General features: G+C 46.4%; 170 protein-coding genes and 1 non-coding gene across 171 annotated transcripts; 90 read left to right on the forward strand and 81 right to left on the reverse strand.

Moving 5' to 3' along the window:
* Window positions 1–3,736: 3,736 nt before the first annotated feature.
* On the reverse strand, window positions 3,737–5,445 carry F5147DRAFT_743666 (uncharacterized protein; the record flags this gene model as incomplete). Its single annotated transcript, XM_041439617.1, has 9 exons — window positions 3,737–3,778; window positions 3,826–4,033; window positions 4,084–4,232; window positions 4,281–4,446; window positions 4,516–4,682; window positions 4,728–5,053; window positions 5,086–5,098; window positions 5,152–5,361; window positions 5,398–5,445. The coding sequence occupies 9 exons, from the start codon at window positions 5,443–5,445 to the stop codon at window positions 3,737–3,739; spliced, it is 1,329 nt and encodes a 442-aa protein (XP_041296884.1).
* A 1,526-nt stretch (window positions 5,446–6,971) lies between these two features.
* Window positions 6,972–8,074, forward strand: F5147DRAFT_649573 (uncharacterized protein; the record flags this gene model as incomplete). Its single annotated transcript, XM_041433353.1, has 5 exons — window positions 6,972–7,051; window positions 7,105–7,229; window positions 7,377–7,674; window positions 7,863–7,936; window positions 7,995–8,074. The coding sequence occupies 5 exons, from the start codon at window positions 6,972–6,974 to the stop codon at window positions 8,072–8,074; spliced, it is 657 nt and encodes a 218-aa protein (XP_041296885.1).
* A 2,891-nt stretch (window positions 8,075–10,965) lies between these two features.
* Window positions 10,966–12,148, forward strand: F5147DRAFT_411853 (uncharacterized protein). The gene is made up of 5 exons (XM_041429670.1): window positions 10,966–11,273; window positions 11,328–11,528; window positions 11,576–11,664; window positions 11,730–11,853; window positions 11,902–12,148. The coding sequence occupies exons 1-4, from the start codon at window positions 11,073–11,075 to the stop codon at window positions 11,755–11,757; spliced, it is 519 nt and encodes a 172-aa protein (XP_041296886.1). The 5' UTR covers window positions 10,966–11,072; the 3' UTR covers window positions 11,758–11,853; window positions 11,902–12,148.
* Window positions 12,149–13,037: 889 nt separating this feature from the next.
* F5147DRAFT_676475 (rab-protein geranylgeranyltransferase) lies at window positions 13,038–14,729 on the reverse strand. The gene is made up of 9 exons (XM_041436032.1): window positions 14,703–14,729; window positions 14,539–14,649; window positions 14,357–14,484; window positions 14,074–14,303; window positions 13,827–14,021; window positions 13,685–13,768; window positions 13,549–13,623; window positions 13,354–13,500; window positions 13,038–13,307 (listed from the first exon to the last, which is right to left on the reverse strand). Exons 1-9 carry the CDS (start codon window positions 14,703–14,705, stop codon window positions 13,288–13,290), a joined length of 993 nt encoding a protein of 330 aa, XP_041296887.1. The 5' UTR covers window positions 14,706–14,729; the 3' UTR covers window positions 13,038–13,287.
* Window positions 14,730–14,812: 83 nt separating this feature from the next.
* F5147DRAFT_411919 (uncharacterized protein) lies at window positions 14,813–18,300 on the forward strand. Its single transcript, XM_041429672.1, has 8 exons — window positions 14,813–15,421; window positions 15,476–16,483; window positions 16,533–16,774; window positions 16,825–16,903; window positions 16,953–17,153; window positions 17,211–17,297; window positions 17,352–17,537; window positions 17,590–18,300. The coding sequence occupies exons 1-8, from the start codon at window positions 14,846–14,848 to the stop codon at window positions 18,154–18,156; spliced, it is 2,946 nt and encodes a 981-aa protein (XP_041296888.1). The 5' UTR covers window positions 14,813–14,845; the 3' UTR covers window positions 18,157–18,300.
* F5147DRAFT_411911 (uncharacterized protein) lies at window positions 18,187–19,088 on the reverse strand. The gene is made up of 4 exons (XM_041429671.1): window positions 18,827–19,088; window positions 18,660–18,774; window positions 18,479–18,611; window positions 18,187–18,432 (listed from the first exon to the last, which is right to left on the reverse strand). The coding sequence occupies exons 1-4, from the start codon at window positions 19,063–19,065 to the stop codon at window positions 18,218–18,220; spliced, it is 702 nt and encodes a 233-aa protein (XP_041296889.1). The 5' UTR covers window positions 19,066–19,088; the 3' UTR covers window positions 18,187–18,217.
* A 73-nt stretch (window positions 19,089–19,161) lies between these two features.
* Window positions 19,162–20,770, forward strand: F5147DRAFT_743663 (WD40-repeat-containing domain protein; the record flags this gene model as incomplete). Its single annotated transcript, XM_041439616.1, has 8 exons — window positions 19,162–19,227; window positions 19,277–19,417; window positions 19,473–19,592; window positions 19,648–19,671; window positions 19,732–19,847; window positions 19,896–20,149; window positions 20,220–20,570; window positions 20,619–20,770. The coding sequence occupies 8 exons, from the start codon at window positions 19,162–19,164 to the stop codon at window positions 20,768–20,770; spliced, it is 1,224 nt and encodes a 407-aa protein (XP_041296890.1).
* Window positions 20,771–20,795: 25 nt separating this feature from the next.
* F5147DRAFT_411965 (uncharacterized protein) lies at window positions 20,796–22,213 on the reverse strand. The gene is made up of 3 exons (XM_041429673.1): window positions 21,857–22,213; window positions 21,335–21,803; window positions 20,796–21,275 (listed from the first exon to the last, which is right to left on the reverse strand). Exons 1-3 carry the CDS (start codon window positions 22,113–22,115, stop codon window positions 20,801–20,803), a joined length of 1,203 nt encoding a protein of 400 aa, XP_041296891.1. The 5' UTR covers window positions 22,116–22,213; the 3' UTR covers window positions 20,796–20,800.
* A 573-nt stretch (window positions 22,214–22,786) lies between these two features.
* Window positions 22,787–24,634, forward strand: F5147DRAFT_411982 (uncharacterized protein). The gene is made up of 2 exons (XM_041429674.1): window positions 22,787–23,188; window positions 23,247–24,634. Exons 1-2 carry the CDS (start codon window positions 22,894–22,896, stop codon window positions 24,185–24,187), a joined length of 1,236 nt encoding a protein of 411 aa, XP_041296892.1. The 5' UTR covers window positions 22,787–22,893; the 3' UTR covers window positions 24,188–24,634.
* On the forward strand, window positions 24,260–25,221 carry F5147DRAFT_769636 (uncharacterized protein; the record flags this gene model as incomplete). Its single annotated transcript, XM_041441053.1, has 6 exons — window positions 24,260–24,339; window positions 24,395–24,458; window positions 24,512–24,570; window positions 24,620–24,739; window positions 24,797–24,914; window positions 24,991–25,221. 6 exons carry the CDS (start codon window positions 24,260–24,262, stop codon window positions 25,219–25,221), a joined length of 672 nt encoding a protein of 223 aa, XP_041296893.1.
* Window positions 25,222–25,777: 556 nt separating this feature from the next.
* On the forward strand, window positions 25,778–27,524 carry F5147DRAFT_676499 (uncharacterized protein). The gene is made up of 7 exons (XM_041436033.1): window positions 25,778–25,938; window positions 26,100–26,127; window positions 26,188–26,294; window positions 26,346–26,873; window positions 26,924–27,059; window positions 27,115–27,213; window positions 27,266–27,524. The coding sequence occupies exons 1-7, from the start codon at window positions 25,848–25,850 to the stop codon at window positions 27,399–27,401; spliced, it is 1,125 nt and encodes a 374-aa protein (XP_041296894.1). The 5' UTR covers window positions 25,778–25,847; the 3' UTR covers window positions 27,402–27,524.
* F5147DRAFT_676504 (2-nitropropane dioxygenase) lies at window positions 27,525–29,253 on the reverse strand. Its single transcript, XM_041436034.1, has 10 exons — window positions 29,084–29,253; window positions 28,832–29,034; window positions 28,642–28,781; window positions 28,573–28,591; window positions 28,493–28,517; window positions 28,249–28,435; window positions 27,912–28,192; window positions 27,828–27,859; window positions 27,757–27,779; window positions 27,525–27,709 (listed from the first exon to the last, which is right to left on the reverse strand). The coding sequence occupies exons 1-10, from the start codon at window positions 29,157–29,159 to the stop codon at window positions 27,631–27,633; spliced, it is 1,065 nt and encodes a 354-aa protein (XP_041296895.1). The 5' UTR covers window positions 29,160–29,253; the 3' UTR covers window positions 27,525–27,630.
* A 118-nt stretch (window positions 29,254–29,371) lies between these two features.
* Window positions 29,372–30,345, forward strand: F5147DRAFT_606620 (cytochrome c/c1 heme lyase-domain-containing protein). The gene is made up of 2 exons (XM_041432347.1): window positions 29,372–29,803; window positions 29,856–30,345. The coding sequence occupies exons 1-2, from the start codon at window positions 29,376–29,378 to the stop codon at window positions 30,091–30,093; spliced, it is 666 nt and encodes a 221-aa protein (XP_041296896.1). The 5' UTR covers window positions 29,372–29,375; the 3' UTR covers window positions 30,094–30,345.
* A 252-nt stretch (window positions 30,346–30,597) lies between these two features.
* Window positions 30,598–32,938, forward strand: F5147DRAFT_758616 (uncharacterized protein; the record flags this gene model as incomplete). Its single annotated transcript, XM_041440409.1, has 4 exons — window positions 30,598–31,131; window positions 31,186–32,643; window positions 32,668–32,725; window positions 32,784–32,938. The coding sequence occupies 4 exons, from the start codon at window positions 30,598–30,600 to the stop codon at window positions 32,936–32,938; spliced, it is 2,205 nt and encodes a 734-aa protein (XP_041296897.1).
* A 558-nt stretch (window positions 32,939–33,496) lies between these two features.
* On the reverse strand, window positions 33,497–35,002 carry F5147DRAFT_569461 (Brix domain-containing protein; the record flags this gene model as incomplete). The annotated part of the gene is made up of 4 exons (XM_041430954.1): window positions 33,497–33,852; window positions 33,915–34,482; window positions 34,541–34,771; window positions 34,823–35,002. 4 exons carry the CDS (start codon window positions 35,000–35,002, stop codon window positions 33,497–33,499), a joined length of 1,335 nt encoding a protein of 444 aa, XP_041296898.1.
* A 447-nt stretch (window positions 35,003–35,449) lies between these two features.
* F5147DRAFT_743671 (cyclic AMP-dependent protein kinase catalytic subunit) lies at window positions 35,450–36,795 on the reverse strand (the record flags this gene model as incomplete). Its single annotated transcript, XM_041439618.1, has 3 exons — window positions 35,450–35,611; window positions 35,666–36,462; window positions 36,516–36,795. The coding sequence occupies 3 exons, from the start codon at window positions 36,793–36,795 to the stop codon at window positions 35,450–35,452; spliced, it is 1,239 nt and encodes a 412-aa protein (XP_041296899.1).
* A 1,058-nt stretch (window positions 36,796–37,853) lies between these two features.
* On the forward strand, window positions 37,854–39,500 carry F5147DRAFT_676514 (CDK-activating kinase assembly factor MAT1-domain-containing protein). The gene is made up of 5 exons (XM_041436035.1): window positions 37,854–38,102; window positions 38,160–38,248; window positions 38,300–38,452; window positions 38,505–38,578; window positions 38,627–39,500. Exons 1-5 carry the CDS (start codon window positions 37,929–37,931, stop codon window positions 39,274–39,276), a joined length of 1,140 nt encoding a protein of 379 aa, XP_041296900.1. The 5' UTR covers window positions 37,854–37,928; the 3' UTR covers window positions 39,277–39,500.
* A 1,906-nt stretch (window positions 39,501–41,406) lies between these two features.
* On the reverse strand, window positions 41,407–43,643 carry F5147DRAFT_676518 (peptidase family C78-domain-containing protein). The gene is made up of 11 exons (XM_041436036.1): window positions 43,536–43,643; window positions 43,356–43,474; window positions 43,158–43,304; window positions 42,975–43,104; window positions 42,788–42,924; window positions 42,666–42,734; window positions 42,575–42,608; window positions 42,487–42,527; window positions 42,224–42,437; window positions 41,844–42,176; window positions 41,407–41,791 (listed from the first exon to the last, which is right to left on the reverse strand). Exons 1-11 carry the CDS (start codon window positions 43,586–43,588, stop codon window positions 41,689–41,691), a joined length of 1,380 nt encoding a protein of 459 aa, XP_041296901.1. The 5' UTR covers window positions 43,589–43,643; the 3' UTR covers window positions 41,407–41,688.
* Window positions 43,644–43,711: 68 nt separating this feature from the next.
* On the forward strand, window positions 43,712–45,073 carry F5147DRAFT_676521 (nucleophile aminohydrolase). The gene is made up of 9 exons (XM_041436037.1): window positions 43,712–43,806; window positions 43,862–43,899; window positions 43,953–43,994; window positions 44,049–44,175; window positions 44,229–44,353; window positions 44,410–44,535; window positions 44,592–44,768; window positions 44,823–44,883; window positions 44,940–45,073. Exons 1-9 carry the CDS (start codon window positions 43,785–43,787, stop codon window positions 45,026–45,028), a joined length of 807 nt encoding a protein of 268 aa, XP_041296902.1. The 5' UTR covers window positions 43,712–43,784; the 3' UTR covers window positions 45,029–45,073.
* Window positions 45,074–45,075: 2 nt separating this feature from the next.
* Window positions 45,076–46,402, reverse strand: F5147DRAFT_676523 (uncharacterized protein). Its single transcript, XM_041436038.1, has 2 exons — window positions 46,252–46,402; window positions 45,076–46,190 (listed from the first exon to the last, which is right to left on the reverse strand). Exons 1-2 carry the CDS (start codon window positions 46,274–46,276, stop codon window positions 45,181–45,183), a joined length of 1,035 nt encoding a protein of 344 aa, XP_041296903.1. The 5' UTR covers window positions 46,277–46,402; the 3' UTR covers window positions 45,076–45,180.
* A 190-nt stretch (window positions 46,403–46,592) lies between these two features.
* Window positions 46,593–48,259, forward strand: F5147DRAFT_676525 (Alpha/Beta hydrolase protein). The gene is made up of 7 exons (XM_041436039.1): window positions 46,593–46,989; window positions 47,046–47,171; window positions 47,236–47,345; window positions 47,398–47,486; window positions 47,538–47,563; window positions 47,616–47,745; window positions 47,801–48,259. Exons 1-7 carry the CDS (start codon window positions 46,805–46,807, stop codon window positions 48,140–48,142), a joined length of 1,008 nt encoding a protein of 335 aa, XP_041296904.1. The 5' UTR covers window positions 46,593–46,804; the 3' UTR covers window positions 48,143–48,259.
* Window positions 48,260–48,593: 334 nt separating this feature from the next.
* Window positions 48,594–51,651, reverse strand: F5147DRAFT_834299 (GMC oxidoreductase-domain-containing protein). Its single transcript, XM_041443904.1, has 16 exons — window positions 51,351–51,651; window positions 51,039–51,290; window positions 50,893–50,984; window positions 50,660–50,839; window positions 50,597–50,607; window positions 50,429–50,548; window positions 50,143–50,369; window positions 50,005–50,094; window positions 49,900–49,948; window positions 49,714–49,851; window positions 49,600–49,663; window positions 49,458–49,546; window positions 49,176–49,399; window positions 49,108–49,127; window positions 48,926–49,048; window positions 48,594–48,876 (listed from the first exon to the last, which is right to left on the reverse strand). The coding sequence occupies exons 1-16, from the start codon at window positions 51,406–51,408 to the stop codon at window positions 48,754–48,756; spliced, it is 1,860 nt and encodes a 619-aa protein (XP_041296905.1). The 5' UTR covers window positions 51,409–51,651; the 3' UTR covers window positions 48,594–48,753.
* A 581-nt stretch (window positions 51,652–52,232) lies between these two features.
* F5147DRAFT_676535 (uncharacterized protein) lies at window positions 52,233–52,857 on the reverse strand. The gene is made up of 3 exons (XM_041436040.1): window positions 52,830–52,857; window positions 52,496–52,779; window positions 52,233–52,435 (listed from the first exon to the last, which is right to left on the reverse strand). The coding sequence occupies exon 2, from the start codon at window positions 52,777–52,779 to the stop codon at window positions 52,516–52,518; it is 264 nt and encodes an 87-aa protein (XP_041296906.1). The 5' UTR covers window positions 52,830–52,857; the 3' UTR covers window positions 52,233–52,435; window positions 52,496–52,515.
* A 91-nt stretch (window positions 52,858–52,948) lies between these two features.
* F5147DRAFT_676540 (DEAD H helicase) lies at window positions 52,949–57,960 on the forward strand. The gene is made up of 32 exons (XM_041436041.1): window positions 52,949–53,148; window positions 53,210–53,287; window positions 53,337–53,431; window positions 53,481–53,513; window positions 53,564–53,794; window positions 53,845–53,892; window positions 53,939–54,186; window positions 54,237–54,403; window positions 54,459–54,524; window positions 54,576–54,690; window positions 54,736–54,773; window positions 54,824–54,870; window positions 54,921–54,986; window positions 55,038–55,090; window positions 55,142–55,221; window positions 55,269–55,457; window positions 55,516–55,536; window positions 55,591–55,669; window positions 55,726–55,739; window positions 55,786–55,926; window positions 55,982–56,262; window positions 56,308–56,488; window positions 56,541–56,567; window positions 56,616–56,689; window positions 56,741–56,749; window positions 56,798–56,868; window positions 56,917–56,943; window positions 56,998–57,013; window positions 57,065–57,319; window positions 57,375–57,433; window positions 57,485–57,553; window positions 57,602–57,960. The coding sequence occupies exons 2-32, from the start codon at window positions 53,267–53,269 to the stop codon at window positions 57,796–57,798; spliced, it is 3,018 nt and encodes a 1,005-aa protein (XP_041296907.1). The 5' UTR covers window positions 52,949–53,148; window positions 53,210–53,266; the 3' UTR covers window positions 57,799–57,960.
* A 143-nt stretch (window positions 57,961–58,103) lies between these two features.
* On the reverse strand, window positions 58,104–61,891 carry F5147DRAFT_412296 (kinase-like domain-containing protein). Its single transcript, XM_041429675.1, has 15 exons — window positions 61,525–61,891; window positions 61,430–61,469; window positions 61,243–61,373; window positions 61,081–61,188; window positions 60,887–61,019; window positions 60,642–60,827; window positions 60,347–60,585; window positions 60,077–60,281; window positions 59,980–60,026; window positions 59,840–59,929; window positions 59,704–59,787; window positions 59,588–59,653; window positions 59,435–59,537; window positions 59,095–59,384; window positions 58,104–59,044 (listed from the first exon to the last, which is right to left on the reverse strand). The coding sequence occupies exons 1-15, from the start codon at window positions 61,810–61,812 to the stop codon at window positions 58,505–58,507; spliced, it is 2,550 nt and encodes an 849-aa protein (XP_041296908.1). The 5' UTR covers window positions 61,813–61,891; the 3' UTR covers window positions 58,104–58,504.
* Window positions 61,892–62,007: 116 nt separating this feature from the next.
* F5147DRAFT_676553 (NAD binding domain of 6-phosphogluconate dehydrogenase-domain-containing protein) lies at window positions 62,008–63,762 on the forward strand. The gene is made up of 6 exons (XM_041436042.1): window positions 62,008–62,308; window positions 62,374–62,606; window positions 62,680–63,053; window positions 63,103–63,503; window positions 63,567–63,621; window positions 63,668–63,762. Exons 1-4 carry the CDS (start codon window positions 62,058–62,060, stop codon window positions 63,268–63,270), a joined length of 1,026 nt encoding a protein of 341 aa, XP_041296909.1. The 5' UTR covers window positions 62,008–62,057; the 3' UTR covers window positions 63,271–63,503; window positions 63,567–63,621; window positions 63,668–63,762.
* A 115-nt stretch (window positions 63,763–63,877) lies between these two features.
* F5147DRAFT_676559 (uncharacterized protein) lies at window positions 63,878–66,084 on the forward strand. Its single transcript, XM_041436043.1, has 12 exons — window positions 63,878–64,045; window positions 64,116–64,186; window positions 64,259–64,302; window positions 64,358–64,434; window positions 64,484–64,581; window positions 64,635–64,840; window positions 64,894–64,955; window positions 65,013–65,073; window positions 65,124–65,218; window positions 65,250–65,341; window positions 65,391–65,495; window positions 65,545–66,084. The coding sequence occupies exons 1-12, from the start codon at window positions 64,015–64,017 to the stop codon at window positions 65,821–65,823; spliced, it is 1,221 nt and encodes a 406-aa protein (XP_041296910.1). The 5' UTR covers window positions 63,878–64,014; the 3' UTR covers window positions 65,824–66,084.
* A 300-nt stretch (window positions 66,085–66,384) lies between these two features.
* F5147DRAFT_820294 (uncharacterized protein) lies at window positions 66,385–67,840 on the forward strand (the record flags this gene model as incomplete). The annotated part of the gene is made up of 7 exons (XM_041443665.1): window positions 66,385–66,567; window positions 66,627–66,638; window positions 66,704–66,815; window positions 66,873–67,042; window positions 67,095–67,219; window positions 67,273–67,431; window positions 67,486–67,840. The coding sequence occupies 7 exons, from the start codon at window positions 66,385–66,387 to the stop codon at window positions 67,508–67,510; spliced, it is 786 nt and encodes a 261-aa protein (XP_041296911.1). The 3' UTR covers window positions 67,511–67,840.
* F5147DRAFT_412469 (uncharacterized protein) lies at window positions 67,486–73,205 on the reverse strand. The gene is made up of 20 exons (XM_041429676.1): window positions 72,869–73,205; window positions 72,454–72,816; window positions 72,101–72,400; window positions 71,413–72,050; window positions 71,242–71,358; window positions 71,164–71,184; window positions 70,827–71,111; window positions 70,652–70,769; window positions 70,516–70,601; window positions 70,388–70,465; window positions 70,225–70,339; window positions 69,762–70,171; window positions 69,409–69,707; window positions 69,131–69,361; window positions 68,966–69,083; window positions 68,779–68,909; window positions 68,487–68,726; window positions 68,336–68,439; window positions 67,890–68,281; window positions 67,486–67,840 (listed from the first exon to the last, which is right to left on the reverse strand). Exons 1-20 carry the CDS (start codon window positions 73,134–73,136, stop codon window positions 67,583–67,585), a joined length of 4,572 nt encoding a protein of 1,523 aa, XP_041296912.1. The 5' UTR covers window positions 73,137–73,205; the 3' UTR covers window positions 67,486–67,582.
* A 104-nt stretch (window positions 73,206–73,309) lies between these two features.
* F5147DRAFT_412544 (uncharacterized protein) lies at window positions 73,310–74,617 on the forward strand. The gene is made up of 3 exons (XM_041429679.1): window positions 73,310–73,350; window positions 73,412–73,456; window positions 73,521–74,617. The coding sequence occupies exons 2-3, from the start codon at window positions 73,435–73,437 to the stop codon at window positions 74,540–74,542; spliced, it is 1,044 nt and encodes a 347-aa protein (XP_041296913.1). The 5' UTR covers window positions 73,310–73,350; window positions 73,412–73,434; the 3' UTR covers window positions 74,543–74,617.
* A 3-nt stretch (window positions 74,618–74,620) lies between these two features.
* Window positions 74,621–78,928, reverse strand: F5147DRAFT_412509 (FACT complex subunit SPT16). Its single transcript, XM_041429678.1, has 16 exons — window positions 78,687–78,928; window positions 78,515–78,628; window positions 78,365–78,449; window positions 78,023–78,300; window positions 77,763–77,969; window positions 77,510–77,710; window positions 77,296–77,460; window positions 77,121–77,245; window positions 76,624–77,068; window positions 76,399–76,569; window positions 76,031–76,340; window positions 75,862–75,977; window positions 75,320–75,795; window positions 75,128–75,263; window positions 74,877–75,075; window positions 74,621–74,824 (listed from the first exon to the last, which is right to left on the reverse strand). Exons 1-16 carry the CDS (start codon window positions 78,750–78,752, stop codon window positions 74,700–74,702), a joined length of 3,219 nt encoding a protein of 1,072 aa, XP_041296914.1. The 5' UTR covers window positions 78,753–78,928; the 3' UTR covers window positions 74,621–74,699.
* Window positions 78,785–79,968, forward strand: F5147DRAFT_412505 (uncharacterized protein). The gene is made up of 4 exons (XM_041429677.1): window positions 78,785–78,941; window positions 78,989–79,094; window positions 79,145–79,261; window positions 79,313–79,968. Exons 1-4 carry the CDS (start codon window positions 78,926–78,928, stop codon window positions 79,950–79,952), a joined length of 879 nt encoding a protein of 292 aa, XP_041296915.1. The 5' UTR covers window positions 78,785–78,925; the 3' UTR covers window positions 79,953–79,968.
* A 15-nt stretch (window positions 79,969–79,983) lies between these two features.
* F5147DRAFT_769658 (uncharacterized protein) lies at window positions 79,984–81,970 on the reverse strand (the record flags this gene model as incomplete). The annotated part of the gene is made up of 9 exons (XM_041441054.1): window positions 79,984–80,281; window positions 80,333–80,466; window positions 80,515–80,843; window positions 80,896–81,007; window positions 81,064–81,120; window positions 81,177–81,403; window positions 81,452–81,539; window positions 81,600–81,839; window positions 81,902–81,970. The coding sequence occupies 9 exons, from the start codon at window positions 81,968–81,970 to the stop codon at window positions 79,984–79,986; spliced, it is 1,554 nt and encodes a 517-aa protein (XP_041296916.1).
* A 164-nt stretch (window positions 81,971–82,134) lies between these two features.
* Window positions 82,135–82,895, reverse strand: F5147DRAFT_676577 (uncharacterized protein). Its single transcript, XM_041436045.1, has 5 exons — window positions 82,673–82,895; window positions 82,595–82,617; window positions 82,483–82,535; window positions 82,408–82,431; window positions 82,135–82,355 (listed from the first exon to the last, which is right to left on the reverse strand). The coding sequence occupies exons 1-5, from the start codon at window positions 82,780–82,782 to the stop codon at window positions 82,311–82,313; spliced, it is 255 nt and encodes an 84-aa protein (XP_041296917.1). The 5' UTR covers window positions 82,783–82,895; the 3' UTR covers window positions 82,135–82,310.
* Window positions 82,877–83,587, forward strand: F5147DRAFT_412584 (ATP synthase complex subunit H-domain-containing protein). The gene is made up of 4 exons (XM_041429680.1): window positions 82,877–82,964; window positions 83,019–83,064; window positions 83,126–83,181; window positions 83,245–83,587. Exons 1-4 carry the CDS (start codon window positions 82,935–82,937, stop codon window positions 83,482–83,484), a joined length of 372 nt encoding a protein of 123 aa, XP_041296918.1. The 5' UTR covers window positions 82,877–82,934; the 3' UTR covers window positions 83,485–83,587.
* A 431-nt stretch (window positions 83,588–84,018) lies between these two features.
* On the reverse strand, window positions 84,019–87,159 carry F5147DRAFT_412626 (uncharacterized protein). Its single transcript, XM_041429681.1, has 7 exons — window positions 85,963–87,159; window positions 85,720–85,912; window positions 84,892–85,668; window positions 84,785–84,841; window positions 84,631–84,732; window positions 84,304–84,582; window positions 84,019–84,249 (listed from the first exon to the last, which is right to left on the reverse strand). The coding sequence occupies exons 1-7, from the start codon at window positions 87,115–87,117 to the stop codon at window positions 84,227–84,229; spliced, it is 2,586 nt and encodes an 861-aa protein (XP_041296919.1). The 5' UTR covers window positions 87,118–87,159; the 3' UTR covers window positions 84,019–84,226.
* A 61-nt stretch (window positions 87,160–87,220) lies between these two features.
* Window positions 87,221–88,053, forward strand: F5147DRAFT_412688 (uncharacterized protein). Its single transcript, XM_041429682.1, has 4 exons — window positions 87,221–87,471; window positions 87,533–87,624; window positions 87,675–87,774; window positions 87,830–88,053. The coding sequence occupies exons 1-4, from the start codon at window positions 87,276–87,278 to the stop codon at window positions 87,949–87,951; spliced, it is 510 nt and encodes a 169-aa protein (XP_041296920.1). The 5' UTR covers window positions 87,221–87,275; the 3' UTR covers window positions 87,952–88,053.
* Window positions 88,054–88,755: 702 nt separating this feature from the next.
* On the reverse strand, window positions 88,756–89,947 carry F5147DRAFT_676587 (siroheme synthase). Its single transcript, XM_041436046.1, has 2 exons — window positions 89,828–89,947; window positions 88,756–89,768 (listed from the first exon to the last, which is right to left on the reverse strand). Exon 2 carries the CDS (start codon window positions 89,730–89,732, stop codon window positions 88,905–88,907), a length of 828 nt encoding a protein of 275 aa, XP_041296921.1. The 5' UTR covers window positions 89,733–89,768; window positions 89,828–89,947; the 3' UTR covers window positions 88,756–88,904.
* An 80-nt stretch (window positions 89,948–90,027) lies between these two features.
* Window positions 90,028–91,756, forward strand: F5147DRAFT_676591 (uncharacterized protein). Its single transcript, XM_041436047.1, has 6 exons — window positions 90,028–90,206; window positions 90,285–90,637; window positions 90,693–90,925; window positions 90,985–91,133; window positions 91,186–91,252; window positions 91,314–91,756. Exons 2-6 carry the CDS (start codon window positions 90,493–90,495, stop codon window positions 91,374–91,376), a joined length of 657 nt encoding a protein of 218 aa, XP_041296922.1. The 5' UTR covers window positions 90,028–90,206; window positions 90,285–90,492; the 3' UTR covers window positions 91,377–91,756.
* F5147DRAFT_676592 (nucleolus protein) lies at window positions 91,757–92,873 on the forward strand. The gene is made up of 4 exons (XM_041436048.1): window positions 91,757–92,159; window positions 92,225–92,430; window positions 92,481–92,539; window positions 92,608–92,873. The coding sequence occupies exons 1-4, from the start codon at window positions 91,834–91,836 to the stop codon at window positions 92,836–92,838; spliced, it is 822 nt and encodes a 273-aa protein (XP_041296923.1). The 5' UTR covers window positions 91,757–91,833; the 3' UTR covers window positions 92,839–92,873.
* Window positions 92,874–92,955: 82 nt separating this feature from the next.
* Window positions 92,956–94,669, reverse strand: F5147DRAFT_676597 (uncharacterized protein). The gene is made up of 2 exons (XM_041436049.1): window positions 94,356–94,669; window positions 92,956–94,304 (listed from the first exon to the last, which is right to left on the reverse strand). The coding sequence occupies exons 1-2, from the start codon at window positions 94,575–94,577 to the stop codon at window positions 93,006–93,008; spliced, it is 1,521 nt and encodes a 506-aa protein (XP_041296924.1). The 5' UTR covers window positions 94,578–94,669; the 3' UTR covers window positions 92,956–93,005.
* A 431-nt stretch (window positions 94,670–95,100) lies between these two features.
* On the reverse strand, window positions 95,101–97,172 carry F5147DRAFT_412861 (uncharacterized protein). Its single transcript, XM_041429683.1, has 4 exons — window positions 97,017–97,172; window positions 96,919–96,968; window positions 96,618–96,839; window positions 95,101–96,565 (listed from the first exon to the last, which is right to left on the reverse strand). The coding sequence occupies exons 3-4, from the start codon at window positions 96,837–96,839 to the stop codon at window positions 95,261–95,263; spliced, it is 1,527 nt and encodes a 508-aa protein (XP_041296925.1). The 5' UTR covers window positions 96,919–96,968; window positions 97,017–97,172; the 3' UTR covers window positions 95,101–95,260.
* A 241-nt stretch (window positions 97,173–97,413) lies between these two features.
* F5147DRAFT_676601 (multi protein bridging factor 1-domain-containing protein) lies at window positions 97,414–98,410 on the forward strand. The gene is made up of 6 exons (XM_041436050.1): window positions 97,414–97,617; window positions 97,652–97,653; window positions 97,728–97,797; window positions 97,856–97,938; window positions 97,988–98,150; window positions 98,205–98,410. The coding sequence occupies exons 1-6, from the start codon at window positions 97,530–97,532 to the stop codon at window positions 98,246–98,248; spliced, it is 450 nt and encodes a 149-aa protein (XP_041296926.1). The 5' UTR covers window positions 97,414–97,529; the 3' UTR covers window positions 98,249–98,410.
* Window positions 98,411–100,360, reverse strand: F5147DRAFT_676602 (gamma tubulin). Its single transcript, XM_041436051.1, has 10 exons — window positions 100,271–100,360; window positions 100,047–100,213; window positions 99,811–99,993; window positions 99,461–99,751; window positions 99,252–99,407; window positions 99,049–99,195; window positions 98,828–98,989; window positions 98,659–98,774; window positions 98,540–98,603; window positions 98,411–98,485 (listed from the first exon to the last, which is right to left on the reverse strand). Exons 1-10 carry the CDS (start codon window positions 100,317–100,319, stop codon window positions 98,456–98,458), a joined length of 1,365 nt encoding a protein of 454 aa, XP_041296927.1. The 5' UTR covers window positions 100,320–100,360; the 3' UTR covers window positions 98,411–98,455.
* A 490-nt stretch (window positions 100,361–100,850) lies between these two features.
* Window positions 100,851–104,634, reverse strand: F5147DRAFT_751561 (uncharacterized protein; the record flags this gene model as incomplete). Its single annotated transcript, XM_041440190.1, has 13 exons — window positions 100,851–101,267; window positions 101,289–102,269; window positions 102,300–102,396; window positions 102,424–102,524; window positions 102,564–102,611; window positions 102,651–102,676; window positions 102,701–102,719; window positions 102,756–102,890; window positions 102,942–103,624; window positions 103,678–103,747; window positions 103,810–104,132; window positions 104,166–104,255; window positions 104,283–104,634. 13 exons carry the CDS (start codon window positions 104,632–104,634, stop codon window positions 100,851–100,853), a joined length of 3,342 nt encoding a protein of 1,113 aa, XP_041296928.1.
* A 215-nt stretch (window positions 104,635–104,849) lies between these two features.
* Window positions 104,850–108,512, forward strand: F5147DRAFT_676608 (RNA12 protein-domain-containing protein). The gene is made up of 16 exons (XM_041436052.1): window positions 104,850–105,055; window positions 105,105–105,163; window positions 105,211–105,499; window positions 105,553–105,639; window positions 105,686–105,913; window positions 106,009–106,072; window positions 106,128–106,280; window positions 106,335–106,413; window positions 106,463–106,626; window positions 106,676–107,178; window positions 107,228–107,285; window positions 107,337–107,506; window positions 107,561–107,740; window positions 107,789–107,891; window positions 107,942–108,007; window positions 108,059–108,512. Exons 1-16 carry the CDS (start codon window positions 104,906–104,908, stop codon window positions 108,322–108,324), a joined length of 2,619 nt encoding a protein of 872 aa, XP_041296929.1. The 5' UTR covers window positions 104,850–104,905; the 3' UTR covers window positions 108,325–108,512.
* A 75-nt stretch (window positions 108,513–108,587) lies between these two features.
* F5147DRAFT_676615 (mago nashi) lies at window positions 108,588–109,500 on the reverse strand. Its single transcript, XM_041436053.1, has 7 exons — window positions 109,451–109,500; window positions 109,395–109,400; window positions 109,229–109,344; window positions 109,116–109,179; window positions 108,980–109,067; window positions 108,832–108,921; window positions 108,588–108,783 (listed from the first exon to the last, which is right to left on the reverse strand). Exons 1-7 carry the CDS (start codon window positions 109,483–109,485, stop codon window positions 108,733–108,735), a joined length of 450 nt encoding a protein of 149 aa, XP_041296930.1. The 5' UTR covers window positions 109,486–109,500; the 3' UTR covers window positions 108,588–108,732.
* A 108-nt stretch (window positions 109,501–109,608) lies between these two features.
* F5147DRAFT_676618 (ribosomal protein S10 domain-containing protein) lies at window positions 109,609–110,541 on the forward strand. The gene has a single exon (XM_041436054.1). The coding sequence runs from the start codon at window positions 109,803–109,805 to the stop codon at window positions 110,292–110,294; it is 492 nt and encodes a 163-aa protein (XP_041296931.1). The 5' UTR covers window positions 109,609–109,802; the 3' UTR covers window positions 110,295–110,541.
* Window positions 110,542–110,552: 11 nt separating this feature from the next.
* Window positions 110,553–112,805, forward strand: F5147DRAFT_676620 (DUF974-domain-containing protein). The gene is made up of 4 exons (XM_041436055.1): window positions 110,553–110,683; window positions 110,742–111,236; window positions 111,298–111,693; window positions 111,745–112,805. The coding sequence occupies exons 1-4, from the start codon at window positions 110,636–110,638 to the stop codon at window positions 112,783–112,785; spliced, it is 1,980 nt and encodes a 659-aa protein (XP_041296932.1). The 5' UTR covers window positions 110,553–110,635; the 3' UTR covers window positions 112,786–112,805.
* A 1,046-nt stretch (window positions 112,806–113,851) lies between these two features.
* On the reverse strand, window positions 113,852–115,279 carry F5147DRAFT_820318 (uncharacterized protein; the record flags this gene model as incomplete). The annotated part of the gene is made up of 4 exons (XM_041443666.1): window positions 113,852–114,307; window positions 114,364–114,574; window positions 114,629–115,083; window positions 115,157–115,279. The coding sequence occupies 4 exons, from the start codon at window positions 115,277–115,279 to the stop codon at window positions 113,957–113,959; spliced, it is 1,140 nt and encodes a 379-aa protein (XP_041296933.1). The 3' UTR covers window positions 113,852–113,956.
* Window positions 115,280–115,595: 316 nt separating this feature from the next.
* Window positions 115,596–115,666, reverse strand: F5147DRAFT_t42. Its single transcript has one exon. It is a non-coding gene; the product is annotated as a tRNA-Gly (tRNA).
* A 56-nt stretch (window positions 115,667–115,722) lies between these two features.
* F5147DRAFT_676624 (Nop14-like protein) lies at window positions 115,723–118,809 on the reverse strand. Its single transcript, XM_041436056.1, has 7 exons — window positions 118,506–118,809; window positions 118,181–118,448; window positions 118,056–118,129; window positions 117,934–117,999; window positions 117,128–117,886; window positions 116,291–117,079; window positions 115,723–116,242 (listed from the first exon to the last, which is right to left on the reverse strand). The coding sequence occupies exons 1-7, from the start codon at window positions 118,770–118,772 to the stop codon at window positions 115,832–115,834; spliced, it is 2,634 nt and encodes an 877-aa protein (XP_041296934.1). The 5' UTR covers window positions 118,773–118,809; the 3' UTR covers window positions 115,723–115,831.
* A 4,048-nt stretch (window positions 118,810–122,857) lies between these two features.
* Window positions 122,858–125,067, reverse strand: F5147DRAFT_413073 (ATPase V1 complex subunit H). The gene is made up of 11 exons (XM_041429684.1): window positions 124,829–125,067; window positions 124,579–124,780; window positions 124,449–124,524; window positions 124,329–124,394; window positions 124,100–124,276; window positions 123,941–124,048; window positions 123,805–123,892; window positions 123,589–123,752; window positions 123,414–123,539; window positions 123,265–123,363; window positions 122,858–123,211 (listed from the first exon to the last, which is right to left on the reverse strand). The coding sequence occupies exons 1-11, from the start codon at window positions 124,904–124,906 to the stop codon at window positions 123,085–123,087; spliced, it is 1,311 nt and encodes a 436-aa protein (XP_041296935.1). The 5' UTR covers window positions 124,907–125,067; the 3' UTR covers window positions 122,858–123,084.
* F5147DRAFT_769678 (39S mitochondrial ribosomal protein L46-domain-containing protein) lies at window positions 125,057–126,072 on the forward strand (the record flags this gene model as incomplete). Its single annotated transcript, XM_041441055.1, has 4 exons — window positions 125,057–125,102; window positions 125,155–125,693; window positions 125,746–125,865; window positions 125,914–126,072. 4 exons carry the CDS (start codon window positions 125,057–125,059, stop codon window positions 126,070–126,072), a joined length of 864 nt encoding a protein of 287 aa, XP_041296936.1.
* Window positions 126,073–126,128: 56 nt separating this feature from the next.
* On the reverse strand, window positions 126,129–127,490 carry F5147DRAFT_743700 (uncharacterized protein; the record flags this gene model as incomplete). The annotated part of the gene is made up of 7 exons (XM_041439619.1): window positions 126,129–126,292; window positions 126,346–126,529; window positions 126,584–126,699; window positions 126,748–126,848; window positions 126,898–127,070; window positions 127,123–127,196; window positions 127,259–127,490. The coding sequence occupies 7 exons, from the start codon at window positions 127,488–127,490 to the stop codon at window positions 126,129–126,131; spliced, it is 1,044 nt and encodes a 347-aa protein (XP_041296937.1).
* A 134-nt stretch (window positions 127,491–127,624) lies between these two features.
* On the reverse strand, window positions 127,625–129,898 carry F5147DRAFT_751569 (uncharacterized protein). Its single transcript, XM_041440191.1, has 4 exons — window positions 129,535–129,898; window positions 129,258–129,485; window positions 128,513–129,205; window positions 127,625–128,455 (listed from the first exon to the last, which is right to left on the reverse strand). Exons 1-4 carry the CDS (start codon window positions 129,724–129,726, stop codon window positions 127,994–127,996), a joined length of 1,575 nt encoding a protein of 524 aa, XP_041296938.1. The 5' UTR covers window positions 129,727–129,898; the 3' UTR covers window positions 127,625–127,993.
* Window positions 129,899–130,620: 722 nt separating this feature from the next.
* Window positions 130,621–131,597, reverse strand: F5147DRAFT_413127 (uncharacterized protein). The gene is made up of 3 exons (XM_041429685.1): window positions 131,398–131,597; window positions 130,824–131,332; window positions 130,621–130,768 (listed from the first exon to the last, which is right to left on the reverse strand). Exon 2 carries the CDS (start codon window positions 131,298–131,300, stop codon window positions 130,932–130,934), a length of 369 nt encoding a protein of 122 aa, XP_041296939.1. The 5' UTR covers window positions 131,301–131,332; window positions 131,398–131,597; the 3' UTR covers window positions 130,621–130,768; window positions 130,824–130,931.
* F5147DRAFT_676644 (ubiquitin-conjugating enzyme/RWD-like protein) lies at window positions 131,593–132,811 on the reverse strand. Its single transcript, XM_041436057.1, has 8 exons — window positions 132,579–132,811; window positions 132,497–132,524; window positions 132,424–132,444; window positions 132,305–132,373; window positions 132,108–132,251; window positions 131,994–132,057; window positions 131,884–131,943; window positions 131,593–131,831 (listed from the first exon to the last, which is right to left on the reverse strand). The coding sequence occupies exons 1-8, from the start codon at window positions 132,674–132,676 to the stop codon at window positions 131,779–131,781; spliced, it is 537 nt and encodes a 178-aa protein (XP_041296940.1). The 5' UTR covers window positions 132,677–132,811; the 3' UTR covers window positions 131,593–131,778.
* A 113-nt stretch (window positions 132,812–132,924) lies between these two features.
* F5147DRAFT_676647 (uncharacterized protein) lies at window positions 132,925–137,319 on the forward strand. Its single transcript, XM_041436058.1, has 7 exons — window positions 132,925–133,259; window positions 133,312–133,482; window positions 133,534–133,597; window positions 133,643–134,119; window positions 134,179–134,537; window positions 134,590–136,871; window positions 136,929–137,319. The coding sequence occupies exons 1-7, from the start codon at window positions 132,983–132,985 to the stop codon at window positions 137,169–137,171; spliced, it is 3,873 nt and encodes a 1,290-aa protein (XP_041296941.1). The 5' UTR covers window positions 132,925–132,982; the 3' UTR covers window positions 137,172–137,319.
* A 204-nt stretch (window positions 137,320–137,523) lies between these two features.
* On the forward strand, window positions 137,524–139,305 carry F5147DRAFT_676650 (cyclic-AMP phosphodiesterase). Its single transcript, XM_041436059.1, has 6 exons — window positions 137,524–137,724; window positions 137,777–137,835; window positions 137,888–138,005; window positions 138,065–138,265; window positions 138,329–138,921; window positions 138,983–139,305. Exons 1-6 carry the CDS (start codon window positions 137,660–137,662, stop codon window positions 138,988–138,990), a joined length of 1,044 nt encoding a protein of 347 aa, XP_041296942.1. The 5' UTR covers window positions 137,524–137,659; the 3' UTR covers window positions 138,991–139,305.
* A 1-nt stretch (window position 139,306) lies between these two features.
* On the reverse strand, window positions 139,307–142,927 carry F5147DRAFT_413227 (WD40-repeat-containing domain protein). Its single transcript, XM_041429686.1, has 9 exons — window positions 142,209–142,927; window positions 141,946–142,049; window positions 141,714–141,844; window positions 141,462–141,642; window positions 140,690–141,406; window positions 140,515–140,634; window positions 139,934–140,463; window positions 139,767–139,874; window positions 139,307–139,713 (listed from the first exon to the last, which is right to left on the reverse strand). The coding sequence occupies exons 1-9, from the start codon at window positions 142,644–142,646 to the stop codon at window positions 139,448–139,450; spliced, it is 2,595 nt and encodes an 864-aa protein (XP_041296943.1). The 5' UTR covers window positions 142,647–142,927; the 3' UTR covers window positions 139,307–139,447.
* A 457-nt stretch (window positions 142,928–143,384) lies between these two features.
* Window positions 143,385–143,792, reverse strand: F5147DRAFT_769686 (coiled-coil domain-containing protein 72-like protein; the record flags this gene model as incomplete). The annotated part of the gene is made up of 4 exons (XM_041441056.1): window positions 143,385–143,400; window positions 143,454–143,481; window positions 143,531–143,702; window positions 143,757–143,792. 4 exons carry the CDS (start codon window positions 143,790–143,792, stop codon window positions 143,385–143,387), a joined length of 252 nt encoding a protein of 83 aa, XP_041296944.1.
* Window positions 143,793–144,153: 361 nt separating this feature from the next.
* F5147DRAFT_676655 (uncharacterized protein) lies at window positions 144,154–145,760 on the forward strand. The gene is made up of 5 exons (XM_041436060.1): window positions 144,154–144,544; window positions 144,598–144,692; window positions 144,751–145,162; window positions 145,222–145,316; window positions 145,370–145,760. The coding sequence occupies exons 1-5, from the start codon at window positions 144,397–144,399 to the stop codon at window positions 145,583–145,585; spliced, it is 966 nt and encodes a 321-aa protein (XP_041296945.1). The 5' UTR covers window positions 144,154–144,396; the 3' UTR covers window positions 145,586–145,760.
* On the forward strand, window positions 145,702–149,410 carry F5147DRAFT_834334 (uncharacterized protein; the record flags this gene model as incomplete). The annotated part of the gene is made up of 14 exons (XM_041443905.1): window positions 145,702–145,926; window positions 146,002–146,068; window positions 146,135–146,580; window positions 146,635–147,283; window positions 147,358–147,458; window positions 147,508–147,697; window positions 147,752–147,803; window positions 147,866–147,982; window positions 148,034–148,117; window positions 148,170–148,373; window positions 148,433–148,634; window positions 148,697–149,045; window positions 149,101–149,290; window positions 149,338–149,410. Exons 1-14 carry the CDS (start codon window positions 145,861–145,863, stop codon window positions 149,408–149,410), a joined length of 2,790 nt encoding a protein of 929 aa, XP_041296946.1. The 5' UTR covers window positions 145,702–145,860.
* Window positions 149,411–149,723: 313 nt separating this feature from the next.
* Window positions 149,724–157,066, reverse strand: F5147DRAFT_630015 (Not1-domain-containing protein; the record flags this gene model as incomplete). Its single annotated transcript, XM_041432764.1, has 16 exons — window positions 156,810–157,066; window positions 156,150–156,733; window positions 155,867–156,092; window positions 155,353–155,817; window positions 154,779–155,302; window positions 153,075–154,719; window positions 152,794–153,024; window positions 152,590–152,742; window positions 152,406–152,535; window positions 152,181–152,344; window positions 151,833–152,129; window positions 151,542–151,783; window positions 150,908–151,492; window positions 150,743–150,857; window positions 150,075–150,691; window positions 149,724–150,042 (listed from the first exon to the last, which is right to left on the reverse strand). Exons 1-16 carry the CDS (start codon window positions 156,921–156,923, stop codon window positions 149,724–149,726), a joined length of 6,411 nt encoding a protein of 2,136 aa, XP_041296947.1. The 5' UTR covers window positions 156,924–157,066.
* A 2,287-nt stretch (window positions 157,067–159,353) lies between these two features.
* Window positions 159,354–160,989, forward strand: F5147DRAFT_769690 (uncharacterized protein; the record flags this gene model as incomplete). Its single annotated transcript, XM_041441057.1, has 6 exons — window positions 159,354–159,433; window positions 159,487–159,549; window positions 159,599–159,673; window positions 159,723–159,761; window positions 159,826–160,053; window positions 160,107–160,989. The coding sequence occupies 6 exons, from the start codon at window positions 159,354–159,356 to the stop codon at window positions 160,987–160,989; spliced, it is 1,368 nt and encodes a 455-aa protein (XP_041296948.1).
* A 6,488-nt stretch (window positions 160,990–167,477) lies between these two features.
* F5147DRAFT_769693 (uncharacterized protein) lies at window positions 167,478–168,161 on the reverse strand (the record flags this gene model as incomplete). Its single annotated transcript, XM_041441058.1, has 1 exon — window positions 167,478–168,161. The coding sequence occupies one exon, from the start codon at window positions 168,159–168,161 to the stop codon at window positions 167,478–167,480; it is 684 nt and encodes a 227-aa protein (XP_041296949.1).
* Window positions 168,162–172,871: 4,710 nt separating this feature from the next.
* Window positions 172,872–174,322, forward strand: F5147DRAFT_676682 (uncharacterized protein). Its single transcript, XM_041436061.1, has 2 exons — window positions 172,872–173,102; window positions 173,167–174,322. The coding sequence occupies exon 2, from the start codon at window positions 173,237–173,239 to the stop codon at window positions 174,272–174,274; it is 1,038 nt and encodes a 345-aa protein (XP_041296950.1). The 5' UTR covers window positions 172,872–173,102; window positions 173,167–173,236; the 3' UTR covers window positions 174,275–174,322.
* A 293-nt stretch (window positions 174,323–174,615) lies between these two features.
* Window positions 174,616–178,867, reverse strand: F5147DRAFT_413426 (uncharacterized protein). Its single transcript, XM_041429687.1, has 7 exons — window positions 177,683–178,867; window positions 177,486–177,635; window positions 176,395–177,436; window positions 175,852–176,346; window positions 175,577–175,791; window positions 174,895–175,521; window positions 174,616–174,834 (listed from the first exon to the last, which is right to left on the reverse strand). The coding sequence occupies exons 1-7, from the start codon at window positions 178,649–178,651 to the stop codon at window positions 174,781–174,783; spliced, it is 3,552 nt and encodes a 1,183-aa protein (XP_041296951.1). The 5' UTR covers window positions 178,652–178,867; the 3' UTR covers window positions 174,616–174,780.
* A 406-nt stretch (window positions 178,868–179,273) lies between these two features.
* F5147DRAFT_769696 (pyruvate dehydrogenase X component) lies at window positions 179,274–180,425 on the forward strand (the record flags this gene model as incomplete). The annotated part of the gene is made up of 6 exons (XM_041441059.1): window positions 179,274–179,334; window positions 179,385–179,527; window positions 179,579–179,641; window positions 179,693–180,109; window positions 180,161–180,230; window positions 180,283–180,425. 6 exons carry the CDS (start codon window positions 179,274–179,276, stop codon window positions 180,423–180,425), a joined length of 897 nt encoding a protein of 298 aa, XP_041296952.1.
* Window positions 180,426–180,663: 238 nt separating this feature from the next.
* Window positions 180,664–182,190, reverse strand: F5147DRAFT_743711 (Rad1/Rec1/Rad17; the record flags this gene model as incomplete). The annotated part of the gene is made up of 10 exons (XM_041439620.1): window positions 180,664–180,696; window positions 180,745–180,915; window positions 180,970–181,023; window positions 181,070–181,231; window positions 181,281–181,302; window positions 181,353–181,445; window positions 181,494–181,857; window positions 181,904–181,973; window positions 182,025–182,093; window positions 182,143–182,190. 10 exons carry the CDS (start codon window positions 182,188–182,190, stop codon window positions 180,664–180,666), a joined length of 1,086 nt encoding a protein of 361 aa, XP_041296953.1.
* A 595-nt stretch (window positions 182,191–182,785) lies between these two features.
* F5147DRAFT_569768 (cytochrome P450) lies at window positions 182,786–184,916 on the forward strand (the record flags this gene model as incomplete). Its single annotated transcript, XM_041430965.1, has 12 exons — window positions 182,786–182,987; window positions 183,044–183,173; window positions 183,226–183,270; window positions 183,317–183,460; window positions 183,512–183,663; window positions 183,718–183,833; window positions 183,884–184,004; window positions 184,060–184,073; window positions 184,133–184,322; window positions 184,374–184,488; window positions 184,559–184,687; window positions 184,739–184,916. 12 exons carry the CDS (start codon window positions 182,786–182,788, stop codon window positions 184,914–184,916), a joined length of 1,536 nt encoding a protein of 511 aa, XP_041296954.1.
* Window positions 184,917–185,662: 746 nt separating this feature from the next.
* On the reverse strand, window positions 185,663–187,204 carry F5147DRAFT_676707 (ribosomal protein L10e/L16). The gene is made up of 5 exons (XM_041436062.1): window positions 187,124–187,204; window positions 186,860–186,961; window positions 186,576–186,814; window positions 186,277–186,522; window positions 185,663–186,219 (listed from the first exon to the last, which is right to left on the reverse strand). The coding sequence occupies exons 2-5, from the start codon at window positions 186,947–186,949 to the stop codon at window positions 186,144–186,146; spliced, it is 651 nt and encodes a 216-aa protein (XP_041296955.1). The 5' UTR covers window positions 186,950–186,961; window positions 187,124–187,204; the 3' UTR covers window positions 185,663–186,143.
* Window positions 187,205–187,735: 531 nt separating this feature from the next.
* Window positions 187,736–190,439, forward strand: F5147DRAFT_676717 (major facilitator superfamily domain-containing protein). Its single transcript, XM_041436063.1, has 16 exons — window positions 187,736–187,769; window positions 187,962–188,379; window positions 188,433–188,459; window positions 188,516–188,544; window positions 188,597–188,645; window positions 188,697–188,774; window positions 188,828–188,912; window positions 188,958–189,310; window positions 189,363–189,459; window positions 189,508–189,700; window positions 189,760–189,817; window positions 189,869–189,900; window positions 189,949–189,966; window positions 190,016–190,083; window positions 190,138–190,243; window positions 190,315–190,439. Exons 2-15 carry the CDS (start codon window positions 188,213–188,215, stop codon window positions 190,216–190,218), a joined length of 1,335 nt encoding a protein of 444 aa, XP_041296956.1. The 5' UTR covers window positions 187,736–187,769; window positions 187,962–188,212; the 3' UTR covers window positions 190,219–190,243; window positions 190,315–190,439.
* Window positions 190,440–190,978: 539 nt separating this feature from the next.
* Window positions 190,979–192,446, forward strand: F5147DRAFT_676736 (Aldo keto reductase). The gene is made up of 9 exons (XM_041436064.1): window positions 190,979–191,109; window positions 191,168–191,253; window positions 191,307–191,483; window positions 191,541–191,565; window positions 191,613–191,644; window positions 191,700–191,919; window positions 191,971–192,020; window positions 192,074–192,230; window positions 192,278–192,446. The coding sequence occupies exons 1-9, from the start codon at window positions 190,993–190,995 to the stop codon at window positions 192,440–192,442; spliced, it is 1,029 nt and encodes a 342-aa protein (XP_041296957.1). The 5' UTR covers window positions 190,979–190,992; the 3' UTR covers window positions 192,443–192,446.
* Window positions 192,447–193,213: 767 nt separating this feature from the next.
* Window positions 193,214–194,042, forward strand: F5147DRAFT_649635 (NUDIX hydrolase domain-like protein; the record flags this gene model as incomplete). The annotated part of the gene is made up of 5 exons (XM_041433354.1): window positions 193,214–193,342; window positions 193,399–193,439; window positions 193,503–193,572; window positions 193,627–193,751; window positions 193,811–194,042. The coding sequence occupies 5 exons, from the start codon at window positions 193,214–193,216 to the stop codon at window positions 194,040–194,042; spliced, it is 597 nt and encodes a 198-aa protein (XP_041296958.1).
* Window positions 194,043–194,301: 259 nt separating this feature from the next.
* F5147DRAFT_569363 (uncharacterized protein) lies at window positions 194,302–198,092 on the reverse strand (the record flags this gene model as incomplete). Its single annotated transcript, XM_041430951.1, has 14 exons — window positions 194,302–194,359; window positions 194,413–194,460; window positions 194,513–194,953; window positions 195,011–195,313; window positions 195,366–195,832; window positions 195,998–196,055; window positions 196,442–196,545; window positions 196,596–196,686; window positions 196,737–197,227; window positions 197,277–197,445; window positions 197,495–197,789; window positions 197,837–197,918; window positions 197,970–198,007; window positions 198,056–198,092. Coding segments are annotated over 14 exons (2,682 nt in total), but the record flags the coding sequence as incomplete, so codon positions are not given.
* A 304-nt stretch (window positions 198,093–198,396) lies between these two features.
* F5147DRAFT_676753 (ATP synthase alpha/beta family, nucleotide-binding domain-containing protein) lies at window positions 198,397–200,938 on the forward strand. Its single transcript, XM_041436065.1, has 11 exons — window positions 198,397–198,576; window positions 198,623–198,742; window positions 198,795–198,838; window positions 198,887–198,988; window positions 199,040–199,180; window positions 199,236–199,387; window positions 199,434–199,566; window positions 199,620–199,640; window positions 199,688–200,043; window positions 200,092–200,611; window positions 200,668–200,938. Exons 1-11 carry the CDS (start codon window positions 198,402–198,404, stop codon window positions 200,755–200,757), a joined length of 1,854 nt encoding a protein of 617 aa, XP_041296960.1. The 5' UTR covers window positions 198,397–198,401; the 3' UTR covers window positions 200,758–200,938.
* Window positions 200,927–202,965, forward strand: F5147DRAFT_676757 (FAS1 domain-containing protein). The gene is made up of 6 exons (XM_041436066.1): window positions 200,927–201,241; window positions 201,291–201,362; window positions 201,416–201,855; window positions 201,905–201,993; window positions 202,051–202,288; window positions 202,343–202,965. The coding sequence occupies exons 1-6, from the start codon at window positions 201,072–201,074 to the stop codon at window positions 202,729–202,731; spliced, it is 1,398 nt and encodes a 465-aa protein (XP_041296961.1). The 5' UTR covers window positions 200,927–201,071; the 3' UTR covers window positions 202,732–202,965.
* Window positions 202,966–203,210: 245 nt separating this feature from the next.
* On the reverse strand, window positions 203,211–209,950 carry F5147DRAFT_630045 (uncharacterized protein). Its single transcript, XM_041432765.1, has 9 exons — window positions 209,451–209,950; window positions 208,932–209,399; window positions 206,294–208,882; window positions 205,132–206,233; window positions 204,721–205,082; window positions 204,440–204,667; window positions 204,313–204,391; window positions 204,029–204,262; window positions 203,211–203,978 (listed from the first exon to the last, which is right to left on the reverse strand). Exons 1-9 carry the CDS (start codon window positions 209,583–209,585, stop codon window positions 203,440–203,442), a joined length of 5,736 nt encoding a protein of 1,911 aa, XP_041296962.1. The 5' UTR covers window positions 209,586–209,950; the 3' UTR covers window positions 203,211–203,439.
* Window positions 209,951–211,949: 1,999 nt separating this feature from the next.
* Window positions 211,950–213,573, forward strand: F5147DRAFT_676767 (uncharacterized protein). Its single transcript, XM_041436067.1, has 3 exons — window positions 211,950–212,091; window positions 212,203–212,658; window positions 212,781–213,573. The coding sequence occupies exons 2-3, from the start codon at window positions 212,307–212,309 to the stop codon at window positions 213,251–213,253; spliced, it is 825 nt and encodes a 274-aa protein (XP_041296963.1). The 5' UTR covers window positions 211,950–212,091; window positions 212,203–212,306; the 3' UTR covers window positions 213,254–213,573.
* Window positions 213,220–215,565, reverse strand: F5147DRAFT_820369 (uncharacterized protein; the record flags this gene model as incomplete). Its single annotated transcript, XM_041443667.1, has 9 exons — window positions 213,220–213,728; window positions 213,786–213,994; window positions 214,070–214,270; window positions 214,606–214,691; window positions 214,729–214,853; window positions 214,933–214,955; window positions 215,015–215,205; window positions 215,242–215,320; window positions 215,509–215,565. The coding sequence occupies 9 exons, from the start codon at window positions 215,563–215,565 to the stop codon at window positions 213,599–213,601; spliced, it is 1,101 nt and encodes a 366-aa protein (XP_041296964.1). The 3' UTR covers window positions 213,220–213,598.
* Window positions 215,566–217,635: 2,070 nt separating this feature from the next.
* F5147DRAFT_676777 (Rft protein-domain-containing protein) lies at window positions 217,636–219,748 on the forward strand. Its single transcript, XM_041436068.1, has 5 exons — window positions 217,636–218,180; window positions 218,228–218,488; window positions 218,539–218,714; window positions 218,774–219,155; window positions 219,206–219,748. Exons 1-5 carry the CDS (start codon window positions 217,690–217,692, stop codon window positions 219,624–219,626), a joined length of 1,731 nt encoding a protein of 576 aa, XP_041296965.1. The 5' UTR covers window positions 217,636–217,689; the 3' UTR covers window positions 219,627–219,748.
* A 217-nt stretch (window positions 219,749–219,965) lies between these two features.
* F5147DRAFT_769710 (armadillo-type protein) lies at window positions 219,966–226,907 on the forward strand (the record flags this gene model as incomplete). The annotated part of the gene is made up of 19 exons (XM_041441060.1): window positions 219,966–220,001; window positions 220,057–220,140; window positions 220,191–220,414; window positions 220,469–220,517; window positions 220,566–220,625; window positions 220,678–220,833; window positions 220,883–221,587; window positions 221,637–222,683; window positions 222,736–223,110; window positions 223,165–224,439; window positions 224,493–224,666; window positions 224,707–225,060; window positions 225,110–225,523; window positions 225,588–225,711; window positions 225,764–225,889; window positions 225,936–226,098; window positions 226,148–226,304; window positions 226,360–226,588; window positions 226,642–226,907. 19 exons carry the CDS (start codon window positions 219,966–219,968, stop codon window positions 226,905–226,907), a joined length of 6,018 nt encoding a protein of 2,005 aa, XP_041296966.1.
* Window positions 226,908–226,962: 55 nt separating this feature from the next.
* Window positions 226,963–229,328, reverse strand: F5147DRAFT_769711 (kinase-like domain-containing protein; the record flags this gene model as incomplete). Its single annotated transcript, XM_041441061.1, has 15 exons — window positions 226,963–227,430; window positions 227,484–227,507; window positions 227,560–227,567; window positions 227,621–227,668; window positions 227,733–227,776; window positions 227,829–227,863; window positions 227,925–228,020; window positions 228,074–228,133; window positions 228,185–228,308; window positions 228,443–228,473; window positions 228,522–228,717; window positions 228,766–228,839; window positions 228,890–228,954; window positions 229,013–229,125; window positions 229,185–229,328. The coding sequence occupies 15 exons, from the start codon at window positions 229,326–229,328 to the stop codon at window positions 226,963–226,965; spliced, it is 1,530 nt and encodes a 509-aa protein (XP_041296967.1).
* A 389-nt stretch (window positions 229,329–229,717) lies between these two features.
* F5147DRAFT_630058 (uncharacterized protein) lies at window positions 229,718–231,226 on the forward strand (the record flags this gene model as incomplete). Its single annotated transcript, XM_041432766.1, has 6 exons — window positions 229,718–229,920; window positions 229,975–230,046; window positions 230,104–230,495; window positions 230,543–230,968; window positions 231,027–231,065; window positions 231,122–231,226. The coding sequence occupies exons 1-6, from the start codon at window positions 229,761–229,763 to the stop codon at window positions 231,224–231,226; spliced, it is 1,194 nt and encodes a 397-aa protein (XP_041296968.1). The 5' UTR covers window positions 229,718–229,760.
* Window positions 231,116–233,033, reverse strand: F5147DRAFT_414099 (Nuf2 family-domain-containing protein). The gene is made up of 8 exons (XM_041429689.1): window positions 232,799–233,033; window positions 232,699–232,745; window positions 232,411–232,644; window positions 232,001–232,361; window positions 231,806–231,949; window positions 231,560–231,754; window positions 231,428–231,506; window positions 231,116–231,380 (listed from the first exon to the last, which is right to left on the reverse strand). Exons 1-8 carry the CDS (start codon window positions 233,018–233,020, stop codon window positions 231,325–231,327), a joined length of 1,338 nt encoding a protein of 445 aa, XP_041296969.1. The 5' UTR covers window positions 233,021–233,033; the 3' UTR covers window positions 231,116–231,324.
* Window positions 233,034–233,138: 105 nt separating this feature from the next.
* On the forward strand, window positions 233,139–234,408 carry F5147DRAFT_414250 (uncharacterized protein). Its single transcript, XM_041429693.1, has 5 exons — window positions 233,139–233,225; window positions 233,275–233,437; window positions 233,499–233,559; window positions 233,613–234,261; window positions 234,307–234,408. Exons 2-4 carry the CDS (start codon window positions 233,363–233,365, stop codon window positions 234,134–234,136), a joined length of 660 nt encoding a protein of 219 aa, XP_041296970.1. The 5' UTR covers window positions 233,139–233,225; window positions 233,275–233,362; the 3' UTR covers window positions 234,137–234,261; window positions 234,307–234,408.
* Window positions 234,409–234,634: 226 nt separating this feature from the next.
* F5147DRAFT_569593 (P-loop containing nucleoside triphosphate hydrolase protein) lies at window positions 234,635–236,517 on the forward strand (the record flags this gene model as incomplete). The annotated part of the gene is made up of 6 exons (XM_041430956.1): window positions 234,635–235,153; window positions 235,212–235,625; window positions 235,673–235,706; window positions 235,756–235,798; window positions 235,852–235,910; window positions 235,967–236,517. 6 exons carry the CDS (start codon window positions 234,635–234,637, stop codon window positions 236,515–236,517), a joined length of 1,620 nt encoding a protein of 539 aa, XP_041296971.1.
* On the forward strand, window positions 236,402–237,481 carry F5147DRAFT_414247 (uncharacterized protein). Its single transcript, XM_041429692.1, has 4 exons — window positions 236,402–236,862; window positions 236,913–236,994; window positions 237,042–237,165; window positions 237,216–237,481. Exons 1-4 carry the CDS (start codon window positions 236,527–236,529, stop codon window positions 237,277–237,279), a joined length of 606 nt encoding a protein of 201 aa, XP_041296972.1. The 5' UTR covers window positions 236,402–236,526; the 3' UTR covers window positions 237,280–237,481.
* On the forward strand, window positions 237,371–240,603 carry F5147DRAFT_414157 (SDA1-domain-containing protein). Its single transcript, XM_041429691.1, has 9 exons — window positions 237,371–237,642; window positions 237,701–237,855; window positions 237,903–238,205; window positions 238,260–238,392; window positions 238,438–238,536; window positions 238,596–239,144; window positions 239,196–239,288; window positions 239,339–239,620; window positions 239,673–240,603. Exons 1-9 carry the CDS (start codon window positions 237,451–237,453, stop codon window positions 240,120–240,122), a joined length of 2,256 nt encoding a protein of 751 aa, XP_041296973.1. The 5' UTR covers window positions 237,371–237,450; the 3' UTR covers window positions 240,123–240,603.
* Window positions 240,260–241,267, reverse strand: F5147DRAFT_743727 (NUDIX hydrolase domain-like protein; the record flags this gene model as incomplete). Its single annotated transcript, XM_041439621.1, has 7 exons — window positions 240,260–240,376; window positions 240,468–240,601; window positions 240,651–240,785; window positions 240,851–240,952; window positions 241,010–241,061; window positions 241,118–241,166; window positions 241,215–241,267. 7 exons carry the CDS (start codon window positions 241,265–241,267, stop codon window positions 240,260–240,262), a joined length of 642 nt encoding a protein of 213 aa, XP_041296974.1.
* Window positions 241,268–241,433: 166 nt separating this feature from the next.
* Window positions 241,434–243,200, forward strand: F5147DRAFT_414148 (DNA repair protein endonuclease SAE2/CtIP C-terminus-domain-containing protein). Its single transcript, XM_041429690.1, has 6 exons — window positions 241,434–241,939; window positions 241,991–242,149; window positions 242,202–242,274; window positions 242,333–242,471; window positions 242,527–242,831; window positions 242,885–243,200. Exons 1-6 carry the CDS (start codon window positions 241,603–241,605, stop codon window positions 242,919–242,921), a joined length of 1,050 nt encoding a protein of 349 aa, XP_041296975.1. The 5' UTR covers window positions 241,434–241,602; the 3' UTR covers window positions 242,922–243,200.
* A 902-nt stretch (window positions 243,201–244,102) lies between these two features.
* Window positions 244,103–244,732, forward strand: F5147DRAFT_751595 (uncharacterized protein; the record flags this gene model as incomplete). Its single annotated transcript, XM_041440192.1, has 3 exons — window positions 244,103–244,372; window positions 244,432–244,514; window positions 244,564–244,732. Coding segments are annotated over exons 1-3 (432 nt in total), but the record flags the coding sequence as incomplete, so codon positions are not given.
* Window positions 244,733–246,111: 1,379 nt separating this feature from the next.
* Window positions 246,112–247,485, forward strand: F5147DRAFT_569339 (uncharacterized protein; the record flags this gene model as incomplete). Its single annotated transcript, XM_041430950.1, has 2 exons — window positions 246,112–247,050; window positions 247,144–247,485. The coding sequence occupies 2 exons, from the start codon at window positions 246,112–246,114 to the stop codon at window positions 247,483–247,485; spliced, it is 1,281 nt and encodes a 426-aa protein (XP_041296977.1).
* A 1,004-nt stretch (window positions 247,486–248,489) lies between these two features.
* F5147DRAFT_820393 (uncharacterized protein) lies at window positions 248,490–249,431 on the forward strand (the record flags this gene model as incomplete). The annotated part of the gene is made up of 2 exons (XM_041443668.1): window positions 248,490–249,104; window positions 249,153–249,431. The coding sequence occupies exons 1-2, from the start codon at window positions 248,568–248,570 to the stop codon at window positions 249,429–249,431; spliced, it is 816 nt and encodes a 271-aa protein (XP_041296978.1). The 5' UTR covers window positions 248,490–248,567.
* A 143-nt stretch (window positions 249,432–249,574) lies between these two features.
* F5147DRAFT_769720 (uncharacterized protein) lies at window positions 249,575–250,200 on the reverse strand (the record flags this gene model as incomplete). The annotated part of the gene is made up of 3 exons (XM_041441062.1): window positions 249,575–249,758; window positions 249,811–250,022; window positions 250,078–250,200. 3 exons carry the CDS (start codon window positions 250,198–250,200, stop codon window positions 249,575–249,577), a joined length of 519 nt encoding a protein of 172 aa, XP_041296979.1.
* Window positions 250,201–250,353: 153 nt separating this feature from the next.
* Window positions 250,354–252,793, forward strand: F5147DRAFT_769721 (uncharacterized protein; the record flags this gene model as incomplete). The annotated part of the gene is made up of 11 exons (XM_041441063.1): window positions 250,354–250,605; window positions 250,657–250,717; window positions 250,953–251,603; window positions 251,658–251,723; window positions 251,777–251,898; window positions 251,950–251,984; window positions 252,030–252,262; window positions 252,317–252,422; window positions 252,481–252,577; window positions 252,630–252,656; window positions 252,728–252,793. The coding sequence occupies 11 exons, from the start codon at window positions 250,354–250,356 to the stop codon at window positions 252,791–252,793; spliced, it is 1,716 nt and encodes a 571-aa protein (XP_041296980.1).
* Window positions 252,794–257,179: 4,386 nt separating this feature from the next.
* On the reverse strand, window positions 257,180–258,769 carry F5147DRAFT_676816 (galactose-1-phosphate uridylyltransferase). Its single transcript, XM_041436069.1, has 5 exons — window positions 258,615–258,769; window positions 258,130–258,554; window positions 257,790–258,081; window positions 257,464–257,737; window positions 257,180–257,409 (listed from the first exon to the last, which is right to left on the reverse strand). Exons 1-5 carry the CDS (start codon window positions 258,652–258,654, stop codon window positions 257,307–257,309), a joined length of 1,134 nt encoding a protein of 377 aa, XP_041296981.1. The 5' UTR covers window positions 258,655–258,769; the 3' UTR covers window positions 257,180–257,306.
* Window positions 258,770–259,203: 434 nt separating this feature from the next.
* On the reverse strand, window positions 259,204–260,188 carry F5147DRAFT_676818 (uncharacterized protein). The gene is made up of 4 exons (XM_041436070.1): window positions 259,998–260,188; window positions 259,863–259,946; window positions 259,735–259,812; window positions 259,204–259,680 (listed from the first exon to the last, which is right to left on the reverse strand). The coding sequence occupies exons 1-4, from the start codon at window positions 260,178–260,180 to the stop codon at window positions 259,654–259,656; spliced, it is 372 nt and encodes a 123-aa protein (XP_041296982.1). The 5' UTR covers window positions 260,181–260,188; the 3' UTR covers window positions 259,204–259,653.
* F5147DRAFT_676820 (ribosomal protein S5 domain 2-type protein) lies at window positions 260,181–261,494 on the forward strand. Its single transcript, XM_041436071.1, has 5 exons — window positions 260,181–260,483; window positions 260,536–260,655; window positions 260,713–260,815; window positions 260,879–261,016; window positions 261,068–261,494. Exons 1-5 carry the CDS (start codon window positions 260,323–260,325, stop codon window positions 261,392–261,394), a joined length of 849 nt encoding a protein of 282 aa, XP_041296983.1. The 5' UTR covers window positions 260,181–260,322; the 3' UTR covers window positions 261,395–261,494.
* A 29-nt stretch (window positions 261,495–261,523) lies between these two features.
* Window positions 261,524–265,199, forward strand: F5147DRAFT_676822 (P-loop containing nucleoside triphosphate hydrolase protein). Its single transcript, XM_041436072.1, has 20 exons — window positions 261,524–261,860; window positions 261,913–261,976; window positions 262,033–262,053; window positions 262,101–262,132; window positions 262,181–262,261; window positions 262,320–262,436; window positions 262,497–262,530; window positions 262,582–262,683; window positions 262,734–262,904; window positions 262,958–263,233; window positions 263,286–263,587; window positions 263,637–263,786; window positions 263,843–263,898; window positions 263,958–263,979; window positions 264,040–264,109; window positions 264,158–264,193; window positions 264,244–264,281; window positions 264,338–264,415; window positions 264,465–264,862; window positions 264,920–265,199. Exons 1-20 carry the CDS (start codon window positions 261,600–261,602, stop codon window positions 265,023–265,025), a joined length of 2,415 nt encoding a protein of 804 aa, XP_041296984.1. The 5' UTR covers window positions 261,524–261,599; the 3' UTR covers window positions 265,026–265,199.
* A 206-nt stretch (window positions 265,200–265,405) lies between these two features.
* F5147DRAFT_414383 (polynucleotide kinase 3 phosphatase-domain-containing protein) lies at window positions 265,406–267,727 on the forward strand. The gene is made up of 10 exons (XM_041429695.1): window positions 265,406–265,699; window positions 265,794–265,880; window positions 265,933–266,191; window positions 266,238–266,325; window positions 266,377–266,494; window positions 266,553–266,662; window positions 266,712–266,781; window positions 266,832–267,053; window positions 267,107–267,309; window positions 267,366–267,727. Exons 1-10 carry the CDS (start codon window positions 265,648–265,650, stop codon window positions 267,534–267,536), a joined length of 1,380 nt encoding a protein of 459 aa, XP_041296985.1. The 5' UTR covers window positions 265,406–265,647; the 3' UTR covers window positions 267,537–267,727.
* F5147DRAFT_414370 (DUF1000-domain-containing protein) lies at window positions 267,366–268,481 on the reverse strand. Its single transcript, XM_041429694.1, has 5 exons — window positions 268,386–268,481; window positions 268,183–268,332; window positions 267,903–268,127; window positions 267,785–267,852; window positions 267,366–267,727 (listed from the first exon to the last, which is right to left on the reverse strand). Exons 1-5 carry the CDS (start codon window positions 268,413–268,415, stop codon window positions 267,685–267,687), a joined length of 516 nt encoding a protein of 171 aa, XP_041296986.1. The 5' UTR covers window positions 268,416–268,481; the 3' UTR covers window positions 267,366–267,684.
* Window positions 268,482–268,488: 7 nt separating this feature from the next.
* On the reverse strand, window positions 268,489–271,243 carry F5147DRAFT_630085 (uncharacterized protein). Its single transcript, XM_041432767.1, has 3 exons — window positions 270,849–271,243; window positions 268,865–270,793; window positions 268,489–268,808 (listed from the first exon to the last, which is right to left on the reverse strand). The coding sequence occupies exons 1-3, from the start codon at window positions 271,042–271,044 to the stop codon at window positions 268,690–268,692; spliced, it is 2,244 nt and encodes a 747-aa protein (XP_041296987.1). The 5' UTR covers window positions 271,045–271,243; the 3' UTR covers window positions 268,489–268,689.
* A 2-nt stretch (window positions 271,244–271,245) lies between these two features.
* F5147DRAFT_676837 (uncharacterized protein) lies at window positions 271,246–273,894 on the reverse strand. Its single transcript, XM_041436073.1, has 8 exons — window positions 273,528–273,894; window positions 273,109–273,467; window positions 272,793–273,061; window positions 272,684–272,743; window positions 272,458–272,628; window positions 272,337–272,400; window positions 272,204–272,273; window positions 271,246–272,154 (listed from the first exon to the last, which is right to left on the reverse strand). Exons 1-8 carry the CDS (start codon window positions 273,803–273,805, stop codon window positions 271,380–271,382), a joined length of 2,046 nt encoding a protein of 681 aa, XP_041296988.1. The 5' UTR covers window positions 273,806–273,894; the 3' UTR covers window positions 271,246–271,379.
* A 148-nt stretch (window positions 273,895–274,042) lies between these two features.
* On the reverse strand, window positions 274,043–275,836 carry F5147DRAFT_676839 (phosphoglycerate kinase). The gene is made up of 8 exons (XM_041436074.1): window positions 275,704–275,836; window positions 275,610–275,655; window positions 275,024–275,550; window positions 274,897–274,962; window positions 274,708–274,842; window positions 274,538–274,659; window positions 274,286–274,490; window positions 274,043–274,231 (listed from the first exon to the last, which is right to left on the reverse strand). The coding sequence occupies exons 1-8, from the start codon at window positions 275,815–275,817 to the stop codon at window positions 274,196–274,198; spliced, it is 1,251 nt and encodes a 416-aa protein (XP_041296989.1). The 5' UTR covers window positions 275,818–275,836; the 3' UTR covers window positions 274,043–274,195.
* Window positions 275,837–276,012: 176 nt separating this feature from the next.
* F5147DRAFT_569690 (uncharacterized protein) lies at window positions 276,013–276,822 on the forward strand (the record flags this gene model as incomplete). Its single annotated transcript, XM_041430959.1, has 3 exons — window positions 276,013–276,204; window positions 276,253–276,333; window positions 276,385–276,822. The coding sequence occupies 3 exons, from the start codon at window positions 276,013–276,015 to the stop codon at window positions 276,820–276,822; spliced, it is 711 nt and encodes a 236-aa protein (XP_041296990.1).
* A 796-nt stretch (window positions 276,823–277,618) lies between these two features.
* F5147DRAFT_751607 (P-loop containing nucleoside triphosphate hydrolase protein) lies at window positions 277,619–280,232 on the reverse strand. Its single transcript, XM_041440193.1, has 11 exons — window positions 279,849–280,232; window positions 279,663–279,798; window positions 279,492–279,609; window positions 279,350–279,441; window positions 278,844–279,300; window positions 278,551–278,791; window positions 278,441–278,500; window positions 278,115–278,388; window positions 277,989–278,068; window positions 277,705–277,938; window positions 277,619–277,653 (listed from the first exon to the last, which is right to left on the reverse strand). The coding sequence occupies exons 1-10, from the start codon at window positions 280,144–280,146 to the stop codon at window positions 277,841–277,843; spliced, it is 1,854 nt and encodes a 617-aa protein (XP_041296991.1). The 5' UTR covers window positions 280,147–280,232; the 3' UTR covers window positions 277,619–277,653; window positions 277,705–277,840.
* Window positions 280,233–280,283: 51 nt separating this feature from the next.
* Window positions 280,284–282,806, reverse strand: F5147DRAFT_676850 (bifunctional 6-phosphofructo-2-kinase fructose-2,6-bisphosphate 2-phosphatase). Its single transcript, XM_041436075.1, has 13 exons — window positions 282,616–282,806; window positions 282,446–282,537; window positions 282,286–282,389; window positions 282,219–282,239; window positions 282,118–282,170; window positions 281,929–282,071; window positions 281,855–281,882; window positions 281,445–281,796; window positions 281,267–281,395; window positions 281,089–281,217; window positions 280,868–281,020; window positions 280,635–280,759; window positions 280,284–280,566 (listed from the first exon to the last, which is right to left on the reverse strand). Exons 1-13 carry the CDS (start codon window positions 282,780–282,782, stop codon window positions 280,446–280,448), a joined length of 1,617 nt encoding a protein of 538 aa, XP_041296992.1. The 5' UTR covers window positions 282,783–282,806; the 3' UTR covers window positions 280,284–280,445.
* Window positions 282,807–282,879: 73 nt separating this feature from the next.
* F5147DRAFT_414542 (PIG-X) lies at window positions 282,880–283,627 on the forward strand. The gene is made up of 2 exons (XM_041429696.1): window positions 282,880–283,272; window positions 283,325–283,627. Exons 1-2 carry the CDS (start codon window positions 282,909–282,911, stop codon window positions 283,576–283,578), a joined length of 618 nt encoding a protein of 205 aa, XP_041296993.1. The 5' UTR covers window positions 282,880–282,908; the 3' UTR covers window positions 283,579–283,627.
* Window positions 283,628–283,676: 49 nt separating this feature from the next.
* On the reverse strand, window positions 283,677–284,467 carry F5147DRAFT_569795 (signal transducer; the record flags this gene model as incomplete). The annotated part of the gene is made up of 4 exons (XM_041430966.1): window positions 283,677–283,967; window positions 284,019–284,216; window positions 284,296–284,351; window positions 284,416–284,467. 4 exons carry the CDS (start codon window positions 284,465–284,467, stop codon window positions 283,677–283,679), a joined length of 597 nt encoding a protein of 198 aa, XP_041296994.1.
* A 190-nt stretch (window positions 284,468–284,657) lies between these two features.
* F5147DRAFT_676856 (N-acetylglucosaminyl transferase component-domain-containing protein) lies at window positions 284,658–287,227 on the forward strand. The gene is made up of 13 exons (XM_041436076.1): window positions 284,658–284,781; window positions 284,834–285,000; window positions 285,048–285,240; window positions 285,286–285,505; window positions 285,554–285,656; window positions 285,710–285,824; window positions 285,875–286,004; window positions 286,061–286,267; window positions 286,319–286,458; window positions 286,514–286,628; window positions 286,678–286,739; window positions 286,790–286,829; window positions 286,881–287,227. Exons 1-13 carry the CDS (start codon window positions 284,680–284,682, stop codon window positions 286,997–286,999), a joined length of 1,713 nt encoding a protein of 570 aa, XP_041296995.1. The 5' UTR covers window positions 284,658–284,679; the 3' UTR covers window positions 287,000–287,227.
* An 823-nt stretch (window positions 287,228–288,050) lies between these two features.
* On the reverse strand, window positions 288,051–288,665 carry F5147DRAFT_569258 (uncharacterized protein; the record flags this gene model as incomplete). The annotated part of the gene is made up of 1 exon (XM_041430944.1): window positions 288,051–288,665. The coding sequence occupies one exon, from the start codon at window positions 288,663–288,665 to the stop codon at window positions 288,051–288,053; it is 615 nt and encodes a 204-aa protein (XP_041296996.1).
* Window positions 288,666–290,180: 1,515 nt separating this feature from the next.
* Window positions 290,181–291,456, forward strand: F5147DRAFT_769735 (uncharacterized protein; the record flags this gene model as incomplete). Its single annotated transcript, XM_041441064.1, has 4 exons — window positions 290,181–290,375; window positions 290,431–290,550; window positions 290,600–290,782; window positions 290,836–291,456. 4 exons carry the CDS (start codon window positions 290,181–290,183, stop codon window positions 291,454–291,456), a joined length of 1,119 nt encoding a protein of 372 aa, XP_041296997.1.
* A 3,711-nt stretch (window positions 291,457–295,167) lies between these two features.
* Window positions 295,168–295,755, reverse strand: F5147DRAFT_769737 (uncharacterized protein; the record flags this gene model as incomplete). The annotated part of the gene is made up of 3 exons (XM_041441065.1): window positions 295,168–295,260; window positions 295,314–295,609; window positions 295,677–295,755. The coding sequence occupies 3 exons, from the start codon at window positions 295,753–295,755 to the stop codon at window positions 295,168–295,170; spliced, it is 468 nt and encodes a 155-aa protein (XP_041296998.1).
* Window positions 295,756–297,550: 1,795 nt separating this feature from the next.
* On the reverse strand, window positions 297,551–298,570 carry F5147DRAFT_649664 (uncharacterized protein; the record flags this gene model as incomplete). The annotated part of the gene is made up of 6 exons (XM_041433355.1): window positions 297,551–297,637; window positions 297,719–297,801; window positions 297,857–298,027; window positions 298,072–298,171; window positions 298,230–298,376; window positions 298,514–298,570. The coding sequence occupies 6 exons, from the start codon at window positions 298,568–298,570 to the stop codon at window positions 297,551–297,553; spliced, it is 645 nt and encodes a 214-aa protein (XP_041296999.1).
* A 627-nt stretch (window positions 298,571–299,197) lies between these two features.
* Window positions 299,198–300,486, reverse strand: F5147DRAFT_649665 (uncharacterized protein; the record flags this gene model as incomplete). Its single annotated transcript, XM_041433356.1, has 9 exons — window positions 299,198–299,318; window positions 299,372–299,376; window positions 299,407–299,441; window positions 299,578–299,624; window positions 299,653–299,759; window positions 299,819–299,957; window positions 300,006–300,043; window positions 300,245–300,353; window positions 300,401–300,486. 9 exons carry the CDS (start codon window positions 300,484–300,486, stop codon window positions 299,198–299,200), a joined length of 687 nt encoding a protein of 228 aa, XP_041297000.1.
* Window positions 300,487–302,283: 1,797 nt separating this feature from the next.
* On the forward strand, window positions 302,284–303,477 carry F5147DRAFT_649666 (uncharacterized protein; the record flags this gene model as incomplete). The annotated part of the gene is made up of 3 exons (XM_041433357.1): window positions 302,284–302,911; window positions 303,004–303,062; window positions 303,262–303,477. The coding sequence occupies 3 exons, from the start codon at window positions 302,284–302,286 to the stop codon at window positions 303,475–303,477; spliced, it is 903 nt and encodes a 300-aa protein (XP_041297001.1).
* Window positions 303,478–310,521: 7,044 nt separating this feature from the next.
* On the reverse strand, window positions 310,522–311,030 carry F5147DRAFT_649667 (uncharacterized protein; the record flags this gene model as incomplete). The annotated part of the gene is made up of 4 exons (XM_041433358.1): window positions 310,522–310,586; window positions 310,612–310,805; window positions 310,867–310,943; window positions 310,986–311,030. 4 exons carry the CDS (start codon window positions 311,028–311,030, stop codon window positions 310,522–310,524), a joined length of 381 nt encoding a protein of 126 aa, XP_041297002.1.
* A 3,752-nt stretch (window positions 311,031–314,782) lies between these two features.
* Window positions 314,783–316,127, reverse strand: F5147DRAFT_649668 (uncharacterized protein; the record flags this gene model as incomplete). Its single annotated transcript, XM_041433359.1, has 7 exons — window positions 314,783–314,897; window positions 315,165–315,194; window positions 315,259–315,301; window positions 315,590–315,724; window positions 315,856–315,901; window positions 315,951–316,010; window positions 316,041–316,127. The coding sequence occupies 7 exons, from the start codon at window positions 316,125–316,127 to the stop codon at window positions 314,783–314,785; spliced, it is 516 nt and encodes a 171-aa protein (XP_041297003.1).
* A 12,834-nt stretch (window positions 316,128–328,961) lies between these two features.
* F5147DRAFT_769742 (uncharacterized protein) lies at window positions 328,962–329,423 on the forward strand (the record flags this gene model as incomplete). The annotated part of the gene is made up of 3 exons (XM_041441066.1): window positions 328,962–329,105; window positions 329,159–329,250; window positions 329,297–329,423. 3 exons carry the CDS (start codon window positions 328,962–328,964, stop codon window positions 329,421–329,423), a joined length of 363 nt encoding a protein of 120 aa, XP_041297004.1.
* Window positions 329,424–329,450: 27 nt separating this feature from the next.
* Window positions 329,451–330,689, forward strand: F5147DRAFT_743743 (DNA breaking-rejoining enzyme; the record flags this gene model as incomplete). Its single annotated transcript, XM_041439622.1, has 7 exons — window positions 329,451–329,547; window positions 329,614–329,691; window positions 329,760–329,797; window positions 329,849–329,862; window positions 330,095–330,332; window positions 330,385–330,474; window positions 330,531–330,689. 7 exons carry the CDS (start codon window positions 329,451–329,453, stop codon window positions 330,687–330,689), a joined length of 714 nt encoding a protein of 237 aa, XP_041297005.1.
* A 716-nt stretch (window positions 330,690–331,405) lies between these two features.
* Window positions 331,406–332,007, reverse strand: F5147DRAFT_569635 (uncharacterized protein; the record flags this gene model as incomplete). Its single annotated transcript, XM_041430957.1, has 2 exons — window positions 331,406–331,648; window positions 331,717–332,007. 2 exons carry the CDS (start codon window positions 332,005–332,007, stop codon window positions 331,406–331,408), a joined length of 534 nt encoding a protein of 177 aa, XP_041297006.1.
* A 21,274-nt stretch (window positions 332,008–353,281) lies between these two features.
* F5147DRAFT_769747 (uncharacterized protein) lies at window positions 353,282–354,667 on the reverse strand (the record flags this gene model as incomplete). The annotated part of the gene is made up of 7 exons (XM_041441067.1): window positions 353,282–353,470; window positions 353,530–353,564; window positions 353,616–353,768; window positions 354,050–354,153; window positions 354,189–354,420; window positions 354,453–354,597; window positions 354,635–354,667. The coding sequence occupies 7 exons, from the start codon at window positions 354,665–354,667 to the stop codon at window positions 353,282–353,284; spliced, it is 891 nt and encodes a 296-aa protein (XP_041297007.1).
* Window positions 354,668–355,702: 1,035 nt separating this feature from the next.
* F5147DRAFT_548842 (uncharacterized protein) lies at window positions 355,703–355,879 on the forward strand (the record flags this gene model as incomplete). Its single annotated transcript, XM_041430370.1, has 1 exon — window positions 355,703–355,879. A coding segment is annotated over one exon (177 nt), but the record flags the coding sequence as incomplete, so codon positions are not given.
* A 59-nt stretch (window positions 355,880–355,938) lies between these two features.
* On the forward strand, window positions 355,939–356,544 carry F5147DRAFT_569296 (uncharacterized protein; the record flags this gene model as incomplete). The annotated part of the gene is made up of 2 exons (XM_041430947.1): window positions 355,939–356,226; window positions 356,275–356,544. 2 exons carry the CDS (start codon window positions 355,939–355,941, stop codon window positions 356,542–356,544), a joined length of 558 nt encoding a protein of 185 aa, XP_041297009.1.
* A 137-nt stretch (window positions 356,545–356,681) lies between these two features.
* On the forward strand, window positions 356,682–356,971 carry F5147DRAFT_769749 (uncharacterized protein; the record flags this gene model as incomplete). Its single annotated transcript, XM_041441068.1, has 2 exons — window positions 356,682–356,808; window positions 356,856–356,971. The coding sequence occupies 2 exons, from the start codon at window positions 356,682–356,684 to the stop codon at window positions 356,969–356,971; spliced, it is 243 nt and encodes an 80-aa protein (XP_041297010.1).
* A 173-nt stretch (window positions 356,972–357,144) lies between these two features.
* Window positions 357,145–359,845, reverse strand: F5147DRAFT_743744 (uncharacterized protein; the record flags this gene model as incomplete). The annotated part of the gene is made up of 8 exons (XM_041439623.1): window positions 357,145–357,521; window positions 357,572–358,231; window positions 358,289–358,402; window positions 358,430–358,575; window positions 358,614–358,815; window positions 358,987–359,299; window positions 359,357–359,650; window positions 359,705–359,845. 8 exons carry the CDS (start codon window positions 359,843–359,845, stop codon window positions 357,145–357,147), a joined length of 2,247 nt encoding a protein of 748 aa, XP_041297011.1.
* Window positions 359,846–360,821: 976 nt separating this feature from the next.
* Window positions 360,822–363,248, forward strand: F5147DRAFT_649673 (uncharacterized protein; the record flags this gene model as incomplete). Its single annotated transcript, XM_041433360.1, has 11 exons — window positions 360,822–360,908; window positions 360,950–361,144; window positions 361,247–361,258; window positions 361,424–361,470; window positions 361,504–361,518; window positions 361,558–362,110; window positions 362,146–362,248; window positions 362,323–362,366; window positions 362,525–362,675; window positions 362,706–362,849; window positions 362,917–363,248. 11 exons carry the CDS (start codon window positions 360,822–360,824, stop codon window positions 363,246–363,248), a joined length of 1,683 nt encoding a protein of 560 aa, XP_041297012.1.
* Window positions 363,249–364,492: 1,244 nt separating this feature from the next.
* Window positions 364,493–365,034, reverse strand: F5147DRAFT_552111 (uncharacterized protein; the record flags this gene model as incomplete). Its single annotated transcript, XM_041430422.1, has 2 exons — window positions 364,493–364,565; window positions 364,880–365,034. Coding segments are annotated over 2 exons (228 nt in total), but the record flags the coding sequence as incomplete, so codon positions are not given.
* Window positions 365,035–372,524: 7,490 nt separating this feature from the next.
* F5147DRAFT_769754 (uncharacterized protein) lies at window positions 372,525–373,258 on the reverse strand (the record flags this gene model as incomplete). Its single annotated transcript, XM_041441069.1, has 4 exons — window positions 372,525–372,701; window positions 372,757–372,933; window positions 372,982–373,193; window positions 373,246–373,258. 4 exons carry the CDS (start codon window positions 373,256–373,258, stop codon window positions 372,525–372,527), a joined length of 579 nt encoding a protein of 192 aa, XP_041297014.1.
* A 2,227-nt stretch (window positions 373,259–375,485) lies between these two features.
* F5147DRAFT_769755 (uncharacterized protein) lies at window positions 375,486–376,586 on the reverse strand (the record flags this gene model as incomplete). The annotated part of the gene is made up of 4 exons (XM_041441070.1): window positions 375,486–375,742; window positions 375,816–376,151; window positions 376,219–376,393; window positions 376,452–376,586. The coding sequence occupies 4 exons, from the start codon at window positions 376,584–376,586 to the stop codon at window positions 375,486–375,488; spliced, it is 903 nt and encodes a 300-aa protein (XP_041297015.1).
* A 2,505-nt stretch (window positions 376,587–379,091) lies between these two features.
* On the reverse strand, window positions 379,092–382,299 carry F5147DRAFT_743745 (uncharacterized protein; the record flags this gene model as incomplete). Its single annotated transcript, XM_041439624.1, has 10 exons — window positions 379,092–379,759; window positions 379,844–379,925; window positions 379,983–380,154; window positions 380,210–380,622; window positions 380,652–380,802; window positions 380,855–381,246; window positions 381,293–381,863; window positions 381,919–382,119; window positions 382,144–382,246; window positions 382,278–382,299. The coding sequence occupies 10 exons, from the start codon at window positions 382,297–382,299 to the stop codon at window positions 379,092–379,094; spliced, it is 2,775 nt and encodes a 924-aa protein (XP_041297016.1).
* A 3,613-nt stretch (window positions 382,300–385,912) lies between these two features.
* On the forward strand, window positions 385,913–390,755 carry F5147DRAFT_758686 (uncharacterized protein; the record flags this gene model as incomplete). The annotated part of the gene is made up of 21 exons (XM_041440410.1): window positions 385,913–385,954; window positions 386,006–386,074; window positions 386,105–386,194; window positions 386,248–386,264; window positions 386,485–386,650; window positions 386,889–386,903; window positions 386,955–387,270; window positions 387,301–387,365; window positions 387,421–387,554; window positions 387,801–388,018; window positions 388,331–388,515; window positions 388,560–388,605; window positions 388,781–388,946; window positions 389,064–389,135; window positions 389,175–389,231; window positions 389,353–389,510; window positions 389,560–389,747; window positions 389,802–389,814; window positions 389,857–390,050; window positions 390,105–390,234; window positions 390,271–390,755. The coding sequence occupies 21 exons, from the start codon at window positions 385,913–385,915 to the stop codon at window positions 390,753–390,755; spliced, it is 2,826 nt and encodes a 941-aa protein (XP_041297017.1).
* A 1,214-nt stretch (window positions 390,756–391,969) lies between these two features.
* On the reverse strand, window positions 391,970–392,511 carry F5147DRAFT_569827 (uncharacterized protein; the record flags this gene model as incomplete). The annotated part of the gene is made up of 2 exons (XM_041430970.1): window positions 391,970–392,281; window positions 392,332–392,511. The coding sequence occupies 2 exons, from the start codon at window positions 392,509–392,511 to the stop codon at window positions 391,970–391,972; spliced, it is 492 nt and encodes a 163-aa protein (XP_041297018.1).
* A 311-nt stretch (window positions 392,512–392,822) lies between these two features.
* F5147DRAFT_551332 (uncharacterized protein) lies at window positions 392,823–392,996 on the reverse strand (the record flags this gene model as incomplete). Its single annotated transcript, XM_041430410.1, has 1 exon — window positions 392,823–392,996. A coding segment is annotated over one exon (174 nt), but the record flags the coding sequence as incomplete, so codon positions are not given.
* A 746-nt stretch (window positions 392,997–393,742) lies between these two features.
* On the forward strand, window positions 393,743–395,755 carry F5147DRAFT_649680 (uncharacterized protein; the record flags this gene model as incomplete). The annotated part of the gene is made up of 5 exons (XM_041433361.1): window positions 393,743–393,764; window positions 393,844–394,052; window positions 394,107–394,192; window positions 394,296–394,529; window positions 395,164–395,755. 5 exons carry the CDS (start codon window positions 393,743–393,745, stop codon window positions 395,753–395,755), a joined length of 1,143 nt encoding a protein of 380 aa, XP_041297020.1.
* Window positions 395,756–397,076: 1,321 nt separating this feature from the next.
* On the reverse strand, window positions 397,077–398,708 carry F5147DRAFT_769760 (uncharacterized protein; the record flags this gene model as incomplete). Its single annotated transcript, XM_041441071.1, has 8 exons — window positions 397,077–397,240; window positions 397,289–397,369; window positions 397,424–397,489; window positions 397,547–397,674; window positions 397,858–398,044; window positions 398,095–398,263; window positions 398,338–398,378; window positions 398,639–398,708. 8 exons carry the CDS (start codon window positions 398,706–398,708, stop codon window positions 397,077–397,079), a joined length of 906 nt encoding a protein of 301 aa, XP_041297021.1.
* Window positions 398,709–400,372: 1,664 nt separating this feature from the next.
* Window positions 400,373–402,343, forward strand: F5147DRAFT_769761 (uncharacterized protein; the record flags this gene model as incomplete). The annotated part of the gene is made up of 8 exons (XM_041441072.1): window positions 400,373–400,510; window positions 400,569–401,045; window positions 401,088–401,162; window positions 401,216–401,275; window positions 401,324–401,381; window positions 401,439–401,614; window positions 401,646–401,775; window positions 401,832–402,343. The coding sequence occupies 8 exons, from the start codon at window positions 400,373–400,375 to the stop codon at window positions 402,341–402,343; spliced, it is 1,626 nt and encodes a 541-aa protein (XP_041297022.1).
* Window positions 402,344–406,852: 4,509 nt separating this feature from the next.
* F5147DRAFT_649683 (uncharacterized protein) lies at window positions 406,853–408,483 on the forward strand (the record flags this gene model as incomplete). Its single annotated transcript, XM_041433362.1, has 7 exons — window positions 406,853–406,895; window positions 406,936–406,962; window positions 407,031–407,083; window positions 407,143–407,225; window positions 407,283–407,719; window positions 407,907–408,328; window positions 408,457–408,483. 7 exons carry the CDS (start codon window positions 406,853–406,855, stop codon window positions 408,481–408,483), a joined length of 1,092 nt encoding a protein of 363 aa, XP_041297023.1.
* Window positions 408,484–416,140: 7,657 nt separating this feature from the next.
* F5147DRAFT_649684 (uncharacterized protein) lies at window positions 416,141–416,599 on the reverse strand (the record flags this gene model as incomplete). The annotated part of the gene is made up of 1 exon (XM_041433363.1): window positions 416,141–416,599. The coding sequence occupies one exon, from the start codon at window positions 416,597–416,599 to the stop codon at window positions 416,141–416,143; it is 459 nt and encodes a 152-aa protein (XP_041297024.1).
* A 4,860-nt stretch (window positions 416,600–421,459) lies between these two features.
* On the forward strand, window positions 421,460–422,854 carry F5147DRAFT_769766 (uncharacterized protein; the record flags this gene model as incomplete). Its single annotated transcript, XM_041441073.1, has 8 exons — window positions 421,460–421,531; window positions 421,587–421,768; window positions 421,820–421,904; window positions 421,957–422,099; window positions 422,185–422,377; window positions 422,426–422,516; window positions 422,570–422,781; window positions 422,834–422,854. The coding sequence occupies 8 exons, from the start codon at window positions 421,460–421,462 to the stop codon at window positions 422,852–422,854; spliced, it is 999 nt and encodes a 332-aa protein (XP_041297025.1).
* Window positions 422,855–429,357: 6,503 nt separating this feature from the next.
* On the forward strand, window positions 429,358–430,227 carry F5147DRAFT_649686 (uncharacterized protein; the record flags this gene model as incomplete). The annotated part of the gene is made up of 3 exons (XM_041433364.1): window positions 429,358–429,404; window positions 429,450–429,603; window positions 429,754–430,227. 3 exons carry the CDS (start codon window positions 429,358–429,360, stop codon window positions 430,225–430,227), a joined length of 675 nt encoding a protein of 224 aa, XP_041297026.1.
* A 1,893-nt stretch (window positions 430,228–432,120) lies between these two features.
* On the forward strand, window positions 432,121–433,463 carry F5147DRAFT_569264 (uncharacterized protein; the record flags this gene model as incomplete). The annotated part of the gene is made up of 2 exons (XM_041430945.1): window positions 432,121–433,074; window positions 433,125–433,463. 2 exons carry the CDS (start codon window positions 432,121–432,123, stop codon window positions 433,461–433,463), a joined length of 1,293 nt encoding a protein of 430 aa, XP_041297027.1.
* Window positions 433,464–434,790: 1,327 nt separating this feature from the next.
* Window positions 434,791–436,650, forward strand: F5147DRAFT_769771 (uncharacterized protein; the record flags this gene model as incomplete). Its single annotated transcript, XM_041441074.1, has 6 exons — window positions 434,791–435,550; window positions 435,599–435,705; window positions 435,752–436,278; window positions 436,335–436,437; window positions 436,494–436,526; window positions 436,585–436,650. 6 exons carry the CDS (start codon window positions 434,791–434,793, stop codon window positions 436,648–436,650), a joined length of 1,596 nt encoding a protein of 531 aa, XP_041297028.1.
* Window positions 436,651–437,335: 685 nt separating this feature from the next.
* On the reverse strand, window positions 437,336–441,514 carry F5147DRAFT_676863 (P-loop containing nucleoside triphosphate hydrolase protein). Its single transcript, XM_041436077.1, has 14 exons — window positions 441,210–441,514; window positions 440,624–441,158; window positions 440,437–440,567; window positions 440,313–440,389; window positions 439,951–440,265; window positions 439,697–439,899; window positions 439,449–439,642; window positions 439,238–439,394; window positions 439,034–439,191; window positions 438,802–438,971; window positions 438,508–438,749; window positions 438,076–438,454; window positions 437,803–438,026; window positions 437,336–437,752 (listed from the first exon to the last, which is right to left on the reverse strand). Exons 1-14 carry the CDS (start codon window positions 441,441–441,443, stop codon window positions 437,535–437,537), a joined length of 3,237 nt encoding a protein of 1,078 aa, XP_041297029.1. The 5' UTR covers window positions 441,444–441,514; the 3' UTR covers window positions 437,336–437,534.
* Window positions 441,515–441,673: 159 nt separating this feature from the next.
* Window positions 441,674–442,071, forward strand: F5147DRAFT_531437 (H/ACA ribonucleoprotein complex, subunit Gar1/Naf1; the record flags this gene model as incomplete). Its single annotated transcript, XM_041430088.1, has 2 exons — window positions 441,674–441,734; window positions 441,794–442,071. Coding segments are annotated over 2 exons (339 nt in total), but the record flags the coding sequence as incomplete, so codon positions are not given.
* Window positions 442,072–442,433: 362 nt separating this feature from the next.
* F5147DRAFT_414623 (uncharacterized protein) lies at window positions 442,434–443,325 on the reverse strand. Its single transcript, XM_041429697.1, has 5 exons — window positions 443,089–443,325; window positions 442,956–443,040; window positions 442,703–442,906; window positions 442,586–442,656; window positions 442,434–442,537 (listed from the first exon to the last, which is right to left on the reverse strand). The coding sequence occupies exons 1-5, from the start codon at window positions 443,251–443,253 to the stop codon at window positions 442,463–442,465; spliced, it is 600 nt and encodes a 199-aa protein (XP_041297031.1). The 5' UTR covers window positions 443,254–443,325; the 3' UTR covers window positions 442,434–442,462.
* Window positions 443,326–443,364: 39 nt separating this feature from the next.
* Window positions 443,365–446,235, forward strand: F5147DRAFT_676873 (P-loop containing nucleoside triphosphate hydrolase protein). The gene is made up of 16 exons (XM_041436078.1): window positions 443,365–443,562; window positions 443,617–443,694; window positions 443,751–443,887; window positions 443,939–444,067; window positions 444,115–444,173; window positions 444,231–444,450; window positions 444,503–444,588; window positions 444,649–444,781; window positions 444,829–444,882; window positions 444,926–445,315; window positions 445,369–445,437; window positions 445,492–445,569; window positions 445,623–445,644; window positions 445,690–445,940; window positions 445,988–446,082; window positions 446,132–446,235. The coding sequence occupies exons 1-16, from the start codon at window positions 443,406–443,408 to the stop codon at window positions 446,166–446,168; spliced, it is 1,995 nt and encodes a 664-aa protein (XP_041297032.1). The 5' UTR covers window positions 443,365–443,405; the 3' UTR covers window positions 446,169–446,235.
* Window positions 446,236–446,515: 280 nt separating this feature from the next.
* On the forward strand, window positions 446,516–447,218 carry F5147DRAFT_743750 (uncharacterized protein; the record flags this gene model as incomplete). The annotated part of the gene is made up of 4 exons (XM_041439625.1): window positions 446,516–446,581; window positions 446,640–447,001; window positions 447,060–447,135; window positions 447,195–447,218. 4 exons carry the CDS (start codon window positions 446,516–446,518, stop codon window positions 447,216–447,218), a joined length of 528 nt encoding a protein of 175 aa, XP_041297033.1.
* Window positions 447,190–448,441, reverse strand: F5147DRAFT_414828 (uncharacterized protein). The gene is made up of 2 exons (XM_041429698.1): window positions 448,103–448,441; window positions 447,190–448,044 (listed from the first exon to the last, which is right to left on the reverse strand). Exons 1-2 carry the CDS (start codon window positions 448,340–448,342, stop codon window positions 447,394–447,396), a joined length of 891 nt encoding a protein of 296 aa, XP_041297034.1. The 5' UTR covers window positions 448,343–448,441; the 3' UTR covers window positions 447,190–447,393.
* Window positions 448,442–449,955: 1,514 nt separating this feature from the next.
* On the forward strand, window positions 449,956–452,195 carry F5147DRAFT_569725 (fungal-specific transcription factor domain-containing protein; the record flags this gene model as incomplete). The annotated part of the gene is made up of 12 exons (XM_041430962.1): window positions 449,956–450,036; window positions 450,088–450,152; window positions 450,208–450,252; window positions 450,302–450,474; window positions 450,530–451,068; window positions 451,121–451,144; window positions 451,194–451,367; window positions 451,417–451,521; window positions 451,570–451,711; window positions 451,766–451,863; window positions 451,915–452,019; window positions 452,067–452,195. The coding sequence occupies 12 exons, from the start codon at window positions 449,956–449,958 to the stop codon at window positions 452,193–452,195; spliced, it is 1,680 nt and encodes a 559-aa protein (XP_041297035.1).
* A 783-nt stretch (window positions 452,196–452,978) lies between these two features.
* Window positions 452,979–454,541, reverse strand: F5147DRAFT_834382 (uncharacterized protein). Its single transcript, XM_041443906.1, has 6 exons — window positions 454,302–454,541; window positions 454,130–454,242; window positions 453,897–454,072; window positions 453,451–453,835; window positions 453,284–453,394; window positions 452,979–453,227 (listed from the first exon to the last, which is right to left on the reverse strand). Exons 1-6 carry the CDS (start codon window positions 454,425–454,427, stop codon window positions 452,996–452,998), a joined length of 1,143 nt encoding a protein of 380 aa, XP_041297036.1. The 5' UTR covers window positions 454,428–454,541; the 3' UTR covers window positions 452,979–452,995.
* Window positions 454,542–456,592: 2,051 nt separating this feature from the next.
* F5147DRAFT_649693 (uncharacterized protein) lies at window positions 456,593–457,125 on the reverse strand (the record flags this gene model as incomplete). The annotated part of the gene is made up of 5 exons (XM_041433365.1): window positions 456,593–456,685; window positions 456,741–456,797; window positions 456,849–456,908; window positions 456,960–457,019; window positions 457,075–457,125. 5 exons carry the CDS (start codon window positions 457,123–457,125, stop codon window positions 456,593–456,595), a joined length of 321 nt encoding a protein of 106 aa, XP_041297037.1.
* A 942-nt stretch (window positions 457,126–458,067) lies between these two features.
* Window positions 458,068–459,898, reverse strand: F5147DRAFT_649694 (uncharacterized protein; the record flags this gene model as incomplete). The annotated part of the gene is made up of 5 exons (XM_041433366.1): window positions 458,068–458,217; window positions 458,267–458,683; window positions 458,927–459,469; window positions 459,520–459,573; window positions 459,626–459,898. 5 exons carry the CDS (start codon window positions 459,896–459,898, stop codon window positions 458,068–458,070), a joined length of 1,437 nt encoding a protein of 478 aa, XP_041297038.1.
* Window positions 459,899–462,078: 2,180 nt separating this feature from the next.
* F5147DRAFT_649695 (WD40 repeat-like protein) lies at window positions 462,079–463,877 on the forward strand (the record flags this gene model as incomplete). The annotated part of the gene is made up of 10 exons (XM_041433367.1): window positions 462,079–462,084; window positions 462,168–462,219; window positions 462,267–462,448; window positions 462,505–462,637; window positions 462,693–462,807; window positions 462,858–462,917; window positions 462,969–463,239; window positions 463,286–463,354; window positions 463,425–463,589; window positions 463,812–463,877. The coding sequence occupies 10 exons, from the start codon at window positions 462,079–462,081 to the stop codon at window positions 463,875–463,877; spliced, it is 1,119 nt and encodes a 372-aa protein (XP_041297039.1).
* Window positions 463,878–464,623: 746 nt separating this feature from the next.
* On the forward strand, window positions 464,624–466,774 carry F5147DRAFT_649696 (uncharacterized protein; the record flags this gene model as incomplete). Its single annotated transcript, XM_041433368.1, has 4 exons — window positions 464,624–465,836; window positions 466,132–466,280; window positions 466,335–466,551; window positions 466,662–466,774. 4 exons carry the CDS (start codon window positions 464,624–464,626, stop codon window positions 466,772–466,774), a joined length of 1,692 nt encoding a protein of 563 aa, XP_041297040.1.
* A 1,611-nt stretch (window positions 466,775–468,385) lies between these two features.
* Window positions 468,386–469,133, forward strand: F5147DRAFT_769784 (uncharacterized protein; the record flags this gene model as incomplete). The annotated part of the gene is made up of 2 exons (XM_041441075.1): window positions 468,386–468,492; window positions 468,551–469,133. The coding sequence occupies 2 exons, from the start codon at window positions 468,386–468,388 to the stop codon at window positions 469,131–469,133; spliced, it is 690 nt and encodes a 229-aa protein (XP_041297041.1).
* Window positions 469,134–469,256: 123 nt separating this feature from the next.
* F5147DRAFT_769785 (uncharacterized protein) lies at window positions 469,257–469,907 on the forward strand (the record flags this gene model as incomplete). Its single annotated transcript, XM_041441076.1, has 2 exons — window positions 469,257–469,445; window positions 469,497–469,907. 2 exons carry the CDS (start codon window positions 469,257–469,259, stop codon window positions 469,905–469,907), a joined length of 600 nt encoding a protein of 199 aa, XP_041297042.1.
* A 74-nt stretch (window positions 469,908–469,981) lies between these two features.
* F5147DRAFT_769786 (uncharacterized protein) lies at window positions 469,982–470,504 on the forward strand (the record flags this gene model as incomplete). Its single annotated transcript, XM_041441077.1, has 2 exons — window positions 469,982–470,419; window positions 470,469–470,504. The coding sequence occupies 2 exons, from the start codon at window positions 469,982–469,984 to the stop codon at window positions 470,502–470,504; spliced, it is 474 nt and encodes a 157-aa protein (XP_041297043.1).
* Window positions 470,505–471,349: 845 nt separating this feature from the next.
* F5147DRAFT_769787 (uncharacterized protein) lies at window positions 471,350–471,934 on the forward strand (the record flags this gene model as incomplete). Its single annotated transcript, XM_041441078.1, has 2 exons — window positions 471,350–471,515; window positions 471,570–471,934. 2 exons carry the CDS (start codon window positions 471,350–471,352, stop codon window positions 471,932–471,934), a joined length of 531 nt encoding a protein of 176 aa, XP_041297044.1.
* A 6,104-nt stretch (window positions 471,935–478,038) lies between these two features.
* Window positions 478,039–482,438, forward strand: F5147DRAFT_649698 (uncharacterized protein; the record flags this gene model as incomplete). Its single annotated transcript, XM_041433369.1, has 13 exons — window positions 478,039–478,450; window positions 478,519–478,724; window positions 478,776–479,366; window positions 479,413–479,820; window positions 479,870–480,072; window positions 480,123–480,364; window positions 480,421–480,618; window positions 480,730–480,947; window positions 481,058–481,153; window positions 481,421–481,657; window positions 481,715–481,807; window positions 481,864–482,130; window positions 482,196–482,438. 13 exons carry the CDS (start codon window positions 478,039–478,041, stop codon window positions 482,436–482,438), a joined length of 3,414 nt encoding a protein of 1,137 aa, XP_041297045.1.
* Window positions 482,439–485,541: 3,103 nt separating this feature from the next.
* Window positions 485,542–487,193, reverse strand: F5147DRAFT_606831 (ATP-NAD kinase-like domain-containing protein). Its single transcript, XM_041432348.1, has 3 exons — window positions 487,121–487,193; window positions 485,962–487,047; window positions 485,542–485,914 (listed from the first exon to the last, which is right to left on the reverse strand). The coding sequence occupies exons 2-3, from the start codon at window positions 487,039–487,041 to the stop codon at window positions 485,786–485,788; spliced, it is 1,209 nt and encodes a 402-aa protein (XP_041297046.1). The 5' UTR covers window positions 487,042–487,047; window positions 487,121–487,193; the 3' UTR covers window positions 485,542–485,785.
* A 67-nt stretch (window positions 487,194–487,260) lies between these two features.
* On the forward strand, window positions 487,261–489,002 carry F5147DRAFT_676911 (carbon-nitrogen hydrolase). Its single transcript, XM_041436079.1, has 11 exons — window positions 487,261–487,529; window positions 487,575–487,734; window positions 487,793–487,861; window positions 487,915–487,985; window positions 488,044–488,092; window positions 488,145–488,219; window positions 488,272–488,350; window positions 488,399–488,468; window positions 488,524–488,552; window positions 488,602–488,657; window positions 488,714–489,002. Exons 1-11 carry the CDS (start codon window positions 487,293–487,295, stop codon window positions 488,797–488,799), a joined length of 981 nt encoding a protein of 326 aa, XP_041297047.1. The 5' UTR covers window positions 487,261–487,292; the 3' UTR covers window positions 488,800–489,002.
* A 161-nt stretch (window positions 489,003–489,163) lies between these two features.
* On the forward strand, window positions 489,164–490,622 carry F5147DRAFT_743755 (uncharacterized protein; the record flags this gene model as incomplete). The annotated part of the gene is made up of 6 exons (XM_041439626.1): window positions 489,164–489,177; window positions 489,227–489,298; window positions 489,347–489,409; window positions 489,457–489,556; window positions 489,609–490,272; window positions 490,327–490,622. The coding sequence occupies 6 exons, from the start codon at window positions 489,164–489,166 to the stop codon at window positions 490,620–490,622; spliced, it is 1,209 nt and encodes a 402-aa protein (XP_041297048.1).
* Window positions 490,623–490,727: 105 nt separating this feature from the next.
* Window positions 490,728–491,524, reverse strand: F5147DRAFT_415031 (uncharacterized protein). The gene is made up of 6 exons (XM_041429699.1): window positions 491,275–491,524; window positions 491,177–491,224; window positions 491,084–491,121; window positions 490,949–491,030; window positions 490,834–490,898; window positions 490,728–490,777 (listed from the first exon to the last, which is right to left on the reverse strand). Exons 1-6 carry the CDS (start codon window positions 491,447–491,449, stop codon window positions 490,754–490,756), a joined length of 432 nt encoding a protein of 143 aa, XP_041297049.1. The 5' UTR covers window positions 491,450–491,524; the 3' UTR covers window positions 490,728–490,753.
* Window positions 491,525–491,573: 49 nt separating this feature from the next.
* Window positions 491,574–494,528, forward strand: F5147DRAFT_415050 (COG4-domain-containing protein). Its single transcript, XM_041429700.1, has 12 exons — window positions 491,574–491,959; window positions 492,016–492,141; window positions 492,191–492,422; window positions 492,474–492,679; window positions 492,735–492,914; window positions 492,961–493,197; window positions 493,246–493,524; window positions 493,576–493,746; window positions 493,800–493,979; window positions 494,028–494,129; window positions 494,179–494,310; window positions 494,366–494,528. Exons 1-12 carry the CDS (start codon window positions 491,594–491,596, stop codon window positions 494,456–494,458), a joined length of 2,304 nt encoding a protein of 767 aa, XP_041297050.1. The 5' UTR covers window positions 491,574–491,593; the 3' UTR covers window positions 494,459–494,528.
* A 27-nt stretch (window positions 494,529–494,555) lies between these two features.
* F5147DRAFT_743758 (vacuolar sorting protein DID4) lies at window positions 494,556–495,496 on the reverse strand (the record flags this gene model as incomplete). Its single annotated transcript, XM_041439627.1, has 5 exons — window positions 494,556–494,735; window positions 494,795–495,010; window positions 495,067–495,222; window positions 495,270–495,434; window positions 495,485–495,496. 5 exons carry the CDS (start codon window positions 495,494–495,496, stop codon window positions 494,556–494,558), a joined length of 729 nt encoding a protein of 242 aa, XP_041297051.1.
* Window positions 495,497–495,605: 109 nt separating this feature from the next.
* Window positions 495,606–496,856, forward strand: F5147DRAFT_676934 (uncharacterized protein). Its single transcript, XM_041436080.1, has 4 exons — window positions 495,606–495,991; window positions 496,038–496,368; window positions 496,423–496,491; window positions 496,545–496,856. The coding sequence occupies exons 1-4, from the start codon at window positions 495,681–495,683 to the stop codon at window positions 496,680–496,682; spliced, it is 849 nt and encodes a 282-aa protein (XP_041297052.1). The 5' UTR covers window positions 495,606–495,680; the 3' UTR covers window positions 496,683–496,856.
* Window positions 496,857–502,753, reverse strand: F5147DRAFT_751621 (myosin 5). The gene is made up of 15 exons (XM_041440194.1): window positions 502,519–502,753; window positions 502,321–502,450; window positions 502,033–502,270; window positions 501,952–501,973; window positions 501,709–501,903; window positions 500,978–501,661; window positions 500,877–500,930; window positions 500,030–500,823; window positions 499,554–499,981; window positions 499,414–499,501; window positions 498,208–499,363; window positions 497,619–498,150; window positions 497,444–497,565; window positions 497,290–497,391; window positions 496,857–497,242 (listed from the first exon to the last, which is right to left on the reverse strand). Exons 1-15 carry the CDS (start codon window positions 502,657–502,659, stop codon window positions 497,036–497,038), a joined length of 4,893 nt encoding a protein of 1,630 aa, XP_041297053.1. The 5' UTR covers window positions 502,660–502,753; the 3' UTR covers window positions 496,857–497,035.
* Window positions 502,754–503,798: the final 1,045 nt, after the last annotated feature.

The raw sequence follows: 503,798 nt of genomic DNA on the forward strand, positions 1-503,798 counted from the left end.
CCAACAGTTTTGACCCCCTCATGGTCGTGGTAGACCATGGCCTTACGAAGGGGGTGATTATTTCTCCCTGTAACAAGAACATCTCTTCTGAAGGAGTGGCTAAACTATTCTTCAAGAACGTATTCAAACGTTTCGGACTCCACAAAAAGGTGATCTCTGACCGAGGCCCCCAGTTCATTTCAAAGTTTTCTAGAGAATTAGCACGCCTCTTAGGATACCAGATCGCTGCCTCCACGGCGTATCACCCTCAGACTGACGGACAAACCGAACGACTCAACCAAGAGATAGAGACATACCTCCGAATATACTGTAGAAGTAACCCCTATGAATGGTTGGACCATTTACCCCTCGCTGAATTTGTGCACAACCACCGAAGACATGAAGCAAGGAACGCATCGCCGTTCTTCCTCATGATGGGATACGAACCTCGCGGCATTCCCCACGTACTACCATCATCGGATACCCCTGCCATAGAAGAAAGAGTTCGTACCCTCCAGAAGATCAGAGAGGAAGCCATCTCCTGCCACAACATCGCTATGCAACGAATGGCAGAAAGGACGCACAAAAAGAAGTACCTACCGTGGAAGATAGGAGATAAGGTCTGGCTATCTGCAACCAATCTCATGACCACTCTCCCGTCTAGGAAGCTTGCGCCCAAACGACACGGACCGTTCCCCATAACCACAGTCCTATCACCAATCACGTTCACCCTGAAACTTCCTGAACAATGGAAGGTTCACCCCACGTTCCATGCTTCTGAACTATCCTCCTATCAAGAGACAGAGATTCACGGACCGAACTACGAAGAACCACCTCCAGATATAGTCAATCAATCGGAGGAATACGAAGTCGAAGCCATCCTGAGTCACAGGGGAACGGGTAAACGAAGACGCTATCTCGTATCCTGGAAAGGGTACTCTTCTGGAAGTAACGAATGGATTCCAGCGGAGAACATGGAAAACGCCGAAGACCTACTTTCCGCCTATAAGAAGAGGCACAAGTTGAACTAAATCGACCAGCCCCCACCGTCATACAAAACATGTCTTCTCAACAAACTACCTCCCCTACTGAATCCAACGTCTCCTCCATCAGCCTCTGCGAATCCCCCTTTGCCGACAACATTGTCAGCATTGAAGACGACATCATTGTCGAAACCACTATCCTATCCGTTGCCCACGCCCTCGAAATCGAGACCTATCTCAAAAACCAGCCAGCAGTGCCAGCTGGAGTCGCTGCCACTTATATCCATATCATTAGAGCTACCCAACGCCTCGAAGAAGAATTCGCCCAGATTGAGAACGATGCCCTCAGACTCTCCTGCAACCACGTCCAGCGGCACATTTGCTCGCTTACGCTTCAGCTATTCCCTCTTGGTTTTAGCACTATCTGCAGGGAAATTATACAGACTGTTGCTGATCGAAACTCCTTCCAAGTCGGCCGCCTGTTGCCTCCTATTACTCACAATCCCCCCGCTGTGCTACCTGATCCAACTTCGATTGGAGGGAACGTTGCACCAGTACCTATCCCAGCGCCCAAAGAAATCTATAAAAGAAACCTCCGCAACAGAGCCGTCGTTCACGGTGTAACCAAGAACAAATCGTCCAAAGGAAAGAAGCGCGAGGTCATCGACCTCACCAAGGAACCCCCCACTATCCCCTCCTCTAGTGTCACTATCAGATCCCCCTCGTTGAAACAGGTAGTCGGCACTATCGCTGACGCCAATTTTATCTGCCGACTCTGCAAGAAGCTTGGCCACAAGCACAAGAACTGCCCCCTATACTTTTGTCGCTTCTGCGGCGACACGCAACCCGGGCACTTCTCCATCTACTGCCCCTTCGACACCAACAAGCCAGCATTCCCGTTGGTTTTTACCGACGAAGGCTTCTACGACGTGTTAGCCGCATGGGAAGCGGAGAAAGACAAGAAAGAAGAAGAGGATCTTGAGCGTGCCAATAGGGAGTACTTGGTACAGCCAGAAGAATTGGAATTCCACAATGCCGACGCCAACCCCATCTACTATGCAAACCAGGACAACTAGTGACGTTGAAGCCGGTGCCATCGACCATAACATGGGGGTAATGTTACGGCACACTAATTCTCTTCGCTTCTCCTTTGTTACCGGACAATGGTACTTAAACACAGCTGTTGATGAACGACCAATGACTTTCCAGACTCTTACTCATATCGTCGCCAAGCTGACTTTCCGTGCTAGTAACCATCATTATGTTTAGCCGATCATCTCTTATCAAAGCGGGCTGTCCGCACCATGGTTACTATCTCCTATCTCTTATCTCTTATTGTCTACCAAGCGGGCTGTCCGCCTTCTATCTTGATACACATTTACAAGCTCCGCTTGAACTCTCGCTATATAGATACATAGCGTACCACATGTAGTTCTTCACTTTAATCTACTGGGTTCTACCTGGAACTAGTCCTTTAGCAAGGTCCCCAACCTTGCTATCTAAGAACCATTATTCTAAGGAAGTCGCCAATACTTGCCTTAGCCAGAAACCTCTGACCTCTCATTCGAGAGAAGAACCACGTCTGTCTCGCCGAATCTCAGTCCACTCGGACTAAGACAGCTCGACATACCCCAGTCGTAACACAACCAATATATTTGAGGTGATCAGATAGAGCCACAAGTGCCTTATGTGCACATGAGTATTTTGCATGGCTCATGACCAGGCATTCTTCCACAGCATCAACTGTCTTCCTTATGCAAGTGTTGGGATTTTGTCTGTGTATGTGGTTTTTTGAATTGGACCAGCTGCTGACAAAGGTGGTTGTGTGTGTAACACTCATTGAGTGCATCATGAGCTTGTGTGAGCTGAAAAGACCATTCTATTTGCAGGAGCTTGCGGTCACATGATACATGATTGCATATCTTAGAAGGCAGAAGGAGCTGCAAGTCTTCAGCCTTTCCGGAGTTGGAATTTAGCTTGGGACAGCCACTGTCATTGTTGTCATCACTTGACAGGTCAACCAACCTGTTGGCACATAGGTTCATGACCAATGGCATATACAAAGTCTGAATTGTTGTCCAAGCTTCTATGTGCCAGAGGAGGGTGTTACTATGAGTCAGAATGCGAGTGTGTCGAGTGTCAGTTGGATGTTGACCGAGTAATCCTGCATCTGTGTGTAGCTGATATCTGAAAAAATAAATAAGTGCATATTCATCATGTCATCTACTTGGGAAACTCACTGGGTATGTTCAAGATCAATGCTAGTGCTGATGAGGATACTGCGAGATACCTCAGAGTGAAGGGACACCACAGTGCCATCCTCCAACTCCTTGGAATCTTGTTTTGCGAGCTCCAGCCAAACAGCTGCCTGTGTCATAGCTACAAGAGTATCAGTGGTGTGCCAGTCTGTAGAAAACTGGAATACATACTGTCAACCCATCTCTTGAAAGGATTAGGTTTTGAATGGTCGACCTCCCAAGTCTCTATCTCATCTCACCATCTTGCAAGCAAGAAGGCACCTAGTTCAGACTCTTGGATAGAGCCTTTGAGTTCAGATAGTGTGATGTAATGCTCTTCCTCAGCACGGACTGCTTCCATGATCTTCTGTAACAACACTCAGCCTGATGATGAGATGTTAGATGAGTACATGAACACGACACAGTAAATACATACCTAGTGACATGATTTTCTTCCAGTTCCAGTCTCTGAAATGGTCGTCCAGGATATCTTGACGTGCTCCAGGACCCATCTCTTTAGTACTTGTAGCAACACAATTAATGTTCGCCTAGCCACATTTGGGGGCTTCTCCATCCATCCTGCCAACACCAGGGGACCAGTTGAGCGAAAACATTGTTTGACACACTTCAATGTGAGCTGCAAGATGAAATTTGGGTACAAAGAAGCAGAATATCTTTCCGGTAAGGTCTGGTTGAAGGCATGGTGGCAGGCAAGGGACACGACCCCAAAGTTTCTTGTGCCATTGGCATGTGATGTCATATGAGAAGTTGATGACCTTGAGGCTTGTAAATGTGAACAACACCGAAAAAACAAGGTAGTCCATATTCAAATATCTAGTGTGTTGTCCTGGGTGAGCAGAAAAAGCAGACTGAAGTAAACATACCTTTTGTCCTTCTGCAAATCTCCCACACCATTTGCCAATTTCATGTCATGGCGAGCACAGTCGACTGTACCAATGCCTGTAGCAGCAAATCCTTGTGATAATTTTGCATCTGCCATGTTTACAGTGTTATGGCTCGTGCAAGCACTCCTCTGTTGATAGTTAGGGGTTGTGGGCAAGTTATGGTTGAGAGTACATACCTCTTGTGTGACAGCAGAATTGTTAGCTATGTATTCCTTATAACACTTCTCATCAATAAAGTAGCTCCAGCCATTACTGAGACCTGGGTCTTTGTTGTCAGAGGAGATCGCTTGGCGCTTAAGATGAAAGTTCACATCAATTGCAAGAAAAATGCCATACAACCATCTGATATATGTTAGCATGTATTCCACCATGGGCAATAGACTGACTCACTATTGATTTGGCATTTCCCACCCATCAGGTAAATTTTTACCAGGGTGCGGGCATGCTAGGCATAGAAGAACAAGTTCTCCTTCTTGAGTTGCACTAGCACTTGCAGGATCATGACCACATCCAGCACACTTTAGTGACCTAAGATTTCTCCACTTGTAGATGATCCGAAGAAATATAGAGTAGCGATCCTAGACAATGTATGAGTATAGCTCCATAAAGACAAAAAGACCTACTCGTATTGGTGTAATACCAGTATTGTCATGCTGGTGTGCCAAACTATGATAAAATTCATATGCTGATACTTTTGACTCAAATGAGAGTAAGTGAAAGAATTTCAAGATGCCAAATGTTGCAGTGGTTCTAGGATCGGTGGCTATTGCGGGGAACAAATGTGCTTGAAGTAACTGCTTGTAGTGAGAGGCTTCGTGTTTGCAGCCACAGAAGTCTAGGCTGACTTCATGAATACCGTGAATTTTGATGATGATAAAGTCATCATCAAAGGCAGACTTTGGGTGACAGCATTTTTCTCCTGGCCTGTGACCAAGCTGAATGTGGAAGCCTAAGGATTTGAAAGTGACAGCACGAAAAAACCATTGTTCCATTCCTAAAGTGTGACAAATCAAAATACAGGTGCAGTACAGATGGTAACTACTCAACCTCAATCCTATGAAATGGCATATTGAGGTGTGATTGCAAGATGTATGCACAACAAGATAGTAGAGGCAACAGACAGTCTTGACATCTGAATGAGATGGAAAGTGCTCCACATGAGCACAATTGACCTGCACTCTTGCTGCATCCTTCCAAAAAGATGAGTTCATCTAGGTAAGTTTTGCATTCTGGAAGCCAAAGGGTGATGGGATCATCCTATAGAGAAGCTCAAAATTAAGTGCCAGAACAAACAGAAACAGATGAAACAGATGACTTACTCCTGGTGTTCTCCAGTGTCATGCTCAAATTGACTCATCAAAATGAGACTCTAAAGTGTCTATTTCCTGGCTGAGGAGAGTCTCATTCCATAGGTCCACACTAGGCACATATTGAGTTGGCACTTCCTCGTCTTCTATTACAGTAGGTTTGGGAGGAGACAAGTAAGATGTCCAAACACTAAACTTGCTGTTTGCCTGCAGGCTGAAGTTGTGATGTCTGGTATTGACCTGGTCAACAGGTTCACAATGGGGATGTTGGATAAGTTTGGGACATTTGGATAGGTGACCTCCAGCCAACATAACTGAGAGGGCACAACTTGAAAGGTGATACTGAATGCTTTGCTGGAAATTGTAGGAATACATCTCTATGGATAATGGTAAAGTGAGATTTGTGACACTAGAACTTCAAAGAAAGTGAGCTCAGCATCCATCCATGCAATATATCATGAGACATGAAACACATCATGATGATATATCAACGTGGATAAGTAAAGTAAATTCACCTCAAAAAATTGACCACACCATTCTGTTCATGCTCAAAAAAGAGGTAGGAGTTCGTGTTCACACTCCAGAGTTAGGGCTAACAAGATGGTTGCAGAACTGGCCCAAGCAAAATGTGCTATGGCCTGATCATGAGGTGGAGGTTAAGTTGATCCAAACAAGCACATGGAGATGAGTCATACCATATTCATTTGCACCCTTACGCTGACGAAGGCCAATTGATATTACAAGATCTTAGTGAGCTGGATGTGGTGGGCATGACTATTCTATGACTTGGACCATGGCAGACAAAAATCCAACTCTGAGCCAACTCTCTACATGCAATATAGATTCACATGGCACGCTATTTGGCTGATTTGGCATGGGAGGGGCAATCTGCTGCTATCCACCTCAATGCAGGTTCCATTGTGTGTGTCTCGTACCTGCATCCTACTCACTTGTGTCATTCAACAGAACATTCCCTTACTCCCTCAACGCCCAGTTCATCCACGCTCAATACTGATGCAGCTATTATTGGTCTCTATGTAGCCTGCTACTTCACTCCTGGCTGGTCTTTCTCATTTCCGATTGTCAAAGGTATGTTTTGCATGTCCCTCACCTTGCATATACTGATGATCCAACTACAATACAGTTCCTTGTACATCTATGTCATAAAAATAGAATTTGACTCAAGTACTAATCAATATCATCATAATGTTAACTTGAAAATTGAACACAAAGTTGAGAATGCAAGTATGCACAATGTATGTAAGTGTGTTTTCGTCCAACTGCTATGGAGAGACCGATTCAGTGCAATGGTAGTAGGGCCATCACATTTACAATGCTATGATATGAGATGGGCCTTGGTTCAATATTCAATGTTCAATCCTTGACCAGCTTAGCTTGGCACCATGATAGGGTTGGCCCATTGGAATATGATATTCGGTGAATGAGTTTTCATCCAACCAAGGCTTGGTATTGCAAGTTTGCCACACTCAAGGAGAATCCTTGGTTTGTTCTCTTCAATACTATTACTACTACCATTGATCAAACCTCTCTCCACTCAACATGGCCTGTCCAGTCATTTATAAAACACCCAAAGTGAAGCTACAAGCTGCGCATGAAAGGCACCGCCGTCATTATGCAAAGTATGTCATACATTCATTAATATTTCTTTTGTTCCTGACCAATCATACTAAAGAAATAGAGACAATATTCTGAACAAACAGAGAGAGCTTTATAGCTCGAAAACTAAGGATCCAAAGGTAGACACTAAGGAGCTTTTGAAGGCTGTCAAAAAGCTTTGCATCATAAGGATGGAGACAAGTCCAAGTCCGAGTCTTCGGATGATGGCTCCGAGTTGGTGTCAGATGATGACAAAAGTACTAACAAGCCATATGTTCAGATGTTTATTTTTATAAATAGACATGAAATGAAATATTAAACTCGACTTCAACAGATATAATCTTCCAGAATGCTTATGCATTCTCAAAGACACCAAGGACGAGATGTTAGAAATGATCAGCAATGACCCCTGCAAATTCGTTGAGGGAGTCTTATGCAACTATGTGAAGAGTTTCCCTGAAGACTCCTCCACTGGTGATATTTCCATCATTGAAACAGCAATCACTCAAGTCCAAGAGATACTTGACCGAACCATTCCTGTGCAAGATGAAATCCTGAATTTTTGTGGAGTCTCACCCAAGTGGCACACTGCTGACTCAGTCACCTGCTTCTTAAGGACTGTGCTTGCATATCTAGAGGACATCCAGTGTGTGATATTTTTTGGAGGTGTTTGTGAGCTCACAGTTGCTCACTTGATGGGGGAGATGATGTATCAGAAAGGCATCAGAATTTGATTTGCAGCTACCATGACTTCAATGTACTCATGTAACACACACACACACACACACACACACACACACATATATATATATATATATATATTGTACCTTGTAGTCAATACGAGTTTGCACTGCGTCCATTATACTCAGATACAATTGGAGATTCACTCATCTTGCTGGGTCAATGGTGTAGGTTTACAACTCAGAGTGGTGCTATAGGCTCCAAACTAATATCTTTATGTTGTAGGTCATGCACTGCCTATCTACTATACTTGTGGGACAAGTGCGTTCGACCCTAAAGGAGAAGCTAGTGCAGCAAAGGTCTAGAAATGGACACAGAAGGTGCTGCTTGTCAGCCGATGCGAAGCGCAGGAAAGCGGCGGGTGTGCGCACATAGTGCGTGAATGTAGCAGCAGGCAAAAGCACGGGAAAGACGCAGCTGCGAAGTGGCCGATGCACAAGGGGTTTGGATGATAACAGAGACGAAGGACAATAGAAATAGATGTAGAGCAAGGCAATAATGGATACGATGCAAGCGGTAAATGGATACTGATTGCCAATAGCTACCAACTGTAGGCTAATGGGAGTTTGCTACTGGAATGTCCGGAAAACAAGCTACTGAATGATATATACTGTTAGTGCTTAAGTATTGCGCTAAGTGCTGTCACATGGAACTGAGCCGATGTGCTACCGAGTTAGTTATGTAAAGCTATATGTAAATAAAGGTGGTGTGATGCGAAAATGGTCTGATATGTAAATATAATTATGGAATAATGTACCATTGGGTTGGTTTTGGACTAGGGTTGGATGCAGAACATCGGCCGATGAAGCGCGAGAAAAGCGGCCGCTAAGTGTGGCTGTGCGCTGTAGCACTCGAGCTCGTGTTGAGCACGTATTCATTTATTTCCCAATACACATCTAATGCCCGTTACTTTCTGATGTAACCCAACACTAACCCACACAACCCAACACAAACCCAACACTTTGACTAGCAGACCCGATGTTTCAGCCGCATCAGACCCGATATTTTCCCACGCACTTGTCCTATCCGTGTCCCGTCCCATCTTGCTAGCCCCACTAGGTGCATAGTTGATTATTTCACACATTACTCATGTTGTAGCCAGCACTATTACATGTTTTCCCATCATCCGCAGCACCTTGTGTTCATTTACATGTACTTCAGACCCGATGTAGGGATTCATTTCTGGCTAGGCTTGGAGAGACTGTCTTTACCTTACCTTATGTTGGCACTTTGTAGCTTACATAATCAAGTTATCTTTTCACCGGTTACCAGTATGAGTCTGAGTCTTGAGCAGTTTTTATGACATTTCCTCTCCTCTGAGCCTTGAGCCTGGTCCAGAAACCCTTTAGGGTCGAATAGCAGCTAGGTTCTGCAAGACCCAACATTGTTCAGACTCACCATCTGAATTGTTGAACCTTCACCGGTCAACAGATATTCAGTAGAGGAGGACAAGCCAGTAGATGGTGAGGACGAGGATGAAGGGGAGATGATAGGGGGGCCACGTGACCGATGTTACTTGTAACATCAATGGGAAGATCCAATCAATGGAAGCCAATGCAGAGGAACCAAATATTGGTCCTGTCAGGGGGCCAAGGGCCTATGGGTTGGACAACTTCCATGTATGGTATCCAACCCCCCCACATATATGATTGGTAAGCTGGTAAAAGCCTGTAAAGCAGTACACCAAAGGGATACATCCAATTTGGATAGTGGATGAGGAAACAGGATGATGTATCAGGGTTCCTGGCTAACTGTACAGAATGATCTATCATTATGACAGTATGGGCTGGCCAAGGGTGGCTTCTATCAGCACTTCACTAATCTGCAGCATGAGAATCCAATCATGGATACAGTGCACAACACTAAGAATAGGCCTCTCTGTTGTGGACTCAATCTTGGTGCGATAAGGGAATTTTTTTCATTTTTAGTGTACAAGTAGGTCAAAGGATCATGAATCTGCAATAAAATTTTTTGGTGGTGATTATGTAAGCAGTCCCAATTTCGGTCACCAAATTTTTTTCTACTGGCATGCAATTTCCAGTCGAAACATGCCCCGGAAAAACAAGAAGGCTCAGCAGGCCAAGACTCAATGAGCTCCCAGCAGCAAATTCTTTAGTAAAAATTATATTGACAGTGTGGCCCGAGCAGAATACCACCAAGCGTCTTCCAAACATAGTGTGGCATCATGTGGTTGAGCAGTCTTAATGCTAAGCAAGCAGTGAAGAAATACTGCTAGCATCACAAAGTTGGTGCAGGAATCATGATGGATATGGCTATATTGAACAATATTGAATAAGTCTATGTATTTCATACACTTGCGACGGTCCAGCAAAAGCCACAAACATGTTTTTTCTTCGCTGCAAGCAATGGGGGACGAGGAGCGGCTACCAAATAAGGAAAGTGGCAGTGCTGGTGGCGTGGGAAGTCCCAATTCGAGTCAGTCATTTTTTTAAATCGAAGAATTTTAAGAAAGTAACCAGATAGGTTTGTAGCTACGTTCAAATGGAGGCGATTCCAGCAGTTTGGGTACAAATCAGGCCGGGTGTGGTGATGTAGAAACAAATCTGTGTTGGTGTGGTGGCAGAGGTTGGTTTTTCCCGTTTTGCACTGTACTTCGTCTACAAATAAATTCGGAATCTCATTTCGGAACCGATCGAGGCTCCGAGTTGGGACAGGGCACCCGATACTCCAACACGAACCCTTAGTTCGGACCGGCTATGTATATGAACACGTGTGTGAGTGATCATGATCAACCGACATACTATTACTAAGAAATCGTTATACCCGTACCCTTTTCGGGTCCGAAAATATTCCTGATCAGTGAGTGACAATGAAGTGCTCGTCCTGACCAGTTGGCAAGCAAAATCTCCTAGGACTTCGACTCCATCTGCATCGTGGCACAGTTCACATATAACTCACGCACCAGTAATGCGTGTTCATGGACTCATCCATAAAAAGAAACGCTCGAGAAGACCGACGTAAATATGAGCGCTACGTAAACCAGCTGGGCCTAAACCTTGATCAGAATTTGAATTCACTGGCACAATCAGGTCCCTCCGAGGCCAGGCTAAGTACCTCATTCGGCTCCCACGAGTGATCTTTCTGAACACGAGTTATGTGAGTGTTTTGCACGCAGTGATTCAGTGTTCTGATGCCGTTCTCGCCAAGTTTGATTCTCTAACGAATCGAACGATTGATTTTCGTCCTGTAGAGTGGTGCATCGTGTATACACATTATAGATAGTCAGTCTTCTGATTGCCCTCCAGTCCGACTTCAAGCGCCCAGAAGTTGATCATCCCCGCTATGACGTCCGAGTCTGTAAACTCTCAAGTCCCCGAAAACTGTCGAGCTCCCAATAATCCTATCCTGAGGTTGGCGTTCAAAATCTTGTGCATTGTTGCAGTCTGTCGGGAGTCTCTCGACCATTGGAAAGATACAAAGAACAAAGAATGGAAGGACCATGTCTCAATAATGGTCAATCGATTCCAGAACTCGAACATCACTGTATGTTTGATATGACCCGATCCTTATGGCTAACGTTCTATGGCTGGACTTCAGGCCGGGCTCGTACTTGCAACTGCAACTCTATTCCTGTCGTCCGTGCCTCCTATCGAGCATTTGATGGCTTATAACTCCTCAATCTCGTACATCTTCGCCATGGTTTCATTTGGTGCCGCATTGCTCAGCGTAATATCCGGATCTGCTGTGCTTGTTATCTATGAAACTAGCACCGCTCACAAAGACATGGAAACCCTCAAAGTGAGTCCGTTTGTCTGCGTTGGCTCACGATCTGACACGCGGCACAGTGCATGCCACGACACCAAGTCATCGCACTGCTGCTATGGTTGGCATACCCCTCATTCTGTCTGTCTGTTGCTACTTTCTTTCTGTTTGTGTGTGAGTGAGGCACTAGATGCTTGTTCAGATCTGCTGACGAGTATGGTGTTTGCTTTGGGGCAGCTATCTTTATCGCCTGCTTCTGGTCTGACAATAGTGTTGTCAACATCATAACTATCTTGAGCTGTGTGGCCTTCCTCGCACATGGAGTCCTTTCGTTCTACGTTGTCAGCGTTGTGGGCAGACAGTAAGCTAGTAGCATTCTTGTTGGATCTGTCTTAAAAATGCCTTGCAGGCCGGTCGATAAAAACACCTCTCCCGTACAAGTTGCTGACAGGCATCACGCTAGTGTAGAAGCTGCATGTCTTTGAATTGACGGTGCTGCTGACGACTAGGCGTGATAATTGTTATAGACCACTCAGGGTTCGGGTGCTTCGGGTTGCACATATCGGTCAGTGGAGTAGCAGCGGAACTTTCGCCAAGAACTTGTCATGTCTCCTTAGCCTAGTATCACATCTAATACATGGATTTATCACACCGCCTCATGATCGCCGATGCAGAAGGTCCACGCAGTAAAGCGCCTTAGAGAATAGAAGCCCAAATGTTGCAACTTGAAAACGTGACGTATATTTATGTAAAGAGAACAAGAGGAATGAGTGCAGATCCGCAGAGGGCGTAACACCGCTGACTGCGGATTTAAAGGAAATTGGTGGCTGAACGAGATGATGAAGGGGATAGAAGTGATGATCAATCACCTAGTCTCACAACACCGGAACGATTGTGGACATATTCCCTCATCCCAACGAGCCTTTTCATTGCATCGAAGCAACATACTTCATATTTCCCCTATTATTTTTATACTCGTCTGAGTCAAATCAAACTGGTCCAGCTTTCGGACTTGAAGTTTATAACCCCAGTGGGACGCAGCGTCTCTTTCTTTTTATCTGCGTGTTTTCCCACAAAACTCGCAAGCCGCCCTCATTGCGAGTTCTCCCGAATGCCCTACGACGATTGTAATGTCAAGTTGTATCCCGTTCAGAACCTCGAGACTCGCGACGGCTAGACTGTTCAAAGGGACTTTTGTTCGCGAGAAACTCGGGTTTAACAGACTGCCCGTATTGTTTGTCCTCGATCTCGACATCAGAGGATGCATATGCTGCCGTGATGGGTTGTTGTCTGTGCAGGATAGTGCGTGACATATTCTTATATCCATCGTGCACGTTGGTTCAAAGACTTGGGTGTGTGTTTAAGAACAATAATCATTCAAAGACAAAATGCAGCCAAGTGTAAGCGTTGTCACCAAAAAGATCATCGGGCACACTTACTGTCAGCGCTTCACGCCTCCCGCGACGTCTCTCTTGACAATCATAGGGTCTAGTAAAATCTAGCGTTATCTCAGGTAACAGTGCGAATGCAGATATCCAAGGTGTTGTTGATGAGAATTGGGGTGTTGTATAAGATGGCTATGCGTACCACCGCAAACCGCAAAACCACATCCCTTGAAGGCGGTTCACTTACAGGGAATACGTATGAAAGCCTAATGGATGCAAACCTGAGCCTGAGGCTTAGCGATCAAAACAGTCACGACTAATTGAAGACACCGAGAGGCGGAGATGAAGATGGAACGCAATCGATCAGCGCGAACAACAAATAGATTAACCAGAAAACCAAGCAAAACAAACTACTGATCGAGGTCCCTCTCTGAAAATAATAAGCACCTTGTTACACATCGGTACAGAGAACTTACTTAAATCCTGATATCTGAAGTACCGAACAGGGTCCAAGTCTGCCAACCGAGAAAGTAACTCTCCGCATTCCTGTTTCAAGGTTTGGGAATCCTGAGCGTGATTTTGAAGTAAAAGTCGCTTATAGTGGACCAATGACTCCATACACCCTGTAAAAGAATTGAGAAGTTGCGAGATTGACAAACATGACCGCTTGCATTTGCTATCAGGTTGCTCTTGAAGCAATTCGAAGATGAGTTGTATCTCGCGTTCCAATTGTGCTTTGTTTTCCCCTGCTCAATGCACCGAGTCAATCCACGTTGAATTGCATATGAAACAAGTCTGTTGTCGAACCGGAACCAATGAGCCATCTATGGTATATCCACGCGCTTTGATCTTCTGGGTCGGTGTATAATGCGTTGCTTACAAACTCGAACTCTGTTAAAGAAAAGAAAAAAGCTCGGAGAAGTTAATCCGATTGAAAAAAGGCACGTACCGTCGTCTCTCGACTGGATAGGATCCAGCTGACCACTTTCCCAAAGTCCGACCAAGGTCTTAGACCTTTGATGCCATGCACTGAAATTGGAGAAATTTACTCCAATTTTGCGAGAAGTGTAAGCCAACTCTGAGGTCTCAGGCCTTCGTGTGGGCATGTTTTCGAGGACATATCTGCGATAATTCCAAGCGTGGACTAGAGAGGGTGGGTATCAAACATGTGCGGTTGCAGCGGTGAGATGACTCACAGTTCCTTGCATCTGCGTCCAGCATCCTCTCCGCTACAAAGAGTTCCTTATCCCAATTTGCCTGTCTCCATTCCATAGACGGTACCTCATTGCGTTCTGGCCCGTCTGGGACATTCTCGAGACACCAGCGACGGTGATTCCATATCCAGTAGACTTTCGGATTTGCTTTCAGAGCTGTAGTAGTCATGGAAAGCTCGTTAGAGAGAAGGTTGTTTATTTTCTCTGGAGTACTGCGAGAGCGCCAATTTTGAGGAAATTTCGCGTCATGTTCGTACATGCGCACCTCTGAGGAAATATACCGTTGAGTAAGATATTTCGACGATAATTCCACACGGTGTAGAATTCAGGGTTGATCTGGAGCAAACGCTGCGTCAATTCAAAGGCATCATTGCTCCAGTCCTGTTTCTTCTTCTACACAGATTTCAATCAGAAAGATGACGGTACCCAAGTGAGAGCGATTCGTACTCGAGATAACACATCGTCTGTTAAAGCGAGGTACTCATCGATCTTGGACTTTTCTCGCTGTCTCTTTTCAGCAAGAGCCTCTGGAGTCTGTTTATGACGTTTGACGTTATGCTGTTTTATGCTTATTTAAATTGTGCGCAGAACGATCTGAACGTAATTCTTACCATAGTAGTTGGTTAGTGCTAGTGAGCAGGGAGAGTTTGATTATAAATATTTACTAGATCTTGGGAAAAATAAATAAATAAATACTCTTTCTAACTCTGGCGGCGCTGTGCTCTCGTTCAAAACTCAATACCAGGATCTCAAAATGCCTTCGGTTGCAGAGAAGTCGACTTCAGTGGACTTATTAGCATCCCAATTTCCTGTGACACTTCCAATACCGACACCTACAACCTATTCAAACTTGTTGTCTATCAAGGATGTTCAGCGCGAAGAAGACCTTCTCCGAAACCCATCCTCTTTTCGTGCATGGTGGACCGCTATACATACGACGAAAGAGGCGTATAGCGCGCAACTAAAGGCAGAACGACGCGTAAACGTGCCCGACGAAATTGCGACACTCCTCGGTCCACTCGCGACTTCACTGGCTAGACATTCGTTGCAGTGTCTAGCTTACCTTTACGAAGCAGCTATTGTTCAGTTTCCTGGCTCGTTCAAACTATGGAAGTCGTACCTCCAGATGAGAATGTCCTATGTTCTCGGCAGACAGGTGATCAAGAAAAGGGCTGGCGGAAGGAAGAAATTACCGGAAATGAAAGATGCTTTAGAGGAGGAGAAGGAGGACCTAGAGTCATGGGAGGATGGCCTTAACGGAGTCGTAGGTTGGGGAGAATGGAGATCGCTGATTGCTACATATGAAAGGGCCCTCATGTGGTTACCCAAAGTACGCTTTATTGCCAAACCCGTTGTGTTTGTACTAACTGCAGAATCATTTCAGCTACCCAGATTATGGCTAATGTACACATCCATCTTCTTCCACCCTATGTGCCCATCTCTCATCTCACACACGCATGCTCGTCGGACATTTGACCGAGCTTTGCGTACTCTACCGCCTTCACTACATTCCCGAATATGGGTTCGATATCTACTCTGGGCCGAGACGAAGGGCGGATCTACCACAGTGTCCGTCTACCGGCGTTACCTTACTGTTGATCCAAGTGTTACCGAACACTACACCTCCATTCTCCTCTCTCCTGTAGACTCTGTACCACGGCCTCTCGAAGCTGCCAAGCTCTTGCTCTCACTGGCAAGAAAAGCGTCACGAGGGGAGTATGTCAGTCCTGAAGGGAAGAGCTCGTATCAGCTTCTTGGAGATTTCCTTGATATTGTCGAGCGATTTTCTGACGAAGTTGGGTTTGACGTGGAAGCCACAATCGAGTCCAATGAGGTATATGCGAAAGCCGACGCGGAATCTTCGCAAACGGATGGGCAGCTCGTACGTATGGATGGACCCCCTGTTCCGGTTGGAACTGATGGAGCATACGATGAGGATGAAGATCCTCTCAGCCCACGGAAGCTCAATATAGAACGCATTGTCCACAAGGACGGTCTTGAAGTTTATAAAGACCAAGCTGGCCGTCTCTGGACTGGACTCGCGACCTACTGGACCAAACGTGGCGAGTTTGATCGGGCGATAAGCACCTTTGAAGCGGGCATCGCAACGGTATTGACGATCAGGGACTTCACGCAGATTTTTGATGCATATGCAGAGTTTTGCGAGTCATTAATCAATGCAATGATGGAAAGTCTCGAGAGTCCAGAAGAAGATGACGACGACGAAGACACGAAGGAAACTGAACGAGAGATGGACGTTAAGATGAAGGAGTTCGAAGCTCTTATCGACAGAAGACCATTTTTAGTCAATGACGTTCTACTTCGAAGAAATCCAAACGACGTACAGGAATGGGAAAAAAGAGTTGCTCTTTGGGGCGAAGATGATGAAAAGGTATGCATTAGTCTGAAGGCTGAAATTGGTTCATCTGACGCGTGCTCAGGTGGCCGACACGTACACCAAAGCATTGGAGACTATCAACCCCCGCAAGGCTACTGCCAACCTCCATAGACTTTACGTTAACTTCGCCAAGTTCTACGAGGAAGGTGGATCCTCAGGTTCGGCGGAGCCTGACTTGGATAGCGCCCGTAAAATTCTCGAGAAAGCCACCAAAATAAATTTCAAAGCGGTCGAGGACCTCGCGGATATTTGGTGTGAATGGTCAGAGATGGAGCTTCGACACGAGTGAGGAACATCATTTAGGCTTTTATTTGAATTACTGACTGTGCTCTCAGAAACTATGACGAGGCTGTCAGAGTTATGCAACGCGCTGCTGCCATTCCTAAAAATACCAAGATCAATTATCATGATCATGTGAGCTCATTTTAGCGGACTACTTGTCAAATTTGCTGATTTCCGACAGTCACTACCCGTCCAAGCCAGATTATTCAAATCTTTGAAGCTCTGGTCATTCTACGTTGACCTTGAAGAGTCAATAGGGACTGTTGAATCGACAAAGGTTGTCTATGACAAGATTATGGATCTGAAGATTGCCAACGCTCAAGTTATCGTCAACTACGCTGCTTTCCTTGAAGAAAATCAATATTGGGAGGACAGCTTCAAGGTGCGGCTCATCTGATCACTGTCTTTTTGGCTGATTCTTCAACGTGTTTACAACCAGGTGTACGAGCGCGGCACAGAGGTCTTCACTTTCCCCATATCATTTGAAATATGGAATATTTATTTGTCGAAATTTGTGAAGCGATATGTACGTGCTTTCGTGCTTAACTGCTATCTGTCCCATCTTGTTAATACCTTTCAGGGAGGATCTAAGTTGGAGCGAGCTCGTGACCTGTTTGAACAAGCACTAGAAAAATGTCCACCGAAGTCATGCAAGCCCCTGTTCCTGATGTATGGTCAATTGGAAGAAGATTATGGTCTAGCAAAGCGGGCCATGTCTATTTATGAGCGTGCAACTCAGGTTGTCGCCGATGAGAACAAATTTGAGGTACGCACTCAGTTGCATTCCATAAGGACCTTCCTTGACATCATGATAACAGATGTACACTATATACATCGCGAAGGCCACAGCTAATTATGGCCTACCAGCCACCCGCCCAATCTTCGAGCGCGCACTCGAGGTTCTTCCTGACAAGCAAACTGCTGAGATGTGTCTACGTTTCGCAGCATTGGAACGCAAACTTGGCGAAATCGACCGGGCTCGCGCCATTTATGCACATGCTTCCCAATTCTGCGACCCACGCGTCAATCCCAAGTTCTGGCAGGAGTGGAACAGTTTCGAAATCGAGACGGGTTCGGAAGATACATTCAGGGAAATGCTTCGTATCAAGCGGAGTGTCCAAGCCCAGTTCAATACCGAAGCATCATATCTCGCTGCCCAGACGTTGTCGGCGCAACAAAATGGTACCTCAGAGCAGTCATCCGCTGCACAGCCAGCAGACCCGATGGCTGCTGCAGAACAAGCAAAAGGTCCCGCATTCGTTGCAGCCAAAAAGACAGCTCTTCCAAGACCAGATGAGGACGAAACCTCGTCTGCGCCAGACTTGGCGCCACAACAGGCAGACAACGCTGATGAGATTCATATTTCCGACGAGGAAGACTCATGAATGGTGATATATTATTGTTATATTACATTGGGAGTGTTGTTACTTTTTCTAGTTGTCTGTATTATCTTGTGTCCCATTTTTCAACCTCTGCTTCACAAAGGTCCTCCCATTTTGCGTCCCAACCGTCATCTCTTAGGAAAGGCTGCTCGACCCATTGATTAATGGCCTTCCGAGAATCTTCGAATGATACAGTATGACTGCGCAAGGTATCAACTAGTTCCTTATGAAGTGCGAGGGACCGGTAATAAGGAGTTGTCAGCTCAGACAAAGACAGCACTGCAAACCTCGTTAGAAAGTCACGACAAGAGCGATCTTAGCCTACCAAATTTCTCGATGGGCCATGAAACCCACAGAGGTTCCTCGTGGCACCATTGAAAGCCCTTCAACCTCTCTGCTTCAAACATCAGCGCCTCCATGTTATCGAGCACAGTGCTCATTCTCCGCAATAGTTTCGACTAACAAATGTCCATTATTATTGAATCACAAGACAGGCACCATCTTACGAGTTTCATGAGAACAGAATCAAGTAGAGTGATGCATTCATCCATCACGTCGAGCTTTGGACTGATCATGAGCGACCCAGGCTGTGTATCGGCAGGGACCATGGCAAGTGCATTACTGAAGGGCTTCATAATTACCAACCGCTAAGGATGAGAGATGAAGCACACACTCCAATTCAGTGCGGGAATCGACTAGAGTTCGCGCACTTTTTAAGCCGTCGACGAGGACGATATCATCCCATGTATTTGCGATCGAGCGCAACTCGTAGAGCAACGTTTTAATTTTTCGATGAATAGTCGCATCGGAAGCTCTGGATGGCGATGCTGGCGTGACTGATTTCTTTACTTGTGATACAGGAGATGATGTTGGCGTAGAAGGGCCATGAAATGATGCTAGGCGCTTGCTCATGAATGCAGGATGCGTTTATTTCAGAAGCCTTTACCTAATACCAAATAGTCATTCCACCGAATCGACACGAATGGCTTACATTTACCGATATCGACGATGTCTGAAATCACCGCGGATCACTCATATTTGTTGAGATCAGCAGCTGAACTTGAACTGACAGAAGTTTGTCCTTCAAATCGCTCTAGCTGTTCGTCGCTCAGATCGATGGCAGGCTCGCAGACAAAAGGCGGAGAAAACAAAATCTCTTGGGTCTCCAATTCAGCTTACCGGCAACGCGATCGACATCCAAATTCGTGGCAACTACGCATGGATTGCTGAGAGCGCGCATGTGGCCAAGAAAATCGATTTAGAGGTACGTTTCGACCATCTGCATCACTCGACTTGAGAGATCACGACACATTTTGTAGACAGGAAAGACTTTACAGATATACAGAGGTCACCATGCGCCTGTGACCTGTCTCGCCTTTTATGACAGGATCCCGAATTCGGGTGATGAAAAGCTTCTGATAACTGGGTCTTGGGACAAGGCAAGGGATAATATATACAGCCACTGAAGTGATGTTAACGGAGTCCTTCTGCTAGACCATCAAAATATGGGATACCAATGTATGTACCTGAACGCATTTCATGTCATCGTATATACTGAATGCAGGTCGTCTCCTGCAGACAAAGGGCCTAATCTCAACGACGGCTGCTCACGATGATTTTGTCAAAACTCTACTTGTCGTGCCATCTGTGAAGCTCTTGGTCAGCAGTAGCTCCGATAAGATTGTCAAATTCTGGTAAAAAAGAACTCCTCTCATACTAGTAGTCCTAACATCTGCGCTTAGGGATCTAACCGACGTTCTTGAGAAGCCTCCGCAGCCTGCTGGGTCAGTCTCGGCCCATAGTCGCCCAGTAGAATGCATTGCTGGAATTGCCAATGCCGATGGTTCCGTGACCCTCTTTACCGCTGACACCATGGGAGTGTTGAAGGTGTGGAAGCTGGAAAGAGAGGGCGGGCCGCGACCTCGGTGGCGAAGCACTCTTCAGGACACTCTCAACCACCACCGAACGCGCATCACTGAAATCATTTATGATGCAGGTTATATCTGGACAGGTAATAACGATCGCTCACCATTACATGCTATTGTTTAGCTCACTCCTTACTTCAGCATCATCGGATGAAACAGTACAAGTCGTTCCTTACCAATCAGAATCCTCAGACCAAAAACCCATTCCACCCCTCACGCACCCATTGCCTGTGCGAGCGATTCTTCCACTGGCACTCTCCGATCTTGAAGAGCCATATATCGTGACTGGATATGGGGATGTTATTCGCTTGTATGATGTTTCGACACCATCCGAACCTGAGGTTCTAGGGGAAATCGACGCGCATTGGCACGATGTCACTGCGCTGAGATTGTGGGTTCAGAAAAGTCGCACAGACGACGGAAGAACACGCATAGAGCCATGGATAATCAGTGCCAGTCTGGATGGCACCATTCGCAGATGGCGATTTAGTGGTAAGTCTATACTGTGGGTATTGAGATACATTCAAATAATTTCTGTAGAACTCCATGATTCAAAGCCAGACAACCCTGCTGGACAGTCGAAAGCTACAGTTATTGCTCCCACTCCCCAACCCAGTGGCAATGCTAAGGATCAAGTTGAGATCACGGAAGAGGAAGAGAGAGAACTCGCAGAACTCATGGAGGAAGACTGAGATACATACTTCAAGAATGATTTGCGGCTGTTAAGTAGGAATCGAGTAATGCTTCTCCCACCCGGGATAAAAGGGGTCCTCGTTCAATGTCCTCTCCTGCCAATCTTTTGGGACCCATCCCTTATCCTCTTGCTCTTTTGCCCACTCTCGTAATGCAGGTATAACTTTGTGCTCGACGGACCATGTTCCTTTGTACTCCATGATCGCCTTCTTGCCTTCGAGCAAAATCTTCAAAAGCAACTTTGGAATGAATGGCTCCTCGCGGAAATCTGTCACCGGCGTGAATAAGGCCTTGAAGTTGAACACGATGGCCCGGGAATTTGGCAGGCGGCGTAATGTTTGCCAATCGACTCGCATGTGAATGTCGGTGAGAGGGAGGTCTGGATTCTGATCCTGACGATGACTCCACTCTGGTTCATCCGTCTGGAGATAGAGAGGCTCCCCGACTTCAAGGCCCCACGACGCTCGCTGAATGGGCTTGTCACAAGGCATCTTAGAAAAGTACCTGTAAATTCATTGGGGTGTTCTTATAAGTGAGCCTGACATATTTACTACATTACTTACCTGTCCATTGAGAACGCCATCTTCTCCTTATAATCAGGAACTGGGCCGTGAATTTCATGCAGTGGTTTGCCCATCTTCTGACCAATATTCCAGCCAACTGCTGATGTCGAGACGGCAGCTCGTAGGGTGTAAAGCCCAGTATCGGGGTCTTCCTGGGTGATGAGGAAGTCCTCCGGAACATTCTCAAGTAAGAAAACCAGTGGATGTGCCGTTGAAATGTCAGTCGTCGAGCCGAGGATGTGGTTGCGGAACGTCAAAGTCCACTCATCAAACTCAAATTGTTGGGGGTACCTCAGGCAGAGGTACTGAATAACCATTTGCATCAACTCCTTTGAAGCTGCTTCGCTACCGGGCAGCTCATCTATGACGGATTTGCCATGGAGGGCATAGATTTGTCGCCGTTGCTTAATGCGATCGCGATATGTGCTCTCTAGCTCCAGCCAGTAGTCTGGTTCCAACTTCTTGAGGGCTGCAAAAGATATAGATAAGCGAAGCATATCAACGACGATCCAGCCCGCATACACATGTTCTGGTGGTATTCCCATCTGAAAGGCCGGTATGGACGAGGACGAGCGTGAGCTATGTTAAAATCGTGTACTGGCTTTGGATGAGGGAAGCCTGTCAACCGAGCAAAGTCTGGTAGTCCTCTGCCAGCCACGAGGGCTGCTTTCTGTCGCAGGAACTTCCAAAAGCTGCGTGGATAAACACCCTTGCCGTAACATACGACAGCAAGAGCAACTGCGATAACTGCGATTCCTGTAACGTTCGGTGTGCTTATCATGACTGTGAGACACTAGAGTACTCTTTCCAAGGTGATTTGACATATGAGGGTGAGTATACATATACATATACTTTATACCCATGCTAGTTGGTGATAAGACGCGAGCACGAGACCAAAATTAAAAACATGCAGTCTTATCTTATTATGTAATGCAGCCTCTCTCTTTTCATCCCTTCTTCCGTCCCTTCTTGAAGGTCGTCTTCGACTTCCCGGCAGTTTCAGTCCGGCAGTCTCTGTGCCGTCCTTGCTCCTCACCGCGTTCATGTCGCATTTCCTACTCTAGCTCCATCGCCACCCCGACCCGTTGGCCGCTACGTCGTGAGTTCTCTATCATGGCGCATCCTCCTAGCGACTTTTTTGAATATACGTCTGGGCGGTGGATGTAAGTCTCATACATGTTATTCTATGGGGTATACGTCTAACCCGTATTCTAATATGTTCAGCTTCAACGATGACTTCGCCATGCAGAACGCAGACGTGTCTTCAAGGTCGATGAGCTATGTCGACTTGCAGCGGAGGCCGTCAATCGGAGTTCTGATGCTATTATCCGTATGGAAAAACTAGCCGAGGGTGGGTTTAACCGCACCTTCCTCATTACCATGCGCTGTGGCTTCCGAATGGTGGCGCGTATCCCGTACCCGGCTACGATTCCCAAGTACTTTGCTGTCGCCAGTGAAGTGGCTACTATGGCCTTCCTCCGTTCCTTGGGCTGCCTATATCTGAGGTATACGGATACTCACCTACACCGAACAACGCAGCAGGGACCGAGTATATCTTTATGGAATTCGTACAAGGCACCAATTTAAGCGACATATGGTTTGGTCTAGGGGAGGGAGAAATCATTTCAATCTCACGCCAACTTGCTGAACTCGAGTCGAAGATGATGTCGATTGCTTTCCCGGCTGGTGGAAGCCTTTACTATGCCGAAGACCTGAAGAATGCAGCCGGGAGCGCCTCTTGGCCTACTAGGCCGGGCATCACACTAGAGAACAAGCGTTTCTGCGTCGGCCCAGATACAAGTCTGCGTCTATGGTATGGCAGGAGATCACAGCTCGACTTAGATCGAGGATCATGTGGGCCATTCCCTGCTTTTTATTATTATTACTCCCTTAAACTAACTGATAACTATAGACGAAAGTGCCGAAGCAGTCCTCATAAGAGGGGCCGAAAAGGAACTAGCTTATTTACGGCGGTTTGGTCGACCGCTGTTGCCGTTCCAGCGCGTAAGGAGGGAGGCTTACAAGTACCAGGAGCAGCCACCGTCAGACCACATCGAGAACCTGGACCGCTATCTCCTCATTGCGTCCTCACTCATCCCAAGGAACCCGGCTCTCAATCATTTCCGCATCCGCCATCCTGACCTGCAGCCGAGCAATGTCATCGTTTCTAGGTCGCCCGACTCTAACTTGCATGTCGTCGGCCTGATCGACTGGCAACATACCTCGATCCTGCCACTGTTTCTCCTTACCGGTATACCCCAACAGCTACAGAACTACGATGATATTGGCTCGCAATCTATGACGCGGCCTTCGCTACCGGAGAAGTTGGATGAATTGGACGAAACCCAGCAAAGCGGAGAGATGGAACTCTACCGTCGCCGCCTCGTCCATTACCACTACGTCAAAAACACGGAGGAGTACAACGAGCTTCATTACGCGGCGTTAACGGACCCCATGGGCATGCTCCGCCGCCGCCTCTTCTGCCACGCCAGTGACCCGTGGGAGGGCGAAACTCTCGCGCTGAAGGTTGCGCTGATACAAGCAACAGAGAACTGGAAGACGCTCACGGGGGGAGGCCTGCCGTGTCCTGTCGTGTTCGACCCCGATGACGTACGCGAGACAATGAAGCTGGATGCAGAACAGAGAGAAGGAGATGAGTCTCTAGAGGGGTGCCGGGTCATGATCGGTTTCGGGCCTGAGGGCTGGATGCCCGCCGAGCACTACGAAGAGGCCATGGCACTGAGCAAGAAGCTGAAGGAGGATGGATTGGCGGCGGCCGAGTCGGAGGAGGAACGGGCTCAGATTGCTGCGCACTGGCCCTTCGACGACATGGACGAAGATGAATACATGTGATAAATCGAGCTAGATATTCCGCGGTGTTGCGCCTCCGGCTCTCATCGAGTGGCCTGACAAAGCGGATCCACAATGTTCTTGCAATCGCCGAAAGAGCCAAGAACGTGTTGGAATCGACCCAGCACTGGCCGAAATGGAAATGCTGCGTCGCGGTATGCAAAGTAAGCAGTCCACCGGGGTGTGTTAGCTGTTAGCTTCTCTTGTTAGCTTGTTCTATACCTTTCTTGCACTATCTCGTTATCTTGATCACCATCGACACCATACTGTCACAGTACTTCTTAGCTTCTGCGCCTTGTGGCACTTCCTCTCGTCGATCCTCCGTAGGTACATGCATCATCGCGTCTCTCGTTGACACCTCAGTATTGTCTCCTAACACTACTGAGGTGCGTAGTATGTTCGTATCTCACCTGTTCTCTTACTGATGTATCCTAGCACTCGCTTCTCGCTAGTTCTACTGGCGTGCACCTCCTTTCCTGCTCAGTCCATTTCATTCCATCTCACGTCAACAGTTGTTTCATACATTCTATCACTACTCAACAAGACCGCGAAGAGGTACGCCGATTCCGCACCGATCTCGAGACAATGTTTGCTAACGCCGAGGGCATCTAGGTGTCGTCTCTTGACCAAAGATAAGATGAAGAAGGTCTTACGAACCGCTATCACCCACGCTGTCGATGGCAAGGCCTGGCAAAAGCTTGCCAACCCCACCGCCGGCCGGGGCAAGATGGTAGTTCCCAAAAAGAGGCCGAGCTGGAACAACTCGGCCTCCGCTGGGACTACGCACGGTCTACCATAAGTTCCAGCTGCAGGCAAACGCTGGGAAAGTGCCCTCGACAATCAAGCAGTGGAGGGAGGCGAACGGAGGCACTCATGCCGTCATGGCTGATGTGTTTGTGAAGAAGGACGGTACTAAGGAGGATGTAGAAGAAGGCCTGGAGGCGGCTATCAACTATGTTCACGTTTTCCTCTCCCTTAACCCCGGCTTCTACACCAGACTTGCTGTTTTGTCAGACGTCTTCCTTTTGTTACGTTGATCTGGTTATGTTACCTCGGAAACCCGCCGCGTCCAGTTGCATGTTGGACTTCTGGAACAACCGCCTGGAGCTAGCGCTCAAACGTTGCAACACTGAAGAACAAGATTTATGCCAAACTGCGCTTTCTAGTAGCGAAAATGTGAGTGCAACGAGCTTTGTTGGGTCATAATACTGATTGCTCTCCTCTCGGTAGATTCAAAAGAAGCTTAACAAGATCGTGTCAGATGTCACCGCATACACAGCGGCCGTTCTTTCTGCTGGAAACGGTGAAGCTTGTTCATTGTGGCGCAGAAAGGAATTCATACTCGCTCAGATGATATGAGCACTCAGTACTGAGTACTGAGGTAGTAGTGTTGTGATGTCCATCAAATTGCGATCGAATGATATACATTTGCGCTCGTTCCAATCGCAACACCAGTCATAGCTCGAAGGGCTTGCACTGTCGGACGGTGGATAATAAGTACTACTGTGGACTAGTATACTCTTAAGTTAAATAAGGACTTCCCGACCTTGCCCGATTCACAACCTTGCGGCCATTTGTCTCCATTTATACTTATAATACTCAGCTATATTAATTGTGCTAGTTGCAACGTGAATTCATCATCCGCAACCGCCAGTACTTCAAAATGCCCTCTGACATCGCTCGTGCCCCATTGATGAAAATCGATCTTCCGTCTCCTGAGGAGTTCAGGAAGAGGAAAGTTGCGCTGGTCTCTGGTTCGTTTCATCTTCAGCTTTCCTTTTGCCTCAACGTGGATGATGCGCAGTCCGATCAAACAAACAGGCAATCATGCCATTGCTTTCGCCCATTCTTATACTACACATCCACTTGCTGGCTTGTCGTTATGTTGCACGTATGCTGATTTGAAATTGTACAGGAATAACTGGTCAAGATGGTTCATATTTGTGAGCATGTTTCTCGTACAGTCAATCGCTAGTTATATCTCGATTCTCGACCTTACACAGGGCAGAGCTTCTGCTGGGGAAGGGATATGAAGTACATGGTATAATCCGTCGCTCGTCCAGCTTCAACACTGGTCGTCTAGACTCTCTTTATGCGGATCAGCATGAGCGTACGTGTCCACATAGGACCGTACAACTTGCATATTGATCATTATCCCCAGGACCCAACAAATTCAAGCTGCACTACGGTGATCTCTCCGATAGCACCAACCTTGTCTACATCCTCGCCCAGGTTCTCCCCACAGAGATCTACAATCTCGGTGCTCAATCGCACGTCAAGGTGTCCTTCGAGATGTCAGAATATACTGCCGATGTCGATGGCCTCGGCACCCTACGCCTCCTTGACGCCATCCGCACTGTCGGCCTCGAAAATCACACGCGGTTCTACCAGGCTTCAACCTCAGAACTCTATGGAAAGGTCGTCGAGACCCCACAGAGTGAGACTACGCCGTTCTACCCTCGTAGCCCGTATGGTGTCGCCAAGTTGTACGCATACTGGATTACGGTGAACTACCGTGAGGCGTACGGCATGTATGCGTGCAACGGTATCCTTTTCAATCACGAGAGCCCGAGGCGAGGGAGGACGTTCGTCACGAGGAAGATCTCGAGGGCAGTTGCAGATATTAGTGTCGGCAAGCAGCATTGCTTGTACCTCGGTAACATTGATGCGCAGAGAGATTGGGGACATGGTGAGATTCTACCTGTCCAGTTTCATTGCCTCTAGTCATGTTTCTCATAGCCAAGGACTACGTCGAGGGCATGTGGCGCATGCTTCAACAGCCTACACCCGATGATTTTGTTCTTGCCACCGGAGAGACTCACCCTGTGCGAGAGTTCGTCGAGAAAGCCTTTGCGGTTGTCGGGGTTAAAATAATGTACGCATCCCGTCCTGACTCACATCACGTCTAATGTGTCCTTCATTTCACATAGGTGGCGCAATTCTGGTGTGGAAGAAGAGGGCTACGATGCTCAGACCGGGCGGGTGGTAGTCAGAGTCGACCCACAGTACTTCCGTCCCGCAGAAGTCGAGTATGTTTTCTTCGTCGCGTCTGTTCTTGCAAATTCTCATACTTGTATGCAGTCTTCTTCTTGGAAACCCTGCCAAAGCCGAGCGTGTTCTTGGATGGAAGCGCAAGGTCGACTTCGATTCCCTCGTGACAGAGATGGTAAAGGCGGATTTGAAGGCAACGAAGAGCCTCGTGGAAGATCAGAACTGATGAAAATGACACGGCTATAAATTGCAGCTGTGCAACTATGTACAATTCGAGGACTTTCTTGTGGACTGATATCTTAGTATCGTAGCAATCAAATTTGTGTTCGAGGTTTGAAATGAAGATCCTACAGGGGTGCATACAACTGAAATAAAGATACAATAAATTCATATTCCGGTGAGGTCGCGCTCTCTGCTGGCCTTCAATTACAACTAAAGCCCAGGGAAATCGCCACTCATAACTTCGCTTTGCTTACCATGAGAACCGAAGCTGTTTTCAAGCTCGCAGCTGCTGTTGCAACCAGCTCATCAACACTAGGTAAAGATGTCAGTAAAATTCAGAGCAGAAACAGGCCACATACATCTCCTTCGCTGGCTTAATATCCTGTGAAATTCATTAGCAATTGCGTTTCAATATGATCGTTTGACGTACATTGATGGATCCTGCTACCTTGCCCATTAACCCTGGATACATGAATGTGAGATAGAGAAAATAGTCCAAATGAGCTTTCCTTACACATCCGACCCTCCAGAGATTTCTCGGGATGATTCTCTAGTTCAACATCGTGCGGGACATGACCTTGTGCAACAAGCTTTGTAATTTCTCCCTGTCGCTGGGTCTCCCATTCTTCAACATAAGGAGTCTTCCGCACATTCAACGGACGACCAGTGTATATGAGGGTGCGGACAGTGTCGTCATAACCAGCTGAGACGACTAGTTCTTTGTGTTTTGGAGGAGCACCTGCTTCGGTACTAGCCACAAAGCGGGTGCCGACCCAAACACCGGATGCACCATACCTTGGTCGAAACATGTCACTAACGAAGCGTATTAGGCGTGGGAAGTAAGTGCTTACGAAAGTGCGGCAGCAAGACCACGGCCATCTGCGATACCCCCGGCAGCAACGACGATGACCGGCTCACCTGTTAATGGGCTTTTGGCATTCTTGCAAACATCAACAGTGGTGGGTATCAGAATGGAGAATGGAGTTTCGCCAGTGTGACCACCCCCTTCACCACCTTGTGCACAGATGATGTCAACGCCTAGGAGGATATTGGAAACGGTGAGCAAGCAGGAGTGAAACTAAGTGAAATTCGCACCTTGTTCGAGGGCTTTCTTAGCATGCTAATGACATCAATTTAGACACATACGGGCTACATCTCGTTGGAAAGCGTATTACCTTTGGATGACCGATCATACTAAGGGTGAATTTAATCAATTGCAACTTCCAAGAGTAACACACACATACTTCATGACTGGAATTCCAGCAGCATGAAGCTTGTCAACAGCTTGTTTTGGCGGCACACCGACGGCAGAAACAAAAAGTGCAGCCCCGCTGGCTATAACGACGTCTAAAAGCGCGTCAAGTTGACCGCCCGTGTAATCATACTGGAGACCGGTGTTAGACACATGTCTCTGGGTAGGAGATGGGCTCTTACATTTGTCTTCCGAGCGCTGCCACCTACTTGAGGAAGCAAGAGGTCTACACCGAATGGTGCGGTCTTATCTTCCAAATAGCTCTTGAGTTCATTAATAGATTCCTGGAGCATCTTGGGGCTCTGACGAACTCCGCCAATGACACCAATGCCGCCCGAATTGGTCACTGTTGCAGCTAGTTTGGGCCCTGCGGCAACGTTCATGCCTACACACATATGAATGTCGTTATGAGAACTATAACACAGTAAAGTCACCTGCAAGCATGACGGGATGATTAATCTTGAAGAGGCGCGTCAGAGGCGTCGAGAACACTGGCTGCGAGGACGGCATGATGAAGTATCAGGGTAAGAACCGAATGTGAACCACAGCGCTAGCTCTTCCACGTTGCAGCCATTTGAGTAAAGCTGCAACCCAAGTAGCGGCCACCGCGTAAGGGAACAAGTTCCGAATAGCTCACCGTTGGCTCACCGGTCCGCTAGCTCCGAGAATCACGTGCGAAATTGACCCATAATTTGATGACTCATCAAGGCTATCTTTACTTGTGCCATGGCAGACAAATGTCCGGTCGACCACGGTAGTCATTCTTCTGACCAGTCCTGTCCTGTCGACCACAAATCTCGTACAACATGGGCCTCTGTCTTGCCAGGGAATAGCCCTACACATCCAGTCAACACATCGTCGCTCTCGACCGAACGTGAGGTTTCTTCGATACCCCGAACAGACAATGGTAATTGGGTATACCCGTCGGAAGCTCAGTTTTTTGCTGCGATGGCGCGCAAGAATCATAATCCGCATGCGCCAGATATGAAGACCATCATTCCTATCCATAATGCCGTAAATGAACGCGCCTGGTCAGAGCTGATGAAATGGGAATCTGGGAGAGGTGGTGAAAAGTGCGGGGGAGTAAAGCTTGTAACCTTCAAGGGCAGACCTAATGACCTCACCCCAAAAGCTCGACTCATGACCTTACTCGGGTACGTACTTCAGCCTACAGTTCTTACGGGGAATGCTGATTTTGTTTTGCAGCTACTCTGCTCCCTTCGATCGTCATGACTGGGTGGTCGAACGATGCGGAACCCGGGTCAGATACGTGATCGACTTCTATACCGGACGGGGGGCAGGGCCATCGTCAAATAATGTCTCTTTCTATCTTGACGTTCGGCCTGCCTTAGACAACTGGGAGGGGGTGAAAATGAGAGCCGAGAATATTTGGCAGGATTGGTTTGGAAGTGTTCGCAGTAGCAACACCCCGTCTCAGTCATGAGTAGTCTTCATAAACGTATATTCACCTCTCTGGACCCCATAGATAATTTATATCCCACCCGTGGTTTACTAATTGTGAATATATTTAGGACTTATAGCCATGGTATTGGAACGGCGATACGTCGATCCAACCACGACCATTCTCAGTCGTCTGAATCATATATCGACCCAGCTTCTCCTTGACGAAGGAACAAGCCTGATGTAAAATCAAGCCTACCTTGCCTTTGGTATGTAATCCAATCCTATAGAGTTGTGCCCGGGGGGATATTTATGACAATTCATCGTTCAGTTACCGAAGTTATATATGGTTGATTTTTCAAACACGTGACAGACGCCGCGTCGCGATCGTCTCTGTTTATCGGTCTGCAAATCTGGTGCAAATAAGGTTTAAACCTGGAGTATAAATACCTCATGTTTGTCGTCGCACTGATATCCCTCAGTCAGTTCCGCCATTCATCATTTCACGCCCGCCAATTTCTTTACGATCCTACATTCATTCGCCAATATGATTTCTACTACTACCTTGACCCGTACCGCCCGTATTGCTCTCCAAGGCTATCTTACAGCCGCTTTCTTCAAAGAAATTGTCGTCGACCGCACTATTCAAGTCATATCCAGATCAGAGAAGGTCTCCATTAGCCTCGTCACATCCACTGTCTGCTCCTCGACAGCTGTCCTTCTTCTAGCCACCGCTAAAGCTGCTCGACAATTCCTCAGCGACGATTTCCAATGCGTCCCCGCTCACAAGGACGTGGACAATACCGCCGAGCCCAACGCACCTTTTGCTGGCGACAAGTTTGCGAATGCTATCTCAACAACCAACGCTTTTGAAACACCAGCTCAGCCATCCTCGTCGCTTGCAGTGATTGAATCAATCGAACCCGCCTTTGACGGTCCCACCGAAGGCTTATTTACAATTGATTCTGACACGACGCTCATAGCCAGCGATGAGTACTTAGACGAGGACGTCTTCTTCGGCAACTGCGTCTCGGACAACATAGATCTTGACCCGCTTACTGGCGAAAGCACTTTCTACGAGGTAAGAGACGGCAAGATTTTCTCCAATTTCTGTCACTAATATTTTGGTCTATAGGAAGACTGTCAGGTTACAGCACAGTGCCTTACGGACAATGAGCCTGAAAACATCTTGCACGTCAAACATGACACTCACACTATCGACAATCTAATCAGGGCAATGTCAGCTCTTTCTCTCGACGATGTACCGTCTCACATTTCAACACACTCTCTCGACGATGTATCTTCTCATATTTCAACTATTTCTCTCGACGATGTATCTTCTCATATTTTAACTACTTCTCTCGACGATGTATCTTCTCATATTTCAACTATTTCTCTCGCCGATGTACCTTCTGAATACGACTCTCAGACTATCGACAATCTAACAAGAGCAATGTCAGCTCTTTCTCTCGACGATGTACCATCTCGCATTTCAACTATCTCTCTCGCCGATGTACCTTCTCCTCTATCTCCTCTCAGCAATGTACCGTCTCACTTCAATTCGACACTCTCTCTCGACAATGTATCCTTCGACGATCCACCCTCTCGCCTCTCAACTCTTCCTCTGGACCATGTACCCTCTCATTTATTAATTCTTCGGCCACACGTCGACAATGGTTCCCCTCATTCATCGAAATGTCAGCCTCAACGCACCGTAGTACACAACCATGCCATTGACAACCTAGTTCGAAAAATGGTAGCTACTATTTCTCTCGACAATGTTCCCTCTCACTTATCCAAATTTCAGCCACATCTGCACGACCACGCTATCGATGCTCTACTGCAAAAATCAAAAGCTCCTACTCTCGACGACAACCACGCTATCGACGCTCTACTTCAAAAATCAGAGGCTCTTATCACTGCATACGAAAACCCCACTATCGACGCTCTTCTTCAAAATTCAGAGACTCTTGTTGCTATCAACGCACTTGCTTTTGACGGCATCGACGCTCTACTTCAAAAATCAGAGGCTCTTATCACTGCATACGAAAACCCCACTATCGACGCACTTGCTCTCGACGGCAACCACGCTATCGACGCTCTACTTCAAAAATCAGAGGCTCTTGTTGCTCCCAACGAAAACTCCACTATTGACGCACTTGCTCTTGACGGCAACAACGCTATCGACGCTCTACTTCAAAAATCAGAGGCTCCTGTCGCATCCAACGAAAACTCCACTATCGACGCACTTGCTCTCGACGGCGACCACGCTATGGATGCTCTATTGCACACATTAGAAGCGCTTACTCTCGACAATAACCACGCTATTCAAGTTGACGCTCTACTGCATAGATCAGACGCTCATACTCTCGACGACAATATCTCTCAGTCATCGAAACACATGTTACAAGATAACACAGACGACAGTTCCCACTTGCACCACCATACCACTAACAGTCTACTCCCAAATATCGAAGTTATCAATCCTCGGAATTTCAACTACGACACACCCTACACGACGATGCTATCGACACCGTACTTCGAAATATGGAGCCTCCTATTCTCGAGGATAACCCCTAGCAGTCACCAAAACGTCAGCCACAACACATCCTACTAGCACGACCACAGTATCGGTATCCTACCGGCTGCTGAACTTCGCATGACATCTACGAACAGTGAGTGGCCCATTCATACTCCTACCTCTCTTACTCATATTTCAATGTTAGAAAGTAGATGACACATCTTTTCCAACACATCTGGTGTCAGAGGTCCCCTACGACCCGACACCTAGTGGCCTCTCTCGCTGTCCCCTACGACATGGAGTCATACTATCCACGAGATTGAGGGTCCCACACATACTACGCGTCGACATAACAGCTCTTCGATGAGTCAGAGGTCCCCTACGACCATATCTCGATGACACGTCAAACGACACAACGACCTCCTTCATTGTCCCCTACGACCTGGAGTTATTCCCAAGAAGTTGAAGGTCGCCACCCATCGTCCAAGTCCCGCACATACTAGTATATCTAACAGACCAGGTCCCTTCTGGCTTCCTCCACTGTACAGACTACAGATTGTCTTTGATTTATTGTCTCCTTCATTGATACGATCATGGACTATCTACTTAATCTAATTACGGACTCATTTCTGTGATCTACGTTGATTAAATATATTAATATGTATTGTCCCCATTCATTTTCATGTATGCACGGCTCGACAGTGTGCTTTAAATACATTCTTGCGTATGTACAGAAGACGGGACGCTCTTGAGGGTCTGAACATTCGTCACCAAGCTTAACGCAGTGGGGTTCGCATCACCAGATCACTCTACCACGAGCGGAAGAGGATGAAATGCTGTGGTCCGATTTCCATACATATCGTAGCCCACACTCAGGGTCAAATCATCGTAAATATACTCCAACATGAGAAACATACTTCATAGTTCACCGTTTTCCTCGTATTCGAACCTTCTTGGTAGGCGGCCTTTCTTCGGGTTCATCCTCACTTTCCTCTTCATCGTTCCCTAGTTCTTCGCTATGCTCATCATCGCTACCTACTTCACTTATCTCCTCGTCTTCATCCCACTCATCATGAGCTTCCTGGTCAGATTCGTCAGCCTCAGCCTCAGCGTCACTGGCATCCTCATCAGATTCCTCTTGGTTTTTTCGCGACCCTTGTTCTTTTTCTGCTTTCTTCCGTTGCACATTGCTTTCTTGTTCCTCCCTTCTTTGCTTTCGCAATCTCTCCTTAGCGACATGAGAAGCCTTGAGTGCAGCAGCTTCGACTTTTGATTTTTTGACTACACGATAAAATGATCAATTACCCTTGCATTATTATATGAATGATTGATTTGCAACGCACCGAATTCATGATACAGCACAGCGCCTTCCTTCCCTGGAACGCCTTCAGAAATTTTAATCAGCCTGAGCTCCATTCTCGGGCCAACTTCACTCAGTCGAACAGCCTTCTTTTGCCCCTTCTTGTTATTCCGCCCAACATAATCATCTGCCAACGACACCGCATCCCCGTCATCGCCAGCAGCACTCGAAGCTGACGATGCTGCAGACTCATACCCGTCGCTCCCTGGGCTAGGCTCTCCTCTTTTTCTAAGCAAAAAGTCCGCGACATCCTTTTCGTTTCCAAGGTCCAAGAACCCACTGGAGGGCTTGGCCAATGATTTTTTGGGGGCACCTTCGAGCACGCGTCGGACGCGCTTTGAGATGCCGTATGGTTTTACAGTGATAACATAGTGTCTGAATTCGACGGTACCTCTATCAGAGTTGTATGCTATCAGGACGATCCGACGGCAGTTGGAGAGTGACATTGAGTTGGGGGATAATGGAGGGAAAAGAGATTGGAAGGATTTCATGAGCAGTGGAAGATGTGGGGGTGTTTCGGGAGAGGGTGGAGGGAAGGAAGCGAGGACGACCTATAAAGTTATCATGGTCGTACAAGACTGATGATCGAAGCTACAATATGTCACTTACCAATGGGGCGGTGAGGTACTCCATCCCCATGCTTCGTGAGGATCGAGAAGTTTTCAAGATGTCTTTCATCAAGCTGTATCGTTCCACGCGGAAGCTAAGAGTAGGTCCCGCAGGAAGTCGAACCATGCGCAGTGAGGGCGCGACGTCTGTGACAGTAAGAGCTAGCAAATGCGTGACCCCGAGCGTAGGAGCCATAGTCAGGTAGTCTTTTAGTTTGTTACGATTGCGTTCCTGCATTCAGATGTTCAAAGACGTTTGGAACACAAAATTGGTCGGGCTCACTTTTAGACGACTCGCGGTATTTGGTTCCATAACTTTTCGCAGATCGCGAACGAGCTGCGTGAGGGAAGAACCCACTTGTCCATGTTTGATGATGAAGGACCTAGGTTCACCGTCGTTCGCGCGTTGTACAGTTGCCCCTGCACCCTTCAAATGTGTGCGATTTTTGCGTCTGCGAGCCATTGTGATTTTAGGAAACTTTTTCCTTTCGGCAACTAAAGGCGGCTGTTTGGTTCTATTTGACAACGCCTTTAGGATTCAATAAGGACAATCAATCAATCCAGACATCGTCGATTCAAAGCTCCGATTACATGCGGAAGGAGCCAAGCCCATCTACAGGTGAAAGTTCAAGATTAAATAAATAGTTTCAAGACGTTTGGTGGCTGAATACAAACACGACAGGAATGATACATCATATGACAGATCAAAGCTACATACGAGACGGAGAGCAGAACGATAAAACAGAGGTGTCGGTTGGGTGGCTCACCGATGATATCCTATGCAAGGGTAACTAAGGACACAGATGGAGGCTGTGGAAGAGAGACAAAATCAGGTGGAGACAGATGGAGAAATGTTTATGCTATAGATCAGCTGAAAGTCGAGCAGCGATAAATAATCTGGGTTCTCGGATTAGAATTCAAGGAAATGATACGTTATAGGGTCAAAGCGCCGATGGAGAGGAGGAGGAGCTTCTTCCATGACAAGTCCGGGCATGTCTTCGAGGGTTGGGTGGGGAAGGTTCAAGAAATGACGAGTGTCATCCAGTGACGTCGTGTGGGGGATGATCGGTGCCTTTGATCGGTGGAGGTAAAAATTAAATTCAAGGTAGTTGACAATGCTCCTCACCTTGATTTCGCATCGTTCCAAAGCTTCCCAATCAACGCCTCGGAACCAAGGATGATGGAGAATGTCTTGTGGTCCACCTATCATATTACCAAGACGTTTACTTCGGTCAGGATGTAAGAACGCTTTGATCAGTTCTTTAGATAGCCGATCCATGGTGCGTGGCCAATTAATATTGCCTCGTAGGATTTTCTCATAGATACCGTAGGCGGTCTCATCAAAGAATGGCGGATAGCCGACTAGCATCTCGTAACACAAGATACCGCATGCCCACCAATCCGCGGCTTTTCCGTGACCGTCTGACTGAATGATTTCTGGGGCAAGGTACTCAGGGGTGCCACAAAGGGTCCAGGTACGGTCGTCGACGATTTTCGCAAAACCAAAATCAGTGAGTCGGAGATAGCCTCGACAGTCGAGCAGTAGATTTTCGGGCTTGAGATCACGATATATGATGTTAAAGGAGTGTAAATACTGGAGGGCGAGGATAATGTTAGCGAGATAGAATCGAGTGACGTCGGGAGTGAAACGGCCCGCCCGTCGGAGATGGGTGAATAGTTCACCGCCAGGAATATAAGACATCAACATGTAAATGTTGAGACTATCTTGAAAGGTTGCAAAAAGGTCCACTACGAATGGATGGCGCACACGTGAGAGAATATAGCGCTCTGCGTTGACGTGTTCAATCTGGCGGAGGCGTACGATTTCGGTTTTGCGCAGGACTTTCATTGCGAAAATATTTTGAGATCCTGTATTCGCTGTCTTGAGGCGGACTAAGAGCACTCTTCCAAAAGTGCCGGTACCTGTCAAATCAACAATAAGAAAGTGTTGACCTTGGGAAGACACGAGCACAAACCGAGAGCGCCTTTCACTTCAAAATCGAGCAGCCTGAGCACGCCCCGTCTCTCTACGTGAACTGCTTCATCCTCTAACAACCTTGCAGGAGGTCTTACGGGTGATTTAGGTTTGGGAGCTAGGACGGGAACCTGTGGCTCCTGCCACATTGAAGTAGAAGTGTTGACGGCAAAGGCAGGGTGTTGAACTTGTTCTGGAAGGTAATTTGTGGGTTTGGGTTCTTGTTTATCTTCGCTGTTGCCAGGAGAGATGGGAGGGGTGATAGGCCCCTGGCCGATCATGGCCTGTGGTTCACAAAAAAGTCGAACATCAACCGAGTTACCAGTCGCACCACCTGGGACATCGAATGAGGTCGAACGGGAGGATTGCATTTCAGAATCATGCATCCTTTCACTGAACTAAGATATGAAGGACTGGAGGTTGAGAGTTATGGTGTGATAACAGAGCAGGACGATACAAAATGACGGACCTGAAAAAAGATTGATGGTTTCTCTTCCACCCTGCCGGGGGTGCAATCGCGAAAGTTTGAGAGAATCGATGGGTAAATGAATGCTGAGAAGGAGAGGGCAAGCTTGGCGAAGGGGCCAAAGGCGTAGAGATAGGCCTGGGTAGGCCTCGTATTATTTGTGAAGCAGGGGAGTGGATGAGAAGAGAGAGGAAGGAAGATAAGTTGAGCGTGAGTGCGGTTCTAAGTAGGATACGACGGTTGCTGAGACAGAAGTTCACAGAACTTGAATATCCTGACAAGCGTCACCCCGGCCGTTGCCCCGTGACGTGTAAGCGAGCGAGTGTCCGGCTTCATTCTGCTTTTATATTACTTTTAGCCTTTTCGAGTCTTTAAGCGCTCGCGCCACAAGTAATCTCACTACCTCACTCCCTAGACGTCCGACTAGTACTATCCGACGTTTTACTACATTACAAGCAGGTCTGTCCATGGTGTCCAGACTCTAATGACCTCAAACGTCTTATAATTCGATATCGTGTACGGTGCTGTACAGTCACGGCGGCGTCAGCCTTTGGTTAGAGCCCTGAGCCATAATGCATAATGAACAAACAGCGGTCTTCCCATTGGTAGCTTGACAGTCTAGGGCACTCAGGTTTGCTAGGGCCAAGGTTCGTAGTAACCCCCTTCTAGCACAGGCGAAGCCTTTAGGGTTCTCTGCAGGGATGTCTGTGACCTGGTCCGACGGAAGAGTCTAATACGAGAATGCTCAAAGACATTACATACTGTATCAATATTTGATGATCCAGATGCGGACGTCTAGAGGCACTTGAACTGAGGAGCTTTGTACTATGTATACCCCTGTATATTATGAAATACACGTGTTTGATGACTGCACAGCATTACCTCGCACAAACACCCGGCTGCACAACCCTGGTGTCAAAAACTTGTTTTCCATTTTATCTATAAGCTATGTCAAATCGCGCCAACGTAGGTGGCTGGTTGAAAGGAAAGACAGTCCGGAAAGGTGGCATAACATCCAATGCACACACCGCTCGCTCCAGCACACCTCAAGTTCAGAGCACTTCCTCTACCCTTTTCAGCGGGGGCGTTAAAGATGCATCTGGCCGAACTACAGAATATTTCGTATGTCGTAGTCTCTATCTTTCAAGTACATCCACTAACATGCCACGGAATTACAAGTCCATGGACGACCAATGCCCTGTGTGCAAGTCTGATCGGTACTTGAACCCCAAGCTCCGTCTTCTTGTCAGTTCCTGTTACCACAAAATGTATGCATCCAAGTTCGCATAAAAACGCAAGCTGATGCCAATATTCTGTAGGTGCGAGTCATGCATCGACCGCTTGTTCACCTTGGGACCCGCACCGTGTCCTATCTGCCAAAAGGTCCTACGAAAGCTTGCATTCACTCCACAGACTTTTGAAGACCTTACTGTGGAAAAAGAAGTCGCCGTGCGCAGACGAATAGCCAAGGAGTGAGTCATCCTATACTTGTATCAAGAACTGAACTTTATCACGAACGGCTAGGTTCAACAAACGACGTGAAGACTTCTTCGATCTTCGGTCCTACAATGATTATCTTGAAGAGGTGGAAGATATCAGTGAGTACTTCGTCTTTGACAGTGTCGTGCCGTACTCATGCCGTTAAGCTTTCAACCTTATCAACGACGTCAACATTGCTCAGACTGAGGCTCGGATACTCGCTCATCGACGTGAAAACGCAGCTCTTATAGAACTCAACTCTCAGCGGGAAGAACAATACGCGCAAGCTTTGAAGGAACAAGAAGAGCTAGAACGCCAAGAGAAAGAACAGCGTGCACTAGAGCTGCGAAGAGAACAGGAGATAGAGCGTGAAGAACGAGAAACAGCCCAACGCGAAATCATCGATCGCCTCGAGACTAGCACAAAGAGTGCCGCCAAGGTCATCGCCAAATCTCGTGCCGAAGCAATGAAGAGGTCATCCGCTCGTTCTACTACTACCACGGTTCTAAGAAGCAATGCCCAGCTCTTGCGTGCACGCGCTGCTCAAAGTACTGTTATTCCAGATCCACCACACGTCCCCTTGCAGGACGATTGGTATGCTTACGAAGATCTCTACACGATCCGGGACCAGTACGACGATATGTACAGCGACGCAGTAAGGAAGGATCGTGAAGGAATCATGAGAGCGGGTGGATATCGGGTCGAGGAAGCTTGGGATAGAGCCCTTAGATGTGCTGTTGCTGGATTGGATTTACTACCTCTGCCGGGGCTGAACCCATCGCCTGGACGGACTGACAGTTTCGTAACATCTGCCTGAAAATCGATTGCAGTGTTTGTTCCGCATTGATGTATCAAGTCAGCTATGACAATTCTAATACTACATCCCAGGAAGGCTACACTCCAAAAACAATCGCTACGTCAATATTCCGCATGAAAGGTAGCACAGCATTTGTGTAAGCTAAATGGTTTCCGAAAACCATGAAGTCAGGTACGAACGTCTCTCTTTGTTCAGCCAAGGACGATGGGAATGAAGGTGGCTCGATGAACAATGTCAATAAAGGCTGCACGAGAGTTTATGCCATCTTGTTTGACGCAACCTCAGGGTTTAAATTTACGGAGCAACCATCATCACAAGAATCGTGGCCTACAGAGGTTCTGGTGTACTTCCCTGTGTTTGTCGCTGAAGTCCATCTCCTGTAGTTCCGGGAAGGGGGGATAGCCCAGAGAGTTCTAAAATGCGACGTGAGTCCACCTGCTTTCTGGCTGCCTTCGACTTATTTCAGAGCTTAGATATTCTGGCCATGATGTTCAAGCCAAAAGGTACCTAGTATCTTATTCGATCATTGGATCGTTCAAGTCGACATTATATCGTTGGCCAATGGTGAATGGTTGGAACATGTACTCGCAGTTCAGTGCGAAACTTAAGGTGCTCGATCTCAGCGCGCATCATCCCGTACGCACTTTCATTGTGCCTGCTCTCAATGCCCCTGTGTGCTTCGCGTAACCGCGTCAACGCATCGTCCTTTTTAGACACTGCGCCGTCATAGTTTGTTTTCTTCTCTAAAGTCTCTTCTCTGAAAGGACCTGATCTCTTTTACACTGTATGAGGTGATGACGGTCGTCTCTGGATATTACATCACTACGGATGACTCGTTCTTCAAAACCAATGACCGACTTCATCATGCTGGCTTCTCCGACACCGATATCCCCTTGCGAAGCCCTAATCTTGCTCAACACCTCTGGGCACGTATCAATAATCGTGAATACTCCACACGTGCAATTAACATATCTGCTTAATAGCCTTCGTCAAAAAATGCTGGTCTCCCTCAGTCAACTGTTGAACTCTAGAAATAATCTCCTTGTTGTGCCCGCACTGCACCGTGATCACGATCGTTATTCGGCATGATGAGCATCGCGCCTACACGGCGGTCCTTCGCAATGGCTTGCAAATGATTAATGAACTTTGAGGTCGCTTGTAGCTTTCTGCAAAACTTCAGCGAAGTACTGCGTAAGTCGGAGTCGATACTTTCAAGTTGGTGCGCTGAACCGTAGAACTTACCTGTCGGAAAGCTGTGGGGAGGGCCTGCTAGACTGCCTTAACTACTCTGCATCTCTGACGGCGACGTCCAATTTCTTTTTCAATTAGTTACAGATGAATAGATGGGACGATTCATATACTAGAGCGGGCATCTCTCCGATAATAAATAACAGCGACCAAGTCTACTACTTTTCAGGTCTATCGATATATGTAACATCTAATTACGATACAACCATAATTCAACCATGATGCATGAACAACGTCAGGATACTAGAAATATTGTAGTTGCAGAGTAGATCTTAAAGGACCAGGAACTCTGACAAATTTTCATACAAAGCTTGACAGCACTTGCATGTCACTAAGAATTCCTCTAGGCATTTACTATATCACATCTGTTTAACGCATTCTTCAACTCGAATCCCTGAACATCAGGGATATTCACTCAGACTCCAGAGACAACCATACTGATGAACTTAGCGAGGAGCTATATATTGTGCCATTAATCACGGTACCAATAGCATTTCAATGCGAAAGTAGAACTCACTTATTGTCACGACGTGTCATCCTCAACGGGAAGGGGGATCCGGAGGGGGGTCATCGCAGTATCTATAAGGCTATTGGTATCACAAGGCAAACGATGAGTCGAGAGATTGAATTCTGAACGCAAAAAAGTAAACCGATCATACTCACATGAGTCGCATCGAACGCCCAACAAAAAAGGGGATGACAGCAATCACGTGATACTTTGCAATGCGAGCCCTTGTGCGCACATGCACTGGCAGACACATAGCATCAAAGCGGTAACAACGCAAAGGAAGGGAAAACGCATTATTTGTGCAATAGATGATATGGATTCTGCAACGGAGAATCTCGTATAATGATGCCTGGGCAACGCTATGAAAGTATTTAAGCCTGAAGCGGAGGCGGAAGGAGGCGGCTCTGTTGCATAGTTTGTCACCCCGAAACTTTGCGGAAAGAGCAGACACGTCAGCGGATCACACGTAGATGTGCCCGAATAAATTGAGGGGACAAAAAGAATATCGGTTCAATGTTCATCTCGCCTGGATTTACACAGTCATGCTCCACCATCGACTATCCTGTACAGGTGCGTGATCAAAAACATGTCAAATTACGAGGTGTGATGCTGAAGAATTACTGGGAAACATGACTGTTGGGTCAAAACAAGAAAAATCAACCACACGAGATGCTCGTTACTACCTTTCGCTTGTTACGTTCTTCAATGGACCATGGATCGGTCATGGGAAAGTACAGTATCTGGTAGTTTTGCTTGCGCCTGAGGACAGGTCACTGAGTCCGCATGGTCCGTGCAATAGAAGAATACGCACTGCAATTTACGCGTGCCGAGCCGAAAGTGATTAACGGCGTTGCTAGGGTCAAGTGTCAATGGCTGCGTTTGACCTGGAGAAATGCCCGATCCCTGGTCATTCCTGGGTGTGTCAGAGTCTTCCACGATGATGATCTCGTCGTCTGATCCAGATGATTTACTTCGTTTGTGCTGTTGTATATCGGAAGACGATGAAGGACGTTTCAGCTTCGAGGAGCGTCCGTTAGACGTTGGATGTTTGACAGACTGTAGCACTTGATTTGTCCGAGACTGTTCCCATACAACAGAAGAAGGCCCAGCTATTGCAGCTCGACGCATGCTCAGTCTAGGTGGTCTTGGGGATATTGCATCAATGTCTTCACCTCACAACAGCAAATTTACCTTGAAGGGTCAAATACGAGAAGATTGGTGTCCCCATTCTTTGAGATCTCGTATCCAATGATTGTTTGAGAATGGCCATTGAACTGCAGAACTAAAGGCATTTTGTCCGTTGCAATCACAGGTGAAGCGCCGCGGAGGACATCAGTCACCGTGCCTTGTTTTGGATTTGGTGGCGAAAAATATTGGACAATCCAGTCTATCATAACTTGAATCCCTGACAGTGGGATAAGTCTAATACTCGCCAATGTAGAACTGAAAGTCACCTTTCTCGCTTTTTGAAAGATCAAAATCTACGAGCTGCGAGCTGTATGAAGACTCAGCACGTTGTCTTACAAAGAGGGAATGACGTACGGGACTCCACGAAATGTGAATGCAGTATAGAGTTCTGAAAGCGCGCTTATGAATCAATCGGAACCCTAAGCAGCAGTTTTTTTAGTCGTACCTGCTGTACCAATCCATTTATTTGTGTCTACCAGGTTCCTTAAGTCTTTGGCACCTTCACGGTCATAACCTGCCAAAGGTAACTCAGTGTTGTGATAATCTTGCAGATGCCGACAGAGGCACCTTCCTTCCACGCAGCTTCTATCCAACGTTGCAAATTGCGAACACCAGGGGGGAAAGGGTCATCTAGTAAGGCAAAATATATGTTCTGGATTTGCTGATCCATGAGCGCAGCACATGCCATGAGGAAATTGCGATATCTGATATGGCACGTCAATTAGATAGAAACAGTGACTGGTGTTATACCTACCCACATCCCCATCGGCGGTCAAATGCCTCGACACAGATATGAGTAGCTGATTCATGGCAGAGAACAGCTCTGCGTGTGTTTCCTTTGGTATGATATTGCTTCAAAGCATGTTTCAAGAGCGGAATCAAGCCTGGTGTAATTATACTCAGGGGACGCAGTCCACGTGAATTCTAATAGACATACCTGGACAGCAGTTATCAGGTGGCGGTCTCGACAGGGTAGGATACCAAAATTCATCTGCCGGTTTCTTCCTAAGTGGTAGTTGGAAGCTGCAAGGTTTGAACAAGTCTTTGGGTATTGCTGGTTTCTTGAATTTATTACTAGGTTGTTCTATCAAAGATGTGAGAACGCGGAGCATAAAACATGTCAGTAGATGCGTACTACTAGAGCTGGAGTTGAAGTGCGTTTCATAGTGCTGTTGGCGCTGAAGTTCGCTGAGGTTCTCGGAGTCAAAATTCATGTCACACAACTGGCACAGTGTTGGGCCAGCCTGAGCGCAGCTGGTGGTATCGCCAGAATAAGCTTGCGCAGGATAACGATATACTTGATGGCTTCACTCACGATGGCCGTGAGCTGCTCTCGCCAATAATTTCTATCTCATCGTCCGAGTCCATCCGATTCGTGTCGCGCAAGTAAGTAAGTACTGCACTTTAACTTGTTGGCGGTTAAATGTTACTGTAATTAGTTGGTCGTGTTTTCGATATAAATGGATCCGCTTACTAAGCGAACGTACGCCAGCCTCGACGCGCGTTCAAGCATACAAGACTTCGTATCACCTCTGTAGATCACATCCACCACTTGCTTGCAGCTATGTCTAGGTCATACGATCGCGGTGCGTCTCTGACATTTGCAGAAGCTGCCAAGCTCAACTACTGATCTCTGTACAGCACTTACTGTCTTCTCTCCGGATGGTCACTTGTTCCAGGTCGGTGAAGTCGCGTCTCAATGACCGTGATCTTTGCTCCATCTATTCTATAGGTTGAGTATGCCCTTGAAGCTGTTCGCAAGGGAACATGTGCTGTAAGACTGTGACGTTGTTTAGCTTAATGGTGGCGCTCATTGTCGATCTGGTAGGTCGGTGTTCGGGGTAATGATGTGGTCGTCCTTGGCGTCGAAAAGAAATCCGTCTTGCAACTCCAAGATCCCCGTACCGTTAGAAAGGTTGTAATGCTTGATGACCATATCTGCTTGGCATTTGCCGGTACGCTTCTGAATGTCCCGCTCGGTCGCATCGTTTGATCTCACATCATGCAGGCTTGACCGCGGACGGCAGAGTCCTCATCGATAAAGCGCGGATAGAATGTCAAAGTCATCGACTTACCGTAGAGGATCCCGTCACAGTAGAGTATATTACAAGACACATTGCTGGTATACAGCAGGTCAGTAGTCGATTGCTGTTGGCATGGAGTTGACCCTCATTCCTATACTCCCCCAGAAATACACACAATCCGGTGGTGTACGGCCATTTGGTATCTCAACATTAATCATCGGGTTTGACCCACATGATTCGCGACCAAGACTATACCAGACTGAGCCGAGTGGTATCTATAGTGCATGGAAGGTTAGTACATTCTCCACTGTATAGTACGTGACTGATATAGCCTACCTTTTGTGTAGGCCAATGCAATTGGTCGATCGTCGAAAACGGTCCGCGAGTTCCTTGAGAAAAATCACAAAGATGGCATGACTCGCGAAGAAAGCATAAAGCTGACGGTCAAAAGTCTTCTTGAAGTTGTACAGACAGGAGCGAAAAACATCGAGATCAGTGTCATGGAAAGTTATGGCAAAGTCACGGTTCGACTTCATCTTATTTTATAATTATTCATTGGTCGCTGACAAACTTAATAGCACTTGGAGCTACCTGAGATCGAAGCAATTGTTGCCGAGATTGAGCGGGAGAAAGAAGCAGGTATGTATTCTGCATGCTGATTTTGAATGCTAAAGATCACTGATTGCTGTAATCAGAGGCCGAGAGGAAACGGTCCAGACTGGCGGCGACTGCCGCTGGGCAGGCAGCAATGGCAACGCGGGCGGATCAGTCTTCTGGACAGTAATCTTATACGTATGTTCTCGTGCAATTCCATCTACCTTTCCCGTGAGCCCGTCCATGAGCGCTTGAGCCTTTTCAAATCTGCTGCATTCTACAACATTTTCTCAAAAAAACTACTCAAGATTTATATACGGTGTGGTCTCCTAGTGACAACCATCATCGAGCTTTCTCTTCCTTGACAATGGCCTGTGCATTTATTGTCGATTCTCTCCACATCATTACTCCTGCGATTGCAGCTGCGGGTCCCACTAAGAAAGTAGCCGACACGTGCCACAAAATTAGCACCGCTAAGCCTGTTAGACTTCTGGCGAACCACAGCGTTATCAGAAAAGTCGAGCCCGCTGTAAATACTATGTCCCACTTCAGGAACGCTGCAACACCTTCACTGATAGAATTTGACGGGTCCAAAAGAGAGGTAGGGGGCATTATAAGCTTTTGGACGAGTGTTGGACTGTTGAAAAGAGGCCAGATGTGGGCAACGTGCAAATAAGCGGAAGTGACGTATATAAGCAAGTACATGGCTTGAACAGTGCCGTATCCCGACCCAGTGTGATGCGAGGGGGGTCGGATTTTGGAGTGTGCCCACTGGGCGATTGCCATGTACACAGGGAAGAACTGCCATATGGCAGTCACCACTGGATCTTCAAGAACCACCATGCAAGCAGTGGGGATAGCATAGCCAACAACAAGGGCAAATAAAAGTGCTTCTGCGTTCCCTTGATTGATTCTATCGCTGCGAGGGGTCGTGCCACCAGTAAGCGCGAAAGCAAACCAATAAATCGGCATGACCACTGCAGAGCTGCAGTTCTGGTAAATCATGCCAATAGTCCCAGGTATATTGAGCCGCTTAGGGTGATATTCGCGAGTGGCTTCTGCGAAAGGGATGATGGCGATTGCAGCAAGCGTAGTGGACATGAGGATTAGAAGTGGTTGGTAGGTGGTGTTCATTAAGCCATGATAAAACGTAACGATGGCGCAGAGGTTGAAATCGAGAGGGGAGATACTGGTGTATGAGATACGCGTTGGGAACGATGCCCCCTCTACTGGCGCGCCACATCCTGCGTGTATCTTTTCAATCAGGCCATTTCCGTGGAGACACCAAACCATGACTACATAAGCGCCTGCGACTGCGAGAAATGGGAACACAGCAAGCAACTTGGCTGGGACTAAAAAGTGCTGCTTAGTATCGGGTGGGCCAAGTGATCTAGTAGTAAGCGTACGACTCACCCCCGGAGACAGACGTTGGAGTCATTAGGGAAGCTAAAATTAGATTCGTGAAAGTCTTGGGCTGTGAGGACAATATATGTTGTAAAAAGTAGAAAGAAGAGCTCGTTGCTGACAGTGAGGATGATCCGACTCGTCTGGTAACGTGTACAACACGCACAAGCAGAATCATTAGTAATTATTGGGCCTTTATATATTAGGATTTTGCTGCATCGTATCACATCCGTGGCGCACGCACACAACAAGTACTAGTCACTTGTCTTGTATGTGTATATAATATGTCTACGTCGTCCATAAAGATCTTGAATATAATTTTTGATTAGTACATCATGGGTGCGGCAGTGATGCGGCAAAATACCTGAGCCCGTAATTATTACCCCCGGATTAAATGTTTCTGAACCCTGGACTATAGCAGCTACTGCTGTGTTGGCAGGACGCGGTAGCATCATGGATACGGCAATTTCTCAGTCCGTCCTTTCTTTGCTCAAGTCCAACTTATAATAAGCAACGGGTACTATCCGGGTCATAACACTAGCTGTCAACTTCCCAAACAACCATGTCAGTAGCGCACGACCAGGTTTTGGGCCCCGAATATCAGACAATTTTCGACCCAGACACATGCACTCGCAGAGGTCTTTGTCCTGTAACACAACTACGCAGCCAGGAAGGTCCGTTTGAGAGTCACTCTTTGTACTATGAGCAGCACGGCACCGGACCCGAGAAGATCGTCTTTATCATGGGGTGAGTCCAATGTAGTTGAAGGCTTTACTATAGGTTTGCTAGAACATCATTTGTAGTGTTAATAGCACATCCTTCGGATGGTTATACCAGGTCGAACACTTCAGCAGACTTCCCCAGTACTCGGTACTAGTGCTCGACAATCGTGGCGTGGGTATGAGCGGAACTCCGAGAGGTCCATACACGTGCGTTTCTACTTTGATTCTAGCTGATGTGTATTGATAGGTATTGATTCTTTTCGAATTATAGAACGAGCGGCATGGCTGAGGACGTCCTGGTATTGCTCGACTATCTGAAATGGACCGAGGAACGTAGCGTTCATATTGTAGGCCTCTCGATGGGCGGAATGATAGCACAAGGTATTCTTATTGTCTTTCAAATCAAATTGTGGTTCCTACACCGTATCCCAAGAGCTCGCGGATCGTATACCCGATAGAATAACTTCCCTGAGCTTGATTGTCACCACAGCAGGTTGTCAATTCTGGCTGAATGTGCCGCCTGTAGGTCTTTTTTTATTTGTAACTAATGAAATCCATACTGAGTTCTCCTAGTTGAAAGGTTCTACGGCGATGACAAGGTCAGATATGATACACCCTCTACGTCCACATGCTAATTCCTTTCATGTGTAGGCTATTAATGACAGGGGACCCTGACGTAAAGGTTCCCATCGTAATGGATATGCTGTATCCTCAGCCGTGGCTAGCAAAGAAGGCTGAAGATGACCCAGAGGGACGGACTAACTTAGAAGTTCAATCTGCTGTCAGTATGGTGATACGTTCATGGCACGTTAGTGGCTGACTTTATTTCCCTTAAGTTTTACCATCGGCGTCTGAAGATCACCCGACCCCAAACACCTTTGGGTGCTTTGTCGCAGATATATGCGGGGCTTACCCACTATGTCTCGCCTGCACGGTTGCGCAAGATATCCTCATCGATACCTAAAGTTCTCATCCTGACAGGCGACCAGGATCACGTAATACGTAGTTCTAACAGTCGTTATCTACATCGTCATATGCCTGAGGCCGAGTTTCATTGCTGGGAAGGGACGGGACATGGAATCTCGGCGCAGTGGACGACGAGACTCAATGAGCTCCTGGAGAAGACATTTGAAGAAGGGAGGCTGTCAGTTGCAGTCGCTACTGTAGACACGAGTTGAATTGTTGCCATACGGTGTTACCATATGTGCATAATGCCTATACCTATATTTCCCCTGAGACCAGTTATTGATGTATTATACCTGGCAGCCATGAAGAAGGAACCTTCCAGCGGTGTATCAAGGAGTTTTTGCAGGAATTGCCAGCTACGGGTGTGAATGGTACAGTTCATATGTGCAGGCAACTTGGTCGTATTGCTATGCAGCACCTGATATGATTGAGGCTGCTCTAGATGTTGGTTCTTACAGCAGAGCACATGGTTCAAAGGCATTAATATGCCTGTCACACAGCGTGCAGTGTGCACCCCGAGCTGAGCCAGGTTACTAGCTGCTAACTCGCCCAAAGTGCTTTTGAGTCTAGCTCCCCCAAGACTGTCTAGGGGAAGTTACTAGTACTGACTGGCACGCAAAATACGCGCGGAATAGAAAGACTAAGAGTGTGCTGATCCTTCAACTTGCTAGAGGGTATGAAGAAAGCTGCAAACTAATATACTATTACCAGAATTTGCAATCCAATTACTGTCCTCAAGACTTTGAGATACGTACTGATTGCGTATCAATGATCGACGCATAAAGTACATGCTCGTGATCACTCCTGCGAAGACGCCTACTAATCACAGACGCGACCGAGGACTTTTCCACGACAACTCACTGCATGGTCTGCATTCAATACCCAGGTCATCAGCAATGATCATTGCAGCCTTCTCCCCAATGAGAAGCGCTGTCGAATACGTGTTCTAGAGAGACGGTTAGACTGCACGTCAATGATCTCCGACTAGTACTCACTGTGCCAACATTTTTCGGCGCAATAGACATGTCCGCAACTTTGAGGTTTGTCACGCCGTACACGTTTAGCCGAGAGTCAATGACCCCTTGATCTGCCCTCGGCTTCATGGCGCAAGTCCCGAGCTACACATGCAAGGCTCAGGTACCTCATGTGAAAGCATGAAAGTTTCAGCTGTACATACCGAATGCCATGTTGTTTGCACTGAGCATCAATTCAGTATTTTAACATAACGATAGGGATGCGACATACTGCGACCACGATGGTATCGATCGATCGCCTCGTCATCCTCTGCTGTGTAGATTAAGTCAGGCGCGTTCAAGTCCACTGGTCCGGTCGTTTCTCCGCAGACTGCAGCGCTTCCCGTTGGGAAATGGGGATGACCGGCGGGGACTTCACCCCTGTATGAAGGCATGCGTCGAAGAATTTCGCGCATCTTTTTGTACCCAAAGTTAAGAGGTACAATATCGGTTGGACTGTGCAAATTGTCGCGGTCACATAGCTCACATCAGTGAGTTGAAATTACCGACTCACTCATCCAGGTAACCTGTATTGAAGTCGATTCCTTCCTGGCCGTTCTCGTCCAATTTGATATGAACACTGCCGACAGACACGGGATACAGCTATTGGAAGATTCAGGACAAAAATCACGAGGTAGTAGATATGGGAGTAGTACTGTAAAACAGCAGGCAACCATGTAATTGCGAGGAGGAAGGATACGCAAGCGTAACCCAGCGGTTCTGGCTATTGTGAGCATTCGTGCGATATCAAAGCAAAATAATGTGCATACCCTGCACAAAGGGCAAATATTGCAACAGCCTTATCTGGGCGGTCCTGGAAGAACTCTTTCCAACGTGGTTGAAAGGCTGAACCCATAGCTTTCAGTTCGTCGTCATCAGGACGCCATTTGATTTTTGCATCGCTGCCACTGAGATGCTAATCAGTACGTTACTAGCACTGAAGGTTCTGTACCAACTTTTGGGCAATAAGTGACTTGCCATCAATTTTCCATTGCGCCAGGTTTTCTAAAACATTTGCTGGGCGCTTGAAGGGACCCGGAATACAGCAAGAACATGCTTACCCTGGACAACACTCTCCTTCCCAAGCCAGAGGGGGTCCATAGTAATAGCTTCGTCAGCAGCAAAGTATGGAACAAAGACGCCGTTGTGATCTATTAACCCTAAGTTAACATCATGAAATAAAATGGTTGAACACGGACCTCGATAATTTTCTCCGACGCCAGGCAAGTCCACCAGCTGCTCGATATTGCACCGCTCGAGAATAGCTTCGGCACCGATCCCAGACCTCTCGAGGATGGCCGGCGAACCGAATGCCCCAGCAGAGATAACAACAAGCTTTGATGCTCTCACGATGCTTGATGACTGACCCGCATCTGGGCAAGACACTAGGTCGCTGGTGAACTCGACACCTACGGCACGCTTATCTCTTTTATTCAAACAAGACATCGGCAAGGTTGCAATCCAACTTGAATGTGCAACACTCACTGGAATATTACGCGCTTCACGCGCTTGCCAACCCATATTTTCAAATTTGCATTGTGAGCTTGGTTGTAGACATAGTGGTGAGCCGCATCAGAACGTCTTCCAGTTGTCCCGTCGATGTACCTTCTCATCTATGAGCCCAATTTACAATAGATGACAGCACAAGCTCACTTCGCCCATGGCTGAAATGGATCTCGTGAGCAGACTCCGCAGAAAGAAATTCGTGAGGCGCACACTGTATGTGTTACATGTTTCTAAATCATCAGTATCTTCGACTTGTTGCCTCTTGTGATACGTTGTGCCAACATGGATGAACTCTTCGCTGGCACCTAGTTTGTATCCACCAGAGGACACTTTGATAGGTCCACTGTACCCATGGGTTGGGCGATCGGGCTGCACCTCATATGTCTCCAGCTAAGCGATAAGTAGTTCAGCTTGAGAAATATAAAGACGATTCAATCGAGGACCTTCTTCATGAGAGGGATCAAGTTCTTAGATTCCCACCCTTCGGTTCCCCAGTCATCAAAATCTGAGGCAGGCGCACGAGTGTAAAACATAGCTGACCGAGTCAACGTATCAAAGTCATGCTATTTAGTGCAAGAACGCTACGAACCATTCACACTTGAGCCTCCACCAATGCAATGTGCACATGGAACGATAGGAGCACGGCCGTTGAGACGTGGACTTGGATTTCCAACGTTGAATGTCATGGTGGTACTCGTAGGCGCCTGATGGCTTGTATACCGGTAAGGCTGCACATGCGCAGCTTGATTGAGCGTGTGTTGGCCCCCTTCGAGAATTAAGATACTAAGCGAGGGATCCCATGCAGCCAGGCGGCCTGCGACAACACAAGCTGTGGTACCGCCTGAACCATGATACAACGTTCTGTCAAGATAATCACTACAATGCGAGATGTATCACTCACCCCCAGCAAAAATAATATCAAATTCTGATATGATTGGATGAGGCATCAAAGGGTGCATCAAGCGGGAAACTAATTGTCAGCGGTGTATTCGAATTATATCCCTCACTGATAATAACAAAGAGAGTACGTGTTGGCGTTAAGGCGAGTTGACACAGACTTAGATAAACGGAGCATTATTACGCTATTGTGATACATTCAACGCTTTCCCGCGTTCATACCCGGTGAAAGGTCGCAAGAGTCTGAGATCTCCAGCGAGCCTCAGCAAGGAGCAAATAAGGAGAGACGAGACATAGGTACAGCGAGAAAAGGGCTAAACGACGCGAAGATGATTACGCAAATGTAAAATGTCACAGATTTTCGCTATCTATACATGGAAGAGACATGATAGGGTCACTAGCCGAGCGGGCAGATGAGCGCCACTTCAGAACTCTACACGTCGACAAGATGCTCACACAACACTTTCAGGGGATTCGAAGCACAATGGATGTCAATCAGGGTAATAAAGTGCATTATAGTAACTGGCGCAACCGCATACAGCGGACAACAACATTCGTCAAGAACGCGTGCGATGCAGCACGGGACTTTGCAGACGAACATCGCATACTGCGCGAAAGGACAAGCCAATGCACAGGAAAGAGAGCCTACGAGTAAGCAGTGTAAAATATAACAGCGATAGCACTCAACAGCATGCAGAAAAGAGAGAGACCCACAGCTTGATGATGATTGGCAACATCAAGCATTGAAGAAACGAATAACGGGAGGTTCAAAGGCGAACCGTACATAGCTATAGTTGGGGAGAATTAACGTCAGGTCAAAGAGAGGAAGTGCACGAGTGTAACTTTTCACAGAGCAGGAAATCTCTGGACAAAGCGGTTAGTCCCTGGGACAGATGTTGCAGGTCTTGTCATATTAGAAATTGAGCGCAAACGAGTGTTGAACAATAACAAGAAATCGCAAAGAGGAAAATTAGACCCGGCGGAGTCAGGGATTGGCGCGTCAGCAGCACTACGATTATATATTTTGAAGTTACAGTAGCCAATCATAACGTTGAACATGTTTGACATGCCGGAAAAGGTATGCGCATACTGTAATAACGATACATGTATAAGGCGAGGCAAGAGAGGAGAAAAACTTGTACCACTTACATGATACATCCATGCCGTGTTCATCGTTCCTTCAACAATCTCTTCAGCTGAACACGCATCTCCTTCGGCGCTTTTCCAATAGCTGTCTTCGTGACATGCGGCTCTATGCGCAAATTTGGTGGCCATATATCACCCGCTTCTTGTTGCCTGCGAGCCATAATCCGGAGCAGAGGCTCTTTGAATGCACGCTCATTCTGGTTCGTGAGCGGTGGTGGGAGAACTTTACTTCCCGGCTTTATAGAAATCCTTGGAACGACTCGGAGAGTATGCGGTATAGCGGACATCTGATACAATTGAATTGTCGGTACTATTCAGTGTAGGGATTCCGACTTACTTCAAACTTGGTGCTAGAAAAGCAAGTGTGACTGGGAGAATCTAAGCGTGACAAATATGTACAACAGGCAATTTGTGATGTCACGCGTTTAGAGACGCGCTGTGATCATAGAAACTTACTTTCAGCTCGTGACTAGGAGGCAGACTTGAACAATTTTGAATTGTAGTTCAACGTTGTATCACTGGCTCTTGCGAGTATGAAGCGTTCTGCGGGCTCCACCAAAGGAGCATCAAAAAGGCAGAAGGTTTCAAGTGCGACAAGTACTAGGAACCAGGACAAGGAGAAAGAAACATTAGAATGGCCTGAGTATTTTCAAGATGTGAGTTGAGTATTTATATAGATGAACTCTTCCGCTGAGTATCGTGGAACGCAACCTGAAGTTGTTCAAGGTATGCCAACCCAACCAACCCGTTTCTTCTGACTCGGTTTGAGTCTTCATGTCACTACAGATTTTCAAGGCGAGTTACAGTATGCGCATGTCTGAGATACACTCATATGAGACATTAGGCATTGAATACAGTTCTTGCGTTTGTATCTTCCCACAGACATATTGCAACCACATTTCCTATGATTCGTTCCTCCGCCGAAGGTCTTCTGAAAAGGTTCGTTTGCTCCCAAAAAGTCATGATAATCAAGCAAATATGACTACAGACCACTTGAACTGTCTAAAGTAGCCGAACTCAAGTAAGTGGACACGATTATCATTCAACAGTGATTACAATCATCCATCACAGAGCCCTTCTTCCGGATGTCGTCGAGTTTGCTTATATTCCTCGCAGTGACCTCCGAATACATGGAGAGGCGGTTTCTCAACAGAATAAGCGCTCAAACAGTCCTGACTTCATGCTACACCCACAATCTCTTGCCGTCGACACACCATTGGGCTATCGACTCCCAGGTCATGAAGAGGAAGAACATGTCCTCGTCCTAGAATTTGCAGAGAACTTTAGAACCATCAAATCAGGGTGATCCTTGTTGTTTGGGTGTAATGGAATACATACTGACGCAAAACCAGTAATTTGGTTGATAAACGAAACCAGCGCTTTAAAGATGCCGTCGTCGAGTATGCATACGCGCATTATTTTTGCTATTGTTGACTCCTAAAATAGGCTTATGAAGGCTACTCCAGAGGGAGAGGTGTCCATGGATCTGCTTCAAGCAGCAGCAAGAGACCACATCCCTGTAAACCCTTCCACAAAGAAAGTCCTACTTGCTAACGAGTCTCAACATCTGATAATTCCCGAACCCAAAGATCGGCCCTCTATTGACGATATACTACTTGAGATCCAAAAACAACAATGGTATAAAAATCAAATTGCCGACCGGCGGACATTCAAGGAGAAGGTAGCTATCGAAGGTGGCAAGATTCTTTGTGGGTAATTCTTATTTCTGATAACGTGTACGCAGGATTGCTGGCTGAGCCTCTTTCGCATACGATACAACAAGCGTTGCGAGAGTCGCGAAATATAACATCACTATATTACCATCAAGCGGCTGCCATCAACGCTATTGTGCAGAGGAAGCATGTCATTGTTTCGACCAGTACTGCGTCTGGAAAAAGTGTGATATATCAGGTGCTTTCTGTGGAACCGCTTCTGGAAATCCTGAACTGAAGAAAGTTGGATTCAGGTTCCTTTACTAAAGTTCCTAGAAGAAAACTCTAATGCTACAGCCATACTCATATACCCCACCAAGGTTTGTCCTCAATTGTATAATGATGCTCGCATTTCATGATACTTTTTTCAGGCTTTAGCTCAGGATCAGCGTACTGCGCTGGAACAGTTACTGTGTGCCTGCCCCGGACTGCAGCACATCAAGGTAGCAACGTATGATGGAGACACCCCACAAGATCACCGGAGAGGTAAGCCTGCTGCATTCTGCGCGTGATAATTAGTAATTTCTCCAGCCATTCGGGAGACGGCGTCCGTCATCTTCACCAACTTTGTACGTACGCGTAAACAAGTAGCGTCGAGTCTGTTGACAATGCTATCAAGGACATGCTGCACGCCTCTATTTTACCTCACGAGGAGCTTTGGCGGACGTGAGCTGTTGTATATTTTTAACTTGACGCTGACATTGACATATTCTAAGCTTCATAAAGAATATTAAACTCGTAGCGGTCGATGAACTGCATTACTATTCCAATTTGTTTGGGAGGTGAGATTTATGGGTGCACCATTTCATTCCAGCCTCATGAAAACTTCCAAGTCACGTTGCTCAGATCATCCGCCGTTTCCGCAGGATCTGTGCAGCTGTAGGGAGTATGTTCCAGTTTGCTTCTTTCATTTTTTTGTTGACCAAATCTTTGTCAGACCAGCGAGTTGTCTTTGTCTCGTGCAGTGCTACCATCTCGAAGCCAAGTCAACATATGAAACGTCTGTTTGGGGTCGAAGTATGTTCTTATGCTTCTCATTGTGTCTCTTCTGAAAGCTTTTGCAGGACGTGGAAGAAATTGTTGAGGATGGGGCTCCATCTGGAAAGAAAGACTACTTAGTTTGGGATCCTTTCAGTGTTAAAGATATGGATTCTGGGGTTGCAAAACTCGGACAATCCGGCCCAACGTGTGAGGCCATCAACCTCATGATATTTTTGATGATGCGTGGTGTTCGAGTCATTTTATTCTGCAAGGTCCGTGTCATAATCCAGACTTAATTGGGCTTCAGTGGCCTAACTTAAAAGAATTCAGATTCGAAGAGCATGCGAGCTGGTGAGCAGAATGACACTTAACTTTGAGTTGACCTGGGATTGATGTTGACCGAAGGCGATGAAATCTCTGCGCCAACGACTTAGCGCCGAGGGGCGCCTAGACGTTCTTGCGAAGGTCATGCCTTACAGAGGAGGTCAGAGTTGTTTGGGGCATCTGATTAACTTGCAACTCATTCCATTCCATTATCAGGATACTCTCAGGAGGTCAGTGTTGTACACTTTAGGCGACATAGTTCTTAGGGACTCGCAGGATCGGCGTCGCATTGAATATGAAGCTTTTTCGGGACACTTACTTGGTATTGTTGCAACTAATGCTCTTGAGCTTGGTGTAGACATCGGTGTTTTGGACGCTGTCATCATGCTTGGTTTTCCATTTGGCATTGCCAACTTTGTCAGTGCCTCTCAGAAATATTCGTGATCGCCTTGCTAAGTTATTGGATTTGTAGCGGCAGCAGGCTGGTCGTGCTGGGCGGAGATCCCGCGATTCACTGGCTGTATTGGTAGCTGAAGACCTCCCTATAGACAGAAACTATGTCAAATTCCCGGACAAACTCTACAATCAGCCTATGGATGACCTGACCGTCGATATTGAGAGCAAAGTAGTCATCGAGGCTCACTTGCAATGCGCTGCTCATGAAATGCCTTTGTCCAAGGATGATGCCTTTTACTTTGGTCCCTCGCTAGGCGAATTGTGCGATTCAAAGCTACGGAAAGACAAAGACGGATGGTAGTTTTCTGCTTCATACCTGGGTCTACTGCTAACCTCGCATAGGTATCACCCGCACCCCAAGTTTCTCCCATATCCAGCCAAGCATATCTCAATTCGTGGCGCGGATGACGATAAGTACACCGTTATCGATGTGACGAAAGTCGGGCTACCAAATGGAGTACCAAGGATCATAGAAGAGATCGAGCTTTCAAGAGCTATTTTCGAGCTATACGAGGGCGGAGTGGTGCGCAATCCTATCTCATTTTCTGAGATCACACACTGATGCTTGTCTTCAGTTCATGCATCAAGGATTGACATTTGTTGTAAGCACCATTGATTAGATATCACAGCCACTCCTGACTGTCGCATAGGTTCAAGAAGTCAGTCATGATACAAAAGTAGCTAGACTTGTGAGGGCAGATGTCAACTGGATCACTAAGCCAAGGTGCGTTCATATCCCATTTCCGCCATAACAACTCATGAAGGCACACTGCAGAGACTACACGCAAGTACTTCCTCGTTATACAATTCATCACCTTGACTGGACTAACAGGAATGTGGATGCCATGCAAACGCATCGAATCAAAGAGATTGCGAGGTCGCCACATAGAGCATATTTCGGAAGTGAGTGGATCATCTCAGGGACAATAACAATGTTCATTGCCCGCATAGGGGTCGATGTGACAACTGTTGTATTTGGTAGGTTCAATTCCATGGCGTGAAAAGCTCATTACTTGATATCTTATTGCGCAGGCTTCAGGAAAATCAGGTGCGTGTAGATGTTGGCTAATATTCTGTCGTTCTCGAAGTCGCTATTTAGGGGTAACAAGGTACTCGATGTTGTCGACGTTGATACGCCACCGTACGAAAGACAAGTCACCGGATTCTGGTTCGATGTGCCCAAAGATTTACTTGGATTGATGAAGGAAAAACATTTCAACCTTGCGGAAGCCATCCATTCTGCCTCGCATGCATGGATGAATCGTTTTGCTCTTTCTCCCGACTTGCGGACAGAATGTAAGGCAGCAGAGAAAGAATATAATAAAGAGGAGTCGCAGCGGAAGCGTCCCGCTAGGTATATCTGCTCGTTCATTACCGAGTATCATCAGTTCACTCACGTCGGAGTATAGGCTAATATTGTATGATGCATCTCGGAAAGGTAGCGTGTCTGCCCAGGCATTTGATCACAGTGAGCATGCTGTCCCCATGAATCGCCTTAGTTCTCATAGTGATGTCGCAGGCGGCGAAGTTTTGCGACAGGCACACGACACGGTGGAAACCTGTCCATGCAAGGATGGTTGTGACAAATGCGAGTCTATTTCTAAAGATTCATTCTCGTTACTGATCATCTTCACAGGCATTCACAGCGCTACTTGCTCGGAAGGAAATGTCGTTGCCTCAAAGATGGGGGCGCTCCTTATTTTGAAGGCATTATTGAACCTTGACATCGATGCCGACAGTGTTGCTACACAATTCGGTTCGCAAGGACCCGAGACTATTGTTGAAGCGACGTATATTCGACCATTGGACGGCGTCCAAGTGGAACCGGCTTAATTAAGTTCCAATGCGCCAGCATAATATTGTAACGGCGCTGGCGCCAGCCCCTGACTCGCTTGTTCCTGGCATGTTTTGTGTGCATCGAATTAAACATAAATTAGTCTTCTTTAATTTTGGGTTCTGCTAGTACCATGGAATTCTATTATGATGTTCTCCAACTTCTAGATGTCCATCTTGACTAGTCTTACCAAGGAGATGGGAAGCCGATCGCAAGAGCCCTTCTTCCATTAACGTTGGCAGTCGGGGACTCTAATCATGTCAAGGCGAGGTCGATAAACCGGACGCTGATCTAGTGTACGTAGTAGAGTTTTAAACGAATAGGTGTTTTCTGTATACAGTGATCCACAGTGCGATCTTCAGTCATACAGGCTCATACTGCTTCCTGCATGATCGAGGGACGATGTCATGGAGAGTCGACAGTGGCGACGGAGCTTTGAGTCAAACAATAGGTCTCGGAAGCAAACCGACTTGCGCAGGGCTTAAGAAGAAATATGAGTTAATCCATCAGATGCTGAACTGGAAATTAACGATCAGTTTGCTAAAATTCCGACCACGTGCGTAGTTATATGAGATAGCTAAGATGGAACTCTAGATGACCATTGACCAGCGCAAAGGCGATGATAAACAACGTGAAGTGCCTAATCGCAGGGACTCACAGTGCCGACAATGGCATCCGGCGTGCTTATACGCAATCGACTTCGCTTCACTTGAGAGGGTCGAAGTCTCCCCAGTCGTCCTTTGAGATTGGCCTTGTGGCAGTTGTCGGTCGAGTAGGTGCTAGTATGCTCCCCATCGAAAGTGGTGATGCGTGTAGAGGAGGTGATGGCATCGAAAATGCAGAAGAAGTAGGCTGCAATGTGGTATGGCCCGATGGAACATAGTTCGGCACAGAAGGAATCGTGCTCGGAGACATAGCGGCGAAGTCGGATAACGAGATATTGTAATTGGGTTTTTGTGCAGGTGATACTGGGGGCGGTGGCATAGCGAAACTCGCAAGTCGCTGGGGTTGTGCTGATGGAGATGAGATACGATTTGGCTGACTGAGATGTAGTGTGGGTGATGTGAAAGTAGATGGATCAAAGGTGGTAGATGGAACAGGCTTGGCACCTAATCGTGACGGCCGAGACACTAATGGCATCGTTGATATCCGTGGTGACGAAGGTAGTGAATGTGCCTGACTTGATAGGGCAACTGATGGTTGTATGGTAGAAACTGCAGGGCCTGGAGGTGGACTCTGTGATGGCTGATGGGGACGATCAGCGTGAGTGTTGTCAACAAATACCAACAAGTTACCTCAGGCGTGTCGCTGAAGATGGTCCCCCACACGTCATCATCCCATCCCTTTGAGCTATCTCCATCGATCACTGTGTCCGGCTTCACAGTAGCACCGTTTGCACGCCCCACCAAACTTTCAAAATCGACACCGGATCGGAAGGCAGGCGACGTGACACCATTGGTGTTCGTTGCTGAGCGATCCTCAATCCTTTGCGAGTCGCGGAGGAACTGATTGTGTTCCTTTTCCACGCGATCACCGAGCCTACGGATAACACTCATGAAGCGTTGATATTGTTCAATGTTCAATACTATAATTTCTCTCAGTTCAAACCGCCGGGAAACAAGGGATGATACACACAAGGACCCATCGACATTGTCCACAATTGCGGTAGGATGAGGGTAGCCACAGCTTCTCTGTCAACCTTAACACCCATAGCCTCTTGTACCGCAAGAGTTGCCATCTAAACGCTGTCAGAGAATAAAAGCCATGGTAAGAACGTATATACCTTACCATAACAGCAGGCTCCTTCGTACGAATTTTTGACAGTAGTGGTACGAGTTTTTGCGTGAGATTTGTCTACATTGGAGGTGTGAGCGTCTAAGAAAAATATTAAGGGTTACACAAACCTGATCAAGGGTTTTTACCAAGCTAAGGAACGTTACCAGCGTAGCGACCTTTACTGTTAATATTCTGGTTTTTGTGAACACCAGCTGCACGATGCAAGATTCAGCGCTTTTCATGAACGACGCATCTGTAACTCACGGCCACTCGGGGGAACAGTACGCTGGAAACCTCGGCGTAATCAATTGTCTCACAAAGATCTGGAACCACCTTTAGGGCACGCTCTTGTACCTGTACGTAATCGGATCATGCTATGACATGTCATTGATTGACAAACTCACCATAGCATGCTCAGACTCCAGCGCATGATACACAAGTGGGAGAACCTCTGAAAATAATGTAAACTGTGGGAGATGTAATACCGATTCGGTTGCTCACGTTCGCGAAAAACACCCTTTTCAGTTTTACTCTGCAACATGTGGAGATTGTCCAGAAGCGTCAGCATATTCTGTGGCGGGTCCTTGACGGTGAACAGGGGCTTAAGACTAGGCAGAACAAGCGAAGCAAACTGCGGCGCAGAAAGAACGTTGGAGATGGCAAATACATTCGGAAGGATATACGGAAGCAAATGCGTGTCTTTCATCTGCCAACGAAACGGCGTTCCGTCAGTTCTGCAGCTTGAATTGGAAACAGGAACAGGACACGTACCTCCTCAAGCAAGGATGGTAAGATTTTCCGTGTGCGTAGACCTTCTGAGAAGCGATCCAAAACCCCTGTTAGGCCACGCATGAATGAAATTTTCTCCTCTCGCGTCTTTGCAGTGAAGTTCGAGCGATCTAGGAAGTTAAGTGTGGAGATCGGTAGTGAGGAGAAGAATGGATGCGAAGGGAGCGTCGATGGGGTCGGTCGGCTATTCGAACCACGAGTAATGAGCGATCGAAGGAGGTCTACATAGAGTTGTGCCTCAATGATTCTATAATAAGCTCAAGCGAAGTAGAAGAACCTTGCAAATCTGCGTCGAGCTGCCCGATGTCCGGGACGGGACGACCAGCATTGTCCCTAAGGCCGCCTACATTTCCATGGTTTCTGAACGGCGGACTGCCTTTACAGTGTACGGCATATATCAGACAACCGAGGGAATACATATCTGATGCTGTGATAAGGACTTCATCCAATGCGTATTCCGGAGCTGTCGATCCGTGGAAATGGGTCAGATGGCACATGTTGTGATAGCAGCGCTGCACACACCGATATAATCAAAAGAACGCTGAATGTATGACGGCACGCGACCATCAAAACCAGGAAATTCCCAACGGGTCGGAGATCCATCCGCACCAAGGAGGGGGATGGTAAGGCCGAGGCCAGAAATTTTCCAATCACCCTAAAAAGCGGCGACTAGAATGTAGCCACATGGATGGCCATCAGGAATGGAAAACACTTACGACGTCGTTGATGATCACACATTCAGGTTTCAAATTGGTGTGAATCAATCTCGCAGAAGTGTGCAGAAAAGATAAGCCTTTGCATAGCTGCAGTATGCCTTTCTGAATCTGGGTGGAGTTAAACTTATTAACGGCGTTCCGCATCAAAAGAAGCAGACGGACTTCAATTTCGTCTAGCTCAACTAGAGGCGTATGGCGAGATCCACGTGGTATCGAAAGATCAAGTGACGAGAGCACCGGTTCCGTTGCAAATATCAGTTCGGTCCTTGTTTCTTCAAGGGGTTCAACCATTTCTTTGTGAATAGTAAGCTCAAAAATGCGTACGTAGGGAGAGTTTTGTATGCCCTACCCAAGATAGAAGGATGGCGCAGTTTGCTTAGTGCTGCCGCCTAAAGAACGACGACTGAGCAGAAAGCGGTGGGTTAATTGACGTTGTAAATATACCTCTGCCTTCAAAACCTCCAAAACTCGCTCCCTGGATATAGGACCCAGTCCTTCCATTTCAGCGCGTTTGTCAAGGGTCCATACGGAAACTTTCTTGTTCGTGACTTTGTGGGATGCACCCTGAACTCTCCAGAGACCAACTTTAACGCATGGCAACGCTGGAGATGGAAGCGAGTTTGAAGATCCCGGTGGACCTGGGGTGGAGGGCCTGCTGCCATATGACGAGGCAATATTATACGACTGAGATATGGCTGTTCTGGAGAAAAACGAAGTCGCAGCTGCAAGCATCTTGAATTTGTAAATCCACGTCAGTTATTGTCCCAGAGGACTGTAATAATAACCCAGACCAGTACCAGACGGATTCACGAAGTACTACAAGCAAGACGACGGACGTGTAGCTGACATAATAATAGTTCGGCACGTGACAATCACGCGCTCGATCCGGCACGCTTCCCCGCATGATTTGAAATGATCACGAGGTAAGTCGGACCTTGACTAGTACTTGCACTTCTCTCCCGAACGTCGCTCTCACCATGAGACATACTGCTAGAGTCCTTCAGTCGCTTGAGCGACAAGTTATGCGTGCCAAGAGCGCTGCATTCATTGGTCTTGGTCGAATGGGCTCAGAGATGGCCTTCAACTTCTTCTCAAAGACATTCGCAGAATCACCTGATACCCGCTTTGTCGTTTGCGACGCGCTCCCAACCAGTGCGATTACCTTCCGTCAGAACTTTATGGCCCAGTTTCCTGGGGCACACATCGACATTGTTCTCACCCCCAAAGAGTAAGCCCATTCCTACATTCGACCCGCGTAGCTTCCCCTTTACGACATCGCCACTTGGAATTTAGGGCAGTGCATGCTTCTCAAACAGTATTGACGATGCTTCCATCCTCGCCTCAGGTCCAGACCGTTTATTCTGAAGCAAACGGGGTCATCCCTGCGTTGCAGTCTCTGAGCGCCGCGGAGTTGGCGCGCTCTCTTTTCATCGACTCTACAACGCTAGATGTTGGAATTGCCCGAAGCGTTGCGGCGGAGGTGGTGTCTGCAGGGGCGCAAATGGTGGACGCACCCGTATCGGGTGGTACGTGCTATTGTTATACATTGCCCCCGCACCCCTGCTTACACGTACGATAATATTAACTTTATCCAAATAGGCGTCATAGGTGCCAAAGCGGGTACGCTGGCTTTTCTTGTTGGCGGAACCGAGGGTGCTTTTGCGCTGTCGCAGCCGATCCTCACCCACATGGGCGGTCGCATTATTCATTGTGGTCCATCAGGCGCTGGTCTTGGCGCCAAAATATGTAACAACCTTGTTCTTGGAGTGCAACAGATTGTCGTCGGGGAAGCAATGTTGCTCGGACAGAAGCTGGGTCTGGATCCGCGCATACTTGCAGGGGTGATCAACAGTTCTACCGGCGGTTGCTGGGCTTCGTCAGTCAACAATCCGGTACCGTATTCGCTTGCCGACAAATCTCCTCCATGCGAACGTAATTATGAGGGCGGATTTGCGACTGCATTGATGTTAAAGGTAAGTTAGACTTCCGGCGGCGAAGATGTGCTTCCTGAATGTCGTATAGGATATGCTTCTCGCGACTGATGTCGCGGCCTCTACCGACAGTCCATTACCACTAGGGAAATCTGCGCAGAATTTCTATGCCGAGACGTTGAGGCATCGACCGGATCTGGCACAAAAGGACTTCTCTTCTGTGTACGAGCGCCTGGAACAAATGGGACGGGAAGATTAAAGGGACCACGGCGCACGCGGACTCGAACTTATAGATAGCGTTGATTATATCCGTTCCGCGCAGAAAGTAAATAATAAAAGTTTGGGCGCGCCTGAGGGTTTTACTTGTGCCTACAAGCTCCCATAAAGTCCCATTAGTCCGGCGGCAACGAAATTACGGAATGATTCATGATTGTACATAAGATAGGGTGGTTTTGACGTGAAAATTGCTCCGACCGTGGGCTCGCCGAGTCACTGATCGATCGCGGCGTAGATTAGTGACCCTGATATTTAGATAAATTGTCCAAAAACATATACCTTATGTTTTTCTGTGAAGAACGTGTAGGCCTGGATGGTCAGGTACGGGTACCTGCTGTAATTTACGTTATTCTTCCGCGAAAATGTCGGTGAGGAAGTACTTTTGCGGTGCAGGTGCATGTGGATAATGCTACTAGTAGCTGGTAACGGCTACTAAGTAAAAGCGCTAGGTGAAGCCTATCGGTGAGGGATGATGACTAAAAAATTCCGGGGAGCGGTTCCTTTTTTAAATTTATGGTTCTTCGGATGAAAGTTTATATATTACGTAATAGAGCAAGGGAACTTCTTTCTCTCGAGGTTGCCTCCGCGACGCGGTCGGGTACAGTAATAACATGGTATAAAACTTTGGCATATAAATCACCCTAATCTCGAAATCGCTGTCAGTGAAACTAATCATCCCTCCACGCACACTCTCCCTCTCCTCTCCGTCTTCAGCAGCGTCCACTACATGTCTTCAAAGCCGAGTGCTATCATTTTCGGTAACTGCTAATCACTATTGGCCATGGTCTCAAGCCGCTCACAATTACTTTTTCAAATTCACCCGTACAGGTGGTCTTAATACATGTTCACGAGCACTGGCAGCATTACTCGTCCCACCTGAGGGGGAGAGACTCGTTTCGGTATGTCAGATCTCTCAGATTGGTTCTCATCGATAACTCATCTCACTCACCGGTTCTATCTATCCATAATAGCACCTTCGTATCGTTGATAGATTCTCTGTTAATCCGCCCACAACGTGTGTAAATTTTATTACATTTGCGTCCCTCTCGTTTTGATCGGCGATTCCTTAGGTATCTGGGCGCAGAGTTCCCAAAGGTCCTGGCTCAACCCGATGTTGAATATCGGCAAGCTAATCTAACCATTCCTTGTATGTACTCATTTCACGTTTCATTGCATTATTCATTATCTCTTTCAAGCTGTGGTTGCGTCCGCCTTCGATCCTCCGCCAGGCAAGGCACCCTACTCATACGTCTTCGATCTCACCGGTGAGATCAGTCATGACCGCAGTGAAGTTGTACGACTTGTTTCTACTCTTAAAATAGACCAATCTTCTCATCTCCATTCTAGATTGCCATCAAATTGACTTTCAACGTCGCTCGCATCATCGGTCTGGAGGCTGCCCGTAGAAAAGTCAATGCTTACGTACGACTACAGCAACCCGTGTATGAAACCTCAGACAAGGGTCCGCATGACGAGAAGGAAGATGTCAAGCCTGTGCGACCATTAGACGTCTGGTGGCATGAAACTCTTCGAATGCTAGCTTCTATTGATGAGTAGGTTCTTGAATTCTTCTTACCTAATGTGTCATTTCTGACTTGCTATCCAGCCTTCCTCTTGTCGTCCTGCGAATTGGATTTGTATATGGCCCTTACGTCGAGTTCGGACTTTGTAAATTTATCTTCCTCGCTTTTTTTTTCAATGACACGAGATTAACGTTCTTGATAGATCCACTAGTGATCACCGTCGCGTCCATCTACGGTTACATGAATAAACCGATGAAAACACCGTGAGTCTAGACCTCTTCCTCCGCTCAATCCCCCCTCATCTCCGTTTCAGATGGGGCCCGGGAAAAGACGGCGTCAACACAGTACACATAGATGATGTTTCAGGCGGTTTATGGGCATGTGCCAAGTGGATAGCTTCACTCGGCCGTCAGCAGGCAAATTTAACTGCGGGAGAGAGAAATCTATTTTCATAATGACAGAACCAAGGTTAAGGATACCGAGGGCACGTGCATACCTGATGCGCAACCCGTAGCACCTGTCTTTAACTTGGTACGTAAGGTCTCACTTGGTGGTTTACCTTTCCTCATGTTTTACGCAGGTTGACGACTCAGAGATGACTATGGCTAAGGGAGGGTCAATGATCACAGAATTTTTCGGCACGACGTTTGAGTTTTACTCGTTCTTTGAAAATGCCATGGCAAAGGTGCGCTTGTGTTACACTACATCATCAAAGCTTTGTTGACTTTTCGAAGCTTAAACTCGACGACGTTGTCGAAGAAATCAACGAGCACCACGTTGGTACCTGGACTGAAATGCTTCAGACATCCAATCCTCCGATTGTACAGACCCCACTCGATGCCTATATGGACCACTGGGCCCTATCACGGCGCAAACTTTCCTATAACAACAGCAAAATCAAGAAAGTTATCGGATACAAGCTCATACGTCCGCAGTTCACGCACGACGCGCTCCGCGAAGTGGTGGACAAGTGGAAAGCGGAGGGCTCTTGGCCAGCACTCGAAGGCCGTTAAACTATTCCATGAACGACCGTCGGTGTGTGCATTTATTTCATAAGTTGCTTTGTTGTGATTATAGTCTGGAATGTTTTTTGTTGTTGTTAACCTTCTCTCCTGCATTCTATAGTCGTATTCATGTTCTTTACGTACCGTGATCACTCATCATGTCACTGTTCATATTTGTTGTATCTTGCTTGTTTGCTATACGTACTCACTAATATTGTGGTCAATAATGGAATAATGTCGTGTTATAATTTCATCCAAATTTTTCAGTTTTGTCATGAGTGATCGTTTAGATTTTACATCGTTCTTGGATCAGTGAGTAAGGACTAGGCTGGCCCATGCAAGACTTTACATAATTCGGTAAGTAATACTACTTGCAATTGCACACACAAAATGATTCGGTCTTTGGGGTGCTTGCGATTGGCGCCAACTGCAGTTACGTGGCACTACCAGACTAGTACTAAGCCTAGTATTGCCAATGCACTGGAATTGGTTGCGACATCCAACGACACACTTTTAGTAAGTGTCCACATACATAGTAGAAACTGCGCGTTTCACCATCGTCCCTCCATCATGCCAGAGCATACTTCCGACGAACTGACAGAATCTGAAGAACAGTACAGACTCCTAGACACCAGCAGTGAAGCAGAAACCTCAGCGGAGCATCTGCCTTTCCCGACACCAACCATGGGCTCTGACAGCGCTAACAAATCCGAGGAACGCCGGGGCGATAAACTCGCTGCATATGGAGCACTCGTGCGTGCATGCCCTCGTGTGCTTTTTCGTCATCTTCACTCATTCTTGCGTCATGACAGGCTTCCATGCTGGTGAGGCGAATAACCTCTTATATCGTGTGAGGAGTTGACCCCTAAGTGGACGTTTCCTTTGGAAGATCTTCGTATGCGTCACTTGGTTCATCGTGTTCACCAACAACCCTACATCAGTGGGGTGGTTCGCCGTCCACCCGCTTCTCCAGAGCTTAGGTATCGGCTGCTTCACCTATGGTGTGTATTCGGCCGTTGGCATTCAAAGTATAAGCTCACTTGAGTACTTGTCTATAGGGATCCTGACACTCCAACCAACTACACACCCCAAAACTAAAGCAGCTGGTTTTCAACGACACCAGAAAACGATGCTTGCCGTTGGCTTCCCTTGTATCGCTTTGGGCACCCTAGCAATCGAGATCCACAAATTCAGTGATGGACATGGACATTTCGCGACGTGGCATGGGGTAATCTCTTGTTTCTATTCTATTTCTGAATTCTCTGACTACCTTGACACAGACCCTCGGACTCATTTCCGTCGGGTGGCTTGTGGGACAAGTGATCCTTGGCGGCGGAAGCGTGTGGTATGGAGGTGCAGCATTTGGGGGCGGTATGAAGGCCAAGATGTTATGGAAATACCACAGGTAACGTGGGTAGTCAGGGGAATGCCAGCGATGATTGCTAATACGTTTCACAGGCTGTCTGGCTATGTCTTATTCCCCCTTCTCTTGATTACTGCTTACCTTGGAGGCGCGTGGTCTACTTGGGCGACCTCCCATAGCCAGCCAGTAGTGCGGTTTGTCGGGTATACTGTTGCGCCGATAGTTGCAATTCTAGCTATCTATGCGCGTATCAGGTTAGTAGATCTATCGTGTAAGGCATCCGTGCATTTTAACGATCAACATCGCAGAACATCCAAAATGAAATTCTTCTGATGTTCTCGACCAATTTTTTTTATCTTGATTAAATTACTCTAGCAGCAACAATCTCGTGTATGTAAATGTGCCCTATGCTGTAGAAGGTGCCGTAGCAGGAACTGCAGAGGTTGAACCTGGAACGGGCGTTGAAGGTGGCAACTGCAATTGTGGAGTCGGTATCACTTCTGTCAGAAATCCTGGCAGAAAACGTTCTAGCCTGGCTTGCGTGGCTGTCCATAAGGTACGTTGATGTTCGTCACGTTGGTCTTCCTGGGAAGGTGGGACAAGAATGTTTGCTGCATTCATCACAAGAACCACGTTCTTGAGAGATTCCGAGACGGCCTCGTACTAGGATCATTAGAACCAAACGATATGTGAAACATCAATGAAGGCCTACCAGCTGCTCGGTCTTCCCGGCATTGATAAGCCTGTCTAGCAGATCCAGAATCTCGATCCACAAGATTCTGATGTCTGACTTCGTGCGATCCTCCCGGACCTCAAAGTGCATAAATGCCTTACAAAGCAAGGCCGAGGCTCGCAACCTAGTCTCTGATATGCCCTGTGGATCGAATTGTTGTACTTGGGGTTTGAGGAGTTCATCAACAAGGGGGAAGATGATACTATTGAAGATCTCCTCGACTTGACCATGGTCGTTTTCGTCATACACAAATCGAGGGCCAAGCAACAGACGTTGAAGTTGACTGATAGCAGTGTGCCGGACAAGTCGTGAGGGATTTGTCGACTGCTTGCTTAACGATAACGCCAAAGGCAGGCAGTATTGGCGCCAGACTGCATTGCGTGGCAACTGTCAAGAATGACTTGTGATTGCGAGCGCTCACGTACCTTGACCCGTTTGCAGACCAGCAGACTCAGCAAAAGGTGCGATGAACCTTTTCATATCATAAAGGATATCGATCGATCGCCTCCCGCGCTCGATAGGCGGCGCGCTGGATAAAGATCAGTAAGCAGATTATGATAGAGAAAAATTGCTTACTTGGGTGGTGGCTGCGAAGGTACTCGTCGTCCCTTCTGGGGAATCATGATTGACTGACCGGCGGAGTTTGCAAACTCATCCAGGATTGTGATCAGACCATTGAAATTATCCGGTGTCATCCACTGCGACTGTCCGTCTGTGACAAAACTCAAAACCAAGTCGAATGTTGAACGAGCAGCCTCTGGATGGGAAGTCGTTGACCGAAGGGCTGCGAAGACAAGGTTCCACTCGGTTTGCGAACTGTTGGCATCGGTGAGCGATAGATAAGCAGGTATGATAATATTGATGGTACCTAACGATATCACGATTTTGAAGAATCAAAGTCACACCTGCGACAATTTGTTCGGCAACGGAATTGGCTACTATTGGGGGAAGCCCGGCGATCAAATCGAGCGATACGTAGACTTGATCTCGAAGTGTTTTCTACATGGGCTATTCAGTTACATAGGCCAATATGGAGATAAGGATAAGTGACTTGCCTGTTGAGCGAGAATAAGACACAATCGAAGCAATGCAACGACCGCACGCTCAATAAGTAGAACGCTATAGTGCGTAGATGCCGATAACAATGCCGACAGATGCTCAAATAGAATTGGCCTAAGTAGAGATTAGAAATGATCTTCGATAAAGATGAAGATACGTGCCATAAGTCCTCGATGTACCGCGAGGTTTGACAGGTTATGCTGACCATAGTCTCGAGAAGAAAAACGGAAGCAGGATCATAAGGTAAAGTAAATGTGCCATCTCCTGCAGATGATGTATTGAATGCGGTGGTCAGCTCATCGGACTCTTGCTTCCACTTCGTGATTGTCCGTTCATGAGCAAGAGCCTCCAATGCTCGGATTGCAGCCACGAGCGCCTCCGAGTCAAGTTGTCTGACAAATTTTGAGAAAATGAAGCTCATCATTTGAATGAGACTCACATAGTCTGCGCATAAAGCTCATCCAACCGACATGATGTTATGCAATCGATAGTGCACATCGTGCTTTCTACTTCTGTATCCGTAGCTTCAGGAACGAGATTCTCTGAGCTGGCACCGTATGGTGTCATAAGGTACGAGGATAGCGTCGACAACAAACCCCCATCACTTCGTGGTGCCGGTCGCGAGTGCTGGCCGCCGCGAAGGGGGATCATTGTGACACCGCCCAAAAAGTCCTCCATTTGGAGCATGCGTGTGGGTAGTAGTGAATGCATAAACAGGTTTTGGAACATTTCAAAGATCTGTATCTCATGTTTAGTAAAGGAAAGAAATACTTGCCTGTCGCGTCAACTTACTTGCGTCCAGCCCTCACGCAGGGCATTTCCGTTTCCATTCACGATATTGAAAAGCACGACGGCTGCCAGCTGGCCTTTGAAGTTCGTACCAAACTTGACCGATAACGATGAGACCGTGACCGATTGTCCCTCCACTTCGACCACTGGATAATTGGGAACCTGTGTCGGCAGATTCTCAGATAATAAACTAGTCGCTTGCGAGAGCGAAACGACCACGAAATCAAAAACATCTGGAAGATGGAAATGACCTGCTAGCGTGGCGCATTGACGGAAACCAGAAATAGCCCGTTGAATAACATAATCATCGTCAAAGCTGATGAATGCGTAAGCGATGGCAGATATCAATGGTTTCCAAATGGTCTTGAACATGTCAAGATCAAACAATGCCGAATTGCACATCAAGAACGGACCTATGGGAGATCTAGTTATGTCTACAACCACAATTTCTGCACAATCGACTTACCCGATTGCCGTGAACGGGTGAGCAGTTCTTTCCAAGCGTACTCGAAGCCGAGTTGGCCAGTATGCTCTTCAGGCATGACAATTTCACGTTTGCGTATGGAATCGTAAATGCTTTGCTGCTGGGAGTGAACACTATAGATCTTGAACAGCAGAAAGCCACCCACCAAGAACTCGGGCGAGAAGTTAGTACCATCATTAACACCTCTCAGGTTGCGCTGGTAATCCTCTATCGACATGCGTTTCTGTTGCCTTGTAAGATAAAGAAAGCGCATAAGAAGTGCAAATGCCTGACTCGTATTTGCGGGTTGTGCAGATCAGTGTTGAGCATGATCACGGAGTACGCCAATACATAGACCGCATCTTCCGTCTTGATTTCCGCTGTGATTTAATGAACAAACAGTTGCATACTCTCGAGTTCAGGGCTCTACCTGGACCAGATGCAAAGTAGATCGAGGCAAAAGTTTCTGTAATCCGAGCGATCTGCTGAGATTCTCCAGGAAGTCGAAAGGTTTCCAGCATCTCGCGCATGGCATCTGCAATTGGTTTCTACACGACGTAATTGCTCGTTAGTGTGATGAACATTATAAATGGGAATCACCATACATCTTTAAAGTCGAACAGCCCAATAAACTCTTTCAAGAGTTCCAAATTATCTGGCTTTGAGATATAGTCTCCTAGCAGTCGCTTGTCCAAACGCGTGCAGCTCTTCAAGAAGATAGCAAGACTGCGCGTTCGTGATACCTCTGGGGAGAGGTCGGAGTAGATGAGCTTGTTCTCCTCAAGAAACGCGATGCCAATTTTTGGTTTAGAGTTGAACCGTGCTGCTCCGGTAAGAACAAGCTTCTTCCTAGACTTGTCTTGTATCAATGAATCTGGCAAAATAAAATCCTGTATTGTGTCATGACCTGCATAATCGAGAATAGAGGCAATGAGTACTCACGGAAGGCCATGGTTCACTTCGCTGAAAGTTGAAAGCACATCAGAACATTGAACAAAGCAGGATAGTGAATATACAAACACCCTCAGCTCGTGCTGTCATATCATCCACGAACGCAAGCAACAGATCCAAACATAGATACTGGGAATGTAAATGTTGTGCATCCGACGCCGAAGAATACTGCCATGGATATACGCCCTAAATCGCCAATAATCTCAACGACGAGCGCGCAAGTTTTGCCTGACGACCGACCTTTGTGAGAAACTCGATCAAGCGTTCAAACAGATTCTCGCAGTTTATATCGCAGTCATAGTTGACGTAGAGGTCGACCATAGAGCTGGGATGCCGGCAGAGTTGACTGAGAGTTTCCAACATCAAGTCGCGGGTATCGCCACGGGCTGGCTGAACAGGGGGTCGTGATGGAACTGGACTCCCCTTATCAAGCTCAAGCTCAGTATCAACTGGTCCTAAGATGGGAGTTCCAGTTGCAGGGGTGCTGGGACGTGGAGATGTAGGGTTATTCTTCTTGGAGCTTATTGGTTTCAACTGCGGGGGGGCTGCTAGCCTGTCGATGCTGAAGGCAAGGTAAAGCTCTTGTTGAAGTTTAAGGTGTTTACGCATGGTCTGAAATACTGTCGTGATAGCCCGTAAAGCAGCTTGTAGGACCAAAGAATTGTCGGAGCGTGCGAGCTGGAAAAGATATTTGCATCCAGGATCAAGAATAAGAGCTGACAAAGAAGGATAGTCGCTCATAACTGTTCCAGACGTCTCGACAGCAGCATTGAGAATTCCAAGCGCAGTCAGGCGCGTTGAATCGGTGTGAACTTGATCATTGGGATCCAAAATGTTGACAAGCACACGAAGCAGTTCCAGAAGAGCTGGTAGACCGTCTACATTACGATGAGTTTACGGAAGTTAATGATTAGATTTAGTGGCTTACACGGCCGTGGCGGCGAAAGTGCGTGGGATGAGCCCTCGACTTCAGGTGCTGCAGAACGCTCGGGATCTTCCAGTGAAACTGCATGATGCTGTGCGGACAAGGTTAATTCTTCTGATACCTGCAAAGAATCACCGGCATCAGTGACATTAGCAGACACAGACATGCTGATTTCCCCATGCTGAGGCTCCTCCTCATTCAGGAGTCTAGCTTCTTCAGCAGTAGGATCAAAAGCATGCAGGCGCCCGAAAATGGTCCTGACGATAGAAACCATGGTAGACTCGGCAGATCGCCGCAGAATTTCTGAGACATGCAGGGTAAGCGACCACCATGGTGGAACAGAGGCTATAACGCACCGCTCAGCCTCATTTGGCATGCTGTGGTCAAGACAGTCTCCAACATTTCGCAAATTTCGACGTCTCCAAGGAATGGACCCACACTACTTGTGACAATGCAATCATGTATCACAGTCATGATCTTCAAGAGAACAACCTCGTCTCCTGAAGAATCACTAGCTTCGAATTTGCAGTGTGAAACTGTGCTACTGAGTTCGACAAGCGCCAACTCTAAAGATAACGAGGTTGCAGATATGAGGTTGCAGACAAAAAAGCTGTGGAGGGCGGAGAGTGCAGCAGACGTTATAGGTCCGTTAGACAGAGGTGAACGAATTAGGGCAAAGAAGGGGCCAATGAGCGCAGGTAGAGGTAGCGCATCAATATCTACTTAAATTGATTGAAGATGAGTATACATGTGCAGCGAGTAAATACCCACCATCGACATCCCAGATCGTACGTTTCAACTGCTGAAAGCCACCCATCAGGTCTGCTTCTTGAGAAAGCCTCCCATTCTTTTGTATGTTTGTATTAGGTGTTGACCTACGCAGGCCGAGGTCTCTTGCTAATGCGGAGTCTCTTGCTGTAAGTGTATGAGCTCCTGATGCCCATCGTGAATTCTTGCGCATGACCGAGGTCACTGCCAAGATCTCTGACAGTAAGACATGTTTCTTCGATACCTGACAGCTGGTTGCAGGACTAGTCATGGATTGTTATGGCCAAAATTCTGTTGGGACAACCTAATCTTTCGAGTAGTGCGGTTAATACGTCGACGCGACGCCTATTCGCGTACTAAGTACTCAGTGACACACGTTAATGACACGCATTCGTATTTTGTGACAGCAAGTGACACGTGCACATCTCTCGATCAGGCACTTTGGTTTGAACGCTTCAAAGCTGCTGTGCAGACGCTGTGGAAAGGTATGATTCAATGTTAATATTGTCCGTCTCCGTCGCGTTTTTAATCCCTTGCAATGAAAAGGATTGTAATATCTTACTGCAACAATGGCATCCAAAATATTTCTTCGTGAGTTGAACTAAAGAATTGCTAGTCACTGTTGGCTCATGGACTTTCTTACGATGATCGTCAGGGGGTGTCTTACCTATCGCAATCTTCATCCCACTGGGATATCTTGCGACACAAATTGTGTTTAAGCGTCACATGTACCAAAGTGGTACAGGACTGCAACTTGCCTACCACTGCAACGTTCCAATAGGAACGGAAGGGTATCCTTTGCGCCTAGCATACACAGGCTATCCCGCCCTCGATTCCCGCGTGTGCGCACTTGTCGCGCTCTTTCATGCCTTGCTAGACCCTGCATACCAACCTCTCGTAGCAGAGCTCATGACTGCCCTCGCTGCAGTGACAATGATCCCATTCGTCGAAGCTGCACGTGAAAAGCGTTCCATCTTCCTTCGCATGCCTGCTGTCGTTGGAGTCCTCTTCCAGCTTTTCAGTTTTGCAGCCATCATGCCAATTTATTATGTCGCGTTCATTCTGAGCGGTGCGGCGATTGGTAGCCCTGTCAAAGGCCGCGCAACAAAAGTCACTCAGGGCAGTGCTGAAGCTTTACTTTTTGCTCTGATAGCCGGCTACATTATCCCGACGGTGTGCATGGTTATATTCCAAGATCTCATATCCACTGCACTATGGCAAGGCTACCCTATCATCATGGCGCTCGCCCAATTCGTATACCTCATCATCCGTCCTTCTTCCCGTCACGTGGAATCTGGCTACGCTATCACCCAAGCCATGTATGGTCTCATCTTCGTCACTTCTGCTGTCTTCCACATCTACTACACGTGGCCGCTTTTCTTTGACCTCCAAAATTTCCAGAAGGTCCTGGTGCCACAGTTGGCACTGAGCAAGCGTCCGTTGTCTTTATCTGAAGGAGTCGCTGCGGTCATCCAGTGGGACGCAGTGTTTGGGATAGGGTCGACCTTTCTTGTGACATTCTGGTTCACTCAGAGCGTGAAGGAAATGGTGCTTCTCTTCTTTTGGCACGTACTATCCTCAGTGGCTTTTGGCCCCGGAGCAGCTATAGCAGGCGTACTATTGTTCAGAGAAGCGAGACTAAATAGCCGAACTCCTGTGGAGGATAAGGAGGACTGAGTTTGACCGGGAAATGACTCAATCAGAGTACCGAGGACATCGCTATATACAAATATCAACACCTCAACTTGAAATCAATAATGGTACAACCGAAAGCAAACAGAAAATAAAATGCCAAGCAGATACAATATTCATCATGATAAGTCCACATCAAGGATCACCGCTTCTTGCTTTTGCCGTTCGTCTTGGGTTTAGCAGCGACCTTCTTCTTTTTAGGTCGGTCATCATCCGATTCGGAGTCTCCGCGAGTTCCCTTTGCCTCGGCGGCTCGCTTTGAATCGGCTGGTTTTGCAAATAAGTATTAAAAAAGAAGGGCGATGATCGATATACGTACATTTAGCAGCTTTCCTTTCTAGCTCTTCCCAGTCATCACCGTCATCGCTATCATCATCATAACCCGAACCACTTCCTGAGTCGTCGCTCGCATCTGAGCCATCATACTCGCTAGCATCAGCGCTGCTCTCCTCGGACTGCAGTTCCTCAGGATCTGCCTCAAACTCAGATTCGCTGTCCGAACCCACGTCTGCATCGCTCTGCGAACAATGCTTCAACCACCATGACGGATGATCACATCTAAACACTTACATCGGCATCACCCCCACCGAGGAAACTTCGCCAACCGCCTTGCTGGAAGAAATCATACGGGCTCTCATTGATGGTTTTCATGATAGGGCCCCAGTTCAAGTTGACCGGGCCTTCTCCGAGAGGAATGTCGACCGAGCTGCGAACGCGTTCCATCAGTGTCAATGTTCTACCGATCACAAGAGACATGCATACTCTAGCCAATTCTTCACATCATCAAGCTGACCACTCGGTATTGAGTTGATGTGTAACGGCGCTTTGGTGAAATCTTTGAAGATGAGTACGAGATCGAATTGTTTAAGCGAGAATTGAACACGTTCCAGCGAAGCAATCTCGATCTCGTTGAGGGTGACAACAAGGAATGGAGGGTCGATGAGATGCACGAGACATTCTGTTGTGGGCTGCAATCGGACGTTGGTGCGGAACGGCACTCCCTCGAACGACAATTCACGGAAGGGGATGTCGACTTCAAGTGTTTCACCCATAGACGTCGATGCTGCCTCGGCTACTCGCTCGGCAAAGAGTTTAAACTCTTTGTTGAGCATTTGTCTTCGCTTTCGTTCTTGTTGTTCCATCTCGATTTCATCCTCATCGCCGTATCTGTGTTTTCTCTTCCGGTTGCCAGTTTCATCGAACTGAACATCAGAAGCCTCACGGAAGAACTGGATATCCTGTAGAAAAAATACGACATTTAACAAATTAGAGAATGTAATTGTTCTATGAACGGAACAACATACATGTGCTTTCTTTTTCCCAATCATGATAGGTGCTCTCAAATGAATGTGAACAATAACCATAAGTTCCTTGTCACAAGGCTGGAAGAAGAGGTGCTTGATGTTAGTGAACAAAACATCTAAGGAGCACACGAGTTAACAATAACCAACAACAAGAAACGGGACATCATACCAATTTTCTGAGAGCCCATCGGAGACTGGTAGCGCAGACCGTTCTGGTGGATCTCGACCTCACCGGGTAACCGTTTACCATCAAGGGCGGGGCGGACGAACACTTCAGGAAGCTTGTGCGCACGTCTACCTTTGATTTCGAGCAGGACATCTTGCTCGATAACGTCAGCCATTTCCTTCTTCTGCTGCTCGCGCTTGTTGACCTCTTTCTTTAGGTCTGTGATTTGTTTGGAAATAGTATCGAAACGATGGCCATCACTTGACCGATAGGTGACCGAACGAATGAAAGTAGAGTCAGGGTCTTCAAAAGGCTATTTGGCAATACCTTCAAAAACTCGAGAAAATTCGTAACTCTGAAGCCATACTTACCGTGTCATCTTTCTTCCCGGCGAGCTGACCAGGAGTCTGGAAGTTGATGCGGAGATACGTGTAATCCCCTTCATCATTTTTGCTCACATTCTTGATAGTGTTGATGTGGAAAGGTACAGCGAATCCGTGCACGGGCAACACAATCGTTTGGGCTTTGCGGTCTACGCAGATCTGAGTGGTGTTGTTTTAGTATGAGAAGTTCCATATAGAAGTTGATGCACTTACTCGAAGACCTTCAACTTCTCGTGGCAGTGCACTTTCACCCTTATAACTTTGGAAACGCTTCCAGGTTTTACCCTCCTTTTCACCGCCACCGCTAGCACCTTCAGAGTACTTCGCCAATCCAGCAGACTGGAGACCTTCATGCAGCTGTTGCTGATGTTCCTTGATTTTGGCCGCTGCGGTCATTAAAACTTCCTCCTGGGCAGCGCTACGCGTCTTGTTTCGCAACACCTTTCCACCAACTGTCTTGTTCTTGACGGGGGAACCGTTTACCAGAGGCTTCACAGGAGCCTTCTTACTGGGTTTGGAAGGCTTATCTTCTTCCACCTCAATTTCATTTTCGGGATTCAGGAAGAAGAGCGTGTCTTTGGTGGATTTGGCGCCTTCAGTCAAAAGAGTTGATCTGTCAGCGCCAACGCGAATAGTGTCAACTATATGGAGGGCGTATCTGAAATGAAGGTGTGAACGAGACTGCCGTGGACCAAAGGAGTGACACATACTTCTTGCCGTTGTCATCAAGCAAGTCGGAGAAGCCAAGAGACAGGTTTAAAACCATATCCGTCTTCAGGCGCTTGGAGTTTTTAGAAGAAAGCAAATACGCGGAATCACGGAACTCAACGCCGGTCTGAACGAGTTTGAGACTCATGGGCACTTTTTTGATAAAGGATTACGCACTCCAAACCCAGCATTCTTGACAAAGTTCTTCTCAAGCTCTGGCTTTTCCTTCTTCACGATGTCCAATGCCCGTTGATACACTTCACGTGCACTAACGCCATCCTTGATTTCCTTCAGCATCTCGCTCTGCATCGACAACAGTAAGTTGTAGATGGCTTCTTGTTCCTGCGAGGCCGAATGAGACCAGTGAGAAAAGGACGTCGCTAACACTGACCTTCGAGGGGTCAACAATAATACTGCGCCCAAGATTGGCACAGTAACCCTTGTATCGCATACCAACGGCAATTAGGAAGACGCCTTTGTGTGCGATAGTGTCCAAAGATGATTCCGCAGTCGACCGCAAATCATAACCAGTGGTTGTTGACCGCGACTGAATGATGGGAGAGTAGCAAAACTCCGTCGATGCCCAGTCAACCTGGAATGACCCATGAGATGTATGAGCGTGTCTAGAAGAGCAGTTGACGCACATCATTGAGGCCCCGCCCTTTACTCCACACCTTCATATCAGGTCCTTTGGCAACTTCACCTTCACCCGACCCAAGTCGCGCCTCTATCTGAGTAGCAAATTGTTCATGAGTTATCTTGGCTTCCTTGTCCAATATCATCTCCAGTTTTAACACGATGTGGTGAACGAGCAAGGTAGAAGTGAGATTAGCCGCCGTACGGATGCATTTCTACACTGTGCATTAGAAGACCGTTGGCCCCAAGATATAACACGTGAACACACCATTTCTTCTTCGTCTTTAACGGCCATGAATGCAGACAACGCAGGGGCCATATCGACCAATTCGGGTTTGTTGTCAGCTTTTGAGACGCCCTGCTCCCACTCCGTCATCAACTTCCCCGTGCACACTTCCTTCACCAAGCTCCCGACGCGTTTGAAAGATGTGAAAGCCTCCACGAATTTTGGCAGTGCACCGCTAGATGGTTCCTTTGCCTTTGCTTGCACAAGTATCTCGACTGGAACAGGAGGATTCCCTTCTTTTATTTGGTGCAAGAACTTGGCTGCAAACCCACGTGTCGCGTTGAAAATGTCAGATCGTCGCGCATCGGACGATATAATACATACCTTTGCTAGCCGAGCATAATATCAGGAGCTTGTCCTTCTGGAAGAGGAGTAAGGTGGAGGGAAACTCATAGCCAAGCAGCCAAGTCTACACGAATTGGCGCGTAAGCCACACAGCAGAGACGTGATTCATGAAGTTCTAATGAAGCTCACCTGAAAGGCAGTCCCTTTCCTCACGGGTTCATCCTCTCCGGCGGGGTCTCCTGACAGCAACAAGAGGGCTTCCGCATCTGCTATAGAGCCGTACTCGTCATTTTGACTCGCATTCTAAAAATGACACAACGCTCATTAGCAACCCAACCTGCACCAAAAACTGAAAGCGTACCCTCCAACCATCATAGACATTTTTTAGACGAGAACTGATTAGCTGTTTATTTAACTGGACCTGCATGGTGGTCGTGAGCGGCGATTGACAGAATGAACTGGCGGACGACGCTGCAGGTGAGCAAGCAGGAGAGCGCGCGCTAAAGAAATTTCTTGTTAGGTAATCAAGTGGTCTCTACTTGCAGTCATTCGCAACGCAAGCTCAGCACAACAATACTAACACTCTTTTAATCGACCACCATGTCTGAACGTAAAGGTAAGAACTCAGCCTCAAGTCAAATCATGGACTGATTTTTGTGTTAGTGTTGAACAAGTACTTCCCCCCGGACTTTGACCCGTCCTTGATCCCTCGAAGGAGGGGTCCAAAGAACTCACAGCAGGTTGTTCGTCTTATGGCTCCGTTCTCCATGTAAGCATCAATTTTTCTGTACCATAATATATATATTACTATGGACACAGGCGATGTAATACATGCGGAGAATACATTTATAAGGGCAAGAAGTTCAACGCTCGCAAGGAAACGGTGGATGGGGAGGATTATTATGGAATTAAGATATTTCGGTTTTACATTAAGTGGTGCGTCATTGCGTCGTTGTCTATTTTAGCGTTTACTGAGAGCCACCCTAGTACACTATGTTCCGCCGAGATTACCTTCAAGACTGATCCCAAGAATACCGATTATTCCGCAGAGCATGGCGCATCGAGAAACTTTGAACCATGGCGAGAAGAGAAAGTTGTCGAAGAGGAGGACCGTCTTGCTCGGCTGGAGGAAGAGGAGAACAATCCTATGAAAGCGCTAGAGAACCGCACCGTCGACGCAAAACGGGAAATGGATATCCTAGACGCCCTCCAGGACATTCGGGCACGAAACGCTCGGAATGAGCGTGTGGGGCAAGCGTCGGATCTGGTTTCTCGGATTACTGCGGAAGAAGAAACGGAAGAAGAAACGGAGAGAAGATTAGCAGAAGAAGAGGATGAGAGGCTGGTGAGGGAAGTGTTTTCGAAGGTGTCGATGCCCGCACTTCTGGGCGGCTCTTCGACGGCGGCGGCAGCGGCAGCGGACAGTTCTGGAGATTCACCTACGGAAGCTACCCCACCACAACTGGTCACTATCAAGCGAAAGGCCGATGATGTCGAGCCCGATTTACGCAGTCTTCTTCCAGAATCGACGCGAGTAGTGCGAGATGCCAAATCTCTTGGTTCACCGCCAGCGAAGAAGCCGAAATCAAATTTAAAAAATAAATTAGGTATCAAGATTAAAAAATGACTCCCGTGTCTGTATGTGAGCAACTTTATATTCAAATGTCTTCATAACTTCCAACCTTGTCAAGATCCCTAAGGATAAATACGGCTTCTTCTACCCTCATCTCCAGTACAGTGAGCTTCTCCCGTTTCGTCTCCCATTCCTTAAGCACGTCTCTCTCCATCCGCGACAATAAATTTTCATCCTGAGCCACATCCGTCCGCGCTCGCTTTGCTAGCACCGCTTTCACAGTCGGCTCCTCTTGTTCTGCCTGTCGCCGCATCCCTATGTTATACAGCGTCTTGTACAGGTGTCCCAACAGCGCAGAATATGCCTTGTGTAGATCAACGTGCCTGGGTATCGGGATAAGTCAACGATCCTGACAAATTAGAAACACCGAGTACCATAGATAAAATGTCCGTGTGGGGTTACGATCAGCACTTCTGGGTACCTCTTGAGTTGAGATCAAAAAGTCAGAGGACAGCGCCGCAAGAAGTGGCCGAACGACGTTGTTTGGCATCATAGCCACCTTCGCAATCTGTTCGGTGTCAGAGACATGTCACTACGAGGCCGACAAGGAAGGCACCTGCTTCTCGTCCATCTTTCCAATATCGAGGAGTAGACGCACTATCCTCACGCCGTCGTCCCCGTGTCGTTCCCGAGCTACTGCCTCCAGCACGCGCCTTCGTAGGCGTTTGCTAACTATTTCAAACTCGACATATACTTTGTTTTCAGTTAGACTTATAAATGACGCCGCTTTACCAGCTGGCGTTGGATTGTCTATGGCGGACATTAGACCGAGATAATCCTTGACTAGTGAAGCACTAGACGCTTTTTTGATTGACGTGACGATACCTGCCGAAAGGCCTTCGTCATCAGAAATGAGCATGGCAATCGCAGCAGTCGATGTAGGATCTATTTTGCTTTAAGCAGTCGCATGAATAACGCGTGTTACAGTGTATCTTACCTGATCTTGCATCGGATACACTCTTTTGTTTGGCTTCAGTCGCTTTTAGTGTGGCCTGCATGACAAGAGCAGCACTTCGATTAAAACGCTCTCCTGTAGCCATCTCGATGAGCTGGCAAATAACATCAGTAGCCAAGAACATGAAACAGAGGTATTCATGGGACTAACCTTGTTACGGATATGGGTATTGAATTTGTCAAAATTCACCCGAAAGTAGACACCATCCTAGATATTTAAATTGAAGCAGCTGACTAGTACGCTGATCGTTGAACTCAACTCACCAAGCCCACACTCTCCGCTTCCTTCTCCTCTCGTTTCAGCCGTGCTTCCGCGGTCTCTTGAGCCTCCCGCAACTCCTTCGCTGTCGGGAAACCCGTTATTTTAGCTTTCTCTTCTGCTTCGTATTTGATACGTTTGTCCCTAGGTGAGTGATGTGAGAGTAATGTGGATGGCTTAAGATATGCGCCGGATATGAGTTTGTGTAATGTCTGCGAGTATAGGCTTGAACCTGGGTGTGCCATTAGCAACTGTCACAAATCAGAAGAAATTTCCCGACTTTTTGGGTTATTGAGTGACAATCGTGAAATGACGTCTGGCTGCTGAAGTTTTCCATGGTCTAGTATTAGCTGCACAATTTCTGCACCCTGATACACAGGCGTGAATTGAGCTTAATGAAAGAGGAAGAAAAAGAGGAGGGTACATACAGAAGATCCAAACAATTGCTCCGCTTGCCACACGAAGCGACCAAATCTAAGACGCATAAGACACTCTAGCGTATTGAACTCCAGCATCTCGCCCTCCTCCTCGGTGTTAGAATGCCATAAAATATTTTGTTGCACCAGAACCAAGGTTGCTACGCGTGCCGTGCGCGGTTTCATCTTCGTGAAACGAATGAGCTGGGCAAGGGAAAGTCTTCCCCGCGTGAGTAGTGCAAATGCAACCTTCTGATAAGCCATTCAGGTATAAATAAACTTCTGGTGCTAGTACAAACCACACGAAAACTCACCGCCGTTAACGGACCAAAGTGTGACCAGACAATCTGAACACATAGGCGGGAAGTCTCTGCATCCGCCATTACTGAGTACTGTAATTGTACTAATGGTTAAGAACGAGGAGACGATTTGGAAGTCATACATACTCATCAATAGATCTCCAGAAAAATGATGACGTAATCACATATCATCATGCCCCGGAATTCTCAGCTCGTGCTTGGATTCACAATTACTTTCGATATGCCTCTTGCTCGCAACATTTGTACATTTGTGCATCAAGAACGCTACTAGCAGCAAACTAGTGTAGTTAGAAGAGCAGAGGAAACAACATTTGCGTGTTCAGCGAAAACTCAGACATGATCAGCGTTGCACTGAACGTTGAACCTTTGCAATTCATTAATATTGGCACCATTGCACTACCGTTTACTGCTTTGAGTTGACCTCGTCATGCTTCTCCTGCAGCCTGGCCTGATGTTCAAAGTCAGGATATTATTAAGCGACAGAAATACTGGTAACTTACAAGTTCCTCCTTCTTTGCCTCAATCTACAGAACTGATTAGGACAATGAAACAATTGTAATTCTTGTGGTGCACACCTCAGCTTTCAGCTTGCGCAGGAGCTCCGCCTCGTGCCTACGAGCGTACTCGTCTGTGAATAGCAAACAATGAGTGTGACAATGATACTGGATTTGCCACAGGTAAATGTACCTTCATGAGCTTTCTCCTTTTTGCTGCAGTTAATACTGTTAGATAGACGTCCACTGCGCTGCAAGAATCTACACATACGAGAACCCCTTGCTCTGAGCAACACTGCCTTCTTTGATACTTGAGGTGTAACTCCTTGAGAGGACGAGCCGGGTGAGTGGGACACGACGGGCAATAACAGTGAACATCATGATATATGAATCGTTTGCGCTGGAATATCCAAGATGGAGCCGACGTTGAACGTACTCAAAGCTGGCAATATATATACCATGACTCAACACGTGACTCTCAAACAACACGGAGCAACACCGCGTAACGTCACGCTCCATTCTCTTTTCTAGCCATGTTGTCCATGAATTTCCTCAGACAAGCGGTGAGCTTTTAGATCATTAATATTTTCATGTCATTGAGCTCATTTATGCGACAGGTCCGCTCTGCACGGTCCTTCTCTACGACGTCTATTGCTCGTAAAGGTTTGTTCCGCATTTCGCCGACCGGCACATGAGTCAATGGATTGACGAAGTCTTTCGGCAGACCTTGTCCAGGACCTCTATGTCAAGGAGCTAAAAGCCTACAAGCCCCCTGTTGCAGTTCGTTTTTTCTAGTGACGTCTGATTTAGTTCATTCCAGCAACTCACCCGTATATCCTCTAGGCAAAAGATGCACACGTTGGCGTTGTCAAGAATTTCTCATTACCCGCTGTTCCAAAACCCCCCACTCTTCCCGTCGACCTAGCTGCCGAACTCACCGCGTATGACGCGACTGAACCCACAAAAGCTGAGGCAGAGGTTACGAGCTCGACTGTGCATGCAGGAGAGGATGTGGGTAAGGGTGCGGATGCATTCCTTGGATTCTTGGAGGCAGACGTGAAGCAGGCAGAGGTTCATCATTGAGTCAAAGATACCTCGATCACTGTCAGTCTAGAAATGCACAACAACTAGATTTATCCTGCCAGAGGTGTGCATTAGACCAATCCCGAACAGATCTACACTATTGTGCATGCTCTCAATTCGCAGAATCTTGCTAAAATTTTACAACTAAAGTTATATCCCATGCCGGTAATCTCTTTCTCCAGTGCGCCTCCGGGAGTCTCCGAGCAATGGTTGTTGCGGAGCGTCATTATTGTACAGATGAGTCGCTTTCGACGAAAATTATACAAGATTATACTGGCGTGCTATCAACACCATCGTCATATCATGGGATCAGGTGGTTGCTCGTAAGGAAGCTCGGAGGGAACATCAAATGCAGTCATTCGGGCCCAGTGACGGTCAAACAGACCAAGAACATGACCACACATGCCCGTTCCTAATTCCCACCAAATGATGCTATCCTTCAACACCAGCCCCCACCTCGTTCTAAGCCGGTAACACGCCCGAATATGCTGTAAAGGTGAGCCACGAGAAAAAGCGGTGATGAACTGAAAGAATAGGGGACACGATAGAAACTTGAAAAACGGTACTTAGCCTACGGTCGTAATTTTGATGTTCGGGTTGCGTGCGATCCAGGGCCATGATAATGAAAAAAGTCTGATAAGTTAGACCTGCTACGAGCAGGCAATGAGGCTGAGCGGTAGCAGCAGTGTAGGGGCGCAGGAAAAGAATGGCGCCAGAGAGGGTGTGAGGTGCCGACGCTGTCTTAATACATGCGGGGTCGTTTTTCTTCAATACGCTGTGGTCAGCAAAGTAAGTGTAAGATACAAAACTGAGACATACCTGGTGAACTATGAGGCGTGCCAGCTTCAAGTTCACCTTCTTCGGGGTCGACCTCATCGTGATGGCGTTTTGCCGATGAAATACTGGACAGAGTCACAGAGCTTTCATTGGATACAGCATCGCCAGGGTCCTGCCATTCGTCATCGATTTCGCCATCACCGTCTAATTCATCATCCCATTCTTCATCCCATTCCTCTTCCAAAACTGGAAAAGTTTGTCCGCCACCCTCTTCTGTGGGGTTAGCATTGGTGTGAGAGGAAGAATGATCTAGCTCAAAATCTGGGTTATGGGTCAGCACGGTCTCTCACCAAAAACCAGCTACCTTACCAGCCTCGTGTTCAAGCATTGCAAGTAAATTAGAATCCGACTCATCTGTTGGGAATTGCGCTGATGATTCGGGCTGATCTGTATTCTGATCTACAATAAGATCTAATCGGCATCAGTGTTAGTAAACAATATCAAGTGAAATACTCGGACACACCTTTGTCAGTGCCATGGCTGTTCTGCTCTTCGTATGATGGTAAACGATCTCCTCGTTCTAGCGCAAAGTGAGGATACAAGCACATTCTATAAAACAACATTGCTCACCATCCAAAACGCCGTGCTGATCCAAGTCTTCGTCGTTGCATCGGTCTCCTGTTTCTGATATCTGAGCGGGCTCAGAGTCGATATGTTGTGCTGATGGTACTGGTGTAGTCTCTTCTTCATGGAGGTCAGATACAGGCAAACCTGTCTGTGACTCTTCTACTGTTGTGGGTACAGCCGCCGTTTCGTAACCCACCGTTTGATCGTATCCGAATTCTATGTGTGTGACGTCCTCTTCGGGGAAGTCTTCATAGATTTCGCCATATTCTTCTGGTTGTATGTAATCCTGGTACTCGGCCTCCTCCCCTCCGAACTGCACATTGACGCCGGAAACAGTTGCAGTAGCGTCCGTATCCGCTATCTGATGCACGATAGCGGTGTCATGAACGTCGTCGCCCTCTTCTTGATACTCTGTGCCGGCGTTCGTGCCTTCATAATCATCCTCTCCTTCAAGGGCCTGTGCTACGTCACCACTAACACTGTGATAGGCAACATCTGTCACAGCCTGTGGGATAAAAGCCATGTCCTTAGCAAGGGTATCATCACCCTGGAGTAGGTCTAGAGAAACTTTCGCCTCATGAACGCCTTCTGTTTCATCGAGATCGTTCTGGTCGCCAAGGAAAAGTGCTTTGTGTTGGGCTTCTTCCTCGTGGTGATCTACACCTTCTTCATCGTGATGATCTGTATCCTCTTCCTCACGGTGCTCTGCTTCAAGCTGGACTTCTTCCTCATGCTGACCTGCTTCTGGCGCATCATCATGCTGAACTGCAGGGGGGTATCCTGCAACAACGTTCAAAGATAATTTCGATATTGTTGAAGAGGAATAAAAACCTTCTGCTGCAACATTTTCATCAACGCCTGCAGCCAGATCAAGCCGAGAAATCTGTTCTTGAAGTAAACGGTAACGCAAAATAAATCTAGGTATGGCCGAACGCAGATGGATGCGGAGAGGGCCCGTAAAATCAGAACCATCGTGCAGTACGTTCAGGTCATGCAAACTGATTTCCTGTGCATAAACATTGTCCTACATGGAAATCAGCGCTTATCCTGCGCAGAAGGATAAACGACACCCACCTCCAACATAGCGAGCTGAAGATCGTAAGCATCCATCACCAACTCTCCCTCGAGAGAGTCAGGAATCCGGGAAATGACTTCATCCTGCCGAAGTGCTTCAAATACACAACTAAGGGGCTCATAGTACAGCGTCGGCCGATTCTCCAGGAGCAACGCATACGCCTGTTGGTTGCTAGCTCCTGCAGACGGACTACGGGACCCACGTTCCACTGGAGGCTGGTTGAATAAACAGTATTCAGGTACTTCAGAGGAACCGATAGACAGAAAAACAGCGGGTGGCGGGTCAATGTAGACGCCATCAGATATTTCGTGTGGATCGTTCGCATTGTCTGCCTCATCGCGAAGGCTTTCCGGATGGGTTTCACCCTGAGGCTGCGCAGTATTGTCAGATGAGATGTCTGACGGGTGGAATGTCTCAGACTGCTCCTCAACTTGTGTTTGAAGCGTGGGTTCTGCCTCTGTAGGTAGAACAATTGATCCAACTCTAGGGGTGGTTTCAGAAACCGGATCATCCGCGTGTTTTTCTACGGCATATGGATCCGTCGAAGCCACAGAAGGTACGTTCAACTCTACAGCCGTTTGATCGGCAGCAGTGGTAAGATGAGTGGGATCCAACTCCGATAGTTGCTCTAACGTTAAAGCGAGAGATTCCTCCTCTCGCAGAGCACTGAATTCTGCTTCCTCAGCTACAGGATGGCTGTTTTCCACCAGGCGATCTGTGATAGATGCGTCGTGTTCAACAGGAATGGTGACTAGCTGGGGTGTGAACGGATCCGAGAAAGGGGTAGGGGAGGGAAGCAATGATATCTCCGGATTGATTATCAGAGACGATAATGAGTGTGAGTCAGGTATGGGCCGAGGTGAGCGAGCGTCGGAAGCGTCGTAGACTTCCACGTCGAGCAGCTCATGGTGATAATGGCTTTCGTTGAATTCCTCCGTCTCATCAGCCATCTCATACTCTGCATTGCCATCATAGTAAGTCTCCATGTCGACCTCGACATCCTCCTGGTTATAAGTCGTGTGATGACCATCGTGGTCCATGGACAACTCCACAAAAAATTCTTGCGCAGCTGCTGGGTTCATTGGAACATCAATTTCGGTAGCGAAATCGTGCATTGGCGCATCCAAAGGCTCAGGAAATGGTGAAACTGACATTGCAAGGGCAATAGCAGTCAAATAAGGGTCAAGGTCAAGAACAAGGTGCAATGCAGACAAAGCTTATTCATCCACACATGGTCCGTGCATAGCACGTGACATGGCACATACCTTGTTCGTGTACCGCGACGAGCCACATCTCCTGAATCACTACAGGAATGGGTTCAGAAAGACTGTCAGGGACTCACGCCACTGACATGGAGGTCCTCATGAGGCGAGGAATGACCAAAGGATATGAAGTATTTTCTTTACTCACCCCACCAGCATACGCTGCTTTTGTGCTCTTGCGCAAAGGTAAAGGTCACTTTACTGTCAATCGATTCCTTCGCGCGACGTGGGTAGGTGGTGCAGTAGGTATGCAATCACAATGCTGACATATTTACTTCCTGTTAATACTGAAAATCTCACTCCCTAGGATGCGCAGGAGGAGGCGCACTCGAGTATATTCGCTCGTCCAGGGCCAGTGAAGCCACTGTGAGGAACCGGCGCCTGCAACACGCCTACGACGTATGTCCAATTAATCCTGAATGCTACTTCAAGTTCAGGTTGTTTTTCAGACTGCTTCATTACGTGCCAACGACCACTCTACTATTGGCGCGATATTGTTTGCGGTGCTAACGCCTGCAATCTTCTGGAAGAGAGCGAGCACAGTGAACTGTGAGCGAAATATTTCACGATATACTAGTGCATGCCGCCTATTTATCTTCAACAGTGGTGATTGGTGGCGCTGGGATTGGCTCTGCTATTGGGCTCCTAACACATTATGGACGAACAGTAACAGGGGATATAACACCAGATGCACAAATCCCCGACATTCCCGCTACATCATCATAAAACATCAGCCCTTCCATCGGGAAATCGACGGTCTGGTCTAACAGGCAGCCAGAAACGCCCGCCAGTGATAAAATCTAGTATAGTCCTTGAGATTCCAAAACACGCAATTGCACATTACCCATTTTCTAGCAGATCTGGCCCTTTACCAATGATCATACCGTAGTTGGCTGATACATGCAGTAGTTTCATCTTCTAATTACGGGATGATCATCAGTACCGACATTGCCTCAATACTCAGTACTCAGTCTTACTTCTCTCATGCACCCACTATTCATGGACTCGCTTGCAGATTAGTGCTGTCAAGGTGGTGCACCTCGGGGCATGCTTGCTTTGGCCCTCCAATAATTGCCCGTCGCCACTTGAGCGCGACTTGGTATTTATGGCTGTTCCCTTCTCACGCGAAAATGTTTACTACAGTGCTAGCCTGAACGATTATCGATGTGGAGCTGTTGGATACCGTGCCTTCGGGCGGATCTTTCAAACAGAAACGCAGGCCCTAGACATCAGCTTATGCCATGAAAGTGATGATTTCTTTGGACACAACTGATCCTCCCCGGTCAACCAACGAGTCAGCCACTGAGTAGCCTAGCTAAGCATTTGAAGAGAACAATGCCTGAGTACCTTTTCAGATTTGACGTACGGACCACCATTACACTGCATGTCAGGTTGACAACCTGAACCACGAAACGTGATGGGAAGACACAGCAGCCGGTCAAGCGCATCAGGCTGACACAGCAATGACACAAACGGTGCGTGGAACGACCAGCAACTTACGGGGCTATTGTCTACTGTCGGCAAGGATAATGGAGAGGCAATCGTGAATAGATCTGACCCGGAAATAGCGTGCTTCATCACAGTGATTGTCGTCGTTGTACACCAACAGGAATAAACCAAACAATTTAGGACAAAAGATCAGCGCATGTATTGAAGCGAGGGGGCGGCATACGCGAGGATCACCGTCGTCGGACGAGTAATAAAAGACCTGCGCAAGTAGCGCCCGCAACAAAGCTCAACGTAGTAACCAAAACGCCAGCGGTCGTGAGGTTCAGTTTGGCTTCATACACCTGACGGGACGACCTGGCTCCTAGCTCACCAGGAGATGGGACTACGTTCTTCTCCCAGCCATCATCAAGAAGCCTCCTTATCATCTGATCGTCCAATAGAGCAAGCTCCTCCATTTCCCAAGAAGTGCAGACATCAATCATCCACCGCATCCGTCTCTTCCCAATTGCACCGCCCACTCCAGGGGCTCTCTCCTTCAACTTCACTCTCAGCTCACCCACCCTGGTAATTGCATCTCCGGCATGCTCTGGAAGGCTTTGCTCGACCTTCTTCCGTATGATATTAGCCAATTTAGGGCTATTCCCGTTTGTCGAGATCATAATTTGAAGAGGGCCGTCACGGATTTGAGAGCCAAAATAAAAGTCGCATGACTCCGGGATATCAGCCACGTTAACGGGAATCTTGAGCTCCCTGCATAGGCAACAAATGACACGAGACTGCGCCACATCATCAATTGCCGTTAATACAAGATCAACATCGGCCAAGTCTTCCACGCCCCCGAACAGGCGGTCATGGTATGTGATATTATAGGGTCCATCGAGGAAAGACTTGGTAAGAGTGTGCAGTCCGTTACTTGGACTGATAAGCGTCACGCGAGCATCGGCAGCTAGCACAGATTCGATACGCCCAGAAGCAACGTCACCACCGCCGACGATGAGCACATGTTTTCCTTTCAGTTGCCAGGCCAGCAACAGAGAACCACCGCCCAAGTGAGACATGATTGAATCCCAAATCAGTAAAAATGTTTGATGGACCTGCCGCATAAAATATGATGGCGATAAGGAGCCGGTCAGTTATACGGAAAAGAGCTTACGGAGAGACTTGGGTGAATTACTGAGAGCTCGTGAGAGCTGATGCGGTTGATGCGGTTGAAGTGAATGATTAATGAGCGTCTATGATTGTGAAGCTGCAGCGTGGTAGTACCTGCCAATTTCCAAACTGGTCACGGTGTACAAAGTTTGTTCCAATGGTGTTGTGTTTGTCATGGAGACTGAAATTTAATATTGTCGATAACAGAAGGACCATGCTACCACACTACCATACCACCGCCTGCCACTGCCCTCCCATAGCCTTCCATGAGTACCCCTTGACACTACTGTCGGCTTTTTTCCCCGCGTCTTCAACTGCCCTGAATTCCTGTATCTGCATCAAATTCTGATCGTCTCAGCAGCACCGCCATCTGTATACATATTGTAAGGGAAATCCTATGATCTCCAATCTCTGGTTCACAGAGTGCTCACTCCTTCCTTTCGTTCTTTTCTGCTGCGCAGACGCTCGACGTTGATCGTCGTTTGACTAGTTTTTGGTACCGAGCTCTAGCCAGGCGCTATCGTTCCTCTACTCTCCGGAAGAGTGTCATCTCCATCAATCCCATTCAGCTCACAAGCCAACCCATTCATTAGGACGTCTGTTTCTTGATCCTCTAACGCTCTTCTACACAACACTCCATCTAGTTCCATCATCCAGGCAAAAACAATCATGTTGTCGAAGAAATTGATTGGAGCATGGGCATTCTTTGTTATATGTCTCATGGCCGCTGGTATCCTCTCGTTGACCTTGTCCATCGTATGGCGTCAACCCAACCTTATGCTGAACTTGACGTTTAGTGGTGTGAACTTGACTGGTAAGTGCTCCATGTACCTGTGTGTATAACATCCCCCTGAAAATGACATCTGAAGCTGGCAGCGTGCTTGGTATAACTCTCCTTGCCACATTTGTTCTGTCACTGCTTGTTATTACACAACGCGGCACCCTGGGTTTGAAAATTCTCAACTGGATACTTCTTGGAAACAGCATCGTCATTCTGGTCATCGGCACATATATTTGGATCTTCACGCTGCATGAGCGGAATAACTATCATGCTGTATTTGGGCAACAGAGTAACGAGACCAAGATTCTGATCCAGGATATGGTGCGTCCCACTCGGACTGCAACTCGTGGTTATGTTGATTTCCTTATTTTTATATATAGCTCAAGTGCTGTGGTTACTTCGACGCTACCGATGAGGTTGCGTTTGGAGGCACTACCTGCCCCAATCAGGCCGCCGCAACTGCTTTGAACAATTTCTGTGTCACGCCCATCACCAAGTTTACAGATCTGACACTGAACAACATTTTCAGGTACCTTTCCCTTGTTATTTCCTCACAAACAGAACTCTCATACCCTCTGTAGCACTGTCGATGGTTTCATGGCAATCGTGATTGGTCTTTTCCTGGCAAATATGTGCGTTATCAAGAAGGTAAGGCATCGTTTTGTCTTAGCAACTGGCCCCACTGTTGATCCGTTTCCTTCTCAACCAGAGGCAGGAGTTCGAGCGCTTTGAAAAGATCGACTCGAAACGTGAGGGGCACAGTTTTTTTTAAAGCGCATTGCTACCGCTCTTCAAGTGTTATCGATTAATCTGGATTGCCCTATTTGTTCACGCAATCAAGGTTCCGTAGTCCGTGACTGCGGATGGTGTTTAAACCAATACTATTCGAGGACATTGTTACATTGGTTTCATATCGGTTTATTTTTCTGGTCTTGGATACAAGCCAGACCTACCTAAAGAAGGAAGAACAGTCCTTGTTTATGTCTTGGATGTGGACTTCCCCTTGAGCCTTTTGTTTGTACTCAGTGGATCAATTGTTGTAGTAACTATCGATAGTGATTGGGCATTCGATGTTTCGAACTTCGGAACAAAATTTATCCGTGTACTCGTGAACGGGTTGCTCATACTTACGTAGCCTGGCCACTCAGTGTTTGCTAATCAAGCTAAGCACCACGACATACTATACTAGTCATGCTCTCAGAACCGCACACAACTTGTTACCGTCAACCATGCCCAGGACTCGCAAAAAGAAGATTCCTGTAACGAACACTGACAAAGCGAGCTCGTCGAGCACTCCCACCTCAAGTCGCACTGTCATCCGACGGTTTCATGTCCTACTGAAAAAACAGAGACAGCTGAAAAATGTCTCTTCTGCCAATGCTGAAGTACTCGGGGAAATAGAACATGAGATCGATGAGCTGGGGGGATTAGCGGCCTATCAGCGTATGTCGAGTATTGGGCAGGGGAATGACCGCGGCGGCGGAAGTGAGAAAGTGCTCATACAGTGGCTGATTCATATGGGACTTCGGAAGAGGGAAACTCAAGGGAAGCTGAGGTACTTAAGAACCACCTATTCAATAAAAGCAATTGAACTGGCTCTAACATATCTACGACAAACAGGCTTCTGGAAGTTGGTGCTCTAAAGCCTGACAACTATCGAACATGCATGTCATGGATAGATACCACACCCATGGACCTTCGCAGCCGCCATCCCTCTATTGTAGAGCAGGATTTTCTGTTGATGGACGAAGATGAGAATCGAGGCAAGTGGGATACCATCAGCCTGAGCTTGGTCGTGAACTTTGTTCCGGACCCGAGAGATCGAGGTACACATGTGCAGTGTTCGTGGTACCCGCAACTTGACACTACCTTTCAGGGCGAATGTTATGCCTTGCACATTCTATGTTAGCCCCAGATGGCCTACTCTTTCTCGCGGTAAGCAGTTGACTTGGTTCCCAAGTCTTTAGTGCATCCATAAATGAGGGGCTAACCTCTCTTACTAGCTTCCGCTTCCGTGCGTGGAGAATTCGCGATACTTGACTTTCGATAAGCTTCAATCTCTCATGAACGTCATCGGATTTACTGAGGTCCAGCAAAAGTGGAAGAAGGGCGGGAAAATGGCGTACTGGTTGTACAGGAAAAGTGAGGGTGACTATAAGCCTCTCGACGAATATCGTAAGAAGAATGTCTGTAGGCAAGGTGATAGAAATAACTTTGCAATCCTATTGCCATGATCATAGCACTCTTTATTGATGACCGCGTCACAAAAAGTTTGAACTCATTGGACCACTTTCCGTGTCTCGCTGGTAAAGTATGCACAATTATCGTCCCAGGGCCGGCCCGACAAAATATTCTGCCAGTCAAATACTAGTATATTCTGAGGGATATATAAGAACAATGTTTACACTGTTACATTCCTCTCAAGCACCGCCTTCCCCTCCAACCAGCCTTGCTCCCAACTGTGCTTCCGAGCTGAGACAAATGACTTGAACCATGTATTTACTGTGTCCCACCTTTCCACCATGTCCTGAAGCTCTGCACTCCCATGTGCGCAATGATTTATGCGATTTGCATTAGGAATCAACGAAGACAGCACTACCGTGACGGTCATAGGATCAATGATAGGGGATGCACCAACGGAAAAGTTTTTGATATTCAAGTTGATAGCATCGGCCCGGAGCACATCTGTGAAATCATTTTTGAAAGTGGCACTGAAGAAAATTCCTAGAGAGAAGAGCTGATGGCAGTGTTTTAAAAGAGATACAACTCCATCAAAAGTTGCCTGCGGGGCGATGAGCCAGCGACCCTTGTCGCCCAGGTAGAGGTCTTGTAGGTTTGGACAAGACACCGCCAGCTCTTCGAGGAAGGCATCATCAATATCCGAGGTGCATAGATCTGCAAGGTTTAAGTAGTTGAGTCCCTTGAATGATACAAGCGGATGTAACATGATAGAGCTGAGAATAATTGATCTGTTGTGGGGTATCGTTTTGACGAGCCCAAGCTCTAGAAGTTCGCCGGGATTCCTGAAGCACGCTTTTAGGCGCGAGAAGAAAAGTTCGGGGAACATTCCATCATAGCGCTCGCAGAAAAGGTGCAGACGTTGAGTCGAGAAATGTATATTTTCGATGAAGGCACAAAAAGATGAGGGCGAAGGTATTGAGATCTCTACTGCAGCACGGGGGGAGCAAAACTCTAACACCGGGGATTTAAGATCTGAGATAGAAAAACGCAAGTCTTGAAGCGTTTGCAAAGAGCCAGCGTGCGTCAAAGCTTGTTCATCCAAAGGGCCAACCTGCAACACTTGAAGGCTATTCCAGCCCACAACTGCCTCGCTGATTGCTTGCATCGACGAATCCTCTGCATCAACGCATTTGAATTCTTTGAGCAAAGGACACGATAGTGCAAGCGATGCAATAGCGGCACACTTGTGGACACTCCATGAGATGGGCGAAAGGCTAAGGGCCATCAAATTGGGCCCACAAAAACGACGTAAGAAAGGGAAAAAATCTTCACGATTGGATAGCCAATTCAACTTGGTAAGATTCGGAAGGATGGGTCCTGGAACAGGAAAACAGCTCAGAAGTTGCATGGTACTGATATCCCATGTATCCGATTGAGACGAGATTGTCAGCGTACGGACACGTTTTCCATATTGTGCGAGAATGCGCCAATCCGCATCATACAATGGGCGATCCCAGATCTAAGGGCTGGTTCTGAGTAACAAGAGGGAAACACACGTCGGCTCGCTCACTAATTTGTTATTTACATCCCGCTTCCCACCAGAACAGATAACGAGTGCATCCAAAGAGTGGAGCTGAGCCCACAAGACATCTAGTGCAGGGTCTTTAAATGCTCGACAAGTTCGTGCTAAAGCGACAACCGTGGCGCGACCCTCGTGGTCCTCTTCTGTGCGAATAGGATCATAGATAAATTCGAATATAAGCTGCGCAACATCTGGGATCCAGCGGTGCATCTTTGTTCAAAAAAACTAGTAACGAGGATGAAAATGCGTTTAGTGATAAAATGAACGAGTTGCAAGAATCGGCGCTCAAGCACTCACTTAGCTGTGACAATATTGATCGCGTTACTGAGGCGTGACAAAGTCATTCCTCGACTCGAGTCCCCGAAGACTCGGAGCATCCCCGGGCCTGTACGGTAAAGCAACTGCCAGTGGAAGGACGGCGAAACTGTCATTAAATTTATTGTAGCTGACAAGCCTCCAGGCTCGGCAAGGGCTCTGATCATGACTAAGTATCTGATCCTCTGAGCTTCCGTTTTCATGTGTAGGAATCCCTGGTAAGTACTTGACTTTTGACAAACTCCTGCCAGGCTCCATGATGAACTTCAAGTGGAAAGTCTAATGGTTGTACGGGAAAGGTGGGAGCCAACATAGGCTCATTGGCGAATATATATTATCGCAAGCAGGATCCTTGTCAGCAGGGTCATAGAAATATTTTCCCAATGCCAGTGATCATAGTCATATGCTACGACCCATCACAATAAGGTCAACAAACGTGTTTGTTGAACTTTGTTCAGTGGTAAAGAATATTCGACATCCTTCCACGAGGGCCCTGTTAATCTGTAGCACTACTGAACTAGCTGAAGGATACGAAAAGAATGACCGAATCAAATTGTCAATACACATACTGTATCCTCTTAAACCTCCGCCTTCCCTTCCAACCAGCCTTGCTGTCGACTCTCCTTCCGGGCCGAGACAAATGTTTCAAACCACATATTTACTGTCGCCCAATCTACCCTCATCCCCTGAGGGTCCATAAGGAATATGTTGGAGATGGAATAATTTATGCGAGTGACACTTGGAAATAGAAAGGACAGCACTGCTGTGACCTTCACAGGATCACCGATGGGGGATGCCCCGACATGAAATTCTGTGATTTTTGGACTGATTGCGTCGACCGAAGCCACATATGTCGTGTTACTTTTGAAAGTGGCATTAAAGAAAATGCCAAGACAAAACAACTGGCGGCAGTGCCTCAAGAGAGATATGATTCCATCAAAGGTCACCAACGGAGCAATGAACCAGTGATGCTGGTCACCTAACCGGAGTCTCTGTAGGTGTGGACAAGACAGGGCTATCTCCCTGAGAAAGGTATCGTCAATATGCGCAGTGCACGAGTGCCCAAGATCCAAGTGATTGAGTCCCTTGAATGTTAGGAGTGGATGCAAAATGTGAGAGTTGAGCACGATTAATTCGTCACTATCATCCTCGGGTGATATCTTGTCCACGATCAGCGAGAGCCATGTGAGTTCTTCAGGATGCGCTAAGCATGCCTGTAAGTGCGAGAAGAAATGTTCAGGGAAGGAATAATCGTAGAGGGAGCAGTGAATTTCCAGGCGTTGAATTGAGAGATGGACGTTTTGCATGAATATTTGAAAGATAGAAGGCGTAGGGATTGAGATCACCATCAGGGCATGGGGGTTGCAAAGTTCCAATAGGGAGGATCTAGGATCTGATGCGGCGGAGAAATGCAACTCTTGAAGGGTTTGCAAAGAGGCTACGTGTGCCAAAGCCTGCTCGTCCACAGGACCAACCTGCAGCAGTCGAAGTTTGTTCCAGCCCAAAACTGCCTCGCTGATTGCGTGCATCGAAAAATGATCTGCGTCTGGGCATAAAAATCCCTCGAGCAAAGGACATGATGATGCAAGCGAAGCAACAGCAACACACTTGCTGACACCCCATTCGTCGGGTGAAAGCCTCAGGGTTTTAAGATTAGGCCCGCAGAAGCGATGTAAAAAGGGGAAGTATTCTTCATTGTTGGACAACCAATTCAATTTTGTGAGATTCGGAAGAAGGGGTCCTGGAAGGGGGAAACAATTCAGAAGCCCCATAGTGCTGATATGCCATGTCTCTGAATGAGGTGAGATTGTTAGCGTGCAGACGCGTCTTGTATGACGCGCCAGAACGCGCCAGTCCGCATCATACAATGGTTGATCCCAGGTCTAAGTTTAGGTTCTGAATGATGAGAGGGGATAATGATGATGACACACTCACTGATTGATTCCAGCGATCTCGAGTCCCACCAGAACAGAGGACGAGTGCATCTAAAGAGTGGAGCTGAGCCCATAGGACGTCCAGGGCGGGATCGTTAAACGCTCGACAAGTTCTTGCCAGACCGGCCACTGTAACGCGACCATCGATATCCTCTTCATTGCGGATAGGATCATAGATATATTCAAAGATAACCCGCACGATTTCTGGGATCCAATGGTGCATCTTTGTTCGGACAGACAGGTACCAAACAGGAATGAGTACTGAGTAGTGAGTGCTCAGGCAGTCACTAGTAACTACTCACCAGTATTCTAGATCACTTCAGGGTAGAAATATCTGTGGTGTCGGATCCGACTGCGATGGAATGAGTTATAAGTAAGTACTGTAGAGATAAGCACCTACTTAGGTTCAAGGGTTCGAAGGAGTGTGATGTGTGACATTTAATTTTCTTTCTGCGGGCATATCTCCTTGTATAGCGCAGATATGATGCTTGTACTCGCCTGGAGATGAGAGTTATGTCTGTATTTTTATCTCCATCCGGCTATATGTTGTTTCCTCTATATGTTTTTTCCCGTGTGTCACACTTTTAGATTCAAGCCAGACTCAGCCACCGAGTGACATGCTGCGTATCTCTACAGTAAGTGGTAAGTATATCCAATCATAAGTCACTTACTACTAATAGACGAGTCTGGCCCAACGAGTGACTCGACCAAGAGACACACGTGTACCTATATGCTCACCTTGCTCCGTAGCAATTTGAATCAGTAAAAATCGTGACTCGGGCTGTGACAAGTTGTGACAACATGATCACTTATGAATAAGCGCGGCGCCACCAGTTGTTTGCCACAAACCCACCGTCCACAACACTAACATACCACCCCTTCCTTTCACCTCCCACTCTGCAGGAAAGCCATAATGAGCAACATGGAATGGGACAGCAAGACCGTCATCGGATTTAAGGCTAAGGCCCCCAAAGTCACCCGCAATGCGTCGGACTTAAATGGTAAGTAATGGTACAGTCATTTGTACTTGAAACACCTGATGAATCACAAATTTACAGCCGTATGAGTTTTTACTTCCAGATCAACTGACTTTGACTGACAACCTCGAAAGGCGCGCAGAACAGGAGCTGTCGTTGCTACAGACAAGAAGGTCACCGCTGGTGGGAACAAAGCCCGTCCAGGTGCGTCATTACACAAGTCAGTCAGTATCACACGACTTACTAACTGTGTGGCCATCAGGGCCAGATCACCAACGCATAGCCAAGCTTGACCGCGAGAACGAAGTCGCTCCTCCACCGAAAGTAAACGCAAGCGTCGGCAAGGTCGGTACTGACTCATAGTCCGTCACGTGGACGCTTACACAGCATGCAGGCTATCCAAACTGCTCGCATGGACAAGCAGCTGACTCAGAAAGACCTGGCCCAGAAGACGAACGAGAAGCCTTCTGTAATACAGGACTACGAATCCGGGAAGGCTATCCCTAATCCTGCGGTCCTCGGCAAGTTCGAGAGGATTCTGGGTGTCAAGCTTCGTGGTGAGTACAGACGTCCCATTTCAAGCACCATCCGGAAATGATGCTCGTTTATAGGTGCAGATATTGGAAAGAAGCTGGAGGGGCCGAAGAAGTCGTGATTTGACCCCTCCGTCGTCGCATTATATCGATACATATCGGTGTGGATTGCTATTACATGTGTAGTTCTGTCTGTTATCACTAGATCTTTTCGCATTATTGTACTGAACATCGTTTACAACGTTTCTGAGCATAATGGAAATCGAACAAAATACAAGCAGCCATCAGACAACAAGCGAATGATATACATGAACTTCACTTCGATCCTACTATGAACCCTGTTCTGCGTCTGGCGCCCCCTGTAACTCTTGACCTGAGCGCAGACACAATGAACGGTGAACAAAAGAACTTACATAAGTAATATAATCTGCACTCTCGCAAGCCTTATACTCTTTGAGCAACTCCTCTGCAGTCGCTCTAATGGGCCGCCGGTCAATCAAATTCTTAGTTGTAGACTTCAAAAGTCACACACCTCGCATCATCAAATTCTTCTAGTCCATTCTCGAACATTTTCTCTTTCTTGTATTGCTCTAAAAATGCATTTCGTTTCCGGAGCCGGTCAAACTGGTCGAGCATCCGCTTGAATAGCTACAGAAAAAAAAATCAGTATTGAGTGAAGACGTAGGCAAATGTCTTTCTACCGAGGCAATACTCGTGTGGTTAGCAAGCATGAGTCCGCTGACGCGGTGATTTGTGGTGACATATGGCGAACGACGCGTCAAAGCTACTTGTATCGATGCTGGTCCCCAAGGTATAAAGTTCGCAAGCTGACGTTCTCGTATCCGCAGAAGTGATTGGTGAACCTATATGACAGAGTGAGTGAGCAGAACGTCAAATGAATAACCAATGATGAAAGTCGTACGTCCGTTGGGTCGACATCTCCTTGAATGATATTCAAGATTGAGATGTAGCAGGCCGTTTTGCTTGGTGTTGTGGACACCATGCGGTTTTTTGGCTGAAGCAAACGACGCATGACATCAAGAACTGTTGTTCTACGAATTGGTTTTGCCTGATAATACGGGAGATAAGTAAATCTGTGCACCAAAGATAAAGAGGAGTGGGAACCTTGTCGATTTGATCACTTGTGAAGGGTGTGTACGAGGTCATAAGGAAGTGACATCGAGGCGTTGGTATGAGTGAGGCTATTATGCCCACAAGGTCGTTGTTCATATATCCTGGATATCGAAGTGTCTGCGTGCTTGCAGCCATGACTGTAGAGACCTTTGGCAGTGATCAGGCTCAATCAAACGATATCACTCTGTTTGTGCACTCACGAGCTGATTAGTCTGGTCAAAAGTAGGTGTTTGAACATGCAGCCGATCTGCCGATATCCGCGCCAATGCGCCATTGTCCAGGACAACGACCGAGTCAGCGTGGTTCGTTAGACGCTTAAGGGTAAGGAGGGAATTGTAAGGTTGTACCACGACATCACCCTCGTTGGCGTTCGGAAAAACAGAGTATGTTTGGATGAGCTTTTTGGGAAACTTATCATTCAGACGTTCGAGAATGAAGGAACCGAATCCTGAACCCGTGCCGCCTGCTATTGAATGCATGAGCATGAAGCCCTGTAAGACAGCTCATGAGGACATACAAAGACCAAGGCGAAACAGAAGCTAATGCTCACCTCCAGAGAGTCGCTCCCTTCAGCTTCTCGATCGATCATCTCCATGACCTCTTCATACAGTCTCTCCCCAGAAGCATACCCATGCGCCCAGTTATTTCCAGCACCACCACCATCTTTCGACATAAAAATGTTCTCCGGGTTGTACAAATTCGCCCACGGTGAGGTGAGGATGTTGTTGATAACCTAGACAATGCATAGTTAGGAGATCAGTTGCAACGCGTCATAGGAGCACGTACGCGAGGCTCCAGGTCGACAAGGATCGCGCGTGGAATATAATGCTCGTCGTCCGCCTGGTAGAAGAAGACATCTTTGCGGTCTCCACCTTCGGTCGCCCACTCCTCGAGGATACCTTCTTTGTTGATTCCGTGTTCAGCACAGAGGCGTTGCCAGTACACAGCGCCCACTTTTTTCAATCGCTAGATCAGAATGCCTAAGGCTTGAATGGGCTTAGAGAGCTCACCTTGATTGCCACATTGACCGAGCTGGACTGTCACTATTTCGCGAGGCATGATGGACGCGGAACGCGTTCAAGATTGTATCAAATTCACGCGTCACGCGCCGTCAACTCATTCACACACTGCTTTAGAGTCATAACAGCAGAAGAGTTATTAACATTATATGAACCACTTCCCACTAACAACGAAAACATTTGCACGTAGAGGTTAATGATGCAGGTAACTATGTGATTGTGTCTACGGGCCTTGAGCCCAGTGAGTATGTGTATAATCAAACTTTGTCATGGAGATAAGCGTGTGGTGGCCTTGAGCCATGCGTGCCGATGAAATAGTTCCTCTGGGTGAATGTTGTTGTGCGCTACAGGACGAGCAGGGACGAGCTGCTGACTACTGAAGACCCAAAGAGACAGATGCGTAAAGAGGAGCACCATGCTAGGTGCACGCCGGTTGATGCTTGACATCAGAATTGGTCGGGGTGGAGTGAGGTGATGGTAGCGCAATTGAAAGCAGAGATGAAACGAGACGAGACGAGAAGAATTTTCTGTGGAGAAAGTCCATAGCCTATGGGTTACCAAAAGGAAAGGTCTAACGTCTCCCAACTCCACGACGAGGGAGCTTCTTGATTTGTCTTCCATCAGGCTGAGGAGCAGCACCGATGGTAAATAGAGCGCCTCCGCCAGATGAAGCAGCAGTAGGAGCAAATGAATTTGGCGTTACAGCTGGCGCTGCACCCGACTGACCGAATGTAAACGCACCGCCTGAGGACTGTGGAAGCCCGCCAGAAGGGGTAGCCGGGGACGCAGGCTGACTACCCCCGAACGCAAACGAAGGTGCAGCAGGCTGCGTAGACGCGGGTGTGCCAAAAGAGAATGACGTCCCTGGGCAGTTAAATGTCGATGGACTGGATGGTGCTGATGATGTGCTTTGCTGTTGCCCAAATGCGTTGCTTGCGGTCTGGTTGAATCCAAACCCTGGGGTCGGCGCCACATTAGGTGATGCTGCCTGCGAAAACGAGAATGGCACTGTAGATGCTGGGGCAGGTGTTTCAGTTGCGCCCTGCCCAAATCCAAAGCCTGAACTAGAAGGCTGGCCAAAGTTCCCGGAGCCAAACGCCATCCCCGGCTTTTCCTTGTCCTCTGGCTTCGAGAATGGATTGGCACTAGCTGTACCAAATCCGAATCCAGGACCTGTTGCCGTAGCAGGGCTCTGCGCGAAGAGGGTGCTCCCTGCGGGGGTGCTGCTGGCACCAGTGAAAGAAGAAAAATCGAGTATTGGCCGTTCTGGTGCCTTCCCGTTGATATTCATGTCACGACTTGGGCTCTCATCCATGCTAATCTCCTGGTCTGCTTTTGGTGGCGTGGCAGGACGCACGGGTGCAGGAGCAGGAGCAGACTGCCCAAAATTGAACGGTTTGCTCGTGTCAGCGGCATTGCTGCCCGCATTGGCATGCCCAAAGCTGAATGGCTTGGCTGAAGTAGTAGCTGGTGCAGGAGAAGGGGTACCAAAGGTGAATGGCTTCTTCTCAGCTGGGGCAGGCGAAGCAGACGCAAATGAGAAAGGCGGAAGCACCGAGGCAGGTTTCTCCTCTGCGGGCGCAGTACTGGGGCGTGGGCCGAACGGAAATCCAGCCGTCGAGGTTGTATCTTGCTTCCCGAAAAATGGTTTGGGAGTTTCTATCGCAGGAGCAGGTACGGGCGCAGGGGTAGTAGAAGATGCGGGCCCGCCGAATGAGAAAGCACTCTTCGATGGCTCTGTCATCGCAGGCGTCGGCGCATGTTCCCCAAAAGAGAATCCAGGCTTGGACGACTCAGCTGCAGGTGCAGAAACGGCGGGTGTGCCAAAGCCGAAGGGAACGGCAGGTGGGGTAGCTCCAAAGAGCGACGGAGGTTTGCTTGCTTCTTCCGCTGGCTTTGTAACTTCCTTGGCAGGGGCGATTTCAGCAGGTGCAGTTGAAGCGCCAAACAAAAATGGCGAAGAGGACGGTGCAGGGGTAGAGGCATATGGCTGCGGCGGAGAAATGACGGGGGAAGCGACATGCGTCAACTCTATCGCTGCAGGCGCTGCTTTTGGTGGTGCTAGAACACCAAATGACGTGCCAGTGCTAGTGGAAGAAGGGCCGAAAATTAAAGTACTTGCAGACGGAGGAGCTGCTCCAAACATAGAAGTCGTAGCAGGCGCAGAGGATGGTGTGGCAGATATTTGAGGAGTAATCACAGGTGTACCAAACAAGGAATTAGACGCCTCAGTGACCTTTGGAGCCTCTGGCACTTGTGCCGGTGCTGGTGTGAGTGGAAGAACAGGAGGGGGTGCGCCAAAAGATCCCAAGTGAGTAGTGACGGCCAACGGCTTGGTATACGCAGCCGTATTAGCAAAGAAATTGGGAACACTAGAGGCACTTGTGGGAAGGGCAGCTGTAATGGGCGCGAGCTCAGTACGCGCCTCTGTTTTGGGCGGCTGCGGGGTAGGAGGAACAAACGAGATGGCAGGGACTGCTGGAGCGGGGGTTACAGAGGGCTCGGGTGCTGGGACCGGCTTAGCTGCAGGTGCAGTCGGTTTAGACAATGAAAACGGAAGCGCGCTGATGGGAGGTTCTTTTGCACCTGTGGCATCATGAGATATGGACGTCTGCAAAAATGATGAGATCGTTTATTCATCAGTGCCATAAAAATGATCTACCTCTTTCGCAAACGTGAACCCAGCAGGGATTTCGAACACGGGTACTTTCTTTGCAGCCTCCTCAAGTGCAGCTCTTTCATCATCCATAACATCATCGTCATCTTCAAACGCCGCAGAGAACTTATTTGTGCGCTTTGTTGTCGGGCGCTCAATGTGATTGCGCATCCGCGAGCGTCCAACGCGGAGAGACGACATTTCCCTTGTAGCATTGAGTTTCGGCTCGAATGCAGGCGCCTTCGGAACTACCGCAACCTCCATCTGTTTCTTGAGTTGTGCCTCTTCCTCCTGTGCTTTCTTTTGTTGTTCGTTTAATCTCTCAGCCTCAGCTTCAGCGCTTTCGTCCTCCTCCATCGTCCGCTCTTTCTCCTTCTCTCGATCAGCCTCCTCATACGCTCGCACCGCCTCCTCTTCCCGCTTTCTCCTTGCCAGCCACTTTTTCATGCCACCCTCGCCCGCATATGGCTTTGTCCCATTGACACCATCTCGATCCTTCATCTTGTTCTTGCCTTTCCCCTTCTTACGCTCTCGGTCCCGGTCATGCATGAGAGTGATAGGGCGGCTCTTCTTGGATATAAACGTATCCGGGATCGGTGCACCCTTAAGGCGCGAGGGAAGAAGGGGAGTTTTGTATACCTCAAGCTCATGCAGGGCCTTCTCGGCGGGATTGATCGGCCAAAGATGGGCTATTGCAGGATAATCAACAATCAAAAGCGATTAGAAATATGGGCATACGTACGAGCGGATATATCTGTCATGGATCCTGTGCCAAACAGAACAGACCCCCGTCGGACAGGTGAGCGGGTTTGCTGAGAAATTCGTGTCAAGAGTACGCCTACGACAAAAGAAACAAGAAGAGAAAAATCCTCACCTTACGCTGAGAGTCTATTAATGAGCCAAGAGTTGCTTGTCTGGTCATTTCCGCAGTTGTGAGCTTCTGCAAGCCAGACGGGGGCTTGACAAACATGGGGTTTGACATCAATGTCGTAAGTGGTGGCGGTTCAGTTGGATCGCGCTCCCGGCGAGGGGGAATGACGGGGCCGAAATCGGAACCTGAGGGCTGGGGTGTAACAGACGTACGCATACGAAGGTTTGACATGGACGGTTCCCTGCTGATGGACATGGCATCTTTCTCCTCGGTGAGATCTTGCATAGTGGGAACTGGCTGCAACCGGGCTGGCGAACCGGAGTAACCTAACCCAGATGGAGGATCAAGAGACATTGTACGCACAGACGGCTGTGCCTTGAGCTGCGATCCACTTGGGTAAGGGGACATCGTGCGTCTATTGCGAGGTGTGGCAGCAGGTACACGGAGGGCTTTTCGTGGCGAGGGCGAGACATGACGGTGATTTTGGATGCGTACACCTTCAGATGTCTTATGATGCTGTATGAAGGCTGATCTGGGGGGATCAAGGTATGGTTGCTTATCTCTGTTGGGGCTGCCCATTCTCATTCTCTTGGTCCGTTGTTCCGAGTCAGAGTCAGAGTCATCGCGAGTTTGCTCAGAGGCAATGGGTAACCGCCTTCGCTTTCCTCTGGCGTCGCTATCGCCAAAGTCTTCTTCGCTGCCACCAAACCATGAGAGTGGGGCAGTGACAATATTCTTGATGGCGCCGAAGAACGAATTTTTGCGTCCTAGTGCAGCTGGAGGGGGACGAGCCTGTGTTTGGGTATAGGTGCTCATCACTGTCTGCATTGATGAGAACAGTTTTGATCCAGTGGTCGCTGTCGTCCTGTGCGCACAAACTGACAGTGTCTACAGCGCGTGGAGAACCCTCACGGGATGCAAACTTTGCTCCGTTTCATCCGCACAAGATCACAAACGAGGCGATACTCTCCCACGATCACACAGCCCGGCGGGTCATTACGTTATAATGTAAGGAACCGGTAAATGATTCCGATACTATTGACGTCGATGATCTGCTAGTAGCTAGCTTGGCCACAGTAAGCATCTGATAGGCTACAGCATGTATTCAAAAAGTCCGTTGAACTTGGCTGCTCGACATTTACGCTCTTTGTCATACAAGACACGACAAATACATACGACTCGGAACACACGTGTATCACCGGACACCGTGACACCAGAGACAGCGACCACATCTAAATTGGACGGGGATGTAAGTGACTTCGAGACCATGGGTTCTCGACACTAATCACTATCTATAGTCTCAAGAACGATGGTTGTTCATCGATTCTGTCTTCCCTATTCGTCTCGGTATCTGGGAGTTCGTACCACTCAACTACACCTTTTACCTTAACTAAACCCACGCAGTCTTCGACACTACATTGGCATATTACGCGAGGAAAACCTCTTGGAGCGCTTGCATGAGCGTCTCGAGACTGTAAAGACGCACGACTTCCACATACACGAGCTCCAGCCTTATCAGAAGGATGGTGGTGTCTTTGTGCGCTTCACTTATACTGGTCGTGATCACCAGACCGCACTCGAAACGCTTCAGACGGATCTCCAACTTGAAGCTACTAAGCATGGTGGTCTCCCCTCTTGGTCGGGACTTAATCACTGTAATATTTGGCTCGTGAAGGGAGAGCCGTTTCTTGAGGTGCGTTTTCGCAAGTAGAAGTTACTTGGCGAGAATGCAAACAACGCGATTAGGATATGTACCGATATCCGTCAGGAATTGTCCACGTGTCCTTCCAGGGCCCAGATGTTCCTGAAGAAGCCTTGTATAGTCTGTTTCGAGTGAGTTCACTCATTTATAAGTTTACCTCTCCTTACGCCATGGCAGTCGTGCGGCCGGATACAGAATATAACTTCCCCTACACCCGTTCCTGCAGGCACACTCCGCTCTTCCGATATTCTGTTTCACCGCGTACGCTCCGCCACCATCGCACGGAACACCATCCATGGATACACATTCTCCAATGGTGATGGAACGACACGTCTGAAGACTGTATATCAACGTCCCATTCAGGCCCATGCAATCAGAGACTGGCTGACTTCGCATCCCAGGATTGTGTTGCCGATCATATTTTTTTACTCGGCACGTTGACTTACACTGTGCGTGAACTCTTCTCCGATTTATTCATGAGCTAGAAAACAGTTGTTTAGATATTTGATCCCATAAGAGTCCTCTCTGTTGAAGGGAAGATGCTCAATTGGTTCGATTATCGCGGTAAGTATTTACAATCACGGTCATTCAACATACTAACTTATTTATTTCATTTCAGAATATAAACTATATAAATGGCTTCGTGCGAATGCCTTGGACCGGTTCTCCCTCACGAGCTTGGCTCGTGAAGGCGTCTCTCCACAGGGAGACATCTGGAAGGAGCGTGAGGATGCAGAAAGCGCTGTGCGGAGCTACCTCTCTGACCTACCTTGTAAGTTTCTCGCCCATTTTCCAATGTAACATTCTGACAGCACAATTTGAATAGCTACCGTTGCATTCGTGCATGGTCCCCAGGGCAGTGGCAAATCGCGTATGGTCGAGGCTATCATCCGCGACACTGGCAGGTTTGTAATACGCCATGTCCATCTAGACACGGCTTATCATGCTTTACAGAAAAACTTTAGTGATCGATTGTGCTGAGCTCAATAGAGCGACATCAGACATGCGTCTCGTTTCCGCACTCGCACAGCAGACCGGCTACAGACCAATTTTTGCCTTCCTGAACTCCGTCAACAACATGGTGGACATTGCGACCGTTGGCCTAATCGGGCAAAAAGGTGACCAGATTGACTCCTTCACTTTGTTAATGTAATAATGTATTTCTAGCGGGCTTTAAGTCTTCCCTTGAAGACCAGCTGAAACAAATACTCGAAGTCACAGGTACAGCATTGAAGAAAGTCAATCATTCCCTCCGCACTTCTGCGCAGCGCGCTGTTAAAGCAACACAAGAAGCTGAAGCACGACAAGCTGAAGAAGCACGAACTCGCGCTCGTATTCGCGCCGGGACATGGCACGATCCACGGCTGGACTGTATTGCCGGAAACGGCGTTATAAGCGAGCTTGGGGTGGGCGACGAGTTACTAGAGGGTGACGACGGCGGGCTTGCGGGCTTCAATGTGATAGAGGAAGATGCCGTAAACTCGAGTGATGGAGGGGAGAAGACGAGCGAGGAGCTAGCAAGACAACAACACCGGCACGCAGAGGACGTGCAAGTTGTGCGTACTCTACCGATTGTGGTCATCAAAAACTATGCCGCACGGGGAGGAGTTTACAAAGAAGAACTTCTCGGCGTTTTGGCGCATTGGGCAGCGTCCCTCGCCGAGAACCAGGTGATTCACATCACTCCATTTGTCAATTGTGCTCCTAATGCCTTTCGAGGTTGCCCATGTTATCGTAGTCAGCGACAACCGCGAGGATGCAAAGCTACTGGCCCGGGGTATGTTTTTTATCTACACCCATATGAGGTATTGTTAATATGGCGCTGCAGCGTTGCCTTCCAAGCCATTGAACTCTATTGCCCTTCATGATGCTGATGCCCCCACTGCACTCTCCTTTGTCCGCCGACGCCTATACGATGCTGGTATCACTTCGGATCTCACGCCTGCACAAAAGAAGGCCATCGAACACCTTGGCGGCCGCACGAGCGACCTTGAACGTGTAAGTTATATGTTGCCTTTTTAATGCACATACTGATACCTTCCTCACATATAGCTAATCCACAAAGTCTGCAGTAATCAAGGCATCGAGGAAGCGGTAGAAGATATCATTGCTGGCGGTGTCGGAGAACTGAGGAAGAAAGCCTTTGGAGAGGACATCGACGACGCTAAGAGTTTGCCGTGGTCCAGGGAGCAGGCGTGGACTGTGCTCAAGCAGCTGGCACGCAGAGCTGAGGTACTTAACTCCTGTGCTAGTCGACAAGTTACTCACTTTTCTCGTCAGCTGCCGTATTATGAAGTATTACTCGATGTGCCTTTCAAGGGAGACGAACTGCCGCTTCGTGTCATGGAACACGCTGAGATCATATCTATCAGCACACGACATGGTACTGTCAATCATTCAGGCTGGGGGGACGCTATTTAATATCCTTTTCAGGTCGACCCTCCACGATACGTCCCGGAAAGCCCGTGTTCAAATATGTCTTTGAGAGACTTGTGAACGGTAACGGCAATGCAATTGTGATCTAATGTTCTCTCACTAACGATACGTCAGACCCTGTCTTCCAAGCCACACAAGACATCGCGCTCAACGACAAAGTTATCTCGAGCGCTGAAAGTACCGTTCGTACATGCGAGTCCGAGCTTAGCACGCTTCAGGACCTCTCCAAAACGGAGCGGTCATTTTGGTGGTTCAGGCGTAGAGCAACATCCGAGCGGAGGGAATACTTGTTGAAGAAGATGCGTTCCGCACAAACAAAGATTCAGACTCTGGAGAAGCGGAATGCTGAGTTGAAGAGAGTATTGGCGAAGGGTGTTTGATTATATAGTATCGTACGCTTAACATATGCTCTGCAGATTCTACAGATCAACTTTTACGAAGTAGGGTCCACGGACGCTAGTCGATGGGTTGAGTAGAGTACAGCTGACCTGGCATCGTTCTCCCAGTTCAGTACACAGAATCAAGATTTACACTATTGCTTTCTTCTTAGCCACCCGGTGCTTGCAACACCGCTTTCAACTTGAGGCGAACTTGAACCAAGAATATTAATGCACTTTTCCTTCGCTGAAGCTCCTGAAATGAACTGCAGAATGCGATGACTTATGTATCTTGCATTAGGAAGGACAGTGATTTAAACAGCGTTGCCTGAAATTTAGGGCGATACAAAGGTAATATTTGTGGTGCTGCTGGTGCGTTATTTGGACCTGGCCCAAGAGATACGAATATAGCTAGATAGGCTTGATCTTGAAGTGAAGAGAAATAAGGGAGAATATCAAACACTACAGATGGCTGTAAGATAGTGTGAGGGAAAGTAGGCGAAAACACACCTTCAAATCTTGTACGAGGTAGTAAAATACACGAAGTCCTTCAGGATCCTCGCTGTCTTGGATATCAACAAGTGACCCTATTTTTGCAGTCTAAATGTGACGAATGAGTTATGAGATACCATTTGTAGAGATACTGCTAATCACGTACCTCGAAGGCAATGTGGTCATTGCCTACACGTATCTCAAGTTCTTGCTTTCCAACGATGTTTTTTTTTGGCCAGTTCGTATCATCTTCCCTGAAAGGCCAGTCAGCAGGTCAAAAATGGGGCACAGCTTGTGATTACTTTGTGATTTCACTCGATTCCACAATGCGCTTGAGCTCCTTGACCACTAACGGCCCAACCCACACTGAGGACTTGGGTCAGCACTCGAGCGGGACGCAGGATGAACCACCGACTTTCTTTACGGATCAAGCTGTCATTCCTATAATTCGAGTTGTTGGCATATCGAAGACGACCATGGGAGTACTCAAACTCCAAGAATTCATGGCCGTGTTTTCCTGAATGGCCAGTGCTGCATTGAATATTTAGCGACATCACAAAACGAAATTCATCATGATTTACTAGTATCTGAAAACGCCTGTCAGCTCAATTATTTCATGAATTAGCAACACACCCGCCTGAGATAAAATGGGTCACTGTCATGGGAAGACATAGCGGTCTATTGTTGAGCCTCGTTCCAAAGCTCATGAATCGGAGGGTTTCAAAGGCATGATCCGGCATTCGCCGGGTTCGATATTTGCATAGGCTGAAGCGTGATTCGCGAACTTGAAGACATGTTCCCTCAACGATCTTGTCTGGCTCTGCCAACTATAGCCAGATTTGTGCGGTTTAATGGCAGCAGCAGCCACCCAGTGTATGTGCTTGCTCACTACGTGTCTTGCAGCTGAATGATATCAGCATTTATGCAGTGCTACTCGACAGCTGGAATCAGAGGCTCCAGCACCATTGACAGAAGAAGAGTTTTCTTCCATGATTATTCATGGACGCAGCCTCTACCCCCCGTCATACCACCCCCGCACTCATTCAGTTCCAGTCGCTCAACTGCAGTTCCGCGCATACCACCCACAATTTCTTGAACTGTACATGCATTTTGTAGGACATGCAGCTGCAGCATTAGGCATCCCAATTTCACGCCCGGTGTACTTGCCAACACAACGTTCGCTATGGACTGTACCTCGTGGTCCGTTCGTGCACAAAAAGAGTCAAGAGAACTTCGAGCGGAAGGTGCACAAACGTGCAATTAAAGCATGGGATGCAGACCCCGAGGTCGTCGACCGTTGGGTGCGGTACATCTCTCGACATACAATGCCTGGAGTTGGGCTGAGAGTGACTCAATGGAAGAGGGCACCTCCTGGTATCGGACAACAGATGGTAGATGCAGCCGTAGGCTCAACCAGACTAGGATCAAGTGCCGACAACGTTAAGGCGTTGGCAAAGAAAATTGTGCAGCAAGAACTTTGATATTTTATACGTTTTCTATCTTTTGTTTATTTTGCGCTATAATCATCTGATGGTCCATGCATGATATTGCTGTAACTAGAGTACAGGCCCGACTACATGCATATTTTATGGCTATCCTACACCTCGTCAGCGTGATGACTCCCAGAACCAATTGTATCTGGTTGACCTCCAGTCTGCAGAATGGGTCTCTCCGGAGGTTCCCCGACAGAGTAGCCGATGACTTTGAATTCTAATATGAACAAACAACACTCAGCGCAAAGTAGTAGACGGTATTCAGACTGTAGACACTTCAGTACTAGGACCTGGCCTACCACAGCTCATATACGGCCACCGCAACGAACATGGATGCACAAGGACATCTTTTATCACTGAAAGTGATGCGGGTATCTGTGGGTGGACAATCTTTCAGCGCGCGACGTGGTGATCAATGCTGGTACTTAATGACAGAGACCATCGCTAGCTAGCGCATGGCAGCCCTTTTATTCCAGCTCTCCTTCATTCTCTGCCCACTCTACTGCGTCCATTCTCTCTCTGCAAGGAAAGACACCTCTCCAAGGCCACCCCAAGACCCTACGGGATCTCACTCAAGCATCTGAGTTCCTTACGCTTCCCGCCTCGTTCGGAGCCATTCAGCTAGGCGAAACATTTTCCAGTTGCATATGCATTAACAATGAGACCAATATCGACGTCGAGGGTATCAGTGTCCGCGTTGAGATCCAGACAGCAAACTCCAAGATACTGTTAGCTGAACTTGGTGGCCCAGGTTTCAAGCTCGCAACAGGAGATTCACTGGAATATGTGGCCCACCACGAGGTGAAGGAGTTGGGCCACCATGTTCTGGCTTGTATCGTCTCGTACCACCTGCCTCCGTCATACCGACAGCCCCCTGGTGCTAATGGCCCCTCAAATGAAGCAACCTTCCGCAAGTTTTACAAGTTTGCTGTATGTATTGTTTTCCATGGGACTTCTGGCGATTTGAATATTTCGACTGAAAACGCGCTAGGTTACCAACCCTCTTTCTGTAAAGACAAAGGTACATACACCTCGGTCTCCGTCGGCGTTGATGATTTCGTCAGAGCGCGAGAAAGTATTTCTCGAGGTCCACATTCAAAACTTAACACAGGATACGATGTGGTTCGAGCGCATGGAGTTTGAATGCGCGGAGGGATGGAGTGTTGTCGATGCCAACACGACAAATAATGATAAGGATCGGAGATTATTCTCTGGTTCGATGGCTCTCATGCAACCACAAGCCATACGACAGTATATTTATATCCTGACCCCAACATCGTCTTTCTCGTTTCCTGTCGTTCATGCAGCAGGCAGTGTCATCCCTCTCGGTAGACTTGACATCTCATGGCGTTCTCAGTTCGGCGAGCCTGGGCGTTTATTAACTTCGGTGAGATCACCGTCCAAAAGAGTAGTTTCATCGCTTATTTTTGACACCTAGATGTTGTCCCGTCGATTTCCTGGCCCCACTCCAGTTCCGAACCCAACTCCAACTCCAACTCCAGCTCCCCCACTCCAGCACCCTGTTTCAGCGCTTCCGCCTTATCTTCAGCGCACCGTGCCAAGTGCACCATCATCGCCCGCCCGACCGCGATCTCCACAACTTCCCCCTTCTCGACCTAGTTCCCCAACCCCGGCTCCATACAGACCAGGCTCACCCTTCCGCACGCGCCCGCAATCATCAGCAGCTGGATCTATGTCCAACATGCCTATCGCACCAAATCAACAACAAACAGTACCACCGGCGCCTGCTTCCGTGTTGGACGTCGAGGTCGACGTTATTGTAAACCATATTGCCAGGGAATCTATCGCTGTTGAACTGCCCTTCAAGATCGCTTTCACTGCCACTGTTTCTGCTGCTCTACCAAAGGCCAAAGGGAAACAAAGGGTCATAACTCTTGCTGTACAACATCTTCAATATCCGTGTGCTACAGCGATTGCATACCCTGAACCATTCCAGGCCACCGAAACAATTAGCTCACGGTTCTCGTCTCTGGGCTTCACTTCTGCGACGTCAACGCTTGTTACCCCTGTACAAAATTCCCCCAACATGGCAAGCGAGAATCTCTTGGTTATCTCGCCAGAGAAGATTCTCACACGCGGGGGGCCCACATTGCCACCCCCTTACTTTGAGTCCGCTGATGAGGAGAAACGCGCAAAGATGAAAGGCTGCGTGTTTGTTGGGTCATCCACACAGTTCCTGAACCCGATTGCGCTCACTGATCCCAGTCACGCCAGTCATCATGAGGACTCATTAGATGATGATGTGAGGAAGGCAGAGGGTAGTCAAGAATTTGAACTTACCTTCCTGCCTGTGCAGACAGGATTTGTGCGAGCGGGCGGCTTGCGCATCCTACTAGTCAGGGATGAGCTCGTAGATGTTGGTACAGATCAGGCTACTCATTACTTAGGGTCCGGCGCGAGGGAAGCAAGGACAATAAAAGAGTTAGACGTAGTCGCCGAACTTTGGGTTCATTCATGATCATGATTTATTCAATCTAATGGGCCTCGCACGATTTAGGGAGGCGCATGCACGCCGGTATAGCCAAAACGGTCTTTCGATAAGTGGAAGAATTATGGGTCGTTTCATGCGTGACTGCAGTCACCGGCGCCCGAGTGTGCAAGCTTTGGGAGGCATATTGCCCAGCGTGTGCTAGCTTGAGCATACGGGTACAGCTTCGTGACGAGTTTCAGTGGCCCGATGTCATTTCCTGGCTCGCATAATCCTGGGTAAGGTGCACCATATTCCTGGTAATGAGCGGGTTAAGACAAACTACGAACGTCTTGTGAACTAATACATCTTGCAAGCGTTACGTGAAGTCGCTGAATTTTTAGCTGCCCAAACGCTTTCCGTCGATGTGGAAACAGTCACATTCGCCCAGCATTTCCCCAGGTCAGTCTGCGTCTTGTTGCGCCGTGTAAACAGTACCGAGAATTCATGATTTTTCCAATAGGAAACCATTATCTCCTAATCAGTTCAGCAAAACACTGAGGGAACTCGGACTGACACCGTCAGCGGTACGTACTTTTCCGGGGGATTATGACACGGCACATTGGTTTTTTAGGTCCTCATCTGCGATATATCGGCTGTGACTTGGAATTTTTGTGATCCTTTCGGAATGGAAACCTAGCAGGAATGAAACGCACAATTGTACACCACCGCAATGGATTTAACTTCGTATATTATGGACGAGGGATATAAGTGACAGACGAGAAAATGGTGAAATATGCTAAATGTGAGTTTGATGTGGGTATGGAGAAGAATGTCCATGTCAAGAGACGATAATAATAAAAAAGCAAATGAAGAAACCAAGTTAAAGATATTCGAAGAGTGTTATCGTACCGTCCAGATCACTGACCACAATTCTCCCAGACTCCTCATCAATCGCGACCGTGCTCCAATCGTTGCGGTCTCATACGCGAAATACCATGGAATCATGTGAGCCATGCTGGCTAGTTGAGAATCCTCCTGTAGTCGTCAGTATCTGTCCTGCAAGTCGCTGATCGAACTCGCTAGGCTCCCTCGCGTACGCCCAGTCTTCGTAATAGTTGTCAAGCCAGATAACAGTACCATATCGTCCTAGAGCAACGTCCGACGTTCGAAATGAAAACACTGGTGAGCCTATCGTCTGCACTAGAGTGGGCTGTGCCACTTATGGAAGGTTATATAGAGAAGTCTCTCGTCCTGGAATGTACGCGGGATTTGGCGTAAGTACGAAAAGATACAACGTGTTCACCGGCCAGAGATTGGTGCTTCTAAAACGAACGACAATGTTGATTGGTGAGGGGCGGCGCGAGCGCGCAGCATGCCAGTTGACTTGCCCTGACATGTAGACGGAGTCTATGAGCCGTTGAAAGTTGTGCTGTGCGAGTGGGTACGAGATTGACACTCCCGGCGTTGCAAGGTTGTTGGGTCGGGGAATGGTGGAGTAGAGCTCGACAATCTGACGGCGGATGATTACTATGTAATCGTCACAGAGATGCATAGCTTCGCAGTAATGGAACTGCCAAATCATAGAACTCAGCGACGTGCGGGATTACACGGGAAAAGCAAGCTAACCGGTGATAGCGAGGGGCTCACCAACTGGATTTTCTCATAAGGCTGATCACTGATGTCCCATATGCTCACTTCCCCGTCGTCTTCTGGACGCCTCGTGACGAGTGTGCTCTCACTGAGTAGGTGAATCTCTCTAAGTCCATCAATGGTACTCAGCGGAACGAATGCTGACTCGGGGTTTTTCTCTTCGAAGTCGATTGTGAGTATTTCCGTTCTATGATAAACCATCAGCAAGAACGTTAAAGTGGGTGTTACTATTCACACTTACAGTGATGACTGGATCGCTATCATGGCTGGAGAAGAGGGATCGTCATTGATAACAACACGGTCGTATGGCCCTTCCATGTATGTCAATTTTGCTATGCACACGGGTTGTAGGACAGCAAGGTCCCAGCACTGGATAACGCGTTGTAGGCGAAATTGGCCTACCACCCTAGTCGCAACAGAAATAAACCAACGATTTCTTTTGCCAGGGAGAAACTCCATAAAGAAAATGTACAAATCCTTCTCGGAGGGCTCTTCAAAATCAATTTCCCTCTTCACATTCGGATTAGGGTTAGTCCAGTTTCTGCGAAGAGCGAGTGCACGACATGTACGCCGCTCGAGCTCTAAGGCTGACAAAGACTCAAGGGATTTTCCATAGAAGTAGGGTATAGGGATGTTTTGTTCCTGGACAAGAGTCCGCAGAAGGAGAGCCCACAGACTGCGCAGACGGGTGATAGCCTAAAAACATTTACTAGTCTAGAAAATAAAAATCAGATTAAAAAATGCTGTGAAATGAAGCAGGGGCACAAACCTGCCGTAGTGCCAGGACGCTTTGGATAGGAAGATGCTGAAATATATCGTCGAGAGGAATAGTAGGAAGGGATGGCGAGCGATCCCTATATGAGCCAATAGCTAATTCATCCATAGTTGGCATAGTGGACAAAATGGCGGGGGTTCACGTTACCGTTCACTGACTCACTGCTTTATTAACTACAGCACTATCGGAACTGATATAGCGAGAAATCGTTCCCTGGCCTCCGTTGACCATTAATGTAACGTGAGAAAGACCTCTGTATTCCGAATCCCAGCTTAATGGTCATGTTATTTATCTTTTGGCCAGGAGTTCCAGTGAAAATCGACAGGAATGAGGTAGAGAGCACATGTAGATAGATGTACCAAACGAAAAAGATAGAAATCTAATCATAGACAGGGGAAAGTCTTGAAGTAACAGTATCAAGGAATGCTAAAAATGCATTAAGAGGGAATCGAACCCCCGGCGGGTCGATGGCAACGACCCAGGTTACCACTACCCCATTAATGCTTGCGATACGTTAGGCTATCAGTAGTATATACTGTTTGATTTGCTAGGACATCAAATGGTCGAGACTAAACCTATAATCTGGTCTACTAGCGATTCAGCCACTGCTGCAGTAGTCAGTGTTCACCTTCACCAATTATGTAGAAACTTTTTATACATTCAAATAATCTACTTGCGTCCGGATCGACGCTTTTCTTTCGCCTTCTCTCTATCCATGACCTTTTGTTCAGCTCTCTCGCCTTCCAACATTGAAAACGCCTTATTCATGCGGTCCTTGTAAGCGCGGTCCTTTTCAGCCTGTTGTTTGTGCTCGACAGCTGCCAAGAATTTCGCATCCTTTCTGAGCTCACGAATGGCCCCCTTCTTCTCCTGCTTGAGTTGGTAGCGAAGCTTCGAGGCCTCGTTACGTTCATGATCTGGATCCTGCCGACGCAGGTAAGAGGAGGACCTTGACTCAAACTTGGGTATGTATGTCGGGATCGGAATTGGCTTGTGGGCCTGAAGTAGAAGAGGTCTACGAGCTTGACGAGCAAACTTCAATAACCTGGTGAGCTTGTCTTGCAAAGAGGAGGCTTGCGTCTAATTTATGGTTAATTCACTTTTCGTACGGTCGTGATATAGACCCACTCGAACGCCCTCCGAAAGTTTTGTGATGTCGAGCTTCATCAGGATATCTAGAACTGGTTGATAGAGCTCAATAAAACCGTCGAGGCTCTTGTACATTTCTGAAAACCGGTCCAGAAGGCGAAAAGCGAGACCTAGTAGATCAAGTTTATCCTGCTCCTGATAATTCTCGTCAGTCAGGAGCTGATGTAGGTTTGGTGTGCGGAAGTCAAGATGCTTGGACTTCTTGACGTCGATCGCAAGGGGTGCACAGAGATCTGAATGGAAGTCGGGGGAAGGAAATGAACCGGGTATTGACGTGACATTTTTGAGAGAGCTCGGAGCTAGGTGCAAGACCGCATTGATAGAAAAGTTAATGGCTTCTGGGACTAGGCGTTTGGACAATTCCTCGTACTGTAGGAATATAGAGGATAAGAAGAGTCCACTCGTTATGTCCGTTAGTGACCGAACACGGCACAGCCCCAAGTAAGCACCCATGAGAAGTCGTGCTGGTGAAATGACGGGATGGCTCATGTCACTACTAGACCATATGACTCCGATGGTGCGCAAGAGGGACAATTCAGCCGGTCCTGGCCATGTTCTTGCACCCAGTTCAAGAGCTCCCCGCGATAATCCCCGTTCCAAATTTTTGTGCATCAGCGAGAGTTTCTCCACGAAAATTCCCGCAGCTTCGATCGGGTACGAGCGGCAAAGTGCAAAGAGGTGGGGAACAATAGAGTTCAGGAGCGTGAATCGTGGAGCAGGGAGAGATGTGATATAGAGTATGTGGTCAACAAGGACGGATGTCAAGTTCTACAGAGAATGTCAACTGAGCTCACAGCTGTCGAAGGAAGGCATTACCTGAAGCTTCACTTTATGATCCGGGGAAAGGCTTGGGTGATGCAATGTGCGTATGCGCTGAACAACGATAGGCACATCTGTATCATCTATCTCTTCAATAATCTCCAGAAACTCTTCGTGTGACTCGGGGCAAGGGAAAGTGAAGGGTAGGTCATGTCGAACACCTGGTGGTTCTAGTTTTGCTGACTTCCGGTTCGTTGTGATTTCGTCGAATTCACTTCCAGAGGTACTCCCTGCCTTACTGCCAAAGCTCGTTTCACTTCCCTCCTCCGCCTCACTGTTCTCATCCTCACCGTCGGTCTCCTTGTCCTCATCCACACTTTCGTCTTCATCTTCCTCCTCCTCGCTGTCATCCTGCGCAACCCCCTGGTCGATCCCGCGAACTAATCCTGACCCAATAGTTGCGAAGGATCCATCCCCTGAAAAATCGTCCTCGAGGTTTGCGCCGCCTTCTCCATCTTCTCCGAGCATTCTCCGCATTCGCTGCCTTTCAGCTGCCTCTAAAGCCTCTTTTTGTTCGAGCGCAAGCTCGTCTTCCGTTTTCGTGCGATCCTTTGCTTTTGCGCGTTGATCAAAGGCAAGTTCGCGAACCTGTCTGTCGTAGTCCATGTAGACGGAGGGAATGCCAGGTTGAGAAGCCACGTTGCTATCGGTTATATGTGCGTCAGGCGTGAAGAGTAGACCTCTGAAGGAATCGAAGTCTTCGTCCAGTTGATGTCGCATACTCTCTTCTTGCGCGTTGTGCAGTTGACGGAGAGCCTAAACGAAAATTAGGAAGACTCCAGTAAAAAAGTATCATACATTACCTTATGTTGTTTACTTTTGGCGATGAGTTCTGCCATAACTTCCGCTTTCGATTTCTTCCGGTCGGACTGGAAAGTGAAGAATAAGTAGAAGAACATTTCCCTCTAACGTATGACAGGCGCACCTTATTGTCTGTCTCGTCCTTATCGCCGAAGCCACCAAAGTGTTCCCTCCCCACGATGTCACGATCGAGTTGGCCTTGAACGAATTAGAGAAAACATACTCGGTACAAAATATACGAATACTCACCTTCATCTTCATCTTCATCTTCATCCATAGGCAAACCAACATCATCAAAATGGTCGAGGTTCGAAAGGCTTTGGCCATAGTGCGTGAGCTGTTCCTCGCCCTCGAGATTAAATGCGGCGCCTTTGGAAGCTCGTTGCCTTTCTTGCGTGAAGCGCTCGAGCATGCGCTCCTCAAGAGACATAGACGGGTCGTTTTCACCGAAGCGCTTGTCGATGACTCCGCCAACACGACGCCTGTCCTGGATCTCTTTTAAAAGAGTTTTCTCGCGCTATTGTAGGCAATGTAAGAGACCTGTCGATACTCCTAGAAAATACAATATGCACACCTGTTCGATGCCCGCTTGTTTGCTCTCTGCGGGTCTCCCTTTGGATCCTTTTATCTTGCGTCCGCCGACATCATGTTTTACTTTCGTGACCTTGGTGTCGAAGGGATTCAGCTTCTTTTGTATCTCCTGCAATTTGGCGGCCTTCTTGAATTTATCTTCATCTATAGAACCTGAACGCTTGCGCTTCTTTCCGTTTTGTGGGGCCTTGCTGATCCCCGCTTGACATAACGCTGACTTGAGCTGAGATAACTGAGAGCCCTTCGCCATGCCTTGGGTAGTGTAATGATCGCCCGCCAACAAAATGTAATGCTTATATAAGCAGATAGTAACGGTGAGGCACACACTACAGTCGATTCCGAAAGTCGTGTTCGACAAAAATGAAAATTCATTTAGAATTTATGTAAATCAGTTTCGAGTTTTGTAGACTTCTGAACGGCTTCGAACACACTATCTCACACCTATTTCCTACACAGACTCCCTATGGTTTACCAGAGGGTCGGTCCTGACCGAAAAGAATGAGCTTTCAAGTTGTACCTGCATTTGGACTCTGGAGGAAGGATGGGAAATCGAGCACATGCTGCTGTTCTTGAAAGTATGGAGCGTACGGTATAGAGTGATGGGAGGTATACCGGTAAGTCTTAAGTAGCATATTCTATTTTAGGGGAGTTCAAAGTTAACGTTGAACGTTCGAACGCCCAAGCCCAACGCCTAGTAACGCCCGACCTCGTGTGTATACCTAGAATAAATAGAAGTAAATACAAAGTAAACGATAAACGATGTTAAATTGGTTGACTACGCGAATGTGCCATTCTCAATATTTCCCGAACGCGCTAGCAGGGCGGACACAATCATGCCATAAAGTTCGCCATGAAGAATTGTGGCCCCATTGGCATACTTGTCCAATGAGCCAGTGAGTGATCCTACAGTAAGACCCAAAAAGACGGTCGTCCGGCTACAAGTCACGTCATACAATGAGCTCATTTTTACCATCTCAAATACATCAAATTGATTTAGCGGTCTCCCAGCCTGGCCTTACCTGAAGATTACAGCTTTCTACGCTGGCAGCTTGAGGGACAGTGAGTCATATTTCTGCTTTTGCTTTTGCATCATGGCTGCGCTGATGGTGCAATACCTATCAGTATTATAATACAGTTGCTTTCGGACGAATTTCATACTGCTCGAGCAATATGAATGTCTGAATTTATCTGAAAATGATCGACTATCTCTACTCTTGCTCGTGGTCCACTGAGCAATCAACTTCTCAACTTTGTCGCTGCGCTGGCAGGGTCGCTGTGCTGGCAGGGTCGTTGCATGTTCAAATGAAGAAGTGACGAGTGAGAGATTGGGTTTTGATACAAAGGTCGTACTATTCACTCGAATCGGTTCTTGCAGGCTCTGTCTAAATTTGTGCCATCTGACAGCAATGACAATTCTGCCAAATCGATCAGAATCGTGCCAATGCATTAGTATATAAAAGCTGGCCGTTGTCCTGTAGTAGTCCCCATCCTTAGTGATATCATTTGAGAACCCCCTCAGAAGATTCCACATCACTTCGCACAGAAAATGCGTTTCTTCCTCCTCGCTGTTGTTGCCGCTTTGACAGCATCCATGTCTGTCAATGCAGCAACTCCATGTCTGCCTAACAATGATGAACCTGAAGCGACTTGCCAGACAGATAGCGATTGCTGCCAAGGCTATTTTTGTTTCTATCGTAGCGTGAGTATGAGCAGGTCGCTGTGCATCCATGGCTCACCTGTGCACCTTAGTTGCCGGGATCAGGCAAGATCTGCGAGGATACAACCAGTTAGTCCGAGAGACACGTCGCGACAGTGAGTCATGTTTTCTGTTTTCGCTTTGGTATTATCAGGGTTGATGGTACAATACCTAGTTCGGAGCCAAACAGTAAAGTTGCTTGTAGACGAATGTTCGTACTGCTCGAGCAATATGAATGTCTAGTCTTGTTCATGGTCCACTAAGTAATCAACGTCTCAACAGCATTGCCATATCCCACCTTGTAAGATACGTAAATAGCACGAAAAGACTAAAAACTACGCTCGGTGAAGTACCTATACCCTCGTAAAATTCGTGAACTGATATGCACATAAGTCAAAAATGTAACGCTACCGCATAGTAAACCAGCACATACAACCTCCCACTCAACTGCTCGTCATCAATAATTTTCGCCTCAAGGAAAAACACATGAGAACGCAGGGCCTCCTGCCAATCAAACGCCCCACTCATCCTTCTCCACAGAATTCCTGCACCTCCGCATTAGAGGTCGAGCTCGCGTTAGCACATACACACACACGAAAGGTTACATACACGCATGTACACAAAGTCATCTCATCTTCGGAGGAAGGCAGGTCTAAAACGGCCGGCGGGAACGGCGGACTGGTGGGATACACTTCATACCAGGGCATTCGTGACTCCAGAATGCGACAGGGACACAGGGGGTCCCATTAGACTAGCATGTACTGTCCCACATAGAGTTTATCTCTCAATGGACATAAATTGGACCCAAAAAAATTGTCGCTGCGCTGGCAGGGTCACTGCAGGTTCAAATGAAGAAGCGATGTGTCAGAGTTTGAGTTTTCATACAATGGTCGTATAGGTTCTTGTAGGTTCTGTCTAAATTTGTGTCATCTGACAGGAACAACGATTCTGCCAAAACAATCAGAATCGTAGTACCCATGCACTGGCCATTGTCCTACAAGTAGTTCCCCATCCTTAGTGATATCATTCGAGGCCCCTCAGAAGATTCCATATCACCTCGCACAGAAAATGCGTTTCTCCCTCCTCGCTGTTGTCGTCGCTTTGACAGCATCCATGTCTGTCAATGCAGCGACTCCGTGTGTGCCTGGTAATAATCCCGAAGCGACTTGCCATACAAGTAGCGAATGCTGCGATGGCTATAGATGTGTCTATCGTGACGTGAGTATGAGCAGGTCGTCGTGCGACCAGTATTCAACCACACGACTCACCTGCGCACCTTAGGGTTCGGGAACAGCCAAAATCTGCCAGTATCGGCCGTATAAGAATTGAGCCAGTAGCCCGAGCGGCATGTCGCGACGGTGAGTTATGTCTCTGCTTTTGCTTTGGTATCATGATTGATGGTGTAATATTTACCTAGTTCGGAGCCAATCAGTACAGTTCCTCTTAGAGAAATTTTTGTACTGCTCAAGCATTGTGGATGTTTGAATATATCTGAAAATGAAATGATCGACCGTGCCCAGTCTTGCTCGTAGTCCACTAAGCACGAGTTTGAGAGGCTATCGAAACAACCGACCATTGCTGTTGGTGTTATCATGAAAGCGAAAAAGAGGCGACAAAAATAAAGATAAAGGAGATTAATATTACTGCCTGCACGGTACTTGACACCAAAAGGTAGCGTGGGAGCTCGAGAGTGGCATCAGCGGATTGGATCGTGCTACAGAATGCTACAGAACGCTCTGTAGCACTCTGTAATCATGTGTAATGAATTACGTTTCCCTGATGTGGATCTCTTCATCGAGCAATTGTTGGATGGGGTACAAAGGACGGTTGACGGGGAAGAGGGACTTGCAAGAGCGTTTGTTGATAGTCGCTGACTTTGCTGACGTCTCTGAGGAAGTACAGGGTCGTCGGGATAATATGCCAGGGCCAGGTAAAATTGGTGCGGCACTGTGGCATATTCTAGGGTACAAATCATGTTTGTTCCAAACACTTTAAGTCCTCGACATGAGTGTCTGAATCTGTGTACAGGCCCTAGAGTGCACCACATTTAAAGTGCGTGTCCTCTGTGTCCGTCCTACTGGCGTGCATCTTGCGTTCGTCTTGCATGCCACTAATTCATTGAGTTTTCATTAGACCAAGCATAGGTTCCTTCCACCATCTTTTAAGACCTCGTACCTTCTATAATACCTCCTGAATACCTCCCAGAAACCTTCCATATCTCCCATTCGACCTGCGCCACCCTCCCACACACCTCCTCATGCATATCACCTTCCACAGACTTGGCTTAGAAGATTCGCTTCATACTGATCCAATCAAGGCAAGGCCCCTGGACGAATTTCCCTCTCTACTTGAATTCATGCTGAAATACTTACTTGAGCCAGTCGGATATCATACCTCACTCTTGCTTCGGTGATGCAAGCGCTGGATGGCAGCATACCAGTTAGATGACGTATGGATTAGTTTGTTCAAATAGTCGACTGAAAAGAAGACTTACCCTTGACTAACCCTGCTTTTCTGGTGTTGCAGTACGTGCATGCACTATATATAGGGGATTTGGTCGTCATTCACGACGGGTTGAATCGTGCAAGAGCACCAGTGTTTCACAGGGTTTACGATACTAAGGCACTGCATGCTGCAACACTACCAATATTGATGTCTTTGTCGAGAACTGCAATGAACGTATCAAATCTTCCTTTTCACGCTGAACGAACACGCAGACATTGCAGACGAAGAGGAATGACGTTATCACGTACGAATGCGAGACGCAGAATGTAGAACGAGATACAACGGTTGTCGCAGCATACATCACGACGGTGGTAGTACGCGTGTTGATAATATCATGATGTAGACAGTATTGATGTTCAAACTATACCGCTGACCAAGGATGGCTGACGAGCTCCTGCACTGATAACAAGGCATGATAGCGCACATCTGGATCCGGATGGGTCATGAGCTCCATTGCGCGGGCTTTGCCTCCCAAGTCTGTAATTATTCTGCGGAAACAATGAGACAGATGTAACGTTCAGGGTCGTATAACCTTGCTTACTTCTTTCCTCGTTCATAATGCTTAACATACTGTCCAAGATCGTGAACTGCAACCGCCAGAACTACGGGGTCGTCGGAGCCTAGTAGTCCAATGAGGGTCCTGGAATAAGGATCAGTAATCGAGCGATTGATATATGAGGTTGCCATTACTTCAATTGCTCATAGTCTCTATCATTCAATCTCGATGCATTTTCCCGCCAGAAAGCATCCGACTCGTGCACTGGTGTCCACGACAGATGGCCAGATGCCAGCTCAGACATATATTCATCATACGTCCTGCATCCCATCAATCAGTAAGACGTTGAAGCAGTATCAACATACTCACGTCAAGCTTTCAAAGTTGCGTTCTAGCTCATCTCTGACGTACTGTACGTCCTCCAAGATGTCCTCGTCGGACCATTTGCGAGTTGAAAGGTTCTTGGAGAATGGAAGAAGCTGCGCGACAAGCATAGCCGGAAGATTCTCGGAAGGCGCCTTCGTAATCAAATTCTTCGAGAACATCAGCATCGACCATCCCCGAAGAGAGAAAACATGCGCTTACACTGAAAGTGGCAATAATAACACGAATGACTTTCTCTTTCACGGCAGCCTGTGCCACTGTGATCAACAGAGGTATGATGTCGTATTTCCTTCAAAACTTTGAGAAAGTTGCATGATGATGCAGCTCGAACCCTCACTTGTTAATCTGTTCAGCGACATCTTGCTCGAATGAAAGTAACCAGATGCAGAAGATCACTTGGTAGCTCATCTGAGGGCCAGGCTTATGGCGGAGGATTTCGACGAACCTGTTCGATCAGGTAAGGTGTGAACTGATGAGAGATGCTATAAGTGCTCACCCTGCTAATATTCCAGGGATGGCCCATACTGCCCTACGGCATTCGGGACGAGCGAGAAGAGACTCCAAGCACTGAACCGCAACGTCACGTTTGTTTTGTGACTGGCTCTGCACGAGCGATGAAAGGACCTTGAGGAACGGCTGGAGGTGCTGGTGCTGAAGAGGAGTTGATTCCGAGCTGAGCAGATATAACGTCAATAATGGACTGGAGGAAGACAGATCACGCGCACCTCAGCAGCACGGTCAGTATTTGGGCGGATTTGAGTTGTACGAAGTCATCTTGAGCTTCCAGGGTCCTTACATAGGGCTGTTGGTTTTACAATCAAGTAAGAGCCACAGAAAACGCGTACCTGAGGAGAGGGGCATAAGGGAGGTCGGGGTCAGATTGAGCGGCTCTCGCGAAGAGCGGTATCCGCTCATCATGATCTACAAACATAGGTGTCATGTATTTCTTCACAAAACATTTGTAATGAAACATACCTAGGAGTGCATCGGCAATTAAGACCAGGAGGCATTGCATGGTATCAACCCTTTGCAGCTTCTTGAGAAGCCGAAGATATAATAGGGCATATGTTTGGCCATCTGACAGATGGATAGACTCAACCTTTGCCCTTGGCTGTCTGTCCACCTTCTTAATGAGAGCAAGCTCCTCTGAGGTCACCAGTTCGGCACGTTGGTATCCCTGAGTCCAGGATAAGTGTCATGCGCTGATGAAATCTAGTTGACGGACCTCCCATGGAACAGGCTTTGACCTTATCTTTGCGGAAATATCGTCTAGATGTGCATTCGAAACCAGGGAAAGGGACATTGTTGCCCAACACAAGCTTGTCCAGACTCTAATAGTTCATCTCGTCTGCTTGACCACCTTTAGTCCATTTCACACGCGCACGGAGGGTCACAACCCCCCTTGACTCTCACTTCAATTAAATCCCGGGTCAGTCTCTCTTCTGTCTAGGTAATGTTCTCGAGAACGGTGTTATCGTCGTGCAAACGCGCACCCCAAGGTGCGTGACACCCTTATAATCATTCTAAGATCTTTTGTAACATTTTTTGCAGCATGTCTCTTTCGCAGATTCGCGACCGAAGCCTCTGCAGCACATGAGGTCACGCAAGTAGATGCTGCACTGTCAAAGAAGACTGCACGGCCCAACCTACACACTGGAATTATCCTGAACAGGTCCCCCATAATAACCCGAACACCAACGCCCTTCGAGAAAGCTTACTACGCATACCAAACCCGCATCCACCGCGCGCTGCACAACCCATTTCCTTACGATTTTTATTTTAAACAGGGTTCACCTCTAGAGTCGCGATTCAACATAGAAGAGCGAAGACGCGAGCGCAAGGCTTTTGGTGCGCCTTTTGGTATGCAGACTGGGGAGACGAGCGAGGCTGAAAAGCTTGCCGAGGCTACTATGCGTGACGAAGAAGAGGCCATGCCGCGTGTTCATGAAGCTGACATTAACTCGGACTTCAAAAACTTGAATAGACGCGGTCAGCGAAACCTATATCTATTACTACAAAAGCAGGAGAATGGGACGGCCATTTGGAAGTTCCCTCAGGGAAGTGTGGACAGGGGAGAGCTTTTGTACCATGTCAGTAAATTGATCCCTCTCTGGTTTGCTTGTCCTTATATTCTCCAACCAGGCGGCGACCCGTGGACTTGAGGTCGAGTGTGGAAACAACATGGACACTTGGATAGTCAGTCGCAATCCAATAGGCGTCTTTCACCCTCCATCACCAGCCAGTACAGGTGGCGCTGAAGAGGTTGGTCCTACTTCCTACGTTCTACATCTCGTACTGACAGCTCTGCAGGATGTGGTCTTCTTCTATAAAGCACATATCATGGCTGGTCAAGTTCGCCCAAACCGAACGCATACACAAGACTTCGCTTGGTTAACCAAGGGTGAGATCAAGACCCGGGTGGATGAGGACTACTGGTTAGGCATCAAAGATATATTGTCGGATTTCTAATGTATGGTCTCTATATTGTTCTACTCATCGATATATCATCCGGTGCTCTACTGCACCTACTTGGGGGCAGAGATAGCCCGACGCATATCTGGTCGCTTTTGTGCATCATCGAATCTGCGCACCACCACATCACACTTTGTGCTCTTGCATATGTGCTTGGAGTTTGCCTTTACGTCATCTGAGAACAAATTGAGGCCAGCAGCACGTTCTACGACATCAACTAAGTGCAGCGTATCAGTAATACGCCCAATATTGAAGGGCTTGCGCGCATACCTGGTATAACGAAACTCTCCAAAGGTGCATCGTCAGGAATAATGGCATTCGGGAGCACAAACGCGCCCGTCGAGATTTCTACCACGTCCGGTGCTGAAGGTGACAAAGGTCTCGAGGCCAGCACAACTTTGGCAAAATGGGTCGGGACCGCAACGTTTGGCGGAGATCCAATAACTTCATACGTCTGCAAAAACGTGAATCATGACGATAAATAGCGTCCTTGAGAGCCTAGACTGACCACGCGGAATTTACCGTCTGCGTCTTTTCGGGGGAGATACAGCGGGACAGTAAAGACGTAGACATCAGAGAAAGACCCTGTAAGGCGTCTACACCAGTCTTCCAAGTACGCCCAATCTACGAAGCAAAATTCAACTTGAGACGTCTCCTATATCACCTACTTACAATGCCGATTGAAGCCAGCGCCGACCTGAGGCGCGATATTTGACAGTAAGAACGTCTCATCCATAGCCTCCTGAGAAAGCTTGGCGTCTGCAGCAGGAACCCTTCGGACTCGTCAAAACCCGCCCCCTCAAAAAAACTCGACGTACGTACATATGTCCACGATCATACCCGCTTCGGAAGTAGTCCTGCAGCTTTGCGCGGAACATCGCTGGGAGAGACTCATCCTCCACGAACGTCGAGTTTGAGCGGTCGGGTAACCCATCCCCTGAGGGACGCTGCTGACTGGATTTGCCAAGAGATGCAAGAGTAAGATGCTCTGCAGTCTATGAACGCAGTGTTAGTCAATAACTGTTGAAGTGTAGAAAAATCACTCACCCATGCAGGATGCCTGAGTCTCCGGTCATACGCAGCAGTGTACGCTTTACGAACCAAGAGGTCCGGTACAGGACCTGTTCAAAACCCAAGTTCAAGCGAAAGAAACAAAATCATCATTGTACAACACACAAATCACCTGGGTGACCATATTTTAAGACTGGGGACGACAGTGCAGAAACTGTAACAGCATTCGAGAGTTTTGCGCCACCACTCTGGCCCATTTCGATTATTGGAGGAGCGACGGACGTGTTGACTGAGGTGGTTATAGGGATTTGCCTCTTCGTGGAGGCTACCGCACTGGCCACACCCCCTCCTACTATTGCGCCGACCGCGAAGCACGCGGCGTGGATGACAGCTGCGCTCGGCATTTTGTGAATGGACCAAAACACTAGTTTTGTAGAAGTTGAAGTGGATGTGGAAAAGTTATGGACGCGTCTCAGTCCTAACTCAGTCCCACTCAGATCACTGCTCTCAGTTTGTTGGGCAAAATAAATAACTGACCCAATGAAAGCTCAAGACTTATGGTGCATCAAGCAGCATATATTTACAAAGTGAATCAGGCCTATGATATGTATAAAATGGTCGCAGCAAGAGAATCCAGAGAGGAAAGCAGAGGTGTAAAGAGAGCGATCCGGACAACGAAAGTACAAGGAAATTACGAGTAGGGAAAGTCGACTTTTGAGAGATGGAGAGTAATTGCTTTGATGGTGCGGTATACAAAAAAATCTTCAGAACCAGGAAACCATAACAGTGAAAAGAACCAGCAAGCAATCAAGCTACGCGGCAAGAATAGTCTAACCCGGGTTGTGGGACACTCAAAAGCATTAATGAAGAGAAAAGCCTGCGGTGTCTGTGGTGACTCTGGTGAGATCTATATCTCCAGCGGCTCGTGAGATCTGGCTTCTAGTCCGTTGCCACGTGCTTGGTCACTGTTCGTTCCGCGACGCAGACCAAATCCACCCACGCCAGGGCCTCGTGGTTGTCTGACAACACTACTACTATCATTAAAGCTACCGCCATTAATATTCATTCCAGCAACGCTAGATGGCAGGCTGGGAACGGGCGGGATGGCAGAACTACCAAAATTGCTGCCAAAGAGCGAACCGAAACCACCAGGAGAGCGACGAGAAGGGGAAGCAATCGTTGCATAACCTTCCCTGATATTCCCATTTGAAGCACGAGTGGCCAAGCGGGGTGCTTGTGTGTGGAGGGTTTTCATGTCGGGCATCGACTTCTTCATGCGTAAAGAGCTTGCCATCTGCGATTGTGAGGAAGTTGCAGAGAGATATGCAGATGGGGCACGCGACAGGGTCGCAGCCTGAGCCCGTTGAGTCTGATTATTCAATAGTCAGGAACTGACTAAAGCCTTGGCATGTAGGGAAGTACTCACCCTGTTAGGATCGATGCGAGTTACGACGGCGTACCTTTCATCGCCTTCTCCAACCGAATAGTGATACACACCCAACTTCTGGGCAATCAGGTGAACGACCCTTCTCTGCTTAGGTGAAAGCGTCCTCGAAAACGCGAGTTCATCCCTCATTCTGTCGTCCTTGAAAAGTAAGATGCGAGAATAAATTTCCAGAGTAGAAGGATCGTTTAGATCCAGTTCATTAGGGGACGAAGACTTCTCTGATGGATTTGGTGTCGCGGGGGCAATTGGAGGGGATGTGGCGGGGTTAAATGGCTGAGAGATTGGAAGATGAGGCATGGGCGGAGGTGAGTACTGTTGTTGTTGATAGGCACCAGAAGAGAAGGATCGCTGCGGGGTGAAAGCGGGGGCTGTGACGGGACCAAAATCATCGTATGCTTGGTGAACTGCCTGTTGTTGCTCCTTTTCGAGTTGCATGGAACGCATTCGCCTAATAGCCTTTTCTCTTTCAATACGCTCTTTTTCTCCAGCTTGAAGAACTTTCTTGTACTCGACACGAAGCTTACGGCCTTGAACATCAAATCCATTCAAAGCAGCCACGACTGCGTCAGCGTCTGCCGCTTGTCGGAAATTAGCAAAAGCGAGACCACGAAAAGAGCCTTGCTGATCCAGGTGGTAGTTGAACGCGTAGGGAGTAGGAATAGACAAAGAAGCCTAAAACAGAGACATTAGTCGGATCTCATGGTGGAAATCATAACGAACTCACAATAATATCTAGGAGAGTCTCGCGCTTGACGTTGAAAGGAATGTTCTTGACGACGATGGCGGTTGGTATAACCTCATCTTCAGCATTTTGGTTAGGTGTCGAAGGAGCAAGAGCAGATGCTTGTAGATGACCCAAAGGGGGAGAACTACCGGAGGAAGAGAAATCCGAGTTGTTGTGAGGGGATAGAGGGCGATTATCAGGAATGACCATTGAGTTATCAAGCCATTGCTAAGGAATGATTTTAATATTAGGATGTTTTGACAAGAAAATGACTTACGGTGGGAAGACCAGCACGGGTGGGCTTCATCTTGAGAGGAGATGGTGTCATACCGCCTAGAGGATTAAACTGGCCTGAAAGTTGCTGGTTTGCGCTGAACTGATACTGTTGCCTGTTGTCATAATCGTAATTGTCATGGAGGCGAGGATTGAGAGATAGAGAGCCGATGTCAGGCGTTGGAGAGCTTGTCATGATGGTCAAAAGAAAAGAACAAGATTGACCGTAGGTTCTAGGCTAGTCTTCAACTTGATAAACCAGTCGTAACGGCAGTTCGAGAGAGAGAAAAAACAAGGCGAACAGACAAAAAACGTATAAGAAACTCAAGGATGATGAACGCCGAAAATAAGGCTCGTGGCCAAACCAGAACACACCTGTGACACGCCACCCTGATTTCCATGTCACCACACGTTCTTAAGCTCTAGTCTATTCAAAATACTTAAAACCACACAGGACGGTTAAGGCTATACTATGGACACGAAAATCACGGACTGGCAACGTTACAAGTCAATCCCAACAGCCCATCTGGATCAAACAAGAACCAGAAGCAAAAGAATGACGAACCGGCATGGTCGTAACAAGTGCATACTTCTCTCGCTTATCAGTCGTCAACTTTCAACACCAAAAACATCGACCGACATGAATGAATTTACATTGAAAGGTCGGAGCCGCGCTCAAGGACATCAGATGAAACTGGTTGACTTGGCATATAAAGCGCTGTGCGTGACCATGCGCTCTGATCCTTCAGTGACACTGCACCTGATCCGACCGAACCAATCATGATTCAGAAGCCGAAATGATCATCAGCACGAACGCTGTCGGTATCAATCTAGGATATGACATTCGAGGGAATCATAGTCCAGTTGTTCTCAGCGCCTTGAATGAGCTGCTTGCACTTTCCCAGGACGTCAACGAGTCCGGGAGGATCATCAGTCTGAGGAATGTCAACAAAGAATCACCCACACATGGGCGAGACATACTTACCATTAATATTACGAGGTAGGACCACTTTAGACGCTCGTGGCAACCGCAGTAAGGACAGTTGATGTACCACATGACACCTCGAGGGCAAGGGCACGCTGGAACACGAATGCAGGCCGACGGTGGGAGAGCCAGATAGATAGTTGTGAGGACACGAAGTACCATTTTACATAAGGGACTGCAGATCTCCCACATCAGAATCCACACCCGACCGAACATCATAAAACTATGTAGATCAACCGAGGTTCGAAGGGATCTGCACCAAGATGTACACAAAATATGCATCGAGCATCTTTGCATTACACACATACCTCATATATAAAATACCTTGAGCACCAGTCTCGTAAACACAAGAAAATACCACTCAGCCCAGCTGAGAAACCCTAATGATACAGCTCTTCCACTTGAACAACCCCAAGCTATAGACAGAGTGCTGCAGGCTTTGGAAATGCGATTAGACTATCAATGTCCACTTGCACGCTAATGCCGCTTGAATGATTCCAAGGGCCACGAATGCGGTGCTCCGTCGGTGACGATGATATTGGAGTGGACGATGACGATCTGTAGGTATTTGCGATCTCTATATCCAGTGGTGGCAGGTCTGACAGTGTGGGCCGCATTGAATCTGAGCGGTGTATGCGAGATTGAGGAATAGGTCCATGGGGAAGGGGTTGGAAAGCGGGGCAAGGAAGGGAAGGGAGTGTGTGTTTTGGAGCAGCGCGTGGTGGGAGAGGTCCCTGCACGAGACGGAGAGCAGAAGGAGGTGCGCGACGAGGGCCTCGGGGCATGGTTACAAGTGAAATAAACTTTTACAGTCGATCTATAGTCAATTTGATGATTTCAGTCGTCAAGGATCAAGCAAGAAAAAGACTAATAAGCACTAACCAAGTGAACGTCTTTTATATACTGATAACAACAAGACACAAACCACAAACACAAGGAGAGGACAAAAGAGTGACACGTAATTTCGACAAGACCAGCAAGATCGAAATATCCACAGAAGAAATTGAATGTGGTTCAAATCGGGTTCAGAGTTGGACAATGGCTGTGTCACACAGAGCTGGCATTGGCAATTAAGCTTCACACTGACTACTGAAATATGAAAGCTTATCCCCATTGGATCATAATAGCAAAGGATGGGATATACTATCGACAAGGGCAACACATCACCGTATCTACAGATGTGCGAGTCCGAAAACACTACGATCGACATATGTAATAACAAAAGAGCCAGCAACCCTGACACATCAAAGCGACACAACAGCGTCATGTACAGGTCTCAATTGGGCGGTAATGCTTCAGCAGTTGAGCTTTGAAGGCTATAAGAGGAATAATGAGAAAATGCATGCTCGTACATCAAAATTTACTGACCGTCAGGCTGATTCCATAGCCCTGCAGCGTCACCATTAAGCGGAGAAGCATTGTTGGGTTCTATAAATGGTAAGTGAAAAAAAACATACACTGCCAGTCTCACGACTAACCCCCTAGCAATGATTGCAACGATAATAATACAGTTTGCACACTATACACGGCAGACCACTTGTCCTGGAAAGGTTCTAAATACTAAGCATCATTAGCAGGAAAATGCGGCAAACCTGCAAGATATCAAGACAGATCGCGCCTCCTGCAATGTCAACGTTGGGGTGATAACAGGGCGTGTCAAACTTGATCGTAGGTGGTGAGTATGGGTAGTTGCTGGGAAATGAGATAGAGATTCGGAACGATAGTCCGGCATAAATCTAGCACGATATTCAGTATCAAATGTCAATGGTTGCATGCGCGCGCCACGTACAGTCCCCGCCGCGCCTTCTATCGTTCCCACCCATTCAAACAGATTTGCATCACTTTTGGGAAAGGCAGACTAAGCGATACATGAGACGGAAGCACGAGGAGCACTCGATGATCACTCACGATACCAGGAGATGATGACATCTAGCAAGTGTTGAGAATTCAATGAAAGGTATAACCAGACCAAATCACTCACCATCAAAGTCATGAGTTCGTTGGTCAAGCTGCAGAGTGATAGTGAGTATTGATGTTAACATGACATGTGGCAGCATACTCACCGTTTTGTCACACTACCAGGACCATCAGGTGCTGAGCCAGAGACAGCAGTTTTATGAGAGGTTCTGGAGGGAGCGAGTGCGGAAGTGATCTGATCCATAAGGTCTAAGCTTGCAGATCCAATGGCGGTCAAGAGAGATGTGCTAATGCAAGATAAGAACCACAACTTGTCAGTTCAAGTAGGTTCGAGTACAGTGGACGCGCTCAGTCACGTGCTGTCATTATCGAAATTTACACAGGTCCAACGGAAACAATAACAAACAAACAAAGAACCTATTCTGAGTTCAAATTAAAATGGGAAGATCCGTCGGCAAGAACGGCTGTGGCCCAAAAGCGTCTCCTGCTCACCGTAAGCAATTGCGTAGTTCTGTAACTTATACTTCCAACGTCGTCAACTGCCCACACGATGTCGAGCAATTTTGCGCCGACGCCCGCAGAGCTTGCACTCGTGAATCAGATATTTACTCAGGCAGATACCCAGAAAATCGGAATCCTCACTGGTGACGTCGCCGTAAAGGTCTTCCAGGGTGCAAAACTAGCACCAACCGTCTTGGGCGAGATTTGGAGTATTGCTGACGATGACAACAATGGATTTTTGACCAAGAAGGGTGTCTCAATTGCAGTTCGTCTCATGGGTCATGCTCAGAAAGGCCAGAAGGTCGATAAGTCTCTCGTGAACAAGCGTGAGTTTCACTACTCTTTCACCATGACACATTACTGACATTGGGCCCTTAGCCGGACCATTAGCCAATATTGAAGGCGTGCAGATGCCTTTGATTCCACAAGGCACCGGTGCATCAACATCCAAATCACCACCTCCCAGTTTGCCTCCATTGACTCCTCAAGACAGGGCCAAATTTACACGGATATTTCAGGGGTGTGGGCCTGTCAATGGCCTCCTCAATGGTATGTCAGCTCATTTGCACGTAGCAGGGGTTAATTGTTCCTCCTTTGAAGGTGACAAAGCACGTGATGTATTCTTCAAATCCAAACTCCCTCTGGATAAACTATCTCAAATATGGTGCGTAATGTACTTCTGAATGTGGCCAGTCTCATACTGCCACAGGACGTTATGCGACACACAAGACCGAGGCGTACTCGACATAACTGACTTTACCATAGCCATGTACCTAATTCAAGCCTGCATGGCTGGTCAACTCTTGTCTATTCCGAGTTCCATTCCGTCAAGCTTATTCGAGCAGGCTGGGGCGGTTTCTGTTCACGCGACCGGTGGTAGTGCACATTTCAGCAGCCCAGGTTTTCCACCAGTACCGAGGCATAATGCTGTGCAGCCGCAGCTGACGGGGCAGGCGTCTCCGGCTCCTCCCCTTCCGAACAGACGCCTAGCGTCCAACAGGCTTGCACCTACTATACCCCCCTTCCCTGGTGTTGCCCAGTGGGATGTTACCGCGGCTGAGAAGGCCAGTGCAGACCGCTTCTTTGATACATTGGACTCGCAGCACAGAGGATACATTGAAGGTGATGTTGCAGTACCATTCATGCTCCAATCCAAGTTACCGGAAGACGTCTTGGCCCAAGTCTGGTCCGTAATCATCAAATGTCTATCTTCGGGCATTGTTGTTTCTCACTTTGGGTTTGCAGGGATCTTGCAGATATCAACAATGACGGCCGTCTGACTCGTGACGGATTCGCAGTCGCGATGCACCTCATTCAGGGCAGCCTCTCAGGCAAGGATGTCCCTAGTACGTTACCTCCGACCCTTGTACCTCCATCAATGCGAGGAGGACAAGTGCCGTTTGTTTCTGCATTGGCACCTTCCAATCCGGAACCCGTGCGGGATCTCCTTTGGGACGATTCACCTCCGCCGTCGGCGACCACCTCGCATCCTCCGACAAGCATCTTGCAACCTCAAACCACGGGTACCCCGCACTCTCCGCGGTCTTTTCCTCGTCTCACACCGCTCTCACAGGATCCCTTTGGCTCCTCTCCAGCTACATCTCGTGCGTCGCTCAGCGCCATCTTCTGAGAAGATACTGATACTCTGAACAACAGCGTCGAACAGAAATTTCCTTGATGATGACGATACACATGCGCCGCCCATTTTGCATGACCAATCTGTGGAAATTGGGAACGTGCAGAATCAATTCAATTCCACGCAGAGATCTCTGCAGACCGCAAAGGCTGAACGAGAGGCTCTCGAGAGTACGCTTGCCAATCAGGCTGCGCAGCTTTCAGCTCTTCAGACTCAGCTTGCTGCTGCCAAAGCATCTTACGAAACAGAGACTTCCCTCCTGAACACACTCCGTGATCGTCACGCATCTCAGAATACTGACATTCAGAGAACTAGGGAAGAACTCATTAGGGATGAGAGCGATCTCAGCGCCGTCCGAGTAGAGAAAGCAGAAATCGAAGGGTCTTTCTTGCGCGACAAGGAGGAGGTTCGAGAATTGAACAGGCGGATGGCAGAGGTTACGGCGCAAATTGCTGTTGTGAAGCAGGACGTCGAGAAGGCGAAGAAAGACGCGAAACATCAGAAGGGTCTTCTTGCTATTGCCAAAAAGCAATTGGTAGCAAAGGAGTCGGAGAAGATCAGGGTGGACAAGGAGCTAGAGGAGGCACAGCAAGATCTCACTGATACGATTACGGAGAGAGAGAAGGCCGAAGCCGAGGCCGAGAAGATTGTGATTACGCCTTTACAGGCAGGGTTGGAACGCTCTAAGTCACCGGATTCGGTTGCTTTCGCGGCTGCTCATCCTTTGCCAGTGACCCCTGATATCACGGGCGCCGCCATGAGCCCGATCAGTGTCAAGAGTAATAACCCATTCGAGAGGTTGGCATTGTCCTCAGGAGCGTCGACTCCGCGATCTCAGTCGCCGTTCCTGTCTTTCCCTAATGCTTCTTATCCTGCTCCCCCTGGCCTGTCATCACCACCCGGTCTTTATTCCCCGGCTACAATCCAATCAGACGTGTTTTCGCAGGCATCCGACACTGAACCCGTGCTACAGACCGATAATGCGCCTGATACAGATAGCTCTGAATTTGTCGTTGTGACCCCTCGCGTGAAGGACGGTCCCTATTTTTCTGACGGTGTCGTATCGTCGCCCACGAGCGATGAACACTTCACCACCCCTCCAACCAGTATCACACCAGTCAATCCTAATCCCAGTGCAAACGATTCATCTCTCGATAGTGCTGCCGCACACTTCCCTGCTATCGATGATTTCAATACACAACACCTCGCACCGGAGGAGGGGGAGAAGGAAACAGACCTGTCTACGGACCTTCAGGAGTTGGAAGTCAATGACACTGAGAGTGAAAGCGAGGACAGCCACGAGTCGGAAGCTGTCGACCACTTGACAGACTCTGCCAAGGAGGTTTCTCCCTCAGAACCGGTATCCTCACAGGCGCCGACCTCTTTTGATGACATCTTTGGAGTCGACACAGATATTCCCGAGCGGGTCCCTGCTTCCAGCAGTGAATCTCAGTCAGACACAGCCGCACCCTCGCAGAATGGCACGTCTTTGGTAGATGCCTTTGGTGCTCCTTTCTCAGAGCTTGAAACCACTCCGTCACAGCTCTTTCGACCATCCGAGACAAGCGGGTTGAATAGTTTTGACGAGGCTCTCGGCAAGATCTCAAATGGCGGTTCTACGCAGCCCGCCTCTGCCTTCTCCTTCGATTCCAACTTTGAGGATAACTTTGACTTTGGGACAGCGATGGCATCATCATCTTCTACATTCCCACCACCCCCCTCCGGATCTACCCCTACAAATGGCATCTCCGCAACGAGCTCGAACATGGCTATGCATGCGAATGAGGTACCTGATTTGTTCACCCAGCCTGCGAGCAATGGGATATCGGCCACTCCAAACGTGTCTATGACACAGCCGGCAGCCCCGGTCTCATTTGATGAAGTCTTCTCATCGGGCCCCTGGGATGCTTCAAGTACCGCACCTCAGCCTGAGAAGGCAGGATCAAAACAGGCGGACGCGGGAGTCATAAGCTTTCAAGATGCATTTGGAGGTGTTGATTCCTCTCAAGCCCTGGCACTAGATAGTTTGTTCCCTTCGAAGACTTCAAAGGCATTCGCATCCTCTGCGTCACCACCTTCATCCGAGGGTAGCAAGCCCTTCCCAAATATTTCCCCTCCTGTATCACCGCGAGGACCATCTTCTCCCCGGGTTACATCGATACGGTCTACTTCCCCTCCGCGACGTGCCACATCGCCACCGCCTCGAGCTGTTTCTCCGAAGTTGCAGCGGCCGTCAAGCTCTTCAACCAAGGAACCCGCTCACGATAAGCCTCCGCCACCCCCGCGGCACTCTAAGCTCAGTGTATGTACTATATTTACTTTCCATGGTACATTACTAATACTAATAATTGGTGCATAGATTCGCCTTCCGTTTGGTAAGAAAAAGAAGCAGGATTCAGTACCACCCATTCCTCCATCGAGTCTGTCACAGAATGTGACTGTTACGCAGGAGGCGAGGGTGACGCCTGGGGTTGAAGACGACGTGGAACCTGTGAAGCAGCTGTCTGCTATGGGATTCAGTCGAACACAAGCTGTTGAGGCGCTCGAAGCATACGATTATGACGTACAAAGAGCATTGAATAAATTACTGGGAGCGCAATAGGGACGGAGGGTCTATTATCGTTTGATCTTGCGTTTGTAATATTTCACTTGTCCGTACATGCACATTCCTTACTACTCATTCCATTTTATTACCGAAACATCCGAGTCATAAGGGCACGAACGGAACAATGACATTCCTTTATGACTGTGTTTGACGGGTCGACCTTGTCATTGTCATAGGCCTCGACTCGGAGATGACCCTGACTTGTATTCCCACTCGGATTCAAATGACTGTGTGCAATTGTTATTTGATTGGGACAAGGCCTGGTACTGCGGAGGTCATTGACAGGGGCAATTCGAGTCTTAAGGTTGACAATGTTGAAACTAGCCGAACCTTGGTGCCTTAAATACACGCACTAGTGCTTCCGTGACCGGGGAAACTGAAGGGAAACTATGCAAGTTTCAAAGTTGACTGTCAAAATTTTTAGCGGGCCTATATAATCATCTTGTGCTTTAACCGCTCTGCAGGAACAACTTATCGAACCTACCATGGCCGCTTTCGATATGGTTGTGGTGGGCTCCGGTGGCGGTCCCGATGAATCCAACCTATCAGCGTGGGTTCCTTCTTTCCGCTGCTTTCCATCTTCACTCAGACACATGCTACAGGTATCTGCTCAAACCTCGCGAGGCTGCTTGGAATGATGGTATCATCGCACTAGAGGCGGGTGCGCAATCTCATCATCCTGTCTCGCGACCACAACTGACACTGTGACTCAGGGTCCGGTCTTGGCGCGCTTAGACATATCATGAAACGCGACCCAAACATCTTCAGAGAACATCCAACGGACGCGAATCCAACATCCTTCACTCCTCTCACGGTCTATGCAAATGTCAAGTCAGTAACATCCTCCCGTACTACTGCCTCGCGGCCCGTAACTTAACTCCGTTCTGCAGGTGCTTTCTCCTTACACACGCGCACCTCGACCATATAAGCAGTCTTGTAATGACCGCGGGCTCACTTGGCGGTGCCAGAAAGCGTATTTATGGCTCAGCTCAAACTCTCAGCGATCTAGAAACTATCTTCTCCGGAAGAATATGGCCCAAATTAGCCACATATGATCAGAATAACCCGTTATTCCAATTGGTGTATCACGCGTGAGTCTCATCCCACGAGTCAATCTAGTCATCGACCTCAAATCTACCATCCCCGCTTGGTAGCCTCCATGCAGATGACAAATACGAGGTCATCTTCCCAAATATCTCCGTTCGCCTCATGACCGTCAGCCACGGAATGAATGGCTCTGGTCAGTATGACGGTGCTTGCTTTTTCATCCGACATGACCCTACAAACCGCGAGTTCATCTTTTTCGGTGATGTGGAGCCTGACAGCATCTCTGTCGAGCCAAAGAACATCGCCGTCTGGCGTGCAGCAGCACCAAAGATACCGCATGTCATATCTACCATCTTCATCGAGTGCTCATACCAAGCAGGGCGGCCGGACGGGCAACTTTGGGGTCATCTCAGTCCCGTGCATTTGGTACAGGAGCTGGTCACGCTAGCAACAGAAGTTGTCATCGCCCGAAAAGAACGTAAATCTTGCTCAGGATCGAGGCCGCGAAAGAAGCAACGAATGTCACCTGAAGCCCTTCACGGCGCACTTGAAGGTGTCAAAGTTTACATCATGCACTGCAAAGAGCAATTCGCTACAGAACGGCCGATCAACCACATTATCGGTGACCAATGTCGTGAGCTGCTTGCACCCCACCAATTAGGGGTCGAACTACTCACTGCGGACCAAGGCATGAAGATTGGTGGGTCCAATCGTCCTATCGGCTTTGCGATATACTTAGTACTAACTTATGCCTCCTCAAGTGATCTGAACCTTATCCTCAACGAACTTTTCTTATTTGTTCAATTATTCGTTGAGTTATTTATACTTGGAGAAATCCACCGATACCAGTCCTCACCGTGTGTATACTTAACCACTGTAGCCCTAATTTCCATTTCCCAGTCGTCCTTTTTACCACCAGTCTGTTTTATTACCACTCTAACTTAATTCATATTCGTCGACGCACTATGTACGTTTGAGCCTCTTTCCCATATACCACTCTACGTACCGTCTTTAGACTCGCTCACGTACTTGCACGATCACACGAATTATACCGACGATAACACAGAAATCACCTGCAAACAGCAAAGAAGGAATATACAGGAAACAATGTCAAGAAGAAAAAGAGCCAATGCGTATTGAACACGAAGACCGTCCGCATACGTATGAAGATATCTATAATGCGTAACATCATAAGGTCAATCATGTTCGGTCATTTCGTGAGCAGGCTATGACGATGCATAGAGCTTGACAACGCCGTCTGCGCCTGCGCTTGCCATGAAGGGTAATGTAGGGTGGAATTCAACCTCGAGAACACCCTCTTTAGCCTTTTCGCGATGTGTCGTGATCTCCTGGGTGCAGGTCCGCGAACCAAGAAGGTCCCAGAAGCGGATAGAACAGTCATGCGAACCAGACACGAGCGAGAACCCAGCTGCATCGATCGACAACGATGTTACTGCGTCAAGATGAGCAGGCATGGTGTGCGTGCAATGTCCTTCATACGCGGTCAGTGAATGTAAGGAACCCCGGCTGGTAAACAGAACGTACCTGACAATATGTCGAATATGCGGATGAACTTGTCCTCATGGGCAGTGACGAGGAACGATATCGTGGGATGGGAGACAATACGGTTCACCTGAGTTGCAGGCGTGCCATCTTAATGAAAACCATGATCAGCGATCGTCAATAGAAGCAACGAGAATCGAGATACGCACCATATGTGGCATCAGTCGCTAATCTCGACACCTCTCTTCCAGTCTCGATATCGAACACTTTTACCACCGCGTTCTGGAATGCTACTGCTACCTTTTTCAAGTCAGACTTGATCGCCTCGACCGCAGTTGCTCCTGGCTCTTTTTCCTTTTCTTCCTCCTCGCTCCCTTCGTGGTCCAAGCCGTAGTAACCCCACGACAATTTCAAAATTACACGACCTTCTGCAGCTCCGCTTACATCCCACACCTTTATGGAGCCCTCGGCACCACAGCTCACCAACGCATTCTCATCCCGTACAAGGGCAAGGTCCCAGACAGCATCAGTGTGCCCTACCAGTTCTCCACGCGCAGAGCTGTCATCGTATGGCGCGTATGTCGTGTGCGATGATGAGGGCAGCGCCCAGACACGGATGCTTGAGTCGATCGATGCGCTGTAGATGAGGTGCTTGGTAGGGGAATGCACGAGACGTGTTATTGAGGCGGAGTGGCCACGCAGGGTAAGTTGAGGCTCGAAATCAGTCGTGAGGCGAGCACTAGAGGAGAGTTAGTCTCATCATGCCTGCTAGAGAAACGAGAGCACCAACGCAGAAGATGCTAAATTCGCGACATCCATGCGCCAGATTTTTACTGTGCAGTCATCTCCACCGGTTGCAAGACATAGTTCTGTGGGGTGGAACGCGAGTGCACGCACTGCATCTAAATGACTGAGAGCCAGAATCAGCACCCAAAACTTGAACTCCGAGTGGAAAAGGCACTCACTTTCTCAATGTTCGCTTAGCCTTCCATATCTTTGCTCCATCGCCTTCGCCCTCCTCAACCCCAACACCTACGCTCTCTACCTCATCTTCGTCCTCTCCAACTTCTTCACCCTCGCCCTCGCCTTCCTCGTCATCGCGCCACCGCTGCATCTTCATATGCTGTTCGTACGATGACCGCAGCTTCTCTCGCCACTCGCCCTGATCGTCAGGACGGAAGATCGCCGTTAAATGGCGCGATGGCTCCGCCTCGGTGGCTGGCGCTCCCTCTTTCTCTGAAGGCGGTTGTGGTGCTGCCTGCGGGGGTGCCTGCTGTGATGGAGGCTGCTGAGGCTGGGGTAGTTGAGGTGGTTGTGACCTTTCTTGGCTCTGCACCTGCTGCTGCTGCTGTTGTTGTTGCGGCTGCGGTTGCTGCTGCTGGAACATGCCTGTACCAACATTATTCAGAGGGCTCCCTCGCTCCAATGGTCCTGTCGATGCTGGGCCTGACATCAAATTCACACCACCACTTAACATGGGGAAGTCCTTATTCCCTGGTCCAGTAACAACTGTGACCCCTGGCCCGGATTCTGGCAATGCCTTACGAGGCCGGCCATTGTAGATCGCCTCGAAGGGTTGGCTAGGTGCGGTGGGGTTCACTAATCCTGATGAGATGAGCGGACGGTTCGGGAGTGGGTTCATTGCTTGCGGAGAGGTGAGGTATGAGATTTCCTGGAGACATCTAAAGGAGATTATGAGCATGGAAAGTCATCTCAAAAGACAGTAAGAAAACGTACTGCTTAAGGTAGTCTCTGCTCCGTGCGCGGCTCTTTGGGTCGCGTCCTGGTGGCAGCTTACCCACGGAACCAACGGATGGCAGGCCTCCGCTCCAGTTCGCGCTTGCACCAGGCCACGAGGGTTGTCGTGCTGGGGGTGCAGAGGTCCCATTCGGAATGCGTTCGGAGGGCAGAGGGGAATCTGTGGTGGGTGTATCAATGTCAAATACAGTACTAAAATAAACAGCACCCTAAGAACTGGGCAACACGCACCGTCACTACGTGGCGAGCTGCCACTGCTCCCATCCTTATGGCTCTGAACATCATCTTTCGCGCCTTGCAGCTGGAGCATGGCTGATTTTGACGGTTGAGCGGTACCAGTTGGCGCAGTTAACTGCTTTGAGCTATATGAAGAACACATGGCATGAGAACATCCGCGAATTCAACAAAAAGAGGGAGGCGGAACGCGTGAGTAGGCTGGCGTGTGCACAAGGAGAACACGAACCGTTCCATACGGAGAGCATACTCTAGCATTTTTATGCGACGCATCAGGTCGAGTTTGACGTTTTCGAACGAGCGTCGCTCGCCCTCGAGGAGAGCTATGCGAGCCTATTGTGAAACATAAATACGCGACGTCCCAAACACAAGAAATTGAGCAACGAATGCAGATATGCAGACTAAATGCATTTTGATGATGCGAAAAGCCGAAAGTAAAAAAGTGACTCTCGGCGGGACGCATATGCACATAGGAATGAGGAGGACACTCACCCTCATTTCAGCTCTCTCAATCTCCCATTCGTTTCTATCACGCTCATAACGACGCCATTCTGTCTGCAAAAAGTGCAAGACACTGGAAAGGTTAAAGTCTTGACCATTCTGGGGGGGTGGGGGTGGGATACCCTGGGACTGCCCTGGCTGGCCCTGGGGTTGTTGCTGACCAAGTTGACCCTGCTGCTGCTGGCCTCCTTGATTTTGCTGGGGCTGAGACACCTGCAAGGTGCCGAGCATAGGGATTTGGATTGTCTGTGGATGGTGAATGTTGGGCGTTGAAGAGATTGACTGTGTACTCTGGTTGTTTTGATGATATAATGCAGTTAGAGCGTCGCGCTGCTGTGAGCTGTTACTGCTATTATTTTGCGATAGAAGACCGTTAGGAGGAGGAGATTTTGAAGTGGCAAGGTTACTGATCCGTGAGCTTGTGAGCATATCGGCGGTGGGTTCCTACAATTCTGCTTTCCAGTGTTTGCAATCAACAAACAACCGCCTCAGTGTGAAGGCGGAAATGACAAGTTCAACGTCAACGACGACGACGACTACAACGGTAACAGCAACGGCCACGACAATGGAAGTACGGAGAAAGGCGAGCCCACGAAGCTTTTCACTCATTCACAAAGCGCTTTAGCACTATTAATGCCGCTATAGTATATATTCATGCATAAACTTATTCAAACATCCGACCTTCGGGTTCTGGCCAATTCTATCTTTGTGAGAACAGCATTTTGATGGCCTGTGTACGTTGACGCTACTCTTCAGCATCGAGCGCTTTACGCAGCCCCGTGTATGGCACATAAAAACTCGAATTTCTGATAGCCCTCCAACAAAACTCGATGGCCTACGTCGGAGCGGAAGTCAACGGGATGAGGGAACTGAGCGCTTAGCACCCGACAATGATACGTCACTTTTACTCATCCGATCTCATGCAGCCCGCAGGGAAGGCCGAGCGATAACATCTGATGCTGAACAGACTTCTGCTTCCCTTCTTGCCTGGTTCTTGGTGCGCGCAAGAACTATGTGTTAAGATACTGATGGTCGACCTTACAAGTCATGTACTGATTCAGCACTGGACCGCAAGCTAAAACTGAATGGAAAGATCGTTGATGACCATGGATCATACAAGAGATGGATTGTAAACAGCCGGTCAGTTGCAGAGTAGACATCATCCTTCTATTTCTTTCCCGATCTAAAGAATAAGATCAATGAAATAAACCAAGATGAAGATTTTAATCTACTCACTTCTTGATTCCGCCACCAGGAGGACCACCTGTCAAAATCATGAGTTTATTCTGACTTGAGGTGCTTTGAATACTCACCCTTGACAGCTACACATCGATGGACCCCTCCGTTTAGATGCATTTCTTGTAGTTTGGCGAGTAAAAACGTACCTTTGTCCCTTGCAGCCTTCACAGCAGCCTCTTCGGCCTTCTTTTTCTCCTTGAAGGCCTTGTCATCTTCATCCTCATCTTTGTGTTCCTTCTTTGGTGCCTAGCGATTTCAAAGGAGGCTTTAGCACGGCTTTGAGGCAGTTAAAAAACCAACCTTTAGAGGCTTCAGCTTGCCACCTTGTCTCGACATCGTTGAACCAGACACAGACAGTCTGTTTCTATGTCAGATAAGGGCGATTGTGAACTCCACCCAAACTTGTCCGTGGCCGGTCTCGGCGGTCCCCCGCCGGTCGCAGCTCCAAAGAGTACTAAGCACTTCTGAACTGTTTTGTATGAATGGATGGTTGCGTTGTATCACTGATTACCACAAGGAGAACATTCAAATTGAACAAAAAGATATCTATACACAATAAGTTATTAGAATTTGGTGAATCGCCAACCCAGCTGGCATCAGTTCCAGGTCCCAGGTACCCGTCCTAGGTCCAGGTCTTACATAAGGACTAATCTTAGATACAACACCTTCCATTTGGGTATACAATGGTTTTGTTGTAGCCAGCAACGTCGAACAATAGCCTGAGGATGTGGTATGGTGTGGACCGTGTGGTACAGCGTTTATATGACCTTGCAGCGTCAGCTTCACTTTTGCATCTTCAACTTGAACTCCCTCGACTGCGTCGAGCTTTTTGTCGCGAGCGACGTTCCAATCATTTCTGTTTTTCGTTAATCGAGCAGGGTACTCGACAGTGTTTAATATCATTCATTCATTTCACACAGCGCTTCGAGTTTATCTAAACATGTTATTTGTTCATGTCCTTTCGGCCATAACACTGGTAGGCTCAGTTGCGGCCATCCCTTTCCGTGTCCTACCGCCTCAACGTAAGCGGGACGTCAACCCTGCGCTAGTCCCGTCCTTCGGTTGGCAATCCGGTGTTAATCCAGATGGTGAGTACAGAATAACAGTACCCTTCGACATCGTGCACTAACATGTTCTAAAGGCACTGGAAACTGTGACGGTGCCGTGGACGGCACTAATGGGAAACCTATCCTAATACCTTGCTCATGCCCGCCAAATTCAACGTTCTTCCTTACTGTGAGCCTTCCGGTCAAACATCGTGTTGTCGATTGCTAAACACAGGTTTATATGGTAGAATCTGAATAAAAACGTGGCGGCGGGCTTTGTGACAACAAACCCAACTGTGAAGGTCTCTTTCCCAACAGATGACAGTACCGCATCTCAGCTTGCTCGTTTAAATGCAGCAGCGGTCACTCTGCAAAACCTTGAAGGTCCCGGTGTTGGCTGCCCGATTTCTTCCACCACTTTTTCTGCACAAGGAAAAGCGATCAGTGCAGGGACATCTACCAACGGAAATTCAAGTGCTGCAACGCCTACAGCTGCGTCAGAAACACCTGCGGGTTTCGGCGTCTCACCGAGCACTTCTGCCATGAGCGCTGCCGTCCCAACGAGCATCACTTCAAACGACAGTTCTGCTTCACCCACTGATGAGCAGATTGCCACACTGGCACCGCCCCTTGGATGGCAAGCTGGAATCAACCCAGACGGTAAGCAGTTCTTCTTGAAAGCCTGTTGATGGATAAGAAGCTCACATAAATATTATCAGGCACTGGTAACTGTGATGGTGCTGTCGATGGTACAAACGGGAAGCCAATACTCATCCCATGTCAATGTCCCCCTGATCAGACGAACTACATCGCGGTAAGCTATTCATTTCATGCTCAATTGCTCTTAGGGAACTAACATTCTTCTAGAACCTGACTGCTAATGTCCGCGCGGGCCATGTTATCCTCAATCCCACGGTGCAACTCACGTTCCCAACCGACAACAGCACAGCCTCGCAAAGTGCGCGTCTGAATGCTGCTGCTGTTACGTTACAGAACTTGAATGGTGCTGGGAAGGGCTGTCCGATCGTGTCGACCACGTTCAGTGCACAACAGAAGGCAATTAATGCCGAAAACACGTCTTGAATGATTATTGTAGAGAGATTAACCTCTTGGGCATCCATGTTGTAGCAAGTAGCCAGTTTTCGTTATCGTTGTACAATCATATTGCTTGGGCGTTTGGCCAGACAAAAACTTGTTAAGCTGCAACCGTAGCTTCCGAACTCCGTTCCGAGCCCAATGATCAATCGATCACTCTCCAGGCTGCCTCAGGTTTATAAAGTCCACCCCTCAACGTTGCAACGTTCAACAATAGTCGGTCACTTAGCGGAATTGAGCCAAGTTGAAGTTCCTGGACCGTCATGGACGTCACGACCTTCAGGGCCATTGACAGAGAATGGCGTGTCGTAATGTCTCGAGAATGGGATGTGCGTTCTTGCCTCACCTCTATTCAGTGGGACACAGTACAACGTGCAGGTTGTTGACGCGTTGCTGCGATTCAGGTTCTCGGGCCTTTCCCCATCCACGCTAGGGAGCAGCACTTCCTTTCTCCTGCGTTTCCCCTTGACTGTGGGCAATCATATTGATTGTATACTATAAGCTTGAGCTAATCATGATCTGCTATGGATTTCGAAGTATCTAAGAGTATAGATTTGACCCGTACCTATCCATCTGCTTATGCTGATGGCGGATATGTCTCTTGGTCAAAAGCCAACTCGGATGAACACGGAAATCTCAAGGTATCCCATCCCAATATTCGGTGGGAGCAGCTTCGTGCGACCGAAGGATGGGCAGCACTGCAGCATCACAACGTCCTCCGGACGTATCTCACCGTCTATCCTCCAGATTCTAAACAAGAGAGTACTGAAATCGATCCACGTCTGCGTGTCGAGTGCCTCCAGGGCGCATATTTTTCCATCTTACCAGGTGATGAGACAACTTGGGCAACACATGTCTTGGAATGGCACATGGGGAACGTTTACGCTCTCGAGCGTGCCCCTGTACAGTTTGTCTCGCTCCCAACGTCTCCATGTAGAGATAAAGCGACTCGATATCAAGTAGTTCTTGGTGGATCTTACGAGGTGATCCGACTTCTTGAACCTTGGAACATCATCTGAGTCCTCCACTATCAATAGATAAGACTCTTTGGTGATCCTCGGTCATACAACTCAGAGTATCCAATTCTGAGCATCAATTTTACTATCTCAATTGATACCCTTCCATCACTGGGAACATCACCTCATCTGGTGACACCCGTCTCACATGCACCTGCTCACGATGTCATACCGGACTTCATCCATGGCCGGCCATTCTCCTCGACGCTAGGAATAGGACTTCGAAACGTAGATTTTTGCCGTAACACCAAATCAATATCAGGATGGTGGACAGTAGTGTCGGCTGCGATTCCACCTTGCGCAGGGCTGGGACTTTCATTGTGCAACCTTTCAACGACAATACGGCTTGCCCCGACTCAAACACACGTACTAACGCTGGAGTTCCAACCCGATCCGGGACTAATCCCTATCGATATCACAGAGCTTCCGGTCGACATTACAATCTCTCCCTTCCACGATGAATCGGCATGCAGTGATGTTGATGAGCAACGAATTTTCAGAGTCAATGTTCCTATCAGACACATTCCCATGTGGACTTCTGTCAGTTACACTGCCATAAGAGCGACGTACAATTTGGGCTTCAGCAATCCAACTATATTCTTGGTACTTCCCCCTCGATATCCCGATAAAGAAGGTGAAGGAGAACTGAAAGAGCCAATTCTAGCGCTGCGTATGTTGTAATCTACACCTGATGGCTCTCAGTTTTCCTGGATGCTGACTTTCTTTTCCGCTCAATATTTCTAGATGGCGCAGGTGTCGACATCATCAACCAAACATTCTGGGCAGACAGCCTCCCTCGGCAAGACAGGGCATGGGTGATCATTCCGTCTGGTCGAACTTCCTGGGTAATTTACATTCCAGTGCCTACTTTAGTATTTGATTGATGGATGGCAGGGCCTCGACTGGCATGGACCTTCTGCTGCTGATGTTCTTGCCGCGGTGACAGCCCTGCACGATATACTATGCACAGGATTCATGGACTGGAATTATCCTCGAGATACAAAGCTTGTTGTCATGGGTCATTCGAATGGAGGGCAAGGAGCATGGTACATAGCAAGTAGATGGCCGGACACGGTGAAAGCCGGTATGTTCGACAGAGTATATTTGAGGCTTTAATCAAGGTGACGGTGAAACACAGTCGTAGCTGCTGCGGGATACATCAAGTCGCAGGCATATGTCCCATGGACGATGTCGAGGTATGATGAAATTTCGTCTCGCGGCACAGCATCTGGGCTGACCAGCCTTTTGGCAGATTCGCCCACTTCATTGACCCAGCGCTCCGAGCTGTTCTAGAAACATCGCTCCTACCAGACGACAATGACCTATTCCTTTCCAATCTCGCTCACACGCCTGTGCTCGCAATCCATGGGTGCGTCTGGTAATGATTCCTTCACGATGAAACTGCTCAACTACCGACCAGTGGCATGGATGATAATGTCCCGTCGTGGCACACTCGTGAAGCAGTGAGCGTGCTCAGGGAATGGAATCCAGACGCAGACGTCACGTATGTATTTATGCTGGTTTTTGGTCCCCAATGACCGCTCATTGTATTGAAGGTACCACGAGGAGCCTGGTCAGCCTCACTGGTGGTTCGATGTGCTTAACAATGCTCGTGTTCAGGCGTTTCTTGATCGCGTTTGCTGTTCTTCGTATGATGCTCCAAAAACTAAATGTCGTAAGTTCACACTTACTGTTGCTGTCCCTGCGGAGAGCGGGCCGATGGGAGGTTGGCGGGTGCACGCCCTCGAAGTGCCTGGGAGGTCTGTAAAATTCTCCTATCATCCTGTACACAAACTTGACGCAACGACATTCACCTCAGACTCGGTCGTTTGGAAGTATGCGAAGATGACGAAGGAGGAGTGAATGTCAAGGCCTCAAACATCAGTGTTGTTTCCTTCGACCTAAGCAAGGCTTCTATCCATAAACTAGTGATCAACAGTCAGAATATCCCGCACGCCAGTATGGAAGCTAGAACAATCTGGCTCGAGAAAGACACTAATCGCAACTCAACCGGTTGGAAGGTAATGTCTACTCGTCTACTTGTCTTGATGATCCGAACATCCTTCATGATCTATTGGAATAGGTAGTAGATTCCTATGTGGAGAACTTCCAACAACCGTATGGACGTGCTCAGGCTATTCTCAACGCAGACGGAATCATCGATATTGTGATTCCATCACTACATCACTCCTCCGAGCTGTCTGCAGCCTTGCGGATTACTCACAACCTACGAACTTACCATCTGCTTGATGCGCGAATAGTTTTTGCACATGAAGCAGAAAATGGTCTGGTATGCGGGGGTAATATGGTTGTCATTGGTTGCGCAAACTCTTTGCTTGTTAAAGATCTTCTAAGGCGCAGTCAGAGTGAATGGTCTCATGAAGGAGGAGCTTGGGCTTTGAGCGATAAAAAGTTCAACAACCCTACTTCTGGTTGGTCGGCCTGAGGTGGCAAGCCTGGGAGACACTGAAAGCCTTTACCTTACAGGTTTGCTTTTCCTTGTCAAGAGGACATCGAGTACTGCAAACACTGCGTTGTTCCTGCAATCATCTGACCCAGGCGGACTCGAGCGTGCGCTACGATTATTTCCCATCCGCACAGGTGTCTTGGTACCTGACTGGTTGGTAGTTGATGAGGCAGCAGATAGGATTGGGGCAGGTGGTGCAGAGGGAGCCGGGTAAGTTCTTTCATATATATGATTTTTTGACTGAGACGCGTTTGCAGTGTTTGGGGATCAGCTGGCAGGTCAAACAATGGAAAGTGGGGATTCAACGCTCGGATGTCATGGCTTAATTAGCATAGAATGCCCATAGGTGTACATAGTATTGTAAACGTAAGGGAATTTTAAAGGGCTGTATAAACATCAACAAGCCAGAGGTGTGTCGACAAGGTTGTGCAGGAGGTTTGCTATAATCAAAGTTCACGTTACACCTTGTTCAACACTTGAAAACGGTGAAAGGTTGTTACAATACAGTGAGTGCAGTTAGAGAACGAGGAAAAAACCCAAAGAAACAGATATGCGCGACAGATAGTAGGAACAAAGGCAAAACGAATCTATGGTTGATAGATGGACCTCGCGACCTGCAATGTCTGTTGAGTAAAGGTTTCAACTAAACAGCAGGATGTCTTACGCTCTCAAGCAGCATGGTAACTTCGGGTGCGACGCGAATGAACTCCTTGTTCCAGAACTCGTACTTCAAATTGCGGAGCAACTCAATGAAGGTGACCAAAGCACCCCAGGGGTGGGGACGATGAACAATGAAGCGTTCCAGGAGGACGCGAGTCATCACTTCACGGAAGCGATCATCTTTCACTTCCACAAAGAGGTGGAGAAGCAAAGAGCTGAACCAATGGGTATGGGCATTGGGATATCGCAGATGGAGAACCATAGAGCTCAAGAGGTGGTGTTGTCCTAAATAACGCGTCAATCTATGTCATATGAACTAGTGGATTCATTGAACTCGCCTTCAACATCTAAATTAGCAGCAAGATACTGTAAAGCAACAACGCCAGGGTCGCTTGCGACAAATACAGAAGAGCCACTCCTCGCCTTGGCCTGAGCAACTGACGATACTCCAATGTACATGACAAGGGAGTTTATCAATGACAGGTTATACGATTCGGTTGAACTCTCTGGCACGCCGGGCAGCCTCAAGCGATCTTTGAGTGTTGTAAGGAATGAAGGGGTTCCACGATTAAGGAGGTATTGATCGAGGTTGTTGCGGAGGTCAGCGCTTTTAAGACCTGAAGCAAAGTCTGATAGAATGGGTGGTATCGGTCCCATTTCGGGAATCGAGTCAAATTTGATGTTGCGTAGATGGGGGTCAGGAAGGATGATAGACATAGGGAACGCGCTAAGGATGATATTGCGAAGCTGGATGCAACGCGGAGGGATGGCATCGCAGAGACTGAAGTAATATTCGCTAAGGAATTCTGGGAAATCATGAAGAAGGACGAGGAGGAGTCGGAGGGAGCCGCGATACAGATCACGAGATGCGAGTTGGAGATCAGCCTCTTTCAAGAACGGAGCCAAAAATTTGAAGAGGGAAAGAAGGAGCTTGTGGAACGCAGACCAGCCCTAACGGAATCGAGTCAAAAAAGGTCCTCTAATATTGAATGATAATCTCACCTCCCGATTTTCGGATAGCAGCAGTTTTGGCATGAAGAGTCGATGTGAAACAAGACAGAGCCAAGAGAATGCGAACCCAGGAAAGTAAGTGGGTTGCAGAGAACTGAAAGTGTCACTGCGATATTGTGAGTGATGATAAAAAATAACAACTGGAGAATGGATTACCTGATGGCGATCAGCAGAGAGAAATAAGCTGAGCCCAGATGTTCTGCGATGGAGTGTAGGTCGCTAATGAGACTGGAGAAGAATCTGAAGAACGGCTTCTGTTGAAAGAGAACGCCTTGTTCTTCGTGCATGTTCGCCAGAACAAGAACGAATATCGACAAAATCTTGGTGAGGTAGTGAACCTTCGCCTGGTCGTTGTCTATTCCAGAAGCGTCACCATGATACTTGATGATATAGACAATCAATCGCGACATCGCGTCAAGAACTTGGAAAGCGTATTCGAACTCTCCGTTTGCCATGCATTTGATGTAGCTGTTCACACTTGCCTCCGCACACACACGGAAGAAGAATGAAGAAATATCTTCGACCTTCAAAATTCCCTGCTTTGTGAGCTGGGAGATGAAGGGGACGAAAGCCTTCTCAGGAGAGTGAGACCTCTGGAAGATGGAAACCCATTGTTGGAACCAGCTAAACAACTTTTCCCTGAGCTGCTCGGTTTCTGGCTTGACCGAAGGCTGGCGGACTACCATGCCCTCCGTCGTGGGTCTGCGAACGACTCGAAGGTCATCCAGGAGACGATTCACCCTAGTAGATTGGTTAATACACGAGCCCAGTGAATTCGGTCACAACGTACTCTTCATTAGCATCGCCAGCTTGTGCCAACTGTCCAAGAACTTCAATAGAGTATGTCAACTGACTCTGAGAAGCAATCGGGGGGTCGCTTGATAGACATTCGCGAATGAGACCGGCTGCGAAGTTTTGCAAACTGGGGCGAGGATCAGTAAACAAATTCTTCGCTAGTTGTTGATCCTGAAGCGAAGTGCTGACAAGACCGCTGCGTAGCAAAGTCGCAGTAACAGGGATGTTAAGTTTGCGCTGAAGCGATGTAAGCGTTGCGTATGTAATAGAGGAACTTAGCACTAACCTCATCCTCCGCATAAAGTAGCCACGTTATAGCCTCTTTAGCGACGTCTTCAAACGTGCGGCATAACTGGTCCAACAAGGCAACATAAATCTCTCTGCCAAGCTGAGAGCTCGTCTTGTACAAGAGCTGGACAATCTTCTGAGACATGTGGAGAGGAGTGCGGTTATGATCGATGGAACTTGCTGCGACAAATAGGATCTGCCGAACAAGATGACGAAGATCATGATTAGGAGGAAGGGCGGCCAGTGATTGGATGGGCAACTGGATGATCAGGCTTTCTAGGTCCCTCAGGATCGTCTGCACGCAATGATCAGGTTTCCAACAGTGTAAAATGGAGGGCATGCTTACAGTAAAGCGTTCCATTGCTTCCTGGTGGGATATCGTATGGGATGCGATGGCTGGGTCTGGGGCAGGAGAAGCGGCATAGAGGGCTGGATTCAGATGTTCATTGCGAGCATACGACACCGTTGAACTCGGCCTACTCATTGGTGCAACACGCTTCGAGTCCAGGGCTGGATTGAAATGAAACGTCAAGATAATTCACATCAAGATATTGATAATGTATAAACATACCGAAATCCTCATAGACCGCCGCTTGATGCGGTTGCAGTCCTGTCGGCTTGATACGCAGAGGATCCGGAAGACTAGCGGAGAAGTTTGAGGGCGGAGCTGCAGGATCCCAAAATGCCTGCCCACTCCGATGCTGTTGGGAAGCAGAAGTCAGTTGCAGTCTGGTAATAAATGCCAAGTAATATACCTCGCGGTAACGACGACGAGCCTCGTATGAAGGAGCAAAACCATCATCCACATCTGTCACTGCTCGCTCCATGGCAGCCTTTTCAATTGCTGCACAGGCAACGTCTACATTATCTTGCACGAGGATGGTCAGGACTTGCTCGGATATCGTTTGCTGAAACGCTGTAAGCAATCGTCCAGTATCCCACATGTATCAACCACCTACATCATTGAATCCATGATCCACCAGAGAAGAACGCAAGTGACCTCCGAGATTGCTTTTCAAAGGTTCCTTACAGGTGACCAATGCGAGACTCCCGGCAAGCTTCTGCGCCATCAGGTGCCCAGCCTTACGCAACTTCTCCTCATTAGCCTCCGTTGCGAAGTCCTTGGCAACAAGCTCGCGAGTGGAGATGCCAGCGATCGTCACAGATCTCTCAACAACTGGGATAATGATCTGACGGACTCCTCAGATCATGAAACAGAAATGAAGATCGAGTCGCTTACCTCCCGGACAGCATGGTCGACAGCAACCTGCACTGCACGCTTGAAGGAGTGGTTACCATTGTAGGGTGCAAGTTGCGTGCTGACCACAACACTCGTGCCCAGGCTCGAGAGAATTGACTCAATATGGGCCCCTACGGCACGTTGAGGCTCAGCTGTAGGTGTAGGCCCAATTGGCATAACCTGGGTTTCACCCTGCATACGAGTAGAATCAAACCCGTTCATCGGCATCGAGTCTATATCGGTGACATATTCGGGGATGGCAGGTCCTGTATCGCCAGCAGTGGCCCTGTGGCGCACAACGTTCATAATCTCGATGGTGGCGAGGTCGATATCGAGGGCCTTGCACAGCATCTCGATCTCAAACTTCATGTTCAACTTGATTTCACCGTAGTGATAGAACTCGGCCAGTAGAGTTATGACTGCCATTAGCCAAGGGTTGGGTGGTTTGAAGACCTTGGATTTGGAGCAAGGCTCGAGGGTTTTGCAAACGAAGGGAATGGCGACAATCAGGCGTCCATGGTCAAAGCCCTCCAAAAGGAGGTCCTTGAAGGCAAGATTCTTGTGACGAATTGGCTTGTCACGAGCAAGCGTGATGGTCCCAAGCCACGACGCGATGTTCTTTAGGACCAAACGCTCGGAGGTGATCTGCATCGTCTTCTCGCTGTTCAACACCGTTGCTGCTTTAGCAAATGTCTCCTGCAAAATATATTTCGACAAAACCCGTTTGTCAAGCGCATCGAGGAAACGCAGATATAACTGGTGGTTGTTAGGCTCGCTGCTGATACGTTGGTCTACCAGATAATTGGCGAACCACCTCGAAAAGGTATCGTCAAACTGCTCTTTCATCTCCAATAGTTTGGCGTCAAAGTTACTGGGCGCGAGATTGTTCACGATAAACAGAATCTTGTCGGAGAGCTCCTCCGGTGGCTCAACGATCTCCATATCAAACTTGTCAGGGCGGATAGAAGTGAATACAGGCGCAGGGTCAGCCGTAAGACCAGCAGAGATACCGCGCATATCAGCATTACTGCGGGATCCGTCACCGCCAACAGCAATAGCACGGTGAATGACGGCCGTCAGATCGGGGCGAACCTCCATAAGATGGGGAATTCTGAGAAGAGCCTGACATAGAGGCTGCCACTCAGCAAGGCGAGTTTCAAAACGGGAGAGGGCTTGAAGACCAAACTTGAAAAGATTGGTATCGGGAGGACAATTGAGGGCGTCGACAACGTAACGGATGGCAATTCCGAGAGGAACTGAATCTACAAGATCGTGATGGATGATAGAGCCAAATAGATATCCAGTCATGGCAAGCTCGCGAGCGGGGTAGTAGGATTGGAAGAATTTGTATTCATCAAAGAGGAAGTGGAGCATGCAGGAAAAAATCTCGTGGTCACGAGTATCGGACGAGACTTTGCTGCGTTGGAGAAGGGCGATGACTTCGTCGATAGAGGTCTGTTCGTCGTACATGTGCTTATAAATAGCGTCAACCTCACCCTCAATCTCCGCTGAGTAATTGACGACAGTCAATCCAGGATCGATATCGCTACCGGGGATGAGGCTCATGAGACGAGGGTGAACCTGCAAACAGGAGTTGCGAACTTCAAGACAATAATCAATGTCGTCCCGGGGCATTTTGGCAGAACTACAAACAAACAAGTAAGAGAAACGAAAAAAGGCAAAAAAAAAGAGATGTATACTCACTTGTTACGAAGAATGCGTAGGAATATGGCGATGGTGTTGGGATTTAGGGACAGCGTACGACTGTCGACGGCGGGGTCCGACATTCTTGCCACCTTCTCGCTCTCCATTTTGACTTCCAAAAATGCAACCATAGCGCGTAGGAACTCTGCTCCATGTTGGTTAACGTTATCGGCCAACCACTTGTCGAGGTTCAGGTACTCTCGGCGCGATGCCAGCGAAGCAACATCCAGGGCAAATGTAAAGGGCCGAACATCGAGCAAGCTCTCCAGAATCTGATCCCATTTATAGTCATCATGAGCGCCTTGAGGCTCACTTTGGCTTACCTTGAGGTCCTGAGCTACGTCCAGGATCCTCGAGATATTGAGAGGATTTTCCTCATAGAAGTCGCGGAATGCATCAGTCAGATAGGTCGGTTCGATCTGCCACAGACGCATGAAGACCAGCTGGTGGTTAGGATGTCCGGCAAGGAACATGGCCAGGAGTTTCCGAGAGTATTCCACGCGGATTTCGTTCCAGTTCGCATCCTTGACGCTATTAAGAAAAAGAAGGACGTGAAGATAGAAGAATAACTTACTGGCACTTGCAGTAGACCCATTTGTACCAGTTCGGCGCTTATCTTTAGTGCTTTGTCGAGCATATCCCTAACACATGAGCGAATTTCGGCGCTGTCCGAGTCCGCGAGTCGTACGAGAACCTCGAAGACATCCAACGAATTCCAAGTGTGACTCTGTACATTAGCTGCAAGGGACTTGATTGTGGGGCTCGCAACTGCGACGTCATCCACTGTGACGATCCTCCTGCCTGGCAAAGATACAAAATTGAAAGTATCCGCAGGTAGTGAGAGCAACGCATCAAGAAGTTTTAGTTGATATAATGAGTTGGACCATGTCCCCCAGAAACCAATCACAGCATGAGGATCAGCGTCACGTGGGCAGTTGAGCAGAATGGCGATCAGAAGCTTTAAGGTAGCAGTATCCACCCCATGACGGTCAGGTAGATCGAATGCCTTAATGACATTCGCCCAATTCAAGGTAGTGTGCTAATCACGCACATCAGTAAATGCAAATCTCAATCAAAGAGACCCTTACAAAGCTGCTCAATGCCCTCACCAAAGCTCCGACATCACATAAAGTTGTACCCTCCGCGGCCAATCGAGCCAAATTGGACATAATCTCCACCAATTGAGGGTCTCGAGGAGGATTAGCTTCCGAAATCCCAAAGCGTTGGAGCAGAGCGCAAACAGTATCTGGATCACTGGTAATATCAGGACCCAACTGAATCAGTGTCTGAACCAGGGAAGTCCCAGGAGGCAAGCTGTGCAAAAGGGTTCGGGTTAATAGTTGACGAAAGTGGTAGCCACATTGTCCTGACCTTAACGTTGGGAAAATGCGCTGCAGGATAGGAGCGACAATTTCAGGCCCATACTTTGCCTGCGCAGCAGCAATGAGCGCTTGACGCTGCGTGGGATCCAGGATTGGGGTCTCGGAGGCGGACTCGGAAAGAAGATTTGACATGAGTTTCGCAACTTGCTGAGGTGAAAGATCGGCGTGGTCGAATGAGGGGTGCTGGCAAAGTGCAAGTACTGCTATTTCAAAGTCGTGTCGTATAAGGGACATTGCTTGGGCGGCAAGTTCCTTCCTCGTGGGCGAAGAGACGATAGCGGAGGTCAGGACAAGTCTCTCCAAAGGACGTAAAGCCACCCGATCAACGAATCGGAGGAGATCAAAGTGCCTGAATGCGTCCCCTTCGCCCTTGTCTATGCCCTCACGAAAACGGTCAGCGAGAAAAGGGTCACGAGCGAGTCGTTGAGTTTCTTGGACGAGGAGTCGAAAAGTCAATGCAGTGGAAGTATCAAAAGCCGATGGAGGCGCTGAAGATGCTAGTCTGCCTTGGGAATGAACAATCAAACGACGAATAAAATGGAGGTATGTGTCAAGCCCGTGCTGCTCAGAAAGCTAAAAAGGAGTTTTTGTGAAAATAGGAATAATTCAGTGATACAAGAACAGCTAATCTAGTGCTGATAATCCTCACCGAACGGATTTCAAGCTGATTGCGATCAAAATTGTCTTCTGTAAGGGTTGAAAGAAGGAAGACGATTTGAGCCTTTACAATTGTATGTATATTGGCGTTTGGAGGATTATCCATCGCCGAAGACCTGGCAGCAGTCTCCGGACGTCGCGAGACGATCCCACCAGCGGACGCCGTTTTGGTGAATAGAAGTAAGAAAGTATAGAAAGCGCGTAGGCCGAGTCTAACAGTGAACACACCAGCCCGGTGGCAACTCGTCCTCGCTGCCAACACACAAATCCGGATCCTATTTTGAAGCTCCGATTGAATATACTTGAATTTTACCCGGTGATCCCTGTTCATTATGTACGATGCGAGTCAAACGTTTAAATGAGCGTTGACAGTGCATTAACGTTTTAACCATTGGGTATCGACATCGTTTATCAATCGTATGTTGCGACAAAGGCCACGTCGTTTCAACGGGTCATGCGATCTTGTGTTACTATTTCGAATAACGCTTTCGTGGGCTGTCGGGCATTGGCATGAGCTATTGTGACGGGCCCATTGAAAATGCGCAAGCGCCAGTCGACGCCTTTCAGCAACTTTAATGTTACATACAGCTAACACGCCCGTGAATAGCAAACAACAGCACTCGAGTTCACGCTTTACTCAACCTTCACGTTTTCAGCCTACCCTCTCGCCAGCGTGCACAGGCGGTTCACTTACCTTGAAATATGCTTGCAAAGCATCAAAGACTGTAACCCCAATCTCGCTAGAGCTAAGTTTGCCATCATCGATGTTAAGATGTTAGGCGCGAATAACTTTATGATATAGTACTTCCACGGCAGCACTTGCAGCAAACGTTTGCGACAACTATACGTTCAAGCCTCCGAGTCGATGTATACAGTTCTTTCTGGCCAGAGTAGCAGCAACCACCTCTTGAACTTATTCAGCTTTCAGACAGCAGGTTCCGACCGTGATAGCCATAAATACCGAGGGACTTTGCCGCGAGCTGTCATGCATGAACGTTCAGCTCTTCAGGTCAGATGAGAGCGTGGCATGTGAGGGTTCCACAATCATTCAATGCGTATGAACTTCTCTCCGTTAGTTTCTAATTACACTGTCCATCAGTGTCAGGACTCGGGGAGCCCCTGTGAATGCCTCGTCCACCGTGATCAGCCTTACATCATGATATACTTGATACTGATTTATATCGTAGTTCTACCAGGTGGGAAGGCCTGGCGTCCTTGAAAATATTACTCATAGTTGCAGTAAAATGACCACTCAGGGACCTGATCCTGTGAAGAAATGCTGATTTTAACAAGTAGGCTGTACCACAGGCTGTCACGCCATCAGACTTCACAGCAACCCTCTGGCAGAAATATGGTACAAACCTTGTCTGAGAAGGTTCAACTTGGTTGAATCCGTCGATATTATATAATCTCGGTTTTTATTCTTCTCCCGCAGTCTCCAGTCGGATATGTGTCAAAATACCGTCAACAGCTCCGCGATCATGTAATGTGTCATTGAATGAATGTATTTAAGTTCGCCCCAACGTTGCGACTTTCTCTAGTCAACTACCATGCTGCTTCTGCTGTCCTGCTGCTCGTCAATTGCGATTTAGCTCCTACGTGGCTCACTAACTGATCTGTTTTAGCGAACTTCTCTTTGGTATGCGGTCTCCAAGATAATGATGATATTGTATAGTTCACAAGTTGGTCAATCCCTTTCGTATTGCTCTTGACTTCACATGTTGCCTTTGTTTCAAATCAATGGCAATAATACCACAGGATTGGGACGAAATGACCATTGCGTTGTGCTTTCATGCATCTCGCAAAATATTTACATCGCCGGGTGTTGATGCGTGCGTGCTCTCTGTTGAATCGGGTGTTGATGCTGCGGTTTCTGGATGTAGGGTTGTTGGCGCTGCTTGCGTTATACGAGTTGGTCAATCTGTTTCGTATTGGTTCTGACTTCAGAAATATTTACATCACTGGGTCTTGACGTGTGCGTGCTCTTTGTTGAATCGGGTGTTGATGCTGCGGTTCCCGGATGCAGGGTTGTCGGCGCTGCTTGCGTTATTGCCTGATGAAGTGCAGCCTGCAGAATTGGCACCAAGTCTTGATGGCCGCTAATGCTCGTGTTCTACACGCTGTCAAATTGGATCCCACAATACATTGCTCGCTTGGAGTTTTACTAAGCAGAAATCTCATTATCTGTGGGCATTCAAATTGACCGGGTTTTTAACTGCACTTGCTCCATATCTATCGACCGACCTCGTGCTCCCTATACTCCCAAAGGTGGTCCGCTAAGAGGAGGTTTGAACGGCGTGGGTCGATGGCACGTTTTGTGATCCGATTTCTAATAAGTACCTTCTGAGATCTAAAGTTTGCTGGCCATTGGGATGCACAGGAAGAAGTTAATGAGGCCAGCTTAGACATGTTTGGCACTGGTCAGTGGCGGTTTCTCTTTCGAAAAGCTCTCTTTCTCATGGCCTTGACCAGCATCTGATTTCTTATATAACGCTCATTCGTCTGCACCTTTCCAACAAACTTGGAATTTATCAGTATGGGTCGATCAGACGACAACATCTCCTTTGGAAAGCCGCATCTTACAATGCACGTTCCAACAGCCCAGCTTGGCAGTCTGTGAGTGAGGCATAGTTAGCTGGAGCACTAGCGACTTACGAGTCTCGTCATAGCACACTTCCAGCGGGGTATCCTCAACATCAGAACATTTCGCCTTGGCTGTCTGACCAGTTGAGGTGAATCTTCACCACTAAATGATCATTCCCTTCTTATTGGGTTTAGAAGGGACACGACATCGCGTTCTCGTGAAAACGTCCCTTCCGGGTTTCCCCTGCGTTATTATGCACAGTCACAGCCTAGGTGTGTGGTTCGGTAAATTGCGACCGCTCCATCTGATGGTGATCTTAAGGGATGTTTTTACGCATTCTGGCGCCATCGGTGGTTCAAGGTATTTGAGTCTGTCCATGGCATTTCACGCTGAGCTCATTCTTCCTCCCATTCTATTCATCTAGTGCATACCGCTCTGCAGAAGTCGGTTCAGCTGCTCATGTTCCATATGGTATTTCAAATAGAGATTCTCTTGAAGTGTCTATGCAATCACTGCAGGACACATCAATGCAGTCTTCGGCAATGGTTGTACCATCGCACACAATCAATTTCCGTGCTCAGAGCTACGAAGGCAATGTCATCCATTCCCCTCGGCTACATCACGCAACTCCGCTCTCCGACGTTGACGCAAGGTATTCAAGTTCACACACGGTATCTCACTCAGGCTCATTTTGTCCTTATCTAGCACAAGGAGCTTTGTAAATAATTGCTACATGTCGGATGCCGGTCCGCCTGCTCATGTTTCGGGTGGAATTCCGGATAGAAATTATTTGTTTGCAAATCCTGTACCATTGCGGCCGGACACAGTATCACAGCCGTTCAGTGGCACTGCATCATACGAAAGCAAGCCCATTGCTCCGAGATACGAAGGCGACATTAGACACGTCTCAGAATCGCTTAGCATGGCCTTCTATGATCCAGTTTACTGTCGCTCAGACCATTCCCGTTATGGTGTGGCACCCTCTCACCCTCCACCGCAGTCATCGTCGTCAATTCCAGCATCCAGGACAGAGATACTTCATCCTAGTGCACATCAACCGAATCTCCTCGTGCAGCACACTGACCGAGTCATGCCATTCCGTAGGCATGATACTCAGCGGTCAATTTCTCCTCAAGTTTACCACATCGATGGCTGCTTTATAGATAGAGATGACCTTCCAGACCAAGGAGCGAACAGCACCATCATAATCGTCGGCGAATGTCTTCGCAATGACTCACCGTGCGGCCTTTGGGTGAAAGCCGACAAGGGTTCGATCAAGCGCCATGCGCAGAAATGGCATGGGGTTGCTCGCGGGGGTGACACCAACATAGTCTTGTGTACATGGGCCAAGTGCAACGCCGACTCGATGCAGAAGGGTGCTGTGCCACGACATACTCTGTGCAAACACTTCCGCGAAACATTTCAGTGCAACGGGTGTTTGAAAAACTTCACTCGAGACCACTGTTGGAGATCTCATGTTGCGAAGTGTACGTCAAGTGGCACTGGTCATGGATACAGTGTGTCGTATGACCCTAGCATTCGTACCATCGATGTGAAAGGCATGTCTCTGAGACAGGTCGGTAATTGATTCTGAATGGGTGAGCATGATGTCTTCTTGATCTCGTTGATGGTGAGCTAATTCATGGATCAGAAGGGACCGATCGAGCCACAAGGTCCATTCAAACCAAGTTGTCGTGATTCTCCTTCCACCCGTTCACGCAGTATTGCTCTCAGCGCTCACTGATTCAGATATTTGCACTTCGTGTTTTTCCAGGTGCTGCTACTAATAGCTAGCCTACGTGGCCAGTACAGGCTCTTGCAGAGGCAGGCAGGCAGGCATTGCCATTGTAACAGAAGACCGATTTTTTTAATCCGCACAGCTTGTTTACGTTTGATATAAGCCCGAGGATGACAGAGGGATAGCACGGACCGCAGGGTGGCCCTGCCATTGGCACCATTAGAGCAATTGTATGTCTAGGTCTCGTACCGTAGCATATGTGTTACTATGTGCGCATTGGCTGACTTTTCCAATTTATGCATGTATTTATATCTCAACTACTGGATCTCAGGATCTTAGATGGCCTCTTAGTGTGTGCACTCTCTAGGGAGTGGTAGGTTCAAGCTTAAGAGTCACTGCATGTGAAATGCGGCATGTACCCTCTTATAGTACTGATCGACAGGATGCTCGGGTCGGAATCTGATACATTCATTCGTTCTTAAATCAATGATATAGCTACTCATCGATATCAAATACGAATACAAATATGAGAATCACCAAGCTACTGTATACATTTGACCTTAGGTTCGTCACAGCGTCGCCGAGCCCCCGAACCGAACCTATTTCGTGTGACAGTCACACCAAATTGAGGGCAGCGAACCTAAATGTGTGACATTTTGTTCATGGGTGGTGGCATAAATTATAATTTTACCGTGTTTTTCTACTTACTTTCTACCTCTTTTACATTGAATATTGAAACAGTTACCTCTTTGCATTACATTTCATTGCATGTGTATGTATTATGTAGAAAAAACATGTAAATACGAACCTATTAATACTTCTGTGACACCACCCTCAGCCAGACGAACATGCGAACCTACCATTATGTAATGTCACACTGGGACCCCCACGAACCTAAGGTCGAACGAGCTCACGCCCGTTGTGCCTTCAGCACAAATCGAAGGAGCGCTACGCACTCCTTCAGGGGAGGAAAATGAGTGTTGTTCCTTCGTCACAGGAAGCCAAAGGAGGGCTACGCCCTCCTTTGGCTTCCTGGCCTCAGGCTGCATCCTAATAAATCATGCATTTTGAATAAGATCACGCCTTGATAGTGGATTTCAAAAAGAGGTACATTTATGAGCAGCATTTCAAGAAAACTAAAAGTACATAGTACATAAGATTAGTCAGTTCTATATATATAAGTACATCAATCATTGATACGATCTGTGAGTCCTCTAAGCACTTCTGTATATACTACATTGGTTGTATTTGAGCCTTCTTCATGCTCTGGAAAGATAGCAAACACTCTGTCTGGGTGGGTGCAGCGAGATAAAGCCACATAGAGTTGTCCATGGCTGAAGACAGGAGTCCGCAAATTAAGGCCAACCCACTTGACGCTTTGACCTTGCGCCTTGTTGATTGTCATAGCGAATGCAAGACGAACAGGAAACTGGTGACGCTTGAGAGGGATTGGGTTCTCTTCAGAACTGGATTCCATAGTGATGCGAGGAATTAGGACTGTGTTCTCATTGACCTGCTGATCTTCATCATCTCCATCCCTAAGAACATGGCACCTAAGGACACGGGTGGTCCAAGACAGGAGTATCATGCGAGTTCCATTATAGAGTCCCTGCAAGGGGTTCAAATTGCACAAAAGCATTAGAGGAACACCTGCTTTGACCTCCAATTTGTGCAAAGGGAAGCCTGATGGGGCGAGGGTATGAAGGAACTCTGGGGGAATGTAATCGTATTCTCTCTCCGTGACTGAGTCCGCGCTGGTGAAGACTGCTTTTTCTCCAGGGAATGATTCCAGGATAGTGGCATTGATTTCATCCACATTAGTGTTCTTTGCAGAAAGAATGGTGCGATCCAGGAAGTATGAATCATTTAAGGGAGGACGATCAGGGAGCAGAATTCTTGAGTATAGGGCATTGATGAGAGACCGAAGATCATTGTTGGGACACCGCATGCGGGCAGGGAGGGTCACAGTTCCATCTTCATTTGTGCCCCTACCAGCTCCAATCTCAAGAAGCCACCTTGCAAAATCATCAGAAGCGGGATCTTGACCAAGACACATATTTCTCTTGAGATGGAATATATGAAGCCTTGACCAAATGCGAGATCTGCAAAAGGTAGCGCCCACTATCTGCTCCCTGGATCCATGAGGCACCACCGGCAGGGTCTGTCTGAAGTCTCCTCCAAAGAGCATGGTTACTCCTCCAAAATCAGCATCAACATTCAGAAGATCATGTAATGTGCGGTCAAGGCATTCCAGGATGTGGCAGTGTAACATTGGAATTTCATCACAAATGATTAGGGAGGTGGCCTTGAGAAGCTCATGAAGAATGTCTCCTTTCTTTATGTTACAAGAGCTGTCTTCAGTGAATGGGAATAGGGATCTTGAATCACTGAATGAGCTGTACGTCCACCTGGCAGGAGGAGAGAAGCGATTCCGGAGGAAGCCACACATAGGACGATCTTGCCTTCAGCACGGAGTTTTGAAGCGATGAGCTTGCAGAGATATGTCTTGCCACATCCACCTGCACTGTGGACAAAGTATGAATGTCCTGGTCTGCGCTCATCACGATGCATCGCATCATCGACCACCGCATCAAAGACCGCCCTCTGCTCTTCATTGAGAGAAGGAACTCCTCTTTCCACCACCTGCTGAAGCTCTTCTTGGTTGTACTGGAGCTGCTCAGCAATCAACTGGTTACCCTCCATGGCTCCCCATCTTGCTGCCATTTGAGAGACAGGCATGTGGGGAATGGCATCCAAAGACTTTCCATTTTTGCGAAGCACACCATCAATGAGATAGAGACCATAGTCGTAGACCTCCTCCTCAGTAGCATCTGGCATATTAAATGGGATGCGAGCAAGACGGTGGCGCAGATCATCACAGAGATTGTCCTTGAAGCGGTTCCAAAGGTCATCAGGGCTTGTAGGATTGCAGAATAGGAGGATGATGGCGAATAAATTTCATGTATGGTATCCAGTGCACATATGAGAGGCATCCCGCAAGCATTGAATCCATTCATTATCGTCTTCGAGCAGACCCCTGAGCCGACATGCGTCCTTGAAAGTCTCACAGACAACATCATCGACAGTCCGAAGGTGTTCATAGGAGGTAGCACCTTTGAAAAAACACATTAAGTTTGATTCATACAAATCGTCACAGAAACCATACCTTTCACTACGGTCAAAAGCAATCTCAGATAAAATCTCTCTCCAGAGCCGGGGGCAGCAGAATACATCCTTCCAATTGCAACTCCACGCTGACGTATCTTCCAAGCAACTTTTTGCCACACAAACTTTGAGGGGAAATCCTGGTAGAGGAGATCACAGGCTCCAGCTGCCACCATGTTTTCATCAGCATTGGCTTTGAACCATCCAGTGAGGTGAGTCTCCTTTGCTGCTGCACGCTCGACAACATCCTCAGGATTATCCTCAGGATCATAGACAACCATGTGTTCACCTGGGAGGTGGACTGGCAAGCGGTAGACAGCAGGCCATTCAAGGTGCATCTCATTTTCCATGATGCTGCTGTAGAGACTCATGCCTCTCCTTGTGCAATATTGCAGTTTTCACCAAGGAGTATACAGCACGAACTTGTAGCATCACTCTGTATGCTTCCTACAGCTATTCCTACATGAGGCGCAGCTTTCCCGTGCAATGCGCAACTCACGTGCGTGCCTTTCCCGCACTTCACGATGTATATGCGCGCGCGCTTTCCCACGCTTGAGCGCCCTATAGCGCCAGCCATCCGGAAGCATCCATCCACTGTCCACCAAGTTCCCTAGTGCGTATATTTCCATTTCTCACATTTGCATATTGTTCCATCTTTATTTTTATCATGGACCCTTACTTACATATATCCTTACATACCTTACTCGGTAGCGCTTCGGCTCCGCATGACAGTGCTTAGGCGCCATACTTAAGCGCCAGCAGTACATACTTACTCACTGACTCACCCACCAAGAACGACAGAGGACTGAACCACAACAATACCCATTTACTACCCAGCAGAGCATAGTTGAAATCTATTACTTGGCACCTCGCATATAACATCTCTCAGCTTGCATCTCTCACCTCTTGTCTAGTGTCTTATCATCACTTAAGCAAACTCGCTCATACCCTCTCTTGTTTCCGCATACACGCGCCTGCATTCCCGCACTTCGCATTTGCCAACCAGTAGTGCCTTCGGCACCTACTACTAGATCCTTGCTGCACTCGCTTCCCCTTTAGGGTCGAACTGCACTTGTCGTCTCAAGTATAGCAGACTAGGCAACGCGCGACCTTACAACAATTATAGATACAGTCAGGAGCATTGTTCGTCCCTCACTGTATCGTTGAACCTTCAGCGCCATGCAGCCTCAATTGAGCTAATATACCTGGAGTCAAGATATGATTTGACCTCATCCACCGGTCCTTCCATCTCCAAAGTTGCATGGTCATGTCCTTTGTAGATATATTTATGAATGTACTTGACAGACTTGATCGAAGCGCAGACTTCCAAATTGATGTGGCAGTTGAATTCGACCAGCAGTTCCAGAGGGTGAGGAACAACATCTTTATTGGTGAAGACATCATTATTCTTTTGGATCGTGCGAGCATTATCTGGTCTTGCATACTCTGGGTAGCCATCATCCTTCAAGGATGTCTGATGACAGAAAGACTTTGGAAAGTGCTTTTTGCACTGTCCATTCTCCAAGCAACGCTCTGGACTGCATGGGCCATGAAGCATGTATTTTGATACAGCTTTGTAGAGTTGCGGGTGCACATCTCTATCTGGTATCTGAGCAGAGATAAAGGAGTTGATCTGCTCTACAGTGCATATCTTGTGATCTGAGTTGAGGAAGATGAGAAGGTGCATGTGGGGCAGACCACACTTTTGATATTCGATGGTGTACACCAATCCTGCAACCTTCCCATAGTAGCCCTTGCGAACCTTCTTCAAGAGCGCTTGTTGCTTTTGGTAGAAGACGCGAGCCACCAAGTCTGGACGATCCACAGCGCTCTGACCTACATAAGCAATATTAGCAACAACATCATAAATAAATTATTAAAATTTACCTGGAAGGAGGTTTTCAGTGATCTCAGGCCAACTCCCATTTGCAGTCATTGTTAGGAAGAGGTCGGGCTTCTTGCAGGCACAGCAAATGGCCAAGGAATCCTGAAGCAACTGGTGCATGTAGTGGGGGCTTCCAGTATGCAATGATGGCAGAATGATTGTGCGACCTGTCTGAGCCAGATCATCTGTGCCATCATTAAGGATGTTGTCTGCCAGGCCTTGGTAGCAGTCTGCCCTAAGCTTTTTTTGATTTTTGGTAACCCAATTCAGATTGCTCTGTTCGATGGAAGCCCAAGCATCAACAACATACTGCTGGAACAGTCTTCCACCACGAAAGATGTTGTTGTTATCGATATGGATGGGGCGGGGGTGAAGACGGAAGGCATAGTATAACAGCTGGGTCACTTCTTTTGAACATGTACGTCTGCCTTGAGGGATGTTGAGAGGTATTCCAAGGTGCCAGCCCTCCTCGCCAGAAGGAAAGAGAAGGGCATAGTGAAGGGTTGAGTATGCATGGCTGAGCTGACTGATGCGTCGCAGCTGACCACCTTGAAGTCGCAAGACAATATCTCAGTTTGTCAGATACCTCCTCAGATCCATCTCCAGGAATGATCACAGCAATTTCATCAGCAGTGGGAAGATTATATCTTCGACCATCTGTGCCCTGCTGAAAGTGAATGCGTGCACGAACTTCTGTGTGCTGCTCTGGAGGCTTCTCGCTCATAACTTGATAGGCCTGCTTATAAAGAGCTGCATATGGATGACTCTGATAGATCATATCATGGAGCTCTCTGAGAATACGACGATCAAGGCCCTCATTTCCTGGTTGGTTGGCGTGGATGTCGGTGGCACATTCGGGATCATAAATGTAGATTTGAGCGTATGAAGGCCAAATACCTTCAGGGGGAATCAGGCTGCCCATAAGGTGGTGAAGAGATCCATGGATACGAAAAGCATTTGAGCCAGAGCCTTGAAGGGCCCTATCCTTGATGGTGACGCCTACGGATGTGAATGCAAGAGCACTGTTGTACTGGCGAATCTTGGACACAAATGTTCTGTCTCCATATGCCTGTTGCAGCTCGAGTGGCCATGCTGGAAAGGGAGGAAGGTCGACTTTTCCCTCCAAGCAGCATGTACCAAACCGTGGATTTCGTGCAGATGATTTGGTGAGTCTTTCACATGCAAAATGCATGGCATGGCAGTTGGGGCACTCCACATTAAGAGGACCAAGAGTGTGATGATCAATGGGCTCTGTGTATGGTCGAGCTCCATCTGGGATAGGGATATTTCAGACAGGCGCCTGGTTGATATTTTCATCATCCTCTGCATCGCGCTGCCAACGACGTTCTTGCTCCTGAGTTCTTCTTCTTTCCTCGTCGTCTTCATGCTGCTGCTGAGAAGCAGGATTATCATATTCACACAATGCCTCTTCAAGACGCTCCTGTTGCTCATGATCCCTCTGCTCCTGGCAGTGTTGTTCCTCTTCTGCCTCTTGACCTGCACGCAGAATATCATAAGCTTGTCTATTGGCATTCTCAGCTTCCTGTTGCTGCAATCGCTGCTGCATCTGAAGTCGCTCAGCTTCCTGCTGCTGCCATTGCTGCTGCCATTGCTGCTGTAATTGCTGTTGCATCTGCAGTTGCTCAGCTTCCTGCTGCTGCAATTGCAGCTGAATCTGCTGTCGATGAAATTCCTCCTGCACTTGTCTTTGAAGCAAGTCATTTCTAATGCGCTCATTTTCCATTTGCTCTACCTGCCAATGTTGTTGAAATTGAGCATTAAACTGACGATAATCAGGTTGAGGTGGTCCATGTAAAGGTTGTGCAGGATTGGGTGCAAAGTAGTGCAGGGGATTATCGACATTGTGAGGACCAACTGCACCCTCGTAATGAATAGGGCCATATATAGGAGGAGCAGGAGGAGCAGGAGGAGCAGGTTGATTAGGAATGTGAGGTACCTGTGGAGGCTGCATCCCGGCTGCCTCTGCTTGTGCTTGCTGTCTTATCTCATTTCTGTCCTGTCGCCGGTGAAGATCGCACTGATGGCGTCTGTCATTTTGAGCTGCATTCACTCGCTCATTCAAGCATGCATTATAATCAACCGGAGGAGGACGATGAGCACACTGCACATGTGCAATCGCATTTCGTGGCAAGCCAGGATATTGCGCAACTGGAAGTGGCTCATATTGAAAGTGAGGGGGAGGTTGCCAAGCAAAAGGTCATGGAACGGGTCCTGCTTGTGGCTCATTAGCCGGCATAAAATTTGGCTGTGGAGCAGGAGGCAGAGGCCTGTCCTGATTATCATGGGCAGCACGACGACAATTACGTCTGGTAGGAGAAGTCATTTGAAGTCGATTGAGTCTGTCTTGTTCACGTTGGGAGTGTCGATCACGTTCTGGCGTGATTTGTTCTTGATTGCTAATGTGCAGATATGAGCATCATGCACCTTGCACATAGCAATATATATATCAGCAACTCACAGAATAGGTATATATCCATCCATGGTTGTTAAATTCAAACGGTTGTTTAGCAAGTGCAAAATTTGTCTAAACTCATCAATTAGTCATTTCTATTATCATTGATAAGAAATAACACCCACCAAAAGTGTATCACACTTTATTACACTTGGCTGCAGGGAAAGGCAGTTTAACTCGAGAATTCTATTCAAAAGCAGCAGCCAAGTTGTGTAATGATTTGTGTAACCAAAAGTGTAATCAAATTTCTATTATTGCTTTTGATATTCTCGATGCCTCTCCCATATAGTAGGAAAAGTCTGTTGTTTGTCCGTTGTGTTCCCACGGCGCAGTAGGCGTGAGGATTACTGTCCACTATATCGCGTTTGGCAATATTTTCGGACTTGTAAAAATTTCACTCAATTTGTTCGTTTACACTCTTCTTACTTAGTCTTAGTCTTAGTCTTAGCGAGTCCACACGAGAAAACCACGCGAGTTTCCAAAAAGAGGTTTAAGCGAGGTAAGTGAATCTAAGCACATCTAAGCGTATCTATGCGAAAGCCACGCGAGCGCCCAACCATTCCCGAAACCGTTGTACTTTACTTCTTAGATGCATCTGAAATCAGTACGACCTTTTCCACATCTCCAATCACGTTGCTCGCTGATTCCGAGTTGGACAAGAATAGGTACCACTAGTGCGTGAAAAATACTAGGACAGCGGCCCGGGAGCCGTTTCGCGTGCTGAGGCTCAATGGGTGGCGACGTGTTCTGACGGATCCCATCAATTATACAGTGTTGTCGAGGGAGTATTCACCATCGTACAGACACATCATTGTCATTCAGAAGTCTTATTCCACCTTCACAGGGTACAGATTCGAAGTAGTCACATATCGTAACGTGCAGATACGGGTTATGAGGGGCATTTAAACTGCTAGGGACACCCAAGGCCAGGCTCTATCTATTATACAAGGTCATAGCATGGGACCTACTGATTACCAACCAGGAACACTGGCATTCCCGAGGACCTGCGCTGGCAGACCACAGAATGGTGCAGCCATCCTCATCAAACACCATTTCTTTGGCTATCTCAATTCATGCGACAAACCCATGTCACAATCTCTCTCGCGCTCATCACCATCCAGCAAGCCATTGATGATCGAGTATTTCCCCAATACCGCCGACTTTCCCTTATCTGAGGTGATGCTGTGAAAGCAGGACAGGCTTGGGACAGGCGCCATGGATACTGATCGCACGAAGCTACTCAGACATTATTGGTGCATTGCATGGCCGATCTCTCAAACTCAAAGGCATCTGTATGTCTGTCTCGCCGATATTTGAAGCGCAATACCGAGGTCAGAAGGTGTAATTGGTTTGTGGATTCTGGGGTATGTCAAGTATCGCACCAGCACTATAACAGGAGGGGTTGAGATTCGTATCAAAGTTACTCCCGGTAAAAAATCACAGTCCAGTATACAGCTAGTATGAAGTATAAGGCCTAGTAAAGCCAGCTGGTAGATTTGATTGAACATGACAGAAGAACATTCCGAACTGTGGTATCACTGGTCACAGCTTAGTAAGGTGTACAGACTAGTCCACAGGATTTGTATACAGGATGTGGCACGGCGACTCAGATCGACATAATACATATGCCACCCACTTGTCTCGTATGCAGTGCATGTATATATTAAGTACTAAGGCTCAGCGCTCAATATCTCTAGGGCTCACTCTCCGTGTTTCCGCAGCGTAGAATATCAGTTTGTGTTGCTCAGGTACTAAGCCGGCGTGCTTACAGCTGCATAGGGTAGCACACAGAGGCTTGAGTACAGGATGTAAACTTGTGGGTTACCGAATCCCAGGACGTGAACTGGTAGCGATCGCGGCTACTATTAATTTGGGTAGTAGCATGGCCAATATACAGCATCTCAGAGAATATTGCATAAAAGCTCATGATGTGGTACAGCTCAATGATATCGTCAACTTAATGGCTCCCTCGCTCGTTCAATGTTTAGCATCACTGCAAGAAAAAGGCTTCGGCAATGTCACTCATTGCAATTACTTCCTAATGCACGATGTGAGCCTACAATTTCCACTCAGATGGCTTGCTGAACGAGGCCTACTAGTTGCGGAGCGCCGTCGCAGTCGTCAGCTGCATTCCATGAACGACTCATCGACCAATACGAACAATGGCTACATCAACTACATACACTACAGAATCCTGCAGACAACATAGAATGTCCGTGAGTCTCGTCATTTCCGGATGTAACATGAAGAATAGAATAAAAACGATCTAGCTCATATCAACACTAAAAGAGAGAATTTTACCATCGAGAACGGTTGCAAGATCTGCCGTGGTACTGTCCGCAGCACGAACGCACTCATGGTCGCGACTCCCGAATGACGTTGAAGAGTCAACAAGACAGGAACATAATAACAACTTCATCAATGAGTACTCGAAGTTGCCGATAATCTACCCTCAGCGACTGTCATACTCCGCTTGGAAGCCTGCAGGACTTTTGGGACTGGCCATTTCAGATATAAAGGAATGCCTTTGATTTGCCGTGAAGGGCACACTGCTCTTCATTGCATTGCCTCCAGAGTACGGAAGACTTCCTCATCAACCAAAACAGTTCGTTGGTAATGCCAACTTTATCCAAAAGTTCCTCTGCAGAACCCTAAATCTCTCATCATCAGGAATGCGGAACTCATCCGGCCCAGGGACATCGAATCCATCAGCCTGGTGTTTCCGGGCCCATATGGTTGATGGTCTTCAGATTGAAGAAGACCTCACAGATGAGATGAACGTCCACGCATGCGTTCGTAAAGAATTCCTCGGTCGTCTGTGGTCGAAAGCGGAAAGACGCTCGGACAGCAGGGTAGTAATAGGGAAACCAGGCCGTGGTCAGGTTGTGTCAGCCAGATGAACCATCGAAGGGCACACTGTGAGCGCTCACGTCGGCGCAATGTGGATTTGCAGGAGCACAGGATGCTCAAAAGCTCTCACGCCTCATGATAGCTTCAAGGCTCATTCCTGAGAGTGTGGCAGTCTCGGGACAACGTCGAGGCACGACACCAGCACTCGTGTCATTGGTGCGATAGATCTAAGACATTGCGTTTGGGTGAGTCATTCGTTTGTTCACTCGTTGTTCCATTTAAAGCTGACATAGATACGCACCAGTGAAACCTCATCGCAGTGCACATCAGCCGACTCCCTTTACTGACTACACTGTCCAAGCTGTGTCATCTCGTGAGCATGATGCTCAGCAGTCAGACTCCCGTCAGGTTTTCGACGTCGACGGCTGTTTAATCAATGGGGATAATCCCGACGGCCAGGGGAGTGCCAATGACTGCATAATGACCGGCAAACGTCTGCGCACAAATTCACTGTCGGTCTTTGGGCGAAAGCCGACAAGGATCTAACAATGGGACCAACCGGAATCACTCTTTCCCGCCACTGGATCAGCTTTGACGAGTTCAAGGCAAAATATTATTGAACACGATGCAATAAAAAAGTTTGGGGTATAACTCGTGGTTTCAAGCGGGATCGAACGACACTTCAATGGCATGCAATGGGTCCCAATACCAGTCCAGTTTGGATATCTAGCTTGTCAAATGGCAATCGAAAGTGTCTATGTATTACGTGGGTGCCACCAGGAAAATACGCCATTCGATTGGCAAGGTGTCATATCAAGATTCGACTCCCTGCTTGGGCCACCCCTTCAGACAATCCGCTTTCCGAGACTTACGAAACCACTTTCTGGCTGTTGGCCTTCTGGTAATTATAATGTGGCCCATTTCCTTTTCCATATCATAGAACCTGCCAATGTTGCTGTACTACGAGCCAGCAGCCTTGCTGTGGTATGAATTTGCTGTACTATGGGCTTGCCATACACCGCCTCATTGGCTGGCTGTTTTCTAGAACTACAGGCCTTTCAATACTTAATATAATCGCTAGGACACTATCTAACACCGATTGCTATCTAACACTCCTGGTCACAAATTTGATTCACCCAATGCCGAACACAAATGTCATCCCAGGTCTCATTCCGATTGCTCATTCTGCTGTGCGGGAGGATCTATCGTCAGCGATCCAGTATGCCAGCATTTTTGATTGGATTCATCAGACCTGACGTTTCGCAGAGGACTTTCGACTATCACAAGAGTAGTGGTATACATTCCTCTTGATAATTATGAGCTGCTGGCGGCGGCACTTGGTGGACCACTCAATCTAATGCAAGTGTCCTCCCAGTGTCAAGCGAGACTGTCTTCACCTCCCAGTTTTTCACAGGAATGCGTTATTGCCGTCATTTGTAGAAGTCTATATTGACAACGGTGCTACGGGTGTGCATTACCGTGGCGGCATAAGGTGTGTCCCGACACATGCACGATTAGTCTGTGTGACGACAGTGCTAGTGATATACTGCCTATTCAAAATCATTTCCCTGATGTTATCATTAACTCGAGGTAAGTAATTGCGTTTGCATACTGTTCGCCCTATAGCTCATACTTTCCCCGATTGGTTTTGTAGTCCGCGGGGCGCAATAAGAACATCACCATTTCACGAGCATGTGTACCCACCTTATCATGGACCGAGCGGTATGCCCTGGGAGCAGGCCACCACAATTCTCGGTACAGGATTTTCTGGCTTCGAGTCGGTGCCCCGTGACCCGAGCAATGATGCCGCCCTTCGAGTTCATCATCCTGTGTTGCCTCCAGGGTTGCCTCCCACCGTACAACCCTCTTTTTTTCCTTCAGTATCCTCTGGTAGCAATGTTGTTGTCCCTTTGAGATACCAGCCAGATTCGTTTGGCGCTGGTGCTACCACACCTGAAATTCACTCCGCGGGCCGCCGAATTTCTCATCCTGTGGGATACACAACTCCATTGGCTCAAGGGAATCAAGTGGAGCATCCAGGTTTGTATGGCTTCGAATCGGCACTGGATGACGTGAAGGACTATGCTGTTCTTCAAGTTCATCCTTTGTCGTCTCCAGAGCGGCCCTGGAGCATGCAGCCCATTTCTATTCCTTCAATGTCGTCCAGTACTGCTGCCACCCCTCCTTTCAGCGCCCAGCCACCTTTCCTCGGTGGCGGCGCCGCCTTACCTCAAATCTCCTCTGCAGATTACCAAGTCTTAGATAATTCGGGGTACGGAATTCAATCGGCCCACAGACATCAAATCCAGCAGCCTGATGGCCCTCGGGCTTACATGGTCGATGGTCTTTTGATTGACGAAGAATACCTCATGGATGGAAACGGTGGCTACATAAACGTCCATGCATGCGGTCGTGAGGGGCCTCCCTGTGGTCTCTGGGTTAAAGCGGACAAACGCTCTATCATGCGCCATGGACAGCGGTGGCACGGGGACGCTCGAGGTGGCGGAGGAGATAGGAAAACCACTTGCCCGTGGTCAGGCTGTGACAGCCAGATGCGAGCGAATGCCATTCCACGGCATATTTTGAGCGCTCACTTTGGTGCAGTGTGGATTTGCACGGGCACAGGATGTTCGAAACCTTTCGCGCGTCACGATAGCTTCAAGGCCCATTCTCGGAAATGTGGTAGTCTTATAGCAATCGTGAAGTACGACACCAGCACCCGTGTCATCGATACAACAAATGTTTTGAGACATTACGACTGAGTGAGTTAGTATTACTCTTCCCAGCTGTTGATTGAATGTACTTTCGCAGAAAAAAAATGGCGGTAGATCGTCTTCTCTCTCACGCTTTCCATCGTTATTACGTGACTTCGCTCGTTCAGATGCATCACGAGGGGAGGGGAGGGGAGGGGCGGGGTAGCAGCTGTGTCATATCGTAGCTCATAAATTCGTGATTATTTTCAGGCACGATGCATCAATATTTCGTCCACCTTAGATTCTTGCTGCACAAGGCACTATCCCATGATCAAGAAAGTTGAGGTTTACAGGAAAATTCGATCCGAAAAGCCGAACAAAGAGTACAGGTAGGAGTATTTATTAGTTGTTCGGTTTGAAAACGTGTTGTCTCAACCGCCCAAGACTATTCTTAATCCACAGCCAGCGGTCGAAAGGCGGGAAAATGAATGAAGGTGGCATGCATGGTCCTGTACGTATGTGCCCATGAACTACGGTACAGAGATAGATGGCCAATCCCAGACAGCTGAACGATATCAGGCCTGTGAGGGATATTGGCTATTCTGCTGTGCCTGAGCCATGGTCCGATGCTGTGAAAAAAATGCACCATTATCAAAGGCTGGTCCTATCACTGGACAAAGTCAGCTCACCTGCATTAACCGAACGGCCTGGTCTATTTGATCCTGTGTAAATTGACTATTGGCAAGAGTGGGTACCACTGGGAAATAATGAGCCTGCCGTGAAACAGTATTTCCGGGCATCTGAGGAGGCTGCATGGGTAGTTGCGGTTGCGCGGAGGGTGGTCGGGGAGAAGCAGCGTTGGATGGCGTGCCTATGTTACGCGGAGGAGTTGCTTGCGGTGCTACGCCGGGCGATGATGTTGCAGCGCGCGACTGATATGGAGGTGACAGGTGGGCACCAGTAGGAAGTCCGTTAATGGTAGGGGTAGGGCTAGCTTGTACTGGCGCTTGGGATTGGGATTGGGCTTGGGCTTGGGCCTGTGCGGCTGCAGCGATAGCACGAGCTTGGGCAGCTTGAACTTGCAACAAGTGTTGAGGGGACATACGAGCCCCTGCAGCGGCCGCTGATGCCATTGGTGTTGGCATTCTCTGCTGCTGAGAAATATTGACCTGTGCCACGGGTTGATTCCGTATTTGCGGGACAGCTTGTGCGGGCTGGGCTGCTGGTCTCGGTGTATTTGGTTGCTGTTGCTGGGCTGCTGCAGCTACTGCCGATGCCGCTGCTGCTGCTGCTGCCGCCGCCGCCTGCTGGGGTTGCTAGCGACTCGCCGTCAGAATAGTGTTTGAAAATAGGTAAGATGACAACACATACACCGGCTGCGGCTGCCGCAGCTTGCAGCCTTGGGTCGCGTTGCATCATTGCCTGACGAGTAAGTTCCTCGTGGCGACGTCGCGCAAGGAGTAGTTCCTGTTGCTCCCTCGACTCTTTCTCATACTTCATGCGACTAAGTTCAGCCGGTGTCAGTTTAGGCATTTTTTGATACTGCCCATGCGTATCATGAACATTAGAAGCCTTTCGCTGATTCACTTATGAATCGACACGAACCAGTAAGCGCTGGAGAACTGTAAGTAACAAATATAGCTCACTGGACGCTTTTTGTGCTGCTTCGCGCTTCTTCGCAGCTTTGCGCATCGTCTCATACATAAATGTATGTCTCCGCCGTTTTTTGGTGTCAGACGTTAAGCCGGCTCCAGAACTTTGGTTTTGTGTAACTGACATACTAGCCAATCGCTTGACACCTCTCGTGGTCATCTGTCCTTGAGCCGAGGATGATGCTGGCGGCGGAGTGCGCTCCGTGTTGACAGGGGAGTTAACATCAGGATGGACCCTGTGTCCGCTACCGAAGCGACTGCTCCAACGCTCGAAGCATTCCCAAGGAGTTCGTTTATCGGTGGAGATAGTGACGCGCGAGGAGTTGAATGAATCCGCAACTAGCAGCCAGTTATTGGGATATCTTTCCACATGGGTTTTGAGAAGGGAATCTTCATCTGAGCTCCAAAGATGCTCCGAACGCTTCTTGCCATCTTTCAATGGCAGTCCAAGGGAACTGACTGCGGATGGTCTACTGCCCTCAAAAAGGTCTGCGAATAATATTCAGCACCACTGTCATTTTCTCACGGCGACCTTACCCGAGGCAGTATCATCTACTGTCTTCCCAATTGCGCTATCGAAATCCACAGCCACTGCTGCTTCTTCAGCGAACATCATCCATTCCCCGTTCACCCAATGCCTAGCAGGTTGCAAAGGTCCAAGAAGCGTCGGCTTGGAGTGCATGAAGCGACCCAACGGTGCCATCTTTGTGAACCCAGCATCCTCAACACGCCTGTTGTCCTCTCCCGACTTCTTATCCTTCTTCTTGCCCTCGTTCGAGCCAGAGACGACATCTGGCATGCCGAGCGGTTGAAGATCGGGGAAAATGTCCGACAGATCAGGGATGGGCAGTGATGACTCAATCTCAGAGTCGTCTGTGGTCAGATCAGAGAGTGCTTTGGCAAGGACAAGGTCGTCCCCGTCGAGGAAAAGCTTTCGCTCATCCGAGTATGCGATCTGCTCTCTGAGCGGTGCATACAGGTTCGCCTTGGAGGCTTTGGATGATGATTCTGCGGGAGCAGCATCGTGCTGCGTATTTTGCTGCGAGGCAAGATTGGGGTCTGTCGAATGCGCCTTGAGACCAGTCTGATCATCGCTTTCGATCTTGGCTTGATTTTCCTGCTGCATGTCCACATTCATCACACTTGAATCCTGCAGAGCTGACGGATCATCAACATCCTCAACTTTGGGCTGAACATGGTCGGGGCCTGGAGTCTGGTGCTGACTACTGTCCGTGGACTCGTTAGATCCCGTTCCATCCAGTGCTTCTTCTAAAGCGTTGCGCGACTCTAGAGCGTCTGCGATATCCCTTTGCTCCGCCTCTCCCTCCTCCTCATCGCCATCGGACTCGTCTGCCATAGGGGTATACCCATTGTGCTCCGTAGGCCGTGTGTCCATGTCTACATCTTCCGTAGAGGCATTTTGAGAAGACCTGGGACGCTTCCATAAAACACATATGCCAAGCCTAACCCTCTCCTCGCGACTCCCCGCATCATGCCACTCCAGTACGGCAGTCGACAAGTTAAACGCGAGAACATATTTCCAGCGTCGCTCCTCCCGAAAATCAACGCGCATCCATTTCTGACCAGAACATGAGCCAGATGCACCACAAGAATAACAGAGATCATGCCATTTCATCCATAAGATAGTCCCAGTGGGTCTTGGTCACACCTCCGAGATTCTTTTGTCTTTTGGGCTGCCTATAACTCCACTTTGCGACATTTTCGAGGCTTTCGACTCGTTCAAGGGTGCGCGTGAGCCTTACCTCGGCAATGGCAACCTACATACTTATAAGTACTTCATCTGGGACAGATTAGTGTCACCTACACCCCAGTCACGCGTGCTTAAGCACTTGGTGGCACGAGAGACCTTCTTCCAGACAGGGTTTGCACGAATGGTTGCACCCCACTTGGTCAGGCCCATGGGTATCCATTCATCCTTGATTTTTCCGTCTGCTTTGTCGCGTTCCTTGTCTCGCTTTTTCTGTTTGGCAGACTTACCCTTGCGGAGATATTCAGGAGGCAATGATTTGATCGGAGGTAGACTGTAGGCGGGGTTGAAATGGTGATGATGATGTTGTTGATTTTGGAATCGCGGCGCATCTACAGGTGTTGAGATAGCAGAGGACGTCTCCTCAGGCGGCTCGCTCTCAGCCTCATCAAAGCTGAATGCCGGATCAGTCACTGGAGATGTGGGGGTGGGAATGAGGAGGGAAGGCTGAATAGATGCGACGTCCACAGTAGTATAGACTATGGTGCGAGGGGTCATTTTCGGGACAGGCGAAGACGATGGAAGGACGAGATCAGGTGAGGGTTCTCTAGCTTCCTCCGTGGATACGTCCATGCTTTCCCCCAAGTCGACGAGTATTTCCTGGACTTCACTTACCTCGTCGAGGGCGGCATTTGTAGGTTGAGGGGAATGTGGCGAGAATGTACGAGACTTAGAGCGAGACGTACGGTGGGTCAGGGATTGACTGCGACGACTGACCGATCGCTGAGATGGCGACCGCGAAAGGGCTACGAGATTCAGTTCATCTGGCTCGTCGTCTGGTATCGGGCGTTTGCATGACACAGGAGTGGCGCGGGGAGGTGACCCATCTGGTATCGATGTAGCCAAGGGGTCATCGGATTCTGGAATTTGAAGTAATAAAGATGAATCAGAGCGAGGTGAAGCGGGAGGCTCTGACATGGGGGAATCTACATCGATGACGTCCGGTAGGTCTATTGGTTTGAATTCATCGGCAGTTGGAGATGATGAAGTGGCACACAGTTCGCTCGGTAGAATATTTGACACCATGCCCGAATCGGGACTGACGGTGATGAGCACGTTAACGAAGAAAATTGGTGAATAATGCCACGAACTTTTCGTCGAGATCGTATTTATCTAACCAATCCTGAAGTCCAACTTCGTCCTCATCGTCGAACATGGATATGGAGCCTGCGTTTTTTCGTCTCCTCATCATACGGTACATCTCGCGAAGGAGTTCATTTCTGCGTTGAGATATTACTCTACACATATACTGGCGTGAATATTGTGTGTTGATATCGAGTATAGTGCACTCACTCGAGCTGTGCCACACGTTCCTCCACAAGAGCTTCAATTGACAGCGATGGCATACCACAGAGAGAGGACTGTCTACCACTCTAACTTCCAAACACAGTTACGTAAATTGCGGGCAGAAATCGGTTCAAATATGAAAGTCCTAAGTGATGTCTGCTGGGATAAGTTCAGGATGTGTCTCAGAGTGATTTCTTCAGTGAATCCTCTGGCGTCAATATGATGATCTGGGGAAGCGAGAACGAAAGTCAACGAGAGGAGGGTCAAGAACTCCCACGAATTGAATACCGTGTCATCATTTGGGATTAATAAATCGGCTCACAGTTTGCTCACCGTCGTACGTTTGTCGACCATCCTCACGATGCGGCCTGCTCGTCAAGCATTGAGCCTTGCTCGTTCTTTGTCGCGAGCTCAGCGTAGAGGTTCGTCTGCTTCACTTCTGGCAAAACTCATGAGTAACTGTTCTTCTCAGCTCTGCACCAGACGAAGGTCCGGTATGCTATCACCAACCTGGAGATGCCAGCCATGTCGCCGACTATGACAGAAGGCGGCATTTCCTCATGGAAGAAGAGGGAAGGCGAGTCTTTCTCTGCGGGAGACGTCCTACTGGAAATTGTATGAACTTCACGTGTTTCCGTTCGCACACGAACCTCATATACTCAACAGGAAACGGACAAGGCAACCATTGATGTCGAGGCACAGGAAGATGGTATCTTGGGTAAAATAATCGTTTGTCTCATCACTCCACAGCAATAACAACAAGTACTAACTGTAATACAGGCCCAAGACGGTAGCAAGAACGTCCAAGTTGGTAAAGTCATTGCACTCCTTGCTGAGGAAGGAGATGACATCTCGAACCTCGAGGCACCCAAGGAGGAGTCCAAGCCAGCACCTTCTCCCCAACCCGAAACTCAGGCAGCTGCACCCCCACCTCCGGCACCAGCACCGACACCTCAACCTACGACTTCCAAAGTGTCGCACCACCCGAAGCACTCGAAACACTTACTGCCATCGGTGATACGCCTCTTGATCGAGGGCAACGTTGCTGATGCAGAAGCTATCCCGGGCACGGGTGTTCGCGGTATGCTTACGAAGGGTGATGTACTTGCATACCTGGGGAGAGCGTCGAGTCCAATGGGAACATTCAAGGAAGCGAAGAAAGAGGTTTCAGAGCCGAAAAGGGTTGAAGAAGTCAAGGTAGGCTACATTGCGCAAGCTTGATCTCACAATTGTTCATATCTTGCTCAGCCATTGGACGGTGCTGCCATCCGCCAACTTATCGTCTCTGGCCTAGCCGCCAAAATGAAGCTTGCACCTAGTGAGTCATCCTTCTGTAAATCATGTTGTAACGCATTTGACACCCTGGCTAGTACCTACAACATCAGCAACCTTTGATGATATTATCGCCGACTACCTCCCTCCTTCACCTTCTTCACCGAAGGCTGCGCCAATACTCATCTCAGCAACGAAGGTACAAGACAGCTCTGCCAAGTACTTCGATGGGTTACTCTAGTTGTTATATTGTCGTACTTGTTGCGTAGACGTTACTTAGATTTCTGAGCTATTGATACTTATTTCAAAACACCGATGAGTACACGCGAAATTTGCCACAGGTTATGTTACCTGTCTATGTAAGATTCTTGAAGCACTGGTCCAGCCGAGGTACAGATCATAACGCCTTACCTCCTTTTGCGTTGGGAAAATCCGACAGCTCGCTACAACCTCCAGTGACACCAGCCCGGGCACGCATTTTACTGAGCGACCTCGTCGTCCAATGCAAGACACTGGTCTGATCAGTCTCGGCCTTCGGAACGAAATGAAAATCATCTCACTCGAAACTCGATGAAAGAATCTGATATCCCACCCCGTGGCCTTGGTACGGGCACTAAGAACTGCAAACTCAACAAACCCTCCTGCTCAAGGCGAAGAGAGGTCTTTGTTGAGTTCTGCAAAGCTCGCAGCGTGCGTGATATATGTGCAAATCGATAGCTAATACCGAGCATCTCAGTGATTGCTAGGTGCATGCAGCACAACGAATAACAGTACCTGAAGCTGACACTACGCGAACATTCGAATGTTTCTAGGACTTCTCTGTCGTTCGGATAGTCCATCTGCAGTAGATTGGAACCTGAACCCTGTACAAAGTTAGAAACTCACCTCGGTACTGCCGAATGCTCCCGTTCCCTGTATTCGAAAGAGGGGTTTAGCGGGAATGCCTCTGTGCGCGCTCTGGACATCTGCTACAGGATTGGCAATCAATGTTATTTTTTCACAAGATGGATCAAGTTCTGAAAGGGCATCGCGGAGCCAGAATGATGACTAGTCACCGTGTGAGCTGCGTCATAAACTCGATGTCCGTTAAACAGACCTTGAAAATGATCTTGAGGGCACTAAAGAAGGTATAAGGCAGAATGAAGGAGTATTTGAGGAGGCACTCAACGTCTGCTCAGCATCGAATGGGAGCTCTAAGTTCGGCTCAGAATCGAAAGTCGATATCTCACACGTCGTTGTGGGTCCTGATGAGTCTTCCGCACTGCAACATATCTGTACAATCGATCATGACAAGAGGTCTGAAGCTTACAGAACAAGCGTCAAGGGGTGTCCGGGCCCCGCATATGTGAGACGCATGCTCGTCCGCTTCTCGTTACCGCCGAAGTGCTGATCGATACGAATGGCATTAGGACGCCGTGCATCGTCGCCCCTCTCGTCATCTGAGGCATCATCGGCCCGCCGCCACTGCTTGTGCTTCGAGCTTGTACTGCTTGAGGAAGACATGTTCGCGGTTCCAAAAATGTTCAGGCATTCAAGCAAGGTGTTCAAAGGGATTTCAAATGATGTGGCATGTCGATCAAAATCAGGTGCAGACAACTGAGACGGAGCGGCCTGTAGATCGTCGACGTCGAATGCCCACTCGTCAAAATGGTCCGCATAGACGTATGACGTCGCTGTGAACCATTGTACAGATGTTTGCGGGACCAAACGAATACGTACCTAGCAGTGTTCGCGCTTCCTCGACAGTGACAGTTATCCCGCTGCCAGCTGTAAATCTCATAGATGCTCGCTTGAACCATAGTTTGCAGCGATTAATGACAGTTCAAAGCAGTGCGCTCACGTTCGAAAAACCAATTCCGCGTAGGAGGGAGGCGAAGTATCGAACATCGTGTACAGATGCTGTCAAAAGCTGAAGTTCTGCTCAGCTGGGAGCACGCTTCAGGATATGGATGTCGTACAGGTTTGGCCTTATCTGGTTGACTTGGCTGGGACATCAATTGCGACATTTTTCTACTCTCCCCTAGGCTAGACAAAGGAACCAGGTGAGTTGTGACGTGAATCACAAGTCAGGTGATCTAATTGAGTCACGCTGCAGGCTCTCGAGTCTCGACACCCATGTCAGTTTGCTATCCACCGCCTCTTGTGGCACTAAGAACAACATTGGATTGACTTCCCGCAGCGTTTAGAGCGTTGTTCTAATTCTAAACTTATACATTATAGAGTCCTCGTGCCGTCATCAAACGTCAGTGTTTTGCAAGTCTGCATGTCAAAAAACCCTAGTTCTGAAGTGATATCTAGAAGGGGGGAACTACCCCCCTTCTGGATTCAATATTGCAACGAGTTACCAGACCATACTCCGACTTTTAAGGTTTGAATCAAAATCTAGGATTCTAAGTGCTACCCCGGGAAGTCACCCATTATCACACTGATGAACTATTTCAGAATGGCCCGTTCACATGTCAGGTCATTATCATCCAGCATCACACGTGGTGTGTAGTTGGGACTTGTGACTTTTGAGATCCTAGATAGGATCGTTTATTTAGTCCAACATGATAAATACTAAACTTCAAATCGCCCCTTCCTCCTAGGTTTAAGCACCCAATGTTCGACGACGGACCAGGCCTTTACCTGGCTACATCAGCCTTGGCAGTAGCTTTTTTAAGCTGTTGTCGGAAATACTGGCTTAATAGTTCGCATCCTCCCCTGCCGCCTGGTCCTACTCCCCTCCCAATAGTGGGAAATATTCTCAGTCTTGATTCCGCTCGACCTTGGCTGACCCTCAACGCCTGGAGATCCACATATGGTTGGCACATCTTGATGGAAATATTTCTGTCATCAAACTCATGTTTTTTTTTTCAGGCGATATCATATTTGCTCGTCTGCTCAACAAGCCTGTCATCGTGATAAATTCTGAGGAGATTGCGAAAGACCTTTTTGAAGGCCGGTCCACTATATATTCGGATAAACCCCAGTCCATTGTCTACGAACCGTCAGTTATATTTTTTAGTATCGCTACCTATTGATTACAGGGACATTGTCAGCTTCGCGTCGGACTTCAACATAGGGCTCATGCCATATGGAGACAGGTAAGCTATTGTTATATGTTATGTTAGTGTACCTGATGTCCAGGAGGTGGCGCCTACATCGACGCATGTTCCATCAGGCATTTCGTCAAGCTGAGATACCTACTTATCACGCTTTGACACTCCGTTCCGCCCACAAAATGCTGTTTAGTCTTCTACAAGACCCAGGCAATTATCCAAGCCATGTCAAGATGTCGGTTTGCAACAGTCTTTCTGGTCCACTGCTGAAGCTGATATCCATCAGGTTCACAGCTTCGTCTATACTGTCTATTGTGTATGATTATGAAGTTAAAGCCAAGGACGACACCATTCTCCACGTCATTGAAACGTACCTGGAAGTGGCAGTAGAAATGTTGACGCCACGTACTACTGTGGCAATTGAGACATTCCCTTTTCGTATGTTCACACATTCAATGATGGCCTGTGGTTACATCTCAACGGAGATACTAGTTTTGAGGCTACCTAGCTGGTTTCCCGGTGCCACATTCAAGCGAGCATCAGTGAAGTGTCTGAACGCAGCCCATGATGTGAAGGAGTTACCCTTCCAATATGTCAAAGAGAAGATGGTACATCGCCTCATCCATGTTGGTGCAGTGAATTGACGAATGGCATGCAGTCCACTGGCAACATGGCACCATGCTTTGTGACTGAGACCTTGAACAGGGCGAGGCTTTCTGTTGAGGATGACAACGTCATTACAACTGCAGTCAAGGAAGCTGCTTGTATGGCGTTTGCAGGTACCCGGGCTGCAAAACTTGCTCTCTTTGTGCTCACCTTACTTTTTATCTTCAGGGGGCGTTGAAACGGTACATATGCATTACATTTGTTTGTGCTTGGCGTGGTGATCACTTTGCCATTGGCTCAGACTACCTCCACGTTACTTGTGTTCCTTCTTGCTATGGTGCTCCACCCAGAAGCACAAGCCAAAGCGCACGCGGAAATTGACCGAGTCGTTGGAAAAGATAGACTCCCCGGTTTCGACGATAGGCCTGCGTTGCCTTATGTGGAGGCTATTTTGCGTGAAACACTCAGGTGGCACCCTATATTTCCGTTGGGTCCGTCCACTATAACGCCAATTTTACGCTTTTTTCTGATGAAGTACCAAGGCATTCCTAGCGCAACAACGACTAGTGACATCTACAAAGGTTATTTCATCCCCAAAGGTTGGTATCATACTGTTCTAGCGAAGGTCGCTAATGACCCAGATTATCAGGGATTATCGTGTTTAAAAATATATGGAAAGCCTGCAACATTTTTTTACTGAATTCGCTCGAAATGACCAATGATTTAGGGCGATGACACATGATGAGACGAAGTACCCCAGTCCTGAGGAATTCAAGCCCGAACGATTTCTCCATGATGATGGGTCCCTCACCAACGACAGGATGCATTTAGGCTTTGGCTGGGGTCGCCGGATGTGGTGAGCATATGTTTAGTGCTTCTTCACTCTCCACTGAAAGCTGCTTGTCAGTGTGGGACGACATGTCGCAGACGCGTCACTCTGGATCGCGATGGCAAGCTTCCTGGCTGTTTTTTCGGCCCACAAGGCTCTTGATAGTCATGGCATGGACATCCCAGTCATTCCAAAGTACACCACTGGGGTCGCTGTGTTTGTAAAATCTCATTTGTTCTTGAGACTAGTCCGCTGATCTTTTGTTACTTCAGTCATCCCGAGGAATTTCCCTATCGCATTGTCCAGCGATTCCCGTGTACATCTGAGACACTAACACACTTGACTGGATTAGGCACGTTTGTCACTGTTATCTCGGACTTCTGGCAGACTAACGCGTGGTAACAGAGCAATCGTGATCATGATTCATGGTATGTAGGGTATCTATATCATGTGCAGTAGCCCATGGAGATAGCTTTCTACTTTGAATATGCAACACTCGTCCATTCATTCAAACATATAGTACAATTACGAGGCAGGACTTCTGCATCACCACCCTCGAGTTCTATTGGACATTGATGTGAGTTTCTGAAACCAAAACAATATGGTGATCAACAATCGTCATAATTACTGCAGTATTGATGCTGACTCCAGCATTCCTCGTGTTCGCTGGTCATGAGCGGGAGCCATTGCACATATTCAGCATGATGAAACCGTTAAGATGCGCGACAAATCTCAAGAGGATGGCTCTACATCTGACATATTACTTCCCAGTGAGGTGAAGCGTCGCTATCCGCACCATCAAATGTCTTACCCGGGCCCGCAAGGCCAGACACACGCAACACACTGCGTGAAATAGTGTCGTACTTCGGTGGGTTCTCACCTTTTGACGTGTTCTAGGCCTACATGGACTATCCTAACACACAGTTGAGACCCTCAAGGGGATTTCTTCGAGGTGGCTCATGTGCTACCTTTGCAAGAAAATGCGCCGACCCTAGCCACAGAGAACATATACAAATCTGTATACGTGGTCAGTTACATCGAGTCTGCTAGTGTACTACTGATAGGATATCCGCACGCGGATCTAGTACCAGTAGGAGCTTTTATTGAGGGCTTCACCGCTTAACATTCACCGTCCCAAATAGCTGGACACAACTCCAGGTCGATGATCTCATCGCACCGCCTGTGGTTCAAGTACGAAAATATTGCGCCAGGGAGGAGCCGATGACTTCTTCATGCAGAAAACCGTTGAGCTACAACCTCTCGGATCCTTGTACCCCTCACTGAACCTCAGTTCAATGACGCTGGCCAACACTGTATAGGTTTGATGACGCATTTTTGATGATGATATGGTGTATACACTTTATCTCGCCACTCACATAATAGATTATCTCGCACAAACTGACGAATTCCTAGCATGCAGGTGCTTGCAGTCCATCTTACACTCATTCCACTGAAAGCAATTATATGTATAACGCATGTAGACCTAAGCTTTGAGCTGAGCACGCAAGTTCTGCTCCAAAGGACCTCTAGCACGAATAAACTGTACATAAGCTCCATCCCTGTATAACAGAGGGTCAATCTCAAAAATTCTCCAGACAACCTGGGATAATACGCACTGTACCACTCTCTTCTCATCCTTGAGTTTCATGTAGTCCTCGCGGGCCACATTCGTGAAGCCCCACTTCTTCGAAACAATGATTTTCTGACGGCCGGGGAACTTGTACCGTGCACGGCGGAGAGCCTCTTGGATGACAGCAGCATTGGATTCTTTGCAACGGATAGAGAGGATGATCTGGCCGATGTTGACACGGGCGACAGTGCCGTAGGGCTTACCCCAAGCACCACGCATACCGGTTTGCAGCCTGTACCAAAAAATCTAAGACTCGCACCAAGAATTCAAAACCTAGTCACAAACCGATCAGCGCCAGCACAACTCAACATCTTGTTAATACGGATAACGTGGAATGGGTGCACACGGACGCGCATGTGGAACGAATCCTTGCCAGATGTCTTGGTGACATACTTGTTAGCGCAAATACGAGCTGCTTCGAGCGCCTCAGAGCTCAGCTGCTCATACTCATCGGAGACAAGATGACAACAGAAGGGGAACTCGTCGACGGAGGCACGTTTACGGCCGAGGTCAAAAATCCTGATCTATGGAGAGTGAGATTTAAAGCGACGGGTCGTGGGTGAACAAACTTTAGGATCAGGGACACCACGGTTGTACCGTGATTTGGGGTAGGGCTTGTTCTTGCAGTAACGGTAGCAGCGGGCGGGACGACGACCCATTGTTGTTGTAATCTGAAGGAGTTGAAATCAGTACCCAGTGCCTGTTATTACAGAATCACATCCAAAGCAATCGGACAGCATCCACCCCGACCACTCGAAGTCCACTGCTCCTTCCGATTCGAATCACATCCAGCCAGCCATACTCAGACCAAGATGCGGAACAGCAACACTTACATGCTACACGGGGATCTTGACGGTGGGTGAGAAGGTGCGGTAGTGCTAGACGAGCTCGTCCGCTAAATCTTAGATAATCAAGCTGACTTTGAACTACCTAACTTAGTTACTAAGAAGATTTATAATATGAGTTGGTAAACAGGTTTGTCAACGTTTCTAATTTTATACAGTGAGTTACACCATCCGTGTTTTACGTCTACATGATGAATGATCATCCTATCAGTTTCGCAACGTCAGACCTGTGGCGTGCCGTACGGACATTGTTCAATCCAAAAGAAAAATTGGGGAGCCCGAGTCAGTTCGTGATGTAGACTGGCGGGCAAGGTGACATGATTGACATGAAGCCTCCCCTTCACTTGTTAAGCACCCTTCAGTGCAAATTCGCGAATGCTGTGGCAAAGAATGTTCCTACTGCTCGAGCGTGCTGAATTTTCTTGGCGAAACGCAAGGCATACTGGTTGGATACTTGCGATCGGTTGAACAATGTTAACAGTCGAGCTTTTCGTCGCTGACATGAAGCCCGCATGTACAGGTTGCGTCAGAGAGATATCAAGTACAAAGTTAGTCGTTGGGACGGCGTCTCACGCGAAATTTTTTCATCTCTAATATGTCGGAATTGAGCTCGGGCGCCGAGGACCAGGCTAAGGTGAGCCAGCAAGCTCGAACCATGCGTGTTGGGCCTGTCAAAAATGTCAGCGCTGTACGCCACAGCCGCTCCGGGTGTATGCAGAACCGCCATACCCACATCATGTCCTCAGGTACAATGGTCAGGCCGATGCATTTTCCGTTTCGAGCTTGTCGATATGGATCAAGCCCTGACATGAACGTTTTTGTACAGATTATCTAATTCTTCTGCCATCGACCAGGTGGATCGAAGAATTCTATAAAATGATTTGGGCCACGACTATGGGCCAGTGTTGGGTACACGGTCTGTTTGAGGTGCTTCAAGTTTACCCGTTCTCATCAGTTTGTGTAAACGCTCTCACTCTCTCCCGACAAGCCGAGACTAGGTTTCTCCACTCGTGACTGGACGAACATGGGGTCCACGTATATATATACAACCGTTACTGTAAATTGCCCTAGCCCAGGATGTCGTCTGGATCTGAGCCTCGAATGCCTTATACGGCCCCTCAACAGGACAAGGAGGGCTCAGAGACATTGGAAGGATCCCATTCCGCAAAGGACTCCGACCTCTTCTCACACCCGCACGAGTTTCCCGAAGGTGGTCTAGCTGCTTGGATGACAATTTTTGGAGCGTAAGCAGCTCCAATCCGGGCAGTAAAAGCAGGGCCTTACTTGATCTACTCAGATTTCTTGCACAGTTATGCGGGATTGGGTGAGTCTGGTGCCACTTGTGGTTGACGAAGAATGGCTCTTGACTGAAGGCTGAAGTTATACCATGTCATTTGGTGTCTACCAAGGTATTGCTGTATATGGCAATGAGAATGGAACATGATACTTATTACTTTCCAGACTTCTATACTCAGCATTACCTCGCAAACGAGACATCGTCTGCCATATCGTGAGTTTCCACTTGTGTCTTCATGATGTGTATGCTCAAGGTCCCCTAAAGATGGATCGGGAGCCTGAACACGTTTCTAGTCACTGCTGTGGGCCTTGTATCAGGTCCGCTATACGACCGAGGATATTTGTGGGTGTAGTTTTGTTGGAAGTTTTCGAGGATACTTAGCAAACTTACTTTAGCTACCACCTCATAATCGCTGGATCGCTCCTGCAGAGTTTCTCTCTCTTCATGTTGTCTTTGTCAAAACCCGATCAGTACTATCAGGTAACGTCTCCTAAATTTACGACCTTTTTTTCTGATTTAGTGTAGATATTTCTTGCTCAAGGTCTAGGCATGGGTATCGCGTCGGGGCTCGTGTATGTCCCGACCATCACTATTGTTTCGCATTACTTCCAACAGAAACGCACACTAGCTATGACATTCGTCGCTTCGGGCTCATCGCTGGGTGCTGTCATCCATCCGATTATGCTCAATAACCTCCTGAATGGTCGTCTTGGTTTTGGGAATGGCGTCCGCGTAAGCGCAGGGTTTGTCAGTGTGCTCCTTTTGATTGCATGTCTATGCATGCGAACTCGTCTTGATCCGCCGGTGACACCAGCGAACTATATTGTGGCAGCCAAAAAATGTATTGGCGATGCACCATTTATTTGCATGATAGCAGGGTGAGACCTCAACACAACTTCTCTTAAAATCCTTCAAATGACTGTCCTGCAGGGGCTTTTTTTTTCAGACCGGCTTCTACTACCCGTTGTTCTTCATTCAACTCGACTCCATTAAACACGGTCTCAGTGTGACCTTCTCGTTTTACTCTGTGGGATCAGCGCTATGCCAGTTGTTTGCCTACTGACAGCATCACCAGTTAGTGATTTTGAATGTGTCCAATTGTGTGGCACGAGTCACGTCAGGTTTCATCGCGGCGTTCACGGGAGTGCCAAACTTGGTCATAGCTGCAACGATTTCGGCCGGTGTGCTCAATTTGGGCATGATTGGATTGAGTAGCCTGGCAAGCGCCGTTGTACTTAGTATGATGTATGGCTATTTTGCAGGGCTATGTAAGTGGTCTTCTTTTCCATTTGGTGAAAATTTATTGATGTATTGATCGATGATGCAGACATTGCAATGATGGCTCCGCTTGTGGCTACTTTAACGCCCGACCTCTCTGAGCTTGGGTGAGTGATAGTTTAAATTCAGATGTACGAACCATCTAATTTAGATTATAGCGCGCGGATGGGCATCTGTTTCTTCATTAGCGGTACGTAGTATCAGCCACACTTCTACATCATATGTAATCACTCTGCAGGGTTCGGAGGCTTGATCGGTAGGCGCATTTGTGCCATTTCTTGCCTCTAATTCTAATTCTCTAACAGGAACACCCATATCTGGCGCTCTGCTGACATCGAATTATACCTGGTGGATACCCGCTGTGTTCTCCGGGGTGAGTTGACCATGGTTACTATTTTTTCCGGAATTCACGTCAACTCGACAACAGGCCGTTTCAGTGACTGGTGGTATAATGTATGCGGTCATGCGGTTTATATTTGTCAGAAGGCAGATGAAAGAAAAGGCATAATGCTCAACTCGAGATAATAGATATTGTAAGCTGATTCCTGAAGGAGTCATGATTTAATTTGTGTACCTATATCTCGTTGCATTGTTCTTCCCCTAGCTGATCTATGGTTTTTACATGGATGCTGGTGAGCTCTGACGGATGATGTTTGTACAAGCTCTACGGCCGCATCTCGATGATCTGCCTTGTTCGAGGGGCGCAAAATGGAAGTACTGTTACAGCTCTTATGTGTGATCGCATTGTTGTTGAGTATGAGACGTGGGTCAAGCATGGAGTCGTGTCTAACATGAAAGGTTTTGCTATTTTACATGCATATGACTCTTACCTTCTGTCTGATGTGCCGTTGTAGTTTGTAATATTGTATATGTAGCACCAAATGTGTATAGATCCGTTGCAAAGCAGTTGTTTGGCAAGAACTTTGGAAATAAACAACACGTGGACGCGGCCTGTTGTCAACGTAGTTCCACCGTGGGCCCATACCAGTGCCAGGTGCCGAATGTCTGAATAATGTGGATTTGACGACACGATTCGGCACCAATCTACGCGCAGATTTTCTCCAATATTTTGTTACCGGTGGTGCCGTGTCCCGCTTCAATGCCACGTCACGGCCGCGGCACGAGCATGTCATGATCAATTGCGTCAGCTCTATCCAGCGTGTGTCCGAGTCTCTCTCAGTCACCCGTTGAATAACTAAGCCAAGAGACTGGGGGATATAAAGCCATTTCTTTCTTCTTGTGAGTTCCAGTATCCGCCACCTTAGGAGCTATATCTAACATTATGGCCAAGAATCCCACACGCAAAATTGGCACCGACGATGTCTCTACCATTGGCTTTGGTGCCATGGGCATAGGAGCGTTTTACGGTCAGACTGATTCAGATGAGGAGCGCTTCAAGGTGAAGCGCGAGTACCCTGCTGTACGCCACATTAATTCATGACTGCCCCTTTCAATAGGTTCTGGATAAAGCGTATGAACTCGGCTGCACTTTCTGGGACACTGCCAATATCTATGGAGACAGCGAAGAGCTCATTGGCAAATGGTACGTCGTACTGCACTGTAACAGTAATAGCCTCTCACAAACCAGGAGCGTAGGTTCAAGCTGAACCCCGAAAAGCGGAGCAAAATTTTCCTTTCTACAAAATTCGGTATCGTCATCAGTGAATCTGACAGTAGAGGGGTTGACGGATCTCCAAAAAATGTTCACGAGTCATTTGCAAAATCACAAAGGTTGCTTGGTGTTGACAAGGTCGAGCTTTACTACTTGCACAGGTGCGCCCAGCGTGTTAAACAGGTTACTCAACTTACTTTATTATCATCATCACGCAGACCTGATCAACAAACGCCAATCGAAGTACGTCTCTGTTTGTGAGCTGTTTGAAGTTTTCTAAAATCAGCTAGGAAACTGTCGGCGCTATGGCGGAACTTGTTAAGTGAGCGAACGTTCAACAGTTCCTAACACCCTAGCACATGCTCATCGCTGGGAAGACAGGGGAAAGTGAAGTATCTTGGGCTGTCAGAATGCAGTGCGGACACCTTGCGCCGTGCTCAGAAAGTGCACCCTATCGCTGCCGTCCAAGTGGAGTATTCGCCTTTCACCCTCGACATCGAGGATTCAAAGCTCAACATTCTAAACACGGCTCGTGAACTCGGAATCAAAATAATTGCCTACTCGCCTCTTGGGCGTGGTTTGATTACGGGACAGTATGTAAGTTTGGCAGGCCGGTAAAACACATTCGGACACTCACCGCATGAAAAGAAATCTCCAGACGACTTCGATTCTGATGATTTCAGAAGGATCGTTCCCAGGTATGTGTCGTGTCAGTGCCTAGTGGGGGCTCACTCGAACTGTACTTGGTTAGATACTCGAAGGAGAATTTCCCGAACATCCTGAAACTGGCAGATAGCCTGAAGAAAGTAGGCGAGCAATATAATGCGACCGCGGGACAAGTCGCGTTGGCATGGCTTCTTGCCCAAGGTGAGGATGTCATCCCCATTCCGGGTACAAAGAAGATCAAGGTCAGTAGCTATATAACCTCGGGCGTTCATGGGTTTGACTCGCACAGTATCTCGAGGAGAACCTCGGTGCTATCGATGTGTCATTAAGTCCTGAATCAGTCCAGGAAGTACGTATCATTGCGGAGAAGGCTGATTGGGTGGTTGGGGATCGCTATCCTTTAGCGGATATGAAGGTGCTGTATGCAGAGACCCCACTTCCGAAGAGCACCTGAACTGTGTTATGAATTTGAGCCCCATGGATACATCCTCGATGATTGCAACTGTACTTGTATGTACATGCAGCAATGCCAGATGCATGTTTCGGTCGACCGATGATAAACGGTAGTACTGTGCTGAACTTGCGTACACGCGAAAGTCATACTGTGACTTTCCTATTTACGAGGACACCCCTCCGGTTGGCTTTTCGATGATATATTGTGTTTATAGTAGTAAATTTCATGCATAATAGCATCGTCTCTGCAAATAGACAATGTGTCTCCTCGCGTTCTCATTCTTGACATTGCTGTGTATAATTGACGAGCGAAGGGGTCAGCCCGGAGGTCGAGTACCAGCGTCAAACCTTGACATCATGTCTTCATTTCACTGTCCACGAAGAACGATTTGGATAAAATGCGGGGATGTAGTGGCTTTCGAATGTATTGAGAAGTTGGACTCGACAATGAGGCGCATTTTTGGCCAATACAATTTCGATGGGTTAACATTGAAAGATAGTCGGGGGTGCGCTATGATGCGTTCTGTCAGCTTCTTTCAGGCTGTCTGAACTAAAATGATATTCGTGCTTTAATGCCGCTGTAGTACAGATCAAAAGCGTTTGTTTGGCAAGAGCCCTGGAAATAAACAACGTTGACGCCTGATGATCAGACGTTACTTACATCAAGTAGTTCCACCGGTACTCGGTGCCGAAGGTGTGACTAATGCGGATTCGACGAACACGCAAATTTTCTCCAGATATATACAATCTGTGAAGAGAACCATAAGCCAAAATGACATCTGGACTTCCTCCTGGGCTCGAAGGAAACCTCGTAGAATACGTTCAAGGGGGAGTGGCAGACTGGCTGCCATTCGATCACAAGCGGTTCTATACCAACGCGTTCATCATCCAGGGCGATAAGGTGTGTACTAGCATTACACAGTCCACCCATCCGGGGAGAACACTTCAGATTCCCAGATTCTCCTCGGGTTGAAGAAACGTGGATTTGGCATCAACAAGTAAGCAAGCTTCCGCATATTCGTCACAATTACGGAGAGTGATTTTGGAACCCACAATAACAGGTACAATGGGTTTGGTGGCAAGGTGGAACCAGGAGAGACGCTCACTGGAGCTGCGATGCGCGAACTTAAAGTCTTTCAAATCCATTTCTATCAAACAATTGCCAGATGTTGACTTGCGATTCAGGAAGAAGCCGGTATTGATGCGCCCCTCGAGCACGCAGGATCACTGTTGTTCGTGACAAACGGCGTTGGATGGGCTTTCCAGATCGAGATATTTTCTGCCCGTTCATACTCAGGAAGACCTACAGAGTAGGTCCTTTTTGGCTGCGCAACGGCGGTATTTGTTGAATTCAAGAACTTGGCCCCAGGTCAGACGAAATGCGACCGAAGTGGTTCTCATTTGAGTCACCCGCTACGTCTGATGCAGACGCGATACTGCCACCGATCCCGTATGAAATGATGTGGGATGGTGATGATCACTGGTTGCCCCTCCTAGTGCAAGGGCGGAAATTTGTTGGCCGAATTGATTCTGTAACACAAGATGATGGTAAATTCGCGATGACGAGGCACTGGTTTGGCACTGTTATTTCAGATGACTGAATGGATTCACACCACTATCTACAAAGAAATTAGTCCAGTTACTTACCAATTCAAACTTGGGAGAGGGTGGGCGTGCTAAACACCGGTTGATCGCAGACCTCCTTGTAAACATTCGCATTTAAGTCATCGTGTATTAATTATTGCCAGCAGGATATCGGGCAAACACACAAGTAATATAACTGCTCAGAGACACAGCTGTGAGGGTAACAGCAAAATGTTGGGCGTGAAGTACAGCTAAACATAAATTAAGTCCATGGATCTATATCTCGGCGTCACCTGCATCGTCTAGTAGACATCTAAGTTTGATAAAGACATCGCTGCCTACAAAATCATCAGCAAGTTCGAACGATGCATGAATACTTGGTCGAACTCACCCCACCCGTCAAGCGAAAATACATCCAATGAACCACCGAAATATCTAAGAAGTCGATATGAGACTACACACGGATGAAAAGAGAAGGCGAACACACTTTGCATATAACCGACTCAAAGGGAGCCCATACCCTAAACCTGCAATTGTTCCAAGGCCCACCTGGATACCCTTCTCTGTAATCTCGCCAAAAAGGTTCCCGCCTTCCCCCGCACTACCACTCCCGATGGCTGCGCTCCCGCCAATATGCTGTGCGGCGTACGGCCCACCGTCTCCGTTATGGTCGTCGGCATGCCCTGCGGTAGTGAAAGCATATGAGAATATACGAGCCATGTTGGACGCTGAGACGCCACCACCCTGGTCGCGAATTCGAATTGATAGGAATGGATGGGATGAAGTAGGGGGTGAGATAGTGATTTGTACGGGTGGTAGGGGGTGGGATGAAGCGAGGCCATGAAGCTTGTGGTGATGCTCTACGGTAGCGCGGAATGCATTCTTGAGCATTTCGGTGAGGATATACTCAAGGTGCACAGGGACATAGCTAGTAAGTGGAGGGAGATTATGTTGATAGGTTCTGCTGGAGATATGTTACACTTACGTGAATGTGGCTTCTGGACACCCGTCAATCGTGATGTTGGGGCTTGCGCCAAGGGTAGCCTCGCATAATTCGCTGACGAATGCGCCACACATGCGGACCATGACCGCGGGGGAGCACTTTGGATCAATGACACCATTGTGCAAGAGCACGCCGGTCTCTGCGGCCCCTGGATCCATAGCAAGTGCGTGTGAGAGCGCGATATGTTGTTCAGCAATCAGGCGTACAGAGATGCGGGATCTGATAGCACCATCGAGGAAGTTGGATATTTGAGTCGGGGACATGTACCGCGAGCATTCTTGAAATCTAAGAGTTGTTGAAGTCAAGTTGATCATTCGAAGCACAAGTACCAGCGCACCCCTTGGCCATGGTTGGTATATCGTTTCTGTGTCTCTGCACAAGTATATCTAGTTCATCGACAAAATGTTTATTGTCCTCAAGCGTGCGCACTTCAGGATAAGTGGCGAGTAAATTAAAGCTGTCTCTGTGACCGTTGAGAGTTCGTGTAACATATGGATTAGTGCCGACAATGAATGGCAACCCCTCCAGGGCGCGGACGCGCTGGGCCATACGTCTTGGTATCTCCGAAAGTACGTAGGTTACTGAGCGCAGCACAGATGCAGGTGTTAAAGGGTTCCCGAAGGACACAAGGGTTGAAAGCGTTAGAGGAAGTGGCGGATGTGCTGCGAACGAGTCGAGAAGTCGAGCAGATTCACCGGACGGTGGCAACGGTGCACGACGAACATGGTACCGCCGCCGTTGAATGGTGCGCACTGTGAGGGCGCGCACTGGAAGGTTGATCGTCATCATCATGATTGTACAAAACTAGGCCGCTACTAGTTCCGAGTCAAGCTCTCGAGTCTCCCCTGAGTAGTAACAGTTCCTTGATATACAGTGCAATATTCGGTGCAGTTCTAAGCTAACAAGCATGTCGACATTAGTACCTCCGAATTATGGCATTCATTTATATAAATCAGCACAAGATGAGACCATGCAGTAGACGTTGCATGTCCTAGTATGTATGTACCAGACAATTTGAAACAGTGTCCTCCTCAGCAAGCGTCATGAATATTTAATGCATACAAGGAGTTCATAAATCTGCGCAAAAAGGGTCAAGAGCATCAAAGAACAGTCGAGCGCAGGCCCACATGAACATTGAGCTGTATAGAACCTCGTGCCCATTCGACATGGAGATCACAGTAAAAGCTTTGTTAGGAAATTGCGTTAATACGAAAGTGGTCGAGACTCGAGTGTGCTCAGTGCTGTAGTCCTTGTCCACAAGATAATGCTCAAGCGGTCCATGAAAATGCGTGATTTGGAAGAATGATACATGCAAGTTTAAAGTCAAATAATCTAGTTGTACACTTGATATAGAGGTCTGCGGTAGCAAAATATGATGAGATTTCTTCAGGCAAAATATGAACAATAGCTTACGTTGACGAGAACTTCGTCCCTTGTCGCACGACCTTCTCTACAGCATCGAGGAAGTCGCGCTCCGTAGCGACCTTCCGCCGGGCACGAATTGCAAACATGCCAGCCTAGATAGGATACAATTAGAATATGTTTAGTGCTGCAGATCAATTCTCACCTCAGTTGCAACTGAGCGAAGTTCAGCACCCGTCGTATTGGGACATAGTCGAGCAATGAGGTCGAATCGGATATCGCGTTCGACGCTCATACTGAAGAAAGTTATCAGCTAGCTGATAAGTGTGGACATGTAGTCTCCAACCTTCGGGCATGAATCTTAAGAATATGAGCCCTCCCCTCATTATCAGGCAGTGAAAACTCCACCCGTCGATCAAGTCGACCGGGACGCAATAATGCAGGGTCAAGAGTATCTGGTCGATTTGTGGCCATGAGCACTTTGATATTCCCTCGGGGGTCAAATCCATCCAGCTGGTTAATCAGCTCCAGCATTGTGCGCTGCACCTCATTGTCACCACCAGCGCCATCATCAAATCGCGCCCCACCGATAGCGTCGACTTCGTCAAAGAAAATAATACAAGCTTTCTTTGAACGGGCCATCTCAAACAACTCGCGAACCATTCGTGCACCCTCGCCGACATACTTTTGCACAAGTTCTGAGCCAATGACGCGGATGAAGGTGGCATCTGTGCGATTGGCGACTGCACGTGCACAAAGAGTTTTGCCAGTTCCTGGTGGCCCAAAGAGAAGGACTCCCTTTGGTGGATCGATACCGAGCTTGACGAAGCGCTCGGGCTTGGACGGTGTCAGTGATTCAGCATGACTGAGCGTAAGAACAACTCACTGATAGTAGCGGCGTCTCAACGACTTCACGCAGCTTCTCGATTTGCTCTTTGCATCCACCAACGTCCGAGTACGTTACGTCGGGCTTCTCCTCAACCTGCATCATCGTCACCGAAGCATCAATCTTGGGTGGCAGTGGGATTTGGATTTGGTATTTATTCCGGTCCACACTGTTGAAATGTTAGTGCACCAGCGTTTTGTACAAGTAATTCTGCACACCCCACACGCATACCCTCTTCGATATCCGTCGGGGCGACTCGATCACCGAGACCAACGACAAATTTAGCTATTTGTTTGATGTTGATGACATATTTGTCCTGCTCGTCGGCCCCCTTCTGGCCTTGAGCGGCACCGACAGGGTTGACGGCGCGTGCAGCCTCAGCTTTCTTGGGATCAACAGGAATGATTTTAGTACACCGCGCAACTTGCAATGGATGAGCTCCCATGCGTTGTCGGTCAACTGGAAGATCCCAGAGATTCGGCGGAGCAAGGCCTGTGTCAGACTCCTTCACGCCTGCATTGAAATGAGTCCATGAACGGCGCGGACAGAGTTGCGCGCACCAAGCTTCTCGTCTATCCGCTTCTGCACTTCTTTGATGTCATGTTCTGTCTTCTTCAACTTTGCGGCGTATGCGCCTTGACCCTGCAGAGAATGCGTTGGTAGGTGGACAAAGCATACGGATATTGTACTTACATAGGTTTTGAGGATCTGGATATCGCTAGTTGTAAGAGCTAAAAGGTGTTAGAACAGAACATAAGCAGGGAAAACAATTGACACACCTTGAATCTTCTCCTCCTTGTCATCGGCCTTCTTCTCGTCTGTAGGAAATCAGTGACGCACAATGGACTTGTCAAGTTGTACATACATTTCTCCCAATCACTACATAAATATCGTTAGCATGAGATAGAAAAGGCGTGCTGAATGGGCTTACGCTTTTGGAGGCATCGTGTCGGATGGTGAAAGAAGTGTTCCTGACGGAGAGAACGGCGAGCAAGTACAGACTGCTTATGCTATGGGACGCGTCACTGCACTGGGTAACGCGCCTCGGCAACCACCGAGGATATTCACACCCCGCTTTGGGCATGCTGCCCGGTAAGCTCGACCCACAGCTTGTAGTTGTGTACGATGGCAGGTGCTCTCCAGAACGCAAAGCGCGACCTCCCAAAAATCCAAGATGAAGACCATGAATCTCGCTTTGGTCATGTGTATGGCGTTTCAGGGCCTGTTGTCATTGCAGAGAACATGACTGGAGCTGCTATGTACGAGCTTGTTCGCGTCGGCCACGACGAGCTCGTCGGAGGTGCGCAGCCTTGGTACTGGAACGAAGCGAGACTCATTAGGCGTAGAGGTCATTCGAATAGAGGCAGATAAAGTAACGATTCAGGTGTACGAGGAGACGTCGGGCGTGACCGTCGGTGACCCTGTCCTAAGGACAGGTAAACCCCTCAGTGTTGAGTTGGGTCCAGGTGTGTTATTTAAATAATGTACTATGCATTGTGCTTTCTCAGCTCTCCACAGGTCTGATGGGTAATATTGTCGATGGTATTCAGAGACCACTCCGAGTAAGCGTTCATTTCAGCCGCGTAGATAACTCATTTAATGGGATACAGTCCATCCAAGAACTGTCCAAATCAATCTACATACCTCGCGGTATCAACACAGAGGCACTGGATCGCTCGATATCCTGGGACTTCACTCCTGCCACATACAAGGTGATTCGACACTGATCGAACATTAGTAATGTACTGATCGATATGTATAAGGTCGGCGATCACATATCAGGAGGTGACATCTTTGGCGGTGTCTACGAAAACTCGCTCGTCGACAACCACAAGATCATGCTTCCTCCCCGTGCTCTCGGTACCATCACCCGCATCGCAGAAAAGGGCAGCTATACAGTCGATGTGCGTTCGCAGCACAATTACATCCATAAACTCTGTACCTGATTGTCTTCATTAGGACATCGTGTTAGAGACCGAGTTCGAGGGTCGGACAACAAAACACTCCATGATGCAGTTGTGGCCAGTCCGTGCCCCTCGGCCCGTTGCCGAGAAACAAACCGCCGATTTTCCCTTGTTGACTGGTCAGCGCATCCTGGATGCACTTTTTCCGTGTGTGTATTCCACTATCAATGGTTCACCGCTGACAGGTGTATAGATGCGTGCAAGGTGGCACCACTGCCATCCCCGGTGCTTTTGGTTGTGGAAAGACCGTCATCTCACAAGCGCTCTCCAAGTTCTCGAATAGCGATATCATCATCTACGTCGGATGTGGTGAGCGAGGAAATGAGGTGCGTTATTCAAGATGTCTCAAATTGCTTCATTCCTCAAATACAATTTCTAGATGGCTGAAGTGTTGATGGAGGTGATATCACTGCCCATCCAATATAAGCACACACTGACGTCCCTTAGTTCCCTGAACTTACAATGGAAATTGGCTCTCGCCAAGAACCCATTATGAAGCGTACCACACTCGTTGCTAACACTTCCAATATGCCAGTTGCGGCTCGCGAGGCCTCGATTTATACCGGCATCACACTCTCAGAATACTTCCGGGATCAGGGTTCAAACGTCGCAATGATGGCAGATTCGACATCACGCTGGGCTGAGGCGCTACGTGAAATTTCGGGTCGTCTGGCAGAGATGCCGGCCGATTCAGGATATCCTGCCTACCTGTCGACCAAGCTGGCGAGCTTTTATGAGCGTGCCGGGAAAGTGAAGTGTTTGGGTAGCCCAGCGAGGCAAGGAACAGTGTCGATTGTTGGGGCGTAGGTAGGAATTACTTCTGTGTGGACATTATCCTGATCACATTTTAGTGTGTCACCGCCGGGTGGTGACTTCTCGGACCCCGTCACATCTTCTACACTTAGTATCGTGCAGGTCTTTTGGGGCCTCGACAAGAAGCTCGCACAGCGCAAGCATTTCCCGTCTGTTAACTGGAACTTGTCGTACTCCAAGTACACAAAAGTGCTTGAGCCTTACTATGAGTCCAACTCACCAGGCTTCGTGTCTTTACGCATGAAAACGAAAGAGATTCTGCAGAAGGAGGAGGATCTCGCTGAGATCGTGCAACTTGTCGGGAAAAGTGCACTGGGAGAATCGGATAAAATCACGCTGGAGGTCGCGCGGATGCTCAAGGACGACTTCCTGCAGCAGAATGGCATGAGCGAGTACGACCGCTACTGTCCGTTCTACAAGACTGCGGGAATGTTGAAGAATTTTGTCGCGTTCCACGATTCAGCGCTGAGAGCGGTGGCGCAAGGCGATCTGACGTTCGCGAGAATTAAGGATACTGCGAGTGATCTCATGTTTAAACTCTCACAAATGAAATTCGAGGTACGTGTCTGTCATTATCTTGTGATTATTTTCGCTTTATCGAGTTTGTCTGTCAGTCTCCCTCGCAAGGACAGGAACCTATCATGCAGAAGCTGGACGCGCTGCACACGGAAATCCAGGACAAATTCCGCCAGATGGTAGAGTAGATCGAACATGCTCGCGGTCGGACGTTGTCATAACACTTTGTAACCCATAGCATAATACCAGTTATGATACACTCTGCACTCTGCAGTGCGTACATGCTGACAACTTCTGCGAGAGCACTGTCCCCATGTATCAGGTCTGATTATCGATGATGCTGTGCAATAACGTTTAACGCCCATGTCGTCACGCGCAGTTGATGCCAGCTGGGCCCGTGCTGCGGAGAGCATTCATATTAGGGGTTATATAAGAGCCTTAGCCCCTCTTATTGCATCTTCACCATCGATTCCACTGATACGTCAGAAATAGGCGTACTAACATGAGAATTCATAATCTTGTGCCCATACTCTGTGTTGGAGGCGCGTATGCTCTTCCTACGCTTTCCTGGCTTCCGCAATTTCCCGTCGAGGGGCTAGTTCGCTGCTGGGGCATATTTGCTCCCCTTTCGGAGGACAGGACAATTTACCAGGTTTTGAAAGACGACGAAAGGTCACTCGTTTAATGGTATCAGGTCTGACGCATGCTCACAGCGTAGCAGGTACTCGCGTTTAGTCAAAGCCATCAACTTGAGCGACGGGATCACTGACCTTTTGGACGATCCTGCAGCCAGGTAAGTACCCATATGCCAGCGCTCCTCGCCTACTCGACGCTATTCCTCTCTAGCATCACTTTTTTTGCGGTTCCAAATACAGGTATTCCACATCGTCAGCCCTCACATGGGGATGACGACGACAATCATCAGCTCGATTTCGCATCTCTCGCACCTAAGCGTGGGGATGAGCGTGATATCGCTTATGACCTTGGCCACCTCGTCCTTCAGGTTGAAGAACTTGATAACATCCCTGAGTCTCGTGACAAGGACCACCGTAAGGAGGCACTTGGCCGCATCATTCGCGCTATCCTCGCGTATCACATCTTGCCTGAGAAGTTGGATTCTACTGCGCTCGTTCAAAACTCTACATATGCAACGAATTTGACATTGAATGATGGGAGCATGGACTATCAACCATTGCGCTTGAGTGTTCAGAGCACGATTGTTCCCCCTCGACTCAGGATTAATACTGTGGTAGATGTCATAAAGCGCGATACTGAGGCTAGCAATGGTGAGCGATTTGATACTGAGTAATGGGGCACATGCTTACGATTGACCAGGTATCATCCACAGTATCAATATCCCACTCTTGCCTCCCCCTTCCTTGTTCAGTGAGATGTTTGCTTTTCCCGAAGTCTTCTCATACGTGGTAAGTTTGTAATCTTGTTCCTTTTTATTTGCTCCTCTTATATTTTACATTGTGCAGACGTCTGCTATCCAGCGCGTGGGCTTAACTGGCACAGTTGATTATTGGCGGATTCCCGGCAAAGATTGTCATATATCATTCGCCGGCGCAGAAATTGCCACTTTCTTTGCCCCCACATCAGGAGCATTCCAGCGTCTTCCCAAGAAATTAAGATTTTTCTTATTTTCGCCCTTTGGCGCTAAAGCGCTCAGGAAACTTCTGGAGTATCATGTTGTGCCTCAACTCGTGCTGCACACAGGTGAGCATGCTTAAACAGTTGTCTTGTCGTGAATCTAACTTCATTTGTCTATAGACTATGTGCATAATGCTACATCTTATACTGCCTTCATTGATGACCGGGAAGCTGGTGTCTTCGCAGCTCCCGGCAACCCTTTATATGCCTACAATCTCACCCTTCCCACCCTGCTGGAGAACCATTCCTTAAACGTTCAGGTTGCCCGCTACAAAGCCAAGATTCCTCTTCCTGGTCCTGCGCGCTACTTCACCAGGTTTGTGGTCAACGGTCACAATGTTGGACCGTATGACATCCCCGCTCGGAATGGCGCTTTGCATGTCATTACGAACCTACTCGACCCTCGTGGCTATCATAAAGACCATAAACACCGTGGACATGAACAATCGGTTGACGTCGACTGGGAGGATTGGGAGGAGTGGCTGCCACAATGGGCCATGCAAGATTAAGCCCCGATGTGAATGATGTTTCGCTGATTATTCAAGCCAGTGTATAGGTATGATTATGTGATGTAATTGTTTTCTGAGTTGAACAAGTATATATTTATGTCGTACAAAGTTCTGTGCGCAGCAACATTGTGTTCTATCTACAATTAGAAAGCATGCCAGATAACCGGGCTATGTTACTGCACGTTTGTTTGCTGTACACATGTATATATTGGTCTCACTACATCCTCTTTCATGAGCAGTATTGGGCAAGTTGTCATGGTCGAGGTCATGTCCATCTGGTGGACTAGGTCGAGGGGCTCGTAGCCCAGAGATCGAGCAAGCAAGCTGGAATGAGGATAAGCTAGTGTCACGACGACATGCTGGAGACGTAGTCGACGTGCACAAATCGCTTGTATATGTAAAAAACTGATCAAGCTTGACTGACCTATTTTCATCACTCTCTGGGGGACACGTCGTTAACAAGAGGTTGACGTGTAAACCACAGGACTGGTAGGAAACTATATTGAGTGATGCGAGCATTACGATGATATGCAGAAAACCTATGGGATAACATGCAAATGACAAGTAGGGGTAAAATACAGCAGACCGGGTATGAACAAGGAAGGCCAGCTTGTTGTAGGTAGGACTCTAGCAACTAGCAAAATTCCTCAAGGAGTAAGTACTAGAAAGCACAACGAAAAAAAGGTTGCGTCAAGTGTGCATCGTCGCTCATTTCAAAGAGGCTGTTGTCTGCAGCCAGCTCATAAGCTCTTGTTCGAACGGCATTTCCGATGAGGATTGACGACTCACTGCGAACCCACTGAGTGTCCGACTGGAATATTGGGAGGAAAGGCCGTGGGACTGGCCGGACCGGTACGTTCGAGATGATGATCCTACAGTAGTCGTGTTTGGAGTAGAGGGTACTCCATTCGTGGTCGTTCGTGAAGTCCTGGCGGTCAACGGAGTGGGAGCACTAATCTGCGACTTCTTGGGTGTCTCAGTGACCTTGGTTCTAGATGAAGAAAGCAAAGTCTTGGCATTGGCCGGCGAAGGGGTAGTGATCTTGCTTCGACGTCCTGCACGGAGGAAGTTATGTTGCAGCGCTGCTTGAGGTTTCATCCTTCGCTCGGGATCCCATACAAGGCACCGCGCAATGAAGTCGACAAAGTCATCGTCCTGACACCGTAGAACTTGAGCAAGTGTTTTTGTGCCTGGTCGTCTACGACGACCTTTAGAGTTCACCACGGGTCGGGGTGCGCCGTTGTTATCTTAGAAAGGGTCAGGAAAGTGATAGAAGGTCGCCAATGTGTCATCTTACCGAAAAAGAGTCGCTTTCGGGAGCTACGATTGATGAAGTCCTTATCTGGGGGCCCCAAGACCTCCATGATGCAAGACAATTGCTCCTGCTCGTTTTCGCCGGGGAAGATAGGGAATCCTGTGTAGAGCTCAGCGAGGATGCAACCCAAACTCCACATGTCGATAGCCATGTGATAGTTCATGCCCAGGATAACTTCAGGCGACCGATAGAAACGACTCTGAATATAAGTATAGACTACGCGTGGCTCAGTAAAATCTTAGGGACCGTGGTGAAAATGAACTTACTTTTCTCGTGCTCTAAGCAGCTACTGCCGAAATCTATGACCTTGATAGCACTCTTCGCAGGATGTCGTAATAAGACATTCTAAACAGAATCATAAGACAAAGTGCATGCAATGCGAGAGCAACGAACCTCTGGCTTGAGATCGCAATGCACTATGCGATGATGCCGCATCAAGCACAGAGACAATATCATCTGGCTTGTGAAGCGTCGTATCAATGCCGTTGTGAATCCAACAAAACCGTTTGCTTTGATCAGTTCGTACAAATTGATGCTGAGTAGTTCCATGGCAATGCAGAGGTGATTGCGGAAGTAGAAGTGCTCAGTCATCTTGATGACATGGTGCTTCTCTTCGTGATCCTGAAAGACGCGTTAATTCATCTTTCGAGAATGATGTAAGTATGGATGCATACCCATTTACGAAGATTGTCTAGGATCTTGATCTCCACCAGTGCTTGGTGATGGAAGCGCTTTTTATTGCGGATGATCTTAATCGCAACAGATTCGCCTGTCTGGTGATCTCTACAGCTCAGCACTTGACCGAACGAGCCCTTGCCCAAGGTATCCATGATTTCGTAGCGGAAAGCGAGATGATCGCCGTTGACTACCTGGTAATCTCCACGTTCATCATCGTAGCCGAAATTGTTGACAACAATCTCAGGATGAGCCTTCTTCTTCGGGCTCCCAGAACCTATACAGTAAACCTGGGGATAGTTGAGAATCTCTTCTTTCTCGTAATCGGACAGGAACTGAGCCTGAGAAGAATTCAACACCTCTGCGTGCAAAATCAATGATTGAGATTCTCGCAGTAGAGAGCAACTGACCCTGAGGCGTCAATCCAGGGCTTGGTGTTGATGGTTCTGGAAACTTAAGTAGATCGTCCAATTCAGCCTGCGATGCCCCATGTGCCATCTTCTTGGTCTGCTGCCGTCTGATGTATTGCATCATCTCTTCATCGCCAAGGAATTCTTCTTCATCAACGGTGCTAGGGACTGGAGAAGGAGTCGATAGCGACTGACGACTTGAGGCAGGAGTCCCTGCTTGAGCCCGGTGCACGTTAGCCGTTGAACCATTGTTGTTTGAAGAACGTGTGGATAGAGAAATCTTAGGACTAAGCAGTTTCAAACCTTTTGACGGAGACAAAGCAGAAAATCTATGCGAGTGTGTTGTTTCACTGGGAGGAGCCACTGAGGTAGTGGAGGCCACAGAGCCCGTGGACGCCTTACGTAGAGTGCTGAAGGAGACCGAATCACGATTGGACTTTCGAGGGATGCCGCCAGCGGATGGAGGCCCAGAGACCTGCCTTGGAACTCGGGAATTGATCGACGGAGAAGCTCGGACAGAGAGCCGCCTTGTCGTTGTCGTTTCGCCCAACGCCTTCGCAACTTGTGCGTCGCCATTCTCCAGAACACCAAACTCATTCATTGTAGGATCGGCAGGCGTGGGTGAAGGGTCCGTCGAAGGCGCAGTGACATTAAGGCTAATGCGACGACTGGCTACAGTTGTACCTCCAAGTCCTGGAGATCCTGCAGCTGAGGTGCGGCTCGAAATGCGAGGAATCTTGGTTGGCGTTTCCTTTGACATGCCGCCTATCGAGTTCAGTAGCACTGACGGCGGGTAATCCTTCGCCTCCTTTGTTATGCTGTATCCAGTAGTTCCAACTGATGGCGACCCAGCGATTGTGGGCAACGGTTGGTTTCGACTCCGCAGCGAGGCATCTGACTGCTTTTGCATTGAGCTTACAGTCTGCGAGGTCACACGCGATATAGATGGCGTCCGGGTAATGGTAGATGCAGGGGTAGACGCTGAGGAACTGTTCTTTAAATTTGCAACACGCTGAGCAGTGGTGGCAGGTAATGCGGACATCTGCATGGGTGGTAAAGCAATAGCAGAAGCACTCTTTTTTGGATCTGTGGACGATAGGGTCTGGTAGGCCCACAGTATTGTCAGATTCATCCCAAATATAAATAGTGGGAAAGCACACACCTTGCCTCTCTTACGTCCCATCAACAAAGATATCCTGCTTTCACTACGATCCTTCTGGTCTTGCTTTGACTTCTCCTTCTCTGAATCCTTAGACCTCGCGCTTTCCTTGAAAGTGCCAGTGTCACTCTTATCCCCATGCAAACTTCTCCGCGAACTAGATTTCAACAATGAAGGCAGGCCAAGACTAAGCACAGATGATTTTTTCTGTGAAGAGGCGGGAGTAGTCGGAACGGTACGACTTGATTCTTTGTTTGGAGAGCGGCTTGCCTTGACGTGATGGGCTGCAGAGGCACCAGTGCCTGATGATGATAGTGTCGGTGATACTGATGTGATAACTGAGTTTGAAGGGGGCATTTGCATGCTCTGAGAGGATGAGCGACGGAAGAATGGTATGGATGATGGCGTAAGACGTTTGGATTGATGACGCCGCATTGACGAGGGGCTGAGCGGGGCATTATGAGCAGCGGATAAGGCGGACGTCGTGTGATGGCTGGCACTGGAAGCCGTTCCAGCGCGGCTAGGAGCCTTGCCAGATAAGACAGCGGGAGACTTCGGAGTGCGGGTAGATCCAACAGACGACATAGATGCGAGGGATGCAGCAGATGCCATCGCATCTGGGTGACCAGGAGACCAAGAAGTACCAGGAGCGACGGGAGGAGAAAGCGCTTGCTCCCTAGATCCTGATTTCCGCAACTGTTGCCCGAACGTCTGCACTGATCGAGGACTGAGAGGGAAACTCGAAGATTTGGTCGACAGCGAATCTTTCCCCTTCATCGACGACATTGATGGAGTGAGCTTGATATTGAGTGCATTGGAGAAACTCCATTTCTTCGAGGGCGTTTTGGTGATTGAAGGAGCAGACTCGGGAGCGGAGTGGCTTCCGTAATTCGCAGACGATTGCAAGTATTGGGCGTGCGAATGTGGCAATGGCTTCGAAGAACCAGGGGGAACCTCTAATGACATAGTACGGTCAATGTCACTCTCATCGGCACCAGAAGGGGGAAATGCAATCCCATGCGAGGATTGGGGAGGGGAACGATAAGTAGATAAGTCCTTGGGTAACGGCGGGACGGGAGGTACCCGATCTTCTTCCAAAGCTTCGCCGCTGGCGGCGAAGGAAGGTTGACGGTCCTTAAACGCTGCCACATCACCACCTGAGTATGCGCTAGAAATATCACTACCCGCGCTGTTCCGCCTTCCCTTCCCTGCACCAGTCGAATGACGACCAGAAGCCGAGGGGCCGGATACTGAAGTCACGCTGGTGGCCGTTGACATGGATGCGGAATCACGCGAACTCGTCGGAGTAGTTGTATATGTAGTGGATGATGCAGACCCACGCTTTGGAGTGAAACTCAACCGTGTACTCATAGAACCCGGCTTTTTTGGAGTTTTCTCAACGCCAGATGAGCTATACGCATGTTCGTCACTGCTGATAATCCCACCACCTCGAATTTCGGAATGCTCCTGCGGAGTATCCCCGGAAAGAGAAATACCAAGGCCAATAGGCTGACGTTGAGAAACTTCCTCCTTTCTCTCCCTGTCCTTAGTGCTGCCCCGGCGAGACATTTTGCCCCCACCGTCGGAGCTGATGCCCTCCCAGTGCACCCCAGATTTGTTAGCAGTACCGGCAGGTGTTCCAGGGCGACTCATACTCGAAGGCCTGCCAAAACTCCCAACGCTCGCACGTGCGCGTGCGGTCTTCATCGACAGTCCGTCGAGCTTGCGCAAAGCATCAGCGTGAGCATCATCATCTAAACCCGACCACCCTTCCTGTGTCCCGCGGAGAAGTGAGTGTGCAACACTAGGGGAGGGATGAACTAGTGGTTGGCCTTGAGGTTGTGCCATATCCTTGTGGGATGATGATGGACGCAGAGGTGGATTGGTAGTACTAGTGGCACTGCCAGCATGCCGGAGAATATGCTGAATAGAGGTTGTCGAAGGAGAGGGGGGAAGGTGGGAAAAATCTGTGGTATGCACACGCCGAGAGTGTGCGTGAAGGGCAGCCTCATGACTCGACGACGAAGATCCAGCGGAAAGTTGACGCGTATGTTTCTCCCTTTCCAAACGCACAGGAGTAGCATCCACCGGAGGGGGTATACCAGAAAGTTTGCCTGGCGTACTAACGGCGAGACTTTCCCGACGCCTGGCACGATCGCGAGAGGTACTTCCAGAAACATTGGACCCAATGCTACGATGCTTGCGCGTCGATGCGGATTTCTCATCCTTGTCTCTGGCTGTTGAACTAGTGCGGTCTTTTGGAACACCCGACACTTTAGAAACAAGAGAACCTGTATGGTCCATCTCAAATTCGTCCGACGTGCGCTTCTTAGCCTTACGCTGGGAAGTAAAAGCGCTAGGAGGAGACGCAACCACTGGTCCACCAAGGAAGGGTTGCTCAGTAGGGAGGGGTGGTAAAAGTGGTGAGGGTGGCTCTTCTGGAGATGCAGGGGGGTGTTTAGGTAAATGAGTGGGATGTAACAACTCAGAGCCGAAAGGCTTGCGGGGATACAAAATTTCCTCTCCTCCACTTTCATCCGCCATAGATCTACGTGAGCGGAGAGTACGGGTAACAGATTTTACGTCCACTGGCTATAAACCACTTGTGAGTTTATATGATGTCAGTCTGACAAAATCATACCTCATCCTTGCCGTCTGACTCGCCATCGACTGCCTCGATGGTCCATGGACTATCGGGACCATCCTTCTCGAGTTCGTCAATAACGAGTTCGGTGACATCCTCCTCAAGGACATCATCTCCGTGAACCTGCTCATCGTGGCCATCTGCATCTTCGTCATGCGTATGCCTCTGTATTTTACCCCATCTTGGGGTAGCTAGCTCGCCTACACCTACGAGGCCCATCCTATCGATGTTGGCCGGATCGCGCCCTGGCGTGACTGGTTCATTAGGGTTGCGCGTCTCAGGTGTCATGGGAGGGAATCCTGGTTCGGACAACTGCAGTGCAGGCGAGTCTGCAGGAGTCTGAATGCCAAAATAGTATGGGTCAAGGGAGGACGAAACTGATCCCGAACGCGATGGGATTTCAGCGTCTGTGTCCATCGGTGACAATTCGTCGTCAGGTGGCGCCGCTGAGATATGGAGCCTGGGCTGATTAAACCTTGAGAGTGTGATTTTGACATGGATTTGAGGTGATATTACCTGTGTGTTATGGACTTGATGCATATCTAGGCCATCGTCCTCGTCCGCGATTTTCTTGTCGCCTCCTTGGGTAGTAAATGGAAGGTGAAGTTCGTGCTCACGTTGGCTCTCTAAAAGCGCAGACGTGGCCGACATTCCAGAGGAAGACCAAGAATGAGAGAGAGAAACACGTAAACGACACCGTGGAACTCAAAAAAAAAGCAACACGCGGTGGGTAAAGAAGAAAGAAAAGAGAAACGTGAACCAGATGTTGATACCTATGGGCCGTTGTTGGGTAGTATGAAAGCGATGCTGGTCGCCGTTGTTGACGACGACTAGCAAGAGCGTGAGCAGAGAACTCTCAGAGTCTACTAGCACTCTAGGTTCTGGTGGCACTGGCCAGCGCCCGCTATTTTGCTTTGTTTGCACTTGCAGTGGCTTTCCACCTCATTGTTCTTGGGGAATGCTTACATTTGCCGAAAAAATATACTGATTGGCACTATCGATCGATCGTTACCCACCTTTTAACAAAGATCCGGTAGTAGACAAGTTGAATCCAATATTCTGACGGCGGCTGTAGTTGAACATCAACGTGAGCAAGGTGATTGATGAGAAATAACCATGAGTTTGCGGAGATATGAAGATCCTGGGCCTTAAGACTCATGCCAGTCCTGCCGCATTGTGACTTTTGGCCAGTCATCGATCCCACGATTGGTCCATTCGAGCGTGACTAGAGTTCATATAAGAACATCGAGGTATGTAAACCGCTTAATTCTCGTTCCTGTAGAAGCAGAAGATAGTAATCCTGGCGAAATACCGTAAGGATTCCACGCCGCAGGTTGTCGTGAACTTGACTATATGGCCACCCGTCGCTTCGCGAGATATGATTATCGGATATAACATGACTCACAAGCCTCGTGCATGAAAACAATTGAATAGGATAGGCGAAAATAATTTCACAATGATGGTAAGCACAAACCTAAAGCTCCTGATTCAAAACCTTAGCCATGTAACCGGATAACATATCGAAAGAACATTGTGAAAATTTATAGTTCATAGCAGGAATATCAGAAAACATTGACAAATGTCCGCAGCATGCTGTGCAACTGGGCGCTGAGTGCGAATGACTCAGCGCATAGATTTGCTCCGTCGAAAGGAAGCTGATCTCTGCGTTACGCAATTCGTACACCCAAGTGGAGGTAGGTCCTGTCCGTAACTTGGCCGCTGGCGATTAGTAAGGCGTATAATGTTACCGAACGCGGATGGTAAAGTGGAGATCTGAAAAGCGTCATGAATGTCATCTCCGTCGAAAACGGTAGAATCGCGGAACATGATGCACTGACGTTGACGGTATCTTGGGTAAAGGTTCTGGGCAAAATAAGGATCCGGCCGCCTTATAGCATTTATAGAGCGCAAATGCGGAAGGAGAAACTTGACACCATTGAGATACTGAACGGCAGACTGATCATAATTATCAATCTCGGTTCGCTACCTGCACGATGCAGCACAAGAGGGGAAATATCGTGGAACGCAATACGTCCTTATTTGAAGCTGAATTGTAACTCGTGTTTGCTATTTGAAAGGGGGCACTGCGGCTGGGCTAAGCCGACCTTGAGAATTTACACAAGGTCGGGTTATAAACTTGGTACAAAATTCGTGGAGTCCGTAAGATATGACGAGAATAAGCACATTTTTACTCACTATTCTGGATTGGGAGTAAGCGGCTACGAGAATAGCACAGCACGAAGTAATTGTGAGCGGCGGAATATTGGAAACACGTATCAAAGGCGGTGAGCAGATGCACATCATGCAAGATACATACGTAGTTGGCAGAACTAACCTGACGGAGAAGAGGAATCGCGGGCTCGAAAATGGTTTCCAGGTATAAGCGCGGAGCCAGGCTAATTCGGGTCCCCGGCCCAGAGTTGCATCACGCGGACCCACGAGAAACGGCGGGTATTTCGCTGCAAGAACTTGGATACCGTGGTTCTCGACCATCGGTTGCCATTGAATTGGAGTGGGTTATACTATCGTATCCCGCTAGAGACTCCACTGTGTCCAACTGCCAGTCAGATATATGTATATTCTACGTACTGTGGTCCAAATTGTAAGGTCCGAATTCAGTGGGTATTTTCGAGAATAGCCGATGGAACGACGTACCGGACGGCATCTATTCGGTTTGAAAAGGGGTACAATCGTAAACTTTTCTGTATAATCAGTAGATTTAGTTTTTTAAAGACAAAGCTAATGTGGACTTGGCCATGTCTTGTGTGAAATGAAAACAAATATGACACAGGGTCGTCCTCCGGGTATTTAAGTCTGTGGCTGCTAGAGAGCATAAAAAGGGTTTCGTTAGAACTCAGCGCAACATCCGACCCCTCTTACTTTCCAACTCCATCACTGACAGTCCGCCTTAGTCCGCCAGCTCAGCGAAAGTCTCATTGTTCAGGTAGGTTCTCACAATCGAAACGGACATATTGCTGTCAATTGACAATCTGCCATCATGTGCTTATCGTCTTCCAGCGTATCCGTGTGCTTGGCCAACAACATTTCATCTTTGAGCTCACAAACCGTCTATCCGGTGTCAACTTCTCAACATTCACGAGTTGTGTACAACTTCGGTTCCCACCACGTGAACAAGAACAGGGACCAAGGGCCGGAAGTGCGTCGAACTCGTGTAGCAAAGAGCCCTGAGCTAATCTGGAATCCGAATCGTACTAATTCTTCCGCTCCTCCACCGTCTTTCCTACTTACCTCGTGCCTTTACCCACAGCAATATTCTTCCAATTTCCTATACATCCATAAAAGTCAACAATCTTGAACCATCAGCAGTCAGGGCCGCCACATACAGTCTCTTCTTCTCTCGCCCTCAGCAGCATGTCTTCTGTGGAGCGCAATCAAACGCCAGACGGCGACGACCTCGCTGAGGCGCAGTCTACAGACCTTCAGCCTCAAATGACGGTTCATCCCGTCAATGGTTATTCTAGCATGCCCATGCATATGTATCCTTTCCCACCTGGCCTAGTTGCCACACAACCTCTTCGCTCCAAGCGCAGGCAAGTCAAGAACGCTTGCACAAACTGCCAGAAGGCATGCAAGAAGTGTGACGACGCCCGTCCTTGTCTCCGTTGCGTCAAATATGGCATTGCTGAAGAGTGTGTCGATTCCCAACGCAAAGAGAGGAAAAAAGGCGTGAAAAGGGGACCCTACAAGAAGCGCGATGGCAAAGGTAAGATCATACACCCTCCATTTGTGCAGTACTCTGAGACGCCACTCGTCCATTCGTTCCACCTCTGCTCTTATCTGATTGGTTCCTTCCTCTTCGTTCTGACTGTCGTTGAGATCGCGTAGGCACCAATGCCGATATTGGCGATGTGCCCGAGCAACCCAGCATTCCCGTCACGACGGAAGTGCCAACCCAGTCGGCCTCGCCGCCTTTACAGGCAGCGTATATGGCGCCCATTGGGTATTCCATGTTCCCGGGCCAGTTTCCGGGGTCACCGACTCCCAAGCCTGGTGAGGCCTCCCCGGCGTACTATCCCCAGTTCTATGCAATTACGCCGATGCCTCATCCTGGACAAAACGGGCATCCAGGTCAAGACCCAGAACAAGGCTATCCGTCTATGGCCCAGTACATTCCGGCCGCATTCCTTCCGTATGCGCCACAGTCGTATGGGTACATGTATCCGCACCGCCCTGACGGTCAGATGCAGATGATGAACCCCCATTACGCTCCGTATCCTCAGATGTACGGCAAGCCGCCTTCGGCTGGAGGGTCAAGCGACTCGGGGCATCTCAATGGGCGGAATCACGGTGACGACTAAATGAGATGTATAGCATCTCGAAGGATTCCTTTTACCCCTTTAACTTCTTGATTTCGTGCGACGTGCCCCTGTGATGTTGTTTTGTACATTAAACGGAGGGCTTATGTTCAACCTACATGCATCCCATTTTGTCTTGCTTGCGTTGTCCTCTGTACTGTTATATAACACTGTCCATACTCGTAGTTCGTTGTGCTTAGGTCTATTTGCTTGATGCATTGTTGCCTTTGCTATCTTTGACTGATCTCCATTTGCTCCAACATGAGTCGCTTTACATAGTGTATTCTTTTGAGTTCAATTAAATTCATGCCTTTGTCAAATTCTATGACTTATATTGAAACGTGGATACTAGAACATCCTCCGCACGAAGGCCATGAGGAGAACGAACGTAACAAGTAAATGAAACTGATAACGCGCCCACTCGCCTTGTGCAGCATTCATCTCAAGTCGAGCCTCTGAAGAGACCCCCACAAGTATTCTGCGGTTCGATCCCGTCAATCAATACCCCGCTATTCCCTAAATCATATGCCCTTACAGAATCTCGATCCACAGGCACCCATAACTTGCCCATAACTCGCGGGAATGCAGTGGAGCGTCGCTGTGTTCTGCGCTCCGCGGCGCTGGGTTTCCATGGTCTTGCGTCGGAACGTTCTGCTTACGGATATCGATAGTAATGGAATTTATTTGGGGTGTGCCAAGATGCTTGATTCGGGTTGAAGCCTGAGCCTGGGAGCGAGAAGAGATCTGCGCAGAGAGAATTTGGTATGAAAGTTAGCGCTCAAATGCGCCTGAGGTAATAAGGCCTGACTAGTGACTCACGGTGTGATGAACAGAACTTTCGGCTCCTCTGAGGGCAACTGCCGAGCCCGTTGGTGGGCCATCATTCGAACCAAGAACATGCGCAAGCGGTACCTGTTCATGTGCGACGACCAGTGTCAGCCAAATTGCAAGTTCGCGACTATACGGCCAAATGCAATCTCCCAGCCCCGAGTCGACGGCGCGATCTTTCTCAGCGGCAATCTAACCATGGCGAGGTATTTACGTCGAGGAATGGAAGCACCGGTGGCGAAGAGTGACTCGAAGAATAGCTTGAGGAACTATCACTTCATTGTGCACGTTCTACTGCCACGTTGGCACCCCAGAACTCTACTAGTACCCCATCGAAATGGAAGCGAGCGACGAGAGTGGTCGAAAGGGCTTCTCAGTGATGGGCACGGCGAATTCATTGGATATTTCGGCAAAAAATTTCCAAACTTGCGCAACGTGCATCATCGAGGGGCGGGGCGTCGTAGAGAGTTGATATCCGCAGCAAACGCGCGACAATCGAGCCGGAGCACGCGAGGAGATCGAATTACATTCTTCATCTCCAATTGGGCGTTACGTTGCAGGAAATCCACAGGATTGAGGTACGTGTCATGCACCGTATGTGCTTCGATAGTCACTGAGAGTATTCATTGTGACTATGCTTGGAACATCACCAGAATGCTGGAGGTCTTCCAGTTCCAGAACTCGTATGCTTTTGCTGTGATCGCCGTGCAACGTCTCGTTAGTCGTAGGCCCGATAACATCCTCAGACAGTAACCGATTATTGAGGCCCGAGGGTCTGCCACGCGAAAATAGGGGGATAACGGCAGGCCAACGGGTTCAAGCGTGGTGACAGCTAGTAAGTAGTGACTGTAGACCCAGCCTTGCCTGGGATAGATTCCTGAGCATATAATTCTTGTATCAGAGCCGTCCAGACGCCCACAGACTGAATTTACTTACTGTGATCTTAGAAGCCGACTGGAGCCGTTTCTTGCACAACATGAGGGCCGCCGAGATGATGATCCGGGTCAGTATCCGCTTGGGTCTATCCTCTATTGCGGAGGGGGGGCAATCAGGGGTCGAGAGCTTGCCTTTGTGACGCGAATGTTGCTCTATTGATTCCCCATCGTTGGTCCATTTCCGCACGTCGCCTTCAAAGATGCAGGGGTGGCTTTCCAAAAGCATACCTCGGATACCTCTATATGTGGCTTGATTCTTCTCGCAAGGATTTAGTTTTTTTGGTCCGACAGGTTTCAGGGGGGAGATCTGAGATGATCGATGTGTTCTGAACTTCTGAAAGACGTGAGTTAAAGAACGCGATCATCAACTAGAACTGATAGTAGGCCCTCACCCGGATCTGAAAGGATCTCCTTTGTTTCAAGGTTATCTATCATCGACTAGACAGGCTCCTTCATTCAAGATTTTCCGTCATCCATCGAAGGGCCTAAACACACTTCTGTCTTCCTGCAGAATTCGTGGGCTTGATGAGGCTTGGTGGCACATTGGTTCATCGATTCTTCATGACAAATTCGGATTCGAGATTCCGTACGAGCGACGTAGGGTATCACCAGGCATTCCTGCAGCGCGTCCAGTGTTGACAACGCAACAGCCAGCGATGATTTGACTGATATGACAGTCACAGCGGGTCTTGTATGACATGTGTGATCCGCCGCTCCTACTGAACAAGTACTAGTTGCAGTCGACACCGTGTTAGTGAATGCGTCTTATACTTACTCATTCCTCCTCACCCCTCCTGCAGATTTTTTTCTCGCCGCTTATGACCAAAGTGGAAGAATATTATACTGCGTGAAAAATCAAGAGCTTCGAGTCGCTTCCACGCCCAGTAAGTACAAACAACCCTGGCACAATTCATATCAGGTACCACGCCATTCCCACTTGGCGCCGAACCGCAATTTCTTCCTCTTGCTTCCTCACAGCTCCACGCTATGCTAAATATATTTTCTTTGCTGGCTAAGGTCATTCGCTAGTTCTTGATTTGGATGTGACGGCTTCAGCAGAGTAGTGGTTCCGCAAACCCAAGGTGGTCCCGCGGAAATACAAAGTCGTTTCCATAGGATCTGATTCTTTGACAGTAAAATGGCCGCCAATTTCCGCGCACAGGATGAACGGAAAAGCTAGAACTTCGAATAGGAAAAAGAATGATCCTTGCCACAAGTGTTATAGTCCCATCGGACTAAGGTCCACATTCAGATGCCACACCCTGAGCCACAGAAAATTGAATCAGTGTGTTCGGGGTCAGGTCTCGAAAACTATGTGAGGACAGCCGCCTGAAATTCATCCCCCGTTGTGCAATCTCAGGTCACTGTAACGTCTTTCTGCCCGACACAAAGGATGGAGTCAGCACCTCCTGCTACAACCGCTCGTACTGCCTCGTATACTAGTCCGTGCTTCCCCCCCTTGCATAGAAGACGAATTTCCTTTGTACCCAGATGTTTTGATTAAAAGTGGGAGGATGTAGATTAATAACAGACGGATCATGCATCCATCTGTATTTTACAAAGACCTGATTCTAGGAGGAAATAATGGGGGCGAGTCTCAAGATTAGATACCAACATCGCTTGAGCGGGAGACTGGTGACCTAGGATGGATTGTATACACCACGAACACCATGGTTTGACTCAGCCTCTTTAGTGGGGAGAGGATCGAAGTTCACTGTCTGGGAAAGGGAAATTTTTGAGTTTTATTTTATTTTTACTAAGCTAATAGGTCGCAAGTATCTATGAGCAACGTGTTCCCCGTTTGAGTCTGACTCACACTGAGCCACTACCGCGCGTGTCAGAGCCTACGGTAGCCAATGCACTTTTCACGTGTCTCTGGGATTATGTCAATTTTCCTATGAGGTTTTCATTAGCTAATCGCAGATTTCCCAAACAGACTTAGCATCCGATTTAGTACATATGCAGATTGTGTTTGGCTGTGCGCGGAGTACTTCTTCAAACGTTGCTCGAGGCTCTTTCATGGACGTCCTATGCATGATTCGGGCGTCATTTGCAACGAATGTATGGTTATCTCCCGAATCCAAATGAGTCATAAATTACATGCATAAAATAATAGCATTCGTTCCTTCTTAATTTGGGGCTCAACTCCTTATCTGTTGCATTGTATTGCTGGTCAACAATATTAACGGCCGGGAGCCTCAGCTTGTTGAGGAGCCCTTTTTGGTTCTCCTGGATCGTGCGAGGCCTGAAGCTTAAGCTTTGAAGGCCTGACCGATAATCGATTCCAGATTGTCACCTTGCTTGCAAGGTCATATGCCAACCCGTTAATTCTGCAAATCGTCCACAACTGCAAACAACGGCATTTTCCGCATTCTCTGTTCGTAGTCGCGCTACGATTGTGACCAATCTCTGTCCTTCCAAAACACCGTTGCAAGTGCGCTCGTTCCATTTGTCTTTCCAATTACAAACGAAAGCAAGGTCATCGCCGACGACGGCGCCTAGTAGCCTAAACCATGCTGTTAATAAATAATATGCAAAAGTACCTTACATATTATGTAATAAGGCTGGTTCATAACATGTCCAAACACACATCTCGGTGTAAATCCATACCTGCAAGGCCTAGGTTAACTACGCGCTATACCGTGACTACTAAGATACCTTATCAAAATTTCACCCATGGACCAACAACCATCCTTAGGACGTTCAAAAGAACAAGATGGCGGGTTGTTGAAACGTTCACTTACCTCTTTGTTCTCTCTTATGGGTCTCCAACTTGGCTCTCGTCTATTGACTTTTGCTCTGAATCAAGCACTGTTTCGATTAGCCTCCCCGCAAGCATATGGGACTGCTGCAATTCAATTTGAACTTATCTTAAGCACCATACTGTTTCTCAGCCGGGAAGGTGTCAGGAATGCGTTGCTCAGAGCGTGGCCACGGAATGCCACCGTCCATACCCAAGGGCCAACTTTTAACGACGACGTACCTGCTTCGACAAATCTATCTACATTGCCGATTATTCTAGGACTTCCAGTGTCTTTAGCTACGGCAGCTGCATATGTTACTCTTGCCAGCTCCGATGTTCGCCATCAGCCTCATTTTCACGTGGCGTTATCGACATATGTGTTCGCCGCGCTAAGCGAGCTCTTCAGCGAACCCATGCATAATCGGTATGTAGATAATCTCAGTGACATATATTTTTCTCTCAACTTGCTAGGGCCATGGGTGAAGTTCGCACTGGAGCTAGAGTGAGGGCTGAAGGTCTCGGGATAACGTGCAAGACTCTTGTCACTTATCTTGTCCTCCTTTACGACTCGACTAGACCAGATTCCGGAGAATTCGCGCTCGTTGCTTTTGCCCTGGGCCAACTTGCATACAGCAGTGTGGTGTTTGTCAGTTACGTGTATCAGATGGGGTATCCCACCTTCTGGCCGACTCGTCTTGCTACTCGACCGTCATCCGAAGTAGCTGCTTCCAGGTGAGTCCATCCACCTGTTCAATGGTCAACTCTCTGATCACGGCAGTCAGATCAAGATTCTATCGTATTGCCTCACAATACTTTGACGTTAGCAGTCTGCATCTGTCTTTGACTATGACTGGGCAATCTATTGTCAAACATATTTTGACAGAAGGAGATAAGATTATATTATCTTGGTGGAGCCCTTTGGACGACCAAGGAGGGTACGCGGTCGCCGTAAACTATGGTGAGCATCGTTCCAGACTGGGTTGTTTCAGGTATAGTGACGATCCAACCTTTGTACAGGTTCTCTAGTTGCACGTATAGTTTTCCAACCTCTAGAAGAAATATGTAGGGTTTACTTTTCAAGAACCTTGTGCCCCCCGGCTGAGGCGAAATCCACGTCGACTGGGGCACAATTCGACAGACGCTCACTAGGCCAAGCCTCAGAGATCTTGCTGTCACTAGTCTCCATCCAACTAGCTTGTTCCGTCCTTGTCATTGTATTTGCCACTGTCTATCTTCCGGTTTTCCTACACCTATTGCTCCCATCACAGTACCTAACAACATGCGCTCCAAAGGTTCTGGCAGCTTGGATATGGTACATCCCTGCCCTCGCCATCAATGGTGTACTTGAAGCTTTCTTCTCGAGCATCGCAACTCCTCAAGATCTTCGAAGACAAAGCAGGTGTGCACTTCATTCACCATCGTTTACATTGACTTAATTTAAATGATCAGATGGCTCATTGGCTTTTCCATTTTATTCATTGTTTCTGCGATTGGATTTTACGCCTCGGGCTTCGGTGATGTCTCTCTGGTTTACGCAAACATAATCAACCTGGCCGCCCGGATAATCTACGCCGCACGATACACTTCAGCCTTCTTTGACAGAAATAAAACTGCTCACAGATGGCACACTTCGGCGCCAACATGGCAATTCCTTCTAGCTGCCGTGTTATCTTACCTGGCGATCTCCATGACCCAAATACATCATCAAGCTGCCATTCTACTTCAAACGAAAGGCCGCAGAGCAATGCTTTCCGTAATCGTTATGTCTCATTTAGTGCAGGGGGCCGGAATGGGATTGTGTTGTATCGCAATATGGTGGCTAACGTCTGGCAGATACCTGGTGATACGAGCACCCGTGAAAATTGACTGATTTACATGTATAATCCATCAAATATTTACTGGTGTCTCCCCACTGTCGAACCGTATCGCATTTTTATCTCGCAAACTGCATGTTGTATGTGAATGATTGAATCCATAACGCTATCCATGTTCTGTGCATGCGCTCGATCAAGCATACATTATGCAGCAACTTGAATGCTTAGATGATTCGTTCTAAATTTGTCACATGCTTGTACTGCCACCATAAGCCGTCATTACTAGATTTACTACTACTAGCATCACTTACTGGCCGAGAAGTACATCGCTTCCTCGCGCCTCAAACTATAGTGCTGCAGCTAAAAGTTATTGAATTTGATCGTCGTCACGGATTATGGAATCCAAGGGGGAAATCGAAGAATTAGATGAGGTATGTCATACATTAATCCGCAGTAGACGTGAAAGGTTACTTACACAACAGGCAGAATCAATTGACAGCCGACAGTGGCGAGCTTTACTTATTTCAGTGGTTGTCGAATCTGGAGAGAAGTCTCAGACATGCGAGTACCGTATGTGAATTCATAATGACTGTATTTCCCTACGATTTCACATTTTGCAGGAAACGCTCAAGGAGACGCAAGCTTCAGTAGAAGCTACGCTACTGAAGGTGCTCATACCTTCGGAGCCATACCCTTCTCCTGGTCGTCCGCTTCGCAATCTAGCTGCAAGATGCCTTCTAGTCCTGTATCATCGTGGAGAATCCAGGTCATTATTTGACACGCTAAGGGTGTTGCTAAAGCCAGCCTCTGACATCAAAGCCACGGATAAGGATTCGACTCGGATGTCAGCACAAAATCCACGCTTTATCAGTATTGTTGAATGACATTCCGCTTACAGCGCCGCATTCTGGACGATTGGAGAATTGATGGAGGCCTTCGGCTCCCAGGTTCGATATGTCCCTCTTTTTCAATAGCGTTCTGATGGCCTGAGGCAGTTTATGTCCTTTATGGCTGAAACCGCCACCATCGCCATAAAAACATTGAGGTCATCTGCGGTGCGTAGGACATTTACTAGTTGTTCGCTTTTTTCTCTCATTACTATCAAAGTCGCCGCACGTCCGATATCATGCGCTCACTATGCTCCGGAAAGCCCTGGTTTCAGCCAAGAAGGCTTTGAGTGACTCCCTTGCAAAGGACATAATCAAGCAAATGAAGAACGGTTTAACAGATAAAGCTCTTCCCGTCCAGCGAGCTGCTGCTGCTGTGAGATTCTTGCCCGTGAACTGCATCTTGTACACTGAAACGTGCGCAGGTTTTAACGATCGTCTATACTCCCGAAGACTCCGTCACACTTGCAGATGTGGAGTCAATCATGAACGTCTGCGTCAAAAGTCTTGAACACAGTGACCAGGTGACAACGCAATCGCTGGCGCAGCTAGTGGGACATATGCTCGCAGCCACTCAAATGGAACGTGCTGTGGCAGTCGCAGAGCAATCACAAAAAGGCAAGAAGGAACAAGAAGACTCCGATATCTCTACTCCTGCACATATCGCAGCCGAAAACACCAAAATCCTTTTGACGCCAGGAGATATGCTATCACAAATCTCCACCCAGTTTAACAAAGCTCACAGCCGCAAAACCCGTGCGGGAATCTTCATGTTTTACGTCACACTACTGGCAAAACTCGGGCCAGTATTTGTGGAATCCAATTATTCCCTACTCGTCAGTCACCTCATGACCGAGATCGTCTCCTATCCCAAGAATGGAGCCACGAGATATGACAAACTCTTCATCCGGAAGCTAGTCGGCGCTCTTTTACGGGAGCTAATAGCACTACGAATGTTGACTGAGCAGGGACAAATAGCTGCAATTCAAGATCTTTCCTCGTCATACTTGAAAAGATGGCCAGCATTAATGCCGGGGCAGGTGGCTCCATCTTCATCCATCCTAACAATAGCACTGGAGGAGGTTGCAGGTCTGTTGCAACAACTAGGCAATGCACCTCCGCCGGTTCAGGTAAGTCCTGTGAAGTTGTAACTTTGGTTCATTCCTAAATTCGGCGTAGGACGCTGTCTCTGTGCCATTGATGACGCTGCTTACGCATCCCAGTCACTCGGTTCGTGTCAATGCGAGTTGGACCCTTCGTTGCTTCTGCTATTCTACCCCCCTCCGTCTACCGAAGGCAATGTTGGCGATCGCGGAGTCTTTACAACGCGACATTGAATCCCTTCAATCTCCTGCAGCTCCTTCGGACATTGATCGCCGGACACTTGGTCATTCCTATGGTTTGGCAGCTCTTGTCGCCATTGTGCCACATCGCCCCCTATACGTGTCTTTTGATGTGTCGGCCAGCGTTCTTGACACCGCCACTCAACTCCTTAAGCGCGCTAGTGACCATGATGTTCATATTGCAGCAGTAGAGGTCGAAGTTGCCTGGACGTTGATTGCATCGCTGATGCTGCTTGGACCAAATTTTGTCCGCTCACATCTACCTCAGCTACTGGTACTTTGGCGTAATACATTACCGAAACCTACTGCGAAAGACAACGTTTCAGGCCGGTCAGCTGCCGAGTGGAAGTTTCTCCTGCATGTCCGTGAAAGTGCACTTGGAGCAATCCTTTGTTTTTTGCTTCACAATAGCCAACTCACCACTCTCGACGTCGCCCGGAGAATCTCATCTCTGCTTGGAAATGCTCTCTCATTTTCAAATGTGTTCTTGTCACAGAGTATCGAAGAAGTTTCTGGACCTTCGGTGATTGAAGATACTGGGCCATCTATTCGGACTCGCGAGGCTTCTCTTCGACGTAGAGCATACCAATGCTTCTCCGCTCTTGGAACTTCCACTTTGACGGATTCTGTCCAATCAAGCTTATTGCAGTCCGTCCTTACTGTTTTTGCGGGCCCCGATATCGATAACATATCTGCAATGCAAGCCTCAATTGCGTCTACCTCCGGTAGTTTCACTTCAATCTGGCAGATGACAGATGGTTATGCTTATGGACTCACTACACTTGAAACATCTGAAGACGGGATTGACCAAAGCACAATGTCTGAAAATCCTCGCCGTGGTCACAGCAACAGTGATAGCATTGAACACTCAATAAGTGCCCTGGTAAGACATTTCATGTGTGAATCTTCCTGCCGATGTTGATCTACGCATCTAGCTACGCAAGCCGATACTAGGAGCGTGCGAGCACGATACACTTTCACTTTCTATGATAAACCCGTCAGAAGAGGAAAGCTGGTCTTTCAATGCTCCACCACCTGTGTCGTCAGTCTGTGACGCCGCTATCGAACTATTTTCTCAGTTGCTGCCAGCCCAGGACTTGAGCACCACTCTGCGGACAATCAATCACTTGATAGAGTCCAATCGGTCTCCGAAGCTTGATAAGAACGCTGGGAGGAGGACCGCTGTAATGTTGAATAGCGTCGTGGCCATCGTACGAACATTGCGTGTTGCGATGATCTCGTATCATCGTCAATCTAAGGATACCCTTGGGCATTCTCAAGTCACTACAGCTCTTGGAGCATTCTTGAAAGTAAGTTTACTCTTAACCTGTGGTTCGACCATGTGTTCTTAATCTCACTTGCAGGATGCTCTTGTGGATGGTGACCCCGCCCTAAGATCTGCTAGTAGCGAGGCCATTGGGCGCCTTGCCAACATTTCTGGAAGCTCCTTTTTGACGAGTCAAACCAAGGTGTTGGTTGATCACATTGTAAGCAACCGAGATCCCCAAGGTCGAGCTGGTTGTGCGCTTGCGTTTGGGTCTCTATACAGCCATGTCGGTGGACTTGCGGCAGCCCCTATCTTAAAAACAACAGTGAACCTTCTCATGTCATTGAGCAATGATTCTCATCCGCTGGTCCACTTTTGGTCCCTCCGCGCACTGGGACATGTCATTAACGCTGCTAGTTTGGCCTTCGCTCCATTCGTGTCAAGCACCCTGGGAATGCTACTCAAAATATACCTGTCGGACACTCACGAGGCCGAGGGAGGGACACTGAACAACGCCAATATTGGTGGTGACTTGCAAGCTTACCCCCTTGTCTGCTATATCCTGGATGCGATCATCACCATTCTCGGCCCTGATGTTCACGACTCTTCAAGGACGAGAACAATTGTACTTGACCTTGTCCACGAATTTTCGGTGGAAGATGATGAGCCCATCCTAGTGGAAGCTATAAGGTGCATCCAGCATCTCCTCATGTTTGCTCCCGAGCATGTGGACGTTCCCGAGATCGTGAATCGTTTCAGAAGGCACCTTGGTTCACCTAGAAGATGCCTGAAACTCGCAGCAATCGATGCCCTTTATCAATTGGTTCAGAAAGACGCTCTAGCAATGTCTCGATTGGGTGGAGATAGCCTTGTGGAGGATTTGTTTGGAATGTTAGACGGTGACCCATCGATCGATGGAGTCAGAAACGTAATTTCAAGTTGGCTACTTCAGACGGCGATTCACAATCCATCCGCCTGGATTGACCTTTGCCAGAGGATTATGTTGCGCATAAATGCCTCCCAGAAAGTGGTCAATACAGCCAACAGTCTCATGGATGACGAAGGTCAATCGTTGAGTGCATCCATGTCAAACGATGACACGCGGCAAAGCAACATATCCATGGTTGCTACGTCACGCTGGAGGACGCAACTATTTGCACTGCGATGTTTACACGAAATTTGCACTCTAGTTGCACGCTTTGGACGCAGAGAGCACATCGACATACCTTTCGCTCGTAGCCACGGCATTCCAGTGAACGGCCTCCTTGTGTCTCGTGTCCCAGATTTGATCAAAATGGCCTTCACAGCATCTGCAGCATATGTCACAGAGATACGACTAGAAGGATTGGTCGTATTACGCGATGTCATTCAAGTAGGTGCACTGTTGTGATTTCTGTCACTTTTCTTTTCATGTATTTTCAATAGGTGTTTTGCCAGGCCCCAGATCCTGACTATCCAGACGCTCTCCTACTTGAGCAACATCAAGCACCTATCACGGCTGCACTTACTCCCGCCTTCTCTCCAGATTCCACTCCTGAAATTCTGTCTTCTGCCATCGATGCCTGTGCAGTATTTGTTGGCTGTGGCGTTGTCAAAGATGTAAGTCGGATGGGGAGAATTCTCAAACAACTTACAACAGCACTCGGAGAGGTTGACGGTAGGCATATCCAAATATCTCATCAATATAGATATTCATGCTTTTCAAGAATCTGGCAATTTAACTATGGGCAATTTTGTGGACTTGAGCCCAAATGCGTCAGGCATGTTGAGGGTTTCTATCCTCTCGGCGTGGGCTCGTCTAGAAATTGCTAGTTCTGAGCAGACGTACCTTCTGGATGTCATCAAACCATACAGATCGATCTTGGCACCGCAATGGATTGCAAGCCTTCGCGATTATGCTGTCATCCGGGCAGATTCCGAATTCATACACGATGCGTCAGCGGTAGCTTTAGACCCGTCGTATGCAAGCCTGGGTAAAGTAGTCCTACTCCCTGTAAGTTTCAATCTCGATCGATTATTATCGACGGATCTCACCTTTTCAGTACTACGCTTCTTCCTGGGCAACTATCCTACAAGCTATCGCGAACGCCATGAATCGCTCCGATCAATCCATTTCAGCTGCCATCCTTGGGAAGGAGGTGGGATCATCTGTCAATGGTATCGACTCCATGGCAGAAGGGCCAGCGCCCCTTTTCTTCCCCCTCTTTGGCCTTATATATGAAGCTCTCGCGACGTCCTCGCCAGACACCAGTTCACGAGTTGACACGGTGATTGCCTGCCTGGGGGCACTGAAATGCCTTCTCGATCCTCGCTATTCTGGGAAAGCCCTTTTGGAGCCTACTATCTTTCAAGAATTCATGAGTCTCAGTCACCGAATCGCTATGACAGAATCTGCAGAGGTACTCATTCACCTGATCACTGTCCTGACCACTTTTGCCAAACACTTCGGCCAATATGTACCTGGAGGCGACCTCAGGCGAGTCTTCCACAAATTGTTCTTCACGAGAAATTTACACGCAGTCCAGCAGCAAGGAGAGTCAAAGCAACACAGCCATTCTTCCCGATTCAGTGTCCACTCATTGTCTCAAGATTTTTGCCTACACCATTCGACACTCTCGTCACAATCCAGGAACGTCATCGATAAGTAAGTCTTTTGACCTTGACGCTGCCGCACAACACGATCCATGTTCTTGCAGAAGGCGATCTGTCTGATATTGCAAAGATGATTTCTGGCTCCCTGAGTGCCTTCCACCTCATTGCCTCGACGACAGAACTTGTTGTTCGAGAAGATGTACGGGGAATAGGCTGCGTTCTCTATGGCGGTACGAAACTCTCATCAGCGATTTCTTTTGCATAACCCGTTTTCAGAACTGCTGAAAGATGAAACATCGGAAGCGGATTTGATAACTCCCACTCTTCCGGCTTTCAAATCCTTGCTGGCCATTCCATGTCATCCTAGTGTCCGCGAACGTTACGGGAAGCTTATCCATGGCTTGTTGTCTTCATGTCTTTTGAACGCGGATGAGATGAGGTTTGCTTTTGAAATACTTGCATGTCTGTGGAGGGCTAAAGCAACACAGGGGACGCGAAGGTTTAATTTCGTCGAGAAAAGTCAAGACTAACCTTCTCGCGGCGGTGCTCATCTTGACCATCATTCCTCCACAAGTGGCGGTTTCTCGTGATGTGGTGGAGCACTTGTTCTTCCTTATATCACAAAAGCTTGAAGAAGGCGACCAGGTATCCTTTTTCTTCAATACTTCTAATGCGTGTCGCTGAGCGATTTTGCGTTCAGCAGATGGCTCTTGTGGCCGTTCACTGCGCCAAAACTCTTGCAATCGCTGCGTCTGGAAGTGAACTTCTTCGAGCCTGCGTTCGGCTGCTTCTTCCCGCACTAATCCAATATGTTGCCAAAATGGTACCTCGAGTGGATGACGGAACAGTGTCAGAACAGCAAGCCATCTCGATAGACGAGGTTTGGAAAACATTTGCGACACTCGTCTCGCTGGCTAAAGAGGAACAACGTCAGTACCAGTACCCACGGATTTGGTTTAAGTAGTTGACTTTAATCGTGCAGGTTCCCGTCTATTGAGTGTACTGCTACCAACAATCACATTACTTCTACGCCCATCTCAGATGCCTCCATCAACGATACATTCTAGTGGCATAGCACACTTGCTTTCCCTGGCAGCTAGCTCGCCTGCGTCCTTCAAAGAGGCCACTACTCAGCTGGACCCCTCTGTGCGGGAAGTACTTGAGATGTCAATTCGGAAGGCTGTTGAAGGCGCCGCGGGCACAGTGCAGCAGAGTATGAAGCCGCAGATCTCCCTGAGATCATTTTGATAAAGTAGTTAACATATGTACATGCGTGGATCATGATATACGCGAGGACAACATCTCATTGAACAATGTCAACATTAGCCTCTTCCGTCTGCCAATTTGGATGATTCCCAAGGTACTTGGCGAGACCCTCAAGACAGATTGTGACTTCTCCAAGATCCATCCGCTCCTGAGGCAAGAAACACCAACATCTATTCAAAACTTCCCATAGTTCATTATGCATCCACCGCGAGACATCTTCCGGCTCGGTTGGACGAAGAGGTAAATGTCTGTCGTTGATGTCCATGATAACAGTGAGATCACGTTTTCTATGCGAATAGGGTGCCTGCTTGGTTACAAGCTCCAGGATAGACATTCCGAACGCGAAAACGTCGCTGGCTTTGGTGGGCTTGACATCATCGCCACCCAGGAGTTCCGGAGCATTCCAACGCACGTTGGAGGACCCAGTATAAGCGGTGAATTCCTCCCTCCCGAGCACTTCGTCTAGGACCTGAGTATGCCCAAAGTCACCAATGCATACTACACCCTGCATCGAAAACTGAGTCAGACCTATTAACTAAAGTGGAGAAGGTCACGCACTTCGGAGGAGACCAGCATATTATTCTGGCCCGAAACTGTGAACGAACATATCTGCTTGTGAATCATAGTGACTTACACATTTCACTACTCATAAAGTCAGAACAATTTGTCCCCACGAAGTACATAAATGCACTCACGATTTCCATGTACAATGTTGCATCCATGAAGATACTCGATGCCTCTTGCTGCTTGTGCGAGCTGAGTGTTATCAAGATCAGTTTCGAGGCAATGATCAGGCTACTAGCATACTTGCCAAAGTAAGGGGGTTGATGTCAGGGTTCTTGATGCGATATCTGAGCGCAATTAAGTAAGAATGGGGATGTGCTGCATTCCAGCATGACATACTCTAGTGCATTGCCATTTTCTTGCCACGTCGACACCTGCGTGGAGCGTAAAATTTTTATCAGGTGATAAACATAATTACAGGGGCAGAGATCTTACAATGTGAAGAGGTCCCAAGTTGGTGATGACACCGTAAATTGTCAGAATGTTGTCGTGTTTAAGCTTTTCCCACACATTCATTTCGTGCTCATAGCGCTATACAACACGTTAATGATAGTTGAGTCATGTAAACGAAGACTACGACATACCTTGGTCATTCTTCTGGCTTTCGTACGGTCGGTGATATTGCGCAAGGTTTTGAGTGCGACCTTGAAGGTATCAGTCATCCAGTCACGTAGCATCTTCAAGGACCAGCTTACCTTCTCTCCTAACATTTCTCCTTGCCAGATGTCGCTGTACGTTCCAGAGCATATCGGAGTGGATCCGCTGACCTTTTTGACCTGATTGTTCAAGACTTTGAGTGTCGGAGGGATTTTTGTGAGGCTGCCGTAAATCTGTCAAAGCACTTTGTATCTGAGTTTGCACCGTCATTTCTAGCGAGGAAGAACGGGAGGGTGATGGGGATTCAACCATCGGTTCCCCAAGTAACGTTCGGTCCGGTGACTGGGAGTTCTCACGCGGTAACTGTAAGCATAGTTGTATCAAGCGCTGTAAAGGTGTAATGAGGATCGAAGAAAGAGAGACATCAAGCGCTACCAGAACTTGCCTCCTGACCGGTTCTCATGAGATCAAGGGCATCCCGACCGCCAGCATTGTGCCGTTGGACTGCGTCCAATATCTGTTGTGGGGATATCATCAGCTGTGCCAGCTTTTCCTCGATGCGATCTTGATTCATTTTCATGAGGTCCATAGATTGTTTCTGCATGATCAGGACAGATAGGGGATTTTTGACCTGTCAAAAGCTTCGACATATGAACACAAGTAGCAGGAGTGATCTTACGTGCAGACGTTCCATAGCTGCGTTCACATCGTTCTGGCACCTATCCAAGTCGTTTTCTATCTGAGAGCTCTTGACTAAGGCATTGCGTGAGCGCATGGGAGCTCATGATAGCCGCGACACGTACAGAAACTTTTCACTTTGCTATATCGTGACCACTTTTGTATGCGGTCTCGTACAGCATACAGAACACTGTCTCGATGGTATGAACATTTTTCCAACAGGAAGATTAGGGAGCCAAACGACACACAATTCAGCGTCTTCTAAGGATGATCGCATCTCATCGCTAGCGGGTCCAACTGCGTGATCACTGATCAAGTTCAGCAACGAGGTGCATCTGTCAGCAAGTTGGGCAGACTTGCGCTGACAGAGATGATGTTGTGTCTTAAGTTGGAGTAAGTTTTAAAGCGAGAAAAGCGCACCTTGTGGATGGCCACTTGGTTGCAAGCGGTGTTGATGGCTTGGAGTGCCATCCCAGCCCCCTGGACGTACGGAACACCTGATGCAGCACCTGCTATCTCGAGAACTCCCAGTGTTGGGTTCACGATAGTGTTAAATACGCTCATAAGAGAAATTCCTATAAGACAAGGGAGTATGGACACGGGAGTATCATGAGACTGAATACAAAGCCTTTGTTATGGGGGAGTTCTCTGCGTGTTTTCCGGGCAGCCAGTCACATGCTGTGCATGCATGCGGCGTACGCATCTGCAGTTGACTTCCTTGTGTTCCAGACGCGCTGCAGATTGTGCCGCCTAGTATAATATGCATTTCGATAACTTCTGTAACCATAGCTGGAAACCTTCAATTGCGAATATCGGTGCCCTGATCCCCCACAGGAAACGCAGTGGAGTTGAGAATTTGCAGTTGAAACTAGCAGTACTGCCAGGTGTTGGCCACGCACTGCGAGGTTCAGTCTAACCCTAAAGGCCTAACTAGTCACGTGTTCAGTTGTTGTCGAGCAAGGTCCGCAGCGGTCCGCGAATTTGTGAAACACTATTATGTCTCGCAAGCGTCGACGTTCTCAGGCTGTTCCTGCTGAGGAGGAGCGCTACGAAGAGCGTGCGTCGGATTCTGATACTGCTGGAGAAGAACATAACTCCGAAGAACGGAGGAAGGAACTCGAGATTTGGGATGCATTCAAGGAGGAACATCATGAAAGTACGCCAATCAAGATTATTCTGATAGAACAATCCACTGAACTGGATGTCGTAGTACTCGAGCAACTTCCATTGTCTCTTCACCGCCAGTACACACTCATACGTGAACTAGATGACCAAAGTAACAGTACGTGTAACCAAGTTCCCTCTCGTGTATGATCAAGTTGTAGCTGTGCATTTCCAGCCTACCATGCAGACTTATTGGACAATGTGCGAAAATATATTGCGCTGCGTATACAACTTACATCGCGGCGGGGTATGATCTTCGATGCAAAGCAGAGCAAGATGACCATACTAGCTACGTCAGATCCAGAGGCCATGCAGGATTCGCCTCAGGCAGCAGGCTTGCCACCTCGAGACGAACAAGTCAACATTGACTCGCCCGTTGAAGTACTGAATGACACACATAATGCAAGACCTGTTGCTTCTATCACACCAAGTCTGGAGTTATCTATCGAGCCACTCTCTTCAGGAAAAACAACTCGGATATTGCTGCAACATATCGCGCAGGTATCAGAAGAGGCCCTCCGTGCATCAGAGGAGAAGGTGAATATTGCACAAACTGCTTATGAAACGGTACTCCCGATTTTCTTCCGATTTTATATATCTAATATGTCGCACAGGTTGACCGACATATCCGCCTTTTGGATCAAGCTATCAAGGAGCAAGAGGCATCCATCTCTCTTGGAATTCGTCCAGGGACGCATCTCGCGCCGATACTTCTTCCTGATCTTGTCGTACCGCGCTGGGTACGCCCGACCCGTATGGAACGTAGCCCTACGCCCTCACTATCCCCAGAGCTTTCCACCATCCTTCTTCAAGAATCTACAGAAGAGCCATCTACAGAGTCTGTGAGACCCGGCAGGGGTAGAAAGGCGCGCAAGAAACCGGAGCCAGAATCTGAGACTCCGCCACCACTTCCTGAGGAAGTTTTGAAAATACCAGCCACTCGCACGACGAGGAGTGTGAAGCTGAAGATTCCAGCTCAAGCTCAAGCAGATCCGAACGAGCCGAGGTATTGTTATTGTAACCAGGTGTCATACGAGACGGTCCGTAGCGTTGTGTTTGACTTTACTTTGGATGAAGTTCACATGGCTTGTATTATAGATGATCGCTTGTGACAGCGATACTTGCAAGTTGGAATGGGTAAGCGGATCGATCGATCAGGCGTTCCCCTAACGATTTCTAACACTCATTTTCAGTTCCACTTGCCGTGTACTGGCCTTAGTGCAGTCCCCAGTTCAACGAAGAAATGGTATTGCCAAAATTGCCTACTAAAGATGACACAGAAAGGGAAAAAACGATGATTTTGTCCTGCCCCATTGCCACTGACCATGTAATTCGATACAATACCATAAATACAAGTTGACCTACATATTACGAGGCTTCAAGGCCCGGCAGGTACTCAATCTGAAGAAACATTCATGTTTAGTTTATTCGCGAGTGTTTCCATGTATACCTCTGGATATCATTGAGTGATAAATGTAAACACAGAGTAAAAAAATTACCTGTCTCGTGGCGGAGCTTCCAATACTCTGTGAGTAGCTCGTTGAGTTCTGCTTCACTCTTCTTCAGATGCTCCGCCATCTGCAAAGGTCCATTAGGAAGCAAGGGTGAGAGGGCCAAGACCCAAGACCCACCTTTGTTTCTATGTCGCCCGCTTCCATCCTGAGTTCCTCCACTTGCTTGTCGTTTTCTCGCCGCTCGATGTCCATCTTCTCGTAATCTCGCTGGAGGCGCTCAACCGTCTGTTGACTGGCCTGTCGCTTCTCTTCTGCGTGTCTCTGCGCCCTCTCAAGCTTCTCCTGCGCGTTTCCAAGTTGCTTATGTACTCGCTGAGGAGCACGCATTAGCACGTGTAATTGAAAGAATATGTCGTGACCTACCTCAGTTTTCTTCTGCAGCTCGCCACGCTCGACTTTCTTATACTCAAGACTGTCTTTGAGTTCTGCGAGCTCCTTTTGTGATCCTTCGAGGAGCTGTACCTCCTTTTCTGTCGTCTGTAGCTGCTCAATACATGATCGGACATCCTGACTGGATAATTAAGACAAAACCACACTGAACACAGCGAGGAATGTGACCTTTTCAATATTCACGAGCGCCGAAATTTTGGCCTGTAGATCTCGTGCCTTTGCTTCGTGCAATGCAACCGTCTTTTTATCTTCAATAGCTGTGGTCCCCATAGTCATGATATTACGCCTAATACGCTCCGGAGACTGCACAATGCGCGATCGGGTACGGGAATTGTTGTCCATTAGGAGAGCAGACTCCGAATTGACAGTTTCGTTTCGAGCTTGGAGATGCGCCCTTTCAATCTTTAGACTCTCAATCTCCTTGGTGAGTCCTGTGTGAACCTCTTTCGCCGCAAGGAGTTGGGTCGTCATGGCTGCATTCTCTTCCTTGAGCTGTTCGCATTTTGGCTCGTCCTTTGCACGTTGTGCTCTACGAATCGTGAGCTAAGGGGATGCTAGAGATAAATGAAGGATCTCACTTGAGCACTGCGAGATTGTGCTGAATTTCTGAGAGTTCCTGGATAACTTGTTCGCGCTCTTCTATAACCTGTGCAGACTTTTCTCGGACGTTGCTGATAAATGTGGTGCATTGCTCTGCGAACTTGACAAAGTTGATAAATGCTGAGAGAATGAACCGTGTACGCTCCGGCTCTGGTGCGGACAGGTCTCGTGAGCTGAAGTCCATAATGCGTGCAGAAGTGGCAAAGCGAGTCCTGCTCGTTTTTGTGTCAATAAAAATAATAATAATAAGAGAGGGCATATCTTACAGGTGGTAGAGCATGATATTGTGTGAGATAGCGTTGTTGTAGAGATCCTGAGTACGCACAATTAGATACAGATGGCCACGCATATAATCAACGCACGCACGGGGTTGGCATCATCGAGAGAGGCCAGCGCACGTTGGGTTGGTTTGTGAAGCACGTTTGGAGATATGGACGTGACTTGCTCCAAGCAGGCGTTGTACACGCCAGTGACAAAGTCAGAGGAGGGCCTGACGAGTTGCTCGTTGCTGACACTCAAGCCCCATTCTGATAGAGCCGTCATAATCTCTGGTATTGGCATATTCGGGAACCAGTATTGCCCTGACATGATCGTTGTTGTCGTCGTCGTCGATGATGAACGCGACTCTAATATGCACGTCGCGGTCACGTGTGACTGACGCGCTTCGGGAATCGGGACGAGCCGCACATCAGACTTTACGTTAATGAATGGGACAAGAGCCGTTCTTGGTGCTGCTAGACTATTCGAATTCGTGACCCGCGCGCGTTACAACTTGACCTCGAGGCAATTTTTTGTATCGCTATCGATTATCCGAATCAATCCAGTCTCACTGACTTTTTCAGCCACTCGTCTCACGCCGACAACTTATAGGTCGGCCTGCCATCAAGTACTTCCTCCGGTCATTCTTATCTGCTCATCCCTGTTATCAAGATGGCGGGGACACAGAGTAACCTAGACAGCGTTAGGAGGACCGCAAACATGATCTCGAGTAGCATATTGCCAAAGGTATGCCATTGCAAATTCGAGCGGGCCATTGCTTTTCCCATCATTCTGATCCTGTTGTCAGGCTTCATCATCAAAGTTCAAGCCAGCCTTGGGCGTTTCTCACTCTTTCTCAAATCCCAATGGTAAGTATATATTTATGACGAAGACAACAGCTATTTATATAAGTAACTCGCAGTTCGCCAAACATCAGGCTCGAGTTCTCCACTTCCATCATTCGCAACACCAAATTTTGGCAGGAAGATGATGAACCCTCGTACAGCACCACTGTCCGCTCCGCTTCACCGGGATCTAATCGATTTATGTCGTGAACCCACCATCGAGATTATGGAAGGTCCAGTACCCTCTAGAAAGCGTCAGCCCCTTGATGTTCCCGACGGAGCTCAACAATCAGCCTCAAAGCGGCTCAAGGAAAGTAATCGCGTTAACAAAGAAAACATTTTCCATACTCTTCCTTTGTCATCAAAGGGAATATCTCGCGCCGTTCCTCGACAATGGACGCCTGAAATCCCAAGCGATGTCGAAGCATCGAACCCAAACCCTGCTTCAAATATGCCATCTCGCCTTGATCTGTTTCCTGCACTACCAGCCTCTTCAGAAACTGCACAATCTGATGCAGGTACTCAGCTCGTCAAGAATATGGACCTAGACTCCGTTTGTTGTCTCTTATTTTACATCTCCGTAACTCTGATATATATTTAACAGCGATCGCGAGGGTTTCTGGAACTAATACTTGCCCGAAACCGCGAAGTCCGCGATTATTTACTCGCAGCAATATCAGAACACGGGAACAAGCCGTTAGACATTTTCGAAATCTCGTTTTTATTGTGAGTGTACTGTACTGTGTGAACTTCCCTGCTTACTCTACGTAGGGTTCACATCGAAGGCCGCATCGAAGCTATCCAAGAACGCCTGGCTCGCTTCAACCCTATCAGCGAGCCGGCTTTAGCTCCATCCACATCTATTCTTGCGCCGTCTGCGCCTACCGATTTCGCGAGTGCCCTCGAACCAGAAGATATCGATGTCGACGGCCCGCTTGAGCCAGAAGATACTGACGTATCAGCTGAGACCCTAATTGTACCTGACAGCGATGATCTTTGGGAGGGCCTTGACGAGCCTTCAACATTGCAACTGGATACCTTAACCTCGACTACTCCGACGCTCGATTGTGCAGATGCACCATGCACTCCCTCTGTGCAGATGGGTCGCCTCTATAATACATCAACCCCTTACTATGCCGAGGCAGTTTCGGCCTTGAAGAGCGTATTTGGGCTGACCTCCTTCAGGCAAAACCAACTTGAAGCTATCAACGCCACGCTGGACGGAAAGGATGTCTTCGTCCTAATGCCCACCGGTGGTGGGAAAAGTCTTTGTTATCAACTTCCTGCAGTCTGTAAGACTGGTAGGACCCAGGGAGTAACATTTGTCATATCACCACTCGTTGCACTCATCGCCGATCAAGTGGCATCCTTGCGAGAGAAGCACGTTAATGTTGACTGCATGTCTTCCCTAAGGACCGTAGACGACTCGCGGGATGTCATGCGTCGCCTTCGAAGCCAGCAAAAACCCGACATTTGCTATATCACTCCCGAAAAGCTACGCGAGAGCAATGCCATGCAAGATATTCTAGCCCAACTGTATGAAGACAAGCAAATCGCGCGCTTTGTCATTGATGAGGCACATGTCATTCAGAGCTGGGGGCGGGATTTTCGCGATGCTGTAAGTTTGCACAATTTGGTCCATGAGTGCATTAACAAGTTCTTATTTGTATCTTTAGTATGCAGAGCTCCATATGCTGCGTGAGCGGTACCGTGATGTGCCTATCATGGCACTCACCGCAACCGCGAACAAGACCGCGATCCAGGATATTCGAACACGCTTAGGTTTACGTGACCCCTTATGCCTGATGCAGTCTTTCAACCGCCCCAACCTGTACTATGCAGTACAGCCTAAACCGTCTACGAAAAAGAAGGTGGTTCAAGCCATTGCTGGTTTCATCAAGTCACAGCATGCTACCCATACTGGCATTGTGTACGGTTTCTCGAAGTTGGAGTGTGAGGAACTTGCTGAGCAACTGCGAAACGACTATGGTTTATCTGCCAAACATTACCATGCCGGTATGGACTCACAAGAGCGCAGCACCACTCAAGAAGAATGGCAAAGTGGCAGTTGCAAGATAATTGTAGCAACGGTATGGTACTCACAGTGTAGCATCATTGAGTTCTGACGTTATCTTAGATCGCGTTTGGGATGGGAATCGACAAACCGGATGGTAAAGTTGTGTTTGTTCACTCCGGACTTTGTCTGACCGCATCGAATAGTGCGCTTCGTAATCCACTCAACGTTACCGAAGTCGATGGATGGGTACGTCACGAGTCTACAAGTACGCTTCATTGAGAAGTTGCTTACCGTCTTAGGTATTACCAGGAAACTGGACGCGCTGGACGCGACGGCGATCCGGCAGACTGCATTCTTTGTAAGCGACTTCGATGGTGATTACGCTACGCTGCCTGATGTATTATACTCTTCCAGATTATGCACACAGGGACGCTGTGTCACGACATCAGTTGATCAATAGCGACCGCAACGATAAAGGACCGGCTCGGACTCCGGAGGAGAAAAAGCGACAACTGGAAGATCTCTCAGCGGTGGCCCAGTATTGCCGCAACGAGGCTGACTGTCGACGATCATTAATCCTCGCGCATTTCAACGAGCGTTTTGATTCCCACCTTTGCCCGAAAGGTTGTGACAACTGTTCGAGAGGTGGAACAGTTTTTCGCCAGCTGTACACCCTGGAGGCGCAGCAGGCAATCCGACTATTCGGAGAGATGGCAGCCTCCATGGATAGGATCGCCCTCGGACATTTCAAAGATGTATACGCGGGTCGGAACCGGGCGAAGGTTCGTGAGAGTGGGCATGACCAATTGTCATTGTTTGGGGTGGGCAAGGGAGTAGATGGCGACCGTATAATAAGTGCGATGCTAGGTGCTGATATTTTTGCGATCGCACGAGAGGCCTCTGCGTCTGGCTGGACCAATGATTACTTAAAGGTAATTAAGGCCCAGTCTTCGTTTTGTTGGTGACCTGATGTTATGGTCAAGCTTGGTCCGCAAGCGGATGCGTGCCTCAGCGGCAACCTCCCCGTTGAACTGACATTTAGGGATAATGGCCCCCCCAGCGTTGGACCATCACGTTCAGCTGCGAAGAATGTAGCTTCTTCCAAGGCCCCCGCGAGAGCCAAGGGGAAGATGAAGGCTGGTCCCAGCACAGCGGCTTATATGCCGTTGTACAAAGACGACGACGAAGCTGAACCCGTGTCCGACTTCGAACCGATCAAAGACGCTGCAGATACAGGGCCTACAACCACAACCGAGCCGCAGGACCACAATCAGGCGCGTCTCACGGCAATGCTGGCGGTAAGGGAAAAGGTGAGAGTGCTTTTGTCGAAACAAAGTCACTGGCAGATTTACATTCAAAGCTTGCGAAAGAACATGTCCTTCATGAAAATGACGTGCTCGCTACGGAAACAATTCATTTCCTCTCGCTCATCGACATAGAAGGTGAGTATCTGCAATGAGTGAGGCTTGAACCAGACTTACCCTACTAGATCGTGCGTCATTCGAAGAGCTCATAACAAACTCGGATGAACCAAAATCGCGCGAGAAAGCAGCGATTTTTGGCAAGTCTTTCTGGACTGCTTATTTCAATGCTATATCAACCACAGCTTCGAGGTGAGTGACAATGCAATTTCTGCTGGCATCAAAGTGATGAATCAATACAGCTCCAAAACGCAAGCTCGAATTTCTGATCTGCGTGATACTTTTAGTTTCAATGGGGCATTGTAGTCTACTCTTTCGCTTGGATTACTTACCACAATTACTACAATGGATTGATTACAAGAATTAGGTATTAACAGATGATGTAAGCTGCAAATATTCTCCTGTTAGCCTCGAGCTCTCCTTGGAGATTGTCTATTGTCGCTGCTGTTCACTCGCAGCATCTAACTGTCTGTTGTAATGGGTGGTCGTGGCGTCCTTCTCACCTCAAATCTCCCTCAGTTGCAAAACCTCATCAAACGTGACCCAGTGGCGTACAAGGAAGAGTTCCTACAGCAATGGAACCACTACGACAGTATCAGACAGATATGTCAGATAAATCCTGATGAACAGGCTCAGCATTTTCGTGAACTAGTCTCATTTATATCTCAAGTGCGCCTTAAAGATCTTTTACAATTTTCTTACTTCGCTGATGATATTGCAATTCCAGGTCGCACAATGTTATCCCAAGGAAACCAAAGATTTTCCATCTCATTTATCTACCCTTCTCCTCGAAAACTATGGCACCCTCACGCCCGATACCAGAAAAACCCTCGTTCAAAACCTTGTTATGTTGCGCAACAAAGATGTCATTACATCCATTGAGTAAGTGCCTTGATGGATTATGTCCTCTAAATAAAATTTCGATCTAGACTCCTCAAGTCCCTCTTTCCGCTCCTCCCTCGTACAACCTCCTCCACTTTGCGAGCCTTTATCCGCAAAACTATTCTCTCCGATATCCGTACTGCCAACCTCCGAACCAAAAATCACAAACTGAATCGTGCTGTGCAAGCCATGCTTTTTACCATGGTCGAACGGGGAATGGATGCTGAAGTCGTTGGAGATAAGGGAAAGCTCAGATCCGCAGGTCCCACGAGTGATAAAACCGCCAATAATGGGGAGGACGCTATGTGGGCAGTGATATTGACAAAGGAGTTGTGGCGAAAGGGAATATGGTACGCCACTTATCGTTGATGCAGCTAGATAGAATTGACTTCCATCCTCAATAGGACTGACGCTAAACCTGTGTCTATCGTTGCGCTTGGATGCTTTCATCCTGTGATGAAGGTACAGAGTGCTTCGATTCACTTCTTTCTAGGAAGTGACGACGAAAAGGAAGACAGTGACGATGAGGATGATGAGGTAGGTAACGTCTCCTTGCCAGAATATCACTCACACTTGTTTCAGGGTCCTGATGTCAGAGCTCTTCACCATCGTCGTGAAGTCAACAAAAAGAGACGGGGCGATGATAAAAAGCTTCAGAAACAACTCAATGCTGCAAAGAAGGTACCCCGTTTATTCAGAAATGCTTTTCTGGCTCCATCTCATTGCTAATCCGTATACAGAAAAAGTATAACAAAAATGCCCCCACGACACCGAATTTTCCGGCGCTCCAACTTCTCAATGACCCACAGACGTTTGCTGAGAAGTTATATGACAATCTAAGTCGCTATGACAAACGTTTTTCACTTGAACATAAAATTCTCATCATGCAGCTCCTCTCGCGGGTGATGGGCGCTCATAAACTTTGCGTTTTAAGCTTCTATACTTACATTGTCAAATACCTCACCTACCACCAACTTCGCGTCCCGTCGATTCTCGTTGCGCTGGCGCAGTCTGTCCACGATCTTACGCCACCAGATGCCTTGACTCCGGTCGTGCAGAAGCTTGCAGCCGAATTTGTGCATCCTGGAGTAGGAAGCGAGGTAATTGCTGCAGGAATCAACTCAATCAGGGAGGTTTGTAGAAGACAACCATGGGCAATGGAGGAAGATCTGTTGGGTGACCTTGTAGAGTATAGGAGAAGTCGAGATAAGGCAGTTACAGCTGCTGCAAGAGGATTGTTGCAGTTGTACCGAGAGGTGAATCCTGGTATGCTCAAACGCCGGGAGAGAGTAAGCGGTTCCCTTTCAACTCTCCATTGCCAACGTTGAATATTCTTGTAGGGAAAAGATGCCAGTATAGGTATGAGCAAAGGTGGTCAACCACTGCCGTTTGGACACAGTGCGGATGCTGCAGTCGACATCGAAGGATTAATGGTAATGTGGACCTCTTTTACGCTCAAAAATATGTCTGAACCACTCGACAGCTTCTGGAAGACCACCTGATGAAACTTCGCGAAGAGGAGATGGGCGGTGCCAATAATCACGCGGAGGACAATGAAGCGGCCGCTTGGGAAGGCTGGGATGTCGAAACCGATTCCGATTCGGAATCTGAGTCTGAAGGATGGATAGCTGTCGACTCAGAAGGTGATAACGTAGAAGTTAGTGATAGTGAAGACGAGCGGGAGTCAGCTCCCAAGCCGCCTGGGGAGACCGATCCAGAGATTGATTCAAACCCCAATCGAATTTCAACCTTGGCAACTACTAAAGTGAACTGTTATTCCTTCTACCCCTCGTGCGACACTCTGACATGTATTACAGATCCTTACGCCGGCAGACTTTGCATTACTGAATGACCTGCGCATACAGGCTGCCACAAAAGCCATTGAATCAGGTGGTGGTTCCAGGGCGAAACGGAAGCTTGAAGCCCTTGAAGCTAACAAGAGGGCCATGCAAGCTGGGCCATCTGATGGCACATTCGTTTCTGAGAACGATATCCTTGGTCCGCGCAAAAAGGCTAAAGCTGACTACGCGGAACGCATAGCAAGTATTGAAAAAGGTCGGGAAGGGCGAGAAAAGTACGGCTCGCTGAAGGGTAAGAAAAATAAAGAGTCTCCAAGCAGCTCCACAAATCGCGAGAAGGCAAGGAATAAGCCGATTATGATGATATTGAGCAGCGGTGCGGTGCGGGGAAAGAAGAAGGCGTCCTTGAGGGAGAAGCAGCAGAAGTTGAGGGCACACATTGAACGTGCAAAAAAATCATATCACTAGTACATAGTATGATGCTAGCCAATAACAATGTTGTACGTGTCGCTAGTCTGAATGCCGGACAAGCGATGATCCACTTTTCTCTATCATTCGGTCCATCATGCGAGACCAAATACTGTCAGGACACTTGCCTTAACGTCTCAGGGGAATGCGCCGATACTGATCCTCTTCGCCATTGCATAACCAGCTGCGAAGTGAGAGAGCCTAGCATCTACTACAAAGCCCTGTGTGTTGGGTGAGTGAAGTCTGTACTTTTCCTGCTCAATAGTGTCACCTTTTTGTCGTATGCTTGAGAATTTCAAGATCAGGAACACGTTCCATCGAAGAGCGAGACTCACCTTTGAGCACGGTATCGAGTTGGTCTAGCTCTACGACGCGAGTGATAATATGTTCCCCATCATCAAGACACGGGGTAGGAGTTTCGAGTTTATCTTCTAGGAGGACACTTACAACCACGAGTTTCATGTTGGAATTAGTCATTCCTACAACTGTCTTAAATGTGCACCAATACATCTGACCGAATATACAGACCTGGGTCACTGACAACGATCGGCGAGGACTCGGGTTCGGTAGTCATATCGGCCTCGTATCCTGTCTCCTCCTTCAATTCTCGAATGGCTGCTGCCTCGGCTGTTTCTCCTGCATCGACAAGACCAGCAGGGAGTTCTATGACCGAAACAGAACAAAGTGAGTAGGGAATAGATTGACAACGATAGGGAAGTGTAGCATGCCAATAACGATGTTGTCGAGAGGAGGACGGTATTGCTCTATAATGACTGTCGAGAGGGGGAAAGCCTTGGTCTTGGAACGAAGGACAGCGAGGACAGCAACGCCTGTAAAGGACGAGCGTTTGTGCAGTTGTATAACGAGGAAGCACAGATGTTATTCACCGTCTATTCCAGAATCCTTGCGAGTTGTGCGCTCAGCAGACTCCCAAAGTCTCTTACCGATGAATGAATGAGATCGTCACGCCCCCGAGAGCATACTAATAAATATACCTGTTTTCCGTCTTGATCAGTGTAATGAATCTTCTTGAGACGGATCCATCTATGCACGAATGAGATATTAGTTGACCTCCACAAATAACGTTCTCACTTCGCGTCTTTGTTGTCCAAAGGCTCTTCACTGATGACTTTGGCGGCAGGCATAGCAGTAAAAAGCTTCAGATTCTGTCTGACTCGGATGATCGCAGGCCCGACGATAGATGACGGTGGATGTGACCGTACAAGTCTAACGGAGAACATATGGATGTCCCCTTTATAATCATCAACCTTTCAAAATTCAACCGTAATCGAATAGCCTAGCTGTTAGCTAGCTATTTCCTAGTTATTTCTTTGCGCATGGATTGCAACTCACCGAAAGGCCACCATTACATAATATTCTGCATACTACTTGATTAGACAATGGTCATTTACGACCGTGTTCACTAGCGCTCAAGCGCTCACTGCTCACTGTTCCGTGTTACATGCATCGATACTTTTGAATGTCTGCTTCCAACACTCATGACACGTCTACATTGTTGTTGAAGATATCATCTCTGCAGGCCGAACTTTCACACCTCCAACACCGGTATGATGCCCTACTTGCCGCCAAAGAGCGTGCCGCCGAGAGGTACAAGACCGACTACAAAAAGTGGCGAACTGTCAAGCAGTGGCTTTGCAAGAGTTCCGATTGTGGCAAGGAGGTGCATCCGTTACTGAAGGATAGTAACTATGATGTCTATCGGAGAGCCTCTAGTATCGACAAACGACGCAAATTTGAAGAAATAGGTCCGGACTTGAGTGCGTTTGACGAGGAGGAGAAGCAAACGTCCAAGACGTGTACGTACACAGGCTTTCACGCGTCTTTATACTCAACTGATGTTACATTAGCTTCTGATGCTATGGGCGGGCAGCAGGAGGTACCATCAACTCTCCACGCTTCGCGTAGAGAAACGACAATCTCAACGCAAGTTGGGATGCGGTCTGCCACTCCGTTCAAACCCCCGTTCCCGATACACGAACACTCTACTGACGAAGAACTAGCAGCCGGTGCGTGCTTATCAAACCACATACTTTGGCAACTTCACCAATCTTGATGCAGGCACGTCTGTCTTACAGAGTACCACCTTGCGTCGAGATCCACCCAAGAGACGCGGGAGATATGCCCAGGCTACGTAAGTCCCCGCAAGACCATGCTTGCTGCTCACTGACTCCCTGATTTCAAACCAACAGTGATGCGACCACTATCAATTCACGCTTCACTATAAGCAAAGAACGCAATCACGGCGTGGACTTTCAGTACGATGAAGTGGTCAAGAGCCGCGAGGGGCGAAAACAGATGCTTGCTGACGATTGTGAATGTTGTCGTAGTGTGCGTGTCTCATTTCTCGAAACATCGTTACTCAATCTCCATGCGTCCTAAATAGTACTATGAAGGCGTTGGACCACTGCCCAAACCTCTCCAGAAACCACTTTGGCGTTCACCCTCTTCAACACCTACTAAGAAACGTCGATTATCCTTTGACAGCCTCTCAGACTGTAAGGAAAACCGCGAAGGTATCGAACACCACAAGAAAGAGATATCACGACATCGGCACCATTGGTATCGTGCCAAGACACCACCCGGCTACTGGGACATCGGTTTCCCTGATACGCAAGAGACAAGCGACATCAACCGACGTGCCGCAGAGATGTATGCACAGAAATTGGTAGAGGTTGAAAACGAAGCACGGTATGCTAACATCCATATTCTCCAGACTTCTCTGAACTGATGCCATCGCGTAGGAGTGGCAAGGGAAGATATGTCGAACGGATAGCATGAGTATATAATATTCCTGGCAGGGCCATCAGGTGATATCATAGATATTTGTCCTCGGGACGATACGAAGAACTTGACCCGATATCACATCACGCAAGGCGGAATGGATCACAATATCTTCCTCATAGTTCAACTGCCTTCCATGTTAGGATTTAATTCTGTCGACGACATCAGGGAGGCACACCAATTAAGCATCGCGATCACAAGAAAGTATGACTGACCCCAAAACCTCAAACGTCTACGCAATCGCCCTTGGTTCCACTCATAGAAGGTTACCTAGGTTTTCCCGTCAGTCCGCACATCAACTAGTGCTATCGTATTTCCAGCTGTAGATCCTTGACCCTCAGCATCATCGTATACTGACCATGACACACGTTTATCCTGCATTTCTTGGACTTTACTAGGGGTCGGCGTTGCCGACTATTTACCTTGTTCCGGCTTCCACAGAGTTTTCTCGTCCCCAATTTTATTTCTGCATACTCTAATACTACTACAGTCTTCAAACGCGCTAGCGACACTACTTCAAGATACAAGTACAATTATCGGTGACCTATGTCTTTTTAGGCTTTCGAACCACTTGCTTCAGTCTCACGGTGAATCTTTGTCTTCTTTGGTTGTTCTTGGTTGTCATTGACTTGCGGGCGTTTGTAGTTAATGTTGTGATGGACCGCACCGAGTCTCAGGATTGTTACGCGTTCCACGGTCGCTTGGAAAGTATCATGATCTTGGATTTTCCAATGACGCACATTCTGTGATGGAACCATTGAGAGCGGTATTGGTGTGCATGGGTTGGATAAGGTTGTCTTTGTAGAAGATGGGGAGCGCTTTTGGTTGAAAATTGTATTTACAAAGCGTGAGTTGCTACAATGGAAGGTGACTGTATATATCACTCCATTACCTTGCGCAATGCGGAGCAAGGTCTATCACGATGGAGCGTAAAAATGTTGTGGCAAACAGCACAATACATGCACGTGGTTTATGACGCGTGTATACCTCGCAAAACATGCCAACCTTCGAGATCAGTCCCAGTGAAAACCCACTGTTCTGAGAATGGCTGAGGTTGTGTGGGGTTGTGCGTGAATTTGAGAAGCCTTTGAGATTGTGTGAGATTGGCTGGCGAAGTTAATGCTAATAATAGCACTGGTCTGAAATTGTGCGAGATCGATTACCTCTTATTGTTGCCACTGCATGTTGCATTTGGCACGCACAATATCATTGCACGTTGCATCTAGCACCTGACAGCTCTACCATCACAACACTTTCGCCCACTAGCATGCCACCACCAAAAGAGTATCAAGTCATGCGCAAGGGCCGCCTTCAGACCGTCTCCAAATCTCAGTATTACCGCTTAAAAGCCCAGGATGGTGGTGCAAACACACGGACTCCAGAACTTCAAGCACTCTTAGCCTCTCGGGTACAAACAGATGCTCCAATTGCTTCATCAAGTACCTCTGGTAAGTTGAGAACCATTATCTACAACATCAATGCGCTAATGAATGTGACTATATGTTAGCGGAGCTAACAAGAGAGCACACACGCTCAATTCAAAGTGGTGATGTGGATATGAATCTTGATGAGAATGCTACAGAAGATGAGGTAAGTAAAGTCGATTACCTACCAACTATTGTTTGAGTCATATTAGCAGGGCAACTATGCGGATGATTTCCCAGACCCTCCTGCTGCTGACGAGGGCCATTCCACACCTCCCCCAGACCCAGACCCTCCTGCTGGTGACGAGGACCATTTCACACCTCCCCCAGACCCTCCTGCTGGTGACGAGGACCATTCCACACCTCCCCCAGACCCTCCTGCTGGTGACGAGGACCGGCGCACCATACAAGATATCGATTTAGATGAAATACAACGTCTTGCAAGTATCGGTGGGCAGAAAGATATATTGCAATCTATTTCGTTTATTCAGGCCCTTCGACGCTCCACTTTAGATGACAGTCTCTCGCCACTTGATCCAGATGCTCTTGATCGTCTCCGAAACCCTCCTCAGCATCAACTTAAAATTGAGGATCCCCATCTGCGTTTAGCTATCGATACCTATCTTGCACTGGAACATTCTGCTGTAGAAGCTTACAATAATGTCCGCAAAGCTGTCCTACGATGCTATCCAGACACAGACTTTCCTTCCCACCACAAAATCAAGCGTATTGTTGCACAGATGAGCGGGATTGAGTCCATTGTAGATGACATGTGTGCAGAGGGCTGCACAGCTTTCACAGGAGATTACGCACTTCTCGACCGCTGTCCTCATTGTCATTCTTATCGCTATGATCAGATCAAATACGAAGCCTCTAATGGCAAAGTGAAGTCACCTGTCAAGGTGTTTCACACTGTCCCCATCGGTCCACAACTTCAGACGCTTTATCGAGACCCTGCAGCAGCAGCCAACATGTGCTATCGTGATGAGCGGACAAAACGCATCTTCGAGGAGCTTGAACTTACAGATGGCAAGCTTTCCATATATGATGATATCATCACGGGTACAGAATATCTGAAAGCTGTGAACGAAGGAAAGATTCAAGACAATGATATCGTTCTCATGTTATCAATTGATGGCGCCCAACTCTACGAGAGCAAGGAGTCTGACTGCTGGATATATATCTGGATCATTATTAATCTCTCTCCTGATCTACGCTACAAGAAGAAGTACATCCTTCCGGGTGGAATCATACCTGGGCCTAATAAGCCAAAATTCATCGAATCCTTCCTTTTTCCTGGTCTACACCATCTCGTGGGCTTGCAGAAGGAAGGGCTTCATATATGGGACGCATCCAAGGACCGAATGTTTAAGTCGGATCTCTTTTTCGCATTTGGAACCGCGGACGGTCCTGGCTTACTTTGTCTGAGCTCAATGGTCGGGCATACCGGGAAGAATGGGTGCAGGATGTACTGTGGTCTTAAGGGACATCACAAGCATGGGCAGCCACAATACTACCCTGTACTCCTCAAGCCTCTCAACTATACTGTTTCTGGATGTGATCACGACGACATTGATGTCAACCAACTTTCATTATCACCATGTTCTGACTATGTCGACAATCTTTACCGTGTCGTCTCCACTACAACAACAGCCCAGTATAATCAGCAGCGGCTTGAAACAGGTATCGTCAAGCCAAGCATATTGCTTGGCCTCTTGCCCAACCGCATGTTTGGCATTCCCGAATGCTTCACCCCCGATATCATGCACTTTGAGGGCCCCAATATGGGTTCACTCTTCACTGATTTGTGGCGTGGCACAATGAGATGTGATGCCACAGATGATAAAGACTCATGGGACTGGGCCGTATTCCGAGACAAGACTGTCTGGATGGATCATGGTGCCTCCGTAGCTGCATGTGCACAATACCTCCCTGGTTCGTTTGATCGGCCCCCACGCAATCCTGCCGAAAAGATCAACACTTACTACAAAGCCTGGGAGTTTATCCTATGGCTGTGGGGCCTTGGCCCAGGTCTTCTCTATGGTATCTTGCCCGACAAGTACTGGCAAAACTTCTGCAAGTTTGTACGAGGTGTCCAAATCATGAGTCAACATAGCCTCACATTCGAAGACATACAGGAGGCTCACAGGTGTTTCTGTGAATGGGAGTATGAGTTCGAATGTATATACTATCAGCGACGAGCAGACCGAATCCATTTTGTTCGGCCATGTGCTCACCAGGGGAATCATCTAGCAACCGAAGGTTTTCGATCAGGTCCGTCTGCATGTTATGCACAGTGGACCATGGAACGTGTCATTGGCATGCTGGGGATGGAAATACGACAGCCTTCCAATCCATTTTCGAACCTCACTTTTCTTGCCATTCGCCGGTGTCAGATAAATGCCCTCAAGGTCATGATTCCTGACTTAGAGCCACCTGACAATCCACTTCCGAATCATTCTGTCAATCTCGGAGGTGGTTATGTTCTCCTCAGGGCTCGTGACAGGTACAACTATCATCCAAGTGAAGCCGAGTCACAAGTTATTGGTGAATTCCTGGATGCACCTGTTCCAAAGTTCAAGCGCTGGGCAAGACTGCGGCTTCCAAACGGCCAGGTTGCTCGCTGTGCATGGAAGGAAACACTCAAGCCTGCAGAGAAGGTCCGCATGGCACGAAACGTCAAGGTGACTGTCTCTCCTGATGTTATGACCAGCTTCTCACTGTAAATTCAGGTGACCATCAATGACAGGAATGAAATCGCACAGGTTTTATATTATGCACAGCTCGCTATTAAGGCAGACGACATAAACAACAATGAAAATGACGGGGAGTTGGAGTACCATGACGACGAGATCTATCGCTTCGTTACAGTTGCAATGGTTTCTGTCTACTCTCGCCCAGATCCAGAACTACTCCAGAAATCGATGCAGACTGTCTGGTCGTGTAAATATCATGGTGATGAGGCACTGCAGCTAGTCAGTGCAAAATCCATCCAGTCCATTGTTGCCATGATACCTCACCGTCCTAAACTCCAATCAGGAGTGGTAGAGGATCGCTTTTTTCTCCTCGAGAAGCCGGGGCTTGGGCTGGTAACTGTTGATGAGGAGGTTGAAGATGAAGCAGATGGGGATGAGTAGATCGAAGATTACCTATGATGATAAAGAGTAGACTATTGAAAGTCTGGATCTGTACAGAATCAGTAAACGTGCACATAGCTCGAGTTGAAAACACACCAAACAGGACATCTGCCTTGTCTACAACCATCCACCGGACGAAGGAGACGTTACAGTGGTAAGAGTGAGTAGGAATGGTGGTAGGAACAGTGCCGGATGAGAGTACACTCTTCCCAGCTGATGATTCGGAAGAGAGGAGAGAGGAAAGCAGCGAGGTAGCAGCTGTGGTGTCAAAAGAGATGGTGCACAAAGGCAGACCGCTTGATCTATAAGTGAGTTATAACATGAGTATTTTTGTTTTTGAATGAGAAATTGAAGGGAAATGAGATTGAAGAGAAAGCCACGTACACTAAGATTCTGCTGGGCAGGACTGGGCTATCTTGCGCCAATGCGTTGAGCCAGGGGCCGCGTGACGTTGAGTGCAATAGATAGAGGAGGATGAAGTAAGTTGGTTTTATTCACTGATTTTACCACAGGCGTGTAAAACACCAAAGCACATGACCTGGCTGACGAATCAACGACTCTTTGTCTTCATCCAAGCTGCACGGTTGGCTCAACGTCGACGGGTCTTGTCTACCATGGCTCAGGCCCTTTGGGTGGATCTGAGCTAGATCCGGCGCACCATGCTTCAAGATCTGAGCTAGATCTGCGGTGTTCCCCGTAGCCTTTCTTTGGTTGCACTGCTCTTCGTCCTGCACTAATACTATCATCATCATCCAGCCGCTGTTCTCAGCCTCACTCCCAGATGTACTCAGTACATTTTTAGAAGATACGGTTATCATGTGCGTTGTTGTCTCTCGCGGTCGCGTCGTTCTCTATGCTGACACATTATCCCTTCTCATTTACGTCAACCATCCGCTCAACCAATGTTGTCTCATATCCCTAGCCCAATTGGCCACACTCCCCCATATAGTCTCAGCCCTTCACGAGCATCCACCTGACACCATTATGTGTTGGCTAGCTCTAGCTTGTATTCTCCTTCTGGTCTCGCGTCTGTCACCTCTGAACTAGCGCCTCTCACTCCGAAGAAACCTAGGCCTCAGACGATGCAACCTCAGCAGCACCTTCTCAATTCGAATGAGCAGTCGTCACGCAAGAAACCGTCGTCACGTCCTTCCACCGCTTCTTCTAGCTTCGCCCCACATGGCGCTGACCCAATCAGCCGCGCAGTCGCCTCCTGTGGCATCAACCACACGCTCTCCTGCTGCACTCTCCTCGTTGCATACGATGTCAAGCAGCTTAGCCCCACACTCGTTCTCACAGCCGGCGTCGGCATCTTCGTTGCATTCTCTTTACATGTCGTCCCACAGCGTTTCGCCTCCCGCATTTATGGGGGAGCGTACGCGCCAGTCATCGACAACCTCTGCACGACATCAGACCTTTTCACCCATGCCATTGACATTTTCCTCATCACAATCATCGCATACCATCTCTCACCTGACCTCGCATTCTCACCTGCCCTCGCATCTTCACCCCTCCTCACATTCTCATTCAACCAACGCCTCAGCCTTATTGATGTATCCACGGAGCGTGACCTTGTGAGCCAAAAGGAACGTGACCACGGGTATGAAGATGTGGTGGAGGTAGGACTCCTTGCAGTACATATTTCAAACGCTTACCCTTTCTTTCAGAATCCTTATCAACGCCCAACATTTTCCTTTCCGCGACGTCACTGGAAGGCAATTTTTTCCTCCTTGCGCCCGTCAATACCATCACCAAATGTAGCAGACGAGGAAGCTGAGCGTGTGCGTAATGTCCGCCACTGTGTGACTCGTCTAGGCAACTCTACGATCGATCGTCGCAACACTTTCATTCAACACGGACGTACAGATACTCTGTCTCCCCCTACCGGTCCTTCCCAGTCCAACCAGCCTGGCTCGCCAGCGCATCCCAAAGCTGAGTTCCTCTAAATTTAGTCCTATTGATACGTTTCAAGAACTACATTGCAATATTAATGCTACATGACAAGAAATACACTAGTGAGAGTACAGTAAGGATGGCCGCACAAATTGTTGAGTGAATGAGCAATGCATATGTAAGTGCAAGGGGAAAATCAAACTTTACGTGGCTTCTTGAACCTCTCCTGGAGCTCCTCTTCACCATATCTTTTCTCAGCTTTGGCGCTAAGATGAGTTTCATCAATTGGACGCACGTAGTAGCGCCATGGTGCAGTGGGATTGCCTGGATCTGGATTGGGGTTCTCGAGGCGCCTGGTAAGAAGGTCACATGGAGAGGCGCTGCTGCAAGAAGTAAGTAAGTAAGCAGTAAAGTGAGGCATTGGAAATCTACAGAGGAATGGGAACTGGGACCACCAACTCTTCTTCCTCATCTTCTGAAGTCTGGACCGCTGACTCTTTCTCCCATGTCTCGACCACCAACTCTTCATCATCCTCTGATGCCTCGGCCACCGTCCCTTCTTCTGCCAGTGGTGAGTTGTCTTCCTCATCCTTACCGTTTTTCAACTGAAGTATTTGAGCATCTTTGAAGCGTAACACAACTCTCTGCATATGTGTGAGATAGTAGGTTTTACTATGCATTGAGAATAAATAAATTTACCTTGCGTCCAGGAGAGTGGATATCCAGTGCAAAGCAGTATGTGTCCCAGGAAGGAACAATGTTGTCAATATCGAGGAAAATAACATCCTCCAACATATTAACAGAGTCAATTATGATAGGCATTAGGGTATTAGAATGATATGAAATCCTCCATGTCGAGGACTTAATGAAATATCCCCAGACTTCGGAATTTTCCAGCAGGTCATGTGAGCGCGTTTTTGGCGTTTTGGGATGCGTTTTTGGGCGCGTCGAACATCTTTCTCTTATACCACCACCATGTCTTATTCTTTCCCCCAGTATAATAACTTTACACCCTCGGAGAATTACAAAACTCCATACCCTAATATTCCCAATCAATTTGCAGGTAGTTCACGTCCTTTTGGTGGCCAGCAGGATACCATGTCTCCCTCCCCTGATTCGAATGGGTCGTTGCATTCTGATGGCATGATCTCTCCATCCCTGGACCCGTTTTTTCAACAGAGGCCAGCAAACTCACCCATTCTTATGCAGCAAGAGCATGAACCTATGGTAAGGAGTCACAGTAATATCGTAAATTAATTAACTGAACACCATGATTAGGGAGGAAATGGACTGTTAAGCGCATATATGCGACTCGAAGAGCAGGTCAAAGCCTCACCGAGTAATTTTTTTAGATAGATGTACTAACTTGCAGCGCATATACGCGTCTTGATGTTCAGATTAAAGTCCTACAGAACGATATTTTACAGCTGCGGACAGACAAACAAATGCTGGCACGCGAGCGGGATTTATATCAGCGCGTCTTTTCAATGAATCACTGGGTTTTCTGGTATCTAACTGTCGGTTTACTAGGGCTGCTTATACCAAGCTTGCAGAATCCCTCTCACTAACTCTAGACCCTGTTGGCCTCAGTACCCTCCCCCCTCAGAGTCTGCCTGTGACGCTCAAGGCAAAGGAAATCTCGGTCCCATCCTACAATCGTGCCGACTTCCCCAGCAAGTTCATATGGACGAAGGAAGACTGGAAGAAGCTCCAGGAAAAACCGTCGACCCAGCTCGAAAAGTCGCATCCACTGCGCTTCGTGGTTGACAAGAGTAATAGGCCTATTCCGTTGGAGCGTGTCACAGCAATACGTACCACATCCCGACGGGTGTTTGTGGACATCTGGAACATCAATGAGGCTCCCAAAAGCTGGGGAGCAGCATCGGGATCTGCTAGTAAGCTGTACTACCGAGAAATGGTAACATTCTTCCCCGAGCTTGGCTACTGTGACGGCAACTGGAAATGTGATGCCATTGCGACTGCTAGCTATACCTCTTGGCGCAAGAATCATATCAACCGCTTGGATCGTGAAGGGACTTGCAAGCCAAAGGCAGAAGACATCATCGATTTTGATAGCCTCGAGACGCTGGACTCTGACGATGCTGAGGATACTGACACAAAGACTAATATCAACACTAAGACCACCAAACGGCAGACCCGCGATTCGGAACCGCTTGACATCAGGTCAAATTCCAGTAAGAAGCGGAAGTCCTCAGAGACATCTAGTAAGTTAATCAACTTTATCTCTATAATCATTTAACTATCTACTACGTTAATAGCCACTGAAAGCGCATCACCATCACTACCAGTCTCAGAAGTCATGGACTCAACTAGTCAATCCCTTGGTACGTCATTTAGTTTGATTCTTTGTGATCCCACCGCCTTCACTTGGCAATAGTTCCAGATGGGAATACCCCACCAGATTCACCCACTAGTAACGACCATCCCATTTCAACAATCGCTGAGCCTCACACTGCTGGTTCCTCAAAGGAGACGACCACATCTAGCGCCCCTGCCAGAGTATGTATTTATCTTGATATTGTCACGTCATACTCAGACACTTGTTTGTAGTTCCGTGCACGGCCCTTGAAATTTGCAAACCCACTGTAAGCCTGTTTTTTTGTTCAAGAACTCGAACTGACTGATATTAGTACTACTGTTGAACCTACTAACGCTAATCGACCCCCAATAATTCAACCTTCCTCCTCTGAAGTTCAGCATACGGCTCCAGCAGATGAACCAATAACTACACAGCCCACTAGTGAACCCATGCCTTCCATTGTACCGACCCCAGAACACTCCCCAGATGGCTCTGTGATCATTTCCGATGTCCACGCACCAGCCACCGTTCAAGTTGCTGCTGACCCGATGCCAACTCCTAGCAGTGAGTACCGCCACATGACTGGACAACCAACTCAACTTCAACTTCTTCCAACAGCAACCTCTGACATGGTACCTCCACTGGATGCCTCTACCAGCAAACCTCTCAATGTGCTGGCAAAGAAGTCAAGGAAGATGCAGATCGGGAAAGCACAGAATGGACGGTTCGTCTGCATTGGTAGGATTCTTTGCTACTGTACATATTGATCGACTTCATCACAGCAACCTGTGTGCACGTGAGTGGCTCACTCGTAACAAGACTGGATCAGCAGCCGAGTTCAAGATCCACTATGATGGACTGTCAGGAGCGCAGAAGAAGGTGCGCCTTCCATCTCATCTTTCCTTGGCTTAGACTAACATATATTCATCAGTCATATGATGAGCTCGCTACCACGAAAGTACGTACTATGACTAGAACATGTTGCACCTACCTACTTACAGGTACGGTATTCTTCCAACTAGGTTGCAGCGGGTGAATGGCCCCGTTAGTGACATCACTCTCCTTCCGACTTCTTGCGACCTCGCTGTCTCTTAGTGTCTATCTTGATCATCCTCGCACCAGGATCCCTGTCAGCAATAGCGGACCACAGCGCTCCCTCCCCCAGAACTTCTTGTGATCTCATGGCCTCTCAGGATCGTTCAAGTTGGTCACCTCCTGGTCGACTTGTAGGAATAGCTGCATGGAGTATGGGCTGGAACGGACGGTGACAGGATGTGCTGTCGGGTGCCATTGGTGCCGAGTTTTATTGTATCTGTGTATCTGTAATGTATACTACACTACACAATACCAGCAGATCTGGCACAATCTAGGATGATGCAACGAGCATTGCAGCCACACAATACCAGCAAATCTGGCACAATTTAGGGTAACGTGAAAATATTGCATGCACACAATCAGCGACAATAGTGCACAATCCCACACAATTGCACATGTGCTATTAGTCTCATTTTTCTGTTGAGATTGTGTCGCTCATTCTAGACAATCTCACGCAACCTCAGCCATTCTCAGAACAGTGGGTTTTCACTGGGGATCAGTAATCATTGTGTCATTGGATTCAATGTACACATGATTACCACCGTGGATTTGATGTTCTTTTTTAGATGATATGTAACGATACACACTGAAAATGAAAGCACACTGGTTGTCGGAAGTTGTCATGAGTTCAAACATACTGGGATGTATGATGGCCCAGAGGAGACAATAATAAATTGAATCATTTTTGTATAAAATATCTACATGCCAAAAGTCGTGTTATGTTCGAAAATCTCTGGATGATAAAAATTAAGTCTCGACCGCTAGAACAATGTAGGTGGGAGTGGTGGGTAACACAAAAAATGCTCTGGCGAGACGACGAGAGGAGGTCAGAAAGAGATTAATCGTGTAATATAAAACTACAGGCAACCTACCTGGCGAGACGACGAGAGGAGGTCAGAAAGAGATGAGAGCCCCTTACAATCGTTACCCGCCAGGCGAACCTCAAACTCCGCTATAGGAGAGGAGGAGTTTGAAAGACGATCGGGAGTGTTGCCCGATGAAAAACAGGCCTAAAAAGAATACATGTGGCTGCGCGACCATAGTAGGGCTTAAGCCAGCGCACACGCAGGCCCATGAAGTAGAGGACGACTCTTATTCAAGACTCGAAGTTCCGCGACAGACACGCAACCGCTTGTCGGCCAATTAGCTTCGTATAACTTATATTAAACCCAAAAAATCTCTGGATGATAACCAAAAGTCATCCACGTGGCTTCTCAGAACTCTATTTTTGGCACAACGTCCACATGGTACCTTCAGTAGAGTACTTCCTACTGTCGTCCTCATTGTCGCCGACAATGAGCCACGCAGCGCCGCGCGTCGTGTCACGCATCACACAGGCGGGTGCATGATGTACCTGCATTTTCCTTGAATGATAGTTATTTATTTACTACTTACCTACAGAGACACCCAAGCAAACATCACGCTTCAGTTTCCTCTCTTCTGCAAAGAATATTGTATGACAATGGCACATCACCATACATTGCAGAGCCTGGCGCAAATGTACATTTGCTGTGGTTGATTAATTACTTATACCAAGCAAGTGCTGGTACGAGTGTCACGCACCTGCCATACCGTGACTGGTGACATGTGACCCGACGCGCAAAGGGTGGGACCCGCCTTGAGCTCGCCATTGATAACGGTGAGCATGGGATGACTTGAGCCAGCAGGTGGACGACTTTTGTACATAACATCCCGATTTGGTAGCCATGTGGACAACTTTTTTTTTTGTGAAATGATTTAGAGTTTTGAGAAGCCACGTGGATGACTTTTGTAAAATCAATTCGAGTTTTAGTTATAACATCGATTGGGTGACTATCCATAGGCTGAAATAATGCGGAATAAAATAAGATAGAATAAAAGAGACCATTTAAGGAAGTCGTGCCGCGATGCCGCTGTTCATTTGCATCGAATTTCCAAAACATTATTTTTTGACCCCCTTACAAACTCTAAATCTAGAAGGGGGGGGGGGGGCCTTACAGATTATTCCAGATTATAAATGACGGATTAAATCCATTTTGGGCCACTACGCCTAAGCTATCTGCTGACTAATCCATGACTTGAGGTCTGCCTGACACATGTTCAGCATGGCGATGGTTGCCACCTGGTCCAAACATTTTTCAATATATGCAGTCCCATCCCTGAGCTCCCTGGCGAAGTTTTTAGCTGAAATTTTAAGATTGCTATCAGCAGACGACGCTGACACGTACCACTGCGACCGGCCAGGGTACGAGGTGAGCAGTGCCGACACCATTCTCTCCCTATAAGTCTAGAATTGCGAAAACAACTCGTTCCCCAAGCTACCACGACTGTTTCTTTTTCATTAAAGACTTGATTTCATGTGTGTACTAACGTATTCCTGCGACCACCGCTGGGCACGACAAAGGTACAGCCGCTTAGGGTTCCGGGTTTCAACACGATCAAGTCGAGCTAGCTCTATTCCAGCAACGAGTGTAGCTGCTAACATCCTCGCGTGTTCTTCGTCATCAAGAAATGCTGTCTCTTCTCCGCCATTCACCAGATTGTGGTACTGTAGTAGTAGATCGTCCATTGCAGTTTTGACTGAATTATTTTATTCCAGATGCGTTACGGTTGTGTTTTCTGTACAGATTATCTTTTGCAAATATCTTTCAAAGTCCATTATAATCTATTCCACTGTAGAGACTCGCGCCTCTCAATGCGGAATATACGGCCCTATTACCCACATAATTCCCTACACGTTCCAGCTCTTATCCGAAGGATCAGTCATACGTGCTCTCACGCGCGCGCCCTACGTACGCGCCTCGTTCGCGCGCCTTACACGCACTCGCGCCTTTCGCGCGCGCTCGTGCGCCTCCCCTTAGGCCTTCGTACCCTTGTCCGTCCGTCCGTCCTATGTCCTCGCTGATTTACTGGTGCGTTATTCTTATCCCTTTCACTGAATTGACGTACCTTCGGTCCGATCTCCGCGCTTACATATAGAAAGTCTATCATAGGCTTTAGAATATATTTAGAGTTGATATGGTTACTCGGTTCGGTACCACGCTCGGAAGCGCACCGCATAGCGTAATCTCCCTTCTTAAATAGAGGGAAAGCTCCTTTTAACTTACTTCCTTCCCTTCTCCCTTATCTGAGTATACTGCAAATTGTATAAGTGCACCTTAGTACTTGAAATCCGATTATACTTCACTATTCTACCATCGCTCGCGCATCTGTTATACTTGAACACTCTCCCCCATCGCTCAAAAGCACGCTTCCGTATACGCGCGCGCCCCTCGCATCTTTCGCTCGCGCGTGCCCTTCGCGCGCCTTCGCATTTGCTTACTCGCGCCTACGCGCGCGTTATCTTCTCGCGCCTTCGCGCGCCTGTTACCACCTGTCTAGTTGGTGAAGACTCCCTCCATTACATTAAAGAGGAACTTCTCTCAGTAGCTGTCCTTTGGGTCGAGTCGTATTCTCGTATCCTGGTCTTACTGTAGAACCCCCGTTAGCTTTAGCGTTTCACCTATAGTCAAGATTCCTCACCTTCACCGCATTATTTTGCCTACGGATAGTCACCCATTTATTTACTTTATCGTTTTGATTTTATTTTGTCCAATACGGTCCCTCATAGGGATGCATGACGGTAGGGCTTTCTTGCATCGCTATGTCACTTTGGATTATAATTTTTATTTTATTCACACGGACTATTGCTTACGTTGGCACATCTTTACCAACATATGAACATGACCTGGTAATTTACTCCACCGTCAACTCACTGATCGAGATCTATTGCTGGTATCAGCGTCCATCTTCATCCTCACTCATTATTTTTGTAATTACGAATTACATACAGTACCGTTCGACCTCGTGTACCATTGCTGATTTTCTTAAACACAATGCGTTTTCATGTATCACACACAGAATTTTTCACAACAATTATTGTAACACGCGTGAACTTGTGGTCGCGAACAACCTCGCGTTTCTAAATATCTACAGCCTTGAAACTGGAAAGAAGTACTATTGATACACGATATGATGTTACAATCCTCATACACTGTACCAGCCCAAACAAAGGGTAATTACAGGAACAGTCAGTCCTGTTCATCCTCGCTGACTCACCAATTGTGTCGCTTGTTCGCCTTCTTTTTTGATGGACCTGGAGCCTGACACCAACCTTGTCTGTTGTCGTTTTCATGTCCGGATGTTTTGCATTTTTCTATCGCGATTGGTTTTGCATGTTGGTGACCAGTGCGATACTGCTGGGCTAAGTACTTGCCGGTCTTGCTGGCCTTGTCGACTGTCCCGCTTGACGTGCCGTGTTGTATGGTCATTCTCATCTTCGGTACCGGAATCACTATTCACTAGCATGTCGAATGGAGTAAGGTCGGCATGCTCTATTTAACGGCTGGTCTCATGTACGCCTGCAAAGCTGTTTTAGCCATATCTGATTTTTCAAGTATGGCAAAGAACCAGAAATCTGTTGATGACTATAGTAATAGCCAGAGAAGAACTTCTATAAAATAAATCATTTGTCCAGGCGGGTGTTATCATGTGACTACTCTGCAGCGAGGAGGTAGTGAACTTCAGAACAATTTCTTAGTGTCTTGGCAGCTTGCTCTGCGGTAAGGTCTCTCTGCGGCTCCGCCATAACTTCAAAACTATCAATCATATTAGCTTGTGTCAACGAGCCAATAATTTGTGGTAGAACTCACCCCGCCAAAAATTTGCGCACACTAGCACTCCGTAAGAGTGGAGGCTCAAAGTGCACATGCAGATGTGCAATATCGTCTGTATCTTTCACATACATCCCATCATCATCTCGACGTGGGGGAAGTGGTCGTTGATGAACGCCCATCGCATATGCAAACGAGCAAGAGAATATGTTGTCGTAGCGCTTCGTCACGCGCAACATGATGTCTGCAAATGCGTGCTTCTCATCAACTGTGAAATGTACAAGGGACGAAATGTGCCGTTTGTGAGGGAGCACTGTGATGTCGTGTTAAGAGCTAGCATTTGCTACAAGTAACTTGTGACACACCCATGATTTCGAAGGGCCAATACGCCCACCACGGCACAAGCGCAACGAAATGCTCATTTGTAACGACTATGCGTCCTTCGTCTTCTGGAACAGACAGCTCATGGTGCACATACTCGCACAATAGGCACGCATGTCCATCAGGCCCAGTTGGAACGCCAGAGTGTACGTGGGTGGTAGATGCATAGTTATGCAGAGAAGCAAGTTCCTTCGCGGGGAGGGTAGGCACGGTGGAAAGCGACCATACTTGGCTGTGTGGATGCGGGTTGGAACACCCCATCATTGCTCCCTTGTTCTGTTATGAAATGAGGACTTGTGCGATGATCTGGTCAAAGTCGAATACTTCAAATATCTGCACATATTCAATGCCAGGCTCAGTCCCCCTCCTCATGTAAACACGAGTCCATTCATCCACAATATTCTCCACGTCCAACAGAGATAAGGTCGGTAAACTGAGATCATGCCGGGGATGGAAACATACAACATCGCACGCGCCCTGAATTGGCTCGACAGTCAGGAGTGGATGTGCAGCCTGAGGTGTGACAGGTCCGGGGGGTGGAAGAACGGCAGCGTAATCATTCTCGAATACCACGGTGGAAGTGTACATTTCGTTCACCTTACCGCCCGCTCGAGTATTCCCAGGGCACAAGTAACATGCGGGATCGTACTGGGGGAAGTTTGACGGCTCGGTGGGCTCAGTCTGACCTAGCCAAGGACGTTTGGTGCGATGAGGTGAGACGAGAATGTGTGTGTTAGTCAATGGATTATCTGTGACCGTATCATGGTCAATCATTGTTTCGTCGAGGTCATCTTAACAAGAGGACTTACAGCGTCTGTGAGGATGCGTAGTTGGATCGAAGGGCTCCATACTGATGTTAAGAAGCGTCGAACTTCGAAGGCAGACTCAAACGACGAGCCGCGATGACTGGTAGCAAAGCTTGTTTATCCAAGAGACTCCATGATGCGTGTGATCTAGATGCATGTTCTAGCCTAAGTGTAACAGGTAATTAACTCAGTTGAAAGTTTATAAACCAACATTCACGAAATACTACTATATTGTGCAGACTACTCCATCATTGTGCTGTCATAAATCAATTCGATACGGCAGTGAACGTTTGAACTCTCGAAGGGGCTCAAGACAACAGTCTCCTCCCTGTTCCTTTTCCAGCATGTGTTACTTGACTGGTAAAGATGGTTATCTTGCTTCAAAGATGTTCCCAGATTGCGCTGATCACGGTCTCCTACACGGATATTTGGTTCTCTGTGACGGATACAATAAATGGCACCTTATAAGCTGCTGAAACCATGGGTATATTGCCATTGATGGCTACAGCCGCGCGCTCATATTTAATGAAACCCCTACCGGCTACCTCGGTAGTGTCGATCGCTGCTCATGCTATGAAAATTGGACCTATAGTCGACGATGGAAGGTGGGTGTCCTTGGCCGAGGAGACTACGCACTTCTACAAAATCAGTAAGAAACTGAGTTGAACGGAACACTTCCTTCCGCTTCCTCAGGCTGCCCTTGATTACCCACAGTTCGGAACATCGATCATCGAGGCCATCTATGGTCATAAAGAAAGGGCGTGCTGGAATAATTTATCGTTGTACTACACATCCTCTAGGTCTGGCGACACCAGTGCACATAAGAGAGATGCGGATTGTGTCACAGCATTGCTATTTATTAGGAACCTGTTGAATACCCATGGTTGTCGGTCGCGAACACTGTGATCGAGTGCATGATAAGATCGACGGAACATGTCCAACACGTGAAGGTCATTTTTGAGGTTAATAGTGCGCCTTGCCATCGAGAATGAAGTGGCCAATAGCAAAATCTCAGAGTAAGCTACAATTTTTTATTCATGATTTAGCCGATTTCATGTTCGGCCAATAACTGCAGAGAATCTCAGTTATACAATCGAAAGTCTCGAGACAAGCCGTAGCTCACCATGTTTGGGATCCCATTAGATATGGGGTATATGTGGTTACAATTTTGACAGACCATCGCACCATCAGTAACATTGATCTAGGGAAAATTTAGCACAAACTTGAGGAAGTGATCAAGGTACCTAGTACCTCCATTAAAACATGATGAAGCTTCTGAAGTAGCTCGTCGTCCATCATGTCTGGTTGTTCTGGAGGTAGCGATGTGTCTCCGACCTCAATCGACCATGAGCCACTCGCTCGGATCAGTTATGCAATCGCGCGCACCTGCTTCGCAGCATTTACCAACGCAGTCCATTCCAATCGAGACAGCATATTCCGGATGAAGTCAGGGTTGAATTCTGTTTCTTGTAGTTCAACTTCGACATCCTGAAATATGAGTGGAAAATTATTTGTAGTACATCCTTTGACATGGCATGCGAGTAAATTGTGGGTGATTAACCGAACCATGGTCGCTGTGAAGAACAAGGTAACATATATATACTTATGTAAAATTATTTCAAGATTTTCTAAAGTTTTGATCTCAGTACTTCTCTGTCACGAGCCAGATCAACAGCTTGTACATATACACTTCGATTATTTTCGTCCTTCCATGCGTCCACCCTCGCCATCGATTCCAGAGAAGAAGTTTCTTTATGATGCTCTGAAGCAGTCTCTGCGACTGGACGGTCGCGATATGCTTGATTTTCGAACGCCGACCTTCACTTTTGGCCCTGAACTAGGTTGGGTAGAATGTGCAATGGGCAAAACACGGTAAGCATCCATGAGGATTCGTGCGTGTTGTCAGATACAAGACAGGTGCCAGCGTAATTGCACAATTAGACGCCAAAATGGTCAAACCGCTGCCAGAACGACCCTTTGAAGGCATTATTACAATACATTCTGAAATCTCTCCTATGGCGTCTCCGGACTATGAACCTGGTCGGTAGGTGCGTGCCATCTATCTATATTTTATTTTTGCCATAACCAACAATTCCACCAGGCCTTCAGAAGAAGAGGTCACCCTTACCCGCATGTTGGACAAGGTCCTCCGAAGAAGTGACACTATTGACAAGGAATCTTTGTGCATATTGGCAGGTCAACGAGTAGGTGAAGTCTTTCTCCGATGAGTAATATGACACTGAATGGGTCAACGATGAAAATTTCAGGTCTGGCAATTGCGATTGACAGTTCATGTCCTCACTGATGCCGGTAACATACTCGATTGTTCATGTCTCGCTGGCATCGTAGCTTTTAAGCACTTCAGAAAGCCGGAAGTAGAAGTCATTGGAGACGAAGTCATCGTTGTACGTATTGAGACGACTTTGCTGCTTATACTGTTGACTTTTCTCCAACAGCACTCGCCATCTGAACGTGCACCCATCTCGCTTGCAATACATCACACCCCTTTCTGTGTGACGTTCGCATTCTTCCCGGATGCATTGACGCGACCCGTGGTGGACCCATCTTTGCTTGAGCAGAGGCTGAGTGCAGGTTTGATGAGCATAGCGATGAATGCTCAGCGCGAGATATGTGTCCTACACAAAGCAGGGGGGGTTCCGACGGCACCAGAGGAAGTCCTACGATTAATTAACGTAACTTCCATTCTGGTCAAAGATCTTGACAAGCGGGTCGAGGCTAGGCTGCTGGAAGACTGGGAGGGTAGGACAGTTGAAGTGAGATAGATAGCTTTTATCAAGGTTGCTTAACTTTTCACAATATTTGGTGCCTTAGCCAAGTATTATGTAATTTTTGGGAAGAAAACTCAAAAAAAAAGATCGTCAACAGGGGCGTGATTCCGTTTTTACTGTCTCCGAAGTTTTGCCTTTCACACATTCTCTAGCTAAGAATCTCCATTCGATTGCTCTGAGTCTCTTAGTCTTCAGTTGCATGTCACGTAAAGTTATCTCAGTAATCCCGAAATCTGTAAAGCTTTCAAGGGTCTCATTCGGACTACGTCATGACCCAGCAGTTCTCGCTCTCGCTGGGCGCGTCCAGCCGCACAGTAGTAGGAGGCGGTTACCAGTAATACCAGGTCGCTATATACGCAGCTACGCATCGCAGCCTCCAGGAGGTGCAGGGGGTGGTGCTGGTGGATTCCCCGCGTTTATGCAGCAGCAGCACCAGAAAGGAGACGCGCTGAAAGAATATGTCAGTCTGTCGTCGTACCATCACCGCGTCTTATCACTCACATACGCCTTAGAGTGTCGATCTTACGGAAATGGCCAGGAATGGGAAGTTAGACCCTACCATTGGGCGTGACGATGGTGAGCGCACGTACACCGCTGTAGTTTTGCCTCCCTTGAAATCGATATCCTTGTAGAAATTCGCAGAACTATACAGAGTGAGCCCTACCTTACAAATTCAAAGGAGTGATGCTAACTTTCCAAGTATTGTCCCGACGTACCAAGTCTAATCCTGTGGTAAGTCAAACCCGTCACATTCAGACGAAGACTAGATAATATTTGTAGTTGATTGGTCCCCCTGGTGTGGGGAAAACCGCCATTTTGGAAGGTCTCGCAAGCAGGATTGTTGCTAAAGAAGTACCGGAAGTACGTTCATCAGCTTCAGCACTCACACGCCGATAACTGCTAATCACAGTATGTTTAGTCTTTGCAGGATAAACGTGTCCTGTCGATTGACTTAGCAGCTATCATGGCTGGTTCCGGGATTCGCGGACAATTCGAGGAGAAATTCAAGGCCCTTATCCGTGATATCGAGGAGGAGGTGAGTTACCATCCAATCCCGTCGGTAGGAGTCTTTCATTTAACTTCATCAAATCATTAGGCAGGAAATGTGATCTGCTTCATTGACGAAGTCCGTGAGTGCACCTACAGTCTTGTCCTCAAGCAAAGTTGAATATCATTTTTAGATTCGCTTTTCAACCTCGGAAAAGCGGAGGGGAGCATTGATGCTGGCCAAATGATTAAACCTGCTTTGGCTCGTGGTCTCCAGCTCGTGGGAGCTACAACGCGTATGTGGAACCTTTATTTCGAGATGAGTACCATAACAAGTCGCACCTAGCGGACGAATATAGGAAAACGATTGGCAAAGACGCAGCTCTTGAACGCCGCTTTCAACCTGTTTCGATAGATGAGCCAACTATTGAAACCACCATATCAATTTTAAGAGGACTTAAATCACGTTATGAGGTACACCACGGCGTTGAAATTGCGGACAGCGCTCTTGTGACAGGTCTGAATTAATCTTTGCACTACGTCTCCAGGGCTTATGCAATTTTTTACTAGCTGCTGTCTACAGCGCGCGCTACATATCAGACAGGTATCTGCCTGACAAGGCAATTGACCTTGTCGATGAAGCTGCTTCAGCCCTACGCCTTGCTCAAGAATCAAAACCAGATGAACTGGAAGCACTCGAGCGCGAGATTATGACTCTTCAGATCGAACTTGAAAGCCTGAAGAACGAAGTCGATGTTTTTAGCGTCGAGCGCAGGGCCAAGGTTGAGGAGGAGCTGCGCATCAAAATGGAGGAGGCGCAGGAGCTCACTGCTATCTGGCAAAATGGTGCGGTAATTCTACTGTCATGAGATGCAATAGTTTCTAAATTCATCTCCAGAACGGGCAAGACTAGATCGGATCAAAGATCTCAAAAAGCGGCTGGAGGACGCAAAGCACGAACTCGAAGTTGCTCAGCGTCATGGTCAGTATGACAAAGCATCCCAGTTGCGCTTTGGGACAATCCCCGAGCTCGAACGTCAGCTCCCAAAGGACAGTGAGATGAAGGACGACACTGAAGAAAGTCCTCTATCAATGTTGCATGACCGTGTTACAAGCAACGATATCGCTCGCGTCGTTGCGAAGGCCACAGGCATTCCTGTCCAGAATCTTCTGAAAGGTGAAAGAGACAAACTTGTTCATGTTCGTCTCACTACCAGTCTCTACCTGAACTATTAATGACTTTCGATAGATGGAGGACGCCCTCAAAGAACGAGTTGTTGGCCAAAATCATGTTGTCGCCGCGATTAGCGACGCTGTCCGCATCTCACGTGCTGGTTTACAGGCGCCGAATAGACCTGTGGCTTCATTTCTATTCCTTGGTCCTACTGGTGTTGGCAAGGTAAACTGCGTGTCTGGCCTTGTTCGTCACATAATTCTGATTTCATGAACCCTTAGACAGAATTAGCAAAGGCACTAGCTGGGTTTCTTTTCAACGATGAGCAGAGAGGACTGTAAGTCCCCTCCAGAATATTCTTTTGACATTATATTCAACTCATGCAAAATTTACTAGTATCAATATCAACATGTCCGAGGTTCGTGGTTTCAAAATTTCCTTCAGTTGTTCTACATGACTGGTTCACGTAAACTCACAGTACCATGATCGACACACGATCTCGAGACTAATTGGAGCCGCTCCAGGTTATGTCGGTTTTGAAGAAGGCGGTTAGTTGTTTCTCTCATGTGCCATTCAGCCTCATCCTTTGTGCGTAGGTCAGTTAACAGAAGCTGTTCGACGCAAACCGTATGGTAAGTTGATCCAGCCCTAGTATTTACATTCCACCTATGCTTGCCCACAGCGGTCATTTTACTTGATGAGCTTGAGAAGGCACACAAGGTACTTCATCTCTGCTTTGATAGTTCGAACTGTGCCTAAAGCTGCTGTTCACGAAGGATGTGGCCATGATCCTTCTACAAATACTCGACGAAGGCAGCATTACTGACAGCCAAGGCAGAAAAGTAGACTTTAAGGCATGTAGTTCTTTGTTGATGAAGCATAGTGCACTCAATCCATTCTTAGAATACCATCATTTGTCTGACAAGCAATCTCGGAAGCGATATATTAGCTCACAGTTCATCCTGTGATCCAGATGGTGTTGTCACGGAGGAGGCCAAGAATCTTGTCATAGAACGCACGACAGAATATTTTCCCCCTGAACTTCTCAATCGCCTTGACTCAATACTTGTTTTTAACAAGTTATCTCGCAGGTCAATTCTAGATGTTGTGGCACTGAGGCTGAAGGATGTTGCTTCACGCTTGAAGGACAAAAGGATAACGCTCGATATTGAGGCAGAACCTCGCAACTGGCTTGTCGAGAAAGGTTATTCTGATATCTATGGTGCTCGCGCGATCGCTCGCGTCGTGCGTACCCATGTACTGTTCCCTCTTGCACAGAAGTTGTTGAGGGGGACAATCAGGTACGAAGACTGTTATGTGTTTGAATTTTTTTCATGTATGTTGATGATTTCTAATAGAAATGGTGATGTTGTCCACATCACGGTCTCTGATAGTGATTCTCTCGACATCGAGGACAACCACCCTCCTGACTCTAGCGTTCTATCGAAAGAGGGTCACGATTAAAAGATAATATGTTTCATATACCAGATAATGTCAAGCACCACTCAGTCCTGTATCATGCTAGTTACTCTTGTGTATTTTCTACGTTATGTCTATATCATGTACAAGCCGTCCGCGCCGGTCGTTGCAGAGAAATTGCATCTATTCCAAAAGCGCGCACTTGTGCACTATATTGGCAAGGCTATCTTATTCTTCGGTTGTCGACGCAAATAGATTAAATGTATCTCTTGAAGTTGTTGAATATCGACGATCATGATGGAGGTCCGTATAAACAATTGCAGTGCGCTAGAAAACACTGCTTTTGTCGTTTGTAATTGTATGCCGACGAAACACGTAGTCATAGGAGTCTTTCCATTATTATGTCAGTAGTTGAACTTAGCCTTGTGTCAACAATACATCTTAAGCTTGCTCAACTTCCTACCAATAATTCAGTGACTTTTGGGCCAATTGGCGGTACTGGTATTTCCACTCGCCATCGTTTTGGCTGAAAATAATCTCCTGTAGACAAACCAATAAAAGGAAGACTAGTCGTACACTGAAGGCACTGCGTGTTCGTGTGACACTGAAACCACGACGCGTCCGCGAGGTCCGCAAGCTCGGGGGTGCCCGTGCAGAATTGTACAACATGCCAACAACCCCCAAGGGTATGGCATACTCGAAGCAAATGCAGCAATCAGGTTCGTGTTAACCTGTTCTACTGTGCTTTATTCGAGCCTCGGTCCTCGAAGTGAGAGCACCCTGTACCTTGTTTGCTCAGTCACATTATCACAGAATCGAGGAAGCGAACTGTTTCAGATCTGGGTGGCGAGTCTGATAATGGCAGTGACTCCACGATGACCTCTCGAAAAGTAGCCAAAAGTGAGCCATAGTTCCTGTGTGTAGTAAAATTACATCTGATGCGCTATTCCAGTACACCCATTCTTCACCAAACCTAGCACGGACTCTACATCGTCCTCATTCCAATGGCTAAAACCTGCTCTAGGCCCGAAGCGCACGTGTCTGCACGGAATCAATCTGATACCACAAAGCACACCGAAAGTAGCTGCATTCGACCTCGATGGAACAGTGATCAAATCAAACCACAAAAATCGAAGCAAGGAAGCCGCATTGCACTGGGAGTGGTGGAGAGCTAGTGTGCCTGTGAAGTTGGAGGAATTACATCGAGAAGGGTATGTCCAAAGCATGCCAAGCCAAGCTACGACTCAATCTTCGCAGATACTCGATCATATTGATATCCAATCAAGCATTAAAGCAACAACATCTGGAGGGCTGGAAAAAGAAGATTCCTCTCATCTCTGCCGCTGTAAGCACCGCTGTCTCCTTCCCTGATCCGTTCCCTCATAGACGAGAACAGCTTCCTAGCGTACCTTTTCGAATATTAGCTGCGTCTACCAAAGATGGTTTCCGCAAACCTATGCCAGGGATGTGGGATGAGCTCGAACGTATTTTCGCAGAAGATGGTGTTCGGATAGGTGAGTGGCATAGGAATAGTGGGATGCATTGCGAGTATCTTATGTGCGTCACTTTCAGATAATGACGCTTCATTCTTTGTTGGAGATGCTGCGGGTCGTACAAATGACTTTGCATCAACTGACAGGAAATGGGCGATTAACGTTGGTATTTCATTTTATACCCCAGAAGTGAGAATCAATCGCTCGGAAGTGTTCATGTCATGTTGAAACTCTTTAGGAATATTTTCTCCAACTGCCCTCAGCGCCGTATACCCTTCCTGGATTCCATGTTTCTGGTCTCCCGAAATGTTCGCTAGTTTTTTGGATATTTTGAAAATGAAGTTGACTCGTGAAGCAGTACCGTTATTTGACCCTCCTATGGCACAAATCATTCCTGATGCCGCAGGGACAGAACTAGTCGTATTTTCGGGCTTTCCATGCCTCGGAAAATCGACCTTTTTCCGGAGGCATTTCGCGCCTGCTGGGTACACCCACATCAACCAAGATACATTGGGCAGTCGTTCCAAATGCATGAAAGCAGCTGAAGTGGCACTCAAAGCTGGTACAAGCTGTGTAGTTGGTAAGTACCTGTTGTTCTTGTATGAACTGGCCAAACACATGACGGTCCGGCAGACAATACCAATAGAGATATTCCAACTAGAAAACATTATTTGGATCTCGCGAAGAAACTTCATATTCCTGTTCGGCGAGTATTTTTACTTACTTACGTCTACAGGAACGTGACGCTTTGCATCAGATGTATCGAGTTCGTTGGCTCAATGGATCTGGCATGGCACAATAACCTCTACCGTGCATATGTTCATCCTTCAAAAGAGGTAAATGTTAGATACCTCACGAACTCTTGCCCAAATCTAATCTCAGCGATCATTAGTTGAGACGCGACATAATACCATATGTTGCCTTCATAGGTTTCAAGAACCACTACGAGGAGCCCCAACTGACAGAGGGCTTTTCAGAAATAATAAAGGTTAATTGGGTGTTCGAAGGTTCCGAGGAAGAACAAAAGAGGTGGAGTATGTGGCTTCAGATTGACGGGAAATGAAAGTCTTGCACATTAGTAGTAATACTTGAGCACAACTCTTGAGATTCGTATTCTTGCTGCAGAAGGGCGCAGTGCCACGCACGGACTCCGTACTCAAGTTACTTATTGCCTCAAAGTAACAAGTTGTCAAATGCAAACCATGATCATTCTAGTCCGCTTGTTGTGCAAGCCCACTAAGATTCTTAGTTGCGCTTTATGGTGGTAACATTATTATACACGAAGTTAACATCTGGATGTAAACAACTTACTGGACAAGCGTACCCAAGATATCGAGTGCATCGATTCTGGTGTTATCGTGGTCAGATTCAACAAGGATCTGTTCGGTATGCCGTAAGGTTGAGGTCCTCGCATGGGGTCAGGACTCACATGAAGCGAGTTCACATGGCTGAACTTTGTGGGATGAAGTGTTATCAACTTTGTTGTTGCATCTTTCGAAACTTGATCCGCCTTTAGCTCGATGACCTGGGTATCCTCCGAGTCCTCAAAATTGGTGAAGTCGATAGCAGAGCAGTTGATACGAAGCCTGAGTTTCGCCGGTCCTCGATCCTGCGCCTGAATGACCAATGATCGTACACGAACTGCCTGGTTGAACTGCCACGACCTGCGTCAACGCTGCCTAGAGCAACGTGATGCGAGTAGTACGTACCTCGATGTTTAATAGCAACTCTGCATCTGCATCGCTGTCAAGGTATGCAGGTGATGTGTTTCGTGCTTTGGAAGAAAGTATGGACTGCAACGTGTGTTCGTCCTGCTCATTCAAGCATTGCGCTTTGGCAATGTGCTCCAGAAGGGAAACCTATGAATCTAGTGAATCAGCGACGGACTGGGGCACAATCGGTTATTCTCAACATCTTGCATGCCGCCTTTTGAAGATGCCATACCGATAGTGATGAAAATAAGTGATGAGAGCGTTGACTGTGACAGGTACTGTTTCTGAACGTTGGAACACCCGGGTGTGGCACATCATGGATTCCCTCATACTTAGTAACACAGCCGAGCTGCAAAACAACGACAGCAGGTACAAGATCAATATCCAGAGTACTAGCGTTCAAGCGATAAGCTGATAAAAGCCGCCGATAATAATTAAGGAAGGGTAGCCATTAGGAAAAGGAAAAGCTCGACAGCGAAATTGATAGCGATCATTCCAGGGTTACTAGCAAATAACACATTCGTCTTTGGCTTGCTGTCGCGTTGGACGTCCAACGTTGGAGCGTTTATTGCCCATACGCTTCATCTCCGTCAGTCGGTTCATGGCTCGTTTGTTCCCTTGTGCTATACAGAAATTTGAGCTAAAAATGATGTGCAGGTAATAGAACGTTTGTACACACCTGCTGCTCTCATATACCACCTCTTGGCGAACTCGATATCCTGCTTGATTCCGATCCCCACCTCTGCGTAGTAACCCACAGCATACTCTGCTTTGCTCAAGCCCTTGTTGGCAGCTTTACGTGCCCACAGATACGCTTCAGAATCACTCTGCTTTAACACACCCTCACTTCCGGTCAGATACCATCCACTGAGAGCCAGCTCAGCCTCGGCATCCCCTTTCTCTGCTGCCTTGGTGTACCACGCTATTGATCGCCTAGGATCAACAGGGCATGTCAGCGTGCCGTACTCGAAGCATTGTCCGAGCTTGTATTGGGATTGCGTATAACCTAGGCGTGCTGCTTGTTCATATAGTGACTTGGCACACGCGGGATCGTGAATAACCAATTGTGAATTTTGCATTTCGTGAAGCATGGCGAGTTCGTGAAGTGCATGTGGATTTTCCTCATCAGCCTGCTCTGCAGCCCGTCTCAACCAGTTGATAGCTTCCCTTGGGTTCTTCTGCTCTCCCAAAGACCCAAGTAGAAGAATCATGCCCAACTTGTACATTGCGGCAGTGTCACCCAGTGATGCTGCTTTCCGATAGAACGCAGAAGCCCGCTGCGGATCCCGTCGCGTGCCTGCTCCAATCTCATTACAGACAGCGACACGGTATGAAGCTGCTGCGTGATTCTGTTTTGCGGCTTGTAGGTACAAGTGGTACGCGCGTTCATGGTCCACTTGGAGACCCAGAGAACCTGTCCCGAAACAATTGGCTAGGAAGAACTGTGCCTCATCGTAAGCTTCTTTCTGCTCCGCTAATCGACGGATAGTCTTGAGAGATTCTTGGAGGAGCAAGTCACGATACTTCTTTACAGCCCGCTGGTCCTTGGCGTCCGCTCCTATCTTTTTAGCAGCATCTATGAGATATTTTGCATATAAGAAATGAGCTTCAGGGTCCGGATCGGCCTTGATACGGTGTCGGTACTGGTCGATATATTCCTTCGTGAACGGAGGGGCTGTAAGATCAACTGCCTTTGTTTTCTTGGTGCGTGGATCAACTGACGTGGAGGCAGAACGTTGTAACGATGAGGGTCGAAGCTCAAACTCAGGATCATCCAGTCCTTGAGGTACTGACGGGTTAGATGGGCCACCGTAGGGCAACATCCCCGCACTACTACCATAGGGTCCCGAACCGGGGGGAGAAAGATAAGGTGTAGATTGGCTTACAGGAAGAGATACTTGGCTTCCGTACGCGGGGCCGGCAGGATAAACCGGCATATGGTGCTGTGGTGGCGGAGGTCCCATACCGAGGACGTCAGATGCAGCAGCATATAGGTAGTCATACTCGTCTTGACGAGAGGGGCCAGGGTGTGTAGGACCTGGGCCAGGAGGGTAGTATGCGGGAGGCAAAGCTGCCGGTGGACCCTGCCGCCCAACTTGAAACTGTCTCGGTGGATAGGGTGGGGGTTGAGAATAGGGTGCGACGGAACTTTCTGAAGAAGGATATGGACTTTGCCCTTGGTTGTCATAATTACGTATGTCCACGAGATCTGTGTCCACGGAGAGGCCACTGTGAGGATCATTAGAGTAAAGCGAGGCTTCATCGGCTGTGTGGGAACGTTCGGCTGGATGTCGAAGTCGTAGAGGACGGGTAATATTCACGTTAGGTGCTGATGGCAACGTGCTCGCATATCGCGGCGGGTATGGACCGCGCTGATCGGGGGAGAGGGATTGCATCGACATGGAAGTTCCTGCACGAGGAACAGGGTCAAAGCTGTATGACATTGCGCTTGTCCCCCGGGGTAGGGGGTCGCCTAAGTGCATTGCGTTCATGCTGTCTACGAGAGTTGAAGGATTGAAATTGGGCAGTGGTGGCACGTCGTCGTATTCTGATCTTTGACTGTGGGAGGGCAGGGAAGGTACGGAGAGATTAGTATGGCGTGTAAAGGCTTGAGACGACAAAATGATAAGCAGCGATAAGACACAGAGCGGAACATCACTAACCAGGGTTTGGAAGATGGTTGTTTGCACCATGGTAATTAGCAGTAGGGCCTTGTAGTGCATGCTGTTCCAGCGCCCAGTTTTGTTGACCGTTCAGAGGTATTCCATTGTGATCCCAATGCGCACTCTCAACCGGTAGGTGATCTTGCGAGTCGAGTTCGGGCTGGTCATAGGCCAACGATGAATCGGGGTCGGACATGACAGAATAATAAGCCAAAAGACAACAGAAAAAAACCTGTCGAAACAAGTGTCTCAGTAACTAACGAGCACTGAGCTAGGTTGCGAGAAAACCTTGTAGGCTATAAACCACGCCAACCAGGAAAGGCAGGCTAATGTTAGACTTGTGCCAGACAGAGGATTGCCAGCAAGGCTATGACTCTGAGTTTCGGTTACCGAGCTTGTCCGAGACTCCGAGTTGATTTCCCAGGGCAAACATCAAACTAAGGTCCACACGTTCTACTCTACTAAAAGAATGACACTCCTAATATATCATATAGAGCAATTGATCATGCAAGAAGGACAACGAGCTTCTACCTAAGCAGACACCTCCATCGCTTGGGTTGTCTCTAGCGGCGAAATGACATGAACTTCAGTCCCCTGTTCTTCTTCCTTCGTCACTTCTTCGCATCCTAGGGGTGCGTCTTCTATAGGCTTCATCTCGACATCTTGGAAATCCCCTTCTGGCCTCGAAAACTCAGCTTTCCAAACCCACTTTTCCATCACCCGCTCTATTCGCTGCCTCTCCACCCCATCTTCAGTCTTTCTGACTTTGATCATCACATCTCTCGTTTCTTCCACAGTGGCCCGTTCCTCTTGCGCCTGATCTTCAGACTCTTTACTCCACTCCGTCCACTCTCGTTCCCATATATCTGATGTCTTTGGACGGTGAATATTCACAACCCGCTTGTCTGATTCCCGCGGAAGTTCATTAACCACATCCCATCCTTTGGGCTGGAAGTTCCTGAACTGTACGCCAACAGCTGCACTAGCGGGCGATCGCTTCCGTTTGTGGCCGTTCACCATATTCTTCTGAACCGGGTGCCCGAGGTCTTCATCGTCGCTCGTCGCTCCTGCTGCAAGCCGCACACGCCATCTCAGCTCACGAGCCAATGCTGGTGCGTCCTTCACGCGATCACTTGGGACGTTTTCCTTGGCTTCCCGTTTGGCCACCTCTGTCCCGCGTTCCATGGCTTGTGACTCTGACACGAGAAAACGGGCAAGAGCTTCAAGAGATTCCAAAACACGAGGAGGGAACTCTTCTTTCGATTTCAGGTCTCGCAAATATTTGTCACCTACATACCAGCAGAGCCTAATAATTGATGCTCAGACAGTTTAACAGAAATGAAGAAAAATCTCACTTGACAAACAACGGAAACCTGAATTTTTTGGGCACATGTGTTGCTTTCTCAATGTCCATCACTTTCAGCTCTGTATCATGATGGCCAACGTCAGTCTATAGCATGAAACAAGAATAGCAAAAAGCTAACTCACGTGTTGCAATGTTGTAAGAGTGTAGGAAATTTCCGCCAAAGACCAGAGAATCTACTGGGGTGTGCTAAAGGAACAACCGATGTTTCATAATCTGGAAGACAATAGCAGCGGAGGTGCTCACCACAGCATGTATCCACCCTGTTGGTATTATCATCGTATTGCCTGCGTGAAGAGTGACCTTCACCACCTCATCCACCATGTCACCTAACCAGACATTACTTTGCATCTCAGTCCCGGACCATCGTTCATATGCTTGTAAGTTGGCTGGTGTGGGTCGTATGAAGTAGAATACCTGGGGTAAACGCCCAACCTGTTAGAAGGATGGAGCATATAGTTGAGAGACAGACCTTGCATCCACGAAGTATATGATAATACACTGACGAACCAGCAAAATCTACGTGCCAATCCTATGGCCGATTTTTAGAGCACCATCATTCAAAAGTGATGATCACTCACTGTCCACGCGGAAGCAACACCCATGAGACAATACAGCTGCACTTTGGGGTATGCATGCCCCTTCCCTTTACGTGTACTTGGCCAGAACTTTTCAACCCAGTCCAATTCTCTCACAAGTCTTGGGGGTAACACCTGGTCCGCAAGCTTCGTACCTGAAATCTCCAACGATATCACGTTACGGATCTTATCTCGTTTGGAAGGTTCGGTATTATAGTACTCAGCCCAACGCCCCAACGTCCATCCAGGCGAGTTTGACTGTGAGGCAACGTCTAAGCCACACATCAGCCACACATACACTCCATAACAACACACTCACCAATGACCTCCACAGGTGTTTCGTGGCCGACTTCATCCGCGACATCTTGAACCGAGAATTCGGGTGGAGGCATCTTCATTCTCAGTCCCTCCGGATTCTCCACTACAATTGGCTCACGCATCGCGGTTTCGTCGTTCTCCAACCATTCCAGGCCCACGTCTGCACCCTTCATTCTTCTAAAATTGTCGTCCTTGATTGGCTTGCTTTGGATGACTCGCAACCATCTACTCGGGTCGGATTCGACTCCTGCGTTGAGGTTCGCGTAGTCCAATTGTGTACGCTTGCGTGAGGACTTGCGTGCAGGAACCTTGAATGTCATCACACGCGACGGCTTCTCTGTCATGCATGGCCCGCAGAACCTGTTTCATGACATCCAGTATTAGATAAACCATCACAGTGAATTCACGTCTAGTGTGCACCATTTGTTAATCGACTCGAGGTCACTACCATCCCCTACGCATGCCCAGTGGAACCAAATCTTGCAGGCGTCACAACGTATCCAGCTACTCTTTTCTCCCTGCACACCTTCTCTGCATGATGGGCACATATCTTCATCTGTCTTGGTTGGTGCGGATTCCGCCTGCGTGGGCTCTGCTTCATCCTCCATCGGTGTCAACGACGAACGTGACGAGCTTGGTGAGCGCTCTGGTGACTTTTGGGTTGCCGAGCGTGTAATGCGACGTCGACTCCGAGCCATCTGTTGCTTATAATGTCAAGAAGTATTTGACAAAAAAATCTGACCGGATGTCGATCGCGAGCCCCAAACCTGATGCTTGAATTTCAGGAGAAGTGATTATGTAATATTTCCTGCTTAGGCTTGCTACCAAAAATATCGTTCAGAGCTTAATAATTAGCTAATTTAGGAGTCAGGGCAGTTCGTTACAGACTCTTGATATCACAGACACTGACGGGTCTCTCTGGAGGGCCTTTAATATACATCTAACCATAATGATTGCGCATTCTGCTTTCATATTCGTGCTACGCGTTTACTCGACTGATATAGTACAATTCCATCGTAATTCTATTGACGGGCGGCAGTAAGGTACAAACCACTCTATGAATATGCCATCTTTCTTCCCTTGTGAAGTCACTTCTCGCTAAGCTCAGCCACACCAGGCAGGACCTTAATGTTAATTAGTTAACTTAGTTCATGGTGACCGGACTTGCTAGTTCTCACCTTGCCCTCCAACAGTTCCAAGCTAGCACCTCCGCCTGTACTGACGTGACTTATCTTGTCCTCAGCGTTGTAGAGTGCTGCAACTGTTGCAGTATCACCACCACCGATGATGACGGTCACGCCCCTCTGCGCAGCCTCGACGTTCGCATCGAGAAGAGCTTTCGAGCCCTCTGCAAAAGCAGGGAACTCAAACACACCGGGAGGACTATGAACATTGAGATAAAATATTGCTCCGAGAATTTTTACACGTACCCGTTCCATAAGATGGTCTTGGCCTCGAGTACTGTCTGACGAAATAGCTCGCGGCTCTTCGGGCCGGCATCAAGGCCCATCCACCCACTAGGAATGCCTTCAGCAATACTTGCAGTCCCAGTCTGCGAGAACAGTCAACGCTGACAACAGACATGAGGCGAAATACACACATTTGCATTTTTGTCGAACTTGTCAGCAGTAATGAAGTCGATGGGGAAGACCAGTTTCACATTGTTCTTCTTTGCCTTTTCGACAAGGGCTCCAACCTTTTCAGAACCGGCTTGGTCGAAAAGGGAGTCTCCGATCTTGGAAATAACGTGAGTAACCACGCATTATCAAAAATTATCCGTAGAACTCACGGACACATGGTCCAATGTCTTTGCGAACGTAAACGCCATGCCACCGCAGATAATAAGAGAGTTAACCTATTCAAGAACCAAAACGATGAACAGCTGACTTGCGGCCGGGAAAAATCACACCACCCACCTTATCCAACATATTCTCAATCAGCTGGATCTTGTCTGACACCTTGGCACCTCCAAGGATGGCGAGGAAAGGTCGGTCAGGTTTCTCGAGAGCTTTTGCGAAGTACTCAAGCTCCTTCTTGACGAGGAAGCCTGCGGCTCGTTGGGGCAATTTAACGCCGACCATACTCGAGTGAGCACGGTGAGCTGTCCCAAAGGCATCGTTGACGTATAAATCACCGAGTCTTGTAAGGCCCTCCCTGAACTCCGCAACCTTGGCAGGATCAGCCTTAGTTTTTGTACCATCTTTGTTCTTGACAGAACCCTCCTCCTCGATATGGAAGCGGAGATTTTCGAGAAGGATGACAGAGCCAGGTTCGGCAGCATTCACAGCCTTCTCAACCTCAAGGCCCACGCAGTCGGGGAGGAAGATAACGGGCTTTCCGAGATGCTTCTCGAGCTCGCCAGCGACTGGTTTTATGGAATACTTCTCAACAATCTTGCCATCTGGACGACCTAGATGCGACATGAGGACAACGGTCTTCGCGCCTAGATAGATAAAACAATTTTCTTCGTGACAGCACTCCACATGCATACATGACACTGACCGTTGTCGAGAGCATACTTGATGGTGGGCAACGCTGCCACGATACGCTACAGCCCTTTCAGCAAGGATATATGTGTGACAAGGAGAGTGCTCACAGCAGGGTTAGTAATTTTGCCATCCTGCATGGGAACATTGAAGTCAACGCGGATGAGGACACGCTTGCCCTTGAGGTCGAGATCTGTGATAGAGAGCTTGTTCGAGAGAGACATGGTCGTCGTTAACTTTAGGAACAGTGGGGCGATGATCGAATAAATGACGGGACCGAACCGTACCGTTTATCTTATCAGAACAGATAAGGCTCTGATTTCCCACCTCATCGCTGGACTGTCCATGGACTTCTCCAGTAGGTCAAATTCTCTCCGCGGCGGTATGATTTCCTTTGGTCGCGTCTTCTGTCGACCACAATGGCTGAGTCCTCCACGAACTCCCTTGGCCTTGATTTCAACAATCTTTCCATCAAAGAGACAACTGAACCTCCTCAGACCGATGCAGACGAGTCACAGGTGCTAGAAAATCAGTCAGCAGATAGGGACGTTAAGGAGAAGAAGAAGCCTTATGTGAACCTTGAGCGCGTCAAGACGGGCGGAGCGCAGAGGGTATGCAATGTCAGGACAGTATAATACGTCCTGCTAACTGCTTCATAGGAGAAACTTAGTGAAGAAGCGCTCGCTGAACGGATGCAGCGTATTAAGGAGCAAAATGAGAAGATTAAACAACGCAGAATTGTAAGTGGCATGCATATCCACAACGTCAATCAACTGACATGGTATGATTAGGACGTACAAGCAGATGAAGACGCGTTCAAGAAGACTCAGGAAGCTGACCGTGTGCGTCAAGCCCATCAGCGCAAAGTGCAGGAAGGTGTTGACCGCACCCGCGAGCAGAACGCTCGGAGAAAGTTGGACAAGATTCAGAATCGTGAATGGGACTCTGGAAAGTCCCCGGGTGATTGGAAACAGGCGAGGAACCCTGCTCCAGCTGATGGGTCTGCAGCAGTTCCAATTTCCTCGCCGTCTGAACATAGGGGAGGGAGAGGTCGAGGAAGTAGCAGAGGAGGACCATCAAGAGGCCGCGGGCGTGGGCGCGGAGGTCCATCTGTAGCTGGATTTGCCAGCCCGTCCAATGGCACTCAAGTTGCCGATCCCTCTTCGTCCATCAATGAGGCTACCCCCGTCGCGTCCGAGGAACCTGAGGCAGTTGGAATTGCTTCGTGATGCAGGGCTATTTTCTGTTTTGTATGGATACCATTTGACTTGGCTTATGTCTCAGATGACGGTGACCTGTACGACTCGTGCTTTTGAAACCAGGGGCGTTGTTGACTTATTGTAACTCATGACCTATCCTCACCTGTATTTTTCTTAGCTGCTTTGTTAGCATTTACAGTACGATGCTATGTATAACGTTTCCCTGACCATATCTTTGGAGTTGATTTATATCGTGTCGTCATGTGAGCGGTCGGTGGTGTAATGGTCATGGCTTTCCTTCTTCCTCGTCGACTTGGGACAAGGATGCTATTGGTAAGCACTTGCATGCAATACCGCAGGTTGCTTAGCATGGTATAGTTTACAGGCCAATCCTTCAACTTGCAAGACATTTACGTCAATCAGAACCGTTTTTGCGACCACCTCATTTAGCTGTCTTGTTCATTTCAGAAAGATGCTTGTCTCGATTACGCCACGGTCGACCAACTTGAATCCTCTACGAACACTAGAATTCCGCAAGACAGCGTGCGTCCGACCTCTAGCTTTAGCGTTGTGTGTATTCGTGTTCGCATTTCGTGTGCTTTATCCATACATACATTTCCCCCGTACGCAAGAACATTCAAAGAGCCATGTTTAAATTCTTGAGTTACATGGTACATGTCACCATGGTTAGTTCACACTACACTTGTACAGAGATCTTACACGATCCGTCCAACGCTTGCAAAGACCTGAAAGTTGGACCAAGTCGAACAAGCCAGCATGAGTGGAAATTATCAGTGATTTCACAAGAACAGTACGGCTTACAACCGGGCGAAGGAGTTTACCGCAAACATTGTATGGTTTCTCAGCAAGTAAGGTTCAGACCAAGCTTCGTGGTATGCAGTAAACACGTACTTGGGGATATCTTAGGTAGCTTGGAGGCAGCAACCGTGGATGCGAGCAGGAGACATTTAAGAACATGGTATGGAAGATAACTGCACAACGATAACAGCGAAGTGTGACAATGTGATTCAGAACCCCGTACACAGGCTCAATAACCCCCTCCATCATCGGCAGCTCTGTGCGATGCCATCTGTCGTCTCTGAGCATCTTCCAACTTCGGACAATTCGATATCCCGTGTCCAAGACCTGATGCTGAAATCAACAAGCAATTCTGGTTAATTAAATATCACGCGTACCTCCACATACAGGGCAGCCTTTGAGCGAGCCACCCTGTGCTGCTCGAGGATCTTCGATGGTCCGCAAGAAGGGTGGAACCCTGTTACATGTCAGCAAGACACATTGGAGTGAGACAGACAACATACTTCTGTCCAGCCTCCATCAACAAATATTTCAAATCTAGAAGTGTCTGCTCTGGTGTTGTCATGTTTACAAACGTTGTAGCTATGCCAGTCTTTCCGCTACGTCCTGTACGGCCAATTTGATGTACGTAGTCCTCGATCTCTTTAGGCATGCTGAAGATGATGACGTGTTGAATATCGTTGAAGTCGAGGCCCTTTGAGGCAACGCCCGAAGCCACCATAACATCTTTGGCGCCGGACTTGAACGATTTAATGGCGTATTGTCGTTCCTCCTGGGCTAAAGACAAAAGTAAGGACGTCTGTAATTAGCAATGATGAAAAATGATTACTCTTTGAACCGTGAATTGCCACAGCCTCGACACCTTTCAGCAAGAGGTATTCTTGTATATCTGGTATAAAATGAGGACTTCGACGTTTGAGAGAGAAGAGAATAGCCTACCATCAACTTCATTTTTGTTCTCACTAAAGATAATAACTGGAGGAGCCGTTTTCTGAAGGCACTCCAGCAAGTAAACCATCTTCGCCTCCTGCTTGACATACTCCACCACCTGAAGAACGTCCAAATTTGCAGCGCCAGCACGGCCAACATTCACAAGAACAGGTTTGATTAACGACTGCTGCGCAAAGTCTTGGATCTTTCGGGGCATTGTCGCAGAGAAAAGTAAGGTTTGCCGTTGTCGCTATCAAGTACTATGAATAAATCACAGCCAATTAACAATTACGAATGCATACCTTGAAAAAGCTCATAATGTTGCGTACGTCATCCTCGAAACCCAAATCAATCATCCGATCAGCCTCATCCATACACAAAAACTTGCTATTGTTAAATGTGAATTTTCGCTTCTCTAGCATGTCAATCAGACGGCCAGGAGTCGCTACCACAATGTGTAGACCCTTGTTGAGCACGTGACTCTGTTCGCCCATTGATATGCCGCCAATACAGAGGAGAGTGTTGAGCTGTGGGTACTTTCCGTCCCTCGCAAGCGCGCCTGTCCAGGCAAGCACATTTTCATATGTCTGTGTGGCCAGCTCGCGTGAGGGACAGAGAACAACACCTACTGGTCCTTCTCCACGAACAAACGGGAGCTTTGTCTCTTCTTCCAGTGCGAGCATGATTAAGGGAAGGCAGAAGGCGAGGGTTTTGCCGGAACCAGTGAAAGCAATGCCAATCATATCTCGGCCAGCAAATCTACGAGTTTGGTCAGAGGAAGTTAATGAAAGAGTACGGGAGGTCGTACGCAGTGGGTATCCCTTGTAATTGGATAGGTGTCGGAGTAGTGATCTTCTTGGACTTTAGAAATTGCAGCATCGATTCTGGTATCTTCATGTCCTACGAAACAGTCAATCCAGCGCTGATAGAGTCGTCCATTATATAAGTACCGAAAAGTGCTCAATAGGAGGAGGTATGTCTTCTCCATCCACAATAATGTGGTATTTCTCTCGCAGTCGTCGATGTTGCTCATCTGTGCGTTCTCGAATATATTTTGGCGGCTGCCACCTGTAGCATAAGTCAGAACACGGTCAACTTCCCATTCGTTGCACGAATCTCACGATGTTTTGAGGGAGTCTGTGTAAGATATGCCTTTCGCAAGCTCTAGATCAGATGCGAGTTTCCTGCGACTTGCTATGGCAGCAAGTATCTCTGCATCTGCCTCTTCTTCTTTTTCTACTTCAGTCTTCTTTGCATCTATGACAATATTAGCATATACACAGCTCGCAACTCAGTAAGGCACGCACTCTCTGCAGCTTTGCGCTCGTGCACTTCCTGTGCTTCCATGAGCAAAGGCCTCTCCTTCCGTGTCTTCTCGCGCTGGCGTTCCTCTTCCCTCTCTGCATCTTCACGCTCTAATAGTTCCTCTAGTTGCTTCTTTGCCTTTGTCCTGTCAGAAACGGTGCTTAATGAAGAAAGTTTCGCCAATTTAGCTTCTCGTCGTTGAGCGACAGGAACGTAGGGCACATAATCGTCGTCGTCATCGAATGTGTACGTCGGTGACGGAGAGCGTGAGATGCGACGTCGTTTGGGTGATGATTCCATGTCAGGCGTAATAATCAGTTGGTGAGTTACAACTTACAAGTTAAACGATGCACCGATGACAGGTGAATGAGTGACAAAAACGTGACTTTCAGTGCCAACACTCAGGAGGCAGAAACTTCAAAGTGATCACCATGATTCCCACATTTTGCGTAGAATAGCCAAGTATCTATTTGTTCTCATATAAAATACATATTTTCAGAATCTTCCATCAATAGCTGTCTCTAGCTTCCTTGTGAGCACTCGCGACACGCCGACAGGTAATCAACACTAGGAGTAACTGCCCGACTACTTACCAAACGCTATATTTTGGTCCCAAAATATTCCCTCTTCGACGTCGATAATGGTACTACGTCGGGTGGTGAAATAGTGGACCCTGGTTTGGGGCGGTGTGTGTCCACGGCACCGATGGGGAGGGTGTACCTATAGTTTGTGAGTTAAGAGAAATTAGAGTGATGGAAAGGTGAAAGGAAAATTCAAGAAAAACTCACCGTTCCTCGTCACAACCATATGCCTTCGGAGTGAGCTTGATGACGGTGTGTAACGGTACATTGATGTAAGGCAGATCAGCTTGTGGAAGATCGTGAAAGTACGCGTAGAGGCAACGAATGATTGCCTGCCATGATGATCAGTATAAATTCTTGCTATGAAGTGGACATAACAGAATCAGGGTGTGGATCTGAACAAAAGAAAGACTATTTTGAGCACAGGAATCCACACGTACTTGATGTCCAAAGATCAATATGTTTTCCTGCCGCTCAAGTTCCATGATGACAGGCTCGAGGCGCACGACAACATCTCGGTAAGACTCGCCGCCTCGGTAACGATAGTTGAATTTGTCTTCGTCACGGTTGGCGAAATCTTCGGGGTATGCTTGCTGAAGCGCGAGAGAAATTTTGGATTAAGGATCTCAAGTAAGAAGCATTGTCATAAAACAGCATGCACCTCAATCTCCTCATATGTCATACCGTCGCAGACGCCAGCGTCGAGTTCATCAAGAGATTTCCAAGTAAGTTTGGGGTAGGGAAGTTCCGCAGCGGTTTGAATTGTGCGTTGAAGTGTCGAAGTCCAGACCTGTACGTTTGAGATGAGGTTCTGTACATGACTAGAAGTAGACAGGTACAATAAGTGGTGCATCCCCAATGTTGTTTCGTACAAGCTCAGGAAGCGCGTGAGCGTATGCCAGGCCGCGTTCTGAAAGCAGTGAGTCCCCGCCAATCCGGCCTTCGACGTTATACTGGCTCTCGCCGTGCTATAATAAGACTTGAGTCCGAGTTTCGAAATTTTCAAAGAAGACGCACTCTGGAAAGAAATATATTGCGTGGCTTCACATGCAAATTCATCAAATAAAAGGCAATGCGGCTTTGCAAGTAACCATTGATTCTGCTGAGCGTGACTTCATTGCCAATATCCGTGATTCGCAGATAACTAAGGTGGGGTTCGGTGATAGTCTCGTAGACGGCCTCATACTCCTTGATGCGGCGAAGGAAGTCACGTTCGGCCACTTCACGGGGAAGGTCCTTATAGTCCGGATCGCCGGAGGAGACCTTAAGGGCAACGTTGGCAGCGATGACAGCAGGATCGTTGCATATGGACTCGAGGAATATGACGGACATGCCCTTTTCTTTGGCAACGCGGGCGGAGATTTTGGCACTGAGTGAGGTGGAATTAACTATTACTGCTAGATGACCACATGGAATGGTGGGCGTACCGTCTCATACGGGTACTATTGGTTGCGTCTGGGGGGTGTAAATGACATGACTGGGGCAGAAAGTGAAAATGTACCGTGTATGGCGACGTTGCCGCCCCTTTTCAGCCATCGAATGAGCATCTCGAGACTATCTTCTGCGAGTTGCTCGCGAAGCTTAGTGGCTTCTACGTTGTTGTGGCTGAAGTAGTTAGAAGTGTGATCTTCGAGAATTCCACTTCTGCAAGAGGTGCAGTATATATAATGCACGACGAAATACTACGTACTGCTGGGCTTTGTGGTGCGCGCGCGAGCGGCGAAGCTGACCAACATTGAAGACCTAACCGACGATAAGTACCAGATTGGCCCGAGGACTAGGGCAGCAGACCTGTACGTCGTACTCTAGCCACTGTTGGGGGGGTAAGTGAAATCCAACGGCAGGGGCAAAGACAAACCTTGAGATAACGCATGAGCTTGTTGCTGAGGTAGGATTTGCCACGGGCGGGCAATCCCACCATTGCAAGGACGATCTTTGCTTCGGAGTAGTCTGGTTTGGCGACTTGCATGGTAGAATGATAAATGAGTGAGAAACGATAGGGATGAGGTGAGACGAACCTTTGTTCCCGATACCAACGACGGAGCGCGGGGGAGTCGGAGCCTGAGAGCCTTTCCGACTGGAGGCGGTGGACTCGTCGAATTGTTTGAGCCTGTGCGCAGTGTGCGGGGTGCCCAATCGTTAATTCATAATTTCAAGGTGACAGACAGACAATGATCTGAGGACTAACATTGGCCCACCAGCACGGAATATGACAGGCGGACTGCCGCGAACAACACTATCTAGGACAGCATCCGTATCGTCTGCCATGTCTTCGATGGCACCGAGGGCTGCGGTGAGCTCTGAGGAGAGAATAGGAAAATGAACTCTGTTGTGATCTTCGCTTGGACGATTCATGATGCAGATGGGTTGCTGAAAACTTGAAAGTAAGCTTAAGTGATTACTTGATTGATTCTGATGATATGATCTCGATTCTCGAACACGTGCTCCACGCGTACGTCGAATCGTCGACCATCTACGACCATGCAAGTAAAAGGTTTCCATTCAACGCTCTCAACTAGTATTCCTCTACATGCACGACATGAATATGCAGCATGCAACTTATTTGTCCTCCATGAACTTCCAGCCGATATTATCATTGACTCGTTTGAGCTCAATGACCATGGACTCTCCTTCCAGTTTGTGGGGAATACGAATCTGGAGCTACCCATGTCCGGGGTAGCGAATGAATCAGGCTGGCTGTTGGTCGCCGTTAAGCCGGAGGCAGACTTGATCGTGGTGGATGTGCCTCTCCATGTTAGATACGGTGTGCCGCAGGAGGGTCATGACCCTCGTCACATTATCCAGCTACCCCCTCCAACTTGTTTTTGGGCTTGTCCTTCCTCATGTGCGCTTCAAGCTCTCTCTTCTTGCCCGTATCCTCATGATTTCTTTTCAAGACAAATCACTCCACAGCACACTCCCATCACAGTCTCCCAAATTTCACTTGCTTAATTCATCTGCTCAGTTCGAAATCTTTCAGCACACAACTTCATCATTTCTCTCATTTGACATTCCTGTCGGCAACATCAATCACACCCTCTATATCGAGTTATGTACCGTGACTGTGACCCTCCTTGCCTTCGTCTACGTTGTCCAGCACTGTTGGACAATCTCCAAAACCCTCTATTATGTGCACCTCAAGATGCAATAGCTCCTTTTAGCACAGAGTATAGAGAAAGGCAAGCAAAATATCAGTCTCGTACCCATACCATTCAATAAAACGCGTGAACACAACCGGCAACCGCTCCCTTACACAATCACACACCGTCGCTGCTTCACCATCTTCCCCCATCTTCCCTTCATGCTTTCTCGCAATGCAAGGTTGAACACGTCTTGCACGCCGCTTCCCGTCTTTGCTGAGCACTCAACGTACTTGGCACCGATTTCCCGCGCCACCATCCCACCTTGCTCGGGTGTCACTGGCACCTGACCTTGTGCGCCAAGCATCCGTCGTGTTTGTTCGTCCCGCCGCAGGTCAGTCTTGGTTCCAACGAGGATAAGAGGTGTTCCTTCGCAAAAGTGGGCAACTTCAGGGTACCACTGGGATGTTGGTCAACACAACTGGGTTTGACACGCTGCTCAACAACATACCTTATCTTGCACGTTTCCTAGGGAGACGGGAAAATCGATAGAGAATACGATAAGGATGACGTCGGATTCTGGATAGGATAGTGGTCGTAGTCGGTCGTATTCTTCCTGCCCTGCGGTGTCCCAAAGTGCTAACTCTACCAGTTTGCCGTCGAATTGGATTTGCGTGACGTAGTTTTCGAACACAGTGGGTATGTAAGACTGCAGTCATGCGTAAATTTGAGTTCGGAAATGTGAATGAGTACATATATATGAATGATAAGACGTAACTCATGCGTACCTCGGGGAATCTATTCTCTGCATATACGATGAGGAGACAAGTTTTCCCGCATCCGCCTTGAGTGTAGTGGATTGAGCGCGGGCACGGACACTGAAGAGACAAGGGCAAGGGTCCGCGCACCATCTCCAACCACCACCAGCTTCTTCTTCATGTCGGGTCTTCTTGAGTCCATTGGCACCAGTTAGAATTATAGTTTGGGTGAGAAATATATGAAGAGACGAGCGACGGGATAGACAGCGAGCTGGAACAGATAGAGTAAGTCTTCAGGAAGTCTGCAACTCGTACTCGTGCACAGCGGACAATTCCAAACGCGTTGAATGTACTGGTCACGTGGTGATGATGTATATACTAGTATATACAGCCAGTTGCATAACAAGGTAGGGCATGTCATCTATTTTCTGGCCATGCGATGTCGCAAGAAGCGGGTTCTGCTATGGGTGGGATCATCCTGCATTGTGTATAGCAGGTGTGCTAGAAGCCGAGGAGGTACGTCGGATGGTCACACAATATTTGCCATTGATTGATAGCCCGCGTACAGGACTCACATGCAGAAGCTCTACTCCAGCGTGTCGCTCGTTCCGCAGAAACACAAGCCCTGATTGAAATTTGTGGGGCTCCACGGGTTCTCGGACGTTGTGTACTCAGTCCATTCGCGAGGTCATCATACCCCCAACCGGATGTCGACATGCTCTGCGGTTCCTCACGGTCGGATACTCCTCGCATATCCGATATACAACTGACTTTGATGTTAGGGCACACTCTACTACATACATATACTACCATCGTCATGATGCAAATTCTTTGCGGTTTTATGCCTTGGACTCGGATGGAACACGCCTTTTCGAGCTTCAGGATGAGGTCTTGCGTTGGAGCTTGAAACACGATTTTTCGCATACCACATCACTGCGAAGCGCGTCGAATACATGGCAGATCCTCGTCAATCAAGTATGTGTTCCAATAATTACCTGGGTCCGAGCTTGACTGCTGTAGTGGAACTCTGCAAAATTTCTCGAGCAGTTCATAGAGCACGAGCAGCGTGGTCAGACTATCGACATCCAAGAGCACAGCGCTCGTTTTAAAGAGACCTCAAAGTTTACAGCCATCTATGAGAAATTTTATTGTACAATCGACGCAATCGAAAGTTCGACGAATCTTTTCTGGCGTGTCACATCCTTTGTCTTCGTCTACTCAAGAGAATTTAGCATCGCAGGTATGCATTGTGTTATGTACCGGGATCTAATATCCAGCTTGCACCAAGTCCAACAGATTGAATCTAGGGCGAGGAAGTTGCGTCGCTTACTTCGAGGGGTGCAACCTGTTCCAAACGGGGACATGAGACTCAAGTCCTCTCAGTACATCGAGTCTGCGTCCCTTTTCGTTCCTTTTTGAGTGACATACTCAAAATTTTTCAAAGGTTTTATAACACCCTCTGGATCATTTTGAATGATCTTATCATTGGGATTGCGCTTCGTCAAATTTTACGGCAGGACCGTCAGGCTTTCCTGCACCTTTTCAAGCTTGTCTTTGAGGTTTGAATTGTCGAGTATCGCTCCATACTCTTTCTGACATAAATACGCAGGACAAGGCCGTACATGAAATACGACAGATCCTTCTGTGGCTCGACAGTTGGCCTGCAGGCCTCAAGCTGAACACCGAACTCAGCCGATTCTATTCGCACAGCTTTATGGGGCTGATTGCGCTTTGGAACAGTGCGTACTGACGTCTGTACCTGCACGATATTCTGTCAACCCTCATTGACACACAGGAGGTTTCCGAACCGTCATACCACTCATTCCCATGTTATTGGGTGCGTTGGAGCTGGGAAGTGCGTTTGGGGTGACGATGGCGCTTGCCATGGTGTGCGATCTTGTCTGCGTCTTTATGGCACATGTACAATTGTGCTATTTGGTCTCGGTGACTGTGTATGGTCATTTGTTACGCTTGGCGGCATCGCTTTGGAATCTTTTTCGAGGTGTGATTTTCCGCGGTTCGATAATGAGAACTAGTAATAACACGATTCAAGGACGACGACATAACGTGCTAAGGAATCGGACGGATCCTTGGGACTATGATGTCGACCAGCTACTTTTGGGGACTATTCTCTTCACACTGATTGCTTATCTCTTTCCCACCGTTCTGGTGTACTATATTTTATTCGCTACCGTGAGTCTTAGCATTGGTGTTGGTGGAGTATGTGAGCTGACTTATGTACGACAAGATGCGCGTCTCGACTATTCTAGTGTATGCGAGTTTGGAGACGGCGCTTGCGTTTATGAATTATTTTCCACTCTTTGCATTAATGCTTAGAGTTAAAGATCCACAGCGATTACCTGGTTAGTAACGTGGGACCAGTCGGTGTATTCGCTGAAGAAAATACTTTAGGTGGAATTTATATGAGAGTGGAACCAACTAATAGCGGAAATGGCGTAGATGTTTTTGTCGAGGTGGGCCATATTTTTTCGTGATTGCGATGCTTAGTAATTCTTTTTCACAGAGCCACCCATTGCCTTTTGCTGTCACTTTCAGCCAGTATGGTACGTCTCCCCAATGTAATTGGCAAAATTGCATTATAACATGGAAGCCAGTTGAACTATGGAAGCGATTGGCGAAGCATTATCAGCCATTTCGTCTCGTGTGGTATGTTGTATCAGGTCGAGTTCTCGATACCATCCCAAGAACATATGTCCATAGCACTACCAGATAAGTCTATTCCTGCTACGGCAGTAGTGTGTTTTGTTGTGACATCGCAGTTTGTATAGCGTCATGTAAAACATTGATGGTCCTTTGGGTAGCTGTTTGCAATTTTGCCTCGAAAAATATGGAGTGACCTGTGGCATCGCCACTCAAGTTTAGAATGTGAGGCGAGTTATCTAGATTTGGTGATAGAATGGGGCCACTACGATTGCTGTTTTTTTCGTAAGGTAGACTTTGCACTGTTTCAGCAAATGTCACATGATAAAGCATGACAAAAGTGTATAGGAAGGGTACATCAGTAAACTACGACTTTTCCCACAGGAAGCACAAAATTTGTGTTCTTGTGCAGCCAGTGGCAGACTCTACAGTTCCAGTGCATCAGTAAAATATTGACTTATTTAATCACGACTTTTTGGACTTTTTGATGGTTTTCACGTCTTTTCACTTCTTGTCAAAAATGAGTGGCCTTTTTTTCAGTTATTTTTCTTAATTCACTGCCTGGTCCCAACTTGAGTATCAGGAATAGTTTATTATCATTTCATACTTATGGAAAGCTGGACGTGTGCACACTCCGTTACTCACTGTGACATGACCCAAATAAGGCAGTCACAAGACCGGGACACCATACACCTCGAATGGGATCAAAGCAAGATTTCAAATACATTTAATTACATACAAACTGAGTGCAAGAAGATCTCTTTCACAGTAGTCCGTTGTACATTTCACTGAATCAATCTAAGCTATGTTCGTGCTCTCCACCTCGTTCCATGTGCTCTCTGCTTCATCAAGGCTTTCCACTTCCTTCCCAAATGGTTTGAGCCCAAACCCCGCCCATTTGCAGTATCCATTGCAGACATGCTTACTTTCAAACTCACTGACAACTGCCTCAATATTCCCATCGCCAAAAATATCACTCCTGTCGCCAACAGACCTATTGAAATATATTGAGTTGAGTCTCTGTCATTGAAATGAATGAAAAATATGTACAGGTGGGTCAGAATCTGAGGGTCTGTTAACAGTGCTGTACTCCCTGAACATCATGTCAATCAAGTGGAGTAAAGTCATGAATCAGACATACCTTGATAGTCGGATATGAATGCTAATTGTCTAGTCTTGACATATTGCACATGCTGCATGAAAACAAAAAACTCTGCAAAGTCATAGCCATAGTCCAACTCGTCGAGCAGAGGGTTGGCGTCCATGTTGTGAATAAATTTGAGAAAGAACTCATCACCATCCTTGATGAGTTCTTCAAGGAGGAAGGCAGCATGCATTGACCCTGTCTTTGTTCCAGCCCTGCTAGCACCTTGATGGTAGCACAATGCAAGACCAGCCTCCACAAAGTGAACACATGGAACCGTGAATGGTGGAGGTTCAGATGAAGATGCAATGGAATGATCAATGAAGTCATATGTGAGCATCAATAAAGATTTAGCCCAGTATAAGACATTGGCTTTTCTGAATAGCTTGGGAAGCTCATCAGCGAGTGAGTATTGGCCAATTTTATATGGCCCGAAATTTGCAGCTGTTGGAAATACTTTATGGAATGGTCGTTTGACCACAACTTTATGATGAGCGACCGATCCAAGACCAGTCTTAGGAGGGGCCGTTAGTGTGAGCCATCCAGTGTGAGCAGTTTTGAAGCCTCCGACTCCGATTAAGCCTTGAGTTAACATATCGATAGTCAACTGACTGACAGATAACTCAGCTGTGTCTACAGAAAACAATTGGTACTGTTCATCTAACAGGTTGGTAATGGGACAGGTCAGAATGAGGTGAAATTGAATGTTTTCATTCTGTGGGCCAAAGACTGATTCAAATAAGTGTTTGCTATTAACATAAGAAATTGATGAATCTACCTTATTTTACATCTAGGTTGGCACCTCTGCCAATCTTCAAGACTTCTTTCAGCCGATCATGATCAGGCGAGCAAAGAGCTCTAGCCCAAGGAGGTACATTCTTCTTTTGAGGGGGAGATGAAACACCACTGACAGCACTAGAGCTGTCAGCATGCTGATGGGAACTCTTGGTGGATACAGTTGTAGCATCATGCTTGAGTGAGGACATGACAGAGTTCAAAGAGCTGTCAGTGTGCTGGTGGGTCTCCCGGGTGGAGACAGTTACAAAATTGTCGGCATCATGTTCAAGTGAGGATGAAGAGGGAACATTTGCAGCTTCGTGAGGCCTGGGAGCACATTTGCTGGACTCCTGGACAGTAAAATGATAGTTAGGCTGGTAAGCAGACAACGTGCAATTAGATGCTTAGAGTCTGTTCGGACAGCAAAATTCTGAGAAATTTTGAAGATGGAATTTGATTATAATTGTCCTGAATATCCTGAATCAGTGTGATAGATGTGACGAATTTTATCAGTATACCATCATGCTGTTACGCTGACCGTCGGTCGGCGTGTGCGAACTAGGATAGGTCTTCTCAGCGACGACTCGAGTGAGTCTACTGAAGCTGAGCGTGGTCTGGCCTTGACGGAACGTCAAGGATTCCTCCGGCGATCTCGGTAAGACGGCGCTCGTCGAGATGCAGGGCTAGCGGATACGTGCTAAGTCGTAAGGGGGCGACTTAGAAGTGCGGTCTCACACAAGGAAGCTGGTAGGCTTAGATGAGCAAGTTCTGGGGATGAACCTAGTAGATTAAAGTAAAGTCTAAGTACAATAATCTGTGTCTACTTATAGGGAAGTACTACAAGTATTCTAGCTCAGTCTGTAATCAATAGTATATCGTAAATCTATGATAGCCAGACACGAGGTTCAGATAAGATACATGAGGCTTAACCTCTGATCAAGCATGCTGCGCCAAGGGCAGCTGCGCATAGGTACAGGAAGCGCCAAGCGCGCTCCGGATCTTCATGAAGCGACATGTGGTATTCATGCGCTGATCTAGGGTGTCCATGAGGCGTACAGCCTTCATGGATCAGGTACAAGGCCGTCTAGGCCAGGGGCGGGGTCATAGCGCCAGGCGGGGTCATAGCGGTCCAGACCGCTGTCTTTCTAGGTACGGGCGGCGCACAGCCGCGCGGGGAGTCTAGCAGAGCGGGGGCAGGCGTAGGGAGAGCTGGGGCTCTAGTAGGTGTTACAGATCCCTGTAACACATGCCAGTCACTCAACGAACTCGTTCTTTCTGCTCTCATAACATACCTTTCTGCTATACAATGCATGGCAAGAAGGATCAGGAAACCATGCCTGACATGAGAGAACAATGTTTCTGGACTTTGGACAATGAAACATGGCTAATTCAATACATCACCACGCACCGTGCCAAGGGTGGAGATGGGCTCAATTTTGACAAGACATTTTGGGCTACTGTTGCTGCCACGATGACTGCCCAAGGCTCCCTGAAGACTTCTGAAGCATGCCAGTCAAAATGGTCTCGAGTAAGTTCTTAGGTTACGTCTGATGATCAGCCTGTACTTACTGATGTGCCTTCAGATCCATTCAACCTTCAACATCATTGATAGATTGGCCAATTATTCTGGCTTGGAGTTCAGGCCAGAGCTTGGGGCCAACATCACTGATGCATCTGAGTCTGTCTGGACAGAACTTGTGAAGGTATGTTGATGTCATCATGCCAACTACAATAACTAATTACTGAGTCTAGAGTATGCCTCAAGCAAAACAATTCAAGAATAAGGGATGGCCGCACTACGATGTGGTGAAGGAACTTTTGCCGTCAAAGGGAAGGGGGGATGTTGCTCACCATGCTACCGCTTGGCCCGTAGTGCCAGCCAAAGACTGCAGCTGCAGTACCACCATGACTGGTACTACTGTTGTGCCAAACTTTGTGAGTGCCGGTTCTTGTTACCTTCATGCTTGAACTGACTTGAAGCCTGTCAGGAATCAGAGAAAGTGCTTGATGCTATCAAGCATCCAAACCCTCATGTCCCACCAGTGCCAGATGAACCGCCCTCTCCAATCAGATTCATTCCTTCAGAACAACCAATGCTATTTACTGGAAATAGTAGGCTTCCAGAGGCTTCTGCCGCCTCCTCCACATTAAGTTCATCGAAGACACTGGGAAAACACAGGGCCATAGCTGACGATGATGACTCACGGGCCATGGGCCGCCCTCCTAACTCCACCAAGATGGTTTTCAGCAGCACATCAACATCAAAATCAGTGAAATCACAGTGCCACGGCATCTCAGACACCTTTGACTACATGAGTGATGAGATTCATGGTCCTAGGTTGTCCTTCGATAATGCAACGAGTGCAATACAAGAACACATGTCACATATGCACGAACATATGTCACATGATGTTGCACACTCAGTAGATCCTGTCCCAGTATGCAAACAAAGGGCAGTTGTGTGTGTGCAGCAGGAGGAGAGTTTGACTGACGTGCAGATGGTAGCAGTTATGATGCACATTCAAGCTGATGTTGCGATAGCTGATATGTACCTTTCCATCCAGAAGGACGAGCTCCGCAGGTTGTACTTATCACAATACTTCAATTAGTCAGTAGCATGAAATTTTTGCACAATGTCTCTTTCAAACATGCCAATGTACTAGTATTTAGCAGACTGTGCAGTACCAGAACAAAAATTGAGTGACTTGAAAATACTGAGTACTGGACTGCTCAAACACTTCTTCTATGACCGGCAACCCTCTGCGCTCTCTTTCTACATTATAATCCACCCACATTTGATGCACAATTGTATCACAACGTGTTTGTGTGTGAACATGTGCTCCTTCACTGGGAGGACCTTCAGCAAGTACACCGGCATCATAGGCTCCTGGATCGAGGTCGAGATCCCGATGGTCTTCCAGGTCATTTGGATCATGGACGCGAATAACATTGTGCACAAAGCACAATGCTGGAGGGATCCGGGTCTGCACATCCATTGTGTAGTTGGGCAGAAGAAGGAGAATATTGAAGTGGTTTTTAATTACACCGAAAATACGCTTGATGACATTGCGAAGCATGGCATGTCATAAGTTGAAGAGTTCCTTATGGTTACAGGGCCTATAAAACAAAGGTAGCACACAGTAGACATCAGATAATTGTTAGCATGACATACACTAGATTTGCCCAACCCCATTCAGCCAAATGGTAGTGCACTCCACGATATGGGACAAGAAGCTCATTACATGACGCAAATCCAGCATCGGCAAGGTAGTATTTGCCAGCAGGGATTCTGAGATCTGTGATGCAAGCAGCATGATAGACACATGCATCTGCTGCTGACCCCTCCCAACCACTCAGCATGTAGAGGAAGAACATATCAAACGAGCAGGCCACAAGACAATTTTGTGTCAAGGTGCCTTTGTGATTGCGAGTGCCATGACGCTGTTCAGCTGATGGGTGACAGGTGATGTGGGTGCTGTCAATAGCACCAATGGCATCAGCAAAGTAGGGGTAAAACTTTGGATTTTGGGAGACTTCAGGAGGTATTGGACTTGTTGCATCAGGTAGCCGGACATATGTTGTGTAGATGGGGGGGCACGAGAATGCAATGAGAATGCATTTAAAGTACCTTTGAAATGTATCACTAAACAAGCATGGTATGATAGAAACAACATACTTTGATATTGTATCGTCAGAGCGTTGAAAGTGCTCACTGAGGTGGTGGACAGAAAGAACAGTAACACATCCATAAAGAAAGATAGCTAATTGCTCCTCAAGGGTGACATGTTTTGAGTACCGACATCCCACAGTGTGAAGTAGATTTAGGAGGACATAGAAAACGTGTTGGCGTACACCAAGTTCACAACGTATGCGGTCTGGATGACTGGCGAGAAGTTCTTTGGCCCATGCTATTCCTGATAGTGCCGAAGTGTGATATGGTGTCTTCTCAGGGTAGGCCTTTGAATAAACTTTGTATGCCTAATTAGCTGCATCAATGGCAATTATAGAGACTGCACGAGTAGCATGATAAAACATCCCCTCAAGAATGTCCAATTCATTGTCACTATCTTCCTCCACATTCATAGGTACTAACATCCCATCATTGGCAGAATCAGACCTTTCAGCATCATCCACATCTGGAGGGTCTTGATTAGGGTCAGGGTGCATTCTAATTTCTGCTGGATGCTGGTTGCAATGATGAATGGTAGCATAATACAAGATTGATACTGCCAGTAATACCCGTTATCAGTGTGACATCTCTAACTATTTGGAATTGTTTGTACTGTAATGAAATTTCAAGTGGAAATTGCAAAATTTTGCTGTCTGAATAGACTCTTACTATTTCAGCAGCTGTGAGCCAATTCTCATATTCAATCCACTGAACCTCTGGGATGACAACCATGAGCACAAATTGTTTAGGCTTGAAACTAGACTTAGTGCCTTTGCAAGATGGGTGCTGGCATTGATCATAAAAATAAGGAACAAACAGCGGGTGACTGGATAGATCCACCCATCCAGCATCTCGTACTACGAACTCATGAAGTCACCAGATAAATCCGCCACTGAATGTGTGTAACTTTGGGACAACAGTGTAGGACTTGGAGTCCTTGTAGCCTTGTAGAGGCTATTTTTGCAGTGTCCCTTAGGTTCTCGCATTGTGCATGCTATCGCTAACGCAGCACACATCATATCTGCTATCGGCTGATGGCTGTGGCTCATGCGCGCGCTGAAGGTTCAATGATACAGCGAAGCACAAACAATGCTCCTGACTGTATCTATAAATGCTGTAAGGTCGCGCATCGCCTAGTCTGCTATACTTGAGACGACAAGTGCATTCAACCCTAAAGGGGAAGCGAGTGCAGCAAGGATCTAGTAGTAGGCACTGAAGGCGCTACTGGTTGGCAAATGCAAAGCGCGGGAAAGTGCAGGTGCGCGCGAGGCGTGGGAATGCGCGTGCGTGTATGCGGAAATAAGAGAGAGTATGAGTGAGTTTGCTTAAGTGATGATTAGACACTAGACAAGAGGTGAGAGATGCAAGCTGAGAGATGTTATATGCGAGGTGCCAAGGAATAGATTTCAACTATGCTCTGCTGGGTAGTAAATGGGTATTGTTCTGGTTCAGTCCTCTCTCGTTCGTGGTGGGTGAGTAAGTCAGTAATAGTATGTACTGCTGGCGCTTAAGTATGGCGCCTAAGCGCTGTCATGCAGAGCTGAAGCACTACCGAGTAAGGTATGTAAGGATATATGTAAGTAAGGGTCCATGATAAAAATAAAGATGGAACAATATGCAAATGTGAGAAATGGAAATATATGCACTAGGGAACTTGGTGGACAGTGGATGGATGCTTCCGGATGGCTGGCACTATAGGGCGCTCAAGCGTGGGAAAGTGCGCATGCATATACATCGTGAAGCATGGGAAAGGTACGCGCGCGAGTTGCGCGTTGCGCGGGAAAGCTGCGCCTTATGTAGGAATAGCTGTGGATAGCATACAGAGTGATGCTACAAGTTCGTGCCATGTACTCCCTAGTGAAAACTGCAATATTGCACAGTGAGAGGCACGAGTCTCTACAGCGCATCGGCTTGCATCTGCTTTTCTTTGGTTCCATTGCACATCCTTCCCCCATCCTATCCATGTCCTCCACTTGTCCATTGGTGTGTATTTAACTTGATTTGCATTAGACTGATCGTATTTCCAAAGCTATCATATTTACATTCTCATTACTTGCATTATGGACCCTTTTTACATACTACCGCTACCTACTCAGCTCTAAAGAGCACTTTGTGCGCTCTCATATATACTAAGTACTTACAATTCTCATGTATCTTCTTTTTCCCACATTGCAATTATCATCAGTTTTCATGCAACACTCAAACTGAAAATCTCAATCTTCAGCACACTACCATGTGTGCATCTCTAACAGCCGCATTAACATTTGCATTTCACTCACTGCATCTATCGTCAAACTCTCTTCCCGTTTCATCGCTGCGTCGCATTGCTTTCATGTTCACGGATCTTCATATTTATCCTTTGGTTCGGCCGCACACTTTTGTGCTTCATCAAACCTTTGGCCACACGGCCGTGCATTGTATCATGCTTTCGGTGGCTCACTTGCGCTTGCATCGCATCAGCGCAAGTTCTCGTGCTCCTTCCATTCTCAGTTACTCTTATTAGTTTTAAAGTTTCCCCTCACATTTTACTTAGGGGAATCGTTTTGAGTAGCAATCCCCTTGGGCCGAATCTATACTTGCATCCAGAGGTCTATTTGAGTTATACCACACTTCACCCTTTCTCCCCCTTTTACCCCTTCTCATCTAGCTATCATTCCTCGCACACAACGGTCTCCAATGCTAGCTTGATAAGTCCAGGGGCATCAATTTGAGTGTCGATGCCCTTCTTCCCCTCACATATGTTCTAAACAGGAGTGTGAGCAAGCTGCCATACTTAAGACAATGGTGATCACATACCCCAATAACAACTCCGCATTTTTTGCAAGCTCCGGCACCTTCATAGACTGCAGTGATCTTGAGTAAAATAGTCTCAGTGAGAGAAGCAGCATATACAATTTTCCCCAAGTGTTTGCATTCTGTAGCATAAGCTGCATGATGTAATGAATACCTGATAGAGCCTGCAAAATTTGATGGGGGTATCACAATGGGGCCAGCGAAACTTAACAGTGTCATAGATGAACCTTGCCATGACATAGGTATCATAATCTCTGGCCCTATGGTGTGAGACACCTGTGAAAGGTGAGGTACAGCCACTACAGCAGGAGGGTTAAGTGTTGCTGTCATCAGCTCAGGAATGGTACTGATGCATGTTCTGCTTACACTTTCTCTGTGCTGCATTTACAGCCTGTTGGATGGTACACGGGTCAGGAAGGACACGGTGTTGTGTGGCACTGAGCATTGAACTCTGCACTGGGTGCTCGAATACCTGAACACACAGAATACGTTCTTTGAAGTAGACACTGTGACAGGGCACTTAAAGGGCTTAGAATTTAGGAAAGAATAGTGGTTCATATTGGGTACTCATGACATGAGGCTCCTGAGAGTTCTAAGTTCAGCCAGTAGTAACTGTGGTGACATGCAACCATGTGGTTTGCTGCAACCATGCAGCCTGTGGTTGCTTGAAAGCCTCCTTGGAGTTACTTGACCTGCTAAATGTGAGTTGAGAGTATCCCTACATGAAGCTTAAGTGAGGTACATACTGAACAAGGCTCTTGATAAAAGGTATAGATAGAGAATCATGATGTCATACAAGGCTTCTGGAGAATTCTGAGCTCTTGAGAGTTCTAAGTTCGGCCAGAAAAGGTATAGTCACTAGATAGAGAATTATGACACCAGATGAGGCTTCTGGAGAATTCTGAGTGGTGCACCTCCAAGTTTTCTGTGAGGTAGTTGCTGCACAGCCTGCACTTGACTTGGGAAATGTGAGGCAGACTTGGACCATTACCCTGTGCATGAACTTCCAAACTACGTAAGTCCAAAATGTGTTTGACACTACATATAGACTGACATTGAAGCTGTTGAGTGCATGTTGCGATGCCCAACCAAAACAAACCCACACATCTGTACCATATTTTGACTTGACTCCCAGCATTCTGAACTATTGAGTAGTGCCACTGGAGGTTATCACACCTCATATTCTTCGCCTTTGGAAGGCCCGTCAGAATAATCGGCAGATTGTTCAGGAACTTCAAAAACATATTGGCACAACCCGCTATGGCATTGGGTGAGTATTCCAGATATCTAGTTATCAATGTTCAACCTCACATGCTCTGTGATTGTATGCTAGCCTTACCTCATTTCTCAAGATTCGGAAAAACATGGGTCTTCAACGAACCCGTCAACAGGGTCACACCATCGAGACCATTCATGACACAGTGTCCAACCTGCATATTACCTATCTGAGTGCTGGGGTACGTGAAATGGTGAGCTTGCTATTTCATAAAAGGGAAATGAGTGTGGCCAGGTGATATCTCTACCTTCATACTGTTGTATGAATCACTGACATCTGGGTTTCACATCCTAGGAGGGTTGTGATGGAATACTTTGCTCTGTATGAGCCAGAACTTGTCCGCCAGCGTAAGGCCTGTTGACTCAGAAGGAGACGCTTCTGGGCTGCAGGGGTGAATGACCTATTTGCAATAGATCAGCATGACAAATGGCTCAAGTTCGGTCTTGGGCTGCACACTGGCATCGAGCCTTTCTTTGGTTGGATCATGTGGATCCAAGTCTGGCACTCTAACTGAAATCTCCAGCTTATCCTGAGTTACTACCTTGACACGCTCGAGGCTCTCGGCCATAAGTGTTTCTCATGTGATATCACTCACAGTACCTACTAATTTGATCCATGTTTTAGATATGCCAATGGTGACTCAAAGTGATCCAGGATCAGAAAATTATGGGATCGCAAATGCTCATACGATGCTCCGACAGTGGCATGACCCATCTTTATATGGCACCCTCCAGCATCGCTGGATGCGAAGCAAGAAGAATGTCATGCCAGAGATTGCATGGTCTCAGCTGTGCCGCCGGTTCACACTAGGATTTGAGAGTCTTCTAGAGCATGACATTAATTCTGGCTGGTATGATTCTAATAATACTCTTCAGGTGTGCACTACTTTTTTATGCTTGGTCTGAGTGCTGGGTATGACATTGGCCTACAGAATGGTTTTCCATTGGATTTTTATACTGTGGCTTCAGAAGGAGCTGGATGCAGGTCCTGCATATTGATCTGAGAGGGCAAGGGACACAATGGGCACTGTTGTCGTGGCAGACTTGAGCACCTGCGGTGCTGGAGAAGGATGAGTTGTAGTGAAGTAGTCAGTAGATGGATCATAAATGTCATTGATATAAAAATGACATACCTGTGCAAGGTCTAAGAGTGGCGACAGTGACACACAAGATGGTGGGACTGAGACATGCAGCCAGGTATGTTGAAGTTCCAAGTCTGAAAAATTAACAGGTGACTGGTCAGTGAGACATTACGCAAAGAGAAAACATACCTTTTGTGCTGTTCATGCTGCTCACAGCAGAAGTTTTGAGAAGCTTGTCCATGTTTCTGATGGTGATGGTGGCATTCAAGCTGAATTCACTGTTCAAGACAGCTGCCTTGGAGAGTGTCAAGTTCGAGTAAGAGAAGGTCGTGTAGGAAAGACTGTGACTGTCCAAAGAGACTTGAGCGCGAAATAACATCCATGAATGAATCAGACTCACTTACAACAATTGTGAGAGCTTGGCTTATTACATAAGCATTGAAGTTTTTGTTGCCCGATGAGGCTTTGTTCTCTTTTTTTTAGGTCACTGCAGTTCTTCAGTACCTTGGGATGTCAATGTGTAGTACTCAAGAGGCTAACACCAATGCCTGAGGATACATACTGAAAGTGGGTCTCCTACAGCGGTTACTGATATTTTTGTAATGTCACATGATCGACACAACTCCAAAGAACATGTATGCTGGTGCCGCTTCTCAACATAGATGAGGCATGGAATGATGTATTGAAACCTCTCAATCACAACAGGGACCTGAAATTGTTTAAGGATATGTGAGAGAAGGAGACGGAGGGTACAAGACATCTTTCATGGATCTGGAAGACGCCGCAGAGATGGTTGACTGGGTATGTCCTAGTGTTTCTGCTGTGTTGCAAGCAATAACTACTTACATCCAAAGTCATCTCTCTTGATGCAAGGCTCAACAAGATCACCCTCTTCTTCGACATCATCAGTGAACTGGTGAACAAATGAGAATGGTATTTAAAGTAATATATTGTTGAGCATTGCAACAATCAGTGTAAATTTGTTGACCACTTTCACATGGGAATGTTTGGCATTGTCAAGGAATGAACAAAAGTCAGCATTGTGCAATCAGGCATCTCAGCTCAGGATTATTTTACCATGTGCTATCGATAATACTTTGTTGAATGGACCATCAGCATTCTAAATTAACAGTTTAAGAAGCAGCAGAGTTGTTTGGACTTTAGGGAGTTATTTTCGGATCTCAGAGCATTGACCTTTTCATAAATAATTCAACATTGTTAGGACAAATAACTATCTTGTGCCATTGCTACAGGATAATCCTAGTCTCACAACTGGCAAATTCTGATCATGCATGTTAAAATTGCCATAGTGTATCAGTGTGTTGTGCTTCATGCTTCGTCGCATACCACACACGATACATATATCCAAAAATTGAGTTTATCACACATACAAATCAGGAGGCATTAAAATCATAATGACATTGGTAACAAAGGGTGTATCATAGGACTGAAATAATGCAGCGGGACAAAGAGGATATGTTAATCAAACTAAAGATGTAGAGTGAGATAAGCAAGCAAAATGTCAAGTAACTAGTCAGAGTCGAATGTGGTGTCCTCCATTTGCTGTCTCTGGGAAGCAAGACTGTTGACAGACATGTGAAGAATAACATCCGGTGTTAAGTCCTGACGATGATTTTGTCCGAACACTTTTCTACACAGGAGGTTAGCAATCCAGGCGAGTCACTGATGAGGTCGATGACTTACCTGGTCTACCATTCAAGAAGCTTGTTCACCCTCACTAGCACAGCTGGACCTGGAGGATCCTCAAAGAAGTCTATAATGTTGTTCCAAAAAAATTGATAATCGAAGTCTCCATCAACAGTGCGCCAGGAAGTGATGTTGGACAGTGCGAATCAGATCTGGATAATTCAATTTCAACTTCACAGTAAGAGAGAAGCATTGATACTCACCTAGCAAGCTGCATATGCGATCGTGCAAGGAGTTACCTTCCTCATACCTATGATGGGGGCAACACATGTTTTCACTTTGGTGTGATCTGATCATCTCTGGGCACGTTGGTGATTCTCAATGATATCAATGCCATTGCCATCACCATCAACTTTGTTGGCCAAGGAGGGAGATGTGAAAATGGCTTTGAAGCTATGCAATGCAATGAACTAAAATTTAGTTAAAAAAAATCAGGCCGCTGACCATGACTAATAGCTTGGACTTGAAGAGACCATGCTCCAGATTCTTCATATTGGCTTCATAATTTTCATACATGAACATAGGCCATGAGTTTTCAGAAACAATAAAAGTGGTGGTACGGTCACGAATTCTGGCCCAGACACTGAATAACATTATCAGTAACATCTGAATGACGAGGATTATCACTTACACTGGATCTTCCCAGCACCATTCCGCTGGGCAGAGTAGCTTACCGCACACATTGTTCATGAAACCTCAATGGTGCTTATTGTCTGCTCTTAGAAACAAAGGTGGACGACACTCAATATTAACCCATGAGGCCATGAGCTCTTTGAGAGTTCCCATATTGTCACCACGAGCTTAATCTGCTCCTCACTTGAGCTACATTGCCAATTAGCACAGAAGTGTGACAAAAATACTGTAAGAAACCTGTTTGAGCATATCCTCTGACTCTTCGAAATCAAGACTTGCAAGCTTCTCATGGAACCATGGCAATGTCTTACTGAGTTCAATGTAGCCGTGCTGAAGGTGGTTTTGTCTGTTCATTGTTAAGATAAACATGGTACCATGAACATGGATGCTTACTCAATTGTGTGGTCACTGTCTAAGTCTTCGCAATGCCGGTCATTCTTGGCAACCAGATCTTCTAATGGAGTGTAAAGAACAACCATCCTATGAAGTGCTCATCCCTGGGGAACATAGTAGGTTGTTTTTCTACAATCAGGAGCGTTAAACCTGCTTTCAGATGTTTCCTCTTCACCCAAGCTTGAGGAGACGTTGAGACACAAAGAGATACCACTGGAGGAGCAGGAGCAGGAGAAGGAGTAGGAAGGTTGCCAGCACAGTCACTCTCAGGCATCGACATACCAGAGGAGGATGAGGAAATGAGCACTGACAGTTTCTGTGAGATTTTTTTATACTCGTCTATGCCGAATGACCTAATGTAAGCTTGGATGGTTTCGTCTGAAATCAGCAGTGGAATTCTTGCCTTATATGGTAGCCCAGAAAGTGTGCTTCCTGTTGATCTAGAAATACATGAAATGACAGGTGATATCTTGGCCTTTTTGAGTGGTCCAGTTATGACCAAGTTTTGATATAAGTGTTGTCGATGACCTAATATAAAGCGAAGAGGTTGAATGAATTGGTCTCAAATCGGTGGTGAGACTCTTGCCTTGCTTGGTAGTAGTCCAGAAAATGTTGTTCGCACCCAGTGAAGTAATCATATCGGGTCTTGTCGGAAGCCCTTCAGGGTTAATATCAAGATCAATGAGAGATGATGTTGGGACTGCTGCAGCGACGGATGTACTAGTAGATCTTGACTTTGCCAGTGCATGCAATGAGCTTGGTTTTGTAGAACATGACATGTAGATGATACCTTTGAAGGACTACTAGTAGATAGATGTGATTGAAGTGATGAGATACGTACGTACAGATCATCATCAAAAGAGAGTCTGACCCTTTCTTGGGGCACCAAAGTATTCACCATAGTTGGCAAGTTCAAATGCAAAACCACTGGCAGCTGCCATGGCTGCAATGGGATCACTGTAGATGACAGATGCACCACCACCTGCGACCATTATCCAGACACAACCGGTGGGGCTGAGAAAGGTGAGCTTGAGAGGTCGGAAGCATCAAGTTTTTGAATATAGTAATACATGGAATGAGTATGAAACGATGATCATCAACAACTATACACCTTGGTTGCAGCTGGAGCGGTCTCGTAGATGGGGAGGAAAGGCAGGTTCCTGCAACTGATTCAACCCATGGACTCAGAAACATTGGAGATGTGATGAGATGAAATAAGGACTTACTACTCAGGCTGGCCCAGTCATCCATCATAACACTCCTCTTGGTTTCAAAAGGAAATCAGATTAATCTTGGCGATGTGAATCCATATGTCAAGTGATGAGCACCAATTGATGATCAACGCTCAGCTGACAAAGCTAAACATGAACCTTATGTAGTTTGTGATCGATCCAATCTAGGCTTCACATGTGCACCCTCGAGTCTGTTTACTTAAGTTTGCAGGTGAGTAATTTACTTTCACTGTTACTCGCTACCAACTATGTTATCAGGTTGGGGCGATCAGCCTTGATCACAGGGTGATTATCAGCCTGAGCAACACATGACTGAACAACTCCCTCCTGATTCTCATCCATTTGATTTCCCTAACTACGATAACTATTAACATGACTATCAAATGGTTAGTTCTCAACATCAGTTGCCACAGCCACCTCAGCCTGACTCATCTCACAGCCTGACCTGTCTCAGCCTCATCTTTACTATCATCACAATGTGACCACACTGCAGTACCAGCAGGTCCTTCAAGCGAGGCCGCAAATTATCCTGATTAATCATCATCATGGGGCTTGCAGTAATGTCAGGATGGTGACTACCCTGCCATACTGGGTGGCTATCAGTCACACCATCAATTGCATCAGGACCATAATCAGAATGAGCTGGCCACCATGGCTATCACAAATTCAATCCACTATCCTTTGCCTTCTGTACACCCGTTGCACTGGCGGGACCACCTTGTCCATCCAAAACCCAAATGTTTTCCCGATCCAACCACAATAGGCTTTTTAGACACATTGCAGCAGCCTCTCCACATCTCAGCTGCAGGTCCAGTAGTGGGTGACGGGGTGGTATTCAATCTGTTTCCCCACATCCTGGCTGCAGGTCCAGTAGCAAGTGATGTGGTGGAATTCAACCCATCTTTTCTCATCAACTCTGAGCCAACATCGGCCGCACCCAGCATATCCACCCTCACCCATCCACCTAATCATGCTGATGATGTTACTCAACACTTGGTCATCACTTCCTCCCACCACCGCCTCCAGGAATCCAGGGGGGCATCTTGTTTGTCATGCCAGGGCACCAGACTCGCCAAAACCAAAAGCTCTGCAACCACAAGCTCAAGCACGCTGACAATGGAATTGAGGCTCATCCCATACGGCATTCCAGGGTTTTTGTGCAAGTGCAAAGAATTAATCAAAGTAGATGCCTTTTGCCAAATGTTACTACCCTCGCCCGATTCTTTATGTCGAATGGTGAAGTCTTCATGGGACATCCTGACTAGATCCCTGACTGATGGTAAGGTTTCTGAAATTTCAAGTAATCACCAGTATGGAACTGATTGGGAGCAGAATCACTTTGACAATGGGCACTAAATCATGCCAAAAAAGATCAGATCTTGAAGCTCAAGCCCATCCTTATAGAGATACTTGACAATGTGAAGTTGGTGGTGAGGTCATTTGTATTCCACAAGTATGACCTCAGGTTCGACTACACTGTGACATTGAATGTTTCATATATTGCTGAGCATGCGATGCGAGTCCAACATCTTGTAGAGAATGACCTATTTTTGTATAGCCAAATATCTGTACATGCCACAGTACTACCCTTGATCATGATTCACTCATACATTGAGTTGCATTTTTTAGGTTGAGGGAGTCATCGTCAACATTGCCTTTGCAAACCCTGCGATCCTCACGACAATGTCATACTTGTTACATGACAGCGAACACCAATATCACTGGTATATCAGGGATAATCTCAATGTCAAGCTGTTTTTTGCAATCATGGCTACTTTCTGCCAGTGGGCACTAGAAGAACGCAGTACGAAAGACATATTGCAAGCGTGTTTATACCTGAACTAACTGTACTCATCTTGAATGCTATAAGCGGATGCTGGAGGCCATGAGCCCATCGCAGCTGGCCGCACTTACAGCACTATTATTTAGTAACAGTTCTGTGCTCACTGGCCCGGTTATACACACCCAATGATCAATCTACGTACAAGCGGTATCATATCAATTTACATACTGGGTATTGTGTCCCTCTAGCTTTTCTAGGAAGTGATGAATTCACCTTGTCCAACTTTAATTATCAGGAATATTAATGGCTCCAGAACTTTGACTGACAAGATGACAAGACGATTATCTCATGTTTAGTCCCAGTTTACATCATGTATCCTCTGAATAAAGTCTTTGATTTTCCTTGGATATTCAATGTCATTTATATTTGGTATTTGAAGTAATACAGATCTGCCAGCTAGGTACCAACAATTACATCAATTCTGACCTACCAGCTTCTGCTGCCTCCTGATCTTTTGTGTGCTCAGCACTCAGTATCCACCTCCAACAGCTGTTCAAAGCCATTTAAACTTGTTAGGTTTGGCACAAAGCTGAAAGTCACCGCATTGCTTATATAACCACTAACAAGAACCAAGTCAATTTGGTACTAAAGAATTAGGTGCTAGTATCAGAACCCTCCTCTAGAAGTTGGGAAAGACTTGGTTTACCTTATTTAGAATGTCAAAAACTTCCCAAAGCAACTTGGCGCTAGTTGGGCAACCTAGGGTAATGGCCCATGCTGAACTGTGACACAATGTTTCAAGGTATTGACTCTACTGACCAGTATGAGTAGTAATAAGTTGGGACTCGTCGTCTTTTACATTTTTGCCACTGACTCAGGCATTAACATCTTATCATACCCCACAAAACTTGAACCAGTCACTCAGAGTTGCCTGCTCAGTAAAGTCGATGACTCGCCAACTCCTGCCAGTGTCTGGCACGGTACCATACAACCCCGTGACAGCATAGATATTGCCATGACAGATTACTACTACTAAGTCTTATTAGGCAATCACTCTTCATTCTGCAAGTTGCATCATGACGGCCAGACTGAAATGATATAAAGGCTGGGTAGCTAAGAGCAAAGTAAGTCTAATTCACTGCAGGCTTTTCCCATTTTCCTCCACCAAACATCCAAAAACATTGATTGAGAAGATAGAAATTTCCCCTCATTTTTCCTGTCAAAACATTGAAAAAAAGTAATTCATGTTTCAATGATGTTCTGTGTGTGGGACATGATGCAAAAATTGATCATGTTCCTTGAAGGATAATGCTGTATTTTCCATCTATTGTCTTTGAAATAACAGCTTAAAATAATGTTGATTTTCTTCTCTGTGTTTTTCAAATATACACAGAACATTTGAAAAACATAGTATATTTGAAAAACACAGAGAAGAAAATCAACATTATTTTAAGCTGTTATTTCAAAGACAATAGATGGAAAATACAGCATTATCCTTCAAGGAACATGATCAATTTTTGCATCATGTCCCACACACAGAACATCATTGAAACATGAATTACTTTTTTTCAATGTTTTGACAGGAAAAATGAGGGGAAATTTCTATCTTCTCAATCAATGTTTTTTGGATGTTTGGTGGAGGAAAATAGGAAAATGCCTGCAGTGATTGTATCATTGGTTCATGATGCACAGCAACACTCAGAGCCCCACCTGTTATACTAGAACTCATGACCGTGATAATCAGGAGATTCAGCCCACTCTTTCATGCAATATAAATAATGTCACAGATTCCATCCCATCGACTTGCTGATGCACTCATCTTCAAACTACAGCATATCTTCTTGGTGCCCATAAAGAACTGCCCAAAGTCACTGATAAAGAGGTCAACCACATCCACGCCATTCAGTTATGCTATTCATCAGAAGCTCAGGCTAGCTATACAGAAGAAAGACCCAAGCAACCTCAAGCTTTCAAGAAAGGTAATTTTGATGCGTCTTGAGTAACTTATGTGAGATACTCACATCTCACTAGTCAAGTTTTGTATTCCTTTGAATACCATGGACAAGAACAAATCTACAACATATGTAGACCATTTTTACGCCAAGTCAGACCACCCACTAGCTATACTCGACTCCATGAGGGCCGTAATGAATTTTTTGTTTTTTTGTTTTGTTTTTGAATCCTTGGTTATTGTCATTTGGGGTGAAGCCCTATGATGGACACTACATACGCTATAGTACTGTTGCAGCGTTCTACTGGAGTTTGTGTGGTGTGTACTCTAAGCAATGGTTCTGGCTTGCGTGGGAATGGTGGAGGCCTTCTTCAGGCACTCGGGTTGATGGTGGTTGATGGTGTTTTTGCCTTCCTCTCTACTTTCCTCTCTACGTTCCTTTGTCTTCTTCTTCTGGGGGGTTCACATCGCCAAAAATTGTCTCCATCCTCCTCGTGTGTGCAATATATGTTAGCGTGGCTCTCATCCCCTTCTTCTCGCTCAAGAGGTACCTAATGTTGCATTGCCACAGGCCAACTTCCACTCATAGTGCTTCTCACATTCCTACATAGGCTGGGCATACTAGCAGGTAGTGGTGCACTGATTCATTGTGGTCTCCGCATTTGGGGCACCGTGCAGTGGGTGATTTTCCGATCCGTTTGAGATACTTGTTGAGTGCGATGTGGCCTGTGTGGAGTTGGACTAATAAGGAGCAGTGGTGCCTCAGGAGTTTCTTTGTCTTCCCTTCATATTTCTTAGATGGTGCTGATGGGTCTATGGAGTTGAGAAGGGCGTGTCGTGGGGATTTCCTCATGATGGTTGTGGCTTCTTGCTTGATCTTGGCATAGAAGTATTGCTTGAGCACTGACTTGCTGTAGGGTAGCGTGCGGGTTCGCAATGAATCTTTTGAATAAATATGAGCACTTGGGTTGGCACCTGTCTACAGCCCACCACATGGACCCACCACATTGCCTTTTGACTTCCCAGGACATCACTAGTGCTTTCAAGGCTGTGAGGGTGGAGCAGGTGTCTGGACAGAAAAAGAAGAAAGTTGTGATTGAAATCATCAATACTGTAAGTTCTTTTTTGACTCAATCGTGACATGACAGCTCAATAACTTCTTGTGGGACTAGATATCAGTACCAAAAGGAACACAAATAAAATCACAGGCAGGTATTGTGTCTGATCCATCCCTTCTACTATATGTGAAGGAACTCGAGAATGTGAAGAGAAGATTATGTTGCTTTGAGCATCAGCTCGGAGGTTCAGAGAATACATTTTGTTGGGTAGATGTGTCACAGCCAGATGCTCCACACTATCCAATATGTATCCAAGACCTCCAGGAGTGGGCTAAACATCTGGTATGCACACATTTATATGCCTCTAAGCCTACTATACATTCATCTGAATCATTTAGTATGACACTCGAGATCCACATAATCAAATTCTATGTCTCTCCGTCATGATTTAATTCTGAAAGTTTCCCTCATTCCAGGTCATTATCATGATTTTATACCTACTGTTAATTGCTAGCGTGATCTCTGGCCAAATCTAACATTACCTACTAGTATACAATGTTGAACATGTTAACTTGAAATCAGTGGCTGATATTACTATAAGAACAATATGATTTCTGCGGCATCTGAAACACAAAGATACAGTACAGTGATACCATACTGGGAGTTCTTTGCTAATACCCAATATGTCACTAATGTTTTCTCTGTGTGAACTTATGATCCAGGCAGTGGTGCTGACATAGTTAGGTTGGGCTGCCAGCTTATGGTTGTTGAAACTCTGACTCTCACACACCAATGATACCAGTTGATATCTTCTGAGTCTGGAAGTCAAGCTAGAGGCCCCTCCGAGACCGTGACGAGCACACTAACATATCCTCCTTCCCTGTTATTTCTGCACCTCCTCCAATTGGAGTCTCTAATCCTGTTCATTTCGAGAAAGTGTTGGGGGTGCCTGCTGATATTTTTGCCAAATAATCTATCCAGGATCATAATAACACTCCTCATGTCACAAAGCACCCTGACTATGACAATGATCATAGTCAGATAATGGGCCCCATAAACTCCAATCAACAATCATTTGAAGAATCTTGTAGTGGTGTCCAACACTGTACCACTCAACCACTTTCAAAGGACCTCCCCCCATAACATGCCATATGTCATTTTATGCAAAGTGCACTAGCCTCAAATTCAGGCCCTGTTAAGAACATGCTCGAGGGTTGGACTGATTCCGAAGGGCTTGGCTTCAGCTCGTGCGCTGCGCCCCTTACCCGAGTATGTGCCCTTAATTCAGATGACATCCGGAGGAAGTCCAAGGAAGTCCGTAGGACTTCCGAAGGAGCGCGGGAAAGTCCGGATCCGGATGAGTGCGAGAAACTTCCGGAGGGGTGTGGGAAAGTTCTGGAGGAACTTCCGGAAATTACTATGAGGTTTCGTCCTGGTACAGATATGTGTAATGGCTACTCAGGATGAATCCTGAGGAGAATGGAGACAGAGGAAAGGCTGCAGGGACAAAGTCCGAAGCAGAATAGGTCTGGAGGACCACGGGAAAGTTCTGGAGGAACTTCCAGAAACTTGGAGGAGTGGAGGAGCGGAGCTCCAGCCTAGGGAATTTCTCCCTAGGCCTGAGATGGATATTGACTAAGTCGGAGGACTAGAACTAGTATGAGGACTTAGTGTGAGGTCTAGTGCGAGGACTCATATGTGTAATATTCAGACTAAGGAAATACAGGAGTTTCTACAGGGTTTATATACTATGGAGGACATAACGGAGAATCAGTCAGTGCAGTCTGAAGCTATGCAAGGCTGTGGACGGAGTGTATAGAAAAGTCAAACACTAGTCTATCGGAAAATAGTAAATGAAGACGGAAATGAGAACATAGGAAAATAAAGGCGGAAATGAAATGAGGTACAGAAAATGAGTATAGACTAACTCAAGAAGAAACATACAAAGGGAAAAGGCACGGAAGATAGACGCGGGTCAGATCCGGATGTCTGGATGTCCGGAAACAGGTGATTACCATAAGGGGATGAGCGCTGATTTAAGGTTTGGGTTCGGATATGAAGCATAGGTCGGATCCGGAGATCCTGGCAAGTGGATATCAGATTGAGTGTCCGGGTTTTGGATCTGGATGTGTGGATATGCAAAGGTACAGGGATCCAGGTGTACAGGCATCTTGACAGATAAAGGACATGGACAGGGGGTCTGGAGGTCCGGATGAGGCGTGGGAACATTGTCGGATATAGGTCCGGAATACGGGATATGACAGGCCCTATCAACTAGGAGGGCATGTCCCTACTGCTCTGGAACACTGTTTCATGATGAAGAATCTTCTGAAATGCAACGAGGTTGATCTTAGTCTGGTAGATGTTCATCAGGTATTCAAGCACTATCTACTAGTCACAGGTCATGTCACATTGACAAGCATTGTACCAGGGCAAAGAGATTTTCAAAAAAAGCATGAAGGCTATGTCTGATGAAACTGTCTATACAGCTGTCATTGCAAAGCGAGCTGACATTGAAAGCAAGAGCTTACGGGCTCTTGCCACAGCTTGGGAGCTTGAATCAGCTGAGAAACATGCAGTACTTCTTCAGGCCATTTTCAAGAATTATGCTAAACAATATGCTAAAAGCATGCTAGAGGCTTCTTTTTTTAACTACTAAGCACCATTACGGTATTGACAAGGATGATAGTCATTCAAAAACCATTTTAACGTACCTTGAAATCAAGGCTGACATGCAGGAATAAGCCAAAGTGTTGCCATTTGTCATGCTGGTCTTGTGTCTACACATCATTGACATCTGCACACCAAAAGTGTTGAGATGGGAATGAAGTGGGCTGCTTCTAGAGGCTACTGAGAGACCAGAAGAGATCAGACTAGAGTCCAGAGTAAGTTGCCTATCTATTAAATAGTGTAGTGAAGTTGTACAGTACCTAGAGTCCAGAGTAAGTTGCCAAAGAGGCAGGAAGCACTGGACTCTGGGATATGGGTGACATATGGTAACAAAATGTAAACAGACAAGCCACAATCAAAGGGATAAGTAATAACTCGACCTAGGGATGTCCTAGGGAGGTCAGAAAGTCATGTAAATAGGTAGCAAAGTGTGAGGAATGATACCATATGTGTAATGACATAGTTAGACATATAAAAGACATATAAATGCATACTGTAGAGGTGAATGATCATATAACTAACAAAAAGTGTCTATGCTTCAGGTGGCCATGACATCAGGCTTGGACAGCACTAGGTTCAATGATTTTGAGTAGCCTTACAATCAGTGGTCTTTTGCAATTTGTCAGGTACTAGTGCTATCAGAAAAAAATAAAAAAGATACTGAGGTATATGAAAACCAAATTGCTCTCGAAGGTTTCTGTGGATCAATTCAGCTCCTCTGTGAGGAAAGTGCTGGTGAATTTCCATGACTTGCTGCTCAATGGACTCCAGGGTATGTTTCTGTTGTCTGGCTCAGTTTCCAGCCCCATGCATTATGCATCGCCGAAAACTGACCATACTGATGTAGTAACTTGTGAGTTTGCTTCACCTCATAGTCTAGTACTCTGTAATGAACTTACCTTAGCCCATACTTCTCGTTATCATAGTGATCCTGGAGGTGGTGCACAATTTTCACATCATTCATCCCAATATTAAAATAAAACTTTGCATATTCTTGAATGTCTTGAGCTGGCACTATTGGTACTATATATTAGTTAGTGACTTGATAATAAATATGTACCCAAAACTTATGGCAGGGCTTATGTTTATTTTATATACTGTCTCATGTATTTTAGGACTTCTGCTATTTGGTGTATACTATATGAGTAAGCAGCTCAGCACTGTCTGCCGCCTATACTAACCAAATTCCTCATTCCGATGTACCCTGTCATATACCTAACCTTCTTAAATGGAGGAAGGCATTACTCCCACACCCCTTACCCTTCACCACTACTGTCACCATTGTCTACTCCCCCACCATAGGCATTGACAATGCCTTCCACACTCCTCAACTAGGTTCTTTGGTCATCACTATTACATGACATTGTCTGTTGAGCCATGTACCACTATCCTGGACATCAGCATTGTCTCAAGGGCACCACTAGCACCTATCTCTCAATGTCAATACCATCAGCACCATCTCTCAAGAGCACCACCATTGTTGCTGTGCTACCTAGTCTATATAAATTTCAACTTACCGTGCTGGGGAGGGATGATGTTTTCAATGTGATAATGTTCTGCAAAGTGTTGCAGGTGGTGGACTATGAATTCCTCACTGAAAGCCTGCACAAAGGTTGATAAGTCTCCTCTGATACACTCTGGCACTTCATGAGATTCATAGTGCTTGATGACTTGAACTTTGAGGAGTACAAAAATCCAATAGTAAATGTAACTGGAAATGAGACTTCAATACTCAAAAGAAAATATGTGCATTTACAAATCAGCTTAGCTACCTTAAGCTGGCCTCAAGCCAGCTCAAGCTGCTATTCATAATTTTTGGCTGACAGTTGGTTTGTGGGACTTCATGTGGCTAATGAACCAGACCAAACTATATATAAGTGGCCTAGCTCACCCATAGCCGAACTGCAGTTGTACTACTGAGAATACTGTATTTCATTACAATATGAGCAGTAAGCTACCCATATACTTGTATATGCTTAGGTCTACAGCATAGATGTGAAAGTATTTTAAGCTTTTAATTAAAAGTATCATTTAGAAGAACTCTTTATTAATGCTATACCTAGAATCACAAAGGTATGCTATGTGATTTCGTCAGCTAAGAGCTGACGCACAAGACTCTACAGACTTACATGTTATCATTTAAAAGAACTGAGATACGTGTATCATAGTGGTGGGGACTTTATAGTGAGTAAAGCTCATGGCTGCATACATTAACAAGCCAATAGCATATTAATAAGGTACGTCATGCATGGCTTGAAGCTTGGTGTGCATGTTGGGAGACTGATCCACGGATAGGATAGTTCCTGCTTCCATGGGTGTTTGGACATTCTTGGCATCGCCTAGGTGGAAACATTTGACAATGGTTCAATGTATGCTTTCTGTGAGAGCGTTAAGGTGCATGCAACTCTGTCTCTGGTTACCTTGAGAGCTAACAACCAACTCAACTCTCCTAGGTCAGAGATCTTGAAATATTCTTGAAGCTCGGCCTTGAAATAATGGATATAGGAGACATGGTTGTGATGACAGCCATGTCATCTACTGACACGGTGATGACGATGTGTTCATTCGAGGTGCATTTAAAATATACTGCCTGATCCACCTTCAATCAACTGAATCCCATTTCATGAAATGCTCTAGCCAACTCTTCTGCCCACTCGAACCCAGCCTGCTTTAGCCCAGGTAAGCTCCACTTCAACTTCAGCACCTTTCCCTCCTGACCATCCTTCAGATATCCCAGGAGCACTCTTATATAGATTTTCTCCTGCAGACTCGCATAAAGGTATGCACTTTTGATGTCTACCTAATGTATCTCTCAGTCCCACTGAGCAGCCATTGTCAGCATGGTACATATAGTACTCATATTGGCCATAGGTATGAATGTTTCAAAGAAGTCAACTCCATACTTCTGGCATTAGCCATTAGCGACAAGATGGGTGTGGAGCTTGAGCTTCTCGCCATTGGGACCACATTTCATGGCCAGGACATAATGGTAGGGGATTACATTTATGCCTTGAGGTGCATCTACTATGTCCCACATACCTAACTTTTCGAGCTGACTTATTTCATGGTTGATGGCTTCCTGCCACTCAACAGCATCCAGACCATTCAATGCTTGTTGTAGAGTCAGCTCTGTTTCTACTGCTGCTAAGGTGAATGTGCGCTTCTTTGTCTAGAAGGTTGAGTTCTGATGCTTCCTGCAGGGTTTCTAATGCCATGCTCACAGTTTCTCCCTTGTGGAGTTTTACATAATAGCCTGGGTCAGTTGAACATGGATGACTCTTAGAGTTGGTGGAGTTTGGGAATGTTCCTGTCGTAGAGAAGTAGATGACTAGAGTTGCTATTGCAAAGTGATAGGGATAGGCTAGATGTTCTTTGGTGTGTGCTTGCTATTAGTGATCGTGGACTCTTCTTTGTCCATGACATGCACTGTCACTGGTGCAAAACTAATGTTACGCTCGACAGATACCCTCCTCTTACCTGACTAGTAGACCCAGTATTCATTGCTCTACTTATCAATACTAATGAAAACAACTTCCTTGGCCTTGACTTCAAGCTTCCCCACATATTGGAGATGGACAAATACTTTGGCGCCAAATTCATGCACTTGTGAGAGGGTGGGCTTCATCTTATGGATGAGCTTGTGGGGAGCATGACCTGGGATTGCACTAGAAGGTAGCCTGTTCTTCAACCATGATGCATAGCTAACAGCCTTGGCCTATAGGAACTTGGGCATGTCCTAGGCCAGTAGCATAGCTCTGGCATGCTCTACTAGCATACAATCAAGTTGTTTGGCAACTCTGTTTTGTTGAGGGGAATGATAGACAGTAAGTTGTCTGTCTATACCCTGGTCCTTGAGGTACTTATTAAATTCCTCACTCAGGTATTTTCTGCTGCGATTGGACCATACTCTTCACAGACGTGTGCCAGGACACTGTCTGGTAATCTAGGCCTCATACTGTTTGAAGGCATCCAAGGCTTCATGCTTGTGCCTCAAGAAGTGCAGTTTGATCTCCCAACTGTAATTATCGGTGAAGCTGACATAGTACAGTGATCCCATGATGCTTAGTGTCTGTGTGGGCCCCCACAGGTCCATATGGACTAGCTCTCCATAGGTGAGCACTCTATTCTTTGTCTCATCTGGGAACAGTTGATGTGTGGACTTTGCCTTCATGCAGGCGTCACAGAACTTCGGCTGTGAGGATCAGCCCATTGCAGTGATTCTATTGGTCAAGATAAAGGTAAAAGCCATCTTAGGTGCATAAGGGCATTATACATGTGGCAAAACCTACTAGTAGTACAAGTACACAGATACACAAATCATGGAACAAGTATGTAGTGATGAAAGTAAACTGCATGAATGGTAGTAGTATTAAATGTCAGCAATAATATGGGCAGCATGACTCAGTCCAAACATAACAACAATGCAAGCACTAAAATATGCATATGTATGGACAGACACTTGTCCTTCCAGCTTAAGCCTAATGGTTATTCACTCTTTCCTTCACCTTCTTGGACTTCTTCACTTTGACTTAGTAACCTTCCCATTACCAACCTTTGTTTTCTTCACTGAACATTCAGGTTTAGCATCAATCAATAATCCAGAGGAGTGTATGTGTGGCCGATCAGTTGAGGATGAAGTAGTGGGGATGGATGAGAGGCTAGTTGTTAGATCAGACAAGAGTGAAGTACTGGTACTAGCCTGAGCAACTGATAACTTAAACTTGTTATATGTGTGGTGGTGACAATCAATATAGTGGCAGTAAGCTATAAGATAGATAGTCTTTGCCCCTCAGGGCAGTTGAGTACATGTTATAGTCACAACCATTATGATTAGTTACCCACACACTACGTTACAAGGAGAGCAGTCACTTCATTTTCGAATGGACTGCACGCCTAAAATGGCCAGCAGGAATGGCAGACCGATGGAAGACATCCTCACACTAGGGCATTCACGAGTCCAGAGATGTAGAAAAGGCAGGGGCCTTATAGACTAGTTAGTACTGTACGACATAGGATACTTTACCCCAATGGACAGAAATTGGAACCCAAAAAAAAAATAGATGGCGGTGAAGATCTGCATCAGAAAAAACTGTTCTGCTATATAGCTCTATATAGCTCTATATAGTCACAATAGTACCCAAAGCCACCATAGGATCTATAGACAAGTGCCTATTATAGAGTGCAATTTTGCTCTCTAAAGCTGCTATAGCTGGAAAAAATATACCAAAACTATTATAACTCTTGGTAGTTTTGCCATTGTAGCTCTCAAAGTCTAAAAAATGCGAAAATTTCAAATTATATTTCAAGGAACTACTACAACACATAAACTACTAACTACAAAAGAGGCAAAAATGCGAAAATAAGGAGCTAGAAGGTGTCAAAGAGGGAAGAACAGAAGAAGAGAAAAAGACTTACCAAATACTCAAAAATGCGAAAATTATTAAGTGGTGGGAGGAGGAGGAGGAGGGAAAGGAAGAGGAGGAGGGGAAGGAAGTAGGAGCTAGAAGGAGAGGGTCAGAGAGGGAAGGAAAAGAAAAAAAAGAAAAACAAAGACTTACCAAATACCCAAAAATGCGAAAATTATTAAATAGAAGGAGAATGAGAAGGAAGGAAAGGAAGGAAAAGGTGGGAAAAGACTTGTGGTTGACCGCACTTTTGCTTATATAAGCTGTGCCAAACAAAGCCACATCACAAGACTTGGTGAATGTTTGTCTTTGCACTATCGGGGCTATGCAAGCATGCAACAAAGTGCAGGGCAATAAGCGAAAGCTGTCGTTGTGCCAGCTCCTTATTGCCTAGGGGTCTATAGCCCGATGAGAGGAATCCTCATTGTGATATAGGTTATCCCACATTCATACACTCCCCTAGATTGGGTCAAGGCCAGCCCTCATCACGCAGGGTCCATACATCAAACTCCCTTTCCACATAAAAGGCTTAGGAGTAGCGTAGTCTAAACACAAACAGAGGTAAGGCGGTTAGGGTAGTGGTAAGCCCTCTGATGAGACCCTTCGCAAGGTCGAAACCATTTCCATCCCTGCCGCCTTACTAACTTTTCCCTCCCACTACTGACCTGGGCCCTATCTTCAGAGAAGGCAGGCAGCTGGAGTGGTGTAGATCAGTGGTCAGCCTGGCCCCTCATGCCAAAGACCAAAATCTACGCTCACCATGCAGCGGAGGCCTCGTTCCTCGGCCCCCTCGCTAGGGGGCCTAGATTGGCAACATTTTCCGATGAAAATCAAAGTTATAGCCTTTGTCAAGGAAAGTCTATCCATGGTCTTATGATATCAATAGGTCAAGATCTTAGTGAGTTATAAGCAAAATACTTGAAAGTGGATAGTTCAAGAAAGCACCTTGACTGTGGGAACATTTTCCGATGAAAATCAAAGTTTTAGCCATTGTCAAGGAAAGTCTATCCATAGTCTTATGACATCAATAGGTTAAGATCCTAGTGAGTTATAAGCAAAATACTTGAAAGTGGATGGTTCAAGAAAGCACCTTGACCGTGAAAACTTTTCCAATAAAACCCCAAGTTATAGCCCTTATCAAAGTTGCCATAGAGCTCTTTATAGAGCTTTATAGTTCCTAAAGCTGTTAAAGTTAGGCCATTTTGGATGCTATCCATAAAGCTCTCTAGTGCAAAACAGTTTTTCCTGATGTGGTTCAGAGCAGCCTCCTACATGGAGTCCCACACAGGATGAGACTTGCACACACTCTGGATTGTAGGCTCCTCTAACTCCATCACCTCCATCAATGATACTCACTTAAGATGCATTCAATATTGTCCATCTTGATCTTAGGGTAGATTATCTGTAGTGTGTTAATATCTCTGAAAGTAAATAGAAAAATGTGGATGTACCCCTTCTGCAAATGTCTCTGCATCCTTACTATTGAAGTCAAAGTGACTGTTTGTGCCATGCTTAAATACAGTGTATTGGACCTCACATACATTAATCCAGATGTAGGACTGGATGGTGACCAGCTCAAACCTCAATAACTTCTTAATATGATGAGGGATGGAGTTTTTGTAGTCCATGGTGGGACTTACATAAAGGACTTGACTTGCAAGGCTATTGTCTTTTGGATATTGTCATTTACTCCATTCTTACAATGATATCATCAACACATAGTTAGTCTCTCCAGAGTTATTAGACATCATTCTCAGCTTCTGAATCACTTATACTAAGTGGTTCAAGGCTAGTTTACCATACTGTAGGTAGGGGTAAAGGGGAACCAGGAAGGGTATAGGTATGGTGGCAATATAGCTGAATTAGTGGTGGATGGTCAATTGCAGAATGAGACTGAGAAATGTTGGAACGAATTAACAGTAGAATACAACATGCGTAATGCGCAGTCAGAAGGAGACAGAAGAGGGAGAGCCACATTGGTGGCATGAGTCAGGACAAGTGAGAGAAGAGTCCAGGTCAGTGGTTGAGTCATAGGAGAACAAACATATGTGCACATTTCTAGGGAAGGCAATAATGCGAGGGATGAGAATGGTCCTGAGGATCCAGTTAACAGATATTTGGTAGAGAAGGACGAGCCAGTAAAGGGTGACAGTGAGGATGGAAGGAAAATGATAGGGGGCTACGTGACTGATGTTACTTGTAACAGATGTGTGGTTGGCTGTTCATGGATAGGAAGTGGTATCATGATTTGAAGCTCTTGCGTGTCTTGGAAGTAGTAGAATCTGTTAACAATGTGGTCAGCATTGATATTTGTGTGTATGACTAAGTTGCTAATAAGGTTGACTTTGCTCTGATTCCAAAATCTGACTCTTCTAATATAAATACTAAGATTATGGCATACTCTACAGGTCTAATATCGGTGATTGCCTTGGATATTGTTCAAAATCACTCAGTAATCAGTTCAAAGGAACCTACAAATGTGTTTGGTTGAGAGTTTTGAAGAGCCTCAAGAATAACTGCACACCACCCTAAAAGAGATAATTAGGAAGAAGTCTAGATAGAACAAATAAGCAAGCTGAGAAATCCTAAGTCAGGCTTAAATCATCTTGATTATCTTTGAGGTCAAGTCTTGATTTTACCACTGCTTTAAGATCTTCAGGAACTTACTGGGTACTTGGTCTGGTAGGAAATTATTGCAGGACTTTGCTGATTTTTGGACATGCACACATGGAGAGGAGGTAATCAGAAAGTTCAAGTTAGAGGGTGGTGGCAGCCAGGCTTTGAATTTGTTCATTCGGAGCCCAGAGTACATTTATGGGAGTTTGGTGAAAGAACTAGTGAGCATTGAGGGTACTAGTAGTATGATGGCAACTGTCAATCCAGCTAGGCAAGTTGTGCCAGTCAGCCCACCAGTAGGTATTGTTGCAGTTTAGTCAGCTAAAACTACATGTTGCTACCTCTGCGACTACTGCTATTGTAGAAAGATGTTGTCGAGTATACATAGTATCACAATTAATGATGGTGTGTTCATAAATTAGACCCATTACTTCACTTGTGTAACACATTGGACTTACTGTCATCGGTTGACTCAGTACTGGAGTTTCCCTGTTGTTTCCCCAGGATGAAGGTTTATAAAGACTCTGTCTTTGAATCTTCACTGTTACAAGGGTAGAGGTCTCAGATTGCCACCACGCCTACTCCTGCTGTTGTACCTCTCATTGTCCCCACTGCTGCTACCCACATCATTGCTCCCCCCACCACTGCTGCACACATTACTGCTGCCCCCATTGCTGCTGTCTCCATCACTACCATTCTTTTGTTCTTTCTTACATCTATGTTCAGGGAGTTGCAAAAGGCAGACAGTTCACACCAAATATCCATGTACAAGCACATGACTAGCACTTCTGCCTTATCTCTGGACGATCATATACCAGATTTTAGCATTGATGAGATGCACTGTCAGTTAGTGATGTTTGTAGTTGTGGACAATCAGGTGAGTTGGTATTTACTTTCTATGTTTCCTCATTAATTGATCTGCAGGCAATAAACATACTTGAATGTGTGGAGTTTCAGTGCCTGATACGTTTTCTGCAAAAGGATGTCAATGAGTCAGACATTCTCCATCACACCAAATTCCGTGAATTGATTATTGTCGCATGGCACAAGTATTTCCAGGTATTGAAAAGTGATCTTGCAATAAGTGTCTGGTTGTTGAGAGTCCCATCAAGTGTCTTACATATTCTTACAAAGGGCACAAGGAAAAATATTTTTTATGTCTGACCTCTGGTCAGATCAGAAACTTCGCCTATTCATGGCACTCACTACCCACTGGATTGCCAGGGAAGAGAAGATGTCAGTGCTCATCTTGAAGGCAGCCTTGATTGCTTTCCACCATGTTCCAGGGAGCCATACTGGCAAATATCTTGGTTCAATAATACTACATCTCCTTGATTGTGCTGATGTCACAAAGGATGTCAGTGTTTAGCTGTGCTATATGGCACACTCTGACTTTATTTAGCCTGGACACTTCACTTTGGACAATGCAGCAAATAATCAAACATCCATGAAGGAGCTCTCCCACTTACTTGAGAAACACCAGATTGATTACAATCTGATTGAAAACAGAATTCCCTGTTTTCTGCATGTGATCAACATATATATAGAGCGAGAGCACTCTCATGTTGGGTAGTGCGGTTCCAGCTTTTGAAAGGTTACTTGAGGATTGGAAGCAGTTGGCCGATGGGGCCCCGCACTATGCGCCACTCATCAACATTGGTTTGACTTGGGCGGACAAGTATGACGACCAGATGGCCTGCACGAATGCATATGCAGTTGTGATGTGTCAGTCCCTTGCATTTTCAAAAAGGTTGATGTCTTACGATTGGTTTTAGTTGTTGATCCCACATGCTGAATGTTGTGGGCTACAGATCATTAGGACAAAAATTGAATTAGTTCAGCCAAGGAGTTCATTATCAAACTAGTACATCTATTTAATCAACAAGAGCATGCACTCATATGTCCTGCAGATGCATGCCAAGAGAGCACAAAGGACCCCTGACATACCAGTTCCAACGAACTGAGTCTCAAGACTACAGTCACATATGCTAGGCTCATGTATCCATGGACTTCCTGAGAGGGATGTGCTACCACATTGCCATAATATTGTCCAGATGGTTAATCAGGAGTTCGAGGCTTACAATACAGCTAATATCAGCCCAGAGGGAACAAATGTACTTTTCTTCTAACAGGTGAGAGTCTTGATCTCTATTAAGTTACATCTTCTGTTGTTGACCATGAGGTTTTGACCAGATGTCTGAGGCAACATTCCTAACAGTTTACACCATTGCTATGGACTACCTCCCAATCCAGGCATCTGCTGTTCTCTGTGAGTGTGTTACAGGGATCTGTAACACCGACTAGAGCCTCAGCTCTCCCTACGCCTGCCCCCGCTCTACTAGACTCCCCGCGCAGCGATGCGCCGCCCGCACCTAGAAAGACAGCGGTCTGGACCGCTATGACCCCGCCTGGCGCTATGACCCCGCCCCTGGCCTAGACGGCCTTGTACCTGAACCATGGAGGCTGTACGCCTCATGGTCACCCTAGATCAGCGCATGCATACCGCATGTCACTTCATGAAGATCCGGAGCGCGCTTGGCGCTTCCTGTACCTATGCCCAGCTGCCCTTGGCGCAGCATGCTTGATCAGAGGTTAAGCCTCATGTATCTTATCTGAACCTCATGTCTGGCTATCATAGATTTACGATATACTATTGATTACAGACTGAGCTAGAATACTTGTAGTACTTCCCTATAAGTAGACACAGATTATTGTACTTAGACTTTACTTTAATCTACTAGGTTCATTCCCAGAACTTGCTCATCTAAGCCTTAACCAGCTTCCTTGTGTGAGACCGCACTTCTAAGTCGCCCCCATACGACTTAGCACGTATCCGCTAGCCCTGCATCTCGACGAGCGCCGTCTTACCGAGATCGCCGGAGGACCCCTTGACGCTCCGTCAAAGCCAGACCACGCTCAGCTTCAGTAGACTCATTCGAGTCGTCGCTGAGAAGACCTATCCTAGTTCGCACACGCCGACCGACGGTCAGCGTAACAGAGTGGGTATTTTTGTCAAGCAGCGAAACATATATGAAAAACCACAATTGCATCAGCCCAGTCCTCATGGAGGCACTACAGATAGTGAAGTTCTCTGTGAAAAAGGAGTGACTTAAATTTACCAAAGGTTGGACGGCATCACAATGGGCCATGGAAGGTGCGGTGGTATCTGATAATGGTTCTGATGAGCTTTTGGCACCTGTCTCCAGTGGAACTACAGGTGACAGCCATGCATATGACACTATTCTCAGAGTCATTGCAGAGCACAATGTCTTACTAGGATATGAAAACAGTAAAATCACTGATTTTCAGTATCCTACCATGGTCAACAGTTCAGACAAATACCAACGGTCGATAATGTGGTTGTTTGTGGGAAAAGTGTGTTGAGTTCTCAAAGGAAGTACACAGTGACTAAAGGGGGAACAGAATCAATAACTGGCTTAATGCAGTGCTATGATCCTAAAGAAAGTCAATAACTGGCGCGATGCAGTGCTATAACTTCAATGAATACAGATGTACGACTATGCAATGATTCTCAGAGCTATAACAATACTCCCTATCTTCACAAACCAATTGGAGATCAAACTAAGCCTCTAACACGGATTAGCCCGAACTAATATGTGGCTTCAAAACCTACTTTCTGCTGCTCAGGCACTATACGATGAGTGTGATGCAGGACAGACCAGAGTACACCCTCTTGATCTAGTCTTAATTGGGCCAAGTTCTTAATATTAGTGACTGACTGTTAGTCTTATTTGTCTTCCCTTGCTGATGAAAATATGTATATTCTCCCTACAGAATCGATTTCTTGTGTCTAAAAGAGAACTGGAATATATCTGCACTAGATGACTGATAACCATGTATCAGCTAGTGTAAAAAGTATGGCTTAATGTTGGCCTCAAATATGCTTCTGTATGTTATGGGAAACAGTGTCAAAAGTGGAATGAAATAACTTAATATTTCACTCAGTATGTCACAGAATGTCATAGAATTTTCCAGACTATTCCACCAAACTCCAGTATTGTCTAATAGAATATTCTAGAAGGCTATGCTAACCTGTGCTACAAAGCTATGTACACTGCCTCTGCACTGCCTGAATGCTGTACTCTCAAGCTGTGTTCAAACTTTGTTGAGATTCTCACAGTCTGATGTTAACTTGTTAAATACCATAGTGTTGGTCTTGCATATTTGCCATGATGAAGTATTGCATGGGTGTCATAATGTGCCACCAAGTCACATGAGACCGATTATGTAATGAAGTTTGAAGTCTTTCAAACTTTCCTCTCAGTACCGTCAAAATGAAAAACCTGTGTATGTAAATATGTCAGAACATGACACAAAACATACCCTAGAATATATAAAAATGCGTAAGAAAATTCTAGGAGGTGTGAGAAACTGCTGACCAATTGACAACTCACAAGTTTGAAGGCAATTTTTCAGAAGGATAAGTATTATTTTAAACAGTTAAGTAGTACTGAGCAAATTTGAGCCCAATAATACTCAAATAAAATATGGACGCTGCATAGAAAATTTCTGGGTAGAACCATAGGCTATTATGAAAGGTATTATAAACCAGATATTTGCCATGTTCATGTACAAAACAGGTTTTGTGCATGTCAACACCCCTTACGATTCTTTCTGCGCTGTGTTTGTATATTTGATTTCAATTATTAGCTAAAACATATCTGACAGTCTCCTGGTCTAGGCTATCCAGATCAAAGCAACAATCTGAGTTTGTTGCAGCCCTGTAATACATCCTGACTGTTGTCAAGGTGTTGGAGGAGAGCAATGAAAATTATTTCAGAGAACTTACCTATTCCCATGTCTTGGGAGTCGTGACTACACACCTACTCCCATGTCTCGCAACCAAACAGCTTCAACACCAGACATCGCCACTTTGATGGCTTTTCAATGACATTCACTTTTTCCCCACTTGCCTGCCCTGATTTGCGCCTTTGTGAAGCCATCTTTGCTTTCATCAATTTTGCTCTCTCCCGTTCACACTTCCTTCATAAGTATTCAGCATTGCAGATGCGCTAATTTTTGTTTAGCATCTTAATCTCATACCAGCTGCTAGGAACACTCACTTCAGCAGGGGGACTCATAGCATCAATGTTCAATTAGCAACTTAGTACGATGAATCAGATTGATCACAGCTGCTACAGCATCTCCCTTTTTGGCGCTCGAGCTCGATGTTTAATTATTTTAGCATATTTTACTTATGGATCATTATTTTTTTATATTTTGAGCTGGCTTTAACCCTTAAAATAGTGTTAACAGTGGCTATTTTAGCCAGGCCAGGCCATAGATTATATAAGCCAGAGCTACATGATTAGTTCAACTAATTATAGCTCAGGCCATGGCTAAAACTGGTATAAACTGGAGCTGTGGCAACACTAATGCTCAATGTTCACCTAGCTACTGGTAGTTGTTATGAAAGACCTGTCATGTACCTAAAATTGCAAAGGGCCTACAGATGCAGTAGGCATTGTGGATAGAATACACTGTATCTGTAGTAAGTGACCAAAGTAGCCTAGCTTCTCTCTTCCATATCTTTCTCCTTTTGTATGTTCCTTGTTAGTTAGCCCCTGTTTCCAGTCATCTAGTTATGTCTATATCCAACTACACTCATTTATTTGAACCCTATTCATTTCTATCTTTATTTCATTATGTTCCATTATACTAGAATTTGAGTTGGTACACAGAACTATTGCTGATATGATATTAGTAATCTACAATAGCAATTCCATTATTGGACAATCTATAAGGATGCTAGGCCTTACCTACAAACTCTTCTCCACTATTGAGACAGATAATATGATTGTGAAGAATATGTAGCAGTAGATCGAAATTGCCCTAGATAGAGATATTTATAAGTTACTGGAGAATAGTGGATGTATTGATAATACCTGTATGCTTTTAGGCAGTAAGTCCAACCTAGATTTGTGATGTGCATGTTAACCTGATTGAGACAATAAATAAGTTCTCTGAATATATTATTTCTGAAACAATTGAAAAGGCCAAACTTACAGAATAACTATTCCAGTCCTAGAGCATTAAACCAGAATATGATGATTTGAACTCTGAAGGAATGCACTCATACAGATATCCAGACTCTATTTATTTCTGTCTTTATTTTATTATGTTCTGTTATACTATTGATAAGCTTTCCACATGCTTCATACATAGCCTCACACTGTGCTGACTAATCTTCTGTTGTGTCTCCTGTAGTATATAAACCCTATAAAGTCTTTGTATAACCTTAGTTTGAATATCATCTTAGATTATGCTCATTCCTGCCTCCATCCAACTTGAGTATCTCCTCTTGTTTCCGAATGTCTGCTGGAATTCCTATATATCAAATTCTGGACTTCTGGACTTTGTCCTTTAGCCCTCAAAAGTTAAGGGCATATACTTGGGTAAGAGGTGCAGTGCACAAGTTAAAGCCAAACCCTTTAAATCCAACTCTTGAGCATGTTCTTAGTGATTTCATATCTAGCAAATTACAACTAGCTCCCATTAAGTGGCCTAGCAAAAGCCAGAATTTTTCATTTGTTAAGTATTTTTCTGTAATATAGTAAGTACACTCCTGCAGAGAGTAGCAATGAAGAGTTTGAAAGGCAGAATGTAATAGTCCTAGAGTGAGCCAAAATAGGTTCCCTACAGTTGTGGACTGATGCTATACTACACCCAAAAAGGTTTTTTAACTATGAGATGTTTGACCTATCACTTTATCCATATCAGAAGGTCAGGAAACTTAGTGATGAATGATACAAGTTATTTAACTTGCTATAGGTAACTCAGGAGGATAATCACACAATCAATATGAAATGTGAATAACTAATGACAATAATTACAGGCAAGCCTCATTGTCAATAACTTCAGAAGCTTCTAAACAATTATGGAGTGAATCTTATAAGGAAAAACTATGGTCAGATAAATCTTTTAGACTCTATACATTATCTATAGGGCTAGATAACTGGAGAAGTCCATGATCCCAGAGGCACACAACTATCAAACTTCATCTAGTCTTCAGAGAGTTTGTATGTGAGAATTATGTTAGCTTATCTTCTGTGACAATAATAAGGTCATGAAACCCAGTGGCATTAAAAATAGATGTGTTCTGCTAGTTTTAACTTCTGTAAGAGGAAATATGATGCAAGATAGTTACAGTTTGCAGTTTTCAAAGTGAGGAGCTCTGAATATGTCAAACTGCATATAAAGTTTGGATACATAATCAACAGGTACAGCATTTAGCTATGAGAAGATGGAGATGTGAATCTTATATTTAGACAGATGATAATATATAAGGTGGTGGTTTGTAGAATATAATGTTTGCTGGAAAACAACTATTCAATGCCAATGATTTTCCTATCCAATTGAGGGTAGAAATGTCACCTGACTGAGCCATGGTCTCCTACAAAAGTCATCCAAGTACATTTTGCTTATTTTTTCCACAAATAATGAAAAGGTGGACATCAAAAATGTTAACAATAAGTAGGTAAAGTCTTCTGGCACAGTTGTGATTAGCTAGTTTAAAGTATAATGATGTATAACAGATTAGATTAATCTTCCTTTTGATAAAAGGTAGTAAATAGCTTCTATTGCCTTGATATATGAATATTTTCCATATAGTGTAGCTTAAAATTTGAGTATAACTTAATACTACAGAGGTTCCAACTCTATTAGCATAATGTTCAATTATATATTAAGAAGTCAAAGATTGTTAGGCAAAGAAGTCTTAAATTAAATTACATAGCTGATTTGATGAGATCCCAGGAGATGATAATTTTTTCACCTACTGTATATCCTACAGCATGTCATATAGTTACTAGCTTTACATTTCTAGCTAATTGAATAGTTACTATTTTATAGACTAACTTCTTGTTTTTTTCTTCTTTATCTGCCTTATCTCTCTATGTAGCATGATCACTTTTCCAAACTTTATAATAGCAGAATATAGTTTTTTCTCTCATTTTTATAAATTACTGCTGGAAGATGTAATAAGATAAGGATTTCATTATGGCTAATAGTCATTCAATAAACTCAAGCTTCAAGACATTCTAACTGTTTTGCATTCTTTGAGTATTTCTAATGATTTAGTACTATAGTAGTAAGCTCTTTTAAGTACTACTATATGATACTCAAAGGTTTGAAGACAATTGACTTTGGTTAGTATTGAGCTATATACTAAGAAGATACAATACTTGTCTACATTTTCCTTAGTTTTGTGAATAGCTCTAACTATCTTCTTCTTGAGCTTTCTCTGAAACTACCCTACTTGTGTTTTTATACTATATTTAAGTTTCTGGTTAGGAGAGGATCCTAGTATTATTATTTTTGGTTAGTTGGTAGTACACATGATGAAGAGTGCTACTAGGATAAATCTGAGATACATAAGAAAAATTATATGAGGACTAGTTGTTGCACTAATACCTTTAGACATCAATAGGGGCATCTTAATTAAATAATTAGATTGCTACCTATCACTATCTACTAATGTATTTATATAATATAATATATATATATGCTAATCTACATCTACATCATTATCTCTTGCCACAGGTTCTAATATACCTATTGGAAATAACCTAAACTTGTAAGGACATAGTGAAGAAGGTACTCTTTTTGTTGTTGTTATGATTAATTTTTGTGAATCTCCTAACACTTTGCCTCTCTGTCTTTCTTCTTAGATTTATATTAGTATCAAATGGCTGTGAGTCTATCAAGTTAGCTGTATAGATGTGCTTTCCCTTGATTAGCTTCCTAATATGATATGCTTTTAAGGTTTTACTCTGACTCTCTTTCTCCCTACCAATACAGTCAATTCTATAAAATAAAGAATTTACAATAAACATTATTTAATCATTCTTTTGCATCTATACTCTTATACTATTTGCAGGAAAATAATGCAGATTGGAAAATATATTACATGAACCTTGCTTTAGTGATACTGCTAATTCTCCTCTATTATCCTCATTATCCTATACAACTCTGAGATATTCCTATATTATAAACTACCACATATTTCTTTTATAGGTAATATTATGATTGGAAAATAATAGTAAGTATCTGTTTATCAGTATTTTTAACTCAGGACTTATATAAACTAGGGTTACACTAGTATTGCATGCTTTACAAGTCACTACAACAAGAATGTCATCAATGCTAGTGATTGACAAGTACTTTATAACTACCTGAAGTAAATTGAGGTAAGGTCTGATTTCCTTCAAAACTTTAGATATTAGCATCAGCTATATATATCTTGTAAAATAATAACTAAACATTTAATAAAGAATTGAGTATTAAAAAATCTAGATGTTTATATTCATTATAAATGCAGGTAAACTTAAAATGATAGCCTTGAGGCATGCATACACATTCATGTTGGTGTCTAACCCAAAGGATAGTCCTTTAGTTCTGATTCAGAGTTTTTTTTACATATACTCATTCTTGCAACTACTTTGTCTCTTTAAGCCTTTGCATTTATACTTATGAGGGCCAGCATATTGACATCATTAATTTGCTATACCTTCTCTAAGCATATGTCACTATTGAGATTGAATTCTTATAAGAAAAATATTCCTGCTATCTTGAAAATATTTCTATATTCAAGAAGAGCAAGAGATTCATAGATATAAAAGTCATAAATAATAGCCTATGAGTCAATGTAGTTAAATATGTTAAGGTGTCAAGAGCTCAGGCACAAGGGGTTAGGCTACAGAGAAAGTCACAATGTTGTGTATTCTATCCATCAGCATAGGTAGTGAGGCCACAGGAAAAGTCGCAATGTCATGAAGCTTATTTATCAGAGTCAGGCATAAGGATATAGGGGGCACCACTATCTGTGGTCTCTTATTCTCTCTAGCTCTAGATGGTGATGATACAGATAAGACCATATGCTTCCTCAACCTAGAGGAATAATCATTAAGGAAAGCTGAGCATTTCTGATGATATGAGAATGAAGGTACAAAGATGACAGTGTTGTTTATCTAACCTAATGACAACTCTGAGGGGATAGTGTACCAAGGCTTATAAGCTGAAATAACTGCACCAACAAGTGTGTCAGAATTTGCTTGGGTTGCCAGAAGCTTAGTATACATATCTGAAGATAAGTGTCAGCCTTCAGGCCCTGAAATGCCTCAATTGTTGTCTAGAGGCCAGGTAGTAGTGATCCAACTGCTGTCCAGAAACAGTGAAGTATTTGGATAGTTAGAAATGTATTATCAGTACAGCCTTGAGCTGTCCCAATAGTCTGGAGTGGTTGACTAGTCATGGTCTTGAAGGATTCCATTGCTGAACATTATACCACATTGATAGCTACCCAAACATACTTTTAACTATCAGTTTGCCTACTAATCACTCTTCACTGCAAAATTATTTGGTTACCAATCACTAAAAAAACATTATCCTCTACATGCATTCAGACATCATGATAACTTAGGAAGAATGAATCAATAAACTCAGCAAGGTTATTAATAAGAAGGCTAGGCTTGGTGTGGAGGAAGAGTGAAGAAACAAATTTGCAATAAGTGATTGAAAGCCCAGGAACATTGTTGTTTCAAGAGTCTGTCTACATGTAAAATATAAACTAAGGAGAGAGGAAATGTCCATATATATCTTTTCTGGTGATTGCTAGTGGACAATAGTACAATTTACAAATCATATTACATCACATAACTTACAACTGACCTTAAGACTTAATGTACTCAAAGTGACAGCGGCAGAGACTTGTATAGTTTCAAACCCAAAAAACAATGGTCGGGTCATGGACGGTTACGATATGACCGTTTGTGACTGATGCCATCATCAAGCTGTTGATTGACTGATACCAACATGAGCTGTCAGCTCAACAAGAGGACACCTATCACCCCCCCTGGGTTTCCAAGCCCAAACCTCTGTCGACTCCTTGCCCTAACAATCCCTGCACCCGAAAAATGCAAGGGCTTCGGGTAGGCAGGGGACAAACAAGAACAAAGGCGCTTAAGTGCTAAGGCCAACGATCGCACCCAACTCCATAGCCGCAAGCAACAGACGTTGCAGGCATCACGGAAATGCGAATGTGAGGGACAGAAACCATACGTCACTCACTGAGGGCATGTCCAGGACCAGCCATTAGCATGAGGAAATTTGGAAAGGAGGGTTTTCAGTGTGAAGGCTACAGGACCAGGCTGAGGTTGGCAAGTGGGAGGGAAAAGAGTGAGTGAGTGCCAAGGAGCAGCTGAAGAAGGAGAGAAGGAATATATGCATGATAGGTATGTCCATGCCGTCAGTCGCTCCCTTGTCTTCTGACTTTCTGATCCGTAATTCTCTTCGAGCACAGATCCTCCCCCTCCCCCAGCTTTGTACATCATGATTTCCACATCATGGACTTTGCACCATCTGGGTGCCACCTGGCCGTTTGCGTGGTTACCCTGATGCATCAAAGGTGAAGGATGCTTTAATATTGGCTACCACCAAACTTCACTCACCGAAACTCTCAACACCTGCTGTTTATAACTGCCGTGAGTGCTGTCAACAGATCTCCAGTGATCTGAAGAAACTGACCGATGTCACACCCAGCTGCAAACATCTTTTTCACCTGAGAAATGTATGTGGACGAGTATGCTTGCCTGCAAAATTGAGGGAGGATGGCTGGAGTGCAGCCTATCAGGTTGAAAAAAAGACAGTCTTTGCGTTCGCTAGGACAGTCCCTTGGATCCAAAAATTGGACTATATTTTTGGTTTCTTTCCTGCTATCATACCATACCTCCTTCCTGTTGCACAAGTCGCTTGATTACAAATCCAATTCTCTCTTTGGCGCAGTCTGAGAGGGGCCTCCCAGCTTTCACTCTTTCCGTTCGTTGACCATGGCTGCCACAGCCGACTTAGTGTGGCACTTTCCTGGCCTGCATGATATGCTCCCATCTGCATCAGCTAGTGGTATTGAGATGGATGATATCACCGAGGACATTGTGGCTGAACAGGAAACCCTTGTTGAGCTGAGCAATAGGGTATCTGATGATGTCTGCACCATGGACCCCCCCTCCCATCAATGTCTGCGAAGTCAATAGACGCACCTGACTTCACAAGACTACAGTCAATGCTAATGGATGTCTCAAAGGGTGTCACCCAAGGTACCAGTGCACAATACAAACAGTTTGTCGTGTCTACCCACTGGCTTGAGCATGCTGACTACTTGCAGGCTGATGAACACATGTGTTGCATTTCTTACTAGCCTTGGTCTGCTGGGGAGCAACAAGGAGTTTTTCTGCAAAAAGCCACGTGCCAATGCACCATGGCTGATCATTGCATGGATCATGAATATGTAAATTTGTCTCGTGAGAATGGGGCTTGCCATGCTGATTGATCAAAGGTCTGACTTCCTCAATATCGATGGCACCACAAAGCCATCGACCCAGGACTGTGGAACATACAGTCATGTGCAGAAGATGTGTGCGTCAATGACATACACTTTCGGGAGGCTCAATGGCCTGGGCAACATGCCCTAGCATGAGTCAGATGTCGGAGGTGGGCTTATGATTGGCAACCCATCAATATCTATCGAGGTGTCATCATATATGTGCTCCCTCCATAGATGTAAGATAAGCTTTCTTTGCCCATCCAACACCTCTCTTGATCAATGACCATCCAACCCTAGGTTCAAGCTGGTGAAGTTGCAAATAGTGCTTATGCCATAATGTCGGTAAGCTGCTTCTGGCCCTTGAATGACTCACTCATTACTCAGCTCTTGCAGGATATTTTGCTCAAGTTATACCACCACAACCACCTTGCTCACAATTGGACCATCTGAAAATATCAACCTGGTGAGCGGGGGCAATCTGGTTTGAACTCATGGGGTGGCAGGTGTGTCCAGAGGCTCCTGCAGACAGCCTACACAGTATGATTTCTATGCATGCTTCATTTTGACAAAGTGCTAAAGATTCAGGTCCACAATCTCCAAGCAGAGGACCGGATGGTCCTGCACCTCCCCTTCCACAAGACCCACCAAAATGGAGGTTCATGATGCCTCAAACTTGAAGCATTTGTGCTGTAGTACACATTCTGACTGTCCTGTAGAGATCAAGCCATTTCATCTGTGGTCCCTTCCATCGTGTGAAGCCCATATCTGCCCTGTTAGAGCGCTTGCTGCCTGGTTGAGCGAGTCCAAGATCACATCAGGTTACTTGTTCCAAAAGATTGTGTCCGGTGACTGCATAGCAGAAGCAAACTCTCCAATAGTATATTCCTGATGTATCCAGCTGCACAAATTCCTGATGCACACAATGCCAGTCCTCTGAACAGTTCCTCAAATTATTTCACAACAATCTCCTGGACATTAATGTTGACCCTACCCCTTATGGTACGCACTCATTCCAGAGGGTGGCTGTTAGTATCTCCACATCGAAAAATGCTGGCTGCTAAGGAGGATATGTGAGTGGGAAGGTTGGAGTGTAGAATTCTTCAACCTAACCATAGTGAAGTATCTCATTTCTTCGAATGATGACCCCATAGAGCCAAGGGAACATTTTTTTGATCCTAACAGGCCACCTATGGTTAAGTGCCCACAGTGCAGGAGGTGCTGGGCTTGTGCTTAAAGTTCAACCCCATCTACTAGTAGGTGTAATGTAGAATGTATGATCACCTGTGTTCCCACCTGCACTATGGATAATAATAGCTCATGCACTACCCAAACCCAACCCACAACAAGACATTCTAACCCCTGCTACCCACGTGCCACCCAAACCTCAGTCAACTCAACCCATGATAAGACATTCTGATCCCTGTGCCACCCAAACCTCAGTCCACTCAACCCACAATAAGACATTTTGACCCCTACACCACCCAAACCTTAGCCTACCTACGAATAAGCATATGAGGAAGCCGAGGATGTGGAGACATAGTCTCCTGGTGATTTAGGTGTAGGCCTACTATATTGACAAAACACCTTGTATACTTGGCTACAGATTGTGCCAGAATGCCCACTTAATCCTCCTTATCTTTGATGTCTGCATCCTCTGCTTTCGTGCTCTCATCTCTTTCTTTGACATGCTCGTCCTCATTTCACTTTAAGATCTCCTCTACTGCCCACTCCTCTGCATCACCTCACATCATCTCAATGACATCCCTCACCTCTGCATAATCTTTAAGTTGCTTGTAAACGTTCTGAATGATGCTCTCATTGAAACTGTGCTGCTCTGCAAGGAACAATGCCCTACAGTACTATAGTCCTAAGGAAAAGTTAGTTGCACAGCCCTAGTATTTACTGTCCTTTGCGGCACCCATGAACATGTCCACCAGCCAATTGATTGAATCACTTAGCAACCGCCGATGGTTTTACCATCACATGCTCTTCTCCGCCCTTCCAATATGTGAAAAGATCATTGAACTTGTCACCATATTCCTTGCAAGCATGCTCAACAGCTGCAGCAAGGGCCATCTTGCGCTTGGCACATAGTTTCTGGACGATCACAGTATAAGTCATGCATTTACCATCAGCACTGAACTCCTCCCAGAATTGCGCTTTGGTGCCTTCCCGATAGCATTCAACAACATACTAGGCAACAGAAAGGAGGGCACAGAGCACATCAGCAAGCTGTAGTCAAAGGCCCGAGGTTCAAGAACAGCACTTACCCACCAGTCTGTCCACTTACTCTTTGTGTCCTTCCACTGATGATCACGGCTATAGCAGTATAGCAAGGGCCAGTACTCAAGTGCAATTGGGTGGCCTTGAATATTCATGACAGACTCCCCCCGCCAGTGGACCATGTGGTCATCCCACATGCTGTTGAGCTGTGAGATGTTGTTTACGAAGCTGATGGCAGGGGGGTTTGGAATATCAGCATCAGCCAGTTTCAGAACAGTGCCATCCCCAAGCATGACAATGTGCAGCTTGTCACTGGCTGGCTCTGGCATAGGTGGTAGTGGTGGTAGTGGTGATGGTGGTGGTGGTGGCATGGCACTGACAGCATCCTGTTGAAACATCAGTCAGCTCACAAGACTTGATGGGGACCTCAGAAACAGCTACCACTGGGTTTTCGTCAACACCAGCATGGATGCTGGTAGATCTAGCACCTGGCTGTAGGAGGGCATCTTGGACAATTCCGACAAGTCTCATACCTACGCTCTGAATAATGGTATCTTTGAAGAGGGCATCAGCAGAATGCTGCAAAAAACTAGTGCTGTCACCAGTGGCGCTGAGACAAGCAGACAGGGTGCTTGCTACTTTGAGTGTGCCATCTGTCAGTGCATAGGGATACTTGCTATTGATGGCATCAGCCTGCTCAACAAACACATCAAATATGAAAGGGGGCCAGGAGCAGGAGGTGGGGCTCGCCTAAGGCAGTAGCACTGCAATTTTGTCTTGCATGCGCATGTCTTTAGAGCAGCTGGTGGTGGCAGTGAGAGCAGAGGTAGAGGGCCGCTTCAGTACCAAGCAGCAACTGGGTGTGACGTTGGGTTGATTGCTTCATGTGGTCCGCCTTGGCCTTAGTTGTCAAACATCCCACTTATGGGCCCTTATGAGCTTTGTGAGCCCCTAGCTGGAGCCTTCAAAGGATGATAACAGGTGAGCCAGAACTGTGTTCTTGAAGTGGGCCCAATTCACATACCTATCCCATGAATCTTGGTCTCAACTGAAGGCTTCCAGCCGCTCACAAAGCACAGACTTGGTGCTAGTGGAGGTGAGTCCAAGCTGGTGGCACTGCTTCTTCAGTGCTTTAACATTCATATTGGAGCTTACTGTGGTGGCATTCGTCCAAGTCAGCCCATAGGAAGATGGCGATTAGAGAAAGATGGACGACTCACATGGAGATGTATTGGACCTCGGGCTCACTGTCTGGTTGAAATCAGAGTGGGAAGGGCAGGGTGTGGTCCACATCAGGCAAGTCCTGAGCTTCTTGGCCTGCACTGGGTGCTTCAGCAGACTGGACATGCTCAACTTTACCAGCATTGGCACTTCAGAATGAGTCAGCAACAGAGCCCACCATGGCAGCAGTGGTATGATTGAGGGACATCATCATGACAATGTTGGCGCAGTTGTTTGACTTGCTCCAGTGCCAAGGGGGCAGAAGACAGCAGCCACAGAAAGAATTGATGGGGATGCTTGGCCTCCACCAGTGGTAGGTGGCCAGGAGGATGAGGAAGACTAATGCAGCAATGAGGATGAGGACTCCGCCCATGTGCAGGCCTCCTTGGTTGGTGACAGCAGCAGAGGGGTTCGCAGATGAGTTCGACTCGAGTCCGCATGTGATCTCACTGTGGACGACAGCGAGAGAAATTGAGATCTGGGGAAAAGCAGGCGGGTCAGCAATTGTCTGTTTGCAGCGAAGAACATATGGTACGGCCAGAAACAGCCAAGGGATCAATGACAGATGACGGGCTGAGACACAACATTGATTCCTGCTGGGTGCAGTTCTGGGGGTCTGTGCCACCGCGATTGAAGCAAGAAATATGTTCATTGCTCATGTCAGCAATCCGAAATGGTGTTTTCCGAATGTCACACCCACCAGCAGATAGTGTTGTTTTCAAGAGAAGTTGTAATATTGTGGAAGATTTCACTTTTGTTGGCTTATAACTAGTTACATGGGTAAGCTGATGTAGAACTAGTAACATACAATAGGTATAGTACTATACAAACAATTGACTCATGAAATATTACTTAGATCACAGTTATCAATGTGTTCCAGATCCATAACAAAAGTCACTCCTTTGGTATCAACTTCTGTTGCCTCACAAATTGCAAGCTAAATTTCATTGAAAGGCTTGATATGATTGAGAGCAGCTTGCAATTGTCAAAAACAAAAGTTGTGGCTTTGGAAATATGGGACAATGGTAGGGCAAAGACCATTGTATGGAGGGAAGATTCAATAAGATTCTGCGGGTTTATATATTTAGTTAGAGAGTACATTGAGATGCATCTGTAAATTTAAGATACAGTAATATTAATAGTTGTGCACGTTTTTATCTTCATCATCAGAAGTGCAAGTACATTTCTTCCCCTTTGCCTTGCTTCGTACTATAGCTCAATCATATTTCATTCTCATCTTTGTGACTTGCCTACAAAATAGGGATGCAGCCTCCCTTGACATTCCAACATCACTAAGGTAAAAATAAGAATTGAAATTGACTATAACTGTTAGATACATGATGTCTTGACCACACAAATCATTTGAATGCTGATTGAAGTTCATTACTGGAAAATGATGGTCGATAACATCAATCACCTCATAAATGGTTAGCTCTGGCTTATCTTTAAACTTGTCATCTGTCTCTAAGCACCTTGCATGCAAGTGTTTTACACTGGACTGCATCAGATAATTTTAACTAGCTGCCTCACTCCTACCAGTGAAATGTATATGATTGTAAATGATTGAACTTGGTGGAGTGATTCAATCAGGTTGATTGAAATATCAGAAAGGCTGCTTCTGCCATCTGTTTCTGCTCTAACCTTTTTCAAAATAGATTTCTAGAAAGAAATATCACATTAGAATGACTTTATCTCAAAGCTTCTGAAAATAATACACAAGGTTCAATATCTTGATGTTCACAACCTTTTTCTTTCTACCCAAGTACTGCTTTGCTCTTACTGACTTGAATGTATTTTCAAGGTCAAAAGAAGTCTTCAAACAAGCTATCATCATACTTAATTAAATGGGCTGCATTCCTTGGATGTAGATGTGGAGTGCTGTTATACTTCTGGTATGTTTGAGACAGCTGTTTAAAAACAATCAAAGACCGAGGGACTGAGTTGAATATGAATGATATAATATGTGATTGACATAGTATTCCTCAAAGATTCAGCATACTTTAAACCTCAGGACTTAAGGCAATCCCAGCAAGCAGTATGGTAAGGGGTGTAAAAAGTCGATGTTTGTAAATATATCAGATATGAGATGATGCATATATGTAAGATGTAAATATCTAAGGGACCCAGGAATGCCTGGTATTCTGAAGGGTCTCAGCAAAAGGGAAGTGTGCTGAAGAAAAGAGGAGTGCTTCAAATGGATTTGGTCCTATCTATATGATAGAAAGTTAGAAGGGACTATTCCACAATATACTAGTGCTAACACTCCTGTGATGGTCATGGAGTGTAGATTGAGTCAGTACTTGAAGATTCAGAATGCCTAGAGTTTAGATGGCTGTTCAAAAATGATAAAGAAACTCCATACAGAAAGCCAGGCCTCTCACATAAGGTTGAAAGACTGAGTCTATTGTGTATGTAATTATGTAGATGATATGAGAAGCTACTTGGATCTAGGAATGTTGTTGTTCCAAGAATCCAAGTCAGTTATGAAGGAGTTGATTAAGAACCCTTATTGGTTGGAACCCCAGCTCAATATTGATGTTCTGTGTCTGAGGAGGTTCAAGGAGCAAAATTTAAAGAGAGAAGCTTTGACAATCTAGGAATATCATTGTTCCAAGAATCCAGCAGGATCATAGATCTAATCAAGAAGTTGAAAGAAGTTATTTTTTCAGTTATCACTACTGCATTATGTAAATGGCACCTCACTATGCATTACAGCCACTAAGTGTGAACTAAGAGAGATATAAAGATTGAATTAGTACTGTCCAATTTGACATTTGGCTGATCCTCCTAGTTGTGATTAATCACTGAGATCTCAGCCTCAAGTTGACCTTGAGTCATGGTGTGTAATGGTTAGCTTTCCTGAACATTTCTACAGAGAATATGGGTAAGAATAGGTGATGTTATATATAGTCTTAGCTCTTTGCTTACTGATTTGCTTAGACTTTTCTCTAGCATATAAACTCTTATAGAAACTTCTATCCTTTGTATATAGTCCTAACAGGTGAAAACTTCACACAGTAAATTAATTAATTGCTACTGATCAGAATCCAACTCTCCCCCTTCTCTATACACCATAGTGTACTTCTAGCCAAACTGCCTTTCTGTATTCATGATAGTTTTCAGATACCACTGTGCAAGGGTATTGAGAGTGTCATCAAATCAATGCTTGTCAATTTCTAGTAGCATCCCCTGTTCCTAGTATAAACTACAACTAAGATTTTGTTTTAGAGCAAGACTATTGGAGTTCCAGATGTGCTTTGAAATTCCAAGATGCTAGTGGTTGTGCAAAGGTATTCTGGATCTTTGAAATCACCTTCTCACAGACTAGTAAAGATATAATAGTGAAAATCCAATGTTACATGGAAAATTGCAAGCATCTTGTCTTTATTACTGCCATTGATGCCCATAAGTTATGTCCTTATTAAAAACCCAAGGACATATTAGTACTAGCAGCATGAGTCTAATGGCAGAGAGAGGTCCTTGAGTTTATAGAATGACATAATGATGAGAATATTCCAGCCTATAGGCCAGTCATATCTAATGTCTCATATCAGTAGGTGTTGTTGTTGCAAATTACAATTAGGATATGAGTATGAACCCCAACCAAAGGATTCTGCAACAATGAAGAGTATTATAGAAGTGTCATATATCATGCTAGTACTACTATCAGTTGTATGTTTGAAGTGGACTAATACTGACACCTCAGCAAATCTATCCATTGTCAAGCAATATGGACTGCCTAAATCATCTCAAGTTAGTGCAAGCTTGAGGCATAAGTTTGATTCAGAATGAAATTTGTGCTCACATCAAGGAGCATTGTGAGCCAGAGGAGATGAAATTTGGTATAATCCACCTCAGAGTTGTAAGAGTCTATTTCATCAACTTTATAGTGCCCTGTAGAATTAGATGCCTCTAAGTTTAATATTTGAATGAAATGATGTTATGAGTCATATGCCCTGTGCGGCATAGCTAAATAGGTATAAATATTATAGTCAATGACATAGTGACTTGCTAGGTTGAAGATTATACAGAAAGAAATGCAGAACTCCTTGATGTACTTAGATGATGAAGTTCATTTACCTAGTTATCTTCATTGTACATTTGTCCTTGTCAGTGGCTTAACCAACACATGTAATTGCAATTATCCTAGTGTTTGTTATTTACTACTCATATGTTTAAAGTTCATCTCATGTTTATTGGAGCATACACTGAGTGTTTCTCTAATTAAGTATCAGTTTGGAACTAGTTGAAACAGGCTCTTTAGTCAGAGACAGCCTAGTCATTATGACTGAGGGCACAGTCAGACTGGGACATACTATGAAACATCACTGCAAGTTGTGGACAGCTGAGCTGTCCTTTCTCTCAATAACAAGGACTTTCAAATTTGTTTTAAGTCAAGTCGAAAGTTACTTTGGAGAAATTAGTAGTCCAAGTTCAGTTTATATAATCTACAACAACCGCAAAGAAATTCTCATCACCAAAATGATTTGTAAGCTGTGCCAGATTTTTCCATGGCTCAGCACTTGCAGATCACATTAACCTTATTCTTTATTCTAAGTTCATAATTGGATTTAAGCTGAAGTCTATTCACTCCAACATACTGAAACTTTCCAGAATGCTAGGTGTTCCTGGATCACTCAGGCTTTTGCATCTTACACATCATCTTACATCTGATGTATCTACCAGCATCAACTTTTTTATAACCCTTACTATACTGTCTTTGGAAAATACTCACCATACATATTGTATTATTCACATTCAACTTAGTCCCTCAACCCTGTGTGAGAGGCTAGGCTTACCACATGGGGTTTTTGATTGTCTTTGAACAGCTGCCTCGAAGCTGAACACAATTTCAACCATCCTCAGTTTCCTGATTCATGTGAAAGGTTAGGCTTTCCATGCAAGGTCTAAGTTGATTATCTTTGCATAGACATCTCAAATGCAAACTCAACCACTTCACAGTCATCATAAAGATGTAAAATTATGGATCTCACTCTAACTTATGCCAATTTCCTATCATATGAACATGAACCCTATATATCTGAAGCAGTCAAGGATAACTTTAGTTACAGATGGTTCCTTTCCTCAGTACTGTCCCCTAAAGTTTATGCTGAACACAAAGAATTCTTAGCATTCCTAGATTCTCTTTTGTATCCCCCATCTGCAGTCTAACCTTATAGTCATATATTGTGGAGTGCCTTTATATTCTGGTATCAGTGTCATGTATCACTATCATCTTACCAAGTATAAATGACTAGCAAACAAAAGTATCAGCATATCTAATGTCTGACCCAATGTCTCTCACTCACTCTCTGAAAATGCTGTCCTAGAATATGGATGATATCTATGGCCTGTGTTCTGTTCCTTCTGCATATATACAGTCCAAGTACATGAACTGTTATACATGAATGAGTTTGAAAATGTCAAGAGTTGGCTACACTTAGACTTACAAGAGTGGGTGAGGTATCTTGTATATATATACTTCATTGTCTGCAAGTTCATGCTTATATAAATCAGTGTAAGACTCAAGATTCTGACAACTCTTGCAATGCTTTGCCTAATACACTTTATTTCAATGAAATCCACAAGATGTCAGGCATAAACTGCATTATCACTCATGCAGGTTGAGAAGATATACATTTTCCCTCATTTTTTTCTCTCAAAACATTGAAAAAAAGTAATTCATGTATTAATCATATTCTATGTATAGTATATTTGAAAAACACAGAGGAGAAAATTAACCTTATTGTAAGCTGCTATTTAAAAGACAATAGATGAAAAATACAGCACTATCATAGAAGAAACATGACTAATTTTGCATCATATCCATACACAGAAAATGATTGATATATGAATTACTTTTTTTTCAATGTTTTGACAGAAAAATGAGGGAGAATTTATATTTTCTCAACCAATTTTTTTTGGATATTTAGTAGAGGAAAATGGGAAAATGCCTGCAGTGTCTGATCAAAGCTGTACCTTAATGTGATCTATCTGTACTTTACACTCACTGAGTAATTACTCCCTGGGGGCAACAGAATCTAAAATGTTTATGTCAAACTTTCTACAGTGCCTGTTAAGTAAGTAAGGTTCCTACTCTTGTCTCAAGGCTTGAATCAAAATGGTTTTACCCCAATACTATCCTGTAGTTACAATCAACTCAGTATTACTTTTTTAGATTTCCTCTATCCTATGCTAGGCTTTGTATACTGCCACACTATAGTCATTGTCTTTGGCAGCAGACTAGGTGATTGTAAATCTTGGAGTAAGTACAACAGCCTCTCCATAGCTGTCTTTGATGTAGGCTATGCAACCTGCAAAATAAACAATTCCTCAACAAAGGCAGCATGCAATGCATCATTACATAATCAAATGTCTAGTATGTGGGAGCTGTGGAGCTCTGAAGTCTAAACCATCAGTTTATGAATCATGTTTCTCATGCAGAAAGGTCTACTTTGTAAGCATTCTTTCTATCATTATTTTACACAGTCATGGGGCTTCTCTCCTGTACATCAGTCACTTAATTCCTTGACACCTCCAGCTATTGTCAAAAGGCACTCAGCACTATCAAATTCTCTGAACTTAATTGAGGCTCCACAGCAACCTACCATTAGATCCACATCACTAGCAAATTTGGTCTCAAGTTTTTCAATACTTCACATTCTCTCAGCACCACCTACTGATCCAGAATTTGCTAATGCAGATGGTGGGATTATTCTGTCTATTAGCATAATTGTTTGTTAAGCCTTATAATATATTCATTCATGCAAGCACAACTCTAGGATATGGGTAATATGGCACAATTAGATACATAAGACAAATAGAAATACATACTGTAGAGGTGAATGATCATATAACTAACATCCTATAGACTATAACCTTTTTGACCTAAAAAGACTCAAGCTGGTGATTATAATAAACTTAGAGGACAAAGTCATAAGTTTCCCCTGCCAGAGAAACATTGAGTTAGTAGACTGGCAATAGGACTGAGATATCTAAGAGTTAGTACAGATGTTGGACATACTAATGCAACATGAAGTATAAGAAATTACCCTTAGGAAAAATATGTTTCCTATTCCAGGATATATCAGATGATCCTGCTGAACATCACCATAGATATGACAGTGCATCACACTGATTCTCTCAAAATGAAGGTGAATTTTCTTCTGCTCACGCTATGGAGGAACATATGTTTGTACCTGACTACAGCAAACACGAGATCTCATCAACTGCCCAGAAAAAATCAGATCTTACAGACTGTTTTATGTCCTCTATTATACTAGCTAAACTAACAATACGGCCTGAGACTGTTGGGCATCACAGTCCATATACTTCTTCCCTGCCTAGCAATGATGAATAAATGATGCATTAAGAAAGTGGTTCCTCCAGGAAGTGAATACTTTCTACTAGTACTTCTTTAACTCCCAAGGCTAAGAGGTGTTGTTCAGATGTTGGCATGTTCCTCTTATCTGCCCCTGAGGTCCTAGAGGACACTCATTCATCAATAAATAAAATTCAAAATGTTATCACAGTTTCATCCACACCCATATCCCAACCACTTTCTCAGTTGTAAGTCTTGATATTTTCTTATGAGACCTTATAGTGCATTCATGATGCTTACAGAATAAACGAGTTATAACTCACCAGACTGCCAATCTCCATAACCAGTATCACTTTTCCTACTGTTCCAGCCTAGCATACAGGCCAATTAATCACAATATTTCAACCAGCTATACACATCACTTATAACATGTTCATTAATCCCAGCATCTCATCAGCAAATTCTATAACTAGGGTACTATTTTAAGTTGAAAATGTAACACCTAAATTGCTTGGCCCCTGACCAGCCTATCTAGACACTTGTGATCAGTACATAGGCTTCAATCTTCAGAATCCTACTACTAGGATGCTTACATGCTGAGGGTTATACAGTTTGCTGTTTTTGAATCTGTGATAGTCTTAAAAGTGACTCTACTGTATATTATTAGTTATATGATCATTCACCTCTATAGTACACATTTCTATGTCTCTTATGTGTCTAGTTGTGCCAACACACTTACAGTATCATTTCTTCCACTTTGCTACCTATTTATATGACTTCCTGACCTCTCTAGGTTGAGTGATTGTTTACCTTTAAATTGTGGTTTGCCTGTTTATATTTGTTTACCATATGTCACACATATCCCAGAGTCCAGTGCTCCCTACCTCTTTGACAACTTACTCTAAACTCTTGACTACAGGGAAAGGCAATTTAACTCGACCATTCTATTCAAAAGCAGCAGCCAAGTTGTGTAATGATTTGTGTAACCAAAAGTGCAATCAAATTTCTATTATTGCTTTTGTTATTCTCGATGCCTTTCTCATATAGTAGGAAAATTGTGTTGTTTGTCTGTTGCATTCCCATAGCGCAGTAGGCATGAGGATTGCTATCCACTATATCACATTTGGCAGTATTTTCAGACTTAGCAAAAATTCCTCTCAAATTGGATTTTTTTCACCCTTACTTAGTCTTAGTCTTAGTCTTAGCAAGCCCATATAAGAAAACCACATAAGTTTCCAAAAAGAGGTTTAAGTAAGGTAAGTGAGGCAAGCAACAGAGGTGAATCTATACATATCTATGCGAAAGCCACATGAGCACATGAGCATTCCCGAAACCATCGCACTTTAGATGCCTTCATGTATATGCATGATTATTCATTTGCTGAAGTACATTTAATTTTTTTTCAAGAATCATGATCTCACTAATTCTCAGAACAGGACACTTATCATTTATTCAAAATGTCAAAACAATTTTTTTTGCTTTCTCCTTAAACTTGTATGGCTAACAAATCATAGGCTTAATATACTGCTTAACAATCACAAATACAAATCACCCTATTAAGCACTACATCATGTGTATTCCCTTATGTAGACAATGTTAGAATAAGGCCAACTGACATTCATAAAAAGTTTTTGTAGATAGGAATAAAAGTACATTCAATATCATTTAGTTTCCACTCAAATTCTCTGAGTAAGGCTGAGAAGACAAGTTTGGATAGGTGGATAGATCATGCAATTAGTTGCAGAAGGTCACAACAGGAGTCTGCTGTCTTTAGACTATCTAATCTTGAGTTGGTCTTTGAAATATGAAATTTATATTGCAATCCATAGTTTTTGTCTTACATATCAAAAAAAATTACTTTTCCATCTTGTAATATGCTACAATAGGACATTCTGAATGACCATTTGCTGCCTAGCCTAGCTGAATCCAGGATTAATGAAGAAGACATTATTTCCCAACAAGATAATGATCCTAAGTCTATATTTAGGATAGCCCTAAAATGATCTGAAGAACAGAATATCACTATTTTTGACTGGCCACTAGTCTCCTAGTGTCAATATCATTGAAAATCTCTAGGGAATACTCAAGAAGAAGCTTCAAGCTTATGACACACTCTCAAAAGAAGTATGGGAGTTATGAGAAGGAGTAGTAGTGGAATAGAGAAATATTATAGTAAAGAATCATTAGAAATTGATTGAGTATGCCTAGAAAGATAGAGGTAGTAACCAAAGCCAAGGGAAGTCACCTAAAGTATTAGAATACCTAATTATTAATATAAATCATTTGTAAGCCTCATATCTCCACCATATCTCTATCAATCTCCATAGGGCAATTTTTTGAGCCATCATATGTATTCAAAGTGTTTGCAATACTATAGTAGTCAACAACTTAGATCTATCATTAATGTAAAATGCTTTTGGTCCCATCATCTCAAGATAACCAACTATACATAGGTTGATGTCTCAATGGTCAGCATGTATGAACTTATAGTAGATGATCTTGACATACTCCTTGGCATTCCTCTCAAAGGATAAGCCAGAAGGTTGTTTCATGCTAGAAAGACTAACTATGGGGCACCAAAGAGATATTAAGATGGGAATGAAGTGGGCTGCTTCTAGAGGCTACTGAGAGACCAGAAGAGATCAGACTAGAGTCTAGAGTGAGTTGCTATGAATAGTATCATAAAGTTGTACAATACCTGGAGTCTAGAGTAAGTTGCCAAAGAGGCAGGGAGCACTGGACTCTGGGATATAGGCAACATATGGTAAACAAATGTAAACAGACAAGCCACAATTCAACTGTGGGTAGAGAGAAGGGATATGGAAATACCATAGCAGTACTGGTCATGGTAAGACGTTAGGTGCAGCCATATTGAAATTCTTAGAATTTGCTATGACAAATTTTCCAAACAATGTCAATTGCATTATGTGACCTAGTGATGACGATCAAACTCACACAGTAAAGCTTGCTGTTGTTGCTAGGATGACATGCTATTTCGAGAGTGGGCAGGCTCACCCTTGTGAACATGTTGGGTTGTCTGTTATTTGATGCCATGAGCTGGAATAATAATGAAACAAACATCAGTGAGATAGTCAGAATATGAATTTTGGGGTGAGTTGATTGAGAACACGCTGGGGACAATTCCACTAAATCAAAAAACTATTGGGCTAACAGAGTCGGAGACCGGCATTCGCTGCCACTATGGTTTGATATCACATTTTGCAGAAAGTTTGTTACTTGTATGTGTACTTTACTTTTCTGAACACAATAATCATAGCCCAATATTTAGCTATCAATTAGCATATGCAATACCATCAGGTAAATTTATGCCTTGAACTAACACCACAACAGTGATGGAAAACCCTCCAGCAAGATCAAACAGACAAAAGGTTCATCCTGCATAAGTGAGTAATCAAATTTAATTAATCTTACTCATCACTAACCTCTTCACAACCAAACATGGACAGTAGGAATATGTCCTAGTGGGGGGCCACCCACCTTGTTATCCTGGCACCTCACCATTTGGAGGAAAGTGTTTATGGAGAGAGAATGCAAGAAGGTGTTATTCAAGTAAGCAATTCTGCATTCTATATCACAAATCACTTACTGATCTATAATATGTAGATGAAAAGTCATACCTCAGACCCTGCTAGACATCAATGTTAGGGCAGACTTCATCCCACTCCCGAGTTACTATCAACCTCCTTGCAATGTACTGAGGGTATTCCCACTTCTATTGTGCACACTGATGATGAACTTGTGATACTTACACAACTAATAACATGCAGGTACAGTGAACTCATGAAAGATAAGCTTTGCAGCCTAGTCTTTGATATTGAAATTGATACAGATGCAGCCCTAGACACTACTATGCACAACACCATGATCAATACAGCACTACAGACTGCCAAAACAGAGTCAATGTAAGTTTTAGTGGCATCTAAAATGTTATATCACTGATCTATTGTTAATTTACAGCTACGGTCACAGAACTGAAAGGGATACATGACTATATGGTCTCATCATTGGCTGATATGTGCCATGGGTTTTTAAAGCCTATATAATGAACATTGTCCACCTTAGTTATAAGCTTTATCAGCCCCTATTTTTACTGGTCGACAACATCTCGTACAAAGAATCTACAGTTCCTGAACTGTTGAAGGATTTATAGTTTCTACATTCATTTAAGAAGGTATGTGTCAACTTGCAGGACATTCAATGGCTGATCCTTGAGATCTAGACTGCTGATAATCAAGAAATCAAATGTCTACTGAAGCACCCAGTTTTCATTAACATAATTATTGACATGTTAGTGGCAGGGACGTCAAAGGCATTGAATAGATGGATAGATAGGTTCTTTGGAGTCTGCAGGACCATGCTTTACTGCATTCTGAATGTATATAAAGGTAAAATTAAGGAGTTTTCATTGAACTTGCAGCCCTTTGGCAATATTTACCAAAAGATTATGTGCTATATCAAGGACATGATCTGTACATCAAATAATTTGAGCACTTGGTTTGATGCAGTACAGAAAGATATTATCCACCAAGTTGAACAGGAGCAGTAGATCAGTAGCAGTATTGACACTCTGTACTTGGATAGACAGATAATTTTTAATTACACTTTATCATTGATCACAACAACTTTGATAACAGCGATACAGTTCCCACTTGTCCTTGCTTGCTTTTTAAACTTTCAGTTTATGTTTCAAGTTAAAGATACAAAGCATAAAGAGTAAGGTTTATACAAGGTATTGAAGTGGAGCTTGAATATCGGTAGTGAATAGGAAAAAGAGAAAATGAATTGTACAATAAAATGAATGAGTAAGCATATGTGACAAAGTGAAAGGTGAAAAGATAGAACTGTAACACTTGTTTCTTAAAGCACAGCTCATGATCTATAATAATGCCTAGAAATTTGTGAGATGTTGCTAGTGTTATGTATTGTCCTTGAATTACAATGGATATCTGAGCTCTAGGACTGTCTTTTTTTGCTTTGTTGGGTGTGTATCTGGGTTCTTTATATGCATAGGAGAGCCATCTTCTTGAGTTCAAATTCCATATTTTGGTCTCTACTTTAGTCTACCACTTCTACCTTTTTTTCGCATTATGATTCTAAGTTTCTCATTTGCTTCTGTGAAGGAGAAGCCTCTTGTAACTAATGAGATTTTGTTAATAAATCCTAAGGACAGTATTCTAGTGTGTTTATCTCTGAGCTGTAGTCATTGAATGTGAGTGTCATTGTGCAGTTTTGCAAGTGTTTTTAATACTATTTAGTAGTGTAGGAGTTTTGATTCCCTCGACTCTTGCCCCAATTATGACTATGTCTTAACCATCTATCCATGAAGAACTCCTAGCTATTGTAGATCAGGCTAAACTTTCTTTGGCCAAGCTACTATATCAGGATATCCTGGACGATTAGTCAGCTCAACTTCCCCCCTCTCCCCTATGATAGGGACTTCAGATTCTTCAAGTGATAGTTCTGTTTCTTCTGATAATCACTGTGCCTTACAACCACCTCTATAACATCACCAATGTACTTCATGATGAGATTAAGAGGGCTTGTGTACTCCAAAAGCCCAATGAGCCCCCCTCCCCACACAAGCACCTCAGCTTCACATGTTAGTTCATCATGAAGAACATTACCCTCACTGTCTCCATTCAACTTGCCATTTTTTTGAATTGAGCAGGCTACTATGGAAATATCATTACTCTTAAAGATGTCACTCAATGGATAGGTATAAGTATTGGGTCTATGGTTAATTGCACTAATTGTGTAATGATTGCAGTGTTTGATATTCATGATCAGTTTATCTGCTTGAGCTTTGGTTTAGGATTCAGGCTGAGAGAGACCTTAATCACTATGCAGTGGATCAAGTATTGTATCATTCTGCACAACATGATTATTTGCTTTGAAATCAAGTATTACAAGAGAGATGAAACATATAAGAGCTTTCTAAAGTGGGCTCATGGAAAAGGAAAAAATTGCATTGACCAAGAGGTTGAGGATCCAAATAGTGAAGAAGTTGGGGACAAGACTTATGAGGGCACTACAGGGTAAGCTGCTAGAGCAAGGCTGATGGATGTACTCTTTGACAGTTCTCACTCAAATGCATACCATAGGAAAGGGTAATAACAATAGTGCTTGATTATATATGTACTACTACCAATACACTTATACAGCAAAAGAAAACAAACATAATAATGACAGTAACAACAACACAAATGTAAGCATAGTGACAACATCAACAAATAAGAGAGAGGTAGTGTTGTGCATCATTGATAATGGTATTGACACACTGTGCAACATCTCTAATGGCAATCTGTATTGGCTCCCATGACTTGAGGGTTTCTGTACCCTGAATGTTGAATGGCTATGGTATACTGATGCTGGAGTCTTTGCTAGTACCTGGAATGGTTCTGAAACATTGGGAGGAGAAGATGGTATTGAGGGGAGCTGACACTTCTTCCCCACAACTGGGGAGGCATCATTGAGCATCATGTCATCATCCTCAGCAGGATCTCATTGTCATCTGATGGAAGGCCAGGAAGATGAACTTCTGGAGGAGGTAGGATAAAGCAGAAGGAGGTTATTGCAGCACCACTGATGGATACTGACTGCCAGCAAGTATATTTGCATTAGGAGGTATGGAGGGGCCATAGTACAGGGGTGCAGGATATGAAGAGTTTGGGGGATGTAATGGCTGCTAAGTGGTACCAAAGTATATAGAGGAACTGGCCCTACCATGCGACATAATAAGGGAATATAGGATATTGGTATGATCAATGTCCGGTGTAGGACTTGAAGTCCTTGTAGTCTCGTAGAGGCTGTTTTCGCAGCATCCCTTAGGTCCTCACATTGTGCACACTATTGCTAATACGGTGCGCACCCTTTCCACTATTGGCTGACAGCTGCGACTCATGTCGGCTTTTCTTTGGCTCTGTCATGCATCCTCCCCTTATCCTATCTATGTCCTCCACTTGTCCATTAGTGCATATTTAACTTGATTTGCATTAGACTGACCATATTTCTGAAGCTATCTCATTTATATTTTCATTACTTGTGTTATGGACCCTTTTTACATACTACCACTACCTACTCAGCTCCGAGCAGCGCTTCAGTGCGCTCTCATATATACTTAGTACTTATGATTTTTCATGTATCTATCTATCTTTTCATGCAACAAGTCTTAAAACTGAAAATCTAAACCTTCGGCATATTGCTGTGCATGTGTCTCTAACAGCCACACTAATGTTCACATTTTACTCACCGCATCTATTGTCAAATGCTCTTTCTGTTTCACCACCATGCTGCATTGCTTTCATGTTTGCAGCTTTTCACATTTATCCTTCATCTCAGCTGTGCACTTTCATGATTTGTCAAACCTTCAGCTGCATGGCCATGCATTGCATTGCACTCTTAGCGGCTCGCTCATGCTCACATTGCATCAATGCAGATTCCTGCGCTCCCTCCATTCTCAGTTACCCTTACTAGTTTCAAAGTTTCCCCTCATATTTTACTTAGAGGAATCATTCTCAGTAGCAATCCCCTTGGGCTGAATATATACTTGCATCCAGAGGTCTATTTGAGTTTTACCCCACTTCACCCTTTCTTCCCCTTTTACCCCTTCTCATCTAGCTATCATTCCTCACACACAACTGGAGCCCACCATGAGGGGATCATCTGAGAAGACTAGTAGGAAGCTGAGACCTATGAAGGAATGCACTGCATGCCAAGAAGTGATTGACAGTTTCAACCGTGCCTTCCCGCACATGCAACTAACACCTATCAAAGAACTCTTCACAGTGCAAATCGCCAGTCATGCCTTCACCAAAGGATTCAGTACAAGGCAAATCATCCGATGATTTCGAAGCACTAGATAACCCAAGGAATTTCCTACCAGGCGCATTTTGCACGATGCCTGAACAACTGGTGCTCATTAACACCCATACCATTGATAATTTGAGCGTGATAACCTCTCTTAGCGATTTAGATTGAGAGTTCCCAAGCATCCTGACAGCTGAAACGGCCGCTGCCTCTTCTTCAGCCGTCCTGCATTATCCAACCACCATACCACTCACACCAAACTCCATCCACACAGCTGTCGCTATTTTCTCGCATGGCCCATCGCCCCTTGTCCAACAACCAGTATCCCAATCTCCACCCGCTACACTGCAAGTCACTATGTCAACCGTCCCCACCTTCAGAATGCCAATCCGCAGCACAAAAGGCACACAGAAGTTTGATGGCATGACTGAAAACCTCCTAGCATTCATCGATGACTATGAAGTCCTTGCCAATGAGGCGTGCCTTTTAAATGCCGACCGCATCAAAGGCATAATTTGCTACTTGTCAACAAGTGAATGTGAACTATGGGCAGAAATGCCTGAGGCAAAAAGCAGTGATTACATCACTTATATAAAAGAGGTAAAGACTATGTACCCCGGTTGCAAGGGCGACTGATGGTATGCCATTGATGATCTAGTTGCCATTGTGCACAACCAAAAGAATATACCAATGTGCTCAGTTAAAGAACTGGGCAATTACCAGCATGTGTTCCTCAAAGTTGTGCAAGCACTTATTGAGAAAGATCACATAGGTAAAGTGGAGCATGACCATAATTTTATAGATGGCTTCCCAAGTGATGTCCAGGCGCAGATGCTCATCCAGCTAATGATCAAATTTCCAGATCACCACTCACAAGATTTGTACCCATTCAATGACGTGGTTATGGCCGCGACATTTTTGTTGCCTGGCATCAGTGTTACCAGTGGCGGTAAAACAGGAATATTTTGCCAAGTGTAACAGCAACTATGGCCCCAGTGGCAGCTCTGACCATTTCATGGGTTGGTGCCCCGAACACGACCAATACATTGCAGCCAGCAAATGTAAGTTTGATGTCACAATCAATAAGCTCATACTCCCCAACAGCAATTGGATCCCCAGCCAGCAGAGCGACAGTACACTAAAGGACCATCTTGACTGATATCACGGCAGTCAACAAGCCAACGAGGCATTGCCAGGTGCTAGCGTTAGCACTAGTATGTTTTACCACATGTCACCCAGCATGGAAGTTGTGGTAGACATTGACTTGTCCGCATTTATTCATACTGTTGCTGACCCTGAATCCAATGAGGATGAGGATGATTTAGATGTAGCATGCACAGCACAAGTGCTTGCACTAGCAATCACTCAGCAGGATCTGAAGTGCAGAAGCGCCAAAGACAATGCCAAGAGTAAGACCATTTGCTTTGATGGCATCAAAGTCGGCAGGGAAACTTGTGCACATCTGGGACCAGCGTCCAGACTAATAGCCGTGGCTGAGGAGATTGTCTCTTCAGAAGTCCAAGCTATGTCAGGCAAAGGCAAAGGCAAGGCGGCTGAGACTCCTAAAGCTACCACCGCACCATTACCAACCACATCATCTAGCAAAGAACAGCCGAAATCATCATCCATTGTGTCAGTAGGGGTTGGCAGCTAGGGGCTTTCGGAGGTTTTGAGGGTCTTTTGGAGGTGCCAGGGGTCCTGTCTGGACCTCGAGGCACCTAGGTACATATACCTAGTGCCTGTCAGTAGCTAGACCTTGCTCATCCCATCAGCTTCTGTTTCTTTTGCTTGGTTTGATGCCACCGACTCACCGTCACATCACCGTCAGAACTGTCAAAACCCACTGCCAACTCACCCGTTGCTGCCACAACATCAACCAGTCAGTATAGATATTTGCATGCGTTAGAATACAAGGAAGCAGACAAGCGAATCATCGAACACTTACTCAACACAAGCCTCAATATTCCCGTCCAAGAACTATTCACCATATTGCCCGAAATCAGGAAGCAGTTCCACGATATGATGGCTACCAAACGGGTAACCGTCAGCGCTGTCTCCATTAACAAATTATCGAGACATCCAGTGATGGAAGAATGGCTTGGCACATATGATGGTGTTCACATGCGACACGATGATGGCAAAGTGGTTGCAGATCATTTTGTGCCTCTATGTTGTATTCACACAGTAACATATGGCAGATGAGTATTAACCTGTGTCCTTGACCAAGACGCCAAGGTCATTGTTATGCTGTGGGCAATACGGCAGTCATTAGGTGTTGGCTTGTGCTCGGATCACAAGCTCAACATGGAATCGATAAATACTTCCTACAATGCTACACTTGGTGTTATCAAAAATGTCCCGCTGTAGGACTTGGAGTGCTTGTGGCCTTGTAGAAGTCTATTTTCCGATGCATGTTGAATGCTAATCATTACCCAAATCATTCCCTATCATATCTGACTCAATACACACCAAACCCAAAAACATCGGACATTGGACATCAGGTTTTGCATCAGGTTTTGCATTGGCCAATTGGATATCATGCACACTTGTCCTACCTATGTCCAGTCTCATTGCGCTAGCCCCACTAGGTGCATAGTTACTTGTTTTCACATCCCTAACATTGTCGACCGTGTTATTACATGTATTCCCATAGTCTGCAGTACATCATGTCTTATTACATAGAACATCGGACCTGAAATATTGCGCTACTACTTTCGCCTATAGGGTTCCATATTTCTACGTATCTACATAAATATTGGACTCCCCATAGCATCATCATCATCCAAGTAGAGGAGAATCATCTTCGACGCTTAGGGGTCAAATCCGATATTTCATAGTTCTTAGTTGACATTGCGAATATCATTGTTCCTTCACCGTCCGTATCTGTCATCATTATTATTGCGCACACTGCTCGCTTTCCTGATGCTCACTATCGGGTTACTATTAGTTTCCGATACACTGAACCTGAACCCAATAACCCAAAACCCGGAAAACATTGGACCCCATGCTTTTGCATCAGACATCATAATTATACCTTCGGACATTGTTTCCTGTGCTCGGATTATTCACCTCACATCACCCACTGACCCCCAAAACTATTCCCAGACCGCAGACCCCTGGGTCGAACGCACTTGTCACGAAGTATAGCAGTGCAAGACCACAACATAAAGATATCAGTTTGGAGCCATTTTTATATAGCCCCACTCTGTGTTGTGCTTGATTTCAGTGGTGGACCAATGTACTTCCAAGTACAGGTGACTAACCGCGCAATGTTCGAGGTTCTGCTCAGCCGTCCATTTTTCAAACTGTCATCATGCCACACTGATGATCTCCCCAATGGGGATCAAGATATTGTCATCACAGACCCAAACACCCATAAGGAATTATGCCTCCTGACCCTGCTGTGGGTCAAGCACTGCGATCATTGTCTTAACGGCAAGCATTGCACTGAGCACTCCACAAAGGCAAAAGCCAAGGAGAAGGGTTCTTAGGTCTCAATGATCTGCAGCTGCCGCAGGGAGACGTCTACCCACTGTTGTTATATTCCGCAAACCATGTTTCTTCATCTCATTATATTCCGCATCTCCATTCAAATCCTGAAGTGCCACAATATGTGTGTGCTGAGGGCAAACCACCAATGCTCCTAAGGAGCAACACTGCATCGTTTTCCATATCATTGCATCATTTGCCGCTGTTATCCGTTTCTTCTCCATCTCTGCTCCAATCAGCGCATTATGTGCATCTAACATCCACCAGATCAGTCATTAATAAAGTGACCATCAATGCTTTCAATGAATGGTATTATTACGACCATGATCTGCACGTGCTGGTATATAAAGCAGTCGCAAAGAAAGTCCACATGGTACTGACAGCTATGCCAGCCGAGTATAGAATTGTGTGGCAATTGCCTGAAGACCCACTTGCTGGCTTGCCAGAATTACCCGCTCACCCCCCAGATTTTGTTCCAGGTACCCGCTTCACGCAAGAGAGAGCCGACAAGCTTGATCTTGACCCTGCCAAATGGTTATGGCCAGAAGAACTCAAACTAGTAAGATGGCTTGTCCACATGCATGAACTTGCATTCACCTGGTGCACCACCGAGTGCTGCCGCCTCAACAAAAAAATTTCCCACCATACAAGATACCTACAGTCCTGCACATGCCGTGGAATCAATGCAACATTCCAATCCCGCCAGCTATTGTCAGTGAAGTTATGCACATCATCAAGGAAAAGATCTCTTCAGGCGTGTATGAGGTGTCAATGGCCATGTTGGCCAGAGCTGAAGACCCAGACACAAGTGCATGGGTTTTTGGGCACTTGTGGTATCCTCTGAATATTCATCCGTAATTTTGTGCGCATCGCGTGGCTGCTTACTAACCTCACCAGCAAAGATGTACCATTCGAATTCGAAGACAAACATCACAGAGCAATGGATCTACTCAAAGCCGCAGTCATTAACTCACTGGTGTTGTGCCCGATCGATTATGACAGTGGCCAAGAAGTTATTCTATCGGTTGACATGTCCACCATTGTGGTTGGCTATATTCTGCTTCAAGTTGGCGAGGATGGCAAGCACTATCCAAACTGCTTCAGCTCTATCATGCTCAGCGAAGTTGAAAGCTGTTACTCACAGGTGAAGTTAGAGTTATACAGACTCTTCCGTGCATTGTGCGCCGTGCGCATCTTCATTTTTGGTGTTACCAACCTTATGGTCAAAGTCGACACAAAGTACATCAAAGGTATGATCAATAATCCGGACTTGCAGCCCAATGTGACCATCAATCGGTGGATCGTGGGTATTCTTTTGTTCCCCATTAATCTTGTTCATGTACCCATTGCAAAGCATAAAGGTGCCGATGGTCTCTCAAGGAGACTGGCCACCAAGGACAATGTTCCCAAGGAAGGTGACCATGAGGATTGGCTAGACTGAGCCTATTCCTTTGGGTTAACCTTGCTCAACAACTGTGCATTCACAATAGAATCCGCTGGAACTCATATCACACAAGCAGCACGCCTAGTGCTGATCATAACGCTGCTGTGTCGCTTACCTGTCCTCCGCTGTCAAGCATTTTCTGATAACACGCAAGCATCCGTCAGAATTATCAGATGAAGATTACACCACATTGGTTAATCAGCCAGTGGCTATAATATCCTCAAGCAAGTGCACAATGACTTAGGTCACAAGGGAGTATACATGATCCGCATCCAGCTAATCTTATGGTTTTGGTGGCCATTCATGATGGACGACATTTCCCCACACAGTCAGGGGCATCTTTCCTTACTTTTGGCAGAGACACATATGCATCGGTGTTGTTAGATTCTTCATCAGCAGAACTAACATGAGCTTGTTTGATGAACCTCGTCGGCCTTTTTGGAAGTCCGGCCGATGATAGTGCAGCAGTGCCGATGACTTTGTAGTTGGCCTGGGCCACAAGCCCTCATCATCAGCATCAGCATCAGAGTCATCAGAGTCTTCACCAACGGGAGAATGCATCTTGCCCTTGTCGTCAATCCACGCTTTGAACTTCAATGTTAGTCCAACCTGGTTGTCCTGTCAGTCCAACCAACATTCCAACAAGGCATTGGCTTCATCCCGTTGCATTTTGGATGGGTCTGTGATCTTGATATCATCTGGCAGGTATGTGCTGGAGATGAATTGAGACTGCCCCTTCATTATGTCACTCCATGGCACTGGGACCTTCCGTTTTCCGCAGCATATTCCTATGGTGGCGGGTGTCAGATGATGGCACAGGTTTTCTATCATCGGGCTTACTGTAATGAATGGTGAGGAATGACCGAATCATTGCCTTTTTGACTTCAAGCGAGACACCCTCAAATATCGGGCAATATCGGCAAATTCATGCGGTCCAGGTTGAACTCATAATGAGGCTTGGGGACCCGGTGAGTGCCTCCCAGCAGCATGCTGTCCTGGTCTTGATCCTGGTCTTTGTGGAGGTAACATAAATTAAATAAAGCACCTCTCAGATGGTCTTGAGACTTACTGAATTCATCACCGATGAAATCTTCCCATGCCAGTAAGATGACCTGCCAGTCCTTGCATTTCATGAAGCTGGATCCTCTCCTGGGGTGTTCATTGAAGTTGAACCTGCCAAACCATGTAAGCACAATGACCGACCCAACTGACCGACCATATCAACTTGCCCAGATGTAAGCAGGGCGCCCTTCTCATCTTTCCAGGATGCTAATACAAAGAGTCTCATACTGGCCTGAGTAAATATCTCTTTGGCGAAGTGCTTGATCATTTTTTCGCCCTTCTTCTTAGCCATCTTGGCCTGGACTACAGGGTCAGGTGCTTGATTTGTCCACTCGTCGGCCTTCGCCTGGGCTTCCTCCAACTCATTGTGATCCAGCCCTTTCATGATTGCCATCATCGTTGGTTGATACCTCCTGAGGACTTCTGTCTGCCCAGGCAGCCTTTCTGCCCAGTCTCCTCCTCAATTTCTTCATGTATTTGCTGAAGAATGTCAGCCTTCCGCTGCTCTTCAACTGTCCATTTCTTTCGGAGCTTCATTGGTGCTTTGGCATTGGCCTTGTGTTTATTGTGATATGAAAGCTGAAACACTGACCTCTTTTCTTTGCTTCAAGAGCTCTTGGTCCATCTTTGAAGCCAACAGTCTGGCCTCTCTGGCGGCCGCTTTGAAGATCTGTTGTCGCTCAGTCCCTCTGGCCTTCTCCCAGTCCTCAATGTGGGATTACAGAGTGGTGATCTCTCGGTTGTTCAATCGAGGCTGATTGCCGGTATTTATCGTTGTCCGAGCCATATCACAGTAGGTGGCTTGGAGTAAAGAACCTGGAAATGTAAGTGTAGGAGAGCGTTGATGTGGTTGATGGAACAAAAAATGGAAGGAAGCTCGTGTGAGTAATGATTCACATAAGTGACATACCCATGTCATAAGTGAACATAAGGGCTAGATTGTTCCAAATAGTGTGAGCCCTACCGTTACAAGACTTATTGAGTGGTGTAGATGCATAGGTGGGTGGGTGGCATGAAATTGGAGGACCTGAAGTGCTCTTGACATATCATATACACTATCACTATCAGCCATTGGAATTGCGCCGTGAATATTGATGCCAATGATTTATGAGAGATCAAAGTGACTATTACATACTAGGCATTGCATTTGGCAGTTGCATGTAAGCACCAAACTGTCCCAAAGTCTAACATACTGACAATTGCAGCACTACTTCTGTCCATGGTCAAGTCAAAGCCAAAGGCCTGGAGTTCTCCGAAGATTATCCTCTTTGGTTCAATGGGAGAACAAACGAACATCTAGAGGAGATACAAGATACAGGACGATTTGTCAAAGCTCGACGTTATAACAAAACAACATCAGTTCATTCATCCCCCAGAAAATTGCCTATTAAGGAGCGATCTACCAAAGGACTTCATGCGGAGGGTGACCATGAACACTATGACCTAGGTGAATGTAACTTGAAGCCTTTTCGTCTTTGCAAGTCCATGGCAAGCTCACCATTCACTTGCCTTGTCTCATGTGCTGACACCAAATATCAAGAGTCAAAATGACTATCTGCGTGAGTGGCAGTACAAGACTGAGGACTACTTGGACTTGCTCCTTCGGCGAGAGGGTCCACCTTCCAACAGGATGTGCTCTGTCTGTCCACAGGATGGAGTCTACAGATGTCATGGCTGCATGGGTGAACCGCTCTTCTGTACTCATTGCTGTCGGACGTTTCACAGCCGCATGCCTTTCCATCAGATCAGTCAATGGACTGGGGAATTCTTCGAAGACACTTCCTTGACCAAGATTGGGTTTGAAGTCCACCTTGGCCATGCAGGCGAGCCTTGCCCCAGACTGACCGATGGGTGGTGTGACACAGATGATGAAGGAGACCGATTGACAGATGGCCCATGGATACCATATTGATTAATGATCCTCGGATGACTATGGTGGTGGATACATCCGGGCTCCACTCCATGATGATCAGATTCTGTCAGTGTGCTGGTGCACTGAGCCCTGACATGCAACTATTTGAAACCAGCCTCTTCCCTGCATCTTTCACTTCGCCGAAGATAGCATTCACATTTGCGGTGTTGGACAACTTCCTGCTGGACAACCATGAATGTGGGACATCAGCAATGAACTACTACAGTAAATTAAGAAGAATCACATCAAGCGTGTTCCCTCATCTGGTTCCAGTGAGTGATGTGGATTTCCTGCATTGCATTGCTAACAATGGCCGAAAGGACTGGTACAGAGATTTGATGAGGGTCGGCAGGCAGTGGAGACAAGTGAAGCAGCTCAAGTGGCATGGGTTTGGCCATGAGAAGCGAAAGCCAAAGGCAGGGGAGCTTGCACTCTTCTGTCCTGCATGTCCTCAGCCTGGTGTAAACCTCAATATGTCAGACAGAAATGAATCCGACCCTGCATGGCTGTATTCCAGATCTTTGGTCATGGATGGCAATTTCAAGGCCGAGCATTTATATCCCACCAATCCAACCGATGAGTGGCATTGACTGACGGCTTGGGCTTCATGGTCAGCGATGCCCGATACAAAATGCATCTCTCCCAGGCACAGGACATTGTACAAAGGTCAGAATGTAACAACCACTAGTGGTCAACCAGGCAAATGCTTCCCACCACAGGGATCAACATGGCTCCTTCTGGTCCTAGCAAGGCTGAGAGGTCAGGCCTGCTTTTTCCACTGTCATGTCTGCTCACTCAGCTGTTCCAGCCATATGGTTTTCCACCCACCGGTGCATTCACTCCTGAGGTGTCAGGTACGCTCAAAGGGGAAGAAGGTCCTATGGTGATAACATCCATGCAGCGCTTGGCGCTCTTGGCCTCAGCGGCGCTCCGGGTGATGCATCCAGAGTTATATTGGGCCTCGGTTACAACCCAGATAACACTCGCTCAATGGGCTATGGACAATGGCCTCGATGATATATATACTCGTTTGCAACTTTGGGCCTTGGTGTTCAACTGTGCAGCTGTCATTTGTAACCGGCAATGCCCTCTATTGCGTCTGCATATCTTATCGTTGCCTAGATAGTGAACTGATAACATCACACTAATATAATTCCTACTACTACTGGTACACTGTTGGATGAAACGAACTAATAAAACTCTGTGTGCAATGCGTGATACCATTCCTTGTCTGAAAAACTGTTGAGGTAGAAGGTATCATAAAGTTCCAAGGATGTTGCAGCAGTAACATCGTGATTGACTCTTTGACCATATTCAGGAATCAACTCGGTTGCATGAGTGACATCAACAAGCGGTACAATCATTCTAAGCCTCGCTCGTGTACCATCAGGACCGGTATCGAACCATTGCTTGACACGGTACATCATGACCACATGATCATCCTGCGGACGCGAGATCACTTCAAAGAGTTGCACGTAAAGAAGTGGCTCAGAAAGTTCGGGAGGCAGCGCAGAACCCCTCGTTGATAAGCCAAATACCATTCGAACTTGTGCAACTACGACTTGATCTAGAGGACTGGGTTAGTACAATGATGCTAATAAGACATTGGTGTCTCACCATCATTCTGCGTCTGCAGGAGTACCATATCACAATTTCCAAGGGGATAAGCTCCAGACGGTGGATACGCTTGTACTTGTTGGCTTGGCATCACAAGATGTGGGCGCAGGTCTGAATGTAACTGTAGATGGAATTTGTTCCAAACCTTAAGGAGACACGTTTGAAAGTGGGACCCTGACCCATTGACGCGCTCAATAAAGGCATGAAGTAGATTAGGGAAGTTCGGAAGATGATATAACCGCACCAAAGAGTTAGGTGACTTGTCAGCCAGATCACTAGAAACAGTAACGTGGAATGTGACACGGCTATCTTCTGAAAGAAGCCTCTTCAGAAAATGGTTGCGGACGGGATGGGGACTATGAAAACGAGAAACTTCCTTGGGAGAGACGCGCATGATCCAATCACACACCGGGTTGATGTCGACAACTTCCTCGAATTCATTGTCAATCAGATTATTAATGGACAATGATTTTGAGCGGAGGAGAGCATACAAGTCGAATTGGCACGCTGTGTCTTCCTGATCCAAAAGGCAGACGATTTGCTGCATGAAGCTTGCACGCTGATGACTAATGCGCGTAAAAGGACCTTTGCAATGCGTGATCAGCATGCGTTCGCTGGTCTCAGATGTAAACTGGATTGGGGCGCCAAGATTAGGGATAGCTCAAGCAAATGAAGTGAGAAGTTCGAGTTTAGGTATTTCAAAGTGCTCAATAGGACCGGAGGTCCCCCTGTGAGCCTCAGCGCTGATAATAGCTCTTTTGAAGCGATGGAATTCTGCGAGTGAGGATGTCATAGCAGTGATCGAGGACGGAGTGAAAGTTGGAGATTGAGCTTGGTAAACGAAATCGATAAGCGCACAAATTGCTTGGATAAAGTTCGCATCAGCAACACCCGCAAGTGTAGCAACAATCGTGTGCTGGATATCCCGATGCTCCCGCCCAGTCATTTGCTGGATGTGCAAGACACCTTGGGAAAAATGACGAGTGCCAATATGTTTGTGCTGTCTACGAAAGCGTGAATCGAGCTCATCTGCCCCCAGAACTTCCTTGCACCACTTGAAGATATGGTCAAAAAAAATTTGTGGAGTGTATGTAGGATGTCAGGCGCAAGGAAATATGCAGGATCACTAAAGCGCCAGTTGTGCCAGAAGGGAAGTTGGACCCTGCTGAGGTAAAGTGATTTGGCTTCCTCTTGGAATTCTTGAACCTTCCAGGGATCCATGCATTGGCAAAGTCGGTGCAGTGCTTCAATCATGATATTCCCATGACGAGGAGGGTATGATACGCCATCCCCAAACTGTGACTGGGTAGCCAAGGTAATGGGTGATGCGTTCTTACTGACACACGCAATCATCTGCTGTTCAGGGAGGTCCGCAGTGTATGCGACAAGGGGGGTGAATGTGTAGCGCAAGTGACCGGATGGATCCACCATGCTTGTGCCAGTTGCAGCGGTGATTTTAAGGTTTTCACAAACAATATCTACACGCCGGTGCCAGATACGGGCTTGCAAGAGTGAGCAGAAGTCTGGATGACAAATGAATTGTGGGATAGGCATATACACAATGCATGACCATGCGTGCAAAGTAGCTTTCATGCGGATGTCCAATCGAATGTTGGCTGTAGTGAGAAACATAGGATGCATCTCGAGCCCACCTGATTGGCGGGTGACCGGGGTTTTATCAGAAGCAAGAACTATTGGAACAATAGTAGCACCCGATGGGAGCTGGTCCTAAGAGGAAGACGGCTATCATTAGGTACAATGTATAGAATAAAGTGTACTATATACCTGAATACCATGAGCCTGCGAGCAGGACATCCATTCACTATATTCACGTTCTCCATTGACCTGGATCTTGTATGGATCAAACTCCATATCATTGGCGAATACTGGGTTACCAAAAATGTGCCACGTCACCTCCAGGGCATCACGCCAGATTAGGTGTACAGGATGGGTGGTGATGTAACCTTCGGTATGAATGGTTGTACAGCGCCATTTCGGTCCCTTTGGCAGGGCATCCATGAAGGTGAACATCTGTTGCGCAGACTTATACGCCAGTGGTTTCTGTGTTTCTGACTTAACCTACTTGTACGTCATTAGTGATGATTCAATAGGTGGTCATTCAAGCCGACTGACCCACAATAGCTTCAGAAACCTAGTAATTTGACCCTGGTTAAGATTGTCACTAAGAAATTTAGCTAACTCCCATTCCTCCCTGTCAGCAAATGGGTAGTACATGTTATGTGCACGATGAGCTTCGTAGTCGTGAGCCTTCATACACTCAAAGGAGTTTGGTTGGTGAAAACCATAGATAGATCCTGAGTTTTTGTGATAATGAGCTGTGCGCTCCTCTCCTGGATCAGCGGGTTGGCGAATTGCAAGTGGAATAGGTACACTGTTGCAGCGTGGATCATCCGTCAGGTGATTACATAGATGCTCTACTGACGTGAATTGTGTTGCACAGGTAGGACAATCATATAGCACCCCGCTAGCAACTAGAGTCGTCCCTCGGTAAGTAATTGATATCCAAAGCACTTACCTTCCAGCTCTAAATGACGTCTCATCTGAGATGAAGTTATAAGGGTCTGGTGAGTGGTCTCTTTCTATGCCAGACGACATTGAGGCGATTATCAATGCGTGGTGATTGTATTGATGTGCAGCGATTGCAAGTTTGCATTGTACGTTTGCCAGCAGTCCTTGAAGATTTATAGCCTTATCCATGGCAATTGCCAATACCAAGTCTGCCAGCATTCCTCAAAAATTTGTTGACTCCTTCAAACTCCGACGTGCAGTGCGTGCGCAGACTGAGTAAGCTGACTGGCCCGATATCACCTATGAGTTACTTATCCCTATCATGCCAGACGTCCTTATTATGAATCACAGACCTCTGGATCCTCCTAGCCCAACCAGCTCTGCGACTTACATCGAGTGTTCTTCTCCAGGTTACAAGGCTCCCATGATCAATAAAGGAAAATTCAATTCACACTCATCCGCACCTGATGGCGAGCCACTATATGGCAGTGGTTCACCCACTAGCATGTCATCTAGATTGTCAACTGGGGTCAACCATGATATCCCTCCTGGCAACTTTTTGGCTGAGGTAGAAGTCTAAAATCATCTATTGTTCATTGTGTTCTGATTAACTACTATACATTAGGCACAAACCATCTTGAGTGATTCTAACATCCCTATGGACATAATCAAAGAGGCCATCTAAGCTCAGTTTGCTACCTGCGAGAAGCACCACAACCTAATGTCAAAGGTGTGGGAGCTTGAAGAAATCAATCGGTGGAAGAGGTTTTCAAAACACACCATTGCTACCTTGCAGAAGGAGCATAGGGTTGCTCAGTCAGGGTTGAAACTATATTAGATTTAGCACAGAAACAGATTTCAAGAGATTCGGCCGATACCATCCAGACCTACCGCAGAGAACAGGAGGCCCTCGCTGCTGTACAAATGGACCTTGTTGACTTGGAAGGACTTGCTTCTTCCCGGGGGGTGGCTGATGGAGATTTGATTCAAGAAGGCACGGACGATGACGACAAAGATTCCGCCATGTCAGACGACAACAGTATTGTGAGTTTAGTTTCTTTTCTTTGTAATTATAATCATTAAATGCGTTCATTATTACTAGGGAGAATATTAATATTGTGATACGTGCGTAGTAAATGATTCAAGTTCGCGCATGTGGTGAGTCTAGCCTTTTCTTATTGGCGGGATCAATCACTGATCTGTTATCTATCTCTACTAATCAGGAAGGGCGCCTTGTTTTTGTGTTAGATGATATGTATCAAACTTTCTGGGCCAGTGTTTTGTAGCCAACGTACTATGACATTGTTATTACCCTTCTTGTAGCACCTAGATCGAGGTCGTGCTGATAGCCATGCCTCATGGCATGGCACGTGGGTGATTATCTTTTCATCGATTGTATGAAGTGTGAATATCGAAAGGTAAGACTAATTACGACGTACTGACTATTACATCTTAAGCCCTTCCTTCCACCATGCCCTCCAAGGCTACTGCAAAAAAACAACGTCCCCCACGAAAAAACACAAAAGTGATAAAAAACCAGGGCGTAAATTGGACCTTAATCCTTCCCTCCAACCGGACAGCACCCAACTCGGGCTTCAAGAAGAATATACCCAGCCCCCGCTTTTGTACAGCCACCTCTCAGCAATGATGGAAGGATATGATGACAATGAGGGAGAGGAGGAGGAGGAGGAGGAAGCGCGAAACGATCAGCGCGGGTCCTACCAGGAGGACCACCAACCACTTCCATACGACATCTCCCTCAGCCCCACTATGGGTGGAACCATACTATGCAAGATCAGGACCCTGGTGCTCCTCAGCACTACCAACCTGTTCAGCCAGACCACGACCCTGGCGTTCCTCAACATTATCAACCCCTTCCCTATTACCCTCCGCCACAAATGCAGTATGATGATCTGCCGCCTTCCAGTCCCCCTCGTGACCCATGCTTTGACAACCAACTTAGCGTGCCATCATCCAGCCAGCAACCTGCTCCCCCCCATCACCAGACACGTACAACTATCTACTAAATGTACCTACGTTTGAAGATCTCGTACCTCCCAGAATCCAGGAACTCGAGCACACTACACGCTCAAGGTTCAGAGGTCTCAATTGAATGCAAGGAGAATGCCTCGAGCGCCAACGGGCTCGGTGTGCAGCCCAAGTAGGCACCAATGTTCCCGGAATCCGCACCATATTCATATACAATCCGCGCCACCATCCAGCAGAGAGCCAACGAGGGCAACTCATTACAACTGGCATCATCAGGGTAAGTCTTCTGAATCTTGTGTTATTTTTGTTCTTATTTTACAAATGTAGCCTACAAGCGAAGTATCTGTTACAGCGCCGATTCCATCCTGATGACAACTACCGGCACCCATTACGCCATCCAGCCTTCAGCCTAATGCTGATCCTGGACCCCGACAGCTGACAGACAAAGAGCTGAAAGATGTGAAGAAGGAGGCGAAACAGGTGATGTGCAGAAAGGTGCTCCTCGAGAATGCAATGCCCACGATGGAACGGAATACTGAAATGGCTGAGGAAGCATTTTTGGAGGCGGCAGGACATGTAGTATCAGGTATATCATTGATGGCCTTGCAAATACCAGATCACGCCGAGACCTGCAAGAAGCTATCAGGGATCATGACGACCGTGCGTGGAGTCTTCAAGAAGGAGGCGCAATGGCTCATTCTCAACCACTATTCTCTTTCTCTCAGTTGCCCCGCTTCTCGTCAACCACAGCTATCTCTTTGTAAGTCCATTTACATTGCTTTCGTTCTTAGGTTGCTAAACTAGCTTCTCTCAGAAAGATCCAACAGTCATGTCCCCTGTCAACCACCCCGCTGTCATCGAGACAATCTGTAATTCCCTCTGGACCACTCATCTTCATGAAGCACTCGACTTCAATGAGCTCGACAAGCTCAACGACTTATTTTCAATCGGGGGCACTGCAGTCCATAACACTCTACTAGAGTTCCAAGACGGAGTATATAAGTCAGTACAATTTTCACCAGCGTCTTTGTCAGCAACAGAGTACAAAGCAATTCAGACCCACAATACCATCGTCCACGACACGCCTACGCTGCATTCTGCTTCGTTGTCCGTAAAGCAGAACATGATTGCTCTGGGGATGGCTTTGCGTGCACATTGATTAGCACCTTCCTGATAGTAGTACTACTACTAGATAATCTACTACTAGAAAGATAATCGGCGTAATCTTCCCTCTGATAATCGTTGAATCTCTCAAATATATCCATTTTCTGCGAGACAAACTTTACTTCTGAAGCGAAAGTCCTAGCTGTTCGCATATCAGCATTACATACTCGGGTGAATCAAACTCCGCTCGACGAGCACTTTCAAGTTTTAGATGTGCGCGATAGCCTTCACAATTTTGTGGGGACACCTTGGCCACAGTATGCGAGTTACATGAATGTAGATTGGGATGTCTCAGTTTCAGCCTAGACAAATGTGTGATCAAATATAATGATACATTACAGTGACATTTAACTTTGTTACATAGTCATCGAAATGTTGCAGATTCATTTGAATCGATGTTGTTGAATCCTCAAAGCTGGAGACTGAGTGAAAGTGCTGAAATGCGCCGACTGATGCGCACAGGAGACCCATTCCACACCGGCCCACCTGATAGAATCCGAGTGTTCTCCTCATTGTCCCGCACGATTTCATCAGGCATCCATTTCTATCGGCCCACCTGATGGCATAGAGGATTTATTTCCATTGGCCAGCCCGATTGCATCAGTTTCAGCAGCCCACCTGCTATTATCAGGCATTTGTTTATATTGGCCCACCTGATAGTATTATGATATTTTCATCCCCATTATTGGCATCGGCCGACCAGTACACACAGTCACTATTTTCTACATGGGCCCAGTTGAGAATGTCACAATCCACCACCTTTGTTTCCTGGCCACCAGCCAACATGTTAATATCAAGCATCACCATGTATAGGCCCAGTTGTTCCAATTGTCCATCAGTGAGTCGGCCGGCCAAATGTTGGACTCGGGCAAACACATTCAATTGGCCGATATCCGCTGGCCTGTGTGGAACGGCATATTTTCAACTTTGGCTGCCTGTATAACACAGACTATGTGACTGAATGGGCTCAAAGATCAGTTCAGTTGGCAGTTGTTGATGAACTAACTTACCTGTCATAGGTATCCTTCCAAGAAGAAGGTAAGTTTATTCCAGGCTGGGGACATGCTAGACAATGAAGAGCTAAATCCTCTGGACCAGGAGATCTATCTGACTCATGTGCAAAGCTGGACCTTGTTCTATTGACCAAATCCCTCCATATATGAGACACCCACATAAGTTCATTGTAGCAATCCTTTTTATTATGTAAGCCTGGGGTACAATAATAAAGAAATTGCTCATAGGTATTTTATGAGGGAAAGCATTATTGGTAAAATGACGTAGCTTTTGATAGAAACCTATAGCTGAGGTCTTGCTGTTAAGATGGGAGTGAAGTGGGCTGCTTCTAGAGGCTACTGAGAGACCAGAAGAGATCAGACTAGAGTCCAGAGTAAGTTGCCAAAGAGGCAGGAAGCACTGGACTCTGGGATATGGGCGACGTATGGTAAACAAATGTAAACAGACAAGCTGCAATCAAAGGGTCAGTAATAACTCGACCTAGGGACGTCCTAGGGAGATCAGGAAGTCATGTAAGTAGGTAGCAAAATGTAAGGAATGATATCATAAGTGCAATCACATAAAAGACATAGAAATGTGTACTGTAGAGGTGAATGATCATATAACTAACACTTGCACTCCAAAGCATCTATGAGGAAGTTATCTAGAACATCAAAAGTAAAAGCAGATTGAGGCTGAGTGATGCTGGCAGGAAATAACTTTGCTTTTAGGAGATGTAGATATCTGTCCTTCTTAGCTCCAGGACACTGACACCAGGATACATGGTGTGAGTAAACTCCAGTAAAGCCCCTTGGACCTGAACCAGGTGGCACCCCAACTAGGACCCCGGAACTAAATGCGCGCTCAACGGCGCTCCCAGACTCCAAAACAACAAAAAGCTAAGACAAACCACAATAGAAATGGCCCCAGCACCCGCCCAGGGAGGCAATAGAGGGAATGGATCGAGGAATCTAAAAGACATGATGGCATCAAACACCAACATCAACACTAGTAACTCTGAATCCTCCTGGCCACCTACTCTGGCGAATATACCAACCCAGAACAGACGAGCTCCACTCAAACTAACCACTACTGAAATTATAGCCCTAAATAATGAAGTCACTAATGCAACATCAGGAAAAGCCTACCTGGAACATATCACCCTTGCTATAAGTGGGAAACCATACACCACAGAAGCCATCACCAAAATACTCCTACACATCACCCAACTGAATGGAATCTCACTACCGGCACAGACAGCAATCTGCACAGTAGCTTTATATTGGAAGAGGCAGTACTAGATGAGACCACAGACACAATAGCAAGACACATAATGGTGGCAATCTCCCCACATATAGCTAAGTTACAAGATACAGAAGAGAAGCTAACCAAACTCATAACAGATACAAACACCCCATCAAATACCAATCATCTGCAATTAGAGAAGATTCGAACAACCATGGACAACCTCTCAGCACGAGTAGCCGAATCTATCGCCTCCAAACCAACATACACGAATGTGCTCACATCAGGCCAATGTTCAAAAACAGAACCCTAAGCCCAACAACAAATGCAATGCATAGCACATGAAGCAATCAAAGACAGGCAAATCATGATAGGCTTCGCACCTGATAGCCCATTAGCAGCAGGAAAATCATCTCACACACAGCTAGTAGAACGAGTCAAGAATGCCCTCAGCAAAATTGACACGAATGAAGAATCAACCAAACTGGAAATGTGCTTGGTTACCCAATTCAAGCAAGGAGGGATGGTAATTGAACTAACGACCAAAGAAGCAGCCACTTTCATTTGTCGCAACCTGGACATCAAGAACACACTAGTACGCAATCTCGACCCAGAAGCCACTTTCAAGGAAAGGACCTACCCATTGATTGTCCCATTCATGCCAATCAGCTACGACACGAGCAATAAAGACAACCTAAAATGCCTAGAGAAAGAAAACAACTGGAGCAATGGAGCTATCTCAATGGCCCACTGGGTGAAACCTGCTGAGAAGCGGACAAGTACCCAAACAGTCACACACCTAATGCTAATCTTTACAGACCCTCAAACCACCAACTTAGCAATATGCAAAGGCATCACCTTGGACCACCTGCTGCTATGGCCAAAGAAGAACAGACGTGAACCCCTTTGATGCGCAAAATGCCAGCATTATGGTCATATAGCACAGGAGTGCATAGCCCACGGAGACACATGTGCCAATTGTGGCAACAACCACCATACTCAAGACTGCTGAGCCAAAGACAAGCTCTTCTGCACATTGTGCAACACAGACGACCATCCCAGCTGGAGCTGAGACTGACCATCTTTCAGTCAAAAGTGTGAAGATACTGACAAAAGATACCCAGATAACACGATGCCCTACTCCCCTACTGATGAACAATGGATGCAGGTAGCAGCCCCGTCCAAACCCCCCCCCCATACAGGAAACAACCCTCAAACAACCCACCAAACAAGGAACTAACTCAGCAATGCATCAATGAATACCCAAGGAGAAACAATACGGCACCAACCAGAGGAACGGCACCAAACAAAGGAGCACGACCACCATCAAGAGGCTTTGCACCTAGCTGAGCATCCACACGCCCAAGATCTGAATCTGTCGAACCACACTTCAACCCATCAGGAGTAATACAGTTCAGTTAACAAGAACAAGACGGATGGAGATGATCAATACACCAAACAACTCAGCAGTTCATCTATGAATATGGCAAGAAAACCTCAACACCTTCCCAGATGCCCAACATTGTATCCTCAGCGACCCACACACAGCCTGCAACTGGGACATCATTGCTATTCAAGAACCAACCATAGACTCCAAAGGTAACATGAAAGCCACACCCAACTGGCATGTTGTATATCCCATGCTGCGCTATACACAAGCAAAGCGCTCATGCGCTGTAACTCTAGTACATAAACATATCAACACTAACAGCTGGAGACAGCTCCCTTTTCCATCAGCAGATGTAGTAGTAATCCAATTCACAGGGACATTCAGCAAGCTAACAGTATTCAAACAATATTCAATATCTACAATGACGGAGACAAGCAAGACACCCCTCCCATCCTTCATCAATACCTCGAGGACAACATATGGACCGTCCGACCCACGCATGATGACCATGTCATATGGCTAGGAGACTTCAACTGCCATCATGCACTCTGGGAAGAAGAGCAAAATTGATATCTCTGTGAGCCCCACAAAGCACAGACCAACACGCAAGCATGGATCGAATTACTAGCAGACTATGGAATGTGCCAAGTGTTAGTAAAAGACAAACCGACACTACAATCCACGAGAACTGGCAACTGGACTCGCCCAGACAACATCTTCTGCACTGACCACATGCTAGAACTATTCACCATATGCAACATGGCACCAAATCTGCACCCACCAAAAACAGACCATGTCCCCATCCTCAGCACACTTGACCTGGCAGTCCCACAAGTGACAATAACAACCAACTTCAACTATCGAGATGTAGACTGGGAAAAGTTCGCGAAGTGACTTAGAGAACAATTGGCCACAATACCAGAACCACAACCGATAGCCGATGTGGAAAAATTCCAATCTGCAGCGAAGAACCTCACAAAGGTACTCCGTGACATCGTTGAAGAAGTTGTACCGAAATCCAAACCAAACCCACATGCAAAACATTGGTGGACCAAGGAACTATCCCAGATGCTAGAATGCAAACATGAGTTAAGTGGTCTATCATACAAATTCAGAGTGCTACCAAGTCACCCATCACACGAGGAACACCGCAAATTCAGGAACCAAGTCTCAGAAGCCATCTACAAAGCCAAGAAAGATCACTGGACTCAATTCCTCGAAGAGGTGTAGTACTCCGGAAGCCCGGCAAAGCTGATTACACCGCCTCCAAGGCATATCGTCCAATAGCACTGATAAACACTACATGCAAGCTACTAACAGCCATAGTCACACAACAGGTAACTGATATCCTTGAAACCCACCACCTCCTACCAGCCAATCATTTTGGAGGACACCCAGGACGATCAACAATGGACTCCGTCCACCTTCTGGAAGCGACAATCAAGGACACATAGAGATTGAAATGAGTAGCTTCAGTACTTTATCTAGACATTGAAGGTGCCTTCCTGAACACAGTAACCAGCTGCCTCATCCACAACATGAAATGTCAACATCTACCGCCGGAACTTGTCTCCTTCACGGAAAGAATGCTCACAGGACGCCGAACCCAGCTATGCTTCGATGACTTCACCTCAGACTGGTTCCCAGTGAACAATGGAATAGGACAAGGTGACCCATTATCCATGATATGCTACATTATATACAACTCCGATCTAGTTGAAGTAGCTCGACGCATAGGTAACTGAAGAGAAGAAATTGCATTAGCATTCGTAGACGACACAGCATTCATCGCTATCGCCGAAACCTTTGAAGAAACACACAATATACTCAAGGACATGCTCGAACGAGAAAATGGCGGATACCAATGGTTAAGGGAACATAACTCCAAATTCGAAACTACAAAGTTCGCACTCATGGACTTCACATGTAGCAAAATGAAGGAACAAAGACCCATCATCATCAACGGAACAACCATCCAACCCTCCCACCATACTCGTTTTCCAGGAATCATAGTCGACCAGGAGTTAACATGGAAGGAGCACGCAGCATATGCAATAGCGAAAGGTACCAAATATGTCTTACAGATACAATGTCTCTCGAAAACAGCCATGGGGATCCCGACCAAACTGATGCGACAACTATACCTAACGGTAGCAGTCCCAAAATTCGCGTATGGAGCCAATATATGGTTCAGACCAGTACACAAGAGAGGAACTAATGTAAACGTCACTCAATGAGGCTCCAAGGGAATAGCAAAAAGGTTCACATCAATACAACAGATAGCAGCAGTAAGCATAACAGGAGCCATGAGGACCTCCCCAACTGACGCACTTGAAGCACATGCGAACCTCCTTCCTATACCCTTGCCACTTCAAAAGATCTGTCACCACGCCACAGTCCACCTAGCCACCCTACCCCAATCCCACCCACTCCACAGAAAATCCAGTGGATAGCAAAACACAATGTCCAGACTCACCGATCATCATTGCATAATCTCATCCACACCTTCCAAGTATTCCCGAATGATGTAGAGAAAATAGAGCCATCAAACCACACGAGAATACAGGAAGAACCGATCTATAAGACAAAAATCGCAAAAAACAAAAAAGATGCAATACGAGAACATGAACGACTCAACGATGTGATCCGAATCTACATGGATGGTTCAGGATACAAAGGTGGGATCGGAGCAGCAGCAGTGCTGATACGAGAAGGACATGAACCACGCACATTACGATATCACTTGGGACCAAACGACAAACACATGGTATATGAAGCTGAAACCTTGGGAATGACCCTAGCCGCCAAACTCCTAGCAACAGAGCAAAACATAATCTTCCCAGCCTCGATTCTACTCGACAAACAAGGACAGTAGCGACTTCATCCCAGGACACTTCAGGAACATGATCAAATCAATCTCGAAACGACAGAATGACCAAAGGGACTTCGACCTCACCGTACACTGGGTACCAGGACACAAGAACATAATCGGCAATGAATTAGCAGACTGTGAAGCCAAGAAAGCCGCAGAAGACCCACAGAATAACAGCCCGACACGCAAGCTGCCCAAATACCTGCAAAACAAGCCACTCCTATGTAATGCCCCAGCACTAAGAGCTGCACAAAAGGTCAAGGTAAAGGAAATGTGGAAAGCCCTCTGGACAAAGTCCCCCTGATACACCTGTACCCATGAAATCGACCCATCTATGCCCTCTGCCAGATACCTCAAACTTGTCAATGGCCTCCCCAAGCGACACACTAGCATGTACATTCAGCTTCGAACACGACATATTCCCCTCAATCATCATCTGCATCATATCAATAAAGCTGACTCACCACACTGCCCAATATGCCCAGGAACAAACGAGACCATCCACCACTATTTATTCGACTGTCCTCAATATCGCAATGAACACCACATCTTTGCGAACACCACCTGATGAGACACATTGTCCATAACCCACATCCTAACCTCTGACAAAATCACACCACACCTCATCTGATACGTAAATAGCACAGGAAGATTTAAACCAACATTTGGCGAACTATAACATGAATAAACGAACATATCGAAGTAAATATGTAAAGGAAACACACCCAAAACGACACATACCCACAACCAATGGCACTACCATTATCATCATCATCATACTCTATCACAAAAAGACCAATACCGCACGCTGATGTCATTGACGGGACAAAAGAAGACACGCTACTAGAGGAATTATCAACAATGTGTGACCAACAATCCAGACCATCACCACGAAGTTATAAAATTATTCTCCCAAAACCTCTACTAACATTCTTCTTACCTGCAGCGTTCTTAATGTGCTCAATCACCTAGTGACAGAGTATGAGTCTGCAATATAGATGAAAGCACACAACCCACCCCATATAAGAAAGACAGTTGATGACAAGACAATGTCCGACATAGGGTCTATGACCCTAAAGGACCACACTCTGAAGCAAAAAAAAAAAAGGTCAACTCCAGTGGAGTGCACAATAACCAGATTAGACAATCCCAACTCTGTTTCATAAATGGTATTTCCCTCCCTATGTGCAAACACATCTTCCATAGCTTCAAGATCTAACTAGTGTGATGGGTTCAACTGCTGCAATGAATTGGGGTAAGGATGTCCCCCATGGCCAAGATACATTATATATCTGTGATCCTGTAGGATAGTAGATTGGTAGAACTTGCCATTCCAAAGTTAAAGGTTGTGGAAGGGGTTGTGCTGGTGGGCATTAACAGCATATGAGGGACACCAAGCATGCTCTCCTGAGCAGGACAGACAATGAATAAACCTGTCCTCTCCTTCACAATCCTCACATTTCCCATCATTGATCAACTGTTCCAACTCCAATAACACTGAAAGATATTCACTATGCCAAGGCAAGTATTTCCTAAGGAAATCATTTTGGGTCTGTAATGTTGGCTAGTTTTCAAGAACAATTATTTCAACAGAACTCACTTTTGTCTTTCATTGGATACCATTTAAGCCTCCTGTCCAAAAATCACCATATATCTCTCCATCATAATCGACCAGTGAATAATCTTCAATATTCTGGTGGTGTTTTTGTTTCAACAGTAAGGTTGGCTCAGCCTCACTGTCATAGTCTTCATAGATAGATGAAGTATCCGTTTCTATCCATGAAACCTTTTCCCTTCGAGTTTTAGATATGGTATATGTCACTGCAGGCATTGACTCATTTTCCTTCACCAAACATCCAAAAAACATTGAATTAGAAGATAGAAATTTCCTTGAATTGTGTAACAAAACATTGAAAAAAAACAATCAATGTATTGAAGATTTTCTGTATGCAAGACATAATATAAAAATGAGTCATTTTCCCTCAAAAAACAGTCTCTATTTTTCATTCATCATTCCTTAAATAACAATTTACAATCATGTTAAATTTTTTGCCTCTGTTTTTCCAATGTTCTGTGTATCAAAAATTTCAATTACTTCATCATGTTCACCATATGTTTGATCCAAGAACATTAAAAAATAATATATGAAGGAACATGATCAATTTTTGCATCATGTCCCACACACAGAAAATCATTGAAACATGAATTACTTTTTTTTAATGTTTTGACAGACAAAATGAAGGTACACTGGTCCAAGTTGCAAGTCCTCTATGGCTTGTATACACTTGCATTTTGTTGCACCTGCCCGCCACTCCCTGGTAGTAGCTATAGTTGAAAGTTGTGTTCAACAGTAAAAGTAGACCAAAGAGAATTTGATTACTCGATACATTAGTTTGGACTCTGGCAGAATTTTTCATAGAAAAATTCCGCAATTTTTGAGCTACCAAGGCCCACCTGCCCTCATGGCTCATCGTGGTCTCTCTCCACAGGTTTGAAACAATGTTTCGGGTCGCAAAACCCTTTGGGTTTTGAGCCCAAATAGCTACACATTCAGGTTACAATGTTTTGTACACAGGGGAATAATCTAGCTCTGCATGGAGGTCTGCCAAGGCCAAAGTGGCATGATGATTTCTTCCTAGACTGACCAGAAGATCAAAAAGGGATAGGGATCCATTAGCATCTCTGTGGCTAAAGGTAACATGATTAGTAATAATTTCAAGCCCTGAAAAGATTGAGGGCCAAGAGTCCACCAGAGCAGGGTTCTTTTTTGATCAAGGGACTTCTTTGATGACCTCAGAAAATGCAGAGATGCCAGCTTGAAAAAGATCTGGTGCTACAACTCTGGTAATGGTATTCCATAGAACTTCTGATATTGTCAAGGCAGCTAACCATTGTTGGACCTTCTCCGATTTGTAAGACTCTGAGGTCACCAATGGATCCACTAGTTGCTAAGAATAGAGTTAAGCCTAGATCCAATATATATAACAAGTGAAAATACAATACCTGCCATCTTTGCATGAAATATGCAGGAGCTACTGTAATTGTACCAATCCCAAATTCCCCTCTTTCAGCTGGAACCATATAGCCATCATCTCTCCAACTTTTTTTGATATCTGAATTAGGATCAACAGTTTTAAGGAGGGATTCTCTTAAGCCAGTAGTGATATGATTAAGATGCTCCTAATTAATTAATCAGCCCTAAGGGAAAATCCTCAATCAGAAACATACTATATGAGAAGCTGTCAAAATATCAGAGAGATAAACCACCAAAAATTTTCCTTGCCTATCTATAACAGTTGTTGGAACTGAAATTTTGCTGAGCACAGCCTCAGGGAAGAACTTCTTCAATCTCTCTGGTTCAGCAGTTGCTGACCCATCCCTATTGGGTTGTGATAAATTGACCTTGTCAGCATATTGGTCTACATCCCAATTAACATTGACTATAATTCTCCATTAAATTTCATGCATAACCCTAAATATTATCCCCCTTACTGGGGTTGACCATGGCATGTGCAATAGTCAGGGTGGCCTAGTCAATTTCATATTCGGAAATTGAGGTATGATCAAAGTTCAAAGTATCACCAGATGATGCCAAGCATTGATGTAGCTATACTGCAATTCTCATTCTTGATTCTCTCGGTCATTAATAGCTGGCTGCAATTACTACAGAACCATAGTTACCTAGCTTTATGCAGCAATTCTGTTTGAACTTGGCCATTTTTTAGGACCCCTAGTTCAGATGAGTTGCCCATTATCTCTCTGGTCCTCCTGTTAAGACTTGCCAAAACTTCAGCTGTCTGGCTTTTGACTTTGTCCATGAGTGAAAAAAAGTGAACCAAAGTTCTTGCACTCTGGACTCATGTTGATTGAATTTGTTGTGATATAATTAGAACACATGATGCAATAAGCCTGATACACCCTAAGTAAATTTAAAATTGGACCATGTATAGCTAGTCTCCTCTAGTAAAGTAAGTTTGATTATCTATTGTTTGAGCCTCACTTATTTCAGATGCACACCTTCTATGTCTATAAGTGAAAGAAAATGGATGGTTTCTGTAGTGAACACATCATTTTCATGAAGATCCATCTCCTTTCATTCATAGATATAGAAGGTGTGCATCTGAAATGAGTGAGGCTCAAACAATAGATAATTAAACTTACTCCACTATAGGAGACAGTAGACAATTAAACTTACTTTAATTGTGGTGTTGTCAGTGAGGCTGACTAGACTAGCTAGGCTGGCTCTACCTCACCGAGAACACCATCTATGAAAATGATTTGCTCACAACAGAAACAATTCACTTTCTTTCACTTATAGACATAGAAGGTGAGCATCTGAAATGAGTGAGGTTCAAACAATAGATAATCTAACTTACTCTACTAGAGAAGACTGGCTGTTAGATTGAGGTATTCTCAGTGAGACTGGCTTAACCTCACTGATGACACCATGGGTGCAGCTGCCCTGCCCCTTCATGAAAATGATGTGCTCAGAACAGAAACATTGTATTTCACCCTAACTATACAAAAATAATTTATTTTCATTCATGGACATAGAAAGTGCACCTCAACCTCACTATTATATAAGCTAATAAGGATGCCATAGGGGGGGGGCCTATGGCATGCTAATTAGCACTGGATCTCCTAATCCTCGCACCCCATCAGTACCACCTAGAATAAAGCCTTAATTCCCTTTGTGGATTTTCCAAGAACGGTAGCTTATGTGAGTATGTCATGAGGCATGGCCTCAGGAGCACTGGCTGACTATTACCACCTCCCTTGGCAAGGTCCGTGCTGCCGTTTATATTGTTCTCGCTGCATAATTAGCCTTGCTCGCCATCGTTGTCGTCAAACTCAACTAACTACTTTGTTTCTTGACCTTTTTTCTTCTTTTATTATTGATATACTCATTTATATACATGTGTTCACAGTGCTTAAATGCTCTCGCTCACTGTCTTTCATGTTGTGCTGGGTAAGTTTCAATTCTCATGTGACTTTGTTGATATCATGCCTCACCAGTATACTCATGCCATCTGCTGTGCACGCCTAGACCACCCCACTGCCATCGCTGGCAACAATGAGGGCCTTCCCTACCATCTACAATGCCTCCTGATCCCTGCTCTCTGTCTTCCATGTTGTACTAGGTAAGTTTCGACTCACATGTGACCTTGTCAACATTAACCGTTAATAATACCCAATCATACTTAGTGATACACTGCCGCATACCATCACCCACACACACAGCAAGCCTTGTTTTTTCCTCCTCAACTTCTGGTCATTATGTTGTGTGTCATACTACTAGTGAGTTTGTTTCATTGATTAGCATGTGATGATGTTGATGATCTGCTGAGACTTAGGAAAACTTTTCATTCAACTCCTTAGCAATACACTGCCGCATACTGTCACCCATCCCACAGCGAGCCTTGTTTTGTCCTCCCCAACATTTGGTCATTGTGTTGCGTGTTGTGCTACTAGTGAGTTCATTTATTAGCATGCGGATGCTGCTGATAATCTACCGAGACTTGGGAAAACTTTTCATTCAACTCCATGCCACTCCCACTATTGCCACCACTAGCGAGTATCTTGCTTTTTCTCCTCAAGGCCATCAGCATCTAGCAGGCCTTCAGTATGTTACCCAAACCACTCTAGTATTGGTACTTGTACGATACTTTACGGATATTCATATAGCAGCACAAAGTCACGATGTATTAGCAAAGTTGCAATGCACAAGTATTCTATCTATGTTCAATTTGAAGCAGTCCCTCCTGCCTGATCAGTGCGCTGTTTCGATCCTCTTTTGTGCCTTTATCAGAGCGTGTCTTGCGGGCTTTCTTAGCAACAGAGACCTTATCCCCTCCCATGCCTGAAATACCCGAAATGATGTGCATGATGCCACCATCTACTTCGTTGTGAGCTTGCTTTCTTTGCATAGGTGCAGATTCGGGTTTAGCATACACTGGCTGTGAGGTAGATGCAGGCAATGGATCCTCACCTAGACAATGCCATAGTTAGAATCAAATGATGCTGTGAGACCAGGATACAACACATAGTACCGTCATTTGCACCTTCCTCTGTATGTTCAAGGTCCTGATTGAATCTAGCCTCTTCCCATTCTTGCCACTCTGCTGCCGTTAACTTGCGAAATTTTGTTGCACCAGACATAAATGCATTATACACAATTTTAACCTCCACCATCAAGCCGATGTCCCCAGGACTTGCAAATTTTGTCAGTGGCCAGTTTTCAAGAACTACACTGTGTTGTGCAATAATGTTCTCATCAAAATTTACATAATACATCCTGGGGATGGGCACCTGCATTGCTTCACAAAGCTTATTAAGGGTAAGTGCAGATGTCCTGCTTTTAAGTTGAAGGAAAGACTTCTTGTAGTTAGAAATGACACCTGTAGAGCAATAAGTTATAAAAACACATGAGAATAAAACAATTTGTACTGGTAACACCAGAAGTACAGTAGCCTTCAAGGCGTGTCGCAAAGTTGGAGGGTGTCTCCTTGAGAGCAAGCTGAAAGAAGTCTCCAACATGATCATCTGAAAGGTAGACATAAGGACGATTATAATGGTCCAGGTCCCCTCGGACAGTAATGAGGGCAGTATGACATCCAGTCCTTGCAGAGAGATTTGCAAGCTGTGTATAATATAAGAGTGTGCCTAGAATAACTATTTATATGTACTGTTTGTGTTACAGAGTCTAACGTAGCACGGATGTCATAAAAGGCACTGATGGGGACATTGTGGCTCTTTAAAGATTTGTTGTTGCGATGTTCTTCTAAATCTTCCATAAGGTCCTTAGTTGCGTCAATTTTCTCTTGCGGCGACATGGCATTCCATTTCCCAGCAATTTCATGCCCAACCTCAGTAGCCTTGACATGTCGCTTGTTGGGTTCTCATCCTGTATGATAAATCAAATTTAAGCAACATCAAAAACAAAATAAATTACCTGCATTCATTGCCTTGACCTCAGAACGAAGGAATGCATTCCAACGTGTTGGTTTTCAACTCTTCTGCTTGGTGTGTGTCTGTTGTAAAATCGCCTCAAAATGATACTTAACTGTCCTGTCAGGAAACATTTCGTGCAACTTGACAGCTTCCTGCATGACCAAGTCCTGGGCATCTGCGAGGGCATCCTTAAATGCACTTTTGTGAGCTTTGTGTTTCTCAGTAAGTGCCTTCTTTTCAGCCTTAGTGCGGAGCCACACTTTGCATTTCATGCAGTGATGCCAGTGTCCATGAACTAGACTCGGTGACTTTGATGTAGCGCTGGTGTCAGCTGGGATCCAGCATCACAAAGAACAGAGAATCACAGTGGGAGGTAATGATGGGTGGTAAACTTGAAGCAGTGGATAGGCTCGAGCTGATAGTGCTAGTAGGAGACTTATGGTTGGAGAGAACAATGGGCAGTGGTGAAGCTGTAGGTAGGCCTGAGCTGACAGATTGAAAGACGGAATCAGAGGAAGCATGCAGGTGAAGCCGGTCCTAAAACACAGATGAAAGTTGCTCTGAAACTTGTGAATGATAAGAAAGAGTCAATGGTATGAAAAGGACGAACATACTATCTGCATGTTGAGTCGTAACATGATGCCTTCGAGGAACGGACAAGTGACATGTCTTTGCAGAGGACTCAAAGACGACCTGGTGTTGTACAGCAGTGTGTGTTGACTGAGATGAAAGGTTGTGCTTGATGTTGCAGATTGACTCGGACTTCCTCTTAAGTATCACGAAGCTGAGAGTATTTATTAGGGTGTTGAACTTCTGGAACTCGCACATTTGAGGGTTGTTGACCTGGGCGAGAGCCATTATCCTGTAACATTGATGGAATGAGTATTCTGCAACACAACAGTACTCGAGACATACCTTTGAATAAATATACCAACTTTCTGTCCATAAATGATGCCATAAAACTCATTTTGATCGGGAAAAAAGTTCACGACATCCTTGGATGATGTTAAGAACATGCTCAAGGGTCGTATCTGAAGGGCTTGGCTTCAGCTTGTGCGCTGCGCCCCTTACCCGAGTACGTGCCCCTAACTTCTGAGGGCTAACAGATGATGTCCGGAGTCCGGAGTCCAATGCGTGGGAATTCCGGTGGACATTCAGAAACAAGTGATAAGACTAATCTGGACAAAGTCCAAACTAGAAAGGAAACAGCAGAGGATTACCTAAGGTAGAGGCGGAGGTGGTAAGTCGATAGGAGTCAATCCTAAGACTGTCAGAGATGACGAGAAGAGACTCAAGTCGAACGGAGGAGAGAATGAGTAGAATCTAAGATAATATTCAAACTGAGGAAATACAGAGACTTTACAGGGTTTATATACTATGAAGGACATAACAGAGAATCAGTCAGTGCAGTGCGAGGCTATGCGAGGCTATGGACGGAGCATGTGGAACGCCTAACACTAGTCTATCAGAACTTAGTAAAATGAAGACAGAAATGGGTGGGGGACAAAAAATAAAGCACACTAACTGATAAGGGAAATACTAAAGGGAAAAGGCACAGAGGATAGAAGCTAACCGGATCCAGAAGTCCAGAAGTCTGGAAGTCTGGAGATGATTGTGTGATTGGTCTGGGTCCAGAACATGGGATATGACAGATGAAGCTAATGCATGGACGATAGAACTAGCCGAATTTTCCTCAATAAATTTAACAAGTGAATTCTGGAGTTTCATGACATGCTGTGCTTGGTCCTGCAAGAGACACTGGATAGCTAGTGGGAAGGGAGATGTATCAATTCTGGATGCAATTAATGGCCTTTTGAACATGTCCGAGTCAATGAGATGAGTGAGATAAAATTAGGAAAATCGAAACTCACCAGGAGTCTTTTATGCCAGGGGAACTACCACCAAGGACAGCTACGACCAACTTCAACAAAGACATAGTGAATGAGAATAGTAGTTGTGAGGATTGCTGATAAATCAATTGATAGATGTGTTGTGATCTGAGTGATTGGAGCCATACAAACAACTCATCACAATATTAGGTTGCAGTCATACTAGTAGTATGAGTGTCTCTTGTCATGTAACATGAACAATAATTAATATTAAGAGTCCTTGAGTACTTGCATGTTGGTTTCGTCATCCCAAGGTTTAACCTCCAAGGTCACAACAGACTATTTGGAGGCAGTGGTCATAAGCACCACAATTATGACTGCTGCCTCCAAATAGTCTGTTGTGACCTTGGAGGTTGAACCTTGGGATGATGTCATAAGCTAAACTTGAAAGCCTGCTCAGCAGCAGTGCTTGTGCTAGGCGAAGTTGCATGCTCTGCAGTATAAGACTTGATGTGAGAGTACCAACTGTATATCACCATCGGGTATCAAACAAATTTGCTATGGTAACTCGGATATGTAATTGAGTAGACCTCCTACTTCGCCAGCAATGGCATCATCTTCCTTGAGTCCTTCACAATCATTGTTCTCATCTGCTTCTGCACTCTCATGCTCCAAATTAACTAAAGGCTGCAAGTTGATAGAGGTTTGTATGTCATCTGAAGTGTTCTTGCTGACACCAGGGGTCGAGGAGCCTATAAATCTATCAAGTGAATATAAGTCTTGCAAATGAGCAAGTACATGGGCATTGATGTGCAGCTGGCATTGGCAGAACTCTTCAAGTGCTCCACACAAAGGATCACCTGCAATTTTGGCCTTGGATATGACCTGAGCGAAGTGCCTTTCTTTATCAACAATGGCAGTATGTAGCCGTTGACTTTCAACATTGCAATGGTGCATTTCTTCATGGGCGTGCTTGATGTGAAGGCTCTGCTTCATCACTTCACGTACTGCAGGTTCAGCCCAGTGTTTGGTGTGAATGTCCTGATGTGTCTCGCATAAAAGGATGAACTCTTCAAGGAAGTTATAGTGTGAGACTTTGGACCAGTCCAGTGTGGGTGCCGGTGGGTCGAGGGAAAGAGCAGCTGCATTGTAGGACTTGACAGCATTTTGAATTGCCTTGTAGCGAGCCTGCAGTGACTTGGCAATATGTGTGCGCATGTGATAACCTTCGGAACAGTTAGCAGGTCTCATATACAAAACACATTACTGGCCCGTTTGAGAAATATTCAGTTTATGGAGTTCGAAGAGACGAAGGACTACAAGTCTTTGAAGATTATCGAGTGCACGATGATATTCGCGCTGCGACATATACTTCAGGGTGGTGAGGTACTGCTGATCTGCCAGTTCCCATCGTCAAGCTATTCCCATCTTCAACTCAAGTGCAATGACATCTTGCAGGATCAAGTCATAACATTCATTAGTGTGTCGGCGCTGCATCTCTAGTTTTCGGGTCTTTGAGAGATTGGTAGAGTAGGAAGTGCCAGTGGTTGATGATGCGACAAACTCGTAATTTACTGGTGTAGCATTCAGGAACAATGCAGAAGCATTTTCAGCAGCAGCTCTGAACGTGTCATAAAATTATGGCTAGCGAAACTCAAATCTATCGCAAAACTTACCTTGCTTCCCTGAGTTTCTGAAGAAGCTCAACATATGCAACGGCATGAACACTCCACTCAACTTCATGGCCTGCTGTAGCAAGATAATGTGATTGCTCCAGAGACAAGGTCTTGATGTCATCATCAGAAATGCCAAGCAAAACCTTGGCTTCCCAGACAGCGACTCCCTGCTCATCAATGATCTGGCATGCTTGAACATAATTTCTGTAAAGCATATTACCAAGGTTGAGATACTTGTCCTCATCCCACTGCTTGAAGAATGAGTCTATGTGGACACAGCGGTTGAATGCTGAAGCATAGCGAGTGACGGCAGCAAGTTGATTGGATGAACTAAAGATGCATTCCATGGTAGCAAGATCTTTGATTCCCATGCCTTTGATGATGTTAGGGTGGTTTTGATCTGGCACGTGTAGCTGTGGGTATACTCATGGAATGCGTCAACACACATACGGCATTCAGCATCCTTGAACTTCTGTGCTAATGCGCTCGAGGCAATTGTTATGGCAAGCTTGCAGCCAACATCATATCCAATCAAAAGATGTGGTGCAAGGGTCTCAAGAGCTTGGCTCACAATAGCTAGAGGGTACTTGAAACTAAATTCATACATTATGAGTAATAAAACAAAATGGGGGTCATCACACATACAGTTCCCCACTACAAATCATGTCTGCAATCCAGAGTATGAGACCATGATGGCAAGCACTTGCAAATATCCCCATCTCTTCAAATATTCCCCAGGATTTATTCTTCGCATCTGCTGCAGCAGCTTTCCAGTTGTCAGTGCATGATGACATAAGTTGCGACATATTGGAAGCAGCAGGGTCCTCTACTGTAAGGTTGAGGTTCTCATCATCTGATGATTGTATGTGGGATGGAGATGCATAGACTTCAATATAGTCACTTTCGAGGTAGTAGTTGCTTTGAAACTTGCGTGTATCGCTGACTTCACAGTGTCCAAGCAGTGCCATGTGTGATAGCAAATTGTTGCCATCAAACACAATCATACAGCAGTAAATGAGTTCCGGTTCATCTTTCAGCTGGAAGTTTACGTTAGAATATATCCAATTATGCCAGATTACACACCTCATATGTGCATGGCGGACATGCGTTAAGCACACGCCAGTCTTTGGTATCACATCCGAGGGCCTTTGAAACTTGAATATCAATGTTGCGGTGGATTGTAAGATAAATGTCAAAAGTATCAGCAAGTGCAGTACAAAGTTCAATATCAGATACAATACTAATCAGAATTTCTATAAAACATACATGATATATATCACAAATCACCTTTGCGAATGCCTTGACACTGAGCGAAGGTTTACACAGGTGCAGATGCCTGTAAAGTTCAAGAGTTGACAGAGAAATGGTGATGGTTGGAGAATGGGGAGTAGCACCCAGATAACCATTTAAAACTAAGGCTTTGGCAGCAGATTCAACAGTTGGTGCACAGCAGATGTTGGCGGTGGTGACAAGTGTGTATATGTTGATGACATTAATCAAGAAATCGTAGGGACAGGGTTCACTTTCTTCAGGAAATGGTGAATATTTCCACTTAAGATATCCAGAGGTGAGTGTGTCGACCATTGGGGTCCAATTTGCATGAAGGCAGATGAGATGTTGGCGCCATCCACGCTTATCCTTGTATACATGCCACCTGGATTGGTTGTAAATTGTAAATGAGCGACACAATAAAAAATGATATCACTTACTGACTACCAATGAGGTCTCGCACAGTGAACATGAAGGTCTCATTGTCTTTGAGGTCATCAGGGACCGTTTCCCATTGAAAATCATCATCCACGGCACTCATAGTATCATCCACTCCAGCAGCCACGCTGTCCACAGGTTCATGTTGCATGTCAGCGAGTATTGTTTGAGATTCGGTACTGAGTCCTAAAGCCAGTGTCAGTCTGGCAAAAAGTGTGGTGATTGACTCTCTTACCTGTAATATTGGCCTTGTACCTTGCTCGTCTGCACTGTTGGTCCTCAATCTGCTGTGTCTGCGATAACACCTTGGATGTGAGCCTTGCAGTAGACCTGGTCAACCCAACAACAAGTTGCACAGCACGAGAATTCCTTGCAGGAGGCATTGTAGATGGTAGGCCCTCACTATTGCTGTTACAGTAACATGGCACGAGTCCCCCGCCAGCAGACAGCCCTCTGCCACCCGCACGGCTATAGACAATAGACGATACCGGAGCCTCACCAGCTCTGTAGACGACAGACGACGATAGATGATGATAGACGATAAGCGGCAACTGCCGGCTTAGATAAGCGGTCTGGACCGCACATGACATGACATGACGACATAGGTCTAGAAGACCTATTTATGTTATCAAGATAGAAGGCAAGCCTCGTGTTGCCTCATGTACTGATAGAAGGATACCACGTGGATCCTATCTACGATAGAAGCCCGCCTCATGGACGCTATCTCTGACTCATGTAGATAAGCAGATTAGAACCCAGCTTCGAGCTGAGCTTAGATACGATAGAGTAGCCTTATATAAGGTCGAAGATTACAAGTAGACGTTCCTTACTTTAATCTTACTAGGTACAACCCAGAAACTAGTCTAATCAACTAGGTTTACCCTTGAACTCCTTGTCCCGCTAAAGCTACCTGCTCGACATCGACTCGTACCTTCAGTGACGCCTCTCACTGTCTGTAAACCCTGCTATCATCTCAGCATAACCCCTCGTTAACCACCACGAGCTACGTTCGAGTACGCAACCTTTGCTTGTCTGTAAAGGCCGACGACTCTCAGCACTCGGTACCACTGTCGTGGTTGTCGCTGTTTAGATCATCCTAGTCGCACACGACCGTTTGTCGTAACAATTGCCAGCAATGGCAGCGGGGTGGCCTAGGTGTGTACAGCAGATGGTGTGAGTATACTGGTGAGGCATGATATCAACAAAGTCACATGAGAATTGAAACTTACCCAGCACAACATGAAAGACAGTGAGCGAGAGCATTTAAGCACTGTGAACACATGTATATAAATGAGTATATCAATAATAAAAGAAGAAAAAAGGTCAAGAAACAAAGTAGTTAGTTGAGTTTGACGACAACGATGGCGAGCAAGGCTAATTATGCAGCGAGAATGATATAAACGGCAGCATGGACCTTGCCGAGGGAGGCGGTAATAGTCAGTCAGTGCTCACGAGGCCATGCCTCATGACATACTCACATAAGCTACTGTTCTTGGAAAATCCACAAAGTGAATTAAGGCTTTATTCTAGGTGGTACTGATGGGGTGCGAGGATTAGGAGATCCGGTGCTAGTTAGCATGCCATAGGCCCCCCCCTACAGCATCCTTATTAGCTTATATAATAGTGAGGTTGAGGTGAGAAAATGGGCATCTAAAATGAGTGAGGCTCAAAAGGTAGACAATCAAACTTACTTTAATTGAGGTGTGGTCAGTGAGGCTAAATTTTCAATACTAGGGAAGCTGCATATCATAGCAGGTGCATGTCACCTTGAATCACTCTCACTCTCACGTAACTTAATTTTTGGGCAAAAAGTTATGAGTCACATAACCAGAATATGCCCATCAAAGGGTAATACATTTATGCTAAGTCCTACACCAAGGAAAGTATACAGTGCAAGTCAAAAAAATCAAGATAAAAAAAACTAAGGTACATGATGCAAGACAGGGATGGAGGGGCCCTCTTCATCCTAGCCTTGCACCCTACAGTAAATGAAGAAAAGTAAAAAAGTAAACTAATAATCAGCCAACTATAGTGATAGTCAGTATGATATTGAATATTAAAGTGACACTTACCATATTAAACAAAACAAAAAAAAGATGGCAGGTGCATCAAGTGCAGATCACCAAAACTATGGTGAAAATCAGTATCATCTTGAATATTGGAACAACACCTACCTATACAAAACCGCTACCAGACAAAGTGTGAGAGCAAGCTAGAAAAAGACACCATTAGTACAGAATAGACTTGAAAAGACAAGAAAAACAAGCTGGAAAAGTCAGTGTGAGAGCAAGCTAGAAAAAAAACACCATTAGTACAGAATAGACTTGAAAAGAAAACAAAAACAAGCCAGAAAAGTCAATGCAGCATACAGAACTAGAGAGTAAGTTAGTATAGACAGACATATGAAGATGCCAGTCCCTGGGGACATGGACAGCCAAGAATGTATCTAAAAAACTAAAGACAAGTCAGCCGCTTGGCGGAATGAAAGGACTGACCTTTGAGGCGCCCTAGCTAATCAACAACTGAATAAACAAACAGTTAGTGATGTGAAGCACTGTAAAAAGACTGACCTCAGGTGCACTATCAAAAAAGTTTGATAGTGTGCCAGTTATTAACCACAACAAGTATACAAATAATTAGTATTGGAAAGCGGTTGTAAAAAGTACTTACTTGATGACTTGATATAACTGCAGCACTGCCTTTGACTGCTTGCAGCTGCAGTCTGCAAGTAGCCAAAGGTCAGATGCACAGAAGTGGTGGGGTAAAGTAAGATGGGTGGCGATGGTATACATGGTTGAAGTTGAAACAAACAAACCATGGGAGAAATGTAAATGGTTGATGTATGGTTGGTTGATTTGTTCTTGTTTGCCAGATGTCACGTGCACATTTGTGGTTGGTTTTTGGTCCACAAATGTGTTTCTTTCGTGTCAACACTTGTCTATTGTGAATGCTGTAGGACTTGGAGTCCTTGTGGCCTCATAGAGGTCTATTTTCCAATGCATGTTGAAATGCTAATCATTACCCAAATCATTCCCTATCATATCTGATTCAATATGGACCAAACCCGAAAACATCAGACATTGGACATTGGACTATTGGACATTGCATCGGGTTTCACATTGGCCTATTGGATATCGCACACACTCATCCTACCTATGTCCAGTCTCATTGCGCTAGCCCCACTTACTTGTTTTCACATCCCTAACATTGTTGACCGCATTATTACATGTATTCCCATAGTCTGCAGTACATCATGTCTTATTACATAGGACATCAGACCCGAAATATTGCCCTACTACTTTCGCCTATAGGGTTCCGTATTTCTACGTATCTACATAAATATTGGACTCCCCATAGCATCATCATCATCCAAGTAGAGGAGAGTTGTTCTCCGATGCTTAGGGGTCAAACCTGATATTTCGTAGTTCTTAGTTGACATTGCGAATATCATCGTTCCTTCACTGTCCGCACCCGTCATCGTTATTATTGCGCATACCACTCGCTTTCCTGATGCTCACTATTAGTTTCCAATACACCGAATCCAAACCCAATAACCCAAAACCCAAAAACATTGGACCCAACACTTTTGCATCAGACATCATAATTATAGCTTCAGACATTGTTTCCCATGCTTGGATTATTGACCCCACATCACTCACTGACCCCCCAAACTATTCCCAGACCACAGACCCCTGGGTCAAACACACTTGTCTCACCAAGTATAGCAGACTAGGCAGTGCAAGACCACAACATGAAGATATCAGTTTGGAGCCATCTTTGTATAGCCCCACTCTGTGTTGTATACCTGCAATGTGTCTTCTTTGTCACTTGTAAGTTTATTTTGTTTTTGTGTGACTCTGTGACATACTAACTACTATTTCAGGCCAACCTTTCCTCAACACGCATGTTTTGTGGATGTGTCTCTATTGTGAACACGTCTCTTTTGTCACTTGTGAGTTTTTCTTTTGTTTGTGACTCTGTGACATACAAATTACTATGTCAGGCCAACCTTTCCTCAACGCGTCTCCTTCATCACTTGTGAGTTTTTCTTGTTTTTGTGACTTTGTGACATACTAACTATTATTTCAGGTCAACCTTTCATCAACACATGTGTTTTGTGGATGCATGTTTATTGTGAACGTGTGTCTTTTGCTACTGGTGAGTTTCTTTTGTTGTTGTGTGGCGCAGTGGCACACTAACTACAATTTCAGCTTAACCTTTCATCAATGCGCATTTTGTGGACATGAGTCTCTTGTGAACATGTCACTTTGGTTTCTGGTGAGTTTTTGTTTCTGTTGTGTGGTGCAGTAGCATACTAACTACAATTTCAGCTTAACCTTTCATTAACGTGCATTTTGTGGATGTGAATCTCTTGTAAATGTGTCTCTTTTGTTCCTGGTGAGTTTTTGTTTTTGTTGTGTGGTGCAGTAGCATACTAACTACAATTTCAGTTTAACCTTTTGTCAATGCACATTTTGTGGACGTGCATCTCTTGTGAACACGTCTCTTTTGTTACTAGTGAGTTTTTGTTGTTGTGTGGCGCTGTGGCATACTGACTACAATTTCAGGTTCTCTATCATAACACACACCAAAAACACTGCAAAGAAGTGTACTGGTGGCTCAGTGCCGTGCATACACCTCAAGATACTCAGGACTGCTGCTAAGAGCCTTTCTAGAGGACAGCTGGATGGAAGCCAAAGTTTGGAGATGTCCAAACTGGTTCATCACAATGAGGTGAGTCTTTTGTTTCTTGCTGTATGTGTGCTAATGTACCTTCTTTCCCCCAACAGTTCTGTATCCTCTGCCAGGATGGCTCTGCATCATTTAAAGAGAATACTCTCTTTATGTGCAACCACTGCCCCAAAGTGATGTGCCACCTATGCATGCGACTCCCCTGGGCACTGAAGACATGATCCTTGGCGAGGACATTTCTTTTAGATGCATATGTTGCCACATTGCGATGGAACAGTAGGGCACACCCTACTATGTAAGTGTTTTGTTTTCATTATCTGTTCATTCACAACTAATACTATAACAGGGCTTCTATCACACTAATGGTGTCCCGATCCTTGAGTCTTTTCTACAGGTCCACACTTCCCTTGAGCTCTCATCACTCGCTGAACTTTTGGCTGCACCGGTCATATTCATACATCTCATCCTTGTCGACTTCGACACTATGGCCAGCCCTCTCTCCTTGGCTCATTCATTCCTTCAGCCCTACTTTACCAGTGGCAGCATTGAATATCACGAAATTGCCTACAACATTGTCTCTGATGTGTCCGGTTACTGCAAAACTGTCCGTCAAATTATCAAGGACCTCAAAAACATGTTTGTGTGGGAACATGCAGTGGTTGGTATATCAACTCACACTGACAATGATTCAGGTGACCCATTTGCCGGGTACAGTTTGGATGGTGAGAAGCACTATGCTGGCACTCCAACTGAAGATGTAAGTTTTTAAAAAAAAAAAATCCTGCAGCTGATTACTAACTACTGACTTGAAGTTCTTGGATGGTATCTTTAGTCTATGGCAATCTCTCCTGGACCATGCCAACGAAACCTACCTCTGGCTCTTGTGCTGTGGTGCAATTGTCAACAACAGCGATTCATTTGCAGGATTGCAATGCACAGTACTTCAGTAAGTTCATTTACATTACATTTATTATCTTATCTGACATTCTAACAGTCACAAGCTCTCTGCCACAGTTGCATTCAACGCTGCACATTTTCGACCATCTTTTGTGTCCCATTTGCTCCTGGCATTCACTGAATAAGTCCTTGTGGAATGTTGCCCCATTGTCCTTGGATTTGGTGACATGCTGGCTCAAGCTTACAAACTTGGTTGCCACACTAATGTCTTTTTACTGACACCACTTGAGGGTAGTCTGAAGGTCTCCAAGTTTGTATGGGCTGATGTGAACTTCCAGCCTTGGAGTGGCTTCCTGTCAATCCAATACCCAAGCTGTTGGTGGACTAATTCTTGGAGGTCAGTCTTTGTTAGAGGTTGCAAGGATAAGGTCTATGTCTTTGAGTGCAAGAATGACACCTACATCCAGTCTTTCAGCTTCAGACCTCCTGAAGGTGCCACCATGTTGACGCTAGGTAGGAAGCTAGAGTGTTCATGGATGCATGTACCTTTGAAGTCATTGTTGACTTGATTATGTACATTTCTTACTTTGGTTACTCAAATTTTGTCACTTCATATATATCTTAGCTTTAGACAATAATGTTTGGTTGTTTGTGAATGAAACTTTGGTAGATGCACTTTGTGGATTTTAAATATAGTGAAAATTGTCAACATAGATGTCACATGACTATATTTGTAATGTTGAGTTTTTCAACAATGAAGTCTTGTCCAACAGTACATTCTGCAAACTTGTACTGGCCTGCATCCCTGTTATTGTTATTTGTCAGATATAATGACCAGCTGGACTCTTGTTTTTAACAATGTGTTGAATGAACACAAGGATTCCTTTGTAGCAGCCAAAGGAAATTCTATCATCAGGGCTCACATCCTCAAGACAATCAAAGATGCTATAGGCAGCAGTGAAGCAGCCAAAGACCCTTGTATCATGCTTCCTGAGAAAAATCTGCAAAAGGTGAGCTTTTATAATTGTGTTCTATACTAATCTAATCAATACAGGCTGTTCGTGCCTATTATTTGGACTTTCTGAAAGATGATGAGGATCGTAAGGCAGAGGAAGAGATTATTGAGGGAGAACTAAGGACAGATCTGCTTCAGATGCTGTGACTGTAGAGATGGTGAGACAGAGGGAAGATGATAAGCCTGAGGATGCTAGGAAGTACAAGATAGAATTCTCTAGTTTTGATGTTGTCCAAAATTATTCAAGGATGAATTTGCAGAATATGACAAGCAACACAGAGATACCTCCAACTCAAAGTCTATGGGTCAGAGGACAAGATTGGCCTACATGTGGCACCAAGCCATGTCCCCTGAGGTCAAGAGAGAGCTCGAGCGAGTTGCAGGAAAATGGAACCAGGAAGGACCTCCTGCAGACACCAAGGACAGGTATTTTTTTCCTAACATTCTATTGGTATACATGCTACATAACTCAATAATACATCAACAGATACCATACTCGTAACTAGAAAAAAATGATGGAGAACTTATGGACATGGTCTGGAGAACTATGGGATTGCATGTTGTCATCCTTGCAGCCTATGACCGAGGTGAGGGAAAGGCTCCTGGAACTACTGTGTAAGTGTTTTTGATGCTTCATATTGTTAATAATGACAGACTTGTTTCTAAAGCTGAGAGACTTTACCTCGAAAAACCAAAAAACCTTTCACTCAGGTGACCAAAGACTATCGGAAATAGGCAGAACATGCTCAAGATTGTCTTGCCAACTGGCTTCTTGAAGGAGAATATGGTAAATGTATTTTTTAATTTTTTAATTTAATATGATAGCTAAAAGTCTATCAGCCGATGGAGAGGATGATGATGAAAATGATCTCTCAGATCTAACTGTTGAGGTCAATGATGATGATTATCCTTGCCTACCCACAGGCTTTGGATCTCTCAAGCTCAAGCACAGGCAACAGCTTATTCAGACTGTCTTTCGAAAGGCCTACAGTGAGTTGATTTGTCTTATGTGATTTTATCATTTACTCACTTGCTCTAGCTGTTATCACCAACAATCCTCGGGCTCCAGTGCCCTGGGGTGAGATTTCTAATAATCCCAATTACTACCTTGATTCAGGATGCATCCCTGAGAATGTTGTTATTAGGGATCCTTCCTACCTGCAAAAGGACATGATCACTGTGATATACTCCCACTGGAAAGATTGTACTAGTCATGACATGCTGATTGTACGTTTTGTTGGATATAGGCAAGCTGATTTCTATGATGCTCACACTGAGAAGGGAGCTGCAAAGGGTAAGTCAAGAAAGAAGCCTGCCTATGTTGAAGTCTCTTCAGATAAGGAAGGACTCTTGAATAAGGTCGCTGATGATAAAAGCTCTTCAGATGAAGATGAAGTCGAGGTGGAGACTCCGACCATTGCTAATTCCAGCCCCAAATTCCATCTTGCTAGGGACATGGTCCCTTACCTCAAGTCTCTCTCTACTGTCCCTTCATATTCATGTCTTCTTACTGTGGTTCAAAAGCTTCCGGTATGTCAGATTTCTTAACCTTGTGATTTTACATTGATTTCATCTTTTCTAAAGCAAAGAATAGATTCAAAGTCAAGGAAACAGCAACTTCCTGTCTGGGCTTCTTGGACATGGTCTCAGGCATATCTGCCTCAAGACATCTATGAGAATATGAAAATCACTTCAGCCACATTGGAGCATTTGAGTAACTACTAGTTCAATTCTCATGGATGGGGCATAGTTGTGAGCCTGGAAATCGGACCCCTACTTCATGAGTGTCATCATGCTCAGGAGTATGAAGCCAATGAAGCTGGAGATGATGTATCTGACTACTTGGGTAACTCTATCTTGGGCATCCAGATGGGCGACCAGATTGAGGAAAAGGTCATAGGGATAGGGGCAGAAGTTGAAGTTATGCTGAAAGATGAGAACCTAGAGTTGTTCATTGTGAGGCAAGACATTGAGAAGAGGCATTTGGAGGGGAACAAAAAGTTGAAGGAGAAAAGGAGAGTTGAGGATGAGAAGAGGGTCGAGGAAGAAACAAGATTGGCTAAGAAAGCAAGCAAGGTGGACACCAGGGTGAGAAAATCCCATGCCAAAGGGAAGGGTAAGTGGCCTGCTATAAATGTGGAGGAACTATCTAAGAAAAAGGTGAAAGTTTTTTTTCCTGATCCACCTTATCATTTTGCCAGAGACAAAGCACCTCCAAAGAAGTACAATGTCTAAAATATTTGATATATCATTCTATACATCTTGTATTATAATAGCTTAGAGTTTATTAAATGTTTTATATATCTGTACTTGAGATTTAAAGAAATATTCAAGATAACACTGGCCATACATGTTTGAATATAGGTCACTACTCATGCAGCCGGCCCATTTGCACAGACTGCACAACCAGGCCGGCCTTCATTGGTATGGGTCACTATAGGTATAGCCAGCCCCCTTTACACATTATAGAAGTGGGCCAGCCTATAGGACTATAGGTCATAACCTATGCAGCCAGCCCATTTGCACAAAACATAACACTAGGACAGCTGGTATTGATATAGGTTACTATAGGTGTGGCCAGTCCCCTTTATACATTGTAGAAGTGGGCCAGCCTATAGAACTATAGGTCATAACCTATGCAGCTGGCCCATTTGCATAGAATGCAATACTAGGCTGGCCGGTATTGACCTTTGGGACAGCTATTCCTCTTCATATATACCAGGGGCAGACTGACAGAATCTTAGGTTATTCAAAATTCACTGTACACTATCAATGGCTATAACTAGATATAGAATATGTATGACCTGGCCTTCATAGTGTACAGTGATTTTTGAATAGCCCAAGATTGATGCCCTAGCCATTGTATATATTTTGCAATATTCACAGATTCACCATCACAGTGATATGCAGAGTGAGGATGGCTCATTACCTCTACATGTATGTGTTACAGTTTTGTGGGTCACAACTGTACTACTAGTGTATTGCACAGATTTTGTAGGTTTTATATCATTTTTTTCATTAGCCTTTATCATTAGTATTCAAGTTGGATCAAAGGTAATAACCTCATCCCAATCCTTTGATCCAACTTAAATACTAATAATATTTGGATAGTTTAGTGGGTGACTAGATTGAGGTCTTCATCTTAAGAGCCTTCAAACCATACTGATCCAAAATTGTTTACATCACACTGTATTTTAGACATTATCATTATTATGTACTGGAGGATGGAGGTCTTCAAGTGCCTTCAAAACCATACTAATTCAAGAGCTATCATTAGCCCCTACAGTGTTTGGCCTATCTGTTATTTATACTAGAGTCACTGGCCTGCACATATTTTACATAGTCAGCCGATCCTGGGTATACGTACACTGGCCAGTGTCCAGTAGACCAGGTTTTACAGTACCATATGACTGAAAGATGTGTGAATCCTCAGCAATGGCCCAATGAGCCTAGTATCTGACCCTCACCACCATAAAGCCTTTTTCCTCTATTAACCACACTTCATCTTCCAGGTTGGTTGGGTGTAGATGCTCATCTTTGAAATTTCCATCCATCATGAGGGAATGGGAGTATAGCCACTTTGAGGTAGTGTTGTATTCATTGGACAAAGTGACATTGATTCCTGGCTGCAAACATGCTAGGCAGAACAAAGCCAGCTCACCATCATTCAGGTCTCTCTGCTTGTGGCTGAATCTGTTCCACTTTAATAGCTTTAGCTGGTGCCACTGTCTGGCAACTCTCAATAACTCCCCATACTGGTCCTACTGAAATATTTTTGAGTCAGCAATAACCCTAATGGAACAGAATTTACTGGCACTAAATGAGGGAACATGTTGGATGTGATTTGCCTGAGTTTGCTGTAATAGTTCATACCCATTCTGCACTCCAGGTTGCCCCGAATAAAATTGTCTAGCAATGCAAAAGTGAACACAGTCTTTGGGTGAGTAAAAGATGCTGGAAATAGGCCCATTTCGAATAACTGCTTGTCCATCATAAATACATTGGGGTATTAGCAAAAACAGATTGACATAACATAATCCCCGAAGTGTCGACTACTGTCATCTGACATCTGCCTGACGTCAGTATGTTCACTTCCAGTGGTCCTTTGTGGATAGTTGGATCTCTGGACCCAGTAAATACATCCTCCATATCATCAATCTCTTCCAGCACTTCTATATAAAATTCCCAGAAAATCTTATCTCCTTTGGTGTCTCCTACCTCACTCATTCCCAGAGTTCCGAAGGCCAAGGATGCAGCTGATCTTACCTCATCATCAGTGTCTTCCCATTCCCAACAGTGGTGGGGGCATTGTTGTCCTCTGTGGCCAATGTGAATCTTCACCCCTAACTTGGTAAGAGTCGTCTCCTCAAAGAAATCTCTGTTCCATTGACTTATCTGGTGGAAAGGAAGCAAGGAATGCTGAGTCTGGCAGCACCTCATGCAGAATATGGGCTCAGCTAGACAGTCATGGCACTTTTGTGTTCCATCTCCATCACACAAGCAGCACATCCTGTTCGGAGGTGGTGCCTCACATTCTAGTAGGATCTTCAGATAATCATGTGTCCTCAAAGTCCACTGCCGAAGATACTCGTTTGGAGTCTAGTATTTTCAAGTGGGATGAGCCTGATATCAATGAAATTTGGTAAACTTTGACTTGCCAAGGTTTTTCTTTTTTCTTTCTTGAGCCCTTTGGAAATCAGATGGGATTGATGCTTCCTTAGTCATCATATCCTCCATGAAAGTCTTCAGAGAACCTATGCATCAATCCATCCGAAGATTGTTTGGTGGGTAACTTAGTGAATGATGACTGCACTGATTTGCTTGGCTTCATATACTCCACTGGTACCCACTGACCATTGATGCCACGAGTTATTCCTTTCCTACTCCATTTCACCACATGTACAGTTCCAGGAGGTGTAACTTCCTTTGCCTTTGATTTGCCCATGTTGAGGTCTGTTAAAGTGATGTGATGGTTGATATTTGATCTGGGATTTTCATAAATGCCTGTTATGAACTTTCCTCAATTGGCTCCTGTTTGACTTGTTATGCTACATTGGCTCAGACATTGTAAGGATGTTAATACAACAGTAGGATGGATCCTATATGTATCAAGTCAATCAAATGTATTGTAAGGTAAGGCTTGGGATGTTTGCTAAATGTCCTTGCACCAGGCAATGCTAGTCTAGTTTGTCCAGGCCCGGTTTCATGTAATTGTGTGTCCCATGGATATTAATAATCTAAACTGTAAACAACCTTGCTCAAATTAAACTTTTCTTTGAACCTTCTCTCACACTTCTATCTTGTTCATATTCACACATTTCAGTCATAACAGGGAGCAACTTAGAGTCAGATGAAGAGCCTCTGAAGCAAGTGCCATTAAATGAAGAAGAGGTTGCTGTTCTGGAGTCATATTTGGAGCAATGGGACTTGGCTTCAAGTCAAGAGAGAAATGTGATCTGGAAGGATGCCACAACAGAAGCTCGGCTGAAGGCGCCCAAGATGGATAAAAATCTCTTGAGGTCCCGAAAGATGGTGAGCTTGTCATGCCATGAATTGTAGATAATTGTTGACATTATTAATATCCAGGTCTACCGAAAATGGCTGCAGAATCATAGAGAAAAAAAGAAGGATACTACAAGCTTCTATCAATCTCGGGAGGAAGTGGATGTACCGTATGGTGGTGGGAGCTCTCCCGAAGAAGGAGCTTCTGAAGAAGATTCAGAATGACACTAGAGTAAATCCCAGTGAACCAGAGATGATGAAACATTACTCAAGGTATCTGATGGACATGGTAAATTCTCTCACCGAGAAGGAGATAGAAGATGCTACCGTTATGGCCAGGCAATGGAATATGCAGGGAGTCCCTCTGGATGTCCAAGCAGATACTGCAAGGTGGAATAGTGAGGACTTGCTCCAGTATGTAGCAAGCAAAATGTTTAAGAAAGCCGGAATGTGGCTGTTCATCCTGTCAGCTTGGAAGGATGAGGAGGGGAAATTGATGGTTTCAAGGTAAGTCAGATATATCGGTTTAGTAGAGAGAATCATGGGTCATGCAAATCCATAGTCATAATCACAATGAGGAGATCAGCCACAGGGAAATTTTCGAGAGGATCCATGATTGGAAGGAGATCATGCCGGAGTAGAAGTCATATGTATCCAAACAGTTTTGTGAGCATCAGCAGACATTCTTGGAAGAAGGCCAAGCTCACCGGCATTAGGTGAGGAAGACAAGGAAATCGAATCTGATGGCGTCATTCAAAAGGGCAGGAAGGACAAGATTTATATATTACAAATAGGGGATGACAAATTTCTGGTCCTTCCAGACTTCTCTGAAATGGATTCTGAGACCTGGAAAGCAGTTGTCTGAGCTTTCTTGAATTGGCATTATTGTCAGTGGAACACATCTGAGCCTTATGTCTATCTAACTTGCATCTGCAGAGGATTGCAGCAATGACCCAAAGGAACCAGTGCCCTGGAAGGAAGTGATATCAAGACAGGATGAGTGAATCCCTCCTCCATACCTACCGGAGGGGAGGAAACTCCAGGAACAATCCCGGATGACTTGACATGAAGCTACTAAGCTCTTGGAGTTCTGGTATGACCGACAGGAAAATGGCTGGGACACCATATTTGAATTCCACAGGTGGTGGAGCAAAGCCAAAAAGGAAGTCAGACCTCTGGTGAGATGGCACAGCAAGCGGGAAGTTGTCGCCAAAATGGCCCAACTGCCAACAAAGGGCAAGCAAGTGAAAAGTGGGGCTCAGATGAAATCTCGGAAAAAGTCAATGGTGCAGGCGACTGCTCAGTCAGATAGTTCTGAAGATGCAGATGCTCAAATTCAGGGGCATATAATCAAGACTGACAAATGGCAGGTAGGAAAGACTTGTCTAAGCAAGAAAGTCAGAATGTCAATGGACGTTGCTGAATCAGATCATGCCAGCGAGTCATCTTCCGATGAAATCGAGATGACAGCCCTGGTGAATATGCATGGAAGGACATCAGGCAAGGGAGGCTCACTCCTACCACCACCACAGAATATACAGAAGAAGACCCACTGCACTGCATGGACAAGGAACATGAAGATCGGGTCCAGACAGAGAAACCATGGCCTCATCAAAAAATGGTCATCCAGAACAACACAAGGCCCACGCTGGTCAAACAACCAGATCATGGACATCCAACCAGAAGGTCCCAGATGGATGAGCGCTCTGCTGTGCCTGATGCAACCAGAATGACAGAGCCATCAGCTTTCCAATACCCACAACCTCATGTCGACAATCCCAGGAGAGTGGGACTGGTGTAGGTATACTACACAGAGTGGGGCTATACAAAGATGGCTCCAAACTGATATCTTTATGTTGTGGTCTTGCACTGCCTAGTCTGCTATGCTTGGTGAGACAAGTGTGTTTGACCCAGGGGTCTGCAGTCTGGGAATAGTTTGGGGGGTCAGTGAGTGATGTGGGGTCAATAATCCAAGCGTGGGAAACAATGTCCGAAGCTATAATTATGATGTCTGATGCAAAAGTGTTGGGTCCGATGTTTTCAGGTTTTCGGGTTTGGGTTTAGTGTATCAGAAACTAATAGTAATGTGATAGTGAGCATTGGGGAAGCGAGTGGTATGCGCAATAATTCTGATGATGGATACAGACAGTGAAGGAATGATGATATTCGCAATGTCAACTAAGAACTATGAAATATTGGGTTTGACCCCTAAGCATTGGAGATGATTCTCCTCTACTTGGATGATGATGATGCTATGGGGAGTCCAATATTTATGTAGATACGTAGAAATACGGAACCCTATAGGCGAAAGTAGTAGGGCAATATTTCGGGTCTGATGTCCTATGTAATAAGACATGATGTACTGCAGACTATGGGAATACATGTAATAATGTGGCCAACAATGTTAGGGATGTGAAAACAAGTAACTACGCACCTAGTGGGGCTAGCACAATGAGACTGGACATAGGAAGGATGAGTGCATGCAATATCCAATAGTCCAATGTCCAATGTCCGATGTTTTTGGGTTTGGTGCGTATTGAGTCGGATATGATAGGGAATGATTTGGGTAATGATTAGCATTTCAACATGCATTGGAAAATAGACCTCTACAAGGCCACAAGGACTCCAAGTCCTACACCGGCATCCCATCCCGCTGGTAGACTAAAGATGGCATTGGGTGGATGTTTAAATTCGGTCAAGACACCTGCCATGAAGAAGAATGTGCTGGAGGACAGTGGTTGTGTTGAACCGAGGGGAAAAAAATGACCTGCAGTGGATGAATTGCAGGACTCTCCAGCCAAATGTACAAGGAGCCAAACGGTCAATGTGCCTCCGAAACGATTGAAGAAACCGAACTCCAGATATGTAACCAACTTTGTTGGGTGTTGAAGTTCAGGAATCCAGTGCATGTTTTTATGGTCCATATTTCATATTTTGTATAATAGTATATAATGACTATGAGAACCAACTACATGATGGATTTTACTATGCATTTTCTAAGAACTTGATGACTCAGTCAACTGATTTGAATGCATGGCATTGAAGTTGAATGAGCTAGTGCAGCCTGCAAATATCCCTCTCAGCATTGGTCACCTGTTTTTGGGCATCCACATAACCTCTGAGAACGTCCCTATTCTCTAACAGAATCTCAGCTGGTGCGTGAGATGCTGTCAAGCCATTTGTGGTGTTCTCTATCATAGCATGCATGTGCTCGTCAGCTTGGAAGCATCAGTGTTGTCCAGAAATAATTCAGAGAATACACTCACTCAAGGTGTTACCAAATGTCTTCAGTCGGCAATTCACCCTAAGAATAGTTTGGGTGCCTTCATAATCATCTTCTATGATTTCTGCAAATAATTAACCTTAGCTTGTGTTCTATAGAGATACAATCCAACACATACTGATGGCTGAGCTTTCCTTGGAATCTTGGTTGATGTCCATATCTCCATGTACCGGATTTCTGAACCCTGATGATATGCCTTAAAGATATCAATAGGATGTCTTGCCATAATCTGGAGACATACCTTCATTGACATTTCTGTCATCATTGGGTTGGTCATCCGACAGCTCAATAACCTCTTGCTGTCCATATCCCCATCCGAGATTATAAACAGGTCTGTCATCACCACAAAGATCGATGATGTTGTCCGGTCTGGTCGTTGGTTTGTCAGTTTGTCAACCATCTTCATTCTTGCAATCGAAGGGCTCTTCGTGGATCTGGGCCCATCCAAGATCGTATACCAGACTGTCATCATCGCCCGCAATACTTGATGTCTCTTGTACATCACCGGGAGAAGATTCAATGGCAAGGCCCATACCCCACCCAAGATCGTACATTGGTCCATCATCTCCACCATCCAACACCTCCATGCGGCCATCAATCCGATATCTGGATGAAATGTCAGAAACACCCCACCCTAAATTGTACACCAGTCCCTCTTCCGGATCGATCAACTCCGACATGTTCTCTGCTGCGATGTTGGATGTTTTAGTGGCACCCCATCTGAGATCATATGAAGGCCCTGTGCGGTATTTAGTATGTCATTGACATATTAACTTGGAACAAACTTACCAGTAGAGAAATCATCCACTGACGTGGAGACAGCAGTTGCAGATTTGGCCAGAATATCTGCCCACCCAAGATTGTATGATGGGCCATCTTCAACGAGCTCGTCCACATCATCTTGCATGATGGAGTCTGTTTGTTGGGACTCTAGAGATGTTGGCACATCCAATTTTGCCTAGTTGTTGTGAAACATAGCTGTGGATGTTGCAAAGTCAATTATATGCCGGATGGAATACTGGGAGTACTTACCAGATAGCTCTTGGATGCTGTTGTCCACTCCGGCAAAGCACCTGTCAAAGTGATCAGAGGTGGAGTGTCCAATGAACATGTCCAGGTCGCTGATCCACTTCTCTGGACTCATGTTGTATTCTGTAATATATTTAGTACTTGACAACTGAAGAAGCTTGACCGAAAAGAGAGAACTTGCTTCGAAATTTCCCATTGCCGAAGCAGCGGCTTACCATTTGGGGCGTTCACTGGTCTATGGGAACAAAACCACCCAACCATTCTTTCAAGGCAGTTTGATATTCGTCTTCGGAATATGACTTACCAGTGTTAGCAGCGCTGCGCTCCTGGCCACTTACCAAAGGAGATGAAAAATGAACCTTTCGGTTGGACATTTTACGGGTGCTTGTCATATACCAGATTCTACACCTCACTTCCACTATGATATCTTGTCCAAATCCTCATATATCCGGACATCCATATGATCCCCACCCAATCCAGTTCACACATCCAATCCACACCCAACCCTCATCCAAACCTCATCCATATCCTATCTGAACCCCTGGCTTTCTGACCTTCGGATCTTGTCCGTGGTCATATCCAAAACTATTCCTGTGCACCTGCACATTACCCCATTTAGGATATACCTGTGTTTCTGGCTCTCGGTTATCTCTGCTTCCGTCTTGATAATGTATTCCGTATGAGTTTCATCTCCGAGTTCATTATACCTATGTTCCATTGTACTTACTAATGTGTTTCCATGTGCTACATACATAGCCTTGGACTATGCTTACTGATCTTCCGTTATGCTACCTACAGTATATAAACTTGTAGTACAACTCCTGCAGACCTCAGTCTGATCATTACTTTTGCTTTTGTTTCTGTTTATCCTGTTACTTATTATCTTGTATCTTCCTTACCTCCTGTCTATATAACTCTGTTTCCGTTCTTGCACTTGGGCTTTGGCCCTTGTAAGCCTTTGGCTCTGGGCTATGGGATCATTCCCTAGTCCGGAGCCTTGATCCTTCGTCCTCTAATCATTTTCAGACTTTGTTCTGTTTCACCTCTGACTCTACGTATGGTAGTCTTATCCTGTTTGTTTCTATTCCAGATCTTGTCTGGAGTAGTCTACACTATCCTTACATAACCTCCAGACCTACTCTACTATAGTAGTTCACACTACCCCTTAGATCTACAGAGCTCTGCTCCTCCATCTGTCCATCTGTCCATCTGCTTGTCTACTTGTCCACTCATCCACTTATCCACTTGTCTGCTCATCTGATCCTCCACTACTCCGCTCCTCCTACCTTCAGACCTCTGTTCCTTTGGATCTATCCTGTCATGTCCTTTCCCTCCAGAGCTTTGCTCTTATCCTGCCCTGGACTTTGTTTAGTGGTCAGCTCCTCCATCCATTCTACTTGGAACTTGTTCCAGTAGTCTTACCATTATTCCCCTCACTCTGAAAGTAGTTCCAGTGTGCTTTCCCACACTCATCCGGAAGTCCATCGGTGCTCTATTGAGCAGTCCAGCCCAAGAGTTCATCTGGAGTTTCTCTCTGGACTTCACTGGAACTCCCCTTCAGACTTCATCCGAAATTAAAGGGCACATACTTGGGTAAGGGGCACAGCGCACGAGCTGAGGCCAAAGCCCTTTCGGATCTGTCAACCCTCCAAGCACGTCTTTAACAGTGCTCAGGAAAGATGAATATGTTTTGTTGTTGGGTTGAGGGATACTGGATTAAATAGTGAACACTGAATGGTCCACTCACGAGTCTTGTGGTGCAACAGATGTGGTCGATGACATGTGGACCTTCTCCACAATAGCGGTTGTTATGCACCGTGGTAACACCCGAATATTTAGTGTAATGTGATTAATTGTGGGTCAAGGCACAATAGACATGTGGCACTGGAAAATGCCATAGCTGCACTGTGACCACAATTGCTTGTCTCTATATATACATTACAACTTGGGCTCTGACTTTTCTTCCTGAATTTGCACACCCATACTTAATTTCCACATTAACTTCAACTTTGTACATTCATCTACTGTTTTTTACTCAATGTCTTTATCTGAACATGCTCACAAAGCTTTGAATCTTGTTGGTGACAAGATTCAATGGATCATCAAGAAATACGAGAAGCTCCCAATGGGAGACTCGGGTGCAAGGACTTTGGCACATGAGATTGCTGTTACTTTGGTAAGTGCTTCCTTTAAATGATAGTTAGTTTCACTAACAGGAACGATCTGTTTGACAGTCAAGTGCCTTTGCCCAGCACAGGCATGCCACAATCTCAGTGCTACCCATGCTCTTGTCCTGCGCTGCAGAACTCTGGGATAAGAGCGCACCAAATGGAAAACTCAAGGGTTTGCCGGACTGGTCTACAATATTGGATGACAACACTTGCATCTGCAGCCACCTGCTTTTTGGTAAGACAATCAGATACAGGCGTCCAGACCCTCCAGTGTCACCTCCTCTGGTCACTGCACCTCTTCCTACCCCTCCTACACCTGCCATTGCACCAGCAGCCCTGGCCAGCAACTCGACTCATGCAGCAGTGGCATCAACCCTTTTTCCCATTCCTGCTCCTCCACCTCCGGAACCGACTGCCAAATGGTTCAACTTGGTTGTTCCGGGAAATAAACACAAGGCACTGACATCTGAGCTGGAAGATGATGTTGAAGAGCCTATGCCAAGACTGGCCAAATGGCCAATGTCCAAATCCTGGCATGAGGTTTGGCAAGCTGCTCCTTGGGAGCACAGTTGACCCCGGAAGAGGGTAAAGTTGAAAAGGATCATCAGCGATGATGAGGATGATGAAGTGCTTCCAATGGAAGTAATATTTATGAAGGTATGTTCTCTCATGTCTCCGAGTATTCCAGCCATATTGATGGCTCCTTTAAGAACAAAAATCAAACAGTGAACAACGCCAGCCCTATGGTTGTGCCACCAGTAGCCGCAAAGGTGTGTTGAATTTTACACATGTCAATTTGATGCTAACCAATTTTCTAGCCTGGAGTTGGAACTTCGAAGATGACCATATCTTCGGAGCACCTCTTCAGTGACAAATGTGAGTGATGCATCAAGTATGATGTCACCTGCATTGTTGTCGCTGTGAAGAAGGCAGGTGAAGTCTGGAAGTGCTGCCGCACTTGTGACGAGAAGAAGACAAAGTGCATCCAGCTGGATTCTGATGTGGCCGAACTTCTGCACGGGCATATCACATTGAAGAAAGTGAAGGCTGCCACTGCCTCTGAAAAAGACATCAAGACTTGCTGTGGACTGGAAAGCAAATGGTTCATTGTTCCAAACCCAATTCAAAACTTGGTCAAAGGGCCCACCTGGTGAGCATGCAATACATGCAACCTTGCGTGCACGTCAAGCATCCCCTGTTCCACGCATGGCCTCAAACACCGAGGATTCTGCCAATGAAGATGCAGAGGGTGACAATGACCCACAATCTGGTATGTCATTTGCTGTTCCTAAATTGGTAGATGCTAATTCATTGTACCGCAAATAGATGTGCTGAAGGCAACTGCAGCACCCATAGATGTTGTGCCAGAGGTTGTTGCACCAGCAGCCCCCATCAACAATGATGTCAACATGTCTTTGGCTCCTGGCAATGATGCACTAATGGGCATCACAGTACCCGATGCTCTGCAGGTTCCACACCCCACCCTATTTGATGCTATCTGGACAATTGAGGCCCTCGGGACCAGGTTTGAAGGCATGGTCACATGCTCAAATGATCGCACAGAGGCCTTGCATGAGGATATGGTGGGTTGGATGAGCACCTTGGATGAGGAGTGGAACAGGCGGTTTGCCACCATGGAAGCCAAAATCTGGGATGTCAAATTGAAGAATTCAGGCAACATGGCATCCATTGGACACATGGCCAATGCCATGAGCATGTTTCATCAGACCAGAATGCCAAGCTCTTTCGACCCTCCCACTGGCCCATTGATGCAAGGTTACCTGTTCGGCCAAATCCCCAGCTCTTGGTTCCCAAACGCTCCAGAGCTTGCAGTGTAGCACTTGAGCTTGTGCTAGGCTCGTATTCAGCTATTTTCCCTTGCATGTCAAACACCCATTGCACACAAATCACTTCCAATGTTATCCGACACTTACCCGCTCAATCCAATGTTTATCCACTAAACCCAACACTAATCTGACAAAACCCACTAACCTGAAACCTGAAACCTGAAAAACATTGGACCTAATGTTTTGACATCAGACTCATAATTATACCTTCGGACTTTGTTTCCAAAAACAGCAAGCCCCTCGGGTCGAACGCACTTGTCTCGCAAGTATAGCAGACTAGGCTGTGCAAGACCAACACTATTATATTGCTAAACACTTACTTCATGTAGTGTCCAGCAATTGTTGTATCTCTACAACTGGAGCCCACTGCGAGGGGTTTCTTTGGTTTAGTTTGATTTTTGTTATCTAGGTCATTCCACTGTTTCCAACACTCCAAAACCCAAAACCCGAAGCCCCTATTTTCGGATCTGACACATCCAACATTTTTGTATTTTGACTATGACATTTCCTGCACCATGGACACAACCCGAAACACGCACAGTATGCCAATAGCCAGTTCCTGATTAGCCCCACATTTTTCAGGCAACCTGTATGAAGTCCTAGACTTCTTGAAGACAGTAGATCAGCTCGGACAACATGCTGATTTACCCAAAAATTTTCGGATCAAGCATGCCTTGAAGTATATGGACTACGACGAAAGAGAACTATGGCAAACTTGCGAAGAATGCACTGGTAACAGCTATGAATATTTTGCTAACACAATTTTGGACTTGTACCCAGAACTAGGCCGATGATATGTCTGACCTGAAAGTCCAAACCCAATGTCCGACCTGATGCACAGTACCCCAGAACCTGAAGCATCCGAAATTCATGAGAAGATCTCTGAATCTGCAACCATCTCTGAAACCCGCACCAAATCTGAAGAACATGAAGTATCCGAAGCAGTATACTCCGTTGCAGTTTCCGACACCCCAATTTTTGGATCCGACACACCTGAAATTTCGGACATGATCTTTGGACATGCCAATTCAACTTCGGAAAATCTGGAAACCTTTGTTGAGACAATTGAAACTAATGTACTGACACCCGAAACACAGAGTATAGAGCTAAAGCCCCTAGGACATGAAATACCCTAAAATTTCAGATCAGATCATTCAGAAATAAGAGATGTTGATATTGGAGCATCGGATTACAAACTCGGACAGGTAGTATGTCAATCAGACACCACTGACAATTTTGTTCTTGCAGCATTTGCCACCTTAGCATTCACAGGTTATGTTTATTTTTGTAGGATCGTATCGCACCAGTCAGGAAAAGAAACACCTCAGTCACCATCCAAAACCCCTGGAAGACCTCCCCGAAGCACTCCAAAGATATCCGACAACTTTCCGAAAATTTATGCTACAGTTTCGCTAACCCAATGTTTTTCATACCAGGTCCAAAAATTCCGTCACAAGTATCCCATCAATCACTCCTACCAGTATCGCCAACCCTCGCACTCCCAGATCGCATTTGACCTGTATGAAAGCCGACGAAGATCATATATCAGGAAGAAACTGTAGTCCAAAACCTGAAAATTCGGACATATACATATGGTATTTTGCACATACAATATCACTTGTTTTACCCCAGGATTAGGCCGGAGATTCCTCGCACGTACCCCCCTCATATACCTGTCAAAGGACAAGAATTTTGGACAGACATTTTCGGACATTGTGCAGACTCAGCCAATTATTTAGCATTTCACCTTCGCACCGCAGCCTCGCACCTGCGCCATTATCTATGTAGAAATTTGGACAATCGGAAAACCGGACAAGAAGAAAAAAGAAAGTTGCTCAAAGAAACCAAGTCAGACGGTACTCTGCACTTGATGTCCGAAAATTTGTGTTTTGCTTGCACTTACAATTATTTTTTTCTTGTTTTTTGTTAGCACCCTAGTGGGGGACATATAGTACGAACCCGAGACTCGGACATAGGGAAATTGGACATTCGGACATTGGACATTCAGAAAACATCAGACCCGACCCTTGGAATTTTCGGACATTGCATTTGGACACTTGGACATTGAGTTGTTCACCCCAGACATACTTGCACAGATGAAGAGCAGTGATAGATGATGCAGAGAAGTCGAAAAGATGACAGAACATGAGCAGACACATATTGGTGCATTTTCGGACTTGCACTCAGAGAGTTCCCATGCTAACATCGGCCACATCGGCCGCTTGGATACATTCCCGCACTTCGCATACCCTCACATCACTTCCCCTATGCTTGAGATACCTCACATTCCATCAGATTCATCATCCACAGCACTTGCATTGCGAAACACCAAAACAATCATGCATCCCTGCTGTTTTACCCAATTTTCCTGTGCATTGGCCGAAGATTTTGGACATTCAGAAACACATTTGTTCGAACAAGAACATCATTCCCTCCAAAATGTCCCCTATCTAATCCAACACATTCTTATGATTTCCAATGAATTTTCATGCACCCGACATTTCAGGTCATTTATGAAGTTTATGACTGAGGACAGTCAGTATTCAAAGCCCCTAGGAGATGTAGCACTCGAGCTCGTGCTAGGCTCATATTCAGCTATTTTCCCATGCATGTCAAACACCCATTGCACACGAATCACTTCCAATGTTATCCAACACTTACCTGCTTAATCCAATGTTTATCTGCTAAACCTGATGCTAATCCAATGAAACCCGATGCTAGTCCAATGAACCCAATGTTTCAGCTGCATCGGACCCGATATTCTCCCGTGCACTTATCCTCCCTATGTCCTGTCCTGTCGTATCTATCCCCACTAGGTGCGCAGTTACTTGTTTTCATATTGCTAACATTGTAGAACACTTTATTACATGTCCGCAGTACATCGTGTTTTATTACATAGGACATCGGACCCGAAAATCAGCGCTACTACTTTCGCCTATAGCACTCTGAGTTTCTACATAGACACTATATATTTAGCATACCTCCTACCTATTTTACTGATCTTTCTACCTCTGAGTAGGAGGTCATCCAATATTAGTAGTTCTTAGCTGAATTGCACAATATCATCCATTCTTTATATGAAACACTCTGAAACATCTGACATTCGCTATCCCCGACATTCACTATATTCCCAATGCAAACCCGACACAAACCCGATGAAACCCGCTAACCCCAAACCCAAAAAACATCGGACCTGACATTTTTGACATCGGACTGGTAATTATACCTTTGGACTTTGTTTCCCACACTTCGGACTATCTTTCTTTTCGTATAACTGATTATTCTAATACCAAACAGCAAGCCCCTCGGGTCGAACACACTTGTCTCACAAGTATAGCAGACTAGGCTGTGCAAGACCAACACTATTATATTGCTAAACACTTACTTCGTGTAGTGTCCAGCAATTGTTGTATCTCTACAGCGGATCAGTGTTTCGGCAGTGGGAAAGGAATTTACCACTGCTTGGGACCTTTCACAAGGCCCATGGCCTACTCCAGAGACCTGGTCTGTCTCACCACTTCGGGCATCCAGCGAGCCACCACAGCTCAGTCATACTGTTTCATAGTTTACCTTGGGCGAATCTCTTTGGTGCCCATCAATAGTTAGAATAGTTATGGATGCTTCATACAATGTACTTATAGTTGCTTGAGCTTCCCATGTAGATATTACCATGTACATTTGGATTTCAATGTCCCACAGAGGGTTCAGATTCAATATCCACCATCCCACTGAGAGAATGGTGCCATAAGTCAGCATCTTCCCCCATATTTGAATGATCCACTTCCGATGACCTTAATGTTGGACCATTTGCATTGGCCATGTTACCCACCAGACAATAGCATGTATACAGTTTTCTCGGCCATTGTCACTTCCTGAAATTTATTCCATGCAATATACCAGACTGACCTGTGTTTGTTTGAGATACCATTCGCATATTGATTGAAGCTCACCTGGATACACCAATACATATATACTGGGCTTTCAAGGTTGATAATATTTGGATATCTGCCCATATATACCAAGATGTCGCTTTCATACAATCCGGCAGATCTATACCCACAGAAAACCTTTTACAAATCCAGTCCGGCCCGTCAGCATATACTGACATATTTGTCAAACAGATCTGTGGCTTCCTCTATACCATTTAGATGCCCATTATGGCCTATCCACATCTACCAGTATACAATTTTGAACACTCATTCTGACTCATCCGTACATCCTGAGATGTTATTCTCATTCATTCTGGCCTGCCCATGTATACTGAAAGGCCATTTGTATCCCCATTCCAGCCCATCTATAAATACCCACATGTTACTCCTGTCCTCATTTTGGCCTATCCACATTTATTGATATATAATTTCGACAGTCATTCCAGCCCATCCATATATACTGACATTCCAATCTTGTATGCATTCCAGCCCATCTGTCAGCATTGTATAGCCATATTCATGTGGGCCCATTGATTATACCAGGCACAACCTGCATTTGGGCCTGGCTTGGATGACCCATCTTACACGGAAGAATCTCAACTTCGGGTGTCCATGTAATAGGGAAAGTATTTACTGAATTATGTAACATTGCAGATAATGATCAAGCCAGCTTAAGCTTAGGTTAATATTTCTCAGATCGCTTATCTCAATCTTCTTCCTGACCATCCATCATCTTCATCATCTTACAGAGCATTGTGCAATTATTCTTGAAGCCCTTCAAAACCTGCAATCAAATACTATTGTAGGTTGTCTTATCATTGTCATTGTCATTGTCAATATCTGACTTGGGAACTTTTCAAGGTCATCTCTGGCATCACACCTGCAGAGTATGCAGCAGTATTAGTGTTTACATCTGAAGAGAGAGATTTTGAAGTTCAGGCAAAGTGTGTGCTGTCATCAACTATCCCTTGCTACTTATGGTACTCATAACATGTTTACAGATTCGCCTATTTTAAGGACACACAAGAACTTCAAATCATGCCTCCCCTCCCTGTCCATGAACAACCAGCTGCCCACCTTTCCAAGGCCATCAACAAATTCATGGATGCTCTTCCATACAACAAACTCTTAGTACATGTGACCATACACCTCAACCACCACATCCAAAACAAGGTCACAACAAATATTCCAGATTTACACCTCATTGTCATGATACAACTGCCAGAGGATGACAGTTCAGATGACATGGAGATTTCGAAGCCTGTCTCTAAATGGATTGAAGAATGTGGACTTTTGTCAGACTATGACTTCATGGTGCAGAAGTTGAGAATCATGTGTGATGGCCATCACAACATTGATCTTGCTCTGATCATGTCCTTCAAAGAGCAGGTTAGATGGCAACAGCCCAAGGAGACGAGTATTGCCGCTCAAACCCTTTGTACGAGTCCATATTAGAATACGAAGAATTCATCCCTGCATGCATCAAGAAGAATCTCAAGTTTGGTCCAGTCACCCTCCACTCACATGTATGGATCGACGTTAGCTAGCAGCAGGAATCCAGACACATTTGCAGGGGGGGTACATTTACACAATTACTATCTGAGTCTTCTATATTCTGATCCCAGCTTGCTCCCTGCAGACTCTTTACCCAACAGTAGAGATGTCTGATGTCAAACACATGCTGAGGGATGGTGCCAACATGTTGAAGGATTACATCATTTCACTGATGGAAGGGATGAGTTTAGAGAAGTCTGCAATCCAGCTTGTGCATAAATACAATCCCTCTTTCGAGCCCATTTGGGGGGCTGCTGTCAATCAAATATCTTCCGCCATATATCTTACAGCATACTGCTGTTACTTGGATTGGTGCATCTCACAGACTGCCCAATCCTTGAGCACTGGTGATCAGAATACCACCACCTCCATCTCATCTGATCCTACTACATTGGCCTCCTTGTCTGATCCTACAGGCGCTTCGGTCGTGCATCGGCGCATGCATCCTCGGTTCTGTTGTTTGTCCTCCGTCCATCCATTCCATGTCCATTTGGTTCGTCGGTGCATATTCCTATCTTATTCTCATGTATTCTGACATATCTCTGGCACTTGCACACACATTCTGTATGTTTCATCATGAACCCTTATTACATGTTATCACATACTCGCTTTGCTTGACAGCTCGCTTTAGCGCTTGACAGCACTTAAATGCTACTTAGAATATATATTCTCCTGCCTCTCTGTATAATGATATCTTCTTCTTCCTGCACATCATTGGACTCTAAGTCAGAATCTCCGTCATATCCGCTGACCGACATTAAGCACCTGAACGCACACGAGCACTGGTCTTCATATTCTCACATAATAAACATTGTCTTATCTGTCTCCCAACTTACTTAGAGTCGCTGCGCTCCACCACCTGCACGTGCACCTCACGTTCACTCAGCGCACGTTACTGCACTTGTCGCTCAGTAGCGCTTTCGCTTCTTGTGCTTCACTTGTCATCGTGTGCCTCATCAGGCTTATCCGACAGCCCGGTTCAGTGTTTCCCTCCACTATTATACATAGAGGAACCTTCTCAGTAGCAATCCCCTTGGGCCAACATTAGTTCGCGCACAGAGGACCCTCTGAGTATATCTCATACCACCCACTTTCCATCATTCTACATTCCTCACTTACAACTGGAGCCCACCATGAGGGGATCATCTGAGAAAGCTGGTAGGGTACTCAGGCCTACCAAAGACCGTGTCGCAAGAAATGAAGCCTTAGAAGAATTTAGAAGAGCGGTCGCCTCTTCATGCTTATCAACCATTCAGGTAATTTTGACTCTGGTTAAGCGCAACCGTCCTTGGAACTTTTCGGAGCCCACGCACCCAGATCTATCTCTATTTTCACCGAATCCATTCATGCCCGCATCGCCAGTCACGCCTTCACCCAAGGAATCAGTACACGGTGAATCCTCGGACAACTTTGAATCACATGACAACCCCCACAACTTACCACCAGGCGCATTTGTAGAAACACCAAGAAATCAATCAGATCCTAATTTTATTCATCTCTCTCCGCTTACCCCACTAGCCGTTTCAGCGCAACCATCAAAGAAGAACCCTTATCGCGATCACACACACCCTTATTGACCAAAGCACCAGCCATCAAGAAGGAGGAAATGGAGCCCCTTATCATGCCAAACTCAATCCAGAACCGCACAGCTATATATATTCCCCCAGTCCTTCAAACCACACCTATCACCAAAAACCCCCAGCATGCAAAAATGTTAATGACTATTAGAATGCCAACCTGCAGCTCGGACAAAGCACCCAAGTTTGATGGCACAGCAGAGAACCTCCTCGCTTTCATCGAGGATTATGAAGCATGTGTTGATGATGCAGGTCGGCTTGCAGGCGACCACATCAAAGGCATTGCCCTCTATTTTCCGGCCGATGAGCGCAAGCTTTGGTCCAGAATTCCCAAAGCCAAAAAAAGCGACTATGATGTTTTTATTAAAGCAATTAAGGTAATGTACCCAGTATGCGAAGGTGAAATGCGCTACACAGTAGCCAACCTGCAGGTGATAATGCAAAGGCAGGTGAAATCTCTGATGCCATCTTGGAAAGAATTCAGTGACTACCACCACATTTTTAACAAGGTCACGTATGTGCTCTTAAAGAAGGATCACATCGGGAAGTCTGAAAGGGACTGACTATTCTTAGAAGGTTTTCCAAGCGATGTGCAAGGACATATACTGATGTGGTTGATGATCAAATTTCCGGACCACCACCATTTAGACCCTTACCCCTTCACAGATGTTCTAGCAGCGGGTGAATTCTTGATTCTGTGATCAGGGGTGAAAGCCTCCAGAACAATCAGTGCACCAGTACTAATGCTGTACCCAAGCGCAGTCACGCCCTCGGTACCAATGCTGCAGCCAGCTGTGCCAGGAACTGTTGTTAAGCAGGAGTATCAGGCGCGCCGGTCTGGCAACTCCCTCCCAAATGGGTGCATGTTCTGCAGAAAGAACAATCATTTCTTGAGTCACTGCCAAGAGAAAAACGCATATATCAGCGCTGGCAAGTGTAAGGTACATGAGACCTCTATGAAGCTTGTGTTGACAAGTGGAGATTGGATTCCCATCCGCGCAAGTGACAGCACCCTGAAGGAGCGTCTTGATAGGTATCACACTAACAAACAGATGAACAAAGCGCTTCCTAGCGCAAGCGTAACTGCAGCGCTATATGTTCGTGTATCATCCAAAGTTGATGTAGTGTTGGACATAGATCCATCTGCATTCATCCACACCATTGTGGATCCCAAGTCTGATATAGACAAGGAGGAAGTAGACGTGCTACGCATGGCGCAAGCACTTGCACTTGCAACTGCTAGATGCGACACTAAGCAAGGCACAGTGAAAGGCAAAGGTAAGGGAAAGAACATCCAGTTTGATGGCGTAGAACTCGTCAGCAAATATTGCGCGAAGCCAGTGCCCGCATCTAGGCAAGCCACTGAAGCGGAGGAGATTGTCTCTCCTGCCATCCAAGCTTCATTGAACAAGGGCAAGGCACCAGAAGCTGTAAAGGCAATAACCACGCCTATGACAACTGCATCGCAAATGAAGGATGTGCGAAAAGCAACTGCTGCTCCCGCAACTTCATCTTCATCCTCACCTGGTTTAACACATACTGACCTCGCAGATTCGACACCCTCATCAACGACACCACCAACGGCAAAGATGGCATCATATCAGTATTCACATAGACTAGAAGACAAAGACACCGACAAATGCATCCTTGAGCGCCTCCTGGATACCAGCATCAGCATCTCGACAAGGGAATTATTTGCGATATTGCCCGACATCCACAAACAATTCTGTGACCTCACCACCACCAAGCGCATCATGGTTGGCACCGTATCGGTCAATGAGCTAACAGGACACCCAGTTTCAGATGAGTGGATGTGCAACTACGACACTAAACACTTGCAAAGCAACGATGGTCAAGTAGTCACGGACCATTTTGCACCATTGTGCTGCATTTGCGTGACCATGATCGGAGGGCGGGTAGTCACCTGCATCCTAGATCAAGGCGCCAATGTGGTTGTAATGCCGGCCACAGTATGGAAGTCGCTTGGCGTTGGTCTGCGGTCAAACCATCGCTCAAACATGGAATCAGTTAACACAAACAAGGTCGTGATGCTGGGTGTTATCGAGAATGTACCGCTCAATTTCAGAGGAGGACCACTGTACTTCCAAGTACAAGTCATACCTTGCACAAGTTTCGAGATCCTTCTCGGTCGCCTGTTCTTCAAGCTAACAACCTGTCGCGTGTTTGATCTCCCCGACAGGGAACAGGATATTTTGGTTATGGATCCTAACACACACAAGGAGCTACACATTCCAACGCTGCCTTGGGTAAAGCGCCACGAGCACTGCACGAGCAGTGTTCCATGCCAGGAACATCTGTCAAAGGTTAAAGAAGAAAAGGGTTTTTAATTTTCGATGATCTGCATTATCCACAGGGAGACAGTACCCCACATATCCCCCAACACCGGTATTTTCCTCTGTCTTGTCTCAATCATTCTCGCATGCTTCCTGAAGCGCCGCAAAGCGTGCATGCTTCAAGTGCCCAATTATCACTCTTAAGGAGCATCCCCACATCATTTTCTGAATTCACGCAAAGTTCTGTTTCTTTTTTTTTGTCTCACATTGCATCGCAACCATCAGCACATTACGTGCATTTATCGTCAACCCATTCTGTTATTGATCAGGGGTCCATAAAGACCTTTAATTCCTATTATTATTATGATTGCGCACTTCACATGCTGGTTTATAAGCCAGTCGTGAAGAAAGTGCATACAGTGCCTACCACTATGCCACCAGAGTATAGGATAGTGCGCCAGTTACCCGAAAACCCACTCGCCGGCTTACCAGACTTACCAACTCACCCCCCAGAATTTGAACCAGGTACCTGCTTCACACGCAAACGTGCTGAAAAGTTAGATCTAGATCCAGCCAATTGGCTATGGCCTGAAGAGCTCAAGCTAGTACACTGGCTCGTTAGGGTTCACAAACTCGTGTTCGCTTGGGGCGCCTCAGAATGGGGCTGCCTCAATAAAACATATTTCCCGCCGTATAAGATTCCAATGGTACTGCACACCCCATGGTCACAGCACAACATCCCAATCCCACCTGCAATCACTGGCAAAGTTGTTCGCATTATCAAGGAAAAGATTTCATCCAGCATATATGAGCCATTGACAGCCGCTTATTGTTCGCGCTGGTTTTGTGTCATCAAGAAGGACGGCCATTCATTGCGCTTAGTTCACAACCTACAACTGCTCAATGAAGTTACTATTCGCCATGCGTCGGTTCTGCCCTTCCCTGACTTTCTAGCAAAAATGTTCGCCAGGTACACGGTATATGCTATGTTGAATTTGTATGCCGGTTATGATCAGCATGCACTTGATGTTGATTCACGCAACATGACTACATTCGGAATGCCCCTAGGGTCGCATCATTCAATGACGCTTCTGCAAGGGCACACTAATGCGTACAGGTTTATCAAGGCGATACCGCATTCATATTGCAGCATGAAATCCCTGAATTCATGTCGCCATTCATAGATGACATGCCGATTAAATCAGTAAAAACCTGATACCAGAACGTGGATGGCTCTTATGAGACCATACCCAACAATCCGGGTATTAGGCGCTTTATATGGGAACATTGCATCGTCATCAATCACATCTTGCAGCGCTTAGAGAACATAGGCGCAACAGTATCTGCGACCAAGTTTGTGTGAGCTGCACCATCTGCGACCATTGTCAGTCACAAGTGTACCTTCAAAGGGCACATGCCCGACAAATCTAAGGTACAAAAGATCAGGGATTGGCCCAAGCTGAAAAACCAGTCGCATGTGCACGGGTTCCTAGGCACATGCAGCGTCCTGTGCATTTTTATTCATAATTTCTCGCACATCGCGTGCCTGCTGATCAACTTGACCAAGAAAGATGTTCCATTCGAGTTCAGCAAAGAGCAGCGTCAAGCGATGCAAATGCTCAAGGACTCCATACTAGATTTGCCCACGCTTCGGCGGATAGACTATGAAAGCGGCCACAAAGTCATCTTAGCAGTAGACACATCATGTGTTGCGATCGGGTATATCCTGCTACAAGTTGGCGAAGATGGCAAGTGCTACCCAAACCGCTTCAGATCAATCGCACTCAATGAAGTGGAGAGCCGCTATTCACAAGCGAAGCTAAAACTCTATGGCTTGTATCGCATGCTGCACGCAGTGCACGTATATATATTCGGTGTCATCAACTTGACGGTTGAAGTTGATGCGAAATATATCAAAGGTATGATCAATAATCCCAATTTGCAACCCAACGTGACCATCAATCAGTGGATCACAGGTATTCTTCTATTCCAATTTAATCTCATTCACGTACCTGCCACAAAACATGCAGGCATTGATGGTCTCTCAAGGAGACCACATGCAGATGAGGATCCAGAGGAAGCCAATGATGACGAGGATTGGATTAACCACGCGTACTCATTCAGAGTTGCGATCCTAAACAAGAGGACACTCCAAGTAGAGTCAGCCAGCACCAAATATGATCTTTCTGCATACTTAGTGCCGTTTACGCAGCTGCCGAGGCGCTTACCAGTCTTATGCACTTCTCTTGACGTTACAGAACCAATACCAGATGATCCGCAAGTCCCGCGCTCCGAGAAAGCGCAAGCACTAGACGAGTGTATGACCATGATAGAGCAATTCCTTCTCAACTGCAAAAGACCTGCTGACGTTACAGATTATACATTTACCGTGTTCATCAATCATGTGGCACACTTCTTCGTACTCAAAGGCAACCTTTGGCGCCACAAAGCGAATGGTAAACACCAGCTCGTGGTGAAGCTGCATAAGCAATATCAGATGCTAAAACAAGCACACGATGACCTAGGTCATAAGGGCATATATGCTGTTTGCTCACGGCTGCTGTTGCACTTTTGGTAGCTGCACATCGACGACAATATCAAATGGTATACGCGCACTTGTCATGAATGCCAAATCAGGCAGACGCTAAAGCTCCAAGTACCGCTGATGGTACTGACACCCGGAGGTTTGTTTCGCAGAGTACACATCGACATGATGAAGATGCCCAAAGCAGGCGGATATGAGTATCTAGTGCAAGCACGTTGCGCGCTCATGTTGTATCCCGAATGGTGCATGTTGCGCAAGGAGAATACCAAGCCACTCATGGCCTTCATATATGAAGAGCTCCTATGCAGATGGGGTCCTATCACCGAGATCATTACTGACAACACGCCCACTTATAGACTCACTGCGGACATGCTCATGGAAAGATACAATATCCATCCAATCTGCATATCACCTTATAATTCTCAAGTGAATGGTATAGTTGAGCGCCAACACCATGATGTCTGGGAGGCCATCATTAAAACTTGCGATGGAGATGATACTCATTGGTATCAAGTTGTTCATTCCGTATTCTGGGCTGAGCACATCACCGTGCACAAGTCGACAGGTTTATCACCCTATTTTATGGTGCATGGTGTCAAGCCTATCTTTCCTTTTGACCTTGCAGAAGCTACGTTCTTAGCGCCGATGCCTGCACACACACCGTTTACAACAGCAGAACTTATCGCATGGCGTGCACGGCAGTTGCAAAAGCGCATAGAGGATCTCACCGCTATCAGGGACAAGATAATAAAAGCGCGTTACACATCTATCCGCGATTTCGAGATGTGCTTTCGCACGATGATCTGCAATTACAACCACGAGCCTGGCACCTTGGTGCTGGTGCACAACTCAAAGGTTGAATATGAGTTAAGCAAAAAGACAAAGCCATGATACTTGGGACCTATGATTGTAGTGCGCTGCATGAAAGGAGGCTCATATCTGCTGGCCGAGTTGGACAGCGCTATCTCTAAACTGCACTATGCAGCCTTCTTGATGAGACTCTTGATCATTTAGCTGATGAAGATGTCGAAGAACCCGATGAAGATGAACCAGAGCACACACCCGACGCATAGCATGCATCCACTTCCCGCATATCACCCGACATTCTAACTGTATATTCCTGCTTCCCGCATCACACACCAAAAACAAAAACAATATATAACAACAAAACAATCACAAAAACATACCATCAATTTCTATTCTCTCCGTTTTACCTTGGGTTTCGGCCGGTGACCTCAGTTTCTCTCTTATCATGTCTCATAACACGCACATTGCATTGAACATACATCCAACAGACTCTATTCTATACCATTGATCAGGCGATAATAAACTGTCAAATACATACTAAGATAAGTTAGCTAGAAGCACACGCACTACCACCCCATAGACTTTCCATTTCTAACACACGCAGCTGTGCTGCACCCATTTTTACTCATAGACTATACGCTGACAGCATCTAATATCAAGCAACACACAGGGAAATGTGAAGGAATAGATGCGAAAAAATGCCTGAAGAAGACAAGACAAGTGCGCTGCTTGTGCAATCGCCGTATTTCCTTATGACTCTATATTACTTACATGCGCTTACTCATGACTTTCTCTTACTTAATCAGGCCGGCGAATCGATTTGGACAGTGGAATTGGACACAGACATGGACATCAGACTGGACATGAAAGCACTATCACATTAAGTGCACCAGGTGCCAGAGAAACTGGAGACACTATAGTACAAGACACTCTTTGGCGCTAACAAGCGATTCTAATCTAAAAACTATCCTAAAAACTATCTACTCCTCTAGGATTTCACTGAGCTCCTTTTCCCAATTGCCCCAATTGCACATCAAAATGTAAAGCCAGTTGCTCATATGGAGCAACTCAGACTCCTGCATTCAGGAGTGCTGACGCCTATCGGTCAGCGCGACCTGATACTTGTCATTCTGAGCACAAAGCTCAGCATTCTCAGCACGAAGTCGAGTGGACTCAGCACATGCCTCCTCCAACTCAGTATCAGCATCCAGGCGAGGACACTTTGGTGCAGGTACAGCACCAGAGGCGAGTGGACGCTTTGGTCGCTGCATGACAATTTCCTTTGAAGTAGTGGTGATGGGTTCATCAACCGTAGTCTCACCCACGACCTCCACCTCAGATTCTCCAGCATCCGGTGCAGTCGTTTGCGTGGAGGGAGGTGCCTTGCACTTTGGCGCAGCCGGCGCACATCCCTTGTTCTTAGTCACGACTAAATCAACCAGCATTAGTAAATGAACATGAGAGGAAAGTACCAAGCGCAAGCCCTGCTCCTCCAAGAGCTCAGGCTTGGAGGGAGGCGATGTTTCCATGCAGACGTGCATAGTGTGGAGCACGGTGGCCCACACACGATAGAAGAACAGATAATCACGAAGCTGCAATAGAGTATTGAATTGAAGAAGAGAAGCGCGACACGTGGCCAGCTTTTATGCTGGAAATGAACCACATTATGTCAGCACAATTCTGCCCGCTCACCACAATTCATGTGACCACAGTGGACCTGCTCCACATCCGATTTGGCGTGTTCTGCCCACAATCACATGACTTTTCTCATCAAAAATTCACTAAGTCCATCCACCCCTATGTATGCTGACTGGGGACAGTCAGAAGCTAAGTTCCTATGAGATGTAGAGACTGACATCTCTGTGGCCTCATAGAGGGCTAATTCTCCAGCACCCTAATCACCTCCCAAACACAGCGCAACCCATATCTCATTTCCATGCACTTAGTGCTTCATCAGCCGCTCGTGCACACAGGCGCTTCGGTCGCGCATCGGCGCATGCATCCTTGGTTCCATCATTCGTCCTCTGTCCATCCATTCCATGTCCGTTCAGTCCATTGGTGTGTATTCCTATCTTATTCTCATGTATTCTGACATATCTCTGGCGCTTGCGCACACATTCCATATGTTTCATCACAAACCCTTATTACATGTTATCACATACTCACTTCTCTTTCCAGCTCGCTTTAGCGCTTGACTGTCATATCCCGCGTTCTGGACCCGGACCTATCACACACATCATTTCCAGACTTCCAGATCTGGCTGACTTCTATCTATCGTCCAGATCCGACCGACGTCTATCTTCCGTGCCTTATCCCTTTGTACATTCCTTCTCCAATTAGACTATACTCATTTTCCATACCTCGTTTCATTTCCGCCTTTATTTTCCTATGTTCTCATCTCCGTCTTCATTTACTGTTTTCCGATAGACTAGTGTTTGACTTTTCTATACACTCCATCCACAGCCTCGCATAGCCTCAGACTGCGCTGACTGATTCTCCATTAAGTCCTCAGTAGTATATAAACCCTGTAGAATCTTTGTACTTCCTCAGTTCAAATATTATCTTAGACTCTGCTCATTCCCTCCTCCATCCAACTTGAGTTTCTCCTCTCGTCGTCCTCCACTAGTCTTAGGATCGACTCCTATAGACTTCTCACCTCCGCCTCTACCTCTGGTAGTCCTCCGCTGTTTCCTTTCTAGTTCGGACATCATCCGGATTAGTCTTATCCCTCGTTCCCGAACGTCCGCCGGAATTCCCGCGCATCGGACATTGGACTCCGGACTTGTCCGACAACCTTCGGACATTGTCCAACAGCCCTCAGAAGTTAGGGGCACGTACTCAGGTAAGGGGCGCAGTGCATGAGCTGAAGCCAAGCCCTTCGGATCCGACCCTTGAGCACGTTCTTAACATTGACAGCACTTGAATGCTACTTAGAATATATATACTCCTGCCTCTCTGTATAATGATATCTTCTTCTTCCGACACATTGTTGGACTCTAAGTCAAAATCTCCGTCATATCCGCCAACTGACATTAAGCACCCAAATGCACATGAGCGCTGGTCTTCGTATTCTCACATAATAAACATTGTCTTATCCATCTCCCGACTCACTTAGAGTCGCTGCGCTCCACCACCTGCACACGCGCCTCGCATTCACTCAGTGCACATTACTGCACTTGTCACTCAGTAGTGCTTTGTAGCACTTTTGCTTCTCATGCTTCGCTCGTCGTTGTGTGCCTCACCAGGCTTATCCGACAGCCTGGTGTGGGTACAACAATTCTGATGGTGATTCAGAACAATGTGTTGGGTCTTGCAGAACCTAGCTGCTATTTGACCCTAAAGGGTTTCTAGACCAGGCTCAAGGCTCAGAGGAGAGGAAATATGATAGAAAACTGCTGAAGACTCAGACTCATACTGGTAACTGGTGAAAAGGTCACTTGCTTATGTAAGCTACAAAAGTGCCAACATAACACTAAGGTAAGAACAGTCTCTACAAGCCTAGCCAGGAATCAGTCCCTCCACCGGTTCAGTGTTTCCCTTCACTATTATACATAGAGGAACCTTCTCAGTAGCAATCCCCTTGGGCCGACATTAGTTCATGCACAGAGGACCCTCTGAGTATATCTCATACCACCCACTTTCCATCATTCTACATTCCTCACCTACACCAGCTTGCTGTAGTATGCTATGTAGTACTACCTCGATCATGTAACACTGTACCATCTGTAATACACTACAAGATGCTGTAAGTTGCTATAAATATATCACTACACATTGCTACAGGTACCTGTGCTACTGTGAGATGCTGTAAGATACTGTTAGTGGCTGAGGCAGCTGTGATAAATTTAGGGTTTTGCTGATGTATCTCTGATATCACTTCCTGACCCTTATTTTGATAAAGCAGTTACAAGCTCCACCTAAACAGTCTCCCTAGTTTGCTTATATACCACTCAGATACTGCTTGTATTTCTTACTTAAATCTACTAGGTTTTACCTGGAATACCCTTTAGCAAGGCCTCCAACCTTGCTATCTAAGAAACCACTGTTCTAAGGAAGCTGCTGCCACTTGCCTTAGCCAGAACAGCTTTTGCAAGCTCAAAACCACTATGTCCTACCCTGCATTATTAGTCTCCCTCTGGCCTGGCTTATCTTAGGAGATAGATGCACAATACAACCCAATTGTCCACAAAATCAGTGAAATCATAATTTAGTACTTTTTTATGTGGTCCTTACTTATTGTACTTGAATTAAACTTTTTTGCACACTTGAACCACTTTCTGATAAGTAGAAAAAGCAACCTTTACATTGCTCTGGGACATGCAGAGGTAAGTCATATGAGTTCTGTGCACCCACAACCAAACAAGTACCCCAAAAAATGCTGGGCCTCTAAGCAACCACTAACGATTCGACAATAAATGATTTGGAATGAAGGGCAGAGAAGTGTGTGTTCGGTGTCATTTGAATGTGTGTGCTGATGGATCAACAGCAGTTACTTTCTGATGCTATTTGCTAGCCTCTCCCTTCTAAGTTGCTGCAAGAAGGACATCCTGCCACTGTTTCAAGTTATTGAAGCTTAGTAAGTCTGTCCACACTATTTTTGTCAAAACTTACATTGTCCTGGGCTTGCAGGTCCGTCTTGGCGCATTCCACATGTCCCATGCTAAGTTGAGCAATTTGTTGCTTCATGGGACATGCATTTTTTGGCTGGAGCCTCCCTTTGCTGTGTGTCCCAGGCAAAAGTTGATTTTTTTGCATTCATGGGACATGCAGCTCTCACTTATGATGGTATGTTGTAGGACTTGGAGTCCTTGTGGCCTCGTAGAGGTCTATTTTTCAATGCATGTTGAAATGCTAATCATTATCCAAATCATTCCCTATCATATCCAACTCAATACGCACCAAACCCAAAAACATCGGACATCGGACATTGGACTATCAGATATCGCGTGCACTCGTCCTACCTATGTCCAGTCTCATTGCGCTAGCCCCACTAGGTGCATAGTTACTTGTTTTCACATCCCTAACATTGTTGACCACATTATTACATGTATTCCCATAGTCCGCAGTACATCATGTCTTGTTACATAGGACATCAGACCTGAAATATTGCCCTACTACTTTTGCCTATAAAGTTCCGTATTTCTACGTATCTACATAAATATTGGACTCCCCATAGCATCATCATCATCTGAGTAGAGGAGAATTGTCTCTGATGCTTAGGGTCAAACCCAATATTTCGTAGTTCTTAGTTGACATTGCAAATATCATTGTTCCTTCACTGTCTGTATCTGTCATCGTTATTATTGCGCACACCGCTTGCTTTCCTGATGCTCACTATTAGTTTTTGATACACCGAACCCGAACCCAAAAACCCAAAAACATTGGACCTGATGCTTTTGCATCAGACATCGTAATTATAGCTTCAGACATTGTTTCCCACGCTCGGATTATTGACCTCACATCACTCACTGACCCCAAAAACTATTCCCAGACCGCAGACCTCTGGGTCGAATGTACTTGTCCCGCAAGTATAGCAGATAGGCAGTGTAAGACCACAACATAAAGATATCAGTTTGGAGCCATCTTTGTATAGCCCCACTCTGTGTTGTATACCTACAACGTCTTTCCTCATCATTTTAAAATAAGTGTTTCATAAGCTTACAACAGCTCCTTACTGGAAAATGACGCTCTGCCTATTGTTTCCTGCCCTCTGCCAACCAACAATGGTCATAACCTCTCAGATGCCTGCTACCAAAACACTTCATCCTCCTGTGGAACAGAATGCAATGTGCACCCTGTGCACCCTCATCCACCCTGGCCCAAGCAAGCCTGGGAGCTGTAAAGCTTATCGACAAGTCACACACTGTGTTTCATTCCTCAAGAGGTTCTATATCCTTTCAATTCTATCTGTGGTCTTGCTGATCAGTCCTTCTCTATAGCATATCACCCTCCATTCTTCCATCTGCCCTCTCGAAAGTCCATTCTTCCCATCTGGTCATCTATCTCCCTCTCACTCTTTCCATCCAGTCATCCATCTCCCTCTCAAGAGCCCATTCTTTCCATCTGGTTGTCCATCTCCCTCTCGAGAGCCCATTCCTCCCATCTGGTTATCTGTCTCCCTCTTGAGAGCCTATTCTTCCCATCTGGTTGTCCATCTCCCTCTCCTGATTATTCTAGTCATCTGCCATCAACCTGCTATGCTCATTACTTGTCTTTGGTACCCTCTGCTCTCTCTGCTTACCAGCCCTTATATTGTTGACTTTGGACTTTTTTCACTCTCCATAGGCTCTATTCTTTGCAGTTGTTACTCACCATATCTTTTTTGTTTCAGAGGTCGCTTATGTAATGTATTTGTTTCTGTCTCATGTTATCAATCTGCAATATGATCAGCTTCCACCACCATGTCTGAGACCACTGTGCAGCCTGTACCACCCTTGCAAAATGTCAATGAGGAAGCTGTGATTGAACAACAGGTCTTTCCTCACACTGCAAGCATGCTGGTATAGTTCTGAGCTGATTCAAATATAGGTTTCAGATGAGATGCTCCACCTCGAGCTGGAGGAAGCTTCTGAAGTTGAAGCCAAGCTTGACATTCTTTTGAATGAGGGCCTCAATGATTTTCCAGATAATGATGAGTCCAAGATAGCTCAATATGCTTCTAACATTGTACAAAACAGCATTACTGATCAAACCTGTACAAAGCATGTTAGGTGACATACTAATCTGTGCTTTGCTTCGAGTAATTCTGACTGCTGGGCTAGGATCATTAAGGCATATATTATATTTCATATGAAACAGACACCAAACTGGGATCCCAAAGTGGTGACAAGGAACACACCATATGATGTGTGAATGTTCATCACTCAAAAATATAGACCAAAGGCTGATGGCTATGAAGGACACAAGGTCAGTGGCCCCTGTCTCTGTCTCCTTAACTACCAGTGGTGATGAGCTCATCTACATATTTGTTGCAGTTCTCCACTGCAATTTCAACTCGAGTAGCCCTTACACTGTGGTATCACTCTGTCTGACCATCAGAGAGTATGGTGGAGTGGCGAGTCCATAAGACAGGGCAGTGGTGAGGATCTCCCTTTTCTTGCTGTCCACTGTCTGACTTCCTGATCAGTTCTGGCCTTCCAACAAGATTTCATGCTGTGTCTAAGTTCATAATTGGTCTTGAAAAGACCAAGGCAAGGCAGGGCGAGGTCTCCCAGTCAGCACAGGCGCTTTTGCTGGATGATATGTACTGCCTCCATGACTATTGCATGATGCACCATAGTCTGAACAATGCTGATCGACAATGTGGGATTGTCCAATATGTATGTCTGGTGTTCTGGTCATGTTTCTTCCACTGACACACTAGCCAGATGGTCTTTCTCTTTGCATGGCTCCTTGTGTTTCGAGTTGAGGAAGCATTGAGCCTGACATTTGAGATCATTGATGCTCTCCCTAATGAAAGTATGATTTTTTTTTTCATAACATGAGTAAGGGATACTGACAACCTCCTTCAGGAGCATACTTTGATGTTGACCTTGGCATACATAAAAATGCACAGACTGATGTCTCTCAGCGGATGCATCTCTGTGCAAATGACAAAGATTCAAAGATATGCCCCAAGCGGGCCTTGATCAGACTTGTAGCTCTGTATGGAGAAAACCATGACTGCACTGGACTCTTGTTCCTGGTGATTAACATGAATGGTACAGTGACCACTCAACCACTGGTAAGCTCCTTCCACTTGCCAAATGATAGGTGGCTGAGGACTCCCTTACTAGTCTTCCACTACCATTAGCTGAGCACTTGCAAAAGACCTACAGGGCCTTAGATATAAGTCCTAGGCATTATATAGGACACACCCATTCCGCCAAGGGGGGTGTCAACACCACCTTTGAGATCAAGGCTGGTCCCCTGGTATGGTAGCTGCATGGGGTGGCTGATCACAGGTTGAAGCAGTCACCATGTTCAGATATTTCTCTACTTCCACAATGACAATCATGAACACATGATTGATTTTGACCGCAATGATGGAAAGCGGGTACACCAAGGATCAATGGGTCTGCTAGTGAAGTAGGCAACAAATGTGATTATAGTGTATGTGTAAATAATTCAATGTCCTCAGTATATCTCCTTTTCAATTGCCCTCCATATCTCCCACCAATTCATGCCCGACCACTTTGCTTCCCACTTTTGACTACAGAACCTACCCTCATCACTGTACTTATCACTTACCATGAGCTCAGCAAGGTTCTTATCCCTCCGACTGATGGCTTCATCAACTTTCTGCAAGGGCTGCAGGTGCTCGACAGGTGCATTGTGCTTAGCCTTCCATTTCAACAACTTGCCATTTACCTCTGATGTTATTTGGATTCTAAAAAACCCAAAAAAGCAATCCTTGTTACCACAGAACTCATCCTGAAGCTGCAAGTACAGCCGCTCTTGATGACAGACAGTACACTTGATGGACTGCCAAAGTGAGATGGCTGCATGTCCTGTGCATGGCCCATATAGCTGCTGAATGCGAGCAACATCTCCAGCTTCAACCTGTGCAATGACATCATGCAGTGAAGTTGCACAATTGAGCACTACAATGTCAGCTTTGCAGGCTGCCAACAGCACTGCTTCATCAGACTGAGCAGGTGCAGCTACAGTTGGTGGAGTGCTGGTGGCAATGACTTGCACCAAACTGGTTTGGTGCATGGATGACTAATCCTCTCCCATGAGCCTGATGCCCTATAAATCATTATGAAACAATCTTCCTTTACTTTATGGTTTAGACTGCAGATAAGATTTTCATTTCATTTCTCAGATGGACTCGGATAGGCTAAATATTTTTTAATTTTGCGATAAATTCTGCTTAGTCAGCAACAATGATGACTCAGACTGAATCCCACACATGTCAGGTAACTGTGAAAAATAGTTCTTGCATGAGTTGCCTTGTGGGAACTTCCTTAAAAACCCTAAATACACAGCTCACGTCATTTCTACGGTTAATAAAGTAACATCATAACAAGACACCAACAAATCATGAATATTTCTCTTACATAACATAATCAGTTTGTTATTTAATATTAGTCACATGATACTAAGTCATATGACTCTAACAGTCAGGTGACCTATGACCCTAAACCAAATCGTGACAAAGCAACCTCTTGAGATGACTAAAGCCTGATGACATAAATTATAATGCACATGACCAACAGTAAATAGTTATTGGTACAATCTGACTAAGCCTATCTCCCTTAGAATGTGGGAAATAGTAGCACAGCCACCATAGTTTATCTATATAAGACCCCACTTTTTGCCAATAAAAATATGCAAAAAGGGAACATTTAAGCCCCACAAAATGAAATTGAGTGTGAAGTGTGATCAGTACCAACAACAGTGACAAGAGCTGTTAAGCAACTAACTGAGAGGTTATTGTGAGCAACATCCAGCATCGCCTTTAGCTCATCATCAACAACTGTGAAATATCTTGAGCTCACTGTGCTCAACAGTGAGCAAACTTTTTCTTTGATTTTCTACTGGTGAACCTCTAGCTTCTTTCTTTTCTTTTCTTTCTTCTCTTTTCTTTCTTTTTCTTTTTCTGTTTCTTTTTGTCTTTTTTTTTTTTTCATTTGTCTTTTTTTTTTCAGTTCATTCACGTCTTAGTGTCATTGTTCTGAATTTGTTCCAGGATCTTTGTGTTGTCTTTACATCCATCTAAGCACAGGCTTAGTGGGAAGACTTCAGAAGTTGATAGTGACACTTGACCTCACTCATCTGAGTAGTGATACTGAGCCAGGGTTTTCTTTGTCTGCTAGACTTTAGTTGTTGAATAGGGGACTTGGTACTGAAATCCAAGGACATCTGTTCCTGATTCTGTTTAATACTCATCATGAGTTCCTTGGCAGCAGGTTCAATAGTGAACTAAGAGTTCTACTGAGCATTGATTAGTCTTGACCTTTGATTCTACCTGTTTGTGCTGAGGGGGTGATTGTTATAATTTTGCACAATTTTCTGTAGTAAATTTATTACGAGAAGCATTGTTACTGAAGGAAGGGTTTCTATTATCATTCTATTTTTTTTATCAGTACCATACTGTTGGGCTGACTTTTCTTTGTTCTCTAATCACTGCCATACCATTGGAGTGATTCATTTTCTTTTGTCATCACCATACTGTTGGGCTGACTATATTCCGTTTATTTTCTATTGCATCCATACTGTTGGATTGACTGGTATTTTTATTGACCTCACAAAAGTACTTTTGTCTGAACATAGCTTGGGGAAGTGTAAACAGCCACCCATGAACAACCACGTTATCAGTCATTGGTATTTGTCTGAATCGCTGATTGTAGAGGTATTTGATTTTGTAGGTGTTTATCTATAGATCATCTATCTAAGAAGACAGTGACAGGTGACATGGGCAATGGTGGCTGTGATGAGAGTGTCAATGTTAAGAATGTGCTCAAGGGTCGTATCTGAAGGGCTTGGCTTCAGCTCGTGTGCTGCACCCCTTACCTGAGTACGTGCCCCTAACTTCTGAGGGCTAACGGACGATGTCCGGAGTCTGGAGTCCAATGTGCGGGAATTCTGGCAGACGTTCGGAAACAAGTGATGAGACTAATCCGGACGAAGTCCGAACTAGAAAGGAAACAGCGGAGGACTACCTAAGGTAGAGGCGGAGGTGGTAAGTCAATAGGAGTCAATCCTAAGACTGTCGGAGATGACGAGAAGAGACTCAAGTCGAATGGAGGAGGGAATGAGCAGAGTCTAAGATAATATTCGAACTGAGGAAATACAGAGACTTTACAGGGTATATATACTATGAAGGACATAATGGAGAATCAGTCAGTGCAGTGCGAGGCTATGCGAGGCTATGGACGGAGCATGTGGAACACCTAACACTAGTCTATTGGAACTTAGTAAAATGAAGACGGAAATGAATAAGGGACGGAAAATAAAGCACACTAACTGATAAGGGAAATACTAAAGGGAAAAGGCACAGAGGATAGAAGCTAACCGGATCCGGAAGTCCAGAAGTCCAGAGATGATTGCGTGATTGGTCCAGGTCCGGAACACAGGATATGACAGTCGATAGCAGTGGTGTGGCAGCAGGAGAAGCCTCTGTCGATATGCATGAGGCTGCTTGATGGGGTGGCAGGCTCGAGAGAGATGGTGATGGGTTGAGTGCAGGAAGCAGTAGCTGTGGTGGTGTATCAGAGCTGCAAGAGATTCCCTGCAATGTTGAACCATCAAAAGTCAGAGATGATGAATGAAACACAAAATTAGACAATTGACTTACAAGGTGGATGATGGAACTTGCACATGCTTGCATGACAGCATGAAATCGAAGCAGCATGATGAAGGCATCATGGTTCCCTGATCACGCAAGGTGTGACAGTGCATACACACTGTCATTTGTGACAGCAGGCAGCAGAGGAGATTCAGGAAGGGGATTTGGCAGTGCAAAGCTAAGCTGGGTGGGAATGGAGGTGATTGCAAGTTTGAGGAGCTGCACATCGAGTGGATTTGGTATATTTAGATAGGTAGATATGTCAGTTTTCAGAGCAAGGAACACAGAAAACTCACCAGCAGACATCGAGCAGAGCAGGTGTTACAACGCAAGGTCATGTGCGACTTGGATAGTTCTAACAGCGACAACCATGACAGTGATACTGAGTGCTGAGAGTCGTCAGCCTCTACAGAAGAGCAGAGGTTGCATACTCAAACGTAGCTTGCTAGGTAAGCAAGGGATTATGCAGAGATAATAGTAATACAGACAGAGAGAGGCGTCTCTGAAGGTGTGAGTCAATGTTGAGCAAGTAGCTTTAGCAGGACAAGGAGTTCAAGGGAAAACCAAGTAAGATTAAAATAAGGAACATCTACTTTTAATCTTCGACCTTATATAAGGCTACTCTATCATATCTAAGCTCAGCTTGAAGCTGGGTTCTAATCTGCTTATCTATGAGTCAGAGATACCGTCCATGAGGTAGGGCTTCTATCTATGATAAGGTCCATGTGATGGCCTTCTATCAGTACATGAGGCAACACAAAGCTTGCCTTCTATCTTGATAACAACAATAGGTCTTCTAGACCTAGCATATGTCATAGTGGTCCGGACCACTTACCTAAGCTGGCATATGCCGCTTCTCTTCTATCATTTGTGGTCTAGAGGCCCAAGTATTGTCTATCATCTATAACTGTGTATGGTGGCAGAGGGGACTCGTGTAACATGTTGTAATAGCAGGAATGGTTGGTTTGAGGCCACACACCCCATCCACTCATTCCAGAGCTTGTGCAGATAGGCAAACTGCCACTTCTGGACGTCGTGTCCATGGGTGTTGGGTCCTGCAGGTTTTTTGGGGGTAGCTGCAAGGTCAAGGTCATAGAACTTGGTGAGCTTCATTCTGAGGATGTTCACGGTGCCAGTCTTCGTCAAGGCCTTCTTCCCCACAGCTCTATTGGCCTCCTCAATCCAGGACTTCAGCTGAACACCCTTGGCAGCATTCAGTGCTTGTATGGTGATGTCAGACGGTGGGACTGCAGCGCTTGGCATCAGTATGCAAGTGTGAAGATGGCTGGTGCACAAATGGCATCAGTAGAATCAAAAATGGCTAAAAAAAAGTAGTAATGAGTCGGATTAGCATGGGTATACCCTAGAGTATCTGAGGTGATACCCCTACCCTTATCCACCAATATACCCCCACCCACTATGTGGGTGTGGGTTTTTTGAAAGGTACCAGAGATAGATACCCCTACCCACACCCATGGTAGGTATACCCCAGGGTAACACTTTTTACAATCACATATATCACCATTGAAAGGCAAATGTACAACTTCAAAATATTATACTTATCCATCACTCCTATGGTAATCAATTTGGGGATATATTTCCAGGGGTACCTACCAATTGTCCAGGGGTACAGGGGTCTTCAGATCCAAACCCCTACCCCTACCCTCAAGTACCCTTACCCCTGCTGATCCCTAACTACTAGCAGCACTTTCATTATTCTTTTGTTTGTTTGACGAGCCTTCCCACTTCTTGTCTAGTGCAGCTTTAGCTTTGTCTGTTAGTTTTGTAATACACTTGGCAGCACCTGAGAAAAATGTGGGATGCATGCTGTGATGATCATAAGAGCACTGTGTTTAGGTTTAGAGTTTAAGGTTCATGTCTAATGTGTGTTACTAAATTTCAAAATAAGACATGTTTGCTTACATACCCACCACTGGAGTATGGGTAGAGGTATGAGTACCCAAAGTACAGACCCCCACCCATACCCCAGAGGTACCCACACCCACGACCCACATGGGTTGAGGATACCCATGCTAATCCCTAGTGATGACACACCTAAAAAAACCATCCAATGTGTTGAAAGTTGAAATGGATCTGTTGAACATGTCCATCAATGTTTGTGTTGGTGCTGTGGGTGCAAGCATTTCAGCATGCAAAAGAGAACTCAGACTGACTCAAGCTCAGAGACAAACAAACAAACAAACAAACAAGTACTATTTGTTATGATTAAAATATGCCCCCATTTATTCTCCCATTACTAGATAATGGTCTATGACTATCTCTGCTACTGAGTGTTGGATCACCTTCCAGTACCTTACTCATATGATCACTAAAGCTTCCTATTGTGCTAGCAACCACTATCATGCATAACCCTTATCTTGATAAAGACTCTTATCTCTTATCTTTGCTCCTATCTTGATATGCACTTTATGCCTACCTTTCTTGGCCTGGTCTGTGCGCTCCATACAGACTATTTAAGCACAGTAGTTACCACCTGTATTCCTTACTTTAATCTACTGGGTTTTACCTGGAAACCAGTCCTTCAGTAAGGTCTCCAACCTTACTGTCTTGAACCACTATTCTAAGGCAGTCAGTGACACTGTCCTTAGCCAGAAACCTTGACCCTATATTCATAGGCAGACTCTGCTTTACACTTCGACTTGACCCCCAGTCAAAATCGACAATTGGCTGTACCTGCGTGAATATTAGCCCAGCGTGACACCACCTGAAATCGTGGCAAATCCAGAGTGTAATATGATGTAAGCAGCTGTTGTAACGCTGTAAAGACCACAACAACATTCTGTTACATGTAAAACAAACTGTAAAGCATGTAACGCAGTGTTTCGACGAAGCGCTACAATAGATGCGAAGTCATGTATGCAATATAGCATGCATCATTGGCTTTGCATCTAGAGTATCTTGTCCTCTCCTTGATCCGTATCTCCCATTGTATTGTATCGTGCCATTGCCAATCTGTGCCTATAAAACACGAACACGCTCTCATGCCGACAAGAAATTACTCGCAAAATGCCCCATTCCAAGAAAGACTACTACTGCGACTGTGTCGATCACAAGTACCTTCTCACTTGTGTCAGTAAATCAACATGGCTCTGTCACAGGTCAAAGCAGAATAATCCAAAGGCTGTGGCAGCTCGTGCAGCTCATTCTCTCAATGACCAAGTCTCTTCTGATGAAGGAGAAGGAGAGATAGACCAAGGAGACGCTTGTGATGACCTCGAGTCATCCCAAGCCAATGATGAGGGCATTAGTCATGTAAGTGCCATTCCCCTGAGTGCTCTTCCCAGCCGTGTAGCTGTCATGCACTATGATGAAGACATGAGCCACTTTGTGGGTCCCTCCCCCCGTCCATGTGTCTGGTATTGTACCTTTTTCACCCTAGACTGACCAAATATTTGTCGACAGGATGTTGCAGAGTTGCCTCTACCCTTACCACAACCATTGAGTCCCCAACATCTACACAGGCCAACTGTGGAAGAAATCCCTGATGAGGATGACACTGTTCATCATCAAGATGAACCTCCTGCATTTCCACACGTTGATGTCCCACCTCCCCTTGACGCAGATGAGGAGACCCTCGCAAACGACATCTACTCAAATGTCACCCTCAATGACTTGCGTATTTCCTTAGCCTTTATTTTCGGACTCGCAAATGCTTCCCTGGATGACTCTGAATCTGGGCTTGATGCTGCAACTGTGGAACACATTCGAAATCCGCCCCAACCTCAACTTTCTCTTGATGATGACCCTGATCTCAAGGCTGCTGTTAAACTCTATCTTAAATTGTTGCATGCGGGGAAGGACTACGAAGCAGTGCGCGAGGTTCTGATGGAATCCAAAGATGTCGATGATTTCCCGACACTCTACCAAGCCAAATGAGCTGTCAAACAGCTGAGTGGCGTCTCTGGTATCATGCACGATATGTGCTTCAATTCATGTGTTGGTTTCACAGGTCAATTTGTGCACCTCAAGTCCTGTCCAATATGCGGCTCTTTGCGCTATGACCAGGTCATTCTTGCACAAAGTAAGGGCAAGAAGAAAGTCACACGCAAGCAGTTTCCAACTATTCCCATCGGCCCACAACTCCAGGCTATGTTTCGTGATCCTCAGAGTGCTGTTGAGATGCGGTGTAGAGACTCATGCCTCTCATTGTGCAATATGGCAGTTTTCACTGGGGAGTACATGGCACGAACTTGTAGCATCACTCTGTGTGCTACCCGCAGCTATCTCTATATGAGGCGCAGCTTTCCCGCGCAACGCGCGCCATGCGCGCGTACCTTTCCCGCGCTTCACGATGTATATGCGCGCGCGCTTTCCCGCGCTTGAGCGCCCTATAGCGCCAGCCATCCGGAAGCATCCATCCACTGTCCACCAAGTTCCCTAGTGCGTATATTTCCATTTCTCACATTTGCTTATCGTTCCATCTTTATTTTTATCATGGACCCTTACTTACATATATCTTTACATACCTTACTCGGTAGCGCTTCGGCTCCGCATGACAGCGCTTAGGCGCCATACTTAAGCGCCAGCAGTACATACTATGACTGACTCACTTACTCTCCCACCAGAACAACAGAGGACTTACTGGTTACTACCCACTATTCACCTAGCAGAACATAGTAGAAATCTATTTGTTTACACCTCGCATCTCTCTTCTCTTGTCTTACATCATATCATCACTTAAGCAAACTCACTCTTACTCTCTCTCATATCTGTATACACGCGCACGCTTTCCCGCGCTTCGCGCCATACACGCGCGCATTCCCGCGCCTTGCGCGCACCTGCGCTTTCCCGCGCTTCGCATTGGCCAACCAGTAGCGCTTTCAGCGCATACCTCTAGATCCTTGCTGCACTCGCTTCCCCTTTAGGGTCGAACGCACTTGTCGTCTCAAGTATAGCAGACTAGGCAACACGTGACCTTACAACAATTATAGATACAGTCAGGAGCATTGTTCGTGCCTCGCTGTATCGTTGAACCTTCAGCGGTACCACACAGCTCAAACCGAGAAAATTTTCGAGGAGTTGGAACAAAATGAGGGCAAGGTCCACGTGTATGAAGATTTTCTTGATGGAACCAACTACATTAATGTGGTGCAGGAGGGCAAAATCAAGGACACAGATGTTGTTCTTATGATGTCGATTGACGGTGCTCAGCTTTATCAATGCAAGGAATCGGACTGTTGGATCGCAATTTGGGTTATATTTGACTGCTCTCCTGATTCACGTTACAAAAAGAAACATGTCCTTCCAGGTGTCGTTATTCCTGGACCCAAGAAACCTCAAAATCTCGATTCCTTCTTATTCCCTGGCTTCCACCACTTGGCCGCAATTCAAAAGGAAGGCCTCAAGATATTGGACGCTTCTCGTAACATCAATTATCTATCATTTCCATTCCTTGCACTCGGTACGGCCGATGGACCTGGACTTGCTTATCTCAATGGTTTCATCGGACACCATGGAAAAAATGGTTGCCGTCTATACTGTGGACTCAGAGGACGACACAAGCCGGGCTGCTCACACTACTATCCTGTGCTTCTGAAACCGCACGATTACAATGTCGCTGGCTGCAGTCATCCTGATGTCAATGTCAATGACATTCAGGGTGCTTCTGCGGAGATGTATTGGAACAATCTGATCTATGTCCTGCAATCATTCAACGAAATGGAGTACAAACAACGTCGACTTGAGACCGGCATCTCAAAACCATCTATATTTCTTGGCTTTCCTCCTGGACAAACCCTTGGAATTCTGAAGTGTTTTGGTTCTGACATTATGCATCTTCTTTCGCTCAACCTCCCTGATCTGTTGCTCAAACTCTGGCATGGGACAATAGAATGTGAGCCACCAGACACAAAGGCATCGTGGTACTGGGCCTCTTTGATGGGTAACACCTGGAAAACCCTTGGAAAAGACGTCGCAGATGCACGTCCCTACCTTCCTGGCTCGTTTGACCATGTCCCATGCAACATTGCTGAGAAGATTAATAGTGGGTATAAGGCATGGGAGTTCTGGCTCTTCCTCTACAGACTTGGACCAGCTGTGTTGTATAAGCACTTGCCAGACGAGATATGGGAACATTTTTGCAGGCTTGTTCATGCCGTCCGTATCATCTTCCAGCATTCAATCTCACACAATGAGCTCCGCCTAGCGAACACACTATTCCTTGACTGGTCGAAAGAGTTTGAGCTGCTCTATTATCAGCATCTCCCTACTCGCATTCACTTTGTACGGCAAAGTGTTCATGCTATTGACCATTATGGAAATGAAGTTGAAACGAAGGGCCCTCTTATTTGTGCTTCTCAATGGACAATGGAACGCACTATTGGAAATCTTGTTGAAGAAATTCAGCAACCTTCTAACCCATATGCGAACCTTGGTCAGCGTGCAATCCGCCGTGCACAGATCAACGCTCTGAAATCCATCATACCCTCACTTGACACCAGTGACACAAAATGTCTTCCCCGCTTTGCAAAAGACCTTGGAAGTGGATATGCATTATTGAAGTGCCAAGATCAGACAAGTCATGCAACTACTGTTCATGAAGGATGGGCTATTCAAGACTACATTGAATGCACCTGCTCCAATTCACCCATCCTTCAACAGTTCCCTAATGATGGCACTATTCGTGTTTGTCGATGGGCTCGTCTACAGCTCCCAAATGGACAGATTGCCCATTCTCTTTGGAAAGAAACACGTTTCAATGCCAGACAGTCATGTAACGTAAAGGTAGGATCATCTCCAGTTTCATGAATCCCATGTAACCACATTATATTTAGATCATGCTTGATGGCAAACCTAGAGTTGGCGAAGTGCAATATTATTTTGAGTGTCGGATTGACTGCATGAAGCCCATTGAAGCTCTCGCAGTTATTAAACTATTCTCTCTCCCTCACCAAGAGCTCCTTCGACGGTCTCATACGACTTTTGCATCCTGCCAATATCTTGGGGATGCTGGCACCATTGCTGTGAATGTCAACTCAATCCATTCTGTTGTTGCAATGGTCCCACATAAACTCGACGACAAGGACCGGTTCTATATGGTTGAGAAACCTGGCGGAGATGTGACTTGCCTTGGTGGGTACTTAGAAGAGCACAAGCAAATAGACGAGCAGTAATGATACACCCTATCATAAAGTACAGTACAGGGATGAGAGCATGCAAATAGATGAACAATAATGATACAACCTATCGTAAAGTACAGCACAGAGACAACAGAAAATGCATGATTAAACTGACATATTCTCTTTCTCGCAATCTTCGTTCTGGTGCTTATAGCGTGACACAGCCTCAGCATGAGCTCTACGTGCAGAAGAGAGCCTATATCCTACATTAGTGGAGTACTTGCCGGGCTTTAGTCGAAGCTTCTCATCTAGCATGTCTTCATTGATACGACAATTGAGAATTTGAACAGGACATGGAGTGGTAATGACAGGGTTTGTATTGTTCAAGTCGAGCTTCACTTGCCTAAAGTTGAAGCATACACATCAAAACCATAGTGGAAAAACAACCAACTTACTTGAGCGGACGTTCCTCAACCATGGTAGCATCGGGGTCCATGCGGAGGTGCTTGGTTGCAATAGTAGAATCCTGTGGTTTGATGCGAATTACGAGTTTCTGTCATGGAGGCTGGTTAGTGTGCGTTCTGTTGAACTTGCTGAAAATGACAAGACATACAAAAGGACCTGGATTCTGGGGGTTTACATTGATAACGTATGTCGGCCATGCTGGGTGGAGCTCTTCGACATCCATAACGATTACATTCTGGAGAACAGAGACATTGTGGTTGTTGTCAATAGCATTGGTAGACATGGTGGTAGCTGCGAGAAAGGGGTGCCCAACATACGATAATTTTGTCTGGGTGAGCTGACTAAGCACCCCAGATTTGTATGCTGTCATCGTGTCTTTAACTTCGTCCCCCTTGTCGTCCTGTCACTATGTCTGATATCATGCTAGATTGTTCTACTGGTGAACTGCTTATAGACTCCATACTACTACCTCATGAAACTTTGTCTTCCAACCTGCCTATGCTACAAGGATTTGATTTATACTCCAATATTTCCAATACATCCGGCAATCTGAAGTCACCCACCACTGGATCTGCTGAACTTGAATCGAAATCGCCATTCCAGACACCCACAAATGATATACAATGACCTTTTGATGCAAGTAGGACTTGGGATCATTCAAATACAGTGACATCTTCTGGTGTTACTATGATCCATGCCACATTGACTGATTTTATTAGGATGTCTCTTCAACGGTCTCTAGTGGAGATTCCCTGCTTGATGTGTTCTCCCCCTTGTCTTCTAAAAGTAGCATAAGCCCAGAGGTAAATATCACACTTCAATTGGTGCGCATATAGTCAGCATATAACCATAAAAACAGGCTTGAACAGTTTCTATCAACGACTTTAATATACTGCAGACTCGAATGCGATCTCTTATGGAAGACAAACAGTCTCTCGAGGCACGTATAGTCACATTAACAAAAAAATCACGCAAGTTAGAAGACAAGGTTACTTCTCTCGAAGGCAAACTACGATCTGCTAGCGACTCATATCAGCAACTCCTTGAGCGTCTTGATGCAGGCTCATCAAATCTACATGATAGTACCTTGCATGACCCAGTTGTTGCTCTTGTCATGAGCATAGATCCATCCCCTCTGCTCGATGAACAGATGATTGACAAGCCGCAGAAGTTATTCTATCGAAAGGCAGACTGGACCAATGAGAAGAAGAGGACTCGCGGTGTCCTCGACGCACTCGATGTGGACGATATCTCAGGCCCAGGGCCATGTCACTACTTGATTCAAAAGGACCGCAGTGTTGCATCAGGAGAGGATCAAGAGACAATGCGCAATGAAGCACGCGCAGCTTGGACAACTATGAAAATTTATGGACACTGTGGGACAACATGGACGAAGACCGACACATTTGGTCAGACTTTTTTTTATCGTCACATGCGTGCACATTTCTCCGAGTTCCGGTACTGTGTGCATGACTGGAAGGCACGTCAATTTGCAACAACCTATTTCCCTGCTTGGAGTGGAAAGCCCGAAGAGGATCCTGGTATCAAAACAGAATCTGTAAAGGTCGAATCTGCTCTGGACATCAAGATGGAACACTTCAGTAGCACAGCCCCATTACAGAGGTTGAGCTCTGCCAAATCCAAATGCCCACCTTCCCTTACGATTTTCACCTTGGGTAGTCAACCTAAGAAGAAATGAGTCGACAATGATGATCCTTGCTCAGCTATTCAACGAGTTCCATCTCTCCCATCATCATCAACAGCTGTTGTCAGACCTCTCGTGGCAGCTGGAACATTGTTTGTCAACAAGGGAAAGAATTGTGCCGTCCAAGTAAGGTTCATTGTCATTGTCACGTCACTTACTAAATTTTTGATAGATCATCAGCCCACTGGCGCATACTGCAGATCAATACAGCACATCGACTAATCTCAATGCAGATATTGTCTCCCTCGGACAGACTGCAGATCAACACATGTCGGCTGATCTTGATGCAGATATCATCCCCCTCGAACAGCCAAATTCACTTACGATAGTCGAACAAGAGGACAACTATGAAGGCATCGTCGACACTCATATTCACAGCATTTTCGAATCCAACACATCTCCGACCGACTCGAAAATGATTTGTTCTGTGCCTGAGCTTGCACCCACATCGCCGCCACCTTCTGCTTCAATCCACAGTCTTCTTGAGAACCTTGCGTCGTCGTTGAAAACACCTGTTACTGGACCGATCACCCCTGCTTTTGCTAATGTGACACTTGCAGATATTCCCATAATACATCCGGTCGGACTCGGAATGCAACCACCTGCTGCCAGTATGCCACCGTTGATGGGCATTCCAAAGAAGAAAAAAGAATCAAACCTGAACGCTGTGCTGCGTCCCACCAAATCAAATACCGCTAGGTGTGTGCATGATATATTATAATGGCTCATAATCTAAATACTATCTGCTGCCATAGAAACCTATGTGCCATCGCATACAAAGAACAAAACAAAGGGAGAGCTGTTACTGTCGGTGAATTTGCTGCATACTGGGACAATATGTCCGAAGAGATGCGAAAGGTTCGCATATATGTTCATGTTAGCACTGAGTCGCATCCTCACTTGCCTTGTGGCAGCCATTTGTTGATCAAGTTGAACAAATTAAACGGGTATACCTTTGTATGCTACTGTTGACCTGGCACTGACACTAACTATATTCTCATATAGGCTAAAGCAAGCGCTATCGAGTGCGCTACTGGTAGCATGGTCAATAACAGTCACCCCCAGGAATAATCGCCATCATTTTTCTCGTTGCTGTTGTTTCTTTTATCACTGTCATTATTGCTGTCTTCAGTCCTGCTGTCGTTTTGTTGCTCTGCTCGTTGTTTTTTCATACTAGATGTGCATGTACATTATGATCCGACCCACGCTGAATTGCACGCATAGCTTGTCTCGCTCGATTTCACTTGATTTGTGCTACAACCAAAAAAACTAGGTAAATATTGGCTAAGCTAGTATAGTCGCATAGCGTGACTAGCCTCGTTTTCCCTAGAAGCTCGAAGGCCCAAAAAAGCGGTTGATCTGCCAAGTTCTGACAATATTTTGTGACACCGATACTTACCAAGCTTTGCGTGGGTACACCCAATATCCACTTTTCACTGGGCTTGACCATTCAGTCATTGTAAAGAAGAACGACCCCAGTCATAACACTATTGCAATATGAAGACAATGAAACAATGAAACAACAACAACAACAACAACAACAACAACAACAACAACAACAACAACAACAACAACAACAACAAACTACAATGGATGAGCCAAGAACGACCCCTCCAAACTTTGTCCACATTCGTCGTATTGACTTCTCCTACACGAGCATGGGGTCTTTGCGTCACATGCCCTACCATCACATCCCAGGACACACGCTGACAAATCCTCGCTGCCATACCCTCATGTCCCAAGACAGGAAAGCAACCTTTAAGTTAATTCAAGAATCTCATTTGCAAGCATTAAGTAAGATAAGGCTAAATAAGGATTTGGTGAAATTACTGATGCAAAATATGTCCCTAATACATCCCTAAATGAGGTTGCAATCACCTTGCAAGTGTCAATTGAGCCCCTCCAATAGGTCATCATGCAAAAAGGTATTTATGGCATCCAGACAGCATTATCAGTTACATATCTTCCACTATCTCCTGCATGAATCTCTTCTGAATAGTAGCATAGTGCTGCATCTCTACTGCACTAACACTAGGGGCTAATTCATTCAGAGCACGGATGAAGTCCATCTGAGTGACCAAAATGTGTAAGTCACCTGATCCGGCTATTTCAGTGAGATAGTACTGAGGTGTCAGTTGATGCTGCCGAAATTCTGACTGTTTGTTGAGTTGTGCTGTTCAGTGTATCGTTAGAATGTCATACATATCATGAGTCCCGACAGACCTATTTTGCCATCCAGCTCAGCAACCTTCCTGTTTAGTGCATTTAACATTGCATCAGAGCATAAAGCATAGAAGTCGGCTCCCGTGTAGTGGAACGGGCACTCTTTAGCAATGTCTGCGAGACTAAGATCACGATCGAGCTTGAATTTTCTTGTGAGCGCACGAAGGATATCAAGTTGAGCTTCGTGCGTCTCGCTGACCCCGAGATATAACATTCGGTCAAACCTAAGGAAAGAACGTAAGGCTAGTTTCATAAGACAACGTGACGTCAAACCTTCCGGGGCGTAAAAGAGCTGGGTCTAATAGGTCGGGGCGATTGGTAGCTCCGATGACGAAGACGTCGCCTCCACTTCCAGCAGACATACCATCCAGTTCTGCAAGAAGTTGACTTACGATACGGTCCATAACACCACCCGAGTCCCCTTGATTGCCTCGCTTTGGCGCCACAGAGTCGAGTTCATCGAAGAAAATGACGCATGGTTTTGCATCACGCGCACGTTGAAATATTCGTCGAACATTTGCCTCAGACTCTCCAATATACATGTTCAGAAGTTCGGGTCCTTTCACCGAAAAGAAGTTCAACGAGCATGAAGTTGCTACTGCTTTTGCGAGCAGCGTTTTTCCCGTGCCCGGAGGTCCATACAACAAGATTCCTGTGTGGCGCCTAATTTAGCAGCTGGGTAACTAGACTAGCAAATGAGTGCACCTGAACGCTTCTTTAATCCCTCGATGAATAACTCAGGGTGCTCCAATGGAAGTTGGATAGTGTCCAATATTTCGTTCTTTACTCTTGACAGTCCACCAATGTCCTCCCACATGACAGCAGGGATCTTCGGAGCCCCAATGTTTTGAGAGAAAGTTGTCCTCGCCTTCAAAAGTGACAATTCCACCTGATTTGCTCGAATAGCTATCGTACTTAGGGACCGTGTCCGGCAAGTAATTTTATCACTGCAAACATCGTGATCAGCGAGATTATTAACTCGAAAAGCTCTGACCGCACAGTGACTCTCTGACAGCAATAACCTCCGCTTGTGTCAAAAAATCGGCTATATCAATGGCAACTAGTGCAGCAGTCTGCGTGGCAAAAGAAGCCACTGAAATATCAGAAGCCAGTTTGATATCAATTATGCGATGATATATTATGCTCAATCGTTCTGCCTCAGTCGGAGCCTGTAAGAGGTGCAACGAAGGTTATACAGAGTGTCTGTGTGAGCAATCAATAGCGATCGCACCTTTAGCACGAATTCGTTTGTAAAGCGCGAGAGGAGGATGGCAGGGGCCTTGGATGTGTCACTCGCTGTTGCGATAACGAAAATCTGGCTGCCCGTAGATTGCATATGGGTTTCCACATCCGCTAGACAATCGTTCAGCGCATGTGATATTGTTGCACCTATGGTATTGGTTAAGAAGATGATGTCATACTAATATCTGCACACCTTTTCCCGGTTCCGAAGCTGCAGTAGACTGAGACAGCGCGTCTAGGTGCCGAATCACGATCGCGCATGGCGCGCATGAAATTGCCATTTCAATTCGAGCTCTTAAGCTGCCTTCTGTATTGGTCTCGTTTTCCGAAACTATCGCAAAACAGTTGATCTATAGATGGGATGAATGAATCTAGTGAAGTATGAGTCCAGCGATTGACCATACTTCCACAATATGTATTCCAAGGCGTCGGGCTACAGAAGAGGCCATTGTAAACTTCCCAGATCCTCGAGCTCCTGAAATAAGCAGAAGTGGCCAGACACCAAATTCCGCAGCTCCTTTGAATCGAGGCGCGTCCGACAAACGAATCATTGCATCCATTGTGAAGGGTGATTCCCCTGATCTGGCACTAGCGTTCTCTACTCGCCTGTCAATGACACGTCACTCAACCCTACAAAAGCTAAAGTCCTCACGAAAGGCATTGCAGTTGTGTATGTCTGGTATACCTTTATGTTGTATTCCGAGTTGCACAATCTGAGTGTGCTGGGATTCGATGAAACAGCCGTAGTCGCCTCGAGAAAACTGCGGATGGCTGCAATACTCATCAACAGCACTGGTAGGGTCGTAGTCGACTTTGTCCACGACGAAGGACACCACTGCATTACCGCTCGGCAGCCTGTATCAGAATGAGGTAGGCTTCGAATATTTTGTGTAGACCTTAGCTCACCGATGGATCGGGAGCTTGCTATTGTCAAGCTTGTCAGTAAGTTCTGCGTCGTCGACATCAATAGACACATTAATGAGATCTCCTGGTTTGACCAAGCGTTTACAGGAACTGAAGTAGGATTGTATTTCTTGAAGAAAAAGAGTCTCGAACTTGCGTCCGGTGGAAAACGGAGATGCGATGCGAGAGAGAGTAAGTGCACGAGCCACTGGTATTGCTGGTTGACGGTTACCAAAAGGGCTCGGACGAATCCACACCAGACTAGAAGAGTCTGCATGGATGTTGGAAATCAGCGACGGCGAGGCCTTCACAACACCACTAGAAATCCCTTCAGATTGGAATAAGATCACATATCAAAAACATACGAAGGGACCGATTTGTAATCATGCGCAAACACCTGCACCAATCTTGCCTGGGATGACTTGAGATCACTCACGATAGCCTGAGATAGAAAGTTTAGCTTCGCGCAAAATAAGACAGATGATGTACCCAGTCTCCATCGAGGATGCCAACCCGACGAAAATCAGATGTTCGCAGGTACAGAGCGACATCATGGTTAAAGATATCTGCAGTCGCTCGCAAAATTGGCTGAAGACGGAAATAGGCATTCGTTGCGACGGCTGCAACATTCAGTTACGTTAGCAGGACATTCAAACTGACACACACACACACTCGCCCTCATAGGGGCCCTTATGTTGAGCCACGGTTGCTGGAAGTGCAGCAGTGATGAGAAAAGACTCGCTGATCTCCAGTGGCTCCGAAGCTATCTCAACATCGGATGGGTATTCGCCGACAACCGATGTGCATCCAGTTTCTGCTCCTTCGTCGAAACAAGCCACCACAAACTGTGTGACATTGCGCTCCACAATCCCTTGAGAGTATGGATAAGTGACATCAATTTTGTAGCGACATGAGCGGAGCGCTGAGGACAACGTTTCAGAAACGTCGCCATTTGAGAGAAATAACGTTCCGGGAAGGTGTAATTCTTCACCAGTTCGAATGATCGGCGATGACTGGAAAAGCCATTCCTCAAAGGCAAAACTGTGGGACAATGCAAAACTGTATGCATCGGCAGTTTGGGCTGTCAAAACCACTTCGGAGAGAGCGACATCTTCTGCACGAGACACTCGCAGTTTCCGCCGGCCATTGAATGATCCAAAAATATGAGGATATAGGTTTGGCCAGTGAGGTGGAACTGTGATGCACTCGACCTTGTGACAATGAATAGGTGGAACAAAACATGACCGGTTTAATGGACGCACATCAGGATCCTCGTTGGCCCAACAGGTCAAGCATTCCAAGTCTTGGAATGTTAATAAGGGTGCGATTGAGTCGCCCGAAGATATTAGGACAAGAATACGTGAATCCTGCGGTGCAGATAAATATGCCCACAATCGGGAGCTCAGGAGCACAGTATCGCTATCAGCCTTGTTTGGAGGATCTTCGAGAGTGAACTCGCCTTCTACGCTGGGCAAGTGACGAAAGAATAAGCTCATTGAATCCCAAAGCTTGTCGAAGGAAGTTGGCTTTGCCGGCCAGTGTTCTACAGGCTGGATGTGATGTGCATATGCCAAGCATACAACTATACAGCTGTAACTATCCGCTTACATAATCACGTTGTTTTTATTCCTCGCACACCATGAGTCGAGGAGCAAGAGGTTTTAGCAGAGGAGGAGGTACGCGTATAATTCTTATTGAGCGACCAATTTGGCTCATTCTTCTAGGACGTGGTGGGGGACGTGGAGGTTTCCAGCAACGCGATTTTGGTCCTCCAGCTACAGTCGTCGGTAAGATATTGATATTTATTATCTTTGCAATTTCGCGTCACCGTTTTCATGGTTTGCAGAAATGGGGACATTCATGCATGCTGTAGAGGATGAGATGTTCTGCTCCTCTCTCATATCAGACAAGGTTCCCTACTTTAACGCTCCCATTTACCTCCAAAACAAATCTGTGATCGGCAAGGTTGACGAGATCCTTGGCCCTATCAATGAAGTTTATTTCTCAGTCAAAATGGGAGAAGGTATGATTGCAAGTAGCTTCAAGCAAGGAGATAAAGTATATATCGGAGGCGATAAATTGCTACCCATCGAGCGATTCCTCCCAAAACCAAAAGTTGCAGGTATGTTATATTCTATGGGTCTTTCCACTTCTGCGCCTGAGCCTTATTCTCTAGGTGTAACAAGTACGTTTTCTCCTCTCTTATATATGCCTCCGATTCACTGGAGATCATCTTCAGAACGCGGGCGCGGTACCGCAAGGGGCAGTGGGCCGCGGGGACGGGGTGCCCCCGGGGGACGAGGACGGGGAGGACGAGGGACAAGTAGGGGTGGGGTAAGAGGTGGCTTCGGTGGCGACCGGGGCGGTTTTAGAGGAGGTTTCAGAGGAGGAAGTAGTCGTGGTAGCAGTGGAGGTTTTGCACCTCGAGGTGGAAGAGGCGGATTCAGGGGATCGTGATAATAGTGCTCTGTATTGTGTTAGTCCCAGTGTGCGTCACGTCGTATGTGTGTAGATATCAAGGTTTCAGTGCCTTGACCTCGGTCGAAACAGCAGAAAATCTGTTTGCCCGTTCATACTGCATGGAAGTGGACTACAGAGACCATGAAGTACGTTGAATTATGCACTGGAAGAACCCTACCTGAGAAAGCTGAGCCGACATAGTAACAGCATTCACGAAAGTCTCTTCTATCGCAGGATCAAGTTGGCTGCCTATTGGCCGGTTAGATGTGTTCCCCCATCCAACGTCTGCACGTACCATCTAGATCTGAGAGATATGATTCCTGATTTGCATCGATATTCATGTCAACGTCACGATGCTGAGTGTAAACCCCCTGAATCATGGCTTCGACTTCGGTGGGACGCGTCCGACGGCGACCTCCAATTTCCCTATCCCACTTCAGTCGCTGATCGGAAAGCGACCAAATATGTCGATCAAGAGCCTCATCAAAAGGCTCCATCCCTACCATTCGTAAGTAAAATTAATTCCTTGTCGAACATGTAGCCCTCACCTTCGTCGTCATCGTATGGTTCTTCGGTGGTGCGTCCGTTGATACGAAGATTTGGTCTAGTTATCGCAAAAAGTGTGTCAAGAAACTAACAAATTTCAGAATATCGTGTTTGAATGTAATATGCTTTACTCACTTGATTTATGTGAGGCAGAAATGATTCCCTGTCTTGGCTGACACCCTGAGATTCAAGTTCCAAGTCCAATCTATCCAGGAAAGCAGTCGATATATTTCGCTGAAGACGTCGCCAGTCCTGTTCAGTCTCCACTGATATTTTAGGTAGATCTTCTCGAGCATCCATCTGCAAGGGAGGAAAGGTGAGGATTAATTGTAATAACAAGAAATGCAACGCGTTATTGGTGGTTGTTTGAACAATTGCGTGCCGCAAAGCCTTCGGATTCAAACAACTATCTACCGATCGTTATACTTAGACCACACTTCCCACCCACCGTCATGTCCACTTTGACGTTCTGGAAGCCAGGAACTGCTGGACCTGGAAGCACACATGACAGGGAAACAGAGGAGGAAGGAAATGTCGTTCAATCTGCACCTTCGCATGGCTTCCTTTCTATACAAGCGCAGCGTGAACGATTGCCCATTTGGCAACACCGTATGTTCACTCACTGTCGTTGTGTTCTAAGCACTATCCAACTCTGTTTTTCAGGACAAAAACTTTTGCATTGCATAGAAAGATATGGTGTCACAATCGTTGTCGGACAAACGGGTTCAGGAAAAACAACTCGTGAGCAATCATCAAATTTCATCAATGATCCCAGTTCCATCTCACTACAGGCTGAGAACTACCACAGTATCTCCTAGAATCTGGATGGGCATCAGAAGGTAATATTATTGCCTGCACCCAACCACGACGCGTCGCCGCAACGTCTGTCGCTATCAGAGTCGCAACGGAAGTTGGTACCCTCCTTGGAGATGAGGTACGCCGCCAAGCTGGTGTGCCTCTGCATCGCTCACGAATATTCTCATAGGTTGGATATACTATTCGCTTTGAAGATGTCAGCGACAAGGAGCGAACCCGGATATGCTACATGACTGACGGCATGCTCTTTCGAGAGACACTGATAGATCCTCTCCTTTCGCGCTACAGCGTCATTATGGTTAGTCCTGCATCACTCTTGTCAGCATATGCTCAGTGGGTTTCCAGATTGACGAGGCGCATGAGCGAAGTCTTTACACAGATCTACTGCTTGGTATCTTGAAGAAGTTGGTCAAACTTGCTTTAATCTTTCCCCTTGACCACTAAGATGGCGCAATTTGCAGAATTAGGCGCAAGCGCCCATCACTTCGGCTGATAGTGTCATCAGCTACTTTGGATGCTAAAGCATTCTTAGAATACTTCACTTCGGGGACACATCCAGACGACGCCACTATTGTCAGTCTGGAAGGGCGTATGTTTCCTGTTGAAGTTGCTTACCTTCAAGAGTCCGCTCCGGACTATGTGAGGAAAGCAGTGGAAGTTGCATGGAGCATTAACCTGCAGGTGCGTCCCCTGTCCCTTCTTGCCCTTTACCACAACACCTCCTATTACGCAGCACGGCGCTGGTGACATTTTGATATTCCTGACGGGACGCGAAGAAATAGAAAGATGCTTAGAGGAACTTACAGAACTTCTTCCTACGTGCGCGTTCTATTTCCTTGTGTATTTCCCCGTGCTCATGAAAACTCTTATGCTTTCTAGACTTCCGCGAGGAGCTACACAGATAATCCCTCTTGCATTGCACGCTGGCTTAAGTACGGAAGAACAGCTTAGGATATTCAATGTTGCAGAACGAGGGACGCGAAAGGTTATCGCTGCCACAAACATCGCGGAAGTAAGTCGCGCCATTTGTAGTAACTTGGCGTCTTATGATCCAATTAGGCCAGCGTCACCATCGATGGGGTGAAGTTTGTTGTCGACAGTGGGTTCGTAAAGGTGAGCTTCATTACCGTCTTGATCGCGTTCTCATAGGCCCCAGATACGGACATATAATCCAACTACTTTCCTTGCCTCGCTGTCTACAGTTCCTGTTTCCAAAGCATCTGCTATACAGAGGACTGGCCGCGCTGGACGGACATCGCCAGGAATTTGCTATCGGTTATATCCTGAATCCGCTTTCGCCTCCCTTCCTACAAGCACGCCGCCTGAGATCACTCGCACTGATATGACCACTCCGATTCTGCAATTGAAGTCTCTAGGTATAGATGACCTTATGAAGTTTGAATGGGTCTCTGCGCCTCCAGCAGAGAGTATTCTCCGTGCGCTTGAGGGGCTCTTTTCTGCAGGAATGATTGGGGACAATGGCCTCCTTACTCCGATCGGCGAACGAGTTGCAGAATGCCCCATCGAAGTCAATATAGCTAGAATGGTGCGCTCTCCTACCAGTATCAACTTTTGTTGCACGGCTTGATGTACAGGCAGCTTTTCACTTCGAAGGACTTTAACTGCGGTGAAGAAATTCTTACAATTGCTTCTATGATTTCAATACAAGTGAGTGCCTCATGGGACTGGCGTAACTATCATATTCACCTGTTTACACCATAGGATGCATTTGTCATACCCGATGGTGCTCCCGGAGCAATTGCAGAACTGGAGAGACGAAAATTCACAACCGAGGAAGGGGTATGATCCATCCTGATTCGCCTCAATTCAGCAGACTGACAATATTGGTCCAGGACCATCTGACCCTTTTAAATGGTATTTGCTCGTTACACCTAAAAGTTGATTGCTTATGTTCGGTAGCATATAATGCTTTCACTAAATACGGTCGATCTTCATCGTGGTGTAAAGCTCATGCTCTCAACTTCCGCGCCATGTCCAGAGCGGTATCAATTCGGTCCCAGTTGAAGAAATACATGATTCGCTTCAACTTGCCACTCCAGAGCTGCGAAGGTGATGCTAAGCGACTTCGGCAATGTTTGGTCAGTGGGTATTGGCGCAACGGTGCCCGATGGGTTGCAGATGGAACGTACCGGTCGGTGAAGGGAAACAAAGTAAGCAATGCTAAATGTATGATATTCACCTTTGTTCACTCAAGCAGACTCTATATGTTCACCCAACATCTGTGCTCTTCACTCGGAAGCCGCGGACCGGATGGGTGGTCTTCCACGAAGTGGAAGAAACCAAGAGGACACAGTATGTCTACCTACTTGTGTGATGGGCCGTAAACTTCATCTTTTGTTAGGATAAGAATACTTTCAGAAATCGAACCAGACTGGTGAGTCGAGTTTCTTCTCTGTGACTCTGTACTCGCTCAACTGGTGAAGGCTACTCGATTACGGTCATAAATACCAACATAGGCATGCTGCGGGTTAATTGGTACTTAGTTGTAGTGGTCAGTCAACGTTGTCGTTCTGCTGTTGACATTCGGCAATTTTCGCCTGGAATACCTTGATGTTGTACCTGTATCGTGAGGTAGCATTGAGGGTGCCAAGAGGCCTGGAGCTGTAAATACTTATCGATAGAAATATACACATCCGTAAAGCTTGCCGAGCTTCCCCGAGTTGAAAGTCCGAAACGCCAATGGAAAGTTAAACGCTAATATTTATTACTGAAATCCTTGTCAATCATGGGCGCTGGCCAGTCCAAAGCGGACACAGAAGAAAAGGTCTTTTACAACGAGACGCCCATACAGGTTTGGTCTTCTTCCTATCCTAAAGGCTAGTCTTCTGAAGTTGTGTGCAAACATCAAGTTCTCGCAGGATGTTGTGAACCACCTTTCAGATCGCTCAATGTCACCCGACACCTCGCCAGAACGGCAATCCACACTTGATGCCCACGTACGTGCTCGCATACAGGCAGAGCTGCAGCATCTACGAGCGGAAGAGGAAAGTGTGCAGAGGGAAATTGAACTCGCTCTTGAAAGGGAGAACATTGACCGGGAGAAGTCCTCAGCAGGCGGAGAGGTTGCCGAGGGCGATGTCAAGAACAGCATGACGTTGATGGGGGATCTTGAAGAGATTCGTACCAAGGTGGACAGATTTCAGACCAGGAGACAGCTCAGCGATTATCCTGCGGTCAAGGAAAGCGGCGAAGCAGTGGTGTTATGCTATAGGTGAGCCTATGTCAATTTTTTATTCCGTCCTGAGATCACTCATTTGTCGCTCCCATAGACAAAATCCTACCGCACCATTGGACTGCTGGCGAGAAGTGAGGGAGTTTAACGCTAGTGTAGCTCAAGCGGAATTGGTAGGCAAACTGATCCTGACATTCGGTTCTCGACTCACTGTCCTGCATGTACCTGCCAGCAACATCTCGCTTCTCTTAGGTAGGTACCGTCAAGAGCCAAGACTCACCACACTTCCATCATGGTCCATGACGTGTTTCATAGACTAGTAGTGTGTAAATCCTATTTTATGGCTAGTAGTATTGATTCCATAGTCCAATCATTCACCCTCTAGAACATCTAGTCCAATGGCTTCCCTGCACCAAGCTTTTCATAGTACATCACGATTCTTCGCCCCCATATGCTACTCCAATTGAATCAGTTGTTTGTGCCCCCTGCTGCAGGCCCAATGACCCAGCACTGATATTTGAGACTCGATGTAATTGGGCAATGTTTGCATCGATATGCGCAGAAGGCCGCAGGCTTGAGCTAGGAACTACCAACTCTGTCTGCTCTTCACCGATGGTGTAGGGGTCGGAGCTATGACCAAGTCTTGAAAGGTGTCTAGTGCCACCTAAAGCTGCTGTTATGACAGCTGCGGGCACGCGCACTTGTTGCTCCTCATAAGTCTGGGTAGAATACATTGAAGCAGTGCTGATGCTTGATTTATGAGACAACCTGTTCGAAGCCCAGGCAAATGATGACCTGCTTCCACGCGCGAGGCTCTCTTTGAATTGGCCTGAAGGCCGTCTCAGAGCGCGAGCTGGATTCCGTGGAGGTTTTATTGGGGGTGGTGGCAAGGGTGCAGCCATGCGTAAGGAATGCTGAATGGGAGTTGGGGAAGGTGATATAGCGCCCATTGTCTTTGGTGATGAATCTGCAAGACTCTTCTTCGCGTCTGAGCACCCAGTACTGTCCGAATTGCTCGAGGGGCCACCTGCCTCGCTTGGTTTGTTTGGAGTGGTTCGGTCATGTCTCCTGAGAACATTTTGCTATTGAGCACGATGAATGACAAAGATATCATAAAGTCGAGAATTACATAGACCATACCCTTCGCGAGCGGCGCTTTTTGTCGGAATGTCTGACGATCGATGACCACCATTTCCATCCAACTGCCACTGCCACCGCAAGCGCAATCCCCGCGGCAGTACCGCCGACGATTGCTGGGATGGAGATTCTTGTAGCGTGTTCGGTGTTTGTGCTAGGCGTTGCTGTGCTAGAATTCGTTGAAATTGTTACCTCGCCAATAAGGCGAATAGCCACGTTAACATTGCCAGTGAGTGGGGGCATGACGAAGGGAACCGAGGATTACTATCGACTGAGCATACCGTCCTTGTATATGTCGTAGACAAGGTACCACAAAGGGTTAATCCACGTAAGGTGACGTTCGCGAAGAATAGACGCAAGAACGTGTTAGGCACGAGGCGTATCCATAAGCAGTCGTAACTCCACATATTCATGATTGTCATACGACAAATCATCCGCGTCAACTTTGACCTACGCAGTAAGAATGCTGATACACTCTTTGCTCTGTGCCATGTAATGTAGCGCGATCCTGAGTCGAAGACTCTGGTGAAATGGCAGGGCATGGAAAAACGCTCACGACGACACTTTCAACAAAATAGTATACCGGACTTTGCAGCCAGTCTAATCTAGTATCCGCAAGGTCGTGTTTTGCGCGCACATCAAACGCTCACTCAGCTGGAGTACTGAGTAGTTGTACCTGGGGAGATAGGACTTGGGAATGACCTGAATATATTTTTAGTGCGTGGCCAGAACCCGTCAGAACACATACCCATGCCTGTACGGTTCGGTCGCGGCTGCGCTGAAGGCTCACGAAAAACAAGTTATTTATGTAATCTAGAGTCGAAATCAATCAATTTATTTCGGAAAAGCGGTGAGACGCAAGCCCCCCCAACCCCGCAATAAGTATCGGACTCAACGGGAAGAAGGACTAGTATGAAAATAACTTCGCGAGTCGGAGTTTAAATTCAGCCGCTGTACAGTCGTGTTGGAGTTGCGTTGGTCGTTATTTTGAGAGTCACCTTGCTCGTTTGGTGCTAGTGTATATTCAATTAAATAGACGTGCACGTTGTCTCGGCCTGATATCCCTAAGACCTAAATGTCATTCAAAATCACGACACAGTACTACCGCAAGGTGACTACATGGTGTAACGTTTAATTTCGGTCAACCAAAAATATCCAATAGTCCGGAGGGAGCGTACCTGTACCTAAGCTCGGCAACCTGCGTTCATTGAACTATTTGTTCCCTCCCTTTTCGGATGTTGGGATAAGGCGATACACGAGGATAACGCCTAGATACCCGTGAGTACAGCAGATTCAACCGTCAAATATCACAGTATAAATCATCTATAAGGACAGTTCGTTATGTGCTTGAACATAGTAGATTACTCTACTAGACTAATTATCGTGGTCCAAGTCTTCAATTAATTATGAGGTTTGTTCTGTATTTTGTTGTTTGGTATAATAATCGGATATTTTTATGATTGCCGCGTTCGGCAATTCGACTTCTTTCTGCCGCCCGGCTTTATTTGCAACAGATCCCACTGCGACTGTGCCCTTCCCCATCTCTCTCCGCCTCATCGATATCGCAGCGTATTACTACTTCCAATTGTTCATCCTCCTACCTCTATTCGTTGTCCTCCCCCTCTATTGTCTGTGGAAGTGTCTCCTCGTCCTCCTCACTATTATTTTAACACCTCTACACCTTAATTTCAGTCTAAATTAACCGGCCTTCCCCGGTCGATAAAGAGACGCCGAGTCACCGTTGACGTTGATAACCGTATCGACTTCAAGTGGGAATGCAAGGCACTTCAGAGTTTGTGGACGAGCAGTCAAGGGCAGCGTAAGACATTCTATGACGGCAATCTGGTCAATCAAGAATGTTTAACAAGCCTCACTCCAGCTCAAAAGCGCCTATCGTGCGCAATCCAAGAGCATGCACCGTTTGTCGGGCAGCGAAGGTGAGTGGTCGACAGATCAAGAGAAAGAATTCATATCTGAATCCCTGATAGATGAAATGCGTCGGGGCAGAGGACGGTCTCAAGTCTTGTCAAAGGTGTACAAGAACAGGTGTGGAGTAAGTAATGAATGGTTCCGATAGTCTGCCAAGACGTTAACCCTTTTTCTATAAGATGTGTCTTTGAGAAGCATCGCAGGGGGCGAAAACCTGGATCAAAGTCAGATTATTTCTCTTGCGTTGCCTATCGCCTCTCACAATGTCCCAAGGCTATCCGAAGCGTCTAAAATGCTCCGACGCTTAGAGAAAGGATTGAACACAGCGAAACTCAAGCAAAGTGATTCATCATTGTCGACAGTATTCCCCGCCGACCCTCGTACTCCTCAAGCAGATAACACTCAGTTTAGCGGACTCCAATCCTCTGACGCTTATGGTTCCGCTGGTAATTTATTCGTGCTACAAGAGTACAAACTGTGACTCAAAACATCTTATCATAGACGGATATGCAGCTTCAAGCGTCAGTTCACGTACTGTTGATCCAGAGGAGGAAGAGGACGGGGAAAGGAGTGACGAGAAATTCCCTGCCAAATTAATCAGAAGGGAAAACTCCTTTTTCAGGACTATCCTCAACCCAGAACACAAGTCGCCAATGCTTCACGTGCCTCGAAATCCTTACCTCCCCCAGTCATTGCGCCCGGCGCCTCTCCCGATCGGCTATAACGATCCAATCACAGCCGGCTTAATCAACGAAAACAAAGCAAAGATCCTCTTTGATGCAATCTTCCTTCGACTGAATCCATTTATAAATCTTTTCGATCCAGCTCTGCATTCCGTTGCCTATGTGCGGTCTAAATGCCCTTTGTTATTTACGACCTTGATAATGGCTGGCTGCAAATTCTTCGAACCAAGCTTATACAAGGAATGCCTGAGGCTTGCTAACGATCTTGCGGTCCGGGCATTCGCAGAAGGTTGGAAACGAGTAGAAGTGATCCAAGCATTTTCGTGTCTCACTTATTGGAGAGAACAAGAGGACAACGTGAGCGTGTTTTGGACTCGTCTCAACTTACTTAAGCTTAATTTCATCGAAGCGGACATGGATGTACATTGGATATGTGAGTGCCAGGGTTCATCAATCTCGAATTATTGTCTGATTTTGTTCAGGCGTGTCGGATGGCTGTGGAACTTGGCCTCAACCGATATCATGCAAAACCTCCTGCTCATGAAACCGAGTTCCAGCTTCGTGAAAGGCGAAACCGAGAGAGGACATACCTCGTCCTCTTTGTACATGACCGGAGTCTTAGCATGCAGACAGGTCGGCATTGGATGCTCCCTGAAGTAAATCTTTTCTATTTTCCCAGGATATGACGGTTCACACACGCTGCAGGATGACTTCATAAGGCACTCCGACACCTGGCATGAGCAGGGTGGGACCCCCATTCGATGCGAAGATGTCATCGTTTCTGCTTTCGCACAACTCCGTCGTATAGCGGTGAGACTTTTCTCTCAACACCTGCGTGACAGAATCCAATGGTATTAGACCGAGGCTACAGACATGTTCCACACCAATCGGAGTCTTTCGGACGGTGGAAACAGTCAAGTCAATATCGATATGGTGCTGAAAAACTGCAACGCGAAGCTTGCACTGTGGACCAGTACCTGGGACCATGAGATGAGAAAAGGTGACGAACACGACATCTCATATCCTGATGCATGACCTCATATCTTGTTAATAGCTAACGGAGAGTCTTTCCACTTTTCCTTTACCAATCTCTTTTGCCTCTATTCGAGCCTTTTCTTGAATAGTTTTGGTGTTCAATCCAGTGTCCCACCTGTAAGTCCGCAATTTTGTTTTGACGCATCGTTCCTATACTGTCTCCCTCAGGCCAACCGCACGAATAGTCATGTTCGCGCCTTATCTGCGTGTTTTGAAAATGCATTAAATGTGCTGGGAATCGCATCTAAAGACTTTAGGGAATTTGGTGTTTTGGTAAGTCTGGCTTTAGTGCAATTCCTACTCATTGACACTTTATCTAGCGTTACGGACAAGAGACAACCTCCGTTATGACTGCATACTCTGCCATATTTCTGCTGAAGGTAATAAATGTGCTGCCTCCAAGTCTAAGTAAAGTTGATGTGTTGGCTTTAGCTACTCCGGAGCTCTAATACTCACACAGACTTGCAATCAGAATTGCCGGAGGGTGCAGCTCATCAGATTCATACTGCGATCACGAAAACGGCCGATGCGTACCAAGAAGCTTCTCACCTTTCGCCCACCTCAACATCAGCTGCCTACCACGCTCGGTTTCTGTGGAGTCTTGTTCGCAATGATATAGAGCGGGCTCGACAAAACGCTCAAAAAGACATCCCCATTGACCCAAACATTCAAAGTAAATCGTCTTCACGCTATGCAATATATATGTTGACAGTTCATTGTTCATTCGTAGGTCCATATACACCGACTGCTCCATGCCCATCTGAGCAATTTGCATGTCCATCATCATCTTCCTTACTGCCATATTCCGCGTATCCGACGCAGAATTCTGATATGAATGGCCAAAACGCACCTTGTGGAGGACCAAACTATACTGATGCGTTAGGTCGTGGTTCTGGCTCGTATGGCCCTTCAGGTCAATTCTCAGGTTACAACCTCGGGCATGTCTCAGAAACCGACTTTCATTACTACCGCAGTATGTTAGTCGAGCTTGGTTTTGGAGAGAACGGTAACACCGTACCCGCCAATGACGGTTTCCGCAACATTGCCTACGGAGACACATCTACTTCTTATTCCCACCATCCATACGTACACATAGCACCTATCGGCCAAAATGGTTTTGGAACCAGTTGATGGGAGCGTTGCTTATCTTGCACTTATCTTCATACACGGAATTTTCTGGCAGCACCTCATTACAGCAGTAGTACTGGTTTATGAATGACTTCATCGTGGTTAGTTCTCTATTGACATCTCACTCAACACCAATGGGGAAAACAACGACTTCTACACCGTATGCAATCGCAAGCACTGGATTACCCCTCCTAGCCATGAAATCGAAATCCCGGACGCGATGGGGGCGCGGAGCAATGTTAATAACATGAGGCTGTGCATGAACATAATTCATATCGTGAATATGAATAACCGCTCCTTTGGTTGCGCACTGGGACGCAACAGCGAAATAATCCGGACTCGTCGGGCACCATCTTGTAGGCCAATGTGAGGGTCTCGATAGTTAAAAACAATAGAGCAAAAGGCGTACCGGAATTGGTGACCACCTTCAGGAAAACTTATACCTGTTTGTAAAGGTTTTCCACCCTGGGACTTGGACAAGTCCCATATGGAAAAGCGGGAGCCGTAAGTTGCCCCTACGCTAAATAACATATAAAGTCAGCTGTAAGTCGAACTCAGGATCAATTGTACACCGACATATCAATGTTATCTTGACGCCAAGCTGCAAATCCCGTCCACTGTGATGAAATACCCATCAATGACTTGGACAGCCCGTGTGGTTCAACGAGCTCAATAACACTGGAATGCCTCCAGCTCCCCTGCTCACTTTGCTCTGGATCAGACCTCCAGTCTGTCAAGAAGATGGAACCTCGGGAGTCTGATACGAGAAATTCTTTGCTGCTGGATTGGTGGCAATTTACAGTAACAAGGGGGTGGGGAAACGAAATCACATATGAAGTTGGTTGAGGACGGGGATGGGGCGACGGCGACGCGTCGGTACCCAGTGACCTCTCTGGAGAAGGGATTCCAGAAGAAATATCCAGTGCCGGATGTAGATCCCAAACCATCAGCATTTTGTCATCTGTGCGCAAGATTTCAGTGTTCAGAGTATGCTCATTACGCAATTTGAACGAGTGATGCACCTGCCACCGTCGCGACATATCTTGCATTGTCTTGATCACGTCCTCCACAAAAGCACATATCATTGACTTTGCCGTGGTGTCCGCTGAGACCACCACCAAACGCGAACATGTTTTCGGAAGACGTTGAAGACTTTGTGAGTAGGTGAAGACTGAAGTCTGAGGCAGCAGCAGTAATTCTGAGACAGCGTCAATTTCATGCTTTGCGGACAGTGAGGAGTCTAGGACCGCCTTACTCAATAACCCAGTCATCACTTGAACTAGGTGAAACGGATCGAGGCGACCACGCTAGAGCTGTTACGCGTCTCCCAACATGAAAAGACGCCACCCTTTCACTAATGGGTGGGCTCTTGACGAGAAAAATATGTGATCAACTGCCTAGTTCATACGGCTTGGGAACACACACACCACACGGAAAACTTCCACTGAATGCTCGCCTGCTATAGCCAACAAGTCCGCCCCATCGTCATTAGAGCATGCGCGAACAACAAAGACATCTGATCCATGATTGATTCTCACTACTCCGCTATCCATGCTCACTGAATGTGCGGGTGAATGGAAGAAAATCCGCTTTCTGCCAAAGGTTTATAGTACAGCTGGAAATGAAATGCAGTATGAAACAGAAGTTTTATACTGCCAAACCGTCACGGTGCTGGTCTTGCCGTAATCACTTGCTTATGGGCCTGTGACGAGGACCCCGGGTGTCATTGAAAGTACATCCATTCATTCATTCAAAGTTCCGCATCTGCTAGTCTGATAAGGGAAGGGCAATGGCACGTAGCGAGCTTGTTGACGTATTTGCTGTTTTGAACCGAGCAGAGTCACACCTGAGACACAGCCGGAAAAGTTCTGTAAACAGATGTGATGCATATCCTGAGAAAAATCGTGCATATTTCAGCCTATTTGTCTATCGTGCGGATAATGGACAGTCTCTGAATAAAATCACAAATATACGTAAGTATCAAATTCTATTGATCAAATTCAGATCAAGTTGGGCAAAAACAGGGAGAATTTGTTTCGTAATTTGCCTACGTTGCATATTAACTTCATTTCCAAAATTTAGTTACAAATATTAATCGAGTTTAATCTTGTTTATACCAGGGTAATTGGGTGAACGTGCTCAATAGCAGATTTGCCCAATGGGTTTCCCCTGAAACTCGTTTCCTTTCGGTTCCAGACCATAACTCCCTTTAGCTGATGCCCTGCGCATTTTTGACTTAATTATTAAGCTTTCGGCAATCCTCATTGCCACCTTGACAGTCCTCATTGTCAAGTCGGCGATCCTCATCGTCACCCCGACAGTCCTTACTGTTGTAGCGGCAGTCCTTATTGCCAATTCGGCAGCCCTTGCTGCCACCTCCTTTGGCGGAGTTTGGCTTGCTATACCTAGTGGGACGAATTGTAAAGGGGCTCTTCGCCTCTTCTCACTCGAGCCATTCGTCTCACTAGGTGCGTTGTTTCGTCTAAGTCCTTTTTCTCTTCTCACTCGAGCCATTCGTCTCACTAGGTGCGTTGTTTCGTCTAAGTCCTTTTTCTCTTCTCACTCGAGCCATTCATTACACTAGGGACTCATTTGCGCACCCACCCTTTTATTCCCTCCCATCATCTTTTGTATGGCGTTATTTTTTTTTAGGTTACCGTCTGTTTGTACCCGAATTCACTCTGGGGGCCCCTTGCTCGCGCAACGGGGTCCTTGTTTTGCTGGCTAGTACCTCACCGTCTGCGTTCGAACGAGACCCGAGTGAGGCCAATTAGGCATGCCTCCAAGGTTACAATTGTCCTTGCATATTTCACGTGACATTGCCAGGGCCATATGGAACATCAAATCACATATCAGACTTAAAATCTGTCCTGACTGATAAGTCCGAAAACAAATTAAAAAGATTATTATCATCTGGCAATGTAACAAATTTGTTTTACAATTTGTAGATATGCCGAGTATATGTGCGAGTGGGCCTCTGAGTACCCCACTGAGAGGTTCACTCAATTCATCAAGTAGATTCTCCTTCATTCGTCTGTCAAACCAATCCCTTTCCGACTCTAATACCTCCTGCTTTACACTCTTTGCCTTGCAGAAACTGGTGTTGATGGGCAACAAAACCGACGAGGAGGGTCAAAAATATCTGAGGGGTGGATTGTGATAGAAGAAAATACACATCAGTTTCGCTGCCTAAGTAGTGAACCAGACTCAGTTGAAGCTCCGATAGAAATATCCGGTGGCCACTACACCACTCACCACTCAGAAAGACTAGTTGCCAGCATTTGTAGGATAGTTTCGTTTTCTTCGTATTATATAGTGTATTCTTGTATGAACTGTGTTCTGTTTATAATGATGATGATTGGTAAACACACAAATATTTGAATCCAACCAACCGCTCAGCCGCTTCGAGTAAGGATCTCCTGGGTAAGATCAAAGGATAATTAAACATGGTCTGCTGCATTTACTTTGTGCCCTAGGAACTGACAATGCCAACGAGAATTCTGAATCTATATCAAGGCTGGTTTAGTTTGAATATTGGTAGTATGAGGATGAGTGGGGTTATGCATGAGCGGAAACTACGCATTGGAGCGGGGTAATTTGTAAAGCATACAGTAAACGAATCAGGCCAGGTATCTTCGATGGAATAGAGCGCAAAATCGCCGAGCTGTCATGCCATTATACTTGAGTAGTTCATACAGGTTGGAAGTACTCACAGTTTCTAGTACAGTTTATCCACCTGCATCTGATTGGCTTCATCGAAGACCTCTGGGTCGACGACGTCTTGAACTGCCTCTTCAATAAGCATGATTTCCTGGAGATAATAAAACAATGTAAATGGCGAGTAGAATGAATTAAGATTGACGAACCATGTCGTCCGCATCAACATTCATAAAGTGGTCTTGTTCCTCCGGCATCAGCTCTCCCTGTAGTGAACAATATTGAATGGCAAGTAGAGTGAATTAAGATGTACAAACCGTGATGTCCACCTCGATATCCATGCACCAGTCTGACTCCTCCTTCGACGTCAGCTCTCCCTATAGCGAACAATATTGAGTGGTAAGTAGAGTAAATAAAGATGTATGAACCGTGACGTCCGCCTCGATGTCCATGCACCAATCTGATTCCTCAATCATCTTCAGTGTTTCCTAAGCCAACGATAATTGAACCACAAACAGTAGAATAGGATTAAGTTTCATGAACTGTGACGTGGGCCTCAACGTCCATAGTGCAGTCTGATTCCTCCTCTGGCATCGGTATTCTCTGTAACTAACGATATTGAATTTGGACTGCAAGGTATACAGTAGATAAAGATGCACGGACCGCATACATTGCACCTTCAGCCATTTTATATAAGATGGGAGATGACAAAGTAGTGTAGAGATGATAAAGTGGTGTAGACAGACGATAAAGTGATATAGAAAGACAAGGTTGTGTAGAAGTAATGTTCTCGACGGATCCTTGAACTTGACAAAGCAAATATGAGCGACAACACGCTCACAAAAAATTATTATTAACCCACCAGCAACGTCCTTGAAGCAAAAATCAAGCTGATCCTGTTCCTGTGGTCCAAGCCACAATCAATGGGGCAATTATGCTTGACAAGAACATTAATAGCTAGTCCCTCTGCTCAGCTGTCTTGTAAATAGTCGGACTCTTGATTAGCTGGGGGAGATGTGTTAGCAGCAGTTTCAAGCTGACGAAAGCTCTCATCAGGAGGATATTGCTACCCCGACCGCTTGCCCCTTCCAGGGCCACTCGCTCAGGAATGCACTGAGGAGCCCCCATACCGGTATGTATCATTGTCAAGGATTTTGTGGGGAAGGATGGGGTTTAACTGATCAAAACCGCTGGAGAGGCGATGGCCCTGCCACTCATGATAGTGTGATCCGGTGAAATCCTGGTGAAGTCATGTGGGTGGGGTCATTAGGATCCGGGCAGTAAGCGGTCAAAGAGGACACTCACTGATTTTACTCCTGATATCTATGCAGGAAGCAAGTACTGTTGCAGTTTCACGGTCGCAGTGCAGATCCATGGCTCTCAGAATCAGAATATTTGCAATTCAAGATTTCATAGGGACATATCAGCGGGAATGCACATAAATGTTACTATAGAAATATGCATGCAATATGATGACAGGTGCTACAGGGTCAACTGCAATCGCGGCTGGTAGATAGTGGATCAAGATAGTATGAATTACAAGACAGCGGTGTTGATCTTTAACTGAAAAGGGTTGCCCAGATGAGAGTATAGCACTGTGAGCATCTCGGATGAACTCGTGTGTTTGGCCTGAATTCCAACACTTTCCAGCTCATGGAAGGTGTCGAGCCAAGGATGGCAGCGGATCTTCATGAGGGTGAGTGCCAATGATGTCCATACATTAAGGGGAACTTACGAGAAGATCATCCAGATCAGGACCATGCACAGAAACAGTCAGCTGTTTCGCAGGTACGGTGCAGTGTTCATCGCATGGAACGTCATAGTGATTGACATTATGGGAAGCATCGAAAAAACTCAACTGCAGTGCATGAATGCTTGTGAAATGTTGAGTAACATCAAGAACGGCAGAGAAGTGGTTGGAGGTTGAATCTTCCTCGAACTGAAGGTTGAGATTTTGGATGCAAGTGGCTGGATGAATTGCGGCTAGTAGGGGAACGAGATACCAAGATGGACCACCAAGAACAGTAAGTTCATGTAAATGGGAGTTGGAAGTCTGCTGCGAGGTGTGACTGCGTAACTTCTGTGAGGAATGATTCTGCAATTCCAGTGGGACAGAAGTCTGTCCCAGATGAATCCACACTTGCCCAATATTCTGATGGCAGATCAAAAAATTAGCAAGGACATGAGGAGGGCAATGGACGTCAACCGTCAACATTCAAAGCAGCGGGAGGTGGACGCTCCGCAGTAATGCAGCCCACTTAATGCTGCTCAATCCAGTGTGGGTGAGTGAGAGGCTGGATAATGGATAATATTGCAAGGTTGCGAGGGTGAGCAAGGCGACGCATGGGGAGAAAAACATGGGCGAGTCCAATGATAATTGCCGAAGACTACATACCACGCCTGGGTCTGATCCAGGAACAGGAGTAGGTACAATCGTACGCAGCTGCTCCGAATCACTGCTTGAATAGGTAAAGCTGGAGCAACCTAAGTTCTTGATGACCTGAAATAAAGAAGCTAGATCCACTCTGGGGGGTGCGTCGAAGCATATGACCAATGAGATAGGTCTACTCTGAATGCCCATCAAGGACTCCAAGAAGATTTGGAGTGCTGTCAGGTCACGGGCACTAGTACCGATGAGGTCGCAACACAGGAACCGAGGGGTGCAGAAAGAAGCCATTTGAGAGTACAACGGAAGGGCTAGGCATGTTTGGGCGTTGATCTGCAACCATTTTTGCTCGACGGATAAGCCTACGGAATGAAAATATAGGGGCATGGCAAGGTCCCTTGAGAGGCAGGACACTTGTGTCATTAACCGCAGGTCTCTCGCAGGCAGATATACAAAGATCATCAAGACAAGTTCGTTTGGAAAAGGCCAATATGAAATTATCAGGGGAATGATAGCTCGTCCGCTCAAGGACGCTATAGGAGAGGACGTCCCCTGCAAAAGATAGGTATAAATAAAGAAATGGAGCTTTGAAGCTGACTTACATGTGAAAGGACGCGGTTGGTGCTGCGTCGGTTCTCTTCACTTGTTGAGTGAGCCTATAGACAAAGATGAGGAATGTGCGGAAGACCGGTAAAAGGTTGAACTCACATTAATGTCAGCAATTGCATATGAGCGGGAGAGAACACATATCCTGAAACTGGGAGGGAGGGAGACATGTAAGGCTGTGTTACCTGCTTTGCGTTTCAAACGCCTTGCAGGAAATTTGCACCGTTTTTCGAAAGGTAGCACAGAGGTATCAAGAATATCATCCGCAGCCTTCCGTTTTGAAATCACTGGGTCCAACAACAATGATCGGGATTTTGCATGTGAAATAACGCGCACAGGTGAAAGAGAACATGTAAAAGTCTGTGAGGTATCCATGGCTGCAGGTATGAAGGATGATGGGGCACAACACAAATTATACGACGTATTTATCGCGCAGACAGTTGTCCATTCACGGCCGAACAATAAGATACGCACACACCGACCGGAATGAACTGCACGAGAACAACTTGAGCAAATGGATGCAATATGTCGTGAAGGCATGGTTAAGAAAATATCAAGTCAAATGGTCAAACAATAATACCTTAGCTCGAAAAACCAATCCAAGTTCTATATCTGAGAATTGAACAATAAGTTATCCTGGACGAGTTATCAGTGCGCCAAGTGCAGAGGAATGAAGTCACTGGACTTGCTTGAAGAAGTCCAACTTATCAAGTCTAAACTTCTAACCCGAGTAGGTTAACCTGCGCCTGAACCTGATTCAGGCTCCACAATAGAAACCCTGAGCCTAGCCTACAAAGACCATGTTACAGCCTATATTACAGCCTGAGGATTACATTAATGTGTCGACCCAAGCGCAAGTACTACAACTCAGACAACAATAACAACAATTGCATGAAGTGTACAAGTCTAATACGAAGACCATGTTACAGCCTATATTACAGCCTGAGGATTACATTAATGCGTCAACCCAAGTGCAAGTACTACAACTCAGACAACAATAACAACAATTGCATGAAGTGTACAAGTCTAATCTACACAACTCAAGCAAAAAAAACAAGATCAAAACAAGCTGGTAATGCTCACTAAGTAGTGAATCAAATTCAGTCGAAACTCCGATGGAAATATCCGACAGTGGGCCACTCAGCTGCTTTGGGAACGTCCAGCGGAGTCAAATTGTGGCATTCACTACTTAAGCCTCCAAACCTTATCACATGGTTTTCTCTTTTCCATTGTCTCCACCTTACTACCGCATTGTTATACCTTCATCTCCCTAACATTAGTTAATCTTGAAAGTTGTTGTGTTGTTGATTAGAGGTCTTATGTTCATAATTGTAATGTCGTGTTCTGTTCTGTCGTTATGACATCTTTTGAAACCAAACCAAAAGCGTAAGTACAAGCAGGTTGTCTGGCACATGCACCTGCTCTAAATATATGATGTGGCAGTAAAGTAAGGTCTCAATCACTCACTCAACGAGTCCATCTAAAATATTATGCCCAAAGCTGCTCACTTTCGGTATCATCATCACTTCAAGCCACTCACAATTCACTGCGACTTTCCCCCTGAGTGCATCTACACTCCTCTTCCTTTGACACAGCACATGACGTTTTCTCGCGATACGGACTGCACAGTCTCAGCGGCGCCTGAAGTCTCACAAAACACTCCATCGGCAGTTCAGTCATCCATCCCTGCTTTTCTGCTGGCGAAAATTCTGAAACCCTGAGGAGATGTTTCCCGTATCAAGAGGGGAGGATATAATCTACATGAGGCACTCGGCTGGCCTTCCTCAGACTATGAAGAAACTCGAGTGCGTGTCCTTACACCCACATCATATGACTCTCTTGACCATTATTCTACTGCAGACGTTCATAGTCCATCTCACCCGGGAACATCTTAAAATCAACAAGTCCTGGAGTTCACAAGCAAAGGCCAGTTTGACCATTGTGTATGCGGAAGTAGGTACTCGTCTTGTCGGTAGTCTTTTGTCACTCATCTTTATCAGGCAAAAAAACGGTATCATATCCTTGATCATTATGAGGACAACTGGGTTGTTGGTGATATGCTCCGTATATTTTTGAAAAACAGTAGTAGTCGTTAGGAGTAACAAAGTCTGCAGGATACTATTGTACAGGGGATATGTTTCTTGGGTTCAAATTTAATCAGTCAGAAATATTTCCCAGCATTGTGACAGGGTATCCTTTTCTACGTCAGAATGGTGTGCTGGAAGGTCTGTAAACCCACTTGTCTCATTGGTCCCTGGAGCTAATGACTTGGCACATATTGCAGTTCCCAGGGACCTCTGCCTGCGTTTCACTTCTTTAGGTATAAGATAGTTGACTCCATCAAGGACTGTTGTGCCAGTCTTATTGCATTTGTTGTAACCATAAGCCAAGTAATTTCGCCATCTATTCAACCCAATTAAACATGTTGACGTACATGCTCCAGTCTCAGTCTCCATGGCAATGATTGGACAATTGCCCAATTGTCGTTTATTTTGACTGTGGCAACTAGGTACCTGGTTAAATACGCGCAACCACTCTCCTACTATCCTAAGATCATGACTGTAAGTTCAATTTTAGTTAAGTGTCATGTTCACTGACATCAAGTTAGTTTTCTAGCAAATTTACTCTCACTCGCCACACACAGGCAGTCAATGTATTGGCTGTGAGTATGCACAGAGCATTACTCATTACTGGAGGTAATTAACCATACTCTTCACTTGACTCGTGTTAACTGCGGGGATAGGCAACGACAGTCGAATAGTCGTATGGAGTCTTGTGTCCGGCGAAATGATTCAAGAAATTTTTGCACCAGGAGCAGGTTATATTAGTGCTATTATTTGGATGGATTTCGACGACCATGGGGAATCTGCCTTTGCGTTTGGGGCTTTGGATGGCAACATCCAAATATATGAACGATCCAATGATGTAAGTGCGACAGGGGTGCTAAGTGTGTTGGGTCCTGCTGACAATGTTCGCATCAGGCGTTATTTGAATTCCGGAGCACTACCATAGGCCACTCAGGTGCAGTGGAGTCGCTTGCTTGGGATCCTGTTCACCGTCGACTGGCGAGTGCCAGTGACGGTCTCCCTTGTGTTTGGCACTTGACGCCAGATAGTAAGTTGCCTGCCCATCAGTCGACCATCATCCATGATGTTGATTGTTTTGTCAGAAACCCTGATGTCCATCATCTCGCAGCCCGATAAGCAGCCGTACATTGCGCGCACTGTACACTTCTATGACAATGGTGCTTCTCTCTTAGTATCATTTCTTGAAAGCGGTGAAATGTCAGTTTACTATCGTGTTGTTCCTCCAACCCTTTCTGACCCTTCCGCAGATTCTGCTATTCTATCGAGCCTTGGGATTTGAAGTGGCACAAAAAGGTTCAAGGCAGAATGTAAGTTGGGTCTTCGTTCCGTGTGCATGGTTATTGACGTGTACGCTGTAGCGGTAATACCGCCCTCGAGGGCAATTTTCTCCTTGTGAGTAATCTGAAGGATGGGGTAGACAAATATGCCATTCCTGCACTCCAGCGCGTACAATCATACAGTCATGTAATTTTGCACAACGTTCCTTTGCAAATCTCCATTGCTCGTCAGGCGGGGCTTATTTTCGTGGGGGGTGATGATGGTTTTGCTCGGGTATTTGATTATAGTTCAGGGGCATATCGAGGGCAGCTGGAACACGGCAATCGAGGTGATCACATTATCCCCATCACAGTAAGCCATTTGAACTTAATACACGTACCATGCTTAATGGAATTAGTCGCATGAAGGGTGCACTGGGTGCACCGTTGTTACTGGCAGTTGCTTCAATGGGCATAGTAACGTGAAGGTGTGAGAGGAGGGTAAATTGGTACGGCAGTTGCATATCGATTTTGGCGCAATTTAATTATTTACTTCAGGCTTGGCAGGAGGACAATGTGACACCTCCCTCACCCTCTGCAGGAACTTCACCAACCATGCAGCTCGTTCAATTTGCTGTGATTTGTGTTCTCATAAATGTTGTCATGCATGCTCTCCATTCAGGAACATTGTCAAAATTTTACCTGTCAATTAAAGACAGTATAGTCCGTCTTACCCGAGCCCTCTAAAGCTGTTTGAATGTATTTTATTCCACTGACCGGCATATGTATGGTACTGGTACTGGTACATTCATTGAAATCCAATTGTCACACTTAAAACATCATGCTGAAATATCATGAGGTGCTTGTAGCAGTGCGCGCTGCCTGTAGATACAGCTAGAGTTGGAGGATCCACTTGCAGTCACTGACCATATTGATGACACTTAGGGGTTGATTTTTGGCCCCTTGGTCGTAGCCATCAGTCAGCTTTCGGGTATCTCCAGCGGAGTTTGAATTCTCACATTCACTACTTAAGCCTCCAACCCTTATCGTCTGGTTTTCTTTCCTCTTTCATTAAACTAAGTAGTGTAGTAACTGTTCGTAAATGTAATCTCTTATTGTGCTTTCAAATCATCAAGAAAACTCATGGTCGTCATCAATCAAAATGGTGAGTGAAAATATCTGGCTTTGCCGTTTAATTTGACGCTGAAAAAATTGGAACCCCATATGCTGGCTCGGTGTTATTTAACTTTCATGCTGTTAAACTAAACTACCTATTCACTGACAGTGATGATTTGATTCTTCGCCTGCCGACCGGGAAGAATTTCCCTCATTGTAATACTGTAGACTTCACCAAGATGTATGATTCGTATGTGACTTGAACTGAACACTCGCTTTTTGATATCTCCCTCAACAGTTGTCGTCCTAACCTTCAGTGGTAAGTATTTGACTTGGCCGATCGCAATATCTACGTTGTATTATTTGTACAGACTTCGTTAGACTTGTCTGTTCATTATATTCGATGAATTTCAGGATGTAGGAGCATGGACTTTCTTGTGCGGGCTCATCGTATTTGTTCCTGTATTTGGAGTGCCAGTGACTTCTTGAACGTCACAGTCAGTGACAACTCCAATATTCGCATTTTACTTTGCTTTCTATATTGCAAAAACGCGAACACTTGAAGTTAGCGCCAATGCAAAAGTACATGATATTTTATCTGGGTGATGCTCATACTAATCTAATCAGAATCCGTCAAAACAATGACGAGCTCAACTACCGGCATCTTACCAATGGTCAGCTCATCGAACGCCTTCCCCACACGGCATCTCCAACCGCGCATGGACAAGCTCCTGGACAATGATCTTGAAGGTAATGTCATGTGGGAAGAAACAGATCTCCCCGCCATCACCCCTTCTCTCATGGATCACCTGATCACCATATTGACTCTTCACATTGTGGACATCGAGAATATTACCTACCACAGCAGGGTGCCCATATTCACCGATAGCAAGTGGCAACTCAATAAAGATGCGAAGAAGCAGACACCGAAGCAGAAGCAGGCACTGGATGCACGTTCTGATCTGGAAGAGTTGAAGATAGATCGTGAAGGATCCTCTGCATCAGTGGCCTCTGACACCAGCGACCAGACCTCGGGCTGTCGAGAATACAACCCCCAAAACCCGATCAGCAGGTTATCCTTGAAGCAGACCGAAGAGCAAAAATGGGTGCATGTCTTCAATTCTATCTACACAGCCATGCGCATGAAATACAGGGATACGCACCCTTTTTGCTCATCTGTATTCCCTTTCGAGCTCCAAATACCCAAATGCCCACATCGACATTGGTCTCCAGAGTTCTGCAATACTCCTATTCCGGACGCGACCAACGTCCAAAAATCCGACATAGTCATGCTTAATAGCAATGTTCAATCAAAAGGCTGGGCGCACATCCTTACTTGCATCGAGATCACCGAATCTGATCTTAGTGCACACCGCGACATACCATTGTTCAAGGGGACAACCACCAAGGGTTATCTCATGATGCGAGAACAACCTTGGTGTCGCTTCGTCGTCCTTTTCAGCCTTGCATCAAACAATCTCCGCCCTCATTATATGGACCGCTCGGGCCTCATCATCACACGCCCTATCTCAGTCATCAAAAACCTGGCACGTCTTGTCGATATGCTTAACACCATGTCGCTAGCGAACAGCAAAGCGTATGGCATGGATCCCACCATGCATATGTGCGATGAGTCATGCGAGGAAACGGAATGTGACTTGGAGGGCAAGGCGATAGGCTGGATAGAGGGCAAGGACAAGGAAAAATTATTTATTATATCCATCTTATGGAGAAGCCAGGGTCTTTTCTCCCGCGGAACTGTTTGTTATTGTGTTCGGGATCAGCATGGACGAGACTATGCACTGAAGGATTGTTGGGTGGAGGAGGCAAAGAGAACCAACCCACGAGGAAAAGGTCCTTGAGATAGTCCGGGGCATTCCTAACGTGGTTACTCTCGTGGCCACTTGGGATGTCGAGTACGAGGGAGAGCCTGACTCCACAGCGCGCATCCAACAACTTCATGGGACATTCAGCCCGGGATTTTGCTGTAAATACCACCGGCGCTTGCTTTTGACACCATGCGGAGAGCCGCTATCGACGTACTCATCTAAACGAGAGCTGATAATTTCTTTTTGTGACTTCGTAGTCAGTAGGTTGCTGTCTTTGAGTGTATAGAATTTGAAGCTTAATATTGACCGTTTATTTTCAGCGCACAAGGCGATGGTACAAAGGAATGTCCTACACGGAGACCTTAGCCCCAACAACTTTGTTATCTTCGATGGACACGGCTACTTCATCGACTTTGACCACGCTCAGATCATCATGGAAGTCAACACTAGTTTTCGTTCACGGGGTACTGTGAGTCACGATTGAAGTTAACATGATTAGATTTGCTGATGTCGTTATCCGTAGGGTACTGTGCCATACATGTCTATCCGCCTTCTCTATGCAGCAGCTGCAATTGAAAGAGCCAATGGTGGGGAAAGTGTGGTGATCGAACACACTGCCAGTGATGACCTTGAATCTCTGTTCTACATCTTTGTCGACTGCGTTACCACGTTCGATGGGCTGATGGGCAAGCAAACAGACCCCAAGATGGAACGGTGGGGTCAGGCCATTGAGGACATGGGTGCTTCGGCTGCTCCATACAAGTCAGGGCTAGTGCTCATTCCGCGACGCGACACGGAATTGATGAACCATACAACAACTTACTTTGGCACCACAAATTTCTTGATGCAGATGCAGATCAGAAGCGCGGAGGCGTTACTCATGAAGAGATTGAGGAAGTCCTCAATGCATGGATGTCTCATGAGGGTGCTGATGAGCCTCTTCCACCGGAAGAAGTTCATTGAACTTCAGCATTGCCGTTCAACTCAGTTCCTGGTTGTGAAAGGCTGCAGATTGTCCCAGTGACGAGATTGTAATATTCACAGCTTGCTTTTGTAGAGCCTAATGATGGCAAGGCTGCAGCCTTTGCAGTTGTCCTTTTCTGTACTCCACAACACAAGGACAATTTCTTCCCTACAAATCGTTACTTTGCCATCACGTTTTTCTGCCATTGTCACAAGGCTACATATGCCTACCACTGCCTACCACACTTCTGATATGAATAGACTCTACTGTTATGCAAGGTTGATGAGCATTAGATATTTGACCCGGAAAATGAAGGCCATATAAGCATCCCTGACTCCCATGTTAGTGGAGGAGGAGGGTCTTTTTCGGTAGGATACATCTACATTTCCCTTCACTCTGTCTGCAACTCCGCTGGCAACTTCCATGTGATCAATCTGTCTCTTTTGGTCTCATTCTTTTCTAACCGTTGTCTATGAGATCACTAGTGTACGTCTAAAAGCGCAGTGTGCTGTATTTAAATAGAACGAGGCGTGATTATAGTACAAGGGGCAGAACAAATACAAAGTTACAGAAAACGAACTGCTGGCGGTTATGATTCGTGTACTTGAGGACCAGAACACCACAGGCACCTTGAAAAATGAAGGCCACAAACATAATCTTAAGTACGAGCATTTGAACATAGCTGAATTCCACACTCAATGGGGTCATTTCGTGTTCTATACTTCTCCTTTCAGAAGTTCCAGTCCGTTTGTTGGCAGGTGATGGGGGAAGTGTAAATGTATTGGACAGAACCTGCTGGTGATACAAATAAAGAAGCCTGATCATATATAAGAGGTGTGTTCATTGCGGACTCGTACAATGACTCGTAAATTTAAGGGAATGATATACTTCAGGGAACTTGATCAATGGACAGAAGAACTATAATAGAACAAGGTTTTGCTCATTAAGTAGTGAATGAGACTCAGTCAAAACTCCGACGGACACATCTGGCAGCCACTCACCATCTGCTCAGCCACCTACTTAAAGCATCGAAACCCCTTTTGTCGGAGTTTTAACTGAGTCTGATTCACTACTTAAGCAGGGAAACCTTATCCACTCTCTTTCCTCTCAATCCATGTTGACAAATTTCATTAGTCTTATCGAAGATAACCCATAAAAATAACACAGAAATCATTAATTTGACTCATTGCGGTCTATTGTATGGATTTGTTACACTTGTTGCGTAGCAATAGACATTATAATTTGTAGTCGGAATGTAGTCTCGCGAAATCTTTGCGTAGAGTTGATTCACTTGTCAGTCATAATGGAGTTTTATACTCTTGTGCGTCACACTCTAGGCTATCGCACCTCCGGAATGTGCATGCACCTCTTGCGACGTTGTCGCTCCTAGAACAATTAGAACTTGACAAGTTTCTAACAGTACGTTTTTCTTGTCCGTTCTTTACTACACCTTATTGTTAACGTCGGCTTCATTTACGTTGTCAGGCAGACGAGGTGCATACAATTATTACTATTGAGTATTTGGTTGCCAGTTGCGAGTATATCTTACTTCATACCATATATTTGTAGTTCATACTCACCTGCCAATAGACCATTTGAGATCATCTACCATGGCTCAAGGTAGCGGCAATTTTATCCTGCCCGACAATCCAGAAATCAACCCCAATCCTCAAAACCTTGCGTCAGCGCTCATTGTAATTGGATGGACTGCCCGCAAGTATGTCCCCGAGCTGGAAACTTTCGTTAATACTGACTTGGGTTGCAACTCTTTCTAGTTTTATCACTCATGGGGGTCCTATTTCACAAGGCCCGACTGTGCCAGAACATCGCGCTAATTTGGAGCACAGGTTATCTGATGGTGCTTCATTGGCCTATATGCCATACAGGCCCTATGTTCCTTTCACTCCCAGCTCTTTGTGTGAAGGGCAACATTCTAGCCACACCCAGCGCCGCCCACTCCATTCCAACCAATCCTCTGATTTGACATTCACTGACTCTTTGTATTGTCCCGCTGGGTCACCCTCGCGTGCCACCACTCCGTTTAATCCTCCGTCGAGTCCAATAGCCGTGTCGCCAGTCACCACTACACATCCTGATACCCTGCCTGCAACCACAGTTACCTCTATCGCACCCAACCCCATAGTCACACAACACAACAAAGATTTCATGGACGACGAACCTCCATTCCCAACCAATGATAGCACTGTGATGGATCAAGATATGTCAACTGCCCAACCATCACCAGCCCATAGTACTGTCATGGACCAAGACGTGTCAACTGCTCCTCCGTTGCCACTTGTCAACCCTCCAAGCCATCCACCACCAGCTCACCATCTTCCTGCCGATACATCCCCATGAAGGAGACCTCTATTATTGCCTCCCGCCTCAGAACACCATCTGAATCAGCTGTTACATCAGCAGTTTGTTGAGCTGTCCGACAAGGTAGTCACACCAGCTCTCAGGAACGCAGTTGACGCCATGATGCCAGCTATGATTGAACGCATAGCAGATGAAATTAGGGGCATCACCTCCACCTGCTCTCACAAGCCTCAAGCTCGGAAACACCGTGGAGCAGTGGAAGAAGATACTGAGCCTGATTATGAGGACGATCTAACGCCTTCCCCTCGCAGGAAGCACCCCGGGAAGTGGGGCACCATGAACCATTTACATGTGCGTCTAGGGAACTTCATGTGAATAGTGTCTGATTAACATTAATTTCAGGACTTCTTTCACAAATATTTACGGGATAAGCGCCTGCTGAATTCCAAGAACAGTACCCTGCCGCAATCCCCCTCATCACAAATGGTTCAAGCTTTTAATCGTGACAATGAAAGCCCGCCGCGTTTGGACAACATTGCCATCGACTGGAACGACTCTTTGAGGAGGTCTCCCTGGAATATAGAGGCGATCAACTTGTTGGTGGTTGACTTTCAGGCGAATATCAAGACAGGTAGTTATGCCTCAGTAATTTTTGACGAAGATATGATGAACCTCGACGACTTGCGCGAACTCTGCATCGACAAGCTTCGTCGAACTCACCAAGCTCATCGCAACCACAGCAAGATCGAAGGATTTGCAAACCCTCAAGAGAGAGAGAATGCTACCTGTGAATTTGCTTCTCGTAGCAGTTGAAGGCGACGTCTGGATAGACTTAGTACTCACAGGCATGGGGTAATTGGGCCACACTATCCACTATTGTGTTATTCATGTCTTTTCAGACCCTCGAAAGGCATCGGAAAATTGTTGAGCAAAATCACCATCGCAATCCTCAAACCTGGGATACAATCAGGCGCATCATTAATTGGCTAGATGTGGACGGCATGAGCGGGGATGAGACAGAAACCCCTCTGGGTGTGAATCCAAAGAAAGTGAGGCGAGTGGCTCTCCCGTGGATAAGCCCAGAGATCACTGGTCTTCTTCACGCTGTCGAGTCCTATGCCCCTGCCACATACGAGGAAAACATGTCAGTTCCAGTTGGGAATGCATCGCTTCCCCACCTCATGGAGGCCAAACGTACCTCACAAAACTCTATTGCAATCGCACGGCTGCCTCGTAATTGGTATGATGGCAACTGGTACAAAGTTAATTCAAGCAGTGCTAAGGCACTTCTTGGGGTTCGCAAGGACTTTGAAATTCTGTTCTTGGTTCATAGTTGCATTTTTGAACCACAAATGTTTGCTCATTATGTGATAGGATGTGTATTATTCTGCGAACGACATTCGTCGATGAAAACCGTTGAAGGTACAACAATTCAGATGGTGAGTCTGAACAATGTTGGGTCTTGCAGAACCTAGCTGCTATTCGACCCTAAAGGGTTTCTGGACCAGGCTCAAGGCTCAGAGAAGAGGAAATATGATAGAAACTTGCTGAATACTCAGACTCATAGTAGAACTGGTGAAAAGGTAACTTTATTATGTAAGCTACAAAGTGCCAACATAAGGTAAGGTAAAAACAGTCTCTACAAGCCTAGCCAGAAATGAATCCCTACACCGTGTGTTTGCACCGCAGGGAATCAAACATTTGACATGCTTGATCTGCTCGCAGATGTACTTACACCCTGCTTCTGACTCCGGTGTGATTCTACCTTTCAAATATAGTTTAGTGACTGTCTTTCTCTCATTCCCAGTTGTACCTCTCATTACACATGTAGCTGACGGTTGTTATTACATTGATCAGAACGAAGTACTATGCAAGGTGATCGAATGTAAGCCACTCAAACACCACTCAGTACTTAGCTTTCGAAATAAGGGTTTTATTTTATTAAAGTTACAGTCAGAATGTCAATGCTTTATCCCTCCGTCCTATTTGACTAGGTCAAGCGTAAATGTAGCTTTCTATCTGTTTTCATCTATCACGTTGTGGAGTCATGGACCTGGTGGATGGGACATTGTTGGAGCCCAAGTACTGGGTACGTAATTGTCCACTCGCTCCTCATCGACGGACTGTGGGAACGTCCACACCAAAATGGGATTCACTACAAATAGGCCCCTTCATGCAGATGACTTTTCTTTCTGCTTTCCTCTCCAGCATCAGCAAATGAATAATCACTATGCTATATCTCAATCACTTGCCAGATGTCTAAACGGCCAGCAGCCTCCAAGATCGCTCCAGGAGCGTCTTCAAAGCGCGTCAAACGCGTCAACCAAACCGATGCCATCTTGAAGAAGGTGAAGACATTCATTTCTACCGAGGCAGAAGTCGACAAGGGGTCAGAATCAGAAATAGACTATTCTGAAGCAGGTGAGTCGTTGGATCGTGTCTACGTCTACACCTATGTCTCATTTTGCCATACAGATGATGAAGCCTTTGTAGTCCCTGACGAGGCTTGCGACGATGATCAGGCTTCTGGCAATCATCAGGCAATAGCATCCTCAGAGCCTCTGAAAGATGTGGCAGCATGGCGCATTCTGAAAGAATTTCTCGATACTGATATGGCCTTTGGTCAAATGCAAGCAAAACTTGTGGCGCACCTGGGTTCACAATATCGTGAAGAGGACTGGGCAGAGGCGAAGAGTCTATTGTTCTCAGGCGAGACCGACAACAACATGTCCTGGTCTAATGTTTGCAAGGTAATCGAACACCATATGTTATTACCAGCGGAATTTGGCGGTGTAGGGATTCATTTCTGGCTGGGCTTGCAGAGACTGTTTTTACCTTAGTGTTATGTTTGCACTTTTGTAGCTTACATAATCAAGTTACCTTTTCACCAGTTACCAGTATGAGTCTGAGTACTCAGCAAGTTTTCATGACATTTCCTCTCCTCTGAGCCTTGAGCCTGGTCCAGAAACCCTTTAGGGTCAAATAGCAGCTAGGTTCTGCAAGACCCAACATTGTTCAGACTCACCATCTGAATTGTTGTACCTTCAACTGGAGCCCACCGCGAGGGGAACAGTCAGCAAGATCTAGTTCTGTGCATCTTCACACTTAGCACCATTTAGCACATATAGGTCAATCTCTTTGCATTTTCACAAGCTAACCATTTTTAGTCGCGCATTCTCGCGCCTCGCGCGCGCGCCTTTCTCATGCTTCAATGCCTTATAGAATGCCCATCCGTGGCACAACGAACGCGCCCAAGTTTGATGGCACTACAGACAACCTCGCCGAGTTCATTGACACATATGAGCAGCTCGCTGATGAAGCAGGACTCCAAGGACTCGATCGCATCAAAGGTATTATTCGCTACCTTGAACGCGATGATCGAGAACTATGGGGAGGCATGCCCGAAGCACAAGTAAGCAACTACGATGCATTCATGGCAGAAGTTAAGGTAATGTATCCTGGATGGGATGGCAAGAGACGCTACACACTTGAGGACTTACGCGCCATCACGCGAGAATACGCTAACAAACCTATGCCCTCTTGCACCGAACTAAGCAATTACTTGCACGCATTCAGGAAGGTTATGCAGCCACTTATGGATGAAGACCATATTGGAAAGGCCGAACGCGACCGCTTATTCATGGAAGGAATCCCTAGAGATGCTCAGCCGCAAATTCGCTTGCGCCTTATGATCAAGTTCCCCGACCACTATCCACACAACCCATATCCGTTCATGGACGTCTTTGCAGCTGCACAGTTCCTATTACCTGCGTGCGCTTTTCCCGCGCCAAGCGCGCCAGTTAACGTGCCTGTAGTAGTGCCATTTGCGAACTTAGTCACAGCGACCGCGCCAGCGCAAGCACCGGTGCAAGCCATGGTAACTAAGCGCAAAGATCAATACTACACGAGCCGCGCAACACAGGATACATCCACTAGCGCTAGTGTGACAGCCAGACTCTTCTATCACGCATCCTCAGATGTTGTACTTGACAAAAGGCCACCAGTTCCTATTCTTGCGCCTCGCGCGCACGATTTTCCCACGCCTTCGCGCGACTCACGCTCACCTGAACCATCAACTGCGCCAGCATACAAAGCTATACCAGACTGCATCGCTTTAGATCACGAACTCGAGCACGCGCCCGCGAAGCGCAACCAGAAGCGCACTGCAGGCGCCTCTTTGCCCCCATCATCATCTCTTTCTTCACCTGTTTTGCACGCTGACAATTCTTATTTGCTGCCCACATCAGCATCAATTGCATCGCCTATAGTCAGGGATGACTCTAAACATCTATTGCACAATAACGCGCCCATTGTGGAAGTTATTACGCCATCACTTGAAACACACTCGCCTATCGCTATTGCACCGCTTAAGGAAGAAATCTTGCCAATCGCCCCATCACCATCACCGCTATCGCCATTCGCATCATCAGAGGTCAGGGATGACCCTAAACATCTACTGCGCCTTAGCGCACCTATAGAGGAGCCTTCTACCGCATCAGAGGCTCAAGTCACACCTCACATCAACCAGAGTTTGTCTCTGGTAATTCCATCTGTCACTAACGATCACGCGCACATCGCGCTTTTTGCTTCCAGTGACTATCGCTTGCCAGAAAAACATCCGTGCATCACGCTGCACAACCACCAAGCAGAGCATGTCTCAGGCAACCCTGGGGTGACTCAGGCGCACCATATTGCGCCTGAGGACGCGCAATGCGTGCACCTAGAGGCATTGTATAGTTTCCCTCATCTCATTTCGCGTTTTTTGTCCCTTTCATGTTTAAAGCTCTTAAGGAGCTATATGAGAATTCCAAACACTTTAATTTCATCTTTGCACCAACCCTTGTTCACGCGCCATGATCGCACGCATTGCGCAGTAATTCCTGCGCCTCGCGCATTCATAATTTTAGCAGAGTCTTCACACTATCGCACTTCTATTGTTTCTCCCCTTTTAAATCACATTTCTGTCATTCAACACGAAATATATTCCAATCAGCCATCCAGGCACGACTTAGGCGTGCGCCGGACACATACATATGCGCCTAACTCCCCCATCATCATCTTTAACTTCGCACTTTCCACATTTATTCGCATTCTTCATGTTTTTGCTTACCATGTCAATTTCGTTCCAGCACACCCTGATGTGCACTATTCTCTTCCACCTATGCACCTATTGCGCCTTGATAAACCACCCTTACAGCCCATTTGCACAACATTTGCGCCTAATTCCAAACTATATATGTCTCTCGCTAACACATTTGCAGAGAAATGGCCGTTCCTTGCGTGTTCGGCCAATGTAATCAAATTCATGCAAAATCGCCCCAAGGCGCGCACATCGCGCGCATCCTATCAGCTTGTAGAGCACCTCTACACCCCTTGCAGCACCTCCCATTGGCGCGCCTTCAACCTGCAGCGCGTTGTGCAGGAATTCATTCTGCCAGTTACTAGCCCGCCTCAGAGTCGCAATCAAAAAGGCTTGATGAAGAGGAACCAAGCACCCCAAGCGCGCCAGCCTTGCGCCTTATGACCCTCGCCTATGCCACACACACCACGCGCTTCAAGCGCTTCAGCTGCACATCAAAGAAAAGACACATAACAACGCTGTTTCATAGGATACCGTTCGTTTTACCCTGGGTTTTGTCCAGTGCTCTTTCATTTTTATTTTTCTCTCATTATACCGCCGTCCAAAGGACTAATAATACACTGATATATATATGCATATAGGGATCGCCTAGAAGAATATAGAAGAAAAACAACAAAACAACCTTAGATCGTGCCCCCCTAGCTCAATAGGATATTATTTTCTCTTCGCATGCATGACGCGGCACCATGCTCTTTTTACCTTAAAACGCGCAGATATGCACGCAGTCTTCCCACGCTCATGCGCACGCGCGTGCTTCCCACGCCTTGCTCATAGGAAGGTGTAGATGTTGACAGCCGCACGAAGAAGACAAGTCGGATAGGACATCCGCAAAGTTTACTGTTTTCTCTTCATATTTTCGCATATAGTTTTACTCATGCTGTTCAAACCTTTAGCACCTAATATTTAGCGCACCTAGCAGGACTTGGTTTGGACATGGATTGGATCGCTTTTGGACCCCGCCACTTCGCATCATGCTCACACACACATATTGGACCCAGAGATCATTGTGCAACAGCCCCTTGCGTCCCCACAGAATGCAGCGCATGCAACACTCATGCATGTTCTCGCGCCTTGTGCGCGCACACTTTCCCACGCTTCACGCCATATGCGCGCGCCTCGCCCACGCTTCGCACACCACAGCCATATCACTCTTGCATCATCGCCTCACACCCATGGTGCATTATTCACACCAGAGTCACCCTTGCAATTCGCCATGCTATGTTGCATTCCCACGCCTCAAGCACATATGCGCGTGCACTTTCCCGCACCTTCGCGCCTCACGCGCACCTGCGCATTCCCGCGCTTCGTGCATACCATGCGATACATTCCTACACGTGCGCATTCATCGCCCAACAACCCAAGCATTGTACATGCATCGTACTCACATACTATCACTCGAGATCCTCACCACACACACGCTGAGTGGGGACACTCAGAATTTAAGTCCCTGGGAGATGTAGAGACTTGTGCCTCTCATTGTGCAATATTGCAGTTTTCACTAGGGAGTACATGGCACGAACTTGTAGCATCACTCTGTATGCTATCCACAGCTATTCCTACATGAGGCGCAGCTTTCCCGCGCAATGCGCAACTCGCGCGCGTACCTTTCCCGCGCTTCACGATGTATATGTGCACGTGCTTTCCCACGCTTGAGCGCCCTATAGCGCCAGCTATCCAGAAGCATCCATCCACTGTCCACCAAGTTCCCTAGTGCGTATATTTCCATTTCTCACATGTGCTTATTGTTCCATCTTTATTTTTATCATGGACCCTTACTTACATATATCTTTACATACCTTACTCGGTAGCGCTTCGGCTCCGCATGACAGCGCTTAGGCGCCATACTTAAGCACCAGCAGTACATACTATTACTCACTTACTCACCCACCGAGAACCACTTACTCTCCCACCAGAACGACAGAGGACTAAACCACAACAATACCCATTTACTACCTAGCGGAGTATAGTTGAAATCTATTCCTTGGCACCTCGCATATAACATCTCTCAGCTTGCATCTCTCACCTCTTGTCTAGTGTCTAATCATCACTTAAGCAAACTCCCTTTTACTCTCTCTTGTTTCCGCATATACATGCACGCATTCCCGCGCTTCGCGCGTTCTCACACCTCACACGCACCTGCGCTTTCCCGCGCTTCACATTCGCCAACCAGTAGCACCTTCGGCACCTACTACTAGATCCTTGCTGCACTCGCTTCCCCTTTAGGGTCGAACGCACTTGTCGTCTCAAGTATAGCAGACTAGGCAACGCGCGACCTTACAACATTTATAGATACAGTCAGGAGCATTGTTCGTGCCTCGCTGTATAGTTGAACCTTCAACTGGAGCCCACCGCGAGGGTTTCTTGTGTTTCTAGGCTCTTCCAGCTCTCCAACCATCCCACAAATTCGCCTATTATCCTACCACAGTCATTCCTTATCAGCTTCTCCCACAATTCCCAGTTTTCAGCATCTCCTCCTCCTCCCCAGCGCACTGATAGGTGTTTTTCTCACGTGTTTTTCGAGCGGATTTCTCGCAAACTTTGGGTCGTATTTCCCACGTCCGTCCGGTCATTTTGAGCCCTGGCTTATCGAATTTGGAGCAGTAGTTGTGGAGTTATCGAGTTTTTGGTGTTTTTGAGAAGTTGAGGGGAGATAAGGGTTTTCTGGGTGCTCAAAGGCCTGTGTCTTTTAGCTCTTTTGGCCATTTACCATCCTTCAGTGGCTCTGTCCATTGCCCCAATCTGCTTCTTGATAGGACCAGCTCTTGTTGCCCTGCACCATACCCCTTCCTCCTCCTCCCTCTTGCACCTCCGCACTTTTTCGCACTTTCACCAGCCCATTTTGCCTCGGAACCCCATCGACCCTATACCCGTTTTGAAGCCCTCATTTATGGCTTTCATTCGCGCCCATCGCCGCCCCGATCCGCTCCGTCGTTCGCCCACCATTCGCGTTTTCCGCCGCCCCTCTATTTTATCGCACATTTACACCATTTTATCTATATCTCCTCGCCCCTCGATCGCGCACCTATTAACCCTATACTCGTTCTGACCGCATTCGCCGCCGCTTTCCATCCGTCCGCCCCGCTTCCAGATACGTCTGCGCATTCCTCCGCAATCCGCACTTCTCGCGTTTCCCTCCAATTTCCACCATTTCCTTCATTTCTCACCCAGTTCTCCACCAATCCTAGTCGACCCTATACTCATTTCGAAGCCCTCGTTCGCCTCTTTCTATCCGTCTACTCCCCATCGTCGTCCATGCAACCATCATGGCGTTTTACATCACTTTATCGTCACTGCTCCTCCAGTACTCAAAGCAAAGTCTGGAGATTATCGTTTTATCGCATTGCCTGACCCTCACTCACTGGCGCAGTTTACCTGGCATACACGTCAAGGAAACAAAAGGTGTTTGAGGACCCCCAGGTTAGTTTTCTTAGTTTAGCTTAGCTTTGGTTTGCATAGGTAGATGACTGGGGACAGTCATGATTCAAAGTTCCCATGAGATGTAGGGATTCATTTCTGGCTGGGCTTGCAGAGACTGTTTTTACCTTAGTGTTATGTTTGCACTTTTGTAGCTTACATAATCAAGTTACCTTTTCACCAGTTACCAGTATGAGTCTGAGTACTCAGCAAGTTTTCATGACATTTCCTCTCCTCTGAGCCTTGAGCCTGGTCCAGAAACCCTTTAGGGTCAAATAGCAGCTAGGTTCTGCAAGACCCAACATTGTTCAGACTCACCATCTGAATTGTTGTACCTTCAGCGGTCCCTCCAGTCAGTCGAACCTCCAGCCTGGACGGGCTTGGCAAGACATGGTGGATAGCCTCTATGACAGGTTCATCACCAATGACACCAGGTCGTCACGAGTACGCGCACCGACACCATCACCATTGGTTCCTTCGCCTAGCGAGCTCGCATGTCGCATCATCATGCGATTCATTTGCGACCAAAGTAGTTCTTCCCATGCCTATGACCTTCTAGAAGTGGAATTCTCGGATGATCCAACATTGTTGGCCCACTGGGAGTCTGCTTTGGACGCCATCGTGGAGGCCGATACCCCTGAGGACAAACTTCAGGTCTTTACCAATCTGACATTGGCACCACCAGCAGCCTCAGATCAGCCTCCTCGAAGAGTTGGAGTTGTCAGTCAGCCAACATCGATTACTCAAGACATCGAGATAGCGTCAGTGTCTAACCTCCCGACATGGCTTGTCACAGTACCCTGTGAGTCAATATCTCCAATAAGTATGTTGTCTCACCGCGATTACCAGTTTCAAAAACGTCTTTCTTAGCTACGCAATTGAAAAACAAGGGCTTTGAGGTCTACACACATTCTACCCTTCCAGGCCATCTGTGCGTCAAGGCCAAGGACACCTATGCTATTAGGAACGCTTGGCCCTCCTCCCATGGCAGCTGCTTTTTTGACGTCATCTTTCTCCCTCCGGAAGATCAGTCCACTGTCGAACACAGCATGGCGATCCCTGGTTGGTATCACCCCGTGCGTGGGCCATATTGATTTGACGTGGGCCTCGCACACTCGTATGACAAGCAAGCTGACACTCTCAGAGTGTTATTTCCATCTAGGGCCCACTCAGGACTGGGTATCAGGAAGGATCCCAGTGTACCGCGTCTTCACAATCCTCTCGATGGCGTCTCAACCTCTGTGGGTCGAAGGAAGACCTACATGCATGGCCTTCTGGCGCTCGACCTGCGTAGAACCGCAGTGACTGAGATCACACTTCCCATCCCAGAGAGCATTAGACTTCATAAGGAGTCGAGATGCAATCCTGTGTTTGTACAACGTACATTGCATGCATACGCCGCCCAACACTGGATAGAAGGTGATTTAGTGAGAGTTAGAGCGGGGGAAATGGTTGGATGCACAGCTAAGATTGACTGTGTTGACATGAGCACCTATTCGGCATCAGCGTACATGCAGGAATCAGTGCAAGTAGAGAATATCTCCCTTAAACCACTAATGTTCTCCCTCTCTGATCTGGAGAGGAAATTTCGCATGGGGGACAATGTTCGTGTGCTCGATAACAGTATAGCAGCGCCACAACTCAAGGGGAAAACTGGAATGGTTGTCCAAGTTGATGACGACACCGTTGTTGTACTCGACCAGTCTTCTGAATCGGAAGTAAGTTGCCCATCAACTTTTGTATCATCGCTAACCTTTCGTCAAGTTCACCGTTGGATTTGATTCTTTGGCGACCTTCATTGGGAGTATAAGCAAACAGGGTCCCACGAACACTTCAATCTGCAATGACACTCCAATGAAAGGTGACCAGGTCGTTGTAACCGAGGGCATTCATGTCTGTGAATTTGGGGAAGTCAATGGGGTTGACACCATCACACAGATGGTTTCATTCTTCTCGTTTTCACGACAGAAGATCATAACAGTGCCGATAAGGGAAACGGCCTTCACTCCCAATCCTGCTGCCCTTCAACATACTCATGAGCGTGGATACAATGTTGTAGCTGGCGATAATGTTCAAGTAGTCAGAGGTGACCAACTCCATGTGTCAGGCACAGTACTGCGAGTTGATTTGACTAATAAAATGTTGACATTCAAAGACACACCCCACACCGAGGTTAGTTTCCATTGTTTTAACTCATGCAGGCTTAATGTGATTGTTATAGTGCACTATCTCTATTGTATATGTTGTGAGAATCAGTGGGCGTGGAGATTGTGAGCCAATGCAGCACCTTGTCGGCAAGGAGGTCTTTATCATACAAGGTGCTATGAAATCCTACCGAGGTACCTTGCAATTGCTCTCCTGGGACACATGCAAGGTTGCATTTCAAGGTCGGATAGAAGAATTCCTGCGAACCTATGTCGTCAGGTTAGAAATCATTTTATTTTGTCTGTTCGACACTCACGCACATGATGCAGCTGGATAGGAGTTCTCCTTAATGGTTCTCGCTTGCCTCAGAATCAGCAGCAGGAATTCAACAATTTAGTTCGATCTTCGTTCATCCGGCCCCCACATATCACCCCCCAAAAAACTCCTCATCACTCGCCTCTTCCTGATGAGTCACATCCCAATCAGCCTGCTCCCGCCATAATGGAATCACTTTGGGATGCCCCCATGGACTCATTAGAGATTGATTGGTGTCAAGAGGATGCTAGCAGTGGTGAGAATTAATTCTTCGTCAATATTCAACTTTTCATTCTGTCTCACCCCCCACAGTCCCCCGTCAAGACCCTTGGGTATTCAATGAGGATGACAGGGAAGAACGCCGATTGTATCCTCTCGATGCAAGTTCCTCTTCCTCTCCTGGTATAGCCCCATCATCTCATATTCGATCTTCTCCCGCTCACATATTGCTCACAGCCGACAGTCCCACTGCTGTGATTGTCCATAACCCCCTCATCGCTGCATTGTGCTGTAATTGGCACATGAAATTCCGCATCGTCAAATCATCGTCCTCCAATTGGATATCCTACCTTAATTGACTCGTTGACACTGTTGCCCCGGACCCGTTCATCCTCGATGAAGGCTTGGTCAAAGATGGTGAAATCGCCATCAGATATTCCTCCAGAACGAAGAACACAGGATTGAAGATTGGTACAATTAGCCTTGAAGATATTGCCCCGGAACCACCTTCAGGACCAAATAAGAAGTTCACTTTAATACGGGGTGACTTCATAGGGAGCGTTCATACAATGGGGAAGACCCCAAAGGACAAGTCAAAGATAACTACTGCAGAAGGGAAGGTTTTCGATCATGCTGATACATGTATGATTATCAGCAGAACGTCATAGATATAGACACATCTTAGCTTTCAGATAGATAGCTAGCTTTACATTAATTTTGTATACAATAGACCATCCCAATGGTTTCTCTAGACAGTTGTTCCTCAATAGAGACCATAATTAATAAGCAACAGCTTGTCTTGTTGCAACAAGCACAGGCTCGAGTGGTATCTAAGTGATCGGCATGTGGGAATCACTATTTCTCGACCTGTTTCAACCTGCAGCAGCAGCACCTTTTGAGCCCGAGATGAGTGTATCATAGACTACTGTGGTGTGAAAAAGCCTACGACAATTGTTCAATTGTTCAATCATTACCATGGAGACTTGAGAAAGTACGACAACATTTTTAATTGGGTTTGAATGGCGAGATTACAATGAGAATGCAATCGCTAATTGTCATGACTTATGAAATCGACGAGATACAAAAACTGCAGATTTCTGACTGGATATCCGACTTTTTGTTTCAAGTTCAGGATGCTAACAATTCAATCGCACCAATGCCATCTCAGGAAACACTTGGCCCTATCACGACACGGTTCAATCCATATGCAAGACCTTCACCATGCCCATGCTCTCACTTCTTGAAGAAGTACGAAATCCAGGAACTAAAGTGGGGTATCAGGGCATCGATGAAGTCCTATGAGTGTGAGCTTCAGCGACATCAAGACAACGTGAGTTAATTATTAGTATATTATTTGAACATTATTTAAAGCACTGAACATTGGCAGGACGTATGGATGGGATCTGATATGGATCTTGACCGGCCCATCACTAGTAGTGGAACATATGGCTGTGCGGACACTGTTATGGCAGATGACGAGGTTAGTAAACCTTGCCACCTTGTCAAACACCAAAAAAAAACTTACTTCAAAAGCAGATCGAACACCTGTCCATCGTTTCAATGACCAAGATCCGCAGTGAGGGTCGGTGGTACCAATATCAGTCACCGAAGAAAAGGAAATTTATTTGCGACCTGCACAAAGGTGTTAACAAATATATTGATCGTCACTGTAAGGGGAAACATATGAGAACTAATCAATTACGCAAGCGCATATATATTGCGCTACAAGCCGCATTGCTGGAGGTAGATGTTGACGAGATCATGTTGCCTGAGGAGAGTTCTGATGAAGTACAAACCTATGAGGTCAGAGAAAATGATGTGAGATATATCATTGGTTCTGCGATCTATATGGATGACCATTGTCATAGGGGTTTCAAGAGGACTACCTCATCTCACCTGCTGTGGCACAACGAATCCTGGACGGAGTCGATTATCTTATACCTAAAGAAGTGAAACGCAGGCTGAGGTTCCTGGGAACTGCACTATGCGGCAAGTTATTAGCTCCAGGGACCATCTATAAGACAGGTGGGTTTACAGACCTTCCAGCACACCATTCTGACATAGAAAAGGATACCCTGTCACAATGCCAGGAAATATTTCCGACTGATTAAATTTGAACCCGAGAAACATATCCCCTGTACAATAGTATCTTGCAGACTTTGTTACTCCTAACGACTACTACTGTTTTTCAAAAATATACGGAGCATATCACCAACAACCCAGTTGTCCTCATAATGATCAAGGATATGATACCATTTTTTTGCCTGATAAAGATGAGTGACAAAAGACTACGCAATGGTCAAACTGGCCTTTGCTTGTGAACTCCAGGACTTGTTGATTTTAAGATGTTCCCAGGTGAGATGGACTACGAATGTCTGCAGTAGAATAATGGTCAAGAGAGTCATATGATGTGGGTGTAAGGACACGCACTCGAGTTTCTTCATAGTCTGAGGAAGGCCAGCCAATTGCCCCATGTAAATTACAACCTCCCCTCTCGACGCTAGAAACATCTCCTCGGGGTTTCGGAATTTTCGCCAGCAGAAAAATGGGGATGGGTGACTGAACTTCCAATGGAGTGTGTGGTGGGACATCAGGTGCTGCTGAGGTTGTGCAGTCCGTATCGCGAGAAACGACATGTACTGTGTCAAAGGAAGAGGAGTGTAGATGTGCTCAGGGGGAAAGTCGCAATGAATTGTGAGTGGCTTGAAGTAGTGATGATACCGAAAGTGAGTGGCTTTGGGCATAATATTTCAAACGGACTCATTGAGCAGGTGATTGAGACCTTACTTTACTGCCACATCATATATTTAGAGCAGATGCGGATAATGCCAGGACATGGATTATTCCAGTGTCAGACTACCTGCTTGTATTTATGCTTTTGGTTTGGTTTCAAAAGATGTCATATTATGAACATAAGACCTCTACAACACAACTTTAAGATTAACTAATGTTAGGGAGGTGGTAATGTGGAGACGATGGAAAAGAGAAACCATATGATAAGGTTTGGAGGCTTAAGTAGTGAATGTGACTCCGCCGGAGGTCTCCGAAGCGGCTGAGTGGCCCACTGTCGGATATTTCCGTCAGAGTTTCGACTGAATTTGATTCACTACTTAGTGAGTGTTACCAGCTTTTGGTCTTGTTTTTTGCTTGAGTCGTGTAGATTAGACTTTACACTTAATCACAGCTAATATTGATATTGAATATTGAATAGCATAGCAGACACATTGTGATAACGAGTGGATGTATTTATGGGTAGCTAGTAATAATTAGTGCTGCCGTGGTCCAGTTCGGTCCAGTTCAGAGGGTCCTTGACGAGAACCAAGAACCGAACCATGGTTCGGTTCTTTAAAATTGTCAAACCCAGAACCAGACCATTGAGAACGGTTCTCAATGGTCCGGTCCGGTTCTTGTCTGGTCCGAACGCGAACCGAACTGAAAATTTTTCAAGCAACGGAAAAAACATTCACAAGACATCTACATGACATTGGGTAGCTAGTCTAACTGCATACCAACTGCATACCCTTCTGCCTCTACTGCTGCTGACACATGTCCATTCTTATAGGCTGCCTTCATCAATTGTAGCGCGGAGAAAGTGGATGATGCGAGTGCGTTGCGGCGCAGAGTTGATGTGATGCCGCGCTGGAGAAAGCGTGTTCAGAGGGAACGGAACTGCCTTGAATGGGCAGGTAATCATGCGCAACACGAGCTAGTGTTGGGTACTGCAGTGAATGTAACTAATCAGGAATGTAAGCGGGGAACAATGAATTTGAGGGCTGACTTACACCCCACCATGCCACAACATCATCAGTCTCCTCCAATGGTGAAGTAAGGTATGCAGAGAGCTCTTGATGAGGATCGCGCGTGCGATGGTCTGTAGCTTGACGTTCCATGATAGCGTCGCGCATCCAGGAAGCACCATAATGAATCGAAGCTTTCATTGTTGATGACGTGGCCTCTGGCTCCTTGGGATGTGGTCCTGGGGCTGGAGGCGCTTGATAATATTTGTCAAACTAAGAATACATCTGGAGTTAGAGACCGGTAGGGTACTTAAGTTTGAATAGTACTCACCACTGCCTCAAGACGAGCCCTCCCATTTGCGACCTTCGTTCAGAGCACAGCAGTCTTCAGACATCGTCAGGCAAATAACTCACAGTTTTTTGGTCGGCACCCCGTTTTATGCATGGCACATAGCCTAACACCACAGAGCGACAATATCCAAGGAGATCTGTTAGAGTTGAGAACCGGTGGAGGATCATGACTATCCAGGAAGCATATAGACTAGAACAAGTAGATATCTGTGATATAGGTAAACATATGTCAGAGTCTTGAGAATAAATTGATTAGTACTTACCTTCAAAAAGGCTAACAGTAGCCTGATTAACAAATAATGCAAATCTCGAAGACGGTGTTTTGATGTCGACATGGACACTGACGTCGTCATGGTTGGTGTCGAAGTCGAGGGAATTCGAAGGTCAAGGAACGGTTCGGGAAGGTTCGGGAAAGTCGAACCAGAACCGGACCACTAGTGAAGGTCCAGAACCCAGAACCGCTTTCCGGTCCGGTTCTGGCTGGTGAGGGAACCATGGACCGAACCACAGAGAACTGGACCAAAAGTCCGGTTCGAACCGTGGTTCTGGACCGGACCGCGGCAGCACTAGTAATAATGAATTGAGTGGACATCAGTCCACTCAATTCCGAACCCCATCAGCCCGCCAAGTGGTGCACTTAACGGGGCACTCGTATGCCCTATGCACATTTTCAGGATCATCATCAGAATTTAACGTAGGAAATATCTATGTACATATTCTTGATTTTTATTCCCTGTGCCTACCCAACATAGCCGCACTCTGTCCCCCCCACCCGATTTAAAACAGAGTTTCAATTTATTACAAATTGAATATGTGTTATATCTACTATTTATTTATGAATCTTGTGGTCAACATAAACTAGTCATTCTCATTATCTGATCATACATTTAACAGTAAGGCAGATGCATGCCGACAAATCCAGCATTTATATGCACACAAATTCCCCATTTGAGCATGAATCTGGGTTAAAATTAATCGTTGACATTTTCAGGCTTTGATCATACATCTGTAGGCACGCCCAATCATTTGAAATATTAATAATTTGTCCCTCAATTTGAACGGGATCTGTCACAGACTCTTATTCGGCCATGTCTCAGGTGTCAGCAGACGCAGTGTTCTATGCGAAGAGCATGGACCTTGGTAAGCTTAGTACTACCGTACTACGTATATCAAGGGGGCTGGAGTTCAAGTCACACGGTGTGCTCCTTTCACCATGCCTAAATCTAATTTAATAGGGCCGAGGGCGATTATCGCACCTGTTGGAGCGCAGTACTAAGACCGGCGGACGAACGCAACAGATTATCGTCAACCCATTACATTACACAAACAACCTGTGACGGAGATGCGCTCCTAAATAACTTTGCTTGACATTAGACGTATACCGAAAATTCTGCACCATCGGCTGGTACTGCTGCACTGCATGCTGCCTTTCCGCCTTTCACAATCGAGAATATGGCTCCATCCGAGCATACAAGGTGGGCCCTTTCGTCGGCCTCATCCTACTCACTATCAGATGGCGTACGAAGATCAGGCGGGGAAAACTCACAGGTATCCATTCCCATCCTTTGCACCGGATATATTCTACCACAGTGGGACCTGTCCCTTCATTGGTCATCTTTCCATCGTCGGTATATCTAAAGTTGATGTGGTTCCCATCTTGGTATGCTGCAGTTAGCACAGCGACTGATTTCTCTGCAAAGGCATTTCGAGCTTCTATGGTATCCATGACAAAGGTGGGATCACGGTGAGGTCGAACCATGACAAGGTCTAGTGAGACCTCCGACGAAACAATGTCGGACGCAAGAGGGGTGATTCTAAAAGCAGGTTCCAAACGATCGACATTGACGGTAGAAAGAAAGTATGCGAATGGACCATGCACATCCACAATTCCATGAGCATCTGAATCCTTGTGAATTACGAAAGTCTTTTGGTCTGGATCGTATATCTCCACAGCCTGAGCAGATGGCGTAGGCAACAGCTTGACATGGCTGCTGTACCATTGTGTAATGTTGTTCCTCGCAGCAACTTTGAATCTTTCAATGCCTGGCAGTTCTTTCCTCAGACTCTCGGAGTCATGGAGGATAGAGGCGTGCAAAGCAGTAGATGTCACTACCGCCGAAACAGCGACATTGGAACAACTTTGCTTTGAGCTCGGTGGAGCAGATAGGGTCGTGACAGTCAGCGTGAGTGGAACGACATCCGAACCCATGATGAATGCTTCAAGAGACTTCAGCTTGTATGCCGGGCCCTCATTCATGGAGATTGGCTTGAACAATGAGCAGTAGAGAGCGTTTGCCGTCCCACATGGGATAAGAACTACACGAACTGAGGATGATACAACATTCTTGCGTACACCCTTCAGTGCCACGAGTGAGAGGGCGTTGATGATTTCGTGCAAAGTTCCATCGCCGGAGCCCAATATGACTGTCACGTTGCCCTCATATCGTTCGAGAAAGTCGAACGCTATGGTACCCGCATGTCCAGCGGCTCCAGTTGCCATCTTTTGGGTAACTTGGATATGCGCTTCCTCGAGACGAGGAAAGACATGCTCATTGAAAAAGGTCTCGGCAGTGCCATCTCCACAGACGGGATTGTACATCACTAGCACTGGTGGACAACTCGCCATGATAGTCTGATAAATATGTAGTCAATAACAAATTCATTTTACATAATGCCAGTCACAAGCTGGAATTTAGTTCACCAACCTGAACTTGATGTTATTGATAAGTATTGGAGTAGCTGAATCTAAAGAGTTAGTAACGACCTGTGTAGAGTCTGATAAGACCGTCTTACGGTGCACCGGGCCTCGGCCCGGTAGTGGTGATATAAGATACTTGGAAGCCGGCGACAACTTGGGGCAGACTTAATTAGCTGTATATGTTTCCAAACCTGCGTTTATCCGGAGCACTGCTGTTATCCCACAATCTCAAGCATTCTGCCTGCCGCACAATGACTTCAGTCGCTCCTCCTGTCTTCAAGCCATTCACCCTCACGCTTATCCAGCTTGGTTCTATCGGCTCTGACAAGGCAGCCAATCTTCACCATGCTCGCGAGATGATCATGAAGGCAGCAAAGAGCAATTCAGACAAGAGGCCTCAAGTTGTTGTATTGCCGGTATGGAATTGATCTTGTTTCACCCAGCTCTAACTCATTTTTCAGGAATGTTTCAACTCGCCGTACGGCTTTGTTCACTTCCCCGCGTATGCCGAGAGCATTAGCTACACTGCTGGCAAGGAGTATGATATTCAAGCGAGTGTAAGCGAAAGTGTTAAGATGCTGTCTTCTGCTGCGAAGGAGGCGGGAATCTGGCTCATCGGAGGTCATACCTCGCTCAAACATGTGGCAAAGGGATAGAAAGTTTATATTTTGTTTAACAGGTTCGATACCCGAGAGAGATGTGGAGACGAACAACATCTACAACACCTGCACTGTGTATTCTCCGACAGGTGTCAAGTTTCCTGAAACTTTTTCCAATCAACACTGATGTACGTGGATGGAGGTGCACTTGTTGCATCACATCGCAAGGTTCACCTATTTGACATCGATATCCCTGGGAAGATAAATTTCAAGGTATACCCTTTACTAGTTCCCGCTTTAGCGTCTTTTCTGGATCTCATCGTACCTACAGGAGAGTGAAACGTTGACAGGAGGAACGACGACGAACTATTTTGACACTGGTACGAACTTCATTCAACGTGCTTGCGCCACACTCGATGAAACTCTCCTAAGAATTTGCACGTATTGGGCTCGGTTTGTGCTACGACGTCAGGTTCCCGGAACTATCGATGATTGCGGCACGGCGAGGTTTGTGGTTACATGATTTACACGAAAAACGAAAAACCCACAACCTCTTAAGGTTGTCATGCCATGGTTTACCCTGGGGCATTTAACCTCACCACTGGACCTTTGCATTGGGAACTGCTTCAACGAGCTCGGTAGCGCGTTGTCCAACTGTGCTCAATAGTTCCTGACGTAGCCTTCAGGGCCAATGATAATCAGGTTTTCTTTTCCATGTGCAGTCCAGCACGGGATATGACCGCTGGGTACCATTCAGTAAGTGAACCGCCACAATAATTGTGCGACCAGGAGATTTGAACTATCATGATAGTGGGGACACTCGATGGTCGTTGACCCATAGTAAGGCATATCCTTTAACGTACACTGATCGCACTAAAGCAACTTTCAGTGGCCGTGTACTTGCGGAGGCTGATGAGAATGAGACGATTCTGCATGTCGATATCGGTGAATTTGACATCGTGCTCGTTATTTACAAGTTGCTGATTTAACACGGTATTTAGATCCTGAACCATTCCACGAGGTAAGAGCTGGAATACCAGTCACAAAACAGCGTCGCTTTGATGTCTATCCCGACGTGAGCGCTTGATAACAAAGTATGGAGAGCATAAGGCAACAGTGCTGTCGACGTAGCTATGTAGTCTTTCGAACAAGGGGGATCGTTGAAGCATGACTCATGATTCTTTGACTACAACCTTAGTAGAAGAACTTTAGAGGATCCAGATGTACTACTACTCGTCGAGCTGTGTCTACGAAGCTGTGTGAGCTGATGGCAAGGTGGCAGTGAAAAATGATCGAAAAAGGACCGCTTCCATTTTGAGAGAAGCCGGCACAGCTAGAGAAAATTCTGGTAGGTTCCACAGGATTCTTGAGCGCGGGTGGAATCCTTAGAAAAGTGAACAGCGTCCACTTCTGTGTCAACCACATCGCTGTCTTATTATCCTTCCTCCGCCATGGTCAAAGAAACGTGCGGCTAGTGATATTCAAACCAATTTGTATGCTAACACTCATCGCAGGAAGTTTTATGATCTCCTGGAAGTCCCAGTAGATGCTTCAGAGCCTGAATTGAAGAAGGCATACAGGAAAAAGTGAGATAAGAATCGTGGCGAGTCTGAACGTCATTGACTGTTTCACAGAGCCTTGAGACTACACCCCGACAAAGGTGGTGACCCAGAACTCTTCAAAGAAGTTACACATGCGTATGTCTTACATTACATGTACAAATTTTTGTTGTCTCATTTTGTAGATACGAGGTTCTTTCTGACTCCCAAAAGCGTAGTATATATGATGCTCGAGGTGAAGCTGGTCTTTCCGAGCAGGGCGGAATGGGTGGGATGGATCCCCAGGTAAGGCTTTGGTCGACATCGATGGTGGCATTAGACTGACTTGAACCCCTAGGACCTTTTCAGTCAATTGTTCGGCGGCGGCGGATTCTTTGGTGCTGGCGGCGGCGGCGGCAATCGCCAGCAGGCTGCCCGCAAGACTAAGGACCTCGTACATCGCGTAAACGTCACGCTCGAGGATCTGTATAAGGGCAAGACAACTAAACTTGCTCTTACTCGCAACGCACTTTGCTCTAAGTGCCACGGTCGCGGTGGGAAAGAGGGTGCTGTGCGACCATGTTCTTCATGCAATGGACGTGGCATCAAGGTCACGTTACGCCAGATGGGCCCCATGATCCAGCAGATACAGTCCGCCTGCGAGGAATGTTCGGGTACGGGAGAGATGATTAATTTAAAGGATCGCTGCCAGCAATGCAAAGGCAAGAAAGTCATGCCTGAGAAGAAGATTTTGGAAGTGCACATAGACAAGGGTATGAAGGGCGGCCAAACGATTGTGTTCAGCGGAGAAAGTGATCAGTCGCCAAACGCCGACTCAGGAGATGTCGTTATCGTCATAGAAGAGAAACCGCACGACCGCTTCAAACGTCAAGACACAAATCTCATAACAGAACTGGAGATCGATCTACTGACAGCCCTCGGCGGTGGACGAGTTGGGATTCGTCACCTCGACGATCGTGCCCTCATTGTGAACTTTGTTCCTGGCGAGGTTGTCAAGAACGGTAAGCATTTATGAAGAGCGCGGTGGTAAAACATGACGCTGATATTTGTGGCAGATGCTGTCAAGGTCATACGCGGCCAGGGAATGCCCTCTCAGCGACATCACGAGCCAGGAGATTTGTTTGTGAAGTTCACTGTGAATTTCCCCGAACATATCGATCCAGCCGTTATCTCTTTGCTTGAGAGGGCACTACCACCACGAACAGAGATCGAGAAGTTCCCTAAGAATATTCATCTCGAGGAGGTGGATCTGGATGAGCCTGACGCGCGGTCAAAGGCAAGTGCTATGTCAGATGAGTCGATGGACGAGGATCACGAAGGAGAGCCGCGTGTTCAATGCGCAAATCAGTGATTTGCGCATGTCCATTTGCATGATTAGCATGATATCTGTTGCGCTAGAGACTCGCATTTGTTACACTCGTTACATTTAATACGCATTTTCATTTCATTAACACTTCCTCACTTCTTGGTTGGCTCCCGGCATTACGGAGGAATGTCCCATCGAATCTGAGTTTGACAGCAGTGAGCAGGAAGAACTTCATCAAGATGAGAGGAGATTGTACTTCGGGATTTTCCTTGAAGGCATTGTAGGCTACACGATTAAAGAAGCTGATCTCTGTCTCGTTTTCTAGCGCGTGACTGTCAACAGATGGCCTATTTCCTTACACAAGGACTCACCAATACCAAGTTCAGCTAGGGTGCGGGCGTCATCATCGAAAATCCAGTCGTCGTGGTCCATATTGATGATCAGATTAGTTGTCTGACAGGGGTTTTTAGGCCAATTCTCAAAATTGTACGGCTCGGGGACCATACCTTAGCACCGTGAGCTTTGGTGTATAACTTGAGTGTATCTGTGCCAGAAAATTTGAACATTCTCCTATGAATGACAGAGGCCATGATGCTAACCTAGATGCACGTTCCGATACGGCTTCCATCCTGAACTAGTCTGAATAGCTGCAGGAAGGGATGGGGCAAATTGGGATATGCTAAACAGAGTGGCATACCTCGCCGAGCCATATCCTTGAGCTCGCCAACTGTTGTGATCTCCAGGTTCAACATGTGTAAGACGAGACTGCGTTCCGTGCGGTATTCGAAGGATTTGATTACTCGAAGAGTTATGGTCGCTTGAGTTTTTGGGAGAGCAACGTTTGTGAGCACATCAGAAATTTCATGAGACATCTTGCGAGTATACTGGAAGAATTGGAGGAAGCAGTTCACGGCGTCAGTCAGTCAGTGCAATATTTATGATGTTATGATACGTACTGCATCGGGCCCAGTCCCACATAATCCAATTATATTAGATCATAATAGCAGTCACCTCCAATGTCCGAGAGTATCCTCAATACAGCACCAGACGACCTCCAATCCCCAAAAGATCCACGAAGTCTTACTTCTCTAAATGAAATACTATCATGCTTGTCGTGGTATCAATCTGCTGAAACGGAACTCTCAAACTCCCTGACAGAACTTCTCTCAAATCGTCAATCTATCGACAAGTCACTCCAGCAGTTAGAGGTTCTCGTTCCGCGTCTCGATGACCTTCAGATTGAAGCAGCGAACTTCTCAAGCAAGGTCTCAGCTACTGCCCAGACAGCAGAACGCGTGGGTGGACGTGTACGTTCGCTTGATGAGGAAATGAGGCGCGTTGGAGAGGCTGCTGAGCGGGTCGGACAAGTCATGGAACTGAAAGTATGTCTTCAAATGTCGTCCATCCACATTTAGATTCAGCCGATGCTATCATACAGTCCTCTCTTGCTCAATTACAATCTTGCATCGAAAACCAAGACTGGGAGTCGGCCGCCAGATGTTGTGCGCGCGCCATGTCCTTGCCCTTTACAATTATTTCAGGACCCTTTGCAGAGTCTGTTGTTGTGAGTAACCATTCGAAACATTCCAGACTGCTCTCACCAACCTGAGCAGCCTACAGCTGAGAGTCATTTGCCTCCAGCACAGACCCTGCAGGCTGCACGAGAACAACTTTTATCCATTTTCAAGAGTCACTTCGAAGAAGCATCTCGCGAGCGAGATGCTGCAGCTACGACTCGTTATTTCAAACTCTTTCCTACTATTGGTTGGGAGGCAGAAGGCCTCGAGGCCTATGCATCGTTCGTGGTCGATCTTGTGCGAGTGAGAGCTCCAACGTCAGCCAAAAGTACGCTATAATCAGGCTTGGACAACTTTCATATTCTTACATCTCACTTAGCCTCCTCACCTCTATACTTTGTGACTGCACTTACAGCGCTACTCGAAAGTGTTGCCATGATAGTTGACCACCACCAACCGGTCGTTGACAAATATTATGGGGCAGGTAAGATGACAACCGTCATCAAACGCTTACTCGATGAATGCGACCGTGTTGTGCGGCTTACATTGGATAGCTGGAGAGAAGATAGGTCAATAAAAAGAAAGGTGAAGTACCTAATCCATGTGATCAGATGATGATTTCGAGACTAGTGCCCAGTAGCTTCTAGATGTGGCCAACTCTTCCTTCTCCATCGCACCTACCCGCAAGCAATCATCCCAGGTTTCATCACAAGATGACGATGAATTGGACCCTCGCGAGATCGACAAACTCTTATCTGAAATTGCAGGTATGAGCGGTCGATGGTTCCTGTTCCGCAAGTTTCTTGTAGAGCAACTGCAGGTGAGTATCCTGATCCATGCAAAACCCATGCGCTTACAACGCCAAGGATGAAGATGTCGAGGAAGATGCTCAGAGCGGCCGGGTCACTCCTGTTTCACGAGGCCCCGATCATGAAGGACATCAGTCACAGATCGACAATAATCTTAACGCTTGGGGCCCTGGCATTCAACCAGATCTACTACAACTTGTGGAATCTAGTCGCTCTCATCAAGAGTTCGACGAACTTCTCGCGACTTATTACGTTCCGATGGAGACATGGTATATGCGTACTATCATCGACAAGGTATTTGTTCTCGCACACGTCAGAACCTTGAACTGAACTATTTTGGAGGCTCACCGATTATCGTCTCCTGACTTTTCGCAATCGCCCGTCACTACTACAACGCCAGACGATGTATTCTACATTCTCAAGACAGTCTACTCGCGAGTTCTGTCTGCGGGCTCGCTCAAGCATATTGAGCGAATGACTGATCTCTTGAAGGACTTTATGGACCATGATTATGCTGGCGGCATCAAGCGGAAGCTTGATGATGTTTATCGAACGGCGGCGAACACCGGCGGTGGCGGACGTGGGGAGAAATCTGAGCGAGAGTGTCGTACATCGTTCATCGTGAGTACCTTCCCGTCAACTAGGATTTTACGCCGACATATTGTGTACAAGATTCTCCTCAATGATCTTGATCTATCTTCTTCGCACATGGAGCGATTGACGAAGGACCTTCTTGGTCACCAAAACATCACTCAACTTTTTCTGGATGCAGAACAATCACACGTGAAAAGGGCAATTTCCAGTTTAACGGGATCTGTAGCTAAATTCCGTTCGGCGCTGAAAGTATTGTACTTGCTTATTCTCACCGAGGATCACTTCACTGAACTAGATTTTAGGCAGGCGTAGAGCAGCTTTTTAACCAGCTAATGAGACCCAAGTTGCGCACTTTAATTCCAGACGTGTTTAAAGACGTGTCATATGTACTCGACGAAGACTCTTATAACGCCGCAGAACAACATGACGTGGTTCGGAAGCGGTTTGTTAAAACATGGGAAGGATTGGTTGATGGCTACAAGGTCAGCTTTCCGCCACAACATCTAGTGCATATATTGATATTTGTACAGGATGCATTCACGGACAATAACTATCGCATGTTGTTTGGGCTCGCACTCGATGTCATCGCCCGACCCTGGGAGAAGTATATCTTGACGCTGCATTTCTCTGAGGTAGGCGTTATACTTCTCCGTGATCATCTTGAAGGTAACGTTAGTACAGCTGGGTGCCGTGCGTTTCGACCGTGACCTTCGATCAATAATGGCATATCTCTCGTCCCAAACGATCTTTGGAGACATCCGGGAAAAGTTTGTGCGCTTGCAGCAGATCAGTTCGTTACTGAACCTGGACAATGTGAGTAAACTTCCGAATCGAATGTCATTTCGGTCATTAACCTGCTTTTTTTTAGGAAGAAGACGTGGATGGGTTCTACAGTGGATCAGGCATATCCTGGTCTTTCAGTCTACAGGATGCAAAAAATGTCGTGGCATTGAAGGTATAAATTCACGCGAGGAAAACAGATATATATTCCGTGATGAGATAGCTAGGCAGTCGATGAGAATGTGTGAAAGTGAAGGGCGGGATGTATGAGTTGGATTTCACCCTCGTCTTAAAGCGTCTAATCTTGCTTGGAGGCTATCTTCATCTGACGGGCCACCCCCTGCCGTGTCGTCGCCTTTGGGAGAGCCACTTCCACCAATCGATTCCCCCAATGCCACTGGTCTGCGTTCTGTCAGTGGTGATGATATTGAACCGAGACCAGTAGGTGCATCCGTGAGCTGCAAACGAAAGTGGATGAATATATATATATATGAGATAGGGATAGCATCATAGTCACCTGCTGAGAAAGATTGACACCTATTTCGTCAAGAACCTCTCGTAATATCTTATCACCTTCTTCCTCTTCATCTTCAGCATCATCCTCCATAACATCATCCACAGCGTCCGACATCATTTCTTCCTTCATATCCATCATCGAGCTTTCCTTTTCAAACTCATTCATGATCTTCTGGATAGCTGGAAGGTTCAATCCCCTGTTCATGGAAGCCATGGCCTGGAAAAGGCGTCAATGAGGATGCAGGGTTGAACAAGTGAAGAATCGCAACGTACCCTCGTGGCTCCGCGCATGGCATCTGCCATTTGTTGATTACTTCTTAGAGTCTGTATCCTCAGTCCAACGGCTTGTAGTTGTGTCCTCATTTGGTAAAACTTTTGGACATAGCGCCGGGTGCGAACTAGGTCCTTCGCCATCACTTTACACGCATTCTACTGAGAACATTGAAATTGATGCACAACGAGGGAAGGAAAGGTACCATTTGGCCAGCTTTGGCACTTTTCTTGATGTCTGCCACAAGCTTCTTCTCACTCTGCTCAAGCTTTGACCGTTCACGGTCAAGCTCTCGTTGTGCTTTGTTCAATGCACGCTGATGCTGTCGCAATCGCTCAGCAGGCGTAACCGTCTTTCCAAACAGAGTTTCCTTTGTGAATATTAGCAGATACTAAGCGACAATTGGGATGGAGACCGCACTATGATGTTCATGACAATTTGCGTCCGGGTGGTGGTGAAGAAGTTATAGGATTGCTGCAGCTGGGCGCTTGCTACTCTTGCTTGACGTCAATTTAATTACGTAATAATTTTGTTGCTTGAATGACAAGTTACACTCGGTACACAGTGCACGCTGCGGCCGCAGTGATTCCAAGTCATTCGATATAATTGATATCCTATGGAGCCTGATGCAGTCGGACTGCGTTGCGACCTAACGTCCTGCAATGAGGTCGATTTCCTACCAATCAAATGTCACTGTAACAAGGTGTTTTGTAGGTACCACATCTCCCCTGATAAGCACACTTGTGCGTCACTAGATGCCAGTGGGCCTTCCGAGGAACATGCTCCCATCGCGAAACGCCAGAGATGTGCTCTTGGAGATTGCAAGAAACCGAGCCTTGAAAGTGTTATCAGTCAAGAGGTCAATCTCGAAACGAAACCAACTTCATCTGCGGCATGCACGAAATGCCTTCTGTCATTTTGTATCGAGTATGTTTTCTGGAATCGTTTTACACAAGGAGCTCAAACTAGTTAGTCATCGTCATCCAGATTTGCATTCATGTACAGGCCTTCAGAAGCAGGAGTCCGATGAGAAGAAGGATGCTCAACATATCCTCGCCCGCCATTTTTCCAACCCACCTTCACATACTCCCCTGGCTGTCCGACACACAGGCAAGCCTCCCACAGACCCCAAGAAATTAGCCCAGATACAGAAAGTTACACTCATGAAGATGCGTCATAGTGCTTCTGCGGGGGACCCTAGGGACAAATCATCCACTGTACCTGTCAATGAACGCTTGCACATCAAAGCTCGATTGGAGGTGACTGGAATGCCCGTGCAAGAACGCGTACTTTGGTTCAGAAAGGTAGCATCTATCCTGTTGATAGGCTATGTGGATTATCTCACTTTTGGCTTGTAGTCTGTGGTCACGGGCCGGGCATTGGACCTGATTTCGGCGAATCTTGGAGTTCCTCCCTCGTATCAAACAGTTAGTGAAATTTGCTCAAGAACTAGATCTCGAAAACCTCATCATTCTGTTAGCCACTGTGTCTCATAAAGAAATCAGTCTCAGATCCTTTAAGTTGCTCACCCCTCCAGAATGATCTGTTGTTGTCTGAGCAAGCGGAGGACACATGCACAGTCATGTTGTCGGCTCTTCCTCATAGTCGAAGTGATTGATCGATGCATGTCACAATACTTTCACCCCAATTTGAAGGTCACGCCAGATTTATTCATGGACCACATGCCTATTGAATCGTAATGGCGTTGGCGCCCGGCGCCAGCCCCCAACTTACTTATTCCTGGCATATTTTGTGTCCACCGACGTAACTTAGTCAAAGACTGTCGTCCGCTTAACTATTATTCCAAAAGGCAGTGATACTGAAAAACCCTTCTCCACTATAATGTCAAGAGTCGGGGATGCCATATACATAAACTGACTTAACAGAGGTCCTGAAGTAGCTAAAGCACGAAAGTTGGCAGCGTAAGGTATAGTATTATAGGAACATCGGGGGTCAAACGCAGGCGAAACATCAAGCTACTAATGCAGCTAATCTGCGTAGATGAGACACATTGAGGTATGCTGGAACGTATGTCTCCAAGCCAGACACCTCGCGAGGCCAGGGAGGCTCAAATGGACCGACTTCTTCCGACTCGGGAGACAATAGTAAATGGTCGTTCCGATCATTTGCCTGAACGCGCGAGGCTACTACACGTAGAATCTCAGGAGAAATGGGGTTCTAGAAAAGTCAGCGAAGAAAATGAATGCAGAATGCGTGTGTCATACCTCATATTCTGCCACGTAGTAGTTCGTACACATTCGCTGTATTTGCATCGGACTAAGCATCCAGCAGACATCATATATGATCTCTATATCTGCGGGCGTTGCCTATTCCACAGGCGTCAATTAACGGTTGTTCGAATGTAAAAGTAGCACGCACCTTCTTCAGTTGCAGGAGCTTAATGGCCTGCATCAAATGTTCCAACTGGAGCGTACCCTCGGGCATGTCATGAGACTTGCACCACTCTTCTATGCGTGTGATATTATACTGGATTTGCATGGCTTGAATAACTTTATGTCAATGAAACGACGCCGTGCGATGGATAGAGACACACCTCGTTTCCAAGAGGAGAAGTTCCTTCTCATTAAAAGGTCATTAAAGCTCGTGACACCGACCAGCTTGAGAAGTTCAGCCATGACCTGCTGCACCACTGAATCTTCCATGTAATAGCTCTTCAGACTCTTCCAGACCACGTTCAGAAGGTTTAGGATGTCGTCCATGCTGTATGCTGGCTGGCTGTTTGTATTGAGGAGACGATTAAACAACCGACCACCGCCATCGCTCGTCGTGAATCCCGGCAGAGACTGACTCTCTATTAAAGCAGGTACGACCATCTTCGCAAGGCGCTTCTTCGTCTCTAGCATCCACGTGTGGTATATGTTATATTCCAAGCTGCCAAGGTCATGCTTGACAACCGTGACAAGCCGTTCGTAATCATTCCAGTCAAACTCTCGGACAGCATTCTCTTCTCCAGGGCCAATGCCCTGTAGCATGTCGCTCTCAGCCACATAGATGAACGACAGCATCTCGTGGACATTCGAAAGCCAGTAAATTCCGGGTATAATGGAATCTTCACCGCTGAACGACTTTAAGGTCCAACATATTAGTGAATGAAATCACTCGATAATGGACAACGATCTTACCATCACATGGGCTTGAATGGACTCCATAATGTTTGCTAAAAAACGCTCGCTCTCCGATATCAACCCATATTTCCACATCTCATTGGTAACAAGGCTGATAAGATTCGCCGGGAAAAGGATCTCCTTCACAGCAGACGGATTAGTGAGACTCGGTGCTGGAATCTTCAGGCCTCTGATGAGACCAACAAGAACATCCTCGTCCAGTCGCTTGGTGTCCTGCATGAGTTTAATCTTCTCCTCAGCAAGGTCATCATACGAGCGAACATCTGCCAGGCCGTTGCTGCGCATGCGAAGGACATTATCTTCGCCATTGTATGCGACAGATACTGCACGATGGTTGAGAGCTTGATTCTTCTTGACGTCGAGCATGAGTTCATCAACGGACGTGCGGGTTTCGCCTGGGCTGAGTTGAACAACGCCTGCTGAACTGTGCCTTCGTTGGTGACGACTGCTCGAGGGCGGGACAAGAGTTGTGCCGTTGGAAAGACCACCAGAATCAGGCATACGCAACGCTGGAGCAAAGGTGGGTGATACAGGAGCTTCGACTCGAGCATTCCTTGTGAGGGCGTTGTAGGCATTGGCCCGGTTTAGTTGCTCCCGCAGGCTACTAACTTCATTCTTGAGAGTCAGTATGACGGACCCATCCTCAACAGAACGTGACGGGGTATGGGCAAAGGCCTTCTCCTGGAATTGCAGCTTCTCTGCCTGTGCAACGAGCTCGTCTGATAGCTTTTGTATCATTGCTTCCTTCTCCGCGGCCTTGGCAACAGCCTCATCCAATCGCTTCTCTACATCAGCCTTTGCTAAAAGAAGCTCATCACGGCGTGATAGTTCAGCCTCGGCTGTCGACAGTGCAGTCTGAAAGGACTTCGCTTTTGTGTCGGCCTCTTCGTATTTCGATGTCCACTGCTGAATCTGTTTCTCCAACTCGCAAAGCTGCGCCTGCAGTACCTTCTTCTCCTCCGTGCGTGTCTGAAGCGTTTGAGTGAGCTCTACTACCTTGTTTTCTAACCGATACGATATCTCCTTGAACTTTGAGACTGAACGGGCCTCAGCTCTGAGAGCCTTCAGTTGTTTCCGAGCGAGCCGCCGACGGACACAAGATTGCAAATAAACAACATGCCTGACGTCTGTCTTGTGACTGCGACGATAGAGCCTAGGGGGAAATTTTGGTAAGATATTATCAGTCGACTATTACGGACGTACACTCCACGGAAAAGAGATTGCAAGAGAATAGCAGCATGTGAAGTCTTTCTCTCTCTATACAGCCGTCGGGCTTGGGCGCCGCGGATACCTATGGCGAGAGTTTCAATATGCCGCTGTACGAATTCATGAAAAAAACCTACGGCTCTGGAATAGTACGATAGATTGCCTTGTTTGCAGGAAACTGGACCTCTGAATGAAACGGCGAATACCGGTTTGAAGGCGTCTTGCGGCAAAATCCCTACGAATGTTCTCCACGAGCCTGCGGGCCAATATACCACGCCACCAAGTTTGGATTTTGATTGTAGCTCGACGCAAGTCCTGGTACTTCTTCACAGCCATGCGCCTGCGCATGTTCTTTTGCACAATCGTGACAAGAGCATTGAGCTTTTCCGAGCGGAGGGACTCCAACGCTGCGAGCATACCAGCCCTGAAAAAAATCTTTGTGAGACCACTCTGATATTTGTCAGGGTCGTTGATGGTTCTCTCAAGAATAAGTGAGCAGAGAGGCTTGAGTTCCATGTGCTGTATCATTGGCTGCCAATCTGCTGAGGGTACTAGCATGTAATACCTGTGTAATGACAATTAGTAACGCGGAGAACTACAGTAGTGACCGTACCGCTCAGCAAACTCTTCATAAATCCAACGTGAAGGGTATCCAGCACAAGAGATACGTATGGTTTCGAGAACACCACAAGCGCGCAACTGGCCTAAAACTTGAGATGGTGTGAACTCCCAAGGTCTTTTGGCTTCATTGGGTTTGATGCACCGTATATAGTGGACGTTTGTGATGCTGAGGGTATCCATCAAGGTGATCAAAGAGGCTTTGAAGATAGAGCCTTGTGTGGGCTTCCGGATGGCAGCTCCTGGTCTCTTGGGGCCAGCGTTCGCTGCGACCAATGATGAACGACCAGGATCAGGAATGATGGATGAACGACGGGAACCTCCACTGCCAGAATCAGACAGAGAGGGTGACCCAGGATGTGGAGGTTCAGCTGCTTTCACAGATCCAAGGGCAGCGTCGAGAACTTCCTTCAAGAAGGGGTTCTTCGTGGATGCAAGCAAAAGCATATGTTCATCAGGAACTGTATCACGGTTCTTTTCGAGAAATCCTTCAACTTCGTACGTGACATCGTGGGCATAGTGGGCAATGGTGAACGCAGAATTTCCGAACCGAGGTTTCTTGAAGACGTCTTTGTTGGAAGGCTTCAGAAGTTGGCTGCTCAGTTTTTGAAGGAAAGATGCGTCACTGCCTGACGGTAAACGCGACTCTTCATCAAGGAGCGCGAGGACGCCTAGTTTCCCTTCGATCACATCAATGCAAGGTTGATTGTCTGAAAAGTCGATGAAAGTCCAGTTAATCTCCTCCTTAACGTACTCCTCTTGCTCGAGTTTGAAGACGTGAGAATTGAACTACGACAGTGATATCTTAAGTCGTGAACACGTTGCAGATACTTTACACTCACCTCTTGCTGTAATTTTTCATTGGCGTAGTTGATGCTAAACTGCTCGAAGGAGTTCTGTAAACAAGTGAGTGTCATGAATTAACTGAAGGATGGGATGTAACCTTCTGAAAGTGTTCAAAGCCGTAAATGTCCAGCACACCGATGAACATCTCAGCTCGCTCGGCGGCATCTCCGTTTTCACCAGCCAAACTTTCATTGACGATGGCTACCAACCACTCAAATAAGCATGCATACACAAACTTCGCCACACTGTCCCTAACCACTGTCGCCTGTGCAGCGTTGAGTGCAGTGACAATTTTTTCCGAGCGTGTGACAATCTGCTTCTTGACAGTCCACTTCTTGAAATCGGCGAAGTTCACTCCCAAGAAGCGAGTAGCAAGAAGAAGGGCAGGATCTGCGTCATCTATGGCCGAATCATTTCGTGTTTGGGTAACCTTCACGTTGCCCAGATGGAGCAGGGCTGAGAGAAGCCGGAAGACCGCCCACTGTTTCTCTACGCTGATTCCAACTGTCGATAATGCTTGCTGCGTCGCCCGGAACTCCTCCGCATCATCAACTCCACTTATCGGTGTCGACGTCGGTCCTCCTTGTTTCAGATAGTGAAATTTAGTCACGTCAGTGTCAAGGCCAAGGTCCTTTCGTTCTTTCGACGGTGCGCCAGCACACAGTTGATAAAAGATATGGTAATTCCGTTCGGTCGTTGGTTGAAACACAATGCGTGATCGTTCCAGCAGGTAAGTCCGGATTCGGGCGCCGACAATTTCTTGTTTGCCATCAAAAAGAATCTACAGCACATGTTAGATATTCAGCGGCCTAAATCCAAATTACTCGCCTGAATGTATTTACCAAATCGCGAAGAATTGTCGTTACGAGTTGTTTTGGCATTTCCAAACGATTCTAGAATCGGGTTTGTGGCGAGTATCTGGCGCTCGATTTCACTGGATTCGTCGAGAGAAAATTTTGTCTTCGCTTTCGTTTGAAATTCAGGAGGATTCACTGATGCCAGGTATCGCATGATGAATTTAGCCTGAAAACAGTTTAGAGTTTCAATAACACGGAGAAGCACTGCACACACTGATTCAGTTTTACCGGCTCCACTGAACGACGACAGAATTAAATCAGTATTACAATCAAACTACAGATGCATGGAGATTACCTTTCACCCGATACAATGATAGTCTGGCCCATACCCTCCTTCGCCATCGCGGTATATGCATCCTCAGCAATAGCAAATAAATGGGGCTCAAGATCTCCTCTTTTCCGTCCACTGTAAGCCTGAATAATCTCGGGGCCATATAGAGTAACTCGTTGAAAAGGATTGACGGCAATAAGCACGATTCCGCTATAGGTGTAAATGCTATGTTGGGCATATCGATTGCGGATGGTATGCAGGACTTGAATAGCACTCAGCACTGATTCCGACGTTCACCATAGAAAAATATACCTGAAGGCTCATTTAGATGCGATAGGGTAGCCAAATCATCTGCTGTTTCTAGCAAGGGAGGATTTCGAAGAGGAGGCAAGCCTTCCTTTCCAGCCTTGATGTCTTTGCCGGTGGTATTAATGATAAATTCCTGTCATTCACATCGCAACTCATGTCGGTGAATTCTGACAATTGAACAGTGAGAAATGTGACGCGTACCTTGCCTCGTTCATCGACAAACGCCAGTTTTATCGAACCGTCAGCGCCTTTGGTAACAGCCGTGACCTCTGCAGAAATCCATGCCTGATCCTTGTCCTCGAACCAGACTCTCGTTCCCTTGCTGTAGATGTTTTCAGCCATTGCCAAGGCGTCGTAGGTAACGATCGTGAGCTACGTTGACCGTGCGCCAGAGCTGGAGTGCAACGCAGTCGAATTGTGGTCACTGAGAGTATTGAGGGACCTTCATTTGAATAATTTGTCCCACGGTCCGTGATGTCCAATAGCCACTTAGTACATGAACCAAGGTCAACTGATAATTTTCGAACTATCGACTGTCATAGGTGTACTAGGAGATACCCGCAGCATCATATGTCAATGGATTTCAGTACTCAGAGCTTAAGCATCCACCCCTTTGCAACGAAGGTCAATGAAATTTCAGTGTGACAAGAATGTTGAATAACAAGTAAGACATGGCAAGCGAGGCTAGCGTTGAATGGATGGGACCCACGAGGAAAACCCATGTTATAAGAGCTAGTGGTAAGAAAAACAGACCGCCAGGAAGCAGATCATATCACTTATCCTCAGATACTATCCGTAGTGCGCCTATGGATATAAGTGTCATGCCTTCGAGAACAACTTTTTAGGTAAGTAGCAACATGTAACAGGGAACGTGGGGATACTGCGACGCTTATATTTTCTTGTTTGATGAGTGGGGAACCCGGATAAGACAGTCAATATCTTCTCATGCCAGTGAAGAATCTACAGTTCAGCCGAAGTCATTTACGACAGAAGTAGTTTCCCCTGCTTGAACATCATCTCATCACATGCAAAGGTGTGTTGCATGAGCACTTAAAGCTGCGAGACGGATCTCCGCGAAGGCCAGGCAGTGGTCAAAGATGTAATACGCATTTTCCGTTGCACCAGTGTTTGGCGTATCGCAAAACCGGCGACGCCGCACCTAGCACGGTGACTGTATAACTGTGAAGATAGAGGCTGAGCAAACTGACACTTTACCACCAGTGAAATTACGTTCGAAAGGTAATCTAGGGTGCTCTAGCCACGTCCAGCTGATCTACTTTGATTGAAATCTTGTAAGAGGTGAAATGTTGAAACCCCCAATGTGTACTAAGTAAGGTTTTACTCCATATGTAAGTATTAAGCGCGCGCTAAGCAATTCAGGTCCGTTACCGTAACCTAGCTATACTTACATAGTACCTGAACCTTACCTAGCCTGCTGCATAGTGAACGTTTGCCGTGTGACCTGTCCTCACGGAACAATT

Source organism: Suillus discolor (assembly GCF_016758755.1).
Source record: "Suillus discolor strain FC423 chromosome Unknown F5147scaffold_8, whole genome shotgun sequence".
Classification (NCBI taxonomy): Eukaryota; Fungi; Basidiomycota; class Agaricomycetes; order Boletales; family Suillaceae; genus Suillus; species Suillus discolor.

Excerpts from the sequence above, each read along its gene's own strand:
- F5147DRAFT_676615 (XM_041436053.1), bottom strand. The coding sequence starts at position 109,485 with ATGTCTTCCCATGACAGTGACCCATTTTATCTCAG. Across the intron at positions 109,180-109,228 it reads CAGCTTGATCCGTAAAGAAA|TGTGGGTTGGGCCGTTAGTG; the intron begins GTCGGTGGTTCA and ends CCAAGTCCTCAG. Across the intron at positions 109,068-109,115 it reads GAATCGAGTGAAATCACAAA|GGAAGATGATACGAACTGGC; the intron begins GTAATCACAAGC and ends CTGGCCTTTCAG.
- F5147DRAFT_413127 (XM_041429685.1), bottom strand. The coding sequence starts at position 131,300 with ATGCCCCGAGGCCCTCGTCGCGCACCTCCTTCTGCTCTCCGTCTCGTG.
- F5147DRAFT_676602 (XM_041436051.1), bottom strand. The coding sequence starts at position 100,319 with ATGCCTCGCGAAATAGTGACAGTCCAGCTCGGTCAATGTGGCAATCAA. Across the intron at positions 99,994-100,046 it reads TTGTCGACCTGGAGCCTCGC|GTTATCAACAACATCCTCAC; the intron begins GTACGTGCTCCT and ends TGCATTGTCTAG. Across the intron at positions 98,990-99,048 it reads GAGATGTCGACCCAACGGAC|GTTCACCAATCACTTCTGCG; the intron begins GTACGACTTTCA and ends TCTGTCATATAG.
- F5147DRAFT_676521 (XM_041436037.1), top strand. The coding sequence starts at position 43,785 with ATGTCTAGGTCATACGATCGCG. Across the intron at positions 43,807-43,861 it reads GTCTAGGTCATACGATCGCG|CACTTACTGTCTTCTCTCCG; the intron begins GTGCGTCTCTGA and ends ATCTCTGTACAG. Across the intron at positions 43,900-43,952 it reads CGGATGGTCACTTGTTCCAG|GTTGAGTATGCCCTTGAAGC; the intron begins GTCGGTGAAGTC and ends TCTATTCTATAG.
- F5147DRAFT_412505 (XM_041429677.1), top strand. Across the intron at positions 79,095-79,144 it reads CTTATGGCTCCGTTCTCCAT|GCGATGTAATACATGCGGAG; the intron begins GTAAGCATCAAT and ends CTATGGACACAG. Across the intron at positions 79,262-79,312 it reads TTTCGGTTTTACATTAAGTG|TACACTATGTTCCGCCGAGA; the intron begins GTGCGTCATTGC and ends GAGCCACCCTAG.
- F5147DRAFT_676818 (XM_041436070.1), bottom strand. The coding sequence starts at position 260,180 with ATGGTTCGGTTAATCACCCACAATTTACTCGCATGCCATGTCAAAGGA. Across the intron at positions 259,813-259,862 it reads TTCATCATGTTTTAATGGAG|ATCAATGTTACTGATGGTGC; the intron begins GTACTAGGTACC and ends AATTTTCCCTAG. Across the intron at positions 259,681-259,734 it reads CTAATGGGATCCCAAACATG|TTATTGGCCGAACATGAAAT; the intron begins GTGAGCTACGGC and ends GATTCTCTGCAG.
- F5147DRAFT_676601 (XM_041436050.1), top strand. The coding sequence starts at position 97,530 with ATGAGCAACATGGAATGGGACAGCAAGACCGTCATCGGATTTAAGGCT. Across the intron at positions 97,798-97,855 it reads TGGGAACAAAGCCCGTCCAG|GGCCAGATCACCAACGCATA; the intron begins GTGCGTCATTAC and ends TGTGGCCATCAG. Across the intron at positions 98,151-98,204 it reads TCTGGGTGTCAAGCTTCGTG|GTGCAGATATTGGAAAGAAG; the intron begins GTGAGTACAGAC and ends GCTCGTTTATAG.
- F5147DRAFT_412861 (XM_041429683.1), bottom strand. The coding sequence starts at position 96,839 with ATGCACCATTGGATCCCAGAAATCGTGCGGGTTATCTTTGAATATATC. Across the intron at positions 96,566-96,617 it reads GAGATCGCTGGAATCAATCA|ACCTGGGATCAACCATTGTA; the intron begins GTGAGTGTGTCA and ends ACCTAAACTTAG.
- F5147DRAFT_414828 (XM_041429698.1), bottom strand. The coding sequence starts at position 448,342 with ATGCCCCCACTCACTGGCAATGTTAACGTGGCTATTCGCCTTATTGGC. Across the intron at positions 448,045-448,102 it reads AAAAGCGCCGCTCGCGAAGG|CAAAATGTTCTCAGGAGACA; the intron begins GTATGGTCTATG and ends CGTGCTCAATAG.
- F5147DRAFT_412296 (XM_041429675.1), bottom strand. The coding sequence starts at position 61,812 with ATGCTTGCAGCTGCGACTTCGTTTTTCTCCAGAACAGCCATATCTCAG. Across the intron at positions 60,828-60,886 it reads GCGTTCTTTTGATTATATCG|CTCCGGAATACGCATTGGAT; the intron begins GTGTGTGCAGCG and ends ACGGATCGACAG. Across the intron at positions 60,282-60,346 it reads TACCATCCTTGCTTGAGGAG|ATGAAAGACACGCATTTGCT; the intron begins GTACGTGTCCTG and ends TTTCGTTGGCAG.
- F5147DRAFT_676655 (XM_041436060.1), top strand. The coding sequence starts at position 144,397 with ATGTTATTTGTTCATGTCCTTTCGGCCATAACACTGGTAGGCTCAGTT. Across the intron at positions 145,163-145,221 it reads AGCTGGAATCAACCCAGACG|GCACTGGTAACTGTGATGGT; the intron begins GTAAGCAGTTCT and ends AAATATTATCAG. Across the intron at positions 145,317-145,369 it reads ATCAGACGAACTACATCGCG|AACCTGACTGCTAATGTCCG; the intron begins GTAAGCTATTCA and ends ACATTCTTCTAG.
- F5147DRAFT_414247 (XM_041429692.1), top strand. The coding sequence starts at position 236,527 with ATGGTCAAGCTTGGTCCGCAAGCGGATGCGTGCCTCAGCGGCAACCTC. Across the intron at positions 236,863-236,912 it reads TGCTGGCGGTAAGGGAAAAG|CTTGCGAAAGAACATGTCCT; the intron begins GTGAGAGTGCTT and ends TTACATTCAAAG. Across the intron at positions 236,995-237,041 it reads CTCGCTCATCGACATAGAAG|ATCGTGCGTCATTCGAAGAG; the intron begins GTGAGTATCTGC and ends TTACCCTACTAG.
- F5147DRAFT_676518 (XM_041436036.1), bottom strand. The coding sequence starts at position 43,588 with ATGGACTCGGACGATGAGATAGAAATTATTGGCGAGAGCAGCTCACGG. Across the intron at positions 43,305-43,355 it reads CTTCAACTCCAGCTCTAGTA|AACAACCTAGTAATAAATTC; the intron begins GTACGCATCTAC and ends CATCTTTGATAG. Across the intron at positions 41,792-41,843 it reads CTCGGCACGCGTAAATTGCA|GCGCAAGCAAAACTACCAGA; the intron begins GTGCGTATTCTT and ends ACCTGTCCTCAG.
- F5147DRAFT_676514 (XM_041436035.1), top strand. The coding sequence starts at position 37,929 with ATGTCAAATCGCGCCAACGTAGGTGGCTGGTTGAAAGGAAAGACAGTC. Across the intron at positions 38,249-38,299 it reads AGTTCCTGTTACCACAAAAT|GTGCGAGTCATGCATCGACC; the intron begins GTATGCATCCAA and ends AATATTCTGTAG. Across the intron at positions 38,453-38,504 it reads CGCAGACGAATAGCCAAGGA|GTTCAACAAACGACGTGAAG; the intron begins GTGAGTCATCCT and ends ACGAACGGCTAG.
- F5147DRAFT_676620 (XM_041436055.1), top strand. The coding sequence starts at position 110,636 with ATGGATGCACAAGGACATCTTTTATCACTGAAAGTGATGCGGGTATCT. Across the intron at positions 111,237-111,297 it reads GCAAGTTTTACAAGTTTGCT|GTTACCAACCCTCTTTCTGT; the intron begins GTATGTATTGTT and ends AAAACGCGCTAG. Across the intron at positions 111,694-111,744 it reads CTGGGCGTTTATTAACTTCG|ATGTTGTCCCGTCGATTTCC; the intron begins GTGAGATCACCG and ends TTTGACACCTAG.
- F5147DRAFT_676591 (XM_041436047.1), top strand. The coding sequence starts at position 90,493 with ATGTTGTCGAAGAAATTGATTGGAGCATGGGCATTCTTTGTTATATGT. Across the intron at positions 90,638-90,692 it reads TAGTGGTGTGAACTTGACTG|CTGGCAGCGTGCTTGGTATA; the intron begins GTAAGTGCTCCA and ends TGACATCTGAAG. Across the intron at positions 91,253-91,313 it reads ATATGTGCGTTATCAAGAAG|AGGCAGGAGTTCGAGCGCTT; the intron begins GTAAGGCATCGT and ends CTTCTCAACCAG.
- F5147DRAFT_415031 (XM_041429699.1), bottom strand. The coding sequence starts at position 491,449 with ATGTCTCATGAAATTTCTGATGTGCTCACAAACGTTGCTCTCCCAAAA. Across the intron at positions 491,225-491,274 it reads CAAGGATATGGCTCGGCGAG|CTATTCAGACTAGTTCAGGA; the intron begins GTATGCCACTCT and ends CCCTTCCTGCAG. Across the intron at positions 490,899-490,948 it reads CCTAGCTGAACTTGGTATTG|AAAACGAGACAGAGATCAGC; the intron begins GTGAGTCCTTGT and ends GTCACGCGCTAG.
- F5147DRAFT_606620 (XM_041432347.1), top strand. The coding sequence starts at position 29,376 with ATGGCAGACAAATGTCCGGTCGACCACGGTAGTCATTCTTCTGACCAG. Across the intron at positions 29,804-29,855 it reads CGACTCATGACCTTACTCGG|CTACTCTGCTCCCTTCGATC; the intron begins GTACGTACTTCA and ends TTTGTTTTGCAG.
- F5147DRAFT_411911 (XM_041429671.1), bottom strand. The coding sequence starts at position 19,065 with ATGAGCAAGCGCCTAGCATCATTTCATGGCCCTTCTACGCCAACATCA. Across the intron at positions 18,775-18,826 it reads GATTCCCGCACTGAATTGGA|TAATGCACTTGCCATGGTCC; the intron begins GTGTGTGCTTCA and ends GAAGCCCTTCAG. Across the intron at positions 18,433-18,478 it reads ATGGCCCATCGAGAAATTTG|TGCTGTCTTTGTCTGAGCTG; the intron begins GTAGGCTAAGAT and ends CGAGGTTTGCAG.
- F5147DRAFT_412688 (XM_041429682.1), top strand. The coding sequence starts at position 87,276 with ATGGGTTCAGAAAGACTGTCAGGGACTCACGCCACTGACATGGAGGTC. Across the intron at positions 87,625-87,674 it reads GCCTGCAACACGCCTACGAC|ACTGCTTCATTACGTGCCAA; the intron begins GTATGTCCAATT and ends GTTGTTTTTCAG. Across the intron at positions 87,775-87,829 it reads GAGAGCGAGCACAGTGAACT|TGGTGATTGGTGGCGCTGGG; the intron begins GTGAGCGAAATA and ends TATCTTCAACAG.
- F5147DRAFT_414623 (XM_041429697.1), bottom strand. The coding sequence starts at position 443,253 with ATGGATGCTCGAGAAGATCTACCTAAAATATCAGTGGAGACTGAACAG. Across the intron at positions 442,907-442,955 it reads ACCATACGATGACGACGAAG|GGATGGAGCCTTTTGATGAG; the intron begins GTGAGGGCTACA and ends TACGAATGGTAG. Across the intron at positions 442,538-442,585 it reads TGTCGGCTCAGCTTTCTCAG|TCCACTTCCATGCAGTATGA; the intron begins GTAGGGTTCTTC and ends TGGTCTCTGTAG.
- F5147DRAFT_676816 (XM_041436069.1), bottom strand. The coding sequence starts at position 258,654 with ATGGAGCCCTTCGATCCAACTACGCATCCTCACAGACGCT. Across the intron at positions 258,082-258,129 it reads AATATGTGCAGATATTTGAA|AACAAGGGAGCAATGATGGG; the intron begins GTATTCGACTTT and ends ATTTCATAACAG. Across the intron at positions 257,410-257,463 it reads GTGCGCAAATTTTTGGCGGG|TTTTGAAGTTATGGCGGAGC; the intron begins GTGAGTTCTACC and ends TATGATTGATAG.
- F5147DRAFT_606831 (XM_041432348.1), bottom strand. The coding sequence starts at position 487,041 with ATGGCGAGTTGTCCACCAGTGCTAGTGATGTACAATCCCGTCTGTGGA. Across the intron at positions 485,915-485,961 it reads AAGGATGGGAATGGATACCT|GATGAGGCCGACGAAAGGGC; the intron begins GTGAGTTTTCCC and ends GATAGTGAGTAG.
- F5147DRAFT_676682 (XM_041436061.1), top strand. The coding sequence starts at position 173,237 with ATGCCCTGGGAGCAGGCCACCACAATTCTCGGTACAGGATTTTCTGGC.
- F5147DRAFT_412469 (XM_041429676.1), bottom strand. The coding sequence starts at position 73,136 with ATGACTAGTCCTGCAACCAGCTGTCAGGTATCGAAGAAACATGTCTTA. Across the intron at positions 71,112-71,163 it reads GAAGTGAACCATGGCCTTCC|GATTTTATTTTGCCAGATTC; the intron begins GTGAGTACTCAT and ends GACACAATACAG. Across the intron at positions 70,602-70,651 it reads CTACTTTGCATCTGGTCCAG|CGGAAATCAAGACGGAAGAT; the intron begins GTAGAGCCCTGA and ends ATTAAATCACAG.
- F5147DRAFT_676523 (XM_041436038.1), bottom strand. The coding sequence starts at position 46,276 with ATGACTCCAACGTCTGTCTCCGGGG. Across the intron at positions 46,191-46,251 it reads TCCAACGTCTGTCTCCGGGG|TCCCAGCCAAGTTGCTTGCT; the intron begins GTGAGTCGTACG and ends AGCACTTTTTAG.
- F5147DRAFT_676822 (XM_041436072.1), top strand. The coding sequence starts at position 261,600 with ATGTCACGTAAAGTTATCTCAGTAATCCCGAAATCTGTAAAGCTTTCA. Across the intron at positions 262,262-262,319 it reads TTGCTAAAGAAGTACCGGAA|TCTTTGCAGGATAAACGTGT; the intron begins GTACGTTCATCA and ends CAGTATGTTTAG. Across the intron at positions 262,437-262,496 it reads TCCGTGATATCGAGGAGGAG|GCAGGAAATGTGATCTGCTT; the intron begins GTGAGTTACCAT and ends TCAAATCATTAG.
- F5147DRAFT_411919 (XM_041429672.1), top strand. The coding sequence starts at position 14,846 with ATGCCTTCGGTTGCAGAGAAGTCGACTTCAGTGGACTTATTAGCATCC. Across the intron at positions 16,484-16,532 it reads GGGGCGAAGATGATGAAAAG|GTGGCCGACACGTACACCAA; the intron begins GTATGCATTAGT and ends ACGCGTGCTCAG. Across the intron at positions 16,904-16,952 it reads AGATCAATTATCATGATCAT|TCACTACCCGTCCAAGCCAG; the intron begins GTGAGCTCATTT and ends GATTTCCGACAG.
- F5147DRAFT_415050 (XM_041429700.1), top strand. The coding sequence starts at position 491,594 with ATGTCCGAGAGTATCCTCAATACAGCACCAGACGACCTCCAATCCCCA. Across the intron at positions 493,198-493,245 it reads TGCGTACTATCATCGACAAG|GCTCACCGATTATCGTCTCC; the intron begins GTATTTGTTCTC and ends ACTATTTTGGAG. Across the intron at positions 493,980-494,027 it reads GATTGGTTGATGGCTACAAG|GATGCATTCACGGACAATAA; the intron begins GTCAGCTTTCCG and ends ATATTTGTACAG.
- F5147DRAFT_676850 (XM_041436075.1), bottom strand. The coding sequence starts at position 282,782 with ATGAATCGTCCAAGCGAAGATCACAACAGAGTTCATTTTCCTATTCTC. Across the intron at positions 281,396-281,444 it reads GCAATATATTTCTTTCCAGA|CACGGCGAGAGCCAGTATAA; the intron begins GTGCGTCTTCTT and ends GTCTTATTATAG. Across the intron at positions 281,021-281,088 it reads TGACATATGAGGAGATTGAG|CAAGCATACCCCGAAGATTT; the intron begins GTGCATGCTGTT and ends CTCGCGCTTCAG.
- F5147DRAFT_414157 (XM_041429691.1), top strand. The coding sequence starts at position 237,451 with ATGGGTGGTCGTGGCGTCCTTCTCACCTCAAATCTCCCTCAGTTGCAA. Across the intron at positions 239,289-239,338 it reads TCGACATCGAAGGATTAATG|CTTCTGGAAGACCACCTGAT; the intron begins GTAATGTGGACC and ends ACCACTCGACAG. Across the intron at positions 239,621-239,672 it reads CAACCTTGGCAACTACTAAA|ATCCTTACGCCGGCAGACTT; the intron begins GTGAACTGTTAT and ends CATGTATTACAG.
- F5147DRAFT_676647 (XM_041436058.1), top strand. The coding sequence starts at position 132,983 with ATGTCGAGCAATTTTGCGCCGACGCCCGCAGAGCTTGCACTCGTGAAT. Across the intron at positions 134,120-134,178 it reads GACGTCTTGGCCCAAGTCTG|GGATCTTGCAGATATCAACA; the intron begins GTCCGTAATCAT and ends TTGGGTTTGCAG. Across the intron at positions 134,538-134,589 it reads CTCCTCTCCAGCTACATCTC|CGTCGAACAGAAATTTCCTT; the intron begins GTGCGTCGCTCA and ends TCTGAACAACAG.
- F5147DRAFT_834382 (XM_041443906.1), bottom strand. The coding sequence starts at position 454,427 with ATGGATAGCGGAGTAGTGAGAATCAATCATGGATCAGATGTCTTTGTT. Across the intron at positions 454,243-454,301 it reads CAGTGGAAGTTTTCCGTGTG|AGCCCACCCATTAGTGAAAG; the intron begins GTGTGTGTGTTC and ends TTTCTCGTCAAG. Across the intron at positions 453,836-453,896 it reads ATATGTCGCGACGGTGGCAG|ATGACAAAATGCTGATGGTT; the intron begins GTGCATCACTCG and ends TCTTGCGCACAG.
- F5147DRAFT_676856 (XM_041436076.1), top strand. The coding sequence starts at position 284,680 with ATGTCATCTATTTTCTGGCCATGCGATGTCGCAAGAAGCGGGTTCTGC. Across the intron at positions 284,782-284,833 it reads GTGTGCTAGAAGCCGAGGAG|GACTCACATGCAGAAGCTCT; the intron begins GTACGTCGGATG and ends GCCCGCGTACAG. Across the intron at positions 286,740-286,789 it reads GCGTAGATGTTTTTGTCGAG|AGCCACCCATTGCCTTTTGC; the intron begins GTGGGCCATATT and ends TCTTTTTCACAG.
- F5147DRAFT_630045 (XM_041432765.1), bottom strand. The coding sequence starts at position 209,585 with ATGTCGGCCACGTCTGCGCTTTTAGAGAGCCAACGTGAGCACGAACTT. Across the intron at positions 208,883-208,931 it reads AGTCAGACGGCAAGGATGAG|CCAGTGGACGTAAAATCTGT; the intron begins GTATGATTTTGT and ends AGTGGTTTATAG. Across the intron at positions 204,392-204,439 it reads ATTGCGATCTCAAGCCAGAG|AATGTCTTATTACGACATCC; the intron begins GTTCGTTGCTCT and ends GATTCTGTTTAG.
- F5147DRAFT_676837 (XM_041436073.1), bottom strand. The coding sequence starts at position 273,805 with ATGGCTCGGAGTCGACGTCGCATTACACGCTCGGCAACCCAAAAGTCA. Across the intron at positions 273,468-273,527 it reads CTCGAGTCGATTAACAAATG|GTTCTGCGGGCCATGCATGA; the intron begins GTGCACACTAGA and ends GTCATGAAACAG. Across the intron at positions 272,274-272,336 it reads CTCTTACAACATTGCAACAC|AGCTGAAAGTGATGGACATT; the intron begins GTGAGTTAGCTT and ends ATCATGATACAG.
- F5147DRAFT_676753 (XM_041436065.1), top strand. The coding sequence starts at position 198,402 with ATGGCAGGTGCTCTCCAGAACGCAAAGCGCGACCTCCCAAAAATCCAA. Across the intron at positions 198,743-198,794 it reads CAGTGTTGAGTTGGGTCCAG|GTCTGATGGGTAATATTGTC; the intron begins GTGTGTTATTTA and ends AGCTCTCCACAG. Across the intron at positions 199,567-199,619 it reads GTGGTGAGCGAGGAAATGAG|ATGGCTGAAGTGTTGATGGA; the intron begins GTGCGTTATTCA and ends TACAATTTCTAG.
- F5147DRAFT_676873 (XM_041436078.1), top strand. The coding sequence starts at position 443,406 with ATGTCCACTTTGACGTTCTGGAAGCCAGGAACTGCTGGACCTGGAAGC. Across the intron at positions 445,316-445,368 it reads AAGTCAATATAGCTAGAATG|CTTTTCACTTCGAAGGACTT; the intron begins GTGCGCTCTCCT and ends ATGTACAGGCAG. Across the intron at positions 445,941-445,987 it reads GGTCGGTGAAGGGAAACAAA|ACTCTATATGTTCACCCAAC; the intron begins GTAAGCAATGCT and ends TCACTCAAGCAG.
- F5147DRAFT_751621 (XM_041440194.1), bottom strand. The coding sequence starts at position 502,659 with ATGGCTGAAAACATCTACAGCAAGGGAACGAGAGTCTGGTTCGAGGAC. Across the intron at positions 501,974-502,032 it reads ATCATTGTATCGGGTGAAAG|TGGAGCCGGTAAAACTGAAT; the intron begins GTAATCTCCATG and ends GTCGTCGTTCAG. Across the intron at positions 499,364-499,413 it reads CAATCTCTTTTCCGTGGAGT|GCTCTATCGTCGCAGTCACA; the intron begins GTACGTCCGTAA and ends ATTTCCCCCTAG.
- F5147DRAFT_412544 (XM_041429679.1), top strand. The coding sequence starts at position 73,435 with ATGGCATCCAAAATATTTCTTC. Across the intron at positions 73,457-73,520 it reads GGCATCCAAAATATTTCTTC|GGGGTGTCTTACCTATCGCA; the intron begins GTGAGTTGAACT and ends GATGATCGTCAG.
- F5147DRAFT_676767 (XM_041436067.1), top strand. The coding sequence starts at position 212,307 with ATGTCTTCTGTGGAGCGCAATCAAACGCCAGACGGCGACGACCTCGCT. Across the intron at positions 212,659-212,780 it reads CAAGAAGCGCGATGGCAAAG|GCACCAATGCCGATATTGGC; the intron begins GTAAGATCATAC and ends GAGATCGCGTAG.
- F5147DRAFT_676559 (XM_041436043.1), top strand. The coding sequence starts at position 64,015 with ATGTCTTCAAAGCCGAGTGCTATCATTTTCG. Across the intron at positions 64,303-64,357 it reads TCTGTTAATCCGCCCACAAC|GTATCTGGGCGCAGAGTTCC; the intron begins GTGTGTAAATTT and ends GCGATTCCTTAG. Across the intron at positions 64,841-64,893 it reads ATGCTAGCTTCTATTGATGA|CCTTCCTCTTGTCGTCCTGC; the intron begins GTAGGTTCTTGA and ends CTTGCTATCCAG.
- F5147DRAFT_676717 (XM_041436063.1), top strand. The coding sequence starts at position 188,213 with ATGTCGTCTGGATCTGAGCCTCGAATGCCTTATACGGCCCCTCAACAG. Across the intron at positions 188,460-188,515 it reads GCACAGTTATGCGGGATTGG|TTATACCATGTCATTTGGTG; the intron begins GTGAGTCTGGTG and ends TGAAGGCTGAAG. Across the intron at positions 190,084-190,137 it reads TACCCGCTGTGTTCTCCGGG|GCCGTTTCAGTGACTGGTGG; the intron begins GTGAGTTGACCA and ends ACTCGACAACAG.
- F5147DRAFT_676757 (XM_041436066.1), top strand. The coding sequence starts at position 201,072 with ATGAGAATTCATAATCTTGTGCCCATACTCTGTGTTGGAGGCGCGTAT. Across the intron at positions 201,363-201,415 it reads TTGGACGATCCTGCAGCCAG|CATCACTTTTTTTGCGGTTC; the intron begins GTAAGTACCCAT and ends ATTCCTCTCTAG. Across the intron at positions 201,994-202,050 it reads CCGAAGTCTTCTCATACGTG|ACGTCTGCTATCCAGCGCGT; the intron begins GTAAGTTTGTAA and ends TACATTGTGCAG.
- F5147DRAFT_676535 (XM_041436040.1), bottom strand. The coding sequence starts at position 52,779 with ATGTCCGCTATACCGCATACTCTCCGAGTCGTTCCAAGGATTTCTATA.
- F5147DRAFT_414250 (XM_041429693.1), top strand. The coding sequence starts at position 233,363 with ATGGCGGGGACACAGAGTAACCTAGACAGCGTTAGGAGGACCGCAAAC. Across the intron at positions 233,438-233,498 it reads CGAGTAGCATATTGCCAAAG|GCTTCATCATCAAAGTTCAA; the intron begins GTATGCCATTGC and ends TCCTGTTGTCAG. Across the intron at positions 233,560-233,612 it reads CTCTTTCTCAAATCCCAATG|TTCGCCAAACATCAGGCTCG; the intron begins GTAAGTATATAT and ends AGTAACTCGCAG.
- F5147DRAFT_414383 (XM_041429695.1), top strand. The coding sequence starts at position 265,648 with ATGCCAACAACCCCCAAGGGTATGGCATACTCGAAGCAAATGCAGCAA. Across the intron at positions 266,495-266,552 it reads AGAAGATGGTGTTCGGATAG|ATAATGACGCTTCATTCTTT; the intron begins GTGAGTGGCATA and ends CGTCACTTTCAG. Across the intron at positions 266,663-266,711 it reads TTTCATTTTATACCCCAGAA|GAATATTTTCTCCAACTGCC; the intron begins GTGAGAATCAAT and ends GAAACTCTTTAG.
- F5147DRAFT_411965 (XM_041429673.1), bottom strand. The coding sequence starts at position 22,115 with ATGATAAGCACACCGAACGTTACAGGAATCGCAGTTATCGCAGTTGCT. Across the intron at positions 21,804-21,856 it reads GGAATACCACCAGAACATGT|CCCTCAAGAAGTTGGAACCA; the intron begins GTATGCGGGCTG and ends TATCTTTTGCAG. Across the intron at positions 21,276-21,334 it reads ATGGCGTTCTCAATGGACAG|GTACTTTTCTAAGATGCCTT; the intron begins GTAAGTAATGTA and ends ATGAATTTACAG.
- F5147DRAFT_411853 (XM_041429670.1), top strand. The coding sequence starts at position 11,073 with ATGACGTCCGAGTCTGTAAACTCTCAAGTCCCCGAAAACTGTCGAGCT. Across the intron at positions 11,274-11,327 it reads TCCAGAACTCGAACATCACT|GCCGGGCTCGTACTTGCAAC; the intron begins GTATGTTTGATA and ends GCTGGACTTCAG. Across the intron at positions 11,529-11,575 it reads AAGACATGGAAACCCTCAAA|TGCATGCCACGACACCAAGT; the intron begins GTGAGTCCGTTT and ends CACGCGGCACAG.
- F5147DRAFT_676777 (XM_041436068.1), top strand. The coding sequence starts at position 217,690 with ATGGACCAACAACCATCCTTAGGACGTTCAAAAGAACAAGATGGCGGG. Across the intron at positions 218,181-218,227 it reads AGCGAACCCATGCATAATCG|GGCCATGGGTGAAGTTCGCA; the intron begins GTATGTAGATAA and ends TCAACTTGCTAG. Across the intron at positions 219,156-219,205 it reads GATCTTCGAAGACAAAGCAG|ATGGCTCATTGGCTTTTCCA; the intron begins GTGTGCACTTCA and ends TTAAATGATCAG.
- F5147DRAFT_676475 (XM_041436032.1), bottom strand. Across the intron at positions 14,485-14,538 it reads CAGACGATGTGTTATCTCGA|AAGAAGAAACAGGACTGGAG; the intron begins GTACGAATCGCT and ends AAATCTGTGTAG. Across the intron at positions 13,624-13,684 it reads TAGATGGCTCATTGGTTCCG|GGGAAAACAAAGCACAATTG; the intron begins GTTCGACAACAG and ends TGCATTGAGCAG.
- F5147DRAFT_413227 (XM_041429686.1), bottom strand. The coding sequence starts at position 142,646 with ATGCTCACAAGCTCACGGATCAGTAACCTTGCCACTTCAAAATCTCCT. Across the intron at positions 140,464-140,514 it reads GCGAATTTAGCATCTTCTGC|TGCTCGCCTCACGACTGATT; the intron begins GTTGGTGCTCTC and ends ACTCTCCTCTAG. Across the intron at positions 139,875-139,933 it reads AGCGACTGATGCCACATATG|ATGGCACGCCTGCAACTCAG; the intron begins GTGCGTATCTCG and ends GTTTTCATTAAG.
- F5147DRAFT_676707 (XM_041436062.1), bottom strand. The coding sequence starts at position 186,949 with ATGGGTCGTCGTCCCGCCCGCTGCTACCGTTACTGCAAGAACAAGCCC. Across the intron at positions 186,815-186,859 it reads GTGGTGTCCCTGATCCTAAA|ATCAGGATTTTTGACCTCGG; the intron begins GTTTGTTCACCC and ends CACTCTCCATAG. Across the intron at positions 186,220-186,276 it reads GATGAGAAGAGAGTGGTACA|GGATGGAGCTTATGTACAGT; the intron begins GTGCGTATTATC and ends TCTGTTATACAG.
- F5147DRAFT_751569 (XM_041440191.1), bottom strand. The coding sequence starts at position 129,726 with ATGACAAGCTCTCCAACGCCTGACATCGGCTCTCTATCTCTCAATCCT. Across the intron at positions 129,486-129,534 it reads CCCGTGCTGGTCTTCCCACC|CAATGGCTTGATAACTCAAT; the intron begins GTAAGTCATTTT and ends ATCATTCCTTAG. Across the intron at positions 129,206-129,257 it reads AGACTCTCCTAGATATTATT|GCTTCTTTGTCTATTCCTAC; the intron begins GTGAGTTCGTTA and ends TCTCTGTTTTAG.
- F5147DRAFT_751607 (XM_041440193.1), bottom strand. The coding sequence starts at position 280,146 with ATGGAATCATCACCCAAACGACGTCGCATCTCACGCTCTCCGTCACCG. Across the intron at positions 278,501-278,550 it reads GAACAAAAATGAAGTTGATG|ATATACAAGAATACCTCTTG; the intron begins GTAGGCTATTCT and ends ATTTTATACCAG. Across the intron at positions 278,069-278,114 it reads TTGATGGAGGCTGGACAGAA|GGTTCCACCCTTCTTGCGGA; the intron begins GTATGTTGTCTG and ends GACATGTAACAG.
- F5147DRAFT_676553 (XM_041436042.1), top strand. The coding sequence starts at position 62,058 with ATGAGACATACTGCTAGAGTCCTTCAGTCGCTTGAGCGACAAGTTATG. Across the intron at positions 62,309-62,373 it reads ATTGTTCTCACCCCCAAAGA|GGCAGTGCATGCTTCTCAAA; the intron begins GTAAGCCCATTC and ends CTTGGAATTTAG. Across the intron at positions 63,054-63,102 it reads CGACTGCATTGATGTTAAAG|GATATGCTTCTCGCGACTGA; the intron begins GTAAGTTAGACT and ends AATGTCGTATAG.
- F5147DRAFT_676736 (XM_041436064.1), top strand. The coding sequence starts at position 190,993 with ATGGCCAAGAATCCCACACGCAAAATTGGCACCGACGATGTCTCTACC. Across the intron at positions 191,645-191,699 it reads GCTATGGCGGAACTTGTTAA|ACAGGGGAAAGTGAAGTATC; the intron begins GTGAGCGAACGT and ends ATCGCTGGGAAG. Across the intron at positions 192,021-192,073 it reads TTCAGAAGGATCGTTCCCAG|ATACTCGAAGGAGAATTTCC; the intron begins GTATGTGTCGTG and ends GTACTTGGTTAG.
- F5147DRAFT_676618 (XM_041436054.1), top strand. The coding sequence starts at position 109,803 with ATGATTATTCATGGACGCAGCCTCTACCCCCCGTCATACCACCCCCGC.
- F5147DRAFT_676934 (XM_041436080.1), top strand. The coding sequence starts at position 495,681 with ATGGAGCCTGATGCAGTCGGACTGCGTTGCGACCTAACGTCCTGCAAT. Across the intron at positions 496,369-496,422 it reads GCGTACTTTGGTTCAGAAAG|TCTGTGGTCACGGGCCGGGC; the intron begins GTAGCATCTATC and ends TTTGGCTTGTAG. Across the intron at positions 496,492-496,544 it reads TTCCTCCCTCGTATCAAACA|CCACTGTGTCTCATAAAGAA; the intron begins GTTAGTGAAATT and ends TCATTCTGTTAG.
- F5147DRAFT_676592 (XM_041436048.1), top strand. The coding sequence starts at position 91,834 with ATGCCCAGGACTCGCAAAAAGAAGATTCCTGTAACGAACACTGACAAA. Across the intron at positions 92,431-92,480 it reads TCCGGACCCGAGAGATCGAG|GGCGAATGTTATGCCTTGCA; the intron begins GTACACATGTGC and ends ACTACCTTTCAG. Across the intron at positions 92,540-92,607 it reads ATGGCCTACTCTTTCTCGCG|CTTCCGCTTCCGTGCGTGGA; the intron begins GTAAGCAGTTGA and ends CTCTCTTACTAG.
- F5147DRAFT_676597 (XM_041436049.1), bottom strand. The coding sequence starts at position 94,577 with ATGCACCGCTGGATCCCAGATGTTGCGCAGCTTATATTCGAATTTATC. Across the intron at positions 94,305-94,355 it reads GGGATGTAAATAACAAATTA|ATCTGGGATCGCCCATTGTA; the intron begins GTGAGCGAGCCG and ends ACCAGCCCTTAG.
- F5147DRAFT_676644 (XM_041436057.1), bottom strand. The coding sequence starts at position 132,676 with ATGGATCAGATCACTTCCGCACTCGCTCCCTCCAGAACCTCTCATAAA. Across the intron at positions 132,374-132,423 it reads TGTCATCATCTCCTGGTATC|TCTGCCTTTCCCAAAAGTGA; the intron begins GTGAGTGATCAT and ends TGTATCGCTTAG. Across the intron at positions 131,832-131,883 it reads GCTATGGAATCAGCCTGACG|CCTTCAAAGCTCAACTGCTG; the intron begins GTCAGTAAATTT and ends TTCCTCTTATAG.
- F5147DRAFT_411982 (XM_041429674.1), top strand. The coding sequence starts at position 22,894 with ATGGAATTCGTACAAGGCACCAATTTAAGCGACATATGGTTTGGTCTA. Across the intron at positions 23,189-23,246 it reads CGACTTAGATCGAGGATCAT|ACGAAAGTGCCGAAGCAGTC; the intron begins GTGGGCCATTCC and ends TGATAACTATAG.
- F5147DRAFT_412509 (XM_041429678.1), bottom strand. The coding sequence starts at position 78,752 with ATGCAGGTCCAGTTAAATAAACAGCTAATCAGTTCTCGTCTAAAAAAT. Across the intron at positions 78,301-78,364 it reads ATTATGCTCGGCTAGCAAAG|CCAAGTTCTTGCACCAAATA; the intron begins GTATGTATTATA and ends GTGGGTTTGCAG. Across the intron at positions 74,825-74,876 it reads AGAAAGGAAAGCTGCTAAAT|CCGATTCAAAGCGAGCCGCC; the intron begins GTACGTATATCG and ends TTGCAAAACCAG.
- F5147DRAFT_676911 (XM_041436079.1), top strand. The coding sequence starts at position 487,293 with ATGTTTCCAAACCTGCGTTTATCCGGAGCACTGCTGTTATCCCACAAT. Across the intron at positions 487,986-488,043 it reads CTGGGAAGATAAATTTCAAG|GAGAGTGAAACGTTGACAGG; the intron begins GTATACCCTTTA and ends TCGTACCTACAG. Across the intron at positions 488,220-488,271 it reads GATGATTGCGGCACGGCGAG|GTTGTCATGCCATGGTTTAC; the intron begins GTTTGTGGTTAC and ends CAACCTCTTAAG.
- F5147DRAFT_676540 (XM_041436041.1), top strand. The coding sequence starts at position 53,267 with ATGTCACTACAGATTTTCAAG. Across the intron at positions 54,691-54,735 it reads CCCACAAGATCACCGGAGAG|CCATTCGGGAGACGGCGTCC; the intron begins GTAAGCCTGCTG and ends TAATTTCTCCAG. Across the intron at positions 56,869-56,916 it reads ACATAGAGCATATTTCGGAA|GGGTCGATGTGACAACTGTT; the intron begins GTGAGTGGATCA and ends TTGCCCGCATAG.
- F5147DRAFT_413426 (XM_041429687.1), bottom strand. The coding sequence starts at position 178,651 with ATGGTGTCAAATATTCTACCGAGCGAACTGTGTGCCACTTCATCATCT. Across the intron at positions 177,437-177,485 it reads ACTATCTTATGGATGAAATG|AAATGGATGCGCGTTGATTT; the intron begins GCATGATCTCTG and ends TGTTCTGGTCAG. Across the intron at positions 176,347-176,394 it reads AGTAGATGATACTGCCTCGG|ACCTTTTTGAGGGCAGTAGA; the intron begins GTAAGGTCGCCG and ends TATTATTCGCAG.
- F5147DRAFT_412584 (XM_041429680.1), top strand. The coding sequence starts at position 82,935 with ATGTTGTCCATGAATTTCCTCAGACAAGCG. Across the intron at positions 82,965-83,018 it reads TGAATTTCCTCAGACAAGCG|GTCCGCTCTGCACGGTCCTT; the intron begins GTGAGCTTTTAG and ends TTTATGCGACAG. Across the intron at positions 83,065-83,125 it reads GACGTCTATTGCTCGTAAAG|ACCTTGTCCAGGACCTCTAT; the intron begins GTTTGTTCCGCA and ends GTCTTTCGGCAG.
- F5147DRAFT_414542 (XM_041429696.1), top strand. The coding sequence starts at position 282,909 with ATGCAAGTAAAAGGTTTCCATTCAACGCTCTCAACTAGTATTCCTCTA. Across the intron at positions 283,273-283,324 it reads TTGGGCTTGTCCTTCCTCAT|ACAAATCACTCCACAGCACA; the intron begins GTGCGCTTCAAG and ends TTTCTTTTCAAG.
- F5147DRAFT_414099 (XM_041429689.1), bottom strand. The coding sequence starts at position 233,020 with ATGTCAGGGCAATACTGGTTCCCGAATATGCCAATACCAGAGATTATG. Across the intron at positions 232,746-232,798 it reads CTCTCGATGATGCCAACCCC|GATCTCTACAACAACGCTAT; the intron begins GTGCGTGCGTTG and ends GTGCGTACTCAG. Across the intron at positions 231,381-231,427 it reads GAAGCTCCGCCACGAGACAG|AGGTATACATGGAAACACTC; the intron begins GTAATTTTTTTA and ends AATGATATCCAG.
- F5147DRAFT_676504 (XM_041436034.1), bottom strand. The coding sequence starts at position 29,159 with ATGCCGTCCTCGCAGCCAGTGTTCTCGACGCCTCTGACGCGCCTCTTC. Across the intron at positions 27,860-27,911 it reads ATCTCTGGAGGGTCGGATGT|GGTTAATGGGCAAGGTAGCA; the intron begins GTAAGGAAAGCT and ends TCATGTATCCAG. Across the intron at positions 27,710-27,756 it reads ATTAAGCCAGCGAAGGAGAT|TGTTGATGAGCTGGTTGCAA; the intron begins GTATGTGGCCTG and ends ATCTTTACCTAG.
- F5147DRAFT_676820 (XM_041436071.1), top strand. The coding sequence starts at position 260,323 with ATGCGTCCACCCTCGCCATCGATTCCAGAGAAGAAGTTTCTTTATGAT. Across the intron at positions 260,656-260,712 it reads CCGGACTATGAACCTGGTCG|GCCTTCAGAAGAAGAGGTCA; the intron begins GTAGGTGCGTGC and ends CAATTCCACCAG. Across the intron at positions 260,816-260,878 it reads GCATATTGGCAGGTCAACGA|GTCTGGCAATTGCGATTGAC; the intron begins GTAGGTGAAGTC and ends TGAAAATTTCAG.
- F5147DRAFT_676650 (XM_041436059.1), top strand. The coding sequence starts at position 137,660 with ATGGCCGCTTTCGATATGGTTGTGGTGGGCTCCGGTGGCGGTCCCGAT. Across the intron at positions 137,836-137,887 it reads TATCATCGCACTAGAGGCGG|GGTCCGGTCTTGGCGCGCTT; the intron begins GTGCGCAATCTC and ends ACTGTGACTCAG. Across the intron at positions 138,006-138,064 it reads ACGGTCTATGCAAATGTCAA|GTGCTTTCTCCTTACACACG; the intron begins GTCAGTAACATC and ends TCCGTTCTGCAG.
- F5147DRAFT_413073 (XM_041429684.1), bottom strand. The coding sequence starts at position 124,906 with ATGTCCCTTTCCCTGGTTTCGAATGCACATCTAGACGATATTTCCGCA. Across the intron at positions 124,049-124,099 it reads ATCCCTGGAATATTAGCAGG|GTTCGTCGAAATCCTCCGCC; the intron begins GTGAGCACTTAT and ends CTGATCGAACAG. Across the intron at positions 123,212-123,264 it reads CATTATGAACGAGGAAAGAA|AATAATTACAGACTTGGGAG; the intron begins GTAAGCAAGGTT and ends TTGTTTCCGCAG.
- F5147DRAFT_676624 (XM_041436056.1), bottom strand. The coding sequence starts at position 118,772 with ATGGCGAAGGGCTCTCAGTTATCTCAGCTCAAGTCAGCGTTATGTCAA. Across the intron at positions 118,449-118,505 it reads AACAAGCGGGCATCGAACAG|CGCGAGAAAACTCTTTTAAA; the intron begins GTGTGCATATTG and ends TGCCTACAATAG. Across the intron at positions 118,130-118,180 it reads AGATGAAGATGAAGATGAAG|GCCAACTCGATCGTGACATC; the intron begins GTGAGTATTCGT and ends AATTCGTTCAAG.
- F5147DRAFT_630085 (XM_041432767.1), bottom strand. The coding sequence starts at position 271,044 with ATGTCCGACCCCGATTCATCGTTGGCCTATGACCAGCCCGAACTCGAC. Across the intron at positions 270,794-270,848 it reads CAACCATCTTCCAAACCCTG|CCTTTACACGCCATACTAAT; the intron begins GTTAGTGATGTT and ends TGTCGTCTCAAG. Across the intron at positions 268,809-268,864 it reads GTGGTATATGAGAGCAGCAG|CACAAGGGAACAAACGAGCC; the intron begins GTGTGTACAAAC and ends ATTTCTGTATAG.
- F5147DRAFT_834299 (XM_041443904.1), bottom strand. The coding sequence starts at position 51,408 with ATGCACCCTTTGATGCCTCATCCAATCATATCAGAATTTGATATTATT. Across the intron at positions 51,291-51,350 it reads TGATATTATTTTTGCTGGGG|GCGGTACCACAGCTTGTGTT; the intron begins GTGAGTGATACA and ends ATCATGGTTCAG. Across the intron at positions 48,877-48,925 it reads CGCCGAAAAATGTTGGCACA|AACACGTATTCGACAGCGCT; the intron begins GTGAGTACTAGT and ends CCGTCTCTCTAG.
- F5147DRAFT_676499 (XM_041436033.1), top strand. The coding sequence starts at position 25,848 with ATGCCCTCTGACATCGCTCGTGCCCCATTGATGAAAATCGATCTTCCG. Across the intron at positions 27,060-27,114 it reads GTTGTCGGGGTTAAAATAAT|GTGGCGCAATTCTGGTGTGG; the intron begins GTACGCATCCCG and ends CATTTCACATAG. Across the intron at positions 27,214-27,265 it reads TTCCGTCCCGCAGAAGTCGA|TCTTCTTCTTGGAAACCCTG; the intron begins GTATGTTTTCTT and ends ACTTGTATGCAG.
- F5147DRAFT_414148 (XM_041429690.1), top strand. The coding sequence starts at position 241,603 with ATGTCTGCTTCCAACACTCATGACACGTCTACATTGTTGTTGAAGATA. Across the intron at positions 242,150-242,201 it reads TGACGAAGAACTAGCAGCCG|GCACGTCTGTCTTACAGAGT; the intron begins GTGCGTGCTTAT and ends ATCTTGATGCAG. Across the intron at positions 242,275-242,332 it reads GGGAGATATGCCCAGGCTAC|TGATGCGACCACTATCAATT; the intron begins GTAAGTCCCCGC and ends TCAAACCAACAG.
- F5147DRAFT_414370 (XM_041429694.1), bottom strand. The coding sequence starts at position 268,415 with ATGGCATCTTCAAAAGGCGGCATGCAAGAT. Across the intron at positions 268,333-268,385 it reads CAAAAGGCGGCATGCAAGAT|GTTTCCCTTCTGGAGCACAT; the intron begins GTTGAGAATAAC and ends CTAGATTCATAG. Across the intron at positions 267,853-267,902 it reads GCCATGTGAACTCGCTTCAT|ATCCTTGTTGAATCTGACCA; the intron begins GTGAGTCCTGAC and ends CATACCGAACAG.
- F5147DRAFT_676608 (XM_041436052.1), top strand. The coding sequence starts at position 104,906 with ATGTATTCAAAAAGTCCGTTGAACTTGGCTGCTCGACATTTACGCTCT. Across the intron at positions 105,500-105,552 it reads AGGGAGAGCCGTTTCTTGAG|GATATGTACCGATATCCGTC; the intron begins GTGCGTTTTCGC and ends CAACGCGATTAG. Across the intron at positions 105,914-106,008 it reads TGACTTCGCATCCCAGGATT|ATATTTGATCCCATAAGAGT; the intron begins GTGTTGCCGATC and ends ACAGTTGTTTAG.
- F5147DRAFT_676863 (XM_041436077.1), bottom strand. The coding sequence starts at position 441,443 with ATGAGCTTATTCTTTCGTCACTTGCCCAGCGTAGAAGGCGAGTTCACT. Across the intron at positions 439,192-439,237 it reads AGCTTCGGAACCGGGAAAAG|GTGCAACAATATCACATGCG; the intron begins GTGTGCAGATAT and ends CCAATACCATAG. Across the intron at positions 438,972-439,033 it reads CAAACGAATTCGTGCTAAAG|GCTCCGACTGAGGCAGAACG; the intron begins GTGCGATCGCTA and ends CACCTCTTACAG.
- F5147DRAFT_676577 (XM_041436045.1), bottom strand. The coding sequence starts at position 82,782 with ATGATGTTCACTGTTATTGCCCGTCGTGTCCCACTCACCCGGCTCGTC. Across the intron at positions 82,536-82,594 it reads AAAGGAGAAAGCTCATGAAG|ACGAGTACGCTCGTAGGCAC; the intron begins GTACATTTACCT and ends TGCTATTCACAG. Across the intron at positions 82,356-82,407 it reads AGGCAAAGAAGGAGGAACTT|GCCAGGCTGCAGGAGAAGCA; the intron begins GTAAGTTACCAG and ends TTTGAACATCAG.
- F5147DRAFT_676839 (XM_041436074.1), bottom strand. The coding sequence starts at position 275,817 with ATGTCTCTCTCGAACAAGCTCTCTATCACAGATCTCGACCTCAAGGGC. Across the intron at positions 274,491-274,537 it reads AAGACCATCTTATGGAACGG|TCCTCCCGGTGTGTTTGAGT; the intron begins GTACGTGTAAAA and ends CAATGTTCATAG. Across the intron at positions 274,232-274,285 it reads TGGAACTGTTGGAGGGCAAG|GTCCTGCCTGGTGTGGCTGA; the intron begins GTGAGAACTAGC and ends ATTAACATTAAG.
- F5147DRAFT_412626 (XM_041429681.1), bottom strand. The coding sequence starts at position 87,117 with ATGTCAGTTTCACCATTTCCTGAGCCTTTGGATGCGCCAATGCACGAT. Across the intron at positions 85,913-85,962 it reads TTCAGCTCGCTATGTTGGAG|GACAATGTTTATGCACAGGA; the intron begins GTGGGTGTCGTT and ends ATTTCCATGTAG. Across the intron at positions 84,250-84,303 it reads CACGCCTCATAGTTCACCAG|AAAAACGACCCCGCATGTAT; the intron begins GTATGTCTCAGT and ends AGCGTATTGAAG.
- F5147DRAFT_676587 (XM_041436046.1), bottom strand. The coding sequence starts at position 89,732 with ATGTCTCACTTGGGCGGTGGTTCTCTGTTGCTGGCCTGGCAACTGAAA.
- F5147DRAFT_676525 (XM_041436039.1), top strand. The coding sequence starts at position 46,805 with ATGTCAGTAGCGCACGACCAGGTTTTGGGCCCCGAATATCAGACAATT. Across the intron at positions 46,990-47,045 it reads AAGATCGTCTTTATCATGGG|TGTTAATAGCACATCCTTCG; the intron begins GTGAGTCCAATG and ends CATCATTTGTAG. Across the intron at positions 47,564-47,615 it reads GGTTCTACGGCGATGACAAG|GCTATTAATGACAGGGGACC; the intron begins GTCAGATATGAT and ends TTTCATGTGTAG.